The sequence below is a fragment of the Globicephala melas genome, chromosome 1, assembly GCF_963455315.2.
Source record: "Globicephala melas chromosome 1, mGloMel1.2, whole genome shotgun sequence".
Classification (NCBI taxonomy): domain Eukaryota; kingdom Metazoa; phylum Chordata; class Mammalia; order Artiodactyla; family Delphinidae; genus Globicephala; species Globicephala melas.
In genome coordinates, this window is record NC_083314.1 from 82,779,999 (window position 1) to 83,258,033 (window position 478,035).

General features: G+C 43.2%; 5 protein-coding genes across 13 annotated transcripts; 2 read left to right on the plus strand and 3 right to left on the minus strand.

The window, feature by feature from the left end:
- Positions 1-446: 446 nt before the first annotated feature.
- PHGDH (phosphoglycerate dehydrogenase) lies at positions 447-31,279 on the minus strand. The gene is made up of 12 exons (XM_030869220.2): positions 31,021-31,279; positions 24,693-24,844; positions 21,934-21,999; positions 19,073-19,127; positions 18,886-18,984; positions 9,907-10,039; positions 9,208-9,356; positions 7,489-7,641; positions 3,809-3,941; positions 2,440-2,570; positions 1,593-1,830; positions 447-752 (listed from the first exon to the last, which is right to left on the minus strand). The coding sequence occupies exons 1-12, from the start codon at positions 31,156-31,158 to the stop codon at positions 598-600; spliced, it is 1,602 nt and encodes a 533-aa protein (XP_030725080.1). The 5' UTR covers positions 31,159-31,279; the 3' UTR covers positions 447-597.
- A 45,895-nt stretch (positions 31,280-77,174) lies between these two features.
- ZNF697 (zinc finger protein 697) lies at positions 77,175-103,608 on the plus strand. Of its 4 annotated transcripts, XM_030869215.2 has the most exons (4): positions 77,583-77,662; positions 96,848-96,986; positions 100,505-100,785; positions 102,197-103,608. In XM_030869215.2, the coding sequence occupies exons 3-4, from the start codon at positions 100,542-100,544 to the stop codon at positions 103,573-103,575; spliced, it is 1,623 nt and encodes a 540-aa protein (XP_030725075.1). In that variant the 5' UTR covers positions 77,583-77,662; positions 96,848-96,986; positions 100,505-100,541; the 3' UTR covers positions 103,576-103,608. The 4 variants fall into 4 exon arrangements, with proteins under 4 accessions (XP_030725076.1, XP_060142973.1, XP_030725075.1 ...); XM_030869216.2 differs by lacking the exons at positions 77,583-77,662; positions 96,848-96,986 and adding an exon at positions 77,175-77,267; XM_060286990.1 differs by lacking the exon at positions 96,848-96,986 and having other exon boundaries at positions 77,562-77,662.
- A 15,430-nt stretch (positions 103,609-119,038) lies between these two features.
- LOC115859956 (3 beta-hydroxysteroid dehydrogenase/Delta 5-->4-isomerase) lies at positions 119,039-126,600 on the minus strand. Its single transcript, XM_030869357.2, has 4 exons — positions 126,439-126,600; positions 126,083-126,314; positions 122,199-122,363; positions 119,039-119,850 (listed from the first exon to the last, which is right to left on the minus strand). The coding sequence occupies exons 2-4, from the start codon at positions 126,225-126,227 to the stop codon at positions 119,039-119,041; spliced, it is 1,122 nt and encodes a 373-aa protein (XP_030725217.1). The 5' UTR covers positions 126,228-126,314; positions 126,439-126,600.
- A 10,138-nt stretch (positions 126,601-136,738) lies between these two features.
- On the minus strand, positions 136,739-351,399 carry HAO2 (hydroxyacid oxidase 2). 5 transcript variants are annotated; one of them, XM_060300687.1, is made up of 10 exons: positions 351,111-351,399; positions 350,530-350,593; positions 278,065-278,152; positions 151,957-152,095; positions 150,078-150,229; positions 148,086-148,369; positions 146,648-146,857; positions 142,257-142,415; positions 141,814-141,883; positions 136,739-137,911 (listed from the first exon to the last, which is right to left on the minus strand). In XM_060300687.1, exons 2-10 carry the CDS (start codon positions 350,563-350,565, stop codon positions 137,856-137,858), a joined length of 1,194 nt encoding a protein of 397 aa, XP_060156670.1. In that variant the 5' UTR covers positions 350,566-350,593; positions 351,111-351,399; the 3' UTR covers positions 136,739-137,855. The 5 variants fall into 5 exon arrangements, with proteins under 5 accessions (XP_060156670.1, XP_060156690.1, XP_060156681.1 ...); XM_060300707.1 differs by lacking the exon at positions 278,065-278,152 and adding an exon at positions 283,580-283,760; XM_060300698.1 differs by lacking the exon at positions 278,065-278,152 and adding an exon at positions 180,987-181,096 and having other exon boundaries at positions 351,111-351,398.
- WARS2 (tryptophanyl tRNA synthetase 2, mitochondrial) lies at positions 351,363-439,261 on the plus strand. Of its 2 annotated transcripts, XR_009564273.1 has the most exons (7): positions 351,363-351,493; positions 392,973-393,230; positions 417,855-417,935; positions 421,603-421,688; positions 435,436-435,554; positions 437,152-437,895; positions 438,326-439,261. XR_009564273.1 is itself a non-coding variant. In XM_030869214.2 (6 exons), the coding sequence occupies exons 1-6, from the start codon at positions 351,404-351,406 to the stop codon at positions 437,598-437,600; spliced, it is 1,083 nt and encodes a 360-aa protein (XP_030725074.1). In that variant the 5' UTR covers positions 351,363-351,403; the 3' UTR covers positions 437,601-439,261. The 2 variants fall into 2 exon arrangements, 1 of the variants encoding a protein (XP_030725074.1); XM_030869214.2 differs by having other exon boundaries at positions 437,152-439,261.
- The last annotated feature ends 38,774 nt before the right edge of the window (positions 439,262-478,035 follow it).

Genomic DNA, 478,035 nt, shown 5'->3' on the forward strand with positions numbered 1-478,035 from the left:
AAGGTGAAACCCTTAGGATGCAGGAGTACCATTCTGCCATGTTTTGTGAAAATCATCTTTAAAAAAAAAAAATCAAGTAATATACTGCCCAGCCCATACTGAGCTGGCTTTGGGAACTCATCAAACAACCTCAGGCCCTGTGCCTCTACTCACACTTTCGTCCCCTTATGAAATCTTTCCAACTATCTCCTGGGAACCACCATCCACAGCTCCAATGACTTCCTCCGCTGCTCTCAACAGAATTCATATGCACCTGTTGTGGCACTTTCCTCACTGCTTCCAGTGGCCTCTGTGCGCTCTGTCCCCCCAGCAGATGGAGACTTCTGTGGGAGCAGTCTGAGCTTTAATCCTACTCCTCCAAGGCAGAGCATCTAACCCCACGGCTGCCTGCGGATGCCCTCTGGTGGCTCTTCAGGGTAATGACAACACAAAGGTGCCCGGAAGAGTACGGGGTAGGCTCTTTATTGGGTGGTTATTGCTGTACGACAGGGGTCAGATGAGACACAAGCAGCGTCAGCCCCAGGAATGTGGCTCTCCTCTCCCAGTGGGTGTGTTTCTTCAGAAAATCCCACGAGGCTGGGACAAGTGAGCCCAAGGTTAGAAGTGGAACTGGAACGCCTCGGTCGCGTGCTGCTTCCAGGGCTCCAGGCTGGGCAGCAGGGAGGAGATGCCCATGACGTGCCAGGTCTCCCCATCCGACACCAATGAGGTCTGGTAGGACAGCAGCTGCACCTCCGACTCTGCCAGGAGGCCTGGAAGTAGAAGAAACCCCTGGTTGGCACAGGGCTGGGGGGAAGGAGAAGCAAGAGGCTGGGAGCAGGCTCACAAGACTTGAGTTCCCAAGATCAATGTTGCAACGGGGGTGATGGTCTCAGAATCAAAGCGCTGAGACAGGGAACAAAGGGCTCTGCCCAGGTCCCTCGCTATTCTGCAGGCTTTAGGAACACCCTGGCCATCAGGCAAGGCAGGGGAGGGAAGATCAACCACAAAGAGCCAGAGCTGGACTTGCCAGCTGCCAGTTTTACCCAGACCATCAGCAAAGGGGAAAAGCAGGGGAAAGTTCCCCTGGGCAGCTGGCAACGATAGTGAAATTAGGCCCTTGGAGGCCTGTGGACACAGTCTCTGCCATACTTGGAAGTGCTCCAGAACTCCCAGGAGCCCGAGCGCCAGGGGACAGGAGCAGATCCAAGATGCCCACGACATCTGGAGGGGATGCCCTGACATGGTTTGTTGGATCAGGCTGGCCACCACCGGGCCTGAGGTCAGAAGGAAACCTGCAACTTAATTCTGAGCTCCTGGGATACAGCTCTACAGGCAGTTCTCAACTGTGTCCTTGCTGTGGTGAGCACCTGCCTATCAATAGGGGCTCTGGGGCCCTACCCCTGACGACCTTAGATAAGGCACTGAACCTCAGAACTCCATACCGGCTCCCCAAATGTCCTGGAACCTGCTGCAGATCCAGTGATGCCGGCAGGCATGGAGAGGGGCTGAAGGAGGCAAAAGTCCACGGAGCCCAGTCCCAGGACAGAGTCCTCAACACACACCCACCGCTGCCTCAAGGGCACCGGCCGGCCCGACAGGTCCCTCCTCACCAATCATGGTCGGCAGCATCGCAGGGTTGGAGGGGTGAGTCCTGAACATGAGCAGCGGCAGGCCCCGGTGGAGAGGCACCTCTGGTCTGAAGACAGCTCCGTTGAGTGCCTGCAGCACTGGCGTGGTGCCCTGGACCCAGCCCACGGCCTGGTAGGGGGCACCTGCCAGGGCCACGGTCAGGAGGCATTTCCCGCAGCCCTGCTCCCCTGGTGCAGCAGGGCTGTGGGAAGTGGTTACCTGCAGAGAGAAGGCAAAAAGGCACCGTGACGCCCACCCCTCGCTAGGCCTAATCGCCAATTTATAGGGCTTCAGCCCTGCGGCCACGCCATGCTCAGCAATTCAGGGCGGGTGGCGGGGGGGAGAGGGCAGATGGGGAAGCCACAAGGGGCGGCAGAGGCTAAGAGGATGTGCGGCGAGCTCCCGGAGTCTGCAGACTAACCAGGAACCCGGGTGCCGTGGTAAAGGGGCACTGGTTGGAGAATCAGGGGCCGAGCACGCCGGGCTATCTCCCAGCTCCCAGCCGGGCTCCTCGATTTCCTCAGCTGTGAAGTGGGGCTACTGCTGTCCCTCCCACTCACAGAGCACTTATACACAAAGCACTTTCACGAGTATTAGTTCACTCGTAGCGATGCTCGGGGCCGGTGGTATCTGCACTCTGCAAGTGAAGAGATCACAGCTACTTCTCACAGGCAGACACTGTCACCTGCAGGACTGGCGCCCAGGGCTCCCGCTCGGGGAGCAGAGCTGCAAGGTGCTCTGAATGCAGGCGAGAAAAGCAGTGCTGACCCGGGATGGAGGGGATGGAGGGGAGGGGAGGGGAGGGGAGGGGAGGGGAGGGGTGCGCACATCGAGGCCGGACTCTTTCACCAGCAGCTTGGCATTCACCAGGTTCACCTCCACCTGACGGGAAGCATCCTTCAGGAGGCCAACGATGACGGCGGGGGTCAGGCAGTTCCCAGAGTTCTTCAGGGACAATCCTGGGGACCCAGAGAAGCCACCGTAAGGCCACTGTGTGTAGAACAACAAGGGGGTGGGCAGCACATCACTGGCCCCGAGCTCTGGGTCACGGCTCCTCACTGACCTGGGGGCCCAACTCCAGCCTGCCAGGCGGTTCTGCTTTCCTCTGCAGGCAGAGAGGTGGCCGGGGCGGGGGACACACGGGGGGGTCCAGGCCAGGACACCGGGGATGCTCTACACCAGTTTAAGAAGCTCTTCTCCAGAACCCGGCCTAACTCTGCTGCCCCGCACACCTGCCCCTGGCCTGTCCGCCCTGGCCTGCCTGTCCTTCCCCAAAGGGACACTTGAAGAATATCCTACCCTCATCCCTACCCGGCACTCAGGCCCTTGCCAGCCTCGGGAAATGGAAGCAGGAAGGGGCGACTAAAGCAGCTGGGCCCACTCCCCTGTCTTGTCTCCTTGAGGCCTCGGCACCCCGGCCAGCGAGGCCCCTGGCTCTGCCCCTGCCTGGTACCGGCAATGCTCAGGTTCTACCTGCCTCCGCTCCAGTCTCTCCCCAAGGGAGGGGATGCCCAATGGTCAACGGGGAGGACAAGCCCCTGCAGGGATCAGGGGACCGGGGCCCTCCCTGGTCTCTCAACCACGCCTGCACAGGGCTGGACCCACTGCACAGGCGGCCAGAGCCTGCAGAGGCGCAGACAGCGGGGACTGCTCCCGTCCCCACTCCCCGGGGGAGCAAATGCCCCTGCGGGCATCAGCCTGCCCGAGGGCCACCTGAGGATGTCAGAGCACAAAATGTCCTCGCTGCCTGCCTCGTCTGACACCCCCGCCCCGGCTTTCACTTCACAGGTGAAGAACTCACAGCTCAGAGAAGGAAAAGTCCCACAGCAGGTAAGCAACAGGGTCAAAACCAGAATAAAATGTTCTGTTGCTTCACCCGGACTCCCTCCACCAATCCTACTGCCTCGCACGTGAAATTCCAAATCTTACGGAGGTCCCTCTTGCACCCCAAACATGCATGTCTTAAAAAGACTGCATCAACGTGATTTACGAAAATTAAGTATATCTCCCAATAACTTTTTGTACTCATTCTCGTCAGTAGCAAGCAAGCCATACTCAGACCAAACATGAAGCGTGGAGTCACGAGAGCGGGGTCACCTCTGCGTCCCTCACTGGTCTGTGCCTGCAGCAGACACGCCCGGTGGGGTGCCGAGTCCACACCCCTCTTCCCTCTCCCTCTGCAGAGTTCCCGGCTTACCCTGTGTTACCACCTGAATGGTCCCTTTGGGGGACCCAGCCCAGGCTTGCATCAGTGCCCCAAGAGCTTCTGCCAGACCAATCCAAGGCTTGGTGTGTGGAGAGAAGGCACTGGTGAGGGCCTGGGCGTTTACCTGCAGAGAGAGGGGAGCAGGGCAGAGGTCAGGAAGGGATGGGACAGGGCACACCTGCCCAACTCGGCCCCCAAGCAAGGTCTTACTGCTGAGACTCAGCTCCACGTGGAGAGCAGGTGGCACGGGGCCACCCTTGCTTTGGGTGCCTGGGGGGTGATAACCTCCACTAGCCACCAACGAGGTGACAACAACGTGTTCCCACAGCTGAGGAGAGCTATAGAGCCAGAAGAGGGCACAGAAGGCTAAGACCACTTCCAACTGCCAGAAGGGAGTGGGAAGATGGGGAAAAGGACACCTCCCTCTTCTCTGAACATGTGCCAGCGCCCCCAACCCACTCCACCGGAGACTTGTTTCTCCTGTGCTGGGGAAGGAAGATGGGTCTTTGACATAAAACGTATGGGGAGGGCTTCCCTGGTGGCACAGTGGTGAAGGATCCACCTGCCAACGCAGTGGACACGGGTCCGTGCCCCGGTCCGGGAAGATCCCACATGCCGCGGAGCGGCTGGGCCCGTGAGCCATGGCCGCTGAGCCTGCGCGTCCGGAGCCTGTGCTCCGCAACGGGAGAGGCCACAACAGTGAGAGGCCCGCGTACCGCATTAAAAAAAAATCACAATTTGTAAGGCTGGATTTATATACTTTTTTTTTTTTTTTTTTGGTCATGCCGCGCAGCTTGTGGAATCTCAGTTCCCCAACCAGGGATTGAACCCAGGCCATGACAGTGAAAGCGCAGAATCCTAAACACTAGACCACCAGGGAACTCCCTGGATTCACACACTTCTGATGATCCTATCACTCTTTAAAAGTTGACTCCTGTGAAGTCCACCACAGGCCTGCTAGGCAGTTGAAGAAGGCAGAAGCCACATAATCTTCTGACGTTGTAAGTCTACGGTCTGGCTGGCTGGACCCCCAGCAGGGGCTTGATAACGAAAACCAGCTTGTTCTGTGTCAAAATGTCTATTCCATCTTGTGGCTCTGAGTTAAGTATCTGGCCACTTATGCTGAGGCAACTTGTAAAGAGAACCATCTAAGAAAGATTCAATTAGAAACCCGGGTTGGGGGCTTCCCTGGTGGCGCAGTGGTTGAGAGTCCACCTGCCGATACAGGGGACACGGGTTCGTGCCCCGGTCTGGGAGGATCCCGCGTGCCGCGGAGCAGCTGGGCCCGTGGGCCATGGCCGCTGAGCCTGCGCATCTGGAGCCTGTGCTCCGCAACGGGAGAGGCCACAGCAGTGAGAGGCCCACGTACTGCAAAAAAAAAAAAAAAAAGAAAAGAAAAAGAAACCCGGGTTGGATGCAAATCAGGCAGCTCTAAGATGTAATGAAAAGAAAACACGGACGCTTCTATTCCTGTTTTCATAAAGACACAACTGGCAGAGAATTAAAGAAGAGACTTGTGATGACAGAAACAACCAAGGAGGCGGGACCCCCAGCAGACCCTTCTGTGTAAGGGGCATCCTGGTGTGATCGCACCCTGCGGCCGGGTCCCCTTTGATCCTCTCCGAAGGGCACAGAAAGGGCAGTGAGTCCCAGAGCTGCAGGGGGAGAACTGAAGGGCCAGGCCACAGCTGGGGTGTGAAAGCCTGCAGCAGGCAGCAGGAAAGTGCTCATCTGAGAAGCCCCAAAGGCAGGCGTCACGCTTGGTCAGGTGCCTGCACAGGCCAGGCCGGTGCTTCCCCCAGGTCTGCTGAGTAAAAGGAGCGTCTGTCTTCTCTAGAAGATGAGTGGGAGCCTCCAGGAAGAGCCAATGCACTGGGGCACCAACCTGACCCTAATGCTAACCTGTGCCTCACGTCAGAGCAGAACTGGAGAGGACCCGGTAAAGAATGAGGGACAGAGGAGTTTCCCATGTAACAAATATGTCTTTCTTACAAATGCCTACTCTACCCCACCAGCCGTTGTGGCTGGAGAGTTCAATTTGCCTAAGTTTAACAATTTGACTAGGAGATGTGACCCCTTAAGTAAGAAGGGGACATTTTGTGGGCCCATTTGACGGAGCTGGTGTTGAGTCCCCGTCATGAAAAGGCCTGGAATGCCACCACTCCCTGAATAACTCATAAGGGCTGCACCGCTGAGGGCTGTACCCTGCCTTGTGAGTGGACAGAAAAAAGAAAAGCCCAGCCCAGACTGGGTGGCAATGGTCACGGTGGCCCAAACCTCGCCTGGGTCCCCACCAGCCTCACGGGGGAGGAATGAACTGCTCAGAAGCCCACGGCATGCAAAGGGAGTGAGAAAGCGTGCCCTGTCTTGAGAAGCCCACAGACACAGCGCAGAGAAAGGGTGCAGACGTGGATGTGGATGTGTCTTTGTTGACCACCGAGCTGTGGCCACTGCCAGGCTGTCCCAGCCTGCCCGTCGCACCTGCGAAGGCTGCCCCCGAGGAGCCCTCCTACGGGACAGCAGTAGGCGCCTTTACTTTCTCAGGGTGTAGAGGCCACAGTGGCCTGGGCTCTTAAACCAGGGCTGGCAGGGTTGAACAAAGCATCCTGTGTCTCTCCTGCCGCAGTTCTGTCCTCAGAAGCGAAAATGCCTGTGTTGAGGGTCAGCCAGGAGGGTCAGGGACTACCCCCCAGCCGCGCCCCAACTCTCATTCATTATTGGTTAAATGCTCCAGGCAGAGCCACATGAACTGCAAAGAAGCTTACATCGTTTTGCTTTTGGTGGGGTTTTCTTTTTTGTTGTTTGTCCTCTGAGAACTTAGAATTTAATTAAGAACTAAGATATAAACTCATGAAACGTCAGTAATAGGAGAGAATGTGGCTCACTGCAAAAGGGTTGGGATGGAGCTAGAAAGGCCAAGCAAGTCTTCGTGAAGGGGCAGGTGGCGCGCAAGCCCCTTGATGGACAGCTATGCCTTCCTTATTCACCTCCATATCCCCAAAGGGCTCTGACAGTATCTGGTACCCACTGGAGCTTAGGGACCATCTGAGTGACTGAGTGAATGAGACAGGACTTGAAGTATAAGTCAGGTTCAGGTTGGAAGAGGAACATGTACCAGGAAGGGCCCACTGTGAACACAGTCAAGAAACCATGATTTGGGGGAAAGAAAGGGGGCCAGCTGGCTTGGAGGGTTCCTATGGGGATGATGGGTGCAGGCTTCTGGGTAGGGCAACCCTGCTCAGGGTCCTAAGAGAGATGGGATGAAAGGCGAGCGCTCGGGGTCACGAGGTGAGAACGCCCTCTCAGGGCTTTCTCCACAGGCCGTCCCCCACCTGCCCCTACCTCGGGCATTCCGCCATCATGCCAGCCACACTCCTTCACTCCCAAGGCCTGTGGAGAACAAAGGAGCCTTTCTCCAGAGGCAGGGCACTGGGAAAAAACACAATCTCAGCAGTGAGCCTACAATATAAACAAGCTGAGCTGGCTCCTTGCTGCCGGGCCTCAGCTCTCAAGGCTAAGCAGGGGCAGCTCCTGCCACCCCACCCAGCACACTGGCTCAAGTACAGTCCCTTATCTTCGGCTCCCAGGGCTGAATCTGGTCCCAGCGACAACACGCCCTTCTGCAACTCCTCCCTCTGACCTCCGGGCCCAGCCCCACATGGCATACTTACTACTCCCGCTAGAGATTTCCCCTTCACCATGTCCACAAACTGGATGGCAATTTCCTCCCCGCAGCGGCTCTGGGCCTCCTTGGTACTGGCGCCCAGGTGGGGGCAGCTGATGACGTTCTCGTGGTCCACCAAGGCCCGGTCCCGGGGTGGCTCCTGCCCAGAAAGAGACACCTCTGGGTGGGTTGCTTCAGATGGCCCCAGGGAGTTGGAGGGGAAGAGGGCAGGGGTGATGCTGCCTCCTACTTCCGTTTTGTCTGGGTGGTCACTGGACCCAATAATAACCGTCTTCCTCATGAATGTTCCATCACAGCAGAGTAGACAGAGCTGTAGACCGGATTCCAATCTCAGCTCCACCACGTACTACCTATGTGCTTTTGGGCAAAATCTCCATCTCTCTGAGCCTCAGTTTCCCTATCTATAAAATGGGTTACTACTACCTACCTCCTAACACTATTATGGAGATTATACAGTAATAAAGGAGGTTCTCAACCAGTGGTAGCTGGTATAGCTGATATTGGTTTTTCCCCTCTAGCCCCTGCCCCGAGTCCAGTCCACCCCTCAGCACTTCCTGTCAGCTCTTAGCACAGAGGCAGGCTCTTTGAGGGCATTCCACACGGGTGTTGCATCCTGGCTCTCACCAGGACAGGCGGCCCACCTGGCCACCCCTACCCCACCCTCCAGTGCCCCTGCCACCCCTTCTGCTCACCGGGCACAATATAGGGGCCTTGGACCTGTTACTTAGGCCTCCTCTCTTCTGCATTCTCCCCAGGACTCTATCGGCTCCCACGGGATTTGGCCACATAGGTCTGTGAGTGCCGGCCGCAGAGTAGTAAGTGTCATGGGGAGGCCAAAGAGAGCGGGGGGAGGTGCTGTGTTAGGGAGACGGCGATATAAACAAGAGCCAGGCACACCCTTGCCTTCAAGGAGCTGACGATGTAGCTGAGAGAGATGGCCAGGACCACAAACCCAACGCATGCTGTGCCCTGGGCAGGGAACAGACACTGAGTGCTACGGGGGGTCAGAGGGCCAGGGTCTTGCCAAGGCCACAAAGCTGGTAACCAGCAAACCCCCGCTGCCTAATCCAAAGCCCGTGCTTTCTCCCCAATCTCTGACACTGAGGTGGGATTTTTAAGAGAGGTGGACAGGATTCGAGTGGAAATGCTATCGGGTGTGAGGGCAGGATGGGGGCAGTGGGTGAGCAGATGCTATATCTCTGCTCCTGCACAGAGACCTAGGGACAGCAGCCTCTGGGACCAGGGGAACACGTCTAACCAGTATTCTCGGCTTCCTTCCCTCTGCGGGAAGAGAGGAAGGGAAAGGAAAGCCAACATACACTGGGTGGAATGTCTTCTTGGCAGTGGGATTCATTTCACCAGAGATCTGTATCAATACCTTAAACCCCTCTCTGCCTGCCCGAAATCCTCCGCCTCAGAACTGATCTGCTGCTCTGTCTTCCTCTGAACTTATCAACAGGGTAGCCGTCCAGGAGCCCAAGCCCAGGAATGCATCCTATATAAACTCTGAGTTTTACAGAAGACAGCACGGCTGCCTCTGTACCAGGCTCTGCACTGGGCTCCTCAAACCACAGATGTGTTACTTTTGGCGACACAATTTCTCCCACTAGAGACAGGAAGCTCAAGGTCTTTGCACAGCTGGGCTTGCAGCCCAAGTCCCTCTGCTCTGGTCTCCCCTCTCCACCAGCACTGAGCAGGGACTCACCTCTGTGAAAACGTCCAGCGCGGCTCCAGCACACTGACCCGACTGCAGGGCCCGGAGCAGGGCGCCTTCGTCCACAATCCCTCCGCGAGCACAGTTCACCACACGTACCCCCTTCTTGCACTGGGCAAAGGTGCTGTCGTTCAGCAGGCCTGGAACGGAGGGAGGAGCTTTCCTGGGGCACTGGTGTGGGGATCCCCGTGCTCTCCCCACTGCACTGGCCACCGCACTGGCTCCATGGCCACCGCATCGGCTCCAAAGGCCCTCTCTCCCTCCCACCAGCTCTTCCCCACACACCTCCTTTCTGGGGGACCACGGTCTTTCTGGTCTCACTGCTCCCTTCTCAGATGCTCTGGGGCAGGAGATCTTGTCATGGATTTGGACCAGACTCAGTTTAGAAACATCCCAAATATCCCCGAGACATTAGTGCTGCCGGCAGTGGTCCCAGGAAGTACTCATGGGGTCGCTGGTCCTACATGTTGACCCAGCCCACCCAGACCCTGTGCATTTCTACCTAACTCACCCCTCCTCGGTCTGATGCAAGGCCATGTAACAAAACATCACCGTGCTCCATGCTCACAGGATCTGAATGGGCCACCGCCACAGCTGGTCCCCAGCATAGGCGGAAAGGCCAGACTGAGGGCCTACCCTTATCTGGTCTGTGGCTTCTGTGGCCAACCCACAAGGTAGGGGCACACCTACCTGTGGTGGAAGGCAGGAGAGGTGTGTGCACAGTGATAAAGTCACAGAGAGGCCAGATCTCCTCCAAGGGCACCTGCTGCACACCGAAGGAGGCCGAGACCTCTGGCGAAATGATGGGGTCATACCCTATGGTCTGGGGAAGTCAGAGAGGGAGAGTAAGTGTCACTGTTCATTATTAGCACTGGTATTATTAGTCACAGCAGCCATTTACGGAGCACTGACACTATGCCCCGCTCCACAGTTAAGCCTTCCCCAACACCTGTCTACCTCTCATGACAATACAACAGGGTTGGCACTATTCTTCCTTCATTAGAGCTGAAGGAAGTGGAGCTTACACACTGGAGGGGGCGGCGCCAGAGTTCAAAGGCAGGTTCGCCCACCTCCAAGCGCTGAACCACGAACGGGTGCGGGAACAACCGGTGCGCGGTTGGACCAGTGGAGCTCAGACGCCCTTGGAAAGTGGGGAGCCCACGTGAGGCGGGACAATCCTGCGGGAAGCGGTGACACGGTCGGAGGGCACGAGGGAAAGGGGGAGAAGCTGTCTGCAGCCGGAGGCCCCACAGGCCAGGAGACAGAGGCAGGTGCACCACCCACTTCAACAGAGCGAGGAAGAGATGAGGGAGGAGGACAGTGGTGGTGCTGAGTGGGTTACCAAGGAGACGGGACTCGCCACTGGGGAAGACGGTGAAACACCAGAGCTGACACCAGCGGGGAGAGTACGGTCCCCTCTCTTGAAGTTTCTTTTAACAAGACTTAAAGTGCGTCTCGTTTTGGAAGCCATAACTTGGTGACTAATCGCGCAGAGAGGTATAAATGACTAACGACAAATCCTTTCAACAAGGCAGGTTTGACTGGGATGGGGAAGGACATCAAGAGAGGGAAAGTGAGACATAAAGGCACCGTGGGTGGGGAGGACCCAGAAAGAAGCCTGGTCTGGGCTGGCTGGGGAGGGGGTGGGCCCCCAAAGCAGAGGGACCGCCCTGAGGCTGCGGAGAAGGAGGGAAGTTTGACGCCTGGGAGATGGGGACAGACAAGAAACTCAGGGGTGTAAACTTCATCAACCCTATGAAATCAGCTAAAGGTCATCACATATTGATGGGAAGAGGGAAAGGTGGAGAAGACAAAGCTCAGGAGAAGGAAGAAAGGACACAGACTCATAGCAGATAATGGCAAACATCTCTAGCATTCACTATGTGTCTCAAACCTCCTTAGGTACTATTATTTCCCTGTTTCGCATATGAGGAAACTAAGGTGGAGGTTAAATGATTTAGCCAAGGTCCTAAGAGTAGCAAGTGGTAGAGCTGGGACACAAGTGTTCTGACTCCAGGGCCTGCACTCCTAATGCCTACCCTGTAATCAGGGGTGGAGTGAGCAGCCCACAGCCCCACCTGAGAAAACAGGAGTAGAATGAGATGGAAACATCTCTCCCACATCAGAAAGAATCTTGGGTGTCAGCCACACCCCTCTCAGCAGGGACAATGCTTTAAAGGTTGCCAAGGCAGCACAAGCAGCAGGGATGCATATGCCACCAGGCGAGAAGCATCCACCTCTTGCAACAGCAAAGACCTACCCACTTTCTGCCTGGTCTGCCCAGGAAGGCTTCCCAGGGCTCTCTCCATGGGCTTGGTCCATGTCTCAAAGGCATGGATGTCCTCAAGAAGGCCGGACAGCCAACTGAGCTGGGCAGGCTGGCAGGACCCAGGATACGGCCTCTGAACCAGTGAACCAGGAGCCGGACCTGAGTCCTGCCTCAGTCACTGTCGACTGTGTGTCAAGGTGCAAGTCAGTGCCTCCAGACCTGGGTCCTCAACTCTACGTAAAGAAGCAGGTGGATGATTTCAAAGTCACCCCTGCTCTGACTTCCAACAATTCAACATTCCATGAAAAGAAAGCTCCCTTAGCCCTGAGAAAATGTTCAGAGTTGGCCCAGGATTAAACAAAAACAAACAGAAAGAACTTCAACAGTGGTCATCTCTAGGTGGTAGGGTTAATTTTTCTCTTTTATGCTTTCCTACGCTCGTTTAACTTTCCCCCACTGATCATGAATTTCTTTTGAAGTTAGGGAAATATACAAGTTATTTTAGAAAATAATGGCACAGAAGATCGCTATATCAAGTCAGCACTCCTAGAGAAGAAACTGAAAACGGTTATGAACAAGGTGTCACTTTGGGGTCACGTTTTTCATCATCAGCCTTGTGGGACAACAAACGCTGGGTGGGTCCCACTCCGACCTCCGGCAGAGGTTTAGGAGAAAGAGGTTGCCTCCCAGACGCCCTACGGGATCGTGAGCTCGGGACCGCCTGAGCCCCACGTGGCCATTCCCCCAGATGTAACCTCCTTGTTTCTCTTGGGGAGAATGAAACGCCCAGGGGAGGGGAGAGGATCCTGCCCTTGTCCTCACAAGTCTTCTTTGTCTGTGGGCTCTGAGACTGGTTGAAACAACGGCCCCGTTCATTTCTAAGCCAGATGTACTTTTCCTCATGTGGAGTGGGAAGAGGGTAGGGACACCAGCGGAGGTCACACAGCCAAGCCCGATGGAGGGGGTTCACACAACTCTATTGGCTCTGGGCTCCTAGGAGCCAAGAAGCAGCACAGGGCTGCCAGGAGGAAGGGTCTTGCAGGCCAAGCCTGGCCCAGTGTCCCCGCTGCAGCTGCCTGGGTCTAAAGGGAAGTGGACGGCGTGGGGTGGGGGCAAGAGGAGGGATAAGCGTCTGCCGCAGTGGTCAGCAGGCCCCGACTCAGCTTTCTTTCACAGAGAAACAGTACCTCGTTCATCTGCAGACAACCGCAGGGAAGAATTCTACCCTGTTCTCATTTTTCACTCAAAATACCCAGGGCGGACAGGAGCTGAGCTCAACTAAGGGCTGGGGTTCTTGTATCAGGGGACCACGTTGCCAGAGATAAAAAGGGTGATAGCAGGCCCGGGAGACCAATCCCGGGTCGGGTCCTAATGTATCCTGGCTAGGTCAGATGTCCTCACGTGCGGAAATCAGGACACTCGCGGTTACACACATCTATGATTCCTAGAGAGGAGGCTTGGGGAGCTGCGCAAAGGGATGCCCCACCTCACCCCGTCCCAGGACTCCTGGTGTTGGGGCGGCAGAGGAACCCTAGGTTTTCAAGCGGAGCTCCAGGGTGACGTCCTAGCTGCCGTCCTAGGAGGCAGCCTTGGGAGGCTGAGCACGCTGCTTCCGGTCCCCTGGCTGACCGTGGACGGAGGAGAGCAAGAAGGCCTGCAAGGTAAAGGGACTCCAACAGGGGAGCCTAACGGTCATGCCCCCTCTCTACCCCAGAGCCAATCTTCGGGCTTAGCGTTGGTGCTCTCCCCCAACACGATGAAACCTTACACAGAAACTCCGTATAAAACCAGAGCGATTCAAAGGGGCAGAGGTGAAGGCCCAGAGCCCCACCACCTGCTCTCTTTCTGGGCCCATACCCCAGGTCCTTATTCTATATCTGAAAATATTTGAACATCACTGCTCTAGGGCAGTAGGAATTCCAGGTACCAGACTGAGATGGCAGCCGCCTGTCCTGCGAATGGCTGAGCACAGGGACACGGGGCAGGGACTGATTAACGAGCAGGGGTCAGGAATAAAGACGGCGGTGGTGGAGTGGGGCAAAAATCACCAGGCTGGAACTCAGGAGGCCCAGAGTCTGAGCTGGACTCCACCCCTTACTCGTCCTATTATCTTGAGCGTATCACGTAAGCTCCCTGGGCCTCAGTTTCCTTATCTGTAAAACTGGGTTAATAATATTGACCCCAGAGGGTCATTGCAAGCACAGTATCTAACACAGCAGAGCTCAGTCAATATTAGCAGGACCTGAAAGAATCAGGGACAACTGGTGCCTCGGGTTCAACGTCCATCCCTCTGGGCTAACGTCAGACTCATCACAACCCTGGGCGCAAAGAAACTGTTAAGAGATGCTGGTCTGCTCCTCACAGAAAACCCTGAAAAGAAAGTGCAAGGCTCAGCCCCTGGTCGGCTGGGGCCTGTGGACCCACTCTAGGGGACAGGCCAGCTTGAATGCCTTGAGCCTCCAGAGTTATAACCTGTTATCCAGCAACACGATTGAGAAAAAGTTTCAAGCAGAAAGAACATCACAGAGTGTAAGACCCAAATGATTCAGAACACCAGCGGGCTGCAGGCTGCCAGAATTATCCTGAAACCCACATCTGCACCTGTGGCTCAAAGCAAGGACAGCAGCTGCTCTAAGGTGGAAACCGAGGCTCCTCCTAGGCCTGTGCTGGCATAAGTGGGCTCTTCGCCCACCGATCCCCACCTGGCTAAGCTCCCCCTTCCGTAAGTGACCAGACGGTCCCAAAGAAAGGAAGGGAAAGGGGTGGTCCACCCCCAGTATCTGAGCCCAAGAAGGTCTCTCCTTACAGCTCCTGTGATGTGAAGGGAACCCTTTTTTTTTTTTTTTAAACTATTTAATAGCTTTTATTCTGCACATTTATATAAGTAACAGTTTTACCAGGGAAATCGTTTTCACCCAACCACCATATATCTGAAAGCATTATGTTGAAGTATAAACTCAAAATGAGGCCAAGGAGGCTCAGTAATACTGGGGCTTATAACGTAGGAGCTGAGACTTCCCCCGTCTAGAGGAGTTCCATGACCCTAGAAGAGCAGGTACTGTTGTCACTTGGAGCAAGAATGGTAGACAGAGGTCCTGCAACAGTTACACTTTTCAGTATTGGTGAAAATGAAAACTGTCCACCTGTTTTGATGACTGTTCAGTCACACAAGAGAAAGCCATGACCGGTTCCCTGCTTTCACAGTCCGGTTTGCTTAGGGAGGACATTTTCCCCGGGCATGTTGGAAAAACGGGGGAAACCATGATTTCATCTGTTACACTTTTTTTTTTTTGCACACACGTTTCACCAAAACATTTTCCTTGTAACAAAATGAAACTATCCGAAGAGTCGTTTCGGATAGTTTAAATCCTGATACCTTAGAGAGGGTCAGATAATAGTTGTCCATTAGCAGCCTAATTAGTGATAAACAGCCTGGTGACAGATCAGGAACACGATGAGACCCCAGGTGCCAGGAGCGCAGAGGATGATAAAGATAAACTTTACAAGCTTTGCTGTTTCGCCCGAGCCAGCCCAGCTAGAACTACTCAGTGTCCCCTACGACTACTGGTCCACTCTATGTCTTTAATTAGGTTGTTCTCCCAAGTTACTGTAGCAAACCCAGTCCTTAATAATTGGACACCGTTGCCTAGGACCACACAGTAAACTCACTGCCAGGACCATTTCACAGTTTAAAGAAAGTGGTAGCCCATTGGGATGATGGATGTTCACAGACATCAGGGCTCACAGGGCGTCTGCGTCTATGTTCACACGCCCTCTTCACATGCTGGCCAAGTGGTTATCCGGTCTTGCAGGTATATCTGCAGAGATGCGGGACTCACTCTCTCCTGAGACCATTCATTCTACTGGGGACCAGCTCTGTAGCTCTGCCCCTCCAGCTTACACCTAGTGGTCCTCCCTGGATCTACTTCTTAGAGAGCATGACTCTTCTATAAGACTTCTGTTTAGCTATTTGAAAGCCTCCACTGTGACTCCCAAGTCTTGATGGGTTCAGTGACCCCAGTGCCTTCAGCCCTTTCTTAGGAAACACAGACATGAGCTCCCTCACCATCACCCTCTGTCTCCAAAGCTTTCACAGTCTCCCAGAACTTGGGGTCTTTGACTGCTCAAATACTCACACAGGAGCTGATCAGTACACAGCATGAAGAATGTCACCTCCCTTGCTCTGAATGTCATACTTCTTTTAATGCTGTCAGAAGTCACATAAACTTTTCTATCAATCATATCACTCACTGTTAACCACACTGCCCTGTTGTCAAACAAAGGCCTCCTCCCCTAGAAAAAGCCTTTTATACTCACCTCTACACCCAAGTCTAGTTGCTCTGGAGGCTCATATGAAGGGCACTGATGTATCCCAAACAAAGTTCCTATTAGAGTGCCCAACTATTCTAGACTTCGAATGTCTTTTAGGACCTGATTCTGCACTTTTAAGCATTAACTACTTTTCTCCTTGCTTCCTGTCATCCACAAATGACACATCATCCAGGCTGTTGATGAGAATGGTGGACAGGGCAGAGCCCTGCACCATCCTGTACAATCTCCCTACAGACTGAGTCGGATCCCTCTTTCAACCAGTTACTAAACCCTTAGCACCACACTCACGGTCTCCATTTCACCCCGAGGGTATCATGAAAGACCTCACCAACGCTTGCTAAAGTCCACATCTGCAAACAATCTAAATGTCCATCACTGAGGGAATAGCCAAACAAAATCAATTTATCCCTACAAAGGAATTCCATGCAACAGTTTTAAAATATGGTAAATCTATTTATTCCAAGCCATACGTTTTTATCTTAACGACATGCACAATAATCCATTCTCTCTAGAAATAGAATTCCTCTATAGGCATAGAACTGTATGCATTCCATATAAATGCATGGAAAAAAATCTGAGATGACACAGATCAAACTTACGTTACCTGTGAGGAAACTCTGACTGGTGTGGTCATTTAGGAGACCTCTATCTATATTTCAGTTTTTATGAGAATGCACTGACTTATTACATGAATACAATATAATTTTAAATAGTCAAGATATATGACATCTAGGGAGTCCCATGATATTACCAGTTTAATACTGATTTCCAAAGAGAGACCAAGACTAGTTTGAAACAACTTGTGTTTCGTAAACGCTAATCAGACAGCGTCCTGTTTGGATGCGAAGTCATCTCTTTTACAATTTGCTCAAGAATCTTCCTTCCTTGCCCTTTAGAAAATCTTGCTCTCCACAACTGCTTGAACATGAACCAAGGTTCAGATGATGCAGGTCAGTGATCTGCTGCCCTGAGACGAGATTAAGAATGTGTTGGGACCTGGAAACATGTTAAGGAGCTGGGTCAAAGTGAGCAGCTGAGCACGAAGAGACACCACTTGGGCCAGTGGGAAAGGACCAGAGCCAGGCTGCTCTTGAGGGGCTGGGGTTGGGGGGATATCCCAAGGTGTGTTCCGGGTTTTCAAAGAGCATGTCCCAGAAGCACGACGGTCTAGAGTAACCCTCCAGAGACATCTGGACAGAAGAAACCCCCCAACGAAGCAGCTACATGCTGCAACACACAAAAAAAGGCACCCACATCCTCAAAACCATGCTGGGAATAAAACGTGTGGGCATGTGGTGAGTGTTATGCCAGAGACACAGATCAACACTCAGAAGCAGGCTCTAGGCATCTCTGAGCTGGGCCCTGTCAGTCACTTCCGCTGTTGATGCTCAAGGTCCTACGTCCCTCTGTGCCTCTAGGAAGCAGCCCTGGCAGTGGTGAAGTAGCTGAGTGGTGCCAAAGGAACAGACAAGCTTATCTTATCCATCACTTCAATTATTCAAGACATGAGGCGGGACTTCTTGTCTGACTTAAGTCACTGCCAAAGTCTCAAGTCCTTGACAATGAGTGTTCCTGAGCTAGAAGAGCCTGGTGTGCTGTGGCACCGTGCGGAAGGAGAGTGCATGTGACAGAACGACTGCTGGGGCTGGCAACCATCCCAAAGTCACGGTGTCATCGATGAAACGCTCACCTGTTTGGTTACCTGTGCCCCGAGTTTTACTTCACCCTGACCCCTGCTTTTAGATGATCAGAATTTTTCATGAGCTGAACCTTTACCTTGATCCCTCACCAATGAGGAAAAAGGAGAAAGTGCTCCCTGTGGCTACGGCCCCTCACCACCCCTGCACAAAGGACGCGGCTTTGGTTTGTTTCCATGATCAATGGATCCACCTCTCACAGGGAGCCAGAAAAATGTCCCCGCCCTTCCCAGTGCGGAGGCTTAGAAACGATGTCTGGCTGACTTCAATTAATAGGGTGGGAAGTAGAGGCAGGGGAGAGAAGATGTGGATTGTGGTACAATGTGTTGCCCACCTGGTTCTTGTCCATCGTCCATGTACTGCGAGCCCTTAGCAAAAACTTACAAACTCCAAAGGTCGACATAAAATTAAGGGTTAATCTATAAAGTCTCTTCTAATGCAATGAAGGTGGGAGGGACATAGAGAAAGGAAAGAGCAAGGGAAAAAGGGACAATTCCATAGCAGCTCTATGTAAATTTTTCTAGAACTGAAATGATCTGATTTTCAAAACCATTTTCCTTAATGTTTAACTAAAGCTTTCCTGGCTGCAGTTTGAACCCACAATCCCTCCCTCAACAGTCACAGGAAACGTGGAGACGGCCACCAGCCGACCCAGCTGCTACACCTCTCTGGCCCACCTGGGCAGTCCCGTGGGCTTCCTCTCTTGGCCGAATGGCCTCCCGCCTCGGCAAGGTCTCCTGGATTGGCCCCGGAGGCTGGGGGTGGCACTGCTACTAATGACAACCCTCCGTCAACCAGAAGAACTACTGAGCTCCCAGCATAGGATAAGAGAGAGCCCTGGTGGGCGGCGGGGGTCAGGGATGATTTCTGAGAGATGTGTGAGGTCTCCTGGCCACCGTGGGCTCCACGATCATTTCACAGCGTATAAGCAAGCACCCTTCAATCTCTTCTGGACTATGGAGGGGGGCTAGAAGATGGATGGACAATTGCTCTGTTTTAATGTTATAAATTTGCTCCTGTTTTCTGAATTATCACAGAAGACAGAAGCAGCAAAACAGGGAGGCCCTCGCAGAAGGGGAGGAAAGGAAGGGCAGGATACAAGACCCCTCTCAGCTCCATGGGGACTCAAGGCAATTACTCACCCCAGAGCTGAAGGACCTCCACCAAGCATTCCCAGATGTTGAATTCAAGGGTCTAGATCAGCAGGCCAATGTTCCCTCCCTCCCTGGCTTTGCCACCCATTCACTCAGGAGCTCTAAAGTGGGGGTCAGGCCCTCCTAGGGCAAAGCCTTTAGCTTCTCTCAAGCAAACCTGCCTCCTCCAAAATTGCTATGGGAAGCCCCACATCAAAGTGGTCTGGTGACCTCTTACCTTCATCCCAAAGGATTGCATCCGGGTGGCCACCTCTCTCCCAATTCTGCCCAGGCCAAGAATTCCTAGGATCTTTCCATTCAGCTCTGTTCCCATGAACTGCAAACAGGTGAAGAAGTGGAAGTCAGCACCCAAAGTGGACCTCGGGCACCCAGCCAGGTGGGGTGAGGCAAAGCCGGCTGCTCACCTTCTTCCGTTCCCATTTGCCATCCTTCATGGAGGCCGTCGCCTGGGGAATCTGTCTGCAAGGACAGACAAAGTCAGCGGGCCCACCAGACCCTGCCAGCCCAGGAAGGAGGCGCAATGTGAGGGCTGCACAGCCACTATTTCTGCCGGGCACTCCCCCAGGGAACCAAGCTCAAGCTGGGTCTGGGGGGCTTAGGTTCAGAAACACCGAGGATGGTCAAGGGAGGGTAGCAGGGGGAAACCCTTGGCAAGACCTGACTTGGAGCCCTGGGATTTGTCTCCAGCTAGGTGTCTGGGAGGAGGTTCTGAGTCCATCTCAGTGGCTGGAGTATCAGCCTGAGTGACTCTGGGCATGTAAAAAGCAACAGCTAATCTTCCAGGGTTTGTAGGGATAATGAAATGGGGGTATTGGTGGATTTTGACAACACCAAATGTTCCAGAAATTCAAGAATTTCCATTTTCCTATTCCATCCAGAGACATAACCTACAACATCTTCCACTGTATCAAGGGACAGCTGAATACTTATTCTCCCTTGAGAGTTAGGCTAGACTGGGGTGGGCGGGTGGTGTAGTCCAGACACTTCCAACAACCACACAACCTCCTGTCCCACCACACACACACACACACACACACACACACGCACACACACACTCTCTCCACAGCTTATCTCCTATTGGTCAACATGGAGGTCTGAGTCTCTATGTGTTTTCTGGAGAGGACAAAGGAAGTTAGGGCAATGTGAGAGGTCAGAGGGCAAGATGTGTCATGTGGGACATGGCCCTCCAGGCTTCTCCAGAAGCTAGAAAGGAAGAGACAAGAAACAATGTTTAAACATCAGCTCATTTAATGCTCACAACTGCATGGGGGTGGAGTGTGGCCACTGGGGGTTAAATACCTTGCCCAGCATCACTCAACGAGAAGTAGCACAATCAATTCAAAGCCAAGGAAGACATCCCCACCAGTTAGCCTCCTAAGTATTTAAATGCAGGCGTTCCTGCCGGCCACAAAATTCAGAGGTGTGTGCATGTCTGCGTGTGTGAGAGAGAAGAGATTCCAAGATAACTCTTCCTGTATTTCCACTTCACTGACTTCTTATAAAAAGCATTCTTTCCTGTCTACATGTTACCAGGACACAGACTTCCATCTGAGGGTGAGGTTGATGGGAATCTGTTCTACGATCAGAGTCCCAGGAACTCATGGGTAAACTCAGCAAAGCTTACATAACAAGTTCATGGAAGAAGCTCCATCTCACTGCTCTGGCCCATGGGGCCTCATTTCAGGAATGTCATGTAGGACAATGACTTGCCTTGAGGAAGTGCTCCCCCTCAGCAAAGCCAGCCGGATGAGATGCCTCTGACCGAGTGAGACAGAGCCCCCGGCTCTGGCCTCCCGACCTCTGCCCACCTGACTGCAAGATGCCATCTCAGAGATGTGCGTGCAGCACCACGGAGCACAGGAAACCCTCACACCCTCCCTCTGGGCGCTCCACCCAGCTGGCCGTGGTGCCTCCCCAGGTTTCAACATTTTGGGATCCTCACCAGGCCAGTCTGGGGAGGACCATGACATGGGCAAGGGACCTCCCAAGAATTATACGGAGGCCGGCCCGACTTACAAGAGAAAATAAAGCAGGCACAACGGTGAAATCTACATTTGTTGTATTCTCCACTCTTTCTTTCCGTGCCCTTGTTCTTCTCCAGCACCTCAGGAACAGGCAAAATCTGTTCAAAGTCCCCCACCGTGAGGCCCATTCAGCCCTGCTCTCCACCCACATTGCCCAATGCTCTCAACTTTACCGTGCACACTTCCCACCCCCTCTACCGCTGCCCTGCCTGGAAAGTGGTCTGATTAAACCAGCACACAGGGGTTATGAGAGACTGGTGATTCCTTCTCACAGGGTGCTTCTTTCTTGGGTTTGATGATGAGTGAGGTCATGATGAGTGGCTGGCGACAGGGCGCTTCCCCTAAGTCATACCACTTTGCCTACTCCTTTAAGTAAAGCTGGTCTTGGAATAGGAAGATTATTCCTGACTCGCAAGGGAAACACCACCTCCAGAAAAAAAGTGAGAGAATTAGAAAGCTGCACTGGGATCGCTCCTTCACGCCCCCCCAAGAAACCAAAAAGAAACCACCACTGAATTTAATAGCACAAGTGACACCAGGGCATCAGGCCTCAACACTTCTGCAGATGTTCCAGGAGATCCAGACAGCCAGCTTAGGGACCCCTTCCGGGCTGGGTCCCTCCTGCTGTGCAATTCTCCCTGTTCTTCCCTTTCTCCAACCTCCTCTCCTCTTCACTGACAAGTGAATATCAGTGAATACCTAAGATCTCAGGTAGAAATCTTGGGGAAGAGTTAGAACAAAGGTGAACTCCCTCAGATCCCCTCCCAGCAGGGAGGAGAATAGGTCTTGAGAAGGGAAAGGAATCATTTCTCAGCCCCAGAAGGTTTCAGGCCTGAGTAGTGACGTGAGGGGTCCTGGCTGCCTGGGTTCCTTGGTTTAAGGATCCGCGGATCTGCAAAGGGACCCAGAGCATCTTCCCGCCCTCCCACTGGCTCCTTGCCCTTCCCACTGACCCACTGCCTTTTCAACAGCAGTGTTCATATAGTCATTTTACCACCCAGCACAGTAAGATTCATGCACATCCTGTGTGTTTGCAAACAACCTGAGAAGCCACCTGACCTTGGTGCGCCAGAACCAGTGTAACGAATGTTCAGTTGAGGACTGACGGCCTTGAAGGTTCTTAGCAGCCTGCATGTCACCAAGCTGAAGTGTTTCTAAGTTTCTCGGGGTCAGTTTGCTTAGGGAGTCATAATAATTGACAGACCACAGACAGTGACTCTGCTCAGAAGTCAGGGACTTACCTGGCCAGGCACATGATCATCCCACAGGTGAGCTCCGCAGCGCTGAGGCTGTTCCCACTGGGGGTGCTAAAGATGGAAGAAGATGGGGGACATCGGTCAGCCAGACCCAGGATTCCCACTCCTGTCCCAGTGGAAAGACTAGTGCACGCTGTGCTCTCTCTCCCGCTCCATAAGCTTTCCTCTTCTTTTTGTTTGTTTTGTTTAGTTTTATGGGTTTTTTTTTTTACTTTTTTAAAAATTGAAGTATAGTTGATGTATAATATTATATAAGTTACAGGTGTACAATATAGTGATTCACAATTTTTAAAGGTTACACTCCATTTATAGTTATCATAAAATATTGGCCATATTCCCTGCATTGTACAGTATATCCTTACAGCTTATTTTATACCTAATAGTTTGTACCTCTTAACCCCCTACCCCTACGTTGCCCCTCCCCCCTTCCCTCTCCCCGCTGGTAGCCACTAGATTGTTCTCTATATCTCTGAATCTGTTTCTTTTTTGTTATATTCACTAGTTTGATTTATTTTTTAGATTCCATATGTAAGTGATAACATACAGTATTTGTCTTTCTATGTCTGACTTATTTCACTTAGCATAATGCCTTCCAAAACCATCCAAATGGCAAAATTTCATTCTTTTCATGCCTGAGTAGTATTCTATTATATATATATAACATCTTCTTTACCCATTCATCTGTCAATGGATACTCAGGTTGCTTCCATATCTTGGCAATTGTACATAATGCTGCTATGAACGTGGGCGTGCACCTATCTTTTAGAATTAGCATTTTTGGTTTTTTTGGATATATACCCAGGAGTGAAATTGCTGGGTCATGTGGTAGTCCTTTCTTTAGTTTTTTGAGGAATCTCCAACTGTTCTCCACAGTGGCTGCACCAATTTACATTCCCACCAACAGTGTACGAGGGTTCCCTTTTCTCCACATTCTCGCCAACATCTTGAACTTACCTGTCCTTAGTGAAAACCCCTAACACCACGCCACTGCCCTGGGTTCTGTGATGTGCTCCTGCCCTAACCCCAGGTCTGGAAGAAAACCCCTTTGCCCTGGCTTTATGTTTTCCTGCGGAGGGACCTCCATTCGAGAAACACACTCATCTCTCTACCCAAACTCATTTCTCCCGGGGCAGAGAAGTATCTCAATAGATTGGGAGAGATACGTGTGGCTCAGCCCTTCTCTCTCTCCCCTTACTTTAGGATCTACCTGCCTACAGAAAGACAAATCCCTGCTGTTCCATGCCATCAATCTTGTTTTTAAAAATTTTTATTGGAGTATAGTTGATTTTACACTGTTGTGTTAGTTTCATGCCATCAGTCTTATTGAGGCTGTACCCGTGACAGATACAGAGGTCAGCCCCTTGCCCACAGACCTTTATCAATTTGCCCAACCTGTCTTTTTTTTAGTAACAAAGCTAATATTTTTATCTTGTCCTGTTTGACTTTTCCTCCTATTTCTCAACAAGTTTTGCACTGAGAAATCATCTTCACAAGTTAAATCATAGGGTAATGTTGACTCTACCCATCTTACAGAAAGGAAAATAGAGATAATACCCGTGAAACTATTTTTCTTTTCTCAAAGGCTTTTTCTTGTTGCTCTTGAAATAATTTATTAACACACGTGTTCACCCTCCTTTCCCTCTACTGGGTCTTTTCTTCTCTGGAAATGAAGGTTATAAGGTGAAAAAAGGTCAAGAGATCCTATTTTTAAAAAGTTAAAAATCAAGATAAAAGGATTCTCAGACATGTATACACTGATGTGTATAAAATTGATGACTAATAAGAACCTGCTATATAAAAAATAATAATAAAAAAATAAAGTAGACCAAGAAAACAGTTTCTTTCCCTTGAAAATCCAGAACTTTTCAAAAGGAAATAAATAAAAATTAAAAATAAAAAAAGGATTCTCAGAGTCTGTCTTTCCATAAGAACACCTGGCTTCCTGACTCGCCCAGCGAATGACCAGGTTACATGGGATACAGGAAAAGGTGCGGGGACCAGGGGGCTGCTGCCTCTGGGTCCCGCGCAAGATTGGAGGATGGGTTATTGGTTAACATTTCGTCTGTTGGATATTGACCTCAGGCAGACGATTGGGTTGGTTAACCCCTACCCTATGGAGGGAAGTGGAGGGAAGGGAGGGGAAAGTCTTGAGAACACTGAGGCTCCCGAGGGAAGAGGAAAGGCTCGAGGACAGAGAAGTGGAAGAGGTTAACCTTGCCACACCACTTACATGCCAGACCGGAGCCAGAAATGAGTGTTGCCTAGCGCTGGCATGCTGCCATGACCTTTGCCCTGGGTTTCTGCAAAAACAGCTCTAAAGGGGACCCCTTCCCTCTTGGCCCTGGAGTAAAGAGAAACTGGGTTCCCGGCGCCCGAAGGGTGCAGGGAAGTGAGGAAGAGAGAATGGGAGAGTCCGTCTGCTAGCAAAGGTTACGCAGCTGCACAAGGGAGACCATAGTCAAGCAGAGCCGACAGAACCTGGCTTCAGATGAAACAGCCGAGGGGGAAGGGCAGGGCTGAAGCAGGGACTGAGACAAATCCACCAGCATTCTTCTGATTCCCCAACCAGGCTGCAGGCGTGCGAGCATCTAGGGGGCAGGTCTGTGAAGCATTTTGAGATTACAAAGAGAGCCTCTGTGTCAAAAACCCGGGAACCGCTAAGCGGTGAGTGCTGCGCCCCTCTCTGGACTTGGCCTGGAGCGGGCGGCCTCCTGGACCACCACCCCACCACTTCCACGACTTACTTCATGACCAGGATGCCCTTCCTTGTTGCAGCCTCCAGATCCACATTGTCCACGCCCGTGCCGGCCCGGCCCACCACCTGCAGCTTCTTGGTCGCGTTGATGACATCAGAGGTCACCTTGGTGGCCGAGCGGACAATAAGGCCTTCGCAGTCCTGAGGCAGAAGAAGAAACACCTGGATCCACAGAGTTGGTCTCTGAGACCTCGTAAAGCCCTTCTGTCCAAAGTGGGAGTTCCTGCAGGCTGGCTGACTTTGGATACATTCAGGGAAAGGAAGGCACGTTTATGCACACACATCTGAAAGCCCCCGCGATCACTCATGCTTGGGTTCACATCCAAGCTCCAGTCCTGACAAGCTATGACTCTGAGCTTCGGCCTCCTTAAGTGTGTGAGGAAGAGATGAGACAGGAAGGTACAACGCCTGGCATGATATCTGGCCCCGCTCAATGGACATCACTTCCTCCACTGGACACGGAGCTACTGATGGGAAGAGGTGGGATTGGATTCTACTTTGTAAGCCCCTATGCCTGGTACACAGAAGGCACTCAATAGATGAATACATGAAGTGAATAAAAGACAAATTGTTAAAAGAAAAACATTTCCTAAAACAGAAACCAAAGTAAGGGGAAGGGCAGAAAATAATTAAACGTGTCCGTAGTTACTTGGAAAACCAGGCAATATAAGGCTAAGACTATACCTATGTGAAAAATCAGACTTTCTGGATTCATCACAGCCATTATACCTGGGCTAAGCCAGACCCCAGGACAATCTTCCTTAGGCTCACCCAGAATCCAGTGGTATCTTCTGCAGAATAAGGATACTGTTGCCAAACACCCGATGAGAATCCCCAGGAAATGGAGCAGGTGAGCAAATACACACTCTGTCCCAAGCTGGCTGTCCCAGGTTGGTGGGCAAGCAGCAAGGGTCACTGCACAAGCAGCAGGCTGGGAACCAGGAGGCTGGGGTTCTAGGCCTAGGGCTGGCAATGACAAGTTGGGTCACTGTACCAAGTCATGTCACCCCGTACCCTGGTCTCCTTCTGTAACATAAGAGCATTGGAACAGATGGCCCCTGGGGTCCCTCCCACATCTGATCTGACACCTGTAAGCCACGCTGCATTTCCCCAGTGGAGCACCCAGCTGGATCCCACGAGAACTTTCTCTCTTCCCCCCTCACCACACGGATTCTGGAGACAGAGAAAGGCCACGGGCATCTGGCTCCCAGGGTGAGGACCCACACTGTGTTTACTGTGTGCAAGCCCAGAGCCTTGGAACCAGTTTGGACAAGTTACATGCAGAGAGAGCACAGAGTTATTTGCTCTCCACGGATGGAAGAAGAGGAATGAAGCTTACGTCGCAGCCTATTTAGATCTGGAGGGCTTCTCAACACTGGGATGATTGTTCAAGAGAGGCTGCAGAATTACTTCTCTGGAGGCATGAATGCTTCATGCATCCCCACTGGCTGGGGGCTGTGCCAGACCGCAGACAGCTGGATGGAGGACCCTTCACGGGCACTCCAAGCCTGTGTGTCTGTGGTTCTGAATAGAATGCTCCTTGAATGCTCGCTCCAAAGCTGCCAGCCCTTCCGCAAACCTTGGGAATCTGCTTCCCACAGGACAGACCCGCTGTAGAAGAGGATGCAGACTCCCCAGGAGTCCACCCCGTTCCTGCAGACCCCGAGGACAAGCCCAGAGACAGCATGGCGTTTTTCTTTAACAAGCACGACCTCTCTCTGTGGATGGATCTCCCTTACAGAGATTTATCCTGCCGTCTCTCTCTACTTTTCCCTCAAGGGTGTGTCCCAGCTTTCTCTGAAGCCAAGAAGTCTGAAGAGCCTCCAGTCAGACCAGCACAGATGTACATGCAGAGCTCACCCATCCCAAGTGGGAATCTGCCTTTGCAGACTCCCATTCAGCAGACGCTGGTCCCACACGATCCGGGCATTCCTGTGGCCAGAGTTCACGGGCTTTCAAGACCCTTTACACCCTCAACTACCCCTGTTCCTGTTCATTCAAACACATCATCAATTCATTCATTCAAGGGAATTCCCTGGTGGTCCAGTGGTTGGGACACTGCACTTCCACTGCTGAGGGCGCGGGTTCAATCCCTGGTCAGGGAACTAAGATACCTTGAGCCACACGGTGTGACAAAAACAAAAAACAAACAAACAAAAAAAACCAGAATTCATTCAACCAGCATGCATTTACTGATAGCCTGTGTGCCAACCAACCTAGCTGCCGCTGATCCCTCAAAAGCCCTGCACTCCAGGCCCGGTCCCCTTCTCAGGCCCCACGTCATCCCTCGGAGACTAGGCTCCCTGCAGTCCACTCCTCTCCTCCTTTACTTATGCAAACCGCAGTCCTTTGCAAATCCACCCGCATCTTCCCTGCAGTTTGCAGTGATTATAACTTTCTTCTGCAGCACCCCAAGGTCCTCTCTGGCACTCCCGCAGTGGGAATCTCAACACTGCACCCACTCTGCTGTCTACTGTTGTCTGCTTTGTGCGTGCTCTATCTGTATAAGAATGCAGGCTGGGGGTTTCCCTGGTGGCGCAGTGGTTGAGAGTCCACCTGCCGATGCAGGGGACACGGGTTCGTGCCCCGGTCCGGGAGGATCCCACATGCCGCGGAGCGGCTGGGCCAGTGAGCCATGGCCGCTGAGCCTGCGCGTCCGGAGCCTGTGCTCCGCAATGGGAGAGGCCACAACAGTGAGAGGCCCGCGTACAGAAAAAAAAAAAAAAGAATGCAGGCTGGAACAGGCATTTGCTTACACTTGGGTCTCCTCCCCACTCCCAGTCCCACAGCTGCTTCAGAGCTGGAAAACAACAGGCCACTGTTCTGCTGGATTTATAGCTGTTCCGGACAAATTATGCAAACTCAGCAGTGGAAACCCATTCACGTTCCTCAAGTTCACACATGCTTCCTTTCCCAAGAACAGGCTTGGCCTTGGGGATGATTCTAGCAGTGCTCCTGCTTCTGACTTACATCATAGGAGAAGTCAGAGAACCTCTCCAGATCATGTTCCCCAGCTATAGAGAATGCAGGTGGGCGCGGTTTGGCACAATATGTGTGATCCTGATTAAGTAGATGGTTATTTAACTCTTGCAAACCAAATCCTAGTGTAAAGGCTAGAAATTTGCATTTTAAGAGAGCCTTTCAAAACATGGACTCTTGCATCGACCTTTATTCCCTTCTTATCCTTTCTTCAAATTCTGAAATAAAGATATAAAGGTGCTTCAGTAAATTAAATGCATTCCCAGCGTGCGTTTAGAGGATTCTGACCAGCATTGCTAGTTAATGAAACAGAAGAAAATATCAGAACGCAACACATCTAGTAAGGGTATTCTTTCCTGAAACTTTAGTGTATGTGTGTACACATATGTGTGTGTATAGTGAGTTATAATGTAAAATGAATTTCCTATTGTGGGCCATGGTCAAAGTTTAAAAGCCACTGATACATGCTAAGATTTAAATGTTCCTGCATATTAGGCTTATTTAAGATGTGACATCTGCTGATAGAAGAGGGGTACACAGTCTAAAAAGAGTTTAGTTGAGTTCCAAACAAGATGCTTTATTATTCCAAGCCAGTGTTTTCCAAACTTTTGACTAAGACCCACAGTAAGAAACACATGTTTAAGTTATGATTTTATACTCATATACCACACACACCACAAACACATAATAACTGAAACAAATTTCGTGACACAATACTTAGCCTTACTATCTGCATTGCTCTCTGATATTTCTTATTTTGTTTTTTTAAATGCTAATCATGACCCATTAAATGGACTTCATCACCCACTAATGAGCTGTGACTTGCTTCAAGTCTGAAAAGCATGGTTCTGGGGGATGATTGTACTTCCTGACCACAGACTGAGAGAGAATAAATTGTGCCTGCCCAGAATACCAAGGAGTGGGAACGGAGGCCAGGCCTGGTTCAGGCACTGGGCCCCAGTTTCTTTCAGTATGAAAAAGGTTTAAACAGGGGAGGGCAGGGGCCACTAACCCAGGCACCTCTCCATGCAGAATAACAAGAGGCAAGTGTGGATATGAGGACCCTCCAGTGGCCCAAGGAGACTAACCAGCAGTCTGAACCTAGTGCTTTTTACAAAGACAGACGTGAAGACTGGGCACTCCCAAACCGTCCAACAATGTAGCCAACAAACACCCCTCCTCTCCTGCCAGAAGTTTTCAGTGCCTTTAAAACGTCCTCCAAGTTCCAGCCCCAGATTCCCTGCACCCACCCGGCCAACTCTCAACACCATGGAAACCCTCCACTAGTGACCAGGGCCTCCCATTCTAGTCAATTCCACACTCACCACTCCCTCTCAACCCACCCTACCCCCGGGGTACAGAATTTTAATTTCCATAACAAAGCTGGGAAGCCCCAAGTCCAGGCCACTCTTCCCAACCCGGTGGTCTGGTGGAGGTGAGAATCTAGAGACCACTCCACTTCCTTCTGGCCACGGCCCAGAGCCAAGGCCATGATACCATCTGCACAAAAGAGGAGGTGACAAGTGTGAGGTGCCGTTTCCCCATCCAGTCCTAGGGTAGTCCAAGGATCACGTCCTGAGCCCTTGGCCCCCACCAAGTCCAGGCTGATCACCCACTTCTCTCCATTTGCAACGCCGTGGAGGAGGCAAAGGCTAGGCTGCCGGATGGTCTCATTTAGCACTCAAGTACTGTGTCATCTGGTCACTTGTCTCACCGTGTGTTGGCCAGGCTCCTAACTAGCTGACAAACTTCTTTAAGACAGGGACCAGGGACTTCCCTGGTGGCGCAGTGGTTAAGAATCCACCTGCCAATGCAGGGGACACGGGTTCGAGCCCTGGTCCAGGAAGATCCCACATGTCACGGACAACTAAACCCGTGCACCACAACTGCTGAGTCCGCGTGCCACAGCTACTGAAGTCCGTGATCCACAACAACAGAAGCCAAGCAGTAAGAAGCCGGAGCACCGCAACGAAGAGCAGCTCCCTCTGGCCGCAACTAGAGGAAGCCCACAAGGAGCAAGGAAGACCCAACGCAGCCAAAAAAATAAAAAAGACAGGGACCAGTCAGAAACTTCTCTGCGTACAAGCCAGGGGCAGAATACAGTACCACGGGATGGGAGAAGAGCGGCAGGGGTTCCATGGAGAAACACAGCAGGAGATACAATGGCAGTTATGAAGACCATGCGATTGCCTCACAGCTAAAGCAACAGTAGCCACCTCTGTGGTTTGGTTTAAGGGACTCTGGAGAGGATGGATCCGCGCTGAGACTGGTTGAAGTTGGTAGGAGGCTACACTGCGGGGTGTGGGAGTTTGGGGGCAGGGGAGAATACATCCGGACGGGTCGGGTAGAGACACCTGGGCGCTGGGCACAGTACAGAAGTAAGAAGTGCAGAAACTGGAGTGAAGAGTTCACGAAATAAATGTTATAAGGCAGGAAGAGGCCACCAAACCTCGCAGGATTTTTACAAGCAAGTTAGAGAAAGATCTAAAGTAAACTGCACAAACGGTGATAACGTTCCTGAGAAAGATCTGCTAGGAAATATACGTTTCCTGGGGGCTTTGGGATCGGAATCTCGTCCGATCAGGCCATTCCTGACCCCGCCGAGCCCACTGGCGGAGACTAAGCCTGGACAGCGGCGGTCGAGGCGACTGCCGCGTGGCCGGCGCGGAGATCTCGGGCGCCCCCCGCCCGTCCCTCTTTCCTCCGAGCGCTCCCAGGCGGCAGAGGGGCGGTGAAAACTCTCAGCAGTCTTGCATCAGATGAAAGGCGGGTATGGCGTTTGCCGCTCCAGCCGGGCCGCCTTCCCTGCAGCTTCTCCAGCAGCCACGGAACAGGCTGGGACTCCGCCGGGGCCCCCCAGGGAAAGCAGCACTTGGCTGGGCGAGCCAGGGCTTGGCTGGGGAAGGATCGCCGGTCCCTGAGCTCCAAGCAGGGAAGCCACTTTGGCGCCTCTCCCCCGGGGCCCCCGCTGGAGGTGGGGAGAGGCGGCGCCGGGCTGCCAGGGCCACTGAGCGCAACGGCCCTGGGAAGCCGCGCTGGCATCCCCCGGGCAGCCTGCAGGACCAGCTGAAGCAGCCAGCACTTTGCAATGCTGGCGGGAGGCATGCCAACGTGAAACACGCGGTTGCAAACGGAACGGAAAGTTTGCATCCTGCAGCTTGCCGCCCTTTGTTCCTCCCTCCTTCTTCTCCCTCCCCCCTTTCCAGCCCCCAATCTCGGGAGACCCCAAGACTGACACCAGCGATGGGGGTGAGGGTGGGGCACGCTGGGCCGGAATTGGTCAGCCAGTGTCCGCGGAGGATGCCTCGCAGCCCTAGTCTGTCTCCCGCTCGCCTAACCTGCAGCTCGGCTATCAGCTCCTCCTGGCTCAGGTTCTGCTTCTCCACCACCTGCAGCCCTCCATCTTGCAGGATCTTCCGGCAGCAAGGGTCCAGGCTATCACTGATAAGCACTTTCCGTAAATTTGCAAAGGCCATTGCTGGAGTCGGCCTCGGAATCGGCAGCTCTCCCTGGGCAGAAACACCTAAACGGAGAAGCTGCTGTTCCGGCTGGCTGGCTCGTGTAACTGGGCAGGATTCGCGATCTCCCGCTCCCCCTTATCTCCCACTCCTGCTCCTGCCGTCTCCTTTTGATTGGACAGAAACGCTCCAACTCTCTGTGACTCCGCCCCCTCCTCGCGGTTCGGAGCTTTCAGGTCCCCGCCCACCATATTATTCTCCGGAGATGAATTTCTCAATCTCAGCCGAAGCATGTATCTACACCTGGTGAGTATACAGAAGCACAATTGACGCTGAGTAGCTGATTCATATCTGAAATAAACTGAGAAATATTCATTCTCGTCGTGAGAGAAATGTTTCATCTTCATTCTTTCCTCCTACGGACCCATTCACTAATTCCTTAACAAGCATTGATTGAACGCACCTACTATGTGCAAGGCACGGTGCTGGATGCTGAGAGGCTCGAACGTCAAAAAGACATAGCCCCCTTCCTCTGGTGGCCTAACATCCGAGGGTACCAAAGACACAGACGCGGAAAGATAAATTTTAAAAAGCAGAGGGAAACCGTTTCTGAGACCTCACAGAGCAGTGATTACTTCCACATGAATGATGCAATGAGAATTATGAGGTTAAAAGAGAGCAAGGGCCTGGTGCCTTTGGACCAGCCAAAATGTTTGTTCAAGTTCAATATTCTCCTCTTCCTCTCTGATTATAAAAAAAAAAGAAGAAGAAGAAAAGGAAAATGAGATGTCAGTCTGGCCTAGTTTACATATTGACCAAGGAGGTACTTCCCAGCTCTTAACTCCTTTATGTTGAAACCCCACAGCAGACATGCTTTTCCATGCCCCACCTTGCCGAATACTGGAAAATTCCATTTTGGATTATTTAAGGCCACCTAGGATCAGGGATGCTCATAGATGGATTAGAATTCAGTGTTTTAGACATATCTGGCCCAGTTAAGCGCTGTGTTCTGCAGTCCTGCACCATTCACAAAACTCAAGTGCTAGACCCTTATCCTATAGAACTATGCAATGTCAATATTCTGACATAACGAAACTTTGGACAGATAATTCCTAGGCACAAATCAGAAGTTAGACCAAATGCTCCCAGTGGGAAAGGAGATAATTTGGCTATTCTGTTTACTGGTTTGGATGATTTCTTGGTTCTACATTCCAGCACTCGTGAGTATTCCATTTCTCTTCCTCTCAGGAGGTGCCCAGCAGCCCTGGGGGTCCTGGGAGCAGATGGTGGACCTGGCCCCAGAGGCTAACAAAGAGACTTGGGAAGCACCCATTTTGGTTACCACTTTCACTTACCCGCTTCCAGGACTCACCCTCTGCTTTCATTCAGTGTAGAATCTAAAGCCCGCTGTCTCTAAAGGGTAACCCGCTGTCTCTAAAGACACCCCTTTACCCCAAGTCAAACTTCTCAGGTGGTGTTGAACTCACAACCAGAGGCCCTTCACACCTGTCACCTGGGTATTATTTTCTTTCTTTATTATGTACGCCCCACCTACTTTCAAAATGACACACAAAAGATACTTCTAAGACCATTAAGAAAATAGTTAACAGATAAGAGTCCATTTCCAGGTAGAAGGGAGGGTGTGTAAAAAGTTCTACCCTAAGCAAGTCAGAAATATTCCTCTTAAATTTCTATAGCATTGTCCTCAAGTTATTTCACAGTGCCTTGTACAACATATATGTGAACATTTCCCCCCAGGATCAGAGATACAACTTTATATCCCTGTAATAGTGCCTCGCACAGCGCTTTCCATATTGGACATTCAGAAGACGTTTCATTCAAAATTAATTTATCGAGCACCTACTACGTGCCAGGTACTGTGGCTTAACACTCGGGGTGTGGTGAGGCACAAGTCACATCCCTTTCCCCAGAAAAACAACATTTAAAGTGTAGCATTTGAAGGATAAATACAGAGGAGCTAAAGTGCTTTGGGAGCAAGAAGGAGACCCCTCAGCACAAACTAGAGGCAGCAGGAAGGATTCTAGAAAGGTTGCCTTTGAGCTGACACTTCGGTGTTCATTGAGGGCAGCCACTCTGAGAGGCCCAGGGATACAGAGATGAGTACAACCTATTCCGCCTTCAAGCCGCTCACGGTCAGCCGCCTACTCTTGAAAGCATATAGGATGTACAGTATAAGAAACAGCCAGGTAGAGGAGAAATAACATTTACAAAAGCCTGGAGACGTGAAGAATTATGAGACGTTCGTAATGGCTTCTCCAGGGGCACTAGCAGTGGGAGGTGCCGGGGAACAGATGAGACTGCAGAGGGGCCAGGAGTGAAAGGCCTTGTCCTGAGAAGAGGTTTAAACTTGACTGGAAAGGTGGTACAGAGGTGCTGAGCCAATTTTTAGAAGCGATATGATTAAATGAGCTGTGGCTGAGCTGAGCCTCGATACTGTTAATGTAGACAATACCCCTCCCCATCCCACCCACCCCGACCCCTCACTCCATCTCCAACTTCAATTGGAAGTTGCAGGGTTTTCTTTTATAATGGTGGGCTGAGTGGGGCAAATGTTCTCTCTCTGTGTGTTATTGCCTCCATCCGTAAAACAGGAACTTTGGCCCTCTTGGAAGCATTAGGAAAAGAGTTCCGCCTTTCTCTCTAGACCCCTCACTTCCTCCCTTCCCCTGACCCCAGCCCCTTGGGAAGAGAGCCTGATCTGATTCTGAGTCTGGGGGAAAGGTTGAGTGTGAACCCAGGTCAGCCCTTTCTTGGCGCTCTCTCCTGGAGCTGGAAGCCCACAAAATAACGTGCACTCTCCTGCTTCCTTGTGTGTGTTGAATCCCCCAACGCAGGCCCCACTCCACGCACCTGAGGGTGCGGGAGCTCCAGCCGCTCAGCTGCTCTGCCTGTGGATGATAAGTTCCATGGGCGAGGGGCAGCCAGGAGTAGGAATCCCATTTTTCTACTTGGAGCCCAGCTGCGATCTCCAAACCCACCTTGGGAATAATAAAACAGATATTTTGAGAGGTAGACGATGAATTGTCATCTGTAGAATGTGCACATCTGGATTTGAATTCCAGCTTCTCAAATTACTGATTATGTGACTATGGGCAAATGACATTGCCTCTGTAAGACTTAGTTTTCTTCTCTGTACTATGAGACTAGCACTGGGCTAGTGCTTATTTCACAAGATTGTTGTGAGGATTAAATAAGGCAGAGCATGCAAATGACTGCTTGGCTTTCATTCATTCAGTCAGTCAATATGTATTTATTGGGAAACTGTAAGCCGGGCACTGCTGAAGGTGCTGGGAATGAAGCTTTGAATGAGACAAACACAACCTCTGCCCTCATGGAGCTTATGTTGAAGAGAGAAAATAAGTAAATAAATAGATGAAAATTTTTAAAAGATAATCTCAGGGTGTAAGTACAATGCAACTGAGTGACGTGATAGAGGATTGGGGTGAGGGGACATCTATTTTAGTCGTTATGATCAGGGACGATCTTTCCAAGAAGATGATATTTGGGTTGAGACTGATATAAGAAGTCAATTATCCAAAGAAAGAAGGAAAGAGAATTATAGACAGAGCGAAAAGCAGAACAAGTCAAGGAGCACTCGAGGGACGTGCCCACCAATATTTCGGTAGCTTTTACTGTGTGTCAGGCACAGTGCCAGGCTCTGGGATAACGACACTGGGCAAGTCACGCGAGGCCCCTGCCCTCAGGGAACTCGCAGTCCAGTGTGTGAGAGCGTGTGCTGCATGTTTGGTCTATAGTGGACAGCCAGGAAAGCCTCTGAGGAGGCAGCACTGAAGCTGAGATCTGAAAGTGGAGGAAGAGCCCTGGAGAACATCTGGAGGAAAGAGAACAGTAAGAACAAAGTCACTCAGGTGGGAAAGAGCATGGCTTTTTCTAGGAACTGACAGAAGGTCCGAACACCTGTCATGTAGGGAGAATAAGGGGGAACGGGGCCTGAGATGAGGTGGGGAGGTCGGCAGGGGGCCAGACCATTCAGGCCATGGGAATAGTCTGGACTTTTGTGGATGCAAAGAATACCTTTTTTTTTTTTTTTTTTTTTTGCGGTACGCGGGCCTCTCCCTGTTGTGGCCTCTCCCATTGCGGAGCACAGGCTCCGGACGCGCAGGCTCAGCGGCCATGGCTCACGGGCCCAGCCACTCCCCGGCATGTGGGATCCTCCCGGACCGAGGCACGAACCCGTGTCCCCTGCATCGGCAGGCGGATTCTCAACCACTGCGCCACCAGGGAAGCTCCAAAGAATACCATTTAAACTGGCCTGAGGGAAAAAAGGGATCACTCAGGTCTCTGAAAAGATCAAGTGCGGACAGAAATGAGTTCAAATGGTGTCACTGGTCATCTGTATCTCTCTCCTGTCTCTGTTTGCCTCTGGGTTTGCTTCATTTCCAGGAAGGCAAGATGTGGCATAAATGTCACCAGAGAGTGGAGAACAGAATATTCGGCTGTATATTCTAGCAGTTTAGCATCCTGGAAGACTGCACTAGTCTTCCGATGGTTGCTGCAACATGTCCAGACCTGATCCTCATTGGGCCAACTTGGAACATGTATCTGTCCCTGAACTATTCACTGTGGCCAGCGGAAGGGACTTGCTGACTGGCCAGTCTTAGAGAAAGCACCCACTTCAGAGCTAGGGAGAGGATTTGTTCCATCGGAAGTGTACACTAATAGTGTGAGAAAAGTGGGTCCCCCTAAAAAATTCAGGGTGCTGAACCAAAAGAAGGGGAGTGGGGACTGGAGGACAGGCTGGCAATACCAATCGCTGACCACGACACCATGGTAAGGAGTTTGGATTTTATTCCAGCTAGGATGGGAAACCATTGAAGGATTAGTTAATAAGAAGGGGCAAGTATTATCTAAGTTTTAAAACGATCACTCTATTTTAACACACAAAAAAGCCCCTTTTTACAGTGTTGTTTTGATGATGATGATGTGATAACAATAAATACAAGGATATAATGATTAGAAGAGAAGTGGGTCCCTTGTTTGGCATGTGAAGCCAATCAGTAAGGTACACGCAGGACTTGAAAAGGCAACTCTCTGTCAGTAAAACTAACATTAATCACTAATGGATGAATTTAATCACCTGAGAAAGTAAACCATCCCGAGAGAACGTAAATGCCTGAAATAGGAGTTTGGGGAACCACCAGATCAAATGAAGGCAAGAAGAATACTATTTCACCCAAATACAATGGAACGTTAAGGGGAAAAAAAACTCGTAATATAATCAATTGTATTAAAATTTTTCTGAAAGGAATATATTAATAGAAAGGCCGTTCTGCTTGTTCAAAAGGGTGATTCGAGGCAAGTCTTGGCTTTTACCCAGCACTGTTCCAGGAGAAAAAGAGGAAAACAGTGCATGTGACAGACAGGAGTGCCGAGGTCATTAGTAAGGTGTACTCTGATGTGGTACAGAGAGAATTCATCAGACAGTATCATCGTCTGTATAAAAATACCCCTGTTGACTATGCAACTCTTTTTCTTACCATTTTTCTGAGTAATTATTTTACTTTCCAGATACCCTGATGCTAGCAAGGGGCCACTGGGTGGATCTGTTTCTCAGCAGATCCCATCATCTTTGAGTCCTGTAGCAAAAAGAGAAACAGGCAGAAGCTAAAAGGCTGTTTTGTGAAGGGCGCCTGTCACCAGGGGAACGCTATGAGTGACAGGCGCAAGGGAACTGGTATGGCAGTCTAGTGGCAGGCAATCCCCTTTCACGAACACGGAAGCTTTCGGGTTTATACTCTGGTCTCTTGTGAGTTAGGCTAGCGAGAATCTCTGAAACTCTGATCAATACTAGGGGCTCTGATAAAATCAAATGTTTAAACTTATTGACCCAAGAATGAACCCTGAGCTACTACCTTGGGAGTCTAGTAGTCCGAGGGCTTCCTTCTGCTATCTCAAGCTCTCCCCTCTTTACCTTCAACCGCAATGTCTCGAAACCTCTTTAGGTCACTGAACTCTACAAGAATCTGATGAAAGCTACAAACCCTCTCACCTCCTAAATTGTGCAGACAGTTTTGGGGACTAATGAGCCTCCTGAAGCTCATTCATAAGGCTTACAGTATTCCATGAACCTCTTGCTAATGTTAAAAAAACAAAATTCAACCAAATAAACTTGAAGATCTAACTGCCTTTATTCAACGATGCACGAATGAGCAATATCCCATCTAACAACTAGAAGGGTTCTCCTGAGGGGTGCAAAATGGAAGCCTTTCATAGAAAAGAGAGTGGGACAAGGAAGTCATTAGCAGAAGAAATGAAAATTTTATTTGGGGCCAGGATATCTTCTTTTGGGGACCAGCAATAATCTTTATCACATACATTGCCTCTTCTTGGGGAAGGGAGAGGGAGATGGAGAGGGCCCACAGGACAGATTACCTCGTTGGTGCTGACCAGAACCTGGTCCCAGACTGGTTGGTTAAGATTACATTTCTAGGGAAGGTCGAAACTGTTATTAAGTCATATATTAAGTCTAGGTTTGGTATCATGGGCTTTAACACACTGATGCCATTTTGGGCCTGCGGTTTTCTCTTTAACATAAGAAACCCATAGTTTACATGAGCGAGACAGGGTAATAAAATGCAAAATAGCCACAGTAATAATACAAATATTTATGGATCACTTTTAAGTGCTAGATAAATATAATTCAGTAAATCCTCATAGCACCTCTATGAAGTAGGCACCTCTATTCTCATTTTATAAACGATAAATCTGAGACACATTGCTGCGTTTTCCCCAGCTTTACAATTTAGAGAAGTAAAAATGACTTAAAGTCACAGGCCAATAAATTGTAAAGTTGGGATTATAGCATTTCTTTAAATCTCTAGTTAAACTTCTAATTGTGCCGTCCTTAAATCTTTCAAAATGAAATGAAAGATCTTTCCACTTCTAGAATACCATATTCAATTTAGAAACAGCAGCACAAAAGCCTTGACTGTTATAACTATTGACTACAGGCAGAAATCAGGGATTCTGTGTCACCTGAGAAGTTGTCCAAGATACCGGTGTTTACCAAGAAATGAGAGTCATAGTGTGGTAGCAGAATAATGGTCCCCCAAGATGTCCACATCCTAAAGACCAGAACCCGTGAATGTTACCTCATATGGCAAAAGGGACTTTGCAGATGTAATTAGGTTAAGGAGTCTGAGGCAGGGAGATGATCCTGGGTTATCTGAGTGGATGGATCCCAAGGGTCCTCGTAAGAGGGACCCAGGAAGAGTCAGAGGGAGAGAGAAACCATGTGATGGTAGAAGCAGAGATTGGAGTGATGTGCTTTGAAAATGGAGGAAGAGACAAGCCGGGAATGTAACTGGCCTCTAGAAACTAGAAGAGGCAAGGAAACGGATTCTCCCTAGAGCCTCCAGAAGGAACCAGCCCTGCTGACACCTTGACTTTGGCCCAGTGAAACTGATTTCAGAATTCTGAACTCTAGAACCCTAGGAGAATCAATGTGTGTTGTTTCAAGCCAGCAAATGTGCGACAATTTGTTACAGCAACAATAGAAGTCTAATAGACTTGGAAACCATGCAAAATGAAAAGAACAAAATTTTCTAAAAGAAACAAAATGAAATTCTAAAAGATAAGAAAGGTAGATGGAACATTAATGGTCTCCCTGTCCCCTTGCCTCTAACTAACCAGGGAATTTACATAAAAACAAACAAACCTCCTAGGTAGTTCTAGTTAAGCCTAAAGTGAGACAGGATGGATAGGACCAGAGAACTCTTCTCACCTTTCCCTTCCCATTCCTTAATCATCTATTTCCTGGAGCGATTAGCTGATTAAGGGTACCTGAGGCCAGAGATGAAAGAGAAAAGAAATGAAGGGCCGATCATCCCCCAACCAGTTCAAAAAGCTGGCTTTTGAACCATTGGAACGTGGCACTGTAGGCAAGTCTGAAGGAGCTATTTAAAGGAGGTGATCCTGAGTCACAGGGGAATGGAGCTCCCGTGCACTCAGAGGTAGGAGAGGGGAGGGGTGCACTACCCCCACTCCTCATTCATTCTTTCCACACACACTGTATAACTGAGTAACTACAACATATCCGGCAGTTGTAGGGCCCTAGCTTTCATGGAATTTACTTCTAGTGGAAGTGACAAGCATTAATCAAATAATCACACAAATTTGTTGGGGACATAAATATTCAGTCCATAGCACTGTCCAAAACCTTAGCATTTCCCCCCCAAAACCTGGGCTCCAATGTCAGACTTCCTCAACATATACTTCAAGCCCAAGAGTCCATACTTCCACAGCTCAGTGCACAGCAGATTTCAGAATCAAATATACATGGATAAGATGAGTTAAAAATTCAAAGTCTCCCTTTATGCAGTTTACGTTGACTGTACTGCAAGGCATTAATCTTTCTTTTTTCCAGGCCCTTCTAATTTTATTTGATTTTATTATTCTTCCAGATCACATACTCCCCATTTCTTGCTTCAATAGTAGGGAAAAATTAGCCCTAGACTAAGCATTGTTTTGGTCTTGCCTAACAAAGATTAAAAGAAATATCTGAAAGGAGCAAACTGTTCCCAATTAACCACTTCCCAGAACAACTTGAGAATATATATAGAAACACAATAATAGTCAGCGTGCAAGATGGTGAAGTTTGCAATGTATAGAATTCAATTAAAATTACCAAGCAAAGAAACAGGAACATGTTACTCATAATGAGGAGAAAAATCAGTCAATGGCAACAACCCAGAACTTGACACAGATGATAGATTGAAAGGCAAGGACATGGGCTTCCCTGGTGGCGCAGTGGCTGAGAGTTCGCCTGCCCATGCAGGGGACATGGGTTCATGCCCCGGTCCGGGAAGATCCCACATACCACGGAATGGCTGGGCCCGTGAGCCATGGCCGCTGAGCCTGCGCGTCCGGAGCCTGTGCTCCGCAACGGGAGAGACCACAGCAGTGAGAGGCCTGCGTAACGCAAAAAAAAAAAAAAAAAAAAAAGGCAAGGACATAAAAACAAGTATGATAACTGTATACAATATATTCGAAAAACTAAAGGAAATATTGAACATGTGACGTATATACATGGATGATGTAAAAAGAGTCAAATCAAATTTCCAGAGATGGAAACTACAATGTTTGAGATGGAAAGTCTCAGGATGGAATTAACAGCAGACTAGACATTATAGAAGAAAAGACTGGTAAATTTGAAGACACATCAATATAAACTGCTCAAAATGAACTACTACACAGGATACTATGACTGGGAAAACATTAATAGTGAGTAGTTAGAAAACTTCAAGTGGTCTAATATAAATGTTACTGAAGTCCCCAAAGGGGAGGTGAGGGGTCAGGGGGAAGAAAAAACACTTGAAGTAACAATGGCCAAAAAATTTTCCAAGTTTGATTAAACTATAAATCAACACACTCAGAAGCTTACTGAACCCCAGGCACAAGATATATGAAGAAAATTACACCAACTCTCACACAATTAAGTTGAAAAAAAACTGACAAAGGAGACTTCCCTGGTGGTGCAGTGGTTAAGAATCCGCCTGCCAATGCAGGGGACACGGGTTCGAGCTCTGGTCCAGGAAGATCCCACATGCCGCGGAGCAACTAAGCCTGTGCACCACAACTACTGAACTTGTGCTCTAGAGGCTGTGAGCCACAACTACTGAAGCCCATGTCCCACAACTACTGAAGCCCGTGTGCCTAGAGCCCATGCTCCACAACAAGAGAAGCCAGCGAGATGAAAAGCCTGCCCACTGCAACAAAGAGTAGCCCCCGCTCGCCACAACTAAAGAAAGCCTACGTGAAGCAAAGAAGACTCAACACAGCCAAAAGTAAATAAACTTATATATTAAAAAAAAATGACAAAGGGAAAATCTTAATAGCAGGCAGAGGGGGAAAAAACACATGATGTTATATACAGAGGAACGAAGATAAGAATTATGGCAGACTTTTCATTAATGCAGGCCAGAAGAAAGTAAAACAACATCTTTAAAGTACTGAAAGGGAAAAAAAATCTATCTACCTAGAATTTTAAGGCCAGCAAAAGCATCTTTCAAAAATGAAGACAACATTTTCAGACATACAAAAGTTGAAAAATTAATCATCAGCAAACTTCCACTATAAGAAATATAAAAGGAAGTCCTTCAGGCAGAAGGAAAATGACACCATCTGGATCTACACAAAGGAAATGTTAATTATATGGGTATATAAAATGATGCTGCACAACTTGCCCAAAGTCAGGGAGTGGCAGACCAGGGACTTGAGTGTAGGTCTTTTGACATCAAGGTCAATCTATACCCACTACATCATGCTGCTGTGCATAATACTATGCCATTTATTTAATTAAAAAACACTGCTTACACACGTATTCTGTACAAAGTGCTATGCAAGTTTGGCAATATGGAAGACTCCAAGAATAAATAAAATACATGTATGGGACTTCCCTGGCTGTCCAGTGGTTAAGACTCCACACTCCCAATGCCGGGGTCACGGGTTCAATCTCTGGTTGGGGAATTAAGATCCCACATGCAGCACAGCATGGCAAAAAAAAAAAAAAGAAAAAAAAAAACAAACCCATGCTCTCCTCCCAAAGGACTTTACATTCTGTCTGGGGAATCAGATGTGGAAAGGAAGGGTCTAAGTTTAGGGAAAGGCATGGGAAGTTCTGAGAATAACCTGAGAATGGAGCTCCACCATCAAAATTGTAAATTAGAGTACTTGTATCATTGGTCCACTTTTAAGTAAGAGCAAGACCACTTCATCCTTTAGGCATTACAGGCTCATGGCTCAGGAACTGTGACGGTCCTAAAACAGTTCTTACTGACAGTTCAAACTGACTCTGACATTAGAAGATTTCTTTTCTTTAATATTTATTTATTTATTTTGGTTGCACTGGATCTTAGTTGTGGCATGCGGGATCTTCATTGCAGCATGCAGGATCTTTAGTTGTGGCATGCAGACTTTTTAGTTGTGGCATGCGGACTCTTAGTTGTGGCATGCGAACTCTCAGTGTGGCATGCATGTGGGATCTAGTTCCCTGACCAGGGGTTGAATCCAGGTCTCCTGCATTGGGAGCATGGAATCTTATCCACTGGACCACCAGGGAAGTCCCTGGCATTAGAAGATTTAAATGAAAGCATAACCCCTATTCTTTTATTTGACAAGCATTTATTAAGGGCTTTGTTATGAGCCATAGTAAATGTTGAGGATACAAAAATTGTATCATAAGGCACTATGATAGTATTATCTTCATCGTTTCATACCAGGAAAATGGAATGGATCATATGTTTAGTGGTTAGCTCAGAGGAGGACTACATCACCGGAGGCTAGCACTTCTGGAAGCCTTCATGGAATTGCTGGGCTGGGTCTTTAAGAAGGAATAGGATAGGATAGGACAGGCAGTGAAGAAGGGTGAGCCTTTCTAGAGGGTTCTAAGCACAAGTATGGAAGGAGCAATGTGCATAGGAAAGTGGTGGGGGGAGAAGGGGAAGGAACCTGGCCTGGCTGTAGTAGGCATTATTGTTGAAGAAGAAAAGAGATTAGTTTGGAAAAGTAGGTTATAAAAAAACTTTCTGTATCATGCGGAGGTTTTAAATTTAGAGACTGACACAGGACTCAGGCTGTTAATAGAGGGGGAAAATAAAGACAAGCTAACTGTAAATTCTAGTATCAAGCCCATGATTATATCTTCATTAGCAACTTGCTCAACCATCTGTATAACCAGTAATTAGGCAATGCATAAATGCAGATAAGCCATATGTTTCTGTGTTCCCCAGAAGGCAACCTCTTGGGAAATTAGATAGGCAGATAAAGTATAAATTGGCAATCTGATAATCAGAAGCTGTCCCAATGACCCCATATTGAGTTAAAGACCTGAGCTGATAGACATTCAGTTGGTCATATAGTGGCTATAGGATCTTTGACAGATGTAGCTTACTGTCCTCACGTGAAGAACAGAGTTGTTGTGAACATGTCCTGAAGAAAATGGTTGCATAAATGCTTTGAAAATACACATCCTAAACAACTGTTACTTGTTGTTACTGTTCAGTGATGAGAAATAAGAGGCACTATTGTTTTGGATATGTTTGACAAAAAAAGGCAAATGTGTTCAAAGATGACCATTATTTTCTGTTATTCTATAACCATTTCCTTCAACCTGTTTTTCTTGAAGCCATTTTATGTATTGATCTCTGTTTTACTCCAATATCTCTTCTTGCTTTGCCCATCTGTACAAGGTTATAAAAGGTACCTCAAATACAAGTCAAACAAACAAAAGAGTTGATGCATATGACGTGAGTATTGATTTATTCATTTATGTATTTGTTTATTTACCTTTATGGTTCAATTAAAATATGCCAGGAACTATGCAAATAAAAAAGATGCTACATCCTTAAGGAGCTCACAGTGTGTGGGCCACACAGTCAGGTAAATCAGCGACACTATTACCAAGCAATGTGGAAAGCACTGGTGAGGGTATTCTCATATGCTCTGAGAAATCAGATGGGTTGTCTGAGCTGTGGGGCTGGGCTGAGGAAGCTCCCAAAGCCAGGGACACTGAGCTGAATATTGAAAGATTACTGGAGCAATCTACCTAGTAAGTAAATCACACCTGGTGCAGAGGGAAACTGCAAGTAGAGCAGTTAATATCAGAGTGTAAGATGTGAGGGAGTAGTGATGAGCAATGACACAAGAGAATGGACATTGGCCAGGTCAGGAAGAGCCATGCAATCAAAGAGTGTGTATGTTATCGACAAAGAGATAGGGAAGCATTGAAGGGATAGAGAGTGTGTTCAGGTGGGGGGGTTTATCTGGAACATACATACATGCATGTATGTATGTATATACATGCATATATATATATATGTATATATATATGTATGTATGTATGACAGATTCTAGGTGTGGAGGTGTTGACAGCATTCAGTTATAAAATACCGTGGAGTCTTTGAACCTACTTGTATTGTCTGGTCTTTTTACTCTCTTCCTGGACCTCCTACTGAATGTCTTTGGACCTTTTCATTGCCTATAATCTTTGTAACATGAGAGTATGATGAAGAAAAAGATAAATGTGAACATTTTATGGTATTAAGCCTGTGAATGAGTGAAGTAGCTTTACCACTGACATCCAAATGACTTATGTGGTAGGGGTGGACCAAATAGGATAACGTATATAGAAGCAGTTTGTGAGCAACAGTGACCACCAAGTGATAGCTATTATTATTATAATATATATTTCGTGTCTAGATGCTTTGGTTAGAGAGATGATGATAACATAGGCAGCATTTCCAATCCACTTGGACAATCAAAGCACTATTTCAAGTAAATCTGGCAAAACCATGTAGCGAGGCAGGAAATTCACTGAAAGATCATAAACATAGTTCTGTGAACTTCTCTGGCATGAAATGCTGTGCATAGTGATAAGTTTGGTGCAGAAACATAGCAGAGAGCAAAGGGACAGCTTGTAAATTGGGATCTTACCCAAACCCTTAAGGGTCAACAGATGTCCACAAATAATTATCCAGAGAATGGAAAAACTGGCTTGTTGAAGTTTGGGGCTATTAATAATGCTCTGTTTCTCCAGTGATCCTTTCCCTCAGGGGAACTGGGAGTGGTTGGCATGCATCCGCATTACTCACAACTTTGTTCCTGCTGTGGCTGGCAAGATTGAGACGCATCATTAAACACACCATGGTTGGTACAGCAGTAGCAATGAAAGGTACGGGGAGTCTTCCTCAGGCCACCCCAGGAAGTTAGGTCCATTCAATAGTTAAGAAACATTTACAGAAGGTCTGTATTTTCATGGCACGTAGTAAGCGCTCAATAAACATTAGTCTCATATTGTAGCATACAGTAAGTGCTGCATAACTATTGTCGTGGAAGGGATCTAGAAACAGACTTACCATGCTCCTGGGCCAGAACTTCTGCTACCATGTGTGCCTTCTAAGTCCACCACAGCAGATACTGCTAGCTAACCATCAATTCTGTTCTTCTCTAGGGCACACTACCTTACGGACACACACATAGACCATATTTCCAGCCTTCTTAGAGTTAGCTGTTATTACATGATTGAATTCTAGCAACAGAATGTAAGCAAAATTGATGAAAACCAATTCCAGTCCTGGCCCTTAAAACCTCCTTCATAGTTTCTGCTTCCCATAATGAGTGAGCAGGATGCTACAGGACCAATTCCCCCACAGAAACAACTATCAGATCTGAAAATAATGCAAAAATCATCTGTCTCATGGTATTGGAAAGTACTAGATAATGAGTAGTATACTCTTTGCTTGTATCTAGAATATACAAAGAACTCTTACAACTCATAATAAGAAGACAACCTGATTTTTTTTTTTTTTTTTTTTTTTTTTTTTTTGGTGGTACGCGGCTTCTCACCGTTGTGGCCTCTCCCATTGCAGAGCATAGGCTCCGGACGCGCAGGCTCAGTGGCCATGGCTCACGGGCACAGCTGCTCCGCGGCATGTGGGATCTTCTCGGACCGGGGCACGAACCCATGTCCCCTGCATTGGCAGGTGGACTCAACCACTGCGCCACCAGGGAAGCCCCCAACCTGATTTTTTTAATACGCAAAAGATTTGAACAGATACTTCACAAAATAAAATATGCAAATAGCCAATAAGCACATGAAAATATGCTCAACATCACTAGTTGTTAGGACCATGCAAGTGAAAACCCAGATTCTATTACATACCCACTAGAATGGCTAAAGTTAAAAATACTGACAGTTCCAAGTATTGATGAGGACCTGGGTCAACTAGAACTCTCAGACATTACTGGTGAGAATGAAAGATGGTTACAGTCATTTTAGTAAACAGTATAAAATTGAGAATACACTTACCTTATGACCCAGTAATCAAACTCCTAGGTATTTACACAAGAGAAATGAACACACAAGACATACATCTGCACACCATAGCAGAACTATTCATAATAACTGAAACCTGGAACTCATCAAGATGTCCATCAACTGGTGAATGGATTAACAAATTGTGGTATATCCATGCAATGAAATACTCCTCAGCAATAGAAAGAAATGAACTACTAACACAATCATCAACATGAATTATACTGAGCAAAGGAAGCATGACACAGAAGAATACATACTGTATTTCATTTAGTATGTAGAATTCAAGAACAGGCAAAACTGATCTATATTGACAGAGAGTTGCCTGGGGCTAAGGGTTGGGAGAGGGGATCAGATGTAAAGAGGCATCAGGAACGTTTTAAGATATTGAAAATGTCTATATTGTGATTGTCACAGTGGATATACAACTGTACACAATTACCAAAAGTTCATCGAACTGTACCATTAAAATGGGTGAATTTTATTTTATGAAACCCTCACTTGAATTTCTCTCTCCTACTCATCTGCCCGCTAATGGTGGTACCCAGAGAGGTCTTGGAAGCCCTGTGTTGACAATGGTAGAGCCCCCATCATCCTGGCTCCCTAGAGAATGTATGGGACAGAACACTCACCAACATTGCTGAACAAGAACCTCACACTAGATGGTTTTGTGAGTGAGAAGTAAACGGTTAGTGTTAGGTCCCTGAAATTTGGGGAGTTACAGAAGCTACAATTTCTTTAAGTAATCTATCCCCGAAGTAAAACATACAGTCAAGACCACTTAAATTGTTCTCACTCAATTCATAGTATTTAAATTAGAGGAAAATTAATGATAACCTAAATGTCCAAAATAAGGGAACAATTAGATAATTGTGATATATTCATCCTATGTAACGTTTATTATATAACCACTTACATAATAATTATGAGAACTATGTAGTAACCTGGATACACACTCAAAGTGAGAAATGAAAAAGGCAAAACCCCAAATTGTGTCTATGCTATTTATTAGGAGGCCCAGACACCTTAACTTGTGTTGGCCCAAGTCTTTAAACATATTTAGGCCTCTCTGAAGAGACACACCTGGCATATGTTTGCTCGTTGGACTGAGGAACCTATTAAGTAAAATTCCATCATAAGGAGAAGGGAATCAAATCACGGAAGCTCAGCACAGGAACAGTCACCAAAAAAGAAAATGTGATGACAAGAAAACTGTCTGTCATCTAGTTTGCCCTCCTTCAAACTCCAGACTCACAGGTGCTCAAGGAAGAATGGACTGCAAGAAAAAACTGGTAAAAACCACAAGTGCGGTTTCACTAAAACCTCCACGTTTGTACTGCCTTCTAGCCTGTGTGCCTGATTCTATCACAGTGGGTTTGTTGACGGAGTAGGAGCCAGCTAACCAAGGAGCTGAACTGGCTGATGCAAGAGGGATGAAAGAGGGAGGAAGTGGGGCAGTTTCTGAGGTTTCAATGGCAGCATCAGCAACAGCAGACGTTTCTAAAGGGAGACGCTAAAAAGCAGGCGGAAATTGGATATGGCACACGATAGCTGGGAGGATTACCTCCCGAAGACTCAAGAGATAGTTAGGAGGGATTTGAGTACTGGAATTTCCGCAGAATGAATAGGGGTGGAACCAGAGGAATATTATCTGATTATCGTTAGCGCGACCTGCTGTTCACCCCCAGGCTGGTCTCAACTGTAGACACACGATTTCTCTGTGTGGGCTTATGTTTATGCATCTGTGTGTTTTTCATTATCTTTGTAAAAAGAATCGGCAAACATTTGAATAAAGTATGAAATGGAACATATAAATTAAAACATAGTAAAACAGTAGGTTTATACATACTTTTTACTTTTGTTTTGATTCTGTTCCTGCTATTATTATTTTAATAGAAACTGATAATTACATATGTACATATAATTATATGTATAAAATTATATTTGCATATATATATATATCAGGGTCTACATTCAATCCTGTTCCTTTTAAAGACCAACTAGCAAAGTCATTCACTAGCTTTAACACGTGGTGCTTGATGGGCATTAGTTTAATTAATTTGATAACATAATAGGCTTCTTAATAAATGAAAACAGAAAGTTTGAAAAAGGCCACACCCTGGGGAAAAGACAAGAATGCAGAGACTTAATTCAGTTCAGATCACAAGACACAGCAGGCTGCAGAGATGTGTAGCAGAGAGAAGCATGGGAGAAGAGAGCTGTATTTGGGTGGAGTGGAATGGGGGGCCGGGTGGGCGTGCAGACCGCTCTGGAAAATATTTTACCTAAAGAGAAGCACTTTGCTCTTTTCCCTAAAGAGAAGCTCACTGTCCTGAAACTTCAAAGAAAGAGCACCTGACCTTGTGGGCCATATTGAGCTAGGATTATCAATTGACCTCATTTCAAAACTAGCCATGTATAGATGTGGGCAGAGGTCAGAGCCGCAGTGGGTCAGAAGAGTGGAAAGAAGCCTAGAGATCCTCTAGTTCATGAGTCATTCACTGTTGGCCACAAACATACGTGGCTTTTGGCCCACTGAGTGTTTCCAAAGTAATTTGAGCCAATATTGGAAAATTAAGTGATTTCACATGCTAGTCAAGATTTCCATTTCTTTGGAAAAGTCTGAAAACATTGCAACACTGGTCTCAGGTACCCCCTGGGCCCACACATTAGCAGCTGTTCTCATTAGGAGGGAAGTGCTTGCCAGGTCCCCTGGGGCCCACACTGGAGGCCGGGAATTGTGTTATTGGGGAATTGACTGGGGCAGAGCTGAAATGGCAGGGACTAGTTAAATTACACCCCAGAGCACTTGTACACCTCATGGAGTCTCATCCCAGAGAGGGCCTGAGTCCACCACCGTCAAACATTGCCTAGGCTCTGGGGAATCATATTGGCTCCCTGTGTGTCCCCCGGGAGTCTGTTTGGGATTTCAGAGGCTCTTTGGCCTGGAGTTGGTTTTATTCCTTAGTTGCAGGCATTGCACTCACGCTTGGCAACCAGGACAACTTATTCCTGCCTCCTTCTCCCAACACCTGTTCAGGCTGGACGCCGATAGCCATCCCATTATAATGGATCAATATTTACTCTTTCAACAATTTCTGGCAGCTTATAATCTGTCAATTGTACAAGGTGCTGAGGCAGTGACATCAAGCCATAGTCCTGCCCAGAGAAGACCTTAAAATGTAGACAGTGATTTACTGTGACTAAAATGTTCTTGGAGAAGGCGAGGACATATCTGACTTAGTAATCGAAATCTTTCCACCAGATGGCGCTCAAGAGACTCCAGTTTAACAAAACGACGGGGCGGAAAATAAAAGCAAAATTTACCCCTTGGAAGACAAATAGCGCTACCCCTTCCGTTTCACATGTGCTTTCATGTTCTGTCACGCCTCTTACTGTTACTTGTTCCAACCCCCAGGACTGTGAGTGTGGCGTTTGGACAGAGAGGAACTCCAGCTCCCACAGCGCACCCCTGACCTGCCAACCTTAATCTCCTGAAGGCAGAGCATTTCCGAGTGAGACCGGGAAAGAACAGGCCATGCTTGAGGTGTGCTCTGGGGAGGAAATTCCTCGTCGGACGGAGGCCTGATTCTTACCTGACCTCATTACCCAGCTCTGTGGCGTCCTTTGCGAACAAGCCACACCTCTCCTCTCTGGTCTCGCCCTCTCCCTATCTGCTCATCCAGATTTGATTAGATATATTGATTTTTTTAAATGTGCCATCTCTTCCAACTATTGATAGCTTTTCGAAACCTTTTTATGGATTATAATAAACTTATCAAAAGAAATGCAAAGAGAAATTAATGACTTAGAAAGGGTGTAATTCCTCCATAAATCAACTCTTGGACATATCCACTGATAACAGGTTGGCATATATTCATCTGGAGCAGGGTTTTTTAACCTCGACACTGCTGGTAGTGGGGCCAGAAAATTCTTTGTTTGGAAAACTGCCCTGGGCAGAGTCGGGTGTTCAGCCTCAGTAGTAACCCCACTCCATCACCAATACCCAGCTGTGACAACCAAAAATGTACCCAGTGCCAAGCAGTTTCATACTATACATGCTTTCCTGCAACTTCCTTTTTTCTCTTTTTTAACTTACTAACCCATCTTGGCCATCTTTTCCATTTCAGAACATCTGGATTTATTACATTCTTTATTGTATCATGATTTATTTAACCTGGTGTCTTCTATTAATGATCATTTGGATCATCTTTAATTTTCTTACTATTACAAATGTAGCTGGGTGAAAAAAATATTATTTAAAACCAAAACTGTCTGTTGCCGCTTTTTTTTTTTTTTTTTTTCTCACTGCACAGCTTGTGGGATCTATCTTAGTTCCCCAACCAGGGATCAAACCCATGCCCCCTGCAGTGGAAGCACGTAGTCCTAACCAGTGGACCGCCAGGGAGTTCCCCACTTCTGCCTTTTATGGGAAGAGGAAAGTTATATTTCATATCAAAGGGAGAGCAAACATCTATACTGCCTCCCTTTTCCTTATAAGAAAGAGAGGAAGTCTGAAATATGAAAATCTCTACTCATTTTCCATGTTGCGAGAGCTTGAGGCCAAATTAATGGGGTTTTGAGTAGTCTGACCAATTATCTAAGCTTTAGATGGGCTGGGGACTGGGGAAGGTGTAGAAAGAAAAACTGCTCTGAATAACAGAGGGAGGCATTTCCCCTGTCCCAACAGAGCCTAAGGAGGCGGTAAGCCCTGGAAAGACAGCCTGATAAGATGTGAGCAAAGTCCAGAGGTGAAGGGAGGAGAGCAAGTGACCATCAGGACAGGAGTCCATGGGAAAATGCAGCCAGTGAGAAATTCCTCATGAGAGTGTCCAAAGAACTTTTATGTATGAGGATGTCTAACATTAATTTTTGAATGAGTCCATTTGTGTGGCTGTAAAAACCCCTTTTGTCATCTCAAACCTGTAAAAGTTGCTACACATCCAAATGCCTCGGGAGGCATTTTTGTTGTTTGGCTATGTTTTGTTTTGTTTTAAGAAGATGGAAAATCAGGGAAACGGGACTGAATGCCACGTGTAGGTTTGTTCAAATAAAAGAGACGAGACTAGCTGTGAGAGGTGAGACCCACGTGGGATTAAGGATTCAGACAGAGCCAGAACTCTGAGCAAGATAGAAGTAATGATGAGAAAATAAAACAGCCAAAACACAGAGATCACGTGGAGGGCAGTGAACGGCCGGCAGCGTTAGGGTCTCCTGTCAATTTCACTTAACTCTCAAGGCGTAGAGTGACTGCTGGCAGCTGACTCACACCACCAGGACTGCAGTGACATCCTTGTACATACAGCTTTATGTTCTTGTGCAACATTTTTTTGCTCATTCCACAAACATTTATTGAATTCCTACCATTCTCTGGAGGGAGCAATAAACAATAGTCAATGGTCTTAGATCCCTAAAGATTAAGTTTGCATTCTCTTAGGTAAATTGCTGGGTCAAAGGACATGACAATTTCAAAATTCTGAAAGATTTCAAAATGTTCTTTCCCACCCAGAAATGAGACTCTTCCAGGCTTTGTTTATATTTGCTAATGGTTTAATATGTTTCCTCATACTTAAACCTTATCTATCAAAAGTGTATACTAACGCATCATGTGAATCTCTAAATTGATTTTCTCCCCAAATGTCCAACTGGTTTTTTGGAGCCACAATTTATTCAGTAGTTCAACCGGCCACCATTGATTTGTGATGTTTCCCTCGTGGTATTTTAACTTCTGTGTGATAGAATCTGTTTCCATGCTATTCCTTCTGTTTCATTGATTTGCCTATCTTTTCTCATGCCAGAACTACAATCATTTTTTGCATTATTTTAGCTTTATGAATAATGTAATATCTGGGGAGGCAAGTACTCCCTCTTTACTCCCTTCTTTTGTTTTAAAAACTCTTAGTGATTCTTAGCAATTTATTCTTTCAGTTGAAGCTAAGAAGAATTTTATTAAATTCAAAAAACCCATAAGGATTACGCTAAAACTATCACCCAACTGAGGAAGTTGAAAATCTTTACAATAGTCAGTATTCCCATCCTGGTATGTCTCTCCAGATGCAGGAAGGGTCTGCAATGGTACCCTAATTGCAAACTAACAAGTTGACCTGCAACCATTTTATGGATGTTGGCAGAAGACAGGAGATACCCAGGTCAGAGACAAAGGACTTTATTTCTCACAGCATTAGCAGTCGTCAGAGTATCAACATGTGTTATCAGTTTCCTGAGCCCCAGTTCCCATTGGGCAATGTGAAGAAGGCCAGGTACCACCTGCATATGCAGAGTTGCATTACAGAAGAACTTTGAGCTTAGGGAAACCACATCTTTACAAAGGACCTTTTTCCTGAAGGAAGATATTATCTTTATTACACTGGACAGTAAACAAACCTGTCCTTTGCTCTGGATGGAGACTCTATCTCTAGCTTCCAAGGCTATTCACTATACAAACAGCCTGGAAAAGATAGGAACAAAAGCTGCCAGTTCTACAGCTCATAAGATGTGCAGAAATGGGTGAGACTATGAAAAGTTGTCTCCCAACACTTTCAGCCTATGATAATTCAATAGATAATGATAATAAGAATAACTGTAATATTGATAGTGAGAATAATGAAGAATGAGGCTTAGTTGATTCTAACTTTGCTTTATACTAGCTTTGTGACCTTGGGCAAGTTAATCTGCTTCCCTAAGCCCTAGTTCCCTCTTCTATAGAATGGAGATAATGATAGTACATATCTCATAAGTGTTGCTGTGAAGTTTCATTAATTAATGGCTAAAGGGTTTTTAAAAGATTAAATTACATTGTGAATGAAAAGCATTCACACGGCATCTGCCACATAACCTGTGCTCGTGTAATATGGGTATTATCGTTACTGTTATCAAAAGAAGATGCTGAAGTATGTTGACCTTGGGTTTGGCCATTGTATTTCCTGTTCTTACTTAATTTTAACTATTTTTTTTAGTTTATTTTTTTGAGTTTTCTAGTGGATATTATCATTTGTTAAACAGTAATTATTTGTGTTCTCCTTTCTAAAAGCCACTCTTTTTATTTTTGTGATCTATCTTGATGCATATTAACCAGGACCTTTCAAGTGATAACAATATTAGAGATAGTAGATATATGATGAGATGACTTTCAACGATTCACTATTAAATACTGTTTCTCTTGCTCTGAAGTATATATTCTTTAACATTTTTAAGGAAGCCTTCTTGTATGAGTGGGTTTTTTTTTAACAGACTTAATTTTTTCAGAGTAGTTTTAGATTCATAGCAGAATTGAGCAGAAAGTACAGAGTTACCATACGCCCCCTACACCCACCCATGTACAGCCTCCCCCCTGCCCCTGCCCTGTATCAACACAACACACCAGAGCGTTATGCTTGTTGATACAATGCACGGACCAACACTGATACATCATTATCACCCAGAGTCCATAGTTTACATTAGGTTCACTCTTTTATTTTTATTTTATTTTGGTAAAAGTCACATAATACAAAACATACTATTTTAACCATATTTAACTGTATAGTTCAGTGGCGCTAAGTACATTCGCGTTGCTATGCAACACTCACCGTCATCCATCTCCCAAATTTTTCACCTTCCTAAACTGAAACTCTGTCCCCTTTAAACACTAACTCCCCGTTCCCCCCACTCCCCCCACCCCTGGCCCCTGGCATCTACCAGCGTACTTTCTGACTCTATGAATTTGACTATTCTAGGTACCTCGTATAAGTGGAATCAAACACTATTTCTCCACACCCAAGAATATGAATAACTAGTTTTTTAAAGCCTTTATCAGGAATAGATATTTTATCAAATGCCATTTTAGCATCAACTGAATTGCTATGGTTTTCTTTTTTGACCTATCATTGATATTAATAGACTTTTTAATAATGCTTTTTCTTTGCATCCTTGATATAAAACTGCCCTTTCATCATGACTTTTTGATTAATGGTACTGTCACATTTGATTCATTGGTATTTTTGGTCAAGATTTTCATATGCATGTTCATAAATGAGTTCAACTGTAATTTTCTATTGTGATATGTCTTGTGAGACCATGCAAAGACCTTCCAAACACTCTGAGCCTTTCTCCCCTCAATTTAATCTTCTTTCTATTTAAGAAAATCTGTTTTTGACAATTAGTCTGCCCCTTTCAATTTGCAAAGAATATGCTCTCTCAGCTTTTCTCATGGTTCTAACAGATAACAGACATTTAAAAAAGAATACAAATTATTTGCCAATTCTTCCATAAAATAAAAGAGGAGGGAGTACTTTCCAATTCATTCTCTGAGGTTAGTATTACCCTGATCCTCAAAGCAAAGACATCATAAAAAAACTACAGACCAATATCCTTTATGAGTATAGACACAGAATTCTTCAACAAAATACTAGCAAGCAAAATCCAGCAACATGTAAAAAGAATCATACACCATGAGCAAGTGGCATTTATCCCTGGAATACACAATTGATTTAACATGTAAAAATTAATTAAAACAATACACTACATGAATAGACCAAAGTACAAAAACCATATGATCATTTTAATAGATGCAGAAAGAAGATTTCATAGAATCCAGTACCCTTTCATGATAGAAATACTCAACAAGTAGGAATAGTAGGGAACTTCCTCAACTTGATAAAGAGCATCTATGAAAGATTCACTAGTAGCATCATACTTAATGGTGAAGACTGAATGATCTCTCCCTAAGATCAGGAGTACTGCAGGTGCTAGCCAGGGAAATTTGGCAAAAAGTGAAATAAAATGCATCCATAATGAAAAGAAAGAAGTAAAGCTATTTCTATTTGAAGATGACATGATCTTGCGTAAAGGAAATACTAAGGACTTTACTAAAAAAAAAAAAAACTATTAGAGTTAATAAGCAAGTTGCAGGATTTAAGACTGACATTCAAATTATCTTTCAATACACTTTATGAAAGATCTGAAAAAAATAGGAAAACAGTTCTATTTACAACAGTAACAAAATGAATAAAATACGATTATAAAATAAGACCAGGAATTTAGCAAAAGAAGTGTAAATTTTGTTCTCTGAAAACTACAATATATTGTTGAAAGAACTTAAGACCTAATAAATGGAAAGATTTCCCATGTTCATGGATAAGAGGACTTGATCTTGTTAAGATGGCAATACTCCTTACATTGATATTCTGATTCAACTCAATACCTAAAAATTCCAGCTGGCTTTGAGCAGAGCTTGGCAAATGAATTCCAAAATTCATATGAAATGCAAGGCACCCAGAATAGCCCAAACAACCTTGAAAAAGAAGAAAAAAGTTAAAAGATTCATACTTCCTGATTTCTAAACTTCGGAAAAGACACAGTAATCAAGACAATTCAATGGGGGAAAGAATAGTCTTCTCAAGAAAATGATGCTGGGGCAACTGGATATCCACATGTAAAAGAATGATGTTGGACCCTTCCTCACATCATTCATAAAATTAACTAAAAAATGGGCCATGGATCTAAATTTAAGAGCAAAAAACTATAAAACTTTTAGGAAAAGAAACATCGGGATAACTTTTTGTGACCTTGGTTTAGGCAAGGTCTTCTTAAATACGGTACTCAAAGCACAAGCAACAACAACAACAAAAAATAGATAAATTATAGTTCTTCAAATTAAACACTTTTTTACTTTAAGAATGCCATGAAGAAAATGAAAAGACAGTTCACATAATGTAAGATAATATTTTCAATCATAAAGCTTATTAGAGATTGTATCCAGAATATATATATATATATATATATATATATATATAAAACTCTTAGAACTCAGCAATTAAAAACAACCCTTTTTTTTTTAAAGAGCAAAGGATTTTTTTTTTTTTTTTGCTGTACGCGGGCCTCTCACTGCTGTGGGCCCTCCCGTCGCGGAGCGCAGACTCAGCGGTCATCCCGGACCGAGGCACGAATCCGTGTCCCCTGCATCGGCAGGCGGACTCCCAACCACTGCGCCACCAGGGAAGCCCAAAGAGCAAAGGATTTGAACAGACATTCGTCCCAGGAAGATTATACCAATGGCCAATAAGTACATAAAAATATGCTCAACATCATTAATCATTAGGGAAATGCAAATCAAAACCACAAGAAGATACTACTTCACACCCACTAGAATGGGTAATAAAAGAGAGAGGTAATATCAAGTATTGGTCAAGATATGGAGAAATTGGAACTTTCATACATTGCTGATGGGAATGTAAAATGGTACAGCTGCTTTGCAAAAGAATTTGCCAGTTCCTCTAATAGTAAACAGAGTTAACATATGAGCCAGAAAATCCACTCCTAGGTAAATAGCTAAAAGAAATAAAAACATATGTCCACAACAAAAACTTGTACACACATGTTCATAGCACCATTATTCATAATAACCAACAAATGAAACAACCCAAATGCTCATCAACTGATCAACGGATAAATAGGGTATGGTATGGTCATACAATGGACTATAACTTGGACATAAGAAGGAATGAAATACAGATACATGCTACAATGTGGATGAACCTTGAAACACTACGTTAAGTGAAAGAAGTCAGTCACAAAATATCACATATTGTATGATTCCATTTATATGAAATGCCCAGAATAGGCAAATCTACAGAGATAAGAAGTAGATTGTTGGTGGCGTAGGACTGTGGGGAGGGGGTGGGAGGGGTAAATGGTAGAACGGAAAGTGACTGCTAATGGGTACGGGGTTTCTTTTTGAGGTGACGAAATGTTATAAAATTGATTGTGGTGATGGTTACACATCTTTGTGAATATACTAAAAAATCACCAAATTGCACACTTTAAATGGTGAATTTTATGATGTATGAATTATATCTCAATAAACCTCCTTAAAGAAAAGATTCCAACATTCATCTTTCTCTTTTGTCCTATTTTGGAATATAGATTTATAAAGTGACTCAACTATTTTAAGCTTGTTGCTATGAGCAATATATAGTCACAAGTATAATTCATATGATGTATGGTTACTGACGTGATATTAATCTGGATTATTTTTAGAATTCAGTCTCCAAGCTCAAAATTGTGCTGGGATCAATTTGTCATTGGTGGCATCCTCAAGATAGAATCTATATTCATCTCTATTATCTCAATACGTATCACAGTGCTAGACGTGCAGTAAGTGATCGATAATTATCTGTCAAATGGGCATTTAAGTAAATAAGGGGCTGACTTTACATTTATGGTCACTGTATGTGGGACTGAGGAAGAAGACAGGAGAGAAATAAGACACTGAAGTGGAAAGACAAAGAAAATTGTGAATTAAAAAAAACACACACACAGTGTGCCCCCCTTCTCCTACGCATACGTTCACGCTGAAGCAACTCACGCACAGATACAGATAATTCGCTTTGCTTTCAACTCTTTCTTTAATCTTCCCGTACTCTCCTGAAAAGAGACAACTGGTATCTCCTGCAAGATGCTAAACTCTAGGTTAGGCTGCTGTAAGACTCATCGCTAAAATCTGAGTATTTAAAGACAATACAGATTCATGTTTTGTGTATGCCACACGTCCATCAAAGGGCAGTAGGTGGCTCTACTCACATTGGACCCAGGTTGAGAGGGCAACCACTGCCTGAAAGGTTGTCAGTTGTCATGTTAGAGGAGAAAAGAAACCTTTGGAGTGTTTCAGGGTGGCAATTCAATGCACTGGCCACAAACTTGTATCTGCTTATAATTCCTTGTCCAGTACTAGCTACATGGCCTTAAAAGGGAGCCAGGAAACACAATTCTATCATGGGCCTGGAAGACACATAATTGGAAACATTTGGCCAACAGCATCAACGACGACCACACTGAGTAATTCCAGAATTCCTACAGAATTCCAGTATGCATACACCTGTGGGTAGCCTCTGTTTGCCCTCTCTCTGGCCCACTGCTGCCAGAGCTCTAACCAGCTATGCAGCATCAGTAGTAGGTGGCAATGTTGGGAACTGCCATAGGAACAGGTCTGGGTAAAAGCTAACTTACCTAACACTGACCCTTGTGAAGTCTCACCTGCCTACCCCCTAACCTCATGGAAGAATTGATCAGCTATTCCTTGGCACCCTCCTGTATGCCAGACACACATCGATCGATGCATTTGTAACATTTCCTTCTATGTATTTGTCCACATGCCTATGTTTTCCTTAGCAATCTAATGATTATAAACATGTTTGTACCTTTCATACTTGGCACAGCACCTGGAACGAAGTAGAAGCTCAATTAACATTTGTGAAATTAAAGCATTTATGAATGAAGAGACATAGTCCAGAAAGGTTATAGACCTTGAGGTGTGTATTTCCAGCAACAGAGTGGGGTGGTGAGAGCAAAGGTGATGGACCCGCTCCAGGTGCACAAAGAAAGGCCTGTGAGGGAGAATATGTATTCAGGCCAGTGCTAATCCAGATAAATGATTGGCATCATGAGGGGACAGCAAAAAGTCCAGGGTGTCTCCAGAGGAGGAGAAGAGAGTTCCCAGGAGCCTGAGATCAGGCAGTGGTCAGGGATTCATATAAGTGGCTGACACTAGCAAGGTGCATAACTTGACTTAGGAATGCACGTCCTGTTTCCAAGCACCTACCCTCACACCCTAGGTTAACTATAAAATTGTCCCAATGGCCCCTCAGCAGTAGGGAGGGCAGTTTCGATGCTTCCAGATTTTTCTGCCTGATCAAGATCCCACCCTGAGAGTAAGTTTCCCTATAATAAACTGACCCATAGATTACGTGGAGCTACGGCCTCGTTTTTCGGTCTCAAGATGCCTTCTCAGTTTGCTGGGCACTTTTGTTCCCTCCATCCTCCAGCAGAAGGTCTGAGAGCAGGAAGCATCCTCCTGCCACCCCCAGCACCAGGCAGGTGCTTAACAAAATTTTGAGAGAATAAACAGTCCTTGCCCTCCAGAGGCTTGCAATCTGGTTGGGGAACAAGGCTATTGTACATAATCTGTGAAATTAAGAGCTGTTAAGAGGCAGTCCTTCAGAGAACAACTGGGGAATGTGTTCCTTCCTTGCAGCTAAACCCAAAATTTCCTACAAGGCTTTACGATACCTAAGTGATTTGGAGGAAAATGCTAATAATATCGTTATTCTTAAGAGTTTTCGGGTAACCTCTTTCCTGTTTCATTTCATGTGTTTCCTCATTACCATGGTCATGTTTGGTTTCTTAACTGTGTTTGTTACCAGCACTGGAAGAATGAAGCCCATTTTGCACAAATGCATAAATCTGGTTTCAGTTTAAAAAAACAAAAACAAAAACATTATTTTTAGGCCCCATTCCATCTCAATCTTTTCAATGTTCTGATACACCGGCCCAAGTATGCTAATACTTTGGAGACAGCCAAGTCAATGACCAATCTAAAGGCAAAAATAGTTCTGCAGAGTTCAGACTCTCTAGGCCAAAGGTGATAACAGAGAAAACCAATCATGAACATTTTGTATATTGATCTCTAGAGTAGAAAGGCATGAGATCCTCATGCCATACCGGATTTGTTTCACTGTCTGCTATTTGGTCCTAACAGATTCTTTCCACTTAAATTAACACAGCTGCCCTTAGAAAAACGCTCTATGAGAAAACCCTTCCCTCTCAAGATCAATTATAAGAAAAGCCTTGCAGTTCCCCTACTAACACTGGCAGCAGGTCTCCGGCAATAATCTTCTTTGTTCTGGGATGTGTAGATTCAATGAAAGGTCCATATGTTATGGTATAGTAGCCAGACATTTGAAAAGGCAAGGTACACTCTAGTAAAAAGGGTATAACTTTGAGTCCTACTGTAGATGTCTTATAAAGAACCAGCTCAGGAGGGAAAGGAAAATTTCTTTTGTGGCCATCCTTACATCTGCTTTTTTAAACATTTTATTTTGTTTTATTTTAATTTTGTTTCTGCATTCAGAACGTAAAAGATCTTAAAGTCTCAAAAACAAAGAAATGCTTTTTCTATAAGCCAAATCTTTTACAAACATTCGATTTCCTCAGAAAGAGAAGATAAGTTGGATCTTTATACTGAAGATTTCATCTGGCCAAATTCAAGAAAAACTTTAAACTGGGAGACACGCTTCAGGGAACCTGCCAGATCTGAAAATAAAACTAAAAGTTTTATGTATTTATTGTACTTACCAGAATGGCCAAATTGAAAGAAAAGATGGTGTTGCAGCGGAAAAAAAGCAACTGGAACCCTCAAACATTGTTTGGAGAGTCTGAATAGCACGAACAATTGCCAGTATCTTCAAAAGCTGAGCAAACATATGCCATACGACCTAGCAAGCCACTCTTAGGCGTATACCCAGCAGAAACACATCGTATACTTACCAAAACACGTGTAGTAGAAAGTCCATGGCAGAGCTCTCCAGAAGATCCCCACACCAGAAAAAACACAAATGCCCAACAGAAGTAGAATGGATAAATAAATAGTGGTATATTCGTAATGGAATCCTATACAGCAAAGACAACACATAAACCACAACCTCACATAAGGACACGGATGAACCTCATAAACATAATGTTGAGTGAAAGAAGGCAAACAAAAGAGTTGTGTGTGTTTCCATTTATATAAAGTTCAAGGACAGGCAAAACTAATGTACAGTGTTACAAGTCAGGATAGAGGTTACCCTTGGGAGGGGGTGGTTACTAAGAGGGGGCGAGAGGTGGCCTTTGGGGTGGTAATAACCTTCTGTTTCTTAATCTGGATTTGGGGTACACAGGTGTGTTCTCTTTGGAAAAATTCATTGAGCTGTACATCTGTGACTAGTGTGTTTTTCTGTAAGTACTTGTACTTCAATGAAAAGTTTACTTTAAAAAGAAGTTTAATGATGAAAGAAACCTAAATGTCCATTGACAGAGGAGTGGATAAAGAAGATGTGATACATATATACAATGGAATATTATTCAGTCATGAAAAAGAACAAAATAATGTCATATGCAGCAACATGGATGGACCTAGAGATTGTCATACAGAGTGAAGTAAGTCAGACAGAGAAAGACAAATATCATATGATATCGCTTATATGTGGAATCTAAAAAAATAGTACAAATGAACTTATTTACAAAACAGAAATAGAGTCACAGATGTAGAAAACAAATTTACAGTTACCAGGGGGAGAAAGGGGAGGGAGGGATAAACTGAGAGGTCGGGATTGACATATATGCACTACAATATATAAAATAGATAACTAATAAGGACCTACTGAATAGCACAGGGAACTCTTCTCAATACTCTGTAATGACCTATGTGGGAAAAGAATCTGAAAAAAAAGTGGATACATGTATATGTATAACTGATTCACTTTGCTGTACAGCAGAAAGGAACACAACATTTTAAATCAACTATATTCTGATAAAAAATTTTTAAAAAAAAGTTTAATGTAATTATAGTCTGTATGTCCCGAGCTTTACTAGGCAGTTTGATATAATTATAGCCCAGAGTCATGTTTATAATAATCATCATCTAAATCTCGATCCTCCATGCCTACAACTGCTGACTAGCAGGAAGGCTTTTGTTTTTTCATTCTTCATTTCTCCAACTACTTCTAAGAATTCCCAGAAATGTGTAACTTTAGTGGAATCACCAGTTTTGGTGGTCTCTTCCTCTGAGATTTCCAGAAGGTAGACCACCACCTCACATGTAATCAGAGCCCCTGCTGACCCTCCCCTCTGTTGTCCACCGCCACTTGGATCATCTCTGAGACCTGGTCTTGCCACCATTGTCCTCCTCTGGACATCTGAGTCTCTCCCAGTCTCCTGTGCTCTCTTCTCTCTTGGCCAGTATATCCACGTGTCCTGTTCTTCTGGGAGGACTACTACAGCTGTGCTCTGTGAGCCCTTAGAAATACAATTCTAGCATTTCTACCACAGCCCTACCCTGAGTCTCCAGTTGTTTTCCCAGGTGGCTCCCCGAGGGCTCCAGGCTGGTCTTCAACAAACCTCACTCAGCAACTACAGAAGTGAATTATTGACGAAGGGGGAGGGGGATGGCCAGCCTGTTGCACATGAGTGTCCTGTGACTCCAAGTGGAGGCTTTGGAAAGAACCATTAGGTCTTCCCTGTTGGGTGGCTTGGCTTACCAGCTGGAAGACTGCTTTGCCTAGATGACGTCAGCTCAGTTAGAACCCTTTTGCAGTGGGAGAGGTTTCAGTGAGACGGGCTGATGGTTTCTTACTTTAGATCAGTTCGTTCCTGTGTTGGCAACAGGGAAAACTCAGAGGGCGAGCAGAGTCTCCCACTATTTGCCCTGGTTAAGCCTTAACCACTTTGTGCACACCCCAATATCCAGCCTGCTCTCTCTCTCTATTGGTTTACGTCAGGAAGGGTGACCTTGGCTAAGTCTTTAACCACTTCTTTTTCAACTTCCTTAGGAGAAAAATCATCCCACAATGCAGTTGTTGATCAAATGAGGTCTCATGAAGGGGACTTGTAAAAAGTAGACTGCTGGTGAGGTATATTCATCTTGGTTAATCCTTTTTGGAGAATGAAAAGGAGAATTCATCTGAATTCTCTAAGTGTCCATTAGGGGGTGCCCTTTCATTCCAAATTCCCCCAGCAGTTCTATTCTAAATTCAGCAGGCAGAATTCCACTGCTTTTTTCTTAGGCTTAAGTGGCAAGGAAAGGGAGGGTACTGCCTCATGCCCTCTCAGCCTAGAAATGGGACATGGTTCTCCTTTATTATTTTTTTTAAATTAATTTTTATTGGAGTATAGTTTCTTTACAATGTTGTGTTAGTTTCTACTGTGCAGCAAAATGAATCAGTTATACATATACATATATCCCCTCTTTTTTGGATTTCCTTCCCTTTAGGTCACCAGCACTTTACATTCTTTTTTTTTCTTTTCACACCTTTTTTTTTTTTGCACACACACACACACACACTGTATCCTTTATTATCATAACCAGGAAGACTCCGTTTTCTTTATGCCTTTAGTAAACCATAACCTAAGGAATCGATTGATTCTGAAGCCCATTTTTATGAGATAATATTATGGCCAGCCATAAGTATCAACTACATCAGGGTGTGGTAATGGGGTACAAGCCACTTTGCCGGGGGGAAGCAAAAGGAATTAGCAGAGGTGGGAATGGTTATTTAAAGCCTATTTTGTGCTAGGTGTTTTACAGATATAATTTCACTTAATCCTCGATTACAGGGGTTGGAAAACTATGACCCAGAGGTCATATTCGGCTGGATGGCTGTTTTGTAAGTAAAATGTGATTGGAACATGGCCACACTCATTTGTTTACAAGTTGTCTGTGTGCCTTCACTGTACGATAGCAGCAACGATATGGCCCAGCGGGTCTAAAATATTCACAATCTGGCTCATCACAGAAAAGGTTTGCTGACTCCTGCTTTATAACCAGGTGAGATGGGAATTACTGATGAATAAACAGCAACTCAGAAAAATTCAGTAACTAGCCAAATTCACACTGCTAGGAAATTACGGGGTTAGAGTTCGACTCAAAGCAGACCTTCTGTCCAAAGCCCTTGTTCTCCCTGCTGTTGCTGCACAGCAGCCTCCCCAGGTGATCCAGTGCCTCCACAGGACTGGAGTTTCACACCATGGATCTTATTTATTATCATGATTTCAAACCACTTTGCATAGTTTCCAAGGATCTGCACAATCTAATTTCAGCTTGCCTTTCCTGCTCCGTCTCCTCCTCCTTCCCCAGTGAGCCTAGCTCAAGTGACCTGGTGCCTTCGCTGTTTCCAAACGTGCCTTTCGCTTCCTTGCTCCATGTCTCCATTTCATGATTCTACTACCTCCAAATAAATACCCTCCCTCACTCTTCAGATCCTGCCTCGTCCTCCAGGAATCCCTCCTTGACCGTCTACTCGGAAGTGATCTGTCCCTCTTCCAACATGAAGAGCAGTTCTCCTTCCTGTTGATATAGCACTTATGGTATTGCTGCCTTGGATACCATTTGATAGGCCTATCTTATCTCCTGAGAGTGAGAACTGTGTGTACCCCAGCCCCTGGTAGACAGTATCATCCACATAGGGACCATGTAATGGCAGGTCCATTGATCCATGAACATTCTTCCGTAGAGATAAACTCTGTTCACCCTTCCACACAACTCGGCATGTAACTAAAAGCGCAATATTGGCATCTGGATATGAGGTGTAAATGTGATAAAACGAAGAAAACTAGAGACAGGAAATAAGCAACTTACCCTTATTTTTTAATCTAGGACTACAGGACTAGATGTCCCTTCAGGTGCCTTTCCTACAACAACACGAGGAGTAGCAGCACGAGATCTGAAGTCAGACCTGGGTTTGAAATCTGACTCTGTTACTCACTGGCTCTGTGACCTTGGGCAAATTACTGAGCCTCTCTGAACTTCGGTGTCCTCAGAGTTACCGCAGAAAAAGCAGTAATGCCTAACTGGTTTGTTGTGACGAGTAAATGAGGAGATACACTTAAAGCTCCTAGCCCAGTCTCTGCACATATGAAACTCTTAATAATGACCAGCCATTATTTTTCCAAAGCTCTGGCCCTAAATAGGCACCAGATCTCAGCATTTAGGACTGATTGGACCCTGTCCACCTTACTGCTATGCAGGAGCCATCTGTCCTGACCATGTGATCGAAAAACAGTACAAAGTGGCTCGCTGCAATTTGAGGGGTCACCAAGAAAGGAGATGATGAATACCCTGCCCACAGCAACTAAATTTTAATAGAGACATGGGAAGCAGAAAAACAGACATGGCATCTCCTCTCTTTCTCTCCAAACACCGTTTATAGCAGGTATGTGTTTCCAAAATGGAGCCAGAGTTAGGAAAGAGTCATATGTGCTAGTCTGCTGATGTAACGCCTCAGGGTCTCTTGGGTAGGGAACTCTCTTTGGTAACAATAGGTTCCTTCATCTGCCACCTCCAAGAGAATCCAGTTACTTATTTTTGCTCTGTTGTTACCTTGGGGCTGTGGCTTAGCCCCACCCACCTCTTCCTTTCTTCCCTACGCTCTCAGCTGTTTATCAGTTCCAGGATACACTTAAGTTTTCAGATTTAAAAATGGACTCAACTATAGGATGAGGAATTGGGTTGATGTAAACGGTGTACCGATAGAGAAGCTCCTGATATCAACCATGGGCACTGAGTCCAGTCTGAGTCACTGAAATCGGGCGTTACAGCTCCTGGCTCTTTCCCCTTCTCCTTGGTCAGCCAACTTTCAATATGGTCCTTGAAAACACCTGGGGTTTTCTGGTGACCCTGAGGTTTTATCTCTGCTTCTGGTTAAAACTGCATTCTTTGTAACCATCGGAACTCTTAGAATAGTTATTCCCCTGGATTCTGTGCCTTTAAAACACTTCACATAGTATTTATCTCTAGAGACCCTAGCCTGGGACAAACTCTTGTTCTCATTTTCACATGGAGTAAACCCAGATATCACAACAGATGTAGCTAAGGGCATAATCCCAATTAACCACCTGGCCTGCATTCCTCTCCCCCTCCAAAAAGCAGTCTTGACATGATATAATAATAACTCTCCATAACTCTTCCATTTATTTTTAATGAGGACACAGGTTGACTAGTTCCTTTTTCAGTTGACCTTTTGAAGCAGTTAAACTGGTTTCTTTATATCAACAGCTGAAGCAAATGACCATGAATAAAATCTCACGGGAAAAAAAATGTGCATTATTTTCTCTTCGAAGTTAAATCACTTTAATTCTGGACAGACCATGTTCTAGGCAGGAGAATATGCTGGGATGATCCAAGCACATAAGACACAACCATCCTGGGACACAATTTCCCTTTTCATGGGCCTGACTGGAGGTAAACATTTCATGGGCTGGCGTGGGTAATCTCTATAAATAGCTATCAGCGTTAATGATTAAAGCAACTATTACAGAGCCCGTTGGCAATGGATGAAGTGTTTCTGGAAGCAGCCAGAAGAAACAAGCTCATACAGTACAGGAGAGGGAAACAAAGTTAGCAAAAGAAGAGAATGTAGTTGAAGCTCTGGACCAGAAAGCTTTCTGGCTGAGAGTAGTGGGGAATTAAGCCAGGAACTCAGTGCAGCTGGAGTACTGACTATAGGACCAAAAAAAGTCGACTTTGGGGATCAGGGCCAGGAAGAGGCTTAGTGAGTTTGTGGAGGAGGACAGCCCTCAGGGCTCAGACACCCGGGGCCAGCCAACACTTAGCTCTACCCTGAGAAAACCTGAGCTCTGCATCTACTCTGGGGTGTTGCCCACATCTGGGAAGTTTCTGCTGCACTAGGGATGAGAGAATGCAGCTGCTGAGGAGTTCTCTTGATACTGACCAGGGTTCTTGGCCTTCCCCAATCAATAGAAATTGATTAGAGGCCAGACAAGGAATTCAGGCAAGGCTTTATTGGGGCCCCTGCTGCAGCAGCGGGGAGTGAAAACAAGGAACAGTTTCCCTTGCTTGGTCCTGAAGGGGGATAGGGGTACGTCCAGGGGTACAGCCAGTGGGGGGCTTAGGTGGTTTGCCCACCCCTTTGTGGTGTTGGGTGCAGGGGGCATGCTTAGTACCATGCTTTTGCTCCCAGTTCTTCAGAAGTGGTAGTTGGTTTTTTCTTGGTCTTTTTGTATCTTGTTGTCCATAATTTGCCCCAACGGCCAATGCACGTTTTTAGTTCCTTATTGTTTCTTTGTATTTTGTTTCTCAAGGAGATGTTTGTCCAGGTGCAAGCACTGCAGCAAAGGGTCCCAGGTCCCAGGTCCCAGCCTGTCTCATGCTGTTGTGGAGAAGAGAAAGAGGAGACTACACTCCCCCCGGGATTGTGAACCTACTCTGTGCACACTGCAGCAAGGGCACTCAGTGGGGGAGGCAGGGAGAGGATAAATATGAAGTGAGATTCCTCCGCCAAGAAGCTTTGAGTTTAGCTGGGGAGACAGACCAATGATTTGTACAAAACATCTCACGAACCAGTAATAGTAATAGAAAATAGTATAAAATAAAACACAAGTGTTTTGTGGCACAGTCTATCAGAACTCCAGGCATTCACGGGGTGGGAAATATGATAGTGGAAGGAGCAAAGAATTTAGAGTTAAAAAAGTATCTGCAGTATAAAAGAATGGAGCCTCAGCCAATGAGCAGAGGCCTCAAGGGGCAGATCCAGATTCTGGATAATGTGGTGTCCCTTTAAATTAATATTATTTAATAGAGAGGGGTGACAAAGATGATGACTATTTCCATTAATGAAAATCAAATCTCTCTTTATGCTCTAATAAGGGATTTGTTATTTGCACCAAGTATAGCAGAATATTTTACTTATTTTTCTTTTGTTTCACAGTTTTTCCAGCATTCATAACTGGAAAGCATTAGTCACTCACACTCACCATGAGCAAAGAGAACTTACTTGGATGTAGTTACACAGTCTCATTCAAGATATGGGTATGGTTCTAAAAAAAATATTTTTCTTAAGTCACTGGTAGAGTCTCAAGAACACTCATGGTATGTGAAGAATGACTTTTATTTTTAATCTAAATATTTAATTATTTAATTCCATAATAGCAAGAATGTATTCACGCCATCACTTGTATAACCTATAGTGTGAATATAGATATAGTTTCTTTTCCATTACTTATTTATTGGCTTCTTACCAATTAAACATTTACCAAATATCTACAGTTTTTTCTCCTCTCTTCACTTTTCCTTTCCAACCAGATGACTTCATGGGAGGTATATTAAAGGAATTTAAATGTATATTTTAAAAAAAAAAATCTCTGTTTCCCTGCACAATGTCACACACTGTTTGGTTTAGGAATTCAGCTGTCAGTTTCAGGTCCTCTTGGAATTGGGGCAGGACTCTGATTACACCAAGAAATATGCATGTGTAGATCACAGAAAATCTCAGCAAAGATAAATCTGCAGTCCTGGGAGTGTTTTTACATTTCTATCCAGGGAAACTTCCTTCTTCAGTGGGAATAGATCCAGTTTACATTTCATCACTTGTGTTGGGAGTGTTGGTAGAAACCTGAGTTAAATGGCACAGAATCTCGGGTTTATTCCCAGGATGTTTGAGTGCCTCTGTGGTTTGAGGCCTGGGGCAGCTGATCCTGCCCTTCTGGCTCTTACTTTGTAACCGTGCTCATGTCACTGGAACTCTAAAACTTATTTTCCTCATCTCCGTGGGGGTGTTAATGTCTATAGAATCTACTTCCTAGGGTCCCCTGAAGCTCAGCTGAGATAATAAATGTGAAAACATTTCTGTAAACTGGACAATGCTGGCCATAGGTAGGCTGTTACCTTGTGAGTGGGGGAGAAGGTTACATTGGTATAGAAGGGCTCCAATGGGAATCCTGACTTACAACACCCCTCAACTTGTTGGCAAACACTTCTCTTGAACGCATGGCTCAGAATATATAAGGGAGTGAGGTGTCACTGGAAAGAGTAATGGCTTAGAAGTATGACCCTAGGTCAAGTCACCAGCACCCCCCTACACTGAGGTATATGAATTTGGGTAAATCACTTAATCTTCCTTGTTTCTTTATCTGTGAACTTAGATGTTTGGACAAAAATCCTTACATGTTCTATAAGTACGAAAACCATGCTTTCAGACTTTCTAAGATACTTAGGATTTGTTGCAATATGCCCAGTGCAAGCTCAAGGACCTGTTATCTTCCCTTAAGTGTCCTCTGGTGTCATACACCAGGCCTGACATATAGTAGGTGCTCAACAAATAAACATTGAAGATAAGAATGACCGTTCAATCATAGTAAATCAGTAGTAACTGATTTGTGGGGTAATTTTATACCTAGTTTTAATGCAATTTTATTCCTTTCAACAAAGATGAATGTTTAAATACATACCTCCATGTAATTAATAAGGTAATTAGTAAGAAATACTTTTCTAAAACTTATTACCTACATGAAGCCATGAATCCAAAAAATGATTCTGATTTTGCTTTGATGAAAAAAGGTCATCATGTCTTAAAAGAGATATAATATTTAAGCTCAGGATTTTCTGGAACTTAGTTCCATTGCCTTGTCTATGAGATTTCTTCTAGCCCTAAAATTTGAAGTAACACCAACTTTACTTCTATTCTTCCCCAACCTCACGCCCACCCCCTCATCCTGGCCTCATTTTAATCTTCCAGGATGCTCTGCAGTAAATGCCAAGTCTTTTCTAGGCTCAGAATCTTTGCACATAAGATTCCTTTAACCCTCCCTTCCTCTGTCATCTAGCTAACTCCTACTCCTTCTTCCAGGCTCAGCTTGAAACTTTCCCAGAAAATATTTCCTGACCCCTAAGACTGGGTTAGTAGCACCTTGGATGCTACTCTGACGCAGCTTGTCTGCAGCATGTTATTTATCACATTAGATTGTCATCAGGCCATTAAGGTGAAAGGGATGAGAGCACAGACACTGGAGCTTTACTGCTGCAGTTCCGAGCCCACTAGCAGGGTGAATTGGGCAAGGGGGCCTCTTACAGCCTGCCTCATAGGGTTGTTGAGCGTATTAAATGATTGAAGGATTCGTATATGGAAACATATAGAACGAGGCTTGGTACACAGTATCATATAATGTTTGCTGATTCTGGTGTTAAATGTTACTATCTGTTGGTCAAATTGAGCCCACAAGTTCCCTGAGAGTAGGAAGCATGTTTTATTCACTGTTGTACCCTAGCACTGTAAATATTCTGTAAATATTTGTTGAATAAATGGATTTATCTTTTCTGCTTCACTGGAACCATACTGGGGGACTTTCTTACTTGATAAACCTAGTGATGAAGCCACAACGCTTCAAAGAAAAGAGATGACGAGTGGCTGGAGGGTACCAGTTGTCGAGTCTGCTCAATGCTAAAGCAATCTTATTCGGAATAGGATAAAGTTTTAGTAACACCATTTAAAAAGCTGTGACTAGTGGTAAATTACAGGAAAACTAGCATGCCAACGGAAGTGATAATTGATGCTGTTCAGTGTAGACACAGTAAAAGAAAACAAAGCAGTTTCACTCTACACCCTCCTTCAACCTATAAGGACTGAGCCATTTTCTTTTCAGTCTGTCTCAGTACCCCAGTGCTGCGTCCACAATCCACATTCCTTACTTAGCATGGCTCACAATGTCATTCAAGTCCTGGGCTCATGCCTAAAAATACGATAGCCTCAATCATTATCATTCTGCATGAGCATCCTGTCCCACTCCCTACTCTACAGCATCTCCCTCACCTGATGCCCAGCTCCTTGCTCAGAAAACCTACTTCTATTCTTTAAGACTCAGCTCTGGTGTCACCACTGGGAAAGCAACCTCTGATGATCCCAATTTCTCCTGTGCCTCGATTGCTTGCTATGTGAGCTTAGTCACAGAGTCATCTCCTCATGTGGTATTATTCTTCCACCAGATTGCGATCAGGACATGCAACTTTCATTTCAGCATCCCTGGCACCGAGCAGTGTGCATGGAAGGGAGCAGACATACATTAACACAATAAGCGTCCAACTACTGAATGAATGGTTGGATGGATGAAGGGATGGATGGATGGAACTTCACCCCTCTCTTCTTCACACTTTCACTGTGAATGTTCTTATTCTTTCTTCTTGCCTCATGAGGCCTTAAATTCAGCCTCTGAGGACTACTTCTTAACAACCTTGGGTAAATGTGGCCTCTCAGAACCTCATTTTCCTTATTTTTGAAACAGAGATGATTAGTGAATACTAAACAAATAGATGGTTCCTGGTTTATAATAAGTTCCATGTAGATAATATCATCTGCAAATGACAGTTATGTTTCTTCATTTTTAATGTTTATACCTTTGATTTTCTTCTCTTATTGGATTGGCATAGATTTCTAGTACCAAGTGGAAGAGTAGCAGGACGCTGGGCATCCTCATCTTGCTTCTAACCTTAGAGAGAGGGCATCTAAAATTTCTCCATTAAGTCAGATACAGACTTATTTTAAAAGATTAGTGAACCAAGTATCTTTCTAATCTTTGGAGTACAGAGGTGAGTGAAATCTATACCTTGACATGTATACCCATTTTTGCTATGGCTCACAATTTATTTTTCTTCTCTCCCCATCCTTCAGGGATAAAGAGTTCCAGGCTATATGTAGCTCAGAAAAACAAAACAAAACAAAACCAAAAAAAAAAAAAAACACAGTCTTTTGCTCATGTTCAGGGGAACATGTGTAGGAGGCTGACTATTTCAGAGCCAGCCCTCAGCCCAGGTAATCCTGGTGAAAATGTCCTCTTCCCTCCACTGCCTTTGATCAGATGGGAAATATTCTCACTTCCCCTCCCCCAAATTCTCCTCTAGGGAATAAGATATTCAATATCTGAACACATTCGATTTTAATGAAATATTCATTTTTACACATTATACTTTAATAGAAAATTTACTTTAAAAAAGTATATTCAATGGACTTGGAAGGCATTATGCTAAGTGAAATAAGTCAGAGAGAGAAAGACAAATGCTGTATGATATCACTTACATGTGGAATCCAAAAAACACAGCAAACTAGTGTATATAACAAAAAAGAAACAGACTCACAGATATAGAGAACAAACTAGTGGTTACCAGCGGGGAGAGGGAAAGGGGGAGGGGCAGGGAATTAAGAGGTACAAACTATTAGGTATAAAATAAGCTATAAGGATATATTATACAGAGGAGAATATAGCCAATATTTTACAATAACTATAAATAGAGTGTAACCTTTAAAAAATGCAAATCACTATATTGTACACCTGTAACTTATGTAATATTGAACAGAAACTATATTTCAATTTTAAAAAGTGTATCCAAGAGAGGTTGCCCACAAGTGAACCCTGATGCTCCTCTCAGCTGCTTAAAAAATATTTCTTTATTAAATGTACTCAACATATATCTTTTCTGCTATAAAAGCTGAGCACTGTGCTGGATTCTTTGGACAAAACTATGAATAAGACAGTCATAGAACTTACTCTCATGGAGCTTGCATGCTAATCACAGGAGAGAAATGAAGCAGGGAAAACAGAGAATAAAGTGTTTCAAATATGAAGAAAATGAAAGACACAGAGAAAAGGGGGAGACTATTTTAGAGAGAGTGGCCAGAGAAAGTCTGTATAAGGAAGTGACATTTAGGGTTAGGATGGGAAGGAGCTCCCCTCAGAAAATTGGGACTGGAGTTGGAGGGCTGACTCCAGGCAGAAAAGGAGAAAAGGCCCTGATGTGGGAATTCAAGTTTTGGGACTTAAGAGGAAGCAGCTACATGCCACTAGGAAACGAAACAAAACAAAACAAAAGACCAAAAAACTATATGTTACCTACTAACAAGCGAATCAGGCTAAACAATAACTGTAAGGGTTGAAAATCTTTTTTTTTAAGCAAAAGAGCCAGTACCAGGAGGAAAACACGGCTGAGCTCTCCAAACAGTCAGGCACTGACTGATGGATGCGTCCGTGTCATTTCAACCCTAGAAGGTGGTCAGTTCGCCACGCCAGCCTGGATGATGGGATTAGAAAGCTGGCGCTGGCTGGCAACAACAGGGGGTCTACTGAGAAGAACACTTCATTGAGAGCTGTGGTTCAGGTGAGTCTATCCCTGTCCTATTTTCTCCTCCCTCTTTCCTGAGAATTTTCACCATGAGAAACACCGAAAAACGTTCAGAATCTCCGAGTTTAGTCAGAATTATTTCTCTTGAAATAGGCAGAAATCCTATTCAATTAGATAAGTGAACAAATCACATTATGATGGCGGGATGGATGTAGTTGTTCATGTAACTGAAAAGAACAGGGATAGATTAGGAATGGTTGAACTGAAGACCTCAAATAAACTCTTTCTCTGTTTCTCCCTCTCTCTGCTCTTCTTTTCTGTTTTGCCTCGATGTTCAGGTTACGCCTTCCAGCATCTTCAGTTTGTGTTGTCTTTTCAATTAGCAATTCCAACAGAGAAAGCGGCTTCTTTAACCTTAGCTTCCGGGTCACATGCCCATGCCTGACCCCCCCCCCTCCCCGCACAACTACCTGCCCCATCACTGGTCTGTGGGACGTGGGAGGTGCTGACTGACAGGCCTGGGTTACAGACCTAGCCCTGGAAGTGGAGGATGAAGAGGTAGAGATCAATTTAACTATCTCCACTTTACTTCTCAAGAAAGATTCTTATTGGCTATTTTCCTATGTGACCACAACAGCGATGGGAATCCGGGAGAGTTCCCAATTTGGGGACTACACTGCTTTAGGCTTCCACTTGCTAGTGTAGTTCAGTGGTGTGGAGTCCTTCTGCACTCTAGACACTGGCCTGGGGGGGTTCTGTCTTCTAAGGAAAGACCTTAGGTCTGATTCACTTTCCAGTCTTCAGCTTAATGACTGCCACTCTGACCTCTGCCTAGGGGCAATCTGAAGCAATTTACTGGGGGTGAAGAAGACTGACAGATTATGGCCTCTAGATGCAGGGCTGTGTCCTAGCGGATGGCTCTTTTAATCAGGGTGACCTGCTCTTGAGTGTCACTCCAGTGTAATTATTAATAGCACCCCTACTCACACTCAAAATTGTCCCATTTTGGATGATAAATTATATGGTCACCGTACTTAAAATGGGATTAATTCTTCCCTTCCTCAGACAGGAATGGCACAGTAGGAGGAGTCCGATGTCGACCCTGGAAACAGTCTTTCCATTATCAGTTTTTTTTTACCTTCATGTCTTTGCTGTCACTCTGGAAGGAGCAGAGCATTTCATTTCTCCAACCTGGCATGGCTCAATATATCTGATTCTTGACCATTTGAGTTTGCCAGCTAGAGGCAGAAAGAGCATCTTTTAGCCAGGCTGTGATTTCTTCCTCACTGCTTCTACACAGGCCCAGTTTGAACATCGCCATGTCTCTTTCTTTAGAACATTTATAAAAACTACAAGTAGCCCAAACCTTCAAAAATCCTGACGTGTGTCAATCAAGACGTCTAAAACTGCAGCCTTGAAATGCTGGGGTCTGAGACCTTTCACTCCGTTTTTTTGGTTACCATATCACAAGTATTTCCAATTTTCTAGCCTGGTACAGAGGGACCCTTTCTACTCTCACCCTTCCTCAACTTAGCCAGTTACACATATAAGGATCTGTACTACTATACCCCATGACCAGCTGTATAGAACTCTCTTGGCTGCAAGAGATAGAACTTAACTCAAAGTAACTTAAGCCCGAAGAGAAGGTTTTGTCTCATGCAGCTAAAAAGTCTGGGGGTATCTTGGCTTCAGGCATGATCAACAATAGGGTAAGGATTTGCTTGTGATTATATTCTCTCCCTCTCTCTCTCTCTCTCTCTCTCTCTCTCTCTCTCTCTCACACACACACACACACACACACACACACACCCTCTTTTCTCAGCTCTGCTTCTTCTATTAGCTTATCCCTTGTACAGCAATGGAATAGATTAATTGGCACGTGTTGATCTTGTACCCATCATGATCTGCCACTCTGTAAACCACAAAGACTAAGGACTGGGAAGGGGGTTATTTTCCCAAAGCTGCTGTTATCAGAAAAGGGGGAGATGGATGCTCGTGAGGGTATGAAAAACAATAGATGTCCACCTTATACTTGAAAGCTTGAAAGGTGTAGGCGCAATTCCCCTTTTGAAAGGGGAGGCTGAGAACAGTTATGTAGCCTACCTCAAAGTAAAGATTTAAAAATAAAAGGCCAAGGTAAAATATTTGCTTACTTTAATAATAAAACCCAAACCCATAGTCTTAAAAGTTTAGACTTTTCTGAAGTTGCTGTGTGCTTTTGAACCTGTCATCAAATTGGAAAACTTGACATCCATCCTCCAACAGCTGGGGAGCCCTTCTTTCCCTCCTTTTGTCTGCTTGCCTGTTACCTTCCCCTGAGGACAAGGAGGTTGGGAGAGGGCCCAAGACGAGGGAGAAAGGAATGTCATTTCTGTCTGGTCTCCCACTCTGCATATCTTTACTGGGAATGTGCAGTTTATTAATTTCAACTTCAACATCTTCAGCAATGATCCGTAACAGGCATTAGTTAATTCAACAAGCATTTGTTGAATGCCTAATCCCTTATCCTTCCTCTCTTCTCTGTCTTCACCCTCTGCCTGTCTCCTAGACCTTTCCCATCAGCATTTAAACATCCACAAGGAGCTCTCATCTTAAAAACCAAATAAACCCCCCACAAACAGAAAATCCTCCTTAGACCCTCCTTCCTGCCCAGCTACCTCCACCTGCTTCCCAACCAAATTTCACACACTAAGTGTCCCTACATACGACCTGCATTTTTTCATCTCCTGTTCCCTCCTCTGGCCACTCCTGTCCTACTCCTGCTCTCACTGGAACAAAAGAGTTTATGGAAAGAGCACCACTTTCTGGGAACACAGACATCTTTGTTAAATACCATGTGGTAATTGTCTGTGTGATGTTAACTGGTGTATGAGCTTCTTGAGGGTAAGACGTAGCTTGTAGTTAAGTTATTGATGGTTATTCTGCAGATATCTTACTGTTAAATATTCTTTGTCTACTCCAGGCATAGTGAATAGTTAGTGTTAAATAAATTTGTTAAAGTAACGAATTAACTTAGGTTGGCAAAATAAAATGAGGGGCAGGTTTGGTATGCGATGGAGATAGTGAGGTTTTAGGTATCATAAGCTGAAATTAGAAATGTAGGAGAGTGTACCATATTAGAAGCAAGACAGAAAGTAGCTTCAACCAAGGCCTGGTAGACCGTGTTAGATGCTACAGGCAAGTGCATAATTTTTTTTTTTCAAGCTGAACACTAGAAAAGGTTGCTAGATTTGCCAAACCACCATTATCAATTATCCTTTTTTTTGGGGGGGGGGAGGCACGCTTTCACTGGAATGTTACCAGACTGCAAACCATTAAGGAGCAGTCATTTGTAGGGTCTGGAAAATTCAAGGAGTACAGCCCCATTCATTTAGGTGGATGGTCAACACAGTGACATGTGCAACAGGAATTTTGGGGAGGAAGGTGATCATGTTTGTGTGCTACTCATCAGTCCTACACCTTAAATTAATCCAGCCCATTCCATGCCTGTGGTTAAGGACCTCCAAAGAAAGAGAACTACAGCAGAAAAGCAAAGTGGATCCACTTTTCTTAAATGTAAACCTAAATCCCTCATCCAGAAGTTCCAATTCATGCGCCTTTGAAATGTGAGAGGCCAAGTGGATATGACGGGTAATTATGACCTACTACCTTGTGAGTTTTCAAACACATTTTAGAGGACCCTAGAAATCCTCCTTAGGTCCCATCTCCATTCACTACACTCTGATCGCTCTCCTTGGGAGCGAACACAGCTTTTAGTCATGTAGTCTCTAAGTGGCCCTTCCTTGATTTTCCCACGAGCGTCCTGGGAATTAGACAGGAATTTGTGGAGGATGTTACAGACCCTTGATAGTCTGGAAGCGGAGTTCCTCTCTGGTAGCCAAAGTCCTCCTTCCCTAACCCCCTCACCCCACGCGCTCGCTATATAGCGGCCACCACTTCTGTTTTGTAGGACCCAGGAAACTGAATCCTAAAGGTGAAAGGAAAAGATAAGCAGAAAGTCCAGCAAGTTCTTCATTCAGCAGCACACGGGTTTTTACGTGTCTTCTAGTTAATTCATGTAATTTGTTTTCTACCTCTTAATTACTTTTCTTGAAAAGATGCCTGGGACAAGGCCAACAACGGAGGAAGGAATGTCATCGGGTCAGGATCGGGGAACAATCAGCTCTTATGGTTTTAAGGATGAAGCGCCAAGGTCTTAAGGAACCTCAATTCCTGGTGAGCAGTCAAGTTCTTTAATCCGCCCCCAGCAGGATTCCGGTGGCTTAAAACAGAAAAGGAAAAAGAAAAAGAAAATCTATTTTAAAAATCCCAGATGACCTAAAGCGAACCCATCCCCACCTTCCTCATTTCTAAAGAAAAGGCCTCTCCCCCCGCAGTCCCCCCGCACACTGCGACAGCTCAGCGACAGGACCCCAGTTACGAACTCCCGCGCAGGGACCCGCGCCCTCCGGGGCCGCTGGCTCGGCGTGCGCCGCGGGGCGGGGCCCAGGGTCGGATCCACGCGCCGCCCCCTTCCCGGGAGCGCTTAGGGAAGGAGGCAGCGCCTCTGCTCCGGGCCCGGGGTCCTAGTCTGGCCGGAGCTGCCTCCCAGGCGCCCGCTGCTGTGGTGGCAGGAAGTCCCCGGGAACTACAAATTGGGGCATGCTGGGAACATTCCCCTGCTCCTCCCAGGAAATGTCCTTTGTCCAGCCCTACAGGAAGCCCCAGCGAGGAGCCACCCGGGCGACCAGCCAGTCCGCCAGCCAGCCCGCGGCCGCTGCAGCCGCCGCCGCCGCCGCAGCACAAGAGCAGACGCGCCGCGGCGCGGGGCTCGGGCCGGGGCGCGCGGTGCCCTCGCTCCTTGCCGCGCCCGCCGCCGCGCAGGTAGGAGCGTGGCTGCGGCTGGGCTCCCACGCCGCCAGAGGATGGGGCTGATCTGGACCCGACCCGACCGCTGCGGGGATGGGGTGTGCGCCCGAGAGCGGGTGGCGGAACGGCTGGGCGAACTTGTACCGCTGTCCGCGCCCTGGGGGCGCAGGGGCGCAGGGGCTCCGGGGCTCCGGGGCCCCGGGCGCAGGGTGGGTGTTCTTGGCGGCCCCCAAGCCCGGACAGAGCTCCCTTCGGGGTCTGTGGCGAGGGGCGGGGAGGAGGAGGCTGAGACGCGAGGGAGGAGGCAGCGCTTGGAGAGGTAGTCAGACCGTCCCGCCGACCACCGAAGGGGGCATCCGAGACCCTCGGAAAAACGAAGCCCAGGGAGGAGCTTGGGAGGCAAGGAGAAGGTGAAGGGCTTTGTGTGCAGCTGCGGACGGGGACCGATTGCGCTCCCCTCGCCTTGTCTCTCCGCGCCCCCAGCCCCACTCGGGGCTTTTGGGGGTGGGGGTGGGAGACTCCGAGGGGGGCCAGCGGGTCATCTTGGGTCCTTGTGAAGTGTGTTCTCCCTTTTTCTCTCCGCTCCATTCTATCCTGACTCAGAGCAGCGGCTTGGGCAGCCATCAGACTGGACAAATGGCACAATAAGGATGAGTGGGTAGATGGGCAGCAGCTCGTCGTCCTAGGGGTGGTCGCCGTTCAGCTCTGATAGGCTTCCCAACGCCAAATGTCCATGTCTGCCGGTGGAGCAAAGCCGATACCTTCACCCAGGGAGAACACCGAAGCTGAGGGCTGTGAGTGAAGGCACGGGGTGAAGTGCGCGTTGGGAGGAGAGGGCGAGTAAGAGGTTGAGGGCGGGAGCCAGCGGCAACAGGGGCGCGCTGTGTACCTTATGGCCACGCTTCGAGAATTGGATGACCACTTCCTCTGGGACTTTCCACGATTTTCCTTTTTCCTAACCGTCTCCACCCCCATCCCAAATAATGAATCACCCACCCATTGCTACGTGAGCATTAGACTGGATTCAATCTGGTGATGTTTTATCCTTGCTCTGATAGCTGGCCTATTTGTCTTTTACCTGTAAGGTGACATGAATACTCTGCGTCCCCTAGGGCGTTATCCTCCTCCCATGGGACTAAGGGTGTGGTAAAGGCAGTTGGAAATGGCTAGCAAGTTAATAGTCTTTGAGGAGCTGTGATGGGTGAATGGGCAACTTTGAACACAGTCCAAGTGTCCAAGTGTCACTCCTGTGTAACTGAACTCCCCCGCCTAAGAAGCCTCTGTTTCTCCTTTCTCCCCTCCCCTGTTTATTTTACTGCTCTACTCAAGTGTTTGCCTTCTTCTCTTAACAAGCCAACATAGGGATATTATTTAAAGTGGAATACACTTTAAGAGCCAAATGAACCTTGAAAAATGCCATTTGGGTGGTGAGGCAGGAGTACCCAAGGCTCATGGTAATCTGGTAGGCACAGAGCCCTGCATCCTATATAGGGGGATGCAGAACCTCTTCCACTGGCTTCTCTAGAAGAGATGAAGCATCTTGTGTGAGATAAGAACAGAGTGGGGAAAAACCCAGTTGTTGAGGTTGAGGGCATGAGAGTGGCGAAATGAAGAGAAAAGGCTCTGTGGATTCGGAAGATGGTTTCTAGTTGGAACATGTTGGCTGTGTGTGCGTGTGTGTGTGTGTGTGTGTGTTGGGGGTGGAGGTGGAGGTTGTCGTTGGGGGAACTTTGATGTTAGAAGTTTAACTGGGCCCCGAAGAGAATGTGGTGGCACTATAGTGAACAAAGGTCATAAATGGGAAGTCTGGCTACCGTTTACTTTATAGAAAGGAAAACATAGATGGTCTTCAAAAACGACTGGGCTTAAGCGAGTGAATGGAAAGAAATCAGACTGAGAAGAACTGGTGATGTAGCTGAATTGGCCTGGGAAGGGTGACCTCGGCTGAAGGTTGGACGATTAAGGCTGATGGGGTTGCATCGCATTTCCTCTCCCTCTCCCCCAAAGCCCTTTGGATTTCCTCAGAATCTACATATTTGCCCAATTTCTAATGTCTAGTAAAGGCAAGGAGAAAGGGTAAAAGCTGGTTAAAGGTGATAAATTAGGACGAGAAAGACCTTGCCTGCTCATGTAGAGTGAAAAAAAAAAAAAAGCTGCAATGTCATTAAGAGGTCTGGAGTGTGAACCTATGTTAATGCCATTTGGGCTTTTCCTTTGATCTAAGTTCCTACTTCTTTTTTCTTTTCCTTCATTTTTTTCCCCTCTCCTAACAGGTTTCTTAGTACATACTAAGTAGTGTTAATGTAATCAGAAAGGTAACTCCTAAGTTTAGCATTCAAAACCCTTAACAATTCAGTGTTTACTTAACCTCTATTCTCCGCTGGACCTGGGCCACCTCCTGTTACCTACCCATTCTTGCAGCAAATAGCTCCCCAGACATTCTTCCACCTGTGTGTCTCCATCAAGTTGAACTCCATGCCTGCACTGCCCTGATTATTTTCTCCAAATCCTAGCCTAGCTGGTGCACAAGTCTTGTAGAAGTCTTCCTAGACCTCCCAGTCAGGATTCATCTCATCTCCATGGTACTTTGCATCCTTTGGATGACACCCATCTCTGGTCTTCCTTGTGATAGTTAGATGATTTCTTTCTCCCCTTCAAAATGTAAATGCCTTGAAGGCAATGGCTCTCTCTACCCTGTCCTTTGTGCCTCTCTGTGCACAAAGGATGTTATTTGAAAAACATGAATAAATGAAGGAATGAGTAAAAGAATTAAAAGAATGCATATATCTTAATTGATGTCTTTCTTTTTCTGTAAAAAAGAGGATGGGGGCTTTCCTGGTGGCGCAGTGGTTGAGAGTCCGCCTGCCGATGCAGGGGATATGGGTTCGTGCCCCGGTCCGGGAAGATCCCACATGCCGCGGAGTGGCTGGGCCCGTGAGCCGTGGCTGCTGAGCCTGCACGTCCGGAGCCTGTGCTCCGCAACGGGAGAGGCCGCAACAGTGAGAGGCCCGCATACCGCAAAAAAAACCAAAACAAACCAAGATGAAGCCTTTCCCATAGACCTGTAAGAATTCATTGCAATTGTGGCTCTAAAGCCCCAATCTTAGAGTTTTTCCTTTTGCTCCTTCATTAGGAGACGCTAAATGGATCTATCACAGTGTCTAGTACAAAGACACTCATTAAAAATTTGTTGAAGAAGTTCTTTGCCAGCCTAAAATTTCAAGCTCTATAGGCAGGGTATGGAATGGATTCATCTCAAGGGGATAACCGATGACTTTTGTCATGTTCCTGGACTGAAGAAGCTAATGGTTTCTTCTCAGTTGTGAAGGTTCAATGCGCTTTCTAGAAAGTAGCACTACAAGGGTCATCTGCCACTTGCAACTAAGCCACTGACTCCCATTATGTCGATTTGACTTTATAGCCCAAGCAGTCTACTAGGATTAAACATGTGGCATATAGAAGTGCAAGACAGATCAGACTTTCATCAAACGTTCCTTAAAGACATTGCAGTTTTGTAGTTGCTCATTTATCTCTAACTGGAAAGTTTTTTATGCTTCTTTTTTACGTGATGACAAGAGTTACTATTATTGAACATCTATGTATCAACTGTTGAACTAGGGAATTTCTATGCCTTGCCTTAATCTGATGATTTACGTATTATTATCCCTATTCTAAAAGGGAGGAAACTGGGGCTCAGAGAGGAGTTAAGAATCTAGCTTGGAGTCCCAGATTCTGGAGATAGACTGGAATTTAGGTCTGTCAACTCTCGAGCCTGTCCAGAACCGTGTGTCTTTGTTCTCCCTGGCAGAAAACTGCTGGATCTATTCCTTCTTCCTCTGAAGTCCTTCACTTTCCAAATTTCCTTCCAGGAATATTGTTGGGTTTCTGAATGCATCCTAATGGATCTCATGTGAGAGGCCCTGTTTTTTCATAAATTCATTATTTTTGTGCCCTCATAATCCCATATGGGCATCATTTGGAAAGACCAGGTTTAGAATTCATAATAAAACCTTTGGGCACAGAAGTGTTTACCTGGAATTCTTTTCCCTTTTTTCCCAGCCTATCTGAATTCTTTCTGTTCTCCCCCCAGGCCAAGTCTCACCCCTTCCGTAGACACCACTCCAGGCCACATTTAGCCTTTCCTCTAACCTTTTGCATTGTCTGAAATACCTGAGGCTCAATGTCTTCTTGATGATTGTAAACTTGAATGAGCCTCCACCGTGTGCTGGAATATTTGCATATTCTCTACACATGGCATGGACTTTAGGTCCAGAACACAACCTGGCATATGGTGGGCTTTCAGGAACCGTGAGTTGATGATGAATTGGTAATGACTCAAAATGCAAAAATGTAGGCATGAAACATTGCTTGCGTGTTGCCAGTTTGTAGGAGAGGGATCAGAGGATCATTTTCTTAGTTAATTTTCATCCTTTTCGCATGACTGCCCAAAAATGTAAGCACCCTCTGGAAATACGTGAGAGCAGATCTGTGTATTGCTGAGTTGTAGGAACTTGATCAGTGCTAAATGATGATGGTGTTTTATTGATGTTGGGTAGCATGGGTGGGGCTGTTGCTTCAGTACCTTCGCCATTGCTGTCATGCACACCTTCTACCATATCTCCTAGGAAAGACCTCTTTGCTGCACATCAGAGAAAACTGGAGGGGTTTCCCTGCTTCTGCAGATATGGAAAAAAAGAAAAAAAAAAAGGCTGGGATGAGGAAGGAAGATAGTTCCTTCTGTTTTTACCTCTGAGAAGAGTAGCATGATTTGTATGGGGTATGGAATTGGGTTTTATTGCATCATGTATTAATGCGGGTGCTAAAAAGATCAGCCTCTCCCTTTTGGGTGAAGAGGCTTTTACTTGTCACAAGATTGAACCCATTTCCTGAGGCGAAGCCCTCTCTTTCCCTGACCTCAAGGCCCCACAGTGCTTTGGAAGCCTCGGTCTAAACATAGTGTGCAGGGGTTGTTATAAGCACATTAGTCATTTTCAATGATAGGACAGTTCTTGGGGGTCCCTGCACTTGTTCAGCAAGTCATGCATGGTGCCTCCAGAGGCCAGCAACAGTGTTGCAGCCAGTGTGAGGAGGGCCACCTGCAACTCTCTAGTTTCCCCTTCCTGCAGAGGGTCAAGTCTGGGTCATCTGCACACAGCTCTGCTTTGCTAAAATGTGTGTAGTTAAGGGGGAAAGGGCCTGCATTCATTCAGAGAGGCATTTTATATATATTTTCTTCTGAGAACTTTGTCAAGATCTTACCCAAACTTACAAAACAGGAACAATTCTTTCTGGGTTTTATTAACAAGAAACGTATCGCTTTGGTCTCAGTGTCCTGCATATTCAGGAGCTTAGCGCATCTTTGACGCTTGATCATGCTTAGATAGGGCACTCTGGGAAGAACACCTTTCCAGTTATTGACCTAGAAAGTCAACCGTTTTTCCCCACACCTGGGAACCTTGGTGAATTTCAACGGATCACTTTTTTAAAAAGTAATCCCTCTAGCAGGTATTGATAGTGATTTCTGGTAACAGTAGGTGGTTTATGAAAGCCATGGGTTTTAAAAATTATGTCATTAGAATGTAATCTCCACAAGGCAGAACTCAGCATAATGGGTAGCACATGGTAAGCGTTCGAAAAAATTTGTTGAATGAACGAATACGTTATATTTTAAAACATTTCACCTTGATTCTTTCCTAATATGATGGCGCTGCCAACTTTTTATAATGAGTTGTGACAAAGGGTGTATGCTTATATGTGATATAAGCTGGGGAAAGGATCTTTTATATGCACATATATAATTTTTTTTAAAATAGACTTTATGTTTCAGAGCAGTTTTAGGCTCCCAGCAGTATTGAGCAGAAAGTACAGAGAGTTCCCATATGCCCACAGCCCACCCCATGCATAGCCTCCCCACTTCAACATCCCACACCAGAGTGGTATGTTTGTTAAAATCGACAAACCTCTACTGACACATCATTGTTACCCCAAGTCCATAGTTTACTTTAGCATTTACTGTTGGTGTTGTACATTCTTTAATTTGGACAAATGGGGCTCCCCTGGTGGCGCAGTGGTTGAGAGTCCGCCTGCCGATGCAGGGGACACGGGTTCGTGCCCCGGTCCGGGAAGATCCCGCATGCCGCAGAGCGGCTGGGCCCATGAGCCATGGCCGCTGAGCCTGCGCGTCTGGAGCCTGTGCTCCGCAACGGGAGAGGCCACGACAGTGAGAGGCCCGCGTACTGCAAAAAAAAAAAAAAATGTGGACAAATGTATAATGACATGTGTCCACCACTGTAGCATCATACAGAATAGTTTCACTACCCTAAAAATCCTCTGTGCCCCACCTAGTCATCCATCCCTCCCTTCTAGCCCCTGGCAACCACTGGTCCTGTTTGTCTCCATAGTTTCACCTTTTTTTTGATGTCATATAGTTGGAATCATACAATATGTAGCCTTTTCAGATTGGCTTTCTTTGACTTAGTAATATGCATTCAAGGTTCCTCTGTGTCTTTGCATGACTTTTCAGCTCTGAATCATATTGTTTATATGTACCACCGTTTATCCACTTACCTATCGAAGGACATCTCGGTGTCTTCTCAGTTTTGGCAATTATGAATAAAGCTGCTGTAAACTTCCATGTGCACGTTTTTGTGTGGAGACCTAAGTGTTCAACTCATTTGCGTAAGTCGCCAGGCATAAAATTGCTGGACTTTGTGGCACGAGTATGCTTAGTTTTGTAAGAAACTACTAAACTGTCTTTCAGAGTGATTGTACCATTTTGCATTCCTATCAGCAGTGAACGAGAGTTCCTGTTCTTCTACATCCTCACCAGCATTTGGTGTTTTCAGTGTTTTGGATGTTTTGCTATCCTAATATGTGTGTAGTGGTATCTCATTGTTTTAATTGGCAGTTCCCTAACGACATGTGATGTCGAGCATCTTTTCATATTCTTATTTGTCATCTCTATATCTTTGGTGAGGTGCAGGTTTAGATCTTTTGCCCATTTTAAAATCAGGTTGTTCATTTTCTTGTTGTTGAGTTTTAAGGGTTCTTTGTATATTTTGGATAACGTTCCTTTATCAGATACCTATTTTAAAATATTTTCTCCCAGCCTGTGGCTTATCTTCTCATCCTCTTGATATATTTTTATATATATGAACTTGTCATATCTTTTTTTCTTTTTGGGAAATGTGAGTGTACCAGATCTATTTTAATATAAAACCAGTTTACCCCAGAAATGAGGAACCAAAGTGTGAAATAAACTTGAAGAAATGCTCCCCTACTTTTTAAAAACTAAGGTAAATGTCAGTTAAATTTAACCAGACTGTGGCCACAGCCTGAACTAGCTTGGGGGCAGTTACTATAGGAACTCTTTATTTCTGTTTCCCGGCTCCCTCATAGGTACTTGTGTTTGTTGATTGAATTAGTGGCTTGGTAAATAATTCTGGGCAGCTACTTCCTGTGTGGCAAGTACCCTTTTAAAAAACTTCTTTAAGAGCCTCCGTTTGTCTCATAGCTTAATTATGGACCCTTAGGAAAAGGGCTGACGATTATAAATGAGAAGAGAAATCAAGACATACATGCCCTTCCTGTCAGAGCAAGAAAACAAAACAGAACACAAAGCCCTTGAAAACTGCTAGAGAATAAACTTTGGTCTGAGCAGACACTGTAATGATAAACACAAATGTCTTCTGTATTCGATTGTGCTCCCTGCTGCCCTCTCCTCGCAAGCAACTTCTTATTTAGTCTCCTAACTGCTCTGTAAAGGTTGGATGTTGGTCTTTTTTCATCCACATTCGATTTCTGCTGGTCTAGTCCTGTCTTTCCTCCAGGGGTGGGAGAGAAGTGGTTGTCCTGTCCAACCAGGAGAGCCCAGGAACATTTCCCACCATGAATGCAAACATGGCTCTGGGCCACCTCTGTTCTTTGCTGAGTTGAGTGGTAAAGGCTTGGAGAGGAGGCAGGGCACACACAGGACTACTTGATGCCAGCAAGGGGTGCTGGCATTTGGCCGTGGGGCGCAGGATTCTTTTTCGAGAACGTTCTAACTGTTGAAGGTAATCACCACTTTCTCTCACATCTACCTATTTAGCAGGATAATTAGGCGTGCTTGGCTTCTGGTGCTGACAGGTTATTGGATCCAGTTAGGAGAGCTAGGTTGTTTCCAGGGCCCTGCCTTACCGGGTGTGATCTTAGCCAGATCACTAGATTGCCAGGTCTTGTTAGTTCTTCATTTTGAGGCTGAAGGAGAGAAATAATTATCCCTGACTTTATCCATTTAAAGGACTTTGACTATTAGTTTGGGATCAGCAGATATAAACTAGTATATATAAGAGGGATAAACAGCAAGGTCCTACTGTATAGCACAGGGGCTGTATTCAATATCTTGTAATAAACCATAATGGAAAAGACCATGAAAAAGAATGTATATATATGTATAACCGAGTCACTGTTCTGTACAGCAGAGACGAACACAACTATACATCAATAAAATAAATTTAAAAAAATAAAGTATTTGAGGGCTCATTTTCTGGGGAGTCATGAACGTGCATAAATCAGTATGTTCCCACCAGGACTTATAATTGGGAGGTGGTAGGGAGGGAGAGAGAGTAAACAATAAGGTACAAATTATTATAACTGTGATTATATTTTAAAAACTAACATTAGGCAGAATGAGATAAGGAAAAGTACCTTAAGGAGTCGTGCCAAGTGAAATAATAATAATGCTTTCTGAGCACTTAACACTAATCCAATAAGATACAGTTGTTTTCCCTGTTCTATAGATGAAAAAGCCCAGACTCAAAGAGGTTGAGTAACATACAGAGCTAGAGACTGGATTCACACGCGCGGTCCGGCTCCAGAATCTGAGCTTTTAACCACTACGAGTATCGCTTCACTCCAGGAAAGGAGAGACTGCATCAAACCGTTTTTTGAGAACGAACAGCATGGCAAGAGAAGAGAAGCACAGGGCGCCTTCTGGAAGGCTTACAGCATCCCTTTTTGTCTGAGGTTAGCTGGCAGAAGTCAGGGAGAGGTTAGAGAGCTTTGGGCTACACTGTTGAGGGCTTAGAGTGTGTGCTCCTGCGGACTCACTGGCAGAGTCAGAGGTTTCGGACACACTGGCAGAGTCAGTTAGAGGTTTCTGAGCAGGAGGGGAAATGGAATGGCAACTGTGTTTTCAGATGGATCCAGCAATGATATGTAGGTCCCTGTAACTGGTGAGAGTGTTTACTGCAGTGATGATGGGAAATAGAGGAGAGAAATAAAAGGAAGGACTTGGGGAGAGGGGAGCGGTCAGAGTTGACTCCAGGGTTTTCAACCTGATGATTAAGAACGGAGAGGCGTTAACAGAAATGGGCACCGTCAGGAGGAGTTGATTTGTAATGAAGATTTGGGAGGAAAACTAATGCTTTTCAATATGACTAGGGTCAGATGCTTTACAAATGGAAATTCGCTTAGTGTTTTCAACCACCTTTCAAGGTAACTTGTTTTTCCCATTGTATAGATGAGGGAACTAAGTCTCAAATTGGTGAATAACTGTACTAGGAGCATACAGTGTATCAGTGACAAACTTCTGTTCAAAACCGGGTCTGTTGATGCCTTACCATGTGCTTTCCCCCACTTTGGGCTGCCTCCTGTCCTGTGTCCCACGGGACATACAGGGCAGCACTTCAGGATAGAAGGGACATTAAAGCTCCTCAGTGGCGTTGCCTGGCGCATCGTTAGAGATGTGGACCTGGAGTACAGGTCAGGGGTTCGGTGGGGGGTGGGGAGTTTCACTTTCGTGGGGTCTGTAGACAGAGCAGGTATTTATTGAAAACTGGGGGAAGGGGCAAAACAATTAAGGGGAGAGGGAGAAGAAAATGTAAACAAAAAGCTGCAAGGTTGACCTGTTTTAGTAGATAAGAAGAGGGGCAGGGTGGCAAGGTAAGTAGAGAGGGTCTAGGACAGTGCAATATCTTGGATGCTAAGGAAGGAGAGAATTTCAAGGACAGCATCTGAACAGGATTTCTGTAGTCATTTGTCGAGTCTCGATTATATATGCCCAGCACTTTACAGTGTTGATGGTGAGATCAAAGAAGAGACCGACCACTGGACTGGAAGATGGAAAGTTATAGCTGATATTGATGTGAGCCAGACTAAACGTTAGCAATGACTATGATCTACTGAGATGTCTCACACCTGGGAAGCCCATGGTTCACCAGGAAACTGATGTCTGTGGTGATGAGGTTAGAATTTATCAGGGCTCATTGACACCAGCCCTCCTTTTCCCAATAGCCCGTAAGACGTGTTGCCCAAAAAATGGCACTGCAGAAGGAGATGTAATATTGCTTGATAATTGGCTTTAGGCATTTAAAAAGTCTCTGCAGAAGAATAAGTCTCTCCTTTCAATGAGAGAGTTTCATAGTTTGAATTTTTAAAAACATCTTTAAATATTCTTTTAAAAATGATAGTACTGGACTTCCCTGGTGGCGCAGTGGTTAGGAATCTGCCTGCCATTGCAGGGGACACAGGTTCGAGCCCTGGTCCGGGAAGATCCCACATACCGCGGAGCAACTAAGTCCATGCACCACAACGACTGAGCCTGCTCTCTAGAGCCCACGAGCCACAACTACTGAGCCCACATGCCACAACTACTGAAGCCCACGTGCCTAGAGCCCGTGCTCCGCAACAAGGGAAGCCACCGCAATGAGAAGCCCGTGCACCGCAACGAAGAGTAGCCCCTGCTCGCCACAACTAGAGAAAGCCCATGCACAACAACGAAGACCCCAGCGCAGCCAAAAATAAATAAATATTTAAAAAGAAAAATAACAGTCAGTACTAATTGTTCAGGTTGATATGCCATAGGCTTTCTTTTCTCGCCAACTGTCTCTTTTATGATGACTTCTTTTTCTCTTTTTATGATGACTTCTTTTTCAAATGCTGTACCAAGGATATGGAATTATTAAATGTTTACCATAACACTCCATTAAGTCAATGCTAATTCAAAATGACTGCTTTTTTCTGACCAATGAGATGTCTGTTTTGTCTAAGAAAGACGGTAGATAACTCAAAACCTGTTAATTCAGAGGTCATTTCTGAGGATCCCCTGAAGGTAAGTTTGAAGAATATCTTTTATGTTTTTCAGTGGAAAAATATTTAAAATCAAAATAGAGGGAAAAAGCAAGAGTCCAGAAGAGAACAGGAAAAATAGGAAGAAAGAAGTTAGCATCAATGAAATGCTATCAGCAAAGCCAGAGCACTAAACCCATGAATAGGACAGAGCTCGTTGGGAGAGTCTGGTGCAGGGGAGATTGTACTTAAAAGGAATCAGGTAACCTGAATGGTAGTCCCAATTCTGCCACCAATTCACTACCTTTGTGAGTTCAAACAAGGCACTTATCTTCTCTGGTCCTCATTTTCCTTATCTGTAAAATGAGGGCTCCTTTAAAGAAATTTTCAACAAAAAAATTGTGAGATTCTCCCATTATCTGTGGAGGGAATCTCTTCATTTAGCTTGTGGTTGGCTTGCTCCTGTCCCCTGGCCCACTTCTGCACCACCTCCCACACAGAGAATGCAAAGCTATTCAAACAAGCAAAAAGATATGATAGAAAAGAGGGTGAATCTGAGAAACTGTATTTGTAGTCATGGGCCATGTTGGGTGAGTATGGGTTGGGTGGTACCCTTCCTTAATCGTCCTTAAGTGTGACCCGGACTCCTTGTACTGGGGAGTTTGTTTTACTCCCAGAATCCCCTTCTTCATCTGGGTATTTCCATGTTATTCTGTATTTGCAGGCAGGATGACTTTGCTAACACTCTGAAGATTTGTTACGAATGAGTTGGTACCTTTTTAATTTTAAAAAGATTTTAATTCATTTTCTTTTCAGAAGAGAAGGATTAACAAAGTGTTTCGTGTCCTGGGTAGGTTATGGCTTGACTAATGTGCTTTGACTCATTGCCCAAGTAAGCAATGATGGGAACTATAAAACCGGGGTCAAACTTGTATAAATTAGCCATCTCCTAGAGAGGCAGCGTGTCAGAGGCTTGAAGAGCAATTTAACATCCTCTCAGTGCACCTGCCACATAACACAAGGAAGCGAAAAGCCGACAAACGACTGATGGCCGGGGGCCCACGTCTCCAGCCCGAATCTTTCGGCCAAGCCCCATAGACTATGTTGGGCTGTGCAGAAAGGGGACTGGAACAGAAATTGAGATGCCAGTGTCTCCTGTCTGTCCTCCACTGGTGCATTCACAGGTCATTCACTTAACCTCTCTGGGTCTCTGTTGCCTGACTCACCTGTAACAGGGCACTAGACTAAATCAGCAAACGGGATCAGGCAGGTTGCGTTTGCCAGGTGCCTCATTCTGCTCTGTACCCTTTGAAACTTACTGGTGTTTTTGTCTGTGCTACTGCCTGATTTGAGGTTTACTGTCACTATCTCCTCTTCACCGGCCCACCAAAAGATCTTGTGGTATACAGTGGTGAAATTGCTCTTATCCCCCTTCCCCAAAACTGCTCTGGATAATTTCGGAAATGATAGGAATGTATCATGAATCCTCTGTAGTACTGGTTTATAGCAGGGCTTTTGTTTTGTTTTTGTGCCATGAATCCTTTCAGAGTCCGGGGGAAAGCTGTGGGCCTTCTTATCAGAAGAGAGGTTCTGGGGACACATTCACATAAGTTATCGGAGAGTTCTTGGACTCTGAAGGCCCTCAGACAAAGAACCCAGGCCTAAGGAAAATACCATTTTTCTGTTTACACGCTTCTATAGGACTGCTGCTCTCTCCGGGAAATGCCGGGAACTAGAGGTAAAAGGATGTAAGGAACCCAAACAGTCTGGGCCTGACGACTGACTTAGGAACTATGGTGTTCAAGGTGTGAGTGGGTCCTGGCCACTCCAACCTCCTCCTTGAGACAGACGCCTCGCTGCCTGGATGAGAGCTGTGTCCTGTCACTGCTTCTGTGTGCCATAGACTTACCATGTCTCCTTGGCTAAAACGGAAACTATCTACAAGCTTTTGGTTTCCAATATAAAGTGGGAGCATGATATCTTCTAGCTGTTCTCTTTGTCATGTGCTATGAGTACATTTGGATAGCATCCTTAGTGTTTCACTGAGAAGGACACTAATTTAAAAGTTCTCAGTTTGGGCTCATAAAGTAATTCTGTTCCTGCCAGGCTTCATCTCATGGAGATCACTTTTTCATAAATCACCAGTGTATTAGCTTCCTTTTCATCTACACACACTTTTTTATCCCCTTAGAAGATCATCCTGGAGATGATGAATTATCAGTGTACTTAATCTGTTGGACCCTTGCATCATTTTGTCAGCTTGACTTTCCTGGGGATAAAGCATTCCGCTTGCAGAGATGTCATGACCAGTGCCCCCAGCCAGGTTTATTTCCTCTCCCTCTTTTTTTTTTTTTTGACTACGCCACATGACTTGTGGGATTTTAGTTCCCCAACCAGGAATCGAACCCAGGCCCTTGGCAGTGAGATCAGGGAGTCAGAAGCACTAGACTGCCAGGGAATTCCCTCCTCTCCCTGTTGCTGAACTAATGGTGGAAATAAACAAGCACTGGCTGTGGCAGCATCCTTCTTTGAGTTCTTGGGAAATATGCAAGTAGATGAAAGCGGAAACAGTTTTCTGATTCTATTTTGTATATTACAGCTGTTGCTCTATCTCATAAAAAGAAAAAAAGAGACTCAAAAGCATGAAACTTAAATTTCTTTCATCTCTTTTCCCCACTGCCTCTCCTCTCAATACCCGAGAGCTCTGTTCAATATTAGGCATCGTAATCACTCCTGACTTGGCATACTTTGTAAAAAGCAGATTAATCCTTTTGTGGAAGTCACTGACATTTTATTATGGTCTGCTCAGAATGTAAATGAATATAATCAACCTTAAATTTCAGAAAAAAAAAGATTTGTTATGTTTTCTATTTTTAAACTTTATTAGTAAGCTTCGTAGCAAATAGAAAAGTAAGATCACGTATACCACCACCCAGCTTCAACAGTGATCAATGTATGGCCATCTTGTTTCATCTGCATCCCTGCTACTCCCCTCTGTCCTGGAATTCCAGACATATCATTTCAAATGGAGCAAATTCCAGACATAGCATTTCACCTGTAAATATTTTCCTGTGTATTTCTTAAAAACACGAGAGTAATTCCTCAATATCAAATATCTAATCCTCATTCACAAGTCCACAATTGTCTTATAATTTGTTGTTGTAGTTTATTTCAATTGGGATTCAAATAAGGTCTATCGCTGAGGTTGGTTGATACATCTCAAGTGTTTTGATTTGTACGTTTCTCTCCTTTTGTTTCTTGCCATTTTTATCATTTAAAAATAATTAATTAATTAATTTTTGGCTGCATTGGATCTTCATTGCTGCACACGGACTTTCTCTAGTTGCAGTGAGCAGGGGCTACTCTTTGTTGCAGTGCGCGGGCTTCTCACTGTGGTGGCTTCTCTTGTTGTGGAGCACGGGCTCTAGGCATGGGGGCTTCAGTAGTTGTGGCACACGGGCTCAGTAGTTGTGGCTCACGGGCTCTAGAGCGCAGGCTCAGTAGTTGTGGCGCATGGGCTTAGTTGCTCCTTGGCATGTGGAATCTTCCCGGACCAGGGCTTGAACCCGTGTCCCCTGCATTGGCAGGCAGATTCTTAACCACAGTGCCACCACGGAAGTCCAATTTTTGTTATCATTTCTGAAGAAACTGGATTGTGTCACACATTTTCCTATGATCTTGGTTTTGCTGATACTGTTATTTTTAAGGAAATAAGAGTAACAAGTATATAATTTTAAAAAATGTGTACTTGAGTGTATGTAAATGTTTCACTTTACGCTGAAAAAAGTCTAGCTATGGAGTTTAAAATTTAATCAGGCAGGAACAATGAAGCATCAGGTGATGTCCCTCCATTTTTATTCTCTCTTTCTCTTTGTTGGAAGACACCTTGGAGGATTATATGCAGAGGTGTCACTTACCCACTGCTGAAATGAACTGGGCTGGAACATGCCAGCCATTCTTTATCAACGATGCCAAACAGTTATTTTAGGCAGAGAATTGGAAGAGCCGTTTTTCCTCTTGAATTTGCAGTGGGAAATTGGGGTGATTGAATGTATGCCTCAAACCCTTTGGTCCCAACATTCCTCTCTCTCTATTCACTGTGATGAACATTGTCTTGAGGGCTGTTCATTCCAGTGGAAATATGATCACAGAATAACCTGGGTTGGAAAAGACTTCCTGAGGTCACCTGACCCCATCTGGTAAACTTAACGAGGGATTCCAACATCAACTCTCCCAGAACAAAGCTGTTTGTTAACAACTCCCATATCCCCCATAGACCCCCTTTGCATTCTAAGTCTGTTTTCTCTTTTGTCCTTCAGTGAAATAGATTATTAAATTGCTCTTGCTGCTGTGGGGTGTGTATGCCTGTACACACACATGTCTGTAGATCTTTAATTAAGATTAATTTTGATTCTTCCCTGCTGTCTTTTACAACGCATACACCCAGAGACCCCATTCCATTCTCTGTATATAGTAATGTTTTTTATGAAAAATAAGATGTTTTCCTGAGTAAATTTCGACATAGGATGGGATTATTGCAGAATGTATTTTTTAGCTACGGTGATGGTTAATTTTATGCATCAACTTGGCTGGGACGGTAGGTACACAGATATTTGGTCAAACATTATTCTGGGTGTTTCTGTGACAGAGTGTTTGGATGCCATGAACATTTAAATTGGTAAACTTTGAGGAAAGCAGATTGACCTCCATAATGTGGGTGAGTCTCATCCAGTCAGGTGAAGCCCTGAATAGAACAAAAAGACTGATTCCCCTGAGCAAGGAGGAATTCTCCAGCAAAGAGCCTGCAGACTGGAACTGCAGCACCAGTTCTCCTGGGTCTCCAGTCTGCTGGCCCACCCTGTGGATTTTTGAGCTTGCCAGCCTCCATAAACACATGAGCCAATTCTTCATAATAATTCTCTTTCTGTATACACATCCTATTGGTTCTCTTTCTCCGGAGAACCCTGACAAATAGCGTGGGGAAAAAAAGACAAGTATGTGCCCCAATTTATTTGGCTGTCTGTTTTTGAAGTGATGTTTTATATTAAAGAGATGGAAAGATCACTGGAGAAGCCATCAGAAAACTGAGATTCTGGCCATAATTTTTCTAGCAAACTGCCTTTCAGTCTCTGATCTGGTCACTTTCCCTCTCTGAGCCTCAATTTCCTGTCTGTGGAAGGAGTTTCAGCGAACGGATTCCCAAGTATATGATTCCACGAAATACAGACATTGAACATTTGAGCCAACTACTGAGGAGTTATCTGAAGACAGTTTTTCTGAGGACTGCCCAGGTGCTAGATAAAAAACGACGCTGAGGGGCTTCCCTGGTGGCGCAGTGGTTGAGAGTCCGCCTGCCGATGCAGGGGACACGGGTTCGTGCCCCGGTTCGGGGAGATCCCACATGCCGCGGAGCGGCTGGGCCCGTGAGCCATGGCCGCTGAACCTGCGCGTCTGGAGCCTGTGCTCTGCAACGGGAGAGGCCACAACAGTGAGAGGCCTGCGTACCACTAAAAAAAAAAAAAAGCTGAGGCTTTACATAGGTAGCGCTGGTAGACGATGCCAAGCAGAGCAGAGAAAAAAATCTTGAACAGAAGTATTCCCTGTGCATCAGGTAGAATATTCTATTTTAGTTAAATGTAAAATCTGGGACGAGTAAATGCCTGCATGAAAGCCTTTAGCTTCTGTGCCTTCTCATCTGAGGGCAGATGGTCTAACTTTGAAGCAGCTTAGAATCTGTCTCTGCATTGCAATAATTCTTATTTTGTGCGGGAGTTGTTAGGTGGTGGCAGAGACTTGGCAGCTGAGGCCCTACAGCCAAACTGAGGGGTCCTGGCCCAACCATGAGACAGGAAATGCCTGACCCCAAGGACATATGTGCTATTCTTGACCATAAAGATTGGAAAGAATCTCAGACTAGCTCTGGCCAATGGGGCTGTAAATGGATTTCTCTGTTGCCTTGGTTTTGAGCCTGTCTCTTTTTTCCAATAGGGCTTCCCTCTCCAGGTAGAAAAGCAGTCACCACAAGGAGGAAACCATATTATTTTAGCTTCTCCTGTCTGGAGAGTGGTCAATACTTAGCTGCAGTCATCTTTTAGCTGTGTCTGAAATTACCGTGCACCTCATGCAGCAGTCTGCCACTTGGGAGGTTGGCATTTGGGGTTGGACAGTCTGGGTGTGTGACTGGGAAGTCAGCTGGCCCATGGGGTGCAGACACATTCACCCCGTTCACTGGAGGCATTCCCTCCCAGTATGGTGAGGTGGAGTTCTTTGCCCTTTTCATTCTTTCTGACCACAGGCTCACCCCATGAGGAGGCAGGACTTCGATGGCTGTATCCCCTGAGAGGCTGGTTGACTGTTTACCCAGTGGGTGCCTGAAGATTGACAAATGATGAACCCCCCGGAATCCCCGGTTAGACCCCAGTTATGGTCATGAGTTCAGCCTTTAGAGCCGCAGACTTAAATTGTTTTTCCAGCATTCTACGCAGCCGGGCGCCCCTGCCGGACTCTGCGATGGAAACCATCCCTGGGGAGAGAGTGGTGCGCAGGGGGCGTGGGAAGTGAAGGGAGGAAGCACTGAGGGCTTCGGGGGAGGCGGGATCTGAGCCGCGCCGAGGTAGGGAAGGGACCGCCAGAGCAGAGGGGACCGGAAAGGAGCTGCAGCCTGGAGGAGGCCGAGTGGGAGCCGCCCCTGGCCGGCCGCCTGGCCGCTTCCTTCCCCTGACATGACAGCCCAGCCGGCCTGGCTCCCGGCCACCTGGCAGTGGCTGTGGCACCTGACTGCCTGTCCCGCCTGGGAGGGGGCGGGGAGAGGTCTGCTCTCAGGCGGTGGCTCCCCCAGCCTGGCCATCCCGCCTGCCCAGGGGCCGCAGGTGGGCCCGCTCCTCTCCGGGGGATACGCCCTGGCCAGCTGTCCCCTTCCCGGGGAGTGGGAATGCCATGGCAAGGAGCCAAGAGACGCTGGGGAGAGACCTGACAGTACCTAGGAGCTGTGTCACCTGAAACTCAACTGGCTGAGCCTCAGTTCTCTTCACGTGGAAAACAGGGTGGATGACCCTCGGTGCTCACCCGACGGAATTACTGGAGTCAAATGAGAGGGATCCGCTCCAGTGCAGGGTCAGCTGCATTGGGCATCCCAACGGGAGACGACTGGCAGCAGGGGGCTGTGAGCGCCGCACTCCACCGCTCCCATTCCCGCCAGCAGGGGGCGTGACACGGGAGGTCCTGCGCACGATACCCCAGAGAAGGACGGCCAGTGGCTCATCTACCAGGAAGGTGGGGGAGAGGTGTGTGCTTGTGGGCATCAACGTCTTGGCAAGAAGCGACGTTGAATCCTTAAAGTGGTGGCGCTTTTGCTGTTGGAAAGGAATGGGTTTTGCGTTTCTATCGGTCCAGAGGGCGCTGTTGGGAGAAGGTGCCAAGAAGCTCAGGCACGTGAAGTTCTGATTCTGGCTCCGTGGCTGGCTCCACTTCCTCTTCCCCCACCTCATTCCCTCCCTCCCCGATCCTTCCTTCCAACATACGTTATCACATTTACTTCCACTGTGTAGCAATATCTTCAGACTGATCGGATTCGTCTTCTGCAGGGGGTTGAGCTTGTCTAGAAGGCGCTTGAGCCTAGTGACTTTATAGAGTTAGAAACATTACTCTTTTCTGAGTTGGGGGGGGTAGGGGGTAGGGGTAGGAACATGAAAATATTAAAGGTTCTGAAAACTAGAATTTGAGCAGTCTCGGCAAAGTTGGCTGATCCTACCCTGATGTGGTCTGCGCCCTAGAGAAGGGTTTGGTGGTGGCGGTCTTGGGTGTTTGGGAAGTTAACAGCTTGCTGTGGGAGTCTGCTAAACGAGCTGGAGTTGAACATGTCTAACGAAACTGACAGTGGTGCCTCCCTGGATTCATGCTCCTGCTTGTGGCATGACCAGGAGAAGAGGACTCGGGCACATTCACACCCAACCTCCTCATTGAACAGAAGCCCAGAGGGGCAAGTACTTACTGTAAGTCACACAGCACAGTGTCTTTGGTGGCCAAAACCAGGGCTCTCCTCATTACTGCTAGTTCAGTGATTAGAACCAGATGCAGAATGGATCTTATTTGCCTGACTACTCCCACTGTTACCTCTGTTTGGCTTTTCCCCCCTTTAAACTTGTACCCCTTCTTACTGGGGGGGAGAAGAGCTCCCTTATAGATGGTTTAAGTCAGGATTCGTTGCACCACGCATACTTCAGACGAACACTTCCTGTGTGCAGGATTGGTTATCAGCATCTCCAAACCAACATGGAACTGAACCTTTTTCCCTCTCCCCAGCTCACCTAAGCAGCCAGCCCCTCCCTGGTTCTTGTCTCCACGTGGTGGGCTCTTCATTAATAAGAGCCTTGAGTGGCCAAGTCAGAGGAAGTTTTCTGTTCGTACTTGCCAAACACCATTCTCGGTGAATATAGCTGTGAAAAGGTGACCCCCAATTTGAGAAGTGTGGGTGTGTGTGTGTGTTCTTTAATCAAGTCATTGCCATAAGTTTCATATTATAACTACCACTTATTGTGTCTCTACAGTGTGCCAGCTGCTTTTCCACTAACCTTAGATGGTAGGTGGCAGCATGCTTGTTTTTATGGATGCAGAATCTGAGGTTCAGCAAGGTTGAGTCACTTGCACAAGGTGAAGGAGCTGACAAAGAACAGGATTTGAACCCAGGTCAGTTTAGCCACAAAGCTGTCACGGTGTCCTGCCACCTCCTCATTAGCCAACCCTGGCCTTGCCTCAGAAAACATGTTGCTAGTTCTTATTCTGAGAATGGATGGAACAAAATGTGCCTAGATAGCTAGTGACTGACAGTTCGATTATACTGGTGTGGAGATAACATTTCTGAAAATTAAGTCTTCTAGATTGAGCGAAGCACAACTCCTGTCCTTGTCTTCCTTTTTGCTGCTTTTGAATAATTGTAGGTTTTCCTATAATGTATTTTATCACGTTGAAAACAAAGTTGGCATATTTTGCTGATAATAATACATCTTTATTGTAGAAAAGACTGATGTTCACAAAAAGGAAAAGTTATCCCAAACAACACACCAGCTTCTGGTTAAGAATGTGGGTACTGGAGCTGGACTGCAGGGGCTTTGTCCCTGCTGTGCCACTTACGATTTGTATGACCTTGAGCTAATCGCTTAACTTAAGTGCCTAGTTCCTCATCTCTGAAGTTGAAAATCATACCCTGCTTCATTGGGCTGTTGTTAAAATTAAATGATGCAAAGCCCCTAGAAGTGACCAAGAGATATTTCATATTTTGGTAAATCATCTTCTGGTTTTCCTCTCTGAACCTGTGTAGACATGTGTAACTATATGCTGGTGTGCATATACTAATAAATGAGATGATTTTTAAACCAGCTAGTTTTCGTCTAATAATATATTGTGACTACCTTTCTATACCTCTAAATAGCCTTCTCCGTTACGTGATAGCTGCGTAGAATCCTATGATGTGATTGTGTGAATGGAACTGAATCCATATTGTGGGGCATGCAGATTTCCAGTTTTGCACTAACATAATGCATTTTAAAACAGATTTGAGTAGATGTTGTACCATGAGTGTATCTCTCTAGGCAACAGGAGCTTCCTACTCTTTCCAGAACATACCTAATCCTCCCTCCCCTGGTGTGAATAAGGATCTGGACATGCTCCCTTTGGGAGCTCAGAGCCTCCTTAATCCTGAGTGGGGCAGCATTGTGAACTTCATAAGACAGCTCTAAATGGGGAACTTACTCAGATTCTGCCTCTCCCTGCTCTCCCCACTTAAATCTAAAAAAAAAGTTTATTTATTTAATATCTCTGGTATGAACTATCTCTTGGTTCCCAAGAAATCAGAAAGTCCGCTTGTTCCATTTTTGCTGTGTCTGAGGTGATCTCTCAGAAGGCGCTCTGTCCTTCTTAAAAGGGTTTGGGGTAAAACCTTAAGCTCTCCTGCTTCCCAGGGTAGACCGTTAAATCCTACCCTTTATGGTGGAGGGCTGCAGTTACTTCTGCACCATTCTGGGTACCATACCCTGCCATTTTAGTTTTACGAATTTCTGGTGACACACTTATTTGATTTCCCTTATTGATAAAACTCTTCTTGCTGGTCTCAGATTGGCAGAAACCATTGATTAGGTCCCCTTTAAGTCCCCCTCCCACCTCTCCACTGCTTTCAGCCACTAGCAAACCAACAGGTCACATGTTTGAAAACCTCCTACCGCCCATCTTCGGGGTGTGTTATATCTATGCAGACTCAAGGGCTGTACTTGTCTGTAGAGTCTGAGCTCCAGGAGGCAAGAGGGTGATGGGTCGAAGTGACTTGGGGTCAATAGTCCCTTGCGGGATAGACCTCTTAAAAGGTTTATGGCTTTAAAGGGATTTTCTCCTACAGCCTAATCCTGAGTGTTTGGGACCTGGCATTTTAAAGTTATACATTCTAAAGGGACCAGCTGTGTTCCTTTAGGACACTGCTGACTGCCCATCCTCAGTCCAGCCATTTTCCTGTGATGTTTAAGAGGCAGGCTTGATGTTTCCCTCTAATCTAGGGAGCATATCATCAGCTCTGAGAAAGGATATAATGTGCTATTTAGGGCCGTGAGTCTGCCAGAATTACGGAGGGGCTGGTGTGTCTTTGAGGTGTGCTGGAATGGCATCAGGACTTAGAAAGGGGAATACTGTGTGAATTCCACATTTGGACTACTCAGAGTATCGAGTCCCTGCCACAGTATTTTCCAAAGTGCTTTTGAATGTTTCCTTCTGACACCCTCCGTGTGTGAAAGGTTACGTAGCATTATCCTCCTTGCCCTGAGGAGGACACTGAAACGATGAGAGGTTAACTGACTTGCCCTGGGCTGCAGAGTAAGGCTGACTCCACTGGAAAGGCTGCTGCCCGTAACTCCTGCTTTCCACGCCGAAGCGTCACAGAGCCAGGGCTGCCTCTGGAAAGCCCTGTCAACAGAGGCAGGTAGGAAAAGCCGCATGGTCAGCCATATGCTTGCTAGTCCTTGCTAGTCCTGTTTGGGGACTGCCAAGGCAGAGAGAGAGCTGGACACTTCAGCGTCGGTCCAAGATCCTTGACCTGTAAAGTGTTTTGCTGCCTTGAGCTGAGCCGTAAGAGTGATAGACGGCAGACGTCAATTATTTTTGGCTCAGCTGCGCAGTCTTGGCAGGGCGCCCTATACTTTTGAAACGTAAACCTACAAAAGGGTTTAGGAATCTGATGTCATCGTCTCCCTACAACTCACACGTTGGCCTGTTCTGTAGAGGGGTGAACCAGTTGTGCCAGGGGACGTTCCTGTTAAGGGCTCTCTACAATTAAAGTATATAATAAGGCAAAATATTTCATCAGGCTATAGAGATGGCTTCTGATACAGAGGGTCCCTGCATCCCTTCCACCACCCCCTACAGACCTACTAAAGCTTGAACCACTTGGCTCACTGCTCACAGGAGAGCAGCAGATCCTCACTGGAGCCAGGATGCTGCTGCTGTTGGTGACACAGTCTTAGATAAGAAGTTAATATACCAATGCTTTTGTTAGTCTTGTGTCTCCAATGTACGTTTCCTCTGGTTCCTTGGAGGCCCCCTCATAATTAGCTAAAATCCTCACAAAATTGCTGTGGGTTTGAGGAGGGCAAGCTGCCCCTCCCCCCCCCCAGCTTTACTGAGGTATAATTGACCTCAGTAAATAAAATATCGTATACAAATAAAAATCGTATCTATGTAGGGGAGGGCAAGCGTTAACTAGAGTAAGGAACTCATGGAACTTTGAAGCAGCACAATTGGTTTAATTCCCACTTTACTGCTTACAAGTTAGCCTTAGGCTAGTGGGGTCTTCTTTTTGAGCTTTAAGTTTTCTCATCTGTAAAATGGGAATACCACTGTTACCCCGCTGTTAAAGCTATAGAGCCGTGTTAATAGAATAATCCACTTCATATATGGAAGCAGATGGAATTGTAGTCCAGTGAGAGTTGACATGTGGCCTCATGAGTTGCCACTGTTCCTCTGCTACCCAGCCAGACCAGCCTCCTTTTCGCTCAGTTCTATTTACCTTAAAGCGTGAGATGGAGCAGAGATCTGCCATCTGGGGCTTGGAACTCTGTACATTTTATTGGACTGTGCCATTGATTTTCATGGAAATCAAAGCCAGACCTGGTAGGGGGATGAGGCCAGACTCACGTGACTTGATCTGTGTGTTTTGTCTGGAGCAGGGATCCGTGGTCACCTCCCTTGTCCTGGTCTTCCTGGATGGAACGAGAAGATAAACGGGGCATGTGTGAAGCCCAGGACTCAGAAGACAAGGGGATGGACTCTGATTTTGAGAACTCTGAAGACAGGGAAGGGGACCCAGAAGACAGAGGAATGGGCTCTAACCCACATGATGCAGACAAGAGAGAATGCCACCTGGAGCAGGAGATGGGCTCCAACCCACAGGATGAAGCTCTAAGAGGGGACTCAGAGGAGAGGGAACTAGTGTCTAACATCTGCACAGGTGAGGAGAAAACGGCAGTTTCGGTGGAAGTTGCCGCATTCACATTTATTCTAGCTCCTCCAGAGTGATAACCAGGGGCAGCATTCTTAGGAGGCAGCTCTCTAGAGGACACCATTAAGCAGATTCTGTACCATCTTACGCCTGAGGAACGTCCTGTTCATCAATCTGGTCTGAGGTGGGCTGTACTGGTAAACATGGGTGAAGAGGGTAACTCACAGGCGTGCACTTTACAGCATACAAAATACTGCCATAAAGTAACACTTGTAACAGCACAAGAGGGAACACAGGTAGCATTGGGACCTACGTCCTGGCGTTGTTGGAGAGTTAGATGAGTTGCTTAGCACAGATCTAGACGTCTACAGTTACAGTCATCATCCCCGCTTGCAAATAAATAAACACAGTGGTAAGGGACCTGCCCAGGTTCATGTGGCTAATACCCAAAGTGCCCAAGGCCTCTCCTGAATCCCTTGCTATTTGTGATCTGGAAAGAGTAAACGCTGGGCCTCCATCCGCTTCCTTGGTTCCATCTTTGGGCTTTTGTTGCTTTATCCTGCTCTGTGCATGCCTTGGGGACAGAAATGAGCTGAAATACCTTATGATCAGGGCCGTGAGGTTACATTCCTTCCCCAGGACACCTCCCAGACCCCCGCTACTGCCCTCCCTTACAGTGCACAGAGCACGTGATCTTTCACATCCCAGTAACTTTCTTGGGTGTCCTCTGCTTGGGGATAAGCAGCCAGAGGCAGACAGATGTGTGTTCTGGATCAGCCTCTAAGTTGGACTCACCAGCTCTAGGCCCTGCACTCACCTCCCCTTTTTCCCAAACCCCCACCCTCCTTACCTAGTAAAGCCCTTAGGTTGGGGTGTGTTGGGTTTGTTGTTCCGCCTTAAGCAGTTGCAGACTGACCCATCATATTCAAAAACTCAGTTCGGAGCCTAGTTAGGCCGGGTGGTCTTTTCTTGTGGTTGGCTGGGGTGGCCTTGTCTTTTGAGGCTAGGGCCTTGAAAGGCATTGGTGGCTCTTGGAGTGGGCAGATGTCTTCCGAGATCCCAGAGAGTCCCACTTGGCCCAGACTTGACCTTCTCAAGCTGTCAGGCCTTCAGGTGGCCCTGGGGAACAGAGCCTCAGGTCCAGTGGGTGGGGCCTGGGCCCGGAGACAGCTGCCTGAAGAACTGGAAAGCCAAGGGGGCAGGTGAGCTCGCTCTCCTTTAGGCCTTCCCCAGGAGTCACCAGGTGGGAAGGAGGCTGGAAGTGGGGGTGGAGGAGACAGGGACCTTAGAGAGAGAGTTTGAGAGTCCCCGGGGGAGGGGATTACCCCGTGGCCCACCCTCTTATTGAGACGGGCTTCCTCTGGGTTTACCTGTTGAGCGCCCAGTATAGTCACCCCCACTGCCGCCTTTTCTGTTGCAGAGGGGCTGCTGAGCGAGGAAGAAGGGGTTGCTCTCCGTGAGGAAGACGATGACCAAGCTGGAGTAGCTGAGATGGCGATGTTCGCAGGGCTGTCTGAGTCCGTCGGCATTTCCCGGAGCCCCCAAGAAGAGGGGGAAGAGGAGCAGCCGCCTCCTGCCGTGCTTCCCTGGAGGCGGCACCTCTCCCTGGGGAGTCGACACCGGGGTGACAAGCCCGCCCACCGCCGATTCCGCCGGCTCCACCACCCCATGGCCATGGACCTCGGGGAGCTCGACAGCCTGATGGCCAGCATCATGGACGCGCCCACCATCTGCCCCGACTGCGGGGAGAGCTTCAGCCCGGGCGCCGCCTTCCTGCAGCACCAGCGCATTCACCGCCTGGCGGAGGCCGCCGCGGCCGCCAGCCTGGAGCCCTTCGGCTTCGCTGGCGAGTGCGGCGGGGTGGTGGGGATGATGGGCGTGGGCGTGGCGGGGGCCTTCGGGGCGGGGCCCGCGCTGGCCCGGCCCCCGCGCGAGAAGCCGTTCCGCTGCGGAGAGTGCGGCAAGGGCTTCAGCCGCAACACCTACCTGACCAACCACCTGCGGCTGCACACGGGCGAGCGTCCCAACCTGTGCGCCGACTGCGGCAAGAGCTTCAGCTGGCGCGCCGACCTGCTCAAGCACCGGCGCCTGCACACGGGCGAGAAGCCCTACCCGTGCCCCGAGTGCGGCGAGGCCTTCAGCCTCAGCTCGCACCTGCTGAGCCACCGGCGGGCGCACGCGGCGGCCAGCGGCGCGGGGCCGGCGGCGCTGCGGCCCTTCGCCTGCGGGGAGTGCGGCAAGGGCTTCGTGCGCCGTTCGCACCTGGCCAACCACCAGCGCATCCACACGGGCGAGAAGCCGCACGGCTGCGGCGAGTGCGGCAAGCGCTTCAGCTGGCGCTCGGACCTGGTGAAGCACCAGCGCGTGCATACGGGCGAGAAGCCCTACATGTGCTCCGAGTGCGGGGAAACCTTCAGCGTCAGCTCTCACCTCTTCACGCACAAGCGCACGCACTCGGGTGAGCGGCCGTATGTGTGTCGCGAATGCGGCAAGGGCTTCGGGCGCAACTCGCACCTGGTGAACCACCTGCGCGTGCACACGGGCGAGAAGCCCTTCCGTTGCGGCCAGTGCGAGAAGCGTTTCAGCGACTTCTCCACGCTCACGCAGCACCAGCGCACGCACACGGGCGAGAAGCCGTACACGTGCATCGAGTGCGGCAAGAGCTTCATCCAGAGCTCGCACCTGATCCGCCACCGCCGCATCCACACGGGCAACAAGCCGCACAAGTGCGCCGGCTGTGGCAAGGGCTTCCGCTACAAGACGCACCTCGCGCAGCACCAGAAGCTGCACCTGTGCTAGGGCTACGCCGACGGAGGCTGCGCACTGGGGGGCGGGGCGGGGGGCTAGATGTCCTGGGGACAGACCCTGTAGAAAGAAATGGGGAAGGGGGGAGGGACAATCGGAGAATGACTGGGGAGCCTTGAGGTGTTGGGGGTCCTGAAGGGGAGGGTTGAGTAAGACTTATTCCTTCGGGGGTGCTGTATTTTGCCTGCCTCCTCCCTAAGGAAGAAATGTTTGGGAGGTGTGCTTGAGCGTGGCGACGTCACCACATACACGCTGTGGAGGATGAAGAGCGTGGAGGAGCAGGCACTTTGAGGACCTTGAGGAAGGGGAGTTGGGGGTGGGGGAGGGTACAGGATGACAGGCAATAGAGTAGCTTGGGCAGTGATGGGCCGTGGGAAGCGGGGAGAGCTGGGAGAGCGTGTGGTTGGAGTGAGGGTTACGGGGTAAAGTGAAAGGCAGGTATGAGTAATTCTGTCCTGGTTTCAGCAGGTATTAAGCCACTGTTGGCCCTGTCCCCACACATCAGCTATAGTCCCGCGAAAAGTAGAGGAGCTTTGTCCGTCCTACGGGAGTGGATATTTGTGTCCTCTTCCCTTCCTTCCTCTGAGCCACAGCTAGCTGCTATTTTGAGGTGTCCAGGGGAAACTGGGCAGAAAAGCTACGCACCCTCGTCTCCAGGGTGGAATCTCTGAGGTTTAGAAATTCATTCACAGCTGGTTTTCAGATCTGGGAAATCGTGGTCCTGCTCCTGGTTCTTTGCTACTTCCTTTAAAATAGTCTAGCTTCATGCTGGGTCAAGGTAGTCCGTATGGATGACCAGACCCCTGCCCCCGGTGTCAGGTGTGTTCCAGGCCCAGTATTTCTTTCAGGTCTCATCTGTGATCTTTTTAAGTGCTGGGAAATGGAACAGTCGCAGCTATGTGTGACTTTTCCTTTCTCAGGTCAGCTTGATGCTTGTTTCAAGTGAAACTCAGGCCATCAACAGTTGCCCCAGCGACCTGCTACAAAAGTCAGTTTGCTCAGAGTTTTGCTGGCCTTATGTGAGAAACCCAGGAAAGCAAATGTTCCCATGTTGGGGCGCCAGGCTCCTACGTCTCATTTGCCTTCATTTTGTAGCTGTGTACCCCTCCCCCTCTGCAGTAATGGGGGAGATATTCGAACCCACACCCCCACCCATATTGATATGGGCTCTGGTCTGAGTAGAAATTTCTCTTTCCTGCACAGGGCGGCACAGTAGAAAGCTCAAGACTTTACACAAGGAGGGCACAAGCAGGGAGAGGGGTAAATGCAAATTTGCCACATAGCACAAGCAATGAATGTCTTCCGGTTGTTATATAAATGCCAAAATAGCACTTTTGTATTTCAAAAGTGCTTTTTAATGCTTGTTAGTTGTTTCACACTTCTTTGTGAGGTAGAACAGTATTATGACCCCTGTCTTAGGGAAGGCCTGGGGACAGGAGTGTGACAGGTAGTTCTGAAGAGAGGCTGATGACAGTGTGGATAGGTGTGGTCTGCCCTTTGGTGCTCTCCAGCTCAGCTGCTAGGAAGACTTACCTGTCGTGATTTCTATAATAAGGACACTGAAAATTCTTAACGCTTGATGGAACACGTAAGGCTAGTCTAGAAGGGCCAAAGATGTCCTTGTTGACAAAGCTGGTCTTTGTCATGTAATTAGAGTGTCCTAGATATGTTCCATTTCTAGTAGGGGCTATAGTTAGATGACTCTTGTATAGACTTCAGTTACCTATGCTGAAAAATCCCTCCCTTAGGTTAGCCTTTAGAAGGTAGAGTTGTGGAAAGCAGTTTTGTTTCCTTTATTAGCAGTTGTTAACCTATACTTTTCATGGAAGCATCTTCACAAACTGTTGGACACACTTGAAGGAAAAAAAAAAAAACCCACAAGATTGTTTTTACGGTTTTAGCAAGCTTTCTATGGACGCTGGTAATTTATACTTGATCAGTTGTATTCTAGCAAAGAACCTCTTTGGGGACTCTAGGAAAGCATGTTTTTGCCATCATAACACTTAAAAAAAAAAACCCCTGAGAATTCTGGGCTTGTATAATGCCTGTTGATCTTGCCCTCTTAATCAGTTTGTTGTTATTCACAAATGCAAATAGATTTTCAAACTATAGATAGTTTTGGAAGATACTAATTCCTTTTTATTTTAGTCAAAAGTAATCTGAGCAAAGCAAGCGTCCGTTATTTATTCTGACTCTTGTAGTCTGAATACCAAGTGTATGAGGCTCACATGAAAATAATATAGCCAATTTGTAGGTAATCGTATTACTTTGTGTTTTTTTATGCACATCTACCTCTTCCAGCTGTTTTAAGTTCTCTTGAGTCTGTGCCTATGAAATCTCATCCAACTTTTGATTATTCATGGGTTTATGATCCACATTCTGGGTCACTTGGTCTTTTGCTGACATTTTCGTACGATTGCACAGTCTCATCTGCATCTAGTGTGTTCCGTAGCAGCAACTTTCGAGCATGGGTTCAATGGGGAGAGGAGATTGAAGCTAATGTAAAATAATTTACCGGAGGTGGAATTCTTTGGATTTCACTGACCCACTCTGTTCTTTCTGTTACCATAGATAAGAAAGCCAGCCACTACTTCACTATCCCTTCTGTGACCACATCCCTGAGCAGAAGAAAACAGTCCAGGCACCAAACACCCCACTCTCATGGTGCAGCTAAAATGTGATTCCATTTTTCTTATAATTCTTCAAGGAACCTAGCTGCATTAAGTGAGGTTTAGTGCATTCAGGAGGTTGTTTCTTGTATCTAGTTTTAGAAAAATAGTATTTCTAAAGCAAACCCTGGTAACTGGTTCACCCTTGAAAATGTTACTCTGAAGATTCCTTCCACCAACTCATCAATGTTGGTGGAGGCAAATGTATCATTTATTTCCTGGGGAGTTTGGTCAAGTGCAGGCTGCCCTTTACTGAGAAGAAGCTAGAGCAGTTTTAAATAGGTTAAATGGCTTGATTAAATATTGAGCTCTGAGCTGGAAGGAGAAGACGAGAAGTTAACCCCTTGAGCCACGTGGCCTCTTCAAGATCCAGAGGCTGTACATATGTGAAAAAGTACAAATTAAGAACCTGTGTTTGTAGACAATCTGAACTGTGTTTCTGAAGTTTGTGCACATTCTCCTTCACTGTAATGTTATTTTACAGCTGTGTGTTAAAATGGTGAATAATTTAATGATCCTAAAAGTAACAGGTTTTGTGTGCGTGTGTGCTTGTGTATGTGAGAATTGCCTTATTTTCAGGTTTTATTTAATGATGGTTCCCTGGACAGCATTGTGGTGTTCAGCAACCAGTATGGAATATTTGTCATTAAATCCAGATCGGTCTTTTACCATGTCAGTCTCTCCTTTTTACTTGTCACCCATTAAATGTCACTCAATTCAATCTACGGAAGCTATGCTCTGGTAGAACAGGAGTGAGCAAACTACCAAATCCAGCCCGTCCCTCTGTATGGATAGAGTTCTGTTGGAATACAGTTCTACCCAGACAGCCTTCCTGACATAGTGTCCGCGGCTGCTTTTGCACTAAAATGGCAAGGCTGGGTAGTGGTGACAGAGGCTACGTGATCCACAATTCGAAGATATTTATGATCTGTATCTTTACAGAAGAAGTTTGCTGACTCCTGATTTAGAAGGTTCCAGCAGATCCTAGATCATCCTGGAACTGGCTGATGTCTAAATAGCCTGTGCATTGTAACCCATAATTCAGTGCAACACTTTTGCACTAATGTGGCTTTGGGATGTTGGGAATGTGTTAATGTTATACTGTTGTACCCATTTCCAAAGACCTGTCTTCATTCCTTGTAAGAAGCAATCTGTGGGGAATTTTGGCAGTAGGCAGGGGGAAGATAGTCACGGAGAAGGCAGGCAGCCTCAGGTCCCATCTCTGATCTATAAAACATGTATTCCTGAATCACATAACAAAGTATTTTCTCTCCCCCAGTTCTCGGAAATGCAGCTTAATGACTATAGATAATACTGAACGGAACTTATCAGCTAGACTGACCTTTTGCTCAAAATATTTTCTAGGGCTTCCCTGGTGGCGCAGTGGTTGAGAGTCTGCCTGCCGATGCAGGGGACACGGGTTCGTGCCCTGGTCTGGGAAGATCCCACATGCCGCGGAGCGGCTGGGCCCGTGAGCCATGGCTGCTGAGCCTGCGTGTCCGGAGCCTGTGCTCCACAACGGGAGAGGCCACAACAGTGAGAGGCCCACGTACCGCAAAAAAAAAAAAAAAAAAATTTCTAGCTAGTCTCTGCCCATGGAGACAATGAGACAGCAGTTTGTAAGGAAGTGGTTCACAAGAAACAAAAAAGAGGAAGCATGATAATAAAAACACCTTAATTTCTTTTAATGAGCACAGCTGCCTCCTTGAGTGAATGTCCACAGCCCTTTCCCTGCCTAGCAGGGCCAACGGATGCTGGGTTCTGGTCCTGGAAGAAGGCAGTCAGTTCTGTGACTGCAGCATTCCTCCCCGAGCCTGACTGTTCTGGCTCCTAGTCTAACTCCTAGTCTCTGGGAACCTACATTAAACCAAGCATTTGAAGTACTCATTCAGTGTCCTGTGGGGACACAGCAGTAAACCTGGCCTTTGGTGCTGCACGGTGAGGGGATGCTCAACCTCAACTTCCAATTAGAGCAGCCCCTGTCCACGTTGCAGATAGAGAAGGTGTATCTGGTCAACTTGGAATTCTCCAGGCTTGGTTAGTTTCAGACAGCGATTTTCTTAATTTAACATTAACTGCACAGTAGAATTACCTGGAGAGCTTTAAAAACAAACCCCCCCAACCCCACCCCAGAACACTGTTCAAGACATTGATTAATTGGTCTGGGGTGATATCCAAGTACCCGTGATTTTATAAAGTCTTCCCAGGTGATTTTAATGGGAATCTCAACCAGGGTTGAGAGGTCTGTAGGATGAATTAAGCACCTCCTTTCTTTCTTGGGGATTACGGTAGGTGAAACTCCTAAGCCGCAAATCCTTTTCTCTGCCTCTGTCAGAGGATATCTGTCAGATGCAAAGGGTATTGTCAGATGCAGCAGGCTCTGCTGCCTGTCTACCCTTGGTAGGCCTCCGTTTCACACAGGCCTTCCCCACATAGTTAAAGAGAATAAGTAAGGGCCAGGAAAAGTGTCTGTCTTTGCTGTTCATCAGATAATGCCCCAGGGGCATCGCAGGCTGCCACTGGCCCTTCTCTGTATTTGCCAACCACAGACTGCCTGCCTTCCTTTCTTTCTGACCTTCATTCCCTGTCTCGACTCACTTAACAAAGCAAAATTCCATTCATTTCTCTTTTTCTCAGCTGCGCTTGGCAGTCGAATTGTTTCCTAAATTTTGCTGCTGGAGGGAAAGGGGAGGAGGTCCCAGCTTGAACAGACTAGCGTCGTGCTCTTGTCTTTTCCAGCCAGAGCGAAGCAGTCCCTGCTGCATGCCCCCGTTTCAAGGTCACCTCTGCTAACCCAAAACACATTCCAATGGTTTTCAATTTCCAACTGCCCTGATGGGATCCAGGTCACACTGTTCACAGCCCTCTGCATCCATTTGTGATGAGGTGACCTACCTCGTCACAGCAGCCAGGATGCTCAGCTTTGGAAACCAAAGAGGTAGATGGCAAGGTGTTCCATGTACCAAGTTGTCCTGTGCTTAAGAAGGTTGAAAAAAGGTATCAGCGTGTGTGCAGTGCTCAAGCTGGCATTCTCACATATATATTTGGAGGGATTTCATCCTGAGTGAAAGGACTGAAAAGGTCCAGGCCCCAACAGTTGCTGGAGACTTAGGGATTCAATAGAAGAAATTCAGTGCAAACATTTATTCACAGAAGATACTCCTTTGGGATGCTTTTCCTGAGCTATGAGGGCTGGAGTAGTTCTGCAGAGATGTTCCCATAAGATCCGTACACACATTCCTGGTGTATGGGCGGTGGGTCTCCCTCGTGCCCCAAAGCTGTGGCGTATTAAGAGTGGAGACCCTGAGAAGTTCACTCCGTAGCGTGCTGAGTGCGCACGTGCCAGGTAGTGCTTGACGCTGGGGATACAGGTATGAGAGGGAGAAGCTTCCATGTTCTAATACTCTACAAGGGTGAAGGGAAGACTGATTTTGTCCCCTGCCTAACATCAAACCCAGTTTCTTTGTGGTGATAATTTTGCAAACTGTAAGTATAACTTTGGGCATTTGGCCTCTGGTTGGGTTGGGGAGGAGGAACTTCTTCATATCAAGACTTCAAATGTTATGCCTAGGCAAGATGGTACTCCCAGCAAAGGCTCAGGATGGAGTAGATTCTCTGCGGAGGGCTTGTGTGACTGTAAGTTGGGGACACCACTGCTGCAAATCAGGTAGTGTCCCCTTGATCTGTCTTTGAGGGTGGGGAAACAGCGCAGTGTGTGACCTTGGAGAGGCTAATGAAGGAAGGGGCTGCTAAGCGATCTGGCTACATGTTTCTTTTGTCAGGTCTGTCAGGAGGTGTCTGAAAAAGTAGGACTTTGATAGACAAGGACCACCTCAAGGCTTGGGCTGAGGTAGCTCTACTGCTCCCTGGGTCGACGCTAATGGACATAGTAGAGGTCATGGACCTCACCTCATGGCCACAAAGCCTCTGGGCTGAGGGAGCCACTGTCCAGCTTTGCTGCAGCCTGGGCTGGGCACTACAGGTGGACTTGATCTTGGCCTTGTCTGTCCAGTGGCAAGATGCCGGTGTGAGGTATGGAGAGAAGACCTTACAAAATAACACACATGAAGGTTCTTGGAAGGTTTAGGGGCTTGTATCATAGCTCCTGGGAGCCGAGAAGGAGGAGAGAGGCAGCTGCTTGCATGTCTGTGTTCTCTTGTATTTCCAGCTCCTGAGGCAGGGGGATGAGGGGATGGGAGGCCATGGCCGTCCCTTATCCAGGGACAGAGGGAGAAAGGAGGAACCAGTCCTGCTATCCCTTGGAGGGCGTGCGGTGCTGGGGAGAGGGCAAGGCATTCTGGTGTTCACTGGCTGCGGTCTGGAACAAGGCTTGGATTTTTCTGGGTCTCTGTTTCCCCTTCAGGAGACACTACCTCTATTGATTCTCCCTACTCTAGTGTCTCCTAATTATCCAAGAGCTTCACACCTGCTTGGGGCACATCCATAGCTCCATGTAAGAATGCCATGAGAACGCATCTAAATCAGCAGTAGGTTCTGCAGCTCAGCTCATGGGATGTCAGTGGAGGGTGGGACCTTGCTCAGCCCCCAGCCTTGGACCTCCGCATTTAGAAGGGTATTATGTCCCTTTACAGATGAGGTGCCAGGTGCCAAGAGAGCTGGGGAAGGGCTGGGAAGCCACGTTCTCAGCCTTGGCTTTGCACAAACAAACAAATACTCAAGGGGAGGACTGTGTTATGGTGAAGGTTAGCTGCAGAAGTACGGGGTACCGGGGGACACGCAGCCAACTTACAGCTGCCCAGTATCATTGCGATGAACCTTAGAAATGGGCCACAACCTTCATTTTGCAGGTAAGGAAACGGACCCAGGAAAGTAAAAGGATTTGCCTAACTTTCATGGCAAAATGGAAAGAGAACCCAGAGTTTTCACTCTTGTTTGTGGAAATGGTCTGCTTCTCAAATAAGAATCCTTTCTTCCCTTTGCCCTCCTCTTCCCCCTTCCTCAGGCCCCCCTCACCCGAGTACTTTTGTTCCTGTACCATGAAGCCCCTGCCTGTCTTTATTCACGCAGGACCCCCATTCCACAAGCTGAGGAGGGAGTGTCGGCGCTGTATGGGCACCATGGAAAGTTCAGGCAGCTGGTGTACTGGTTAAGCCTGCCCTCTGCCCTCTTTCCAAATGCTCTCTCTCATCCCCCACCCCACTGTTTTTCCTTAACAAACATGTTGGTAGGGCAGCCTCCTGGCTCTGTGCCCTCTCTACCACCAGGAGGCTGTGCTTCTCCCTACCCCCTGCTCAGCTCTGCGTTCCCAGGCCAAGCTCAGGGCAGCAAATATTAGGTCACCATTACAGGTGGGTATGCAGTCCAAGTTTGTCTTGCTTAGGGGACACTCATACTTGGACCACCTTCACTCCATTCCCTAAAATCCTGTTATTCTAGTCCGAGTCCCTTCCTTTAAGAACATCGTCTTCCTTCCTTCCTTCCTTCCTTCCTTCCTTCCTTCCTTCCTTCCTTCCTTCCTTCCTTCCTCCCTCCCTCCCATCCTTCCTTCCTTCCTTCCTTCTTTCCTTCCATCCTTCCTTCCTTCCTTCCTTCCTTCCATCCATCCTTCCTTCCTTCCATCCATCCTTCCTTCCTTCCTTCCATCCTTCCTTCCCTCCCTCCCTTCCTTCCATAACTATCGGCTGAGTGTTTGCTTGGGGCCAGGTGTGCACAGGTGTCAGTGCAGGGTCCCCGTGGTGCCCTCCCAGAGTCCACAGTCTAGGCGGGGAGACAAGTTAATAAGCAGCCATGCTGGACAGTGACGGGTGCCTATCGGAGGGTCACTCCCCCACTCCCCGGAAGGTGGGAGACTTCCTGCGGAGGTGCAGCCTGAAGCATGAAGAGCTGAGGAGGGAAGGCTGCCAGGGGACTGTGAATGTGCTGCAGGCAGGGGCGGCTCTGGTGGAATGCGGTCCAGCGACGGGTAGAGATGTGCTGGAAGCTGTAACGCAATCCCCCTGGGGTCAGCTGCAAACTCTGGAACAGTCACCAGTCTGTTCTAGAAACCTGAAGCTCCCCATACGCAGTCTTTCCATAAGAAACAGAAGAACATGTACCAGTGAAGTCAGCTCTTCTTCCAAAATAGGTGCTGGTGGCAGGGGTTGGCCACGAGGTGGGCTGCTGGCCCTCCTAGCATGGACCCTGGTCATTAAGGTAGGAAGAGCCTGTTCAGGGGCCAGGATCTAGGTTCCTCCTCCCACCAGCCAGAGTGTGAAGTCACCGGAGTAATTGTGAGCAGGGCAGCTTCACAGGCCTGGGGCCAGTGCAGTGAGCCGGGGCCCCGTGCTTGGCTTCATGCCCTTGGGGACAGAGTGGCCAATCCACTTTTTGTTGGTCCTCCCTTCCTCCACTCCACTCTGTCGTAATGAGCCCGTTTCATGCCTTGAAGCACTGAGTCCATTCCCTGCTCAAGACCCCTGGGATCTTGGGCCATGGCAAAGGAAAAGCACTCCCCACGAATTTCCCCCGGAGACGCTTGATGCGCTAAGAAGCACTTGCTTATAGCCAGAGGGATTGCGTTGTCCTCACCCTGAGTCACTTAAGGGAGTGGGAGATTTTCTTCTGAATTCAGTTTTTAAAAATAGGATTTCCTTATTTTTGTAGTATAAAAACTCTTTGGGCACGACATTGTTTTAGGTTGTGTATCTAATTTCCAGAAACTTGACATCTTAGCAGCTAGGTTTTGTCTTCATAAAAGCCTTTTCCCTCTCATTGTCTCTTTGCGCACACACTCATCACTCACTCACTCTTCATGTAGTGCAGATGAAGTCATCTTTCTAGCCCTAACCTCCAGGGTCATTGCTCCTCTTTTTCCTGATTCTCATAGTGAAGATCCAGCTTCTTCAGCTTCATCGATGCCTTGACATTATCTCTGAATTCTTTCTCGCTTTGTCATTCCTTCTGCCTCCCTGATTCCCTTCGTTCCCCATCTCAGCAATTCAGCTGTTTGTGCTTTGTCTGTCTGTCTATTCACCACCCCCATCCGTCTGTCCATCGTGTGACCCCTTTGTGTCAGGCACAGGACTAGGCACTGGGGACACATAGAGATGAAATGGTGAGTTCTTGCCCTCAAGGACATAACCGTGTAACCAGGGGGGCAGAATATATGCATAGCGATTAGATAGACACACGGTGCAGAGGTGAGAAAGTGGGGAGCTCTGGAGGATGAATAAGGAGTTGAGAAGGATGTGGTGGCAGGAGAGGTGGGCAATCTCGAAGCAGAAGGAACACCATGCATTGGCGCGGGAGCACGTAAGAGCGTGATATATGCCAGCAGTTCCCAGCATTATTGGCCTATTATTGGAGCCTAAAGTTGGAGAGTCTGGAAATAGGGCAGGGATTGGTGGGAATCTAGTCTGGTGAGGTAGGCAGGGGCTAGATCTTGGGAAGCTTTTATTTTGAAACTGAAGTATAGTTGATTTACAATGTTGTGTTAATCACTGCTGTACAGCAAAGTGATTCAGTTATACACAAACATATATATATGTATTACATTCATTTTTTAAATATTCTTTTCTGTTATGGTTTATGATGGGATATTGAATCTAGTTCTCTGTGCTATACAGTAGGACCTTGTTGTTTATCCCTTCTCTATATAAAAGCTTACATCTGCTAACCCCAGCTTCCCACTCCCTCCCTCCCTCTCTCCCTTCCCCCTTGGCAACAGCCAGTCTGTTGAGAAGCTTTACATGTTGTCCTAAGACACTCAGGGTTATCCTAAGTGTCCTGGGGCTCCACTGAATGGTTTTATGGAAGAGAGTGACATGGTCAGATTTTATGTTGGATGGACAACTCTGGCAACACTGCTGAGAATGAATTTCATGGGTGACCCTCTGAGGCAGGGAGGCAAGGCGAGAGGTGATGAGGACCTCAACCAGGCTGTGTTACCAGGGAAGGAGAGGACACATTCGGGAGGCGTTTTGGAGGTGAAATTGATAGGACTGGATGATAGAGAGAGTAGGGGAAGGACATCCAGGTTTCTGGCTTCAGAAGGTGGGTCCATGGGGTATGTGGAGTGCTGTGGTCACACTCAGGCATTGCCTGAAGTAGTGTCCATTCTGCCTCAGGCTGGCGTCAGCTGCCCCGTGTCCTCTTCGTTAACACTACATAAATCAAGCCTTTATTTCTTGCCTAGATCCTTGAGGAATCCTCTTAATCTCTTCCAATCCATCCTGCACATTGCTGCCAAAGTAACCTCCCAGGGACAGCCAAATGAGAATCTTCAATGGTTTCCCATTGCATAGTGAATAACCTCCAAGTTCTGTAGCCTGACTACCAATATTTGTCGCTGGGGGCAGGGGACACGGAGACATCCTCCTTATTCTTAAAGAGTCTAATTTTCCAGAGAAGGTGAGGCATGTTACATGTGACGTAGTTAAATGTCAAATGGTCTTTGGAAGGGGGAAGAAGGCAGAAGGCAGAGTGTCTCCCAGAGATGACCCAAGGTGACCCTGGTCTTTTCCCATCATGTTTTTCCAGGTGTATCTTCCATTCTCTCCTGCACCTGTGTTCCCTGGTCTGTCCATAGTGGTCTCATAGCTGCCTGGAATGACTCCCCTTTCCCACCTCTGTGTCTTTCCCGACTCCATCGCCTCTGCCTGGAATATATTTCCTCACATATCTGCCCATTGAAATCCTACCCATCTGTCAATACCCAGCCCCAGTGCAAGGGCTCTGTTGAGTCCCCTACCCAGATGGGACCCTCCAGAAGCACTTCACCTTTCTAAGCGCACTTGGTACATTTTACTGTGTACAGAACTTACCATGCCTTATATTTTATTGCTCCCACTAGACTGGGAACAGAGAAGGAAAACTGGAAGCCTTAGGTGTCAGTCCAGCCTGCAGATGTGTTTTGTTAGTTTGAACTCCTTTTTTTAAATCAAAATCAATGTCTTAAAAAAATTATAGCCTATACCAAATATACAGAAAAGTACAGACTATAATATCATGTGTACTTGGGACCTATCACCAAGAATGAACAGATTGCCTCAGATAACTTGCCACCCATTTTTTAAGAAGTAAACTATTACACATGCAATCTGAGTGCTAGCCCACACCATCCCATTCCTGGAGCTGGTTTTCACACTTTTTAGAATTTAGAATTAGTTGACAGTATTTAGAAATCAAAAATTTCACATAAAAATTAGGAAGCTTTGCTTTCCTCCAAGAGTCAGAAGATCTGGTAACTTGGGGTATATTCCCACATGAGTCAGCAGGGACTCTGCAGCTGCCATCTCCCTGACGCAAAGTATGTGCTCTCCAGCACACCACACTCCCCGCCACTCCCTAAAGCCTCTTAGCTTAGGCTGCCTCACTTATACATGGCGCCTGGCTCCTGCAGGCATGTGCGTTTGCCATCTTCATGTAAAATCTTTGAAGTCAAAAAGCTTTTTTATTACTGGAACTGAGCCACTAACTCGCTGGATGACCTTGAGCAGGTTATAGACCTCTCTGTGCCTCCATTCGCTCGTATGTCAGACTGGGCTAAGAAGCGTACCTACTTTTGAGTGTGGATTGAGCATTATTATATAAAGTATTTAGAGTAATACCTGGCTCATAATTCTGCTGCTAAAAGTCCACAGTCTTTTATCCAAAACCCTTGGGGCTAGATGTCTTTTGGAATTCAGATTTCTTTTGGATTTTAATAAGGTAATAAGTGTATATATCATATATTACAGTCCATCCCGGCAGGATCCAGGCTAGCACCTTGGAATTAAACACACTGAAATTTCTGCAGGAGAAAAAGCAAGAACACACGTGAAGTGTGATACAGACTTAAACTGCTTCATCCATTTTGGGGTGGGTCAGGCTGCCTAGAAGCATTCAGGTCCTCGGGGAGAAGGCAGGTCCCAATCCCAGAGCTCCCAGACTTTGTCTCTTTCTTGGATATTTGGGTTTTCTTATGAGAGGAGAAATCGTGAGGTTGGTTTTTGTCATTGGTCTCGATCTGTTTGTTAATAAAGTAACTGAGAATTTTGTAGCCGCCCCGGGGTTTCTACCACAGCTGGCTCTGTCTGGCCTTCCTCCCGCTGCTTCAGGCCCCCTGCAGCTTTTCTGCGGGTCCTTCCCCAGGCCAGCCACCCAGCTGCGAGCTCCACCTCGGCCCTCTGAGGCCTGCTTCCTCAAGTCGGTTGAAGTCTAAGCTAAGTCTGGCGGCCTCAGCTGCCTAATCTCCCCTGGGCAAACCCTTCTCACCTGGCAGGCCCGCCCCCTCTCTTCCCTCCTCTGTCCTCCCCTGTCCCGGCTTCACACTACTCCCCCCTCCCCCGGCCCCCCCCCCGCCCCCCCACTGCTCAGCCTCTTCCCTCTGCCTGGACCACCTCCTCTCCTACCCAAGGCCCACCGCGCCTCCAAGGCCGAGCTGAGGTCCCACCTGCTCCTTGAGGTTTTTCCCAGTAACTTCAGCTCAGCTCCTTTTTCCAGAGTCAGTATACACAGTCCTTAACCTGGTGGCTGAGCACTGACCTGCGCTTTCCTTCACTCATTCACCTGTACTCTCAGCAGTCACCCAGGTGTGTGTGGCGGGGGGGGTGGGGGGGGTGGGGGGGGGGTGGGGGTGGGGGGGGGGCGGGGGGGGCGGGGGCGGGTGCGGGGGCTTCCTTCTTCCCTCCGGGCCTCTGCTGTCTCCGTGCGGTGCTTCCCTGCATTGCACCTCGGGCCGCTGTGCACGAGCTCGGACCGCCCCGCGCGGTCCATCCTGAGCCCAGTGCCAGTAAGGATGGGGCTTCGGTGGCCAAAAGCTTCCCAGGTCTTTATGCTTATTCAGCTGAGACCAACAGCCGGCCAGATCCCCTCTCCTCTTTCTCCGCTCACATCAACCCCCGGTTGTCCTCTGGTGACAATGCCACTTCCCTTCCCTGGGAGAACAGCCCTGGCGGTATAGCTGTGGGATTTCCCTGGGCTAAAAAACGGACGGAGGGGACTTTGTCCCAGACTCCACCACCGTCCTTTCCTTCCTTCCCTGTCGGTATAAACATGCGGGTGTGCACACCTTACCGGGTTGGCAGATGCTGCCTTTCGTGTTTTGTGCGCTGGAGGAAGGCAGGAAAGGAGTGTTTCTTCTCTCACCTTGTCTCACCCACTGCGGCCACTCCACCCTGATCCCTGGGTGCCATATCCTCTGTCTCTTGGGGTTTTGAAGGTGATGGAAACCTGTTCGTTTGGGCCAGAGTGTTTTTCCCCTTTCTCCTTAAGACTGAATGCTTACACTAGCTCCTTTGTGGTAATCAAATTCAACCGAATTCATAATCCGTAAATTCCCTGGGTAAGAAAGAGGCCATCTGGGTGTTGGTCGTGACTCTTGTTGTGTCCATGGTTCATAAAGATAGGCAACACCCTGGTCTAGAAGGAGAGAGCTCCCCACTCCTGGCACTGAGCCCCACGCCACCCCCTCACCTGCTTCAGGTCACGTGGTCCTTGTTGGCCTGGCAGTGTTTCTTTTGACTGTTGGTCCTCCAGTCAGTTAACGAATGTGTCATCATTTAAGTCCCCAAACATGTCTCGATTGGCCTCCCTTTCTTAGGGGCATTGAGAAGGATGAGAAGGCCAGTGATTAGGGGAAGAGGGAGGGAGGAGAAAGAGGCTAAGAAGGTGAGGGAAGAGAGCATGCAGTATGAGGGAGAGTTTGCATCTGTCCCCTTGACTTTCCTAGGAAGCCATGGTGCGGCTTCATTGTGTGATTTGAAAGGTTGGAATATAGGCTTATGAGTTGCCAGAGTCACCAACACACATATATCCAAGTGTGTTCTAGGGACCTTCAAGGACACTGGCATTGGCAGTGGAGGCTGGCTGCACCTCTGCTTCTCCCTCTCCTCCCAGCTGACAAGGGTATGAAAACCTCCCAGATTCCCCCAAGGGGCTGTCCTTGGTCCTAGGGTGTCTCCTGCACAGGACCGGGCAAGAAGCAGGGGACCCAAGGGAGCTGGGCTCTCCCAAGGATCAGTACCCCATGTCCAGTGCTCTGCTGCACCCCCGACAAACCATCCACCACCCCGTCCCCGTTTTGCTATAAATTTTGAGCAGTTCAGGCTACACAATTCAGCGGACGGATAAGGGCTTTCAAGTCAGTCCATCTGGGTTAAACGTCCCGGTCTCATAGCAGTTAGTGTGACTGTGAACGAGTTTCCTTATTCATCAAAGGGAATAGTCATCCCTACCTCGTAGGTTTCTGGTGAGGGTTAAATAAGTGATATATGTCAGTCATCTAATACATGATGCCTGAAACGTAGTAAGTGCTTAGTCAATCCTAGGTTCCCCTTCCCGACACTTCTGCCCACCCCAGTCCCGAGCTACTTTTCTAAATAGGAGATGGTGATTGGGCGGGGTGGGGAATAAAAAGGGATGCAATCACGTAAACCACAACTTCCTCCAGATTAGTCATTAAAACGTTTATTACGTTCATTGAGCTGTGTGAAGGAATATGAACTTTTAAAAGAAAAGAAAGGCTTTTGCATTTAACAAAGGAAATGGAACTAACAGGCAAAACTCTAAGTTAAAAGAAGCCCGAATAGCTCAGAATCGGCAACTGAGACGGTGGCACAGCAGCTGCAGCAAATCACCTTGTCTGGCCGTCCCCTGGAGGGAGGGTAGGGCAGAAAGCTTCCCGTTGGGCCAGTGACAGGGAAAGGTTTCTGGTGGAGGGAGGAAGACAGTAACATGATCATCTTATAAAACGGAAGCAGGAGGACCCGGGCTTGTGTCTGTGTTGTTTGCCGTATGAAGCCGGAAGGGGAGAGCGTGACAGACATCTCCTAACTATACCCACATCCACATCGTTGTCACCCCCCAGATCAGTGAGTCTTTGTTTTCAGGGTCTCCTTGTGCTGCTTCACCAGGGAGCCGACCCACTCCTTGGTTTTCTGCTTGGCTTCCTCCCAGGTGAAGAGGGGCTCATACCCCAGCTCTCGCTGAGCTTTCTTATAGGAGAAGGTGAACACACTGTTTGACAGGGTTACCAGGTGGCAGTTGAAGGGGGGTCGATATTTGTAAATTGGACTGAGCAAGAAGCTCACTATCTCCAGCAGGAAGGCAAGCCAATACTTCAGAGAAACGGGGAGGCTCATCCCGGAATCCAGGCAGAGGCCCCATTCTTTGCCCAAAGTGTAATTGAGGTCGTCATAGCTTTGGTGAGGTGTGCCGTCTGAGATGTAGTAGAACTGTCCTTGGATGCTTGGGGCCTTCTGGGGGTCCCGCAGGGCCCTCGAGGCCAGAATGTGGGCCCAGGCCACGTTGCCAACATAGACTGGGTTGACTCTGGAGAACTTGCAGTGATGGGACAGGATTCCATTGTTCTTCAGGGCACTGTCCACGTGGGCCAAAAGTAATGGGCTCCCCTCCCCATAGATGTACATGGGCCTTAAGGCACAAGTGTACAAGGTGCCGCCGTTTTTAAGAGCCCACCCATTAGCTCCCAGCACAGCCTTCTCGGCAAGCTTTTTGCTGTATGGGTATGGAGAGGACCATGCCGTTTCAAGATGCTCTTCTTCGTGGCCGTCCTGGATGATCTCCCTGTAGGAGTTGGGCCCAGCCACCTCTATGGTGCTGGTATGGATGAAGACGGGCACACTGGCCTGGACACAGGTCTCCAACAGGAGCTGGGTACCTGCCCACGGGGAGCACACCGTCAGTGTCGGGAAAATAGTCCAGAGCCAGCCGTGCCATGGACCGTGTCTGCCCCTAGCCCTCAGGGAGGGGGCTATTGCACATGAGGAGTGCATTCCTGTGTGTCTCTGGCTGAGATCAGCTTATGCCAAAGCCACAGGACGAAAGCAGAAATGCAAAGAGGCCAAGATTCGGAATCTGGAGATCCAGCATTTCTAGGCTTTTGGATTTCATGGACCAGGGTACGTACTTCTAATTTCAGAAAAGGACAACGAGTTGCCGCTTTATATTTCGCGGAGTAAAGAGATTTTAAAATGATCATTTATCATCTCTACCACCTCATTAAAGATAGGCTATTTTAACTTAAAAAATTAGGAGGTCATACTCTTAGAATAAGGACAGCTCTGGTTCTTAGGCAAAAGAGGACAGCTGAAGGATTCACATCACACACACACACACACACACACACACACACACAGAGTTGTATATAGGTAATATACACTCTTAAGTACACATTGAATTGTTCGTATTTTTCTCCTTTTTTTTTTTTGAAGACCAGTAAAAACTTGTCACAAGGACTTTTTTTTGAGTCACTGAGCAAATGATTGGTGGGCTCTGGGGAGAAGCTGGAGATCCAGACTCTGTTTCTGATTGTGTGTTTCCTACAAAGGCCACCGCTAATTGTGGCTGTGGCTTGTTTCAACAGGTATGAAAAGTCGGGGTGGCAAAGCTTCCTTTTGCTTAGCTTTCTGGAGCTAGCACTGGCCTTGTGTGTCGAGCCGGAGGACGAAGCAGAAAGGAGTGCACCCTCTGCTGGTAATATCTATCATGGGAGGATCTTGCAGAATCCCTTTATCTGGGTAGAATTTTAGCTCATGGAGGTCACCCAGAGCGCCTTCCTTACAAGAAGGAAGCAATCTCCTGGGCAAAGCATCATTTTTGGGTGGTATTTTAAAAAATCCTTTTTAAGGTCTTTGTGCAATTTGCTTTTCAGGAGAGACAGCCTCCTTTTTAAAAAATTAAATCTAGAAGCAGAGAAAATTCGGAGCTAATTTACCTGCAGAGGGAGAAATGGCCATGATTGTGAAGTATTTTCTAAACCTGTCAGTGATGCTAGTTTTAGTCAATGGAGGCCTCTAACACTTCTCAGGGATTTCAAATCCCCTGTTGTTGGGAGCCGTGGAGAGTAGAAATTATGAGAGGGGGGCCGAAAACTCAAGACTGGTTAATCTTAGCACCCTCCTGGCAATATAGGGGTGACCGGGGGTGTGGCTAAGTTGAAACTAGAAATGGTCTTTTTTGAAACAGTGCAATTTTAGGCTGGAGATGCAAAAGCAATGAGTTGCTTTAGAAAAGGAGTCTCTGAGTAAACTAACTCTGGCGGGCAGGGCGTGGAAGGCAGATGTTCTGGGGTGCTGTGGTCCTAGAGAGATTGGCCTCCAGGGGTCAGAGGGAGGATACTACACAGCAAGCTAATAAGGGATTTAAGCTAATCCCTTGAGTGACTGTGTCTAGATTTAAAGTAAACTGGAAAGCCACAGTTCAGAGAGGGCCACCAAGCCCTTATGGGATGAGGATCTAAAGAGGGTGTACTTTGGGCACCTGGCTAGGAGCTACTCTTCAATAATAGATCTGGTAGTGAGCTGAAGAGATGGTATTATGGATAATGGGAAATTATTCTTATTAAGAAAATATTACAGGAAGACAAGTGCTGGCTAATTCTGTACTGCCAGACCACTGTGAACCAGCTTTGCCAGTTCTCTCATGGGGAATCCTTCTGGGGGTGGCATTCTCTTTACCCTTATTATCCTTCCTTTGCAGGAAGTCCTGCCCGAAGGAAACCAGCCCAGAGTTGTGGCCCGTCACTCCTAACTGACTTGGGGGTACCTCATACCACAGAGCTCTTAGTTCTTGGCTGTATGGTGACCCTCAACTTAGAGCCACACAGAAAAGCTAGCATGATGACCAAGGAAGAATTTGTAAGGTCTGGGTCCAGCCCAGTGGAGACAGGAGGTGGTTGGATAGCAACAGTTTGAGGTTGGAGCTGAGTCAACACTTGATTGGACCAGCAGAAGGGTTTTCGTGGCCTTTGGACTCACACAGGCGTGGGTTTAAATTCTAGCCCTTTCACTCCTCCCCAGAGGGCCTTGGACAAGTCCCTTAGCCTGTCTCAGCCCTAGTTTCCTCATCAGAAATACGGAGGATGATGGCCTTGAGTCTCTGTTGGTGGTGATGAGGAAAAATACTTGGTGCCCACCCAGCAGGTGTCTACCAGCCTCCTCTTCACTTATCCCACCTTCTGACCCTCGCTTGCCCACTTCCCTTCAGCTCCTCCCCAGGATCCTGTACCTCTCACATTGACATTCATGATGGTCTCTCGCTGAACGGCGTTCATGACGTCGATGACAGAGGCGGTGTGGATGACCACCGAGGCACCCTGGCAGGCTTCCTTCAGGCACTGCTCATCCAGGATGTCTCCTTCCAGCAAGGTCAGCCTGATCTTGCTCTGGAGCTCTGTGTGAACAGGAGTCAGGTCACTGGAAGGCTTTCTGGATCTGGAAGATTCCTGGTAACCCAGGTCTTTAAGGACAGGTAGATTGGGGGGAATGAGGAGTGGGGAGGGGTGAACATCCCATGGAAGGACCAATTAAACAAGGCCACAGAAATCAGAATGTGTAGCATTTCTTGGGAAAGAGCAAACATCTCTTTCCGTCCCATCTCATTCTAAAAAAGAGAGTTTGAGCAGTGAGGGGTCAAGAGTGCCTGGAACACAAAATTGTTAAAGAGACTCATGGGGAGTTTATAAAATTCATTAAGGAGAGAATTTGCATTTAATTCGGTAGGGAATGGGGAATCCAGTATAGGTTTGGAATTAAAGGAGAAATGTAAACAGTTGTGCTGTAAGAAGCGAACCCTGGCTGCAGTATTATAACGTGGATCAGTCTAGTGGATATAAGAGAAAGCAAGGTGATTGAGGGATTAATTACACCGTCTGAACCACAGTTCACATGGGGAAGACTGGAACCGGGGATCCAGGAGTGGGAGACGAGAAGGGGAGAGGTACAAAAGGTTCAACTTTCAGACCTTACCTTGCCAGGTCCTGGTTCTTACTGGTGATGGGCTGGGAGGAAGAGTCAAAGGCAGCCTGAGTTTTTCCCACTTGAGTGATCAGAAGGATAGTGGCGCTTATTAACAGGAATTTAGGGTGGGCCCGAAGGATGGATTTAACTGAAAGAGCTCTTATTAGATATCATCAAAAGCATATATCAATGCTGAAAATGAGCCAGCCACCGAGGGACTAACATTCCGGCCATCTAGCCAAGGGTTGCAGAGACAACATCAGGGTCTCTGGCTCCTCTGAAGCCCGCGGGAAGTGGAGCTACTGTGCACTACTGGTAACATCATCACCTCAGATGAGCCCACGACATAAACGCCACGCTACATACAGTTTGGATAAATACCCCGCACTTATTTTGTGCTTTTTATTTTGCACACGACCTTCAGCTTTCTGATTTCCTTTCACAGCTGTCTCATGAGATAGAGATTCTGATTTCCACTTTACAGGCGAGGAAACCGAGGCTCAGAGAGGGTGTGGTAACATCCAAGTCACACTTCTAATGAAGACTCTAGCCTGCCCCCCGCCCCGCCTCCCGCCCCCCCCCCCCACCCCGCCCAGGCTTCAAGCCTTGCTTGCAGGACGTCAATTTAAATGAAATTGGCAATGGACGGCAGAGAACAGTGAGAGAGAAATTCAGAGTGAAAAATTCAGGGCTGCAGAATTTCCTCCTTGGGTTACAACTTGGAAGAACCTTAAGCCTGCTCTCCTTAAGCCTCTGCAAAATTAGCTCCGCCCCAATGCTTCCACTCCAAAAAGGCCACGAAGTGAGAGAAAGGCAGAGGAATTAGCCGCAGAGTGGAATTTTCTGATTGTGTCCCCACGTCTGCCCTGCCCCTCCCTTACTCTGCCTCTCTTTCAAGGCTAACTTCAGCAGACCGGCTCAAAGGAATTGCTATGCCCTGAAGCCCAAGGCCAAGGGAAGAAAGACCTCTTACCCATTAGTATGCAGGGCCGCAGAGAGAACAGCAGAGGGCGCTGTGTATGCCTCGGCGGTGGAGCCCTAGCTTCCTCCTCCAAGGCTCTGTGGGACTTGGCCAGTGTTTTGCATAGACTGAATATGCAGTTGCTTACGTGGTGTGAACTGGATTGGAGGGAGGCCCAGAGAGAAGCTACTAGACAAACTAGTGATTAAGAGTACAGACGCTGCAGCCAGACCGCCTGGGTTCAAATCCAGCTTTGCCATTTTCCAGGTGGGGGACCTTGAACAAGTTAATTAACCTCTGCAACGTCTGCATATTTGTGTCCCCTCAAATCCATTTGTTGAAATCCTAATGCCAATGTGATGGTGTTAGGAGTTGGGGGGATCTCTGGGTGGTGATTAGGTCATGAGGGTAGAGCCCTCACGAATGGGATTAGTGTTCTTATAGAAGAGACCCCAGAGACATCCCTCGCCCCTTCCACCATGTGAGAAGGTGTAGGCTATGAACCCTGGAAGAGAGCTCTCACCAGGACTTGACCCTGCCTTGATTTTGGACTTCCAGACTCCAGAACTGTGAGCAGTACATTTCTGATTATTAGCTACCCAGCCTGTGGTATTTTGTTGCAGCAGCCTGAATGGACTGGATTCTTCTGTGCTTGTATTCTCATCTTTAAAGAAAGGAGGACACTGTTACCCATCCCAGAGGATTGCGATGAGGAACAGATGCGTTGACACACGTGAAACACTTAGCGCAGTGCCTGGCACAGAAAGAACACCGTGAGCGGTCTCTGTTATTATCCTGACAGAGGCCCCTGCCCCACCCATGACAGCGCATGACGTATTCACACTGGGGAGATGTTCCTCTTAGGTTGAGCATCGCCCTCTCTGGGCATAAGTTGTCAGACTGCCAATGTTGCTGAGATGTAGGGATTACAAACGGTTGATGTTGATCAGTTGTGAATTTAAAAAAAAAATCAGAGATGCTGTTGAAGCAGAGGATAGAGGAAATAGGATGTTTGCAGAGGTCAGGGGAGAGGAAAGGAGAACAGAGCGATGGGCAGGGTCCAGGAGAGCGGGCTGGGGAGGGGGGGGGCTTTGTGTGGGGAGAGGGGTCCTCTGGGCAGCCAGGGCCTGCATGTAGACGGCCAGTCCACTGGGGCTGGGGAGGAGGACAGCGAATTGGTTTGGGGGCGCATAAGGGGGAAATGGCAGAAACTGAAGATTCACTTTGCCAAGAGTCAGCCCTAGGGCCGTGTGATTGGAGTTCTAGTCTAAGCTCTGCTACCCATTAATCCGGGTAGCAAGTCACTTTACCTTTGTGGACCTCAATTTCCTCATTGTCCGGAAGGGTGTTACCCCTCTCCTACCTTCCTTACAGGGTTATTTTGAGGATCTGGGGGGCAAAACAGGTTGGAAAATACACTATACATCAAGCTTTTGCATTGGCACCATGGGCAGCAATCTGGAAAGAGAGACGTGAGGTACTACAGCAGATTCTGCAGTCACTTCCTTGTGGTGATGAGAAGAGAGGCGAATGATAAAAAGAGATGTATGGGGAATCCACGCGAGGTGTGTCTGCACTCATGCTGCCTCTTGTTAGGTTTCTGGCTCCCTTGCTGCAAGCCTGTGCACCTTCTGCACTCCCCTCTCTCCTGCTCCGTCTCTAATTCTCTCTTTCTCTCTCTCTCTCTCTCACACACACACACACACTCACACACACTCGCTTCACCTTCTCTTCCTTCTATTTCACCTTCACTGGAGATGCTCAGTGAAGCCACAGAAAGACCAGAGCAATCAAGAGGGGCGGGGACCCGCTGGTGGGGTCTCCAGGTTAATGGCACTAGCTCGCCCTTTGCAGATGGTACATAGCAAGTGACAAGTCAAAAATCATCAGAACATTGAAGACTTGTTGACAAGGGAGAAAACTGAAACATGACTTTCTGGATGAGAAGAACAGAGGCTGAAGTGGCTGGTCTACAGCCACCCTCTCTAATCCTGGGTCAGGACCAGAATCATCTCCTGACACCATCTGTGATTACACTGTGGTATTACTCCATCTGTAATCTCCTTTCTGATAACATGGGATTAGCCTTGATTTGACTACAACTTTCCTTAAATTGCTAGACAAGAACCCCCTCCCCACACCTATGCAGGGTTTAAAATGCAGCTACACACCCACGACTCAAGTTCACTTACTAGAAAATTCCTCCCGAACTTCTGGTCTGAAGACTTTGTCCAGCACCCGGATCTCCTGCAGCTCCTTCTCCTCTACCAACAAATGGACGATCCTCTGACCCAGAAACCCTCCTCCACCTGTCACAAGGCAGCTCCACCCTGCCATGGCCAAACCTGGGCACCGAGAAACACTTGCCAGGAACCAGAAAACCCTGGGGAGCAGTTTGGATGAGAGGTTGACACAGGAGAGAGCCTAAAAGAAATGTCAAGTGATTACATGCTCATAAAAACCCACTGTGTTCCTTCTACTCCAGTTTTGCAAAAATCCCATGCACCCCCTCCCAGGAGTAGCTGAAAGAAAATGAAAAAGCTCTAACCTGTTAGATTGTTGCAAGCCAGATGAGAGAGCGGGGTTCTGGTCTCCTTATCTCCCAAAGACAGGACTGGAGGGAGCTTTATGTGCTGTTGCCTCTGACTCAGCCCACTTCACCTTGAACTCTTACTCCATACTCATTGCTCACCCCTGGTCACTTCATCAAAAAGTGGTGAGCTTTTAACTTGTATCTCTCATTCCTCCAAAGCACAAGAAGAGAAAGCAAGCTTCAAGGCCACAGTGTGATAAAGATTCTTGGTTCTGCCCTCAACAGGACTCGTGGAGGTCAGTGTCCACTGTCTGGGATCCACAGTCTGTAAACTTAAACTAGACCGGGAGAAATCTCCCAGCACAGTGTGAATTGCTGCCTTGTGCAGTAAATACATCTGGGCGGGGCGGGGCGGGGCGGGGCGGTGGAGGGTGCCTTCACTACGGAAGGCAATTTTCTTTCCCACCCAATATATCTGGAGCCTCAATTTCGACTTCCCCCTGGAGAGCTCTGGGTTTCTGGAGGAAGAGCACCATTGAAGGGAAGCTATCTGGTGATAACCACCTAGTTCTAAGATCTGTACAACGAGAGTAGGTGTATGGCTGTTAGCTTAACTAACACCATCTTTGTCCCTTACAGTTTTTCCTGTCCTTTGACTGACCCTACTCAGAACTGTGCAGTGAATTACTTCTCTGTTGTCAAGGGCTTTGTAATAGATATTAATAGATTTTGTTTAATAACTATTAGAGCCAGGTGGCCTCTATGCTCTGTTAGTCCCCAAACAATGATGAAAACCTTTGCTGACGTATTCTCGGTGCCCATGAGACTAGTCACCCCTTCATAAATATTAATGTAGGAATGCGCGTCCTGCTTCCAAGCGCTGACCCTCATGCCCTAGGTTAGTTATAAAGTTGTCCTGATAGCCCTCGGCAGTGCTGAGGGCAGCTGTGAATGCCTCTGGGTCATTGTTTACCAAACCCTCCTCTGTAAGTTACAATCTAATAAACTGATCCGTTGATTACGTGGAGCTGCCTGCCTCACTTTTCCTTCTCAAGATGTCTTCTCAGTTGGATGGGCACTTTTTCTTCCCTCTGTCCTCCAACAGTAGAGATCTGTAGCTGTGGGCCACCGTAGCTTTTATTATGAATGTTTGCACTCACCCCAGATTTTGGCTGCAAAACCACCCTCAGTAGATTCTTGAACTGAAGATGCCCGTATGCTTCGGAAGCCTGTGCCCAGAGATGCCCAAATACCACTGCCATAAGCTTTGCAAGATACTGTCAAAAAATTGAGGTGTAATTTACGTGTGTTAAAATATCGAGATCTTAAGTGTTAGTTCAATGAACCGTTACAATTATGTACACTGATGTAATAAACCACCCAAAACAAAATATACAACATTTTCTTCCCTGCAGAAAACTCTTTCCTACCCCTTTCCAGCCAATTCCCATCCTTCCAGTCTACCCCAGAAACAACGACACTCTGATATTTAGTGGATAGATACTCTCCTAAGTTTTCTTCTAAATTTATGGTTCTGGGTATATATTTAAATATAGAATCCATTTAAAATTAACTTTTGTACACTGAATACAGAAAAATTCACTATTGTGTTCCTTTACTGTCTATCCATTTGCTTTCACCAGTTTTTTTTTTGGTTTTAATTATTTGCTTGTTTATATTTACTCTGGGTTTAATTTGCACTTCTTTTTCAAGTTTCTTATGGTCAAAGATTGGATACTTGATTTCTTCTTTTTGACAGTGTGCATTTGCATTTAGAGCTGCAAATTTCCCTCTAAGCATTGTGTTAGCTGCATCCAACAGTTTTGATGTATTAGAATTTTGTCATCATTCAGGTAAAAATATTTTTCTAACTTACCTGTGATTTCTTCTTTGATGTGTGAGTTACTCAGAGCATGTTGTTTAATTTCTAAAATTGGGGATTTCTTAGGTATCTTGTTGTTATCAATTTCTAATATAATACTATTGTGGCCAGAGCATATACTCTGTTTGACTTTGATTTTTAGATATTTATTGAAACTTGTTTCGTGGTCCGGCAAAAATGGTCTATCTTGGTGAAATGCCGCATGCTCTTGAAAAGAATTTTTCACGTTTCCATCAGTTGTCGGGAGTAATGCTTTACAAAGGGTGGGTTTGACCCCCTACTCCAGGTCTCTCCCTCTCCCCATGTTATAGACATTCTCCTCTTCCCACTAGGGACCTGACTCCCAATGCCTCAAACACACTTGCTTAGGAAAGGTTGACCCTAGTCACTGAGTTATAGCATCTTGTTCCCTGAAGCTGTCAGCACTAACTAAAGGCCCTTGTCTTGCTGAGACCCGTAGAGCCTATCTGAGGCCACTAAAGTGCATCATACGGCTTTGCCTGCTCTAGCAGTGCTGTAAGTGAACAATATACATCCCCTGTCCTCTTGGAGGCTGGCGTTTGTATTCATTCCCCCAGGTGCTGGGAATGCTGGAGGCTGGTAGATTTCAGCTAGTATCTCTCTGGGAATTGCCTTCAGCCAAAGAGCCAACAGAACAAGAGTTCAGCATCTCTGAGTGGAACCAATAAACTCTACAGACAGTGAGAAATAAAATAAAGGGGAAGGCAGATGGGGACCACAACATCACCTTTCTTTTATTTCCAAACATCTTCACTGAGATATAATTTACATGCCATAAAATTAACTTGTTTTAAGTATACAATTCAACTATTTTAAGTAAAATTATGGACTTGTATAACCATGACCATTGTCCTGTTTTGGAACAGTTCTATCTCCCCCAAAAGATCTCTTGTGCCCATTACAGCCACTCCTCATTCCCACTCCCCAGCTCTGGGCAACTTTTATTTATTTTTTATTTATTTTTATTTTTTATTTTTTTTGCGGTACGCGGGCCTCTCACTGTGTGGCCTCTCCCGTTGCGGAGCACAGGCTCCAGACGCGCAGGCTCAGTGGCCATGGCTCACGGGCCTAGCCGCTCTGTGGCATGTGGGATCTTCCCGGACCGGAGCAAGAACCCGCGTCCCTTGCATCGGCAGGCGGACTCTCAACCACTGTGCCACCAGGGAAGCCCTCCAGCTTTATTTTGATTTCCATTTGCATGGAATATCTTTTTCCATCCCCTCACTTTCAGTCTGTATGTGTCCCTAGGTCTGAAGTGAGTCTCTTGTAGACAGCGATATGCATCTTGTTTTTGTATCCATTCAGCCAGTCTATGTCTTTTTGTTGGAGCATTTAATCCTTCTACATTTAAGGTAATTATTGATATGTGTGTTCCTATTACCATTTTCTTAATTGTTATGGGTTTGTTTTTGTAGGTCCTTTTCTTCTCTTGTGTTTCACACTTAGAGAAGTTCCTTTAGCATTTGTTGTAGAGCTGGTTTGGTGGTGCTGAATTCTCTTAGCTTTTGCTTGTCTGTAAAGCTTTTGATTTCTTCATTGAATCTGAATGAGATCCTTGCTGGGTAGAGTAATCTTGGTTGTAGTTTCTTCCCTTTCATCGTGCCACTCCCTTCTGGCTTATAGAGTTTCTGCTGAGAAATCAGCTGTTAACCTCATGGGAGTTCTCTTGTATGTTATTTGTCCTTTTGCCCTTATTGCTTTCAATAATTTTTCTTTGTCTTTAATTTTTGTCAATTTGATTACTATGTGTCTCAGCGTGTTTCTCCTTGGGTTTATCCTGCCTTGGACTCTCCGTGCTTCCTGGACTTGGGTGGCTATTTCCTTTCCCATGTTAGGGAACTTTTCGACTATTATCTCTTCAAATATTTTCTCAGGTCCTCTCTCTCTCTCTCTCTCCTCCTTCTGGGACCCCTATAATGCGAATGTTGTTGTGTATAATGTTGTCCCAGAGGTCTCTTAGGCTGTCTTCATTTCTTTTCATTCTTTTTTCTTTATTCTTTTTTCTTTATTTTCTTTCTTTCTTTATTCATTATTTTTTCTTTATTATTTTCATTCTTTTTTCTTTATTTTCTTTATTCTTTATCCATGACAGTGAATCCCACCATTCTGTCTTCCAGGTCACTTATCTGTTCTTCTGTCTCAATTATTCTGCTATTGATTCCTTCTAGTGTATTTTTCATTTCAGTTATTGTATTGTTCATCTCTGTTTGTTTGTTCTTTAATTCTTCTAGGTGTTTGTGCTTTAATTCTTCTAGGTCTTTGTTAAACATTTCTTGCATCTTCTCAATCTTTACCTCCATTCTTTTTCCGAGGTCCTGGATCATCTTCACTAACATACTGAATTCTTTTTCTGGAAGGTTGCCTATCTCCACTTTATTTAGTTGTTTTTCTGGGGTTTTATCTTGTTCCTTCATGTGGTACAAAGTCCTCTGCCTTTTCATTTTGTCTCTCTTTCTGTGAATGTCTCTCTCCTTTCTTAGGATGTCAATTATCCTTCTTTTTTAAGTGGTTGCCCTAGAGTTTGCAATATACATTTACAATGAATCCAGGTTCACTTTCAAATAACACTATACCACTTCACGGGTAGTGTGAGTATCTTATAATAACAAAATATTCCTAGTTCCTCCCTCCTGTCTCTTTTATCATTGTTGTCATTCATTTCACTTATACATAGGCATATACATAAATATATACATATATAATTGTTACTTTATTATTTTGAACAGGTTCTTATCTGTTAGATCAACTGAGAATAAGAAAAATAAAAGATTTTAACTTCACATATTCCTTCTCTAATGCTCTTTCTTTGTGTAGATCTAAGCTTCTGACCTATACAATTTTCTCTTTCTCTGAGGAGCTTTTTTCAACATTTCTTGCAGCGTAGCGTTACTGGTAACAAATGCTCTCAATTTTTGTTTGTCTAAGAAAGTCTTTATTTCTCTTCAGTTTAAAAAGGCAATTTCACAGAATACAGAATTCTATGTTGGTGTTCTTTTTTTCTCTCAACACCTTGAATATTTCACTCCACTCTCTTCTTGCTTACGTGGTTTCTGAGAAGGATGTAATTCTTATCTTTGCTCCTCTATACGTAGTGTGCTTTTTTTCTCTCTGGCTTCGGTCAAGACTTTTTTTTTAATCTTTGATTTTCTGTAATTTGAAGATAATATGCCTGCTTGGTGTTCTCTGACCTTCCTGGAACTGAGGTTTGGTGTCTGACATTAATTTGGGGGAAATCCTTCTTCATTATTGCTTCAAATATTTCTTCTCTTCCTTTCTCTCTTCCTTCTCTCTCTCATATTCGCATTACTCATATAATACACCTTTTATAGTTGTACCACAATTCAGGGATATTCTGTCCTGGGTTTTTTTCCAGTATTTTTTCTCTTTGCTTTTTAGTTTTGGAAGTTACTATTGACATATCTTCAAACTCAGAGATTCTCTCCTCAGCCATGTCCACTCTGCTAAAGAGCCCATTAAAGGCATTCTTTATTTCCGTTACAGTGTTTTTGATCTCCAGCATTTCTTTTTGATTCCTTCTTAGAATTTCCATCTCTCTGTTTACATAACCCATCTGCTTTTGCATGTCTACTTGGCGCATTCGATCGTTTAGTGTATGAATCAGAGCTGTTTTAGATTCCTGGCTTGATAAATCCAACATTCCTGCCATATCTGAGTCTGGTTCTGAGGCTTGTTCTGTCTTTTCAAACTGTATTTTTTTGCCTTGTAATTTTTTGTTTAAAGCCAGACACGATGTACTGGGTTAGAAGAACTCTGGTCCATAGGCCTGTAGTGATGTGGTGGAAGGGTGTGTGTTGGGGAAGTGTTCTACAGTCCTATGATTAGTCTTGGTCTTTTGGTGAGCCTGTGCCCCTGGACTGTGAACTTTACTTCTCAATCCCCCCTTCCCCGCTAAAGTGGGACAGGATTGCTAGAGGGGGCAGGAGTTGGGTATTTCCGGTCTCCCAAGTTGGTTGGGCTCTGATAAAACCCTAGTAGGTGAGGGTCTGGTAAAGTGGTTTCTTTTGAGGGAAGGCCTTGTTAAGAACAGCATGCACTGGCATATATCAACATGGTTATTTTCCCTCTCCCCCTGCTAGAAGCTCTAGGGATTTTTTTCTCTGGTATTCACTGTGAGAACCTAGTAGAGTTCCTGTAAGTAAAACAAAAGTATTGGGTGGGGGGGGTCCTCCTCTGACTGGGTGCCCCCAGAGTTTTTTAACTCTCAGACGTGTCCACACCTAGCCTCCAGCAATTCATCAGTTACAGTTCAGGTTTTCTGATGCCAGGGCTGGTTTTCACTGAGGCTTCTGCTCATAGATTTCTGCTCAGATAAATTGTGATTCTCTGTACCTGCCAGTCTCTCCAGTTTGGGGGGGTGGTGGTGGTGGTGGTGTGCCCTGTGACCTCACTTTTCTGAAGGATCTAGAGAAGTTGCTGATTTTTCAGTTTGTTCAACTTTTTATTTGTTGTTGGAATGGACCGGCAACTTCCAAGATCCTTACCTCCTGGATTGGGAAACAGAAGTCCCCCATATTGTTTAATTTTCATGATGAGAATCCAAGGAGGTTGGTATTATTATTTAGTACAGGAAACAAAAGATGTTTTGAGTCTTGCCAAACATCTTGAGGACAGTGGAGTCAGAATCTGAATCAACACAACCTGACCCTGGGGTGACTCCAAAGCCAATCCTCTTTATCAGAAAACAATGCTTATCTTTTAGATACCCAGTGTTCTGTTCAATTGTTGAAACTTTCCAATGGGGAAGATTTCTCTGCCTTCTTTATCCATGCATTCTAATGGAGGACATTTTTAGGGGCTGAGAAGTCTCTTCTGAGGTTTCATATGTATCTCTTCATGTGACTGTGGACATTCCGCTGTCCACACTTCTGATGCAATGAGAACAGCCTTTGGCACTATCTTTATAACATCCCTGCTCATCTCCCTTGGGATCCTGGATCTTAGATCTCGCCCTCTGAGTTCAGAAGGAAAAGGCAACTTAAAAAATGACACAAATGTGTCTAGGACCAAAAAAAGAGTACAGTTATCACCCAGGTAGATGTATACAGGGAGAACTTACACTAGATTCTCTTGTAAAGTAAGCTAACTCCATTATCTACATCCCCAATTGCCTTCTTGCCATATGCTATTGTGATTTGTTTCTCTTACCCCAAACCGGTCTGGAATGACTCAGTCAGGCTGCCACCTGCTGATTTCAGGGCTGAAGAGACTTCCTGGCCATCATGCCTGCTTAGAAGTCCCTATAATAAGTACAGTTATTACAGAGAAACTTGGGGAATTTTACTGCATGTTCATCAGCCAGCAAGATAGTCTGAGCATGCAAAAAAAAATCTGATTTATGAGATGGTGGTGGGGTGGTTAGGAGAGTGGATGTTATCTTACCAACGATTCCTCTGGTTTCAAACCTTATTTTCAAGGCTGCTTATTTATTCTTTTGCACCACAAAAGACAATGAGGTTCTGAGATATTCTTATCTGATCTCTGACGTAAGAGAATAACGAGACCAAAGTCATGGACTTAACACAAATTGGAAGAGCCTTCAACAAGTGGTATCTGAGGCATAGTTCTGTGATCTAGAAGTGGAATTCCAGAGAGTGAATTTCTAGGAAGTTCACCAAGCCCCAGTGGATGTGATGCTGAGTCCCAGCTGGCGACAGGGGTATGAGGGCTGAGGAACAGGGAAGAGAAGAGCAAAGTCTATCTAGGTGCCGTCCCATGCTACAAGAGGTGGCTGGGTTGTCCAGTTCTCTCAGGAGTCTGCCCGAAGCCTGCCCACTGTCAGAGTCCATGTTCCTGGAGACCCCTGGGTAAGAGAATATTTCTCAGACTTTAATTTCTTCAGTTGGTTGAGCTCTTTAGTACTTTATTGAGAAAGCCTACATCTATCTAGTAAAACTACCCAATGTGACTGAAATAAAGATGTCTCCTTTCTCATTTATTGGTCAAGGACTGGTATAGTCTAATTTGTTTCCAGAGTTCCTGAATCTCTTGTCTCTTTTCACTACCTCTCCCGGAGGTCAGTACACTACACAGAATAGACCTTATTTAACAGGATGCTGTGGCATCCTAGGTCACAAAGACAAATATTTTAGGTTTTCATTTGTTTTTCTGTTCTCTCATGTCTCTGGCATTGGCTCTGTGAACTAACGTTAGTTTCCCAAGATCCCTTGCAGTGGTGCATGAGTCAGGCTGTACCAGGACCACCCCCGCCCCATAACCCTTTTTGATCCTGTGAAGCTGCCATCTTTTCCAAGGCACATTGTTGCTACTCCAGTCAGTGTGTTGAGGGCCTTCTTCACACCCCTGCTCACTTAGGCCTCCTGTCCCACAGTGCAACTGTGACTGCTGTGTCAGCCAGGCAGTTGCCCTTAGACAGGGCACCTCCTTAGCCTGTCCCTAAGTTTTAGCATAAGCACCCCATCCTTGCTGCCAAATTAAGACCACTTCTTGGCCTCAAAATGACCATCAGCCCAACAATGCAGGAGCCAATTTTAACTTTTAACTGAATAAAAGGTTAGGATCTAACACAAGGGTCATGGTCAATTATCTTTTTCCTTTTATCCACCCATTAACAATGACATCTAACTTAGTCTCCCAGGCCTCTTTTCAAAGACCACAATCCTATCAACAGTCTACTACTCTTTAAGCGTTCTAACTACACTAGCTTCACTTTCCTTCTTTTATCTGGTTCATCTGTTCTGCCCTGTCTCATAGATAGGGAATATGATTTTTGTTGGGGAATATTTTATATGGATAGCTCTTCTGTCCAGAGTGCAAATTTCCATAGTTATCTCATAGAGATATAGAGGATATAGATAGATATAGAGGATGTAAAAAAATATAGCTATTTAAGTCACTACTGATCTTCCCTTTAAAGATCATTTACTTAGAGAAGAATCAAAGGAGTTGATTATTTGGAAGTCTGGGTGTTCACTTCCCCTGTATTCTGGGTTCTGAATACACCCCAGTATAGGCAAACAGGACTGTCTAATACCACCATAGTTTATTTTCTCTTTATAAATATGTAGGTGGCACATAGTCCATTCATTTGGGTTAGGCAGATGGCTATAGCATTAAATGTTATGACCAGAGAGGCTGCTGCAGGACGGTGTTCTCTTTCTGTGTTTCCCATGCTATCTAATGTTCTCTTGACCTTGGTTATGTGGGATAAGCTGGGCAAAAGTGGAACTGTACTATGGCGTGAGTTCACGCAGCAAAGTGTCGACCCAGGAATGATAGGAGACTTTTCATGTCTTTTGGCTTAGGTAGTGACAAGTTCAGCTTGGTTCTGTCATAACTCACTGTTTTCCCTCTGGGACTTCTATACTTCTCCATATGTGGCAGTGCAGTTTGATCCAGCTTTGTCTTTTTGGATTAATTCATTTAACAAATATTTACTGAAAGCCTTCCACGGTGTTGGGCATGGTTCCATGTGCTGGGAATGAAGAGGTGACCACAACTGATAAATGCGGCTGTGCAGCTGAAGATTAGCAATAAACAAACAAAGGATAAGTTAACTGCCGATTGTAGTAAGTGCTGGGAGGGGAAAAAAAAACAAGGTAATGCGATGAGTAAAGTAGAGCCTATTCTAGATAGGACAGTCAGGGAACTCTCACTTGATTGGGGCAGTGGCTTTTAAACTGAGATCTAAGTTTCTAGAAAGAGCCAATCATGGAAAGAGATTGGGGAAGGACATTTTATGTAGAGGGGATAGTAAAGGTGACAGTCTAGAGGCAAAAAAGAGTTTGGCTTGTTTAAGGAATAGAAAGGAGGCATTATGGCTGGGTCATAGTGAATGAAGGGGAGAGTGATAAAGGATTTGCAAGAACATGATCCTACAGTGCCCCGAAGAGCTGACGATCAGTGTAGAACTGACACTGAGTGGAATGGGAAGCCGCAGAAAGGCCTTAAACAGGTGAGGTATAGGATTTGCTTGTACTTAATAAATCTATCAGATTGTTGTATAGAGAACAGAATGTAACAAGGAGTGAGAGAACAGGGGGAAACCAGTTATGAAGTTATTTATTTAGGGCACTGGAAATTGATCCTTAACTTTCTTGTTGACTTCAAGCGTCAGATCTTATCCAGCTGGATGCCCCTGCTCTAGAAGTCTATTTTTGCTGACTACTAGTCTGGGGAATTTTTACTCTGGTAGGGCATCTATTCATTTTTCCATCTCTCCTTTCACCCACGTATCTTCAGTCCATCCACCCATCCATCCATCCATCCATCCATTCATCTATCCGTTCATCCATCTGTCCATCCCACAAACGTTTATTGAGATGCTGCTATATGCCACGCCCGGTACCAAGTATATAGTTTCTTGCTCAGAGCCATGTACAGTCTATTAGTGGTGAGAGACAAATAAATAAACATAACACATTATAATAAGGATTGTAATCGTATAATGTGCAAAACACAATAGGAAACACTTAACAAGTAGCCAGGTAAGAATAGGTGACGTTTGAACAAGGTCTTGAAAGATGAATAGGAATTTGCCAAATAATAATAATAAAAGCTACTATTTTTTTTAAAGGAACATTTATTTATTTATTGGCTGTGATGGGTCTTCGTTGCTTCACGCAGCCTTTCTCTAATTGCAGCGAGCGGGGGCTACTCTTCATTGCCATGCACAGGCTTCTTATTGTGGTGGCTTCCCTTGCTGTGGAGCATGGGCTCTAGGCTTCCGGGCTTCAGTAGTTGTGGCACGCGGGCTCAGTAGTTGTGGCACGCGGGCTCAGTAGTTGTGGCTCGCGGGCTCTAGAGAGCAGGCTCAGTAGTTGTGGCACACGGGCTTAGTTGCTCTGCAGCATGTGGGATCTTTCAGGATCAGGGATCGAACCTGTGTCCCCTGCGTTGGCAGGTGGATTCTTAACCACTGTGCCACCAGGGAAGTCCCAAAGCTGCTATTTCTTAAACACACTAGAACTCTGAACTTTACATACATTATCTCAATCTTTCTCCCGTCCTAGCGAGCTAGGTAGTATAATCCCCATTTTATAGACAAGGACATGGAAGAACAGAGAGATCAAAAAACTTTCCCAAGTCACAGTCCTGTCAATCCTATGTCTGTATGACTCCAAAGCCTATGCTTTTAACTATATTATTTCCCTATTATCTACAGATAGGAGTATAATTTTTGTTGGGGAATATTTTATATGTATAGCTCTTCTGTCTAGAGTGCAGATTTACATAGCTGTTTCATAGAAACGTAGTATATTCAAAAATTTTAATCCACTAGCTACTTCAGTCATTATTGATCTGCCCTTTTAAGATGTCTTCTTTCAGAGGAGGATTTTAGGCAAGAGAACAGCATATACAAGGCAGTGAGGCAAAGAAGAGCATCGGCACATTTGAGGAATATGAGGGATTTGGGGTGGAGTGGTTGAGGGTGCAGGGGATGAGCCTGTGGACAGGATGGGACCGAGGCAGGATGGCATCACACACCCTAGTAAGATTTTGTCTTCTTCCTGTGGGCGAACTCAGCAGTCAGTCCCTTCACTCTCTTTCTCTACATCCTGGAGAACTGGATCAGGTCCCGACTGATCTCAGCAACCGACCGGCAGCCTAAAAGAACAATGTAGTTAAAAAGCTCATTTCTCTAAAACCCCAGTCACCTACCCCACTGTGGGGAAGAGATGGTCTAGTGGGAACAAGCTTGACTTGACCCTTGTGCTCACCCTGATTAAATGTTATGTATACAGAACGAATCATCAAATTCTGATTGCACTGGGAATTATTTCGTGAGCCTGTGCCTGTGTCTTCTTTTAAAACAGCCATGTCAAAACGGCATGGTAAAAATGTAAAAACCACATTTCGGCCTTTTGAAAAATCACTTTGTGTGCAGTGGATACACTTGACCTTTATCTCCGTCGTGATAAGGCTTCAGGACACAGGAAGTATCTGTCAGGCAGGCATATGACTCAGGGAACGCAGACAAGATAGGGCGAGTGTTTCATACAACTGCCTTCTAAGAAAAAGTTTTGTAAAACGCAACACCCCGTCTTTGGTGGAGGAGCGTCATTAAAATGCAAAACTGGGACTATCGCTGAGATGAGACACAGGGACTGGAGACAGTGACTCCAGACAAATGTCAAGAGAGAAGGGAGAAAGTGAGAACACGAGCTGGAGAACTGTAGGCGCAGAAGACAGTGAGAAATCACTGGTGATAAGAGGATGTATAATGTTTCCCTTGAAGTTCTTTCCCCATCTGTGGTGTATGCACCGTCACCTCCCAAAACCTAACTAGCAAATTGTATTACTCACAAAAGTATAACTAATGAGAGGGTCTTTCCCAAAAATGGAAGCGGAGGAAATGGTTGAGCTTCACGCCCACGTGGATTATAAGGGACAGAAACGGCAGGTGTGGAATGCATAAATAACCCGTAAAATGAATTAAGTCAGCAGAAGCAGGAATTCAGAGCCAGAGGTGCTCTCATCAGAACTGACAATGAGTTTGAGAGCTCGTTTCCACAGGGCAGACAGAATAGTGCAGCTTCAGAGCAGGCAGACCTCCTCAAGGAGCACAGAGATGCCAAAATATAATCTCTGCTTGTATATTGTAGTAGAAATAAATATTTAAGTTATGGAAAAATGTCTCAGTAGTTGCATCAAAGTGTTGTGATTCCATTTTGAGATGTGAAGTATCTGTTCACATTTAAGCCCTGGTGATATCTGTGTACTTGTTATACTTATCAGTATAAACTCATCAGAATGGGTCAGGGTCCCACAAGGTACCAGGGACATTGCCTTACTCTTGGTAGAGGTTCAGTAAAAGTTTAAGAGTGAATGCATAATTACAATGTATTCCTGCTTTTTCATTACTGTAAACTATGTGGATATTCACATGAAAAAGCTTTGGCTAAATTAAAGCAAAGTGGTTAATTCCCAGCAAGAAATCTGAAGAAGATTCATATACTCTTCTGATTTAGCCCCCTCGCCTTACGAGGGATGAGAGCTGGGTAAGGTGCGTGCAGGCTTGTGCTGATAATGATTTATATGTGCACATTTCACAGTTTTACCCTTTCTATAAATATAATTTCAGCAATTGGTCTCACAGTTAGAAAAACGTTAATTTTAAACTTCTTTTGCTTTCAACCGTAGTGCAAATAGTGTTCTCCTCCCAGGTCTGTGATGTCTCAGGGTTATAAGGGGAAAAAAGCACACATTTCTAGGGGAATTAGGGAGGAGAAGTCATATGGACTGATCACCTCCTGGGTGCCAGGTTTGTGTCAAGGCGTCTGAGATGCAGTGTGCAGGGAAAAGCTAAGGGGTGACAGAATCTCTGGGGTTTCACATTATGATTTCTCACTTTAGTGAGTTCCACCAAAAACACAGCGCCCCCTTCAGCTGAGACCCCCTCTCCCCGGGGACTAGACTGTGGGGCGTCTTTCCTGGGGGAGCGACACACACAGAGGATGCCGAGGGATGGCCGTCAGCCTAGGTTTTCTATTCTTCCTCTTCCTCCCCGAACCCTCCTCTCCACCCCACATTTGGTTGTTGATTCGTAATTTTTCTATACATTTAAAACAATACATTCTCACTGTAGAACCATTAGAAGGAAAGAAATATAAAAAGTCAGGCATAAAAGTGTTCATAATCCTGTTTTTGCTTTCTTTTTTTCCTGCCCCCTTTAAAAAAGGGTGCTCTCCATACTCTATTTCAGAAAAAGATTTTCCAGCCACCACTTCCACCCCCAATGGTTGTTAAGTATAAACTTTTGGTGGAATAAAAAAGCTTTGTTATTGTGAATTCCCCCAACAGGCTTCTGTTAAAGAAGTTCAGATATCATTTCACAAGGACAGGAGAAAATATTGGGGGGAGCAGGAGAAGTCACCTCAATCTCCTGGAATCTGCAGAAACCATAGGTCTTCCCATCCCTCTCCCCACAAACCCCCCCACCCCCGAGGGGCAAAACACACCAATACGATATTTGTTCACACTTGTGTTCTCCCCTCCCTCATGGGAGCGACTTGGGTCATTTATTGCCTTATCTTCATAGGCTTTGGCCCAGAATGGACAGTCCCGGTCCTTGACGCCGTAATCCAGGTCCCTTTTTTTCTTTTAAACGGCTAAGTGGAAAGGGGCTGCTGCTGGCATTAATGCCGATCTAAGTTTTCTAGCTTGTACTACTCAAGCCCAAAAGGGTGAGTCTGCAGCCCCAGTGGACACTATGCAACTTGGACGCTGAGTACAAGATACTTGTCTAAATATCAGATCAAAACCAGACTTGAAAAGACCTGGACGTCTTGCCTTGTGCCTAGCACATGTCAGATGCTCAGTCACATCATCTACAGAAATAAGTTCACGGCGTGGAAGCAGTCTTGACTCCACTTCAGAGCTCTTGATTCATTATTTCCTTACTTCTGGAGGAGGTTTCTGTTATTACCATATTTTAGAATTGAGGCGTGGGTGGAGGTCTTATTGGGGTTCATCTTGTCTGTCTCTCACATCGCAATTGATTACCATCTATAGCAGACAGTCAAAGACAGAGCTATTGGCCACTGGCATTTGGGCAGGACAATTCTTTTCTGTGAGACAGCTCCAAGCATTTTAGGATAGTTAGCATTTCCGGTCCTTGAGCACTAAATACCTCCAGTACCCACCCTGCCTCATTGTGCCGATGAGAAAAAAATCAACTGACCCCCCGAACAAAACGCCCCTGAAGAGAGAAGTTACCATCATTAGTTGAGAGCCACTATTTTACTCTCTGGGATTCCAGGCTTTGCTAAACACGTATGTTATTTTGTTTTGTTTTGTTTTGTTTTTGCGGTACGCGGGCCTCTCACTGTTGTGGCCTCTCCCGTTGCGGAGCATAGGCTCCGGACGCGCAGGCTCAGCGGCCATGGCTCACGGGCCCAGCCGCTCCGCGGCACGTGGGATCCTCCCGGACCGGGGCACGAACCCGCGTCCCCTGCATCGGCAGGCGGACTCCCAACCACTGCGCCACCAGGGAAGCCCAGCACGTATGTTTTTATGAGCACTGCTTTACAGTCATCTCATTTTTGACTGAAATAGCCTGGCTGTAACTTCGAGACGTTCATGCTTGTCTTGCTGTCTGTGGTTACGCAGGATGATGCGTCTCTTTCTCCCCGTTCTGTCCTCCTGTTTGTTTCTATCTCCCCAGCTCCTCCATGCTTCCCCTATGACATAATTTCTCTACTCTTCACAGTCCATGAATATTACTTAAAAGATGACACACAGAACCACATCTGACAAGCCCGATAGGATCTGAGCAGGCCAGAGTAAAACGGGACCCTCTTTCCCCAAATCTGAAATTGCATTTGCTTTTGTAGTAGATGTATCACATTTTGAGCTCGTGCTTAATCTTTGTCTGGCCCATTTCCTCCCTGTTCTTTCCTTTGGGCAGCCACTGGGTCTGGGAAAGGCGAGCTAGAAGGGCCACTGCTCCCGTTCTTTAGACGGCCTGTTTTCAGTTCTGAATCAGGAAAAGAATTGTAAAAACTTACCTGTCAGGGTCATGGAAGTGTGGAATTCGTTTTTTAAAATGTTCAAAACTTCCTCAACACCATGTTCACCCTGCTCCCAAGACAGAGAGAGAGAGAGAGAGAAAAGGAGAGACAAAAAGAGGCATGAAGGAACATTCTGACCGTGTGCTGAGTATAAATTCTAGGTGAGCTCAGAGCTGTGCTGGGGAGGATGGGGCTACCTGTGAAATTAGAACTATGTTGGGAATAATGGAAAGCAAAGAGGAAAATGTAGGGTGACAGCTCTTGAAAGTGGGCAACCTGCTGCCGAGGAAGCATGGTGGAGCTGGAGAGGGGTCACCGTCCTTCAGGATCTGTGGCACCTTCCAACAAACGGCCAAGCTTGGGGGTTAAACCACAGAAATGCGTGGAAACGAATGAGAAGCGTGGTACCTTCCGGCTGGTTTTCCCTTTGCCACTCTCACCTTGTAGGCAAGACCCCATAGGATGGGTCTCCCCAGAAAAACGCATTTAGCCCCGAGGGCCAGAGCCTTCAGCACATCATTGCCGGTTCGGATGCCACCGTCCAGGTACACTTCAATTTTCCCTTTCACAGAAGCCACCACTTCTGTCAAGGCATCGATCTGAAAAGGACAGACAAGTGTGGGTCGAGGGATTTCCCTTTTGACTCTCAGGGTGTCAGGGGACAGCAGTGCCCCCTCAGCATGGGCTGGCACCAGGAGGTCCAAGCGGGGGCGATGCCTAACTGTTCCTCCCCTTCCGTGCTTGAGGCTGCAGGTGCCTATCAAAGCAGTGCAGCCACATTCCCAAGGTCCAGGGACTTTCTGCAGGCTCCCCGTTCTGCCATTTTCTGCTCTGACAGAGATGGAGCAGAAACCTTTTTGTTCCTCTTCACATCCCCTAGGGGACATTTTCCATTTGTGGTGTTCACTTTAATGCTCTTCTTTTTAAAGAACATTTTGACTTTTGATTTTCTTCCACTTTTTCTGTGTCTAAGGTGGCACAGCTAGAAATGCTTTCCATTGCTAAGGCCCTAAGTCTTTTTGGCAAAACAAGTGTGATCGGCCATGACCCTAGCGTCTGGACCACAGCCTGTTCAGTGTAACTGCGCTGTACATCATTCCTAATACACCACTTTTGAGCAACTTGTTCCTGACTCCTTTGGGGGTTATCTGAGACATGGGATAGGTATGCAGCAGCAACATTGTAAAACTAGGGTTGAAGACTTCAAAAGACAAAATAGAAACAGCTGATCACTCTGGCCTGGTTGCTCCGCTGGACCTTTTCTCTCACCTTGTCTCTTTCATTCCAGGATCTTTGGTCAACAGGCCTTGTGCACCTAAGGTGCCCCAGACCAAGCTGTGTTCCTCCAAGTCTATAAGGAAGAGTGACTGCAGAGTCTAGGAGGAGGGTCCTGGAGGAAAAGGTTCTGGAACTGCCGCGGGGGCTCCTGTTCTGTGCCTCACTGAGGAATGACCAGAGAGGAGAAGTAGAAACTGGGCCCCTAAGAGGACTTGTGCTGCCGAAGGCGTCAATTGGAATTCTACCTGAACAAGATCCTTCGCTGAGACTGAGCAGAGTATGAAATCAGGGAGGAAAGAACTTTGTACTTTAATTTACAAGTGGAGGAGAATTGAATACGTCGTGACTTACATGTAAAGACTGGAGGGAATTCACATCCAAATAAGGGGTATTTTTACAGTCCCACCATGGTATTATTTGGAATATTTCTACAAAGCTATTTCTACAAATATTGCGAGAAATGAATAAATATACTTGTGCAAGGACTCTTCTAGTGAGCCATAGTGCACAACGGAGCTGACAGTAATGTGAGAAACAGAATAGGGAGTGAATTTCAGCCTAGGGTTCAGCGTGGTTTGACAGTTAATTTTTGATAATCCACAACAGGGCATTCATTAGAGCCTTCTGGCGATAAAAGCTGGCTGATCCTTTTCCCTGGTCCCAGGAGGACGTACAGGGGTGTTAGATATGGAATCTTATAGAGACGGAACTTCGCTCAGAGAGTCACATCCCTCACAAGGAGGGGGCTGGGTTGAGAAGACTGAGGAAATTAACCCCAGCACAAAATTTAAGGGGTGCCAAAAATATAAATAATATTTGAAGACAACATTTTAAAAAATCAAAGGGCAAACTTTGACCTGTACGCTGGGGGCTTGTTTTGATAAATAAAGTTTTATTGGAACCAGGGCCAGGATGACAGTGAGATGAGTGAGGCAGTGTTATGCAAGTGCAGGGACAGATCCTGTCTTTATTAAAAATGTTGATATTTTGTTCACCACGGATTTTTTTGCATTAAATTTCATTTTTTCAAACAGTGTATGAAACTATTATATACCTTACTCAGTTTTTCTGGCACCTTCTAAAATTTTGAGCCAAGGGTGGGTTTCCCACTAGCCTCACGCTAATCTTGGTGCTGTCCCTGGATGACCTTGGGTTTGGTTGTTAGGTCAAGTGGCTTGGGAGAACAACATGTTGATCAACGTGATGGGGCAGGAGAAATTCTTCTTGTTCTGGCGCCTGCCTTTGCCAACACTCATTCTCTATTGAGGAAGTGCAGTGGGAAAATTAGTCGGCCACTTTTTCCCACTCCTTACTCAGTCCTCCCCAAGGGGGCAAGACTAGCTAAACTGATTAGTGAGGGAAAGCCGATTGTATTATATTTTATTAGCATTTTCTCAAAAGTCAATACTCTACCCTGTTTGCTGCTAGTTGGTGAGGGCCTCTTTGCTTTCTCCTCCTATTGTCAGCACAGTTGGGACAGCTCAGGACCTGCTAAGCTCTTTTGCATCCTCTATTCTGTCAGTTACGAGGTGTGTGAGAGATAGCTTTGTGGGCATCCTTGCAGGAGTTGGGTGAGAGAGCTCAGCGTGTGTTCTGAAGACCTGTGTTCTTCTAAGGTCTTAGGTCAAGAGTTGGGATGGGAAGTAGGAGGCCTGACCGTTCCTTGCAGTTCAGCTCTTACGGAGAGTCATAGTCAAGTGTGCCCCTTGCTCTCCATCATTCCATGCCTGTTTGCTATCAGGTAGAGCCTGGTGGAAAGGAGGAGGCCAGTGATTGGCACTTGAAACCCCTAAGCTTCACAAGCCTTGAAATGTACAAACTGGCTGATGTAGCTTTTCTATTTCCTGGAATTCTTTTTAAAGAAGTAATTGAGAATGTGCTAAAGATTTAAGGATGGTCACTGATGTATTGTTTAAAATAGTGAATGCTTGGAAGCAATCCAGATGTTCAACAATAGGAAGCTGGTCATATAAGTTGTCTATTCATACTACACACCATTAAAAACAAGAAAGCATATCTACTGAAATAAAATGAGCTCGATATATTAATACATGGAAAGAAGAAAATTACATAATATCATGTATAGTTTTCAAACCTAAAATGTTATGGCCACATTAAGTTGATTACCAAACTATTGTCAGTGTGATAGTGCTTTTTTTTTTTTTTTGCGGTACGCAGGTCTCTCACTGTTGTGGCCTGTCCCATTGCGGAGCACAGGCTCCGGACGCACAAGCTCAGCGGCCATGGCTCACGGGCCCAGCCGCTCCATGGCATGTGGGATCTTCCCGGACCAGGGCACGAACCCGTGTCCCCTGCATCGGCAGGCGGACTCTCAATCACTGCGCCACCAGGGAAGCCCTGATAGTGCTTTTTATCTTATTCTTTTTGCTTATGTATATTTTATAGTTTACTTGTGGTGAACATGTCTTACCTATATAATAAAAAGGCCAAAAAAGACTTTAGAGGAAAAAAAACCACTTCCCTTTCTCAAAATGAGTCACGTGGCAATAGAAGAATCTCTTGAAAAATATAAGCTATAAATCGCTGTGAAAATAAATTAACAGTTGGACTTCCCTGGTGGCACAGTGGTTAAGAATCCGCCTGCCCATGCAAGGAACACAGGTTCAATCCCTGGTCCGGGAAGATCCTACATGCTGAGAAGCAACTAAGCCTGTGTGCCACAACTACTGAGCCTGTGCTCTATAGCCTGCAAGCCACGACTACTGAGCCTGCGTGCCTAGTGCCTGTGCTCCGCAACAAGAGAAGTCACAGCAGTGAGAAGCCCGTGCACCACAATGAAGAGTAGCCCCCCTTGCTACAACTAGAGAAAGCCTGCGTGCAGCAACAAAGACCCAAAACAGCCAAAAAAAAAAAAAAAAAGAATTAAAAAAATTTTTTTAAATAATTTTTTAAAAAAGAAAATAAATTAACAATTAACTCCCTTAAAAAGTTCTTTCCCTTCCTCCCTCCTTTTTTTTTTCTTTCCCCCAACTCCATCTATAAGGGACAAATTCATAAGTTAGGGGAAAAATTAGACTGTCCCAGATTTTTAGCAAAGGATTCATAGGGCATTTTTAAGTTTCACTGTGAAAGACAGTTATTTACTAGCTTCAGTTAGGCACTGTTTCTTCCTGAGATGTGTCATATGAGAAAAGATGAGGTTCCAATCCATGCAGACAGGCAAGCTTCCAGCTGAATGCTTCTTCCAGAAGGCAGGAGACCTCCATGCCTTGGGAACAACTCTTCTATCAGATTTCACCTTAAACACTTACTGTGTGAATTCAGACAAGTTACTTAACATCTCTAAACTCTAGTATCCTCATCTGTAAAATACGGATACTAATGCCCATCTCGCAGGACTGTTTTGAGATTTAGAGATGACATACGTCGAGTTTGTAAAAAGTCCTTAACAATTCGCAGGTAGATATGAACACAGGTGGTTAGGGAGAGGGGAATGTGCACCAAATTGCACAGAGTACCTTGCTGTGGACACACATACACACACACAACAGAGCACTCACAAACACACCCAGGCTGAAGTCATCCTACTTACAGAAGCAGGAACCTCATCAAGCTGCCTCCCACCATGGTTGGAAACAATGATGCCATGGACATTGTGCTTCACAGCTAACTCCGCATCCTCTTTTGTCAAGATCCCCTTAAGGATGATGGGCAATCGAGTCATGCTCTGAAACCAGGAGAGATCATCCCAGCAGATGGATGAGTCAATGGGGGACATCTGGAGATAAGGCATTAAACTTCCCTGTGGGGGAATAAAAGAGAACTTCAGTCCTGAACTCCTTCAAGACTCCCATCCCAAAGATGGGACACATTTGGAGAGCCACCAAAACCTTGAAAAGAGGGCCCACAAAACCCAACACTACTTCTAGCTCCTTTTCCTAACAAAATTTGTGTAAAAGACTTTTACTTCCATTGCTTATTCATTAACCATTACTTGTGTCCCTGCTCAATAATTATGCCAAGATCTGGGCACATAAAGACAAACAAGACACAGTCCTTACTTAAAAAAAAAAAAAAAAACAAACCTCAGAGTTTAGTAAGTGAGATAGATAAGCAAAAACATTTATAGGCCATTGTGATGTGTTATGATTGAGATATGCACAGGGTAACAAGAACTAAGCAATACTTCAATAACCTTAAGTCAGATATTATCCAATATTTATCTTGGCTCACCACGTGAGTCAAATATCTATAGATCCCAATGTGTCCCTGGAATCTAAGATTCCAGAAAACCTCAAGGCCAATTTGTGGTTAATGAGTAGGACTGTTGAGTCACTTGGCTGGGTATCAGAGCTGCCCGTTGGCTGAAAAGGCTGATATCACTACCTCTAATGTAGCCAAGGGATTCCAACTTTACCACGGCTTTCTCTCTCTGGGGAACTCCATCCCATCGGACTACAGTATTTTAATGGGAGAAGTGCCCTTTGTAGTCACCTTGTCTAAACAAGTGTGTAGCACTCTGGTGCCCTGTGGATGAGTTCTAGGTGTGCAGAGATATTTCCTCCCCAGTTTTCAAGGGAGGAGGGTGGGGCTTGGGCTGACTACACACCATGGGCCGTTCACCTTGGGTATGAGCATCCTCTTCAGATAGTCAATTTATCTAAGTATGCCATCCAGACTGAGCATTTTCTAAATGTGGCATAAAGTAGAAAATGTTGGAAGAACTTTTTAGTTTGCTCTCCTATTTCATGAAAAAATCCTCTCCCTAGCTCTCCTATTTCCCAGAACCCAGCCCTTCCCAGAACATTTCTGGGCTGCCAGGGATGGGAAAGAACATTTTGTCTTATATTCTGCTTGTCTGGAAGTTCCGGGCAGCAGGAACCACATCTGCTTCTTGAACTGCTGCATCCCTAGTGCCTGGCACAGAACAGGTACCCAATGACTTCTTGAGGAAAGAAAGAAAATAGGAAAGAGGGATGGAAATCTACCTCCTGTAACGCCTGCCCGCTTGGCTCTGGTATCTTTCCTACCTTCTCAGGTGATCCGAGATCTTTTAGCAGTAAGTTCTTCATCAAGTCCACTTGGTTTGTAATGTTGTGTCGTCTGTTGCCAATTTTGGGTACATCCACAGTGATTACCAGAGCTTTGAAACCCAGGGATTCTACCTTTTGGATCAGCTGTTTGTTTAGCTGCCTGTTTGGGTGCACATACAGTTGGAACCATCGCAGGCCCCCGGGGGCAGTGGCAACAATGTCTTCAAGGCTACAGCTGGCATACGTGCTGGTGATGTAACAGATACCGGCTGCTTGCGCAGCTGCAAAGCAAAGGACACAACTCAGGTTGGAGGGCAGAGGCATTCTGAACTGGGGTGAGATGCCCTAGGAGTCTGTGTTTCCTCTGGCCAGCTTGCCCTGTGAGTGAAGATAAAGCTTGACTTCATTCTGCTTCCCTGTCAGGCAGGCAGGCATTGCACGTGTTTGATCAGATTGTCTGGGTCCTCCTCTGTATAACCTGTCTTACAAACTCTGTGTTGCGTATTAAAATATTTCAGGCTAGAGATGACCTTGAGTTCCCAGAACGATTTGAAGATATTGCGGCTTTCAGATAGGAAATGGGCTTCTTGTGAACTCATCAATGAAGCAGAAGGGAATTAAAGAAGGCAAAGGATGAGAAAACGTAATTCCAATGGAGAGGGATTGCAGCAGAAAAAAACATGCTATCTGGAGTTAGAAGAACGCGAGTTCTACCACTTCTTAGCTGTGTGGCCTTGAGTCTCATTTTCTTTATCTGTAAAAGGGCGGGGTGGGGGGATAATAATACCTCTCTTATAGGGTTGTTGCAAGATTAAATAAGATACTAGCTATGGAAGCATTTTTTAAAATTATGAAGTGAGGTACTATACAAATACTAGGGATAATGGGGATGATGACGACGGTGACAATGATGTGCTGATCGCATCTTTCTCATTTCCCACTTTAATCATTTTCAGGGGATTCCCCAACAGGTTAATGTCACTACCACCCTACAACCCATGGGCAGAGAATTTGACCAATCACAATGAATATTTTCAATTCCTAATGTCAACAGGAGGTACCCCATTCTCCTGCTCCACCCCCAAAACAACACAGCATACTCAACCATGAAGGTTTTGTAAAGCAGTCATATTCATACAGGGTATTCATATTTCAACTTAGCCAAATTTGGTTCCTAACCTGATGGATGTCACTTTCAGCTCTAGAATCCATGGATTCATTGCTTCCTATATCACAGAGTCAAAGGAAAAGACCCCAGGGAAGCCGTGGGCAACTTGAGCAAAAACAGATTTGGCTTCGGGTGAAGATTACAAATGAGGCACAGGAATATTTTTACCCCCTGCCCTTCCGTTCTCCTCTCCTCTCCTCTCCTTCTCTTCTCTTCTTATTTTTTAGTGGTGGCAGATGAGGGAAGAGAACTCAGGGGTACTAGGAAGGAAACAAAACCCAGTGAAAAACTTTTTGTCAAATAAGATGATCAAGTCAACGAAGGAGAAGGGAAATGGAACATTTGGACAAGAGCACCTGCCAGGGCCTTGTGTTAGGGCTTAACGTCATGACTTTCTCCTCATCCTAAATTCAGAGGCACACCGTTCAGTCCCAGCCCTGGCCCATGAGGGTTCAAAGAGAGCCCTACCCTTGGGGCCACACTGAGCAGCCCTTTCCCCCCAGATGCTGTGTCAGAGGGGCCAGTCAGTGTCCCTCTTCCTTGGGATGGCTTGGTGGGATTTTCACCTCCTATTCACCTGTAGCTCCCTCCCACCCTCACCATTCTTTATAATGGAAAATTGGTATTTCTCAATCTTAGGTGAAACGTTATGCAAATGTAGCTTTAAGCATTCCTTTTCCTACCCTTAATTCCAACCAGATTGCTGTCCCTAAGCCCCTTCTCTAGAGAAATTCTGCAGCTGTTTGCCCCTGCTCTGAAGGACACCTCTGCACACTTTAAGGCCCTTGGGAAGGGAGCCTCAAGGTGGGCTGGGTTCACACCTCTGGCTGTGCTCATTTCTCCATCAGGCCAGGCAAGGCAGTGGAAACCCGTGGGTGCGATGCAAATGGGGGTGCTGATCTCCTCCCCTTGGATTGTGGTCCGCGTGTCCACCTTTGACACATCTTTCAGGTACCGGGGACGGAGGCGGATTCTGTGCTGGACAACAAAGAGATTTTCTATCGGTGGGATGACTCACCAGCACGGAGGTGCTGCTTAGCGCTGGGACCTCCAGATTCCTGACACAGATCTAGACCACACTGGGTCCCGAGAAACCACTGGTGGAGTCAGTTGGCTGGTAGCTGATTAGGCAGCATAGACAAGCTAGAGGCTCTGCTCCTCCGGAAGCCTCTCCCAACCCCCTATTCCACATTAACCCCGCCTTCTCTGAACTCCCGATACACGTATGGTCCACGCTGTTCCCTGCCTTTTTCCATCAGAGGACTGTGTCTTGGAGCTGTGCCTCCCTGACCAGACTGTCGGCACTTGGATGCTTTGATTGATCCATCTTAACAAGGACTAGAAAGGGAAGGAATAAGCAGGACGGAGTTCCAGTCTCTTCCCTCTTAGGTTGGAAACAAATCTCTATAAAGCAAGAAAAGGTCATTGAAAGAGAACAAATCCCAGAGAATGACCACGACTTTTTTTTTTTTTTTTTTTTTGCTAGAGGCTAATTCATTTGAAGATTTGACTTAAACACTACTTTAGAAGGTAGGGAAATTAACAAATAATAATGATATGAAACGAACTTTTAAGTCGAACAGATACTTAGCTTCAGGGTCCAAAAGTGCTTATTTTCCACAACATATTATTATTACTATACGTAAACTGAGGAAGATTTTTCTGGAAATGCTGATTGTGAAAATTTGGGTAGGAGCCTCAGTTACTTCATCTGTGAAATGGGAATAATAATCCAACTTTCCTAATAGTCTTGTGAAGACACAATGAGATAAAGCAATTGAAGTGCCTAGTATAGTGTTAAACAAGTATGAAAATACAGATAGTGTTCACCATGCATCCCATTTTCCAGTTTTCTCCTGATCTCTGTTATCACAGAGGTCAGCAAACATTCTCTGTAAAGGGCCAGATGGTAAATGTTTTAAGCTTTGTGCCATGCAGTCTTTGTCACAATTACTCAGCTCCGCTGTCGTAATGCCAAAGCAGCCAGGGACAATATGTAGATGACTGAGCATGGCTGTGCTCTAAAATAACTTACTTGTGGACACTGAAATTCTGATTTCATATAATTCGACATATTGCAATTCTTCTTCTTTTGATTTTTTTCAAGCAGTTAAAAATTTTAAAAAAAGCCCATCCTTAGTTTGTGCACCATCCAAAAACAGGCAATGGGCCCAACCTGGCCTGTGGGCTGCTCTTTACTGACCCCTGCTCTACCCGCTGCTGTGCCGCCCAACTCTTCTCCCTTGAATCAATCTTCTTTCATCCCCAAGACTCCTTAGGTCTCCATATTTCCTCCAGCCTTGAGCCCTCTCTCCTGTTCTGCCTCCAAGTCGGAAGTTCAGGAGCTCAGGAGACTTAGGTTTACCCAGCCAGCTTCTCCTCCCTGCCCAGGGGGCTGGAGACCTTGGGACTCTCGTCCTATCTTGTCCGGGGCAAAGTCGCCGTGATCAGCACGCAGGCAACTCACTTATGGTAGTTCTGCAGAGGCACTGAGACAGATTGTCTCTCCATCCATGCTCTCCCCAGTCACCTGTCTCCCGCCAAGAAAATCCCCCCAAATCCCAAACAACAACAGAAACCCATTATTATGTCTTGAGGACTCTATCTTCTTTGGAGGCAGAAACCAGGACTGCTACCTTCCAAAGAGCTCTCAACCAGTACACCTTAGCTTAGCAATAGAAAGGATACAGAAGACCAGACTTTTTAAATGCTGCGATGTTGTCATCCCGCGTGAGGCACTCATCAGCTCCTCCTTCAATAAAGTCCCAAGTTGACTTAGACAGCTGCTCCCGTGCATGGGCCTCAAAGTCTCTCAAACACACCAAGGGCATTTCTGGACCTTTAAAGGAAAAGCCAAAACGGACCAAACAAAACCCAATAAGAATACTTCCGATATAGAGGAGAGGGTGGTGGCAGGGTGGACTACAGCATGAAGCTGTTTGGATTCAACCTGAACCCCCTGTAACCTTTATCTCAAAGGAGGTGCTGCCAAAGATGCTGATTCCAAGCCCCAAAGCAGGTAGTCCTGCTGCACCCCTCCACTGTCCCAAGCCCCTCTCCCAATCCTGGTTATTGGGTTCTAAATATCCCTCAGGTCTGTCCCTTCATCTCTAGGCCCACCACCTCAGATCTAGGTGAGGCCCCACCACCTCGTATAAGATTATTACAAAAATTTCTCATCTTTGTCTCTTAGCCTTCAGATTCGCTCTCCATCTTGTTTCCCTCCAGCTGCCCGGGATCTTTCTAAAAATGCAAGTCTGATCATGGCTCATGTCTTTCAAGTGCCCATGGCATGGCATTCACAGCCTTCCAGGACCTGGTTTCTGCTCACCATCTTCATTTCTTTGTGGATTTTCTTTGTCTTTTGGGTCACGATGAGCATTTCCTGAGCATACTGGAGATTTATTTCATATTTTTGTGCTCTTTTGGAAGGATATCCATCAGGGTGAGAAAACTGGGTCTGAACAGATACGAATGCCTGGAAGTTCTCAGGAATCTCCGGATGTGTGAATACGGGGCTGTAGCTGCGTATCAGGGATGAGGCTGACGTTTGCGACTCCCTGGTTGGGTCATTCAACATGGCTAATTTTGAGACCAAGAAAACAACCTATGCTCCCTCCATTCATTGCCATCCCAGTCTGAATCCCGTAAACCTGGAGCTTCTGCTACCACCGCCCCTGAAAGAGGGAAGAGGGCAGTGTCGTGGGGTACATCCTTCCAGTAGGGGCAAGGGCAGAGGGAACACAGTAGCTACAGAGATGCTGAAGGCACTGGTAACAGTCAGTCTCAGCTTGTAGAGCTTCTGTGTAAGAGGATTCCTCTAGGAAGGGTGAGGAAATCGGTAGTTCACAGTGCTGCGTGTCTTCCCAGCAGTTGGCAATGGGGTAAGAATTAGCCAAAGGCTCTGAGTAGAAACTGAGTGATTTCCAGGTTATTGTCTGAGGAATAGGGATAAGCCCCAGGGACTAGACGAGGGCTTCCAACACGAATGGGGCAGCTCCTCTAATGAACAAGGGGGCCAAGGAGGCCAGATGAAATGTGGGGTGCTGGGAATCCTGGTAGGGGTATGGCTGTGTCAGAATCTAGTTAAGTCATACAGGAAAGTAGTCCCAGACACCCACCTAAAGGGCTAAGCAGAAAGAAGTTATATGACAGACGAGAAACAGCCCCCGGGATGAGCCATGGATTCTGAGAGGAGGCCGGGAGGCGGACTTTGGAGCACAGCCACAGAGCTTTTTATAGCAGCACACCTTGTCCGTGGGTGGGCAGGGAGCAGTTGAGGTGCTGAGTTGAGTTTGACAAAATACAGCAACAATGTCTAACTTATCTCATTCCTATCTGACCCTTCAAAGGCTCAGTAACTTTAATCGAACAAATTAATCATTGTAATTATCCAACTGTATTGCAATCAGTTATTGAAACCACTGTGTGCATAAAAGAGTTAATCTAGCAGGCCTGAGAATGCTAGTCTTCAAAAGGCCTGCATACAAGGTTGGCCCTTGGCCGGAGTCTGGGACCTTGGATTTCAGGAGGGTTCCCACCATCTTCTGATAAGAATGTCTCTCTGTGTCCAAACTATTTGTACAAACAATGTGCTCTATGCTGAACGTCTGCTTTCCCTCCGAGAGTCTAGAATTTTGGTATGGGTTAGGCAGAGCATGTCCATATGACCAACCCCCAGCAAAAAACCTTGGGCACCCAGGCTCTGAAACGAGCTTCCCTGGTAGACACGATTTCACACGTGTTGTCACAACTCATTGCTGGAGGCATTAAGTGCATCCTGTGTAGTTCTACTGGGAGAGGACTCTTGGGAGCTTATACTTGGTTTCCTCTAGATTTTGCCCCATGAGCATTTTCCCATTGCTGATTTTGCTTTGCATTCTTTCACTGTAATAACTCATAGCCTCAACTATCTGCTGTGTCCTGTAGGTCTTCCTCGTGAATCCCTGAACCTGAGACCCTCCCCGCCCCAGCACACCTTGGATCTTCAGGCAGTAGGACAGTGTGTGACACTGAGTTGCTGTTCATAAATATTCATTACTTGAATTTAACATTCCCTTGTGTGTCATCCCTCTGCCTTGTGCGATGAGAATACTCCATCAAGTTTCAACTCCCGATGTCTCAACAAATCCCTATATCCTAAACATCACACACTCACAGAAATGTTCTGCAGATTTCTAGCATAAAAACTCAACAATGGGGGCTTCCCTGGTGGCGCAGTGGTTGAGAGTCCACCTGCCGATGCAGGGGACACGGGTTCGTGCCCCGGTCTGGGAAGATCCCACATGCCGCGGAGCGGCTGGGCCTGTGAGCCATGGCCGCTGAGGCTGCGCGTCCGGAGCCTGTGCTCCGCAACGGAAGAGGCCACAACAGTGAGAGGCCTGGGTATCGCAAAGAAAAAAAAAAAAGAAAAAACAAATACCCCCACAAAACTCAACAATGTTTATTCTAATCCAAGGGAAATGATACAGCTTCACTCAGAATTACTTGCCTGGAATAGTGTGAATTATATCATCTGAAAGCTGCTTGGAAATAAATAAATAACCCAGCACATTTATATATATACCAAACACAGTTTTATCAATTTCTATCTACTATTTCCTCTTCCACCTACTATTTCCTTTTCGATTCCCTGTGAAGTAGACACAGAAGGTATTAGACTTTCCATTTTGCATTTGAAGAGAATGGGGCCTAGGAAGCAAGATAACTTGTGAAAGATCAGGCAGTAAATTATTACAGAGGAAGGTTCAGAATCATATCTTCTGGTAACTTCTAAAGGTAAACATTCTCCATTTTCAATTTCATGGTGCAGACCAAAGTAGTTGGTTCACCTAAATTACTTGTTATATTGAACTTAAAAGAATTTTGTAGGGACTTCCCCGGTGGTCCAGTGGTTAGGACTCCATGCTTTCAATGCAGAGGCCGTGGGTTCAATCCCTGGTCAGGTAACTAAGATCCCACATGTCACGTGGTGAGGCCAAAAAAAAAAAAAAAGTTAGCATTAAAAAGAAAAAGGGGATTTCCCTGGTGGTCCAGTGATCAGGACTCCACCCTTTCACTTCAAGGGGCACGGGTTTGATCCCTGGTCGGGGAACTAAGACCCCACATGTGGCGTGGCCAAAGCGCAAAAAAAAAAAAGAATTTTGTAGGGTGAAAATACAATTATGTCGCATTTTTCCTTTTCATAAAGAAAAATGCAACATCATTGTTGCATGAATATTTGTATTAATATCTATTAATATTTCATAGCATATTTAAAGCCTAGTAGAGTCCTGAGCCCATTATTTTTACTAGCAGTCCAATACAAGGCTTATAACTGAAGGGAAGGACAACTGTGTGGTTCAAAGTTTTTCCTATTTGGGAGTGAAACTAAGCACTATATGTTTTTATGTATTTCAGTTTGATCCATACAGGCTTTAAAGCCACCAGAAATTAAAGGGAGGGTGCACGTTGTCTAACGCGTGTTTTTTGTATTCCCATTTTATTTGATCTCCATTCCAGTATTTTTTCTTCTTTTATCTTCTACTCCAACTGGGAGAGAGGAAGAGAAAGGGGAGAAAAGGATGAAAATCTCTTGCTCACTGACCAGGAACTTAGCTCACTTAATCTGTTTAGCCTTTTTGTCTAGGGTAAAAAATGATGAGGTGCAACCTGTATACCAGTGATAAGGAAGCTAAAATCTAAGAGCAAGGGCACTCAGTGGTACCTGTGGCTAACGATCTGAAGTTCAAATTGTTTTCCTGGAGTGAGGGAAGGGGGAGGGACACAGACGGGCGCTGGCTGGAACTTCAAGGCAGATTTTGCTTTCTTCAGTATTACTGTTTGATCAAACGCGGTTCGTCTAGATAACAACCTGTCTTCCTTTGAAGTTTCATGTGGCGCATATGATTCATGTCGATGTCACTTTAGGAACACTTCCGCTTGTATAAAAAACACCTAGGCATTCTGTAAGAAATCTCAGGGGGGACATCATGGGGCAGGGCACTGAGATTCAAGGGGGAATCTCAGGGGCAGGTGGTTGGTCTAATTTAGGACCCTTTGGCCTGGTCCCCTGGGAACTTATGTCAAGTTTCCCAATGGAGCAGTAGAGATAATGCCAAGGCTACACTTTGGGGGCCTTGTTTGAGAGATTACCCTGTTCAAGGTTGTCTGAAAGTGCTTTAATCTCTTTGTGGGTGACAGTCTCAAGGAGAGAGGCTGCAAAGCCTGGAGCCATCGCCATAGCAACGGTGGCATTGGCCCAGGAGAAGCTACTGCAGGAGGAGGCCCTGGTAGTGGAAGGCGTGGGGGAAGGGCAAGGAGGGGGCCTGGGGCTACTGGAGCCACAGGCAGTGCTGGGACCAGGAAGACAGGAATCTACAACACCCGTGACTGAGGCAGATGAGCCCCCAGGGAGTCCCCGAGCAAGGTCAAGGTAAAGGGCTTGGATTCCCAGAAACATCAGGTCAGATATCAGAGTAAAGATGAGACCGGAATGTCCCTAACACTGGAGTGCTCTGAGGAACCAAGGGTGACATTTGTATAGGAATGAGGGGCTGGAGGGCCCAGTGGGTCTGACAGGAATGAGGGGATGGAGGGCCCAGTGTCGGTCTGACAGGCGCGAGTAGTCAAATGCCGCAAGCACGGACCCAGGGTCCTATCAGCCCAGGATCAGTTCTGGCCTTTTCCCTGAGCCCTCCCACACTGAACTGAGGACTCGGGGCCCCTTCCAGGACATGATGGCCACGTTTTCAATTTATTCTGTTTTGTGAACTAATAATCTGTCCTCTCCAGCCACTGCCTCACCACCCACTCTCATTAGCCCGTTTTCCTTCCCAGGCATTAAAACTCCCCTGGTGACCTGTAGGCATGTTCTACTATAAAGAGTAGTACATGTGGGTTCTTCAGAACCAATTCTGCAGTAGCTATGGGGAATGTCTTTGTTTTACTCTAGTTTTTAAACTCCTTAAATGTGAGGGGGGCACATTTATATTAATGTTCCTTCTGGAGCTGTCGTGACCTAAGTAGGTCATTCGTGACCCACTGTGCCACCTCCACAAGCCGTGATGACTGCCAATCCTGCCTGGCGAGGATGAGAAGACAGAACGGTTGTGCTTGATGGAGCTGAGAGCGACTTTAGAGCGATGGATAGACGTGCACAAGTTTACACCGAAGCGGAATTTAAAAACGAACCCGGGTTTCCTGTCTCCACGTTCAGTGTCTTTCTGACATAGTATGTGACTCTCAGAATTTCTCTGACTAGCCTGGCAAAATAACCTGGAATTGGATTCTCCTTATCTGGGAATTAGCTTCTCAGCATAGACCTAAGGTTTCTAGAGACTTATCTACACTGAATTTCATCACTCTAACGCCTCCTCTATTCTTTCTGACCCTGCTTGGTTAGCCAATATCGGCGAAAAGGGCTGAAGCTGGAGGAACAGAATAAGCTCTTGCTTGTGTAGTCAGTGGACCAGTGCTTGTGAGGGTCTGAGAGGCAGCCTGCTTCAGGGGAGGTTACTGACACTTAGCTCTATGAGCAGAGGCAAGTGACCTCCTCTCTCAGGACCTCAGCTCCTCACTGGAAAAACTAAAAGTTTTATATATTTTGGAATAATCTCTACCAGATTTTTTTTTTTTTTTTGCAGTACGCGGGCCTCTCACTGTCGTGGCCTCTCCCGTTGCGGAGCCCAGGCTCCAGACACGCAGGCCCAGCGGCCATGGCTCACGGTCCCAGCCGCTCTGCGGCATGTGGGATCTTCCCGGACCGGGACACGAACACACGTCCCCTGCATCGGCAGGCGGACTCCCAACCACTGTGCCACCAGGGAAGCCCCTCTACCAGATTTGAAGCTACCAGAAATGAAAGGTTGGGCTGTTGTCCATCAGGCCCTCATATTCTGTGTTTCCCCTGCCCATATAAACGCAAAGACCTCTCTTTAGACGGATCACGTTAGCATTCTCGTTCAGCACTTTGTGGCGATATAAAGTACAGAACAGGGAACTAGCCCATCGTTTGGGCTGGTTCCTAACACCAAATAGCTGGGAGCTCACAGCCTTTCTTCTTTCACCGACCTCGAGGCTCCCTTTTTAACCAGCTGTTCTGGCCCTGTGACGCCACCTGATGGCTTCAGCGGAGCTTCTCTGCCTGTCAGGGCGCCATTCCCCTTTTGGAGGAGGGTTCTCACCCAACCTGGGTTCCCTGCTGGCCGAGCAGGTAATCCCTCATCCTACATATGTATGCCTCTTCCTCTTTCGCTGATTTCTCCAAACTACTGGTTGATTTTTTCAGGAAATCTTTCTCACCCTTCTTCCCTTTCCCTAGTCTCTCCTGTCTCCTTCCCTTTTCCATCTGCAAACCCAAAATAACCCCCTCGCGCGTGGATGAGATTAGTGCTGTAGAGGCCCTTGGATTAAGAACAAAAAAGTAAACAAGTTTTGAAGTCACATTAGATTTGGGTAAAGAACCTCCAAAGCCTTTGAAAATATCCTCAGAGGCACCTTGAGATTCCATTTACTTCCATTGCCACTGAACTCTTTCTTCCTCTAATTAAGCCTCTCTTCCTCATCATCAGCGTTTATGAACGCAAAAGAAACTATTTATTACACAATTTTCTTAGTTTTCAGTTTTAGCCTAAGACTAACAATACATGACTGTACACTCATTTTCATTGCAAATATGCCAACTTTCTGCTACTTGGCAAATCAAGCAGGTATTTTCAGTCACCTAGGACTCCAACCACTATTTTATCAGCCTTCTTTCTATGGGAAAATATGGGCTGAGTTCCAAACAAATGGCTTCCAAGGTTTGGAGTTTGGGAGTTTGGGAGCACAGCTGCATTGTGAATGGCGTGCTTTCCGTGGGGTGTTGGCGATCGTTTAGGGCAAACTGGGAGACACTGACCCAAGGGCTCATAGGGTGTTTGGAAAGATTGGGAATTTTCTTCTTCCACTGAGCAGTGGAATAATTTGATTACACAAAGACCCTTGGAGACAGCATGATGGCTCCTAAATAATAATAATAATGACAATAAAATTGCCACCATTTATGGAGTGCTTCACGATGCGTCATGCACTGTGTAAATTGTTTCATGTGCATTCATGTGTAATCCCCAAACACAAATATTATTATCCCCATTTCAGATGAAAAACCTGACGTTCAGAGAGATTAAAATACTTTGCCCAACATCACACATCTAGTCAGACATGCTGACTACCAAAGCTTGTCTCTTAAGCATCATGAAAAGAAGCAAATATATGTAGCCAAGTGTGGTTTGCAGGGTGAGAGCGGGCATTGAAAATGCCCTGGGCAGATGCAACTTCGCTTCCTTCCCTTGACAAAATCATAACTTGATCAGAAAGTAAGAAAACTTCGTCATTTAGCTGGTCATAAAAAATACCCTGGCAAGTTTAAATGAATCTTAATGGTCTCCAAAGCATTCTTCCATATTTTATTCCATTTGATGCTTATAATAACCCAGTGAGATAAAGGGCGATCACAGAGTAGAGGTACAAGAGTCCCATTTGATAGATGAAAAAATTAAAACTCAGAGAGTTCAAGTGAATTATCTCTAGTCACATGATGAGACTGGCAGGGCCTGACCGGGAATCCCTCTGACTTGCTCTAGATATTTTTTACTTGGCCAGTACGGGTTGTTAGTGATTTCGCTAGGATACATTCAGGTCTCTGTTCTGTGGGGTCAGAAGAGCTGCATAAAGTGAGCTTGGTCAGTTCCCACAAAATCTAGGCCACTGGGAAAGGTGTCCTGTGTGGAGATCATTGCCCTGCATCTTCATTTGCTCAGAAAGGGCAGAGTGTCAGAAACTACACAAAGGGTCAGGACAAGCTCTGAACTCTACTCTTTGCACTTCTGACTTGAGGTCTCATAGGCATAGCTATGTGTAGGAGTGGCAGCCATCGGGAGGCAGCAGGAGAGGGATGAGAAGGCAGAGCAGTGGGGATGGACCACACCAGGTCGGAGATGGAGCAGACGTCTCTCTGCCTTCCTCTAGCATCTCTCACCACGGTGTCTATCCAGATTGCATTTCTGAAGGCCACTGCGTTCAGCTGCTAACGTTACTCCATGAAACATTAGTAGCTGAGGTAGTCCATTCAGTCAGGATGACAGAGTCTCATAAGCTTTGTAACTTGGCAAACATGGGCTCAAACTCAGCTCTGCTACTTGCTCACCATGAACAAGCTCTTTGTGGAAGAAGACAGTTAATGCCTATCCCATAGGGCCTTCATGAGCACTAAACACTATAACCCGTGTAACGTTTCTAGAGCAGTGCCTTATATAGACTAGACCATCCATAAATGGTAGAACCGTTTGCATTATTTCTCTTGTTGATGGCATTCTCCTGGGAGGCTCTGGAGGTTGACAGTGGCTTCCAGATTTGAGTAATTCCGTGATGGCATCATTTAAACCCTGCATTGGATTTATCCATTAGTTCATCTCACAAGGCTTATTGAGTACATGCTCTCAGGCAGGAAGGCAGAGGCAGCCACTGCTCAGCACGTGCTCCCTGACGTTTCCTGGTTGCTTACAGGTAGGCAGGGTTTATATGACTAGTTCTGGTCAATGGGCTATGTGTGGAAGTGACATGTGTTCATTCCGGGTCAAGAATTTAAGTGCTGATATGTGACCCTCTATCTTTCTTTTCTTCTGTTACAACATTCCGGAGGCCATACCCACCAGAGGCATAGCTGTAGGATAAAGACAGCCTGGATCCCTCAATCACCACTTGGAAGGGAGCAGGCTTGGAGATCAGCTGACTTTGCGTGAGCAACAAATAAATATTTGCCTGTTAAACCACTAAGAATTCAGAGTTTATTCTCTACTACAGCATAGCCAAGCCTAACCTCACTAATATATCTAGGCATCACGCGAAACACTAGACATTTTAAAAAACTTAGATGATATCAACATCTGCTTTCAAGAAGCTTACAGTCGAAGGAGAAGACAGATTTCAGTAGCTGATTCTCTGTGAGTTGATATGATATAGAGTATAACAGAATTCCTTTTCTAGGGAGAGTTACCCAGGAATTTGGGAATATTCCCATTGTTTCTCAAAGGGTATCCCATAAATGATGTTCCACTCCATCTATTCTAGACAAACTCCAATTCCCATCTATCTATAAAATTAGAATACGGCTGTCTATCTCACAGAGATCTTGTGAGAATCAAAGGATCTTGTAAAATGCAGAATAGCCTAATGATTAAGAGTAAATACTTTGGGAGTTTTGTTTCCTGTTATTAGGTAGAAAATCACAAAAAGCAATTTCTCCCTTGATCCTGTTTCCAGACTCTCTATTACAATCCATTGATCTGTCTGTCTTTCTTTCTACCAATACCACCCTGTCTTGATCACTGTTTGGGGAAAGTTCTTCCCAGGTTGATCTATAGATTCAACTTGACTCAATCACAGTCTCGGGAGGCTCTACATTGGAGGGAATTGGTACCTCGTTCCAAGCAAGCTTATTCCCCAGAGAAACTACACCAGCCCGATTGTTTGAGAAACATTAACTTCTTTGCCTTTTAGAAACAGTCCCAGTGTCACTGTTTTCCTCTGCCCTTGGCCAGGAAGCAGTGATCAAGTTACAAAGCATATCTCGAGGGCAGGAACTGTGCCTTTTAGATTTTCCAGAACTTTTGCAAGTGGACATCTTTCGAGCTATTTTCCTTCCTGAGGACACCAATAAATACTCCTCCAGGTGGTTCTGAGACTTAACTTCTCTAGACATAGCCTTTTCTAGCTGTAGTGTCTTTGAAGCAAAGCCTCCCTTTACCAGGTCCCTCAGTGTCCTACTACCTGCCTCCACGTTACCCTTTTCTGCCACGACTCTCCCTTACAGGCTCACAGCGAGCACCTCCGATGCCTCCCGAAATCTCTGGCCTTTCTTCTCGCCCCACCTGCCAGCTCATCTCCCTCCCCAGTTCCAAGCACACAGAAGACATGCAGCAACACACCTGGTATTAGCCTCTTCCAGTACTTGGGGAAAGCTGTGTCCAGGGGCCGCCACGCCACTCCTGGCTCACGGCTGGCTGTGGCGGGAATAGCAGTTCCCGACCCACAGCCCCCTGAGGACAGAGAAGTTTCAAGGCTACAAGTTAATCTTTAATGGGAACAACATCACTGGCTTGGAAGCCAGTGAGCAAGTGGGCCAGAGCAAGGTTAACCATGAAACGAACTTGGCGAGCTTTGCCAAGTTACCTCACATTTAAGGGACGTTCATTGCCAAATTCAACCTCAAAATAAAAGACTCGTTTTTTTTCTCCCAAACCATATATTTTCCCAATTCTTCCAAGATGGTTAGAGGAAGGGAGTGGGTGATTTCAGGTGGAGAATTACGAAAGCCCCGTGTTGTAAAGGAAAGGCTTGTCTGGGGAGGTGGTGAGGGGATGGGTGAAGAGCGGTCACAGCCTGGGAGCCGGGAGCAAGGAGCAGTGGGGACCCAGCCAGGATGGACTGAGGGCCGCGCTGTGTGGAGCCCTCCAGGCCTGACCAGAGAGGAATATGAGAGGCAGGGAGAACCACTAATATTTTTGAGTGGAAAAATGACTCAGTAATCAGGCAGAAGCCAACACAAGAGTACATGTGAAAAAAAAGAATTCCCTAAGGGCGGTCCTGTGGGGTTCGCTAAAGGTCACTAATTAATGTCCAATTCGTCTGGGTCCTTCCCTCTGTGCTTCTGTGCCAGCCTTGCCACGTCCTCATACTGCAATAACAAACGGCTATTAAGTGCTGACAATAGGCCTGACACGTTGCATGCATTATTTCACTTGATCTTCACAGCAACCATATGGGTAGATACTATTTTCCCCATTTTTCAGAAGAGAAAATGAAAATTAAGTTGCCCAAGATTTCATCAGTAATGAGCAGAGTTGGGTTTTTTTCGTCACTGGTATGGCAACTTGCCCTTTCATTGGCTTAGTGTCCTGAGGTGCCCAAGGAGGAAAGGAACACAAGACTTTATCCAGAGCCCAGCTCCCTCTGTGAGCACATCTAACATACTCCACGAGAGCAAGCTGACCTTACTTTTTTTTTTTTTTTTTTTTTTGCGGTACGCGGGCCTCTCACTGTTGTGGCCTCTCCCGTTGCGGAGCACAGCCTCTGGACGCGCAGGCTCAGCGGCCGTGGCTCACGGGCCCAGCCGCTCCGCGGCATGTGGGATCTTCCCGGACCAGGGCACGAACCCGCGTCCCCTGCATCGGCAGGCGGACTCTCAACCACTGCGCCACCAGGGAAGCCCTGACCTTACTTTTTAAAGGAGCTACGGCTCAGCAACGCCCAGCCCACGGGACGCGTACTGCCTTTTCAACCCATTAGCTTTCCACTGGTCCTCAGTGAAGACAAGCATAGACAGAACCCTCCCTCCTCCACTGTGAAAGCCCAGACTATTGAGCTCAATTCAACTCTTGAGCGTGGCTATTGGTTTTTCTCTTGGTATAGACAAATAATTGCTCACTAGCGTGTCCCAGCACCTGAAATGATTGCTAGAGGATGGCTTTCAAAGTACAAGTTCACATCAACAAAGCCGGGCTTGGATCACCCTCCAAGGACTTTGCCCCACAGGGAACTTCTTTCAGGACCTCAGGAGGAAGAAACCTGTAATTATTTACATGAAAGAAGATGGGAGGAGCACTTTTTGGAATGTCATCTCACAGGCTTTCCTGAGTTAGGAGTAATCTCCGGGCGCACAGAGTTGGGATTTGAATCTATCTTGTAGCCACCATTCAGTGGCATGTGAAAACTCTAGGCTATTTCAAGGATCACGGCAGTGGGATTTGACCGTCTTTTAGAATCTGTAGTTGGAGTGAAAAATAACTTTTCCTGGTGATTTGTCATACCTTCCCTGCTCAAGGCTCATTCTGCGTTTTCTTGGAGGGTAATTGCTACCTGTCGTCTTACCACTAGATGGCAGTATTACCCCAGAAATGCCTTGCAAAGTGGCCAGACGCTGGGATCTGGAAATTCCTTTTCCACAGTGGTTTTCAGGCCCACACAATCAGCCTCCAGGCCATGCCCACAGTCAGCTTTCACATCACCTGGCCTTCTCACTGTCCTCTGATCCAGACTTTCCATTGCCATTTTCCAATCCCGGACAGCGTCCCTTCCTTCCAGGAGACATTACAGTGTTACGGGCAGGAACGCAGACGCTGGAGCTTCGCGCCTGAGCGCCAGCCTGCAGCCGCTTACTAACATCCACAAGTTACTTAATTTCTCCGTGCCTCAGTTTCCTCACAACATCCCCTACACTTTAATGAGAAGTAAATGAGTTAATATTTATAAGGTTCTGGTAGTAGGTAGAACAGTGGAGGTTCTCCTATAGCTCTCATAGCTAGATTCATACTTTGAATCAAGTTCAAACTAGGTTCTCAAGTTTGAATCTAATATGAAGTCCTGGGGAATTTTTGAGCTAAGCTAAGGAACTCACTGGGCTAAGGAACATTTTCTCTTCTTTAATGTCAGCCTTCACTGCTGTAGCCTAAGTGAGTTAATCCCCACGGGGGCACAGAGGAGCACAAGCAGAGCTATTTGAGGTGCTTTTGTAACATCCCTCGAATTCCAGAGAATGTGTTCATGACGGGCCCAACCTCGGATCTGACACTGGGTTCGACAGGGCAGTGCCAGTGGGTTTGGAGCACATTTCAAGATGAAGTTGTAAAGAGATGTTGGGGGGGTTTTTTGTTTTGTTTTGTTTTAGGTGGCCACAGGGTACCTATTGAACAATATGCCTGCTTAACTGGGATGAAGAGCAATGACGGGTCATTCAGGAGCAGTCATGGCCCAGTTTCTTAGAGAGCAAACGTAGTTCGGCGAGCAGAAAGGCATCCCCCGCAATTCATCATGATGGGAGGCATCCAGGCCCTCCTGGTCCCTGCTGAGCCATTCAGCCATCTGTCATGCTTGAGCTGATTCCAGAAGTCGGACAAACCTGGGACTTTGAGGTCTGGGCTCAAGCCCACCAGGGTGCCTGACCCTTTGGAGCTGCAGTCAGGTTAATATTAACCTTGAATTGTTGATGCCTGAAGCCAACCAGTCGTGGGCGACGCTAAGGCAAACTGAGGGGCAGTTTGCATCCTTCTGCAGCGTCGGAGCCTCTTATAGGCTATGAGCCCAGCGGTGTGGCTGCCCCCCTCGGTGGGAGCCCTTGTGCCGTGAGTCACAGGGAGGGACGGGGACAAGACCCGAAGAAGGGCTTGCTGGAGAGTGTGGTTATAGGCCAATGACTTTTGTCGTGGGGCTGTATTGTTTGTCCTTGTTTTATAGGGTCTGAAGTAAGAAGGAAAATTCTCTCTCCCGCTGCTGAGTTTGCTACATAGATCAGATCTGATTGGAAGCAGATGGAGCTTCTGGGTATGGAGGTGAGCTAGGTAGCAAGAGCTGGGATTATGAACCTTACCAAGATCATGGAGAAAGTCGGGCACTGGGTACAGACAAGAGTTCAGGATCCCAGAATCTGCTGGGTGTCTGGGGTCACCGGCATGGCTGTCCACATGGGAGATGATGTGGGATCCAGCAGCCCATTGATATGAGAGCCACTGGCATCTTGGGGACAATTTGTATTCTTCAGAAGGTTTATGTGGATCCAGGATCAAACATAGCTTATATATGAGTTAGGTGACAAGGGAGGGACGGTTGGCACAGGAGAGAAATCAGTAATGTCCTCCCTAAAGACACCTCATTCATGACATGGCTTTGCTCAGACACCAGGGTGCGTTACAGTTGCCCTGTGATAAGGTGTGTAAAGGGCCTCTCACTGTGCTCAGTAGCAGTAAGTGCTCAATAAATGGTAGTCAGTATTATCCTCAACAATAGACAATAACATTTAGAGGATATTTACTATATGCCAAACAGTGTTCTAAGGGCTTTGCATATATTAACTCATGAGGTAGGGATCATCTTTATTCCCGTTTTACAGATAAGGAAACTGAGGCACACAGAGGAAAAGCAACTTGTCCAAGATCACACAGATGGCCACCAGCAGAGCCAGGATTCAAAGGCAGGCAATCTGGCCCCAGAGTCTACACTGTTAACTATTATACTATTAATTCATACTTCAGAGAGCAGCTTATAGGAGACCAGAGGAGGAAGAGATTGGGGTGACCAAGGAAGTGGGGGACCTGAATATACAGCTGTTTCAGCTGGCCTTTCAGCATAAATTCAACTCTATTTTCTGCCCTCAAACCCAGTCCTTGGGTCTGAAATTCAGCCCACAGGTCCTGCTCCTACATGGACGGGGGTAGGGTATTCAGCTGAGGCCCCAGACTTGCTGAACCCAGAGCCAGTGGGCCAGCTAATGAGGGACTCCTAGGGAGTGTCTGTGCCTTCCCAGCTCACTGGCTGACCTTTGCCCCTGCTTGCACCAAAACACGATGTTTTCATGCCTCTGCCTGTACTTGCTGTTCCTTCCTCCTGGAATAATCTTATCGCTCCTGACTTGTCCTTATGATTCAGTTGCTGTGTCTTCCCAACCCTGAAGCCTCCCCCAGTGCTGTCAGGCAGAGCCGGCAGTGAGTGTGTGTGTGTGTGAGAAACACGTCCCACTGTATTCCTGTTGGTCCATTATGGTGGTGGCTTTTGCAGGACTTTCAGTTCCTTGAGGCCAGGAACCGTGTTGTAGCCACTCTTGAACCCCACTGCCCAGCAGAGCCTGGCGCCCAGTAGGCACATGACTAGTATTTGTTGTAGAATTAGAGAACAGATATTGATATTAAAACCTGCAATCGCAGACGGAGAAGCAGGTATAGAATGCAGTCAGCATCATCCCTTCCCATCTCTACCCAGTGTCTCCCTCCTCTCTCCTTTCCATCATCTGTCTTACCGGAAGAGCACGGCCAATTTAATGCAAAGGTCAGGACAACTTTGGTTCCTGGACTGTTGACTGACGTTCACATTTCTGAAGCTGCAATGACCTCAGTAGATCTAGGGCCAAACTCCACGTGAACACCCTGGGTTATGTTGGGACAACCGGCTTCACAAGGTGGTAGCTTTATTTGGTCCTAAGATTCTGATCAGCCCTCCAGCCCCTTGCCCACAGACAGTACCGCTAACTCCCGTTAGAGCCCAACGTTTTGGTTGCCGAATGAGATGCACCAGGTCCAAATGGACTAACTAGCCTGCTATGTCACTATGGGTAAGAGGAGTCCCTAGAGCCTCTGAAAGAAGCAGCCTGAATCTGCCCTTCTCCTTCCCCCTTCGTACACTGAATTTGTAGGTTCTCCTTCCCTGAAAGTCTTCAGCAGGTGCTCAGGACTCATTCCTTGAACAAGGCATATTCAGGACAGGCATATTTAGGTTCCATGAATGGGCTGCCTGGTTGTTCTTATATTTTGCTGAGAGGTGGCAGCAATCACTTGCTGTGCTTCAAAAATATCTGATCTTTGAATGGATAAAGACGATGTGGTACATATATACAATGGAATACGACTCAGCCATAAAAAAGAATGAAATAATGCTATTTGCAGCAACATGGATGGACCTTGAGATTATCATACTAAGTGAAGTAAGCCAGACAAATATCATGATATCCCTTATATGTAAAGCCAAAAAAAATGATACAAATGAACTTATTTACAAAACAGAAAGAGACTCACAGACACAGAAAACAAACTTATGGTTATCAAAGGGGAAAGTCGGGGGAGGGATAAATTAGGAGTTTGGGATTAATATATACACACTACTACGTATAAAGTAGATAACCAACAAGGACCTACTGTATAGCACTATACTTAATATTTTGTAATAACTTATCAGGGAAAAGAATCTGAAAAAGAATATATACGTGTGTGTGTGTGTGTGTGTGTGTGTGTGTGTGCATATATAACTGAATCACTTTGTTGCACACCTGAAACCAACACAACATTATAAATTAACTCTACTCCAGTAAAAAAAATCAGACCCACAAGCTGCTGAACCTACTTCCTAGAACCATGGGTTGACTATCACTTTAACCACGAGACTACAGCTGACCCCATTGTCCCAGCCCCCCCCCCAATTATTTCTATTAAGGATTGACTGTATGATTCTTGATGATTTAAGACCTAAGGCATAAAAAAAAAGAAGTGGAAGAGAAGGCAGGAGTGGAAACAGAACACAGTTATGGTCTCCCAGTAGCTGAAACAATCTTAGGTTTCATTTTTTAAAAAATAAGAATATAGTTTACACACAATAAAACAAACTCGTTTTAAGTGTACAGTGTGATGGGTTTTGACACAACTGGTGTAACCCCTGCCAGTGTCAAGATATTGAACATTTTCATCACCACAGAAAACGTCCTTGTTTCTTTCCAGTCAATGCCCTCTCACCCACAGCAGAGATCACTGCTCTTATTTCTATCACTGTAGCTTAGTTTTGCCTGTTCTAGAACTTTAAATTATTGGAATCAATTAAAGATTGTTTATGGATGGATAGCTTCTTTTACTCCACAAAGTGCTGTTGAGATACATTTATGTTGTTGCTTGTAATGAGTAGCTTATTCTTTTTTTTACTGCCAAGCATTGTTCTTTTGTATTAATATAATACAAATTTGCTTATCCATTCACCTGTTGGTGGGCATTCGAGCTGCTCCCAGTTTGGGGATTATTATGAATAGAATTGCTGAGAATGTTCTTTTACAATCCTTTTTGTGAACATGTTTTCATTTCTCTTGGAAAGATGCCCAGGAGTAAAACTGCTGAATAACAGAGTGGGTGCATTTTTAACTTTGTAAGAAAAAGTTCTCCAGAGGGGTCATGCCCTTTCACACTCCCACCGCCAGATATGAGAGTTTTGGTTACCACCTAGTCTTCATTCTATTAGCTTGTAGTCACTACTCAGAGAAACAGGTCAAAGAACCATAACACTGGTTCTTACAAACAGATTTCAGAGAGTGTTCTGTTCCCAAGAACTTGAATACCCTCGATAAGAAAAAGGTCTTCCACTCATTGGGACCTTAGACCCAGCATGCAAACTTAGGAAGGATGCTCAAGGAGCAGTGAAAGGGGAAGGTAATAGAGCTCAGCCCACCATGCAGGATCAACCCAGCAATCAATCTGATGACAGATGTTCAAGCCAGATCACCCTCATCTCCAAGAGTGATCTTTGTAACAAGTTACTCTCCCATCCCTGCGTAATCAGAGAATTTATTTGTAATCTGTTAGCTAATTGTTCCCATACTGAGCACAGATCTTAACTAAATGCCAAAGTGACGTTTAAATTTCTGGTCTCCATTATGAAACAGCTGATAAATTACCATGCTTATATCCTGCCAGTAGAGTTTAATTTGATTTGCTTAAGATTGCAACTGATTTCTAAGATCCCTAAACAAGATATGAAGTAAATATCCCAAGATACGATGTAAAAGCTATAGGAGATATGGATTTGCAGCAAGGACAGGGGCATTGCACTCCAGATGCAGAGTATTTAGCAAGTCACATCACTTCTGTTGGCTTCAGTTCCCTCAAAAGCAAAGTGGAAACAATTCCTATTTCTACCCACCTACCTGGTAGGTGTGGGTTTGAGATTCAAATGAGATACAGCTGCATCCCTGTAAAGTGAGTTTGATCAATCAATTCCTTACAGAGTTGTTATAAGAATTAGGTCATGTACATAAAGCACCTATGGGTAATGAGAGCCCCAGTATTAAGCAGACTACTTGTTTGAGTTGTCCATCAACCAGATGGTAGTTTTCTCAATCAAATGGCAGAGTTACTCATTTGCCAATCAACCTTTGTTGAACTAGGCACCACGTCCTGCTGATAAAGCTCACACAGTGACAGCAACAGTACCTGGGCTGTGATTTGTAACCCAGTTTCAGCTGTTTCCCTTTTTGTTTATTCTTCATTGACCCAAATGTAAAACACATCTTTTCTCTTTCATTAAGGTCATTTCCTCTTATCTTGTATCATATACAAATAATCAGGGTGGTCTGTTATTACTTATCTGAATAAAAGGGTTTATTCTAGTCTCTACCTGTACTTTTACATTTCTGCACTACTTGTATAGAGTGGCTTCTGATAGTTTTACTTTTCTTAAATTCACACAATCATTTTGTGTAAGTGCAAACATGTGACCCAATTACCTGTTCTACTTTGTTCCTGTGCGAATATCTACATATTGAAACACATTTAAAAAATCACTGTTTTAAATAGAGATCAATGGAACAGGAAAGAAAGCCCAGAGATAAACCCATGCACATATGGTCACCTTATCTTTGATAAAGGAGGCAAGAATATACAATGGAGAAAAGACAGCCTCTTCAATAAGTGGTGCTGGGAAAACTGGACAGCTACATGTAAAAGTATGAAATGAGGGCTTCCCTGGTGGCGCAGTGGTTGAGAGTCTGCCTGCCGATGAGGGGGACAGGGGTTCGTGCCCCGGTCTGGGAAGATCCCACATGCCGCGGAGAGGCTAGGCCCGTGAGCCACGGCCGCTGAGCCTGCGCATCCGGAGCCTGTGCTCCGCAATGGGAGAGGCCACAACAGTGAGAGGCCCGCGTACTAAAAAAAAAAAAAAAAGCCAAAAAGGATTGAAATGAGAACACTCCCTAACACCATACACAAAAATAAACTCAAAATGGATTAAAGACCTAAATGTAAGGCCAGATACTATCAAACTCTTAGAGGAAAACGTAGGCAGAACACTCTATGACATAAATCACAGCAAGATCCTTTTTGACCCACCTCCTAGAGAAATGGAAATAAAGACAAAAATAAACAAATGGGACCTGATGAAATTTAAAAACTTTTGCACAGCAAAGGAAACCATAAACAAAACGAAAAGACAACCCTCAGAATGGGAGAAAATATTTGCAAATGAAGCAACTGACAAAGGATTAATCTCCAAAATTTACAAGCAGCTCATGCAACTCAATATCAAAAAAACAAACAACCCAATCCAAAAATGGGCAGAAGACCTAAATAGACATTTCTCCAAAGAAGACATACAGATGGCCAACAAACACATGAAAGAATGCTCAATATCACTAATCACTAGAGAAATGCAAATCAAAACTACAATGAGGTATCACCTCACACCGGTCAGAATGCCCATCATCAAAAAGTCTACAAACAGTAAATGCTGGAGAGGGTGTGGAGAAAAGGGAACACTTGCACTGTTGGTGGGAATGTAAATTGATAGAGCCACTATGGAGACAGTATGGAGGTTCCTTAAAAAACTACAAATAGAACTACTATATGACCCAACAATCCCACTATTGGGCATATACCCTGAGAAAACCATAATTCAAAAGACACATGTATGACAGTGTTCAACTGCAGCACTATTTACAATAGCCAGGTCATGGAAGCAACCTAAGTGCCCATCGACAGATGAATGGATAAAGATGTGGCACATATATACAATGGAATATTACTCAGCCATAAAAAGAAACGAAATTGAGCTATTTGTAGTGATGTGGATGGACCTAGAGTCTGTCATACAGAGTGAAGTAAGTCAGAAAGAGAAAAACAAATACAGTATGCTAACACATATATGGAATCTAAAAAAAAAAAAGGTTCTGAAGAACCTAGGGGCAGGACAGGAATAAAGACACAGACATAGAGAATGACTTGAGGACATGGGGAGGGGGAAGGGTAAGCTGGGACAAAGTGAAAGAGTGGCATTGACATATATACACTACCAAATGTAAAATAGATAGCTAGTGGGAAGCAGCCGCATAGCACAGGGAGATCAGCTCGGTGCTTTGTGACCACCTAGAGGGGTGGGATAGGGAGGGTGGGAGGGAGACGCAAGAGGGAGGAGATATGGGGATATATGTATACATATAGCTGATTCACTTTGTTATACAGCAGAAACTAGCACACCATTGTAAAGCAATTATACTCCAATAAAGATGTTAAAAAATAATAATAAAATAATTAATTAAAAAAATCAATGGAGAAAAAAATAAAAAGTAAACAATCACCGTTTTCACCTTTATATTACAGTTAGGACATTATATTGATTCTCATAATAATGTGCATAACTGACTTTCTTGTCAATGAATTTAAGTTTAGAGTAGTAAAGGGGGCAAAAACTAACGTAATACAAAGAGGGCGTTGGGTCTGGCGGTGCTGAGAACCTATGTTGTGGGTGAATTGGAGCGTCATCTTTTCATTCCCATGGCTTCTCTTTTTGCAGGCACCACTCTCGTTAGAGATGCAAACCCTGCAGTACAGAGTGGGGTCTGCTTGGGACCCTCCCTCTGTCGGTGAGACCCATACAGTATTTGTATGCCAGCCACTGTCCTGTCTTTCCACTAGATGCCAGCAGTGTCCCAGGAGACTGGCTGTCTGTGCTGTGCCTCATTGGGAGTTTACAAAACAGCACAAGCAAAGTGGCTCCAAGTGCACTGCAGCCCTCCTGGAGTCGGAGGGCTGCTGAGGGCATCTTGATCACTTGGTTCCCTACCTGCTCTGACTTCAGAACAACAACAGGTCAAGCGTAGGCACACAACGACGTACCAGGTGAGATCCAGAGCGTAACCACGGATGAGATCCCAGCTCCTGTGCTAAGGGCCTCTCTGACCCACCCACTCACCCACCCACCCACAGAGTACATCTGCTGGAGACTGACCGTAAATATTGACCTTTCATTAAACATGTCATCACTGCCATTCACTTAGTCTCAAGAGCACCAGCACAGAAGCCAGGGGGGCTGGAGCTCAAGATGGGAAAGAGCGAACCTGTGATTTTCCAACCCCTGGAAACCAGTGCTCTGCACTCTGCCCTGAGAGCCCAGGATAAGGCTCTGTCTGTGCTGAGAACTATCTTGGTCTTGGGTTTTGCTGAACAGACTTGAAAACAAATGAGCACTCTCTCGAAGGAAAACTATGTCTCCTCTGAATTCGCAAGGATCTGATGATAACATGTAGAGACACAGAAAGACACTGGCAAGTGATATAGGGGAGCGCCGCCCTGTGGCGCTTTAGTGATGTTCCTACAGAATACAGTAGCCACCAGTCACATGCGGCTACTGAGCAACTGAAATGTGCGATTAGGAAGTGAATTTTAAGTCTTACCTGATATTAATTAGTTAACATTTAAATTTAAATAGACATATAGGACTAGTGGCTACTGTACTGAACCGGTAGATAGAGAATACGAGACAAAGGCATTAATCAAAGGCCTCCGGAGTGTCAAGCCCTGCACTAGATGTGTTTATGTGTATGATACATAGATAACTCACACAGATGCGTAATACAGGTGTGATTACATGTAATTTAAATATATGTAAATGAGTAACAATCTCAGAGAGGTAGTTGAGGTTGGACGTGGAACTAGAGGCTGTTGTTTTTGGGAAAGGATGAGTGGACAAAGGGGAGAACTTGCCATAAGAGAATAAGATGAGCCAACTGATTGGGGCCAGAGGTTTTCTAAGCCAAAGACATGAAAAGGAGTCGCTTTCCACCAAGACGAAGAAGTCAAGGTGTAAGTGCCGAAGTAGTAATGAAAGGAGGGTGACCAAGGAAAGACTATGGAGGTTATCAAGGCCCTTTCTCTCCATCAGGAAGGGGAGGGGCAAGCACCCTGCAAAAGACCTGGTGGTGGTCAGTCCAGGAAAGGAAGAGGAACTTCTTCAGCCTGGTGGGAGGCGGGTGCGGTGCGAGTGGCTAGGAGCCAGGATCGCTGGCACAGACACCCGTGGAAGCTGCAGCATGAAGCTGTCCACTCCTCTGGCCCATGAGCGAGGAGAAAGCCATGCAGCTTGGAAGCCGGTGAGCAAGCTGACACCTGGATAGCGAGAGGAATTTTCAAAGACCATTGGAATCTGCTGGTTTAATACTTTTCCCATGCAATTTCCTTTTAATTTTTACTTACTTAAATAATTTTTATTAAGAGGGTAAGCAAGGCATTTGGGTCGCACCTCTTCCAAATTGTATCTAAGGTGCTCTGGGAGAGAATCCTTCAGTGTGGTCAGAGGAGGACAGCTCATTCAAATGTCACATGCATTGTGTTACTTGATCTCCAGATCAACATTTTGTGGTCTTCCTATCCCCTTAAATCTCCCTGCTTCCCCTCAGCCTAACCATCCTGTCACCACCAGACATGGACTATGTATCTAGGAATATACATTCCCTCTTCCTCTCCAGGGAAGCCCCTTCAGGCCTAAGGAGGAAGCATTTCATTGTCAGACTAGCTGCCTGGGACGGTGACAGTGATGGGCTGTTCCTGGTTTCATCATGGTGAGCCTGGACACACCTGAAGATTTGGCTTCAATCTGATTGGTTGAGGTTTGTACCTTAATGGTTATGAAAGATTTTGAGTATCATCTCTGGTGACCACCATGTTGATAGCACATCCTCTTTTAAAGAGATAATCCCTGTTGTTGGTAAACGGATACTGTTTGCAGAAGCTTCCTACACTCTGCTCCCTTCTGACTGTGAGTGCCTTAGGGCAAACCCCATGTCTATATTTTTCACTGTTGCATCTCTAGTGACTGGCCCAGTGTCAGACACCCAGAGGTCTAGTGGTTAAAAGTGAACTACGGCAGGTATAAAAAGAAACGAAATTGAGCTATTTGTGATGAGGTGGATGGACCTAGAGTCTGTCCTACAGAGTGAAGTAAGTCAGAAAGAGAAAGACAAATACCGTATGCTAACACATATATATGGAATTTAAGAAAAAAAAATGTCATGAAGAACCTAGGGGTAAGACAGGAATAAAGACACAGACCTACTAGAGAATGGACTTGAGGATATGGGGAGGGGGAAGGGTAAGCTGTGACAAAGTGAGAGAGAGGCATGGACATATATACACTACCAAACGTAAAATAGATAGCTAGTGGGAAGCAGCTGCATAGCACAGGGAGATCAGCTCGGTGCTCTGCAACCACCTAGAGGGATGGGATAGGGAGGGTGGGAAGGAGGAAGACGCAAGAGGGAGGAGATATGGGAACATATGTATATGTATAACTGATTCACTTTGTTATACAGCAGAAACTAACACACCATTGTAAATCAATTATACTCCAATAAAGATGTTAAAAAAAAAAGCGAACTAGGACAGGTCTGGATACAAAGCCCACTAGATATGTGACATTGGTGAGTCCTTCCACCTCTCTGAGGTGTCTATCAACTGGGGAAAATGACAACAACCATCTATCTCATCAGGATGCTGGGGGAAGGCATGTCAAGTGATTTGAAAAGAGTGTGACACAGAGTGAGCACTCAGTAAGTGTTAACTATCACTGCTGAATGCATGAATGAGAGAATGAGTGAATGCATGAATGAGTGAATGCATGAATGAGAGAATGAGTGAATGCATGAATGAGTGAATGAGTGAATGAGTGAATGAGAGCTGATTTGATCCTCACCACTATCCTGCCAGGTCAGCATGATTTATTTTTATTATTTTTTTAAATTATTTTTTTTTTTTGGCTGTGCTGCACAGCACGGGGGATCCCAGTTCCCCAACCAGGGATTGAACCTGTGCCCCCTGCAGTGAAAGTGCACAGTCTCAACTGCTGGACCACCAGGGAATTCCCCAGGTCGGCATTATTATATGCAGATAACCCATGCGTCACTTGAGCCTCCATGCCCTTTGGAGATTTAAGTAAACTGTGACTTATACCTCAATTCCAGAACTGAGTAAGCTTGATCTCTCCATAGAATTTCCTTGCTTCTTGTCCTTATATTCTTACTGTTTTCTTTTCCTGACCCTCTTGATTCCCCTCCAAGAACCCCATATCAGATCCATATTTCCATAAGAAATCCAACCATACTTAGCCTTTTCAGAAGTGGGTCATTTTACTGAAATTTTACATCAAGTCAATAGCACCCACTCACCTCCCCTGCCTGCCCCCCAAGTGTCCACCACATTCCCTGGACTTTTTGGACTCCAACACTTTTTCCACTTGACCCTCCTCCTAACACCACAACCCTGGAAAGTGCCATCCAGTTCCCGCTCTCTGGCTGCATCATTTCTCACGGGGAGAGGTCTTGCTGGGACAGTCTGCTACTCCTCAGCCTTTCTCTCCCTCTGTCTTAGCTTCCACCCAGAATTCTGGTGAAAAATGTCCTCAGTCTCAAGTCCATCTTGTTTTGAGAAAAAGATTTCTAGCTTGTTTCAGATCACGTAAACAAATCCCCTTGTGCAGAGCTTAGTGAGAAGACAGTATCTGGTTTTTTTGTTTTGTTTTGTTTTAAATTTTTATTGGAGTAGAGTTGATTTACAATGTTGTGTTAGTTTCTGCTGTACGGCAAAGTGAATCAGTTTTACATATACATATATCCACTCTTTATTAGATTCTTCTCTCATATAGATCGCTACAGAGTGTTGAGTAGAGCTCCCTGTGCTATACAGTAGGTCCTTATTAGTTATTTACTTTATATATAGTGGTGTGTATGTGTCAATCCCAACCTCCCAGTTTATACCCCCCGCCTCCGCTTTCCCCCCTGGCAATCGTAAGTTTGTTTTCTACATCTGTGACTCTATTTCTGTTTTGTAAATAAGTTCATTTGTACCATTTTTTAAGATTCCACATATAAGTGATATCATGTGATATTTGTCTTTCTCTGACAGCATCTGTTTACGTGCGGCATCCAGGTTGTCAACTCACTCCTCAAGAGGTTGCTGACATGGAGAGGGTCCCTTTCACTGCCGGCTGAGACCCTAGTTCCCCACACTGGCTTCATCCAATCCCAGTCAGGCAGCAGTCCTGGGAGAATCCTGGATGGTCAGGGAACTGATCAAACATGGTGGCATGGAGGGTGAAAGGTGACCTGGATGATGGGCAGAATTCTCAGCTACATCTGCTGCTGCTCTTCCTATATCCCAACGGGGAACCCAATTAGGTGGTGGTAGGGGGATATCCCTAAAAGTCTCTGTATTTTGTAGAGAAGAGAAATGGTACACTTTCAAGCTTTTTTGCTCTAGGGTCGGATAGCTCCTCACTCTGGCTTCTCTATTTTCCATCTGTAACTTCAGGAGGGCTCATGGATAACGTCAGTCACAAGAAGCCCATCTTACTGCAACTAAAACAATGGGTAGGCATTTCCATCTCAGAGTTTTGAGCAATTGTTTGTTTTTCTGGAATCTACCCACCTCTACCGGGGCCTGCTAGGTACTGAGGCTGGGCAGCAGGTGGTCCTACCTGAGTGGTCCCATGCAACCTGTGGGTCCTCCTGACCACAGATGGGCAAACTGGATAGGACCCAGGTCAGATAGGCTTTGATGGAGAGGGAAGAAAACATGTAGGAAGGCCCACCAGAACCACCAGAACTCCAGTCTCTGCAGGCTGAGCCCCGCATGCAACTGGCCCTCCAGCCTGCACTGGCTTCTCTTGTCTCCACACAGCCGATGGGCCTTGTTCCTATACCGACAACTTCTCCTTTCTCCCAGTCTCTGGGGAAGACTGAACCACTTCCGGAAGCTCATGTCCCACCAGACCTTGCTCCAGGAGGCCCAATTTTCCAAGGTGGCCTCTTGAACCATGTCATGTGGCTTACTCTTTGAGCTTATTTATGAAAATCCTTTCTTCTTTCTAGTATTGCTTATGCTCTGCATTTTCTCCTTTTCTGAAGGTGGGTCTGGTTGAGGAGCCTTCTCTCACTCTTTGTCCCAGAAAGTCACGGCCCAGCTAGTGGGGAGGTGGAGGAGAGCTTCCCCTACCATCACTCCCAGCTTGGCTGACTTGCGGATGCACTCTCTGTTATCAGTACAGATCAGTTCATTTCCCAGGTCTCTTGAGATCACAACCCTAACTTGAGTCTCCCCCTCCTCTGCCATTGGACATACTTCAGTAGAAACATCTGAAAAGGACTGGCCCAGGAGAAAGGGGCTCACCTGGCCTGCTTTGCTCCTAAGTCTTAGGCCAGAAGCACGAACAAGACTTTGGTGCTCACACATGTTCTACCTCACCAGGAAACTTCACAGAGATGTGCGGCCCAAAGCCTCAGATCATAACAAAGTACTTTTTCAGCTGAGGCTCTGTCCCTAAATATCCCTTAGAGACTTGGACCTTGTGGGAAGGTTACAGTCATAATCTGCAGCCAACAGAATTCTCCCTCTGCTACTCACTAGCCATGGAACCCATGGCAAGTTACCCAACTTCTCTGAGCCTTGATTGCTTTATCTGTAAAAGGAGAATTATAGTTTGTATTTCAGAAGGACTCTTATGAGGATTAAATAGGACAATGTGTGTGGATAACCTAATACAGCACCCGCTATGTAGTAGGTCTTCTGCATTGGCTTCCTGTTTGTCTCTCGTTAGACATCACACTGCATTGTGGGCAGCAGGGCAATGCCTCATGCTCCCAGCTTCTCCTACATGTTCTCTTCCCTCCCTCGTCAAAGCCTATCTGACCTGGGACCTATCCCCTCACAGCTCTGTTCCCAGAACTGATGAAATAATTCAAGCTAGGGTGAGATGAAATTCAATGGACATCACTTTCCTGTATTATTTTATCAGACACTGTAGGCTGCACACACCAAATTCATCTTCCCACCGCCCCCACCCCCAACTTCTTTCTTGCTAATAGAGCCCTGATTTTTTTCAGGTGTCTGCGCTCTTTCACGTAGCAGTGTGTCCAGATCCCATGCCCAGCTCAAGGGTAAAAGCTGATTAGTCTACTCAGAGGAATTCCATTCTCTAAGCCAGTGCTTAGTTTGGAGGTGGACATATAATCCTGTTCCAGTCAATGAGTGTGAGGTGATGTTTGCTGGGGGAGCTTTTTTTTTTTTTTTTTTTTTTGCTGTACGCGGGCCTCTCACTGTTGTGGCCTCTCCCATTGCGGAGCACAGGCTCCGGACGCGCAGGCTCAGCGGTCATGGCTCACGGGCCCAGCCGCTCCGCGGCACGTGGGATCTTCCCGGACCGGGGCACGAACCCGTGTCCCCTGCATCGGCAGGCGGACTCTCAACCACTGCGCCACCAGGGAAGCCGGAGCTTTTTTTTTTACAATTTTATTTATTTTTGAATTTTATTTTATTTTATTTTTTTATACAGCAGGTTCTTATTAATCTATTTTATATACATCAGTGTATACATGTCAATCCCAGTCTCCCAATTCACCCCACCAGCACCACCCCACCCCCTGCCACTTTCCCCCCTTGGTGTCCATACATTTGTTCTCTCCATCTGTGTCTCTATTTCTGCCCTGCAAACAGGTTCATCTGTACCACTTTTTTAGATTCCACATATATGCATTAATATACGGTATTTGTTTTTCTCTTTCTGACTTACTTCACTCTGTATGACAGTCCCTAGGTCCATCCACGTCTCTACAAATGACCCAATTTCGTTCCTTCTTATGGCTGCGTAATATTCCATTGTATATATGTAGCACATTGTTTTATCCATTCGTCTGTCAACGGGCATTTAGGTTGCTTCCATGACCTGGCTATTGTAAATAGTGCTGCAATGAACCTCTCTGTGCTTCCGTTTCCTCTTCTGTGTGAGGGCTTTAATGATAGCAGTTACTTTAAAGAGCTAGAAGGATCCAATAAATGAAAAAATGTGTGTACAAGATTATAAGGGTGCCTGGCTCTGAGTTGGAGTGCAATCAACGTTAGCCACTGTTGTTCTAGGAAACTGCAAACCTACTGGACTGGAGGGAGGCGATTATTCTGTAGCATCAAAATGATCAGGAAATTGAGAACTTAACCTTTCAAACACTGAAAGCCTTCTTTATGTTCAAGGATTTCTTTTCAAAAGAGATGTCTATAATCATTGTCTCTACTTTTCCTTCTTTTCCAATCAGGCTCTCGTTTCTCCTCCTGCAGTTCAAATCCAAGGTTGAATTCTCAGGTCTCCTCTTGAGCTGTCAGCGGCCTTGAGGTAGGAGGTCACTAATTTCTTTAAACTCCTTCTTCCTTCTTCCTTTAGAACATAATTCACTCACAGGTTTCCTCTTACCTCTCTGGCTACTCTTTCTCAGTCCCCTTGGCTGGTCTGTCCTCATTTTCCTGATGTTTCCATGTTGGAGCATCCCAGGAATCAACCCCGCAAATTTCTTCATCCCAGAGATGGAAATTCCATGTTTCCAGTTTCTCAGGCCACTTTCATCAGGGCTATTCCAACAATCAGTCCAAACAAGAGGAACTGACCACTGACCCATGCCCACACGTCCTCTGGATGCATGGGGCCTTTTTGTGGCTGTTCACTCTGCCTGGGCTTCATCGGGCTGCAGTGCTAGAGAAGTGGGTAGCACTTGTGATGGCGTGTGAAGAAAGAGGCAACTAAACCAAGGACAGTGAGAAACACCACAAGGAGGCATGTTTAATCTCCCCTCCGCTTCCTCCTTTTCTACGTCTTTTTCTGTTCCGTATCCATCCTTTTCTGTCCTGTGGATGGACTCCTTACATACGTGCTGTGAGTTCATCTCTGAATCCCTACAACACTCACACCACTGCCTTGAGCAGAACGGTATCTGCTGAATAAATAGATGGAGATTTTTCTTCAAGGATCCTTTCTTACCTAAGGCATCCAGCCCGAAAGTTTTATTTTGGTGGAAACGACAAAAGGGGCTTGGGTGAAATGACTAAACCACATCAGTCTTCTTTCAAGAAGGCATAAATGTGAAGAGGAAAAGAGATTTGAGAAGGCAGACATATGGCTTCTCTTCCTGACTCTAATCTGGTTCCACATTCTGGAAAATAACCCCAAAGTTCCCTGCCTTTATTTTTGTTTATCATGAAGAATGAAACTGAGTTTAAGTGGGTCAGGACCTCACATACCAAGTAAACAGGGAATCGGAATTAGAATGCTTGGTATTTGGGCAGGGAGACGGGGGAGGGGGGGTGTAGAGTGAGAGATCTAATGCTTACCTTTTTTTCTTTTTAATTATGAATATCACAAAGTCAGATAAAAACCCTTGCTTCTGTCCTCTTCCCAATGAAGATTTATGAGATTATCCTAGTGGTTGCTTGCTGGAGCTCTGCAGAGAGAAATATTAGTTTTATAAACAGATACGATGCCCACAATTCCATATGAAAATGAATTTAAGGACCAACCGGGACAGGCCCCAAAGCTGCACAGAGCCTGATGAGTGAACAGAACCACATAATAAGGTTCTCCAGAGAGTGGGGCAAAAGGAACCGATTGTCTTCCTAAAATATACCAGCAAGAATGCAAGCCTTAATTAACAAAGCCCAAGGTTGATTTTTCTTGCTGCCTTTTTCTCCAAGAGACAAATAATAAGAAATGAATGAGGTTGAAAGCAAATGAGAACCATATTTGGAAAGCAAAGCATAGTCTAACTTTTGGCTGCGCTGGTTGCAAAGACCTAAAGTTCTTTAATCATCTCAGTGGAGATGTAGCCAAAAAATGCAATTTGACACACACACATACACACACACACATATGTCCACACCATGCCCTCCTCCTTTTTCACCGTAGATGAATCAAGATGGTGGAGACAGGACATGATGAGAACCATTCCTGCTCTCCACCTACTTTATAAAAGGCTTTGGCAATCGGTAATCTTTGCTGCCATGGTCTGGGGAATCCATCTATCAATTCTTATTCTTTAAATGTTCATTGTGCACCATGCGTTGGCTGCAAGGAGCAAACAAGCAGCTGGAACAGGTAATGTACTGTGAATATGCCAAAGATGGCAAACTATTTAAGATCCAGATTCTTCTAACATGATTCTTCTAGAAGAAGATGAACCAGTTTGGCCTAAAAGAACATTACTACAATCGAAGGTGGGGACAGAATGGGAGGGGAAATGACAACTTTATGAGAAAATAGTCTCTTATTAGCTAACAAACTGAGGAAACACAGAGGGTTTTCCTTGTGTCTGGGTTAGCCAGTCCACCTTCACACAGATGCAGAACTCGTGGTTGAATATAGTGGTGTGATTTCGAGATGGTTCAGTACACAGTCCATTTCACTTCACCTCACAGTACCTCAGAGTCTGCTTTAAGGCTTGAAAAATTACTCTCATCTTTGTTAACACAGAGACAGAAGACATACCTATCTGGCTTTCTGGAAGTGGTCTAAATGAGATATGGGCTTTTCTAATGAAGCCTTAGGTAAATATTAAATAAATCTGGCATATTGTAGGACCATTTTTACCCAACTCATGATGTTTCTGTTTGTTAAAGGGAGCTCATTTAGTGTAACTTTTGGCCCCGTCCTCTCAATTACTCATATTTCCCCAGGGGAGGATGGAGTATCTTAACTGACTGAAACATCTGGGCGTGCTCAGCTCAGCTCCACCCTTCTTCCTCTCAGGAGTGAGTGGCTCACATAGAGGAAGGAATCTCTTCCAATCTTCTAGGGGAGGGATCTTTTTCCTCACTGGGGTACAGGGTTGGCAGGTCTACCTGGCTAACAGGGAGCCACATCCTCCACCCTGGCCTCTATTAGAAATGAAGGATATTTTTGTCTCCATTGGCCAGGCTTTCATTTTATTTGTCAATTTGTACAGAACATGGGCAGGAAAGAGGGGTGTTATATATTGGGCTCCCTCAGACACCCCAACATATTTTAAATATAAAAAGATCTGAATGGAGAACTTAAAAATGTTAGTTCTGATCCTGGCTTTGTCTTTCCTCAGGTGTTTAAAATTAGGAAGAAAAATAACTTCCTTATACTTCAGTTTTCTTGAATGTCAAACTAGTCCATAAAATCATTACCTTATAATTATATGTGTAATAGGATGTCACCCCAAGACTTATGTCTATATAACACAGTGTACTGTTAGAGACTTTTTTTTCAGCCGGAGAAGATTTCAGGGCTCTGTAAAGGCACCTCCTGAGGAATCTCTGTTAGTTACATAAGAGTTTGCTGATCAGGTTATAATTTTCCAGAGAAGGATATAATTGGACCTCCTGGCTTTTCAGCCTCATAAGACTGCCCATCTCCTTGAGAAGGGGAACTCTGGCAAGGGGTTATGAATTATTTGCAAAAGGATCCCCAGGGCCTTCTGGGAAAACATGGCCTGAGATCTCAACCTTGTGTCCCAAGAATCAAAGTTATGGTGATCCACTGGAGGTGGATCAGGCTAATCCTAACCTAGGCCAGGGATAGGGAAGATCCATGAAGTCCCTGAAAATGAGATTATCTTGAGGAAAGCGGGAATTGAAGTTGATGGCCTGAGCTCAACACAGAGCTGATGGTCCATGGGTCAGCTAACAACAACCACACTAATGCTGCGTAACAAACAACCACACACATGAGTGGCAAAACCAATAAGCACTATTTAGGTCAGGAGTCTGCTAGTCGACTACGGGTTAGTGATCTCTGCTGGGCTCAGCTGCATGGCTGTGCTGATCTCCAACAGGCTTGTTCAAGTATATATGGGTCTGTTGGAGCTCAGCTATTCTAGTCTGGCCTTGGCTGAGGTAGCCCAACTCAGTCCACAAGTGAAAATGCATGAGGCTTCTTAAGGCCTCGTCTTAGAATTGACACACTGAGATTTCCCTGGTGGTCCAGTGGTCAAGACTCTGCCCTCCCAATGCAGGGGGCCTGGGTTTGATCCCTGGTCAGGGAACTAGATGCCGCATGCCTCAACTAAGAGTTCGCATGCTGCAACGAAGATCCTGCACGTGGCAACTAAGACCTGGCACAGCCTAAACAAACAAATAAACAAGTAAATAAATAAATATTAACAAAAAAGAATTGACACACTGTCACCTCCTCCTTTTTCTGTCAGTCACGGCAAGTCACATGGACAAATCCAAATTTAAGAAGGAGGGAAATATACTCTGCCCCTTTAGTGGGGCAATGACAAAGACATATGGCAAAGGATCCGGATGTAGGGAGGGGTGAAGAATTGAGACCAACGATGTGATCTGTCAGAGTGGGGTAGGAGTGCGTTTAGGCATAGTTTCATGCTGGGAGCTCCTCCAGACACAAGCACTTAGCCACCAATGTTTGCGCCCTGGAGGTTAGTGGCTGAGCTGGGAAATGTGAGCTCAAAAGAGTTGTGATGGGCTTCCCTGGTGGCACAGTGGTTGAGAGTCCGCCTGCCGATGCAGGGGACACAGGTTCGTGCCCCGGTCCGGGAAGACCCCACATGCCACGGAGTGGCTGGGCTCCTGAGCCATGGCCGCTGAGCCTGCACGTCCAGAGCCTGTGCTCCGCAACGGGAGAGGCCAACAACAGTGAGAGGCCTGCGTACCACAAAAAAAAAAAAAACCCCAAAAAACAAAACAACAACAACAAAAAAGAGTTGTGATCTTTGCATGGAGGACTATAGTGACCTAGGCAAGGGCATCACAACAACAGAAGTCAAGAGTAGCCGTCAAGTCGTGAAGGACCAACAGTGATTGAGGGGGATGCTCAGTTCTTTCTCTAGAAGATAATCATAAACCTTCTTACAGCCACATAACCTCCTGGAACTCATGGACAACCTGAGGGTGTAGGCAAGATGCTGGGGAGAGGATTAAAAAAATGAAATTCTGGACCCCCCAATAATACAACTTGCATGAGCTACTGGAAACTTAATAGAGATATAGCCATAAATGTACCCTGAATTGATGACACAAATAATTTCATGTACAAATGAAAACCACTCACACATGGATTTCTCTCTCTGCCACTCTCCTCTTCTTCCCTTCATTTTCCTTTTTATTTTCTTCTTAATTTTCCAAAGTTTATAGTTACAGATACTGAGGAAAGGGAAATCATGATTCCTATTTGGAAAATGGTCAGTGGTGTGGATCAGAGGAATTACAAGTATCATTCTTTTTCTTCTCTTTCTAAAATCTGTTTTGGAATAATCCTTTCACCCCCACTTCCAACAGTTAGGTGTGTGATGAAAATCTAACCTACAAGGCTTCATTCAACCAGGGCAATGATTTCATGTTTCCCGTCTCTTGTTCAGATGAAGTATCCTTTCTTCCTACAAGGCCATAAACAATCTGACAGGAGACCCTGGTGCTGGCTGGCTATGTGTTTGGAAAAGAGCAGAGATTTGAGAGCAGAGGATACTCTTCTGCCTGCGCTGCCCCCCCCCCCGCTTCCCCTAGTACATGGGGTCTTCCAGTACATACCTCTCCCATGTCACCACATTGTCCAAAGTCTGGAGTCACAAAGGTTAATGAGCAAACATTTTTAATGAACAAAGAAAGAATTACAGATCTTGTTTGCTGACCAGGGCACAAGGCCATCTCAGCCTACACTGCCTGCTCATCTCTATTAAAGGAAAGGACAGCTCTGCTGCCCAGCTGAAGACTGGTTCTCAGGGGTCAGTGCTTTATTGACACTCGTAAAGAAGAGATGGAAAAGGAATTCAATGGTTTGTGAACATCAATGTGCTTTCATACAGGGAGGATACGAAGACTGGGATAAGGTATTGTAGAAAAAATATTTGCTTTACATGGACATAGAGAACAGACTTGTGATTGCCAAGGGGGAAGGGGTTGGGGAGAGGAATGGAGTGGGAGGTTGGGGTCAGCAGATGTAAGCTATCATATATAGAATGGATACACAACAAGGTCCTATTGTATAACACAGGGAATTAATAGCCTATGATAAACCATAATGGAAAAAAATATAAAAAAAGAATGTATGTATGTATAACTGAATCACTTTGATATATAGCAGAAATTAACACAACATTGTAAATCAACTATACTTCAATAAACAATCATTAACAAACATTAACTTTAGTTTTGTTGTTTTAATTGTATTTATTATTACATAGGTAACAATATCGTTACATGGTTTAAAATTCAAAGGTACAAATGTTAGCCTTGATAAATTCTTCCCTCTAATCCCAAGAATGTATGTTTTAAAGTCATATAAATACAGATACAAATCCTGGCTTTACTGATGATTAGTAGGGTGAACAGGGTAGGGAACTTAATCTCTCTGGCCTTATGTAGTGGGAATAGAAACACATACATCATAGAGTTGTTATGATCAAATGAGATGACATGAATAAAGTACTTGGCATGATGTTGACACTGGATAACCATAAACAATAGCTAATGTAACAACTATTCACTTCACAAAACACAGACTCGGGTGGGCAAAAAAAAAGGACTTTTATTTTTCCTATTTCTAGGCTTACTTTCTATCTTGAGTCCTCAATCAAACTGTTACAGAAATGTTAGTGTAATTATTTTTGTGTAAAACCAGTTAAATTCAGTGATTTCCAAGCCATCCTGCGTTACAACTGAGTCACAGGTGAGATTTCCTTCTCCCTCTTTCACCTTCTCCCTGCTTGGTCTTTGTGCCAGTAGGGAGAGGGCTACCCAACCACTGCGTGGCTGCTGTCATACTTGCCAACATGGTGTTGAGGGCTGGGGAGGGGTGGAGTCTGGGCACCTACTTCTCAGCCTTGATTTGCCTTGGTGCTCTGATGGCTGGCTGCTTCAGATGGACCCTGTCCTGTAACCATCCAAGATACACTCGCACACATCAATCGTCCTCTGAGATGCAACTGCACCCTCCCAGAACTTCACAGCAGTCCTGTTCATGGGTTGCATGCTCCTGATGTGGCGTTCCCTTGTGCTGGTCCCAAGGACCCATGGGCTTCCTCTCTCCCAGATATCTTTTGTATCTCCCTCAGGAGCCTTGGGTATTTTCAGATGGTCATCCACAGCCCTTCAGGGATACAGAAAACTCAGAGTAGCCTCTCACTCCATTATGTTATGCCACCATTTCTACCTCACTGTTGATACTTAACAATGGGTCATGCTTGCAGTCTCTCTCTGGACTTCATGCAGGTTGTAAGACATAGGTCCTCTCCATTCTCAGACCCCCAGTAGAGAGCATGCTGTCCAGTAATCCTGGTGAGGAGGAGTTTTTTTTTTTGTTCTAACAAGGCATCTGTGGGTTAAGGAGAAGAGAATTGGCCTTGACACGAGATGACCTGGGTGAAGTCCGGACACTGCCTCTTCATTGCCTGGTCACTGAATCCCTTTGAGTCAGGGCTTTTTCATTTCAAATTAGGAACAAGGCTCATAAAAATACCTTTCTCTTAAGTTTGCTACAAAAATTGTCAGGTAATGTTTCTGAAAGTGGTTTAGTATCTGTAAAGTTGACTAAAATCTCAACTATAGTTTTCCCCAATCGTCCACCCAACTAAACTACCTTACTGTTGAAGGTCATGCAAATAAAATGGGAGGAGAAAAGTTACCAGACATTCTGATAAGATTACTCAAGCAATTATAGATGTTGAAACAAAAGCTGATCATGAAGCCAACATAAACAGGTAATTTACAAGGAGAAGAGTCTGTGAACTTCTGGTGTTTAAAGCTAAATTAAATAGGATTTCAATAATAATAGCAATCCCTTAAAGAAACTTAGAGACACTTAGCTGTGATCTGATATTTGACAAAATAATTTTATATACCTGCTACGGACTTAACTGCATCCTCCTGAAATTCGTGTGTTGAAGTCCTAAGCCCCATGTGATGATCTTTGGAGATGGGGCCTTTGGGAGATAATTAGGTTTAGATGAGGTCATGAGGGTGGGAATTAGTGCCCTTATAAGAAGAGACATTAGAGGGCCAATACGGTTATTTCTAGAAAGAATGTAGGTAAGCTTCTGCCAGTTTTCAAATATGCATATGGTAAAGAGGTGACTTTCTTCGATCTTTCTGAGAAACTCAACCAGTTCTTTTCTCATCCTCTCTAGTAAGTCATCCATTTTTTGAAAACAGCAACAATATCATCCTTCTTTTTGAACGATATGCAGACCCTAGATGAGACCTATCTAGGTTTCCATTGTTGTCTTTCAGCTATTGTTCTGTCACTCCGTATCTGCGTGACTTGGGTTTTTACCTAACTCCCCTGAGCCACCCAGTTTTCTCATCCATAAAGTAGGGAATGTGCCTGCAGGGTTGCTGTGAGTATTAAAGAGAATGTGGGAACATCTTTACCACATTGCTTGATTCTTAGTACATGCAGAAGGTATTGTTAATTTACGCAAAAGAAAATGGAGCCTCAAAGAAGTTAATCATCTGTGGCTGGTGAGAGGGAGCTGGGTTCTCCCAGGGTCTGGGAGGATCTGAACCTGTGCAGACACAGACCTGAGACTTCCAGGAACACAGCCACTTCCAGGGAAGCTCAGGGCAGTTCAGAGACGCTCAAGGACTAGCGGGACCTTGAGTCAGGGAGATAAGCAGGAAGTTGCCCTGAAGCTGTGAGCCAGTTCTCTTCTAAGACCTCTCGAGTAAAAAGGAAGGCGGTCTCATATCAGGACTCTGACTCCAGAGCCTAGGGGTCCCTCTCCTGTCCCGTACATGCCCTGGTTTTGCGCACCCAGACAAGAGGCTCAGTGCTGGGACATGGCCACAAAGGAGGAAAATGAAGGCACAGATTCCTAGGAGTGTGTATGTGTGTGTTAGAGGGTGATTTCAAACCTAAGACCTTGAGAACAAAAAGAGGAGGAGGGAAACCCCAGCACAAACACCAATACCAAGGCCAAGGGCAGGAGAAGCAGTCTGAAACGAGGAGCAGTTTGCAACTGGAGGGGAGTAGGAACAGCTCTAGAATGAGGATGGGAAGGTCCCTGGCAGCTGCTGAAGGTACCACTATAGCCTTCAGGTTCCTGAGAGGTCAGCTGGAGCACAGGACACGCATATGCAGGGCTGGTTCATGCACAGGCTGAAGCCAAAATTTCATCTCTTTAGCTATCCTCATGCTGTTCCTTCTCATCTTGGCTCCTCTGTAAAACATCCAGCAGAGCAGTGCCCTGCACTTCGAAGGGATTAAGCCTTTGCTGACATGAATTGAAAGTCGTTGTTCATGGGGCTGGGGTGGGGAGGGGGGCTGGGCTTCACCTGGAGCCTCCATGGAAGGTCTGCTTTACCTTAAATTATATTCAGAACAGTAAATAATTCTTAGAATGTGTTTCACAGGAGCAGGACACTCATTTTAGTGTCCTGGACATGGTCCAAGGGATTGTAGTCCAAATCTCCACTTCATGTGTTCATGTTTCTAACATTGCTCGGAAAGGTCATTCCCGGGTTGCAATGGATTGTGAGGTAGGAAATAAGAACTCATTCTCAGCTCCACCACTGACTCCTCCTGTGGTTCTTGGTCTCTGAGCAAGTGATCTCCTGACGCTGCTCTCAGTCACTCCATCTGGGAAATGGGAAAAATAAACTCCCTCTTGAAAACATGAAGATGGATTAGAGATAATATTTTCAAAGTGATTTCCCAGATAGGAAAAAGAATGCTGCATATTTCATAGATGCTCCCAGGGACAAAAACACACACATGTAAAAGCCATCTTCTTTCCTCTGGAACTGAGAAGAATCATAGAACTTGAACTAGGCAATTTATTTCTAATGTTTGAGAGGGTGTGGCTGAGTAATCTAAACAGTTGGTCATTCCCAGTTACTATCCATAGGGGGTAAATACTAGTGGAATCAGCTGGCTTTAGAAGGAGGCAGTAAATCCCCCGATGAAATAGTTCACTCACCCCTAGTCTTGACTCTGGCTCAAGTCCCTCCGCTAGGGCTTTAAAGTCTGATGGGAAGCTTTTGGCGTTATACCTCGCACCAACACCACCTTGGGGTCCAACAGACCTTATAAAACTCTCTCACCTATGCACAAGCCTGCTTCTGCTCACCATGCAGGGAAAGCACCCACTGTGTGCTCTTCTGGTGAGCCCAGGGCTCAGTCGAGCTGGAGGTTCCATGTAACATGGTCTCCCCAAAGCCTAGCTCGAGGCTTGGTACATTGTGAGTACCCAGTGGTAACTGTTAAATGAATGAATGAATGTGCCCGCTTTGGGTAGCTGAAGGTTGGGTGAGCTCCACTTACCCTCCCCTGAGCAAAGAGACGACTGAGGACATACTAAAGAGACACTGGGTGGGTACCCAAGGCTGAGGAGTGGCCCTTGATAATAATGCTAACACATGTTTAGCACTTGCCGAATGTGCCATTTTTTATGTTTTAGCTCCCTTAATATTCACAACAATCCTAAGAGGTATGTACTATGAGTATGATTCCCACTTTACAGATGAGGTCAATGAGGCCCAAAGGAGGCTTGTAACTTGCCTAATGGTTCAGATAGTGGGAGAGTTTATCTGAATGTAGACATTCTCACTCCAGACCCCACCCCCTTAACCACTCAGTTCCGGTGAACATGGACCCACAGCTCTTACTGGGGAGCAGACTCCTGGAGATGACATGGTCCTGCACCGTGTCACTGTCCTCTGCGACCAGCTAGCACAAGAACAGAACTGAGCGTCAGCACTCAGCTTTACGACACCCCAGGGTAAGTTGGACCTGGTGTTTCTGTTTTCAAATGGGGACCTGAGGCTGCAGAGCAATCAGATGTCTCATTCAGAGTCACCGGGTTTGGTGCGGCAGAGCCGCGATCAGAAAACAAATCTTCTGGCCTCTGACATGCAGCTCCGATCTCTGCAGTCAACCACTGGCACCAGAGATGCCCACCTGGGGCACCTCTCAGCCCCACCATCAGCAGGCCGCTCGGCCCAAAGGTGACAACCGCTGCCACACTTGGTAATCAATCGATAAACACCTGCTATGAGGGAAGGACCTCAGGCACCAGAATAAAAAGTCAGACGTGGAAGAGACTTAAGCAACGTTTAATCCAACCCTCCATTTTACCAAAAACTGCAGCAATGGAGGCCGCTTGCTCAAAGTCCCAAACTACTCGGTAGTGTGGAGAGTGGAGCCCAGGTCTCCTGACGAGATGCCTCACGTGCCTTTGCTACTCTGCCGTGCTGTGCCGGGCAGTAGCAACGGACTCTGCCAAGGGCCTCTCCTTACTGCCTGGGGAGCCGCTCTGGTCTGGGAGCAACTCCTCACCACACCCTGTGGCTGTCAGCGCACAGATCGTAAGCCCTGCCTTGTGGAGTAAGGCAACCAGCCTTAGAGAGTCTCCCCAGGCCTGTGTATAAAAATGATCCTCGGGCTTCCCTGGTGGCGCAGTGATTGAGAGTCCGCCTGCCGATGCAGGGGACACGGGTTCGTGCCCCGGTCCGGGAAGATCCCACATGCCGCGGAGCGGCTGGGCCCGTGAGCCATGGCCGCTGAGCCTGCGCGTCCGGAGCCTGTGCTCCGCAACGGGAGAGGCCACAACAGTGAGAGGCCCGCGTACCGCAAAAAAAAAAAAAAAAAAAATCCTCAGCAAGCCATCCGTCCAGACCATCCCCCTCCCACTCCTCACATGAAACTTAATTAATCATGTTTGCATCTGGATCCAGACAAGACAATAGCAGGGATGTGTTTTTGGTTAGGAACTGAAGCTGCATTCACAAAGGAATGTTGATTAGTTAGTGGTCGGTATCATTTTTCATGCCTTTTTAACTTACAGAAAATTTTAATATCAAAGCATTTCTCCCTGCACCGCACATATCTATTTCTCATAAGTGCATTCTGCTGGCATAATTTTCTTTTTCTTCCTGCGGGCTCTGTTTATGAGATGATCCATCAGGTTGTCTCAGAGTCTCCATCCAGCCCTTCATCAACGGGAGGCGTGCCAGGTGAGCCGTGAGCTACAGCCCACAGCCTTCCCCCATGTGGAAGGGGGAGGAGAAAGCCGGGCTTAGGCCAGGGTTGCTCAGGGAGATGACCGCCATCCACGGCAGGGACAGCAAGCTCTCCTTCTGGCCTGTCTCGGGCCAGACTGAGGCCTTATTATAAATGCTGCTGCTCTTTAGAACAGGGATGGACCCCTAAAGGGAAGAAGATGTTCCAGACTTACTCTAGACCCCCAGACGTTGAGATCAATCTGAATACCTCAATCCAGTCTTCACTGCAGCAGGAAAATATCCTCAATCCGGGAGAATCTCCTAATGCAGGAAGCGTGTCTTAGTGTGTACAACATGCCCACACGTGTGGGGCATGTCAAGTCGCAGATGATAAGTCATGGCAGCAAGTAATGTTGGAACTATGTGGCAGAGTGGGAAATCTGTCTGTCCCAGCAGCCCTCAAGCTAGATGTGCCTTTCAGGCAAAGGTGATGGAGGAGTCATGGGAGATGTGAGGCACCTCTTCCTTTTGTTAAGTGGCCTTTTCTGCTCAGTTCCAAACCTGGCTCAGACACCAAGAGTACAGTTGTGACAGGACTGACCAGTGGGGGCAAAAAGAATAAGATGTTCTAAGATGCTCAGATGCAGACAGACCCTCCATCTGTTTTAGAAACCATCAGCGTCATATGGTCACTGATTCCCCAAATGCCATTGGCCCCAGGGGATGGGAGAGGGCTTGTCCCAGGGAAGGTTCATGGCAAGAAGATCAGGAAACTCAGTATGTGTCTGGAGCACATTGGTCCCCGAAGCAGCTGGGTTTGCTATTTGAATTGATCAGATAATAGCCCCCAGTAGTAATTGCTCTTACTACTGACTTTGGCAAAGAAGGTTGATCGTGAGGTCGGACATTGAAGCTGGTGACTGACCTGGAGACTGAGGGTACTCTTGGATAAACAAACGGCAAACTCACATTCCCAGAAATCAACCAATTAATTAAATTACTGTTTATTCAGAAAATAAATCAAGTGCCAATTGTGTGCCAGGCATCGTGCTAGAGGTGGACCACACTGGTCCCATCTACCCCAAGGCATCTTCCTAAGGCATAACCCTGGGGTTGGACAGGGACAAGGGTGGGTGTGGAGTTGGAGCCAGCCTCAGCCATAGGAAATATTTCAGTACGTCTGTTTTTATACTAAGAGGCGCAGATGGTATGAAGCAGAGGTCTGCAAACTATAGCCCTTGAGCCAAATCTGGCCTGCTGCCTATTTTGGTAACTCGTTTTATTGGAACAAGGCCACATCCATTTGCTGTAATATCGTCGGGGCTGCTTTCACGCTACCCCAACTGAGTTGAGTAGTTGAGACAGAGACTGTGTGGCCTACGAGCCCTAAAATATTTATGATCTGGCCCTTTACAGAAAAAGATCTGCTGTTTCCATGCAGAGAATCAGTGGTTCAAGAGGAAGTATGCTCGGCTTTCCTGAGCTCCAGATCCAAACCACAGACTGGCCTCCTCATTAGAAAGTCCTTTCGTCTTTGATATTTTAAATCTCCGTGATTCCAGCCCCCTGGTGGAAAATGCCTAAAATATCAAGTGGCTGTGATAGGAAGCAAAGAAGGATAAATGTCTTAAAACTTCTGACCCCACAATATAGTTTAGAAGCCAGGGGAAGAGGGCAGGCTCTCAAACTGCATGGGGCCTGATCCGAATTCAGAACTGTGACCCTCCTCGGTTACTGACTTAAAGACAAAGGGTAGACACTGGGGGAGGTTTGCATGGAGTCTAGACTGCATCTGTGGAACACACCAACATCAGGTAACCTACACTCATTTATTTTAGAATTTGTAAGTATTTATGTATTTGTTGATTGATTTTGACCACAGATAGAGGTAAAGCCTGCAAAAACAAAACACACATTTGGGGTATTGTGAAAATCTAAAAATGTCCTTGTGGGAAAATTAAGCATTATGTGAATACTCACTTTTATTAGCATCTGGGTAAAAAAGTAAATATTTTTTTGTGGTACTTTTGGGCCCCTGGGGCAGGTGAATAGATGAAGAATGAAGGTCAGAGGTGTTAATTTTCTTGCACAGGGTCACACCACCGTGAGTCTGGTTACCCCAAGTAAGCCTCACTTAAAAGGCCACGTCTCAAATGTTCTACTCTCAGCTTTTCTTTTCAGGAGGAAGTTTGGTGTGCTGGAAGCTTGGGTTCAGAAGGTGGCCCCAGGACGTTGCTTAGAGCTGGGCTCATGAAGACTCTCCCAGGCCACCCTCCCAGATGCCTGTGTCCTCAAATCACACATGAGGCCATTCCTGGGACTCTTCTCTGGCCCCCAGATCTTTTTCCATTCTTGCTGGGATGCTAAGTCAGAGTTTCAGAGTATCCAAGAACTTGCCAATACTGAGTGTGCCGCGGCACCTTCTCTTGGATCTCTGCCTTCTTGGACTGTACATGCCATGGTCCAGGAGGGATGGGCTGGACAAAGATGAGGAAGGTTGTGGTGTTCACACAACTCATGAAAGTCAAAGAAGAGGCAGCATCTAAATTTTCTGGGAAGATTTCCAAGCTGCCAGTGGGGTCTGCAGTAGAGTGGAGGACCGTGAGGGAACACTGACATCCCCCAAGGCTACAGTGCCACTCAGCCCAGCCCAGCACAGGTTACTGAGGGCCTGCTTGGTGACAAGCCCATGTGAGTGCTGACTGATGGGGAATTTGGGAGGAACAAGACCCCGCCTTGCCTTAGAGGCTCTCAGTGGGGACCGCTGGCCTGGCCAGCGGAGGGGCGGATGTTGCAGTGAAGCCTGTAGTAGGGGGATTTGAGGCGACACCGGAGCTCCAGTGGGCACCCACGGAGAAGTCCTGCCATTGGCAAGGCCTGACCACCTGGTATCCAATCACCCCTTCCTCACTCTTAAAGCCCCTTCCGACTCAAAGTCTTGGAATTATCTCCTAATCCTCAATCTTATAAAATGGGATTATCAATAGAAACATGAGGGGGTGGGCCTAGAATACCCAGATTATCCCTCAGAGTTATCTCTCAGAGTCAGAGTTCCCTCACAAAAGCCTTGGGAGAGAGGCAACCCTATGCCCATTTTACAAAAGGGGAAAGGAACTCAGGAAGGTGAACTGATGGGCCCCAAATCACACAGATTAGAAATGGTGGAGCTGGGAATCCCCTGGCTCTGGACCCTAGGTGTCCACAAGGAGCCCCAGGGAGGCCTGGAAGGGGAAGGCTGATCACAGAAGAGCAGCTTGGGGGCTGGGTCTCCCTCACAGTTGACCAGGATGACCCCTGTAGACAGGATCCCTCCAGCAGAGGGAACCGGTAGGGGCTGAAATTCAGACTGTGTTCTAATCCCTAAACCATGGGTCCCAGCATCCCAGGCCCTCTGGGGAAGGGCCTCTTCTCTAACATGCACAAGAGGGACACCGGGGGCTGGTGCCCGTCCCTGCTTGTGGGTGGACACATAGTGAGGTCAGGTGTGGGGAGGGATAGCAGATCCACCCCAGTGTGTAATGCAGGGAGGGCTGTGGACCAATCTCGTGCAAACCTATTTCATTTTAGAGCTTTTCTTGTTGTGGCTTTACCTGCTTCAGTCACTTCCTCTCTTCATCACACGCCTAGATGAAGTCATCCAGCGGAACATTTACCCATAAACTATTTTTTCCAAGACCAAGGCAGGAGATGAAAAAGAGGGAAGATGAGTGACAAGAATAAAGCAGGTTGTCAATTTAGACATGTAAAAAGATTGTCGCCAACACAATTTAGAATTATCCCCTTTCTACAGTTGAGGGCAGGATGAAGTTCTAGGGAAGAAGCACCCACAAGCATTTCTTGAGCCTTGCGGGCTGAGCATTCATTAAGCCTGTACTCTTAAGTGACGACAGAACAATTAGTGATGAAACCACTGGAATTCATCAAAATCATACATTTGTTTTCACCGACCTGAGGTCCCAATGAAGTTTAATATCGTTTCTTTTTCAAGCCCCTCCCACCTACTCTGTGAACAGTGAAATCCAATGTCCTCTTCTTTGCCCCCATCCTCACCCTCAATTGTCTGGGAATGCTGAGGACTCACAGTTTAAAGACAGAAGACCTGATCACTTGACTACTGCTGTTTATCTTGTTGCTTTTGACGATTCTCCAAGCTTAGAAGCTAACTTGGGTTAGGCGGGCGGTGTTCCCCCACGTGCCTGTCCTGATTATAGAGATTTTAGGTTCACATTCTCGTGTTCAGCCATCTTTCCCTTAAACGCGGCTGCTGTGTCAAGAAGTTGATTCTGGAGAAGCTTCTAGCATCAATCACACCATGCCATGTCAACACCAGACCTCTGCTGTAATTCTTTTGGCTCTTATATTGAGCAGGCTTCCCTTTTTCTTAAGTTAATTTTATTTCTGGGGCCCAAGTGTGTCTCTCTGTCCCTGGACCTTAGTTGGGGGCACCCCAGTCCCCCTCTCAGGTCTTCCTGTTTTCAAATCTTGGGAAGCAGGAGTTGGCAGCCTTAGCATCTTCTCTCCCAGAAGGTTCTTGAGCTCCTTTTACAAATGGATACAGCTCCCCTTCAGGGTTGGATTTGCATGCCAGAGGGTGAAGGGACTTGCAACCTTGCCCTAGTAACAGAAAGTTCTCTTATCTCCCAAGGTCAGAACATGGTAGGCCTCCAGGTTTACATAACTGAGGAAGACCTTCGAATTCCTTTTTTTCCCAGAAAAACGAAATCCCCTAGATGACCCGGAGTCTCTACTCCTAGAAATGAGAAAGTCAATCTTACCTCTGTTTTCAGAGAAGCCCTGCTATGTATACTAATAGAATACTGTGGCAAATTGGGGGACAGGACAATTGGGTGACAGTAAAATCCATACCCTGGGCTCCCAGCCTCAACTTCGCTTCCTAGCCACACCCACACTGTTCTTCTTGCCCCTTTTCCTGGCCTCTTCCTAGTAACATCATCCTTCAGAGCGGGGTTGGAACTTTACCTCCTAAATAAATCATTGCCCCACCACGTTCAGTGTGTGTTATCATCATTCCCATTTTACAGATGAGGGCGCAGATCCAGGGCAATTAAGTCACTTGCTTAGCATGCCTCCGTCTAACGTGTACTAGGTCCAGGACTCCCACGCAGCTCTGAGCTCTTAAGTCCCCAGCGCCAGATGTGATTGTGAGAGACTTCAGACTGGTGTAAGGACCAGAGCGCCCAGTGGCCGCCACCAGCCCCCATCCCGGCGTCGCGCTGGGGGAGGCGGGGGTGCGGGGGTGTTGCAGAGGGACCGCCGGGTCCTCAGAATCTCAGGGCACTCGGCGAAATAAAGCCCGGGCTAAGACGGCTGGGGACACCCTCGCCCGGCTCGGGCTGCCAGCCACGGGAGAGAAGGCGCTGGCAATGGCCCAGAGAGGATCCCCCGCAAGAAATATATCGCGTGCTGACATTTTTATGACCTGGGCCCGCTTACAAAACACAGCCCGGTGCACAGCTCCGCTTTCCCTGCCCAGCTTGAGATCACATGCTCGGCCCGCGGCTGCCACTTGGAGTCAGGAAAGCCCATATATTTCCCTCCTCAGATAGGCCTAGTGGTTCTCGTCAGGTGCAGAAAGCCAATAAATCACCGGCGAGGTCTCCGTGTATCTATCAGTCAGGAGGCTTGTCATCTTCCCGACCTTGATCCACAGGAAAGCCGCCAGCAGGCGGGGCGGGGCCGGGGTGCAGTGGGGGCGGAGCGAGCAGGGCCGCGGATACCTGGTGGGAGCGGGCGGGGCCCCGCGAATGTTCTCAGCTCCCAGGGGGGGCGGAGATTTACACCTCCTCCCCCTCCGCACGCGCTTCCTTTGGCTTTGAAGTTCCACGGCTCCGTGTGGCGGGTAGGGAGGCCAGTCCCCCAGGCGGGGGCTTTAATATTCCCATCACGTCCTCAGTGCAGCTCCTTTGGGAGGAATGGAAGCTGTAAGGGAAGTTCTGGGCGACCTCCCCTCAAGGCTGGGGGCGTCTCACACCCACTGCCCTGTCCTGACATCCCTGCCGGACCCAGTGCGGACTGGCCAAAAACACAATGAAACAGGAGCAAAGGGCTGGAGTGCCAGGACCTCTAGCAGAGGGCCCCCTTGGGGAAGTCCCTTTCCTGTGTTCAGGTTCTTCCAGAAAGCTGTAGAGTGGATGTGGAATCTGAGGGACCTTGATTCAGATCCCACCTCTGCCACTTCCCTCTTTGGGACTTTAGCAAATGTACTTACGTGCTGTACTTTCACTTTCCTCGGTGTGTGAGTGGGAATACAAACACCTACCTCACACGGTTGCCGGCAGTTAAATGGGGCAATACATGCAAATTGCTTAGTCTGTGACCACACGTCGTAGAGCCACAAAAAGATGAGAGTTGCCTTTTTATTATTTTCTTTGCCTATAAGATGTTGATTTTGGACTACATGCACTCTAAGACCGCTTCTAGCTGTAAGTTGCACACCTGGTACTGCTCAAGCAAAGGGGGTGTTGGGCAGGGCTGCTGACCAATCCCACCCAGCCAGGAGCCGGCTCAGGCCCCCGGGATCCCCAGTTCCCACGCTGACATTTACCGTGAGGATCCCAGAGCCATAGGTCTGGGAAGTCTGACTACGTTTGATGAAGGCCTTACTTGGGAGGCATTTGGAAGGCTCCTTGTACGTCCTCATCACCTCTGGGTGAGGGGCACCACCCGGTGCTGGATGGGAGACCCTGAGTTTTGGAGGTGAACAGGGAACTGCTCTTGGCCATGTGGTCAGCTGGGCATCACAGACTGGAACCCAGTGGTGTTTTTCCTCCCAAGGCCAAACCAACATGTTCAGGGACCACATTCACCAGGTAGAGGAGTAAAAGCAGTTTTTGATCATCTCCCATGTGAAAGCCATGGAGAACCAGTCATTTAACCATTCTAGGTCTCAGTTTTTTCAACTGCAAATTGAAGAGGTAGGAATATCAGTATTTTTCAACAGGAAACTGTTGGCATCTGGGGCCAGGACTGTCCTGCACTTAGAGAATGTTTAGTACCCCAGGCTGGCCATTAGATGCCAGCAGAACCTCCAGGCACCCAGGGACAATCAAAATGCCCTCATGTTTCCAGATGCCCTGCATTGAGAACCACTGGGTGATCCCATTTCCCCTCTAGTCCTAATATTGTATCAGTTTAGGAGTTCTGCTTCAGGTACTAACCAGTTACGCCACTGTGACTTTGGCCAAACTAGTCAATTTTTTATGAAATCAGTATTATAGGAACAATCAAACTTGTCCTGTACTGTCTATGTCACAGAGCTATGGTGAGGATATGATTTAAAAAAAAAAGGGGGTGTGAAAACACTGAAGTGGTCTCTGAAGGTAAGGAACTATTATTATTATGAGAAAATAATGATAATAGTACCTTATCAATAGGTTCTAGACACTGCATGTGTATCTATTTAATTCTAAAAGGAGTCTCTGAGGTAGGTTTTAGTATTTTCATTTTACATATGAAGAAAACAGATTAAAAGGGTAAGTGATTTGCCCAAGGCCATGCAGCTAGAATTTGAAGCCAGACTGTCTGAACACAAAACTCGTGCACTAAATAATGTCCTCTACCTCCTGTTCAGGTGGGTCAGAAAGAGCTTGTCCCAAGATCAGCAACGTTCTCTGTCCATGAGCAGTTACATAGGAGCTAGGTTGTTAGATTGTTGCTTCCAGGGATGGAATGAGAACAAGGGGAGCCAGTGATCTTAAGAAGGTCTCTCTTATAAGTCACCCTGCCCTCCTGCCTCCCTTTAGTGTGACCCTCCATTTTTTGTCTTTTGTGCCCTCCTTGCCTCCTCTGTGAGAATGAAGCTTCCTTAAAGTCACTTTAATCTTTTGTATAGCCCATCACTTCCCCACAGCTCTGTTCCTGCTGTCTACTGTACACACACACACACACACACACACACACACACACACCCCACAACTAGGGTTGCTAGATTTGCCAAAGAAAAATATAGGATGCCCAGTTAAATCTGCATTTCATATAGACAGTGATTTTTAAAAAATGTGTCCCAAATATTGCACAGGTCATACTTATACTAAAATATTATTCATTGTTTATAGGAAATTCAAACTGAATTTGGTGTCCTCAATTTGTCTGACAACTCTAACCAAAATCCATCATATTCCAATGCTCCCCAGCCTTCAAGTCTGTCAGCACAGAGAGCCAGAGAGGAACAGGACTCTGCACAAGACAGGCAGAGAGACCCCAGAACACAGAAGTCTGTGTCCTAAGGGCCTTCTTGGTCTAGCTAAAAACAGAGAAATCACGAAAGTTGATCTCAGGTGGCCTCGGCCTGCAGCAGCTTGAAGCAGGATTTCGGTTCCCAGCCAGAGGCTGAGGTTGTGTCGTGGCAGTGACAGCACTGAATCCTAGCCACTAGATCACCAGGGACCCTTCGGCTTTGCAGAAAAGAATTCCCACAAAGACGGAGAATAGTGAAACAAGTAAAGTGTTTATTAGGAGGAAAAAGAGTACAGTACATGTGGATAGACACATGGGTGGTCTTAGATAGACAGTTGCACCCTTGTGGTAGTTTGAATCACGTTTATGGGGCATTTCTTCCAGGTTTCCTTTGACCAATCACCTTGCTTTGCCTGGTTCTGAGTCCGTATTTAGTATATCTCAGGGTCCTCCCCTGTGTGCGTGCTCATCTCTTAGCCAAGATGGATTCTAGCAAAGAGGCCTATGGGTAGTTGACATCATTTACTATGAGGTGGCACCCCTCCCTTCTTGACCTCCAGGGGCCTTTTCTGCACACGTGTAGTCGGGGAAGTCTCCTTGATTTCGAGAATGAGGAATATGTGGTCCTTTATCTCTTATCTGGTCAGGGCCCAGCCTCCTCCATCATCCTGCTTTTATGGAATTTCTGCTATTATGGAATTTCTGTCCACAGGGGAGAAACTGTTCAGCCTGGGGCCCATATATCTCCTGCCTCAGAATCAGCTGTTAGACACTTGTCTTGAGTCTCAAGTCAGCACCCTCTGGAGAGTCATGCTGGACGCCGTCCTCTCTGGCCACCTGATATCCACTCATTTCCCTCCCCAGTCCGTCCTTTTCACGTTCTCTCAGGTACCCTCACTTGCCTCCATCTCCAACTTTGATCCATTTTCTCAACAATTTGCGTCTGAAGGACTGCAACAACCTCCTACCTGGGCTTTCCGTTTCCATTCTTGATTTTGACTGTCCATCCTCCACACTGATACCAGAGTGAAACTGCTTTCTTTTGAAATGAATGTCTCCTCTGATGAGCATAGTAATCCATGTTCATTGCAGAAATATTAGAAAATTCCCACAGGAATAAAGGAAAAAATTCTAATCTTCCCTGGTTATTCTTCCACTCAAAATTTGTGCCAGGTTCTCATTTTCTACGCCATATGATCCGAACTCCCATATTGAGTAATCAAGTAAGACCCTTGTGATTTAGCGTCACCTGCTTCTCCTGATTCTGCCTGACACAGTCTAGCTCATACCCCAAACTCCAGCCATACAACAGCCTTCCAGTCCCCTACACAGTGACCCATGCTCTTTGTCTAGGCCTTTGCAAAATCTTTTAATTCTCCTTCCTGTAAGTGGCTTCTTCTGCTATGAACTAGCGAACTCCTATTTGTACTTCAGAACCCAGCTCCAATGTTACTTCTTGGAGCTTCGCCTCCCAAGGCAGACCTAGAAATAATCTCCTTAGTGCTCCCATAGTCATCTATGCTTTCACAGTACTTGTCAACACCTTTCTTATGGGTTTTTTTAAAAATGGTATGTTGAAATTATTTCTTTACACATATGTCATCCCATCTAAACTGTGAGGTTCTTAAGAGTAGAGACTGGACTTACCTGGTGGCGCAGTGGTTAAGAATCTGCCTGCCAGTGCAGGGACACGGGTTCCATCCCTGGTCAGGGAAGATCCCACATGCCATGGAGCAACTAAGCCCGCGTGCCACAACTACTAAGATGGTGCTCTAGAGCCCATGAGCCACAACTACTGAGCCTGCATGCCACAACTACTGAAGCCCTTGCGCCTAGAGCCTGTGCTCGGCAACAAGAGGAGCCACCGCAATGAGAAGCCCGCACACTGCAATGAAGAGTAGCCCCCGCTCGCCGCCACTAGAGAGAGCCCACGTGCAGCAACAAAGACCCAACGCAGCCAAAAATAAACAAATGAATAAATTAATTAAAAAAAAAAAAGAAAGAGTAGAGACCTTGTATCTCTGAAGCCTAGTAAAATGCCTGACCCAATTAGGAGCTCAATAAAATGCTTGTTAATCATTAAATTACTTAATTAGTGGTGCCCTTTCCTTTCTCACATCCTTCACGCATTCCACCAATGGCCTCATACAAATTGTTCTACCAATTAAATAGCTGATTTAAATGCTGTTGTTGCTTAACTCTTGCCAATCCAAATACAGTATAAACATTTGTAATTTTCCACAGTGGCTATTTCAGGGCTAGGCATAAATATTTGCTGAATGACTGAATAAGCTTCCCACAGACCTAGTAGGGGATGCAGCTCACAATAAATGGTAAAACATCCTGGTTAGGGATTCAGGGGTCTGGATTCCAGTCTCTGCTTTTCCAAGCTGTGTGAGTTACCATGGCTCACTGGGTCTTAGTGTCCTTGCCTATAAAATGTGGAGGTGGGTCCAGGGGTTCTCCTGGTCTTTTACATCTTTAAAGGGCAGTGAACTTATAAATAATCTTACCAGCTGGGACTGAACATGTTAGTGATGATGGCTAACATTCATTAACTAAGGGCTGTAAATGAATGCTTTCATTTGATCCCCCCAAAACCCTACTGGTTGACCACTATTATTAGCCCTGTTTTACAGGTGATACAATTAAAGCACATAGAATTTAAATACCTCTCAAGATTAATCAGTTAGTGATACAGCTGAGTATGAACTCAGTAAATCTGATGCCAGTCCTGGCTTCTTGAACAGATCTCAAAAGTCCCCGACATTCCCCAAGTCTCTAAACTCATTAACACAAAAGCATAAGTTGGGCTTCCCTGGTGGCGCAGGGGTTGAGAGTCCGCCTGCCGATGCAGGGGACACGGGTTCGCGCCCCAGTCCAGGAAGATCCCACATGCCGCGGAGCGGCTGGGCCCGTGAGCCACTACCGCTGAGCCTGCACGTCCGGAGTCTGTGCTCAGCAACGGGAGAGGCCACAGCAGTGAGAGGCCCGCGTGCCTCAAAAAAAAAAAAAAAAAAGCATAAGTTGCCAGCCTCCACAGCTCTGTATTAGGCATGTAGGGTGTCTAAGCCCCATACTGCTGCTAGCAGGTTTCAGAGGTTACATGAGCATGACAGAGTGGGAGGAGCTTGGACCAGGAACTACAAAACCTGAAAGTGAGCCCCAGGTCTGTGTCGGGCCAGCTGTGGGAAGCTGGGGCCCCAAACTCAGTGAGTCTCAGTATTCTCCTCTCTAAAATGGTAACAATCCTAATCATGTCTGTACCTCCCACCCCACAGCACTGTTCTGAGGATCAAAAGAACAAGAGTACGTGAGAGTGCTTTGTAAATTGCAAAGTGCCACACAAACAGGAGTTATTATTATTTCCAGCTGGGGTTGTCTGGGACTACTTCAATAAGGGCATTATAAATGATTGATAAGACCTTATGTGGTGTTTGTGCTTTAAGAGAGAACAAGTCTGAAGTCAAATGACTGAAACTCTGGTATGGAATGTTGGTTGCAGCATCTAGACAGCGGGATTTGGGCAAGTGAATAGGGGGTTTGGGCCCAAATCCAAAAGACCAGTCGGCTTAACTTGGATTCCAAGGTTAGGAATTGCTATTAAATGTTGATTACTATTTATTCATTGAACAGGTCAAAGAAAGTAATAATACTAGCAAATATTTATTTGAATGCTTACCTTGTATCAGGCATTATTGTAAATATTTTATATCTCTATATATTTAATTCTTAATCCAGTGAGATAAATATCTCTATGGGGAATATGACTATCCCATTTTTCCATATGAGAAAAATAAGGCTCAGAGAAGTTATGAAGCTTTTCTAGGGTCACACAGCTAATAAGTGGTGGAACTTGGATTTGAACCCAGGCTTTCTGACCCCTAAGCCAGAAGGAACAAGGAAGGGATGGAAAGAGGGAAGGAAAAAGGAAAGGAAAGAAGGAAGAAAGGAAGGATGGAAAGAAGGAAGTCTATATACTGAGTACTCCTCGGGTGTATTTTTCTGAGACCCTACTAGACAGAGATCTAGAACCCAGTAATGTCCAAATGAAACATGTCCTGACGGAGTCAAAGAAAGATCTTTGGGCCTACCCTTGCCATAAGGTAGAGCGTGTTCATCTTCACATCTATGGACTGCAATGCAACCACTACCACCGTGATGAAAATACAAACTGAGCGCTGTGGAAACGCGGGGGCGGGGGCAGGCAAGGGTTGGGGACTTGGCAGAGGTGATGTCTGGGTGAGTCTTCGAGAATTCATAGGATCCAGCCAGGCAGAGCTGGGGGAGGAGGTGGGAGACCACATAACGTGGGGGGCGCTACAAGTAATCCAGTAGTATTACATGGAAAAGACAGTGGGGGAGAGGCAAGGTATGAGGCTAAAAGTGCAAGTGAGATCCAGGTCATGTGTGCCAGGAAGACTCCCTGACAAGTCAAGAAGCTTGTGCTCCATCCTGTAAATGACAGAGAGCCATAAATGTCTTAAGCAGAGTTAGGTTTTTAATTTTGATATTCACTCTGCCTAGAGTAGGGAGGCTGGATATGATGGGTAGAGGGCAGGGCAGGAGATAGCAAGAGCGTTCAAGATTCGATTCCACTACTCCAGAAAAGAGATTATGAGCTCTATAACTAGGGAAGTCACAATACAGCTGACGAAGGGACTTCCCTGGTGGTCCAGTGGGTAAGACTCCATGCTCCCAATGCAGAGGGCTTGGGTTCGATCCCTGGCTGGGGAACTAGATCCCACATGCATGCCTCAACTAAGAGTTCACATGCCACAACTAAGAAGTCCACATGCTGCAACTAAGACCTGGCACAGCCAAAATCAATCAATAAATTATAAAATAAATATTTAAATAAATAGAGCTGATGAAGAGACTGAAGAGATATTTAGGAGGTAATTTTAGACGCATTTAGTGATTGGACTGGAGTGGCTGGTGCTGGAAATGTCTCGGTTGATACCTGTGTTTCTTGATTCAATGACTGGAGAAACCATGGCACTGCCAGCAGGGGTTTGGAGTGCTGGAAGAGGGGCAATTCAGAGAAGTGGATTTGTCCAGTAGCAGACTGGAAGGAATAAACGTGAAACAGTGGGAAGCAGTCTGGGCTAGAGAGATTCATTTGATTCGTTAAAAAATTATTTATTAACTACAGTGTGTCAACTAGGTGTTAGACTTGGAAGTCAGGCTAGAACAGGTTATGTCGCAGTGACAAATAATCCCACATCTCCGTGGCTTAAGAAAAAAAACAAAAGTTTATTTCTCAGTCATACTACATGTCAAACGTGTTGTTCAGGGGCTGTGTTCTACATCCTCACCCAGGGACCCAAGCTGACAAAGCTGTAGCATCTTGTAACGTCAGCTTCTAGAACACGAGTCCTCCTCAGTCACCTTGGCAAGAGAAGAGAGAGACTAAAGAATCCCACATGGCCTTCTACCCCCTGAGCTGGAAGCGACATACATCACATCTGCTCACATATCACTGCCAGAGATGGTGTCACGGCCCCACCTAAATGCAGGGGCTGGGAAGTGTAAAGGAACAAATATTATTTGTGGTGAGCATGACTGTCTCTGCCACGACAGTGAGAGGCCCGCGTACCGTAAAAAAAAAAAGATACGAGCTAGGAGCCGATAGCCTCACTCAAACCAAAGGTCTGCAAGGAGGTCCAGGGTGACACATGTGCAGAGCAGCAGTGGGATAAAGACTGACGCTTCCTCTACATTTGGCGATCAAGAGGGGTCTGGAGAACATTTCAATAGACATGTTTCTGTGGAGTGAATATTTAACCAGATTATTGTTGTAGAAAACATGGCGACTCTAGAACTATGTGGGAAAGGGCTGTGTTCCCATAGCCCCTAGATGTATTCTAAAAGTAATGGTGGCAACTCAGGGAGTCCATCTGTATCTTGCAATATTATTTAACATGCTTGATAAATTTTTAATTGATGACTACCTAACTGGCTAAGATAAGACCTGTAAAAGTACAAGCCATGATCACTGAAACGGCCCTCAAGCTTTGTAAACTGTCAAACGAAAAGATATGTTTACCTATTATTCATTAATATCCTTGTGGAGTAGCAATATCAGCACTTGAGAAGTTTATCCAAAGTACAGTTATTGCTAACTAATAATCCCTTGGATCTAATTGGGAGCTCACATTTGTGGTTTCTTATTGTCCCAGGAGAAGAGGGTCTCATTACTTCCTTTCCTCTTAAGAAAACTGACCTAAGGAATAAATGACTAGTCCATGATTTTTTGTTGTTGTTGTACGCGGGCCTCTCACTGCTGTGGCCTCTCCCGTTGTGGAGCACAGGCTCCGGACGGGCAGGCTCAGTGGCCATGGCTCACGGGCCCAGCCGCTCCGCGGCATGTGGCATCTTCCCGGACCGGGGCACGAACCCGTGTCCTCTGCATCGGCAGGCGGACTCTCAACTACTGTGCCACCAGGGAAGCCCCATGATATTTTGACCATACAGCTGTTGTGAACTTCTGGGAAAGAGGAGCATTGAAGGGACATTTGTTGAGTACCTGTTACATGCCAGGGAATTCCCATACATAATTTCCCTCAATCTTCACAACCACTCAGGAAAAGAGATCTCTTTTATCCTTATTTTATATAAGTGGCAAAATTGAATAGAAGGCCCCAGTTTGCAGACTCCAGGGGCTCTGCCCCATTTGCTATCAGCTGAGTGGAGCCTGAAAGTGGGCCCCCATTTCTATTTCTCGCAGGATTTCTCAGTTCCCATCAGTCCAAAGCCAAGAGGAGGCAGATGAAAGGCATCCCGGACCTGTGGACAGCTGCTATGCCTTCCGAGGGATGGACTTCCAGCTTCTAGCCACATGCACGAAAGGGGCTGTTTCCATCTGCCCACCTATCAGGCTTCCCCTTTGTTGGGCTTCTTTCCTCCTTCCTTGGAGTTTCTTCAATAAAACATTTCACTCCCTTGAAAAGTATCTCTCCTGGGCTTCCCTGGTGGCACAGTGGTTGAGAGTCCGCCTGCCGATTCAGGGGACACGGGTTCGTGCCCTGGTCCAGGAAGATCCCACATGCCACGGAGCGGCTGGGCCCGTGAGCCATGGCCGCTGGGCCTGCGCGTCCGGAGCCTGTGCTCCGCAACAGGAGAGGCCACAACAGAGAGGGGCCCGCGTACCGAAAAAAAAAGAAAAGAAAAGAAAAAAAGAAAAGTATCTCTCCTGTGTGGCATGAGGAGGGCCCAGTATGGTTCCATTTAGCTCACCGGGGATGAGGAGGCATCCTCCCTTCACATAACTCTCACAGCAAGTGGTATCTGTTTCCTCTACCTCAAAACTATGGAAAAAAAAAAAAAAAACAAGTTCTGGTTAACCTACTCTTCCAACCCACAGATCTCTTGAGTCCCACCCCCACAGTCTCTGCATCACCCTGGATCCTTAGACTCCTGACTCCCAGAAAGGCTGAAGGGAGGGACCGAGTGTGGAGCCACCTTCTGGCCATGCATTAAATCGCACGTTTCTTAGTAGATGCTTCAGGGAGGCAAGAGGCTCTGGCCTTTCTCTCCAGCGGGCTGCTGTCACCTCCCCACAAATACTCCTGGAAGAAGCAGAATCAACTCTGCCCAAGAACCTCTGGGGTGAACGGACACATCAGTAAATCCACACGTGGGGAGGGACAGATCAAACTTTCCAAACTGTACAGAAGTTTGGCTTTTGTCAGGCTCCCCTTTCAGCACCTTCCCTTCCCCATCCAGTGCCCAAGGCTGGATCCTCTCCCTGTGCCTGTTTTAGTCTTTCTTCTTTAAACTCCACCAAAGGACTGACCAGAGTCATCTGGGAGGCTTGAGAAAGCACAGATTGTTGGGGCCCATGCCCAGAGTCTCTGATTTGCATTTCACTGAGAATTTACATCTTACTGAATTTCCATTGGTTCTTAACACCGGTTGCAAATTTGAATCACTGTTTAAAACTATATATATATATATATATATATATATATATATATATATGGCGTATATCTGTGTGTTAGGGGGGATTTCGCAGACCAATTAACACCCCCGCCCAAACCCAGGGCAATTCTAAAATGCAGTCAGGCTGAGAACCTCTGTAAATTCACACCAGATCTTCAACTCCCAGGGGTTTTTCATCCTGAATAAAGAGATTTAAGAAAATTTTCATCATAAACCAGCTAGACCATAAGAAATACATCTCTAAAGTTAAAATTTCAGGTACTTGTGCAGATTGGGGGAAAGGGTGGAAATTTATCAAAAGAAGTCAACCTCCCTGGTATCCCTCATATTACATTGCCTGCTTAAGCTACCAGAATAATGGAGTGGTAACCAGCATGCAACTCTGAAGACAGGTTCCAGCTCCAATCCTTCACTCACTATGTGACCTGGGCCAGCTATTTAACTTCTCTACACCTCAGTTTTCACATCTGTGAAATGGAGACAATAAGCACACTATTATATAAGGTTGTTACGAGGAATAAATGAAACAATTCAGGCTCTCACACATAATTAGAATTTCATCAAAGACAACTACTATATTACAATTACTATTGTTATCACTATTGTTCTTTTTATAACTCTTTGGAGCAGCCATGCAAGAGCTAGTAGATTCTTATCCTGACTCCAAGCCTGAGGACCCTGCTCTGTGAGTTGTAAGATGTGTGGATTTGGTGCCTGAGAACCTTTCCACTTCCAATTTCAACTCCATAACTTGTTACTGGTCTGTGATCCAACCCAACTACCATCCTTGTCAGAATGTCCACCATAATCCTTAAACGCTACCTGTCCAGACCTAACACATGACCTTGTTCCCTCACCTGCCCTCACATCCTGTGGGACCTCTCTCTAGGAATGGTACCTCCATCTACCACCTACTCAACTGCCCAAGCTAAAAACCTGGGAGTCATTTTAGGCTCCTCCCTCTTGTTCACTGCCCACCACCCACTACCAAAGCACCAACTAACCAAACAAACAATTACTTACCAGGTCCTGCCAGTTCTTCTCATTCTTAAACCAATCTTTTGTGCATGTCCTCTGCTGCTGCCCCTGTTCAGGCTCTCACACCTGGACTATTCTAACAGTCCCTTACTGGTCTCTATCACTAATTCTTAGTTCTCCTATCTCATGTACCATGTTACCACTAGGGAAAAGCAAATATAATCATGCTATGCCCCTGCTCAAAACTCTCCAGTGGTTTTCTATCATCCATCAGGTTGAACTGGGCTTTCAACACAGACATCTACAGGCAACACAAACTCAGGGTATGGACCATTGGTAAAACAATATACACTCAGCTGTTTGCACTGTGACCTGCCTAGGTATGTGGCTTTTCAAACCTCTGTGCAAACCAAACAAAACATCTCTTAGCTGCGAAGCCCTCAGGCCACCAGTCTGAACCACTCCTGGTCTATCATACAAATTCTAATTTCTTTGGTATGTCCTGCAAGGCCTTTCCTGGTGTGGGTCTTGTTACCTTTCTAGCCTTGTCCCAACTTCTCTCTCCTTGCACCTTATGCATGTGTAATCCTGAATTACTAGTAGTTCCCTGAATAGGTCATGTGCTCTTGCACCTCATGTTTTTGCTCATACTGTGCCTTCTAATAGAATTCCCTTCTTCTTGGTATCCTGGGCAAATCTAGTTTATATAAGATAGTTCAGTTCAAAGGTTAGCTATGCATGGTTCCCCAGGCTAACTTAGTCCTCCCTCTCCTACTCCTATCTGCTAATCTGACAATGACCACATGCATTGAAATTACTTATTTCATTTCATATTGATTCCCTCCACTAGTCTCATAAACACCTTAAAGCCAGGGGCTGTCTTTTAATTTAAGTATCCCCAGCTCTCAGTATGGTGCTTGGCATAGAGTCTAGTGAGTACACAAATGGAGGAATGGCATCAGCTAACATTTCAAGTGCTTCCTGAATTCCAGGTACTGACCTAAGCATCTTACATACATTATTTTATAATCCCTGTATTGAGTATACCTAAACGGAGAGAAAAGAGGCAGGTCTAGGATGGGTTTATCTGTGTAATGTACACATGGGCTGTTCCTAAGAGCTTCATGCTCAGATGAAAGTGATTAAAAATGTCTGCAAGGGCAATGTTTGAGCATTTGGGATGCTCCAGAGTGATATATGATTACCCTCTCCTACTATATTGAAATTATTAATTTTATTCCCTATAAGGGAGTAAAGTCCATGAGGGCAAGTACTGCAGTTTCTGTCTCAAAATTCTCAGCACCTCATATCATACCTGGACACAGTGGGGCCTGTGTAAATGTTAGATAAATGAATGAATGGAAGTTCTGGTAGATCTCTTACTACATGTGTTCGGGAAGCTCTGAAATCCTGGATACAGGACTCTGGCAGGCTCAGTGTTTTCTCTGACTTTTCCCTTCAGAAATGTGCTGGGTACCTTGGGTATGTATATAGGTTATGTATTATTGATCATAAATAAATGCTGAATCTGAGAAAAAGGGAAAAAGAGAAAGATGGGCTAGAGAAAATGATATTAAATATGGCAAAGAAAGTAATAAATAGAAGAATAAGGAAATTAGAAAGCAATTGCAAACATGATTTGAAGATCAATCTTCACATTTCACTTGCCACACCAAAAAATATTCCTGCAATTAAGCTACATGGCCACGAGATGTCAGTAAAGTAATAACGTGTCTCATCAAGATTTACCAATCTCTGGAATTCCAGACTACAACATTAGGCTCAACCTCCTACAGAGGTTTATAATTACAAAGTTCCTTTGTTATAGTGATGGGGAAAAAAGTTTATTAAAACAGGTAACATTAAGTAAACAAAGTAAGAATCAAACATATTATACTTTTCAAGGAAAATATAAAAGTACACAAATTCTACAAATATCTAAATGTATTTCTTGATTATGGTATAATAGCTAAAATTCCTAGCTCGAACTTCAACTGTTGTAGTCCTTTTAGCAATTTCTGTCTAAGATTAAATAGAGATATTAAAGTTGGTTCACTCACCTATTCAAACTATTATCAATTCCTTCCTTCCCACTTGTCATCCTGGCCCCCTTACCCCCAACCTCCATCCTACCCCTCACTATACACACACAGCTGCATGACACTCAGAGTTTGCTGTAGAACCTTCTGTGTAGAACATAATAAATTAATGCTTACTTCCATAGCTAATTCTCTTGCAATTCCCTGAGTGAATCTCTTTTAAGTATGTCTAACTTACATCTTCTTCACATGAGGAAAATAAGATAATCCAGGTAAAGTGTTACAATTTCATTCCCCAACTGTCTGATCAATCATATTAGGCTCCCTCTCTGTCCTCCCCCAACCCCATTATGTTTTATCAACATCTTCATGCTTTAATTTTTTGGAAGCTATACAGTGCTGAATTTTACTCATCAGCCCTAGTTCAAGGTTTGGCTTTAGTAATCCCCTTGCAGCTGACAGTGAGGTAGTGGCCGAGCTTTGACCTCTGAGCCAGACAGAACTGAATTTACATCTTAGTTCCATCGCTTCTTTCTGCCTTTGTGAAAGGTAAGTGTATCCTTCAGAATAGGAAAGGTTATGTTGCATAACAAGCAGCTCTAAAATTTCAGTGGCTTGAAACAAAAGGGTATTTCTCACTCACACTGCATGTCCAGATCAGGTTGGCAGAAAACCTCTGCTCATTCTAGGCACTCAGGGACCCAGGTTTTTGCAGCCTCCTTCCTCTACATGGCATAAGATGTCTCAAGTTATCCACAGTCATCTCAGTTGGCAAGGAGCTGAGTCAGAGGGTTTTGTATTGTCATCTAAATACTCTGGCTCACGGTTGTTCTGGACACAATTCATTGGTCAGGGCTTATCATATGGCCATGTCTAGCTTCGAGGGTGTGAGGAAGTACAATGTTCTATGTCTCCAAAGGAAAGGTGAGCTGAGTATTGGCCAGCAGTAGAAATACCTGCTAGCGTCTGGCTTCACTCTCCAAAATTAGTGCTGCCTTCTTAATATGGCAGAACATACTCATCCCCTCCCCAAGGAGACAGCTGAAATATCCCAGGTCAGGTATTAAATTCAAAGTCTAGGATCTCTGAATGAAGCATAGAAGTCCCTTCCTCATGGTATCTTACATTTTAATTTTTATGTCAGGTCTGGATGTGGCATCTTTTTATCTCAAGAGGTATGAACTAAAAATCCAAGTGATCTGTCCCCACTCCTCAATTCATAGTGATAGACTAGGGGCGTGGTAACCTCAATAAACACCTCATTCAGAAAAAAAAGAAGAATGGAGACACACAGCAAATACTGGCCTGCAAAAATTCTGAACCCTACTGGGTTAACCTTTTGAGGCTCCCTGCTTGGAGTGGAAATGTACTTTGATTAATCTTTGATTCATCAGGTTGAAAGAGCTCCCCCATCCATTTTTCTCTATCCCTTCTGTATCCACCCTATGGGATGTTCTTCTTGTTCTTTTATCCCTCTGACTACATCTAAAATAGGCATTAGGGAATATGATTTCTTAGGGAACTGAGAATTTATCCCAGTCTACTTCCTGCCCTAGATGACTAGAAGCCCAGGTCTTAACAGTCACCATCTTTTTAGTCAAAGCCCATGATTCCTTGATGTATAACTCTCAAAACCTCACTGGCCTGAAACTCCCCATTTATTGGATTTCAGTTAGCTTTATGTGCTGCTAACCACACCCTCAGTCCTTTCTGAAAGATGGCTTCCATATTTGCTCTTTCTTTTCTTTCTAACTCCCATGTCTATCTCTAGACTTAAGTGTCACATCTTTATTTTTTATTTACTGGGTACCCCACCCTTCACTGAATATTTAAGACACTCTACTCCATTCAGAGGTTTTAACAACTGTGTATCATGACCATACCTTCTATTTGATCCTTCCCATAAGGCTGAATTTTAATTAGCCTTTGTTGATCACAGACTTTCTTATCCTTATCTTTTATGGTTAAGAATTGAGAAGCAGTTGATTTTGCAACCCTTCTAGTCCCTGAAGTTTTAAGTTTTCTCTAGCACCTTGCTACATATTGCCAACTAAAACCAGCACACACTACAATATTCTGTTTTCCAACCTCTCCTCATGGATCTGAAATTAATTAGGTGCATGATATGCCTCCAAAATGACTGAAGGTGACAGTTTTATCAAATGCTTTCCCATTAAATAACATGGATTGTCAACTTCCCAGCCTCCAACATCAGTTTTCTTACCACCTACCACCTGGTCTATAAATTAGCCAATGCCACACATTTTGGGGGTCGCATTGGAGGGTTTTTTTTATTGTTGTTTTTACAATATCACCTTTCTTCCAGCTCTAACATCTATATCAGTCATAATAGTCTAGGCTATGCTTTGGTAAACAACAACCCTAGAATTTTAGTGGTTTGAAACAACAAGGTTGTGGTTACTCATATACGTTCAATGCAGATTGGCAGGGAAGCTCTGCTCATTGTAATCCCATAGAAAACCAGCTGATGGAGGCTCTGCCACCACTCCCGAAACATGGGAGGCCCTTACCCTGGGTCATAAATGCTCCAACCTAGAAGTAACTCACATGACTCCCCCCTGCAACTCAATGGACAGAAGTAGGCACGTAACCAAACTACACTCAAAGGGTCATATCCTTAATCCATTCAGTGGTTTTTGCTTTTTACTTTCTTACCATATACACAAAGCAGGGCACTGGTGACAGTGTCTGCCGTACTACATGGCTCCTCTATGCACTTCAGTTTATTCATTTATGAAAAAAGCAAGGTGATATCGCATTTGTGTTTTGGAGAGGTTCCTGCTGACTTTAGTAAGGGGAAGGGATTGGGTGTGGAATGGGGAGTGGAGCACAGGATGGAAGTAAGGAGGCCAGCTAGCTAGGAAGCTGCTGTGGTAGTCCAGACGAGAGAGGATAATACACATGAATCAATGGATTTGAAGATTATGAAGATCAGTCAAGATCGACAGCGACTAGAATAGGATAAGCTCCAACTCATAAAACAATTCCAACTGCAGGTCAACAGAAGAAGCTTATATTTTTCAGCAATGGTAAGGATATCATACTCTGAATGACACCCAGGCTAAAACTGAACCACCAACCCAGAAAAAAGCAGCTTGACACACTCTAACACCAAAGAGTGAATATTTCAGAATGTGGAGAACAGCTAAAATTTTTTGTCAACTGCTCCCATTTAGTCTTGCTCATTGGGTTCTCGTTTAAACCATAGTTTGTAACCTCAGACTCCAAACCTTGCAGCTAGCTACTCATGGCTGTAATTTTTACCCTAAATTTACAGGAACAGATGCTGGATATATTTTTCTATCTCTCTATCCTTACACTGTGCTTCTTTCATTTTCCCCTCAAGGTCTCCTTTTGGGATTAATGAAAACTCTGTGTGCTGGGAAAGGAGGCCCTTTCCATTTTCTTACCCAAATTCCTCCCCTGTCAAGTTCTCTAGTTTCCTGTGAAAGAGTTATTGCCACAGAATCTTCAGATTTCATTATTAGGTTTGGTTTTGGTTAATGTCTGTTAATGGTCTTGAGAGAGGTGATAACTGCATATTAATGAGATTCACAAAGGAGCCAAATTGAAAGCTGTTGCAAACTCCAGTGGTGACAGCAATAAACTGGAGAGAACTGACAACCAGGGACAACAAAATGTGGTGAAACACACATTGTGGTACAGATACTTCAGGGGAAAGAAGTGGGAGTTCAGACATTTTTTTTTTTTTTCTTTAAAGGAAAGAAGCAATGTAGAAAGCAGCAGTCAATAGAAGGTCTTAAGGATGAAATGAAAAAAACAAATGCCAAAGTTGCAAAAACTTGTCACTGAGAGGGGAAGTTGAGAAGGTTGTGGTAATTCCACTGATATCCATCTCTGTCCTCCACCTTACACTTCTCCCCCATCAATGATGGTCACATGACCCAGGTCTAGCAAGTCAGTGTATCCTAGAACACAGTTTCTGGTTCTGGTGTAGATATGTAACTTCACTTAGTCTAACGAGACTCACTTCTGGGATAGTTTTTGTTTAACTGTAAGTTATACAGGTAATATAAACCTGTAGCTGTCAGGGTACACCTAATGGAGAAGCCCTGGCTGTGACTGAAACCACAAAGAAAAAAAGCAGGGATGACAGTGGGTGTGGTGTGGGGGGAAGAAAGTGAATGAGCTTTCTGGAACCAGTCATGCCTGAAGCTGTAAACCTTGTTCAGTTATTTGTATTAACAAAGTCCTTTCTATACGGAAGCCAGAAGCCAGTTTCAATTCGTTTCTTCATCTGCAAATGAAAGGGTACTAACCCAAGATATGTTTTCAAACATATTGCCTTTCTTCCTTTATATCATTTACTCTCTAGCCATACTGGATAACTCCAATTTCCAGAGTATTTTGGAGAAGTTATTCTTTTGAGGGCTTGCTTCAAGCAGTTTCCTTCTCTTGAAATGGAATAACACCCATCTTACTAGGTTTATTTGTAGAAAACCTCCCAACTTTATGATCCAAGTAAGACCATTTCTTTTTGGACATCCCTCCTGAACACTCAGCAGAATGTCACCTTTTCTTTCTTTGCTTTACTATATGAACAGACTAAGAGACTTTGAAAAAGAAGAACAAAGTTGGAGAATTAAAATTATTTGATTGAAAGATTTACTATAAAGCTACAGTAATCGTGTCGGTCAGGGTTCTCTAGGGAAACAAAACCAATAGGGGGACATACCTATAGATAGATAGACAGATAGATATATACAGGAGAGAACCCTGACTGATACATATATTTTAAGGAATTAGCTCACATGATTGTGGGGACTGCAAGTATGAAATTTAAAGGGCAGGCTGGCAATTCGGGCAGGAGTTAATATTAAGTCTTGAGGCAGAATTTCCTATCCAGGAAACCTCAGTTTTTGCTCTTCAGGCCTTTCAAATGATTGGATGAGATCCACCCACATTACTGAGGGTAGTCTCCTTTACTTAAAGTCAACTGATTGTAGATGTTAACCACATCTACAAAATACCTTCACAAAAAAAAATCTAAAAAAAAACCCAAGAAAACAAAAAACCTTCACAGCGACATCTAGATTAGGGTTTGTTTATATAACTGAGTACTATAGTCTAGCCAAACTGGCATGTAAAAGTAACCATCACAGTAATCAAGACAATGTGGTATTGACATGAAAACAAACAAATGGATTAATGGAATAGAACAGAGAGTCTGGAAATTGAAGTATACACATATGGATAACTGATTTTGATAGAGTTCAAGGGCAAACACAGTAGACCAATACACAAAAAATGAACCTCTCACCACATAAAAATTTAACTCAAAATGGATCATGGACCTAAATGTAAATCCTAAAACTATAAAATCATAGGAGAAATCCTTTCTTACCTTGGGTTAGGTAAATATTTCTCAGATATAATACCAAAAGAACAACTCATAAAAGGATAAGTTGATAAATTAGAGTTAATATAAAAATTTTAGACCCTATTAAGAGAATGAAAAGCTAAGTCACAGACTGCAACTGTCCGCAAAGCACAAATCTGAAAATGACTTGTGTCTAGTATTTAGAGAGAACTCTCAAAATTTAACAGTAAGAAAACAACCAACACAATTAAAAAATGGGCAAAAGGTGTTAATAGATACTTTGCCAAAGAAGATATTTAGATGGCAAATAAGCACATGAAAAGATGTTCAACGTTGTTAGTCCTTAAGGAAATACAAATTAAACCCCAAACGAGATATTACCACATACCTATCAGATTGAGGAAATAAAAAGACTGATCCTACCAGTGCTGGAAAGGATGGGGAGGAACTTGAACTCTCCTACACTGCTGGTGGGATGTAATATGGCCCATCCTCTTTGGAAACAAATTTGGGAGTTTCACAGATGGTTAAACATACACCTAGCCTATAATGTAAACATTCTACTCTTACATACTGGCCCAGGAGAAATGAAGTCATTTGTCTAGATGAAGAGTTGTACATGAATGTTCATAGGAGCTTTATTTGTAGTAGCCCAACACTGCTGCAAACAACCCGAATATTTATCAGCAGGTGAATGGATAAACAAACTGTGGTGTAACCATAGAACAGAATCCTTTGCAGGAAAAAAAAAAAAAAAAGAAAAAAATATACTACAACATGAATGAATCTTATGCCAAATAAAAGAAGCCAAATTTTTAAAAAAAGTGCATTCTGTATGATCCTATTTATATAAAATTTCTAACAAATGCAAACTAATGGATTGTGACAGAAAAGCAGATCAGTGGTAGCCTGGGAGTGGTAGGGAGGAACGAAAAGGAACGGTTACAATGAAGCCCAAGGAAACTTTTGGGGGCGATGAATAAGCTCATTATCTCAATTATAGCGCTGATTTCATGGGTATACACACATGTCAAAACGTATCAAGTTGTACACTTTAAATATGTGCAGTTTATTGTGTGTCAATTATACCTCAATAAAGATGTTAAATAGAAAGTCAATGCAGGCTAATGACAGAGAATTTCAAACAAAGTAACTAAAGAACTCTTGGAGCTGAAGCCACATATTTTTCAGCCTGCAAATTCTTTAGTGGAATCTGCAATCTCAGGTTCTGACTGTGCCACTTTTAACTCTTCTGAGTCCCATATCTATCATTTGTAAACTGGGAGTAATAATGCTTTTTACTCCGCTGCCTACCTCAAGGGGGTCATCGTGAGGGCCAAAAGCGATAACGCACGTGAAAGTGCTTTGCAAACGACAGCACACTACACAAGTGTTAGCTATTCATTTAGTTCTTATGTAGCATCTGCATGCTATTCTTGCCCAATATATACGCTTCATGCCAACTCAAGTCCTAATTGCCCGTATATAAAGTGTAATTAATTGTACAAGTTACTCCAATAGCACTGAAACCCAGTATTCAGGGCATGACACACCCTAAATACATAACAGATTTTGGAAAAATTCAGTTTCAGCCTAAACTAGGATGAAGGAAACAGACAGATGCCTTCACATGTATGCCAATCAAGGGAGGCCCACCCAAACAGGATGGAGTCCAGGGCGAGGGAACACAGCCAGTATACAAGCGTTTTTTGTTTCCTGCCAGAGGCTGTTACAGGGAGCAGTGACCCCATAACACAGATGGCCCTGATGTGCTGAGAGGCTCTCTTGTATTTAGAGCCAAGCTGACAGGGAGATTAACTGCTTTATCCTTGGCTCCTCACAGTAACCAGCCAGGATAATGGGGCCACAAATCACAGTCATTTAGCTAAAGTTAAAGGATGACCATAGAAATAGGTAAATAGGACTTCCCTGGTGGCGCAGTGGTTAAGAATCCGCCTGCCAATGCAGGGGACACGGGTTTGAGCCCTGGTCCAGGAAGATCGCATATGCTGAGGAGCAACTAAGCCCGTGCGTCACAACTACTGAGCCTGCGCTCTAGAGCCCGTGAGCCACAACTACTGAGCCCGTGTGCCGCAACTACTGAAGACCCAGCGCCTAGAGCCCGTGCTCCACAACAAGAGAAGTCACCGCAATGAGAAGCCCACATGCATCGCAAAGAAGAGTAGCCCCCGCTCGCCGCAACTAGAGGAAGCCCGCGTGCAGCCACGAAGACCCAATGCAGCCAAAATAAATAAATAAATAAAATTTAAAAATAAAAATAAATAGGTAAATATTCTCAGTGTCACCCTCTTATTCTCCCCCTTGGCATTGTTATTTATCTGATCTGAAATCACAGCTGGTGCTTTCCTCATAATTTGAATTAATTTGCAATTATTGAAATTTTCTCCCTAATCCTCTGCAGGGACCTTGAACATGCTGGACCCACTATTTGAGCCCAGCTTTCCACTGCCGACCAAGGGAGGGGGAAACGCTGTGGGGCTGGACTACTTGTGGGCAGGGCTGCGTAGGATCCCGCACAAAAGCAGGGTGAGCATTTCCCAAGTGAGCTAGGCCTGAAAGGAGCACCTGGGAAATAAAGCAGGAAGTTTGAGACATGACTAGATGGGAGGAAGGACGGTATGGTGGAGGTATTGTGTGTATAGAGGGGACGAGAACAGAATTAGAGAAAAAAGTGGGAAGAAATCAGAGAATTAAGTGGCCTCGAAAGCTGGGTGGCCAGTAATAAGTCAAGGAATAGACGGATGAGAAATCTTACCAACAAGTGTCTCAGACTGGCACGGCCTTTTGTTTTTTGGGGGGACTCCATGCAGCTCACTGGCTGGGGCTGGTTTACTAGGAGATCAAGGGCATCCATCACCAAGGACCCCAGAGGTCCTTCAGCAGAGGTTTCTCTGGCTGGGGATTTCCTCATCCAGCCCTGAGGCTAGGAGGTTTGGGCAGGCAGTGTGTGGAAATTCATGGGTATCTTTACAAGCTCTAGTCATTGCAGCAATGACTGCATCTTGAAAGAGTAGAACTTGGCCCAAGGGATCCCTTCTGGGATTTGGAAATACATTTCTCCATCTCCTGAAATATGAATCCTGATTCAACTGAGCAATGCTGGGAGCTTGGAATGCCCGAGCAGATTTTGCTGTCAGGAAGTCCTAAAGCCCACTGAAGGGGTTCCTGGTAGGACTTGCCTTTTCCATGGGGAGAATGATGAGTTGAGGGGTGCTGGGAAGGCCCACTGTAAAACAAAACAAAACAAACTCCTCTGTAGGTGCTTCAGAGTTTATCATTAAAGATTTATTTATTAGTGTTAAGTCTTCCATCTTTCTGTAATCTTCTTCTGGCAAATTTCTAAGAGGACGAAGCCACCAAGTCTGAGACCCTCAGTGTACATTCACTGTTGTTGGAGGGGTGACTGTAGGTCTGAATCACCAAAGCCCTGTGTCCAGGGAACTCCTGTGGGGGACAAAGACGTAGCTAGTGGAGGGGACAGGGAAGTAGTCAAAGACCAAGCCCACTTAGGGTAACTTTTTGCTCAGTGTCAGGAGTCCATTGCCTGCCTTCATTAACTGGAAGTTGTAATTGTTTAGTAAATGTGATATCATTAAGCTTCAGACAAAGGAGCACAGAGAATAAGGATACTCATAACCAGATGGGAGGCTCTTTCTGTGATGACTGGTAAAGGCATGGATTCCAGGCTTTGGCAATGAGGAGCGCTTTCCTGGCTAAGGCAGCCCCTACAGGGCCCCAAAAGGGTGAGCTCAGCTCAGCCAAGCCAGGCGCACCTCCACTGGCAACAAACACCCTTTCTCGTGTTTCTCCAGTGCCTCTCACAAAGCCAGCCTGGGGATGCTGGCCCTGCCAGATGTCAGTGCACTGTTCGGGGACTGGCTAAGAAGCCCAGCCTTGAAGGAATGCAATTGGAGACATAAAATGCATGAAACCCTTCCAGATACTGGAGATTCCTTTTTGTCCCATGCCGTGAGGAGGCCTTCCTTTGAGCCAAAGCCGCTCCCGCGAGCTCCACGATAAATGAGTGAAAGTGGGCTTCTCCAGCTGCGGTATGTGTACCGTGGGTCCATGTGACAGCTGGCTAAGTGGTATGGGGACCTCAGGATAATCATCTGCATCCTCCTATGGGGACACTTTTACTCCATAGGAAATAGTTGAAAACATTCTTCTGTGTGCAATATAATCAAAACTGTATATGAGATCTCAAAAAAGTAATTTCAAGCTTTCTTCCTGCTGCTCCAAGCCTCTCAGACTCCCAGGAGTCAACCCTCACAGAGTGACAGCCTAACCCTCAAGTCCACCACGGTTTAAAGGGGCTTCTCAGAGATCCTCTGGGTCCCTACTAGCCATTTCTGAAATGAATTCTACTGATAGAATATAATTCTTTAACTTTAAGGATTTGAATCCCAGTAACAGGAAGACAGTGACCTCCATCCCCAAATACCTTGGGTCAATAATCAGCCACGTCTACTTCAGCGTGAACATAATCCACCAGGCTCTAAAACCAAAGGCAAGACTTGGTGAAGGGGAGGGAGAGGAAGACTGCATGAGAAGCTCACCGTCAGAAAGGCTGGTGGTATCAGAATGTATTTCCTTAATTTCATGACTTTGCTGAAGACCCATCTTAGAGTCACATGATGCACTAGCTCTGCCTGCACAGCCCAACCCAGTATTTGCCCACAGCCTTGCCCAGAGAGGTGGCCTGAAAGGGTTTGAGCCTAACTTCATTATATACAGCTTGAAGGGATTATTCCAACAGTTACAAGAGCTAGGAAGAGAGGTTCTTATTTAGCAGAACGACCACCAATATTGTCACGGATTTGCCATCGGACATTTCAGCCTGCCCAAGGGAAGACGTGGGTTTTGTGCAGCATGAAGCTCGTACAGTTGGGGGGACGGCGTCCTACTTAAGAAAAAGGATGCAAGAGTAGCTTACCTTTGCAAATTTACAAAAACATATGAAGAACACATTGTTAGGCTCTCCCAAGGCCTTGGAAGGGTTCTGCACAATTGAGGGACTGAAGTTTGAGCCTTGCTTGTTTGACAATAATCTACCCCTGCTCCTAGGCTTGCATATATTTATGTATTTGCTGGGGTTGGGTGGGGTGGTGGTGGTGCAGGGATCGCTGGTGATATATTATTCTCTCTCCCAGATGTAACAATCTGTATTTTTCCAAGCTGCATCTCATTTTATAGCTTCCTGCCCAAATTTTCCAGTCTCTTTGGATCTGTATCTATTTCTCCTTCTGGCCAGGCTTGAGAGCAGCTCCTCGGGAGATGTTCAGGGGCATTCAAACAATGCGCTTGGCCCAGAAGCATGGAATTTCCTGAAAGACAGCAGGCGTCTCTGGTGGGTTGTTGGGACAGACTGATCAACAATGTTTAATGCTGGAGATGGAGTTGTACCAGTCCATGCCAAGAGGCTTTCAGCTCATATGGAAACCATCAGTTCTAGTCCCACCCATTAGCTAACTTGAAGGCAGCCAAGCCTGGGGACCAGAGCTGCCATGGCCAAGAACAAAAGTACCACATGCCCTAAACCAGCCAAGAGTGCTGATGGGAGTTTCACACTCCCAAAGACTCTCCATTCTCCCATCCAGTTACCAAAAAAATGGGTATAATAAAAGTGGCTGGATTGGTTAGTACTCACACACATTACACTGCAGTCATGATGGAACTTCTCACAAATTAGTTTTTGTTGCTTCAGGTTTACAATCCTTCAAAGGCCTTCCTTCTGATAATTTCCAAATTCTAAATACTACTGTCTTCCTCTCATCTTAGTCCTTCTCCAAGATCAGATTGCATGAAAATTATGTTGGTTTCTTAGACGTGCCCTGCACTCTTTCTTTCTCACCTTCACACATACCTTTGCCGCTCTCTGGAATACTCAAATCTCCTTTTCAGTTAGTTAACTCTTACTCTTCCTAAGCTCTCAACTTGGGGATATACTCTGTACTCCCATAGTACCCTGCGTACTCATCACTTTTGACTATCATCTCCTATTTAATGCTTACCTTCTCCACTCAACTAGAAGCTTTATGTTCCAGCTTCCTACTCCGGCATAACAAACCACCCAAACCTCAGTGGCTGAAAACAGCAGTGATTTTATTAACTCTTACGATGCTGCAGGATGGCTGGCCTCAGCTGGATGATGCTTCTGCTCTAAATGGTGTCAACGGGAGTTTCAGTCACCTGGGGCCTGGACCAGGTGGACATATCTAAGGGAGCTTATCCACACAGCTATAGTTGGTGCAGGATGTCAGCTAGACTCTCAACTGGAGCTGTTGATGGGAGTGCCTACGTGTGGCCTCTCTATGGGACTTGGACTTCTCACAGCACAGTTGCTAGATTCTACGAGGAAGAAAGTAGAAATGGCAAGCCTTCTCAAAGCCTGAGCTCAAAAGCTCCAGGACATTGCTTCTTCTGCATTCTATTGGTCTATGCAGACATAAATTCAAGGGGAGGAAAAATAAACACTCATCAATAAAGGAGTGGTATGTACATATAGAAAGTGGGAAAAATTGGTGGTAGCCATCTTTGGAAATTCTCTAGCACACTCTGAGAGCAGTGACTAGGTCTGTCTTGGTGTCCAGCATTTAGCCCAGAGCTTAACCACTAAGAGTCGGCACCTCGTCCATTTGGTCAAAGCCTCTCTTCTTTGCTAATGCTTACATTTAGTCTCTGTGTTTGATGTATGCCTTACTCTCCAGACCATGTGGGTTGACTTTCCCTCTTGATGGTTTGTCAAAAGTCAAAGTAACAACCTCAGTGATCTATTACTTAAATAAGAGATTTATTACTCATAACCGAAAGGGTACCTGATGCAAAAGGAACACATATGCATTAACTCAAAGTAAGGTTCTGATTGCTGTTCAGCAGATTATTACAGCCTCCAGGAACAAATCCTCTTCCACCATCATCCCCATTTGTCTTGCTATTACCTCTGACCACCAGAGTATAGCCAAGAATGAGGAACCAGAAATTGAGGTTCTGCACCCAGATGACATACACCTAGAACCTGGCCACTACAGGTTTCCTTGGGCCAACTTCATGGTTTCTACAGAACTTGGTGAGTGTGATTAGAAATGTGTCCTGGCCTCTCTCTCATTGGTTACAAGGACATGAGATGCCTTTCATCACTAGGAAGGAAGAGGAAGTGGTGAAGTCAGTTATTGGTGGAACTACAGGCAGCAGATTAAGTATGGGGTTGGCTGCCACCATAACAAACCTAGCTGGTCTCACAGCTGGTACAGGGGTAACAAGGAATTGAGACCACATATATCATCCTAGGAACAGAGTGTTTGGGGGAGCAAAGACTTTGCTTTTCCTCATACCTTCTGCTGCAATACCGACTCAGGCTTAAACTTTTCATGCTTCCTCTCAGCCAACTCAAGATACACAAATGAGGTGAACATACTCCTCAGTTCAGGACACCCTCTTCAGGTCATCACAGACCATAAAATTTTGGGTTTAAAGTTCTCTCCCTTCCATGTTTTAAAGATGTTAATTACCCCTTTGGCTTCTTATTTTCAGTGTTGAGAAGTCTGATGTCAAGTAGGTACTAATTCTTTCATTGACAATCTTCCTTTCTCCCTAGAAGCTGAGTTTGGTATTGTTAATTTGCATTATACTGTGTTTTAGAGACAGTTTTCTTTTTCCTTATCAATCCTGTTCAGAGTTCAAGCCTGAGGATCAAGGCATTTACCAATACATGAAGTTCCACTAACTGGTACAGAGGGCAGATGGACAAGAACATCCTGTGTATTCAAAATTGCAAATGCTAAACTTTTTGGAATGTATGGATACATACATATGGTAAGCATTTTAAAACAGGCTTTACAGACTACTATAGGTACTCAGTAAACACTGGTGAGTGAGCAAATGATTGAATGAATGAGGAGCACACCGCCTAGCATGCAGTAAATTCAACGTAGCTAATTACTATTAACAGAAGTGCCGTATAAGGAAAGCAAGACACAAAAGACTTGATCCCTGCCTTGAGGAGTGCTTAGTCTAGTTGAAACAGGTAGATAAATGTGCAGTACTTATCACGTCATAATATATATTTGAAATTCTGGAGCATCACAGAAGAGGGAGCTACTAACTCTCAGAGAAGCCCTCCAACCGAAAATAGAGCTGAGTTTTGAGGATAGGATAGGATAGGATTGGATAGGAAGGAAGTCCGGTAAGTGCATTCCAGCTAAAGAGAAAAGCTTAATCCAAGGCCCAAATGGGTATGTCATCTTTAGTTTGTTGTGAGTAGAGAGAAAATGAGAGAGAGAGAGAGAGGAAAAAGTGGAAGAGGAGTGAGAGGTTATCTTCAGTAGGGAAGTGAAGGCTACCTTGGTTGCCCCAATCCCCAAACAGTGCTCTGAGTAGGTTTTATAGGTGAGGAGTCTGGGCTGAGATTGGTTAAGAGAGACACCAAGGTCACCTGGATGTGAGAGACAGAGACAGAGTATAAGCCTGACACCCACCGAATGGTGTTAAGGACCAGTCTCCCATTTTGCAGAGGATGAGTTTAGTCATGAGGCGAGACGAATCCAGGGATTTGCCCAAGTCCTCAATCTGGCCTGGGAAGTGAGCAGATCTAACTCGTGAGAGTCTTGGTTTTTCCATTAAAAGGGTTTCCCATAGCAAATTCTGAATGCAGTCTGAAATCAAGCAGTGCTAAGAAACATGCTCCTTTGGGGCATAAGTGCAGCTTGTGCAGTTTAAACCATTTGTCTTATGAACAGGAGAAAACTTATGGTTAAATATTTTCTCTGGAGAGAAGCTAATTGGAGTTTGTACTCTGGTTCTTCCAATAGCACTAGCAAATCTAGGGCCATTAGCCAGAGCTCACCTAACTTGGCCCAAGGAAAATCCAGGGCTTGCCATCAGCTGAGGTTGCAAAAGCTGTTTTAGAGAGAGGGCTCTCTCATCTGAAAACGATGTGTTTCAAACCCAAACTTGCCCCTTTTCATACCTGCTTGAAGCTCCAAAATTTGACATTAGGAAGGCATATGAAGTCACAAGGCAGAATCAGGCCTGTTTTGACAGAAAAGTGATCTTCAAGAGAAGCCTCAAAACGCAAAGCAGTTTAGGGCAAGAAAAAATATTTACACTCCAATTTCTTTATCTGTATAATTTTCTAATGGGTCTTAAGGGAGCTGAGGATCACTGCAATTTCCAGCCGAACGAAGCTGGTTTTAGCCAGGTTAAAACGGCTTGGTCGCCCTGACCTCTAGGAAGCTTAATATCAGGTCTAATGAAATGCAACACGCCTCTGACATCAGAGCCTGTCTGACCACACATCAAAGGGGAGGAAGTAACTGCTTTGATCCTCTCAGTCACTGCTCTCTACAGAATGTTCTAACAAAAGGAGGAGGGGGCTGCGGGTGGGTGTTGGGCTCGGGGATTTTGTTTTTAATTTCTGCTGTTAAAGTTCTTCCTGTTATGGAGAACTGGGCAGACAGGGCGTAGGGAATGTGGAAATCAAGCTTTGAGGGATTCTCCGAGTGTGATTTCTACGGACCGAGGTCTCAATCTATCTTCTCCAAATGCCTCTCCTTCCAGTACTATGACTCCTGAAGTCTAATATTAATGAGTTTCATTTATGTAGCTTGAGTCCTAACTTTCATTAGAATATAAACCTCTCCTGGGAAAGGCAATAATGTAAGCCATATTATCCTACTAAAAAGTGTCATTTTTACAAGCCATTTCAGATCTTGTCACTGTACTAGTTACAACTGTTTTGGCTCCTGGTGACCACAGGGTGAAGACTGAATGCCTTATAGTGGGATACACGTTCCCTCCATGACCTGGCCCTGGTCCAGCCCCTGGTCTGTGTGTCTGCCTCTCCTTGCCTGACACATTAATCTCCAGCAGTCCCAAACTGCCTTGTGGCATTTCACTCACATCTGTACGATTGCTGGCCCCTGCCTTAGGACAGGCTGTTCCGCATCCCTGTGGATTCAAGCAACCAGGGATGGGGTACAGTTGACCCTTGAACAACACGGGTTTGAACGGCGGGGATGGGGGTCGGTGGGGGGCTGTGGAGGGAGACCTTCTGCAGTTCAAACCCGTGTTGTTCAAGCTTCAACTGTATAAATGAATGAATTTTTAAAAGTCTCATCATTGTGTATCTGCTTTCTTTCTGTTCTGCAGGTTTTTAGGGAAGGGGGAATGTGAAGAAAAGAGAAGAGAGGGGCTAGGGCCTCTCCACCGGGGAGGGCAGCTGGAAGAGGCAAGTCGTGATATTTTCCGGCACGCTGGCTGGAGTTTGGCTACATTGGGATGATTCCGATTCTGAGGTAGCAGGGATATGACTCAGGGCTGATGTTCTAATGTTCTGAGGGACAGGCCTGGCACTTTACTGGGGTGAAGAGGAGAGAAAGAGGAGGCAGGAGCCACAAGAGGGTGTTAGAGCTGAGGAGGGAGAATACAGCTTAGGAAACCCAGCCTAGGGGTGGGGGAGAAGGGGCTGGAAGGGTGCTGCCCACCTGCAGTAGTATCAAAGGCAGACAGCAGTTGCCTGTGAACTTTTTAGAATCCAAGATGCTGAGTATGTTTCTCCTCAGTAACTAAAGAGTCCACATAAAATGGGAGGAAGTAATCTGCTAAAAACTTGAAACATGAGGAGGTGGAAGGTTAAATTCTGGTTGAAGGTGTGTGTGCTGGGGAATGAGGCTAGTTACAGGGTGGGGAGAGGATAACTAGTGTTGAACAGGTAGCACTCCCCTTCTCTCCCCTGAGCTTTCCAGGATCCATTAAGGGAAGGAAATGCTCCCCAGGTGCCCCTCCTTCCCACCGGTTTCTGAGGGAGGATGTGTTAGTGGCCAAGGTTTCTCCAGGACCTAGACTTTGAGCATCTGCCACAGAGGGATATAAGTATGGTAGCTGGATGGATAGGAGTGGAAAACTGAGACAAGGGACCTGAGGGCAGGGTGGGGTTTCCTCTGCTTCTTCTGTTCCTGTAGCATGGGCTGTTTTCACCACTCACCCTGGGAGCACCTATGTCCCTCATCCACAGACTGAGAATGGCATCTATCCAGCACCCTGAATGAAACATCTCGATGGGGAGGCGTTCTGTGCAGTGGGCAGAGAGCAAGCACTTTGTGATCAGGCAAACGTGGCTTTGCTTCTTCCACAGGCCTTGTGACTGTGGATGTACCTAAGCAATCTGAACTTGGATTCCCACCCGGAAAGTGGGAGTAGCAATAATATCTATGTCTTGGATCACTGTAAGAAGTAATTAAATGAAGGCATATAAAGCACACAGAACAGTGCCTGGCACAAGTCTGTGTATAACATGTTGTACAGGAGGGAGCTGGACCTCCTTCCAAGGCTCTGAGAGGCTTTGCGTGGACACCTTGGATTTTGGCTTCTCTGTATTGCCCATAGTAATGAAGACCGAATGCATGTTTTCACCATAAAAAAAGTGCAGAGAAATATTTCAAATGTACCAAAAGCCTATTTCCGAAAAAATAAAGCATCCCATATATCTGTCTTTCTCTGTGCTTTTCTTAGTTCAGCATTGCAGCAGCCATCAAAAAGGGATCAGAACCTTGATTTTATTCTATTGAAGACCTAATCATGCTCATTGAAGTCTATACAGATAAGAATTCCTCAGAGGTAATATTCTCCCTTCTCAGACTGGGATGCATTAGTACCATTTAAAATGCATATGTGTTTACCCTTTAAAGTGAACTCTCTAGGAAGGGGAATAGTTCACCGTCAGAAAGAAGTGGTGGGGGGTAGGGGGAGAGAGAGGAGAGAGAGAGAGAGAAAGAGAGATACTGATTTTTAGAAAATAGGGCTCAAGGCAAGCTTTGAGTACTAACACTTTATTGGATGGTGTAATCCCAGATCCCAGAGCAATAAGAGCGAGGGAAAAAGGGAAGTGAGGATGGAAAAGTTGGCAGTTGGAACTCTGGCATTAAAATCATCAGTTTCTTTTTAAACTTTAAGGTTTCAAGCATTATCTTAGGTATTTTTAGCTTCATATTTGTTGTTGCTGTACTTCTAACCGGGAGAGCCTCTGTGTGGTTGGTTTTAGCAGTAGAAGCTTTAATAGAGAACTGGGTCCTGATCCTGTTTGGGTCAAGATGTCACCTTGCCTTTCTCTTGGACTAGAAGAGTGGTTCTTAATTTGGAGGGGATTTTAGGTAAACTAGGAGTTCTGACAGCACACCTGAAGGAATGAAAAGCCTCCAAATCCCACTAATGACACCATAATCATATCACTACAACAACGTCTCAAAATGCCTATAATGCTGTCCTATGGGGGCTCTAAGCACACAGTCTCCCTTTAGTTCTGGGTGGCTGTTAATAGAAGCAATTACTGCCCTGGTTTTGACTTCTCCTACCTACCCCCAACACTCTGTGTGTTCTGGTAAAGGTCACAGGCTTAGCTCTTGCTCTCAGTGATCAGTTCTTACAAGATCACATGCCCTGTTCAGTTCAGTATTCTGTTGATAGCATTGCCATAAAACCCACTCACATATAGCAGAAATAGAATTCACATCTTAGTGAACACTGGCAGCTCATCTCTGAAGGGTGTGCATAACCCTGTTGAGTTGTGACACACGGTTGAAAAATACCAGACTAAACGGTAGACCAACTCCCTTCTAGACCTAACATCTATTTTTATAATTGCAATAGCAGAGAGTATGACAAAGCAAGTTCATGAAGAACAACCCTAAAATCCAGAAGTCTCCTAGTCAAGGTTTAATCTGGTGGAAACCCTGTCTCCTATTTAAGGAGCACATGTTTCAATGAACAGTTGGGTTTCAATTCCTACATATCCTTGTCTGAGAACCACATCCTTCAACATTAACCATTCTTTTTTTTTTTTTTTTTTTTTGCAGTATGCGGGCCTCTCACTGTTGTGGCCTCTCCCGTGTGGAGCACAGGCTCCGGACACGCAGGCTCAGCGTCCATGTCTCACGGGCCCAGCCGCTCAGCGGCATGTGGGATCTTCCCGGACCGGGGCACGAACCCACGTCCCCTGCATCGGCAGGCGGACTCTCAACCACTGCACCACCAGGGAAGCCCGACATTAACCATTCTTGACATGCCCAAGTTATCTTTTTCAGGGAAAAAAAAAGTGGGATAATTAGTAGACTATTATTTAGTTTGGATCCTGTTTCCCATAATCTCTCTGCTACCAACTAGCCACGTGATTTTGAGCAAGTCATTCAAATTCCTTCCCCTTCAAGCCTTCAATCACACAATGTGACAGTTATGGTAGCTGCTCTAGCTTCCTTTCTGGTCCATTCTGAAGCTATGATTCATCACTGTCATAGTCTTGGACTTGGCCCTCATCATCTCACACTTAATTAATCCTACTCTCCCAACCACAGGCTCCCCCTGTGCCAAGTGTGTCCCTGGTCCAGCCTCCCCCACCTGCTGCCAAGGTCTCTTTCTAACCATAGATCTAAGCATGCCTTTTACTGCAAAAACTTTATGATAATACCCCTTCAATAGCTTCCAGTTGATCATGGGGTAAAGATTAAACTGCTAGTTTGGCCTTCCAGGACCCCTAATCTTGCCCCTCCCCAGCTTCATTTCTCATCACTCTTACCCTCACCCCTGTCCTCCAGGCACCTCAGCATTCTTTCAGTTTCTCTACCTCAGGACCTCTGTACATGCTTTTCCCTCCATCTATAAAGCTCTCCTCCACTCAACCCCACCCAATTCCTCTTTACCTGGTCTTTAACTTCTTTTCCTTTAGATATCATTTGAAATGGTCCTTTCTCCAATGAAGGCTTCTCTGACCATCCTTCCTGAGACTTGATCAGACCTCTTGTTATGCTACTTACATTCCTGTATAGGTGCCTACACTTATTTCCTATAACTCACTGCCACTTGTCTTTATATGATTTTATTGATTAATGCCTAGAATGCATGTTGCTTAAGGGCAAGGACTACGTCTGTTTTGCTCACTATATTCTTCCCAGGGCTTAGTACAGTGCCAATTGCTCAGGAGATATTTGTTGGTTGAATAAGGCAAAGATGGATGGGTGACAGACAGATGATGACCTTTCCCAACCTGGCCTGGTCCACCTTTCCCAGCTCTATTTCCCATACTCTCTGCCTGTACTTTTCTTGGTGTCGCCATGTCTTTTGCATTCCAGTCACTTCAAACTACTCATATTATTATAAGACGATGCTGTGTTAATGACCTCTACAGCTGTTTATCTAAGATCAAAATCCCTTTCTATGTTACATCAATCAGTTGCTAGAAAGATGATTCTAGTGTTACAATGAAAAGATTACAGTCTGTTTCAGGGAATGAGCAATAAGGAAGAGATTTTGGTTTGGAAAACTGAAGACACTTAAGAAGCATGTTAGCTCTTTACAAATACTTGAAGGACTCTCATGATGATTAGGCTCATTGCCCACAACTTTAGAGAACAGAATCAGAAATAAAAGGTGGAATCTACAGGGGAACAAATTTTGGCTCAATATAAAGGAAGAATTTTATGATAAATATATGTGGCAGAAAGGAAATGGGCTACCTCAAGTGTTCATGAGCTCTTTATCACTAGAAGGGTATAAACCAAAGTTAGAAGACCACTTTGAGATGGCTGGATTTAATGACCTCCAAGGCTGCCCACCCTTGGTTCACACATTCTTCCTGTGGAGTAATGTTCCTGTTAAACCAGCATCTGAATGGGACCTCCAGGAACTCTATGGGTGTAATGGAGACCAATCAGTGACTTAAATGCATAAGCCTTTTATTTTAAATTTTGACAAAGGGCTTAGGTGGAATGGAGAAATGATCTCTCAATTCAATTCAAGTGATCTCTCTGCAGGCAGAGACCAATATAGACAATGTTATCTCCCACAATGCCACTCCATCCTTTTTTTTCCTTTTTAATCTCCCAGGGAACCCAGTTCTCATACAAGGTGTACACAGGCTTCTGGAGCCCTCGACACTCTTCCTTCTGCTAAAATCTTGGCTGCACCTAGTGGTAAGGCTTGATGTTTTGTACACAATGGGTGCGGGGTTGGGGTTGGAATGAGTGACTGATGGGGATGTTCTTGTCGCTTGAATGGCTTTCCTTGCTCTTTGACTTGATGTCGCTCCCCAGTCTTGCTCTGTTGACTAGGAGCTATTGGCTTGAGTTGGTGATGGCATCATTCCACTTTGCACCTTTAAGAGGTCTGCCTATACCAACCCACATGGTATTAGCAAGGAAGGGATTTATTGCTTCTCAAACTGTGCATCATGGAGGCCAAGGGCTTCCAAAGAGGTGTTCTGGGAGTCGCTACAGGCAGCGAAGTAAGACAGGCTGAGTTGTCAAGGATCCGACTCCCTCTGCCCACTCACTTATCCCCATTTTCCTATAAACTCTTCAACACTGTATCTACACTTTTTCTTTCTTATAGATTTTGTGTAAAGTTTACAAAAGAAAAATTTATGTTACTAAAAATAATAGGAAATCTCTTCTACTTCCCCTCATTTTACAGCAAATCAAGACTGGATAGTGCAAGTTGCCCCCAAGTTTACAGAGCCGGCTCTGTTAGAACCATAACCCACACCTCCTGATGGTCACACTGGGGCTCTGTCATCCCAAAGGAGTGTAGTCTTCACCCATGGGTACCTTAGTGGTCAGGCCAGAGTTTCCTGCCCCATTCCCTCTTTACTTATGGAGAAATAGGATTGCAGTGATTCCAGAAATCATATTGTGTATTGTTGCCTCATTCTTGTAAAAGAGTTAGTTTTATAAACAGGACAACTGAATCCTGGAGAAAGCACGTAATTTATTAAAAGTACATGAATTGTCCAGTGATGACAAAAAGAAACACCAGTCACTCTCTTCCCTCTTTTCCCATGCTAAATTTAGTGTTCTGTGCTTAAGACATTAATGTTACAGGAATACGTGATGAGTGAACACTTGAAGAGAAGTAAACATTTGACCATCGTCTGAGTGATGTCTGCAGTGTAATGCTCAAAGATGACAATCTTGGAATTCTGATTCAAGTGAAATGAAAGCACAGACACCTATTACCCTAATTGTATTAATTAAATAATTATGTTATTTATTTGGTTGCTTAACTTTTCACTAAAATGTAAGTGCCTTGAAGGCAGTGACTATGTCTGTTTTGTTTATTACTGTATTCCAACATCCAGCTCACTGATGGCACAAAGCACACACTCAATAAATAATTGCTATATGAATAAAAATATATTTCTCTACCAGCAGCCTTGAATCTTAAAAGTGCCTAATTATATCAGTTAATTATATCAGTTAATAATATCCCATATGCTGTGCGAGGTTTTGCTTCTCAACAACAGTGTTATTATTATTATTAGTGCATAACCATATAAGCTATAAATAGACAACAGAAAAAAAGAAGTAGTTGTTCTAGGCCCGTATTCACTCTACAGTTGCTTTATTGGTGATTGCTAACTTCAGTAATGAAATGTTTTTTCTATTTAATAATAAACTGTTAACAATTCTCTGAGTTTCTGTCCTGCTACCCAGGAGACTCCTAGTCTAAGTATATTTAGTCAAATGTAACCCAGATTTCCTGAACTAGTGTCCAAATCTGCAGCTCAACCTGTCATTTATCACAGAAAAACAAGTCTACAGAAGGTGATAACAGTTACTGAAATGAATAGTGTAGTGGAAATGTGTACTCCAGTTACTCATTTATTGAATGTTAATAGTGAACTAGTAACTGCAAGAAGGTATGGAACACAAAGTTCTGCCTAGTGTGTGATAATTCTCTGATGACATAAGAAATAAGCAGATTTCATGGTTCTCTGGGGAGACTGGGAGAACATAGTTTAAGGAGACCACACAGAAACATCGTCCAGTCATCAACATAGCTCCTCAGAAGGAGATGATATTATTCCCACACTATGACCATATGAGGTTAGGAATTAGAAAGCCATTCCTAGGATTTGCAGGAGGATTTCAGAGAAGTAGATCCTCAAGTCCAATTTCCACCATTACTGGATAAATGCAGCCCCCAAGTTATCCACAAAAAATTGAGAACCCTAATTATATAGGTTACATACAGGTCAAATACCATTGGGTTGTGGCTCAGCTTGATCTATGTAGAGCTAGCCTACTTCAAAACTTAAGCTCCTGATGAAAAAGTCCAGTTATGTACTTTCAGTGTGTATTTTTTTAAGGATTATGATGTCTTGACAACTGTATTTGCCTGGAGTGTTATTTGGTCTGGTGGTGGAAAACCACTGAAACCTCAGGAAACCTGTACTGATAGGGTGTGGAGGTACCCCATCTCAAATGCCTGAGCAAAAAATGGATGGTCTCTTTAAGGGTTGGTGCCTTTTCAAAATTAGTTATACTGAAGAGACAGAGACGGGGAGAGATGCAGGGAGAGATAGAGAGAGATATCCTCTAATGCTCATGTCAGTTCTTAGAGTGATGTGTTTCAACGTAACATGTGTGCCAATTTTGTGCCCTTCACAGCCACTTCTCTTAGGCACTCTGGGTGGGTACTCTGGAGTCGGGAGCCCCTTAAATTCTATCTTATTCTGTAGTACACATAGAGGCAGGGTCAAGTGTGGCTGCGAAATATCTACCTGCCAAGTTGCTCCTACAATTGGAGATGAGTCTTCTGGCTAGTTTCAAGCTGATCATTCTACCTGATTCTTCTTTGGAAACCAGAAGACAAATCTGCCCAGTTGCTCACATTGTATGTGGATCCTTCTGACTAAAAGTTCCAAAGGCACAGACCTCTTTGGATATGGACTATTGGCTTGGACAGCTTTAACCAGGGTGAGGGCTGAACTGTCCTCCCCAGAGAGTGCTGAATGCTGGTGGTTTGGGCTGGGTAAGGGCTCTTCTTCTACACTGGTGTTGGAAATTCTTGTCCTGTCCTGTAATCTGTAGAGATATAGAGCTTTATGGAAAGAAGAGAAATTTGAAAAGAGGCATAATGGTTAAGTGGAAAGACAAAAAGAAAGAGAGAGAGAGAGTTTCCAAAAATCAGAGAGATTGGGAAGAGAGAATAAAGGGTTAGTTTGATCAAGGAAATTCTGCCGTGTAAATCTTAGTATAGCCTAGCAATTTAGAGTTCTCACAATATGATTGGCTCTAAGACCAGAGAACTTACTAGCAGGAAAATATCGATCTTTCTTTAATATCATCATTCATAGGAGCCAAATCTAAGTATCCTTATCCTAAAATAAGAATTATAATATCTTCCTTGCAGGGATGTTAGGTGAATTAAGCTGTATAATGCATGTGAATTGTGAAATAATCTATAGGTACTATGCGAGTATTATACAATCTAAAACGTCATCAAAAATATTGTTTTTGGGCTTCCCTGGTGGCGCAGTGGTTGAGAGTCTGCCTGCCGGTGCAGGGGACACGGGTTCATGCCCCGGTCCGGGAAGATCCCACATGCTGCGGAGCAGCTGAGCCTGTGAGACATGGCCGCTGAGCCTGCGCGTCCGGAGCCTGTGCTCCGCAACGGGAGAGGCCACAACAGTGAGAGGCCCCAAAAAATTGTTTTTGTTGAGATCTAGATTATGATGTAATGGTCATGGTAGGGGTGAGTGACAACATGTGTATTTCCTATAGATGACAAAATGTCTAACATGAAAATTCAAATGCCTCTGGAATTAAAATTTTCAATTTATAGCGAACATATCATATATATATGAATTATATAATTTAATTATAATATAATATTTATTTGTATTATATATCATAAAATATTTAAGTTAATATAATTATATACATATATAACTTCAATTATTTCCAACAGGTCCCAGATCTTAAAGATCATGACTATTGAAGATATCTTTCTATCAGGCTCCTGAAATAAGTATTTCTATATGAACTGTATACCATAAGTTGCTAATCTGTTCCTTTCAGTGTTTTTTTTCTGATGATACCTACCATGATTTGATCATAGTTCAAGCTTATCTTTGATGAGTCTATCTCAGTGTTAACATAATTCAAGTACTAGCCAATGTTCATGAAAGAAAACTTGTTAGGCATAGATTTACTTTCTTTTAGCCATGTTTTAATCCTATGAAATAATTCTGGTCAACTACCTTCTCCTCCCTGCAACCCTCATAATCACATTCCTCTGCCTCTCTGGAGCAATGTCCTATGAGCAAAGGTTCCCGATATTATTCCCATCGGAATGACAAACGGTGGTTACATCAAAAAGGCTTTTTGGAAAGGGAATTCCAAGCACTGAACATAGACCACACACAAGAGGAATTTCCTTGATTCACAAGGACTGGGTGGGCTATGCTACCCAACACATATTCCACTATCTGCGGCAATAGGTCCAGGGAAGCATTCTACTGTGAGATGACATTGTACAACTTTTTCATTGCAGCTCATGAAGACAAGATCATTTTTCTGCTTTGCATTTCACATTGTATACATTTAATGTTTTAGCCTTCTGCCCATGCTATCTCATTACCATCATTATCAAAACTTGTGATAATTCTACCCATTGTCATCGTATCTATGATGCATCTATTTTTATTCTGCTAGGCTTCCCACAGAGTGGGCTGGAGCTCATGGCTTTCCACACTATCAGGCCTCCCACCCACAGCAATGAAGACATTATCTTAGAAATTAATATGGTTCACTCACTGGCAGATTTGGAGAGATAAAAATGGGAGTCCAGAGGATGAGTCCTCTAATGCAAAGGTGAGACAAAGGGTGTGGTTAAAAACAAATAAGTGAGTATTGTGTCCCAATCCTACCCAACTTATAAAGCCCTGTGCCAGTGTGTTCTCCTCTGAGAAGCTCACCTTAGAATTTGCTCCATGAAAATCACATTTCTTTTAACCTCCTGAGATCTCTACCTTTCATGCATACCTTATTTTCTATTTCCATATTTCCTACTCTCTGAGCTCATCAAGTTCATTAAGGGACATGGTAAATCATCATCTGCCAGGAAAAATGTGTTGAGCATCTAGGCGCTGTGCGAAGCACTGGGAGTATAACAGTGAACAAGGCAGCTGAGATCCCTGCCCTCAGGGAGCTCACAGTCTAATGGGGAAGGAAACCCAACAACTCGACAGGCAACTGCTGTAACATGGTGTACTCTTTGATGTGATGAAATGACTGTAGAACAGAAGAAAATCATGCACAAAGCCCCGACAAGTCTCTTGGGATTCAAGATTAAATTTCCCTCCCTTCATTTAAAGCAAGAATGGCAAACCCAAATGTCTGCAGGAGCCAGGTAGATAACATTAATAAGACAGGAGAGGGGAGTGGACTATACAGACCTGGAGAGTCCACACTCCATCTCCAGGGCTTGGGAGCTACTCAGCTCCAGCCAATTGTCATGCAGGCCTGGATACTGGCCCAGCGTTGCCATATCTAATTTTTTTCCTAGGAAGCAAGCAATTTGGACTTTTTATGTGAAATCTCCTAATTTTTAAATGTTGACAACTAATTTTCTGTTTTGTAGGCTCAGATCTGGCCTGGGATCTACCAGTTTGCACCTCTGATTCAGGGCTTCCATTGAAGCCGTGCCTCTCAGGAGGACCCTGTGTGCCATGCCTCCTGTGCTTGAATCCCAGAGCCCAGGCTACCATCTCTCCCTCTCTCAGCCCCCTCTCCTCTCTCCATCTCCCTTTCACACCGTATTCCAGTAAGTGCCAAAGGCTCTCAATCAAAACTATTTGGGGCAGAGTTGACACCTACAGCTCATGGGAAAATGGGTTAACCTTTGAGAAAAGTCAGAGATACAGGGTCCCTGGGAGGTGAGGATGTAAGTGGAGTGGAAGAGACCGGTAGGGAAGTCTCTTGAGTTTTGCATCATGGGCAATGCTTTCCTTTAAAAAGCATTAACCAAGGTCAGATTAACAAGTCAACACTGAAACTGTAGCCAAACAAGTCTCCCTAATTGTGGGGAGAAAGCAGAGAAGGGGCCAGAGGAAAGAGACCAGCGGACGAGACTGACTCCAAAGCCTTCCCTTCTCCGTCCCCTGGCAGGCTTGGGGCATATTTGATAAGGTGAAGGGAAATTGCAAAATTAGAACTGGCAACTTATACAGAGAGGCCCAGTGCAAGGCCGTGGGCCTCAGGCGGGCTGAGAAAGTTGAGGAATTGGGGGGGAAAGAGGATTTGGCAGCCTGACTTCCTGTGGCTATATCCAAGGCTAATTAGTTTGCAGTGTTCTGTGTGTGCCTGAATGGAAATGATCCCAGTACTGAGAGGCACGGGGGTGAGGAAATCAAAACCACATGCACCAAGAAAGAAAGGGGAAGGGATTGGTGGGAGAGGAAGGCAAAGGGGGAAAACCTGTCCTTTCGGCTACATTTTCTTTTTTTCAGGAGAGGGCTCTCATCATTCTGTTTCATGATCAGTAAATCAACACCATAGCCCTGTCTATCACATCGCCCATCTGCTGCAGAACTCATTAAACATCAAAAGATGGCCTATCATTTCTGCTTAGTTAGAAGTCTGACTTACTAGAGGTCTAACCAGGTAGGGGTTTGCATGTTTTTAATAATAGCTTAAGGAACTTCTTAACACCCCATAAATTACTTAATGCAACAAACTCTTCCTGTAGTCCAGCCGGCATTTGAAAGTTGCTGAACCAACCCAGACCAACCCCATGGCAATGGCTTTTTGGCAGACACATTCCAGGAGACAGCAGAGTTAATGCTTTAATTTACAATTCTGAGCCCGTTATTAAAGACGAGTTACCTTGCTGTGTATGTCCTCCCCGGAAAGTGCAACTCAGAATTCCATTGTCTTTGTATTTCTGACTCACCGTCTAAAACGATACCTTGGCTGGGCTCCTACATGTATGTGCTGTGGAGTCACATTGCCAGGCACCTCACAGCAACAGGAAATGGTCGAGTTGAGAGATGGATTCAGAACTAGGGGCAATAAAAGCAGAACCCTACCCCGACTTTCAGGGTACAGGCTCGGCAGATACTTAAATCAATAAATGTTTATTGAGTGCCTACACTGGGTTAGATCTGAGACATACAAAAAATGAATTTGGACATTTTGACTTCCCTTAAAGAGTCCACAGCATTACAGAGAGGCATAAACATTTTGAGGTTTAAAAAAAAAATGGGAGGATGACATTTCCTCCACCAGCACCCTTTAGAAGTTCCTTGGGCACTGGGCGCATCTTGCTGTCACTGCTTGAGGCCACCTAGCCTCCTATGTGCTCAGCCCTGTGAGGAACACAGCCTGAGTAATACAACAGCATCTGCACAAGAGAAACTTCAAAGAGGTGGAACTCTGGGAATCATGTCTTCTCTAAGAAAATACAGGGTCAGGAACTCAGCCCATACCTTCTGACTCCATTTTATTTCCTACCCACTGGACGAGGACACAGAAGAAATTTCAACACAGGTCTAAGCATTATTCCCTCTACAGAGCAGTCTGTCTGGCATGAGGCTAATATTGAAACAAGTATCAATAGGGATGGATACCATGCTATTATTCTACTGTTTATGGCATGCCTGCATTGTGCCAAGAACTGAGCCATGCTGGCAAAGATTATTAGGACACAATCCCTCACCTCAGAGAACTCCCCTGCCTGTGGTGAGACAAATCCCACCCCGGTAAGAGAAATGACCAAAGTATTAAGAGGATTCTACGGTAACAGGAGAAGGTGCTCAACTCAGACACGTGTGTGAGCAGAAAAGGCCTTCTTAGCAAAGATGACGCATCAGCTGCGTCCTAAGGAACCAGCTTGCCTGAGGTAGGGAAATGGACCACTGTAGCACCAATGGTGTGGCTGTTTGCAATCATCTGTCTCCCAACGCCTCAGATGACTTCAGTATCATTGTCTTTACCAGACAATTAATGAACAATTACTGTGTGCAGAAAACTGTGCTAGGTACCCTAGATTCTAAGATGACCTCTATTCCTAAGTGACACACAATTTAGGAGGGATTAATGGATAAATAGATAGGTAGATAGATAGATAGAGATTATAGATAGATAGATGATAGATAATGGATATATAGATGACAAAGACAGAGACATGACGGTGATACCTAGCCTGCACTTTACTTTCATGTGGCAGTACCAGTTTCAAGGGGCTTTAAACAGTGCCTAATTTTACCCTCACTTTCTCGAAAGGGAGCTAGGAAAGACATTACTTTATCCACTTAGAAAATGGAGAGACTCGTGGTAATGCATACTTCAGGTGACGAGTGCACAGGACTCATTGCTTGAAGGAAGAAGGAAAGGGAGGATACATGTGGATAAAGTGATGGAGAAACAGGCCAGGATAGTGATGTTTCCAGGGGAAGCAGATGAACTGGTCAAGCTGAGGTGGGGAGAGAAAGCCATCGTTCTGAGCACCTGGACCAAGCGCAGCTGTCAGTCTTGGAGCACACTCTCACGTCTGGCGGAGGCAGTCCCTCTTGTGAAGGCTTGGAGGTCTGGGTAAGGGGCCAGGGACACACCATTAACAGTTACGTTGAGAGACACAGAGGTGGAAACACTGTAAGTAGAAATGGTCTGTGAGAGGCTGCCCTGGGCTGGCCCCTTACACTGCGACTGACAAGGTCAGAAGCTGCTCCGGGTGAGGTCAGCATGGGCCAGGGGCCAGGACATCACTGCAATGACTTTCCTGCCATCTCTCCTCTTCACCCTTACATGCCAAGTCCCACAAGGTTTAACTCTAGACCCTGCTTCATGCTCCTCCTCCAGCAAGCTTTCCTTGACTTCAACAGCTGGGTCAGAGGCCCATCTGACAGTCACCACAGGGTCCTGAAGCTCTCGGTGTCTCTGTCTCTCCCTCTAGACTGTGGGCCTCCTGAGGGCAAGGATTATGTTCTTATAGTCCCAGTACTTTCTACAGTGACTGGCAAAGGGTAAGTACTCAAAGTCTGTTGAATGACTAAATGAATGAATGAGTTTGTGTACCTAAGAAGAATATCACCAGATCTTCCAGACAATGACATCTGTGCCTTCTACATAAATCGTCTAGTTCCTGGAGTCTACGGGATACCTTTTTTTTTTTTTTTTTTTGAATCTAAAAGCTCTTCTCTTTAGAAATAGGCTAGGTTCCAAAACACGATTTGTGATGGTCTTTTTGATATGTCAGCTTAGCTAGACTCTGGTACTTAGTGATTTAATGAAACACTAATCTAGGTGTTGCTGTGAAGGTGTTTTGTAAATGGAATTGAAGTTCATAATGGGTAGATTTTTAAATAAGGGAGATTCTTTCAGATACTCTCAGTGGGCCTGATTTATTCAGTTAAAAGTCCTTAAAAGCAGAGCTGAGGCTTCTCTGAAGAAGAAATTCCACCTGTGGACAGCAGCTTCAGCCTGGCAGCTGCCCTCCTGACAGCCTGCCCTATGGACTTGGGACTTGCCTAGCGTACCCCCCCAATCACGTAAGCTAATTCCTTACAGTAAATCTCTTAATATTTATGTCCTACTTGTTCTGCTTCTCTGATTGAATCCTGACTGATACACTATAAATTCAAAAGGTCTGAAAGGGTTTGAGCTTGCATTTCCCCAACGTGTTTTCAGTAAATAAGAAGATGTCAGGCTTTCACAGCTTTAAATCATTCTTGCTGATACAAGAATGTATCAGCACTCTCCTTTTCCTTCTTGCTGATACATTCTATCATGTATCTTTGCCTAACAGGGACCTGTTTGATCTATGGTAAATCCATTGATCTAACCCATCCTCTCAATCATTTCTGCAGGTGTGGTGAGAAACAGATCTCCTTAGCATCAGACCGGGCTGCTTTGCCACCTTGAAGTAGTACAGATTTGAACTGGTTTTAAGGCTACAGAACTGTCCATGACTCTTGAGTTTTCAGACCCAATTCCAATGTGTGTATGTGGAGGGTTCCCCGTACAAACAAGCAAGTCTGGGACACCAGCAGGGTGTCCAAGAATTCATCTCAATCCTGACAACTATCTACCCGGAGATAGAATCAGATTCCACAGGTGAGAGCTCAATCCCACAAGACGGCCCTCCATTTCAGATGCCAGCCACAAGCCCAGGTTTTTACCTGTACTTTGGACCAAGTAACTATAAATCAGAAGTTCTCACAACCTCCTCCCCAGCTTCGGTTACTGTGCTAGAGTGGCTCACAGAACTCAGGGAAACAGTTTATTTACTGGATTACTTGTTTATTATAAAAGGATATGATAATGGATACTGATAAACATTGGAAGATATGCATACGGCAAGGCATGGGGAAAGTGCGTGGAGCTTCCATGCCCTAGCTGAGTGCCACTCTCCCCAAATCTCCACATGTTCACTAACCTGGAAGCTCCCTGAACCCTGTCCTTTTCGATTTTTATGAAGGTTTCATTACATAGGCATGATTGATCAAATCATTGGCCACTGACAGTTGATTCGATCTCCAGACCCTCTCCCCTCCGCGGAGATCAGGGGTGTGGGGCTGAAAGTTCTAACCCTCTAATGACATGGCTGGTTCTCCTGACAACCTGCCCCTACCCTTGGGTGGGATCCCCAAATCCCCTTCCCTGAGGCATTTTCAGAAACTGAGGACCAGAGACCAAATATTATGCCATTGTTCTTATCACTCGGGAAATTCCAAGGGTTTGGGGAGCTGTGAGCCAGGAACATCTGAATGACCAAATATATATTTTTCCTATAAATCACAATATCGCAATGATCTACTCCAGGAGTTTAAGTAGCAGAACTTTTACCATGCTTAGTTCCAAGTTCTGGAAAAACACGCCCAGACTTCCCCAGAATTAAAAACAACCTAATTGACACTGTTTGGTTTGGGCCAGCTGAATGATACTGGAAGGAAAGAAAGAGCTTGGATGGCTGGTGGCAGATAAAGCACCACGTTCTGTAATTCTCTAGCTGCACACTGTAAGTTTTCCATTTCATCCGTCTCTGCATCTCTTGCTTATTATTGTCAATTGCGTAGGCACAGCCCCTTTCTCAAGCTTCATGATTCACTCTGCCCTTTGGGATTGTTTCTACTATCTAAAAAACTAATTCCATAGGCATGTATAACCTTCTATTTATTTTCTTACCACCTTCTACTTTTTAAAATTATCTCTACTTGCATTTTGTCGTATTTGTACTCCTCTTCTCAGTAGACATTTTAATAGTCTCATCGCTTTCGCACTTCTGAGTTATATGGAGTCAAAAATGTTTATAAAACATCTCCAAATCATGCACAAATGCAGCAACTCTACTAAATATTAAAGAATGAATGGTTGGCAGAGACCTAAATGGCAGGGCATTGGCCAATAGCGCCATCTGTTGGTCCTGGGTAGAGTTGGCGTCTATTCAGCTTTGTTCTTATTTATAAAGCATTACAGTTGACCCTTGAACAATGCGGGGGGTTAGGGGTGCTAATTGCCCCCCTTGCTGTCAAGAATCCACGTAGAACTTCACAGTGGGCCCTCCATACCCTTGGCTCTGCATCCATGGGTCCAGCTAACCATGGGTTGTATAGTACTGGGGTATATATTTATTGAACAATCTGGACTCTCGCAGTTCAAACCGGTGTTGTTCACGGGTCAACTGTATTCCTGTGACAGCTCATAGGAGGGGGAACTTCTGTCCTGATTTCACAAACCCTAGAAATACCTGCTTCCTGTGAATGTTCAAGTTCTTATGGTAAGCTCCACAATGGTCACCAAGCGATGAGAGCTGGGCCTTTTCGGAGGCCAGGGGAGCTACACAAGGCAGAGCTGCATGAGCTACTCACTGCCCCCCAATGCTGCGGCTCTTTTCAAGTGACCTCATGGTGACCGGGATGAGGGCCACCACCCAGACCGGAGGTTCTCTACTCTGGCTGCACATCAGAACTTCTGGGGTGAGGCACAGACTTTGGTATTGTCTCTAAGCTCCTGCAGTTGATGTTGGTGCATAGTTGGGACTGAAAACCACTTACCTAAAGGCTTAAGAGAAAGACATGGAAGAGTTGATGTTCCACACATTTGTCCACATTCCTCACCCCAGAGTCCAATCTTTTTAGCCACACTGCCATTTCCCAAATCCACTCCCAGGAGATATTAGAGACCAAAATTGTAAACATATTATAAATTTAGCTATGTAAAACAAAATTTATATATAAATATATAAAAAAGACAAGAAAGTTCACCAAAGGATTTAGTTAGATACGAATAATTGTGTTTTGTATTTGTCCGTATTACTTATTTACTAAAAGGATCATTATTACCTTTATTATCAGAAAAAATATATGTAAGTTCAAAAAAGTATAAACCAATCATTCTGTTACTAAAATATAGGCAAATTAAAGAAAAAGAGATAGAATAGCTCAGGGAGAAAGGGGTGAATGAAGCAGACTGTCTCTACTGAATATACTCACTTCTACTTTCCATTCTTTGCTTTATCTCTGCACCACGCATGACTGTTTTCTTTTAGTTATTGATTACTTATCATGCTGAAAGAATGCTGTATACTCAGACCAGGCCTCTCCATGACTGCACCTGGGATGAAAGCTATTCCCTAGAGTAACAAATTGGAGCTAAAATTTGGTGAGTAGACCTCTTAGAACACATTGGTCCGCGCATGGAAAGGGGCAGTGGAATAGGCACATTGTTTGATGTTAAGATGGTCACTTATTTGCTGCACCTTTTATGTCTAAAAATTAGACCTAAAGAGTAGTGTTGCTTTAGACCTGCATTTTCTCTGCCTCAAAAAAATAAGTACACCACAGGTGAACTTCATATCCCTTTTAGAGAAAGGAGAAACCAGGGATGGCTTTTGCACCCTGGCATGACAAGGTAGCTTTCCACAATCTCAGGAAGGACCATGGGTCTTGGCCACAGCAGCATGCCAGCTCAAGGTCGAGACAGGAAGCTGAATGCAAGTTGTCCAGTTCTTAGAAACTTCCTGAGAATTTCATTAAGGGCTTTTTTCATGAGATGTTCAAGCTTAACGTTTAGCAATGTTTTAGTATGTATAAACACAAAGCTTCACTCAATGGAAGAAAATATTGCATTGACAAATCTATCTACCAAACATTTCTGTGCCCATAGATTGCACCCTACGTTGATTGATATGCCATCTCCTGACACATTCCTCCAGACTTCTGTGACCATTAGAATCTTGAGTTGAATGGACCTAGGATTGGATCCAGCTCAGCAGTTCCTTAAACCAGGAAAATAACCTCAGATGTTAAATGGCTCTGAGCAAGTGCCTTAATCTTCCTGAAACTGGGTCTTTCTGCAAGAAATGGAGTTGCTGTGATCATCAAATAAGATAGAGTATGAGAAAGAGCTTTGTAAACTATAATGTGCTTTGTAAACTATAAGGTGAGGCGATATTATGAGAACTGTTCCTCACTCTCCAAAAAGAAAGTGTTCCCCCAAGCAAGATCCTTCTTTTTCAACACAGCATGCTCATGCCCACCCTTACTCAGACTGCCCCTCTGCCTTGCCCTCTCTTCCTGTCCAAATTCTACCATTATTCAACACCCAAATAAATTTCTACCTAGTCCAAGAAAACACCTTCTGACCAGTCTAGTTGTCAGTGATTTCTCTCTTTTCTAAATTTCCCTAGCACTTGCCACTGATGCCAAAGAATGTATCAATTCAGATAATTTGTCTTGCCTCCTGTTCTTTCATGTCTTTCCATCCTGTCTTTTAACCCGATTTTTTTTAAAAGGTGTTTTATAGATATAAAACATACATACAGAAAAGTGCCCATGTAGCACAAAGTAATCCATGTAAACACCACCCAAATCACTCATGGGACCATCACAAAGATTCATAAACAGAACCTTACCAGACACGGCCCCTACTCTTCTCTCCTGACTTCTAGTGCCAGAGATTAATTTCACCTATTTTTGAATTTTCTATGATGTATGTATTCTTTGATGTCCGGCTTCTTTTGCTCAACATTGTGTTTTGATAATTATCCATGCTGTTGTATGTGGCAGTAGTTTCTCCATTTTCATGGCTGTATATTTCTCATTGCAATGGATATACCACGATTTACTTCTCCATTCTACTGTTTGAAGACATTTGAGTTGTTTCCTAATTTGGCTATTTGAAAAAACACTGCTATGGACTTTCTAAGATTTGGTTTTTTGTAAACACTTGCATGAATTTGCTTGGAGTGTATGTATATAGGAATGGGATGACTAGGTCATAGGATATGTGTATGTTCAAGGTTAGTATATATGAACAGTTTCTCAATGTGGTTGCACCAATTTATACTCTCAGTAGCAACAACATGTGTCCAATTACTCTACAGTCTCACCAGCTGGTATTATCTATCATTCTTTTAAATGGTAGACAACCTGTTGGTATATCATATATTTCATTGTCATTTCGATTTGCATTAGCCTGATAACTAATGAGGCTGAGTAATTTTTCATGTGTTTATTTGCCATATGGACATTCTCTTTTGTGAAAAAAATAATGTCCAGTTTTTACTAGGTTTTCTGACTTTTTCTCATTAAACTGTAGGGAATTTTTATGATATATATATAATACAAGTATGTCCCCCCATTCCATGGCTTTCCTTTTCATTCTCATAAAGGTGTCTTTTGATAACAGAAGTTACCAATATTTCAGTATTTTCCTTTATGGATAGTGCTTTTTGTGTCTTGTTTAAAAAAATCCTTGCCTATTCTAGGATCATGAAAATATTCTTCTATGTTATTTTTTAGAAGCGTTACTGCTTTATATTTCACATCTAGATTTAAAATCACCTGGAATTGATTTTTAATAATGTGTGAGGTAGGGGTCAAGACAGTTTTTTCTCATATGAATTATCTAATTGTGCATCATTGATTAAAAGGAGCACAGTTTCCCACTGCTTTGCCAGTGATGCCCATGTATGTGTGTGTCTGATTCCAGACTCCCTGTTCTGTTCCATTAGTCCACTTGTCTATCCATGTGCCACCATTCACATTAAACTAATTATTATAGCTTTATAATAATTCTTACATGTGGTAGAATAAGTGTTCCAACCCTAATCTTAAAGATTTTCTTAGCTATTCCTGTCCCTCCACATTTCCATATAAAATTCCCTATAAATTTTGTCTACTCCTAAAAAGAAAATCTGTTGGAATTTCAGTTGAGATTGCATTGAATCTATAGATGAATTTTGGGGGAGAACTGGTATCTTTACAATATTAAGTCTTCCAATGCTCGAGTCCGTTTTAGCTCTTCTTTAATTTCTTTCAATATTGCTTTATAGTTTTCTGTGTAAGGTAATATACATGTTTCACTATATTTATTCCAAGGTAGTTGATGTTCTTCTCTTCTAAGAATTTTGTTTAAATTTCATTTTCTATTTGTTTGTTGCTACCATACATACACTTACTTTTTGTTTACTGTCCTTGAATCTAGTAAGTTTGCTAAATTAACTTATTAACTCTAAAAGTTTGTCTATAGATTCCTTTGGGATTTTCTAGGTACACAATTATGTTATCTGCAAATAATAAATTTTACTTCTTTCTTCCCTGTGCTTATATGTTTTCCTTTTCTCATTGCACAGTTGCATCATTGGACTTGTAGTACCATGATAATTAGGAGTGATTGAGAGCAGGGTTCCTTGTCTCATTCTAGGCTTGAGGAAATCCACAATATTTCACCATTTGGTATGATATTCGTTGTAGATTTCTGATAGATGCCCTTTATCAGGTTAAGGACAGTCCCGTTCATTTCTATTCCTAGTTTTCAAGGAGGTATGTTTGTTTTCTTTTTGCTTTTTTTCATGTATTTTTAATCATGAATGGGTTTCAATTTTACCACATAATTTGTGTCTACTGAATACATAGGAAATTATCTCTATCCTGTATTATGTTAACAGAGTAAATTCAAGTTTTATTCATATTTTGTTGTTAGCAATATGGACTGGAAGGGATGGAATACCTTTGTCAGGTTTTAGTATATACATGGGTTATACTGTTCTCATAAAAATGAGTTGGGAATTGATTCCACCAACTCTATTGGTATAATTTCTTCCTTAAATATTTGATATAATTCACTAGTGAAACCATGTGGGTCTGGAGTTTACTTTGTGAGAAGATTTTTTTAACTAACAAATTCAATTTATTTAAAAGATAGAGGGCTATTTGGATTTTTAAATTTTATTTAGTGCTCAGATTGGTTAATTGTGCTTTTCAAGGAATTTGTCCATTTCATTTAAGTTGTCAAATTTATTTACATAAAGTTGTTCATAATATTCCCTTATTATATTTGAATGACTGTAGGATTTGTAGTGACATCTTCTCTTTTATTCCTGATATTAATTTGTGTGTATTTTTTTCTACCAGTGGTGTCAGGGGTTTATAAATTTTGTGATTCTTTTCAAAGAAGCAAATTTGATCTTTGTTAAGTTTCTCTATTATCTGTTTTGTATTTTATGGTTTTACCTCTTTTTTTTTTTCTTATGTCTACTTACTTTGGGTTTAACTTATGTTTTTCTAGCTTCTTAGGGTAGAAATATAGATCATTGAATTTAATCTTTTCTTCTTTTCTCACATAAGCATTTAATGCTCTAGATTTCCTTCTACATTCTGCTAAGTTCAGTTACATCTCTCCAATTTTGATATGTTGTATTTTTATTATCATTCAAATAAAAATAAATTTAGTTCCTCTTTGAGTACTTCTTTAATTTTGGGCTATTTAGAAATATGTTTTTAAATTTCAGAATATTTGGACTTTTTTAGAAATTTTATTGTTGATTTCTAATTTAATATTCTTTTACTAGGTAATATATTCTGTAAAATTTCAGTTTTTAAAAAATTTGCTGAGCTTGTTTAATGGTCTATTTTGTGTGTGTGTGTGAACATTCCATTTATACTTGCATATGTATTGTGTAGTTGAATATAGTGTTTTATAAATATCAATTATGTCAAGATGGTTGATAATGGTTTTCAAATCTCTATTACTACGAATCTTTTTGTCTAGTTGTTCTATCAATTACTGAGAGAGGAGTATTAAAATCTTGAATTATGATTGTGGGCTTCTCTATTTCTTTCTTTTGTTCTGTCCATTTTTGCTTCATGAATTGCAGAGCTCCCTGGTTAGGTGCATACACATGTATGATTGAATGTTTTCCTCAACATGACACTTTTTATCAGATTGATAAGATGCTCTTTTTTATCTCTGGTAACACTCCTGGTCTTGAGGTATATTTTATTTGATATTAATATAGCCAATTCAGCTTTATTAGGCTTAATGTCTGAATAAACATCATTTTCCTTCTACTTTGAACCTATCTGTGTTTTTATGTTTAAAGTGCATTTCTTGTAGACAGCATATAGTCCGGTCTTACCTTTTTACAGAGTCTGACAATCTATGTTTTTAAATGGAGTGCTTAGCTCACTAATATTTAGTGTAATTAGTGATAGGGTAGGATTTAGGTCTATCTTTTTTTGTCCTGTCTTTGTTTCTTTTTTCTCCTTTTTTTTCAGGAGTAGGGGTTAATTCAATATTTTTAGCACTTCTTTATAATCTCTTTGTTGGCTTTTTAGCTGCATCTTCTCTGAATTGCTTTTATTTATTTATTTTTATTGAACTATAGTTGAACTATAGCTGATTTACAATATTGTGTTACTTTCTGGTGTACCACAAAGTGATATATGTGTATGTGTGTGTATATATATATATTTTTCAGATTCTTTTCCATTACAGGTTATTACAAGATATTGAATATAGTTCCCTGTGCTATACAGTAAATCCTCATTGCTTATCTATTTTATATATAGTAGTGTTTATTTGTTAATTCTATACTCCTAATTTATCCCTCCCCCCACCCCTTTCCCCTTTGGTTAAGTTTGTTTTCTATGTCTGTGGGTCTGTTTCTGTCTTGTAAATAAGTTCATTTGTATTATACTTTAGATTCCACATATAAGTGAAATCATATAATATTTGTCTTTCTCTAACTTACTTCACTTGGTATGATATATATATATATATATATATATATATATATATCTCACATCTTCTTTATCCATTCATCTATTGATGGACACTTAGGTTGCTTCCATGTCTTGGCTGTTGGAAATAGTGCTGCTATGAACATCGGGGTGCATGTATCCTTTTGAATTAGGATTCTTGTCTTTTCCAGATATATGCCCAGGACTGAGATTGCTGGATCATATGGCAACTCTATTTTTAGTTTTTAAAGGAACCTCCATACTTTTTTCCATAGTGGCTGCACCAATTTACATTCCCACCAACAGTGTAGGAGGGTTCCCTTTTCTCCACACCCTCTCCAGCATTTACTGTTTGTAGACATTTTGATGATGGCTCTTCTGGCCAGTGTGAGGTGATACCTCATTGTAGTTCTGATTAGCATTTCTCTAATAATTAGCAATGTTGAGCATCTTTTCATGTGTCTATTGGCCACCTGTATGTCTTCTTTGGAGAAATGTCTATTTAGGTCTTCTGACCATATTTTGATTGGGTTGTTTGTTTTTTTGATAATGAGTTGTGTGAGCTGTTTATATATTTAGGAAAGTAAGCCTTTGTCATTTGCACAGTTTGCAAATATTTTCTCCCAGTTTGCAGATATTTTCTTTTCGTTTTGTTTATGGTTGCCTTCGGTGTCTACATTGTTTTTATTGATTGCTTTAGGAATTACTATATTCCTCTATAACTTAGAGAGGTTTTTTTAAATTTAATTTTATTTATTTTTTTATACAGCAGGTTCTTATTAGTTATCCATTTTATACATATTAGTGTATATGTGTCAATCCCAATCTCCCAATTCATCCCACCATCACCACCACCCCCACCCCTGCCACTTGCCCCGCTTGGTGTCCATACATTTGTTCTCTACATCTGTGTCTCTATTTCTGCCTTGCAAACCAGTTCATCTGGACCATTTCTCTAGATTCCACATATATGCATTAATATACGATATTTGTTTTCCTCCTTCTGACTTACTTCACTCTGTATGACAGTCTCTAGGTCCACCCACGTCTCTACAAATGACCCAATGTTGTTCCTTTTTATGGCTGAGTAATATTCCGTTGTATATATGTACCACATCTTCTTTAACCATTTGTCTGTTGATGGGCATTTAGGTTGCTTCCATGACCTGGCTATTGTAAATAGTGCTGCAGTGAACATTGGGGTGCATGTGTCTTTTTGAATTATGGTTTTCTCTGGGTATATGCCCAGTAGTGGGATTGCTGGGTCATATGGTAGTTCTATGTTTAGTTTTTTAAGGAACCTCCATACTGTTCTTGATAGTGGCTGTATCAATTTATATTCCCACCAATAGTGCAAGAGGGTTCCCTTTTCTCCACACCCTCTCCAGCGTTTGTTGTTTGTGGATTTTCTGCATATTCATTTCTGATGTTTTTCTTTTCAGGTCTAGAATTTCCATTTAGCACTTTTTAAATAGTTACCATCTCTCTGCTGAGATTCCACATTTCTTCATTAATTATACTCATGCTTTAAGTCTTTGGAAATATTTATAGAGCTACTTTAAAGTCTTTGTTAATGGCAATATCTGGATCATGTTAGTGTAAGTTTCTATTGATTACTATTTCTCTTAATCACATTTTCCTGTGTGTCTAACAGTCTTTCATCACACTGTAGAGAATGGATATTGTTATCTTCCTCTGAAGAGTTTTTATTGTTGTTTGGTTTTGGTTTTTTCCTATCAAGGAATTAACTTGGCTGGACTCAAACTCCAAACTCTCTCCCTTATGATGTGTAGTAGCTAAAGTCTCTGCTAAATTCTTTCAGACTTCCATTGTTGCTTTTCACTGGGCTCCTTGGAGTCTGCCCCACACATGGAAAATTCAGGGGTCATCCAGGGATTTGAGCAGAGTTTAAATGCACATTTTGGGGCTCCTCTCTTTGCTATCACTTTTTTGAGATGTCCTTTCTCTCTAGCTGCTCTAGTAGTCCCAAACTCCATTTAATGACTCTTCAGACTAGTAAGACTGATGTTCCCTTATTGGATTCTTGTTGCCCTATACTGGATGGACTGAAGAGTACCCTCAGGCAAAAAGCATATAAAGGCAAATCTCCTCCAGAAAAAAATGCTATCTGGAAAGGACTGTTTCCATTCCAGTTTTTGTCTGCTTTTGGTCACTATCCAGTGCCTTCAAGTAGGGTTTTTTTTCCTCCATAATTTATCATTGTTTTCTACAGAAAGATTTATTTAATATAAGTTACTCCAAAATTATTGGAGTAGAACTAAGGGAAAGGTTTCAGATTATGGACTATATTTCTTTTTTGGGTACAGGACTATCTAGATTTCTTATTTTTTCTTATCTCACATTTGATAAATCATGTTACTCAAAGAATTTAAATTGAAAATTTCAAATTTATTGGCATAAAGTTGTTTGTAATATCTCTTATTACAAATAAGAGATAAAATAGATTTTATCTATTAGATTAAATATTTTGAATTAGATTAAATATTAGATTAAATAATAAATATTTTGAATTTGTATGTAACTGAGATTAAATATTAAATATTTAGATTAAAATTAGATTAAATATTTTGAATTTATATGTAACTGAGTAGGAAACTAGAGAAAATTGCATAATACTGCCCAAATCTAAATCTAAAAGCTCTTTTAAAAATAGTGTCTGTGACGTTTATTTAGATTTTTTTTATCCATTTCACTTCAACTTGATAAAATTTAAATGACAAAGAATGTTAATTATATATTTTTCAAATTGTAAAAGTTTTGGCTGTTTAAAATTTCTAATATTTAAAAATATTATTATCTATAAGTCAAAATATGGTTGGATTGCCCTCTTCATAAATTATATATCCTTAAAATTACCTAAGCCTTGTACTTTTCTCTTTAGTAATAAAGAAAGTCCTTTGAAAATGGTACTATAGTTCAATTATAAATGAACTAGAGTATATTACCTAAAAAGTAGTTTTCTTGTAAAATCTAGATTCCAGTTTTTCTAGCCAAAAGGAAAAATAGCAAAAAGATGTTGATTTAAAATCAAATAAAAGTTTAAAAGGCTAGTTCTGTGAATTTTAATTCTCAAGTTACAATCCATGGTAACCTCATCTGGGAGGTAAACTTTACTTGATACTCAATAAGAGAAAGTTTTCATACACTTCTCAAGTATCTTTTGTTCATTCCCTTGTCATTACCCATAATTCAGTTATCACAATGAATCCTTAATTCATTATTTGAAACTTATACTTAGTTTTCTACACTTAAAATAACTTCATGTTTTCTTTTCCATTCAGCAAATATCAATTTCACCATTCCTGTTTTCTATCAAGGGGTGAGGTCAAATAGGAAGAATGAGGTTAGGTCTGTGTCTTCTTCAGTGTAATGAAAAAATTGCTTTACTTTATCACAAAGGACATTACTCTATTTTCTTTTTTTGTAAGTCAGGTTTATTGAAGAGTAATTTGCATTACTCTTCAATAAAGGTAGTAAAATCCACCTTTTTTAGGTACAATAAATTTTAACAAACTCAGACAGTCCAGTAGCCACACTACAATCAAGATACAGAACATTTGTCTCAACCTAAAAGTTCCCTTATGCTCCTTTGTTGTCAAATCCCTCCCTACATTTCCAGTCCACAAATAACCACTAATCTGGTTTTTATCCCTATAATAGTTTGCCTCTTCCAGAATGTCATGAAAATGCAATCATGTAATTTGTAGCATTCTGAGCCTAGCTTCTTTCACTTATAATGCATTTGAGATTGATTCATGTTGTTGCATATATCAGTAGTTCATTCTATGTTACTGTTGAGTAATATTCCACTGTATGGATGTACCACATTTTGTTTATTCATTCACTAGTTAATGGACATTTGAATAATTTCCAGTTTTGGGCAATGATGGATAAAGCCCCTATAAACACCTATGCATATGTTTGTGTATGGACATACAGTTTCATTTCTCTTAGGTAAATACCTAGGATTGGGATTGCTGAGTCATATGGTAATTGCATATTTTGTTTTATGAAAACTGCTAGCCTGTCTGCCAAAGTAGCTGTACAATTTGCAGCAATGTATGAGAGTTCCATTGTTATGCATTCTTGCCAGCCCCTTTTCTAATAGGTGCTTATCTGATTGTTGTTCAAGTTTGCATTTCCCTTATTACTAATGTTGTTGAGTACATTTTTCTGTGCTTTTTTTGCCATTCTTATATTGTCTTTATTGAAATGTTTGTTCAAATGTTCTGCTCAGTTTTGTGTTGTTTGTTTTCTTATTACTGAGTTGTAAGGGTCCTTCATATATTTTAAATATGTGTTTTGAAAGTATTTTCTCCTAGTCTATATTTTATATTTAAAATTTTTAAAAGTATTCAAATATGATACATTTTTAATTTTGATAAAGTCCATTTTATCAGTTTTTTCATTTATGGGTTGTGCTTTTTGTATCCTAACTAATAAATATTATCTGACCCAAGGTCATAGAGATTTTCTCCTATGTTTTCTTCTGGAATTTTTCAACTTTTAGGTTTTACATTTCAGTCTGTGATCCATTTTCCAGTTAAGTTTTGTATATAGTTTAATGTATGGGTCAACATACATTTTATTTCATAGGGGTGTCCAACTGTTCCAGCATCCTTTGCTGAAAAGACAATTCTTTCACCACTGAATTGCCTTGGCCTACTTCTGAATTCTTCACTGATTTTTATGTATTTCATTTCACTAATACCCCACTGTCTTGATTAATGTAGTTTCCTAGTAAGTCTTGAAAACGTGTAATGTGAGTCCTCTAACTTTTTCTTTTTCAAAATTGCTTTGACGATTTTAGTTCCTTTGATTTTTCTCATAAATTTCAGAGTCAGCTTATGGAGTTCTACAAAAGACCTGCTGGAATTTTGACTAGAATTGCATTGACTCTGTAGATCAATTTGGAGAAAATCTGACATCTTAACAATATTGAGTCTTCCAATCAATGAACACAATATATCTTTCCATTAAAAAAATTTTTTTAACATCTTTATTGGAGTATAATTGCTTTACAATGTTGTGTTCGTTTCTGCTATTTAACAAAGTGAATCAGCTATATGTATATATTCCCATATCCCCTCCCTCTTGCATCTCCCTCCCACCCTCCCTATCCCACCCCTCTACGTGGTCGCAAAGCACAGAGCTGATCTCCCTGTGCTATGCAGCTGCTTCCCACTACCTATTTTACATTTGGTAGTGTATATATGTCAATGCTACTCTCTCACTTCGTCCCAGCTTACCCTTCCATTTATTTTAAGTATTTTGTTTCTCTCATAATACTTTTAGGCTTTCAGCATACAAATCCTGCACATATTTTGTTAGATTTTTCCCTAAGTATTTCAAGTTTCTATGCAGGCTCTGCATAAGCAATCATGTTATCTGTGATTAGAGATAGTTTTTTTTTTCTTATTTGTATGCCTTTTATTTCATTTTCTTGCCTTATTGCACTGATAAGGACTTTCAGTATGATGTTGCATCAAAGTGATGAGAGTGGGCATATTTACCTTGTTCCTGATATTAGTATCGGCATTCAGTCTTTCACCATTAAGTATGATTTTAGCTGTAGGTTTTCCATAGATGCCCTTTATCAACTTGAGGAAATTACCTGTAATTCCTGGTTTACGTAGAGTTTTCATCATGAATGGTTGCTAAATTTTGTCAAATGATCTTTGCATCTAGTGAATGATCATATGGTTTTTTCCCTTTAATCTGCTGATATGGTAAATTATATTTGCGTGACTTTCAAATATTGAACAATTTTGCATTCCAATGACAAACCCCACTTGGTCATGGTGTATTATCATTTTAATATATTGCTGGATTTGATTTGCTAATATTTTGTAGAAGTTTCTTACATGTGTATTCATGAGGAATATTAGTTTGTAGTTTTATTTTCTTATAATGTCTTTGTCTGATTTTGATATCAGGGTAATGCTGGCCTCATAAAATGAGTTGGGAAGTTTTTCTTCCCACTATGTTTATTTTTCTTTTTAGAACTTATATGACATCTTGCTTAAACACAGAATTCACCAGTGAGGTATCTGGGCCAGGAGTTGTCTTTTGGGAAGGTTTTTAACTATGAATTCAAAATTTTTAAGTAAGTATAGGACTGTACAGTTTATCTTGAGTAAGTTTTGCTGATTTGCATCTTTCAAGGAATTAGTTCATTTATCTAATTTGTCAAATTTATTGGTGTAAAAGTGTGCATCATATTTCCTTACTATCCTTTTAATGTTTCCCACGTTGAGGGTAACCGCTCAAATCTCAGTTCAGCTCTTCTAGCTTTGCTAGGTGGCCTGGTGTCTGCCCTATGTAAGTGTGGTTCAAAGTTCAGTCAGAGTTGTAGGCAGTTGGGGTTCCCCCTCTTGGTCTCTGCCCTTTTGGGGATTCCCCTTAACTTTTTACTGCTGTGCTTGCCCCATATTCTGGTTCTTCTCCAGTAAGACTGTGGGTTTCATAATGGAGTTTTAGCCACTCTGCCTGGTGCAGACTAAAGTCTGAAAACTATAAAATCTGGAAACTCTTCTTCCATGTATTAACTCTCTCCAGTAGCTTCTTGCTTATAATAGCTCTCCAGTGCCTTTAGATAGCATTTTTTAAAACACATTTTGACATGTTGTGTGTGTGTGCGTGCATGTGCATGAGTGTGTGTGTATGTATGCGTGTGCACATAGGTTGGTCTGTTAATAAATACTCAGATATTACTGGAGGTGGAGCCTGTACTCTTTTTTTTAAAATCACTGGTACTATAACCCCAATTATTAAGTCTGTTCCATATGAAGTATAATCCTTTTCTAAAGGATCAAGACGGTGAGAGAAGTCTTCCCTAGATTCTATAAATCAAAGATAAATCATCCCAATAATTTCAGATTCTGCAGCATTTTCTTGAGTCATTAAAAAACTGTGGGCCTCAAGTAATGATCCAGGAACCTCTCTTTCTAGCTTTAAAGGGAATAAAGTTTGAGTTCTCACTTTATTGCTCTTTGCATCATGCTTTCATAGGAAACAGTACAAGAAATACTCCAGTCACATGGAAACTTATTCCAGAGAGAGGCTTTTACCCTGAATCCTGCCTCCTTTCCTGTCCTTCCCTGCTGGGCTAAGCTGGGAAACCTAAAAGGATATTTGAAGATCCCTTTGTTCACTTTTCCTTAAGCCCAGAAGGAATTCTACACAATCAGAGACTTGTTTCTTTACTCCAGGTCCATCTGGTTTGCTCTACCTTCCCGGCCACCAAAAGGTCCCAGAACGTTTACATTTCTAAATATCTCCAAATAAGATAAGGAGGAAAATGGTAAATTGATTAACAGTGGGGCTTCACTCTACATCTGTAATACCCATCTATTCTTCCTTCCTTCATCAATAAACAAAATGCTTATTCATGCACCAGACATCTTGATAGGCAAAGAAGGGTCAATGATAGCTAAGACATAGTCCTTGCCCCCAGGTGCCTTTTGTTTAGCTATGTAAACAAAAAGTACAGCAACATGTTACAAGCTTTGTGCTGGAGGGGTGGACAGTATTGGGAGTCACAAAGGAAAGAGTGGACAATTCCATTTGGGGGGTTCGGGTGAGACTCTGAGTACGCATTGGCAAGGGGAACAGAGATGAGGATGGGAAAACTAGCCATTTAGGTATAGAGATCACATGCCTGAACCCATCTGGTGTTTTCAGAAAAACTGCAGAGATGTTGGTGCCATTGCAGCATGAGTGAGAGGTGTGGCAGGGGAGGAGGCTGGGGAGGTAGGAAAGAGTCCCAACAAGGAGGGCTTTGTTGCATGATTAAAGAGTTTGGACTTCATCTTGCAGAGTGTACTAAGCCATTAAAGTGTCTTAATCAGGAGGATAGCAGGACCATATATGTGTTCTAGGAAAATCCGATGTTCATTCCTGTATGGTCTTGATGTCTGTCAGGGTCCCTCCCTGAGGAGGTGGTCTGATGGGGATAAGAAGCAGGGTCAACAGAGAAGAAACATGGTCTTGAGAACCATCTGGTCTAAAATTAGACTACAGTCATCTATTGTGCACTGCACTGAACCTCTTTTCATGCCAGATACGGTCTGGGGACCAGACCTGTTTGGACATGGCTTGGGTGAGAAACCGGTTGTCTTTTCCAAAGACAATTTGGATTTCAGGAGGAAAATCACAGCATCAGAGTTCCAAGCAAAGGGGCATTACAGGCCAGTCAGATTGCACAAAAATTACTGCTGCGAAATAACCATAATTAAGTCTTTCTGCCAGCATAACTGGGAAGGGAGTTGAGGCCATAGGTTGCTGGGAGTAAAATTTGGAAGTGTTATCAAATACTATTACTGTTTGGAAATTAGAAAGAAAAGAATGAAAATAGAATTCATTTTTCTTTTGGGAAGCAGGACTAAGAGGTTCAGGCAAGTTCTCTGGAGCTCTGAAATGAACCAAAAAAAAAGGAAAATACGGAGCTGCATGTAATGGCACAGGAAAAGTGTCTCTCCACAAGCTTTGCTTTTCTTCCCAGAATCAGAAGGTGCCCAGTGAGAGTTGGCGCAGCTGACATGACATTTATAATGTGGCAGTGTCTGCCTAAACCATTTGACCTACATTAATTGTAACATGATAGTGAAGTAAAACTAAGAGGTACCTCCCTGGAGTCTTCAGAAGCAACCCCACCTGTTCCACATTGTGCTGAGGTTCCCTGCAGGAATGGCAGTACCTGGTGCATTGGGAAACAGGAGACTTAAACAACACCTGGTTTCAAGTCCTAGCTCGACTACTTACTAGCTTGAAATTAAGCCTGCTTCTTCAACTATAAATTGGAAATAATGGCACTTATCAACATGCTCATTACTAATTAGTTAATAAAAGTAAGGATTCTTTGTTAAGCGTTGCTCAGATGTTAATTAATAATAATATTGACTAGATATTGATAGTATCTCGAGCTAAACTGTTGAACACAGTAGCCACAAACCATATGTAGCTATGTGAAATGTGGTGAGTCTGAATTGAGATATGTTGCTAGAGTTGGCACCAAAAAAAAAAAAACTCAATGATTTTTACATAACTTATATGTAAAATCATAATATTTTAGATATATAGTTACATGAAATATAATTAAAATTAATCTCTTCTGTCTCTTTTTACTTATTTTAATGTAGCTACTAGAAAATTTAAAAGTATGACTGTGGCTTGCATTGGGGATTTGTGTTACATTTCCAATAGGCAGTATTGAACTAGGGTGTTTCCTGTCCATGAAACAAGTGATATGGAATGTGAGGATTCTGAGAACCATCTTTCAAAGTCAAGTCAGGATATATACGACACATTTATCCATCTCACGAATTCATCCACTTTTAAAATTCATTTCACTTACACACTTTGAGCATCTACCTTATGCCAAGGACTGGATACAGCCTAGTTGTGCCCTTTGGGAGCTCACACTGTGACTATGAATGAGGTTGGGGAATTCCTATGCAGCCTACAGCATTCCACAGTCATCAGTTTGTTTTGTTCTCCTCCTACACTGTTGGTGGGAATGTAAGTTGGTGCAGCCACTGTGGAAAACAGTATGAAGGTTCCTCAAAAAACTAAAGATAGAATTACTATCCAACCCAGCAATTCCGCTCCTGGGTATATATACCAAAAAAACCCCAGAAATACTAAGTTGAAAAGATATATGCACCCCAATGTTCATAGCAGCACTATTTACAATTGCCAAGACATGGAAACAACCTAAGTGTCTATCAACAGATGAATGGATAAAGAAAATATGGTATATATATATATATAATGGAATACTACTCAGCCATAAAAAAGAACGAAATTTTGCCATTTGCAGCAACATGGATGGACTTGGAGGGCATTATGTTTAGTGAAATATGTCAGATAGAGACAAATACTGTATGGTGTCACTTATATGTGGAATCTAAAAAATACAACAAACTAGTGAATAAAACAAAAATAAGCAGACTCACAGATATAGAGAACTAGTTGTTACCAGTGGGGAGAGGGAATGGGGGAGGGGTGACATAGGAGTAGGGGAGTAAGAGGTACAAACTATTGGGTGTAAGACAGGCTCAAGGATGTACTGTACAACATGGGGATTATAGACAATATTTTGTAATAACTGTAAATGTAAAGTAACCTTTAAAAATTGTATAAAAATTAAAAATTAAAAAAAAAGAATGTGTTTGGTTCTGACAGGGTAGCACCCCAATATATCCTCAAGGTAAGAGGACACAATGTGATGCTAGGAAATCTATCTTGGTCTGAATGTTCTCCTTCTTGCTGCAGCCAGCGGCCTCTGAGTGTTTCAACGTTGCATATGGACCTGAGTGAAGGGTGGGCTTTCAGGAGGCACTGTTAGCTGAGTCTGTAAGGATACTGTGCTTGAGAGGCCAAGGTCATAGGTTTGTTCCCTATACGGGTCACTTCACTTTGCTCTGATCCATGCCTCAGACTTGCCCCTGCAAACCCCATCCAGCTGCCTTGTAAATATCTTTGAATCACTTGGGGGACAGGATGAGAGCACGTAAAGGGAGCAGGGCAAATCTCTCACCATGGCTGGAGCAACAGCTGAAAACATTCTTGACCAACAGTGAGGACTCTTGGGAGGAGGGCCCATGTAACTTAGTGTATCACTGCACAGTGGACCCAATTTAAACCATTTTTCCCCTTCACATCTCTACGTGAAATCATTGACCAGGGTGGAGCTAGTAGGACAAGGCTCCTGGAGATCACAGCTCCTGGACAGAGCAGAACACATGCAGCATTCACTGGGAATTCAGATTTTTTCCTAAAGATGATATTGCCAACAAGCACATGGGGTCTTCGTGTCTGACTGACAGAGATCGTTTAGACTTGGAAATATGGACACCTATCTCTTGAGTGACCTGCTGGTAATATTTACATCCACATTCACACAGAAAGGTGGTGTGTTTTAATTCCAGGCTAAGGTTCAGCCCCATACACCTCACTGAAGCATCGCTGACAGAAAGGCTGGTCTGGGAACTCCAGCTACACAAATAAATACTGGAGCAGGGCCTAACAGGAAGACCCTCACTACCCAATTTTTTCCAGATGGCAGTGATGGATGGCTGTATGTTTATGTTTCCTTGGTTTCCCAGGTGACTGGTGTCCTGGTTTCTACTGGTCACTGCTTGATGAGCTTTTCTTCGAAGATGTGAGCCACCTACCCCAACAGCCCAGCTCTTGGCCTGCAGGTCTACACCGCACTCAACATCATCAAGAGGTCATTGTGTTTCTTGGATGGCTAGTTAACTCTTTTCTCACCACTGCTTCCCTGAGCCTCTCCTTGTAAATTTTCAGAACTAGTACAGCAAGATTCAAATCTAAAATCATGTAAAGAAACTTGCGGTAGGCAGAATAATGGTCCTTCAAAGATGTCTACATCCTAATCCTCAGAAGCTGTGAATGTGTTCTGTTTCATGGCCAAGGGGAATTAAGGTGGCAGATTAAATTAAGGTTGCTAATCACTTGACCTTAAAATGGGGAGACTAGCCTGGATTAACCAGGTGGGTTCAGTGTAACCAGAAGGCTTCTTAAAAGTGGAACAGAGAGGCAGGAGGAAAGATCAGAACCATGTGATATGAAGACTGGACTTGTCACTGCTGGAGGAGGGGGGCCACGAACAAAGTGGTGGCTTCTAAGAAACTGGAAAAAGCAAGGAAAGAATTAATCCCTAAAGGCTCCAGAAAAAAACTCAGCCCTGCTGACACCTTGATCTTAGCCCAGTGAGACCCTTGTTGAACTTCTAACCTACAGAACTGTAAGATGAAAAGGTCATACCGTTTTAAGCCACTACATTTATGACAATTTGTTACAGCAGCAATAATAGAAAACTAATACAGACCTAGACAGGGTGAACACTGGCTGGGCCTCCAAATTCCACTTGATCTAAGAAGTCCTCCCTCCTTCAGCATGATGTAATCTAACAGAATACATTCTTCCCTGGGCATGCTGGAGGCTGGTGCACACACACTGCTTCCCACAAAGTTTTGGAAAGTGAGGGATGATGGAACCCTAATCACCAAGTCCTTTTGATTCCTTGTGAGTAGGGAGAATGAGCATGGACTATGGGATCCAGCAGACCTTGGTTCAGGTCCTGGCTCTGCTATTTCATGCCTCTGTGACCTTGAGTGAGACAGCCTCTCTGTTGTTCAGTTTCTTGAGGGGGACGTTACACCCTCACAGGGTTGCTGTAAAGAGTAAATGAAATAGTGTGTAAAGTATCTCAGGGCATAGGGGGAAGGTAGAAATACAATAAATCGTTTCCTCTTCTATCCTCTTTGTAATTCTTTCTCAGATCTCTCCTGTCCTCTCTAATCCTGTGGCCCTGGACTGCATTTACTTTCTTAATATCTCTTACTAGGACTGTTTTGACAGCTCCCAAAGGGCTAATGGCAGACTTCACTCCTTCTCGACAGCCCTCTAGAATTTTTTTTCTAGAACACAGATTTTGTAGAACACGACACCTCTCCTGCTGCCAATCTGTAGCTCCCTGTTGCCTATGGATTGAAAACTTTGAAGTCGTTTGAATGGCTTGTGTGCATCCTTCACAATTTCATCTCTGCTCCCTTCTGCATGACAGCCCTCTAGCCTAGCTTCTCTCCTTGTCATGCTTTTACTTACTTCTGTCCCTGTGTGGCTTAGTTGTTGTTTTCTATCTCTGGAATGCCAGCCTCCTCTCCTTCACCTAGAGAGCTTTTATCTTTTGAGGTCTGGTTCAAATGTCCCACTGTTGCAGAGACTTTTCTGATTCCTCTAAGAATTTAGCATGGCCTCCACTGTTTCCATCATACTATGTACATTATGGAACTTATCAGAACACATTTTGATTAGTTAATGCACCTGCCTTTCCCTCTATCTTTGATGACAGAGACAGTGCATTTAGCACCTTTGTTCTCAGAACTTTGCATATAACATATATTCAATAAAATATATACTCTGTTTTTATGGGTATGGACGAATTAGTGAATGAAAAAATATGTGAACAGCCCACATCTTTAAAGCCGTTGCCATAGAATTCAATGTTACCTTTCACATCCCAGGTTAGGTGGCCCCAGGATGGCCTTTCTGTGATGTTACACACACAGTGAGTCGTCTAAAACAATAAGATTATTGAACAACTTTGCATTTGTTCCTTTTGCTTTGGCTCCCCAAAGGATGTTACTCTTAAATTCATAGGAAATATGTTTTTGAGTGTCAATGAAACAGTAAGCCAGTAATTCCAATATAATGGTTGTGGAAAGATATGAAATGTTTTTGTCTACCTGGTCAACTAACTCCCTCTTTTCTGGGAAAGTACCTTCTTTCTCTTAGGAATTGCTTCCCCCGCCCCCCACACCAACTATCACCATGGAACTCGAGTGAGGACTGCCTGTCACACTGGAGAGGTAGGGACAGAACTCAAAGCTATCCAATCAGAACCTTCTCTGCAATTTTAAAAAATTGAAGCTGGAAGGCCTCTTTTCCCCTTCCAAAATGCACTTTAATACAATAAGAATATCATATTATATATTGTTCATTATCTGATTCCCCTGCCATAAGGCAGAGTTTCTGTGTTTGTACAGAAGGTCTTGACGAATATTTGTTAAATGAATAAATAAATGCTGGGAATGTATGAGCTAAGGACTTCCAGGAGCCGTGAAACCTGCCATCTCAAAGAAACTGGTAGAGAACACGCAGAAGGAAGCAAAGAAGTAAGACAGGGTCCCAGTAGGTTCAAGTGTCCTAGTTCTGCTCCTTGAGGTTCTTGGAGCTTCTGTGGCTCATACCTTCCATTTATCCCTTTCTTTTGGCTTATGTTCGTTTAACTTGGGGTCCTGTCACTTGCAACTAAGAGAGTCCCGACTGATCTAAAAGTTTTATTGTAATAAACTGAACTGGGACAGCCCAGGAAAGTGACCTGTGGAGCTGACTTGGGGTAGGATATGAATGCATAGCAGTCAAACTCCTGGGTGTCTGAATAAAGGGACATTTGAGGAAGATTCATGCTGCCCAGGAAGAGAGAAAAAAACTACAGTCAATGAAGATTTACTGGGTGAGATCACATACGTGTTTCCCTTTCCCTGTTAATTCTATTTACCCCATCCTCTGACACCCTATCAGGGTCCCACCAGAGAAACAGAACCAGCAGGAGATACATATTAAGAGACTTATTGCAAGGAATTGGCTTCTGCAATTGTGGGACCTGGCTAGGCAAGTCCGAAATCCATGGTGCAGGTCATCAGCAATTTCAACTGATTGAATCAGGCCCACCCAGATTATCTAGGGTGATAGCCCTTACTTAAAGTCGGCTGACTGTAGACTTAAATTACATTTACAAACTATATTCACAGCAATATATATATATATACTATATTCAAAAAGATAATATATATTATCTTTTTCTGAGAACTCCCTGTTTATACATACACACACGCACACTCACACACACACACACATTTATTTATTTATGTTTATCTTTTTCTGAGAACTCCGTTTATAACTTAATTAATTAACTGTCTCTTTGAAGTAAGAAAATTAACAATTCATCTGTCATGTTTGTTTTGAATATTTTTACCAATGTATTATTTGTCCTTGGACTTTGGCTATGAATTATATATAAATGTTTTGAAGTTCTCAAGTGTAATATACTAGTTTCCTTTACGGCTTCTGGGTACACTGTGTGCTGCATGTCTATTTTCTTGGCAGGACAAGCAGACCTGGGATTCAAAAGGTAAAATCAGGGGCTTCCCTGGTGGCACAGCGGTTGAGAATCTGCCTGCTAATGCAGGGGACACGGGTTCGAGCCCTGGTCTGGAAGGATCCCACATGCCGTGGAGCAACTAGGCCCGTGAGCCACAACTACTGAGCCTGCGCGTCTGGAGCCTGTGCTCCGCAACAAGAGAGGCCGTGATAGTGAGAGGCCAGCGCACCGCGATGAAGAGTGGCCCCCGCTTGCCACAACTAGAGAAAGCCCTCGCACAGAAACGAAGACCCAACACAGCAAAAATTCATTAATTAATTAATAAACTCCTACCCCTAACATTAAAAAAAAAAGAAGGTAAAATCACCCTTCATGCTAAAGGATTATTTTAAGAACCATGGAAAAATGAAAATGTATAAGGAATTTTATTACAAAATGCTTCTGTTCTGGGTCCTAAGGAGATCCTGTCTCAGCTCCTAAAAGCTGGCAGGGTGAAGGGGGCCAGGCAGTCTTAACTGAGGATTTCTTAACTTAATTGAGGTTGGGTTTCAATTCCAGCCTTGGGAGAAGCTGTATCTCTCTAACCATCTCCCTTGTCAATGCACGGATCTCACCCAGCCTGCTTGCTGAGAAGTCTGAGAAGAGGAAAGGTCCCTAGCTATGTGCAGCCACAATTCTGACTCACACTGGATGCTTCAAAAGAAAGTTAAGTTCACTCCTGGAATCTTCCCACATGTTCTGTGTCATGAAATGAAAAATAAATAAGGATCATCATTTGGAGAAGACAGTGTCCAGGCAAGTTAAAAGGGATAGACTGGCTCAAGCTGCTGGCCTTCCATCTCCCTCTATACAGTCATAACTTACAAAACACACACCACCTTAGGCACATTGCTCCCAAAGTGTTGGGGGCTGTTAGAAACAACAGCACTGACTCCAGCATGATCATTGCCACTGATTTCCTATCATCTCATTAAGAACCACATGTGAAGTGAAGGCCAGCTTCTTCCCAGACAGCAAGTGTCCCAAGTGCCCCATATGTACGGTTATCGTGAGTTATCATGTCTTGTAGTTATCATGTCTGTAGTTCTGTTTGGGCCCATGCTGGCCTCTTTGCTGGTGACATCAGTGTTGAGACAGGATGACAGAGTTAAAAGTAGGGTTAGAAGAGGATTAGGTGCTGGAAGCAAGCGTGAAGAAATTGCCCAAATCCAGCCCCTGAAGAAAACCCGAGTCATGGAATGGGCCAGAATTGGACAGTAGGTTACCATAAGAGAAGACACAAGATTGGAGCAGAGGCAGAATCAGCATCTGTGGTCAAATCCAAGGTCAAAGCCACAAGGAGTTAATACAAAAACAAAGTGCAGAAGTCAAGGAGCAGGGATAGTCCAGTTAAATTCTCAGGAACAGAACAGTCTCTCTTAGAAGCCCCAGTGCTTTGCCCCATGGGCACGACTCTTAATTTCGAAGGCATTTGCTGCAACCTTCAATTTCAGAAATAGGAAAACTGCTGGCAGCACTGCAGTAGGAGCGGCAACTATGCAGACACAGACCGACTCTGCCAGCAGAGCACCACAAGTCCAGGAGGGCAGGCGTGGTCCTGAAACATCAGTGGTCAGGTGTGTGTGGGAACAGCTACTGGGGAGACCCCAGGCATGTGGTTCTCTGGGCTCTGTGCCCCTGCTTCTGTTCCTTGGCCTTACTCCTACCGTTGGCTAGAGCTCTTTAATTATATTTTATTCTATTTTCCCTAGCTGAAATATTGGTTTAACTTTTCTTTTTTGATTTCTAGTTGTGTTTTTAAAATTACAAAAGTAATGCCTGGTCATTATAAAATATTCAAGTAACATAACAGTATGTAAAGCAAAAAGTGAAGTCTCTTCCTTACATTCTACTCTCTCCAGTGGAAATCAATGTTAAAAGTTAGATTTGTATATGTTTAGACTCTTTCTAGGTACATATATATACCTAGGTTATTTTAAAAACATAGGGTCACACTGTTTATACTGTACTGCAGCTTGCGTTTTGTAACTCAATCATACCTTACAGACAGCCATTCCATTTCAGTATATATATATATATATATATATATATATATATACACACACACATATATATGTATATACACACATCTACTTCATTTTTGTTAATGCTGCATAGCCGTCATAACAAGAATATGCGCTAATTTTATATTGTATTTTATAGTATAAGTAATGTTGCCTTGAACATTCTTTTAGTTTTTATTTTTTTAGGCCACACCAAGTGGCATGTGGGATCTTAGTTTCCCGACCAGGGATTGAACTTGTGCCCCCTGCAGTGGAAGCGCAGAGTCTTAACCACTGGACCACCAGGGAAGTCCGCCTTGAACATTCTTGTACAGGTATTCTTGCTCACTATAGAGTGTTTCCATCGGATAAATTCCTAGAAGGGAATTGCTGAGTGCATATTTAAAACTTTGATAGGTACTGCTGACGTGACTTCTTTGTTCCAATTTATATTTTCACCAACAACGTGTGTGAGACCCTTTCCCCCCACCCTAATTATCACTGGATATTATTATTTTATTTCCCAAACCAGAGTCTAATTTGATGTGCACTCCAGGCTTCGATGTACACTCCAGGTTATGGGTGTTCTGAACCTGGCACTGATCTTTAGGTTGTGAATGCTGCTTTGGCAGGCTAGAAACTCCAGGTTTGGGCCTCTTGGGTTCTTCTACTACTACTTCTACTCTTTTTTTTTTTTTTTGCAGTACGCAGGCCTCTCACTGTTGTGGCCTCTCCCGTTGCGGAGCACAGGCTCTGGACACGCAGGCTCAGCAGCCATGGCTCACGGGCCCAGCCGCTCCGCGGCATGTGGGATCTTCCCGGACTGGGGCACGAACCCGTGTCCCCTGCATCGGCAGACGGACTCTCAACCACTGCGCCACCAGGGAAGCCCCTACTTCTACTCTTATGTTCACTGGGGTGTATAAAAATTTGATATTAACAATTCCATACATTTTACAGTTTACCTAGTATCTTCCCCACCTTATTTTATTTAATCCGCACAAAGTTTCAATGGGGTATGTAGGGAGAGAATTTTTATTTTGGGGACTCAGAGCTGTTAATGACTTTTTTAAGTTCACACAGTTAATAAAGGAAAGAACTAGGACTTGAATACAAGTCTCTTAAGTTCAAAATCCATGTTCTGGCCACCATTTCCCCTTCCGGCTCTCTAGGACAGACAGCCATCAGAGTTTGTGTTTCCGATCAGTAGCTTTCTATCCTTTTGTTATGTGTACTATCTCTAGAGAAGCTTAAGTTTGTTTGTTGGTTGGTTAGATGTGGGGTTGCTGTCATTTGTGACTTAGGGGTATCAATTTTGCTCATAAAATGTTTTTTCAATTTGAATATTCTGGTATGTGGCCCAAGGTGACCCAGGGTGACATCTCCAGGAGAAGATAACTGGCGGGGTGCCAAGAGGCCTCGTGGTGACCTTACCTAGCAAGTGTCAGTGCCAGAATTGGAAGCAGGCCTGTCTGACTCCAAAGCCGAAACCTTTTAAAATTTACTCTAGCTACTACCTCATATAGAGCAAGATGCTCAGGGCAGAAGATCAATGCATTCTTTCTTTATAGGCAAATTACATGGGAAGCCAGATTCTCACAAGGTTGCATGCTGAGCATGGAATCAGAACAAGGAGGGTTCAGGGTCTTAAGAAGCTAATTTCAGCTCAAGTAGCTGAAGGCCAACTTACCCACTAGGCGGGTCACACACTCAAAACCCAAGAGGCTCAAAAGACTGAAACATAGATGAATCGAGCAGGTCAGGGAGCAGGTATGATAGGGAATAGTGGAGACTGTGGCAATCTGGAGAGTGAACGCTCTTCTAAAGGGAGCAGCTGCTGCTTTATAGCTCCAGCCCATTGTGGACAGTTTAGCTAAGCCAGGTCTTCCCAATTTTTCAATAAAAGCTACAATCCTATATTTTCCTATGTGAAATTAATTGACAACTTTTAAAAATACTGTAACTCAACACAGTGTAGACAAAGCAAAATTTGTATGTGGGCCAGACTTGGCCTATCAGGTGCCAGTCTGCGAGCTTTCACTATAGGAAAATGAAAGATTTTCTTTTACCAAGAAAATCATAAAGCTCAGAGCCATTTAGAAAGGCTTCTTTGCCTCTAAAAGATTAAGATCGGCACTCTTTAGATTTTCCTTTTATCCTCTGGGATCAATCTCTGTTTATAGTCGATCCCCAGATAGGATAGAGTATATTCCATTCCCTTTCCTCTTACTAAATTACACCTACATTTCAGCCATGTCTCCTTGGGAGGATTCTTGGCTCAACTTTTGGTTGGATTGACACGTATATAGTCAGTCCCTTGCATTCTTATTACTGCCATTATTTTTTTGGGAGTTGTCATTATTCTTATATGACACAGCTAATCACTGCGACTGAGTATGAATTTTACTAATTCAACTCTCAGAGGACAACCCAATTTTCAAATTCTTAAAGGGTCCTTTACTGCTGCCAAATTATAGGGACAAAAAAGCTGTTTTCACCTTTTTCAGACATTAAAAAATGTTTTTAAGTATATAAATATAACTTCATTGGCTTACAGACATTTTTTAGTGAGTGATTTATTCTTCTAAGAAGATTTGGGGGAGTTGCAGCTTATAGGAGATGGAGGAAGAAATAGAGACACTCTTCTAGATACCAAAAAAAGCAAGAGGAATTGATTGGATTTTAATTCAAAATGAAGACTGAAGTTTGCTTCTAGATCTCAGTGATGTTAGCATTGACCCTCCTTCCCTTCAGTTGAAGAGACAACTACTCCTGCCTCATGACACACAGCAGCTTCAAGACCAGTTAAACTATCACTGGAAAGCGGAGGAGGAGAAAAACCTCCCAGAAATGGAAGGCAGCTCCGCCCTTTAGGCATAGCATGCCAATCAGAAAGACACTGTAATGCATCTAGCACATTTCCGGCAGAAAAGAACATGTGAATTTAATGGCATTCGGGTACAGGGGATTCTATCAGCATCTTTCCTTCATAACAGAACTATTAACAAGACACTAATTCAAGATTTACTAATCAGACTTCCCCGCTATACATTATGTTGCCTTTCGTGTTGAGACACGACATGTGGTGACACATTACAAAATAAATGACATTTAGCCAGAACCTAAATAGCTAGGAATCTAAAATAACCAGATCTCATCTCCCACCCCATAGTCTTGTAAAATGATAATGATGCCAACCCAAAAAAGCCTGACATTTTGAAAGTTTCTAAAGTTTCTCCAAATCATCATAAACATTTATTTCTTCTCTTGTGAAATGTGTGTTCATTGTTTTTATGGGAAGCTGATTCTTCGAAAATTAATAACCTGAAATATGAGACTTCCAAGGCAGCTTTAGCAAGAAAATTTCCCATATTTGCTTCTTGACTATCCCACCAGATTACCAAAGGATTTTGTGGGTTTCCACTTCTTAAACTTGGGTGGTGAAGAGCACAGTTAAACAGACATGGGCTTGAATCCTGTGCACTTAACCCTAGGATCTTGGGCAAGTTCATTAACACTCTGAGCTCAGTTTCCTCAAGAATAACAATACTTACATCACGAGGGTATTTGTGTGGGGACTGAATGAAATAACGTATGATGATAACATACCATAGAGTAATTCTTTAATAAATGGGACTGCTAATGTCTTCAACTCAACCACCTGTTTAGAGGGCAATCCATGGCAATGAGGCATAGAAAAATGCATACTGCTCTGAAGGAACCCTCTCTGCTGGAGACAAACTGCAACCACCCAGGAAACCCTGAGAGATCAGTCTAAGACCATTTATAGAAAAGGGCTAAGTGACCACCATACGCCATCAGTTTGGAAATTGAGAGACATTGTAAACGCAAGAGGGAGGAGATATGGGGATGTATGTACATGTATAGCTGATTAACTTTGTTATACAGCAGAAACTGACACACCATTGTAAAGCAATTATACTCCAATAAAGATGTTAAAACAAAGAAACAAACAAAGAAGCACACAAATGGCAGGGCATTCTTACTTCCCCATTCTCACCTGGTCCCAATACTGAGGAGCAGAGCTGGGCAGAGGGAAACCAAGACCAAGCTCCCCACCTTCCTGCCCAATGCGCTTTACAACCTGCGAGCTGCAGGCTGAGGCATCACAGCCAGGCTGAGGATGGTGGATGCAATTATCTCCCAGCCCTCTGAAGCTTCAGCCAGGAATATTTGTTGTCACTATCACATGTGATTATGACAGCAACGTCCTCCTGCAGAAGACAGAACTCTTTGTCCACCACCCGCCCTCTGTCACTGCCAGAGAGCAGGAAGTGGGGAGAGGGGCTGGCGCCCCTCTCCTCTTGGTCCAATTTCACACATTGGTTTTTCGGCATTAATAAATTGGTTACATTTGCCCCACATTTGGCAGGCGAGGTTTCTAATAACACTCTGATCCCTTCAGAGAACATGAATCACTGGCATGCGGGGGGCTCTGGTTACCTTCCCCCACTCTCTGCTGCTAAAGGTCCCACACATTAGCAGGGGTCAGGCGCTCGCCTGGGCCGGGGCAGAGTCTAGGACAAGGGCCATGGCTTCGAGGCACTGTCACGGAGCTCAAAGATTTTCCCTCAGAGGGAGAACAGATAACTTTGAGCCCAGGCAATGTGCAGCTTTCTTCAGCTGTCAATCCTACCTGGTTTGCATATAGATTGAGAAAACGTGTGAGATTTTACCACAAGAATCAGTCCAGAGAATTCGAGGCGGGGAGTGGGGGGTGGGTAGTGGGTGGAGAGGGGATGGGAGAGAAAAAAATGTGGGATGCAGATGTCTGAGAGTTATGTGCTGCCCCAGCACCACTTCCTTTGTGAAGCCGGGAATCTTGAGGGATGGATAGCCTTGAAAGAGGACAGTGTACGTTTCTCAGAGGCAGCTTTTCTTCTTGAAGAGCAAGTAGGTGTGCAAAAGTTCCATGACCAAGGGGAAGTCGTGAGAAGAGGTCCAGAATTAGGAGGCAGCCACAACTGCAGCCTTGGCAGGACAAACAAAGGGATAAAAGAAGGGGAAAGAAAGAAACTAAACAGAGCATGGGCAGGCCTGGGACAAACACAGGGAACAAACTAGGGGGAACCGAAGGAGAGAACAATGGAAAAAGAGAAAAAGAGAATCGAGAAGAGATGGAGAGGAAAGCAACTCTATTGAATCTGATAGATATTTTACGCTAACCTCCAGCTGGGGGAAAGAAGTGTCTTTACATAACAAGTATACATCAAATCCAGTTCCTGCCCCCCAAAGAGCTTACAGATCAGTTAAAAATATCGGCCACAAAACTCATCCTGGAACAGAATATGTCAGGATGTAAAACAGACATCAGTGCCATGAGAAAGAAGGGCAGAGGTTATCGTGGGGACGCTTAGTAGACGAGGTGGGTCTTGAGAGTCTTCTAGAAGGCAGGTGAGTTAGGCACAGGTGTGGGGTGGGGATTCCTGGTAGTACAGAGAGAGGAGAGGATGAGAGGGAGGAGGGGAACCGCGGGTAATGAAAAGACAAATAGAAAGGAAAGGAACATGAAGTCTGCCACCCACAGCTGCCTTAGTTACCACACAAGTCACAACTACCTTAACACTTTTATTCAAAGGAATTCGAATTAGAAACTTCCTATGGGATCCAGTAAACTCACCCCCAGCAGCTCAGCTCCAGGCCTGGAGGGAAGGAAGGGAAGCAGCTCAGTGCACCCTGAGCAAAAACAGGCAACTATTCTCTCCTGAAGGCACCAGGCTGGCCTCAGACAGAGGTTCCCAGTCAACCCACCTAAGGTCACGGACACATCCGAGTCTCACCTGGTAGATTCCCAAGCGCCCTCTCTCTGTGCCATATCCTTCACTCTGTGATTTTCACATTCCCAGGAAGGAAGATCTTTTCCTTTTCTGTTTTTCCCAACTTTTTATTTTGAAAATTTTAAAATCTTCACGAAGGTTGAAAGAATACCATACTGAACACAAGGGACACTTGAATTGTTTCACCAGTTATTAAAATTTGATTCCATATTCAGTGGTGTGCTGATAAACCTGGTCTCTGGGGGCAGGGGAGGAAGCCCTAGTTGTAGCATGTGCCAGTTTCTGTGGTGTAAAAAACTCTCACCATGACTGATTTCAAGCTAATTTTAAACCATTAGTTTAGCAAATGGCTTGCAAAACTCCTGAATATTTATCTGCTCTCAGGAGCTGGTAAGAGCCGGTTCCAGTATACCATATTTTTCCTGAACTATTTTAAATAACTTGCAGATATCATGGCACTGAACCAAATAATTTCAGCATGTGTCTCCTAAGAATAAGGACATTCTCAAACATAATCACAACATCATTATCACACTTAAGGGAAAAATTAGCAACATATTTCATAGTATTATCTAATATGCATTTCCTACTAAAATTTTCCAAATTGTTTCCCAAATGTCTTTCATAGCATTTTTAAAAAAATCAAGAATCCAATGAAGCCTCCATATTGCGTATGGTGTTTGTTTGTTTATTTTAATCTAATCCGACTGCTTTTTCAGCTACAGTTTTTTTATGACCTTGACTTTTTTGAAGAGTCCAAACCAACGGCCTATAGAATGTGCCACAGTCTGGGTTTATAAGGTTGTTTCTTATGGTTAGATTTAAGTTAAATATTTTTTAGTAAAAATAATCCAAAGGTGGGCTTCATATCAAAAGGCTCGAATAACGTCAGATTGTTCCACTATTGGCGATGCTCAGTTTGATCACTTAAAGTAATAACCACCAAATCTCTCCAAACCAAACCTTCTCCCCTTTGTAATTAATAATCTGTGAGGAAATATACTGATTCTGTGTGAACATCTTGTTACTCAAGAACTTTTTACTCAGTGGTTAGCATCTGCTGATGATACTTGCCTGAACCTATTATCACAGTAGGGGTTGAAATATAATGATTCTCTAATTCTATCACTCTTTCTGCATTTATTAGGTAGAGTCCTTTTTTTTTTTTTTAAGTTCTTTGTTTTTCAGTATGACTGTGGACCCATGGGCTTTTTTTCAAAAAAATTCAATGGATTTTAATCCATTACTGTCATTTTCTTTTTGATGTTCAAATTATTCCAAAGTTGGCCAGTGGGAACCACTTCAAGCAAGATCCTGTGTCCTTTTGACATGACCTCATTAATCTTTAAGTATTTCCTTTCTTCCTGGCACACCAAGATTCCCCAGGCTCACTTGTGTTTGCCCTGCACCAGAATCAGAAGCAGTTAGTTCTTCAAAGAGCCCTGATTTCTTTAGTGGGAAATGATATTTAGAAATCAAGATCTGGGTGCAAGGTGTGCTCACTGCTGCAGTGGTGTTACTGGTTTTAGATCCTTTTGGTTGACATGGTCAGGGGGAAATACATACAGATATATATATATATATATGTATCAGTGTGTGTGTAATTTATAAACAGAATATAATTTGTATATACATAATTTACAAATATATATATATATATATACACACACATACATATATACATATACACACATATTGAGTTCCCTAACCCCCAGTATCTCAGAATGTGATCTTATTTGGATAGGGTCTTTACAGAGGTAAGGAAGCTAAAATGAAGTCATTAAGGTGGGCTCTAATGCACTATGACTGGTGCCCTTATGAAAAGGTGAAACTTGGGTACAAAGGCACATACAGAGGGAACATGATGTGAACACATAGGGAGAAGACGGTCATCTACAGGCCCAGGAGAGAGACCTGGAACAGTTCCTTCTCTCATAGCCCCCAGAAGGCACCAAGCCTGCGACACCTTGATTTTGGACACGGCTGCCAGATTTTCTGTTGTTCAAGTCACCCAGTTTGTGGTACACTGTGATGGCAGCCCAAGCAAACCAATACACTACCATAAAAGCTACCACAAATTTAGCAGCTTAAAACAACACATATTTGTTCTCTCACACTTCTGTCAAAGGCTGGTTATGAATCTCACCAGCGTAAAATCAAGGTATCAGCAGGGCTTTCTGGAATCTCTATGAAAGAATCTGTTTTCTTGCTCATTCAGGTTGTGAGCAGTATTCAGTTCCTTGTGGCTGGAGCATTAAGGTCCCTATTTCCTTACTGACTGTCAACTGAGGGCTGTTCCCAGCTTCTGGAGGCCGACTGCATGCCTTTGCCCATGACCCCTTTTCTCTAACTTCAAGACCAGCAGTGGCAGGTTGAGTCCTTCTCATAACTTGACTCTCTCCTGCCTCTCCCCCCCTTACCTGCTCTTCTGCCTTTCTCTTTTACGTTTGAGGGCCCATGCAATTTCACTGAGCCCACTCAAGATAATCTGGAAAAATCTCCCTAAATTAAGAATTAATCTTAATTCTATCTGCAAAGTTTCTTTTACCATGCAAACACAGGTTCCAGATGTGGACAACTTGGGAAGGGGGGCGTTATTTTGCCTACTACATGACGACATCAATACATTTAGTTATTTGCTTTGTCCAACAATATGCATAGAATAGTTTTAGGATTCCAATAGCACTATAATTATTAACAAATAAGCAACTAAGTAAAATTAAAATTTCTTTGAAGTCCTTTTTATCCCTACACTGAGAAACTTCACATAGAGCATCATGTTCAGAATTTTACTTGAATCCTTTTGTCTGTGTGGTTAGATTGTCAATTTTTTTTTTTTTTTGCGGTACGTGGGCCTCTCACTGTTGTGGCCTCTCCCGTTGCGGAGCACAGGCTCCAGATGTGCAGGCTCAGCGGCCATGGCTCACGGGCCCAGCCGCTCTGCGGCATGTGGGATCCTCCCAGACCGGGGCACGAACCCGCGTCCCCTGCATCGGCAGGCGGACTCTCAACCACTGCGCCACCAGGGAAGCCCTAGATTGTCAATTTGATAAACAATTTGATGCATTTGTTTCTGTTTGTATTAAAATGTAAAGTTTGTTTTATTTTTTATCTTTTCACACAATTTTATTTTGTGAATAAGTAAAACATTTATACCACTTGGAAGCCAAAACTATTCGGAAAGATGTACCTAGAGAAGGCTCATTTGCATCCCTAATCCAACTCCTAAATTCCAAGGACTGGTGTGCTGGGAGCCGGCTTCTCTGATTGCTGTCACTGATGCTATGTAAGTCAAATCTTTGACATATTGATAGCAAATATCCAAGTACAAATCCATCATCATTTTCATCAATTACAACCACTTATTGCAGATCAATTACTGAGAACAAAAAAGAACAGAGCAGTCCCTGTCCCAAGGTATGAGAGTCTCCTTGAATAAACCTGGAATGCTGCAGAACAGGTGAGGGAGGCTCAGTACCTGACGAAAGGTTTAACTACATGGGGGTTAGGGCCTCAGGATGATCCCCCATTGATTAGGGTCCTGGAGAAAGGCTTCAGGGAGGACGTAAGACTTGATTCAGAGCACTTTAAGAAAGGAAAATGGCATGAGCAAAGGCAAAGAGGTATGTTCCAGACTGGGGAACAATTAGCCAACCAGCTTGGAGGAGTGGAACAAACACTTGAGCTGGAACTTGGTAAAAGGCATCCAGGTTCAAATGCTGCCATGTGACCATAGGCAAGTCATCACTCAACCTTTACATTTCTCAGTTTCCTCAACTAAAAATGGAAATAAGGCTAAGTAGAAGCCATTCTCAGAATAATTTGATAGTAACAGAGTTTCTTTATGGATATACTGGGGGTGGGGAGCATGGAGCTGGAGAATCAGGTCTGAAGCAGATAACGAAGGACCTTCATTACCAGGCTAAGAAGTTTTAATTCTATATTATAGGAGCCAGTGGGAGGATTTTCTTTTCATAAGTAATAAATAAATTTATTGTTTTTAAACAATATAAACTGTGGTTAATAATATGATATTTATTTCTGCAAATTATTGGGTTGGCTAAAAAATTCATTCAGGTTTTTCTGTAAGATCTTATGGAAAAACCTGAATGAGCTTTTTGTCCAACCCAATACTTTTTTAAAAAATTAAGCCATATGTACTAATGATCTTTCCATGCTAATACATTTTCTCCTTAACCAATGCATAAGTATTTCACAGGATAAATTAATAAAACCTATTTAGCAATTTCCCTACTGAATACATAGGGGGTTTTTTGTTTGCTTTTTAAAGACTTTTTTGATGTGGACCATTTTTAAAGCCTTTATTGAATTTGTTACAATATTGTTTCTGTTCTATGTTTTGGTTTTTTGGCTGCGAGGCATATGGGATCTTAGCTCCCTGACCAGAGATCAAACCTGCACCCCCTGCATTTGAAGGTGAAGTCTTAACCACTGGACCACCAGGGAAGTCCCCATAGGTTGTTTTTAATTTTACAACATTACAAATAAGGTAGTAATGTATATCATTGTACAGTAACCCTTGTGCCTTTGTTCACACAAAGGTACCTCCTTAGGAAGGGTATTTCTTGTAGTGGCTCTAAAGTCTCAACATGCATCAGAATCATCTCTCCAGGTGATTTGTTGAACCACAGATCCTGGATGCCACTCCCATAGTTTCTGATTTAGTAGCTTAGGGGCTGCACCTGAAAATTGCTCAGGTGATGCTACTATTGTTGGCCTAGCTTAAACTTTGAGAACTGTCTTTCTATACGATTGATTCCTAAAATTAGAGCTGTTGGGTAAAAGCATATGCAAATTTTTCACTTTAATGAATCCTGCACATTATCTTCCACAAAAATTGTATCAGTTTACTTCCCCACCTACAGTGCATGAGCATGCCCTTTCTCACACCCCTGGAAACACAGGCTATTGTAACTCTTTTACTTTTTTTGCTAATTGAATGGTAAAAAAAATGGAATCTTGGGAGATAAGATTGATGTTGTTTAAGGGTACAAACTTACAATGAGTAGCAAATAAGCCATAGTGATCAAATGCAAGTATAATGAATATAGACAACAATATTGTACTATAATTATGTAATGATAAATATAGCTACAAAGGCAATCATACTGCAATATATAAATGTATCAAAGGAACATGTTTTAAATTTACACAATGTTATGTCAAATATATTCAATTTAAAAAAATGGAATAGAATCTCATTATTGTTCTCTTTTACAGTATCCTGAATACCTTTTCATTATTTTTTACTGTAACTTCTAGTTTTTTATCTTATAAGCATAATGTTTATTGCCAAAAATTTAAAAGCTCTGAATAAGCAAAAAGAAAATAAAGTCATCCATGATTCCACCACACATAGATCACCCATAGTAACACTGGGTGTATGTTGTAACTTTTTTTTTCATTTAATAACATACCGTGATCATTTTTTCCATATCATGTCATTAACTGTTCTTCTCCAACGTCAGCCTAAATGGATGCATCATACCAATGGAATGTTTCTGAATGGGAACTGACACTTACAAAATGACTCTGGGAAGACTGATCTAGGAGCAAGATTTAGAATGGGAAAAGCCTGGAGGCAAGGAGAAGTTAGGAAATTATTGAAATAATACAGGAGAGTGGTGACAGTGCAAGTAGACGACAAGGAATGAATACAGGAAACATTAGGAAGAAAGAGTCAACAATCTTGTGAGCATCCGCGGTGGAGTGTGAGGAACAATTCAAAGCTAAGCCCAGCGGGCGTACCCTGGTTTCAGAATCATAAACTTGAGAGATGCCTTGAAAGGGACAGAGATCATCTTTCCTATCTTTGATCCATTAATTTATCTCAGTGTAAAGGTTTAGGGGATGGAAGTTAACTTTATAGAGGACGAAATTCATTTAGGAGTGCAGCAGTCTTGAAATCCCAGAGCCCAGTCTTCACGTCTCATTTCAATGTAGAGAATAATTATTTGAGAGACTATGGTGAGGTGGAAAGACCACATTCTTGAGTATTAAAAAGAGGGCATAGTGCTTCCCTGGTGGCGCAGTGGTTGAGAGTCCGCCTGCCGATGCAGGGGACACGGGTTCGTGCCCCGGTCCGGGAAGATCCCACATGCCGCAGAGCGGCTGGGCCCGTGAGCCATGGCCGCTGAGCCTGCGTGTCCGGAGCCTGTGCTCCGCAACGGGAGAGGCCACAACAGTGAGAGGCCCGCGTACCGCAAAAAAAAAAAAGAGGGCATTGTGCAGCCTCTTAACCTCCTTGAATTTTTTTGTCTATAAAATGAGAATGATAATATTTACTTCATTGAGTTGTTGTCAGAATTAAAAGAGAGGATATATGTGAAATGCCGGTCCACAGCCAGCAAATGTTTAAGAAGTGGTGGTTTCTTTCATCACTGTAAGAATAGCAATAATGTTAAGTAACAACATCCCTATAAATCACCCCACAACTTGGCTCCTAAATGAAGGAGTGTTCGTGGACAACCTAGGCAAGTCTGTTTGACAATGAAATGAAACTCATCAATGAAATGAAGTTAACTCTGAAACAGTCCCTTTTGTAAGTAGCCCTCTGCAGTGGCATGCAGAGTGGGCTGCGGCTTACCTCTTGAGCTGAAGCTCTGGGGATGTGCTGTGGGGTGGCTGGAGATATTCCATGTGTGCTGGATTCCTCCAGAGGTTGCCTGAGAACACTGCAGAGATGTGCACAACAGAAGCAATGAGGAGTTTAAATCAGTACTGACAGACTTGGTCCTTTTTCTTCTCTCCTTCCCCTTCTATCAGCTCACAAGGAACTCAGGCTCAATATTTAGCTCTAGCCTCCGGGTACGGGTGCCGATTGTAATAAGTCTGCAGGCAAATCAACCTCTCTCAGCTGTGATCTCCCTTCCTTAAAGTGGGGATGTTACTTCCTAGAGTAAGTCTGAGAAGCAAATGGGGTATTGCATTTGAAAGTGCTTAGCAGGGTATCTAAGAGGAGTGGACACTTACTGTTGAGTTTCTTCTGGGAACCTCTCTAAGGCTACCTCTCTTTAGGCCAGCAGTAAGTAAACCATCCCATAAAATGTAGCTGTTTCAGCTGCTTGGCAACCACTTAGTTGTATGATTAACAGAGGCACCAGAAAAGCCATCACCCTCCCCGCTCCCCAACCGCCCCCCCCCCAGCAAACTCTCTGACATAGCAAGAAACACGAAATATCTACCCTCCTAACTTAACTCTTGTCCCTCGAGGTTGAGGAAAAGAAAACTTAAGCTCAATCACCAACACCCCATTTGCCTTAGGTGACATGAAACGCATGTCTGCACGGCAGTCAACAAATGTTTCACCAGAGAACGTGGTGGTCTGCCAGAGAAAGTGAACCAACATTGATGCATCCACTATCTACTCCCATAGGTCAAGCCCTCTCATATGAGCTGTATAATCTTATTTACACAAGCCCACGGGCATTATTATCCTAATTTATCAGATGAGGAAACAAAGACTCAGAAAGATTGAGATGCACAGCATTATAGGTGGTAGCTACCTCCCCCTTTTCCATATTTCTTTTAATTTAGTTTCCCAACATATGTTCCTATCATCTTGGTTACTTTACAGACCAACAGTCTTCCAGCCCACGTGAAAGAAGAAGCAATAAAGACCATATTTCCATCTTTGGATCTGTCCAGTTTCATCCAATCCTAAACTAGTCACAAGTTAAATTCAACACATGCAGTGTTAAACTCTACTATCCACTATAGTATTAAACTCTGTAGCTTTACTATGTACTATCAAGCCTACATTGATGAGACAGTGAACAGGAGAGAATTATATTTTTTAAGTTAAAACCTGACTTGTTTACTCACTTGCTAAAGACAAATTTTCATACAGGATGAACCAGTTCCTGAATTTTTTTTTTTAAAAGACCATTATGTTTTTAAGATGAAATGAATGGAAATGTGCTGTTTCCTGCTGCCCTGTCTCCCTGCTCCTTTTCTCTTTCTCACGGTGTGTGCGTCTGTCACGGGTTTCTTCTGTCCAGAGATGCTCACAGCTGTTTCCCTTCCTCTCTCTTAAGCTCTCTAGGGCAGCTTTCATTCTTCTACCTCAGCACGCCTGGGGCCACGTGGAAACTCCCCCACGGTATGATTGCTTCCACACTTTTCTAGGCTTTAAAGAGTATCAGCTGAGAACAGCTTATTGATCCCAAGTGGGGAATCCTCCCTGGCAGAGCAATTTGCAGTTGATGAAGGAATGTTGAGGCAGCCTTCTCTTCTTCTGGCCCCCACCTCCACACCCCACCTGCAGGCTGACACCCTCCAGCCCAGAGCTCATCCTAGCTAGTGCCTCCTTTTCTAAGTATTTCTGTGGAATCTGACTTTTCTTTCTCAAACACTGATCAATTTTTTTCTTATTGAAGTATAGTTGATTTAAAAGATTGTTAATTTTAGACATACAGCAAAGTGACTCATTTATTTTTTTCATATTATATTCCATTATAGGTTATTACAAGATATTGAATATAATTCCGTGTGCTATATATAGTAAATCCTTGTTGCTTATCTATTTTATGTATAGTAGTTTGTATCTATTAATCCCATACTTCCAATTTGTCCCTCCCTCTCTCCCTCCCTCCCTCTCCCCTTTAGTAACCATAAGTTTATTTTCTATGTCTGTGAGTCTGCTTCTGTCTTGTATAGAAATTCATTTGTACTATTTTTAGATTCTACATATAAGTGATATCATATAGTATTGCAATATTTATCTTTCTCTCTGACACTTCACTAAGTATAATATTCTCTAGGTCCATCCATGTTGCTGCAAATGGCAATATTTCATTCTTTTTTACAAATGAGTAATATTCCATACACACACACACACACACACACACACACACACATCTTCTTAAGCCAATTGTCTGTCGATGGGTATTTAGGTTGTTTCCATGTCTTGGCTATGGTAAATAGCAGACACTGATCATTTGAACCACTTGATCATTCCAGTTTTAAATTAGACCTCTATCTAGTTTAGAAGTTTTATTTTGAAACCCAAATATGGAGAAGAATCAGTTGCTTCCCAAGTGCTTAAGTCCCAGGAGACATGGATTATACATGCTCAGGTAACATCATACCTTCTGCTACCCACCAACAGAAAAGCGGTGGCGGGGCTAAGGCAGAGCAGCAGATGCTGTTGAACACGTTATTCTCGGTTAACAGGGACCTGCTGTGGTCTTAGTGCTCAGCACCGAGTGAAGGAATGAGGAAGGTAGCAAGCAGTGTTGGAGTGCTCACTTTGCTCCAGGCACTCTGCTAGTCATGGTCAAACATGGGGATTTATTAATACTGTCCATAACCTCTCTAGAAGATTCAGCCTCACGCTCCTAGAAAATGAAGACTTTCCAAGGACCTTTCTCCTATCATCGCTATTTTATCAATGAAAAAACTGAGCTCAGAGAAGTTAAATGGTTTGCACAAGCCCACGCAGCAAACAAGTGGCAGCAACACAGGCAACCCAGTCCTCTGCCTCCAGGTTCAAGGCTCTTTCCGTTTCTCCACCACTGGCAAGGGTTCCATTGACTCAAAATTCACACTGGAAATAAAGTCAGTGTGTTGGATTTTCCATTTTGGTACTGCGATGTCTGCCATTATTTTATTTGGTCAACATTCCAAAGGTGACGCTCCTTTTCAGCCCAGGTACTGACTATGAATGCAGCTGCCTGGTTTGCAGCCTCAATATTCAAACTCTCTGGATCCCCTTAGCCCACTTTCATAATGACAGGCTTTCCCTTCACAAAATAGAACTTTCATTAAGCAGCAAAACTACAGATTTACTTATATTAGCATAAGTTCACATTTTAAAAGGCTAATAAAATTTGGAGCAACATTTTAAAAAAATGAGTTAAAAACAAAGATGAGTTAACCTCAAACTTAAGCCTTTCCCTCTTTCCATACTCCGCTTCAAAAAGGAATGGTTAACTGTTCTTTTCAGCTACGGTATTAAGGTCATAAATTATTCTTCTTCCTGACACTCAAAGTCTGCTGCAGGATTTTTCCTCTAAGGAAATATGTCACTGCTAGTCAACAAGAAAGACTGTTCTTTGCTTTTCAGTGTGTGCCCTTTCTACTTTATATAAAAGGCTTTTTGTTATTATTAAAAGTGGAACCCAAAATCCTAACCTATAACAGAATTAAATTTTACAATACATTGAAATAAATCATCATACAGATTTTAGAGACATTATATAATTCATTCACAAGTATACAGACCATCTAAAATAGCCTCCCTCCCATGAATGTTTTATCAATACCTCTGTTCCAGTATCTTTTCATCTCTTTGGTGAGTAATTTCTAAAGCATTGTTTATTTACTCTTCCAGAACAATGGCCCCAGAACCAAATGGCAGACCAAAGAATACAGTGAAATCAATAAAGTGTAGTAGGTGGTGCTCAGGGTGAAAACATCTAGAGAAGTGATAAAAGATACACCAACTGGCCAGTCATCCTGCAAGAATTTACTGTGTGCTTGTTTGATCTAGGCTATTTGATTGCAGGACCAGCTAGTTTAAATAAAGAAGGAGACAGTTGTAAGGATATCAAGATCTCAGGTGAATTGGAGCTGGAAATTGGAAGGCCACTGGGGGCTAAGACAGCCCTTCGCCCACCTTGCTCTCTGTGGGACAGCACAGTGAGGCGCAACAAGCATGACAGCATAGATAAGACTTTCAAGTCCACGGTCTGCCACTTCCTAATTCATCTGGACAAGCTAACTCTCAATGTTGATTTCCTAATCTGTAGAATGGGGATAATAACTACCTCAAAGGGTGACAGTGAAGATTAAACGAGACGATGTTTGCCAAGTGTTTGGCACAGGACCGTACTCAGAAAATGCTAGTTTCCTATTGCCCTCGTTTGTGCGAGGCTGTATACCAAGTTTAGAAGCATCACATCTAAAAACAGTTTTCATGGCACGTGGAAAGCAAACCATTAGCGTTTACACTGCTGAAAATCCAAGAATTCTCTACAACACAGAGAGAAGATATTAAACAAACAGACACTTTCCCAGCATCTCCCTTTTTCTGGCACCAAATAACAATATCATTAATTAACATTTACACAATGCTTAACAGTATAGAAACCATTTTTATCTAATGTCTCCTTCTGTTCTCATAATGACCTTGTAAGGCTGATATACTTATTAGCCTCCGATTACAGCTGAGGTTAAATAAGCTGGTCAAGGCCACATGGCTTATAATCAACACATTGGGATTCAAGCCTGGCCCTTCAACTCTAAAATCTGTTATGCTTTTCAGTGCAGTCACCAGAATCTAATTAAGTTCAGTATTGACTATTTCAGGAACTGATCGCCCAATTTATTACCTGATTCCCCACCCCCTTCCCACCACTGCACAAGGTAAAGTCCAAACAATGTACTATGGCTATTAAAAGTCCTTCACAGCTTGGTTCCAGCTTCTCTTTCCAGCCTGGTAGAGCGTATTAACCAAGCACACTGTACTCTTCTGTGCCTCTGCGGGTTTGCTCACCTTTTCCTGTCCTAAAAGTGTCCCTTCTAGTCCAGTGATGTCCCACAAAACTTTCAAGGTCCAGTTCAACTGCTGCTCCCTCTAGAAAGCCTTCCTCTTAGCCCCACACCAGGCAGAATTATTCCTTCCCTCCTCTGGCTTCCCTAGAATGTGTTCACACAGCTTCAAACTAGAGTAACTATAGATGGTGACAGGAACAAAAGTTTTTTCACCTTTGCATCCTCAGAATCTATCACAGCACCTGGCACATAGTAGATATTCAATAACTGTTTATTGAATTGAATTTGTTGAACGTTCCAAAAATTGTGTAACCACAACAGAATTGGTCCTGGAAGAACGTATTTTGGTCATGACGATTATTTGCATATACTCTGCCTACCTCAGAGCACTGTAAATGAGGTCAGAGTCCTTTTCTTACTCATCACTGTACCCCTGACAGCACTCACCATGCTTTGTTCTTAATAAACACACAATAACGTTCAAGAAATGGGAATTCTTTAATATAATATAAAGATATGCAATAATTACATGAAGAGAATTGTGAAGTATAATAATTAAATTTCATGTCTTCTGGTCAAAGGGCATATGTACTTTGAAGGCTTACCTTGTAGAGTGTGCCCAGGTAAGAAACACCTGGGCACACAATCCCAATTGTGGAATGCAAAGCGCAGGGAGCTTGGTAGCTCTGCAGCTCACCATCCCAAATCCCCCACTATGCCAGGAAAGAAGCAATGCTCTGATCAGGCACTAGTTTCAAATAATTTCTCCAAGATGGCGCAAGGTACCTAAGAACAAGTGGTAACAATAATTAAAAGCAAAACCAAACAAAGTACGTGTGAGCTGGGCCCTGCTATTATATTACACAGTGATCATCCTACTGCTAATTTATAAGAGGCAGGGAAAGCAGTGGTTAAAGCAGGAACTGCCTCTGCTCCAGTTTCCTCACCTAGAAAAGGAGAATAATGCTTGTAACTACGTCATCAGGTTGACGTGAAAATTAAATGAGTTAATATACTGAAAGAGCTTAAAACAGTGTCTGCCACATAGAGTAAGAGTTTGCTTTTCATTATTATTGTTGTTGCTGCTGCTGCTGTTATTAATGACAGAACAACAGGGCAATTTCAGGGGGAAGATGCAAAATGTTCGCCAACCTCAACCAAATTCTAGGCCAAAGTCACTTTGTTTTACTGACCTAGATTTCATTACCAGACCTGGATACTAAAGGAAATCATTAGGTATCGTTGACTTTGCCCTTGAGTGGATCTGAAGCCTCAGAAGTAGTTGGAGATCTTTCCACATCTCCAATGGGCTTTCTGGATTGGATAAAGTGAAAGATTAAAAATTGAGCCCTCCCCCTTTCTTTCCCATCCATCTCCACTCTACCCTCCCTCTGCTGCAGAAAGATTAAAAATTGAGCCCTCCCCCTTTCTTTCCCATCCATCTCCACTCTACCTCACCAGTGCCTGAGAGCACTCTGTGCCTCTCTGACCATTGTCACCCTCATTCTTCCCCTGCCAATTGTATCCCACTTGTCCTTGGGTCCTTTAGCCCTTTCCCTGTGACCATGAACCTCATTTATCACTCATGTGTCTGCGTCCGTATGGCACTCATCATCTGGCTTATACAGGTCCCTGTACTTTCCTGTGTGTTAATCTTATTTCTCAGAGAGCAATGAACTCTGCAAAGGCAGGCCAAGCGCCTGCCTGGTGCACCAGGTTAATCTGCGCTCTGAATTCCTGCTGCCTGTCTGTAAGGAGGTGCATGATTTTACTCTGATATTTCGCTCTCTTTAGAAAAAAATTTTAGTGCCTGTGATGGGTTGAGAGAATCTAGTCATGTTTTACAAAAGACCTTAAAAGAAAATGTAGAGTAACACGCACCAGGTATTGTCCAGGTGTTTATTTTAAATAACTTTTTCCTAGGTGTTAATTTTAAACCCTCTTCTGTTTTCACAGAGGGTACTGCTCCTTTGACATATGTCTTAGAAAGGAAGAGTTCTTCCTTCCCAGGTAGCTGCACGGCCCAGTCCTACCCAGTTTTGAAACCAGTCTGACAAAGACCAATGTTTTCCCAGGGGCTCAGACCCTTACCTGGTAGGTCTGGAACCTGTCTTGTCGCTACCCATCTGCACCATATCTGGTGTACTTGATGCTGAGCCTGACAGGCCATAGCTATCCCTTTCTCCCATCAGAAGGCCCAATTTGTGTGACGGGGCTTCTCCCTCTGTTTCCTACAAAATACTTCCCTTGTGCGCTGGCATGTTTCCTGGTGCCCCAGCTCACTTAGTTAGCCAGCCTGACTCTGTTCATTCCCCCTCCATGGCAGGGGAGCAAGGCACTGCCAGACAAAAGGCTTCAACTTTCAGTGCTCTTATGGGACAAGTTAAGATTATCGAACATTAAGGCCAAGATCAAGGTTAATCCACTGCAGGGAAATGCTTATGATGGAATAGTAACCCAGAACCAGGAACTCAGAACCAAGCTTAACTATATGTTACTATGCTATACTGACTGCTGCCAGATTGATTCATTACACTGGACCTTCTCAGAAAGCAATGGCTTGAGTCAAGTATGAATTCACTGACCCCTGCAGTGGGCAGCTGGGCATCCTTCTGAGGAGCTCCTGAGCCAGAGCTGATTCTAGCTTCTCAACTTTCACCTCCAGCCCCTACCACAGAATCCTGCACAGCTTAATGCCAATCCCTCTGAGACAAGATTTTCTAAGGTTTTCCTTCACGGGAACTAGAGCTCAAAAATAAATCTAGGGGTAGGAGGATACACCAGTCCTCGCGTGCTACCTGGAGGCTCCCGCCTTAGCACCGCACCAAGTTAAGAGTCCTTTAACGGAGTTCCAGGAGCTGCCACCGGCTCATCAAAACAGGGTGCCCTGGTATGGTTCTCCAGCCCTCGTCCCCCTAATGCTGTCATTTCCAACTAAGAAAGTTTTTATTCGCTGGGCCTGTTTGCCAAAACTCATATAAATCAGAGTGCACCACTTTGCAAGACTTAGATTTGATTAATCTTAAAAAATTTAGAAGCTGCATGAGTGGGGTTTGAGATTAAGTGTGCAAAGATGTCTAGGAGCAGCCTCCCCACAGCCTTCGGATTGAGATGGATGAGGCACAATACTGGGTTTGAGTTGCCCATAATTGGAAAAGCGTGTGCCCAAAATATCACATTTATCCTCCCTTTCTCCAAGAGCCATAACTCTAAGGCCTTCCGTTAGAACCTCAATAAAGTGAATGTCTTCAACTTTAAGGGTCCCAGATACTCTCGGCGTTTATGATACTTACAGAACAGGGTTAGGAATGCTGCAGATAAAAGGTACTGTGCAGGGAGAGGGGGGTCAGTTTCCTAAAGGGATCTGGCCGCTAGGCTTCCCTGAGAAAGCAGCACAAAACTGTCGATGAGCAGCATTTGTGAGTGAGTGAACAATAGGAGGGAGTGTGAACACACAAATCCAATTTGGTAACTCCGGGAGGGAGGCTGTGCCCATAGCGGTCACGGCATCCTCCCAGAAGGCACCCAGGGCACAGTGAGAGTTGCTAGGGGCCAAATTCTAGGGCCTCCATTCACACTCTGTTCTACATAAGTGGACGTGGTTCCTGAAGCTTTGCCAACCTGGTGGCTTGTGAGCAGCAGAAGCCAAAGGAGAGACCAAAATGTGAGCCCCAGGGGCAGGTTCATACGTCTGCCCTCTCGAAGCCCTGAAATTGTGCCAGTGGCATCCGCATAAGAAGCTGAGGGATGACATTCATATAAGCATTCAGCAAATGCCAAGCACCTGCTCTGTGGCAAGTCTTGGGCACGGTGTTGTGAGGAATGCAAATATGTACAAGAAACATTCACCTATCTGAAGAAGCATGCGGGGTCTCTTACCTGGCCACGACTCCGCTGCCTGACTACGACTTCAGTGTGCCAACACCTAATCTGCTATTTGCTCCCTGACCACCTGTCCCCATCCTTTTCCATTTCACCCACCCCTGCTTCCTTAACTCTTCTTATTTTAAATGACATAATGCAGACCCCAAAACAGAAACAACTGTAGATTAGACCTTGGACTTCAAATCTCTCCAGAAAATTAACTTTGTTCTTTGCTCCCTTTGGAATACTTAAATGTTGACATTTAAAAGTTCTACTGGGGCTTCCCTGGTGGCGCAGTGGTTGAGAGTCCACCTGCCGATGCAGGGGACACGGGTTCGTGCCCCGGTCCGGGAAGATCCCACATGCCGCGGAGCGGCTGGGCCCGTGAGCCATGGCCGCTGAGCCTGCATGTCCGGAGCCTGTGCTCCGCAACGGGAGAGGCCACAACAGTGAGAGGCCCACGTACCAAAAAAAAAATAGTAATAAATAAATAAATAAAAGTTCTACTAGTGTTTTGTGTGAGTGTGTCTGTATTCACACCCATCACCCATACACAAATAATTCATAGGGGATGTTTCTAGTTAAGCACAGGCCCAGTGCTATAAAACCAACTTTCAATGTGAATCATAAATTAAACTTAAGTATTAAAAAGTTGGCAAGAACCTTAACACGAGATTTTATTTTCATTACAAGTCTGTTGAGTTTGAATAAGGGTCATGCGTAGTAGCTAAGCGGAAGAGTGCCATGTCAGAAAAGGAAAAGGGGCTGATTCCTCTTGTTTATATTTTCGAAGGTATAATGCAGGGTCTAAAGAGATGGTATCAATTAGTACAATATTCTGACCACTCATTGGAGCTGGTGGAGTTGGTAACACAAAGAATGAAGGGGCAGGGACTTCCCTGGTGGCGCAGTGGTTAAGAATCCGCCTGCCAATGGAGGGGACACGGGTTCGAGCCCTGGTCTGGGAAGATCCCACATGCCGTGGAGCAACTAAGCCCGTGCGCCACAACTACTGAGCCTGAGCTCTAGAGCCCACGAGTCACAAATACTGAGCCCAAACGCCACAGCTTTTGAAGCCCGCGCGCCTAGAGCCTGTGCTCCACAACAAGAGAAGCCAAGCAATGAGAAGCCCGTGAACCGCAACGAAGAGTAGCCCCCGCTTGCTGCAACTAGAGAAAGCCCACGTGCGGCAACAAAGACCCAACGTAGACAAAAAAGAAAAAAGAATGAAGGGGCAAGTTAACAGACACCTGAGGATCACAACAGGGCAGTTCACAGGTACCAGCCTATCAACACTCCCTGGGGAACTGCGCAGAGTGCAGCATCCCAGGCTGCCCTGAGGTCCTGAGTGAAGAGGTCTGGTGGTGATTCTGATGTAGGTGGTCAGGGGGCCATAATGAGAAACTCACATGCTTAGTGAAAACCTGCTCACCAATCCTCCGTCTATATGAAGGGCACACAGGGGTTCATGTGATTATTCCTTCAATTTATTCTTAGGTTTAAATTTTTGTAAAATAAAAAGTAAAACAAAAAACCCATCCTCTCACTATGTGCCTAATTCTCCAAACACCTCTACATCTCAGAAACATAAGCAAATAAGACAAAGGGGAGCTGGAATTTACCTCCAGCCCCTAGTTCTTGGCTCAGTCCAGATCTATGTGTGCCTTGAAATTCCTCTACACTTGTTGAAAAGCCACATAGGGGATGCTTAGTCAGAAGCCTGGCCACTTTAGATCAGACCAGATGACAGACTGACAGCGTATACTAAGGGGTACTTTTGTGCCGGACCCTCCAGAGGACAGAAGAGGGGCCCTGCCAGATCCACAGGTGTAGATGCCTTTTCCCCACTGGGTGAGGAGCCGCAGTCAGAAATTCTTTTCCTAGGGGCTAAGAACCCAACATATGTGACTGATTAGAGCTAATATCTCATTTCTAATTCCATTGATTCCTTGAAAAGAGCATGTCTCAAAGACCATGGCTATTCTTAGCAATTTCAACTCCTCCCCCACGGTGCTCACTGCCTCCGAGACAGGGAGAAGGTGGCCAGCAGGGACTCTTTTTTTTTTTTTTCTTTTTTTTGCGGTACGCGAGCCTCTCACTGCTGTGGCCTCTCCCGTTGCGGAGCACAGGCTCCGGACGCGCAGGCTCTGCGGCCATGGCTCACGGGCCTAGCCGCTCCCGCAGCATGTGGGATCTTCCCGGACCGGGGCACGAACCCGTGTCCCCTGCATCGGCAGGCGGACTCTCAACCACTGCGCCACCAGGGAAGCCCAAGGACTCTTGTCAGACGTGGGCAGCGAGGATTCCTGCCCCTTTCCAAGCGCCGGTGGGACACGATGTCCAAAGCACATGACTGCAGTCAGAGACACAGACCCATACGGGGGTCTCTTCCGCCTCCTGTCTTTCCCGTTTCCAAGCCACAGCTGTGGTAGAGCCACCATTAATAACGAGAAGGCTCCTTTCTGGGCTCAAGAACTCTCCGACTTCCTCATCCAAAATGCATTCCTTCTCCCTGGCCCTTTAATCTTCCTGTGGTTTGGTAGGAAATCCTCCCCATGGCCTTCCTTTTTGTTACCGCAGGGAATAAAGGAAAAGCTTGGGTCCCATCCATCTGAACAAAAGATTTTAGTCTTCAGAGTGAATTTCTCAATGTAGACATAGCATTTCAGGAGGCCTGACCCTTGTACCCCTCGGACAGAACTGAGGAACAAATAGAGTTGGACTTGCCCAGTCAGCCCTTTCGAGCTGTGTGGGGTTCCACACAACACCTCGCTGGTTTTCCCTGTGGTGGCCTCAGTGAGTGTTTATTGAGCTGAGTTAATCACATGGAATCCCCCTCAGCATTCTTCATAGCCAGCCCTTGTTTTTGAGAGGTCCTGTGGTTTCACAGACAACACCTCAGACCCAGAACAAATGACCTGATACCTAGTTCCAGCACTGCCACCAAGCAGCTGTGTGATCTCAGGCAAGTCTCCTGACTTCTCTGAGTCTCACTTTCTGCATCAGTGAGAACAAGAGCCTTGAATCAGAGCTACTCAATGTTTTCTATGACCTCTTCAAGGTCTAAAGAGGGACAAATAAAGATCTGAGTCAATGCCGTAAGTAGACATTTCCACCAAGTTGCCAAAGGCCACCATATATTTCTATGTTCTGGTCTCTATTCTTCTGGCTTTGAAATAGACCAAGTTGAACGTAACCTCATGGTTCACATTTGTACGGCAAAAATCAGAGCCCCCAAAGCCAGCACTGGGGATAAAATGATGATAAATGGAAACTAACTCTATCATCCAAAAGTACCCCCTCAAACTCTGAAGAAATATTGATAATAACTCTCCATCTGCTGAATAAATCAGAACAAGACTGGAGATCCTACCCGACATTGTTTGAGCATGGAGGACAGCCAGTAAAGTACTAGGGTTTCATGAAAACTGATCTCAGGAGGACTGACATAAATAAAACATGTCAAAGTTTTAAAGAGGAAAATGAAAATAAAAGGGATAGCAGAAGTGTTTTCTGTTTATTATTATCCTCATTGTAAAGAACTTTTGTAGAAACAGCACAGGTCTAGGAATCAAGACGCTTGCCTTCCAATATAGTCTGTACCACTGTTTCCCACCTAAACTTTAAGATCATTTCACCTCTACCCAGGCTACTTCGCCTGGTGATGGTGAGGCGCGAATAAAAAATTAAATAAAACATACAAAAGTTCTTTGAGAAAAAAAGTGCCTAAAACCTAAGATACTATGTGAATAAACTGCATGGTTAATTACAAATAACAGTAGTGGAATAACTCCTCCAAGTACTAGAGTGAAAGAGCTGTGGAAGGCAGAGCCTGTAGGGCGCCCCCTGCAGGTTGTCCCAGATGCTGGCACCAGGCTACAGCCCAAGATTTCCAGCCCTACGGGACCCTCAGGGGATCTGAGCTCAGCTTGTGCTAAGCAGCGAGACCTGTGGTGAGGATGAGTGGGGGGGAGCTGAGTGAGAAAGCTCAGCTTAGTCTTTACTGCCAAGATTCCTACAATGCTATTAAGGCCCACCGGGGTCCCCTCCCCACCAAGTCCCAGATCTGTTGGAAAGGGCCCAGATTTTTAAAAGTGAGGCTGTTAGTTATCCTGGCCTCTTGCTCTCTTTGATCTAAATACTCTGGGGGAGAGCCCAGGTTCTCCCAAAGTCCTCTCAAAGCGCCAGGTAGCCCTGGGTGACGGATGGTCAGTTACTACTTGGAGTGTGAGAGGGGTTAGGGAACCTCTACCAGTCTGCAGACCTGTTGGCTTATATAGAGATTTTTGGTGCCTCCAGTGAATATCTGTTATGTTCCCCACCCCCAAACAATGTAAATGTAGTCTACAGTCTAAATGACTAATCAGCCATATAATGGACCAAAATATCTTCTTAGGCTAAAGTAAGAACAGCTGTAATGATTGTAGTACATAGCTGGAAACTCAAACTGGGATAAGGCCAATAATTTATAGTTATCTCTGCATGTTTACATAAATGTGGTCAAATGCCAGGATTGCTAGCATGTACCATATGGAAAATAAACTCATTCTTTTGGGGGACGAGAGGGGTGCTCTCTTAGATATTCTATCTGAGAAAGAGCTTGAAAATACATGGCATAGAAAGTAGAGTGTGCAATCTGAGATACAGACGATAAACTTCGGGAGTTCAACACCACAAAAAAATTTCTCCTTTTTAAAAGTTGTGTTTTCCAAATTTCTCCCTTTCTTTATCCTTCTTTCCCAGATCCTGAGCTTCTGATGCTGATAAAATGTCTGAAGCTGCTGCCTCAGGGGCACACACTATTCTTCTCAGGCTTCTTGGTTCGTGGGTGGGGTCACAGGAGTGTCAGAGATTGTGTTTGACTTTCTAATATTGACGCAGGGTAAAGTGATTCCCCAAAGAGAAAGAAAAGGGGATTGAATTATCACGTGCCTTGTCAGCCATGATATGGTCCATTTCCACAGCTTTTAGGGCAAGAAAGTTGTGTTACTTGAACAAAATAGGTATTCCAAAGAATCACAGAAGTTTAGCATTTGAGGGAAATTTAAGAATCGTTACATTTTACTGACAAAAACTGTTCCCCAAAGAGGTACAGTGGCTTATTTGAAATGTATTAGTATCAGAGCCATGACTTCCACTTGAAAATACGTATAAAGAGGAAAAATAAGTGAAAGAGGAAGAGGCAAAGGAAGGAAGTTGTTGGTTTTGCAGAGAGAGAGAGTCAGAGACAGAAAGAGACAGAGACAGAGACAGAGAGAGAGAGAGAGAGAGGGAGAATAAAGAAAAAACTAAGAGACTTGAGAGAAAGAAGAGGCAGTCTTGTAAGAGGGCAGAGGCAGAGCAGTTGTTGCACAAATAGGAGGAAAAGGCCATGGTGTATATTTAACAATATCCCACGCTTCCCCTCTTTGACTTCCTTTGTGTGTTAACCAACCCTCCAACTTGCCAGATGGCATATCTCAGAAGAATCCAGATTTCTGGGCAATCCCAAGCATTGGAAAGCCTGCCACCAGCTTTAACAAATAGATCTTAACAAATAGTCTAATTTGGACCATCTTTTCATTTTTTGATTTTTGTGGGTTTTTTTCCCCCAGCCACACCTAAACCATTCCAGAGAGATGAAACTCTCTAGTGATTCTATTCCCAGAAGGAAACGGACTGTCTTAAAGCATCTGGCCTGGTGCCCTCATGTTGTCACAGTTCATAGCTCATCTTTCTCTGTGCCCTGGGCAGATGATCTGAATATAGAGTTTACGTGAACTTCAAAGAAAGCTGGCAGGATGGAGTTGGGGCCTCACTGCTTTAATCAAGATGGATTCAAAACCTTTCCTTATCAAGTAGAAAACTAAAACCAGCAACGGAGAATTAATTGACACTGACTAGAAAGGAAATGGCAATTGAAAAGGTGCAGGAAGCTCAATTATATTTAAAGTGATAATACCCTCCTAGCAGTTGATGACGGATCAAGTTTACTTCTTGCCTCCATAAATAACATTAGCACATGGAATTAGATAGCCTCCTATAAGGCACGAGGAGTGTGGGAAAATGTGCAAAAGCTCAAAAACCTTGTTTCCGCCTGCATGTCAGGATAATGATAGTCCTCCCTCCTTGACTTGAGTCTCCCTGTTCAAGCTTCTTTGGTTTATAGCGGGAGCTGCACCAACTGGCCACTCCCCCGTGACTCTGCATCTCAGTGGGACATCACTCAACCCTCCACCTGCTTCTTCTCTTCTCAGGTTCTTCTTCACATGGGGACCATCCACATGGGACGCATCAAAGGTTGACTTGGGTTCTAAGTTGTTTTTCCCCAAGTTGGTCTCCTTTGGGAAAGCACCAAGTCGGGCACATAGTAGGCGCTCAAAGATGCTTCTTGAGTAAACGAGGGAAAAAGAAACTATCACTCCTGTAACCTCACCCCAGCGCCCGCACCATGTTAAGCACACAGAGAATATCTGAGCCTTGTTCACAACATGGGGACAAGATGGAGCCCCTACCACTCTAGACTAAGCAGCTTACCGAGTCCCTGGCTGAGAAGACACTGAAAGCCACCTGGAAGTCTTTCAGTGCCAGAGCAGGAAGAAGAGTTGGGGAAGAAAGAAGGCAGACAGGGGAAGAGGTGCCTGGAGCCAGTCCTGGCCACGAATGTCTCACCAACTTCTTCACGGACTATTTTTTGTTGTTGTTGTTCTCTCCTTCTTCTAAAACAAAGAAACGATTTCTAAGACCTCTACTTCCCTCAGCATCTTACAGACATCAAAGGGGGACTTTGTTCAAAAATAGGACCCAAAAAGAAAGATAAGCACTAACATATTGAATGTTTTTCACTCTCCCTTAGGGAGTTTTTTCAAATGACACAAAGAACATCACCCCCTTTCCCCAACCTACTCCCACTCCGAGTCTGCTGCTGCTTTTGCTGTTCAGTCCTCTCCAAGTAAAGATGCGATCAAGGGGAAGATATGCACAATATGCTAGGACTTTCCTCTCATGTTCTAAGGGGCAGCGGAGAGGCAAAAGAAGAAACTAGACAGAGCTAGTAAAGGCAAATCCCTCTAGGAACATGTACAGTATTTTAAAAAATATTTTTCAAAGAAGATAAGCGGTCAGTAAGCACATGAAGAGATGTTCAGCATCGTTAGTCATTAGAGAAATGCAAATCACAACCACAATGAGATATCACTTCCCACTCACCAGGATAGCTAAAGTAAAAATGACAGAAAATAACAAGTGTTGATGAGGATCCAGGGACACCGGAACCCTTCTACATGGCTAGTTGGAATATAAAATCGTGCAGCTTCTTTGGAAAACAGTTTCGCAGTTTCTTAAAAAATTAAACACAGACTTATATGACCCAACAATTCCATTAAGTTTATACCCAAGAGAACTGAAAACATATGTGCACACAGAAATTTGTATACAAATGTTCACAGAAGCCCTATTCATAATAACCAAAAGATGGAAACAACCAAAAGATGGACCAAACGTCCATCATCTGATGAATAGATAAGATGTTCTATATTCATACAATGAAATATCATTTAGCCATAAAAGGAATGAAGTACTAATATATGCTACAACATGGATGAACCTGAACAGATGATAAGTGAAAGAAGCCAGATACAGAAGTCCACATACTCTATGATCCATTTATATGAAATATCCAGATAGGAAAACACAGGGACAGAAAGTAAATTAGTGATTGCCAGGGGTTGGGGAGAGGTGATAATGCAGAATGACTGCTAAGGGGTCAGGGTTTCTTTCAGGAGTAATGAAAATTTCCTAGAATTAGATAGTAGCAATAGTTGCACAACCTTTTGAATATATTTAAAAAAAAACATTGAATTGTACACTTTAAAAGGGTAAATTGTATGGTATGTGAATTATATATCAATAAAAAAGATATTTTAAAAGATCCTGGTATTTCTTTTTTTTTTTGGCGGTACATGGGCCTCTCACTGCTGTGGCCTCTCCCGTTGTGGAGCACAGGCTCCGGACGCTCAACCATGGCTCACGGGCCCCAGCCGCTCTGCGGCATGTGGGATCTTCCTGGACTGGGGCACGAACCCGTGTCCCCTGCATCGGCAGGCGGACTCTCAACCACTGTGCCACCAGGGAAGCCCGATTCTGGTATTTCTTAAAGGACATTAAGGACTCTGCTGGGAACTCTAATATCAACTTGAAAAGTCTTTCTAGTTCCAGTGAGCACCAGCCTCCTCACCCCTCATCTCCCAACTCCAATCCCAATGCAGCCCAGATCCATAATCCCTAGCTATCTACCCCTAAAGGAAAAAAACAGGAGGACAGATAGCAATCAGCAATTGGAGGTGAATTCAGACTCATCTGACTTTTGCAGACATTCCCTGTGCGGAGGTGGGGAGGAGGCTGGACAGAGGAAGAGGAATAATGGAAGGTGAACTGCCATATCCCTAGAAGTGGCCACACAATGAGTGTGAAAGGAAGGCAGTGTCTCCAGAGAGGCCTCTCTTGAATCCCTCTCCGAGTGTTGACTCTACATTAGTGCGGCCAGCATAATCCGCTTTAGACACAAAAGTAGTTGACGGAAGATGGGAGGTCAGCTCTGAGCAAATGTGAGGCTTGTCTGCCTGCTGGGCTCCTGCCTGGGTTCCCACTTTGCTGGCCTAACTTCTCCCTTTCTCTCTCCTAGGATGTGTGACATCCTCTGAAGGGATGCCAGTGTATCGCATGATTAGTTGCTTATTTAACTGTTTTTAAAGTTCAACTCTAAAAAACCAAAATGATATCTTTAGAAGAGGCTAGGGGACAAAGTGAGAGAGTGACATGGACATATATTCACTACCAAACGTAAGGTAGATAGCTAGTGGGAAGCAGACGCATAGCACAGGGAGATCAGCTCGGTGCTTTGTGACCACCTAGAGGGTTGGGATAGCGAGGGTGGGAAGGAGGGAGACGCAAGAGGGAGGAGATATGGGGATATATGTATATGTATATCTGATTCACTTTGTTATAAAGCAGAAACTAACACACTGTTGTAAAGCAATTATACGCCAATAAAGATGTTAAAAAAAAAAAAGAAGAGGCTAGGGAACATTTTTACTTTTTTTTTTTTTTTTAAATAGCTTTTATCTTGCTTTTCCTATGCAAATCATACCACTAAAGAAAACAAAACTATCTGGGTACTTAATTAGAATATTTTAACAAATTCACAAAGAAAGAATAATAGAATTGGAAAGTCAGTGTAATCTTAATGAACTAACAAATAGAGTGTTGGACATCAATGACTACTAATACCACAAGGATAGACATTGAGATGTATATGCCTCCTGATGAAGAACATATCACCCACGAGGTTGTCATGACCAAAAGGTTAGAAGAAAAGAAGAGAGAACCTGGATTGGATAAGTGGAAACATAGAAGAGGAACAGACTAAGCTTTGCTCTGGGGAAGCAATCAGTAAAATTCAGACTGTAGGAAACTGCAGAAAAGTGATCCAATTTCTTCATTAAGTGAATTGTAAGGAAAAATAAGGTCATGGTGGGGAAAACCTATGCATTAAAAGATGTTTAAAAGATAATTTAGGGGAATTCCCTGGTGATCCAGTGGTTAAGACTTTGCCTTCCAATTCAGGGGTGTGCGGGTTCGACCCCTGGTCAGGGAGCTAAGATCTCACATGCCTCGCGGCCAAAAAACCAAAACATATAACAGAAGCAATATTGTACCAAATTCAATGAAGACTTTAAAAATGGTCCACATTAAAAAAAAAATCTTAAAAAAAAGATAATTTAAAAAACAGGTAAAATGAAACTAGTGTTTAGGAACATACACTTAGGTGATAAGACTAAAGAAAAGTGGTAAGTGGTTGCAGTGAAAGTTAGGTGGGCTGGTGGTTACTCTAGCAGGGAGAGAGGCCATGGTTGAGGGGGAGCATTTAGGGGGCTTCTGGGGTGACTGGAAAAATTCTCTTATCATGGGTAGTGTTTATAAGAGTCCCAGCCTTAAAGCAGTGATTTTAACCTGCACGTTTGCTTTTTATGGTTTTCTGATACTTATTATAACAGGAACAAAGAGTTTTAAATAAAATTTAAATGAATTAAAGTCAGCTATGATGGGAGAGATGGGAAAGAAAACCCAGAAAATAGAAAGAATGATACTAAGAGTCACATTTCTGTGACACCATTACTTTTTATGGCAAAAGCGAGAACTCATTTCTTTACTACAAAGGGGACTGTTGGTGGGGGCTTCCCTCTTTGAAATGCACACTTATTTAGCCACCTAGAATTCTTGCAATGGAGTTAAGGTGGAGATGGAAGGGTTAGTAGGGAAGAGACTGAAACAGAGACTGGCTAGGTGATCGTTTGTGTGGGCTGGGGGAACGGGAAACATCTTGAGACCACCATTTGGTAGAGGCCTGGGCAGCAGCATGGAAGGCATATGGCATAGTATCTGCAGTGACCCCCACCAGTGAGACACCAGCTTCCCCAGGAGCAGCTGGGGAAGTCAGGACCCGTGCGGGGAAATGTCAGCCATGTCACAACCTTGGCAGCACAGAAGCGAGGCCTCTGTGTCTGCCTGTCCGCATGTCTGTCAGCATGATATTTTGGGTCAATAAATATTCACTAGGATGCACCATTTCAGCTGACCTATGCTACCCCCTCTGCTGCAGGAGAAAATAAACAGGGCTGGTAGGTGCAGAGGACTCCTGCCCCCTTCAGAGCTGCCATTGTGCTCTGTGTGTGAGCCAAGAGCTCAGGCAAATGTTTGCCTCCTTGAGTCCGTTGGGACTTGTGCATCTAATATCTGGCAAGAACCCAACTCCTTCCCTGTGTGTTAAATGGTAACATAGTGCCATCGACATGTCAACTCTGAGAGAATAACATTCAAGGGGAGGTTAGTTCATCAGTGAGCAACTCTCTGTAACGTGCCAGTGGGAGGATTACCCTGGCATAGTTTCTTTTTTCCTCCTCTGTGCCCTCAACATCTATGTCCATATATCTGTTTGCATTTTTCCTTTCATTGCTATTGTCTAGGTATCTGTGTTCACAGCCAGACTGGGAGCCATTCAGTAAACAATAAATGTTCAATAAACATTTACTGAGCATTCTTATGTGCAAAGCATGATGCTAGATAAAGTGGCAAACAAAAGAGTACCTCACAGACCTAAGAGATATTAAACAAATATACAAATAAATGCATCATTACACATGTTGCGAATGCTGAGAAGGAAGAAAAAAAAGGTAAGATGAATGATTACATAAGGAGATCCGTTTGATATTGCCACATCAGGGAAAACTTCAGTGAGAAAGAATAAGTAGGGATTGGTCAGCCTAGGGATGCAGACTGTGCTGCTGGGCAGGGAGTGTGTCCAGAGCATGAGGGTGAGAGGGACAATGGTGCAAGCCAGGGATGGAGAGGGATGGTGCAGGGTCATGATATGAAGAGCCTGGTAGACCTCGATAAGGTCTTAGATTGTTTACCTAAGGTCAAGGGGAAGGAGCACACGTTTAGAACTGGAGGACTTGTTAGGTAACTAGCACAGTGGACAAAAAGAGTGATGATGGAGGTATGGACCACAGTGGAGTGATGGAGAAAAGTCAGCCTCTCACTGTTGTGGCCTCGTTGCCTCGTTGCCTAGGACAGTCAGCAGATCTGAGACGTATCTGGGAGGCAGATTTGTTAGGAATCTTTGGTGGATGTGAGTGGTAAGGGTTCATTTCACAACTTTGGGAAAAAGCACCCAGGTAGGTGAAGGTAGCATTTACTAGCAAAACACAATATCCAAACAATACAAGACTAGCACATAAACGCACAAATGCTAAAGCATGACTAAACGCATTTCTGAATATCAATACAAACGCTCCAAATAAAAAATTAGCAAATTGAATCCTAGTGTAATACTAGTAGCTAACATGTATTAAGCATATAAATTTACAATGGGCCAAACACTGTTTTAGCTATATTAACACATTTATCTCCACAACCACAACATAAGTACTATTATTGTCCTCATTTTACTGACGGGTAAATTGTGGTTCAGAATAATGAGCTACTTTACCTGTATCAACATGGATGACTCTCCCAGACATAATGGTAAGTAGAAGAAGCCAGAGACTTCTTTCTGTGTACTTGTTTTTACATATGATTCCATTTAGTATATGAAGTTCAAAAATAGGCAATACTTGAACGGGCAATCCTATGGTGTCAGGATAGGGGTTACTCTGTAGGGAAGTACTGACCGGAAAGGAACATGAGGGAGCCTTCCTGGGAGCTGGAAATGTTATTTTTCTACATCTAGGTGATTGTTGTGTGATATACACAAACCAGTCTGTAAACTTAAGATCTGTGCACTTTACTATATATGTTTTACCACGATTTTAATAAAAGGCAATGACAACCTTGGAAAAGATATTTGGAGGACATGTAGAAGATAAAAATAATAATATCTTTATACAGAGCCCTAAAAATTAATAAAGTTAAAAAAATCAATCTATTTGTAGACAAAGGACATAAACACACAGTTTAAAAATAAAGAACTATAAGTGAAAATAAATATATATAAAATATGTTTAAGTAGTAAAGTAAAAAATACAAGGTAAACATTGAGATATTTTTCTCCTAACAAATGACTAAAATAAAAACGGTTGATAGTATCAAGTATTGTGACAATGTGAGGAAATTCATACTCAATGCTGCACATGGAAGTACAAATTATTACTAATTTTTTGAAGCCAATTTCACTGCATGTATCAAAATTCTTTCCACTAAATATACTTGAAACAGAAAATTTCCCTAAATTAGGTAGTTAGTGAAAAAATAGATAATTTGTGAATAGGTGATTAGTGAAAAAATTGCGTATTTATATAACGGTATGCAGCCTTTATTGTTTTTGTTTTTGATTTTTTGCGGTACGTGGGTCTCTCACTGTTGTGGCCTCTCCCGTTGCGGAGCACAGGCTCCGCACGCGCAGACCCAGCGGCCATGGCTCACGGGCCCAGCCGCTCCGCGGCATATGGGATCTTCCCGGACCAGGGCACAAACCCGTGTCCGCTGCATCGGCAGGCGGACTCTCAACCACTGCGCCACCAGGGAAGCCCGGTATGCAGCCTTTAAAAATAATAATGATCAGCATTTATTAGCATGAAAAGATACCCAAAACATATTGTTTAAAATTTTTAAATTGGGTACAAAATCATATATAATTATTATGTGTATCTACATACAAATTTGTGTGTATATATATCTATATATGATAATACATATACATGAATAATGTACATATTATATAATTATAACTCTATTAGATGAATGGATGAGTATGAACCAAAATGGTAAGAGTAGTTATCTGCTGGTAGAATTATTGGATGATTCTTATTTCTTCCCTAGATTTTGTCTGTATTTCATGAACTTTTTATAATGAGAATATATTTCACAATCATATTTATGTGAATACATATATATATTCACAATAAAAAAGAAAGCACATCTGGCTAGATTTCCTTGCAATTTTCATTTCCAAGCTCCATCTGCCTTATTTTTCTTTCTATTCAGTAGGTAACAATTCATACAGTGCAGGGGTTCTTACCTGGGGCACTGATTTTTCTCCTAGGTAGTAGTTGGAGGCTTCCCAATATCTTCTGAACATAATTTCTGAGCTCTGGAGAGTTTCCCACATTGTAACCACCAAGACACAGCCAGAAGTCACTGTCCTAGGCTCCCTCGTTGCTGACACCAGACATGTGATAGGTGTTGCCAACCAGATGCACCCACGTGAGTCCTCAGCTTGGAAGCTAATGCTACAAGGAGGCTGACATGAATGTCATCTATCCCAGGTGAACAGGACCACAGGGGCTCAATGGTTGAGTTCCTGGCATTATCAATGCAAACGGAAATGTCTCTCTGAGAAGCAGAGTTGTTGCCAAGTGTTGGCAGCAATGGTGTTTTCACTGGAGCAAATTCTACAGCGTAATTTGGTGTGGTTTCTGGCCTCACTATTTCTAAGTCTGGCTCTCTTGGCCTCCAGAGGATTCTGTGAGTTGCTTAATATTTTGAACAAATTCTTTTTCTGCCTAAACTAGCAGAGTGGATTCTATTATTTGCAACAAAGAACTGTGTCTAACAGTATTACCTTCACCTCATTTTACAGATGAAGAAATTGAGTCTTTAAAAATGGAGAAAATTTCCCAAGATTACACAGCTAGTAAATAATGAGACAAGACAGAAGTCCAAGACTTTTGAGTCAACTTCTAGGCTCTTTAGGATTCTAAAATTAAGATATTCCAACATTCACCATGAAGGAAGCTCATCAATAAAAATAAATTTTACCATTTAATGAATGATTTCTATGCCAAAATTGCAAATCAGCTGTGAGAGGGATCCTAAAGATCATCTAACCACCCCAATTTACAGATGAGGAGACCAGGGCTCAAAATATGATGGAATTTGCCCAGTGGCACTCAGGGAGGTAATGGCAGAGCAAGGAGAGACAACCAGGTTTGTTGATTCCCATTGCCCTTATATCAGTGAAGGGTGAAGCCATTTATTAACCTACAGAGAAATGCTTATATCACGTAAGTCCAATGCTTAAATGAAAATCTTGTTTAAAGAAGATTAAATATGTAAAAGGAAGTAATTATTAAATTTATGATGAATAACCACATTGAAAATATTGCCAACCCGTTACATGGATACCCTGGACTATACCACCATCACCCCCTTTGGGGTGTGTAACTTAGAACCCTGAAGTAGCTTTTGAGAGAAACCTTATGAAACTGGGAAACTGAGATCCCATTTCCACTTGGTTATGAAATGAGAATTTAATCAATCAGGTTTGATGTAAGAAAATTGTCCTTCGTGAAGAAATTGGGAAAGCTGTTAGATCCCTTGTTGATTCAATATAAAATTGTAAGATTGAGTGTCTAAATATTTTAAAATAAAAATATTTGGGGACAGATATTACTATCTGCACATGCATAAATAATATTTTTTGTTTCAATAAAATCTAAGATTTTACCCTATGGGCTATTTCTATTGCCTCTGGGGGTGGGGGGAAGTCTTGCTGCATACAAGGAAAACTGAAACTTTAAACTTGTGATTCATTTCCCTTTAAATCATCCAAATATTACTTTTTATGGGCTATGTAATAGCGAAACAGTCTCTAAGGGGTATTAAAGTATTTCAAGCCTTGCTTCCCTTTAAATAAAACAATAAAATAAATGTTAAAATGGAGGAGGTAGGCTCCAAATGATTCTACTTTGTCTACAAAAATTCTCATCAGTCCAAGATCTAAAATGTCTAAGTGGTTCTGAATTTTCTAAATTCTCCTTTTCTTGTTAAGAATTGACCCTTGTTGTGGAGACTGCCTTGAGTGCTTAAAATCTCTTATCAGAAGAATAAACTTTGTCCCTGAAAACAGAACACCCTGTTTTTTCTCCATCAGAAATTACCTTGAGGTGTTTTAAGGTGAAAAGTATTATACCAATCTAAACCATATGCTTGTTTACATCCAATCTAAGAGATTGGATATAAACAATCCAAGAGACAATTATTAAAAAATTGTACCTAAGAGAGTCTACTTTTACAAAGCCATCAACTGGTTCAAATAGTGAAGTGTGCAGTTTATTAAAGGCCAAATTAAGTTAAATCACACGTTAATACAATGTGGACTCCTTCCCTTCTTTATCACTATTTTTGAGATGAACACCTCTGAATGGTTGAAAGAAATCAGGTCACTTTTGCCTTAAACCCTCCTTTATCTTAGCTCTCCCATAACTTGGGTAATTCGGAAAGAAGTTTAAGAAGTCTAAGATTGAAGAAGCCTTTTTTCAAACAACAGTTTAAGACATTGTGCCAGTTTCTATAGCAGAAGAAATCACCATAGGGACGTCCCTGGTGGTGCAGTGGTTAAGAATCCGCCTGTCAATGTAGGGGACACTGGTTCGATCCTTGGTCCGGGAAGATCCCACATGCCGTGGAACAACTAAGCCCATGCACCACAACTACTGAGCCTGCGCACTACAGCCCACAAGCCACAACTACTGAATCCATGCACCACAACTACTGAAGTCTGCGCACCTAGAGCCTGTGCACCGCAACAAGAGAAGCCACTGCAATGAGAAGCCCGCGCACCGTGACAAAGAGTAGCCCCCGCTTGCCACAACTAGAGAAAGCCCATGCACAGCAAGGAAGACCCAACGCAGCCAAAAAATAAATTAAAAAAAAATTACAAAGACAATAACATTTACTTGTATATATATAAAAAAAGAAATCACCGTAAGTTCTCCATTTCTAGGCTATTGGAGAACTGATCATTAGAATTTTAGGCTGGATTTTGAAACTGAAGACAGACTGGCAGAGGTAACAACACAGCATCTTAAGCAGAAGTCAGAGGAAACCACTCAGAAATTAACTAGTTCATTCCATTAATATTTATTCAGTGCCAAATATGGACAGGCAATATATTTGGCACTGATGATACAACAGCAAACCAGAGAAACGTGTTTTCAAAGAAATTGGATGACTAGAGATTTGTTCGATTTGGTAGTAACAAACACTGATTCTGGGACCTTTTAGTGGCATGTTTTATATTTTCAGAGAAAGGAAACATGGAAGTACAAATAGCCATTGATGAATCTTCACTCTTAGTCCTGAGATATTCAGTCAATGTTTTATATACCCATAGTGCTTTCCTTATCTGGGATCCAATAACCTCATTTATAGTAAATATGATTCACTCAAATTTCCACTGCCCTACTCACTCCCAACTTGTCTTTGCCTCGTGCTTCACCATGAAAATTAAAGTCATTGAACTTGTACTCTCCTGACTCTTCACTTTGCTGCCTTCGAATTTGTCTAGATCATACATTTTTAATGCAATCCCAATAAATAACATATATAATATATCAGAAGAAACTTGAAAATGATATTAAAGTTCAAGTATAAAAATAACATGTGTGGATACTCAAGGAAATCTTGAAAATAAAAAGAAATAAATAATTAGCTCTACTAGATAATGCAATATATTTTGAAACTTCAACAAGTAAAAAGGTTTGCTATTCAATAAAATGGAAAATCAAAGGGACAGAATAAAGAGTTCAGAAACGGACTCAAGTGTCTATGAAAGTTTGGCTTATGATAAAGGTGACATTTCCAACTGGGTAAGGAGGGAAGGGAAGAATTCAAAAAATGATTTTGGGCAACTGGCTAACCATTGGAAAAAATATTAAAACTATATTTCTCTCAATAAAAAAATAAATTCCAGATGGATTAAAGATATAAATGCATAAAACAAAAGATTTGGAAGAAAGCATGAGGAATAACAGAGACTTTACCTTATCTCCTGAAACACTGAAAAAAAAAAAGACAAATATAGGAAACAATGATTTTAAAACACTGGCTATCAGGCAACAAAAGACAGCAGTCTCTGAGATGGAAACAAATGAGTCCCAAGATTGCCCCAGTTCACTGCATTAAGAGAGTTTCAAGGCTGCAGAATAAGGAAGGGGAAGCCAGTTATAGTCCAGTGATCTCTCTGAATTGAAAAGATGCAGCTGGGAGTCCAGGGAGGCCAAGGTAGTTAGAGTTTAAGGGTGGAGTACTACAGAGAAAAGAGCTACACAGCGAGAGCTCTGGAGATCTTCAGAGGGTCCCCTTGCAGGTAGAGACCTAGTAAAAAGACACAAATCAAATTTCCAGGGGTGAAAACTACTACACACATCACATCTTCTTTATCCATTCATCTGTTGAAGGACACTCAGCTTGCTTCCATTACCTTGGCTATTGTAAATAATGCTGCTATGAACATTGGGATGTATATATCTTTTCTAATCAGTGTTTTCACTTTCTTTGGCTATATACCCAGGAGTGTAATTGCTGGATCATGTGGTAGTTCTATACTTAATTTATTGAGAAACCTCCATACTGTTTTCCATAATAGCTGCACCAGTTTACATTCCCACCAACAGTGTTCTAGGGTTCCCTTGTCATGTGCCAGTTGGCCATCTGTATGTCTTCTTTGGAAACATGTCTATTCAGGAATATTGTAAATCAAGTATACTTCAATCCAAAAAAAAAAAAAAAGTAAGAAAACCCCAAAGAACAAAACAAAAATGTCTATTCAGGCCTTTTGCCCATTTTTAATCAGGTTATTTGTTTTTTTATGTTAAGTTATATGAGCTGTTTATATATTTGGGATATTAACCCCTTATCAGACATATCATTTGCAAATATTTTCTCTCATTTAGTAGGTTGTCATTTTGTTTTGTCAATGTTTTTCTCCTTTGCTGTGCAAAGGTTTTTAAGTTTAATTAGGTCCCATTTGTTTATTTTTGCTTTTTTTCCCTTTGCCTAAGGAGACAGATCCAAAAAAAAAAAACCCACTATGACTTATGTCAGAATGTTTTGCTTATGTTTTATTCTAGGAGTTTTATCACGTCTGGTCTAACATTTAGGTCTTTAGTCCATTTTGAGTTATTTTTGTATTTAGGGTGGGAAATGTTCTAATTTCATTCTTTTACAGAGAGCTGTTCAGTTTTCCAAGCACCACTTATTGAAAAGACTATCTTTCCCCCATTGTATATTTTTGTCTCCTTTGTCCTAGATTAATCGATCATATGTGTGTGGGTTTATGTCTGGGCTCTCTACCCTGTTCCATTGATCTATGGGTTAGTTTCTGTAACAGTACCATGCTGTTTTGACTGCTGTAGGTTTGTAGTATAGTCTGAAGTGAGGCAAGGTGATACCTCCAGCTTTGTTCTTTTTTATCAAGATTGCTATGGCTACTCGGGGTCTTCTGTGGTTCCATATAAATTTTAGGATTGTTTGTTCTAGTGAAAAGTGTCATGGGTATTTTGATAGGGATTGCATTAAATCTGTTGATTTCTTTGGGTAGTATGGATATTTTAACAATATTAATTCTTCCAATCCATGAACATGGGATATCTTTCCATTTATTTGTATCACCTTCAACTGCCTTCTAGTTTTCATAGTATAGGTCTTTCACCTCCTTGGTTAAGTTTATTACTAGGTATTTTATTCTTTTTGATACAATTTTAAACAGGATTATTTTCTTGCCTTCTCCTTCTGAGAGTTCATTATTGGTGTACAGAAAAGCAACAGATATCTGTTTCCCCCTTTCTCTTCTGTGTCCCCTGCTAGGGGTGCAATCCCAACCTGACTGCTCTCCTCTTTTCCCACTCGACTCCATGTGAATCTTTCTTTACAGCCTTGGTTACAGAAGAGCCTTTCTGCCAGTCTTCAGTTTGTTTTCAGCAAGTGTTGCTCCACATGTAGATGTATTTTTGATGTGTTTGTGGGGGGAGGTGAGTTCAGCATCCTCCTACTGCATCATCTTGATTTCTCCTCTGAAGAAAAAATTTTAAAAACACATAACAAAATGTGTTGAAAATACACACAATGTATTTAAGAATTAAAGGGTTAGCCTAAAATGATAAAGTTTCTTAATATGAGAAAGGAAAAAAAAATGAGCAATTTATGGAAAAATTGGGGGAAAATGTTATATTAGTTATACATTGCTGTACTATGGATTACCCCAAAATTTAGCAGCTTAAAACAACCTACAAACATCTACTATCTCACAACTTCTCTGGGTTGAGGACCTGGAGTGCCTTATCTGGGAGGTTCCAGCTCTGTGTTTCTTGTGAAGTTGCAGTCAGGCTGTCAGCAGGACCATAGTCTCTGTAGGCCTGACTGGGGGAGGATCTGCTTCAAGCTCACTCATAGCATTGTTGTCAGGCCTTAGTTCCTTGGTGGCTGCTGGCCAGAAACTTCTTCCCATATGGGCCTCTCTCTAAGCTGCCTGGGTGTCCTCATGACATGGAAGCTTCTCCCAACGTGAGTGATGAGGGAGAGACAGACAGACAGAGAAAGAGAGAGAGAGATCTCAAGACAAAAGCCACAATGTGTTTTTTAACCTAATCTTGGAAGTGACACACCATTACTTCCACCATATTCTTTCTTTTAGTCACACAGACCTATTCTGGTACATTGTGGGAAGTACTATACAAGGGTCTGAATACTAGGAGTTGAGGATCTTAAGGCCATTTTAGAAGCTGCATAGCACAAATATGAACACATAGTTCATAGATCAAGACATACAACCAGCCAATAAACATATTAAAAGCTGCCTAGGGGGCTTCCCTGGTGGCGCAGTGGTTGAGAGTCCGCCTGCCGATGCGGGGGACGTGGGTTCGTGCCCCGGTCCGGGAGGATCCCACATGCCGCGGAGCGGCTGGGCCCGTGAGCCATGGCCGCTGAACCTGCGCGTACGGAGCCTGTGCTCTGCAACGGGAGAGGCCACAACAGTGAGAGGCCCGTGTACCGCAAAAAAAAAAAAAAAAAAAAAAGTGACGGCAGAGATTAAATGAGAGTGCAATGTAAAAAAAAAAAAAAAAAAAGCTGCCTAATCTCACACATCATTAAAGAAGTATGAATTAAAACAACAATAAAGATATTTTTCATATATTAGACTGACAAGGATTAAAAAGTCTGGTTTTAACAGTGTTCAAAGGATTTGAAGAAATAGGCATATAGATACACTCACTCTAAGATAGGAGTATAAACTTTGGAGGGGTAATTACTGATAGCTTTCACCTAGATATTCAACCTCTAAAATTTTATCCTATGCATATATTTGTACAAGTACACATACACACAGTAATGTTCATTACAGTATTATTTGTAAAAGCAAATAACTGGACACAGCTTCAATGCCTCTTCCTTGAGTACTAGACTCAAATGAATTATGATAACCCATTCATTGACACATTAGCCAGCTATTAAAAGAGAATTCTAAGATATATTATTAGGTTAGAAAAACAAGGTATAAATTGTAAGAATGGCATGCTGCCATATATACTATATATGCACACACACATACATATATATACACATTCAGCTCTGCTTTCTTCTGTCTTTACAGGGTCAACTTCTCCACCTTTTCTCCTCATTCCACAAACTCACTCCCCCTTTGGACTCTAATCCCTAATTACCCACTCTATTGTGTCATTTCTTTTTCTCTTCTGGCCATTTTCATCTACCTACAAATGTGCTCATCCAAAAGTACTGCCCTCCTTTCTGTCCCCACCCTGTCATCCCAAGCTGTTGACTTACTGCTTTCTTTTTCACCACTTCACTTCTTGATGGAATGATAATAGCTGCAGCCAATTGAACACCCACTGTGTGCCAGGCAGTAAATTCTTAATGTATAAGTCACTTAACCCTCAAAACAACTCGATGAGATAGGTACTATATTTTATAGATATGGAGACTGAGGAAAAGGGAGGTTAAGTCCCTTTTAACTCTAAGATCACAGAGTTAGTAAACAATGGAGCTGGGATGCTAATGCTAGCAGTCTTATTCTAGGGTCTGTGCTTTTAACTACTGCTTCCCCTAAATAGGTTTTTATTTGTCCCCCACTTCTTCCCATTAATTTCTCAGACCTTGCAATCTGGCTTCTACTCTCTAGCTCAATCAATGAAATAGTACAAAAGTTTGTTTTCAAACTTTAGCCTACTAAATCTCTTTGTGGCATTAATTCTGATAACTCCCTCCCTCTTAAAGTGCTTTCATTTATTTTTATAAGACACTCTTCTGTTTCTCTTCCCACTTCGTTTACTAGCCTTTTATCATTTCCTTTGCAGATTCTTCTTTCTTCAGTCACCCTTTCCAAAGGGCTGTTCCTGAAGATTCCATCAGTGATCCTCTTCTCCATCTCCATGCCCCTCCTGAAGTGAGGTCCCATTCCATGCCACTCATCTCTAACCCTGCTTATTCTGTGAACTCTAGGTTTATACTCTCTTCAGTGGATATCTACAAAGGGGTGTTTCCTGGTCACCAAACCAGTAACTCCAAAAATCTCAAACCATATCCATCTTCCAGCTCCTGTTTTTGTCTTCCTTATACTTGTATTTTTATCAATTAGGTCGCTCAAATAGAAACTGCAGAGTCATCTTTTAATATCATTCTCCTCCTTCTTATCCGCTTGCTTTAGTTCAGGTTGTCTGACTATACAACTATACTATGACAGTACCTTCATGATTATCTTCCAGTCTGTCTCACTTCCAAGATATACTTCACACTGGTGCTAGAATATTCTAAAAAAAAATCTGTTCCCTCTACTTCCATATTTAAAGTCCCTTGATGTCTATTCATAGTTAACAATGACAATAAAAACCCAACCTCCCTAGCTTATCATTCAAAGAATTAAATTATCTGCTTCTACATACCTTTCCAGCCTCATCTCCCATCAGTCCCTCTCACCTGCCCTAAGCTGCAGGTTCCTAGAACTACTTCCTTGTCGCCAAGCACATGTCCCCATGTTTTCACACCACTAGGCTCTTGCACTTGTTATTCCCTCTGCCATGAGTTGCTTCCATTCTTTTCATGGTTGGAAAATTCCTGATAATATTTTAAGACTGGGTCAAATGGTGCTTCCCTCATGAAGACTTCTTTAGATTTATTCGTCATTTTATTCTTTCATGTCGACCTGACATTATATACATTTATCTATTATAACATTTGTTATAGTTTACTTAAATTACCTGTTTACATGTCCATCTCCCCACTAAACTCTGGACCCATTGTTGCTAGGCCCATATCTTATTTAGTTTTATATTCTCAGAACCAGGCACACAAACTTCTTTCTGTGATTTTGCAGAAATGGTAAATATCTTTAGAAAATATTCTAATTGCATCTCAGGTATGTTTGCTAAAATATGGGCTCAAGTCATACTCTATCCAATTTGTAAAAACACACAGCCAAAACCTATTCATCCCCTAGAAGTGAGAGATCCATAAGTTCATTGGATTTTGAGTGAGATTTTTCCTCAGTTCCTATTTTATCTGGATCATTTTACTCAATAACCCACACTAACAAGCAAGTAATAAGCAATAAACTTGGCTTTGTCTATCAACAGGTTATTTTAGGTAGTCTTTGCAGGGAGGTAAAACTGGCAAAGGTTTAACGATAGATTAAACACAGCTGAAGAGAGTATTACAATGAAATAGAATCAGGGTCAGCAAATCTTTTTAATAAAAGGCCAGATAGTAAATATTTTAGGTTATGCAGGTTCAGGCTTCTTCATAAGTAGTATTCAACTCTGCTGATGTAGCACAAAAAGAGCCATGGACAATACAAACACAAGTGAGTGTGGCTAGGTACTAATAAAATCTTTATTTATAGGTGCTAAAATTTGAATTCTATGTATTTTTCATGCATCACAAAACATTATCTTCTTAAAAGTTTTTTCAACCATTTAAAAATATAAAAGTCAGTCTTCATTCATGGGCTGTAAAGAGGCAGTGATTCAGGTTTGGCCATTGGGCCATAGTTCACTGACTCCTGAACTAGAAAAAAAAAATGGTTCTGTGCACAATTATCTAGAAATACAAATGGAGAGACAAAATGAAAAAATACACAAGAGATGGTAAGATACATAGAGAATATAGTGAGAAGGTCCAAAAGACGTTAATTGTGAGGCCCATAAGGAAAGGAACGAGATGACTAAGATTTTTCTAGAACTGATAAAAACACCATCCACAGGTTCAAAATGTCCAACGCTTCCTTAATGAAATAAGTTTTAAGTTTATATATAATGTTGATATATCATACTGGAACTCCAGACCATCAAAAAATAATGAAAGAAATCATTAAAGCACCAGAGAAAGACTTAGACTTACAGCTGATATTTCAACAGCAATAACAGAAATCAGAAACCAGTGAAATGATAACTTTAATAGGAGAAAACCAAATAACTGCCCACCTAAAATTATTTAGCCCCCAAATCCATCCTTTGAGAATGAAAAATAAATGAATTTTTAGACAAAACCAGAGTCTATCACAAGTTTTATATTTATATAAAACTATAAAGAAAAACAAGGAGGGGGAGGATTGTGATGAGAAAGGTATACACTCTTCTGCGGGCTGGTAATGTGCTATTTCTTAATCTGAGCAGAGGTTACCCATTATGTGCTTATTTTTATACAATACATTTAAGTTTTGTACATGGTTCTATATGTGTGTGGCATCCCAAAACTTGAAAAGGACTTTAACAAAAAATAAGCCAGTCCAGCTAAATAACACTATCACTGAATTCTGCTTCACTTCATAAAAACATGATTCAGAACAAATTTTGCCCCTTTGCATCATATATTATTCTATAGTCAACACTGAATTCCATACACAGGAATCACCCACAAAGCTAACTGATAAGGCCCAGACTATTTAGATTCTCAAAGAGTCTACATCCAATACATAAGAAATGATAGGAACGGATGTTTCCTACAAAAATATCTGACTTTCAATAGTATCAAGCCAGTCTTTTCAACCTGTTTTCCAGTATTTCAATCAATACTTTAAATTTTGTAATAGATGATTTAGATTAATTTTAGTCTTAATTTTTCAGATAAAGAACTTGTATTCACATAATAATAATGAAGATAATAGCTATCACATACTGAGTGCCTGAGTTTTTAATGAGAGTTTAAAATGCATTGTGTTCTTGCTATGTTCTCGTTGCATCGTATATATGATCTCATCTAATCACCACTGCAACCCTACAATGTAATATTCGTAACTGTTTTGCGAATGACATTTACAGAGATTAGGTAACTTGTGTATATATAGCTAATAATCTAATGACTATTAACTAGGATTTGAATACAGATCTTTTATATTTCAAACACTCTGTCACGAACCCAGCACAATGGTACATATGGTAGAAAATGTAAAAATGGCACAACACAGTTGAGAGTGTTAAGAGGGTTACAGACATGATGCCATGCCTTGAGGAACATGTCGATATCCCTTCAAGCCTGAGATGCTATTACTCAAGCCAGTGGAGAAGATGGTGATCACACCACTGAACAGCTAGAGAACATGCCAGACACCATACAATGAAAATCGAAGGTGTGTGATACAGAAGCAATAGATTCCGCCTCCTTCTCTTTATTACTTTTTTTTTTTTTTTCTGGCTGCACCACGCAGCTAGTGGAATTTTAGTTCCTCGACCAGGGATTGAACCCGGGCCCTCGGCAGTGAGAGCACAGAGTCCTAACCACAGGACTGCAAGGAATTCCCTACTTTTAACTTTTAAATTCATGAGATTTCTATCTGTGACTGACTTCCACGTGTAGCTTGGCCATGAACTATGAATAATCATCACTTCCATGGCTACCTCTAGGCATTGTTTGTTCCTGTAACAGAACATTGGGCTTTAGCTATTTCCATTGTTGTGATTAGACCCAATAGTGTCTAACAGAGCAGTGGGTTGGGAGCAGGTGGAAATAATGAAGACCTTCCTTGGATTATGGACTAAAACAATGCTTCTTAATCAGAGGCAACCAGTAGAGGTAAAGAATGCTGCTAAACATCCTACAACGCACATGACAAGACCTCCATCCCCACCTCCCCACCTCCCCACCACCCCAGCAATGAGAATTATCGGGCTCAAAATGCCAATAATGCAGAGTGGAGAAACCCTGGCCAAGAAGAACCTCTGAGAGAAACTTAGAAGAGAATTTGGGAATGTACCTAGTGATTACAAAATTAATCAGGAGAAAGCAAAAGCACACACACAATTGGTTAGAAGAGATGATAAAAGATCTCAATTTATAGTGGCAACCAGAAAGATAAAAAATTACCAAGAAATGGGCACATTTTTGTTTTTTGGTTTTTTTTTTTGCGGTACGCAGGCCTCTCACTGTTGTGGCCTCTCCCGTTGCGGAGCACAGGCTCCGGACGCGCAGGCTCAGCGGCCAGGGCTCACGGGCCTAGCGCTCCGCGGCATGTGGGATCCTCCCGGACCGGGGCACAAACCCGCATCCCCCGCATCGGCAGGTGGACTCTCAACCACTGCGCCACCAGGGAAGCCCAAAATGGGCACAATTTATAAAAATAAAACTTTAAAGTCCTACTGAGAGACACACACACAATGAAAAAGTATATCATGTTCTTGGAAAGTAGCAAGCAATATCGTAAACACGCCTACTTTACCTAAATTAATCTATAAATTTAACATGCCCCTGATTTTTTAAATGCCAAAATGATTTGTTTTAACAACTCTATTGGAGTATAATTGCTTTACAATGGTGTGCTAGTTTCTGCTTTATAACAAAGTCAATCAGCTATACATATACATATATCCCCATATCTCCTCCCTCTTGCGTCTCCCTCCCACCCTCCCTATCTCACCCCTCTAGGTGGTCACAAAGCAACAAGCTGATTTCCCTATGCTATGCGGCTGCTTCCCACTAGCTATCTATTTTACATTTGGTAGCATATATAACTCCATGCCACTCTCTCACTTCGTCTCGGCTTACCCTTCCCCCTCCCCTGTCCTCAAGTCCATTCTCTACGTCTGCGTCTTTATTGCTGGCCTGCCCCTAGGTTCTTCACAACCATTTTTTTTTTCAGATTCCATATACGTGTGTTAGCATACGGTATTTATTTTTCTCTTTCTGACTTACTTCACACTGTATGACAGTCTCTAGGTCCATCCACCTCACTACAAATAACTCAATTTCGTTTCTTTTTATGGCTGAGTAATATGCCATTGTATATATGTGCCACATTTTCTTTATCCATTCATCTGTCGATGGACACTTAAGTTGCTTCCCTGTCATGGCTATTGTAAATAGAGCTGCAATGAACATTGTGGTACATGACTCTTTTTGAATTATGGACTTCTCAGGGTGTATGCCCAGTAGTGGGATTGCTGGGTCGTATGGTAGTTCTATTTTTAGTTTTTTAAGGAACCTCCTGTTCTCCATAGTGGCTCTATCAATTTACATTCTCACCAACAGTGCAAGAGGGTTCCCTTTTCTTCACACCCTCTCCAGCATTTATTGTTCATAGATTTTTTGATGGCCATTCTGACTGGTGTGAGGTGATACCTCATTGTAGTTTTGATTTGCATTTCTCTAATGATTAGTGATGTTGAGCATCCTTTCATTTGTTTGTTGGCAATCTGTATATCTTCTCTGCAGAAATGTCTATTTAGGTCTTCTGCCATTTTTGCATTGGGTTGTTTGCTTTTTAATATTGAGCTGCATGAGCTGCTTATAAGCTGCATGAGGTGCTTGTAAATTTTGGAAATTAATCCTTTGTCAGTTGCTTCATTTGCAAATATTTTCTCCCATTCTGAGGATTTTCTTTTTGTCTTCTTTATGGTTTCCTTTGATGTGCAAAAGCTTTTAAGTTTCATTAGGTCCCATTTGTTTATTTTTGTTTTTATTTTCTTTTCTCTAGGAGGTGGGTCAAAAAGGATCTTGCTGTGATATATGTCATAGTGTTCTGCCTATGTTTTCCACTAAGAATTTGAGAGGGTCTGGCCTTAAATTTAGGTCTTTAATCCATTTTTAGTTTATTTTTGTGTATGGTGTTAGGGAGTGTTCTAACTTCAATCTTTTACATGTAGCTGTCCAGTTTTCCCAGCACCACTTATTGAAGAGGCTGTCCTTTCTCCATTGTATATTCTTGCCTCCTTTATCAAAAGTAAGGTGACCATATGTGTGTGGGTATATCCCTGGGCTTTCTATCCTGTTCTATTCATCTATATTTCTGTTTTGGGGCCAGTACCATACTGTCTTGATTACTGTAGCTTTGTAGTATAGTCAGATGTCCAGGAGCCCAATTCCTCCAGCTCCGTTTTTCTTTCTCAAGACTGCTTTGGCTATTCGGGGTCTTTTGTGTTTCCATACAAATTGTGAAATTTTTTGTTCTAGTTCTGTGAAAAATGCCATTGGTAGTTTGACAGGGATTGAATTGAATCTGTAGATTGCTTTGGGTAGTAGAGTCATTTTCACAATGTTGATTCTTCCAATCCAAGAATATGGTATATCCCTCCATCTGTTGGCATCATCTTTAATTTCTTTCATCAGTGTCTTATAATTTTCTCCATACAGGTCTTTTGTCTCCTTAGGTAGGTTTATTCCTAGGTATTTTATTCTTTTTGTTGCAGTGGTAAATGGGAGTGTTTCCTTAATTTCTCTTTCAGATTTTTCATCATTAGTGTATGGGAATGCAAGAGATTTCCGTGCATTAATTTTGTATCCGGCTACTTAACCAAATTCATTGATTAGCTCTAATAGCTTTCTGGTGGCATCTTAGGATTCTCTATGTATACTATCATGTCATCTGCAAACAATGACAGCTTTACTTCTTCTTTTTCGATTTGGATTCATTTTATTTCTTTTTCTTCTCTGATTGCTGGGGCTAAAACTTCCAAAACTATGTTGAATAATAGTGGTGAGAGTGGACAACCTTGTATTGTTCCTGATCTTAAAGGAAATGGTTTCAGTTCTTCACCATTGAGAACGATGTTGGCTGTGGGTTTGTCATATGTGGCCTTTATTATGTTGAGGTAAGTTCCTCTATGCCTACTTTCTGGAGGGTTTTTGTCATAAATGGGTGTTGAATTTCGTTGAAAGCTTTTTCTGCAACTATTGAGATGATCATATGGTTTTTCTCCTTCAATTTGTTAATACAGTTTATCACATTGATTGATTTGTGTATATTGAAGAATCCTTGCATTCCTGGGATAAACTCCAATTGATCATGGTGTATGACCCTTCTAATGTGCTGTTGGATTCTGTTTGCTAGTATTTTGTTGAGGGTTTTTGCATCTATGTTCATCAGTGATATTGGCCTGTAGTTCTCTTTCTTTGTGACATCTTTGTCTGGTTTTGGTATCAGGGTGATGGTGGTCTTGTAGAATGAGTTTGGGAGTGTTCCTCCCTGTGCTATATTTTGGAAGAGTTTGAGAAGGATAGGTGTTAGCTCTTCTCTAAATGTTTGATAGAATTCTCCTGTGAAGCCATCTGGTCCTGGGCTTTTGTTTGTTGGAAGATTTTTAAGCACAGTCTCAATTTCAGTGCTTGTGATTGGCTTGTTTATATTTTCTATTGGCTTCTATTTTTATTTCTTCTTCTACTTGTATTTTCTTTCTCTTGGTTTATATTTTCTATTGGCAGGTTGTGCATTTCTAAGAATTTGTCCATTTCTTCCAGGTTTTCCATTTTATTGGCATATAGTTGCTTGTAGTAATCTCTCATGATCCTTTGTCCTTCTGCAGAGTCAGTTGTTACTTCCCCTTTTTCATTTCTAATTCTGTTGATTTGAGTCTTCTCCCTTTTTTTCATGATGAATCTGGCTAATGGTTTATCAATTTTGTTTATCTTCTCAAAGAACCAGCTTTTAGTTTTATTGATCTTTGCTATTGTTTCCTTCACTTTTTCATTTATTTCTGATCTGATCTTTATGATTTCTTTCCTTCTGCTAACTTTGTGGGTTTTTTTGTTCCTCTTTCTCTAATTGCTTTAGGTGTAAGGTTAGGTTGTTTATTTGAGATGTTTTTTGTTTCTTGAGGCAGGACTGTATTGCTATAAACTTCCCTCTTAGAACTGCTTGTGCTGCATCCCATAGGTTTTGGGTCATCATGTTTTGTCATTTGTTTCTAGGTATTTTTTAACTTCCTCTTTGATTTCTTCAGTGATCTCTTGATCTCTTAAGTAGTATATTGTTTAGCCTCCATGTGTTTCTATTTTTTACAGATTTTTTCCTGTAATTGATATGTAGTCTCATAGCATTGTGGTCGGAAAAGATACTTGATATGATTTCAATTTTCTTAAATCTACCAAGGCTTGATTTGTGACCCAAGATATGATCTATTCTGGAGAATGTTCCATGAGCACTTGAGAAGAATGTGTATTCTGTTGTTTTTGGATGCAGTGTCCTATAAATATCAATTAAGTCCATCTTGTTTAATGTATCTTTTAAAGCTTGTGTTTCCTTATTTATTTTCATTTTGGATGATCTGTCTACTGGTGAAAGTGGGGTGTTAAAGTCCCCTACTATGATTGTGTTACTGTCGATATCCCCGTTTATGGCTGTTAGCATTTGCCTTATGTACTGACGTGCTCCTATGTTCGGTGCATAAATATTTACAATTGTTATATCTTCTTCTTGGATTGATCCCTTGATCATTATGTAGTGTCCTTCTTTGTCTCTTGTAATAGTCTTTATTTTAAAGTCTATTTTGTTTGATATGAGAATTGCTACTCCAGCTTTCTTTTGATTTCCATTTGCATGGAATATCTTTTTCCATCTCCTCCCTTTCAGTCTGTATGTGTCCCTAGGTCTGAAGTGGGTCTCTTTTAGACAGCATATATATGGGTCTTGTTTTTGTATCCATTCAGCCAGTCTATGTCTTTTGGTGGGAGCATTTAATCCATTTACATTTAAGGTAATTATCAATATGTATGTTCCTATTACCATTTTATTAATTGTTTTGGGTTTGTTATTGTAGGTCTTTTCCTTCTCTTGTTGTCTCCTGCCTAGAGAAGTTCCTTTAGCATTTGTTGTAAAGCTGGTTTGGTGGTGCTGAATTCTCTTAGCTTTTGCTTATCTTTAAAGGTTTTAATTTCTCCATCAAATCTGAGTGAGATCCTTGCTGGGTGGAGTAATATTTGTTTTAGATTTTTCCCTTTCATCATTTTAGTTTTATTTTTTTTTTAATATAAATTTATTTATTTATTTTTAACATCTTTATTGGAGTATAATTGCTTTACAATGGTGTGTTAGTTTCTGTTTTACAACAAAATGCCTTTCATCATTTTAAATATGTCTTACCACTCCCTTCTGGCTTACAGAGTTTCTGCTGAAAGATCAGCTGTTAACCTTATGCAGATTTCCTTGTATGTTATTTGTTGTTTTTCCCTTGATGCTTTTAATATTTTCTCTTTGTATTTAATTTTTCATAGTTTGATTAATATGTCTTGGCATGTTTCTCCTTGGATTTATCCTGTATGGGAATCTCTGAGCTTCCTGGACTTGATTATTTCCATTCCCATATTAAGGAAGTTTTTAACTATAATCTCTTCAAATATTTTCTCAGTTCCTTTCTTTTTCTCTTCTTCTTCTGGGACCCCTATAATTTGAATGTTGCTGCATTTAAAGTTGTCCCAGAGGTCTCTAAAACTGTCCTCTGTTCTTTGCATTCTGCTGTCTTTATTCTGCTCTGCTGTAGTTATTTCCACTATTTTATTTTCCAGGTCACTTATCTGTTATTCTGCCTCAGTTATTCTGCTATTGATTCCTTCTAGTGAATTTTTAATTTCATTTATTGTGTTGTTCATCATTGTTTGTTTGCTCTTTAGTTTTTCTAGGTCCTTGTTAAACGTTTCTTGTATTATCTCCCTTCTATTGCCAAGATTTTGGATCATTTTTAGTATCATAACTCTGAATTCTTTTTCAGGTAGACTGCCTATTTCCTCTTCATTTGTTTGGTCTGGTGGGTTTTTACCTTGCGCCTTCATCTGCTGTGTGTTTCTCTGTCTTCTCATTTTGCTTAACTTACTGTGTTTGGGGTCTCCTTTTCAAAGTCTGCAGGTTTGTAGTTCCCGTTGTTTTTGGTGTCTGCCCCCAGTGGCTAAGGTTGGTTCAGTGCTGTGTGTAGGCTTCCTGGTGCAGGGGACTAGTGCCAGTGTTCTGGTGGATGAGGCTGGATTTTGTCTTTCTCATGGGCAGGACCGTGTCCGGTGGTGTGTTTTGGGGTGTCTGTGACCTTATTATGATTTTAGGCAGCCTCTCTGTTAATGGGTGGGGTTGTGTTCCTGTCTTCCTAGTTGTTTGGCATAGGGTGTCCAGCACTGTAGCTTGCTGGTTGTTGAGTGGAGGTGGGTCTTAGCATTGAGATGGAGATCTCTGGGAGAGCTTTCGCTGTTTGATAATACGTGGAGCTGGGAGGTCTCGGGTGGACCAATGTCCTGAACTCAGTTCTCCCACCTCAGAGGGACAGGCTTGACACCCGCCCAGAGCACCAAGACCCTGTCAGCCACACAGCTTTTGGGAAGTCTGAGGTCTTCTGCCAGCATTCAGTATGTGTTCCATGGGAGTTGCTCCACATGCAGATGTATTTCTGATGTATTTGTGGGGAGAAAGGTGATCTGCACGTCTTACTCCTCTGCCATCTTGAAGGTTTCCTCCAGACTTTTTTTTGAAATAGACAACCTGATTCTAAAATTCATTTTAAAAACCAACAAGGAAAACAGGAAAATTCTGAAAGAGAAGACTAATGAAGAAGAACTATTTCTATTAGATAATAAAACAATTTTTAAAAGCTACGGACAATTAAAATAATGTGATACTGGCATGACATAAATGGTACGGACTAGGAATATCAAAAAGGACACAAATGTCATGGAGATTTTATATAATGTAAAAGTAACATTCAAATCTGTGAATAAAAGATATCTATTAGGGCTTCCCTGGTGGTGCAGTGGTTGAGAGTCCGCCTGTCGATGCAGGGGACACAGGTTCGTGCCCCGGTCCGGAAAGATCCCACATGCCATGGAGCGGCTAGGCCCATGAGCCATGGCCACTAAGCCTGCACGTCCGGAGCCTGTGCTCCGCAACGGGAGAGACCACAACAGTGAGAGGCCCGCATAACACACACACACACACACACACACAAAAAGGTATCTATTCGTATTGGTAAATTTTCTATGTGCCCTTGAAAATAATGGTATATGTAGTTTGGAATACAGTGTTTTATATATGTCAGTTAGCTAAAGTGTGCTACATAAGTTTAAATACTCTCTTTTTCTGGATTTTTTCTACTTACTCTTTCAGTTATAAGGAGATGTATATTAAAATTTTTCACACTAAAAAAAAAAAAGATATGCATTCAATAAACAACATTGGGACAACTGGGTAGCCATCTGGAAAAACAGAGTTTGATTTACTTGTCATTTATATGAGTACCAGAAGAAACCATGGAATTTCTTAAAAACAATATCAAAGTGGGAAAAACTTATGTAAGTATGTCACAAAACCAAAACCCAGAAATCATGAAATAAAAGGTGAACATATTAATATATGTAAATAGAAAAGAATGACAAATAGGAAAATATATTTGCAAATTATGTCACATGGATCTAATCTCCCTAATTTATAAAGGAAATTCAAATGGCTCTTAAATTTGTGAAAAGAAACCAACCTCACTTGCAATAAGGGAAATATACAAAAATGATTTACCTTTCCCGCCATCAGATTGTCAAAATTCTAAAATTTCTGTATTTATGTGGGTATGGAAAAACAGGATTCATGTGGGTACGGAAAAACACCCATTTATAATGATGGGTGTATAAACCAACAAATCGGCCAGCTTTGAGCTAGATAGCCTGATGCACGTACCTTTTAACCAGGGAAGTTCACTCTACGTATCTACTCCCACATGTGTAAAACGTTTTAAGTTATTCAGTGAGTCACTGTTGGCAATTTAAAAGAATGGTAAGATCTCTAAATGTTCATTGATAGTAACCATAAAAAATCAGAGAGAATATAAATGTTCATTAATTGTGGTCTACAAAATTAGAGCACATTAGAGTAAAGATACTTTGTAGCCATAAAAAGTACTTAAGGAGCTATTTATGTGTGAATATGGACCAATCTCCAAATCTCCAACATATACTGTTAAGAAAACGCACAGAGGAGAGCAATGTGTGTAGTATATCACCATTTGTCTAAAAATGGAGGTGGAGAGATACATGGACACACAGATATATATTTGATCGCGTGCATACAATATCTCTGGAATTATACGTATAGAAACAAATAACTTTGGTTGTTTCTTCAGGGTTGGTGACTAGGTAACAGGAATAGGAGCAATACTTTCCGTTCATTTTATATACTTTTATACCTTCTAGATTCTGAACCAAATGTGACTATCACCTATAAACAATCAACCAACTAATCAGTCAGTCAATAAGAAAATTTAAAAACAAATCCAGCACAATCAGCATGGTCTTCCACTGTGGCCAGCAAAGTTTCTTGCCCCTTTTTCCTACCTCCCCTGGCCTTTTCCAGGCTATCACTGCTGAGGAAAACTGGGAATAGAGAGTTTAAAACATGGGCTTATCTTTCCTCTGTACGTACCAAACCCAGGCTAGAACTCTGCATGGGTTTGCAACAGCCTGCTTTTAAATCCACAGGGGTGGAGAATTTAGCTTATTTTTAAATTGGGTGGAATTCAGAAAAGAACTGCCAAAATGATTAAATAGACTGGAGAGACTGGTTCATAAAGAAAGATGAAAAGACCTAAATGTGTGTAATTTGGCTAAAGGACAGCAGGGCCAGGCCGTGGTTAGAGCATACAAGTATCCAAAGCGTTCAATCACCAGGAAACGAGAGGAATAGTTGAGGATGTTAATAGGAGAAGGACGAAAATATGAAAAGAAAAACAAAGTGTCTCCGTCTTTCTGTCTATCTCCAGAGCAGCCTCTCCAGGAAAGCCATGGATGTTCCTTGGATAACATCCTAGGAAAGCTTTTCCTTTGCAGAGTTACAGGCCCACACCAGCTCCCAGACCAGAGGTTGAGATGTCACCGCAGAAGCGTTTTATCTCTACCTAAGCTCCCCTTCCCCACTACCCATCTCCTTGAACCGCTGCTGTCCTGGATCCAAGTGGGCACTTTGCTTGCTTTTACTCTCTTCCCCATGCATACTCAATGAGGGTCAGTCTTTGGGGTGGGGTGGGGGGTCTGTGCAAAGTATATTAATCATTCATTCATATTTCAAAATCTTGCTGGGTGCCTATAATTAGGCTGGAGAGCAAGATTGCCATTCGTTGCTACTCTCAGGGAGTTCACGACAGCTTATGAGAATTCTGCCAAGAACTGACCAGTGAGATAACCAGGTTGACACAGACCAACTTAGCAACAGCACTGGGCTGTGCATTAAGCCCATCTCCTTAATCAGCCTCTTACTAAGCCTATCGCTGAAGTATATACAAAATTTACTTTACTGCAATGCCATTAAAAATAAGTACCATGGGGGTTGCTTTGCTCTTTTGTCACCTCCCTGCCTAGCCTTTTTAGCTGCTATATCTACTCCATTCCTTACTTTTCCTATTAACTAAACTTCAATCCATATTCCTTTGAGCTTGTGTATCAATGTGTCAGGTGTATGTTTAAGGGTGTATATATTGATGAGGGAGTATATACAAGCATCTATGTGTGCATGTATACTCATGCACCAGTCTGTGTGTGCATTTCTGGGCTCATATCCATGTATGGCTGTGTATCTAAGAAAATGCACGTATGGGTAGGAAGAGCCAAAAATAAGATGAGTCAAAAATAAAATTTAAGAAGCACTCTGGTAGGGATCCCGAAACTAATACTTAAGAGGATATTTTAAAACCACTTGTGGTTTATATTTATTTTAAATGTTCCCCATTTATCAGATGAAGGAATTGAGCTGTGGCTGAAATGTGAGCCCGATGTGCTTATTACTGGCAGAAGCAGGCGAGGCCACACCCCTGTGGGCAGAAAGTAGGGTCTGGGGGAATAATCATTATAACTCAATTATCCTAGGAAAGAGGCAGCTTCTGCATCAGGAGATGAAAAATTGGCAGTTGGGCCCTTCACTGTGGGTAAGGAGCTCTCTCTGGGCTCTGGTTCTCTTGGGAAGAGGCTCTGAAAAGTCTAGAAGTGCTGAAGCGTGTTCCTAAACAATGGAGAGAAACTGGACTCTGCCACATGCAACCAAGTCAGCAGCTAAGCAGCTTCGTAGCAAAGGAGGAAGCAGGCTCATCACTGCTGTGCCATGATTAGGGTTGCCTGTAGATTACAGAAAACCCACACACACACGAAGAAGTACAGAACTAATTATTCCGAGGATTCTGTGGTGACTTCACCAAGTAACTGGTGACTCCACCTCCTTCTCTCTGCTCTACCATCCTCAGCATTTGCTTCCAGCCTCAAGACCACCTCATGTTCCAAAATGACTGCTATCAATTCTGTCCTCACATACTCAATTTCAGGTATTAGGAAAGGCAAAAAGGAAGCATCTCCTAGTTGTATCAGCTCCAGCAGGAAGCCTTTCCAGAATTCCACCTCTGTTACATTAGCTAGAACTTAGTCTTGTGACCATACCTAGCTGCAAGAGAGGCTGAGAAAGGTATCCTTTTAGTCTGGTTCATCATCATCTCAAATGAAATTGCTTTTCTACAGTAAAAGAAGAGGAGAGAATGGATATTGGATGGAGTTTTTCTGCAGTAGCTGGGCAGAAATGTGGCCTATAGCAAACTGCATGAGGATGTATAGTTGCCAGCTAAAGGACGCTTTTGGTGTATGCTTCCTTTTGGTTATACCTGAGCCTGTACCAAAAAAAGTAATATTAAGTTCTGTTCTTGGCTGCTCTGTGGGGTGTTAAAGAGAGTTTCTGTGTCCACTCTTGGGCAGAGGGGAGAGCAGCACTCAGATGCTTTGGTGGTGGCTGCAGTGGCCACAGAGAGCTTTCTGGAGCAGCAGAGCCACTTCACACTCAGAGACAATGTGTCTACGCTGTTACTACTGATGGCAGTGGGGGGGCGGGGACACAAGCTAGACATCTCCTGGAGACTCCCTGAGACATACCAGAGGGTATACCACCTCAGAAGTCAGCTGGGGTCCTACTGTCCCACAGGTGAGGGTTACCTGGTCAATGAACTTTGTGCTGAACCACATATGTGACCTCATTTATAACCATGAGCAGGTGAGACCTGGAGGATATTTGAGTGACTTGAAGTAAAAGACATACTCCAAAATCATGTTTTGTAAAGAAGGAATTGGTTAACAAAATGTGGAGGCATGCATTTTAGACTAAGTTCTGCCTTTTTTAAGTGAGTGCTAGTTGGTGCTCACTTTGGTGATTGGTAAACTTGGTGATTTTCAAAGCACATTTCATGGAACCCTTGTTTCATGGAATACCTCAGAGGCCTGAGTGAGGCCAAATGAGCTAGGTATTGGTCCCCAGCTCCTACTGCTTACATGATATTCATGTTTTTGCATTCCACATAACTTTGTATTTGAAAAACAATTTCCACTGCTCAAAAAATTAGAAACTACTGGCTTAAGTATTAAACTTATTAATAGTGATCATCAGTAAAGCTGGTCTAATGATATTAAACGCCGCAGTATTGCAAAAAAACTGAATAAAAGGACATAAGTATACCTACTCTTCTAAGAAAAAAAAACCCAGCCTATAGCAACATTAACTGAGATAAGCTATACCAGTCACCATGATTTAAGTACTAAAATAGGTTCTGAACATCATGAACTAAACTATTTAGAAGGAGAGAAAGGGATTCTCCATGAATTCAAGTTTTGAAAATTCCTGTTTATCCATCTGAGAAGATGAAAGTGGTGGTGGGGGGAATGGACAAATGAGTGGAATATATAATAAAAATCTGATTAAAATTTTCCAAGTCATGAAGGATACAGAAATGGGGAACCATAGATTCTTTAACCAAATCCTGGAATATGAGAAGCTGATGAAACTCCTTGAGTTTGAAAGAAGCAGATACACCACAAAGAAGAAGAAGTACTACCCTATGAAGCAGGTGGCGAATTTGTGAATCCTATTATTTCAAGTGAGCATACAAGGTGAAAGTAGAAATTGGATACAGAAAAGATTTAGATACACGATGGGCCACATCAGTTCTTCAGGTCCTGACTTCAGTGAATTGCTCTTGGAAACCTGAAATAGGAATTTGAGATAAGCTAGAAATGTCTTGAAGTCTATTTTAATCTTTTGGGGCCAGTATTTTGTAGGGTAATCATTACTTTCCACACACAATCCCATAATTCTACTTTCAGACTCAGATACTGGTCGGGGTGGACCACAGACTGACATGGATTCTTATGAGTGTTTATATAATGGGAAGTACTGGCATTTCCTCCACAGCCAGGTTTTGCTAAAGCAGTGGGGTATAACATCAACCAAAAACACAATTTATAATATACTGCTGTTACTCTCAGTGTAAGAATATATGCCTGATTTGTCTGATTGGCTTTGTGCTTTGTTTATCATAACATGGATGATAATTACGACAAGCAAGTGTTTATGTCACACTATGTTAATAAGAGCGCTTTTAGTAATCACCATAGGCAGGTCATTCCTCCTGATTAAAAGTGAAATGTCACTGAATGCTGGCTTTGTACAATGAATTAAAATATTATAGCTATATACATATAGTTTTTATTAAAACTACTTTTGTTACTGAAATTCCAGCAGGAAAAAGATTAATTTTGTTACTGCAAATCCAAGCCTCTATCTTCTAGCACTGCATTTCCTTCTGAAACAATGGTATCTGGGACACACGAGGTTACTTAAGAATATAATTATTGCATGACAACAGAGCTGCCTGCAGTTGGGACTTCGAGTAGGTAGCATATCATAATCAGCAGCAAGAGATAATGATTCATGAAAGAGAAGAGCAGGCTGTGATTCAGGATCCTCTGGAGAGACATGAGTAAATCCCCTTAAGACGGACTTTGCTCCAACACTGGGAGAAGTGTGGCCCTTCACAGAAAAGAAGGGGATGGCTGCTGAATTTAAAAGCTGCAAGTGACCTTCCAAGGTCATCTAGTTCATCCCCTTCAGGCAGAAACCCTTAGATGCCATAGTAATTCGAGGATAAGGCAGCCTGAGAGAGAGAGGGCGCCTGCATTCCAGAATCACTCCAACATTAAGAACTTCACTGCCAAAAAATTCTTCTTGGATTTAAACATAATTCTTCATTTCTATGGCTAATTTGCTTTTGTTTTCTCTTTTCTCCTGAGAGACAAATAAGCTGGTCAAGTAAGAGTAAAGAACCAAAGAAGGACAACCTGCCTAGAGATGGTGAATTCAAAACTAGAGAACTCGTTATGTATCCATTCTTTCCCTCAGGTCTGAAGAACAGCAGATGCTTTTCTTGGCAGGCAGAGGGCACTGGCAGGGGGCAGCTGGTCTACCTGTTTCTAGATAACTAAAATTCTTTAAGGCTCAGGGTACAACACACCAGGAAATCATTTGCTAGTGCCTACCAAAAAGAAAAAGAAAGAAAAGTAGACAGAAGGGGAAGGAGAGCAGCAATGTAAAAGTCTATAAAAATACTGAGCTCCATGGGTCTGAGCCTGGTGCTCGAGCATGGGGGTGAGCAGGAGGTCTCTTTTTCACCCAGGTAATGACTGTATAGGCCCCATAAGGAGATGGTTAAATCAAACACTGAGATGACTGCTCTTAAGAGGGGAAAAATATGTCAATCACACTTTGCCTTTGACACAAGGAAATTCCTTGAAACTGAGAATGGAGAGTGGAAGGGAGGGAGAATGTCTCCTGATGTGGGTGGCCAGGAAACCAGGGGCCAGGAAAGCATGAGAGGAGAGAGGGAGAGAGAGAGACAGAGAGGGGAAAAAAACACAAGATTGAATTCTAATCAAAATGCTATGAGGCGTTCACACCAGGCCTTGAGAGAATATTAACAAGGTTACCCGAGGGGGGGCCTTTAGCCCCGGGAATTATTAGTGAATATGGAATTATATTTGCACAAACATTACCAGATGCAAGGAGCTAAATGTCCTGCAGATGTGGAAGGAGCCAGCGTATGTTCCAAACAGGCAGCAACTTTATTTGCTTTACCCTTCTTATGAGAGCCTGGGCAGCACATTTCTGAGGGGTTACATTTCTGGAATGACCACCATGCCACTAGGCCCTGTTTTCGAATGGCTGCTTGCACCAGCCTTGAAAATACCTCTGCCCGGGACCACGTGGAGTGGCCCTGAGGTACAGCATGCCTCCACCACCTCCACGTATCACAGGGCTCCAAGGGGGTCATGGGGCTCTAAGAACGGATTTTCTGAAAGAGGGCAGAGTTCAGAGTCAGGTAAATCACAGCAATTTCAAAGAGGAGCTTTGAAATCAAATGTAACCAGCTGACATTGGGGTGAAAAAACAGCAAAATTCAAGAGCAACAAAGAGCTCCTTCTGAGGTGCTGCCATCAGATCCTCAGGACTCTATTTGATTTCGATTCCCCACTGCTGAAGGGGACACATCCCACATCTGTGGGTGGACAAGCTGCTGCCTTCAGGGAGTCTCCTGAATTTGTTACCCCGAATCCCCACCACCATCTTGCTCACTTCGAGGAAGACTTGCCAGTAGGGGGGACAGAATTGTTCTGCACGTTGCTATCACAGGTAGGGGCAGTTGACCACGAAGCTAATGGCACGAGACCCTTCCAAGGCCCTGCTAGGGGCTCTATCAGTGTGTGGGCATGGTTATATGTTTTTATAAAGTTTACAAAATTAAGGTATTTAACGCCAACGAGTTAATACTGCTCTGACGTCCCCTCTGTCACACTTGCTTTTGTGTAAGTTGGCTTCAGAGTTGAGTTGAAGATACATTCAGCTTGAGTAGAGTGGGATGTATTATGTGTGATACACACTGCTTCTGTGTATAATGGACCCTAGCCACCCAGTTATAGGAGTGGAGTCCAGAAACACTCCTACCATTGTCTGTTCACTCAAGGAGCTGAGACCGAGGTATGTCATGCTGAGGTGTGAATGCATCCCATAATGACCAGCCTCCAAATTAGGAGGATAATGGAGGAGAAACAAGATTTGACATGTATAGTCAGAAGCTAGTCCGGGAAGACTAAATCTTACAACACTTTCATGAAAAACCTTTGTAGAAGTTTTCCCAAATTTGACAACAACCGTAAAATTTTGCAGGACAGTAGAAGCAACAAGTTGTGCTGAAAAAACTTTTCCTAAACTATCGGTAGTTAAAAACAAATTTTGATGAATCATAATAGAGGTAAGTTGAAATGTTTCCATTCTCTCTATACAACGTATTACAAAATTTTGGTCATATGAAGAGGCCATCAAAATATATACACAGACATACACACACACACACACATAGCAAATAGAGATATTTGAGGTAGTTAATAAGTTAAAACATCATGATGTAATGTTTGTGGATTCTGTGATATTTGTGGTATTTATTGGTTTGCTGGGGTTTTTAAAAGTGTGATTTCTTTTCTCATTCTAAATAAATATTTGCTTTAATTTGATAACCAGAATTGTGTATTCTTTTTCTTAAAGAAGGCCTCCAGTATTGTAAAAGCTTCAGACTCAGTATAACCCAGATTTGCCTCTGGTGCCATGTACCATGTAAACATACTTTCTTTTATTTCACTCATCAACTTATAAGGTAGTCCTTGTTTGTACCATTTTAAAAAGGAGGAACCGGAGACTTTTAGTCATGCAGCTTCTAAATAGATTTGAATCCAAGGTCTGTCTTATGCCAAAGGAAGTAATGAATGCTAGTCCTAACCATATTCCCCACCCGGGGGCACACTGCTTCCTGAAGTCACCATTCTGGGCTTTATCTAGTCTGGTTTAAATGGGCTCTACTGACGCCTCCCCTGCCACCCTAACCATCTGCCCCTGAACTACCTCATTGTTAATAGATCTGAAAGATCTCACTGTCAGAAAACGTTTCTTCATTTCCTTTCCATTACTCTGAAACGTGCCCTTGTGGACCCCTCAGTCGATTCCTCCTTCTTGTGATATTTGACAATTTTTTGGTAGTGTTTATGCTCCTTGGAAAGAGACAAGAAAGATATTTCAAAGCTTCTGGTCTGAAGGGCATATTGTCTTTGAAATCTTTTTTTTTAATTGAAATTCAAAACACCGCCCCCCCTCCAGGAAGCCCACCAGATTAATTCCAGGCAGCAAAATTCCCCTGCTAACCTCTCACAGTCCCTTTATAACTTGCTATTGGCTAAACGCAACCACACTGGACGTGTTTGCTTATATTTTTTCTTATTAGAAAACTCAAGATTAGCAATGCCTTACAATCTTTACAACTTAAACGTAAATGTATATTTGGTTTCCAAATTTTTTGTAGGAACTCAGTAAAATGTTTACACTATATTAGGTAAGGAAGTAAAGCCTGTTTTTTTCTTCAGCACACCTCAGTATCCATCATGTTGCTTTCAAAATGAAAACTATGCAAATTCGTTTTGTGTAAAAACAGAAAACCTCACTTCTATGGTGGAACAAAAGTTCATCAAACTCCCCGTCTGGTTTTCCCAAATTCTAATGTATGGCTTTAGCTCTTTCAGTGTGCACTAGTGCTTCAGTATCTCTCTCTGCAAAATAAGAATTGTGTTATTCCTTTCCCATTTACTTCACAAAAGTCTCATGGGGAACAAGAGTTAAATGATTAATGACCGAAAGCTCTTGGACAAACACAAAATGCTTAATAAAAATAATCCCTCATTGCCACAGTGATAGGCACCCATGACCTGATGCTAAGCCTTGACCGAGATTGAAGGCAATTCAGATAAACTGTGGGCCCTGTCCATGAATCCAGGTTCCTTTTCCCCTTGTGAGGACACTCTGGGGTCATGTTCTTTGATCTCCTCCACGAACAGGCCCCTGTTCATGACCCTCCCAAGCTCAAACCCAACCCCCAAGTAACATGAAATCTGGCTTCCTGGTCGTGGAGAAGTAACATGTGGGGAACTGTAAAATGCACCATTGTGAGGGCAATATAATTTTATCCTCCCTTTCTCGGGGAACGCGCCTGCTCAGCCCACACCACAATATTATTAGGAAAACGATTTGAGATCAGAACTCAATTTTTTGTCTAGTTTAGGCCCTTCCTGAGAGAAGCCTTTGCGTAGCTACGGAGTCTCTAGGTGAAACAATGTTCCCTGTCGTGACTGAAAGAACTGGGGTGTGCTTGAAGAGTAAATACATCTCTATGGGTAGAAACTGCAAAGGTTATTTTACAAGGGAACAAGGGATTCTGGCATATTCCTAGTTTATTGTCTTGAATGAACGTAATCTATTCCTGGTCTGCAGGTGTAATACAGCCATGTGAAATCGCCCTGGACTCAAATCTGATCCCTGAGAAATTCAGAAAACTCAAGATGCATACTTACTCAACTGCCTTGTCCTAAAACAACTTTCTTTTTATTCCCTTCCGTAAGAGAATGAAAGAAAAATAAGAGAGTTCCTGTTAGAGAAATGAACCACTAAGCTTCGTTATGCGTTATGAAACAGCATAAGTAATATGAAGTAATACAAGGAGCTTTGGCTTTGGAATCAGATAGAACTGAGTTTGGAATCTCAATAGTGTCAGTTACTAGCCGTGGGATCCTGAACAAGTTATTTACACTCCCCTGAATCCATTTCCTTGTCTATAAAGAGAGACTAAAAATCTCTCTATCACAGAGCAATAGTGAAGACTGGATTAGATATTATATAAAGTGCCTGGCAGAGAGCCTAACGTAGAGTAGACAGTTAATACACAATAGCTAGTCATAATCGTAACAGTGAAAATAATACTATATTCCTGTACTACCAACAAATCTATTATAAAATTCAACAAATGATTTGGAAGATCTATGTGCCGGGCACTACAGGGGAGGAAATAAAATGACTCACACAAAATGAAACCTACCCTCAAAGATCTGACCAGTTAGTTTCAGTTTTGAAAATGTTAGTAAAAACATATCTTTTTGTATTTTCTGCTTTTGCTTAAGGTATATGCCAACCATAGCATATGTCCTTAAATTGTATAGGTTATAACTGTTATACTACAATACACTCATTCCTCAGAAACACTGTATACCATAAAATTGCAGGTTAAAATAGAAGGGAGATAGAGAAATAACATATTCAACTTTGTAACTAAAAACAGTAACAGTCATGTGGGAGATAACTTGAACAGCTCAGGAAAAGCCAATCAGCTGGAGGTTGCCTCAGGGGAAATTTTAAAATGCATACAATGCATACAAATTTCTCCTGCTTCTGCCAAGATGGAGTGTCAGGGACTAGGTTTGCTCTGCTGTGTAAAAAACAGCAACAACAATAACAACAAAAGGCTTGGACAAATATACGAATCAAACAATAGCTCTCAAGATACTGGAAATAAGCAATGAAGGTCAGTGATCTCTGAGAAAGCCCTATGATTGCCTAGTTTACTGTCTGAACAGAGTTTCCAGTCTGCGATGCAGAGAGAAGAGTTGAGGAGATAGAGCTGGGAGTTCAGGTAAGCCAATGTGGCTAGAATTCTCAGAGCAGAGAACTGGAGAGGAGAGAACTGCACAAAGAACTGAGAACTACAGTGCCCCTTTCGAGGTTTCAGTAGGTAACTGATTAAACATGTCAGTGAGTAAACTACCTGAGACTAGGAAATGAACCGCCTTATGAAATAAGAGCAAACTATTCAGGGGTTCATACAGGGTCAGGAGAGTGGCCATTCCCATCATCCAGAGTAGAAAATGTCATAATTCGTGAAGCTGAGGTTAGTAATAAGATTCTTGACTCAGGAATGGGCAAGAATTAAATATTGTTCTGGTCCCACCAAACAAAGCCTAGAAGCAAGACCCAAAAGTATCAACTGTTTCCAAATAACTTAACCATATCCCAGAACAAAGAAGGACAAATACCGTACGCTAACACATATATATGGAATCTAAGAAAAACAAACAAAAAAATGTCATGAAGAACCTAGGGGTAAGATGGGAATAAAGACACAGACCTACTAGAGAATGGACTTGAGGATATGGGGAGGGGGAAGGGTAAGCTGTGACAAAGTGAGAGAGTGGCATGGACATATATACACTACCAAATGTAAAATAGACAGCTCGTGGGAAACAGCCGCATAGCACAGGGAGATCATCTCGGTGCTTTGTGACCACCTAGAGGGGTGGGATAGGGAGGGTGCGAGGGAGGGAGATGCAAGAGGGAAGAGATATGGGAACATATGTATACGTATAACTGATTCACTTTGTTATAAAGCAGAAACTAACACACCATTGTAAAGCAATTATACTCCAATAAAGATGTAAAAAAAAAAAAAAGAATATAAAAATATCCGACATCACGCAAGATAAAATTCATAATGTTCATTATCTAATCAAAAATGTCCGGACATGCAAAAAATCAGAAAAATAAAATCCATAATTAAGAGGAAAAACCAATTAATAAAAATATACTACAAAATGACATAGATGATAGCACTAAATAAATAAGGACAGTAAAACAGTTATAACTGTATTCCATATGTTCAAAAAATCTAAAAGAAAGATTGAACATATTAAAGACGTGGAAGTTTTTTTTTAATTGAATTTCTACAGATAAAAACTAAAATGTCTAAAATGAAAAATACCCTGGATGGGATTAACAGCAGATTAGACTTCATGGAAGGAAAGTAAGTGGACTTGGAAACAGCAATAGAGACTATCTAAAATGAAGCATAGAACTTTTTTTTTTTTAAAGAAGAAAAAAATAAACCATGGGACAACTTCAAAATGCCAACTATGTGTGAAATTGGAGTTATTAAAGGAAAGAAGGCAAGGAGGAAATACAAAATATCTGAAAAAGTAATGTCTCACGTATTTTTAACTTTGATGAAAAATATAAACCCATAGTTCCAGGAAACTTAATGGACTTCAAACACAAGAAACATGAAGAAAACTACACCAAGGCACATAATCAAATTGTTAAAACTAGTGATAAAGGGAAAATGTTAAAAAAGTCCTGAGAAAAATGATTCTTTACATTCAGAGAAACAGCAATAAGGATGACATAGATTTTTAGATAATGTAGAGCATCTTTAAAGTATTCAAAGGAAAAAAAAACCTGTTAAATTAGAATTCTGTAGTCCATAAAAATTCCTTTAAAAATTAAAGTAAAATACTTTTTCAGACATATAGAGGCAAAAAAAAAAAAAAAAAAAGACTAAAAAATGATCTATCGGCGCTTCCCTGGTGGCGCAGTTGTTGAGAATCCGCCTGCCAATGCAGGGGATACGGGTTCGAGCCCTGGTCTGGGAAGATCCCACATGCCGCGGAGCAACTAGGCCCGTGAGCCACAACTGCTGAGCCTGCGCGTCTGGAGCCTGTGCTCCTCAACAAGAGAGGCCGTGATAGTGAGAGGCCTGCGCACCGCCATGAAGAGTGGTCCCTACTCGCCACAACTAGAGAAAGCCCACGCACAGAAACGAAGACCCAACACAGCCAAAAATAAATAAATAAATAAATTTATTTTTTAAAAAAAATTAGGAATCTGAGCTAATGTTTTAAAAAAAATGATCTATCTATGATTACCTCAAAAGATAGAAGGAAAAAACATTTCACAAAATCCAATGTCCATCACTGATCAAAAAAAAAAAGTTTCAGCAAACTAGAAGAAAAGAAAACTTTCTCAACTTGATAAATAGCATCCACAAAAACCTACAGCTAATATCATACTTAATGGAGAAAGACTAAATACTGCTCCTCTAAAATCAGTAAAAAAGTCAAAGATGTCTGGGCCATCACTTCTGTTCAGCATCATACTGGAGGTTCTAACTAGTACCATAGGGAGGGAGGGAGGAAGGGAAGGAGGGAGGGAGGGAGGAAGGAAGGAAGGAAGGAGGAAGGGAGGGGCGCTCCCTTGGGAAGAAGTAAAACTGCCTTTATTCACAGATGACATGATCATCTATGTAGAAAATCCTAGGGAAGCTACAAGAAAGCTACTAGAACAAATGAGTTTAGTAAACTTGCAAGATACAAGATCAATACACAAAAATCAATTGTACTTCTATGTACTAGCAACAATTAGAAATTTTAAAATACCATTTAATATAAATACAAAATAGTAATAAACCTGACAAACGATGTTTAATATTTATATACTGCAAACTACAAAATATTGCTGAGAGAAGTTTTTAAAGACCTAAATAAATGGAGCAATACACAGAATTCACGGTCACAAGATTCAATATTGTCAACATGTCAAACAACAAGGTCCTACTATATAACACAGAGAACTATACTTGATATCCTGTGATAAACCATAATGGAAAATAATATTTTTTAAAAAAAGAATGTATAACTGAATCACTGTGCTGCACAGCAGTAATTAACACAACACTGTAAATTAACTATACTTCAATTTTAAAAATGTAGGAAAAAATGTCATTTCTCTGCAAATTGATCTATAGATTCATTGCTCTCCCAATCAAAATACCCACAAGCTTTTTTGTAGAAATTGATAAGCTGATTACAAAATTTATGTGAAGTTGTACACCTGGAACTAACATAATATTGTAAGTCAACTATACTTAAATAAAAAATATAATAAAAGTTAGGTGAAATGACAAGGCCCTAGAATACTTAAAACACTTGGTAAGGCAGAACAAAGTTGGAGAACTTATGCTACCTGACTTTAAGACATCTTGCAAAGCTGTAGTAATCAAGACAGCGTGGTACTGGTGTCAAGGAAGATAGATAGGTCTATGCAACAAAATAGAAAGGCCAGAAATAGACCTACACGCATGTGGTCCACTGATTTTTAAAGGTACAAAGGCAATTAAGCATAGAAAGACAGTCTTTCCATAAAAGCTGCTGAAACACTTTTATAGTCACATGCAAAAAAGTGAACCTCAATCCATAACTCACACCATATACTAAAAAATAACTCAGTATGGATTATACATCTAAATGTAAAACATAAAATTATAAAACTGCAAGAGGTTATTTATTCGCTGAACCATTTAAGTTACAGACACAAATCATGACAATCCAACCCTAAGTACTTCAGCAGGTATCAGAGAAATTAGGTGATTATTCTATGGGTTGGCCAAAAGTTCGTGCGGGTTTTCTATGTTAAAGAAAAACCCGAACGACCTTTTTGGCCAACCCAATATCCTTCCATGTTGTTATCACACCAATAAAATTAACCCTGACACAATAATATTATCTAATATACATCCCATATTGAAATTTCCTTAATTGACCTAATAATGTCTTTATCTTGCTATTTTTTTTTAATCTAGGAAATCTAGGGTTTCAAATCAAGTCTTATGCACTGCATTTAGTTTTCATTTAGTTTTCATCTCCTATGATCTGAAAGAGTCCCCCTCCCCCAAGTCTTTAACAATTTTTATGGCATTGACCTTTTTCAACAATCCATGCCAGTATCTTGAAGGATATTCAACAATCTGGATTTGTCTGACTGGTTCCTCAAGTTTGTATACAGGTTGGATATTTTTGGCATGTATCCTACATAGGTGATATACACTTCCCACTAGAGCATGGTAGATATACCTAATGTCATTTGTCCCATTGGGCATGGTAAGTTTAATCATTTGGTTAAGAGGAATTTGCTGAATTTCTTCATTGTAAAGATATCTTTTTCCCTTTGTAATTAATAAGCAATCTGTGATGTAATATTTTGAGTTGTATGGATACTCTGCTCTCCAATAACAGTTTACCATTGGTGATCTCTTTTTGCCTATTTTTAAAATTGAGATATAACTGACATACAACATCATATTAGTTTCTGAGGTACAAAACAATGATTTGATGTATGTATATATACCGAAATGATCTTCACAATAAGTCTAGTTAACATCCACCATTGATGAGCTTCACCTGATTCAATTATTGCACTGATGGTTGCAAAATGATAAATTTGTACTCTTATCATCCCTTCTGTATAACTTTCCTCCCACCTCCTGCCTTGCTTTTTTGTAGTATCACTATGGACATAAGGATTTTAAAAAATTCAATGTGTTACATTATTATATTAATGCGTTGTCTGTTATTCTTTGGGATGCTCAAATTGTCTCAACTGTGGCCATTAGCAGTCCCTTCAAGACCTCGTCTGTGTCCTTCAGACATGTAATTTTTAGTCTTTGAGCACTCCCTTGATTTCTGGTACTATATATTCTGGGGTTATCTTATGCTTTCCCTGCTCCAAACCTAGACCTGACCATCTGCCCAAGAAGCCTTGTTGTTTTTTGACAAATGGTATTTAGAAACTAAGACCTAATTTCTAGGTGTGCTAGACACAGAGTTCATAACGGTGTCCTCCAATTTCAGGGCTCTTTCTTATCTTTCTTCACTGCATATTTCGAGTTCCCAAGTATCTCTACACTTTTTTCTTGCTCTGTCCTACAATGCAAATAAAATTATTTCAGTACTCCAATACCAATGCTAACAACAAACCTACTAAGTTCCAGATTTTGTTAAAGATCTTTAGACTGCATCCCATTCAGGTTACTGTGTTCAAAAGTTACCTTAATTCTTTTTAGCTGCATGGTTATGTTTATCAACTTGATAAACAGGTTTATTTTTTTCTGATGGTATTCAATTTTAGGGTTAACTTCTTTCAGGCTTTTCTTTTTTTATTAATTTTTATTGGAGTACAGTTGTTTTACAATCTTGTGTTAGCCTCCACTGCACAACAAGATGAATCAGCCATACACATACAGCTCTCCCCTCCATTTTGGACTTCCCTCCCACTTAGGTTAGTACAGTGCATTAGGTAGAGTTCCCTGTGCTACACAGTATGTTCCCATCAGTTGTCTATTTTATACATAGTATCAATAGTGGATAGGTGTCAATCCCAGTCTCCCAATTCTTCCCACCCCTCCCCCTTTCCCCCCTGGTATCCATACATCTATTCTCTACATTTGTGTCTCTATTTCTGCCTTGCAAATAAGACTTTCAATCTTTTCAAATTAATTTATTTTTGAATTTGTAAAACACCTATGTAATTTGAAAATTCAAACTACATGAAATATATACTCAGGGATATCACACTCCCCATCCCTATCTTATTGGGCTCATTACCTACCCCTTACCCTATATCAAGTACCACTGCCATTTTTTAAAATCTTTCCTCCGTGTCTGTTTTGTGCAAAAATAAGCAAATACACATATTTTTATTTCTCCTTTCTTCTAACACAAAACGTAATATACTACATATACTCAGATACACCTTGATTTTTTTTGTTCGTTTCACTTAAGAGTATATCCTGGAAATCACTTCATACCAGTTCACAGAGGTCTTCCTCACTGTCCTTTATGGCTGCATCATACTCCATTGTATGGATATACCATAGCTTACCAGTCTCTTGTGGAAGGAAATTATGACGTTTCCATTTTTTTTTGCTATCATAAATATTATCACAATGAATAATTTTAATTATATATAGTTTCTTTTTTTGTGGCAGTATATCTCCAGAGTATACATCCAAGAGTGTATTAGTTTGCTAGGGCTGCCATAAAAAAATACTACAGACTAGGTAGCTTAAACAACAGAAATTAATTTTTTCACAGTTCTGGAGGCTAGAAATCCAACATCAAGGTTTCCATAAGTTTGGTTTCTTCTGAGGCCTCTCTCCTTGGCTTGCAGATAGCCACTTTCTTGCTGTGTGCTCACATGGTCTTTCCTCTTTCCGTTTGTTGTCTGTGTCCTAATCTCCTCTTCTTACAAAGATACCAGTTGTATCGGATTGGGGTGCACCTATAGAACCTCATTTTGCCTTAATTACCTCTTTAAAGGTCCTTTCTGCAAATACAGTCACATTCTGAAGTACTGGGGGTAAGAAGGTTAATATATGAATTTGGGAGGGGACACTATTTGGCCTAAAATCAAGACTAAATGCTAGGTGCTGTTAAATTGCACTTCATTGGTTTATACAATTTTGTACTACAATCAAGCACTTATTTTTAAATTTCTTAAAATACAGCTGAAAGAACTACTGCTTAGCAGTAGCCACACTAAAATTTTTTTCTTTCATACCGAAGGTTATAATTTTATTCCAGCTATTCTAGCTCTCCTTCCCTAGGAAAATCAAGTTTGAGTTCTACAAATTCCACGTTATTTTCTTATTTATCAATTGCATATGAGATACTTGATGTTGTAGAAACATCTTTGGTAGCAGACCAGATTGGGCTTTAAATTGTTATGACTCAGATATTTTACCCTGAATCCGGATACTGTTTTACAAAGAATTCTTGCCCTGAAAAAAAAAAAAAAACTCTTCTACTACAGTAATGATTCTGAGAGTGGGACATGTGGATTTTCTAAACTAAAGAAAATTTGTAAAGCTGGGGATAGAGCCAAGTTTTCCAGTCTATGTGAGAAAAAGAGGAACTGAGCAGACTCTATTCCCAAAAAACTTAAAATGAGAAGCATAGATTGTATTGTCCTTAGACTTGTCCTTTGCATTATAGGTGTAGCTTGTAAAAATAAGCCCTCATTCCAGGGATTATGACCTCATGGGAAAGATAGTAACATTGCAAGAGATTTACAGCTATCTCTGGGCTCCTACATCTTGATACCACAGAGTTACGTCCTCTAGTTCTCACAGGTGAGTAGCCTATAAGGTGTATTCCCTTCCCCTCCATCAGTCTGCTCGTATCAAACAGAACTCTGCCTCTGACTGCTCCCTCCCATGGTCTTCTTTTGAGAATGGTCTCATATTCTGGGCTTTACTTTACAAGTGAAATTTTATCGCCAAACAGTTACAACCAAGTGTTCTGAATCTTTAATCTTTTTTAATTACAAAAGAAAACATCATCACTGTATCAAATTTACATAGTTCAGATGTCTATGAAAGCAAAAAGTAAAAGTCCTTTCTTGAACCCCAGATGTAACCTATGATAGTGTTTATATAGTTATTTCTAAAAACAAATTTCTAGTGATGAGAGCAGGTGGGAAACGCACTCTCATGCACTGTTGCTGTGTGTACATATAGGTTAACATCTTTGGAGATAAATGAGGAGATAGTTCTCAAGATGCAAATACACATAACCTCAGAATTCACTTTTGGAAATTAACCCTGTAGATATTAGATTTATTTTGTCACGTGTACAAATACTTACTTACAAAAGTGTTCACTGAAGTGATGTTTGAAATAGTAACGATCTAAAAGCAATCCAAAATGTCTACCAAAAAGAGATCGTATAAACAAATAACGATACTCTCATTTAATGGAATACTATGAAGCATATCATTTTCTTTAAAACTGAGTTATACACGTTTGCTGATACGTTAAGATGCTCATGACACAATAAGGGAAAAAATGAAGTTGTAGAGTTTGTAGGGAAGAAAAGCATGCGGGTTTTGTGACATCTTTGTCATATGCACAGAATACTTCCGGAAGGATGCATAACAAATGACTAACAGTTCTTCTTTGGGCAGCAGGATTCAGGATCTGGGATAGGATATTGGAGAAGAGAATTTTTACTTCTTGTTTTGTATTTTCCTTACAATTTGAATTATTTTTGTTTACCATGTGCATGCATTCCTTTTAAAATTGAAAAAAAAAGATATTTTCAAGAAGCCATTTCCATGTTCTTGTGCATGACTCTTACCCACAGTTCTCTGTTAAGTAGATCATGATGCATTTGTTTCTCACTGTTTCCTGAAAGTTTTCTTTTTTCTACATCTTTCCTTTTCAGTAGCCATTCTACATAATGGAAGAAAATGGCTGAGTTTTGTCTAAATTATAGTAGGACTGGAAGGGAAAAGAAAAGCAAGTTGGGTTTTGTCTCATGTAATTTTTTTGTGTTATAATAAAACATCTAAACTCTCAGGCAACACACCAAGATAAGCTTAAGCAAAAAGTAAAAAAGAGCAAGAAATCTGAGGTGGAGAGCTTGGGATGGAGATGCACAGAATGTCTGCCTCCCCGACCATGATTCTAACATTCCTAATTGTTTGTTATATGTTTACTTTCTATACCCTGGAGACCAGGAAATAGTTTTCTCATACCAAAAATTACATTACAATTGTAAAATGTGCTTAGTTATTTTGTTATTGGAGAAGAGTTGACGATTATTTGAGAAAGATTAAGAATTACTAGAACTCACTAGAACAAGGCTTTATGAAATAATATCTGACCATCTTGGACCTATAAAATTTTTTACAGCCACACGGAAAGATAAATATTGGTTAACCCACACACTAGCCAAGGTGAAAATCGGACAGCACTGGACACAGGGCCATCAGCATCTTATTCCGAGAACTCACAGCTGTGTTTCAGAGCTGAAACATATGACGGTTGGCCATGTCATTCCACAGTACTGACATCTTCTAAAAGTACTGGATGGCATATGTAAATTAAAATAAAATGAATATTTAATTTCATTTTTAGAATATTTAAAAGTATTTTGCAATTCCCCTGGAGAAACTGCAGGCTCTCTGGACTGTTGCAAAGCCAGGGCTAGCGATCCCTGCCAGGGAAGACGACTGACGCCAGCTGCTTCTGAGAAGTCAGGGATGGTATGAAATGGCACCAAGACGCGTCACTGTCACTTGTTTGATTGGAAAAAAACGAATCAAGCAGTTGACTTCTCCAAGTAGGTACCCGAGCAGTGTTATTGTTCAAAGATTTCTTGAAGGCCTGCATTGCCAATTCAGTGAAAGCCATGCCTAAGCGCTTCCCCCACCATCCCTGACCAATTCCAGCAATGGAAAACCATCTGCATCCTGGCTAAGCCCAGAACAATTGAATTCTCTGTGCAAAAAGTAACCATTCCTCCCACCATTCCTGTGTCCCATCCAAACACTGATGTCTGCTTCAGTCTGCAAGGGACTGAGGGCATAGGCGGTTTCTGCTTTAGTTGTGTGAAAACATAAACTAACATCTGCAACTCACTTTAGAGTTTTCAAAGCATTTTTCCCTCATATATCCTATGTTTCTTCTTTATACACAGCCAAAAGTTAGAGGGCAATTAAAATATAATTTTTATATGTACGCAACCTACATTCCCTCCTCAGCCTCTCAAATCAAGTTGAAAATGTCACTGGTGAATATGAATTTGAGAATTGTGGGAACATTTTTGTTTTCTTAGAAATAATAAATTAAAATTGAAAATGATTTTTCAGCCTTCCAAAATGACAGCTTGACTTCAGATGTTTCAAAATTTGCCCAAACTAGTACCTACACTGTTTTATAGTATTCAGTGCAATTAAGCAAGTATTTATTGAGCACCCCCTGTGTGCAGGGCATGTGCCATACAACCTCAGGCAAGGCTGGTGGATGCTCTAGAAGGATCTTAGGAGTCCTTAGGAGAACACAGACAGTCTTGCGACTGGGGTAGGGTATGAGAGACTCTATAAAATATGGGCGCACATGGCGCTGAAGGAAGCACCAGGAGGGGTGCTAACCCCATCTTGGGAGAAAAACATGTCTCATGTGGCTTTACAATAGATAGCCACCACATCTTCACAGTACGTTAAGGAGAAACATACTGTTTGAATTATGGAAAGTGGTGTGAAAGCATCTTGTTTGGGGAAAGCAAATGAAAACATGCATATTTCCCCCTTGGCTTTGTCCACGTTCATCATGTTTTCTTCCAAGTCCCTCCCTTATCTCACCATGAGCTGTGACTCCTCTTGAGCTGTACAGGGTGCTGGCTCTAAACAGATTCATGGGAAAGGGCCTGAAAATGCCTGTGTCATGCCAGGGCATGGGAGGCAGTGAGTGAAGGGACCAGGCAGGGACAGCAGGACAGTGGGGAGAAGGCATCCACAAAACAGCTGGCTCTGGTTAGCAAAACACCCGATGCCAGGGATAGGCAAACCTTGATAAGGATCAGACTACTCAACTGAGATATTACTTTTGGGATTCTCTACTCACCACCCCTCCACTGCAACGCTGTCCTCCAGGCAGGGTTAGATTCCCCTCTCTGGGCCTCCACCGAAACCCTGCTTCCCTCCCTGGTGACATTTGCTTGAGGTGGGGCAATCTGATTCTCTGTTCACTTGTCACCCCTATAAAACTTTAAGTGTGTGTAGTTCAAGACTTTTCTTTCTTTCTTTCTTTTTTTCGGTACGTGGGTCTCTCACTGCTGTGGCCTCTCCCGTTGCGGAGCACAGGCTCCGGACGCGCAGGCTCAGCGGCCATGGCTCATGGGCCCAGCCGCTCCGCGACATGTGGGATCTTCCCGGACCGGGGCACGAACCCGTGTCCCCTGCATCGGCAGGCGGACTCCCAACCACTGCGCCACCAGGGAAGCCCCGCAAGACTTTTCTTTTATCTCCAGTATCTACCACAGTGTGTGGCTCAGAGTATCTCGCAGAAAATATCTTTTTTCTATCTTTTAAATTAAAAAACACTAGAAATCCCCAAAGTAAAATTCCATGGCTTAAAAAACACTACATAGAGATGTAAAAGTTACCCTTTCATATTCTCATTTTTCTTCTGCTAAAACAGATCTATCAATATATATAGTAAATATTGGTTGAGTGAATAAATGAGTCAATAAATAAATCTAAGAGTTGAAGAGGCTGAGGGAAGGAATGTCAGAAGTTAAGCCAACAATCCGAAGGATCTCCCCATCTCAAGATCCTTAACTTCATCACATCTGCGAAGTCCCTTTTGCCATATGTTTCTGGGCTTTAGGATGTAGACATCTCTGGAGTCCATTATTCTGTCTACCATAGAGTCTGTGGAACAGAGAGACAGAAGATCTAAGTCTTACTAAGTCCAGACTCTCCTTCTAAGGAGCACTTTGACCTCATTCACTTTCTTTCTTTGGATCTTAGTTTCCTAAGCCACAAACTGGAGAAATTCATTTAGCAAGTATGTTATTAGTCATGCACTTTCTAAGTTTTAGATACAGGATAAAACAGACAAAAGTCCCTGTTTTTATGATGCTTACATTCTAGAGAATGAGAAAGTAAATTAAGTAAAATATGTTAGATGGTGATAAGCATTGAGGGCTGGTGAGGAGACCAGAGTGTCCAGAGCAGAGCAAGGTAAAAGGAAGGCAATAGGCAAAGGAGTCAGAAAGGGAGGCTGGGATGGAGAATACAGATCATCTGGGCCTTATAGGTCTTGGGAAGGACTTGGGAAGCCACTGGAGGGTTTGAGCAGAGGAGTGACCATGATTTACAATAACACACTTTTTTTTTTTTTTTTTTGTGGTACACGGGCCTCTCACTGTTGTGGCCTCTCCCATTGCAGAGCACAGGCTCTGGACGCACAGGCTCAGTGGGCCCAGCCGCTCCGCGGCATGTGGGATCCTCCCAGACCGGGGCACGAACCTGTGTCCCCTGCATCGGCAGGCGGACTCTCAACCACTGCACCACCAGGGAAGCCCAATAACACACATTTTAATGGGTTGCTCTGGCTGCTGGTTGAGAATAAACTGAAGGGGACAAGAACAGATGCAGGGAGACGTGTTAATACCTTATTCCCCTATCTTCACTCCTCTGTACGCCTTTCTATTTGCATATCCATGCTTCCTTCACGCGTGTAGTTATCCCTCTTAAGAGCATCCTGCTCCTCTTTCCAATTTGAAATTCCATTCACCAGTCAGCTCAGTGCTCCTCTCAGAGCTGTCGGGGCACTTGGGGAACTTGGCATCTTTGGGTGAGGAAAGTGGGGCAAATACCCTTCGGAAGCCTGTCCAAGGTCATCCAAATAGTAAATAGTGGACCCAGGGCTGTCCCTAACGTGTGATTTGAAGGAAATTAAAAGATCTTCTTGCTATAAAGACACTTTCCCTGGAATAGTTTGTGTTTGCAGTTTCCCTCATTAAATTGTGATCTGGAAGAGCACAGATAGTATCTTATTCGGCTTTGTGTACTTAGTGCTTAGCGTGGTGGCTGGCACGGGATAGACACCCAGTAAGTTTCTGCCAGATGAGTAAATAACAGAATGTCAGGCCCTGAAGAGTGTGTGTTATTAGCATCATGTTGTCAAACTTCACCCCACCGCCTCCTGGTGTTGAGTGTCAGACAAACGGAAATGTCTAAGAATCTATGAGACCTAGGCTGAGTGTTCTAGGAAGAGAGACTTATTAACAAACGGAGCCACAGCAGGATTGGAGAGGGATCCTCCTAACCCAGTACAGATCAGAGCCAGAGGCCCCCTTCTTTACCTTCCCTCCTTGATTCCCTAGTGGTTCTAAGACAAGAGGGATAAAATAAGTTCTAAAGGGGTGTTATTCTCTGAGGAGGAACCACAGTCCTATTTTGTGTGACCTGTGCCCTAGGCATGTGGATTTTGTTTTTATTTAGGTGACTACAGTGACAATAGAATTGACAGGTGTAGCCGGGGCTGGTGTGGGAGCTGTGCATGTCGACCAGAAGGGATGTCCCAAGAAGTGCATCCTTCTTCTGTCAGGGGCTTTGTGGACTCATATTGAGTGATCTGGTTGCCACTTTTTAGAAATTGGGGGACCTGAGTTTACACTACCATGTCCATGCTCTAGAATGGCACCTATACTATTGTATTTTAGCAAGTTTATAAGAAATCTTCCCTGCAATACTCAAGCTTCTCCATGGTGGAATCCATGTCTTTATCCTCCATGGTTCCCCAGTAACTTAGACAGTCTCAGGTTAACAGTTGGTGGTCAATAAGTGTGGGAAGAAGGTAGGAAGGAAGGGTGGGAGAGAGGCAGGGAAAAATGCTGGCTTTCCAAGTCCTCTGTCTCTGAGGTTTCGGAGTGGGAACTAAGAAACTACAGACAAGAAAAGAAGGCGGTACATGTGATAACATAGAAGAAGCATTGCATGGTACCTGTAGTGACACAAAGATTACACTTTTAGTCCTTCAGTTTCATGGGCATGCAGTAAGCATACGTTAAATGATTTTTGAATGAGTGAACAGTATGAATCAATAAAAGTAACAGCACATTTGCTCGACAACCTTTACAGTTAAATGATCTCCCATCTCCTCCAGTTCTTACTCTGCCTCTAGGTTCTCTCCCTGGCACCAAATTCCAAACGCCATCTCCCCCTACTCCAATGCATGTGATAATATCAGACGACTCGTTTTTCCACCTTTGTTTTGGATTTATCATCTAATGATTTTCTCACTAACAACACCCTTCAAGTTAGTCAGTTTGGTTCGATTCCTCCAACACGCTACTCAAGACACAGTTTCTGGATCTTTCACAGATTTAGAATGAAATGATTAAATAGTCACCGAGGTCCCAGTGGGACCATCTGTCAAAACGTGAAGATAGTTCAGCCTATCAGCCTATAGATGTATTTCCAAAGCACTGGGAGATCTTTGGGTTAAACATGTAACACCTGCTTGAGTGTAAGCTTATATAGTTAAGGGCAGGAAGAAACCTTGAACATCATCTGCTTCAACCACTCCCATTTTTTCAGATAAAAAGCAAGCTGAGAGGTTAAGGACTTTTCAGTGTCACTTTACAAGTTATGGCAGAGCTGGGACTGGGAATAAAGTTCAGTACACCCATTGCCTCTTGGGACACAATCTCTTCTCACATAATCTTTCCTCTCTTGCTTCCGGTTGCTTCAACCCTCCTGACGGAAGTTTATCCTCTGAGATGCAAAACTGATATCGACAAATCCTTAAAATGCCAGCAAACAGAGAACTTGATGATAAATAGGGAGATGACGCAAGCACAAGGACTGAATCCAGAAATAAATCATATCTTCACATAGTGTTTACTGAAGTTGCATTTTGAATAATTTCCATAGAAATTATTTTACCCACCACAGGAATGTTACTCCCTCCCACAGGGATTTGACCAGACAGAAAGAGAAGCAGAAGGGAAGAAGAGCGGTAATTTAGATTTATATATAAAACATTAGCTGGAACCTAAGTAATAAGCCTCAACTAATCAGAATATTTTATGCATTCTGCCTGTTAGTGGAAAAAGCAAACCACAAGAAAGCAAGCATATATCAGAGATTTAAAAAATGCTTCTAGGGCTTATTTTAGGCTTTACATTTTTTTCCTAATTCCCTGCACTATCTTTAAAATATCCCACTGCACACCTCCCTCCTTCTCCTCACGTGTTCATTTGTTCATTTAATCAATCTGTCAATATTTATTGAGCCCTTTTCTGATGTCCCAAGTACTCTGCTAAGTTAGAGATGAAAACATGGTTTTCCATCAAGTTTAATGCCTGCTTAAAAGTTATCCTAAAAAAAAAAAAAAGTTATCCTAAGAAGACTGGGAGTTTTTTCACTTTTTTTTTTTGTTTTACAGTTATATTTCTAGTTCTATAAATTCATAGTTCTGTACTGAATATTTCCATTTGGCCGTCCAGGTGCACTGTGTACCATTTTGCAACCTGTCGTGTACTTCTTCGGGAGTAGGGGTAAGGACTGACCCTTATGGAGCAGATAAATCATGTTCCTTTGCCCTGGAGTTCAGCAAATGAGAGGAACCGACAGGTCAGAAGATCAGAGTGTGGGAGGAGAGACAGGCAGGGCTATTCCCATTCCCCATACCTGCCAAGCTGTGGATGGACAGTGGCTACATTCCTCTCCTAAAGATCACAGCATCTGTTAGGGAACCCTTCCTAAAACACTTGGATTAGCAACTGTCCTATAAATCATTGTGATTGACAATTACAAAATAATGAGTATATTTCTGAGAAACAACAAAAAGCAGTGTAGTTGGGAGGTAAGCAAACTGCTACCTAAAGTAGCTACAGAGGATGAAAACAGGTCAAGATACTCTTCCCACCTACCCTTTGAAAAGTGATCTTCGAAAAGCCACTTCATGTTCACAGTTGGGTGAGAAAAGGTTCATATTCTCTGTTTTTCGTAAACATAACCCTGCCGTGCCAGGATGACAAGTAGGCCCAATTTTATTCGGTTGAGAGTAGCTGCCTGGGGCACAGTCTTGAAAAACTTGTGAGGCCTGTTCTCAATATCTGTATGTCAGTATCTGCCAGGGACACGGGTCAGGGCATATGCTTGAAATATGGATCCTGACTCTAATACCCATCTCTACACTTCTAAATGAGTCTGATTTGGGACAGTTAGATTCTGGGACAAAAACTAGTTTCTAGAATCACAAGAGTTACAATTTATGTCATTTAGCCCTCCTACTTTTTACTCATTTTACACAAGGAAAAGAGGCATATGAAGATGAAACGGTTCACTGAGATCAGGAATGGAACCACCATACAAATTTTCTCCAAATTCATGCTCGTTTCTACTTATTAAGGACAAAAAGTGAAAAAAAAAATCACTGATTGCAACTGTCAGTTGAGTTTTGGAAAGTCCAAGAGAATCTAACTGGTTAGAGATGGGATTTGACAGAGACAGTGAGGGTAACACCCTCCCTGTTTTTAGAGAGATTAAGCTACCTTTTGGTGTTGTTTTTAGAAAGATCAAGACCTAAGGATTATGTCTGACTTTCAGTGGTCACAGCTAGGATCCTAGAATCACACCAGACAGGTACAGAGTGGGCAGGAATCTGATGTAGTTTGATTACATAGACAAAATAGAAAACAGCTTATCTAAAGACACTCCAGGAAGCTTTTTGGAGACCTTGCTATAGTTCTTTTTGTAAAACATAAATCCAGAAGAGGGAAGCCTACTCACCCTAGTTTTGAAGTAGCTGAGAGCAAAGGGTGGTAATTTAAAAATAGCATGAGTGTGCAGATAACATATGGATCTTGTCTTTAGGGCCATACCACCTGGAAAAGATATGGCATGCAAAGAGAGATAACAAAGTAAGATGTTCCTTCAAAACTTTAATTTGCTCATTGCTAAGCTCCATTTCCTCCATGGAACATATGTCCTAAGACTGTGGGTGGACAGTGGGGATGGGGACATTGAAAAAAACCTCTTCCATTCCTCCAAAATTATGCTCTCCATTCTAGATCCATACTTAAATAAGGCAGCAATTCTCTGTCTTCTTTTAAGATCTGTATTCTAATGTTGAAAAGCAGTTTGAAAAAGAGTATGGAGAGAAAACATGAAAAATGAACAGGAATCCCAGGGCCTGCAACACCCCCATATAATCAGTCTTCTTCCTGGTACTGCACACGAAGGATTCTACAAGTAATGGAGTCAGTTGTCTGAAGATCAGCAACTGTAAATTATTCACTTATGTCTGCTCTGGCTCTCCCCATCCTCACCACCTTCTCCCAACCCTGATCAAAATGTCTTCATTGTTGTGGAGTAGGAAAGAGTCCTTAAGGTAAGAAGGCGAATCTAGAAAAGACTATGGCATTGGCCCTTAATTTTAAGAAAAAGGTACTCCGAGAAAAATTCTACTTTGCTATCCACATCACCCAGCCTCTCCCTTGATTTTATTTTTTTACCTTCCAGGAAAAAAGTGATAGTAATGCCACCCTTCAAGCACCAAAGCAGCCTTCCCAAAGACCAGATAAGCCTCCTGATTACTACCCTCATACAAAGAAGATGCTACAATTTGCGCTTCCCCAAAAATTACTAGGGAAAAACAGCATCTTTTAATGTCAGGGGTGGAGAGATGAGAGCATCAACCCTTTAAAACTCAGCCATTTAGTTGCTCTGACTTTGAAGCATGACAAGGATGTGCCCTTAGGTCAAACTGTTCCTTGCTTGGACCAGCCCCAGCCTTAGCTCCTTCAGCTTTACCGTGGTGTCACTTAAAGGAGAGCACTCATCTGGAGATCAAAGTCCTTCCTATTCCTGCTCTTATCTGTTGTGTGATTTTTCATTAAGGTACTTAATATCTCTGGACCAGTTTCATCAAATATAAAATGAGGGGTAGAACTAGAATTAAGCCAAAGGTGTAAAAGAACAATCTCCAAATCATTATTTTTGTTTCCCATGTATTTTAGTGACTCTTGGAAACTATCTCACTCTAAGGGAGACTCTGCCTCAGTGTGATTTAGGTCACAATGAGTCCAGCATAAGACAGTATGGCCAGAGAACTGTGGCTGTACTCCAGATTATGAAGCAAAAGGTTTGCCTTCATTGTGGAATCTCTCCCTCTGTATTTGAAAAACATATTCAATATAAATGAAAGGTCAGAGGTGAATGGATTGTGCTTCAAGTAAGTTTTGAACATAGATGCCATCTAGTCTTTGCATTCTGCAAAATTCTTCTTTAAGTGAATAAATGTGTAGGGTAACTCTCCATTACCTTGATCAGCATCTAATACCAACCTGACACTTAGAATTAAATTAGAGAAACAAAATTGGATACTTTGAGACTGGAGGGCTGATTATACTACCAGAGCTAAGAGTGGATTTAAACTCTTTCCTTATCCCATTTAAATCTAACTAGATATAAACTCTCCATTACTGAGGAACAGAGGTGTGTCTGCAGAGGTGGAGGTTCCCCTTGATGTTCTTGGTCAAGGAAACCTAATCCTTTCTTCTGACACACATGGTTGCAATAGAAAGCGTTCCCCAACTGCCAGTCTGGTTTTAATCTATTGTTTCAAGTAAGATGGGATTTTCAGGGAATGTTAAGGAAAGAGCAAAATTACTAGAACTTACTATAAAATAAAACTGTTGATGAGAAATCAAATTTTAAACAAGTGTTCAAAATTCTAAGCATGAACATATGCAGACATACAGTGCATGCTACAAATATACGAAAATAAAAGGTTTTAATTTTAAGTATATCTAAAGTCTGCTTTCAATACAACATTTACATCTCATTTACTAAAGCTCTTTGGCTTACCAAATGAGAGCCATGGTAAAATATTGCCAATTAATACAGTGGTGCTTCATTTAAACAACAATGTTGGACAATGAAATATTCCATAAATGAATTTCCCATGTAATCAAACTAACCCTGCATTATACAAACCTTTAAAATGTTAACCATTTTATATGGAAACTTCTCAAAAGTTACAAATTTTTTCTTTAAAAGGTACACTGAAGAACATCTTTTCCTGAAGATTCAGGGTTAACATTTACAATACTCATTAAAATATGCTGAATATACTGCACTTCTTAGAAGAGCAGAAGATGTGAGCTTAGATGATGGTGAGCTTTTTCGTGATACTTTTGCCAACACCAAAAGGTTCCAGACCGCCATTGTAAAAAAGTGCAAAAGCAGACAAAACTAGCTTGCTTTTAATAGGTCTAGTGTCTTTTCTGCTGTCAGCTGTCCCTTCTGGCTAAAAGCATACCAACCTGTCAATTAATTGCTTACTTTGTCAAAATAAAATTTAGATTTAAAAGATGTGCCTACTTTGTGCAAGGTACTATACTAGGTGCTAGGGAAATGTAAGAAACGCAAAAGAAATCATCATGCTGGCTGAGTGACAAGAGTCACCAGGTCACCACTGTGGTGGGAAACACAATTTATTCTAAGTTTGAAAATAACTTTTTTTTTTGAAGTACAGTTGATTTACAATGTTGTGTTAGTTCCAGGTGTGCAGCAAAGTGATTCAGTGTTATACATATATATACACACTTTTTCAGATTTTTCCCTTATAGGTTATTTAAAAATATTGAGTATAGTTCCCTGTGCTATACAGTAGTTCCCTGTGAAAATAACTTACTTTAAAAAATATAGATATTGAAGTGATTACACACAGCTGTCCTGATATACATTCTTCAATGGGAGTGTCTTGGAAATATCTCCCATGAAAATATTATCAGTCATGTATGTGAGTCTTCGGAGATAAAAGACTAAACTTACTGCTTGAGTAAATAAAGTGCACAGGCCTTGTGACAGCTTTCTGTCAAAACCCTCATATCATTGCTAGGCTTTATCTTATAATCCAGGTGGCTGAGGATGTCAGAAGTCTAATCTTGCTAATTCCTAGGGTCATCAAATCTAATTAATATATCTGTAAAAAACTGTATTTTAATGCTTTGCTGTATATATGAGTGCAAAACATTTAGGCATTTATAAAACTGCATGTTTACAAGAGATACCTTGTATCTTTATAAAGATCAATCATCACTTCCACTGGCAGGGTCTCTTTCCTGGATTTCAGTAATACCTCATTTTGGGGGCTTTTAAACATTATTTGGCTACTCCTTTCAATTTCCATCATCCGACTACTTTTATTCCACAAACTGTACCTTGTAGTCTCAAAAGATTTCCTTGGATTCAGTTACCATCTGTTTTGTAGCTCAGACCTCTCTCCTGAGGTCCAGACTTATCTAATTAGTGTCATATTTGGAAGTACTACAAGCACCTCAAATTTAAAAGAGACAAAACCAAACTGATTAGTTTTGTTGAAGAATGGCATTTGATTTCCTTCGTTTTATCCTTAGTTTTGTCCTCATTCCTACAATTCCTTCCCTGCTTATTTCTGTATTACATCACTTATGCTTGAACTTCACCAGTACTATGTGCCACTCTTAAGAGATTTTTACTGTATGTTTTTAATTGATAAATTGATAAGTTTTGTCTTACCTTGTTAGATTTCAGTTCCATTAAGAGTAACAGCATCCTTACTGCATTTATCTCCTACCTCTTCCTAATGAATAAATACAACAAAACACATAAAGGAATTCTGACGAATCTCTCCCAATTATATTTTTACTGATAGATTTTTGGGTGCACTAACAGAAGTAGGAGTACCATGTTAACTCTTCTCATAATTTAAGGCAAAACTCTTAACAGTTTCTTCTATCAAGTGTCATCTTCTTTCTGAAGCCTTCCTTGGACCAGGCTGAAGCACCACAGTCACAACCACCCCACCTCCCCAGTCTCGGCATTTGCTTCTTTTAACATCTCAAACAGTGCATCATTTATTTATCTGCTATCCCATTAGCCCGTGCACAACTTGAAGGCAAGATATACCTTTCTTTGCACCTTCAGTACCTAGCAGATGGCAGGGTTCAACAAACGTTTGCAGATAGAATGCATTAAAGAGGCCACATAGGTCTCAAAAGACCACTTACTGCCCTCTAACAGGATTGGGGAGGTCCCACTCCTAGAGAAACTTCTTAAAAGCTTGCCTCAGGACGGCCAGGATACGAAAGGCAACTCACTTGACTTTCTTCCAGTTTAAAAGACACTGCTACTAATATCCTCGTAGGAGACTGTCCCTTCACGAAACCTGCGCAAATATTAGGTCTCCAGGGCAAATACTAAAGCCAAGCCCCACCCAGTTCCTGACCCCGCGACCCGCGCGGCGAAGACCGGACGCCCCCAGGCACTGGCACAAAGGCCCGCCCCCCCCCGAGGGCAAGTGCGCATGCGCAACAAGCAAAACCGCTGCGAATCTGGGACGTCCTCTCTGAGCAGATGTCACTCAAGACTAGACGGCTCCGCCCTTCTCAAGATGGCGCTGCACTCAATGCGGAAGGCGCGTGAGTGCTGGAACTTCATCCGGGCACTTCATCAAGGACCCGAAGCTGCTCCCGCTCCCCAGGTAACCGAAGCTGGCCCTTCTTCCACTAGTTTCCCATCCCGCTAGGTCCTTCTCATCCCTCTTTCCTCCCTCCGTTTGCTTCTCCCTTCCCGTTTCGTCTGGAGACTACCAAACCCTTCGGCTCCTAAGGTCGATTTGCCTAAGACTGCCTTCCTACTCGGAGCGTGGCGACGTTGGAAGGATTCGCGGTGACGTAACGCGCCCCTGGTGGGAGGAACGCGCCGCCGCTTACCCACTTAGTCTCAGCCCCTCCCCCTCTGAGCACCCTGAGAGCGCCGCACCTCCGCTCTTGCCCGGCAACGCGGGGAGCCCAGCAGTGTGTGAAGTTATACGATACCAGAGGTTCGGTCCCTCCGGCACTGCACACCTTGTCTTGATCCCGTTGCTGCTTTTACTCTCCTTTCCCTAATAGCAAGCCAAGGGTCCAGCGGAGAAATTAGAGAAGATGTCTCGTTAGGAATCGACCCGTTTAAGTAGGTGCACCCTCTTGACGTCCTCCCTCAGGCAGTGCGGTACTTGAGCAAGTGTCAGTGCATCTTCCACTCTGATTTCTCCTCATTACCGCGAAGTAGACCTGTATCTAGGAGGTTCTATGAAAGAATTTCAGCAAGCTGCCAAAGGCGTCGTCCTGTCCTGGCAGCACTCCTGTTACCATTACTCTGTAGTGTTGAGAGCATGGACACGGCCTTTAACCCGTCCCGTCAGTATTTAGAATTTTACCCTCATAGCAAAAGGGAAAAACAAACAAAACAAATATATATATGTTTATATATATAATATATATAATATTATATAATGTATATTATATATAATATATATATGTATATATATATACACTCTTTCACTTATTCAGATTTTTACTTCACCCAGACATTTACTAAACGTCTTGCAAGTGCAATCTCAGTGGTAGGCACTTTGCCATACATCTCTTGGGAGATAGCTCTTGGGAACTAGGGAGATCTTAGGGATTCTGTGACTATTAGGTGATTTCCTGGATTTTGTATGGTAACTGGTGTATTAGAGCACTAGACTGAAAGTTAGGAAACTAAAAGTCCAGGGATTTGTCTGCCACTTGCTAGCTGTGTGGCATGACAAGTCATTTAATCTCGCTGGACTTATTTTCTTTAGCAAAATGGGTTGGACTGATTGACAGTGTTCCTTCAAGCTTTGGAAAATCTATGGCTTCATGATTGTGAAGCCAAAGTAAAGCAGTGAGATTAATTATGAAAAACAAGATTTAAGTTCAACTTGTTATTTTAATCATCCCATAAATTACTTAACTTTATGTACCTAAGTGTCCTTCACTGATATGGGCCTCACAAGATTCTTGTAAGGATAGAAGATATTACGCTGGAAAGTTATTTGTCAAAACAACTATTTAAATGTTGTTTGAAATTTCAGGCAGCATTGTTAGGTAAAAATTGATTCAAAATTAGATAAATACATCAAATACTCCTCTCTTTGAAGTTTGAGGTTGGATTCTACAGAACCAGAATTGGTTATTATATTTATGGCTAATAGTAGCATATTAGAACCTGTGGATTCAGAGTAACTAAGTCTTATTTTTTTTTTTTTTTTTTTTTTGCGGTACGCGGGCCTCTCACTGCTGTGGCCTCTCCCGTTGTGGAGCACAGGCTCCGGACACGCAGGCCCAGCAGCCATGGTTCACAGGCCTAGCCGCTCCGCGGCATGTGGGATCCTCCCGGACCGGGGCACGAACCCATGTCCCCTGCATCAGCAGGTGGACTCTCAACCACTGCGACACCAGGGAAGCCTTATTTTTTTTTAATTGGAGTATAATTGCTTTACAATGTTGTGTTAGTTTCTGCTGTAGAACAAAGTGAATCAACTCTATGTGTGTGTGTGTATATATATATATATATATATATATATATCCCCTCTGTCTTGAGTCCCCCCCACACACAAAGTAACTAAGTCTTAGACCCAAACTTCCTCTTGTAACAAACTCAAGAGTTGAGGATGTCATAAGAAGTAGAGAATCAAAAAGAAAAGAAAAACAAACTACAGCCCACTAATGCTTGTCCTAGGAAGTTTAGGGCATTAAATCATTATAAATGCTAAAGAATAGAATTCTTAAATCTCTACTGTTGTTTCAGTGGCATTTATGAATACAGTTATCTTAATCAACTGTTAATCTAGATGGTATCAAGTTGTAGAATTTCCAGAACAGATTAGTGTTTCAAAACCTTTAATTTAGCTTTGAGTAGAATATGAATTAAATGTAAGCAAGAGCACTTCTTAAAGCATAGTTCTACATATAAATTAAATTTTTTTTTTATTGAAGTATAGTTGATTTACAATGTTGTGTTAGTTTCTGGTGTACAGCAAAGTGATTCAGTTATATATGTATATATATTATTTTCATGTTCTTTTCCCTTATAGATTATTGCAAAATATTGAGTATAGTGCCGTGTGTTACACAATAGGACCCTGTTGTTTATCTATTTTATATATAGTAGTTCGTATCTGCAATCCCAAACTCCTAATTTATCCCTCCCCCACCCCCTATAATTTTCAGTCATTAAAAATGATGGTTTGAAAGACTAGTGCAGTCTTTTGAAAGACCAATTGAGAAAAGATATAAAATTGCATTCATAGTGTAACTATAATATTATATTTGCAAATAAATATTTATATAACTATATGTACAAGAGAAAAAAAGACTGGAAGGAAACAACTATTCTTAACATTTTTTGTTTCTCTTTGGTTTTCCTAAATAGTGGATTAAAAGTGATTTAAGTTTTCTTCTTTAAGCTTGCTGTATTTTTCACATGTTCTAAGTTGAAGATATATCACTTTCAGACCCAGAATAAAGTTCTAAAACATAAATCTTCAGATAAATGTATAGTCATTATATCATCTGTGATATTGTAGCTCTCTGAGAGAGATATTTACTTTCCCACAGTGCTATTATTAAAATGGCCTTAGAAAAGTTATTAAAATGGCTTTGGAAAACTAAAAATTTATGGCCATTTTTCCTGTATGTATCTTCTTTTTCTCTTGAAAAGCTTCCTTTGAAGTCAAAGAGATTTTGTGAACAGATGCAGAAATATGTGAAGGAAGAATTGGATCCTTAAACCAGATGCATTAGACATTTTTATGATATCTCATAACCTTTGTAGAAAACAAAAATTATTTTGCAGGGGTGGAAAGAAATGTATATTTATCACATGAGTGATTCTATCAAAAACTAACAAATAGCAATTTGCTTGTTATTAGTTTTGGCTGCACCAGTTACTCCCTGAGGTGAAAAGCAAAAGCGTATGAGCCACAGCAGTACTTTGCTAGAGTAATGCAATTCCTAGGTTGTTTTCATGTTTCCTTAAAAAAGCAAAATCTTGGGTAATAAGCTTGGCATTGGGGACCTTTAGTTATCTCAAGAGCAGGCTTTTGCCCCTCAAGGCTAAATGTAGAATCAAGTTTAAAATAAAAACTAGAGAGAAAACAGAAATAAAAGTGTATCAAGGCATACTCATTATGAGATGTCTACAATTTATATGAAAGTGATTTATTTTGCCAGGTGTTACCTCACAGAAAACCGCTGAGGTCTGACAAGACGAGAGTAGTCACAGAGTCAGAGGAATGAAGATCTGACATGTTATGTTTAAACGATAATGGCGTTAGGTAAATTTAAGCCTGTCATCATTGACCAAACACAGAATCCAGACTTCCTTAAGCACTAACTCATGATTGTATTGTTCAAAGAGTGAAATATTGATGATTAGAAGACTTTTGCAAGAATATTTGTAATCATTCAGGTGCAGTGTAAAGTGTCCACATTTTTGTCACAGTTGGACAACACACTTCATTATTAGCTGCCCCAACCTGGGTTTGGCCAGTATTAACATACTGTTTCTACTGTTTATGGCTGCTAAATGTAGCCATTCAATGAAGGAATTGTGCCTGCAAAAAAATAGGCAATGTATTAAATTTTTTATCTTGTATTTAGTTCTCACAACAAGGCTTTTTAAAAAATTGCTCTCTTTTTTTTAGCATTTTTTTAATTTTAAAATAATTTGAGATACACAAAATTGCAAAATTAGTACAGAGTATTCCTGTATACCCTTCACCAAGCAGCTTTTTCTTGCACAATATAATACAATTATCAAAGCCAAGAAATTAACTTGGGACAATTTCAAATTTCACCAGTTTTTCCACTAGTCTCCTCCTGGTTTATGATGAAATCTGGGATCCCATATTGCATTTAGTTGTCACGTCTCCTCCAATCTATGGCAATTCCTCAGTCTTTCATGACCTTGGCCTTTTTGAAGAGAATTGGTCAATTATTTTATAGAATGTCTCTCAATTTGGGTTTGTCTGATGTTTTCTCATGATTAGACTGAGGTTATGGATTTTGGCAAGAATACTCCAGCAGAGATACTGTTCACAACAAGGCTTTAAGGCAGGTATTAAGGCCTATTTTAAACATACGGAAAAAAAGTAAAAGACCTTATTTTAAACATATGGAAAAAAAGTAAAAACATATTTTACCTTTTAGTTAAGTGAAAGCTAATTAATTATGGAATTAGGATGGGATAATTTACTGTTGGCATTTCACTCCATATTTTGCAATTATAATGTGTTATTATAGGTTTCTGTGATCTTACTGCATTAAACTGGGGTAATGTTCCCAGTGACTTTTCCCTTAGCTTTTCTCTGCCTTGTATTGTTCATCCAACGTGCAACATGAGCTACTCAGCCTGGAAGGCTATCAGGAGCTGCTATGGCCATCTGGGAATTTTACTAGTTGCTAACTGTGCCAGTTTGATCAGGCTACCTCATCTCTCTGTGCTTTTCTTAAATAAGGTTGTTGCGTGGATCCACTCTAAAGCTCCTTTTAAGCTTAGTCTATGAGTCCATTTGTTTAAAATGCTTTTTAGGTTGATCTTTCCTTGTGAACTGACTTAGCTCATTCAAAACAATAATTATTTCAATTTGGAAATCTCTTTGCATAGCTGATGGAAACTACTGATGGTAACTGCTGAAAATATAGAGGAGGAACAGTCGATAAATGCTGAGCATTTATGCTAGCAAGTCTTATGGCAGCCACAGCCAGGAAATTATGAAGAGGGTGAGGCTGCTGACCCCCAGATCCTTTCTCAGTATATCTGTTGCATGGCTGCAGGTTACAGAACAGTCCGCGGAGGCTTACGCATATATATAGAACATATATATTTGTATATTTAAGCCTGTATGCATGCATATCCCTGAGTCTTTCAGAGAAGGAGCTAACATTTAGCTAAGGCTTGTTATGTGCTAAGGCTTCTTGCTATGTACTATACACACTTTATCTTATTTACTTCTCACAAAAATCCTGTGAATATTATTCTATCCATTGTATAAAACAGGAAACAAAGGCTCTGAGAAATTATTTAGTAATTATAAATTATTCTGGTAATTTTCCCAAGTCAGAGAGCTAGCAAATGGCAGTGCCAGGATTCACACTCAGCCTTGCCTGTGCTTTTCCCACTCGACCAGTAGTAGTCTCTTATCAAATAAAATCTTATGTGAATCCCTCTTAGATAAAACAGATAAAAGTAGAGCTTTTCTGATTTAAGGAATAGAAAAGTAGCTACAGCCCTGCTTGCTTGGCCCCTCCCAGCCCCGCCTACCACCTTCCCTCCACATACAACCAGGGACCACCGAGATGGTGCCACACAGTGTTGGACTTCTTAAGATGAAGTTTGAAAAATACTTCAGCTTCCTTAACATCCTACTGAGTTTGTTGGCTTAGGACCACGTATGATGGATGGATTATTTTTAAGGAGCTACTCTGTAAATGAGTAGTTTGGGAGTAATTACTTTGGTATGTATGTATTTTATCAATAAAATGCAACCTTTCTTCGTTTATCTTAAGCTATGAGAGAACTTGAGATAATAGCAATCAGTTTTCTTTCCTTCCTTCCTTCCTTTCTAACTTCTTTCTTTCATTCCAAACACAGCTTACTTCTGCAACATACGCTGATGTTTGTGCACAAAGATGATGCTATGGACCACTCCGTCACTATTGTGACGAACCCGGCCTCAAGTCTCCTCCCAGAGAGCACTTACTCCAGTTCTGCTCTTGACTCTGTTTTACCACCACCAATCAGGGGTTCAGGAATTTCTCTTCTAGAGACTGCAGCATGAGGCCTAAGCCTTCTTCCTGAATTTCCACAGGAGAAATGTACTCGCTTAGGATAGAAGCTGCTCTGGCCACGTGAGACACTAGAGGCAGAGAGTTAATTTATAGGCACAGAGATGATACACCGACTCCAGCTTGACTGAATTTAACTCTGCTCAGCCATTTACAGTTTTCTCTATATATCATTTCTTAGCAGTACCTTATCTTTTATTCCCAGTCAAAGGCTTAACACTTTTTCTTAACTTCCCTGCTTACTGAACAAAGCAAGGTCATACCTAGGTTCGTACCACCCCATCACCTGACTTCTAATGGTCCTGTAATCATTTATCAAAATTCGTCTACAACTCTCTTTTTTCTTGGCACTCAGCCTTCCTTGCGTTGAACCTACTTCTGGTTGGCTAAGAACTGCCTTTTTTGTTTGTTTTATTTTGTTTTTGTTTTATTGGAGTATAGTTGCTTTATAATGCTGTGTTAGTTTCTGCTGTATAGCAAAGTGAATCAGCTATACATATACATATATCCCCTCTTTTTTGGATTTCCTTCTCATTTAGGTCACCAAAGAGCACTGAGTAGCGTTCCCTGTGCTATACAGTAGGTTCTCATCAGTTATCTGTTTTATACATAGTGGTGTATATATGTCAATCCCAATCTCCCAATTCATCCCACCCCCTTCCCCCCATGGTATACATACGTTTGTTCTCTACATCTGTGTCTCTATTTCTGCTTTGCAAATAAGTTCATCTGTACCATTTTTTCTAGATTCCACATATATATGTTAATATATGACATTTGTTTTTCTTTTTCTGACTTACTTCACTCTGCATAACAGTCTCTGCATCCATCCATGTCTCTGCAAATGGCACAGTTTCGTTCCGTTTTATGTCTGAGTAATATTCCATTGTATGTATGTACCATATCTTCTTTATCTGTTCCTCTGCTGATGGGCATTTAGGAGAATTGCCTTTTTGATTGCCCTTTTGTCTCTTCAAAAGCACAGTCGAGCTACCCTGATTTCTAACCAACAGAGGTTCTCACAACTTCCACTTTTACATTCCCTGCCCTCTAGGCTGGGACACCAACCTGGGGACAGACAGAGATGTCAGTTTCTCCACCACATTCCTGTCCTGGTGTTCTGGCTGTGACTCTATAGTGCCAGGCAACTCCATCATGGATGGAGCCCTAAATGACCTTGTTTAAGGTTCTTGGGATAATAGTTGTAGATTTTTCATCAAGGCATTCAAAAACATAAAATAAAATAACAAATCTCACCTTGTAAAACATTTTCAAGTGGAATCTATTATTTCCATTAATAATAATATTCTGTTCTAATACAACACTTTGTAGTTTTCAGAATGCTTCACATATTCTCATTTAATCCCGAGGACACAGTGTTTCACTGTTTAGCCATCTAAAATTTTTACTCATTGATTAAGTTTTCATTATATCTTCCCATTTTTTTTTACCAGTTTTATAGTGATGATGAATCTAAATAAGTAAATATCACTATTCTTTAAAGTTTTAGTTCAGTGGGTATTATTTTCTTATTTGTACTAAAATTGAATTAATGTTTAATTCATTTTTGGGCCCTGATCTGATAGGACTGTGATAATTTCAGTGATTACTAAATACGATGATGACAGGGGGAGATGGTACCAGCACATATTTGTAGGATGCTTACCATGTACCAAGCACGGTTTGAAGCACTTGACATGCATTAGCTTATTTAATCCTAACAGCCCAATGAGGTGAGTGTTAATATTAGCCCCATTTTGGGCTTCCCTGGTGGCGCAGGGGTTGAGAGTCCGCCTGCCGATGCAGGGGACACGGGCTCGTGCCCTTGTCCGGGAAGATCCCACATGCCGCGGAGCGGCTGGGCCCGTGAGCCATGGCCGCTGAGCCTGCGCGTCCGGAGCCTGTGCTCCGCAACGGGAGAGGCCACAACAGTGAGAGGCCCGCATACTGCCAAAAAAACAAACAAACAAATATTAGCCCCATTTTATAGATGAGGATACTGAGAGGTTAAATAACTCACCCAAGGTCACATAGCAAGTATTAGAGCCGAGATGTAACCCCAGGTAGTCTGATTCCAAACTCTGTGTATTAAGTGTAATAAAATACGTTAAATTCCGAAACAAATTACCCATGTTAATATGCTGATAACTGCCATGCAAACTTTCAAATCTGTTCCATGAAAGCCATTTATATATCTTGCCATGGTGACATGCAGAGTAGAAATTAGAAATCATCCTTTGTTGTTGCTGTTCCTACAGTCTTGTTTGGCTCAATGAATTATGAGAAAGGAGCAAAGCTGCCTTGTAAATTTATCTCCGTGTCTTTATTTGGCTACTGCCACTAGGATTACCCTGTGCAAAATAAGGGCTTTTAACACATAAGTCCCAAGGTGCGTGCAGGAAGTTGTATTTATACACAGTCTATAGCTAAAAGGTCAACCTGTGCACCGCTTTGCAGGCAGAGGGAAGATGGTGAGTGCTGAAGCTTACGGATGGCCAGGGGACCACTATCTAGGGTCTAGTTGGGATTTATAGCTAGAGTACTTTCTTCAAAAGTAACAGAGGTGCAAAGTGAGAAGATGGGAAAGATTAAATTAATTAGTGTTGTGGGCCATTTCAACAAGGGATAAGTAAGAATTTTATTCTAAAAGATTCTCATTCCAAAAGGTCTTAGACGAGTCTGTAATTAATTGAGTTAAAGTGAATTATTACCAATTACTACATTAATTGGGATGCTGTTGAGCCTTTACAATTAGCAACAATGAACACTGAGTTTATTTTATACTCCAGACAAAGGGCTTCTCATGAACATTTCCTATACTCCCATGAACATTTCCTATACTCCCATGAACTTTGCATAGACCATGCTATTTTATATTCATTCAGCCTCACTCTTACTATATTACTTTGGGCCCCTTTTGGGAAAATAGGAGAATGTAATTGTGAAGGGAAATGGAGCTGTTTACTTAAATCCCTGATTTGAATTCCTGTCCTCCCATGGGGAGAATGTTCTGAGCAGCCAGTTAATAAATTTGCTGGAAGAGAGAAGAGCCTCTTGGGCTGGGGGTAAGTGTGTAGCATGAAAGTGGAGTCCCGAGGGAGATGTTAAGGACCAGACTACGTGGAGCCCTTGCCAAATCCGGGGAGAGAGCCAGGTTGGCCCTCTGTGGTTACTGGGTACCTGGCCATCTTTGTTGTGAAGGGAAGTCCTTCTGTGCAGGCAACGTTGGCTTCTCCCATGGCTGGCATGTTTCCAGACACCCTCATGCCACCAAGCTGTGAAACTCAGTAAACCAGAGAAGCAAGTGTCTAGAGGATCAACAGTCACATCAACATCATACTTGTCTTTTTATTTATTTATTTATTTATTTTGGCTATGTTGGGTCTTCGTTGCTGCGCGCGGGCTTTTGCTAGTTGCGGTGAGCGGGGGCTACTGTTCGTTGCGGTGCGCGGGCTTCTCATTGCGGTGGCTTCACTTGTTGTGGAGCATGAGCTCTAGGCACGCGGGCTTCAGTAGTTGTGGCATGCGGGCTCAGTAGTTGTGGCGCGTGGGCTAAATTGCTCTGCGACATGTGGGATCTTCCCAGACCAGGGCTTGAACCCATGTCCCCTGCGTTGGCAGGTGGATTCTTAACCACTGTGCCACCCGGGAAGCCCTGTACTTGTCATCTTAAAGTTGACTGACTTCTTACTGAGAGAAAGTATGGTAGAGCAGATGGGGCATGGCTTTTGGGATCAGTCAGGCCTGGCTCCACTACATGCTTTCTTGTCTGTACAGTATTAATAGTAATACTCACATGGTAAGAACTTAATGTGGATTCGAGATTCTGCCATATGTGTAAAGGCCCTTGGCCAGTGCACAGCACCTAGTGAGTCCTCTGTGCTTGATGACGATTATTTCTTCAATAACATATAATTCTCCTCAGCAGCCTTTCTCTCCTCTACCCTTATCAATCTTAATAACTTTTGATTCCTTCCCATGCCCACACTATCCTCCCCCCAACCTGCAAAATAAAATCAGTCTGACCAGATGAACCTCCCAAAAGCAGTGTGCTAATTATGTTGTTCCCTTGCTCAGAACCTTTGGGGGCTTCTCATAAAGCTTAGACTCCTTATGCCCCCACCTTCAAGACCTTCCACAGCCCAGATCCAAAATACCTCTCTAGGCCATTGCTGTCCTACATGGATCCTATGCCCTGGAGTTAAGAGAATTTCCAAGTTTGCTCAGAGCTGTTTCCTTTTGCTTCTTTGTTAACGTCACTGTCTCTTCTTGGAAAGACCTTTCTTCCCATTCTAATTGGTCTGTATGCCACCATTCTTTAAAATAAAAAACAAGCAAACAACAAAAACAAAACTCATAGGTTCCAGAAAACTTTGTTCTTAAGCTGGAAATGATTGCTCCCATTTTGAAATTTTACAGGGCTTTGTACCTTTCTTATAGAAATTAACAAATCCTGCCTTATATTCTCTCTGTTTATAGACATTTGCTTTAGCACAGATGGAGAGCCTGGGTTTTTTTTGTTTTGTTTTGTTTTTTTGTTTTTTATTTAGACCTTTTGTGAACACTGCAGCAGGAAATAGTTTATGATACACGTTGTTCCACAGGTGCAGCCTCAGGCTGCCACTCAGCAGGCCGACCTTACCAGGGGAATGTTCCTGGAGGCCACCCCCAGTTGTGAAAGACGGAACAGGAAGAATTCTTCCTGTTGAGCCCCGGCTATGATAACGAAATGTGAGAGAAAATGAGTTATCACTTAAACCTTTGGCATAATAATTCCTGTAACAGAAAGAGGTCAATAAGTATCTATTGAGTGAATGAATTCAGTGAAAAATAAATCTAATAAGGCATGAGAAAGTTCATACCATTGGCATTTAGCCTATTGTTAATTTAAACCACACACTTTTGTGTATTTTTATGTATTCAAATACAGAAGATTTTCAATGTTCGCTGCAGTTAGTAAGTGATCTTCTTATTGCCTAAAGTATCCAGATGTTTATAAGTGACTGGGAGATAATACTGGTTTCATTTCAATAATTTTCCAAGTAGGCTGTGAATTTCCAACTTGTTGCTATAACTGACTTTTACAGTCACTCTGGCCCTAATTGTATTTTTCATAGGTGTATCTAACTATACTGGGGTTTGCTACCTCTATATATTATACTAAAGTTTGTAGACTGAGGATTAAGATGAGAAGTTTTTAGTTTGACCTTAGTTTTGCCTCAAGAGGCTGTCGTGCATATTATCTATACAACAACCGACATCGTGCTTTATCCAGAGTGTGCTTTCAACGCATGAAGGAAGTAAAAGGCTCATTTATTGTGGCAACATTGCCTTTTTTCTTAGTTGTTCATTTTAAGTCCCTTTAAATCAACCTGTGAAGGCATGCCTAGGACCTTTGCTCTATAGATTTTGGTATGCTCTGCAGAGATACAGAAAACAGCCCTAAGTCTCACTGCACTGTTCTACTGTGTAGACAGGCCATTTGTAAGCTTCCCATCTAGTGCTATTTCATTTTTCTTTGCACCATGATAAGAGAAGAGTAGTATGATTGAAGAATTTATGTCTACAGTACAAAGAACTTACATTTTCTTCTTTTAAAGTGGCCTAGTGGCATTTTAGTAGTTAAGGAAAGTTTATTGTCATGCTTGCTTACCAATTTATCATTTACATGTTTAATAAAACCCGAAATCAACCTAGCCTAATCATAGAACGATTATAGAATGTCATGTCTGTTAGACGGGGTTTGATTGCAGCATCTTCCTGATAAGTCCGTGACTATAGTGGCCAAACATCTTGTTAAACCCAGAACCAGTTGTACCCATCAATCTTTAAAATGTCTTGGAAATTCCAATGTTTCAGCATCCACATGACATCTCCCACATTGTTTTTCACATTCTAAAATGGAACAGAAATTCTTTAGCAGACCATGTGTCCTTAATTTTGATTGAGAATATATTAACATATCTATGACTCAAAATAGAGACACAGCTTATCCCTTCATCTTATTTTTCTGTCTAAATAGCAGACTTTTGGTCAGTCTTCCATGACTCCTGTCTTCCTGAGAGTCAGATGCCTGCCTTTACACGGACTGTGGAGGTAGGGTCATCCAGCTTCCATGTGGACCACATGTTAGAAGGTATGGGGAGAGAGAGGAGTGGCTCTTCCAAAAAAAGTAACAAAGCCAAGACCACTGAGGGGATTACTGTCAGCTGAGTAGCACTTAAATTTATGTCTTTAGAGAGATCATCAAGAAAAGCCTGTAAAGTGGGAACATTTTTTAAAAATCAGGGAGTTTTAACCCTTTGTAGTCTCAAATTGAGAGAGAGACCAGAGTTGAAAAATCCAACAAAGAGAGAGACGAGAGAAGAATCATTAGAGTGTGGATCTAAGGATCAAAGGGCTAGAGAATTTCAAAGAGAAAATGAAGAGCAAGATAGTGCTATGGCGGGCGGCGGGGGAGGGGTGATGAATTGGGAGATTGGGATTGACATATATACACTAATATGTATAAAATGGATAACTAATAACCTGCTGTATAAAAAATAAAATAAAATTCAAAAATTCAAAAAAAAGATAGTGCTATAGTATGATAAAGACTAAAAATTATCCCTTAGAGTTTATAATTGGTGTATCACTAATGACATTAGCAACAACAACAGCTTTAGAAGAGTTATTGGTGCAGATTAATGATGGTGAGATGAGAGGTGAGGAAGTTTGAGGAGCCTGAATGAGAAGGAAGTGCCCAGAGAGGGAGAAGGGAGCTTTAAAGAATGGCCTGACCAAGAGAAGTTTTTGGAGGTAGGGTCTTTTAGGATGGATCAACTTGAGCATGACTATAGGAGCCAGTGAAGATGGAGAGACTGAAGATACAGGAAGAGATGGAAAGAAATACAATCCAGAGCAAACACTAGGCGAGACAGATCAACTCTGAGACTAGGAGAAATGGCTGTGGGTCTAGATGAGTTTGCTGGGAATGGGAGGGGAAGTTCAGGAACTCTAAAACCTGATGGATATAATTCTCTCAGGAGGCTTCAGTCCTGAGATGATGGAATAAGTTAGTGCTTTAGTAGATGGGTACTAAAGTCAGACTGCCTGGGTTCAAAGTCAGGTTCTTCTACTTGGTTACTGGAAGTCGTTGGGCAAGTTACTGAACATCTCTACCTCATTTTCTTCATCTGTAAGATGACTTAAAAGCTTGACCTCTGTAGGCAGACTGCCAGATTTGGAGCTAGTAAGCTCCCCCACTAGCTAGCAACATGGCCTTGGCAAGTCACGTAACCTTTCTGTGCCTTAATGTCTTCATCTGTAAAACGGAGACAATAATAGTGTCTACCTCACAGAATTACTGTGAGCATTAAATGAGTTAATATTTATAAGTGTCTAGAACAGTACCAGGCACATTGTGAGTACTATAAGTTTTTAAAAATTGTTCAATAAGCAGTGTTGAGAGTTGAGGGCCTAAGGAACTATAACTTAAATTTATAGGTAGATTCTGCATTGTTTTAAGATTTTTCACCTAAAGTGCTCAGCTACCAAAGTATATAAGTGAAGAATGAGCTTTCTAGCCTTGATCCAGGACTGGAGTTTTTTCATGGCTGTCAGGACATTATTTATGACAAGGGGAGTTGAGGTTGCTAATGAGAGCATAGTCCATGTGATTGACCTTGGGGCCAGGCTGGGTAGGGAAGAAGAGAGATCAGATGGGGACTGCTGCACCAGGAGAGAATGGAAAAATCAAAGGCTCTGATTTCTAAGTGAGCTTGGAGAGCAAGTATAGTGGGAATAAAAGCATGAAAGAGTTGAACGGCGGAAGGTCGTAGACTGAGTAGAATATTGACATTTATGATTTCAAAAACAGAGGCATTCTGGGTGATGACAAGGTCCAGGGTGTGACCATGGGACCAGGTAGTTGAGGTTGAAGAGTTCAAACAAATGTTTTGAATGCTAGAATATTGGATGGGTAATCTCCCTGATAATTGAACTCTTTCAGATGATGGAAGTTAGGGTAGAAAGAGAGCCAGCTTGCTAAGCCTTTAATCAATTTAGGAGGTGGGGAGAATACAACAAAGTGCTGAGTAAGTGTAAACATCTATTCTTCTCCCATTTATATAGTCATGTCAGACATTTTGGACCATTTGTACCAATGTTTCCTGAACTATTAAAAGATTCTGTTCAGTATATTATTTGGATATGTCACCTGGTGAAGTATGTCCTCATTTCTAATTCATGGAAGTAATAAGGTCATGAATATTGTACATATATTGATATCTTAACAAATATTGAGCACTTACTATGTGCTAAGTGTTGGAGATAGACCAATGAAGAACACAGACAAAATCTTACATTCTGGAGAGAGAGACAAGTAATTAAAATATATAGTATGTTAGATGATAGTAGCCGATATGGAGAAAACTAAAGCAGGGGCAGGAGATGGTAACTGCCACAGGGTATTACAGTTTTAAATTGGGAAGTCAGCAAAGGTTTCTAAGAAGGTGAGATCTGAGAAAAGACCTGAAGGTGGTGAGAACATATACAAGGTAGATATCTGTGGGAAGATGGTGCCAGGCAGAGGAAACAAAAATGGAAAGGCCATGAGGTGGGAGACTTACCTGGCATGTTTGAAGACCAGCAAGGAGACCAGTGTGGCTTAAGAAAAATGAGCATTTTCTTTATTTTATGAATACTATATAGTACTTACTATGTTGGACACTTTTCTGATTACTTTGTACATATTAACTCATATAATGCTCAGAACAACCTTATAAAGCAGCGCTATTATTGGCCCCATTTTACAGATGACGATCTGTAAAACAGATGTTAAGTAACTTGTCACACTGACAACAAAATGCAGATAGTTAAAAAGGGAAAGGAGCCAGGGTCCTAACTTCAGGTTGGTTTTGCATTATGCTGTCCATTATAGTAGTAGGACATGGAGTCACATGGCTAATAGGAAGGTGGAAGTAGAGAAGTCAACTGTATAGAATCTTAGAAGCAACTGGAAAGACTTTGTCTTCTACTAGTATTGAGTTGCAAAGCCATTGGAAGGCTTTGTTTGGAGAAAGAACGTGGGCTGACACAAGTTTTTAAACTTCACCCTGGCTGTTATGTTAAAAATAGAAGCACACAATAGAAGCAACGTCTTGTAATTAGACGTTAGCACAAGATCCGAGAAAGGGATGATGGTGGCTTGGACAAGGATGAGTAGTAAAGATGGTTTCATCAAAGATGAGAAGTGGTCACATTCTTGATATTTATTTTAAAGAATATAGAGCCAATGAGATTTTTTTTTTGTTACTGATTAGATGTAGGATGGGAGGAAAGAGTCAGGATTGGTTCCAAGGTTTTTGGCTAGAGCAACTGGAAGAATGAATTTGCCACTTACAAAGATGGTAAAGACAGCAAGAGGAGTAAGACTTTGGGGGTGGGAGGGAAGAGCAGGAGTTGAGTTTTAGACGTGTGGAGTTTAGATGCCTAGTGAGCATTTAAGTGGAGAAGTCAGGTAGGCAGTTGGATGTATGAGACCAAACCTCAAGAGATGTCTAGATAGAGTTATAAATTTGTAAGTCTTCAGACTGCTTAAAGCTATGAGATTGGGTGTGATCATTTAGGCAGTGTTTTTGGAAAGAGAAAGGATGTCCAAGTACTGAGCCTTGAGCATTTCAACATTAAGAGATTGGGATGATGAGAATAACCAGCCAAGATAGTAGTAGCCAGGTAGGTAGGAGTCCAATTCACATGCGTCTGTGCATATGTGCACATGTGCACACACACGTGCTTGCAGATGCATACATGCACACCATGTATCATATATGAAGATAGAATGATCAGGAGTACCAGCTACTTTTCTTCACTGATTACTTGCAGGAAAATTTAATTTCTCTACGTGCAGGAAAATTTAATTGGGAAGCCACATTATTAAATAAGGTAGCTTGATGGGTGTGGAATCAGAACAAGGTGTGGGAGGGTGTTCATTGGATCACCTCATTGGCTAGTGTAAGTAAGCTATGATAACCCAAAGCTCCATCCCCATTTTGGAACATACATGCTCCTTGGGCAATATATTCCTGGCTGTTGTCATAGCACCATTTCCCTTGGACATCGCTTTAAAACACATGGCCAAAGTTTTCCCAAAAGAACTGCTTTTTCTAAGCTTCCACCCCTCCAGGAGGCATATTCTTTCTTTAGATATGTTAATGTACCTCATCTTGTTTCCATTAAGTCTTGTCCTCAGAGTTCTTCTGCTTTTGGGGGAGCGTCACTATTTCCTTTCATTAAAATATGGACCTTCTGGGCTTCCCTGGTGGCGAAGTGGTTGAGAATGCGCCTGCCGATGCAGGGGACACGGATTTGTGCCCCGGTCCGGGAAGATCCCACATGCCGCGGAGCGGCAGGGCCCGTGAGCCATGGCCGCTGGGCCTGCGCATCCGGAGCCTGTGCTCCGTAACGGGAGAGGCCACAACAGTGAGAGGCCCGCGTACAGCAAAAAAATATATATATATGGACCTTCTACCTAGCAAAATATGTACATAAATTCTCAAAACTTTGTGTACAGTTTTACAAGGCCATGAACCCAGGTTAAGAACTCCTACTTTAAGTTGACCTATCTGTTTTGTTGACTCATGGAAGGTAAACTTATTCTCTTCTTTCATAGCCTGCTTCCAAATTGTCTCCTCTACCACTTACTAATTACAAAGCTGGTCTTATGATCTACACCATAGGACTTTTGTGTGAAATTGTTTCATAATGAAGTATTTCTGGTACTTCAGCAAGTGAAATCTCTTGTCTCTTCTTGTCTGAAGAGGGAGGTAGACTGTCATACCATATGCCTACGTGTTTAAATGGCTTCATAGTGAGGTTCTAGTGTATGCTTATACAATAACACAAATGTGTAAGGCTCACGATAGCCAATTCTGAAATTCAGCCTTTAGTGGAGGGTGTGTGAATCTTACTATAAAATGCTGCTGCTTAAACATTTAAGTGTATATATATATATATATATATATATATATATATATATATATATAATTAAAGTTTGAAGGAAATAGAGGAAGATTGAAAATATTTGCTTGAAAGGTAAAAAAAAAAACAAAAAACAACTGTCTAGAATATTAAGAGCAACACCCATCTGAACTTCACAGAAAGTGTCATGAGAGTGCCAGTGATTAGAACTGATCAGATATTTGGCTGTCCTTTTCAACCAGAAGATGGATTTAAACCAGATTACCACATCCACGGTTTAGTTTTGAAGAGAGGAAAAAAAAAAAAAAGCCAATTATTTGTCTCTTTTTTCAAAGGCCTTTTTTGTATTGTAGATCCCTGAAAAGCTGGTAGAGAAGCCAGCCTTTCACATCCATTAAGGTTAGCTCTGAAACTGTTGAATTTGATCTCTTCCATTTGCCATCTGGATACAGTAGAGAAAAAGCTGTTCTGCACTGGGTTGCTGGACACCATCCAGAAAATAATATGTCAGGGGCATCAAAGGCTTGAGGCACTTGGTCCAGTCTGTCTAATGATCACAGGCAGGATCTGCTCTCCAGTTTTGTAGTATGTTTTATTTTTGCAGTGACAATATATATCCCAGTAAGATAGATCACAAGGATTACTGCCAACTTGTCAAAGCCACGATTCTTCCATCAGACACTTCAAAAAAAGGGCCAGTTTTAACTGGGCAAAGCTTGATTCCCAAAACTGAGGAAGCACCATCTCATCACAACCTATACCCTTTCTTATGGAGAGCACTTAATGCAAGGAGGATTTTAATTCCTAGATTGTTTCATCTCACACCCAAATGCCAAATTTAAAGTCTCCTTAAAATTGACCTCATTTAAAGTTGTATTCCTTACCCTTTTTATATGTGGGCCCAGTATCTGGCCAGCTAATGACCATGCTGGCAGCTTTCCAGGATTCTGACAACCACATCTCATTATTCACACCAACTGGAGCCAATTGTGGCTGGATTTTTTTTTTTCTTTTTATTCTGTTATTTAAAAATGTGGATAGGAAGCAACAGCAAGCAATGGCATGTCGTTTGGTCTCCTCTGGGATTGGGGAGGAGCCTTGCATAATAGAACCTGTAATATCAGGGAGCATATGGCTGTGTTTTAAGGTAGCTGCAGGCCATCTAACTCTAAGCTCTGATACAGCAAGCTTAGTTTGGGTCTTTGCAGGATGTACTTAGGGATGAATTTATAGCTTCTACAGTAGGTAAAATCGTAGAGCAATTGCCGTTTTGCCTCTTACGCCAGGAAGGGGTGGCAGGAGGAGTTTCAGAGCCCTAACCATGGACATTACTTTTCTTTGTGGACAGGAATGGTCGACAAGCTGACCCTAAATACTAGGGCCACTCCCAAGTCTCCCACGCTGACCTAGGAAGCTGGAGAATCCCTGTCTGGGTTCTGGCCAGCTACTGAAGGGGGTGTCGTGGACAGCAACACTCTGGTTGTGTGCCTTGTGCCAAAGTTATTATTTATTCTGCTCCAAACTAGTACTGTCCGCACGCTCATCTCATCATCCAGGGGCTTTACTCTCAGAATCTTCCTGTTCTTCTTTGCTCTCTTCAGATATGGTATTGAGAACAACAAATAGTTCTCCTACGCTAAGAACCACAGACGCAATCTCCAAACCATACATCAAGCAAAGCAATGTTGATGACTCTTAGCAGCATTATCCCTGCTAAGCTCTGTGCACATGCTCACAACTTCTCGGCTTCCATGTGGTCACTCCCAGGCTGGACTGTCCCTTTCTGCAGTTGGCGAGTTGTTTTTCCTATACTTTTTGCCTGCTCTCAGATCCCCTTCCTGGCTTAAAAACAAAATAAGGGAAAGCCAGACTTCTGGCTCTAATAATGACTTGACATCACAGTTATTTACCCGCTCTGTGCCTTAGTCACCTTACCTGTAAAATGGGACTAGTCATAGCACCTACTATTTTGTTGTTATAGGTTTGTTGTGACAGTTAAGCAAGGAATGTGAAGAAAAGAGCCTGGCACAGCAGAGTGCTCAATATACATTACTACTGTCGTTGTTATTGTTATTATTATTTGATGTACTTTAGTATGAATGGATTTCATCATGTTTACCTCAACCAAGTATTTAGCATTTTGAGCCCTTTGTTATTTATTGAACATGAAAAGATTTTTGAGTTCTGCCAAAAGAATTTCAGGGATTTGCAAGCAGGACAGATTGGAGCAAGGGAGGTCCTTCAGGTCACATTTATTGCCCTGGTGGCTTTAAAGCTGCAGCAGAGTATAGTGTGTTGGAGGAGCTGAGTGGCCCCATTCCCTGCTGGAAGGTAAGCTCCAGGGTGCAGGGATTACATCTTTTCCTTCACCGTTGTCTTACCAGCATCTAGAATAGTGCCTGATCTCAGCTCAGGCCCTCACAGACTCCGGTGATTTTTTTTTTAAAGGTATTTATTTATGTTTGTCCTTAAAAAAATTTTTTTTACTACCATTATCTGTCTGGACCCCTTCTTAGTTTTAAAGAATCCCCTCTGAGTGAGCTTTGGTGGATATGATGGCCTATGAGAATTAAAATACTGTTTTATTATCAACTTAGCATGAGCCTGATACCCCAGTGTGTAGCTCTGGTAAACTTGATTAGGCCCGAGACTCTTTACCTAAATCCAAACCCAAAAGTTGGGATGTGAGTTACCAGCTGCCCGTGATAGAGGGTGCAAGAGATCAACTTGATCTACCGAATGAGGGAAGAGAGAGTCTGGGGAGCCAGACCTGGCCCCCAGGCAGGCTTATAGGGATGACAGAAAGGGCAGGATTCATCTGGTAACAAACATGACCCAGGCACAGTCCTTGAAGCTGATCAATTCAATGAGCCGTTCTTTGACCCAAGTAGGGAACAAGAACAGGGGAAGAAGGGAGGCTCTCCTTTCAGTGAGCATTGCCTGTCATAGCAGAAATAAGTTGAAACCCGCTGCTATGTGGTAGGACCCCATTCAGCAGGTAAGAATAGAAAATCAGGAACCAACAGAGACAAAATTGGAGATACCAGATAGGCTAAAATATAAGCAACACTGTAGTTTTGTGGAAATCAAGGAGTGTTTTTAACATATGATAATAAAGAGCGTCAGTTGGTAGATTCAGAGAGATCATTGAAGAACAAGATGGAAGGGGCTGTTGGAGTGAAAGATTAAGGGACCATTACTGGTTTTAGAAAAGCTTTAGTAACTTGGTGGGTGAGAAACCAGATTATGGGGAGTTAAAGTGGTGGTGGCAACAGGGTTCTCATGGCAATATTGGGGAAGAGTAGGGAAGGGAGAAATAACTCCAGATAGGGCTAGACCTCTTTTTATATTTCTACACGATAGGAAAGAATGTGTAAAGAGATAAAGATTTAAGATGGAAGAAAGCAAAAGAAAACTGGATGGAGAAATAGTCTTAAGAACACAAGAAGGGATAAAATCAGCACAGTGGGAGAAGGTTAATCTTAGAGGGATTTTCCTCTCTAAAACAAAAGAGGAGAGAAGATGGTTATCTACATGGAACTATTTGGCAGTACAGCGTAGAGAAGATGATGCCACATATTGAACTCAGTAAAGAACAGGAGTCATCTGATAAAAGGAAGGAAGCTCCTGGGGCTTAAGTAGACTAGAGGTTTAAAATCAGCTCTAAATAAAATGGACCAGTGAATTGCGAGGCGTGGGATGACAGTCATTGTACTGCAGAATTCTCAAGGGCAGGGACTGTATTTTATTGCTCTTGTATCCCCACCGCATAGCACAATGTTTGGTGCGTGGTTAGTGCTCAGTAACTGTTTGAATGGATGGGTGCAAGGATGGATGGGTGGATGGTTGGCAGGAAGGAAGGAAGGAGAGATGGTTTGTTATCTAGATGTGCTTATTGAAAGTTTATTTTAATTGAATTTAAACTACTCTTGACCCCTAATGAGGGCCTAGATGAAATTAAGTATAATCATTAGACTAAGCCCATAACAGTTTGCAGTTTGGAAACAGGACTGAATAGACGGAACCTTTTCCCTAAGCCCCCAGTTTTTTGTGTTGGTTTTCCTTAGGATGAGGGATGGCAGTGGTATTTTGTTTTGGCAATGCTGGCTGATAGAGTGAGTTGCTAGATGTAGCACACATTATTCTGCTGCTTGTAGCTTCTGGCCCAAGTTCAGAAATGTCATATTTGGGCCCATATTTGCAGTTTCAATGGCCCCCAAGGAACCTGCACCTTCCTGCTTTTGCCTCCTCATCCAAGTTACTAAATTCTGGTAACTTAGATAGTTCAGATGTCCTTACTTAAAACTGAATGACTAGCATGTGTGTTAGGGAGGCTTGGAACCCATGTTAGGAATCCTGTATCAGATGTAATAAGGGAAGATCCAGATTTCACATTTAATGGCTTGTGCCTTTACTTCAGTAGAAGACTGAAGGGAAAGGAAGACAGGGACAGACAGCACTTGAAAAAGAAAAGAAAAAAGACTTTCAGTCTTTTATTTTTCTAAGAGAATAAGAAAGAAACTGGTGATGACATTCTCATGTAGTCAGAAATTATATATGGAGCACCTGTGGTATGCAGAGGCCGTCTCCTTCAGATGAGGCTAGTAAAAGGTAACTTGTTCACTGGGAAAATTGTTTTATTATCCTTTATAAAAAGTAGCATGGGCTTGTTTTGATTTTAAATCAGTGAACTAATATTCCAAATTGATTATTTCCTAATAAAGGGAGGTTGAAATGATTCTGAAACATAACATTTCTCCTCCACTTGCCAGTTAACATTAGGAGTTTGCTATTTCATTACTACCAGGGACACTAGTAGGACCAAAGCATTTTTCTCCACGTTGCTTTTGGTTGTTCGGAAGTGTCGCAGTGGAAGCCCTGGCCCCTTGAACCATAGCAGCAGCAGGTCAGCAAAGGAGGAACTAGGTTTCAAAATATTTTGTTTTAAGAGGTTATTTGTCGTGTTGAAGTCATCATACAACATCTGATGTTGATTTTGAGATTGTTAATTTATCCTTTTTAAGGATTCAGATTAAAAAACATAGCCACATTTCCCCTCAGTTTTCCCATAAACCCCATCCCCTAATTCAACTCAAAACATCCTGATCCTGCAGCGTTCTGCTGTGTTTGTGCCCCTGCTGGATTAGGTGTGCTCCTGGGTGCCTGGTGGGGTGCACACAGTGCTTGTCTTCCAGAAAAAGGAAATAGTGCTGTATTATAGGTTAGACACACTCTACCTAAGGGCAGAACTAGTCAAAAATCAAATTGAATTTACACTATGAGCTCCCTGTATACTTGTGAATGCCTTCTAACTGCACCTTGTTAAAATAAAATGTCAGGAAATTATCACATAAAATCTACTCTCAACCTTAAGGTAAGATTGCTCGCATTCTGAGGAGAGTTGAACAACTTTATAAGAGGTTCATAAAAATAGTTTTATCAGCACATTTTATTCTAATAGTATTTTATTATAGATTCAATTAAAATTACAATACGTTAAGAATTTGGAGAGGTGTTCTGATGGTTGTAGGTATTGTTGACTAAAAGATGCCTGGCATTTACCTAGGTAACCTGGGAGGGGATAATTTGAAAATGCCCTGCTAGTCTTGTAAACATCCCTTCCTCATCCTCTTCTTCCCTGGGGCTACTGAGTGCCAGGGAAGGTGAGACCAGACTTCCAGCTCCTGCATTCTATAAGTGGCATATAGTTAGTATTCATTTCTACCTCATTTATATACATGTATAAAACCTCCACCCTGTTGATGTTAAGAATGTTAGGAAACATGGATCTTGCCCTTGAGGATCTCACTGACTGGTGAGGGTAGTAGACTTGCAGGAAAAGTAAATTACAGTACAACCACATGCTGTAATAGAGGGAGAACAAAGCATTGTAGGCACTTATAGGAACAAGTAACTCAACTTACCGTGGGAAGATGGAGAAGACTTCATAAATGTGGTGACATCTGAACTGGGTCTTAAAAGATAAATTGAAATTTGGCAGGTGGAGAAAGGCACACCAGGCAGAGAAGAGTGAATGGGCAAAGGGTTAGAGGTTAGAAAGAATATGGCTTCTTTAGGTAACTAAAAGGAGTATACAATTCATGGAGTAGAGCGGTGGAAGAAAAAGGCTGAAAAAGTACACTTGGGTCTTATTAACTCAGCAGAGCTGGTGGGATAGGGACCAGCAAAAAAGGCAAAATTGCTCGAAACATGAGAGAACTTGCAAAATACTTTGTTATGTAAATCATCTGATAGGTCATTGGGCTATTTTTTCTGCAACAATACTTTATTTTTTTTTTTTTTGCGGTACGTGGGCCTCTCACTGTTGTGGCCTCTCCCTTTGCTCAGCACAGGCTCCGGACGCGCAGGCTCAGCGGCCATGGCTCACGGGCCCAGACGCTCCGCGGCATGTGGGATCCTCCCGGACTGGGGCAGGAACCCATGTCCCCTGCATCGGCAGGCAGACTCTCAACCACTGTGCCACCAGGGAAGCCCCCCAACAGTACTTTAAAAAAAAGAAAAATTGTTGGACTTCCCTGGCCGCACAGTGGTTAAGAATGTGCCTGCCAATGTAGGGGACACAGGTTCGAGCCCTGGGCCAGGAAGATCCCACATGCCACAGAGCAACTAAGTCTGTGCGCCACGACTGCTGAGCCTGCATTCTAGAGCCTGCGAGCCACAACTACTGAGCCCATGTGCCACAACTACTGAGGCCCGTGCACCTGGAGCCCGTGCTCCGCAACAAGAGAGGCCACCGCAATGAGAAGCCCGTGCACCTCAAGGAGGAGTAGTCCCTGCTGTCCGCAACTAGAGAAAGCCCACACGCAACAATGAAGACCCATTGCAGCCCAAAATAAATAAATTAATAAATTTATATTAAAAAAATTGTCATCAAGATGGAAAATAAAAAAAGAAAATCATATATATATATATATATGTAATACTTTAGTATAACTCAACTGATGACATTTCAATAGCATCATTTTTACCCAGTTGGAGTTCTGCCTGTCTACACAAAACAGCTCCGTTTCACTTGGTACATAGATTTCTTGCTCTTCTTCATTATTTGATGGTTAAGACACAAGCATTTGCAATTACTTTCTCAGTAACTATGATTATTTAATAGTAATATCAAAAAATAAGTCAGTGTTATTTTTCACAAAAATGTACAAGAGTTGAGGCAAGCAATAATGTCACTTGTGGTAGCAAGTATTTTATCATTAATCATTATTCAATATATAGTAATTTGTCATCTAAGTAGTTGAAAAAGAGTGTACTACTTTCAAGATGTACTTTCAAGCCATATGATTGAAATTATTGAAGGTAAGAGCAGTACTCTGTTATTTACACTAATTATCTTACCTACTAATATTTAGTCATAAAGGAGAATTATGTACAACATAAAAAATTTCCAGTTGGAGAGGAAAAAGGAGTCTCAAAAATGCAGAGGTAAAGTGCATTTAAAATCATTACAGTTTGAATGTAAGTGCTGATTTTGTGGTGAAGTTGTTGAAAATTTTTCATTTTTGATCAAGGCATATTTATCAAAATAGAATATACCCATATAAAGAGATAAAATATATAAAAATAAAATCAGACTTGAAAGTTTATTGGAAAACAGTGTTTACTGTAAAAGGGACGTGATAAATAGTCATTGGTAGATAAAGGCAGGTTTTTGGAATTGGAAATCGAACTAAAATATAAAAGAGAATAATTATTTTGGTTTATATATTCACAACTTGATCAACACAAAAAAGCACAAATTCCAAATGAAGCAATTGGAATTAGAGAAATGAAACAGTGATGCGGCTTTACCTTATAAATGAGATAACTGTTTCTTCAGCTTATTCAACAATAAATGATGAGACAATTTAAAGCAGAATCAAAAACTGTCATCAATTTGTATAAACAAATCAGAAAAAGCAAGGCTCCCTTAAATAAAGAAATATTCTTGAATTTTGTTATGCACAATGGGAAAACTGACTAAGGAATGTAGAATTATTTTGTACATGTATACACACACACACAGTGAGTGCAAATCAGAACTATGATGTTTCCATTAAACATGAATAGAAAATCGAATGTGGGGTGGTGAAGTTTTAGAGGAAGAGCTAAGTACTCGACTGTGCAAAATTCTAAGATTTATTAACAAGTGTGAGGAATTGGAAACTCTGAAATGACCCCCATACTGACACTTCTTTGACAACAATCTCTGCATCTACATAAGTTACCAGTTTTTTCAGAACTTATATAAAAGGCCCAAAGATGTGACAAGCAGAAAACTGTGTGGCATGTCAAAAATACGTTGGACTGTTTGTTCTCTGACATTGTGGGCTATCATCTATAACTTCTAGAGATCTTTCAAATATAAAGAGGGATGGTGATTTAATGATCAGCTGACACTTGTTTCCCAATGTGAATTTTTCCCATTTTTTCCCCAAGCTTATTTCATACAAAGCATTATAAGAATTCTTTCTAGGGAATTCCCTGGCAGTCCAGTGGTTCGGACTCCGCGCTTTCACTGCCAAGGGCCTGGGTTCAATCCCTGGTCGGGGAACTGAGATCCCACAAGCCGTGTGGCACAGCCTGCCCCCCCCAAAAAAAATTATTTCTAAAGAGCTTCAAAGAAAAATTATAGACACGTTTTCTTGGTTTTTAAAATAAATAGTTCACTGTTTATTATCTAAGAAAATCTATATCTCAAAACCATTTGGACTGGGGTAATTATGCCAAAAAATAATCTCTTAAGGTTTCAAAGAAAAAAAAGTCCTTTCAGAGGAGAACAACAATAGATCACGGCAGTTCAAATAGTGTGTATCATACTACTTCATCAGAAAAATGGTGCACAATCAATATTTTTTTGACCAAAGGAAATGGTATTTGCTGAGTGTAAATTTACATTTTTTTTGAGTGATTACAGCACAGGGAAAATTTCAGAGGTACTTTTTAAATGGAAGGAATAAATGGAGCAAAGCTAACTATGTACAGTAATTTTATGGAATCAGTGCAAATATGATCCTAGAATTTTGTTTCTCCCAGAACAAAGTAACAGCATCTCATTTAGGATTACATCCCTGTAGTTGATCTTAGCTGTTTGTTTATTTGATGTGCTCTACCCAATAATGCTTCCTGCACCTCAGCACACTACCTATGTATTATATGTGAGGTTGTGGTTTGGCCAGTCATCATAGCCAATGCAGAATGCTCATGTTCTACTCTGCCTTGCCCCAGCATGGGCTTGTGCCGCTCTGGAGAAGATGCTCAGTAACCTGGCAAGTTACAGATTCTGAAAGACTCACCGTATCAGTTTACCACATTAGCCAAGTGTATTCTCTAAGGCTGCCATAACTAAGTACCACAAACCAGATGGCTTAAAACAACAGAAATTTATTCTCTCACATTTGTGGTGGCTAGGAGTCTGAAATCAAGGTGTCAGCAAGTCCATGCTCTTCTGCAGGGGCTCTAAGGAAGAATCCTTCCTGGATTCTTCCTGGACTCCTTCCAAACATTGGCATTCCTTGACTCGTAGCTACGTCACTCCAATCTCTGCTTCCTTCGGCATGACCTTTTTTCCCTCTATGTCTCTATTGTGTCTTCTCCTCTCCTTATAAAGACACTAGTCATTGGATTTAGGGCCCACTCTGATCGAGTATGACCTCATCTTAACTGATTACATCTGCAAAGACCCCATTTCCAAGTAAGGTCGCATTCTGAGGTTCTAGATAGACATGAATTTGGGGGGCACATATTCAAGCCGCTATACCCAGCAATGGAAATGCTGTAAATTTAATCTGACCTAGAATAATATCAGTTGATATATAAATATTTTTTTACATTTTGGGTTTTAAATTATAGATCCTAAAGATAACTCTTGTGGTTTTAGTTGAATATGATATTGGCTCTAATGCTAGGATGATGAATGAAAAATAGCATGTTATAAAATATTAAACATAAGGGGCAGTGGTTGGGAGTCTGCCTGCCGATGCAGGGGACACGGGTTCGTGCCCCGGCCCGGGAAGATCCCACATGCCGCGGAGCGGCTGGGCCCGTGAGCCATTTCCGCTGAGCCTGCGCATCCGGAGCCTGTGCTCCGCAACGGGAGAGGCCACAACAGTGAGAGGCCCGCGTACCAAAAAAAAAAAAAAGATCGTTCAGGTAGTGGTATGGAGGATATAGAAGCTACTGATACAGCACAGGTGAGGTGATTGGGGATTAGACTATGTTGATAGAGAGGGAGAAGTGAAATTTTGTTGGATAACATCCCTGAAGATTTAGCAATTGATTAATGTTAATAATAATAGCTAATTTTTTCCAGCTTAAGATATAATTGACATTTTGTACATTTAAAGTGAACAACCTAATGGTTTGTTACATGTGTGTATTGTGAAGTGGTTACCTCAATGAAGTTAGTTAACACACCCACCACCCCGTATAATTATATATATATATATATTTGTATATATGTGTGTGTGTATATATACATGGTGAGCACATTTAAGATCAATCTTAGCTAATATTTATTGAGCACTTTCTATGTGCCAGGCACTACTCTAAGCACTTTTTATGTACTAATATACAGTAAGTCCCCTACATAGGAACGGATCCCGTTCTGAGAGCGTGCTAAGTCCAATTTGTTTTTAAGTCCAACAAAGTTAGCCTAGGTACCCAACTAACACAATCAGCTATGTAGTACTGTACTGTAGTAGGTTTATAATACTTTTCACACAAATAATACATAAAAGACAGACACACAAAATAAAGAAAACATTTTAAATCTTACAGTACAATACCTTGAAAAGTACAGTAGTACCAGCTCTATCACAGCTGCTTCTACGCTTGCTTCCAGACATCCTGGGCTTGAAATAAAGATACTGTACAGTACTGTAATCTATACAGTACTGTACAGTAAAGTACACAAAAGCACAACCACTTGTAGAGGATGCACGCACGTGACTACTCCAGACACACAAACTAACTTACGTGATTGGACACGCAAACGCATGTTCACATCTTTGAAAGTTCATGACTTGAAGGTTCGTATGTAGGGGACTTACTGTATTTCATTCTTATAATAATCCTATGAAATAGTACTATTAAAATGTTGATTTCAGATGAAGAAACTGAAGCACAAATACTTGCCAAAGATCACATATCTAGTGATTGAAGGAGGCAGGATTTTAACTCACAGAATCTGGTGAGGGTAAGGAAAGAATCTGGGGTGACTCCTACAGTTGGGAGACTGAGTGGATGGTTCTCTCATTAGCCAGGATTGAAAATACAGACCAGCTGGTTTGTGGGGAGCAGACTGGAAGGTTATGAGTCAATAGATTTGGTTTTGGATATAGTATTAAGTTTGAAGAGCTGCTGGTGGGAAATCCAAATGGATGTGCCTTGTAAGTAGTTAATAATAAGTACTAGAAATAATATTTAGTGTTAAAATTTATCTTTTCTCAAAAAGAAAATACTGTGTTTTAATGTATACATTGTGCAGCTGCGGTAAAACATGAAAAATTGGTGATACGATCTCCGAGCTCTAAAAAACTAAATGAGTGCTTTTATCCAGGTGAAAAATCTTTTTGGGTGTATTCTCATGTCCTTTTTACACTGTTAGGTAAGTAAGTAGCTATTTTACCTGGAATTTTATGGCATTTTTCAGCCAAGCAGAAAGAGGAGAGGAATTCATTTGTTATGATTTGTACCCACCGATCACAAGTGAATTTACTTCATTACAAACTCCCCTTACCCTCTCACCCTTTGCTCCACACATTCCACCAAATACACCCCTGCCTGCTCTAACCACGGGATATTCCAGTTCAAACCCAGCAGTTTATGGGAACTGCTTTTGTTGAAATCATTAAAGAAAGAAAGGCCTGTGAGTTCTCCTTCCGAAGCACTGCCTGTTTTCTGTGTCATTTCAGTCTCATTAATCAGCGTTGCAGCAAGGTAGACATTGTGCTGTGTATTTTACTGTCCCCAGCACAGCAGCTCCTGCGTCTCTGCCCCCAGGCCGACGCATTGGGGAAAAAGAGAGAGGGAAACCATCAATCTTCCCAGTTGCACATGTCAGCAGTGATTCTTTCCGCCTTCCTGTTGGCTGTCTCTCTCACCACCTGTGTTTAGAATTAGCACTGAAGCTGCTGCCCAGATGAATACGAACCACTGTCCCTGTCACCTGCCCTGTACGGGCTACCACTTCTAAATGAAAATAAGAAGTACACAGGGCAATTATCTTTACTGTGAATGGTGCAAGAGAAAGAATCACATATCTCCTTAGAAGTTCATTATAACATAAAATTAAAGCAGATTTGAGGTCGTACATTCTAGGAGGTAGCATCATTTATTAGATCAGAGGGGTAAAAGCAAATAATTTCTTGAGTGCCTTGCTGTATTCTCATAGTCTCCCTCTGAAGTATCTACAGAGAGTCTGGCCTCGAGGGGAGGCTGCATGCTGGCTCCAGGCATCCACTCTGTCCTGCAGTGGATCCCTTGCCTTCACTCACCCACACCAGCTCTCTGGACCAAATGAAGTATATACAGCTGAATTTGATCTATTTATGTTCAAGTCCTGACCCCACTATTTATTAGCCATGCACTACTCACTGAACCCCTCAGTTTCAGCTGAGTGCCTCAGTTTCCTCATCTATAAAGTGCCTCAGTTTCCTCATCTATAAAGCAGAGTTGATAATACTACCTACCTTATAAGGCTTTTTGTGAGGATTAAATGAGATAATGCATTCATAGCTCTTGCTAGAGTACTTTGTACATAGTAAGCACTCAATAAATATTAGCCATTACTATTGTTAACCTCATTGTTCAAATAATAAAACTGAGGTTCAGAGAGATTAAATAATTTGTGGAAGGTGCTAGGAGATGTAGAAGGAATTTGAACCTAGCACTGTCTGATCCGCAAAACGGATGTCTTTTCTATTACACTATATTGTTTCCGTTCTAGTTCCATCTTACAAATAACTTCATGTGTGAGCTTAATAAATCACTTCACTTTTTCATGTCTTTATTTCCCATTATGTAAAATGAAAATGATAATAACTGGCTGACATTCCTGCTGGTATGAAACTCTTGTAATTATATGTCAATTAATTATCATCAAGTCATATGCAGTAAAACTAGGCATATTTTTTAAGTTTGGCTGCAAAAAATGTTCATGCCCTTAAAAAAAGTTAAATAGTACAAAAGTGTCGAAAAGGTAGTCATTGTGTATTCCCAATCCTTGGGGTAAGTTAAATGTGTATTCTTCTTCCTTGTCAGCAGTCATCTGTTTAACCAATGTTTATATAGAACCACTGTGGGCTAAGCATTGTTCTCAGGCCATGAGGAGGGTGCTATTATTATACCCATTTTACAGACAAGGAGGTTCTGTGACTTGCACAAGGAAACACAGCTAGTATGTGCAGAGCTGGTATTGGACTTGGTGCTCTGACTCCAGAGTTGGGACTCTTCACCTCCACTCTGCTCTCACTACTTACAGTCTTCTTATCTGCTGCATGGTATTCCATCATATAAAAAAGAAAATTACTATTTATTTTATATGTTCCCTACTAATGGACATTTAGTTGCTTGTAGTTCTTTTGTTATTAAAGAGTCATATGGGGAATGCCAGGTGTCCTTACATTCTAGTATGATTATTTCTGTAGGACAGATTTCTGTATGTTGGATGGTTGGGTCACAATATTTAAGCACTTAAAATTTTGACCACCATAAATGATCAGATAATTTATGGAGAACATGCTAGGCACTAAGCACTTTACACGAATAAACTCATCACAATACCCCCCCATCTACCCTGTGAGATTGGTATATTATTATCCCCATTTTGTAGATGCTCAAGAACATATAAGTAATAGAGCCAGGACTTCAGCCCAGGCAACCTGGTGCTAAATCCTGCTGCTTAACCATGGTAAATAACCAGACAAGTTATCACAGTCATATTTTACTGCTTGACTTTGTCATTTTTCTAACTTATTCTAAAGTTGACTTAACAATATGAGCTGACAGGAGGGTCTGAACAGAAGCAAATGCTTCAGTTGAAACAACCCTGGGGGTTGTATCAGTCTACAGGTTGGATGATGAGAAAGAGAGCCATGGGTCACTGGAAAATGAGACTTCTTTCTCCTAGTAGTGGTCAGGATAGTCGTCAAGATTTTTTTGGTGAAATATCTTTATGCCTGGAAAATAACTTTAGAATCTTTTTCTCTGATTTTAGTATTAGTACCTTGTAAGAAATTCACACTGTCTCTCAAAGGTTCAGAACACTTGAGAAGTCATGGAGTTATTTCATTTGCTGGGTATAAAAATTTCTGGCAGGGCTTCCCTGGTGGCGCAGTGGTTGAGAGTCTGCCTGCCGATGCAGGGGACACGGGTTCGTGCCCCGGTCCGGGAAGATCCCACATACCGCGGAGTGGCTGGGCCCGTGAGCCATGGCCGCTGGGCCTGCGCGTCCGGAGCCTGTGCTCCGCAACGGGAGAGGCCGCAACAGTGAGAGGCCCGTGTACTGCAAAAAAAAAAAAATTTCTGGCATCTTGGCTTTGCTTAGCCAAGGCCACCAGTTGTTAGTCCAGGTTTTCCTCAACCAGCTGAGCTGACCATGAGACCTGCCTACAGCTGCTTGAGTGTTGGATTCAGACTCTCTGTAGGGATTGGAGGGAGTTAGAGAGTTTGCCACACAGGGAGATGGGTAGAAAAGAGCATCCTATGCAGAGAGAATTTTGTATTTTATCCATGACAATTCTGATGTCAAAACCTTCTTAGTGGGATCATTTTCTTAGTGCTGTCTGGGCTACCCGTGCTTCTTAAATCCCTGAGCCATAAGGATTTATGGAGCTGGGCATTGTTAAGTCAATTTACCTAACGGTGGAAGACGGTGTGCTTACTTGTTGCAGGTGTCTTTTCTCACCAATGTAGACACACTAGCCACATCTTCATAAGCTGTTGACCATAATAATCTGCTGACCTTCATGTGATACTAGAACTGCCTGAAGTCAAAGGGGCCTCTGACCATGCATTAATACATAAATGCTCAGGGATTCTGTTACCTTGAAATGTAAATTATAAGCAAGTGAACTTTTCAAATTTTTACACTCTATTTGTGTGTGTGTGTGTGTGTGTGTTCCCATGTTTCCAGTCAGATTGGCAGTTTTGGAGAATAATTATGTAGTAGTTGGCTTGGAACAGTGGTTTTTCAATCCTGGACACAGAAAAAATCCCGATGCTCACGCCAAATCCCAAACTGATTAAATCAGAATTTCTGAGGATGGGACCCAGGCATCGTTATTTTTTTAAAGCTCCCAGGTGATCGCTGTACAGATAAGATTGAGAACTGGTGGCTTAGAAGGTATCTTCTCTTTTTTATTCATAGTGTTTTCATCTGTACCTCATTTTATATAGTTGAAGTGAACTTTAAGACTAGATATTGGTGTCCCAAAGCCCGTCTCAAACTGGAGCAGGCATCAGAACCCCGTGGAAGGCTTGTCAAAGGACAGATTGCAAAACTCTTGTCATTTCTTTTCCTGGGATAAGTCCACCCATAGAATTTCTGAGTCAGTAGGTCTGGGTCGGGGCCCAGGAATCTGCATTCCTAACAAGCTCCTTGTTTGGCTGATGTTGCAGGTACGGAGACACGCTGTAGGAACCCCTGCTCCAATGCCTTCCTTCCACCTTCCTTCTGCGCCTTTGTTGCCAACAATGGCGGCTGGGGCAGCCGCCTCCAGGACAGTCCATATACACACAATTCGGTGTTAGGAGTGCTAATCATGCTGAAGGACGTGCCCACACGTTGCCCCACCTCCAGATTATCATACATCTAATTTTAAAAGTCTGTATGCAAATACAAGCTGCTCTTCCTACCAGATTGCTCCCCTTAAGCACTTATTGCTTTAAAATCAGAGCCACCACAGGGTAGGTAATTCTCTAGTATCCCAAAATAGAACTTGGATTTCACTTTCCCACAGAAACAATTTTATGAATGGTGTTTAGGTGCAGCTGAAATGGTGCTGTTAAAACCATTCTTCAGAAATACTGTGGGTTCAATGAGGCTTCCACGGGCGGCCTTCCAGGACCGTAACTGCCATTTAAAGAATTGAGTGTCTGAGTTTCAGAAAACCAATTTTCAAACAAGCTCTCAGAACATAACTTGTTTAGGAACTGCCTATAACTGGAACATCTGGTTCATTTTGTGTATAGTTATTTCGCCCTTTACATGGAGCCAAAGTGGGGAGTAGGAGTGGGAGATTTGTCATTTATTCCACTAACATTTATTAGATCCTCACAATGTACCTGACACTGCTATATACTGGGGATATAAAGATGAAAAAGGCAGCCCCAGCCCTAGAGAGCTCATATTCTAGGTGGGAAAATATTTCCTAAGAAAATAAGAAAATATTTACCAAGTTACCCGTGTGATATGTGCAATAATGAAGAACCGATGAAAGAGGGATCTGTTCTGCTTGGAGAGAGAGACTGACTCAGTGTGTGTGTGTGTGTGTGTGTGTGTGTGTGTGTGTGTTTGGTAGGGAGAAGGTATGTTTAAGAGGTTTAGAATCAAGGAGAGATTGTTAGGCCTTGAAGACCACGGGGAGTTCTCCAGGCAGAGAAGGGGGCGAAGGACATCCAGGATGAGGGAACAGTCTGAGTGCAGAGGGGAATGAGCGATACAAGAATGGCAAGTAACTAGGTCAGCTTCTCGTGGAGGATGATGGAGGACAGCTGGGAAGGGGATTAACTGCCACATAAACTTTGAACCCTAACCCAGAGGAAGAAATGAGAAGACTTAATGCATAGAGCTAAGTCTGTGCGTGCGGTATGTGCATTGTTGTCCCAGACTTTTCTTTTGAGAACTTTCTTCTGTATATTTCCCACTACCCTGAGGAAGAACATTTTTTTTTTCAACAAACTATTAATATTTTTTAAATGTCCTGAATCAAGTTGTTTTCAAACCTGTGCTCCAGGAAGCCCCTCAGAGGCTGGCAGGGGTGAGGGCGGACAAGCCCGCAGGGGGCTGCCTACTGGGGCTCCCTCACTGACTCCTGTTATCCATACACCAAGCATTTCTTTGGGCTCGTCTACATATTAGACATGTCTGGTAAGAATATTACATTTGAAAATGGGCATGTAACTAAAAAAGAGACATCTTAAAACCACACGTTTAGTAACAGTCTGAGGACTTAGGTGTGGAGAGCCAGATCTCTCAGCGGCTGTAAAAGGAGGAATGTTCTCAGACAGTCAGCTGAAGACGGGACCACCAGACAGGCATGGATCTGTGACCAAAGATAATGGGTAGGATATACCTTTATTTGGCCACAAAAGGCAATGATAAAATCATATCTTTCCAGCATGATCTCTCTAACACTTTGAGATCAATGTTCATATTTTCTTATGAGGAAAAACTAGTATTTTTATAAGCATTTCAGATCATTCTTTATACTTTAAAAATGTTAGCACTTCTTGATCTCTTGCCTGTATTTACTGTTCCATCCAATATAAAAATAAATTATGTAGTGGTGGTTAAGATGTTTATGTCAAGAATTTGACCCTGGATGGTTTGGTTTAGGAAGCAGTATTGTCATTAGAAATTAAAAGTGTTTCTCACTACATATCATATTATAATTATTTATGTTGTGTTTAGATAATATATTAATCTAGTTTTAGTCACTTTTCCAATAAAAACTAAAAGGACTTGCCAGTTTATTCTGTACCTACATATAAGCTTTGCATTTAAACATAACTTAGCTGCCCTGAGGTGACAATGCAGTCTTTCCTAGGAGGCAAAGTCCCCAGATTTTGTATTTCATCATCTCTGTGTGATGGGGAGACATTCACTGAGGTGCTATTTGACAAGTAAGAAAGAAAACCGGAAAAAAAGGCCTGAAGAAAATAAGCCCACAGAGATGCTGAGGTACAAAAGAAATAGCTGCAGAAGAAAAGAACGTGATGAATATGCAAAAGCGTCATGTGGTCTGGTGAGCAGAGCTCTGGAGGTCTGGATTCTGGCCCCAGGTGTGCCACCAGCTGTGTGCCTGGGCCTTTCAGGAAACGACTCTGTGGCACACCTTCCCTTTCTGAGAGCGTGTGTGTGGAGGGGAGGTGCGGGCGGGAGTGAGGATACTTAAAGGCCAGACCAACCATGAGGTCAAGAAGTTCTAAACTGGATGCAGCCCTGTGCACAGGAAAGGGACAGAGCTCGGTGTCCAGGGCTGAGAGCTGGGTTCCAAATCTAACCACCTGCCTGTGATCTTGTGAGGGTTACTTAACCTTGCAGTGTCCTTCCCTGGAAAGTAAGGCCAGTAATTCCTACCTCCTTCACATCCGATGAGGTCCATGCAAGTGCCAGGGAATGTTTCTGATAGCTAAAGTTCAGCACAAGAATGAAAATCCATCTGCAAAAGCATTCTACTGCATGATAGAAGGACAGCTCAGTGCACCGAGGGAAAATAGATGCACAGCTCTTAAAATCTGGAAGCGGCTTAAATAAGTCTGTAAAAAACATTTTTAAAAAACCAAGTTTATTCCTTTCAAATTATTTCACTGACCTAATAATACGTTGCTAAGTACTTCTCATCTATGCTTTTATGGAACTCACGGTCTAGTAGATTAGTCACTCCTTTCTCCTTTTTTCTTTTTAAAAATAATTTTTTCCTGCAGTTTTAATTGTTGGCCGACATATTGCTTCTTGTTTGAGGGTGACATAAGACCTGCTTTCTCTTACATTGAATTAATATTTACTATGTTGATTCCTAGGTCTGAGCATCTGGTTTCATTTCTAAGCAGAAATGAACCCAGTTGTTTTTTTTTTTCTTGGTGCTGAGTCAGCTTTTTCTCTCCAGACCCAGAGCCCTCTGTACTTTCTGGAAGAAAGATCTGACTGTAGCAGAACAATGCTGAGCTGTGGCCAAAGAAAGCTTCAGAGAAGCACCTGGATCCTCCCAGCCAGGACCGAAGTGCTAATTTTCTATGCCGGGTCTCCTATGTTTCAGCTCTTATATCACTAACTGGTGGTATAGACATTTTCAAGAAAGTGTTGAAGACAGATGCGAGGGGCCTAGGATTGAAACAGTAGGGTGACATACATGATAGAATTGAGAAGCACCAACAGAGAGCTTCTTAAGCTGTATTTTTTATTTAGAAGAATAAATAGACTTACAAAAAGAAATTTTCAACCAAATTAGTTGTTAATGTTGTTGATTCCTTTTTTATCGCAATCCATGATAACATGCCTTTCATGGAACCAATTAGACATAGTGCTTGCTCAGCCAAGTTTTTGGTCTGCCGTCGAGTATAGTTAAAACAGGTGTGATGAGTGCACAATTGATGCTACAGCTGGACACAAGCAGGACTTTGTAATAAGAATCTTGAAATCTTTAGTTGAAGTCTTTGGTTCCCACCACCATACCAAAGTTGAAAGTGTTTCAAAGCTAGTAGGCAGCCTTCTTTTGATGTATTTTATTCACTTGGGATTAAAATCAGAAGCTCTCTTTAGTTAATCACAAAAAATATCTTTTGCCATGATTAGCAGCTTGGGAGTTTTTAATTGCTTTTGGGTGCAATAATTGAAATTATGATAATTATGAACTTGGGATATGCTCAGTACCTTATGACAGGAGTGCTTTTAGCTACATCTGTCAGATTGATAAGTTCTCTCTTTGATACAAACTCCCACCCTGTCTTCTGGAATATATCAAATCCCAGGGCTGAAGCTGCCCATTGGTAATGCTGATTCTGTTACAAATTGAGCCAATGCATGTATTGATTGGAAGTGGCGTTTGCTAAGGAAATACACCTGAAATAAAAATGAAGACCTATTTTGTAAAATGCGCCTTTTTTTATTCTCTGTGCATTGCGATGGGATTCAAGGTTGATGCTCTAGACTTCCCCATGAGCGAATGCCTGTGGGCTAGTCTTGAAGCTGTTTTCTTTGTGGTTTGCCTCCTGTCCACTGGGAAGCCCATGCTCCTTTCATTTTCATTCTTTTCCAACTCTAGTGCTTTTGAACACAGAACCCCCATCCTCCCACCACCCAAACTCCACATTCCAGCCCCATGATTTCATGGTACCAGGCATATCTCCCCTGCCATGCTGTCAGGCTGCCTGCTGACTCTTGCAGGGGGAACAGACGGGAACATAAACTCACCGCAGAAGTGCAAGACACTCTCTGTATATTTTTAAGACCAGGAATCCAGTTCTCATTTAGATCCTGTATTTTTTTAATAGCTCCTTGAAAATTGAACAAAACATTTCTTGTTGCTCTTACTTCTTGATAACATCATTCCCTCTGCCTGGATATATAGAATCACAGAAACTAGAGAACGAAAAAGATGTATTAGATCATGTCTAGTTCATTCCCACCGGTCACAATTCTTTTTTCTCATAGTCTGTCCTCTAGTGCTTTTCTCTTCTAGTTTTCCCAAGAATTAGTTTCTCCATTTCTCTCAGGGAATAATTCCTTAGTTTGAACATGGACGAATTTGTGTGGAAATATTCGTATTTTTTTCTCAGCTTGATATTATTGGCCCTTATAATCCTTTATATGACCATAAACAGTCCCCTTTCATCCTAGGTCAAGCATTTCTGGACGGCATTTTTTTTCCTCTTCATTTATTAAGTTCAGAGCTTGTTTTTCTGCTTTGCTTTCTCTCTTCATCAATCAGTCCCAAAAGCCCATTAATCATTTTTTACCTCACTGAAAGCTCCTTTGCTTATTCCCATTTCAGGGACCCAGGGCTGGTTAAGGGCCTAAGGTACTGAAGGAAGCCTCACTGATATGTACTTATTCTATGCTAACGCTTCTCTCTCCCTTTCTTTCTCTTTCTCTCTCTCTCTCTCCCTCCCTCAGCCTCAGTTCTCAGCTACAAACTATTTTTAAAGTAATGTCTCTAAATTATGATTTGGGGAGTTAGTCATTTGACAGCCTCATATGTGTGTATGTACATGTGTATGATTTTAAGTGGTAATATTATATTCTCAGTTACTTAAAAGGTATTTTTCATATTCTCAGAGCCACAAACCTCTTAGGTCTCCTGAGTGCTTATATCAAGTACAATTCTAGATCATGGAACTATGATGTAGCATTCTATTTTAGGGCTGTTATCTCAGAAATAGAGAGGAAAATAAGCAGATATAGGAAAACAGACTGTAGGATTTGAAATTCTTGGGAAAAGGGAAGGGCAAAATATAAGTAGTCTTGGCACTCACACATCTAAAGTAGATTAGCTCTTAGGAGCTAATATTAGATATAAAGATAAAGACTTTTTTAAATGTTACATTCTTTTTTTAAAAAAAATTCAACTTTATTGATGTATAATCGACACATAAATTGTAAGATATTTAAAGTGTACATATACCATGGTGATTTGATATACATTGTGAAAAGATCCCCCCCACCTAGTTAATTATTAACACAACCAACACCTCACATATTTGTCTTTGTGTGTGTGAGAGAGCATTTGAGTTCTACTCTCTTAGCAAATTTCAATTATACAATGCAATGTTATCCTGTAGTCATCGTGTTTTACATTAGATCCTCATAAACTATATGGTTTTCTAGATGAGAGGACCCAGTATTATAAAGATGTTGGTTCTCCCCAAAGCAATCTATGGACTTAATGTAATCCCAATCAAAAACCCCAACAGGTTGCTTTTTTTTTTTCTCTTGGAACTTGGCAAGATGACTGTAAAATGTATTGAGAAGTATAAAGGACCAAGGGTGGGTTAGATACTCTTGAAGAAGAAGAAGAAGAAGAAGGTAGAAAGACTTGCTCCACCAGGTCCCAAGACTTATTAAAAAGGCAGCTGCGGTACTGGTGCAGACATAGACAAATAGACCATGGACCAATGAGACAGAATAGAAAGACCAGATACAGACTCAGACATATAGAGATAATTGGTTTATGCTGAAGTGGCATTCCAGAGAGCAGTGGGGAAAGGATCTTTTCAATAAATGGCGATGGAAAAATTAGGTATCCATATAGGGGGAAAAAAAGGAGAGAAAATAAAGTAGATGTCTACCTCACACCATATGCAAAAAACTCCAAATGGATACAGACTTAAATGTGAAAGATAAAACTTTAAAGCATGCACATACATATGCTTTATATATGTATGTATGTATATACACACACGTATCTTCATGAACTCAGGATATTAAAAGATTTCTTCTATGACATAAAAATCTGGTCAAAAATTATATATTTGAAGAACATCTCTTCATCAAAAGGTAACCTAAAGGCAAATAGCCACATAATGAGAGAATACATTGGCCACACATGTAACTGACAAAATATTAGGATCCAGAATATACAAAAATTCTTAAATCATTGGAAAGATAATCCAAGCTGAGAAAACTAGGCAAAATAACTTGAATAGTCTCTCCACAGAAGAGGAAATAAAAATACCAAAAGCCATGAGTTCTCAACTTCTCTAATAAATAATCAGAGAAATGCAGTTAAACCATAATGAGATTCTACCCTATATCATCAGTTAGCTAAAAATAGAACTACTGGCAAAGTGTTGGTGAGGATGTGGAACAATAGGAATTGGTGGTAGAAACTGCAAATTGTTACGTACTGATACTTAGGAATAGTTTAGCACACTGTAGTACAATTGAAGGTACATATGCATACCTTATGATCCAGCAATTCAACTCCTAGCTACGTACACTGGAGAGACTTGGCACTTAATACACAAATATATGTGTAGAGAATATTCTTTTTTTTCCCCCATAACTTTTTTTTTGCAACAGAAACGTTGCAAAATAATGCAGTGAATGTAATGAAGTCTTAATAGATGGTGTTTAAGCAAAACATGGTAGCTAGTGGAAGGAGCATACATGAGCTTTGAAGTCAGTAATACCTGACTTGAAATTTCAGTTCCACCTATTAGTTGTGTGGCCAAAGGCAATCTATTAATATTTGTGAGCCTCAGTTTTCTTATCTGTAAATTAGAGGTAATCATATGCCTACCATATTATATATTATAAGGAATAAATACATTAATGCATTAAAGCACTGAGCATAAATGCCTGAAACATAGTAGTTGTCCAGTAAATTATGGTTGTTATTAGTAATTTTTTATTATTGTTAAAAATGATAATGATGTATTTTATCATTTATCTGTATTAAAGACAGAAAATATTTTTTAAAAATTTGTTGCACTGGGCTTCCCTGGTGGCGCAGTGGTTGAGAGTCCGCCTGCCGATGCAGGGGACGCGGGTTCATGCCCCGGTCTGGGAGGATCCCACATGCCGCGGAGAGGCTGGGCCCGTGAGCCATGGCCGCTGAGCCTGCCCGTCTGGAGCCTGTGCTCCGCAAGGGGAGAGGCCCCAACAGTGAGAGGCCCGCGTACCACAAAAAAAAAAAAAAAAAAAAAAAAAATTTGTTGTGCTCAAAAGCTTACAAATACAGAGGCACATTTTTTTCTTCTCATTTTCTATTATAACTTCAATAATAGACAGTATAGACCAATGGGATAGCATGTCCATGTCAAAAATGATTTTATAATTTAAAAAATTATGCAGAATTAAAAACTTCGTTTGAAGAAATAAAAAACCAACTATGATTTTATCAAAAGTAAATGGATACTGAAGCGTGAAAAAGTTAAATAACTTTATCAAGAAGCAATATCAGAAATAGAGTATAGGTTTCCTAATTTTTAGCCCAGATCCTGCACATTAAATTATAATATCAGCAATTATTTTTATTTTTTTATTTTATATTGGAGTACAGTTGATTAACAATGTTGTGTTAGTTTCAGGTGTACAGCGTAGTGATTCAGTTATACATATACATGTATCTATTCTTTTTCAAATTCTTTTATTTTTAAAGAAAACTGAATTAAGTAAGAGTAGCCTTTAGCCCTAATGCTAAGGCCTTCATTGCCTTAACTGCAAAATGAATGAAGTCATGTGAAAAACCCCTGGAGCCCCTTTAATCTCCAGTGAAATTTGATTCTATGTCTGAAGTCTGTGCAACTGACCACCAGAACCACAGTCATCTTTTCCTCTTGGGAACTCTTTTCTGTACCCCACTATTTACCTTTCCAAACCAGTCACAATTGTGTTGTAATACTGTACGGTTACTTTTATTTTCATAAGCATATCCTCTATCTCCAGTTAGATTGGAGATACAGACCTTTTCTTACGTGCCTTTGTGTTTATAAGCTTTTGAGTGCAAAAAAAGATTTTTTTAATATAATTTCTGTCTCCTAATAGCACCTAACATAGTGCTTTACAAAATAAATGCATTTAAGGATGATGACTGTCAGATTGCAGTTAAAAAAAATTGCGTAGCCATCAAACATGGGCATAGGATTCATGGATTCTGCTTCAAAAGCAATGTTGTTTGTTTTCCTTTGTTCCAGAAAGATTCCGTGAAGCGCATATTTTCTGGCATTCAGCCTACAGGAATCCCCCACCTTGGCAATTACCTGGGAGCCATTGAGAGCTGGGTGAGATTACAGGACGAGCATGACTCCGTGCTGTACAGCATTGTTGACCTACATTCCATCACTGTCCCCCAAGACCCAGCCGTCCTCCGGCAGAGCATCTTGGACATGACGGCTGCTCTTCTCGCCTGTGGCGTAAACCCAGAGAAGAGCATCCTTTTCCAGCAATCTCAGGTCAGCTTCTCAGATTAGAACCGAGAAAACATTTATTTTCAGATTGAGGAAAAAATCGAATGGTTTATATAACTCCTGTTTTTGATTTTTTTTTTTGACCCTTCAAGTGTGACTTCATCAAATGCGACTGTTTCATTTTCATGTTTTCCCTATATTCATATCATTGAGTATTATTATAATGCAATAGTATTTTCAACTTTCCCTCCACTGTACTAGGTAAGTTTATAATGCTTCATAAACCAAAAAGTTGTATCCCATTAGTACTTCTAACCCTGGAATTGTTTTTCTGTACTGGGTTGCATTCAAACAGATGAATTCATGCTGTTGACTAGTCTCCTGGTGATGAGGGATAGAATTTAGCGACTGATGGTTTTACGTAACTCCGATGTTGCTTTATTGGGTATTGCATTTGGAAGGTCTATTGGATAATTCCCATTGTTCATTCTTCGTATAATAACTTTTGAGAAGATTTGAGAGAACTAGCTGGGAAATTGGAAGACAATGTCCAGTGTCTTGAGTCCAAGCCAAGAAAGGCTTTAGAACAAAGCCAAAATATTTGACTCATATCTTTACTATGGATGAATCAGTTTACTCTTGGACAGGCAGATAACCTGGACTAGAGACAAGGCGCTTAAGAGACTCCCTAGCAAAGAAGGTGAAAATTTTAACTGGATCATGCCCTTATCACATGTCTGCTTTAACCTGGTGACAGAGCCCCAGCCAAGGAATGGTATGTTATACATGTTTTGGCACATGTTAACATGTATGCACGTATGGAACGTGTTATACATGTGATCCTTTCTTGATCATAAACTTCTGACAATCATTATTTTTGTATATATTTAATCACCCACAGAACTTAATGTAATGATTCACACAGAGCAACCATTTAAAAATATGTAATCAATGAAAAGAGTATCTTCAAAAAATAAATGCAGTTATCAACTTAAACTTGTTACCAGCTTAGAGATAATGTGATAGAATAATAGATTCTAATCATTAAAATGACCATAAAGGCAATTTACCTCAATTTCCTTTTTTACAGTTGGTCAGGAAGCATTTCCTTACGTATGGCTTTTCAGATTCAATCCTGGACAGATGTAATTGTTATCAAGTACTTGCTTATATTGAGCAAACACCCACCTCCCTGTAACTTCTAGCCACTCATTTAACTCCTCGCTAAAAATACATATAAATCAACTCTGTCTTCCACATGACTGCTCTTCCAAACTTGGAGACATTAATTGTGCACCATCCTTACCCTCCAGGTCCTTGTTCCAATAGGCCTTAGCTTCTTCAAATTAGCTTACCCTAGATCTCTCACCCTCTTGGTTGTCCTACCTCAGAAGCACTCCTACCTTCTCTCTGAAAGGAAGATGCCTCTCATATTTCATGAAGCAATGTTTATCTAAACTCTTCACATCCATCTCTGAAATTATAATGCTGGTCATCTTTAGAGCCAGTTTTGGAATCACCTAATGCATTTTCCAAAGCATACCATCTTCACTCCATCTTAGCTGTTTTTGATACAAGCTCTCTTTTGATCCTTATGTGATATTCTTTTTAAAAATTGTATTCTCAGTACTTATTTCCATACTTCTTGTAGGTGAAAATGTCTAATCTCCACAAAGTAACCACTTGTCAGTTGCTTTTTAAAGTGACCTTTAAAATTAAAGGCTTATTTACAGTCACATCCAGTACTTGCACTTTGAGCTCATAGCCCCAGAAATGATTACCATATTCTAAAAATGTTCTCCTTTGTAAAGGATTTTTGGCAGTGACCTCCATAAATGTGTAAAATTTGCAGTAATTGAGGTATCTTCTTCCACATGGTACATTGTTGTTCAAAATAGCAATTGAAAGAGTAACCCACAATATGGGAGACTTTGTAAGAACGTTCTCATAAGTGAGGGATAAAAAAATTCACCTTCCCTTTGGTTTTTTTATGTTACAAAATGAGCTCACTGGTTCCCAAACTAGTGAGCTCATTATGTGGGTCTAGGTCAGAGAGTGGAGGCAACTGGTGTTGCCTGTTTCCTCAGTGGCCTCTAAATTGGCTCCCAGTTCCCCCTCCTACCATCCCTGACTTCAGCTCCCTTGGGGCAATTTCGATAGTTTGCCAGTAGAATTTGAAGGAAGTACTCATCAGCCCACATTCCACAATTTGTCCCACAAAGACAGTATTAAAAACTTCCTCAGGTGTCTTTCTGTCCTCAAGACATGCTTGGTCTGGGCCATTTCCTTCTTTAACTCGGGCAACCAACCTTATTACAACTCAGTGGATGGACTGGATATTTTATCAGATTTTCTTTCCTTTTTAAAATATTTAATAAAGAAAACTTTAAATATATGCAGAAGAGTAGAGAGAAGAGTATACTCTACCCCCATCATTTACTCACATTTTGTGATTTGTCTCGCCAATGTTGTTTTCTTTGTTGAAGTATTTTATAGCAGATACCACACATCATGACATTTCATGCCCTAAATATTTCAGCATGCCTCTCTATAAACTAAGGAAATTTTCTTACATAACCACAATACTGTCATCACACCTAACAAGTTAATGATAATTCCATATTATCTTCTAATACCCAGTCCATGTTCAAATTATGCTGATTCTTCCAAAATGTCTTCCAAAATGTTGTCTTGTTGGAATGATGATCCAACCAAGGTCTATGCATCACATTTGATTATGGATCTTAAAGTCTCTTTTTATTTCATGCCTTTTGATTTGTTGATCAAGTTTTATTTCCTGGGAAGTTAATCCTTCTGCACTTAAAAAAAAATTTTAAACTTTGGTTTTTATGCTCCCACTTTTTTCTTTTTTTTTTTTCCTGATGTGGTATGTATTTTTTTAATTGAAGTATAGTTGATTTACAGTGTTGTGTTAATATCTGCTGTACAGCAAAGTGATTCAGTTATACATATATATACATTCTTTTTTATATTCTTTTCCATTATGGTTTATTACATAAATATTGAATATAGTTCCCTGTGCTGTACCATAGCACCTTGTTGTTTATGCATTCTATATATACTAGTTTGCATCTGCTAACCCCAAACTCTCACTCCATCCCTCCCCCACTCCCCTTCCCCATTGGCAACCACAAGTTTGTTCTCTGTGTCTGTGAGTCTGTCTCTGTTTTGTAGATAAGTTCATTTGTACGCTTCCACTTTTTTCATGCCTTTGATATGTTAATCAGGCTTTCATTTATTTGCTATAAAATTAGCTCTTTTGGACATAAAAATAAACCTTAATTTTTTGTTCTTCCTCTTTTCACTAATCTGTGTTAGCTGATGTTTAATGGCTATAAACTGCCATCCTACATAGTTGCTTGTCACCATTTATAATAGTTTGACTAGAAACGATGCTTACTTAGTGCCTACGGAGTGCCTAGAAAGGAGTGCCTAGATATCAGTTCCTCTAGAATGCTGTAAAGCTTCAAGCGGTTCATGGAGGATGATGGGAAGTTCTTCCTGATGCTTTATCTTGAAACTGTGAAGGCATGTATTGGCTTTTGCTTCTTAGGACCATTCTCAAGTAGAAGTATATTAACTAAGCTAGTCGCCTTGAAACAATGATTATTTTAAAGACCTGACCCCATATTTACCTTGTTCTAGTAGGTGAAAGAATCATCATGGTGTTTGTATTTTATGTCTTGCTATCCAAAAGCCAATTAATTAACAACTGTCTTTATCAACCTGTGGAGTTTTCAGTAGAGGGGGATTGAGAAGAAAATAGAGCATCTTTAAACGTGGAAGATTTACCAGCCGTTTCATGTATATGACCTCTCTTTTAATCTTCAAAGCAGTGCATGAGTTAGGCATTACTGTTTTTTCACAGATGAATAAATTAAGGTATAAAGAGATTAAGTAATCAGAAAATCTCTGAGGGTGCCTGGTACTTGGTAAATGCTTAATAATATCTTCTTAATTAGCTACCTGAGGTCATAACAGCTTGTAGGTGGCAAATCCAGGACTCTTTTTTCTTCCTAAGGCACTACTTTTAGAAGCTATATAGACAGTTTCTGACTTACAGTGGTTCAACTTATGATGGTTTGAAAGCAATATGCATTCAGTAGAAGCTGTACTTTGAATTTTGGATGTTGATCTTTTTCCAGGCTGGCAATATGTAGTACGATATTCTCTTGTGGTACTGGGCAGCAGCAGGGAGCTGCAGCTCCAGGTCAGCCGCGAGATCACCAAGGTAAACAACCGAGACACTCACAACCGTTCTGTTTTTCACTTTCAGTACAGTATTCAATAAATTACATGAGATATTCAACACTTTATTATAATATAGGCTTTGTGCTGGATGATTTTGCCCAACTATAGGGCTATTGTAAGTGTTCTGAGCACGGTGAAGCTATGATGTTCGGTAGGTTAGGTGTATTATATGCATTTTCAACTTAGAATATTTTCAGCTTAACCATGTGTTTATCAAGACGTAACCCCATTGTAAGTTGAGGAAGATCTGTACTCATGGGGAGAGAATATTTTTCGGCCTCCCACCATGCCTTTGCCTCAGGAGCTGATGGCAGAGGGGCAGTGCAGAGCCAGAGCTGACCTGAAGACCCTGGACTACTAAATTACCCTCTCACTCCTGCTTCTGTCTCACAAATCGATGGTCCATTCCCCACATTGTAGCCACGGTCATCTTTCTACTTAAAATACATCAGCACCTCTCTCCTACCCTCAAGGTAAAAATTTAAACTCAGTTTCTAGAAAGCCCTTCAAGCATGAGGCCGCTGAGAACATCAGGTCAGTGTTTCTTCCACTCCATCACTTTTTATCACAGGTTATTTTGTGTTCAAATGATCTGATTAACTTTTACCAATAATTCTTTAAAGCAGAAGTTAGAGTATTTTCTTCTGGTTTTTTTGTTTGTTTGTTTGTTTTTATATATTTATTTTATTTATTTATTTTTGGCTGCGTTGGGTCTTCGTTGCTGCGCGTGGGCTTTCTCTAGTTGCGGCGAGCAGGGGCTACTCTTTGTTGTGGTGCGCGGACTTCTCATTGCAGTGGCTTCTCTTGTTGCGGAGCACAGGCTCTAGGTGCATGGGCTTAGTTGCTCCGTGGCATGTGGGATCTTCCCGGACCAGGGCTCAAACCTGTGTCCCCTGCATTGGCAGGCAGATTCCTAACCACTGTGCCACCAGGGAAGCCCCTCTTCTGGTTTTATTTTGAGAAAATTTGATAAATCAATTCTTAACTTATAAAACATAAATTAGAGGTTATTTGTGTAATTTTAACAAGGTTTTTTTTGTTAATTTCTTTATATTGGGAATTTTGCAGTACATTTATGCATTTAGTTGATCACTGAATATGATAGGAATTTAGAAAATAATTAGAATTAAAGTGTTGGGAGCCAATACCAGTTAAAATTAGTTATAACTACATCTCCTCACAGACAATTGTTTCCAAGTAAAATGAAGAATTTTTGAAATTGTGAGTTAGAGAAAAATACTTTTTATATTATGTAAGGGCTCTTTTCATGTATATCCATTGTGTTAAGCAAAGTACTTACAGATAAATATAAAGACTAGTTCCCCAGGTGCCATTGTTGGACACCAGAGTAAGTTCTAGTAATTATTTGAAATAGGGAAAGAGTTTAGCTATGTTATAATGCTGATTTTACCAATAATTTTTATCTCCAGTCCTTTGCATTCTTTCTCAGCGGTCTGACTGGAACGATTTAGACTTACTGAAGATTTTTCTCATTATTTTCTTTTTCTTTCTTTCCCACCAGCCTCTAGTCATGGTGCTTCCCCTACAATATGTTTGCCATATGTGGGGAATTTTACAGAGCCTCTCCTCTGAAAGGTGTGTGTGTGCACGTGCGCATGTGTGTGTGTGTGTGAGTGAGAGAGAGAGAGTGGGAGGGAGAGGGAGAGGGATCGCCTGCTTATGTGTGTGCTTGGCAGAGGTTTCCATGCCAATGCCAAAGTCAGTGGTCTCTTATTTCTAGCAGGCCCGAGTGCAGATCCAGTCTGATTCCCACAGCTGCCTCTGAGGTGCACGTTTCCACATCTTTAGTTGTTACTTTGCTTGGGATTGAATCACCCTGCAGATGGAAGATAAAAGCTGGAGTTCATAGCTTTAGGCACTGGCTTTCTGCCAAGGCTGGGAGAAAAGGACAGTTTTCGACCATCAGACATCATGTTACAGAGGGTCCAAAACAGTCCAGGGAAGAGTCGAGGGAGAAGAATGGAATCTGCAGCTTTGGAATGTGGCCTCATTCTCTAATTAGAGGTAGGTTTTGTTTCCCAGGAAACTAAAATCAATAATAACAATAAAGGAAAGGGGGCTATGGAGGAACCAATTTCCGAATAAGGGCCAAAGGAACTGACTACATGAATCTTGGCTCACTGAATACAAACAAAAGTGGTACCTGACCCATTCGTTGTCCCTTATCTTAGAGGTAAAAAGCCAAAGCCTAAACTAGGACAGAGAATCTTTTGTGTTTTCACTTATCCTAGTAATTTTGGAAGCATATTTGAGTACATATTTGTATTTGTTAAACTCTCAAGTTGTTAGGCTACCAACAACAGGTGTACATTCAACTCGTAATAGGAAGGAAGCAAACAGACCTCTATATAGGTTAATGGTCTTGAGGAATCTATTTGTAAAATTGGTGTCACCTCCAAAGTTTCCAGGGAGAGACAAAAGTTCTAAATGGCCCATGGCATAAATAATAAAGAGAAGTTAGGAGAATTATTATATAACTCAAACTCCTCATGTTATATTTCCTTCTCTAAAAAGTTTCCACTAGTACCACTTCCTTGCCTAGATCTATACTCATGTGTGACTTGATGAGAAGCTGTAGTATTTGTGCTGCTTGCATCCTGGACTACAGGGTTAGGTCATATCTTAATGACACCTCCAAGAAGAGTTATTTTTTACTATCAGGGCAGTAGTGGAAAGAGTATGAGCTTTGAAGCCAGATACAGTTTGAATCTCACTGTGATCTCTTCTTGTAGTGACACACTGGGCAAGTTACTGAAGCTCTCTGAACCCCCTTTTTAATGTCTATAATAGGGATATTTAAATAATATGATGTATAATTCCTGGCAGATGTTAACTTTCTCTCTCACCCTACATCACCAGACACATATTGTCCCCACCCTAGGCTCCTTGATTTGTTTAAGGGTAGAGCGGATTTGGAAGGTGGGGATCAAATTAATGACAGTGCCTGTCTTTATACTCAATAACAAACTATTTTCACAGGCGTTTGTTGTCAAAGGTCTTTCAGGACTTTTTAAGAAATATTTCAGACATTCAGAAAAATATGAAGGCGAATGGCTGCTTTTTGAAATGCTAACCTTTTGGCATAGTTGCTGCATGTAGTTTCTGGGGTTTTTTAAAATTAATTTTTATTGGAGTACAGTTGCTTTACAATGTTGTGTTAGTTTCTACTGTATAGCAAAGTGAATCAGCTATACGTATACATATATCCCCTCTTTTTTGGATTTCCTTCCCATTTAGGTCACCACAGAGCACTGAGTAGAGTTCCCTGTGCTATACAGTAGGTTCTCATTAGTTGTCTGTTTTATGCATAGTGTCAATAGTGTATATGTGTCTATCAAACGTTACAAGTACAGTCGAAACTTTCTGTTTAGCTCTCTCTAACCCCATTATGTTTCCTGCCTCCCCAGAGGTAACCACTATACTGAATTTAATACTCATCATTCCCATGTACGTGTTTCTATTTGTATTGCATATAATTTGGCCATAACAATCCATATCATTTATTTTGTATGTTTTAAAACTTTATGTAAATAGCATCATGCTGCACAAATCTTCCTGCATCTATATTTTTGTGTGCAACATTAGTTATGTGTTCGAGATTTATTCGTTTTGACTGCTCTACAATATTCCATTGTCTGGCTCTATCACAATTTATTTATCTATTTTCCTGACAAAGCGTATTTAGATTTTTTCCAACTTTTTTGTTACTGCAAATAATACTACAGTGGGCATACTTCTATATGCTTTTTGTGTACATCTGAAAGGCTTTTCTAGGTGTACATACATAAGAGTGGAATCATGAGGATATATGACATGTATATATATCATAAGTGTTAGTGGCTATTGCTAGATTGCTCTCCAAATTGGTATTCCAATTTACATTCCCAACAAGTGAAGAGTTTCTTTTGGTCTATGGCAATATTTGGTATAATTAGACATTTTACTTTTGCCATTATAAAGGATAGAATATGCTATCTTATTTTAATTTGCATTTTTGGTTTTGTGAGCCTCTCTATCATACCTTTCTTTTCTATTTCATTAGTTTCATTGTTTCCTCTCTTGCTTCTGTTTTCTTTGAAATTACTTTGTTGTTATTTTTCTAACTTCTTAAGTGGACCTCATTAATTTTTAGCCATTCTTCTTTTCTAATATAATTATAAATACTCATTTCCTTCTAAGTACTGTTTTATCAGCATCTACAAAGCTGTGATACGTAGTATTTTCACTATAACTCATTTGTAAATGATTTCTAATTTCTATTATTTCTTGTTTGATCTGTGATTTATTTAGAAATATGTGTTTTAATTTCCAAATACATGACTCTTTTTCTAAAACCCATTTTACCCACTTGAATGACTAAAATTAAAAATACTGATAGTGCTAAGTTTTGGTAAGGATGTGGAACAACGTGAACTCATACATTGCTGTTAAGAGTATAAAATGACAATTTCTTATAAAATTAAAACATATACTTACCAAGTGACACAGCAGTTTCACTCCTAGGTATTTACCAAAGAGAAATGCAAACATTGCCTGCAAAATGACTTATACGTAAGTGTTCATAGTGTTTTTGCTCACAATAGTTCCAAACTAAAAACAACCCAAACGTCCATCAATGAATAAATAAATAATGGTAGAATATTCAATCAATGGAATATTATTAAACAGTGAAAAGGAGTCTGTAACAACATGAAGGAATAGCAGAAACATTATGCTGAAAGAAGCCAAGAACAGAAGAATTCATATTATATACTAACATTTATATGATATTCTAGAACAGGCAGAACTAATCCATAATAACAAAAAACAGATCAGTGGTTCCCAGGAGCAGGGATGAGGGAAGGGTGAGGAATAAACTGCAAAACTGTGTGAGGGAACTTTTGGGGGACATTGAACTGTTCTATATCTTGACTGGTGTGATGGTTACACGTGTATAGATTTGTCAGAACTCTGTGGACTGAGCAGCTAAAGTGGGTCCATCTTATTGTTTGTGCTTTATGCCTCACTAAAGTTGACTTAGTATTAAAAAAATTTTTTTAATGAGTAGGCACTTAGGATATATAAGTCAAAAGAAAAGAAGAACCCACAGAACTGTGTGAGAACACTACAGGTTTTTCAATATAGTTGTCATTCAAGCATTTAAAATAACAAAGGCAAAATAAATATGGCATAAAAATTTCATCTGAGCTTTGAGTCACCCATTCACAATGAAACCAAGAAACAACCTGCTCACAAGTTTAGTCAGTAATTATTTTGTTTGCTGTTGTAACATGTTCCCTAAACTTCTTGTAAAACCAGCAAAAAGCCCCATGAAACCAAGTGTTGCAGCTGTTGACCCCACTACAAGGAAAGTATAAAAAGAGAGTGGCTCTGGGACTTCCCTGGTGGCACAGTGGTTAAGAATCTGCCTGCCAATGCAGGGGACATGGGTTTGAGCCCGGGTCCGGGAAGATCCCACATACCACGGAGCAACTAAGCCCGTGTGCCACAACTACTGAGCCCGTGTGCCACAACTACTGAAGCCCACGCGCCTAGACCCCATGCTCCACAACAAGAGAAGCCACCGCAATGAGAAGCCCGCGCACCACAATGAAGAGTAGCCCCCACTTGCCGCAACTAGAGAAAGCCCGTGCACAGCAACGAAGACACAACGCAGCCAAAAATAAAAATAAATTAATTTTTTAAATAAAGAGAGCAGCTTTGCCGAGGACAGTGCTTTGAATTAGACTGAAGGGATCTTTACTGCCAAGAATTTTAGGGAATTTTAGTCAAGAGTTGAAAAGAGTTTAAAATAAGAATATGAAAATCATCTTATGATTTAAGACTTTCATCATTTTTGTTTGTTTTTAGATGATTTTTTAATTCATGTTTTTCCTTGTTTAAACATTATTTATCCAAATCAAAACAATAACAAATATATGTAGGGAGAGACATCATTTACAAACATATTTTGTACTTATTTGTTATATACTACAGGATAAAGAACACAACCCAGGGTTGTGTTGTTTTTTTTTTTTTTTAATGAAGCACAATGTGACCTCTAATTTACCTGTGCTTAGTCTTTTCTTCTTATACTTCTTTACTATTCTGATTCATTGATATATTAACTGCTCATTCCTTTTAATCTCCAGAATTCTGTCCTGAGCTAGGTAGGTAGGTAGGTAGGTAGGTAGGTAGATAGGTAGATAGACAGATACCTAGACAGATACATAGATAGATCTATTCCATATTTTTTATTTTTTCTGCCCTCTTGAAGTCTCATCTACTTCTATAACTTTCAGCCATTTTCTCTCAAATCTTGTCTCTTTCCCTGACCTTTCTTCCTAGTTTTTTGTGTTTCTAGCAGTCTTCTAGACTTCTCTCTCTGGATATCTTTCCAAAATCTCAATTTCAACATATCTGAAACCAGATCTTTCCTTTTCACCTCTAACCAGCCCCTCCACTTGAATTTTTAAAATAATTTGGGATGAAATTCACATAACATAACATTAACTACTTTTTCCCAACCTTAGATATATGTTTATATTTTTTCTTTACACAGACTTTTTTTTAAAACTGAGGTAAAATACATGAATATAAAATGTACCATCTTAACCATTTTTTAAGTGTACAATTCAGTAGTGTTAAATATATTCATGTTACTGTGCAACCAATCTCCAGAACTGTTTCATCTTGCAAAACTGAAATTCTGTACCCATTAAACAGCTATTTCCTCCCCTCCCCGCAACCTCCAGACCCTGGCAACCACCATTCTGCTTTCTGTCTCTATGAGTCTGACTGTTCTAGATAATTCATATGAGTAAAATCATACAGTATTTGTCTTTTTGTGACTGGGCTCATTTCACCTAACATACTGTCCTCCAGGTTCATCTATGCTATAGCATGTGTCTTAATTGCCTTCCTTTTTAAAGCTGAATAATATTCCATTGTGTGTATATATCACATTTTGTTTATCCATTCATTCATCTGTCAATGGCTATTCGGGTTGCTTCCCCTTTTTGGCTATGTTTAATAATGCTGTTGTGAACATGAGTATACAAATAGCTCTTTAAGATCCTGCTTTGTATTCTTTTTTTTTTTTTAATCAAAGTATAGTTGATTTACACTATTGTGTTAGTTTCAGGTGTACAGCAAAGTGATTCAGTTATATTAATTCTTTTCCATTATAGTTTATTACAAGATATTGAATATAGTTCCCTGTGCTATACAGTGAATTCTTGTTGTTTCTTTTGTGTATAAACCCAGAAGTGATATTGCTGGATCACATGGTAATTCTATTTTTAATTTTTTTAGGAATCACCATACTGTTTTCCGTAGCAGTTGGACCATTTTACTTTCTGACCAACAGTGCACAAGGGTTCCAATTTCTCCATCCTCATCAACAGTTGTTATTTTCTTTTTTGTATGTGTGGGTTTTCTTGGGGTTTGTGGGGTTTTTGTAATAGTAGCCTTCCTGATGGATATGAGGCAATATCTCATTTTATAGTTTTAATTTGCATTTCCCTAATCACTAGTGATGTTGAGCATCTTTTCATATGCTTGTTGGCCATTTGTATAACTTCCTTAGAGAAACGACTCTTCAAGTCCTTTGCCCATTTTTTAATCAGGTTGTTTTTGTTGTTGTTGTTGTTGAGTTGTGGTAGTTAGTCTTTATTTTCTCCCACTTCACAGGTTGCCTTTTCACTTTGTTATGCCCTTTGATGAACAAAAGTATTTAATTTAATGTAGTCCCCAAAATCTTCATTATTTTTTAGGACCTAAGTTTTGGGGTCTATCATATATACACACATGAAAATTTAACATAAAATTTACTCAAGAAATAAATTTTATAAAAACAACAATAAACTGTCTGCCGTCTTGTCCTCTACAGGATAGCTCTCTTATTCTTCCTCAAGGTAGGAATTGCTGGTGGGGGGGGAGGGGCATGTTTATGGTAGATTGTTATCATTCCTAATTATTCATGTTCATTTCCTGTCAGGACTATGATCAGAAGACTTTTTCTGCAAGAGCATAGATAGTAAATAGTTTAGGCTTTGCAGGCCACATGTGCTGTCATCACCCTCTTCACCACCACCTCTCCTCCTCCTCCTATTCTTTTTCCTTCTCCTTCTTCTCTTTTTTTATATTTGACTACCCTTTAAAAATATAAAAACCATCCTTAACCCATGGGCTGAATAAAAACAATCCACAGGTCAGATTTGGCCTGTGAGCAGCAGTTTGCTAACCCATGTGTATGAGGATTATATGTCCTCATCCATTGCCGCATGACTGACAGTGCCTTCGATAGGAGAAGCATCTGTTCCTACTCCACTCGTGTTGGGCTTGTCCACATGACTTGCTTTAGCCAATGGAAAGTGAGTGAGCATGTGATACACCATGCCCAAGCAGGATCTTTGCAAGCCATTCCATGTTTGTTCTCTCTTGCTCTTCCTTCCTTCTAACTCCTTCAGTTTGGGTCCTGGAATGAGAAGGTACGTAAAGCAGAGGAAAAGCCAGCCTACAGCTACTAATATGTGATGTGAATGAGAAAGAAACCATTGCTGTGGGCCGCTTATTTAGGGTTGTTACCCAGCCTAGCCTAGAAAAAGCTGACTAATATACTGCTCTAGGTAAAGAGGTACATATGTGTACACATACACACACATATACACACTAAGCAATAGGACTTAGACGGAGGTGACTTTTAAGTCTGGAGCAGGCTTATAGAAGCTACTTATTTAGCTTTGTAAATATTGAACTAAGAAAAAAGCATAGAAGAATCCAAACGTGTACAGATAGATATTCATTGGCAAACATAAATACTGACAGGAGGCAGACCAGTTGAAGAGAGTGAGTGAGAGTTTATCATTGATAACAGAGTTCTTTTAATTTAAATTGATCCCCAAACAAGGTTCCTGTTAAGGGGATTTGTGATGAGGATGATAAGAGTCTAATAAAAATAACTCAGCATGAAATTGCTAGTTTCCAAGAGGAAATGATCAATGGGAATTTGTGAGTCTGAATAGTCTTCCAGGTGTCCTAACCAAAACTTATAGTACCTGATTCCTGGGAAGATAACATTTATATAGGAAGTAGTAAAATCCTAAGGGACACTTAGACATTTGATCTGAGATTTACTGAATCAGCTAATTGCTTGAATGGCTTTGATTGATACCTAAGGGACACTTAGACACTTAGACATTTGATCTAAGATTTACTGAATCAGCTAATTGCTTGAATGGCTTTCATTGATACCTAGCAGCTGTATTTTTTTGGAATCATGCTATCCTGTACTCTCCTTGCTAATTAAATGTTTCTGAAAAAAGTTTAAATTCAGCAAAACACAGGGGCTACTATAACAGACATTCATGTTCCCAACACCAAGGATGAATATTGTTGACATTTTGTCATATTTGCTTGACTTCCTATATTAAACAAAGTTGAAGGACCCTTTAATTCTTTCCTTGCCCACTCCTTTCACCCCTCCTCCCTACATCCCTTTTCTCTATCCCCAGGCAACCAAATCTTGGACTTGGCCTATATCAATCCAGCCAATTTTTCACACTTGTTTTCATGTGTAATCCCATGAATAAATATAATATTTTTAATTGTGTGGTTTAAAAACAAAATGATACAAGTGGTGCCGTATTGTAGAACTTTTCTGCAATTTTCTTTTTTCACACAGCGGTATGTTTTTGTGATCTCATGTTCATACATCTAACTCTAGTTCATTTCTTCTATTTGTTGTATAGTGTGCCATTATATAAATAGGCCACACTTTATTTAGACATCACCCTATTAATAAACCTTTAATTTCATTCATGCATTCATTTAATAAATATTTATTGAGCGCTTACCATGTCCTAGGTCCTGTGTTATGTACTCATGTTACATCAGTGAAGAAAACAGACAAAAATCTTTGCCACCATAGTACTTACATTCTGTTGGGATAACACAACATAAATAATAACTATAATGAATAAGCCAAACATAAAGTATATTAGAAGGTGATAGGTTATATAGAAAAAGATGAAGGGGAATTGGGAGTGGCACTGAGGGAAACATGTTGCTATTGTAAACAGCGTGGCTTGGTGAACCCCCTTGATAAGATAATATTAAAGCAAAGACTTAATGTGAGGGAGTTAGTGACGTGAATATCTGGGGGAAGAGAATTCCTATCAGAGAAAAGAGTCAGTGCAAAGCCCCTAAGGTGGGAGTATGCCTGGTGTATTCAGGGAACACAAGGAAGTCAGCATGTCTGGAGAAGGGGGAACAAAGCGGGTGAGGAGGAGGGTTGGAATCCAGACGTCACAGGGTTGAAAGGGAGGAGATGATCATGATAGGCCATTGTAAGGACTTCGGCTTCTACTCTGAGGAAATGGGAAGTGCAGGATTTGGAACAGAGAAGTGACACAGTCTATGTTTGTCTTTGTTTTTTTTGTGGTACGCGGGCCTCTCACTGTTGTGGCCTCTCCCGTTGCGGAGCACAGGCTCCGGACGCGCAGGCTCAGCGGCCATGGCTCACGGACCCAGCCGCTCCGCGGCATGTGGGATCTTCCCAGACCGGGGCATGAACCTGCGTCCCCTGCATCGGCAGGCGGACTCTCAACCACTGCACCACCAGGGAAGCCCACAGTCAATGTTTTAAAAGGGTCACTTTGGCTATTGTTAAGAATAGACCGCATTGTAGCTAGGTTGGAAGCAGGGAGACCAGTTAGCAATCCAGGTGAGAGTTGATCGTGCCTCAGACCAGAGTGGTAACAGCAGAAGAGGTGAAAGTGCTAAGAGATTCTGAATATATTTTGAAGGTAGAAGCAACAAGATTTGCAGATGGATTAGGCATAGAGTATGAGAGAAATAGAGGAGTGAAGAATGACTCCAAGGTTTTCACCTAAGTAACTGCAAGGGTAGAGTTGCCACCAACAGAAAGGACAGCTGTGGTAGAGCAGGTTTGGGAAGGAAGGGTCAGGAGCTCAGTTCTGGGTAGACTGAATTTGAGATGTCCATTGGATATCCACACGAATATGCTGAATGGAGAGTTGGATATATGAATCTGGAGTTCAGCAAAGAGGTCTGGCTAGAGTTATACATTTAGAAGTCATCAGTTACACAAATCGTAGTTAAAGCCATGAGATGAGATGAAATCGCAAAGAGAGTGAGTGTAAAAAAGAATGTAAATAAAGAAACAAGGACTAAAACCTGGGTGTCTGCAATATTAAGGTCAGGGAGAAGAGAAGGAACCACACAAAGAGACTGAGAAGAAAAAGTATTGAAACTGGGAGAAAAACTACAATAATGCAGTGTCTGGGGAGCCAAGTGAAGAAAGTGAATCAAGGTGGAAGAAGTAACTAGTTGTGTCAAATGCTGTTTACTATGTCAGTAAGATAACAACTTTATCTTAACCATTAGCATTGCTGACTGGTGAGCGGTTGTAGTGGAGCAGTGGAGGTGAAACCTGATTGGAGTGGGCTTAAGTGAGAAGGGGAGGCTCGTCAAACACAGCAGCAGCTCTGGCATCTTTTTCTTCATTGATGAGAACCCATTCTCCCCACTCACGTTTTGAAAGGATCTGGAGTTGGCTTTGATTTGAGGGCCATCTATTCCTGTGGGGAGAAAAATTCCTGTCTGGAGGAAAGTGGAAATCATGCCAAAGATCAGAAAATCAGGACTACTCAAACTACATTATCTTTATTGCCACGGAATAAGTAATGGATGATGCATCAGAGAACAGTTGTGATGAATTCCACCTGCATAGTTTTTTAAATAGCCTTATTGAGATAAAATTCATACACCATACAATTCACTCATTTAAAGTGTACAATTTAATGACTTTTGGTATATTCACAGAGTTGTGTATCCATCGCCATAATCAAGTTTAGAGCATTTTCATCACTCTGTGATGAAACCCAGTACCCATTGCCCCTCTCCCCTCTCCATGGCAACCTCCGATGCACTTTGTCTCCTATGGGTTTGCCTTTTCTGAACATTTCATACAAGTGGATTTTGTGATTGGCTTCTTTCACTTAACATAACGTTTTCAAGGTTTGTCTATGCTGTAATATTTATCAGTACTTCATTTGTTTTTATTGTGGAGTAGTATTCCATTGTATGGCTATACCACATTTTGTTCATTCATTCAGGATGAGTCAGTGAACATTTGGGTTGTTTCCACTTTTCCAGATGTTTTCCACATGAAAATGCTACTCTGAACTTGTGTATAAAGTTTTTGTATAGTTACATGTTTTTGGTTATCTTGGTATACATTTAGGAATGGGATTGCTGGGTTATATGGTGACTCTATATTTAACATTTTGAAGGACTGTTAAAGGGTTTTGAAAGTGGCTGCACTACTTTGTATGAGAGTTCTACCACCAATGTACAGAGGGTCCCTGACTTAGGATGGTTCAAACATACGATTTTTCGACTTTACAATGGTGCAAGAGCCATAAACATTCAGCAGAAACGGTAGCTCGAACTTTGAATTTTCCTTTTTATTTTCCTGGGCTAGCAATACACAGTTTGATACTCTCTAATGATGCTGGGCATCAGCGGCGAGCCACAGCTCCCAGTCAGCCACAAGATTACGAGGGCAGACAACTGACAGACACACTTATGACAGTTGTGTACCCATACAACCAGTCTGCTTTTCGCTTTTAGTACAGTATTCAATAAATTACATGAGATGTTCAACACTTTATTATAAAACAGACTCTGTGCTAATTTTGCCCAACTGTAGCTGATGTAAGTGTTTTGAGCATGTTTAAGGTAGGCTAGGCTAAGCTATGATGTTGTGTATGTTAGATGTATTAAATGCATTTTCAACTTAGGATATTTTCAACTCAATGATGGGTTTATCAGGAAGTAACCCCATTGTAAGTTGAGAAAGATCTGTATAAAGGTTCCAAGTTTTTCATTTCTTTCCCCAAATTTTTTTGTTGTCAGTCTTTTTTTAAGTATCCTAATGAGTATAAAGTGGTATCTCAATGTGTTGTTTTCTCAATGTGGTTTTGATTTGCAATTTCCTAATGACTAGTGATGTTGAGCATTTTTTCATGTGCTTATTAGTTATTTGTATATCTTCTCTGAAGAAGTGTCTTTTCAAATCCTTTGCCCATTTTAAATTGGTTTATCTGTCTTTTCATTGTTGAATTATGAGTTTTTTACGTAGTCTGGATACAGCTACCTTATCAGACATGATTTGCAAGTAACTTCTCCTACTTTGTGAACAGTCTTTCACTTTCTTGATGGTGTCCTTTGAAACACAACATTTAAAAAAAAATTTTTTTAACATCTTTATTGGAGTATAATTGCTTTACAATGGTGTGTTAGTTTCTGCATTATAACATAGTGAATCAGTTATACATATACATATGTTCCCATATCTCTTCCCTCTTGCATCTCCCTCCCTCCCACCCTCCCTATCCCACCCCTCTAGGTGGTCACAAAGCACCGAGCTGATCTCCCTGTGCTATGCGGCTGCTTCCCACTAGCTATCTATTTTATGTTTGGTAGTGTATATATGTCCATGCCACTCTCTCACTTTGTCACAGCTCACCCTTCCCCCTCCCCATATCCTCAAGTCCATTCTCTAGTAGGTCTGTTTCTTTATTGCCATCTTACCCCTACGTACTTCATGACCTTTTTTTTTTTTCTTAGATTCCATATATATGTGTTAGCATACGGTATTTGTTTTTCTCTTTCTGACGTGCTTCACTCTGTATGACAGACTCTAGGTCCATTCACATCACTACAAATAACTCAATTTCGTTTCTTTTTATGGCTGAGTAATAGTCCATTGTATATATGTGCCACATCTTCTTTATCCATTCATCTGATGATGGACACTTAGGTTGTTTCCATCTCCGGGCTATTGTAAATAGAGCTGCAATGAACATTTTGGTACATGACTCTCTTTGAATTATGGTTTTCTCAGGGTATATGCCCAGTAGTGGGATTGCTGGGTCATATGGTAGTTCTATTTGTAGTTTTTAAGGAACCTCCATACTGTTCTCCATAGTGGCTGTATCAATTTACATTCCCACCAACAGTGCAAGAGTGTTCCCTTTTCTCCATACCCTCCCCAGCATTTATTGTGAAACACAACATTTTAAAATTTTGATGAAGACCAGTTTATCTGTTTTTTCCTTTTGTTGCTTGTGCTATTGGTGTCATATGGACTAACAAATCACTGCTTAACCAAGGTCGTGAATACCTACTCCTATTTTTTTTCTAAGCAGTTTATAGTTTTGGCTGTTATACTGAGGTCTGTGATCCATCTTGAGTTAAGTTTTATGTATAGTGAGAGGTAGGGCTACAACATCATGCTTTTGCTTGTAGATATGTGCCTGTAGATGTTCAGTTGCCCTAGCATTATTTGTTGAAGAGACTATTCTTTCCCCCAATGAATTGTCTTGGCATCTTTGTTGAAAACCAATTGACCATAAAGGTAAGAATGTAATTCTGAACTCTCACTTCTTTTCCATTGATCTATATGTTCTATCCTTATACCATACATTTTCTAAATTACTGTAGTACTGGATATTAAACCAAGCTTGCATTTCTGGAATAAATCCCACTTGATTATGTTGTGTAATACTTTATATATGTTGCTGGATTTAATTTGCTAGTATTTTGTTAAGGGTCTTTGCATCTATATTCATGTCATTGGCCTATAGTTATTTTCGTTGTGATGTCTTTGCCTGGTTTTGGTTTCAGTATAATACACGCCTCCTAGAATGAGTAAGAAAGTGTGCCCTCATCTTTTATTTTTCCGGAAGAGATTGTGAAGAATCCGTGTTAATTTTTTCAATGTTTATGGGAATTCACTAGTGAAATCTGCCCTCCACCCACCACCTAGGGTTCATTTTTGTTGTTGCTATGTTTACTTAGTGACTTTTCTGCCACAATTCTGTAAAGTCTGTCTTCATAGTCATGTGTGGCCACTGCAGTCTCTGCTGGGTTAGCTTAGTACTCAGATAATGATTGAGCAGAAATGTCTAAATGCTTTGGTCCTATATTTTCAACCCTTTGCTGAGGGGCTTACACAGGGCCTCAAGGTGAGCTAGAGGTAAGAGATTAGGGTCTTCTTAGATCTTTCCTGGACGTGTGCACAGCCCTGAACATACTTGTGGCCTGCTGGAGGCCCAGGAATGTGTCAGGTCTTTTAAAAGTACTCTATACGCATATCATTTCCCAGCTTTTCTCCTTAAGTTTTCTAGACAGCCTCTTGTTTTCTCCTACTGGTATCAGCACCTCAGGCAGCTGTAATATTAAATCATTGCTGATGATTATATTTGAAAAGCGTCTTAGGGCTGGGGCTTTTCCCACTGAGTGAGCGCTAATCAGGTCAAATAATAGCCAGCCCTGCAAATGGGGCTTTTCCCCATTTTCCAAATGGAGAGCTGTCAGACAGGTCGAGTAGTGATGATTCTCTGGGGCTGAACCTTTATGAGGAGCTCCAAACCCTCACATTCCCTTCCAGTGGCTGCTCTGCTGCTGTTTTCATGGCTACCACAGATATGGGGAGAGGCTAATGGGAATCGGGCAAGTTAAAATGCCACAAAGCTCTCTGTTTTTACTGGGATTTGGATGTTTTTCTTAAATAAATACTCTTCAGATTATTGCAAGCCTTTGGCTAATTTTCCAGAGTTTTGTAAAAGTTGACTTTGACAGTTTTTGCTTGTGTTCTCATTGCTTTTATGGAAGAACAGATTTTCAGAGGTTGTCGCTCTGCTATTCCAGAAGTGCCTCCACCTCATTTTAAACACCAGAAATGTTTTAACTTTTATTCAAGGCCAAGTATAGTTAGATTTACAAGCCTTTTACCTATTTTCACAAACTGAACACACCCATGTACAAGTTACATGGGTAACTTGCATTGCTCTTTATGCCCCTTTCCAATCACTAAACATCCCTTCCCTAAGATAACCTGGTTTTAAACTTAATATAATTTGAACCATTTAGTATACACTCTTTTATGTCTGTCTTCTTTCATTCAACATTAAGTTTGTGAGATTCTCTCCTGTTAAATGTAATTCAGTCTTCCTCATTGCCGTAGTATTCCGTTGAGTGAATATACCACAATTTATACATTCTCTGTAGGTGGACATTCGGATTACTTACAATATGGTGCTGTTACAGCATACTCTTGCACAGGTATTTTTGTGAACGTATGTAAACATTTCTGTTAGGTATATACCTAGAAATGGAATACCTGGGTCATATGTTACATGAATGCTGAGCATTAGTGGATACAGTCCGTTTTCAAAGTTGGTGGACCAATTTACATTCCCACAGCACTGTATAAGAGTTCTGTTTACTCAATATCCTTGCCATACTTGGTAGTATTTTGGGTTTTTCATTTTAATCATTCTGGTGAGAGTGTAGTGGTATCACAGTATGACTTTAATTTGCATTTAATGCACTTGGCCAATTTGTATAAGGTTATCTGCTTTTTTCTTATTAATTTGTAGGTATTCTTTTTTTTTTTTTTTTTTTTAACGGTACGCGGGCCTCTCACAGTTGTGGCCTCTCCCGTTGTGGAGCACAGGCTCCGGACGCACAGGCTCAGCGGCCATGACTCACGGGCCCAGCCACTCCGCAGCATGTGGGATCTTCCCGGACCCGGGCACGAACCCGTGTCCCCTGCATCGGTAGGCGGACTCTCAACCACTGCGCCACCAGGGAAGCCCTGTAGGTAATTCTTTACATAGTCTGTGTACCAGTATAATCTGTATAGGTTTGCAGATAGCTCCTCCCACTCTGACTTGCCTTTTTTCCCTCTTTTAATGGTGGTGTTTGATAAAGAGACATCATTAATTTTAATGTAGTTTCATTTATCAAGATTTTTGCTTTATGTTTAGTACTTTTTAGATCGTATTAAAAATCCTTACTGACCAAAGGAAAGATGCAATCAACTGATTTAATTTTTTCTGCAAATTTTTAAAAATTTTAAAATATTTAGGCAGAACATTTTAGTCTACCCTGAAGAATACCAGTGTTTCCCCATGAGTGTATTTTACAGATGATTGTCCTCTTTCATTCACAAAATCACCAGCAAAGCATCAAGTCTTAGACAGCTCTATTCCAAAATATCTTTTATTCCTTCCTTTCAAACCCAGCAATTCCACTGAGTATATTTCTTACCCCATTTATTTCTAATCACCCTGTCTTCTGTTTTCAGAGATAACAGAACTCATTAGAGTTGAAGTTCTCTCACTTTCTGCTCTCCACTCCTATCCCACAAGATAGATCCTCATCTATATTTATTTCTCCTCCTCCTATTTCAGTGGAAGATGTAGGTCTCTCCCACCTTAAAAAACAAAACAAGGGCTTCCCTGGTGGCGCAGTGGTTGAGAGTCCGCCTGCCGATGCAGGGGACACGGGTTCATGCCCCGGTCCGGGAGGATCCCACCTGCCGCGGAGCGGCTGGGCCCGTGAGCCATGGCCGCTGGGCCTGCGCGTCCGGAACCTGTGCTCCGCAACGGGAGAGGCCACAACAGTGAGAGGCCCGCGTACCGCAAAACAAAACAAAACAAAACAAAATTTTTATTCTTAATCCCTACTAGTTACCTTTATTTCTATACTCCTTAAAAAAGAAATGTCTTACACATGTGATAAAATTGCATTGAACTAAATACACCCACACAATGAGTACATGTAAAACTGATGAAATCTAAATAGGGTGGATGGATTGTATCAAATTCAGTTTCCTGGTTGTGATATTGCACTATATTTATGCAAGGTGCTGCCACTGGGGGAACCTGGGTGAAGGGTGTACTGGATCTCTCAGTATTATTTCTTACAACTGTATGCAAATCTATAATTATCTCAGAATAAAAAGTTAAAAGAGTCTTTCTAAAAGTTATCTATAGTCATAATAACTACCATTTATTGAGTGCTTACTGTGTGCTAGGTACTGTACTAAGCACTGTCAGGTGGATACTGTTGTTAATCTCATTTTATAAATGATGAAACTGAGGCACAGAGAGGTTAAGTCATTTACACAGGGTTACCCAGCTACTGAGTGGCAGAACTAGCATTCAGATCTGGTAGCCTACGCTCAGAGAGAGAGTTCTTATCCACTCTGCTATACTTCTTGTACATCTGCCTTCATATTCTGCCTCCTAGTCACGCTTCAACCCACCCCTCTATAATAGATTTAGCATTCATCCCAATCACTCCCCTGAACCTGCTTTTGCCTGGATCACCAACAAGTCCATTGCTAAATCTAATGGATTCTTTTTGGTCCTAACCATTCTTTCTGCAGCCTTTGTTATTGTTCATACATTCAACAGATATTTATTGAGCACCTACAGTGTGCCAGATTCTTGTTTTACAACAGTGAACAAGATGAGCAAAACTGCTGTTAACTGAAGAATACATGTCTTTACTTGTTATAATTAGGAGGTCAGAAACCTTTAATCACTGCTGACTTATTTGTGGACGGTCAACAGACCACCTTATTGTTCCATGCTTTTGTTTCTCTGTGGCTAAACCAGATTATATTGTTATTTTGTTTGTGATTTCACAACATAAGGCAGAATGTACTATATTTACTTTTCTCCAGATAGAAATCTGACCTTTTCCAAGCAGTTGCCATGAATATGAATAAATTAAGAGAGCTAAATCCTAAAGTATACTACCTTCTAGTGTGATTATTAATGATATATTAATTTATGTTATAAATTATAATATTATAGATAAATTGTGAAAATTAATTGCCTTTGACCTTTTACTTAACTTTTTCCAAATAGGGATAATTGAATTAATTAATGCCACATTATTTGGAAACACCAGGAAGATCTCTGCAGAATATTCAATAAGTTTCATTCCATATAGCCAAATAAAAAGCTACTGGAAAATACTTGACTTCATGGAGACATCATGGTAGCTGTTTGCATATCACCAAAGCTGAGCTCTTGAGCCCTAGTTGAAGGAAAGGAATCATCTTGTCTCTTTCCACATATCCATGGTTATATTCTGTGTTTTTATTCCTTTCCCCAATTCAGTAAAGAAGCAAAAAAAAAAATCTCTCCTACTTCTTCATGTCAAAAAACAGCTCTTGTTTTATTAGTTCTAATGGGAATGTGTTTTGCTTGGTGATTGGAAGCAACTATAATCCTCTTGCTTCCATCCAGGGTTACTGTTTCTGTCTGATAGCTGTTTGTTTACAGCAGCAGTTAGCAATTTGCATGGACAGTGCTGTCAAAGTCACTGCCCTCAATGAATCCCAAATGCCTCTTGGAAGAAAGATGACAGATTCAACCCAGCGACTTGCAAAACTTTAAAAGCGATTCCTTGTCAAACATGTGAAAAACAGCTCTTCCCTCTCCATGACTTGAGGAAAAAAAACGAGAAATTATCTTATGCCAGATGGCGATTCCTTGCAAGTAAAATAGGCCTGGGCTGATTCAGCTTCATTCCTTTATGTTCCATTTGCAAAACCCACAAAGAACACATTTGGGGCCACTTTTCAGAGCTGGCAACAGCCTCTGCTTTTTAAGGAAATCAGATGGGCACACACACAAAAAGCCACAATGGATGAAGGGCTCGGAATCCCCAGGGTCCAGAAACAGGATGCATAGGCCTTAAATTCTAGGTCACCAATTAGAACCTGGCCTGGACCCAAGAATCATCCCAATTGTTGCCAGATTTGGTGACTTGATTGAATTTGGTTAAAACAAAAACAAATTGGGAAAAGGTTATATTTTCTTGTTGACTAAACCTCTTCTTAAAAGAAAAAAAAAAAAGGAAGAAATAGAAACTATCTAAAAACATGCTTTCAGATGATAAGTGATTCCTAAATTTCAAATTTCTGTGGGTCTAAAGGACTCAGTCTTTAAGTCCAGTACCTTTCTTTGCCATTTACATGTAAGATATTACGACTGCTTTCATATATTTAGAATTCGTTTAGAGAGGATTTGACCAGTGTGCATGCGTGCATGTGTGTGTGTGTGCATGTGTGTGTGTCTTCTTAATTACATTGGCTTGTTAAATTGACATATAGTTGACTTATTATATTAGTTTCAGGTGTACAACATAGTGATTCAACATTTTTATAGATTACACATCATACAAAGTTATTATAAAATATTGACTAGATGCCCTGTGCTGAAATAGATGCCTCAGGACATAATGAAACCCTCTCACTGTCAGCTGCTAGCTAGGGATGTTGTGAAGAGAATTTAAACACTAGAATAGTAATGGTATTGGGTAGTTTTGAAGATGTCTTCTTCATCTAAAATTCTATGCATTATGAATTAGCCCCCTTAATTTTTTTAATTACCCTGATTTGCGGTATTTTTAGCCAAGGTAATACCTGTTGTCTGTTTGGTTTTGCCTTATATGCAAGAAGATATTGACCACCTTTGTTAATGTTCTGTTTTATTTCTTCAGGTGTCTGAACACACACAATTAAGTTGGATCCTTACCTGCATGGTCAAACTACCCCGATTACAGCATTTACACCAGTGGAAGGTAAATGCCAGTGATCTGATTAATAAACAGAAAGAAGTTCAGTTCCCAGTGCAGCTATTCTTCCTCTTTCTGTTTATTTTTGTGTTAGGCTCTGGGAATCCTGAGTTTGCTGGCCTCCCTGGTCTGTTACTCTAGCAGCTAGCTAGACCAGCATCTTTAACCTCACCGCCTCAGGGTATGAAACAGATAGTAAGAGGGTTCTCTAAGATTCTTTCCAACTGAAAAACTGGATGAAAATATCCAGCTTATTAATTATTTGATTTTATCTGTGCATGGTCGGTCCTGAGTGACCTTTACATAGACTTGGTAATGACTTTGAACATGCCACATTCTAATTAACAAACAATCACCATTTCTGGATTACTGGACTCTGAAGTTGCCTCCACCGGAATTAACTGGCATTAAGGCCAGAACGTTTTCATTGTGGGGAGAAGAGACAGCATATTTTATTTAATATTTAAACAAGTTGAGTCCAAGCAACAGTTCAAACCCACAGAAAAATTAAGCCTGTTCTTTTTCTAAGAAGTTCAGCAGAGAAATATAAATTGGGTAATTCAAAGTACTTTACTCCCATGTATTTTTGCAATTGGATAACCTGAGGGTAGGTGGCCCACCACTATGTCAACACTGATATCAGTATCAAGCATCTTTCCAGCATATTTTCAGGGCCATTAATTTCCTCAAAAGGCTTCGATTTCCTATTTAGAAGGCTTCACATATGCTGCAGAGAGAAACAGACAGAGCTTTAACATGGCAGTGTCTAAATAGGAGGTACTGGTGATGCTGCAGAATCGTTACCTGCCAGGAGTTAAAAACAAAATTTTGTAATGTTCTCTACCGTATTTTGGTTTGGGGCAAGACTTTCCCATTTTATCGTAATATGGTAATGCTAAGCTGAACACTGAACGCTGAAATCCTTTTATAAGAACTGATTTAATGGGAAATGCTCCCACTTTTTTTTTTTTTTTTAATTGGCTGCATTAGGTCTTCGTAGCTGCGCACAGGCTTTCTCTAGTTGGGGCAAGCAGGGGCTACTCCTTGTGGTGGTGTGCAGGCTTCTCATTGCGGTGGCTTCTCTTGTGGAGCATGGGCTGTAGGCACCTAGGCTCAGTAATTGTGGCTCGCGGGCTCAGTAGTTGTGGCGCACGGGCTTAGCTGCTCCGCGGCATGTGGGATCTTCCTGGACCAGGGATCGAACCTGGATTCCCTGCATTGGCAGGTGGATTCCTAACCACTGCACCACCAGAGAAGTCCCTCCCACTTTAAAATAGTGTCTAAGGACCTCCTGGTAACACGTTACTAGTGAATGATTCTGAAGAAGGCTTCTACTAGTCCATGATTTCTTATCTTTGGGGAAAACATGGCTTTCAAAGCCAGTCTTAACTGTAGAGCATGGTATACTGCCTTCTATGGTCATTCCTTCATTAACAAATACTGGTGATGCCTTCTGCTAGTCTCATATCACACTAAGGCCTGGAGGTATTACAGTTACCAAGATGGATGGATACAGCCCCTTTCATGAGGCTTATAGTTTATTTGGGAACAGACAGGTAAACAAACAATCAAAGTGTAAAAAGTTTTAGGAGGGAAAGGTTCCAGTTCTATGGGAAGAGCTAAGAACCCCTAGGTTGGTTTTGATTGGGGCAGTGAGGGACAAAACAGGGGGGAGGAAGGGTAGGGTCAGGGCTGGAGAGGTCAGGGTTATTTGGAGGATTGATGAGATAGCACAGATGTGAGGCCTCTGGGGCCCATAATAGGCATCCAATAAGTAATAGAGCTCTCCACACCTCCCCACTTCCTTTGTAGTTTCAAGGTCCAGTATTCTAATATAAAAAGACTATAAATCTAATACAGTAGCAATTTTTTTAATTTTTTTTGAGGTACGCGGGCCTCTCACTGTTGTGGCCTCTCCCGTTGCGGAGCACAGGCTCCGGACACGCAGGTTCAGCGGCCATGGCTCATGGGCCTAGCCGCTCCACGGCATGTGGGATCTTCCCGGACCGGGACACAAACCCGTGTCCCCTGCATTGGCAGGCGGACTCTCAACCACTGCACCACCAGGGAAGCCCGACAGTAGCAATTTTTAAAGACTGGGTTCTTTTCCCATTTGCTCATTTCCAAATTAAATTTTTTTAAGGGAATTCCTTTACTTTTATTTATTTATTTTTGGCTGTGTTGTGTCTTCGTTTCTGTGCAAGGGCTTTCTCTAGCTGCGGCAAGCGGTGGCCACTCTTCATCTCAGGCCTCTCACTATCGCGACCTCTCTTGTTGCGCAGCACAGGCTCCAGATGCGCAGGCTCAGTAGTTGTGGCTCATGGGCCTAGTTGCTCCGCAGCATGTGGGATCTTCCAAGACCAGGGCTCAAACCCGTGTCCTCTGCATTGGCAGGCAGACTCTCAACCACTGTGCCACCAGGGAAGCCCCCCAAATTAAATTTTTATTATAATTACCCTATGATCATTGCAAACTGGCCTTTATCATGAACGTAGTAATAAGGTGTACTGAAGGAATTGTATGATCAAACTTTCAAATTTCCTATGAATGGCCTATAGCATTAGTAGTGCTGTAAGCCGGAAACTACTTGAAGTAACTAGAAAAATTTGTAACTAAATTATGGAACATTAAGATGATTAAAGAGAGAAGCTGTTGTTTTCAGACCCAGTCTCAAAGGGTGTGTCTGCATTTTGGTTGGGGAACCCCGAGTTGTGAGCACGTGAGTTTGGTCCTCAGAATCATGCAGATTTATAAATTGAGTTGTTCATTTCATTCAGGAATCTTTGGATTTCAGGGAAGTGATTCATATTAACTCAACAAATAAAACTTACCTACACACCAAAATATACCAAAATATCCATTTATCATTTTACAAGATATGATATACCTAGGCCTTAGAAGCAATTACCAGTGAACTGCACACAATAGTCCCTGCTAATAAGTAGCTCTGCTCAGAAAGCCAGATTCCCTGCAGCAAGGGAGTTAGTATCACTAGGGCTCACATTCAGCACCCAGTGCTCGCCAGTTGTTAAATATTTCTAGTATCACCTCCAGTGTTTCCATCAGCTTCCCTGTTAAGGAAATATTTTGATTTATACCACCTGTACTGTTTATTGGATCACTTTACTCTCAGGACAGATAATTAGGATTGGTTAGATGAAATTTTCTCTTAGTTTCATTGTTTTTAATGCCATGATTTTCTGGTTTTTTGTTTTGTTTTAATGTGATTTTAAGGGAACATTACAGTTTTGTCAATAGCAGAGTGTGAGACTTTCTGGGAAGTTTCCACAAACAATTTGATGTTAACTAATGTTGATTTATAAAAATTTAATTTCATGGTTTTTTCTGACCTTCCCTGTGAAATCTAGAATTTATCTGATTTGGAACCTAGAAAATCTTATGTCCTTACTTTAATAAAATGAAAAAGATATAGTGGCAGTGCAGGATCGTTTCAAGGGGCAGTGGGGAAGCAGATTCACCTTATTCCTGCCCAAGGCTGGAGCATGGAGACAAGCCAGCCAGAAGATGGCCAGAGTTACTAACAGGAACTGAGATAGAATGTTGTTACAGGTGGCTTCAAATCACCCCTTGCTTGCTTTAAAGATTTCCTAATTTAGCATTATAATTAGGTTCATGTCGGATTTGTTTCCCTCCTCTCTTTCCACCCCCGCAGGCAAAGACTGCCAAGGAGAAGCAGAATGGAACCATGGGCCTGCTCACCTACCCAGTACTCCAGGCAGCTGACGTTCTGCTGTACAAGTAAGGAGCAGAGTTCACCCCTCGTCCTAGATGTAGTCATGCTGACAAGAGAATGTCTCACCTATCTCAAAAAGATTCGGTTCACGGGGAAAGATGGGTACAGAAAGGATCAGACACATGAATCTATTTGTGTCTATTCCCTGGTAATAATACTAAATTATAGAAGTATGTTTTAATGTGAAACTAATAATATTAAGAAGTAGCCCTTAGGGCTTCCCTGGTGGCGCAGTGGTTGAGAGTCCACCTGCCGCTGCAGGGGACACGGGTTCGTGCCCCGGTCCGGGAAGATCCCACATGCCACGGAGCGGCTGGGCCCGTGAGCCATGGCCGCTGAGCCTGCGCATCCGGAGCCTGTGCTCCGCAACGGGAGAGGCCACAACAGTGAGAGGCCCGCGTACCGCAAAAAAAAAAAGAGAAGTAGCCCTTAAATAGCACTTGCCATGTGTTGGAAACAATTATAAGTGCTTTACATACATTAACCCATTTAATCCTCACAACAACCTTGTAAAACTATACCATCATCATCCTTAGTTTACAGATATGCAAACTTAGGCTCAGAGTGGTTAGTAACTTGCTCGAGGTCATGTGCTAGCGAGGCTTGGACCCAGGATTTGAGTCTAGAAAGTTTGGGTACAAAATCTGTGCTCTTAACCACTATAGAATATATCCTTCCCTAGTAATAATTACACTTCAAGAGTTTTAAATGTTGATTTCTTGTATAATCTAGACTCTCAAGCAATGCTGTCCCATAGAACTTGCTGCAGTTATGGAAATGTTCTCTACCTGCGTGAAGACCATAGCCGGTAGTCACATGTGGCTATTGAGCGCTTGAAATGTTGACAGAGGAACTGAATTTTAACTTGTATTTAACTTTCATTAATTTCAATTTAAATAGCTGCCTGTTGTAGTGGCTACTATATTGGACCTGCAGGTTGAGATCAAGTTTTTCAACATGGTATAGGGTGCCCTCACTTTTCTTGGACCCATAATCTATAAGTCAGCTACTGCTGCTACTTACAGGTCTCAAAACTATACAACTAGAGGATACATGCGCTCTCTGGAGGGCTGGCCAGGGCTTCTGACCCCATTCCTCTCCCGATTCTTCCCTCCGATCCCCACATCACCTCCCTCGGCCCCCATTTGGCCTTCTAGAGATAAAGCCTCCCAGTCAGCATACAGTCATGGCCAAACCTTGCTACTGTGAAAGCTTCTGAGGAAAAAGAGAAACTATATGGGTCTTTTTTACCCCTTTCCCCTAAAACCTTGACCCCATAAAAGTGATTCTTCTGGGCTTTCCTGGTGACGCAGTGGTTAAGAATCCGCCTGCCAATGCAAGGGACATGGGTTCGAGCCCTGGTCCGGGAAGATCCCACATGCCGCGAAGCAACTAAGCCCGTATGCCACAACTACTGAGCCTGTGCTCTAGAGCCCGTGAGTCACAACTACTGAAGCCCACGTGCCTAGAGCCTGTGCTCTGCAACAAGAGAAGCCACCACAATGAGAAGCCCATGCACTACAACGAAGAGTAGACCCCGCTCACCGCAGCTAGAGAAGGCCCGCGCGCAGCAATGAAGACCCAACACAGCCAAAAATAAATAAAAATAAAATAAATTTATAAAAACAAAATAGTGATTCTTCTGTGGTAAAACTAGAATTCTTTGCATGTAAATGTGATAATAGCATGGAGATGACAGTATATGTACCTTGTGACATGACCTCAGAGCCCTCGTGCAATTATGATGGAAACAGCTAGAAGAATAGCTGCTTAACTTTACATATAAGGAATGTCCATTAGTACATGCAATCTATCTTTAATTCTGATTCAAACTTATGTGTTAGGATTATGTGTCTGTTTGATATATTAACTTGAATGCTGGACCCCTGATAGCATTTATTATTTATAATAAGTAACTTTTGACTTATCCTGGGAAATCTAGAACACTTTTCTCCAGGAGCAGCAAATGAAAGTCTAATGAGGGTCTAATAACATATTTCCCAGTGAAGTAGCATATTTACTTAGAAAGGTTCTGTAAAGAACTTTGATTTTGTCACCTGTAAAGATGAGAAAAATCATTATTAAAGGATTAAAATGAAATCTGTCACTTGGCTATGATTGATGATGATGTCTTTGACTATTACAAGCTTATGTCTAGTTTCGTTTTCAAGGGCTACTTCTCCATAGAACCAAAGGCTGATTTTTCAGCACCAGGATTTGGAAGCACACAGAACAACAGATTTCTTCAACAGTTCAAGAGCTATAATGGGGGAGTCCTGTGAGTTCAGGGCTGTGAAAAAGAGTAAACTTGAACAAGAATGACTGCCCTCTGTGATACCATGGAGCACAGAGTGGGAAGGAACTTTAAAGGGCCTCTTCTTCGACTCCCTTGCTTTACAAATGCGGCCCAGGCAGGTTAAGCAATCTGCCCAAGCCATGCAGCCAGACAGTGGACAGAGGAGCCTCAGAGCGTGACTATGGTCTCCCGAGGCCAGTGCTCACCTTCCTTAAGGAGCCAGTCGTTGTGTTAGGAAACAAGGTCATCACATGAACAACCAGAGCAATATAGATAACATATAACAAAGTGATGATGAATTTATTTTTATCAGGAGCCCGAAAATACAATTGTCAGAATGATAAAAATCCCGCAGTTTCTTTCATTCATAAAGTGCATTAATGGGACATAGCTCAGGGGGTTATTAAACAGATTATGTATGAATTGATATCACCTAGTATATACTCAATACAAACATTTTAAGAGTGCAAGCAACATTTTAAAAGGCTGATATTGGCAGAAATATCTCCTTAACATCCCCAAATCGGTCATATCATCTACCTTTCTTTCAACCCAAGCCTGAAGTTGAGAATGTCCTCTTTTCTTACACAAAACAATAATTATTTCAGAGGGGGCAGGTAAACACCAAGAGCTTTCCGATAGCTTCCTGTCTGTCTTACTCTGCCCAACATCAGCAGGTTCTCACAGCCGGTTAAGGATTCCAAGGATAAGTACTTCTCCAGCCTCAGTAACCCCAGCCTACTCCCAGTAGCAAAAAAATTCCCATACTATAAATATTCCTTCTTTAACGCTTATTGATCTATTTGGTGGTTAGAATATGTACTAAGAATGCCATAAGATGCCTTTCTTTTTCCTATTTTCTGAAAAGAAAATTTTCATGGCATATGTTTTTCTATCCCCATCAGGCTTCTGATATTTTATATATAACTTGTTAAACAGACAAAAGTATTTTTCTACAAAACTAGGTAATTATCAGTATTCAAGATGATTGTCTCCTACCTTAGCCTAGAAACTATCTCCCTGTAATGTCACGATTAGATCAAAGATGTGGAGCTGGTACCTGCATGCTCCTTTTCTAAAGGGAGATAGCCCTACGTTTCTTTCCTGTCTGGTCTTAGGCTGGACATACTGCTAGCAGCCACCATGCTCCCATAGACTCTGTTCCTCTGAGCTTTTTCCTCCTGCCATCTTCCTTCAGACTATTCCCCAGGGCGCCACTGCCACACCAGGGCATATGTGTCATTTGGACCACTGCAAAGTGTGCAGACAAGTACAATAAAATCAGCTCTGTCTACTACAACATTTATCTGCTAACATACAGTTCTCATCTGTATCACTGTGCTTCCTTCCAAGTTTAGAAATTTCCTAATTGCTTGATAATAAGTAGCAGAGGCAGGACTCAAACCCAGGTCTGATTTTTAGCCTGTACCATTGTTTTGCCTATAACAGAGCTCAAGCACTTGGGGTTACTTTTTGTTTGGTTTTGCTTCAGATATTTCTGGATTTTGAAAAATATCATAACTAGAATGTCTATGAATATATACATTATAAACATAGATAAATACAAAAAATAAAAATAGATACAAAAAACATTCATATTTTCTCTCACCAGAAAATGTGTATGTGGCCTCTTCATAAAATGTTGATGTGCAGGGCAGTTATAGATTTCATGTTTGCTTTTGTCAAAATCAGCATGAGAATTGAGTGGTACATGGTGGGGTGGAGAACAAACAAGAGGGAAGGGAATGGAAGAGGAGCCTTCCAGATAAGTGTTTGAGAGATTAATGTAATTGTTTTGGCAGAACTTCGTAAGGAACCCAGGAATGGAGACCTGAGACCATCTTAAGCTTGAGAGCATAGTAAAATAGCAGGTATCTGAAGAGAGACAAATACTCAAAAAAAATGTTTATAATTTTTTATTTTATATCTACATTATTATTCTGAATATCTAAGTTCCAATAGCTAGATATATATATTAAGTAAATATTTCTCTCTCTCTCTCTCTCTCTCTCTTTCTCTCTCTCTCTCTCTATATATATATACACACACACACACAGATATATATACACACATACATAGTTTTTATTAACATACAGCAAATACTTGTTAAGTAACTGTAAGGCCACTAATCTAGAAAAATGCACTGTGCATGGACTTGAGGGAAAGGGAAGAAGGAATTCACATGTGAGCATTATTTGCTAGGTGCCATACTGGGGGCTACACATACGTTATCTATTCAGATTCTCACAACAGCTCTGTGAGACAGTTAAGTGGTGTTATTCCCATTTTACAGATAAAAAAATGGAGTTTGGGCTTCCCTGGTGGCGCAGTGGTTGAGAGTCCGCCTGCCGATGCAGGGGACACAGGTTCGTGCCCCGGTCCGGGAGGATCCCACGTGCCGCGGAGCGGCTGGGCCCGTGAGCCATGGCCACTGAGCCTGCACGTCCGGAGCCTGTGCTCCGCAACGGGAGAGACCACAACAGTGAGAGGCCCGCGTACCGCAAAAAAAAAAAAAAAAGAAGAAGTTTTAGAGAGGTACCACTAAGTCTGCTCAACTAGAGATGAGCGTGATTACCTGGGCTACTCAGTTTCTCTTTCTCAAGAACTAGAACAGAGAAATACAGGAAGAGGATAAGAAGATAATGAAAGCAAAAGCTGAAATGACAAAGGAAAATGTGGAAACAGAGGCCTCAAGGAACTATGAGTAAGCAGAACCAAAACCAACCCCAAGCCAAGAGTACAGAGAGTAAGATGATTGGTCGGAAACGTCAGACTTGGTAATTCCGGAGAGAAGCTGAGTTGCTGTAATGTCTGAGGATCAGACCACTGCCATTGAGAACAGTTGAGATAATTCATTCCTAAAACTGCTTTGGAGACATCTAGTTTTTGCATTACATTCTTTCTTTGTGAAGTCAGTGTGTCCTGAATGTTTATGAGATTCTGAAAGCTGCTGGCCAAATGTCATTTCAGTACTCTGCTGAGGTTCACATACTTACCCACAACAGCCAAAGCAATCATTTCTTCTCTTTCTCTTTCACTTTTGAGCTATCAGACAAGCGCCTACAGTAAACCAGAACCCTACTGGAAAGCAGTCTGAGAAATGTAGCTTACAGGCTGCTAGCCCCTGAAAATCAAGAAATAACGTAGAAGGAAACAATGATGCTGAGAGGTCAAGAGACAATCCAGTACACTCTCCTAAAAGCAGGGGGAAGCTATTTGTGCGCTTTTAAGGACAGAGTGAAATGATTTGATTTGTACTTTTAAAAGAACTAATTAAAATACACAGAATGAGTTATAGGGGCACAAGAGCAGCCAGGGTAGTCTATTAAGAGGCTCTTTCGTTAGCCTATTTAGACCATGATGGTGACAGTGAAGATGAAGAGAAGAGACAAATTTAAGAGATTTTAGGATGTAAAGTGGATAAGATTTCGTAATGGATTGGATGTGTATGAGAAAGAGCTATCAGGGATGTCCCCAGGTTCCTGACTTATGCAGCTAGATTGATGGTGTTGCCATTCATTGAGATAGGGAATACTGTAAGAGGACTAGCCAGAAGAATTTATAGCTGCAGTTAGTGTTCTCTCTCCTCTTGGAAGGTAACTCCCTAGAAGTTAAAACCTTCTTTATATCTCTCATAGTACTGGCACCAGGCCTTGCATAGCATAGGTCTTCAATAAATAATTGCTAAATTAAAGAGTCATTACAATATAGCCAACAAGCAACCAGTGGTGGTGAATTCATCCTTTACAAAAGGAAAAACGGCACCAAACTCCTATCGCAGCCAGGCTGGTTAAAGGCAGTAACGCCGAAAATGCATAAACACAGCCAAAGAAGTAGGAAAAAAAATAAGAGAACAAATCTCTGTGAGCAGATATTTGTAGGCAATGATTATTCATCTGGACACTAATTCTGCCAGAGGGGTGGGGTGGATCCCAAGTAAACGTAGATGCCACAAGGAACTAAGCAAAAGAAAAATGGCTTAGTCACCAAGGAAGATGATCAGACGCATTATTGTGTGACAGAAGTTGTAACAATCAAAATTATGAAAGACTTTTGTTTTATGTTGTGTCTAAGAAAGTACAGTCAGGGTAAGTAAAAAAAAAAAGAAAATGGGGAAAAAGAGAAGACATATTAATATGGAGATCATTATGTAGGGTATAAATTTTAAAAGAACAGCACTAAATTATTTGAAGTGAGAGGAAGAGTGTGAGTAGAGAGGTTGAAATGTGAAGAGAATCAGCCCCATAAGTGAGCAGAATCAAAGACAGACTGAATTAATGTAGAGTGTAAACTCAATGGATGAGAAGTAAGGGCCAAGATAAATTACAGGAGGTGAAAGGACCAGCTGGAGCAGAGGGAGGAAAGACTAGAAACAAACAAACTAAAATCAGATGAAAAAGCCAAGTGGAGCAATAGGTCCAGGTGAAAAAAATTAAAATTTTTTTAATCCTTTTTTGAAAAAGAAAAACCTCACAGAATTGTAAGAAAAGAGGCTAGGATCCGACATAAGGCAAAGACACATGCAGAGTCATTATGAAAACTAAATGTGTTTTCTGTTTAGTTTGGTTGCTTGGTGAATCTGGAACCATTTTGACATGTGGAAATATTCATTTTGATGTGCTTAAAGTGTATTGATTATGGTAATTGTTTTTTCTGTGTTAGTTGCAGTCCATTGTGATTTCCTATGGGCTACTGTAATTGCTTTTTAACCTGCCCTGTTGGCTAATTTGGTTTGGGGGAGTCAAGGTAACCTCTGCGTGTCAGCCTCACTATAATTACAAGACAGGAGTGCAAAGTCCAGTCAAAGGACAGGAATTTAGGAAGGTGGGCGTGTGCACGTACATCTCAGAGAGGAGCACGTACAGGGTTGTGGACAGGAGGGAAACATAAAAAGGAACATTTTTGTTTTCGCCACTTGTCAAGCCAGTGACTTTCTTCTCCAGGCTGTGTGGAAGAGAGCACTGGACATGGCCTAACAATCATTTTGTAGAATTTCCTAAATTTATTTACTGACCTTAGAAGAAGAGAAACTACTTTCTGATCCTTTGTCATGGTCCCTGGATTTTCCCTTTGCCTTCATTATCCTGTCTCTGTTTTCCTTAAATTAAAAGACTCCTTAGAATTCCTATAACATACCATTTATATTTGGGTATAACCTAATCAGATATATAAACTATCAGTTTGAAATATTTCTTCTTCCCAAATCAGGATTGCTGCCCAGGTCTGTGACTGTCTCTGGGATTTTATGTTGATATTTATGTTCGTGGTATGAGTCAGCTATCAAAAAGGAAAATGGTCCTGGTTTGAAAAAGGCCACAAGGTACCTCACATCAAGGTCCCTAATATACCTTTCTTGTATCATTTTGTCCTTCATGGTATCAGATATTAATGACTATATGTTATAGCCAGTGTTGATTGAGCTCTTACTATCAAGTATTGTGCTATGCTTGGTTAGCTCATCTAATCTTTGAAACAACAGTAAGAGGCACACACCATTCTGATCCTCATTTTGTAGAGGAAATGGAGGCTTAGGAACAGTAAGACACTTGGCTATGGTAACTCGCTAGTAGCTGTTGGAGCTATGATTTAGATTCAGTCTGATCATAAGCTGATTTTATTATAATTTTTCTCTTGGTATATAACTATATACATTATACTTACTTCCTCTTAAGATCATTCATTTATTGAAGAAATATTTGTTGAGTTTCTCCTACCTACCAGGCAAATCTAGTAGGCGTTGGAAATAGATTGAAAAGCAAGACAAGTTCTCAAAAAGCTTATTTGATAGCAGGAGAGAAAATAACATACAATTAAATAAACAAACAAATGAAGTAAAATAATTAGACTAGGGTTAATACTATAAAGAAAATAAATAAGATACTGTGAAAAAGAATAAGAGGGGGAAGCCAACTGTGGAGGTGGTAGTTAGGGATGTCTTCTCCAAAGAGGTGATATTTAAGCTTAGACCTGAAATCAAGGCAACAATAGGCAGGATTTAAGGGAGGAACATTCTGGTAGGATAGAAGAGCAATATGTTCAATAGATCCAGCTCCCTGCCTTAAACACTTGAATTGTAAACTTTCCAGGATACACCATTTTGTTTTCTGTCTTCTGTAGACCTATAGGGTCTAGTAGTAGGAGAGTCAATGGTCTCTCACAGGTTCATTTCAATGTTCTACTATAATTTAAGCATTCTCTATTCAACAGGAAAAAATTAAAAATCACTGCTACTATTTCTGTTCTTTTTAACATATTGGTGCATTTCCTCCAAACCAGTTTTTGAAGTTAACATTCCTTGTTTGCACACTGTCTACCAGGCACCAAACTGTGAGCTTTGCATGCATTATTTTACTCACTCATCAAGCAACCCCATGAGTAGGAACTTATTATTAGTCAGCTTTAAAAATGAAACAGGTTTAGGTTGAATACCTCTCCCAGGAACACGCAACTGGTGAGTGGCAGAGCAGGAATCTGACCCCAGAACTGCCTGACAGCAGAGCGCCCCCTCTAACCGCTATGGCCTCTCCTTTATCTGAATGTACATTATATGTATTTTCCAAAAAGCTTGCATCCTGGGTTTTTGTTTATTTTTTTTGGCTTATATTTTCCCACATCATTAAATGTTTTCTGTTTTTATTGATTTTAATGTCTTCTTTGTTTTCTGCCTTTTGCTATATAGATTGTGGGTTTTTTGCTTTTATGTATTCCAATGGTTTGGAAGGTGTGCTTTCTGTTTTTAATTCTAGCAGTGACCATCTTTAAACAAAGACCACCCAAATGAGAAAACAGCCTTTCAGAACTTGTCACAGCAAGAGACTCAGCCACCATCACTTGTGTTCCGCAGGCAAGCAGGGGAGTACAGAGGCCTTATAGGAAAGAAAGTCTTCAGGGATGCTCTGTTTAGAGGTTGTTGCCACGGGGAAGCTGGAGGCTGACTAACTAGAAACGAGGCATCTTATGTGATTGGTTTGGGAAGCATATTTGACTTTCTCTGGTTGGTCCTGAGTTGGACAAAGCTAGGACAAAGAACTGGGACGTTGGCTGTCATTGACCAAGTCTTGACCATGCTGGGCCCATTGCTGCAGAGACTGTGGCTTGGCCTCCTGAGCTAGTTGCTCCAGAGGTTTTGGGTCAGTTTTTTTGGCCATATAATGTCTGGCCATTGTCCATTTCTATGCCAGTTTCTCTCTTTTCAAATATGTGTTTTTGAATCTTTTGCTAATCATTCCAAATAAAAATGTTATCATGATATCATGTGGTAAGATGGGTTATTAATCACACTTGTAGATCCTCAGTCAATACTCACACTTCGTTTTGATTTTGTAAACTAACCTGAGATTTTCAATAGATTGTTGTTATTTAAATGGCTTGATTGTAGACTACATCATTTTCTATTTCAAATTGTAACCAAAATTTAGACTTTATGTTTTTTAGTCTTTACAGCCAGTCCTTATACCTTGGCATCTCCATTTCTGAGTTCTTTAGTCTGTAGATTTGCTTCAAATTTTTTTCCAGTCCTTTACATGCCTGAGAATTTCTTTCTGTTCAGCTTGCCTCATCAGTAAAATGGGATTAAGTACAATAACAATACATTAAAAGTGCTTAACAAAGTGTACAGCATATAGGAAGTGTTCAGTAGCTATTAGCTACTTTATTATCATCATCATCATTATTATTATAGTTCACATATAAAACACAGCTTGGCTAGGTTTTTAATACTTTTTTCTCACAACCCTATAAACATTGTTCCATTGTATTATCAACCTGATTTCTCTTATTTTTGTCTTTATTTTCTGACTGTGGCCTATAGGATTTTTTTCTTTACCTTGTCATTTAAAATTTCTTCTGGTTGTGTTTTGGTGTGATTCTCCAGTGTTTTTTTCCTGAAACTTGTTGAGTTCCTTCGATACTCAGTTTTGTTTGCTTACTTGTTTATTCTTAGTTCAGTAAATCCTCCTTCTGTTTGAGGTTATTGCTTCGTTCATGATCTTGATGTCTTCCTGAGGAGGACCATAATCCTACATCAGAGGATGGTCCTCCAACCTGTCATTTGCTCATCACACTTCTTTTTTTCCTCTTGCTCTGAGTTCCTGAAGAACCTCAAGTTTCTTATCTATGTCACTGATATGACCTGTCCTTAGGATTCTGCTCCTACTTCTCCCATTTCTTCTATTATGTGTTTGGTTTTATTTCATCATTTCACTTTCCCTTCATTTTATTGTTTTCTGTCACCACCTATGTTTTTCTCCTTTTGTGATTTCTTGTTCATGTCTCATAACAGCCATGCATTTTTTAATCCTATTGAGGTTACCCAGCAATTTTCTTTAAAAAACAAGACAGAACTAGGGGCTTCCCTGGTGGCGCAGTGGTTGAGAGTCCGCCTGCCGATGCAGGGGACACGGGTTCGTGCCCCGGTCCGGGAGGATCCCACCTGCCGCGGAGTGGCTGGGCCCGTGAGTCATGGCCGCTGGACCTGCGCATCCAGAGCCTGTGCTCCGCAACGGGAGAGGCCACAGCACTGAGAGGCCTCTGTACCGCAAAAAACAAAAAATAAAAATAAAAAAAAAACAAGACAGAACTGTTTCTTGTACAAGTGCTTTTCAAATGTTTGACCTTCCTCAGGGTCTGAAGGGTAAAGTTCCCCTTCCTTTGTTCCACGATATTTTTCATAGGCCCTGTTATTGGGGCCTTTTACTTGTCTGTTTGATCAATTGATTTTTATGTGTTGGGTTTTTAAAATCCATATTGGAACAAGAAAACTATATTCAAATAGCGTCTGCCCATAGACAAAATCTATGAAAGGCCCTTGTGTCCACCTTCTGTCTACCTGGACGCTAGTTGAATTCCCTGCTCAGAATTCAACAGGAGAGCAGAATAGTGCACTGTGCACCTAGCGCAATTGTTTGTGTTGCTCAACTAAGCAACACAACAATACTAGCAACAATACTATCTAAGGTTAGTATTTCTGCCTTAGATTTTCTCCTACTCCTGTCTGCCTGGCTCTTTCATTCTCTGAGCAGATGTATCACATGAAAAAGAATAGTCACCAGGATACACTGCTACCAGGTCTCATCCTGCTTCATTCTCTCACCTTCAGCACTTTACTTTTTAATTCTTTCACAAAGAAGCCTTTTAGGGGGCTTCCCTCGTGGCGCAGTGGTTGAGAGTCCGCCTGCCGATGCAGGGAACACAGGTTCGTGCCCCGGTCCGGGAAGATCCCACATGCCGCGGAGCGGCTGGGCCCGTGAGCCATGGCCGCTGAGCCTGCGCATCCGGAGATTGTGCTCCGCAGGGGAGAGGCCACAACAGTGAAAGGCCCGCGTACCGCAAAAAAACAAACAAAAAAAAGAAAGTCAATGAAAAAGAAGCCTTTTAGTTTGATGCAGTCCCATTTGTTTATTTTTGCTTTTGTTGTCCTTGCCTGTGGAATCAGATCCAAAATAAATATCCCTAAGACGAATGTAAAGAAGATCACCACCTATGTTTTCTTCTAGGAATTTTATGGTTTCAAGTCATACATTCAAGTCTTTAATCCCATTTTGAGTTAATTTTTGTATATGGTGTAAGTTACTGGTCCAGTTTCATTCTTTTTCATGTAGCCTTCCATTTTTCCCAACACCATTTATTGAGGAGAGTTTTTTTTCTCAGTTGTATATTCTTGCCTCCTTTGTCATAGATTAATTAACTGTACATGCATGTGTTTATTTCTGGGCTCTCTATTCTGTTCCATTGATCTGTGTGTCTGTTTTTCTGCCAGTATAATCTGCTTTGATGGTTGTAGCTTTGTAGTATAGCTTTAAATCAGGGATAAAGTAGCTAGTCTTTATGATAGTCAAAACTATCTTCACTTCCTCGTGCTCTACACAACTATTTTCAATAAACCAGTAGCCTGTGGACAGTAATTCACAAGGAAAATAATATCTCTTCCAGCTTTTCAAGGACCACTAATTAACCACGAGGCTAGGAGGTTCTCTCTATAACAAAGTACCATAGTTTTCTAGCAGTTTTTCTTTTCTGTGGTTGTTTTGAAAAGTTGCTATTCTACTCATATGTACAATTGTCATTTAAATATTCAAGTTTACTTTAAGGCTGCTGCTTTCACAGGCAGAATATTAAACTTCCTTGATCAAGATACTACAGCACTTTATTAACTATACTATCAAATGTCAACTCCCAGCCAAACATTAAATACTTAAAGTCACCTGCCTCCTTCCCCACTAATATTTCAGTATAACAGTTTCCCCATCAAGACTTCTCTATAATGGTTAATTCTTCCCTTGTTTGATGTACCTCGTCATGATCCAACACTGCAATCTTTATATATGGGACTAAAATAATTATAAATAAAGTCCTTATATGTTGATAATTTTCATTTTACATCTTCATTTTTTTCTTCTTTTTTTTTTGCGGTACGCGGGCCTCTCACCGTTGGGGCCTCTCCCCTGCGGAGCACAATCTCCGGATGCGCAGGCTCAGCGGCCGTGGCTCACGGGCCCAGCTGCTCCGCGGCATGTGGGATCTTCCCGGACCGGGGCACAAACCTGCGTCCCCTGCATCGGCAGGCAGACTCCCAACCACTGTGCCACCAGGGAAGCCCCATCTTCATTTTTTAATAAAATAAAATATTGCAGCTAAAATCAAGGTCTCCTTTGTTCCTTTCCCCAGACCCATTCTCTTTCCTTCTTTAGAGGCAGCTATGATCATGAATTTGTAGAGGAGCTTCCAGTATGTTTTTATACTTATGTATGTATCTATAAACAATATATAATATTGTCATATGTACTTTTAAGATAAATGTTCATGTACCCTACACGTCTTCTGCGACTTGCTTTTTTTCATTCAACATTGTTTTGGAGATCCATCAACATTGTACTAATAGATATTGTTCATTTAAGTTCCCCGCAGTATATTAATTGTTCTGTGATTACAATTTACTTGAAAACGAAAGGGCATATTCCAAAAAGATCTTGAGTTACTCGCTGTGTGACAGGGAAGGAAAACTCTTGCCCCAAGAGCTTTCTGCCATCTTTGATGTGAAGAGTGGGCTGGAGTGTCTTTCAAGTGTGAGTGCAAGCTCTGAAGTAAAAAGCATCTGGTCAAAGCTAGGATAATATGTGCTAACTGGGTGAGGGAAAGAGGAGTGGTTTAAAATACACTTATGCTTGGAACATATGCTATATAAGATACCATTCGTCCCTCCCAGCAAGATCCTGTCACCCTGCTGTTGAAGGCTGTATTCTTCGGCTGTGGAAGAAACAGAACTAGAGTAGACAAATGTCTCCTTGCCATTTGTCTGATACACAGATAAAGACTTGGGTCTCAACACTCCCTCCGTAGCTGGTGAACATTTGTTGAACATGAGCAGTGAAATAGGCATGGGAAATGCAGCTGCTTGCAATATCATTTTAGTATAAGCAGGAGCCTTGCTGAGTTTCTCTGTCTGTCTTTTATTAAAGGTCCACACACGTTCCTGTTGGGGAGGATCAAGTCCAGCACATGGAGCTAGTTCAGGATCTAGCACAGGGGTTTAACAAGAAGTACGGGGAGTTCTTCCCAGTACCCAGGTCCATTCTGAGTAAGTAACAAACATACGATTTTTCAATCAGGATGCATTTTGAAGAGAGGACGGGATAACGGACTGAGAAGCTTGGAACTTTCTTGGGACTAAACTTGGCTTCGTCGTGCACAGATTTCAGGATTTATAATGAGAATCCCATCTTTTTCTGTAATGTAGGACTAGTAGACCTCATTGGATTATTGACTAAAATAACCAAAAGTTTGAAAAGTATGGGAGAGACTAGAAACTACAAATAATCATTTTCATTATAGAGTATCATATATATATATATATATATATATATATATATATATATATATGTATATATATAAACATATCTCATTTGGTAGAGCAGGTATCTTTCCCTATTTCATAGATGAGTAAACTAAGGATTGGCAAGCCTGACTTTGTATCCAAGTCGCGTATCTAGCTGGTGGCAAAGCTGGGCCCTACATTGAGCTCTTCTGGTTCCAAAGCCAGCTGACCTTGCCTTCTCTATTCACAGTAGAACAAAAGTCATAAGAGTGAGAACTGCTGGATCATAATCTAGATAAAACAAGAGGGCATTGATCATCCTCGCACTTTGCCTTCTTAAATACACAACTGAGATAGAATGTACAATCTACCTACTGAATCCAAAACCTCATCTGCTTGCAAGGCTATGCTAGTCTGGAATCTTCTCAAGAGAAAAAGCTGTAAATCTCTATCAACATTTTGGTAGCAGTGTAAACTTGTGGCAGGGGCGGAGATCACTGAACCTAAGCTCTGCCCATCTTTATTAAGGTGGCTGCATTTTAAAGAATATAACATGTGCCTAGTGTCAATTTAGAAGCATAAGGTGGATATAAATTACTAAGTTATTCCAACAGTTCACACAAATAAATTCAGGGCACCCCATGCATTGAAATCAACCTTCTTTTAGCAACGAGGACTATTCTAATGCTTTGGCTAATTGTTATTTTACCTATTTCAACTTTATATGTTTCTGTAATAGCCATAAATTAGGCAATTATTAATAACACAGGTTTTATGAAGCACAGCTTAACATCTTGATTCTATCAGAGCAACAAACAAGTCACTTCTGTCACTCTTGCGTGTGTGTGTGTGTGTGTGTGTGTGTGTGTGTGTTGGTAATTACTTATATAATCATGGGTAAAGAAATGGAAGGATGCCGCAGGTTGTGAAAACTGGCATGGGGGTAGGAAGGGCAGTGGTTGTGGGCAGGGGGTGATTAGCCAATAAGGAAGAGCAGAGAAGAAGGAAATAGACAATACTTTTTTTAATAGGTATGCACAGCAAAAACAGTATGATTGATACAATTTCATTTGTGTAAGATTATATGTTTTGATGTTTATATATGCATTAACAGATGCATGAAAATATGATCAAAATATTAACATTTTATTACACATTTCAGACACCTTTACTTTCATGCTTATAGAAATTGCTAATTTATTATAATGAGTATAATCAGATAAAAATAATAAAGCTATTTGGTGTTCTTGGCACTTTTTAAGATCTAGACACTGACATTCCTATTGGTGTTTTACTGTTTTGTTTTGTTTTTTTGTTTGATTTTTGTTTCTGATACGTGTGTGTTGGTGTTTTTACCTAGCATCAATGAAGAAGGTAAAATCCCTGCGTGATCCGTCTGCCAAGATGTCAAAATCAGACCCTGATAAACTGGCCACTGTCAGAATAACAGACAGCCCGGAGGAGATAGTGCAGAAGTTCCGCAAGGCTGTGACGGACTTCACCTCGGAGGTCACCTATGAGCCAGCCAGCCGAGGGGGCGTGTCCAACCTGGTGGCCATCCATGCAGCAGTGACAGGGCTCCCTGTGGAGGAGGTGGTCTGCCGCAGCGCTGGCATCGACACCGCTCGCTACAAGCTGGTGGTGGCAGATGCTGTGATTGAGAAATTTGCTCCAATTAAGAGGGAAATTGAAAAACTGAAGACGAACAAGGACCACTTAGAGAAGGTTTTACAAGCTGGGTCAGCAAAAGCCAAAGAATTAGCATATCCCGTGTGCCAGGAGGTGAAGAAATTGGTGGGGTTTCTATAGGAAGTTTCAACGAGTCACAAAAAGTCTTTTCTATCTTGTGGTCCACGCACTCCTATTAAGGCAGCTTTCCTCACAAGGGAACGATTATAGTTTGGGGACACACAATTTGGTATACCTGATCATTGGCTTCATCTGATGAATAATGATTTGTAGCCTTCAAATAGAGCAATGTTCTAAATCCCATCAGCGAAATTCTGTGGGAAAAAAAAAGAGCAAACAAAGAAGGCATAGCTATCTGAATCCTCAATTATGTGAGGCACACTCGGCCTCATTTATTCACACAAATGTGATTGAGGTAAGTAGCAATTTGGCAAGTGGGTGTTTCATTTGTGTCTCTCTCTGAAGTCCTTAATGTCACAGGTGCTCACTTCATCTATCCCACCCCTTTTAAAAAGTAATATGTAGACGTTTTAGGCTTATAATCCTTGGGATGCCATTTGAACCAATTTGTGTTCAGATCTCCTAAAAATAGGTTGATGATTATCATTCATTTGTCACTGAGATGGTACCTGCTTTATTGTGTTTAATCTATTTATTTCCCAAGAGACCACACTGACTATTCTAGCAAGTGTTATTTGGGTTTTTTGCTTGTTTTTTAAATTCAGAGATACATCGTATGACCTTCTGAGAAGGTTGCATTATTTCAGCTTGATTTATTTATTGTACAAAAGCCCGAGTCCATACATTATGTTCTTAATAAGTACTTCCTTGCATTTGTCTCTCAGTGTAATATCACCAACCCACTGTGAAATCTAGAGGAGAGGAATTGCCGTTTTACACCTGAGGAGCATGAAGCTTAGAGAGTACAATTAGCTTGTACAGTATCTCTCCGTGAGTAAGAAGCAAATCCAGGATCAAAACCATTACTCCTTATTCCTAAGAATAGTGCTTTTTTCATCAGTACAGAAGTCAGAAGTCACAGAAGCCAGCATGTTCTTGTTTTGAAAGTGGGTACTGGAAATATAAGACCTGAACTACTGACACTGTTTATATCAGCAAGTCAACCACTAGCTGCCAGCTTTAAACCTGGATTCAGCCAACCTTGGTCACATTTGTTACTCAGAATCCCCAAGGCCGGTCCCAAGTCCTGTCTCCTATGCTTGTTTCAGAGACACTTCAAAGTATATTCTGCCCGACTGCAAGAGTAGTTGGCCTGACAAGTCAGATTTTCCCAGTGAGCGGGAGCTTCTCGTCTTACCTTTACCTCAGCCTAAGTAGTAGCAAGTCACTCTAAAAACTACCTTCTCCGCACATCCCTTTCCCACACCTGAAAGCGGAAATGATCATTGTGACTCAGCACACCACGGCCTGATTGATTTTGTAACAGAAATTACTTGTAAGTTTTTTGCCAATTGTCACCATTTATATATGAGTGACGAGCATGTTGGGCAAAGAATTTTTACTCGTTTCCTAAGAGAAGAAAGCAGAGTGGTCCTTTTATCAGAACAGATGTAAATACACCTAACACTGCATCCCAGAATCCAAATTAAAAGACCCTTTTTGGATCTCTTCTTGGAATGGGTTGTCTAGAGTGGGCTCTGAGGAGCCTCTTTGGCATTATTTTCTGCAAGCCTCTTTTTTTGTTGTTGTTTGGTTGGTTTTTTCCTTTCAAAGAAACCCTAGTATGAATACTGGAAAATGACTAAATTAAAGGTGGATCTATCAAACTGTCCGTGTGTTTTCTTTACCCCCTTGCCACACCTTTCATCCAAAGAACTAAAGGCACCATGGAAAGAATCTCAGAGGAGGAAAACTAGATGACTTGTGGTAACTTCTAAGGAGCAAATCCCTGTACAGAAGAGGTTGGGCTTGTGAGAATCCTGTTGTTGTATGAAAGTGACCTGAGGACTCATCAAGTCTAATATCCAAGTCCATAATGATGGAGAGAGGTGTCCCTTGATCTCAGGAAGCTGATAAAAGAGCCAAGGCTAGAACCTAGATTTGTTTTTTCACCCTTCCACTTGCCATTTACAGGACTCAGCACAATCTTCTTATCGAGATGAAAAACTGGAGAGAAATCCAACTTGTGACTTACCCTCTAGGTGATTTTAATTGTTTTTTTCTGTATGTTTTGTGGAGAGTTGAAATGAAAAACACCTAGTTGGTGGTAATAATGCTCAGGTAACTTGGTGCTCTGTAGCTCCACCTACTGACAAACCATACTTCAAACCCGCCTTGACAGACTGTCACTCAAAATACAATGGAGGTATCTTGCCGGTTGTAGGTGCCTCACAAACATCTATCAAAATAATGTCAGAACATGGGCTAGAGAGTCCTAATGAAGTATGGATTTTTTTTGTAAGAAACCTTCTTGATGCAGACCATAAAAATGCTCATCATAAAACAATAACTAACACCTGAGTCCTCACTAGGTCTCAGGCACCATTACTCAATAGCTTATAACAGTGTTTTTCAAAGTGTGGTCTCCAGACCAGCAACATGAGCATCACCTGGGAACTCATTAAGGCTGCAGATTCTCTGGCTCTACCCCAGACCTACTGAAGCAAAACTTTGCAGATGAACCCAGCAATCCATTTTAACAGCCGTCCAGGTAATTCTAATGCATGCTAAATTTGAAGAACCACTGCTTTTATATATATTCTCTCATTTAGTCCTCATAACACAATAAAGTGAAACTATTATCAATCTCATGTTATTAAGGATGAAACCAAAGCTGCGGGGGTGGTGAGTAATTTGCCTAAGATAGTTCAGCTTCCAAGAGCTAGTCAGGTCGTCTGATCCAGAGTCCCACTAGACCACAGTGGCTCCTGCACAATGTCTCCTGCTGTATGTGGGATAATATGCTCTGAAGCTGCACCGTCCAATATGGTATATGCCCATTTAAATTTGAATTAATTCAAACTAAATTAAAAACTCATTTCCTCAGCAGCACTTTCAAGTGCCCAGTGGCCTCAATAGCTATTGACTAGCGTATTGGACAGTACAGATGAGAGTATTTCAATCATCACAAATGTCTCTTGGACACTGCTGCTTTAAGGCATTCAGCTTATTGATTTTGCTTATAATAGGTCAAGCACATAGAGTTGAGGAATCTCCCTGGAGAATTCTTTTTTTTTTTTTTTGCGGTACGCGGGCCTCTCACTGTTGTGACCTCTCCCATTGCGGAGCACAGGCTCCGGTCGCGCAGGCTCAGCGGCCACGGCTCACGGGCCCAGCCGCTCCGCGGCTTGCGGGATCTTCCCGGACCGGGGCACGAACCCGTGTCCCCTGCATCGGCAGGCGGACTCTCAACCACTGCGCCACCAGGGAAGCCCTCCCTGGAGAATTCTTCAACTGGAGAATTTATGAAGGTAGTAAAAGGATTAGTTGAGAATGACAGACCTTATGGTTTCCCAAATTTAGTATCTATAGTTTCTTAGATAATAAGAGCACATATTACATACTTGCTATATGCCAGGTACTTTGTGTGTTTATATGTGATATCTCATTTACTATTTATATCATAAGATAGAAACTATTAGTGCTATTTCTTCAAAAAAGTAAAGAAAGACTCAGTAACTTGCCTGAAGACACACGTTATTATTAGTCTGTAGTTTCTCCTAGTTAGGAACCCAGTGGTATCTTAACTATAAGTGTGCCCAAGGAAATGGTGTGCCCCTTCTTGACTAGTCTAGATTCTGTTCCTCTCCGTCATGTCCCATTGTCTTAGCCCTCACATCTCCCTCCCTGCCTTCTGTCTTCCTTCAATGCTCTTATAATTATTCCCCCAAAGGTCTTGTTTCGTGCACACAGCACAGTCTTTAGGCTGCTTTCTCCCAGGCTTTGTTTCCTGCGGTTCACTCTGTCCAGCACTGTGTGCCTGTGTTACTAGGTAATGGGACTGTGCCATGGGATAGCGCTTGGTCTCCTCTTTAACATGATGACTGTGTCTGTTCTCATCGACTCTGTGTTTTCCCTGTGTGACCAACATTCTCTTTTCACTCTGTCAGCTGGAGGGGACTTTTGAAATATTTTTGGCTGGGAAGAGTCAATTCCTCTCTAAAATTGAGCTGAAAACAGATTGCCTATTGCTAGCACGTAACATTTTCAAACACCCCCCCTAGACAGACAAGCTAGAGGCTTCACCGTTAATCATTTAAGCCCTCATATGTTAACTTTCAACAGTTCTGTTATATTGGCTAGGCTGGGATTATCTTATTTCTCTAGGAAGGAAACTGGGGCTCAGAGCATTAGTGACTTATCCTCAGATATGTAATTCAGCATTATGACAAAAGTTTATGTAGGGCCTGCTTTGTGAAAAGCACAGGGGAAATGCAATATGCCTATAACTTAGAGGAGAACACACAAGAGATACTAGCTAGCACATGTTGGTTGAGCACAGGAATGAGCACTTAACCAAGATGTTTAGGGAAGGAATAAGACAGATATAGGATAGGAGAAAGGGCTTTCTCCTATCCTAGGACACAGAAACATGAAATTTGCATTTAGGGCGAAGCAAATCCATACAGTATGTGAACAAATTGAGAATGGAAATATTAGATTGAACCATATGAAATTGTCAGTATTTGATTAGTACCTTTTTACCAACAAAGCTGGTCGTTCCATGTGGATCCACCCGATGTATCCAATGGACAAGCATTTTGTGGAGTGCCTGTTTTGCAGGCACCATCTAAACACCAAGAATTAGAAATGAGACACAGTCCCCAGCCTCAGAATCCTCCCTGCCTGTGTGGAGATGAACATGGAAAGCCAGTGAGAGGTAGAGTAGCAACTAGAACCAAAGTCTTCTGAGTCTTGTACCTCCCCGGAATACATCAACTCAGGCATTCACTCTTAATTATTTGAAATACAGCTTCTAAATGTTGCACTCAGTGGCTCTCGAATAGAATCCTTAGTATTGGGTATAACCATGTTGGCTCTGTGGAATGAACTCGTTTCTTTTAAACGTTCCTTCCCCACCCCTACCCACGTACACACGGTAAAACAGGATGACAGTCATCATTTTCTAGAAGTGTTTCTGAAAAGCAGATGATGACGTGACTTTATGTGACTCTATAATAAAGTAATCTACTTTTACCTAGTCACTGTCTTACTCATCATATCCACCTTAATCCCTTTTTCAGTTAAGGTGTTCAGATACAGAGTCTTCCTGGGAAGAAAGCCACATCCCATGTCCTATCTGTGAGTGCAGGACGAAGAAACACGTGTGCCTGGCATTGACCACCACATCTCCCTGCACTTGCCTGGCCCACGGGGAAGCTCACTGACAGCAATGGTTAGTTCAAACACATAGTTTGAGGATCAGTAGGAACAAGGGTGAAATCTTTCCTTGAGTGCTTGATCTGAGAAGAAGCCAGGCCTGTTCAAGGACCAGAGGGAGGAAGGCCCTCATTTCTCCACTCTACCCCCACCTTCTGAGTTAGACCCTACTGTTGGAATGCTTTCTGTTTGTTTATTCCTGTGGCTATCAGAATGACCTTGTCGTTTTTGTGCATGGCTATTTGTCTATCTAGTACATTGGCAACAAATAAATGCTCAATAAATAGTTGAATGATTAAAAAAACCAGCAACATAGTTTGTCCAGAGAGTTGCTTGAGTTTTCAGCAGCCTCCACCACTAAAAGGAGCTCCTGTGATAATTTTTTTTTTAAAAAAACTGTGTGGCTTGTCCAGATATGACCATGGGAGCCAGATCTGGGGAGAGAAGTGTTCCCACCGTGAACCAGCCAGCCAGTGAGCAAGAAAGGCGTTATTCCTACATTAGAAGGGGAGGTGAGTACTCATGGGAATTCAAGGCCAGAAATTGCTTTCTGATGGATTCCTCTCCTGAGATTAACAAATAGTGGAATTTCTGAGCTTGGTGTCTCCTCAATGATTATTATATTACATTGTTTTCATGCTTGCCTTTTCTACTCACTGTTTTCTAGTCATCTTTAAAACCCCTGCAAGCTCAGTACGAAGACAAAGGATGCCCTGGTGATTCGTGTGCACATCATGCAGAATGGGCATGTGCTTTTGCTCTGGGGTGTCTCTTCCCCACTCCCCATATCTAAATGGACGCCCAACCTAGCTACTGCTGCTGCTTCTCTTACCTATTGTTTCTACTTATTTTCTAGAGAAACAAATAAACAAGACACCTTTCAACTTTGGCATTCTTCTAGCTCAGTGCTTCACAACTCCCACCCTGCTGTTTCAAGATCTTCCCTGATGCCTGTGTAGGTTTCATTTCTCTTCAAGTCTCCATGTCTCACACCACGACAGCCAACATAAGCTACCTCCGCCGGTTCATATTGTGTCTGGGCATCTGTGTATTCCTTCTTATTTCCTTCCCACCGTTCTGCAATAACTACCACTGTGTTATCACTCCTACCCACTCTCAGCCCCACTCTCCTTTCGGCACCAGCCACTATCATGACTTCAGTGCCGTTCTCACACCTTCCAGAATTTCATATTCATCAAACCACCTGTTCCTCCATAGTCCTCCTTTGAGGAAAGAACATTCTGGTGTCCCTTTGATGTACTGGCATATTGACATGTCAAGGTAAATGGAAGAGTTGTTGCCTTTTGATTCATCTTAATTTCGAAGTAACAACCTCTGTATTAAGCATAAATGCTTCTCCACCTCACCCCGTCCCACCACCCCTCCCAGAAAACAATATGTGCAGATACACAAAGAACTCTTATTGTATTTGTGGTTCAGATTTTTGTCACTTTATATGTGGGTTTGCCATAAAGTTGTGGCAGAGACTGCTAACTATGCCCCAGTATCCAACCTCTGCTTCTTCCCTTTTGGAATGGAACTCTCACCCTTAATTTTAGTAGAGCACATAGTCTCAAATGTAGAAACTACATTTCCCAGCCCACCCTGCAGCAAGGTATAAATTTGTTCTAGCCAGTGGTACGTGGGCAAAAGTGATATGTGCAATTTCCAAGTCACATCTTTTTTAAAGGAAATTTCTTCCCCCTCCCACTTCCTGGAACGGCCCATTGATGAAAGCCACAAGACAAACATGGGGAGGGTCAAACCCCAGCTGGGGTCCCTGAACTTGGCAAGCAGCACTGCCTTTCTGTCCTGGATTGCCCACCTACCTCAGGACTGTTATGTGAGAAATAAACTTTTATCACATTTAAGCCACTGTAACTTGAGATCTCTTTGTAATAGTGCCTTAGCTATTATCCCAACTAATACACTAATTCTTACTGGCCTTTTTGTCTAATGTCTTCCTCTGACTGGATTACTTCAGTTCAACCAGCATTTTGTGTGAGCCTTCTTTGTGGTGAGGCGGTGGTTTCCAAAGTATGGCTCCTAGACCAGCAGGGTCATCCTCGCCTGGGAACTTGTTGAATATGTGGACTTGTTAGATAGTCCACAGACTCCATTCCAGGTTTGCTGAATGAGAAACTCTGGGGGTGAGACTCAGCAATCGGTTATAACAAGCCCTCCAGGTGACCTGGATGCACACTAATGTTTGAGAACCACTGTACTGGGGGGATAAAAAAGGAGTAAAACCCGGCCTCAGTCAAGGAGTTTACATTGGAGTGAAAGGGGCGCAAGTAGACAGTCAGCCATAAAAACATAATTATTGTCTTGACTTTCTGCTGTTTCCTGTCTGCTCACCTTTTTCATCAGATTAACTCAAGATAATTTAACTCAGATGATTTTTTTATATATGTGATTATTTATAGACAGCCTAAACATTTAGGTCATTTGGGTCTATGCAAATCCTAAAAGGGAAAATAACTGAAGTTACACTTGTAGATAAGTGTAGATAAGTTACTCTGTAGAGTAAACAGAGAATTGGTCATCAATATTAGAAGCAATGAGAATCTCCTGAAGGCAAGAGAGACATAAGAAAAGGGAGTTATTTTACACCGTGGGTAGTAAAATCATACTACTTATTACCCTATAGAGGGTTATATGGCCTAGAAATAAAAACAGTTGAGTGTGGATTAAATTTATGAGTGAGAAAGTCATAAAATTACATGAAGCACAGGTTAGGAACGTTTAAATTGTTTCTGAAAGTCTCAGACGTCAGTGTCATAAAAGAAAACTACCGTGTTTGCTGTCACCACTCTTATCATCCTGTCATCCATGTCCAGAACTCTAGACTAGACCAGACGAGGCCATTGTGGTATCGGTGGTGGGCTGGAAAGGCGAGCGCCTGAGAGTAAGGAATCCTGTACTTAGCGCGTTTTGTATAAAACCCGTACACACTTCAGATCTGATGGGTGATAAAGGTGGAAGAGATAAGGGAGACAATTGATGTAGTTCATAAAAGAATTTGTTATGATTTCAGATGAAAGCCAGTTTGACATTATTCTTATTAATGAGGGACAATCCGTGGGAATTCCCTGGCAGGCCAGTGGTTAGGACTCAGCGCTCTCACTGCCGAGGGCCTGGGTTCTATCTCTGGTCGGGGGCCTAAGATCCCACAAGACCAAGCCACGCAGCCAAAAACAAAAAGGGAGGGGGACAATCCAGATAAATCTGTAGATAATCCAAAAGCTAAATAAAGTATTATTACCACCATACACAGCAAACTGATCTTAGGTTTTTGGTGCAGGAGCTAAACACTCGGGATAATGCACTGATATTGAAGAAGTGTGAGCACGTCCCCACACTAGCCAGTCTTGAGACTCAGGAACTCTAGACTCTGTGATAATGAAGAGGTGGCAGTTAGCGTTGCCCAGCTTCCCCAAAGTTATTTGAGTCTTTAGAAGAAAGGGTTTAATCTCCCCACCCACTATTAGGAACACAACATCCTTTGCTGCTAGAATTTATGTTAGCCCTGACTGATACGTTTTCAAAATCTTGCAGTGTCTTTCAACGACCATCCAGTTTGGTAAAATACAGCCATTTTATTTCCTTCATTTCCTCCTTTTTCCCTTTAAGGATATTTCATGCATCTTCTTCCCCTAAATACTGTCAGTCAGGATTTCTATTTCAAATAATTTGGAGTCAAAAGCATTCAGCAGTGTGAAGGCAAGTGAGCTTTTTACTGCATTTTTATAGAGAGTGTATTGAACTGCATGGGGCAGGCTAGAGAGGGGCTCCTCTGTGAGGCTCCAGCATGCCCCACCGGTGCACCCCAGCAAGGACTCATGTTACAAGAATTACGTCACAGTAATCTGCTTATATTGGCTGACCAGACCCACCAGACCCCTGTAACCCACCAGACCAGGCAGGTTAACTCCTTCTTCATCCAGAAGAGAGAGTTTATGTGACTCTAGAAGTCTCTTTTTTCTTGTGAGTTTTCAGTCTTTTCCAAATTTACCATATGAAGAAGTGTTTGATAAACTATAACCATATTTCATCTTCACAAACCTGTATCAAGCATAAGAACTGTTATCCCCATTTTACAAATAAGTTTTCCCTGTGTACTTTGACACCCCCTAGTCTATTTACTGCACTTGAAGTTTGTGCCATAAATTACTATTATTTTTATCTTATATGTACTTGTTTGTAAGTGCCTTTCAGTGCATACCATTGCAAAAATATTTGGTTTATCTTTTATTATTGTTTTTGTCTTGTAAACTACTCATAGTTTGGAGCACAGTACTGGGCATAGAGTAGTTGCTAAATAAATGCTTATTGATTGAAAACAACCCTGGGAAGAGAGAGAGAGTTTAGGGGCTGCCAAGTTCAATGGCTCCACGAGACAGATAGCTAAGTAAATTCATTAACTAATTTAACAAATATTTTTTCCTTACTTGCTATGTCCCACGCACTGCCCTAGACACTGAGGATACAGTGGTGAATAAAATTGACAAAAATCCCTACCCTCTCTGAATTAACATTGTAGCAGAGAGAGACAGACAATGAACCAACAAGGAAAGTAAATGGTAGGTCATAAGGTGATGAGTGCTATGTAGAAATATAAAGAAAGTGGGGGTGGAGTGTGTTATGGATTGAATTGTGTCTTTTCCCCCACCCCCTGAAATTCATAGGTTGAAGCCCTAGCCCCCAGCACCTAAGAATGTGATTTTATTGGGAGATAGGGCCTTTAAAGAGGTAATTAAGTTAAAATGAGGCTGTTAGAATGAGTCCTAATCCAATCTGACTGATGTCTTTATAGGAAGAAGAGATTAGGACATGTAAAAAAAAAAAAATCAGGGATGCTCACACACAGAGAAAAGACCATGTGAGGACTGTGCAGGGGGAAGGTGTCCATCTGCAGGCCAAGGAGAGAGGCCTCAGAAGAAACCAAACCCACCAACACCTTGATCTTGGACTTCCAGCCTCCACACTATGAGAAAATTCATTTTTGTTGTTTAACAGTCTGTGGTATCTTGTTATGACAGCCCTAGGAAACTAATATGGAACACTTCTTTTAAATAGGGTTATAAAGGATGGTTGTGCTGGACTTAAATTTAGGCGGAAAACTGAATGAGGTGAGGAAGACAGCCATGTAACATCTGGGGAAAATCAGTGCAGACAGAGGGAACATCAAACCCAAAAGCCTTGATTCAGGAGCCTGCTTGACGTGTTAAAGGATAGTAAGGAGACCTGTGTGGCTCCTTGATAGGGGATAGGGGTAGATGAGGTCCGGAACTGTAGCATGGTCAAGGCCTCACAGGCCATTGTAAGGATCTTGGCTTTTACTTTAGGGCAATGGAATTGGGAAGCCATTGCAGGTTTAAGTTCTAAAAGTTTCATGTTGGCTACTATGTTAGGAAACAGACTATAGGGGTCAGAGATGGAAGTGGGGAGACCAGTTGGGAAGGTATTTGAATCATCCCTATAAGAGGGAAGGCTTAGAGTAGGGTAATAGTGATCGAAGTTGTAAGACATGGTCAAATTTGCGATATTTGTGAAAGTATAGCTAACAGGAGTTGCTGATAGATTGGTTGTGATATTTGAGAGAGAGAAAAAAGTCAAGGGTAACTTCAAGATTTTCGATCTAAGAAGTTAGAAGGATGGAGTCCCTGGTTACTGAGATGGGACAGACTGCAGGAGGAGCAAATTTGGAAGGTTCAGGAATTTTGTTTCAGACACGTGGAGATGTTTAGTGGGCAGTTAGATATTTAAAACTAGAGGTCAGGGAGAGGTCCAGGCAAGAGATATTAATTTGGGAGTCTTCAATATACAGGTAGCATTTAAAGCCAAGAGTGTTGATGAAATCTCTAAACAAGTAAGTGTGGACAGAGAAAAGGGGAGGTCAAAGGACTGACCCCGTTTCAAGGTAGAAGGAAATGAGAAAATAAGCAGCCATGGGACCGAGAAAGACCAATATGATAGAAGGAAAACTAGGAGAGAGTGTTGCCTTGGAAGACAAGTGAAAGAGATGTTTTCTGGAAAGGGACTAATCTGTGTCAAGTAAGGTAAGGACTGAAAAAACACCATTGGATTTAACAATTTGGGGGTCATTGGTGACCTTGATCAAAGCAGTTTGTGTGGATGGTGAGGTCAAAGTTGAATAGGTTTAAGAGGAAATGGCAAAAGAGAAATGAGAGATGGTGATCTTGACAGCCCTTGCAAGCAGTGATGCTGTAACAGGAAAAGGGAAATGGAACAGTATGATATTGATACGGACTCAGGAGAGCATTTTGTTACTTTTTAATTGTGGGGGGCAATAATTTCATGAGTGTATGTTGTTGAGAATGGTCCAGTGAAGAACAAAATTTGATGATACAGGAGTGAGTGAGAACAATTACTGAAGTCCTTGAGTGAGAAGGGATGGGATCCAGAGCACATGAGACCAGGTTGGAATTAGATGGGAGAACAGAGAAGAGAAGGAAGAATATCTGGATGCACATGAAGGTGGATTTTACATGTGGTAGAAAAGCAAGTAGAAAGTCTCTTCATTGCTTCAATTTTCTTAGTGTAAAAGGAATCAAGGTCTGCAACAGAAAATTAGGATGAAGAAGGACGTCTTGGAGGTTTGAGGAGAGAGAAGGGGGAGGTGTAAAATAGTCACATAGACAAAAGGAAAGGGAATGGACCAGAGAAACGTAATAGAATTGCCAGGCCATATGTAAGGGCTCTCTTGAGACTAGGGAACATGAATTCATGAGAGCAGCCAACATAGTTGATTGTTTTGCTCCAGCCTCATTCCACTGTGTGGGTATAGGTGGGGTGTAGGAAAACTTGGAATTAACCTAGAACTGGGCTTTGCTAGGTAATTGCAAAAATAGGGCAAAGTGGCAAAGGACCTAAGTATATATAACAATTAGCCATGGCACCCAAATTAGGCAAAGGTGAAAGTGAGAGCGTGAGGGATATGGAGACGGTGAAAAGAGGGCAAGATCAATTGATTGAAGGTCCCGGTGATGTCAAAGAATTGAGGGAGTGAACTGGAAAGACAGGAGATGTTGGTCTGAACTTGAATTCAAGATTATGGGCAAGCAATTCTTGATACTGACAAAGTTTGAGGTATGGCCTGAGGAATGATTGTTGATATAGGGAGGAAAATATTATCTCTGCATAAGAGAAGGTCAAAACTGCAATATTGCAAAGATCATTTACTTCACTGTGCAACCACAAAGACTATGCCCAGAGTAGCATGGAAACAGTGAGTGTAAGCCAGGAATTAAATCTTTAAGAAATGAAGGAGAGTGGTCTTAGGAGGCTATAAGCTAATGACATGAGTTCCAAAACCAGGGGGTTGGGGAAGACAGAGAGATAATGATCTTGAAGTATCTATGAGAAGCAAAGGGGATACTTATTCCACCTCCAGCTGCCAATATTGCATATAGGCTGTATCACAAGATTTCCTGTAACTCCAGCACCTCCTAGGTAAGAGGCCTGGGCTGGATAGTGAGCATGAAGTTTTTCCTCAGTCTACGCTTTGGAAGATTATACTGGGCACATTCAGAAACATGTGGTTGGCCACTGGACAGTTATTTCTTAACCTGTAGATGATCCATTATCATTTAAGCCATCAGCAAACTTCTGTAATTCTGCTGTTTGGCCCTACTAGTCTGATTCCTAGTCTAAATGCTGTGGTTTTGTTGTTTTGTTTTGCTTGTTTTTGTTTAGAGGGGTTGGTAAGGTGAAGGGCCTGACAGTCAATTAGTCCAATTCCTCTGAGACCATCTTAGTCCAATTCCTCTGAGACCATTCAAAATAGGGATGGTGTCCTGGAACAAGCTCTCTCTCAAATAAAGAGACCCTTGAAATATCTGGAATATCCAGGCACCCCTGTAGGAATCTGCTAATTTCCTGCAGCTGCTTTGTTCTGGAGGTCTAGAGTCACTGGATGTAGTTGGGACCGGCCCACAGTTGCTTTATGCCACCACTTTGCTTGCTGTGTATGTCACAAGGACACCATCGAAGTGACACACTCTCTCTAGGCAAAGATGCTGCTTTGCACTTGACGCTCCTAGCTTTTGTACTCATCTTAGCCAGCAAGGAGGAAAATAGTATTGGAGTAAGTGATGATGCCATCTTTCATGTGGCTGGTAAGCTATCCCTAAAGACATTTCCAAGAGAGGCATTCCAAAAATGTTTTGAACAATCATTTGAATACAGGGTAGAATCCCAGGGTACTTCTTTGAAGGACAACTCCAATTTGAATAAATAAATTCTGGTACTTAAAAGAATATATCAGTCTCATTGCTTTCTAGTCAGCTTTCAATCCTTTAGAAAAATTTTAACTGATCCAAGGAAAGAGCCCTGCCTAGTGACAGTTGCTATTCACCATTATAAGATAACAGGCAGGACCTGTGGCTGAGACAGAAAATACTTCTGACTTGGTAGATTTAGGATCGAACTCAACACTGTTTGGCCTCCAATCTAGCCAACATTCAATTCAAATATTTGAGAATTTTGAACATGCTAAAGCAGAAACACAGTGAGGAATCAAAGGATGAACTATTCATGGTTAGGAAGGCCAGCATTTTAAATGCTTGTGTACTGTGCTTTATGTCTAAGTGCAGGGTGATAATGAGATGGCTCCTCAAGAAAGCAGAAGGTCTTTCTATTTGGAAAGCCACAAAGAATGATGGACAACTTGACCTTGAGTGCCTATGCTTGCCATGGAGAAATTTTAAATGAAAAACATAAAAAGAAGTGAAAAACAGAAAGCTCCTTGAAAGTATGTTTTATATCTTTTTTTTTTTTTTTTACATAGTGTTACACATGCAGATAAACCTGTGTGATACCTTGGCTCCTATGGGAAAATCCAGTTGATTGGCATACCTTTTCCAAACACAAAACCTCCTGTAAGAATATATTAAGAATATATTAAGGGTGGCACTTTCCTTTGGCCAAATAGCATGAATTTATAGGAAATGGTATCATGGATGTGCTTGGAATAGGCCAAACTAACTAGGGCCCAAGTGGATGGAAACTTTGTGATGGTTTCATTAGTACTCACACAAACCTACTGAGCTTACAACAGAGAAACTAAAATAGCTATGGGTGGTGGGGGTGAGGTAGGAGGTAAAACGGAAGAGTCATTCTCAGGTCAACACATCCGCTTCTCTGTGCTTTCATAGCCTAATGTGGGAAGGTACCAGAGGAGAGGATATTGGTTCTCGAGAGGATCTGGGCAAGATAATATATGGCCCGATGGAAGAAGCAGTCTCAACCGAAATTTCCCTACCCCTGAACCACTATTGTCCCTCTACCTGGCACTGCCCAAAGGGATGCCTGCACATTAAATTTCTCTTAACATTTTTCATCATGAGTCTTCCCCCTCGCCATACTTTAAGATGATTCATAATGTGCCCAGAAATATGAAAGACATTGTATATAAGGAAAGTGTTAGCACTGAGTTTCTGATCTTGTACGTTACAGTTTAGTCAGTGAGATAAAACTTAAATCCATTAAACATGGTCAGTCCCTCACAATCCAACAAAAATAGTTTTGCTTTATATGACACATTCACTCAAAAAATGTGTCGTAGGGCTTCCCTGGTGGCGCAGTGGTTAGGAATCCGCCTGCCAATGCAGGGGACATGGGTTCGAAACCTGCTCCGGGAAGATCCCACATGCCACGGAGCAACTAAGCCTGTGCACCACAACTACTGAGCCCACGTGCCACAACTACTGAAGCCTGCATGGCTAGAGCCTGTGCTCTGCAACAAGAGACGCCACCTCAATGAGAAGCCCGCACACCACAACGAAGAGTAGACGCCATTCGCCTCAACTAGAGAAAGCCCACGTGCAGCAATGAAGACCCAACACAGCCAAAAACAAACAAAAATAAATAAATAAACTTATTAAAACAAACAAAAGAAATGTGTCATAGAGGGGTTTTTAACTGAATGAAGTTAAATATCCAATCCCTTTTGTGCTCCTTTGCTTTATACTTCTTCATTTGTCCATTCATTCAACAAATATTCATTGACACTTGTTATGAGAAAGGCACTATGCTGGGCACAAGGAAAACCTTGGTAGACATAACATATTACGGATTTAATACCTATCAATAACACCCCTGAGAAAACATGATTCATTGTGATGCATTCTAAACAAATGATTTTTTTAACTTGGTTATTATCTTCACTTTCCCTTCCTGAGGTAACTTTTCTTTCTTTCTTTGTTTTTTTTTTTAACATCTATATTGGAGTATAATTGCTTTACAATGGTGTGTTAGTTTCTGCTTTATAACAAAGTGAATCAGCTATACATATACATATATCCCCATATCTCCTCACTCTTGCGTCTCCCTCACACCCTCCCTATCCCACCCCTCTAGGTGGTCACAAAGCACAGAGCTGATCTCCCTGTCCTATGTGGCTGCTTCCCACTAGCTATCTATTTTACATTTGGTAGTGTATATATGTCCATGCCACTCTCTCACTTCATCCCAGCTTCCCCTCCCCCCACCCTGACCCATGTCCTCAAGTCCATTCTCTATGTCTGCGTCTTTATTCCTGTCCTGCCCCTAGTTTCTTCAGAACCTTTTTTTTTTTTTAGCTTCCATATATATGTGTTAGCATACGGTATTTGTTTTTCTCTTTCTGACTTCACTCTGTATGACAAACTCTAGGTCCATCCACCTCACTACAAATAACTCAATTTCATTTTTTATGGCTGAGTAATATTCCATTGTATATCTGTGCTACATCTTCTTTATCCATTCATCTGTTGATGGACACTTAGGTTGCTTGCATGTCCTGGCTATTGTAAATAGAGCTGCAATGAACATTGTGGTACATGACTCTTCTTGAATTATGGTTTCCTCAGGGTATATGCCCAGTAGTGGGATTACTGGGTTGTATGGTAGTTCTATTTTTAGTTTTTTAAGGAACCTCCATACTGTTCTCCATAGTGGCTGTATCCATTTACATTCCCACCAACAGTGCAAGAGGGTTCCCTTTTCTCCACACCCTCTCCAGCATTTATTGTTTATAGATTTTTTGATGATGGCCATTCTGACTGGTGTGAGGTGATACCTCATTGTAGTTTTGATTTGCATTTTCTAATGATTAGTGATGTTGAGCATCCTTTCATGTGTTTGTTGGCAATCTGTATATCTTCCTTGAAGAAATGTCTGTTTAGGTCTTCTGCCCATTTTTGGATTGGGTTGTTTGTTTTTTTGTTATTGAGTTGCTTGTAAATTTTGGAGATTAATCCTTTGTCAATTGCTTCATTTTCAAATATTTTCTCCCATTCTGAGGGTTGTCTTTTCATCTTGTTTATGTTTTCCTTTGCTGTGCAAAAGCTTTGAAGTTTGATTAGGTCCCATTTGTTTATATTTGTTTTTATTCCATTTCTCTAGGAGGTGGGTCAAAAAGGATCTTGCTGTGATTTATGTCAGAGTGTTCTGCCTATGTTTTCCTCTAAGAGTTTTATAGTGCCTGGCCTTACATTTAGGCCTTTAATCCATTTTGAGTTTATTTTTGTGTGTGGTGTTAGGGAGTGTTCTAATTTCATTACTTTACAGGTAGCTGTCCAGTTTTCCCAGCACCACTTATTGAAGAGGCTGTCTTTTCTCCATTGTATATTCTTTTTTTTTTTTTTTGCAGTACGCGGGCCTCTCACTGTTGTGGCCTCTCCCACTGAGGAGCACAGGCTCCGGACGTGCAGGCTCAGCGGCCATGGCTCACGGGCCTAGCCGCTCCAGGGCATGTGGGATCTTCCCAGACTGGGGCACGAACCCATGTCCCCTGCATCGGAAGGCGGACTCTGAACCACTGCGCCACCAGGGAAGCCCCTCTCCATTGTATATTCTTGCCTCCTTTATCAAAAATAAGGTGACCGTATGTGTGTGGGTTTATCTCTGGGCTTTCTATCCTGTTCCATTGAGCTATATTTCTGGTTTTGTGCCACTACCATACTGTCTTGATTACTGTAGCTTTGTAGTATAGTTTGAAGTCCAGGAGCCCAATTCCTCCAGCTCTGTTTTTCTTTCTCAAGATTGCTTTGGCTATTCGGGGTCTTTTGGCTTTCCATACAAATTGTGAAATTTTTTGTTCTAGTTCTGTGAAAAATGCCAGTGGTAGTTTGATAGGGATTGCATTGGATCTGTAGGTTGCTTTGGGTAGTATAGTCATTTTCACAACATTAATTCTTCCAATCCAAAAACATGGTATGTCTCTCCATCTGTTTGTATCATCTTTAATTTCTTTCATTAGTGTATTACAGTTTTCTGCATACAGTCTTTTGTCTCCTTAGGTAGGTTTATTCCTAGATATTTTATTTTTTGTTGTTGCAATGGTAAATAGGAGTGTTTTCTTAACTTCTCTTTCAGATTTTTCATCATTAGTGTATAGGAATGCAAGAGATTTCTGTGCATTAATATTATATCCTGCTACTTTACCAAATTCATTGATTAGCTCTAGTAGTTTTCTGGTAGCATCTTTAGGATTCTCTATGTATAGTATCATGTCATCTGCAGTGACAGCTTTACTTCTTCTTTTCTGATTTGGATTACTTTTATTTCTTTTCTTCTCTGATTGCTGTGGCTAAAACTTCCAAAACTATGTTGAATAGTAGTGGTGAGAGTGGGCAACCCTGTTTTGTTCCTGATCTTAGAGGAAGTGGTTTCAGTTTTTCACCATTGAGAACGATGTTGGCTGTGGGTTTGTCATATATGGCCTTTATTATGTTGAGGTAAGTTCCCCCTATGCCTACTTTCTAGAGGGTTTTTATCATAAATGGGTGTTGAATTTTGTTGAAAGCTTTTTCTGCATCTATTGAGACAATCATATGGTTTTTCTCCTTCAGTTTCTTAATATGGTTTATCACATTGATTGATTTGCATATTTTTTTTAACATCTTTATTGGGGTATAATTGCTTTACAATGGTGTGTTAGTTTCTGCTTTATAACAAAGTGAATGAGTTATACATATACATATGTTCCCATATCTCTTCCCTCTTGCATCTCCCTCCCTCGCACCCTCCCTATCCCACCACCCCTCCAGGTGGTCACAAAGCACCGAGCTGATATCCCTGTGCTATGCGGCTGCTTCCCACTAGCTATCTACCTTACGTTTGGTAGTGTATATATGTCCATGCCTCTCTCTCGCTTTGTCACAGCTCACCCTTCCCCCTCCCATATCCTCAAGTCCGTTCTCCAGTAGGTCTGTGTCTTTATTCCTGTCTTACCCCTAAGTTCTTCATGACATTTTTTTCCTTAAATTCCATATATATGTGTTAGCATACGGTATTTGTCTTTCTCTTTCTGACTTACTTCACTCTGTATGACAGACTCTAGGTCTATCCACCTCATTACAAATAGCTCAATTTTGTTTCTTTTTATGGCTGAGTAATATTCCATTGTATATATGTGCCACATCTTCTTTATCCATTCATCCGATGATGGGCACTTAGGTTGTTTCCATCTCTGGGCTATTGTAAATAGAGCTGCAATGAACATTTTGGTATATGACTCTTTTTGAATTATGGTTTTCTAAGGGTATATGCCCAGTAGTGGGATTGCTGGGTCATATGGTAGTTCTATTTGTAGTTTTTTAAGGAACCTCCATACTGTTCTCCACAGTGGCTGTATCCATTTACATTCCCACCAACAGTGCAAGAGGGTTCCTTTTTCTCCACACCCTCTCCAGCATTTATTGTTTCTAGATTTTTTGATGATGCCCATTCTGACTGGTGTGAGATGATATCTCACTGTAGTTTTGATTTGCATTTCCCTAATGATTAGTGATGTTGAGCATTCTTTCATGTGTTTGTTGGCAGTCTGTATATCTTCTTTGGAGAAATGTCTATTTAGGTCTTCTGCCCATTTTTGGATTGGGTTGTTTGCTTTTTGTTATTAAGCTGCGTGAGCTTCTTATAAATTTTGGAGATTAATCCTTTGTCGGTTGCTTCATTTGCAAATATTTTCTCCCATTCTGAGGGTTGTCTTTTGATCTTGTTTATGGTTTCCTTTGCTGTGCAAAAGCTTTGAAGTTTCATTAGGTCCTATTTGTTTATTTTTATTTCCATTTCTCTAGGAGGTGGATCAAAAAGGATCTTGCTGTGATTTAGGTCATAGAGTGTTCTGCCTATGTTTTCCCCTAAGAGTTTGATAGTTTCTGGCCTTACATTTAGGTCTTTAATCCATTTTGAGCTTATTTTTGTGTATGGTGTTAGGGAGTGATCTAATCTCATACTTTTACATGTACCTGTCCAGTTTTCCCAGCACCACTTATTGAAGAGGCTGTCCTTTCTCCACTGTACATTCCTGCCTCCTTTATCAAAGATAAGGTGACCATATGTGCGTGGGTTTATCTCTGGGATTTCTATCCTGTTCCATTGATCTATCTTTCTGTTTTTGTGCCAGTACCATACTTCCTTGATTACTGTAGCTTTGTAGTATAGTCTGAAGTCAGGGAGCCTGATACCTCCAGCTCCATTTTTCATTCTCAAGATTGCTTTGGCTATTTGGGGTCTTTTGTGTTTCCATACAAATTGTGAAATTTTTTGTTCTAGTTCTGTGAAAAATGCCAGTGGTAGTTTGACAGGGATTGCATTGAATCTGTAGGTTGCTTTGGGTAGTATAGTCATTTTCACAACATTAATTCTTCCAATCCAAAAACATGGTATGTCTCTCCATCTGTTTGTATCATCTTTAATTTCTTTCATTAGTGTATTACAGTTTTCTGCATACAGTCTTTTGTCTCCTTAGGTAGGTTTATTCCTAGATATTTTATTTTTTGTTGTTGTAATGGTAAATAGGAGTGTTTTCTTAACTTCTCTTTCAGATTTTTCATCATTAGTGTATAGGAATGCAAGAGATTTCTGTGCATTAATATTATATCCTGCTACTTTACCAAATTCATTGATTAGCTCTAGTAGTTTTCTGGTAGCATCTTTAGGATTCTCTATGTATAGTATCATGTCATCTGCAAACAGTGACAGCTTTACTTCTTCTTTTCTGATTTGGATTACTTTTATTTCTTTTCTTCTCTGATTGCTGTGGCTAAAACTTCCAAAACTATGTTGAGTAGTAGTGGTGAGAGTGGGCAACCCTGTTTTGTTCCTGATCTTAGAGGAAATGGTTTCAGTTTTTCACCATTGAGAACGATGTTGGCTGTGGGTTTGTCATATATGGCCTTTATTATGTTGAGGTAAGTTCCCCCTATGCCTACCTTCTGGAGGGTTTTTATCATAAATGGGTGTTGAATTTTGTTGAAAGCTTTTTTCTGCCTCTATTGAGACGATCATATGGTTTTTTCTCCTTCAGTTTCTTAATTTGGTTTATCACGTTGATTGATTTGCATATATTGAGGAATCCTTGCATTCCTGGGATAAACCCCACTTGATCATGGTGTATGATCCTTTTAATGCGCTGTTGGATTCTGTTTGCTAGTATTCTGTTGAGGATTTTCACATCTATGTTCATCAGTGATATTGGCCTGTAGTTCTCTTTCTTTGTGACATCTTTGTCTGGTTTTGGTTTCAGGGTGATGGTGGCCTTGTAGAATGAGTTTGGGAGTGTTCCTCCCTCTGCTATATTTTGGAAGAGTTTGAGAAGTATAGATGTTAGCTCTTCTCTACACGTTTGTTAGAATTCTCCTGTGAAGCCATCTGGTCCTGGGCTTTTGTTTTTTGGAAGATTTTTAATCACAGTCTCAATTTCAGTGTTTGTGATTGGTCTGTTTATATTTTCTACTTCTTCCTGGTTCAGTCTTGGAAGGTTGTGCTTTTCTAAGAATTTGTCCATTTCTTCCAGGGTGTCCATTTTTTGGCATATAGTTGCTTGTAGTACTATGTCATGATCCTTTGTATTTCTGCCATGTCAGTTGTTACTGCTCCTTTTTCATTTCTAATTCTATTGATTTGAGTCTTCTCCCTGTATTTCTTGATCAGTCTGGCTGATGGTTTATCAATTTTGTTTATCTTCTCAAAGAACCAGCTTTTGGTTGTATTGATCTTTGCTATTGTTTCCTTAATTTCTTTTTCACTTATTTCTGATCTGATCTTTATGATTTCTTTCCTTTTGCTAATTTTGGGGGGTTTTGTTCTTCTTTCTCTAATTGCTTTAGGTATAAGGTTAGGTTTATTTGAGATGTTTCTTGTTTATTGTGGTAGGATTGTATTGCTATAAACTTCCCTTTTAGAACTGCTTTTGCTGCATCCCATAGGTTTTGGGTCATTGTGTTTTCATTGTTATTTGTTTCTAGGTATTTTTAAATTTCCTCTTTGATTTCTTCAGTGATCTCTTGGTTATTTGGTAGTGTATTGTTTAGCCTCCACGTGTTTGTATTTTTTACAAATTTTTTTCCTGTAATTGATATCCAGTCTCATAGCATTGTGGTCAGAAAAGATACTTGATATTATTTCGATTTTCTTAAATTTACCAAGGCTTGATTTGTGACCCAAGATGTGATCTATCCTGGAGAATGTTCCATGTGCACTTGAGAAGAATGTTAAATCTGCTGTTTTTGCATGGAATGTCCTATAAATATCAATTAAGTCCATCTTGTTTAATGTGTCATTTAAAGCTTGTGTTTCCTTATTTATTTTCAGTTTGGATGATCTGTTCATTGGTGAAAGTGGGGTGTTAAAGTCCCTACTATGATTCTGTTACTGTCGATTTCCCCTTTTATGGCTGTTATCATGTGTCTTATGTACTGAGGTGCTCCTATGTTGGGTTCATAAATATTTACAATTGTTATATCTTCTTGGATTGATCCCTTGATCATTATGTAGTGTCCTCTGTCTCTTGTAATAGTCTTTATTTTAAAGTCTATTTTGTCTGATATGAGAATTGCTACTCCAGCTTTCTTTTGATTTCCATTTCCACCCCCTCACTTTCAGGCTGTATGTGTCCCTAGGTCTGAAATGGGTCTCTTGTAGACAGCATATATATGGGTCTTGTTTTTGTATCCATTCAGTCAGTCTATGTCTTTTCTTAATTGTTTTCTTAATTGTTTTGGGTTTGTTATTGTAGGTCTTTTCCTTCTCCTGTGTTTCCTGCCTAGAGAAGTTCCTTTAGCATTTGTTGTAAAGCTGGTTTGGTGGTGCTGAATTCTCTTAGCTTTTGCTTCTCTGTAAAGGTTTAGATTTCTCTGTCGAATCTGAATGAGATCCTTGCTCAGCAGAGTAACCTTGGTTGTAGGTCTTTCCCTCTCATCACTTTAAATATGTCCTGCCGCTCCCTTCTGGCTTGCAGAGTTTCCACTGAAAGATCCCCTTTTAACCTTATGGGGATTCCCTTGTATGGTATTTGTTGTTTTTCCCTTGCTGCTTTTAATATTTTTTCTTTGTATTTAATTTTTGATAGTTTGATTAATATGTGTCTTGGCATGTTTCTCCTTGGATTTATCCTGTATGGGACTCTCTGAGCTTCCTGGACTTGACTGACTATTTCCTTTCCCATATGAGGGAAGTTTTCAACTATAATCTCTTCAAATATTTTCTCAGTCCCTTTCTTTTTCTCTTTCTTCTGGGACCCCTATAATTTGAATATTGGTGCATTTAATATTGTCCCAGAGGTCTCTTAGACTGTCCTCAATTCTTTTTATTCTTTTTTCTTTATCCTGCTCTGTGGTAGTTATTTCCACTCTTTTATCTTCCAGGTCACTTATTCGTTCTTCTTCTGCCTCAGTTATTCTGCTATTGATTCCTTCTAGAGAATTTTTTATTTCATTTATTGTGCTGTTCATCATTGTATGTGTGCTCTTTAGTTCTTCTAGGTTCTTGTTAAATGTTTCTTGTATTTTCTCTGTTCTATTTCCAAGATTTTGGATCATCTTTACTATCATTACTCTGAACTCTTTTTCAGGTAAGACTGCCTATTTCCTCTTCATTTGTTTGGTCTGGTGGGTTTTTACCTTGTGCCTTCATCTGCTGTGTGTTTCTCTGTCTTCTCATTTTGCTTAACTTACTGTGTTTGGGGTCTCCTTTTCACAGACTGCAAGTTCGTAGTTCCCGTTGTTTTTGGTGTCTGCCCCCAGTGGGTGAGGTTGGTTCAGTGGGTTGTGTAGGCTTCCTGGTGAAGGGGACTGGTGCCTGTGTTCTGGTGGATGAGGCTGGATTTTGTCTTTCTGGTGGGCAGGACCATGTCCGGTGGTGTGTCTGTGACCTTATTATGATTTTAGGCAGCCTCTCTGCTAATGGGTGGTGTTGTGTTCCTGTCTTGCTAGTTGTTTGGCATGGGGTGTCCAGCACTGTAGCTTGCTGCTGCTTGAGTGGAGCTGGGTCTTAGCGTTGAGATGGAGATCTCTGGGAGAGCTTTCACCATTTGATATTACGTGGAGCTGGGAGGTCTCTGGTGGACCAAGTCCTGAACTTGGCTCTCCCACTGAGGTGACTTTTCAATCCTACTATAAAAGTACTGAAATTATTTTGGTTGGGTGAAGTACAAAAATAAACCAAGTTTGTGATGTAAAGGAATAAATGAAATCGGCATTTTCTTCTGCTCCTAGAAACATGAGGACTCTCCGCCTGCTCTGGGGGTTCCTGTTCTTTTGGAAGCCCTCAGCTGGCCTTTAGCAGCAATGATGACATAAAGGAAAATTACATTCTGATGCAGAATTCAGCCCCTTCATCTTTCCCCTGTCTCTACAGCATGAAGCTAGGGGCCCATAGAGGATCTAATATCAAAAGGAAGAGGGTAATACCACTACATGGAGAAAAAAAATAATTACCAAATTTCCTGAATAGTACACAGCTTTTAAAAAAAGAAGAAGCTGAGCCCTTTGATAGCTTGGCCCTTGGTCTGCCCGTGAATGCCTTAAGGATTATATCATCAGACTGACTCCAGCAGCCCGTGCTATTGTTTCAGAAGGAGGAAACAGCGAGGAAGGGGTGGGGGGAAGAATAAGGGGATGGCTGGGAGCAGGGCTGCACCTTGGGGAGGGGAGAGTTCGATTTTGAAAGTGCAGTTATCAGATGTTAATGGTAGTGAGGCTAGAAAGACAAATTGAACAATTTCTCAGCGTCTGTGGGAAAGAGGTTTCTCGGGGCCATTTCTCCTTTTCTTGGGGGATTAACGTAAACGTTTGGATTCAATAACTTTTCTACCACAAATGACATCAGCTCAGCAGAGAGATAAAGCGACCTAAAGTCGCCCAGAAATGCTGTTGCTGAAAACCATCACCTGGTGGCAGTCTTGTGACTTAAATTTCCTCTGTTTCACTCCAGTATGGATTTTACTAATTTTTCCCCTCGACGTGCTCAGATTCTTTATCCGAGGTTGAGGAGTGAGAAAAAAGGGCAATGGGGGAGACAGCTTAGGAACTGAGCATTCCACCCTCCTCAGACAGGAGATGATTCCACGAGAATGTGCAGAAGAGTCACAACAGTTTTCCTTTGGTTCCTTGAAATGGAAAGGCCTCAGAAGCTGAGGACGCGGCGGGGCGGGGGCGCAGACAGCGGGTCCTGGGATGCTAACGACCTCAGCGCGGACGGCGAGGGCGAAAGGCCCGATTCGGGGCGTTTCCCGAGACCCCCCGACCCCGGAGCCCGCACCTGCGCCCCCGCCCCTCCTCGCCGGGCTAGCCCCTCAGGTTCCGAGACCCCCGGCTCCAGCCCACAACTGCGCGGGGACTTGTTAGCAAAGGGAGGAGCGGGGCGCGGACCCTGCGAGGTGCTCGCGGACTCCAACCGTGGAAACACCGGCTCCGGCCCCCAGGCCTGCCCTGAAGTTGAGCTGCAGCCACATAAGTCGGAAGTTCTGGTTCACAAGCGAGTGCGTTCCTCGGTTCGCTCCGGGGGCGTTTCTCGGCCCGAACCTGGCCATCCGCAGCCGGCCCCCGGGACGCAGAGCCGGCCCAGGTCGCCCGCCTCCCGCCAGCACCAGGCCGGGGGCTGCGGGCGGCGGGGCGAGATCCAGGCTCACCAGCCGCAACCTTCGCAGTAGGGGCACAAGACTGTCTGCAACCTTCGTGCTGTGCGCAACGCAAGGGGGTTAATGTCTTAGCATCAAGAGCCCCTAAGACCTTCCTGCGCCAGAGGGTAAAGTCCGTGAAAGGGAAGCGGAGCCACGGGCCAGCGCCTGGGCCTGGGGGGCTTGGCTCTCTGTGCAGCGTCTGGGGCGGCCCGAGAACCGGCTGAGCATGAGCGCAGTCGGCCGTGGGGGCCGCGAGAGTGTGAAATACAAGCCCAGAGCACCGAGCCCGAAACAAAGCCAGACTCCCGCTCCACAAAACCGCGGCGGGGATTCGGGGTTTATGAGCGAGGACTTCCTCGAGGCTTTACCTCCTTCCCCCGCGGGCCCACCGTGCAGAAGAAGGGGTCACGTTTCCTGAGGGACAAAATGTCAGGCCGGGAACTCGGAGCAAATGGGCGTCGCGAGCGCTGGGGCCTCGGCTTTCACCGCGAGCCCGCTCCGAGGCCTTCTCCGGCCCAGGCCCCATGCCGGGCCTCGCGGCGCCAACTGACCGGTCGGGGCCTCCCCGCCGGCTCCACGGAATTCACCGCGTGGGCCCATTTCTCCGGAAGTTGTGCCCCGCGGGGCAGACCCTTGTTGGGAAAGAGGGAGAGGCAGTCTCTTTTCAAAATCGGGGTGGGGGGGTGGGGGCGGTGTGTGAAAGCTCCAAACGGCATTTTTTTTTTCCTTCTGAAGACGGAGAAGAGGGCAGTGCCGGGTTGAGGTAGATTAGGAGCTGCAGCCCTCCCCATCTCTAGCTCCTAGAAATAAGGCGGGGGTGCCTTTTTGCCCCCTCGCGGACTGCCGTACACGCCCTCGTTGCCCGCTCGCTTGGGGGCGGGGGGGAGGGGATCGGTGGGCGGCGAGGCTGGGTGGGGGGCGCTAGGAAACCTCCCGAGGGGTCACAGGGCGCCAGGGCGCCCGGATCCAAGTTCCTCGAGGTCCCTACGCGTGTGAAACCCGGTGTAGCGTCCGGTACAAGTAGCCCGCGGGACCGACAGGCTCAGTGGATTGCAGAGCAGGCTTCCTAGAGGGTCCTGGCCGCTCCCCCCTCCCCTTTTTTCTTTTTGTTTCCCCCCCACCCCCCAGCCACACCCGAGCTCCGCGCTGCGGCTTCCCTCCTGGAACAAAGGCAGGCGCAGCAGCCTGGCCTGCGTCTGAATATCGCAGATACGCCGGAGTCGAAGAAGCCTGCACTCGCCCCCGCGACGGGGAGAAAGCGCAGAGCCGCTAAGGGCACCGCCCGCTTCCTGCGCCGAGCGGCCGGGGCTGGACTCTTCCCGCCTGGCTCCGGCGCCGGTGGAAGTCCGGGCCCGCAGGCAGCCTCGCTGCCTCTCCCAAGCGGCCCGCACCACTGCCCCTGAACCCGGGCCGCGGGGGGGGGGGGGGGGGGGAGCTCGTGGCCAGGACTTCTTCTGGGTGGTAGCCTCCCGGCTCGGTCATTTGGAGATCCGACGTCGCAGGGGTGTGCGCGTGTCTCACCTGTACAGGTGCAGTGGAAGTGATTGTGCGCGTTTAATTCCGAGTCTGCATTTCCAAAATCTAGATGGCAAAGTAAGAGCGATGTTCAGAAAAGGAAAAGCCGTTTATTTCACTTGTTTAGGGTGAAAGTGAAAATGTTTTCAGCTTGATGGGGCTGGATGTTTTTCTCCGTTGTCTACTTCACTAGACACAGCTAAGGCGAATGGACATTTAGGGAGGTCGTGTGCAGTTTACACTGTCCTCTGAATCCGTAAAAGGAAAAGCTCGGTTCGCAGGACCCTCACCTCCCTACCTTCGCGTTGGGGGAATTGTACCCGCCTCGGCCGTTGGTGCGGCGTGTGCTTGAACGCAGCAGGATCTGGACGAGTTCCCGTGGCGGCGTATGGTTCCCACCCCGCCTTTGACCCCAGTCCCTCCAGCAGCATTATTTTCTACTGCGGCTTGTGGCCAGATTTTCTATTTTGGGGTCATCTTACCTTCCTCTCCACCCCTTTGTCACACTCTTCCCCAGCTGGACCCCCACCCCCCAAAAAAGGCATTTGGAGACAGAATCTGTACCCTGGTATCTCTCCGCTTGGCTTGGATCATAGAATTCAAAGTCACAGCCTGGAATATGCTTGTACAAGCAGAAACCTGCGCCAAGGCTGCTAAGCCTCATTCACCAGCTCCGTTAGATATCAGAGGGTCTGAGCATTGATACCAAGGAGTGTAGATCTGATTTTCACCGACTATGCCATGAAGTCACGAGCCACTGGCCCATTTATTGCTGCCCTTTCAGGATAGTGTTTGCTGGGCTGGTCACGCACCGATAAAGCAGATAAGGTGATAAGAATTTATGGAAAAGATGGTTAAAAAGCTAAGTGATATTTTGAACCTACTTGTAGAGTTTCTGAATTTGGGAAGCAGGGAAACTGAAGGCACTCTTCTCCCATTTTGCTTTTTTTGTAGGTATGATTATACGCTGTGTAAAGGAACTTGTATAGTAATGTGTGTATTTGTGTATACATGTGTTTGGGTGTGTGAGCGTGCTATTGAAGTGTGCACCTGTGGAAATTACCCTAAATCAGTCTCTCCTTTTCAATGGCATATGCATCGAAAAGAATTTCTTTGGTTGCAGGGTTTGTGATTCCCAAGCCCCTTAGACCGCTCCTCGCTCGCTCCTAGAAGGAGAACAGGCTTTAGGAATGGAAAGCATTATTTAAAAGGTGTTTAGCGTACTCTGCTTCTCAGCATTTCCCCCCAAGGTAGTAGGACTGGAAGTTGGAGCTCCCCCGCTTCCACAACTGCACAGGAGGAAAAGTGTGAACTCCGAGGGCGCCAGCAGACTGGTTACCACCTCTGGCATTGACCCAAAGTGTGTGTGTCCTGAAGTCTGAGCCCCATCACTCTGATTGTTGAGCTGAAACCTTCCATGAAGCCAGCTCAGAGTTTGCTGGATGAATTTGTACTCAGACACACACTCATTTTTACAAAGGAGAGCATAGTAAAATGCCCTGCACACTGTAGACATTCAATGATGTTTTTGCTGAGTGAATGAATGAACTCGTGACTAATTATTATTTTCAAGTTAAGGTTTGTTTTTTTTTAAACTAAATGAGCTTGTATATGTGTATGTAATACATATGTGACAAAGAATTGTGTCACATATCCCAGGATGTAGGATAAAGTTTTTTGGTATCTGCCTCTTTTCCCGTCCAGTTCTCCTGAGCAGTCCCCTTCCCCGTGTCCCTGCCTGAGGCGCAGGTCTCTGCAACCAGTTGGTAAACTTATCCGACCCCCACCAAAGCCTGTCAGTCAACCAGTAAAAGCAAATGCATTACTTTGGTCACATCCTTACTTCCCTTACAGGTCACACTCATGTTTCTATAAAGGTTCTTTGACTGATTTCACCCCGCACACACCCACATTCCTTTATACCCTCTCTAGGTGGTATACTGCTTGGGTTTCACAGGCCTGCAGACAGACCGGTCGTCCCTGTTAACCCACCCAGGCTCAGTCAGCATTTTCACAGACTGGCTGAAGTTCTCAGGAAAGCTTGGGGTCTTCATTTGGGAGAGGATTGTCAGTTCCAGGAAGGGTAGAAGAAAGCCACTGTTCCCAATCTGGCTGAGGCTAGTCTAATGTTCTGGGTTTGTTTTACAAAAACATGTATTTAATCACCATGGTGTGTGACTTCAGATATTACAAACCTGGTACCTCGGAGAAGAGAGTCCAGTGGGTCACACTCTTGCCCTGTGGCAGCCTGCTACCACCTAGAGGGTGCGGATACCCTCTTCTTCCCACTGCCCCCAGACCCTTTCAGAGGGATAGCAGACTGGAAGGAGCGGCCAACCCGTGCCCTAGTCACCACGGGGGAGGCAAGGAGCTAATTTCTGACCCCTCTGAACAGAAATAGTCTGCCCCAGCCTGAAAGGCCCAGGAAAACAAGAACAGAGACTCTTCCCATTCCCTTTCCCCTTCCTCATCTCCCACCTCTCTCCTCACACGGCCCCTAGCATTGGGGAGTCCAGGAGGTCCTTGAAGGGAGCTGTCTCTAAAGGCTCTGCCCCCAGGGCAGCTGCCTGCTTCTTCAGGAAGGAGTGGGGGACAGGGGTAGGAAAGGAGTATTTTTAAAGCTTCTCTAAAGCCAAACTGCCAGAGAAACTGTGGCAGCTCTTTGGGACAACCTGGTATGTTTCAGACCCACTCCCAGCCCCTCAGGAGCGACAGTATCCCTTCTTTAAATGAGATGACAGCAATCTGGACTCGGAGTGGAGGAAGAGGGGGCGCTATAGAAGTGGAGGGGAGTCTAACTTGTTTCTATCCTGAATGTCAGACTGAGGTTGCATCTGGAGCAGCTCTGTGGTGAGTAGGTTCCGGAAACAGCCCTGACCTAGAGCACAGTTCTCCCAGTGAGGCCTTGGATATGGGGCAGGACACTGGTGATCTCCCCTTTGCTCACGTGTCTGCCCCACCCACATCAGAGACTAAGGCCCAAGGGGAGTTTGCTCTTTGCTGGCACTTTACAGTTTATAAAGAATGAGAGTGGTGACAACCCAAAGGCTAGTCAGGGACCTCCGCAGCCTGCTGCCTGCCACCTTCTTGAAGTTCTCCAGGGGCTGCTTTCTGAACCGCTTTTAAAAATCGAAACCAAACCCCAACTCAACAGTGTTGAATCAGCTGCTCACTCTACCTGACCTGCCCCCATGTGATCTACAGCCGTGATCGCTAACGGTCACCTAGGGACAAATTAAGGAATTGAAAATGCTGAGCTTGAGAAGCCAAATTCCTTACACTATCTGGGGTCGTTAATCACCCAGCAGAAACCAGCCCGGCAAGCAGGAAAAGTAGCTAGAGGGACAGAAAGAAAGTGTGGGTCTGTGCGCTGGTGTTCAGCGGGCTCAGGCGGCGGGATTCAAACGTAGACGTGCACGCGTGTCGGATGTACTGGGAATGGGCGCCACAGCTGACGCGTCTCGGGGAAACCGTAACGCTCTTTTAGCTGCCCCAATCATCCTAATTTTACAAATGGGAAATGTGGACTTGGTAATCTAGAGACTTGTGCAAGATTAGCTCACGGCTCATCGGCCCAATGAGCCAGGTCTGCGCCCGCACGCGGCTGTTTCCTGAGAGAAGGCTGACGATGTTTTCCCCGGTGTGGTGAGAAGAATCGAAGATTTGCGTTCGGAGAGTCCCTCTTAGGAATCCACCTCCAAAGGTGGGGTGGGGTTAAGGGTAGTGCACTGCGGGAAGGCGTGTGCCAGGAAAAGTGGGACTAGAGATTTGAAGAGATAGGAAAGCATGTGTTCTGAAGGTGGAGAGTGAAACTTCTCTGCAGGAAAGGAAGGGGAAGCTTCACCACCCGCCACCCTCCGGGGTGGGAGTGATTACAAATTCAATATCTGGAAAGCCTGGCGCTCGAAATCGGCTATTGGGCACCGTGTCTTGCAAGCAACAAGTGCCCTGGCTCTCCCAGAAGCCTGTCGCCGCCTGACTCTGGCCCCTTGCCCACCCGGAGCCCAGGAGGCCAGGCCTGGATGCCCCGAACTCCCCGGGCCTCGACGCCAGGTGTTCAGCTCCCCGACTGCAGCGTGGGGAAGCACTGAGGTGCTGCGGGCTTCCCTCCTCGCGGGGCCCGAGGTGGTGGAGGGCTTGTGTCACACAGCCCAGCAGGCAGGCTCCGGGCGCTGGGCTCCTCCAGGGCCAGCCCAGGCCCGCTCCCCTCCTTAACCTCTCAGTTATCCACTCTCCTGAGTGGCCCCACAATTATAGGGACAATGTGTTTAGTAAAGCTCTTTAGACAGTGGAAAGTTCCGAGGTTTCCTGGGCGTTGTGTTCCGGAGGCGGGGCCGGGACCAGCTGACGGCGGTTTCCCCAGCCCTGTCCCCCCCCCTTCTCTGCCCCCCTTAGCCACGGGGCAGCAGAAAGAGGCGGCCAGCCTACTCCTGCCCTTCGGCCGGACGAGCCACGGCTGCCGCGCCGCCACCTCTGCACCTGCCTGGCTGAGGTGAGATGCCCGGCGCGAGGTCAGGGTGGTGCGCACAAGCCCGCGCAGAGCTGCTCAAGCCGCTGGGGCGATGACCTCGAGTGACGGGCGGGAGAAGGGAGTGCGAGGCGGGTGGAATCACCCCCAAGGGAGCGGGAAGAACAAGAATTTTTATGTGACCTGGTAACGGGTCCTAACTTTGCCACTCAGGAGCCTAGAAAAAGTCAACGAAGTTTTAGGGACCTTGGTTTTCTCAGAGAGAAATGAGAATAACACTGTGTTGCCCACCCACCCGGGGGGAATGACAGTTCTCTTTTCTGAGATGCGGTCCCTCGGGCGACTGGGGAGACACGGAACCCAGAGCTGGAGAGAGCAGGCGCGCTCTCGACTGTTTTAACCCTTCCTGCCGTGGCACGAAAATCTGAAATTTGAAACATCAGAAATGGCCGTGCAGGAACAATTGAAGTCAAGTGCAATCGAGGTGATATTGCACTCTTGGTCTTTCCAGCAAAGGAAAGACTTTGGCGGTTTGGGAGAAGCCGAGTCTTCCGGCCTGCCCCCAGGGCCCGCCCCAAAGGGCGCAGGGAGCCCACTGGGTACGTGGTTGTGCCCCTACGCTTCTTGCTTGGGAACTAGGTCCCGCAGACGCGCGAGAAAAAAACCCTCTGCCGCTTGGCTGCACAATAACCGTGCAGCAAAAGCTGAGAGACGGTCTGCCCCTCCCCGAGACTCAGCCCAACCTGGATTCAGCTTCTTCGGCCGCCCAAACTCCCAAGCCCCGAGAACCCGCGGTGCACCCCGCGCGCCTTGCGGCGCGGGCACCCGGGCCACACTTCCGAGCTGCCCGCGAAGCGGGCGCCAGCCCCACGCTTCGCTTAAGGAAAGCGCTTGAGGGCCCGAGGGAGCTCCAGTCGAATCTACCAGGCCTGCGTAGTCTCTCAGGTGGCCTGTCACAAAGAAACAAATCCACAGTCAAGATCCTCGCTCCTCTCTGCCCGGAGAGCCTGGGATTGACCCGGGTACCCCGAATAATCCGAATCCTATCCTGGTTCACTCCAGTCCTTCCGGCAGAGCAGAAGCGACCTGCAGCCGGAGCGCAGAGGAGGCTGACGAGGAGCCTCCGGTAGCTACCTGGGGAGGGACAAGGCGATTTGGTGGTGTCTCCGCGGTTTACTCGGATATTTGATGACCCGACGCCCTGTCGGTGATTAGCTACCCTCGCCCTCCCGCTCATCACACCCCCACGTGCTGTTCGGAGTCAGTGTCTTGGCAGGAGCCTCAGGGCTCTGATTCTAGCGCGGGTGTGGAGCTGGTCAAGGAGAGGTTTCTCCAAGCGCCCAGGACCAGCTTACCCGATACCCCGCTGGGCACCCCTCAAGTTGAAGGGGCAGAGAATCTCAAGTACACTGGTCGAAATTCGCTGTTGAGAACACTTTGAAGTTGGGTATCTGTGACTGCGCCACTCTCCCTCCCACAGCTCCCCGCTCGGCCAGATGCACCAGAAAGCGGTGCTTTGATCTTGCAAAGCAGCAATTTATATTTCTTTATTTTTTTTCCTGTAAAAAGATGATTGGACCCGGGAGAAAATAATGTAATTCCGCGGGCGCAGGGCTGAGGAGAGTCTTTCTGGGCCGGGCCAGGGCTGGGCCCGAGGCGCCAGGCACACATCTGTTCGCTCGGCTTTGCAGCGCATTCCTCTCCGCCAGAGTTTCTTCTTCCCCTCCTCGGCGGACCGGTCCCTGTGACTCACCCCAGGCAGGCAGCTGGGCTTTATTTGTCTTCGACCTAGAGAAGCTGAGAGAGAAGCTGCGAGTGTGTGTGTGGGGGGGGGGGAGGGCGGGGCGGGGCGGGGAGGTGCTGTCGGAAAAGCTAACACGGAGGGTCCACTTAGGTGACTTGAATTGGGAGGGAGGGAAGGAGGAGCTCAGAGGAAAAAGTACCTCCTGCCTTCCAGGGGAGAACTCGGTGCCCGCTGCCCTCCACCCTCTTCCCTGCCAGGAAAGGAGGGAGTGGGGGCAGCTGCAGACTCAGTGGGTGGAGGGCCAATACCAATCCGTTCCCATAGGTCTTTCCCACCGTGGGGATTTACTGAAATAAAACAACGCAACCTTTCCCGGCATTTTGCCTAATAACTTCAAACTGGATTAAGATTCGGGAGAATATTCAACTACTGAAAGCGCCAATCAAACGCCGCGGCGGGCTTCCCACCGAGTCCCCCCATCCTCACACGCATCTGGAGAGCCCTCCCTCCTCTGACTGGGCAGACCTGGCCAAATTCCCAAAGCTCTAGTGTCTGCTTGGGGTCTCTGATTGCATGCGGTCTTCAGCCCTGTCTCCCCATCACTGCGCTCTCTGTACTCTACCTGAAATCTCTTCTCTTCCCTCTCTCTTGTCCCAGGAGACTCTCCATCCGGTACTTGAGGAAGAGGGCTGTGTGTGTGTTTTGGTGTGTGTGTGGGGGGTCACCCTGCCCTTCAATCTGCAAGCTGGTCCTGCTAGGCCACCAGGTTCTCTGCAGGAGTCTGGTTTAAGAACCCTTACCTGAGGGCTTCAAAACCTAGGCCATCAGGGCTCTGCAGTGCACGGTGTGCTTGCTGGAAAGACTGATTTTCCAGGCCCCTTCCCTAATGCTCTGCCCTGACTCACCCCAAATCCTACCTTGTGAAGATGGGTCAGGGTGCAGGACCCTGATTTTATGGCCAGACCACTATTGGGGCTAGGTTTTCAGAAGCTGAAGCAGTCCTAGCCTCTTTCTTCCCACTTTTTCTTTCCCCTTTTCTTTCCTTTCGTTATTTTCCCTTTCCTTTCTCTTTTTCTTCTTTAAGTTTTATCTTTTCCTTCTATCCTTCCTTTCCCTCTCATGTTTCTCTGGCTTTTACTTTATCCAGCCTCTCTGTCTTAAAATCCCCAGTCCATGTTTTTCAGGCTCTAAGGAGGCCAATGGCCAGCCTGCCCACCCGGACTGTTACACCCAGATAGAGCCTTCAGGGGGGTGGAGTGAGAAACTGGGAGCACGACAGAAGCCAACCGTCTGGAGGACTCAGGAGAGGGGCCTGCCGGGTCCTCCTTGTACACACCTTTCCTCTCACTTGTTTGACCAGCACTCCCACTCACCCACCTTTCTCCCCACAGTCTTCCCCACAAGATACATGGGAGATCAGCTTCCAGTTATCATGTAATAGTTCAGGGAAAATAGATGGAAAGACGGCTAGGAGTTTTCCCAGGCAGGTAGGAGAGTGGCCAGGCCAGCTTGTTGGGTGGAAAAATGCTTCTGTGGCATCGAGGGAAACTCCCTGGTGGGTGGGACATGGGTAAAGATTACTGGTGAGGGCAGGAGGGAGGTTAAAGAACAGGGAGAGCTCAAGCCTTGCGTTGTACGCACACCAAGGAAACCGGCACAGCGCTCCATTGCCTGCACAGGAGTTTTAAAGCAGTGTTTGCTCAGAGCAAGTTCGCCAGCGAGACTGGATTTGCCATCAGGGGGAGAGAAAAAAAATAGCCTAAGAAGAGAGGCCGCCAACATTCCACCGAGAAATTGAAATCGGGAAAAGGGGAGAAGGAGGAGGGAAGGTCTTCTTGCGTTTCACCCACTTCCCTCTCTCTGGGTCCCGCAGGAAATGGCTGGCTGGGCCTTCCTAGGGACTGTCTTCCCCTGCAGCTCCCTTAGCACCTGCAGCCCCAGTTCCCCAGGCCAGCCTTATGCTGGGAGTGGGAGGGAGGACCTAGGCCTGCAGCCTGGACGAGGGGAGGTGGCTGAAGCCACAGGCGCTGAAAAATATGACCCAACTCAGTTTGAGCCGCCTGGGAGCTCAAAGGTCACAAGGGACTTCCGGGGCACCACTTCTGATGTGAGGACTCTGATGGGGAGTTGGTGTCTCCTGCCCAGCACAGGTGGCCCTCCTTGGGCACCGAAGACCTCTGCTGTACTCCCCTCTCCCGCCAAATTAAGCCAAAAGCTTTCTCTCCCAAACTGAGGTTTTTCTTGGGAACTCCGGAGTTGTGGCCCCAAGAGCCTAGGAGTTTTCCCTCTCTAGCCCCGCTTCCCTGACAAATCTGATTTCTGAGTCCTCAGTTATTCTGAGGAATAAATGACTGATACCACTCAGTGCTCAAGCCACAGGACCTGTTCCTTACCTGCATTTCATCTGGATCTGAGCCTTAGAAATAACGACTACCATATACGGAGGACCTCGATCCCCTCGGAGTTGAGCCCTGTGGATGTGTGTATGGCAGACGGCAGGACGGAGGGAAATTCAGTTTGGAGACATTTGACAGGCCACCGTGGGGAGCAGGATTTCTCTAGTGACCATGGAGTCCTGGAGATGGTTTCCACACTGGATTAACACACCCTGTGCTCAAGAAGCTCCCAGTCTGAGGGCAGAGCCCGTCTGCATGGCACTGGCTACCGTCCACGATGGATGGCGTGGACCAGGTTCCACTGGAGAAAGACAGACGCTTGGAACTGAGTTGGGGGCTCCAAGGTTGCCTCCTAATCGCTCAGTTACCAGCCCAGAAGTGGGTGGAGGATCGGCAGTCTAGAGACTACTCGGGCGGGCGGGCAGGCGGGCGGGAGGAGTGGGGCAGCGCATGCAGGAAGCCATTAAGGAGTAGGTGGTTGGGGACTTGAACCAAAAATGGGTTGGAGCCAGGGAAACCAACACTTTAGTAAAGCAGCCCAGACTGATTTGGGAGGCGCCGGGAGAGCTGGCCCAGGGCTGGCAAGCCTGCCCCGGCAAAGGCCGGCTGAGGCTGGTACCGTGGAGCCACCGGAGCCTAACCTGACCTTAGTTGACTGAGCCCTGCTGGGGGTGACAGCTTTCCAGTTCTGCTCAGCACAAGGGGCCCTCCTGCCCTTTTATCTGCTTGCTGGAAAGGATGCTGTTCTCTAGCCAGGAAAGCCTCCTAATTGTATTTTAAATGAGAGTATATACTTTTTTTTTGACTAGTAGAAGACAATTCCATCAAAGTCCCTTTCTTGAACCCACCCCCACCTCCGAGTCGCAGGAAGAGGGAACCTAGGTGCACAAGGTGTATTTATGTGTGTTTGCACCTAGAAAGGCTTGGGGGTATAGAGATTAAGAATTCTAGCTCTAGAGTTAGATTACCTGCACTAAAAGCTGTGAAACCCCTGCCAAGTTATATAACCCCTCCATACCTCAGTTTTCTGATCTGTAAAATGGGACTGATAACACTATTCTTGGTTCATAGAGCTTGAAATGGGTAGAATGAGTTAGTGCATGTAAAACACTTAGCACAGGGCCTGGCACAGAGTGAAAGGGTCAATAAATATTAGCTCTTCATCAGCGGTGCAGACCAGAAAGAGAGGAGGTACAGAATGAGACATGGTGGCAAGAGAGGAAGGCTGCAGCACCTCTCATTTTTTCTCTCTGTTTTTCCTGAGAGCAGGGGTCTATGGATGGTATTGCCTTCTGCTGTTTTATTGAGCTGGGCCAAAAGTTCTCTTTTCCAGTGAAGGCAGCCAAGGAGAGCAGTACTGGGAGCAGGTGTCAGTGGTGCAGTTCCAGCCCACCCTGGTGCCTCTGGCCTTTGCCCCTTAAAAACCTCAAACCTCCTGCGCCCCTGGTGCTGCAGACACCATTGAGAATTAGGAGAATGTGGATTCATGGGTTGTTCTGTCCTGAGAATGCTTTCATTTACCTGAATTTGTTGACTGTCCTGTGAGGTCCTTGGAAGGCATGTGAGGTTAAGTGAATATTTTTCCTAAGTAGGGATAGACAACTTTCCTCACCCCTGGCTCTCTGGAGTAGGCGGCTGTGGGCCAGAAAGCAATGCCTCCTGCAGTTGTTTGAATGCAGCCAGCAGTGGGACTGCCCCCGTCCCCCCACCTCTTCCCCAGCGGCAGGCCCTGGAACTCTGGCCACGTCTGGCTCTCTACAGACACCCAACGTGTGTCTTTGTTCCAAAAGACCTTTTGAGTTATTTTAAAAAGCACATAGTTTGTTTAGTTATAAAACAATATACACAATTGGTTTTATAATATATGTATATATTATATGGTTTTATATTATATGGTGTATTATATATAATATGATGCATATAATATATACCCTATGTATAATATGGCATATACTATATGCATATCAAATGGGTTTTTTAAATATATAAAAAACAATTTTGAAGGCTCATTTGTCCAAACAATAGGGTTTTCCTCATTGGTAATCTCCGTACCCACTTTGGGGTCACCAGGGACTCAATGCATATAACCTAGGAGTTCCAGATTCTCTTCTAGTGGTTTGGTTTTGTCCAAGAAGGGTCAGTGAGGTGGCCTATGACTTATGGACCAAAACTAAGGAAAAGCCTCTCATGATCTAGCTAATGCCTTTCCCCAGCTCCTCCTCCTGCACTCTGAGGACAGAGGCAAGCACCCCTCTGGCCACCCCAGCTACCCCGACCTCCATACACCTGAGAATCTAATTCCCCAGCCCCTCCTTGTAGCTTCGCAGTCAGATCACTGTTTTCCACTCTTCCTTGTATGATGGACAATTCGTTCTCCCCTTGTGGAGAGGGAGAAATTGATCTGTAAGGAGGCCGAAAAATCTACTTTTCCTCCTTTATGGGTAATGGCTCAGGGTCCCGCAGCCGGCTCACATAGCTCTATCGAGGACGTTTTGCTCCTGGGTGGCCGATTTTTATTAGTAAAACGTGAAATCCAAACAATTCTGGCAAAAAAGCCATCCCATCAAGCCCCTAATGCCTCAGATCGTTTGCTTTTAGCTGCTGGTCCTCATGGGCGGCCCCATTTCAGTGTTCCAGGCGCCCCTCTCCCCTGCCTCGCTATTGACAACCTCAGCTCCCCCACCCCACCCCACCCAGGAATCCCAGGGAACCTCTCTAGATTCCAGGGTCCCTGCCGGCAGTGATAGACTGTCGGGCCTGGCACTTCTCGCCTCGTCGCCCCCACAAGCTTTAGCTCATCCTTCCTCTCAGTGGAAAGACCAAAGAGAACTCTTAACCTTGCTTAGCCAAGCACCAGCAAACTCAGCAGGAAGGGGGAGATGCAGTCACAGTCAGGGGGCAGACCTGGGAGTCGGCAGGTCGGAAAGAACCCTGAAAAATGCTCTGCCTAGGAAGCGTCTGGCTCCCCGGGTTTGGGGAGGCTGGCTGGAGGCCGGCTGGCTGAAAGGTGTAAGGGAACGCGCACAATTAAAACCAAACGAGACTAAACCCTATTGCTGCTTGGTCCCACTGCTTCTTGCTGCCGTCTCTCAGTCCCTGCTGGGGCTCCTGGGCTTTGGAGAGTGCCCTGGTCTCACCCAGGCGTTCCGTGGCTCTCTCAGGGGTTGACACTGGGTACTCCTCATTTTTCCAACTTCTTTCCTTGCCTGAGAGACCTTGACCACGAAGGTATCTCTGGGCAGATGTAAAAGAGGGGGTCGGGGAACAGCCACCTGAATTAAACTTCAGGAGGCAAGGGAGAGCCCCGGGGAGCTGTGGAGTGGGGAACTGCTGTGGAAAGAACTGCCCAAGGGCCAAAGGCTTGTAGATTTTTGCAGCCTTTGGGGTCAGTTGAGTGTGTGGGTAAGATGTTTCCCCGTTTGCCTGTGTGTGACCTGCGTACCCAAGCACGTGTTGTTCCTACATGCATGTTTGATCCTAGAAAGGCATGTGGCTACACACGTGTAGCTGTACACTGTGTGTACGGGCATGTGTGTGCTGCCAGACAGCTGTAACCACGGCTTTGTGTTGTCACGCAACGTAATGCACGAACCTTGTATTTACTAGATTCCTATAAAAGTATGAAGCAGTTACTGATGTGCCCGCGTTTATTTCGGGGTGCAAGAAATTTCGCTGGCGGCCTCAAAATCCTCTTTGGTTTGGGTTACCTAGGGTGGCCAAACAACCCTGAGCTCCTGAGGGTGCGGAACGCTACCTTCCAGGCCAAACCAAGCAAGGCGAAGGATAGAGGCTGGAGGGCCTTCCAGGAAGCCCCCTTCCCTGGAGCCCCAGGCCCGCCTTCAGTAGGGCCTCGGTACAGAGGCTGGCTCCTCCCTCGCGCTCAGGGGGCTCAGCGCAGGCTCGGGGTTTCGCTTCTTGCGAAGTCTGTCAGGGCCGAAGCCGGCGCTCGGCGCGGCGGGCGCACACCGAAGGCCGAGGGCCGGCTGCAGCTCGCACGGGACGCCCTGGGGACAGAGGAGCCCGGCCTGGGGGAACACGATTTCCTCGCCTCCTGGGCGCGGCTGCTCGGCCCCGCCGCACAAGGACCCCTTTGTGGAGGGGCCCGGCTCCGGCGCGTACCGAAGGCGGCGAACAATAGCGCAATGTTGCCGCCCGCCGGGCCAGGCTCTCCCGGCTACACCACGGCCGCCGAAGGCGAGGAAACCGGGTGGCGCTTTTTTATAGTCGCCAATATAAAATTGGGGTTTTCTCCCTTTACGCTCACCCCCTACCTCAAGTCCGATATAAAGCAGATAAATTTATGAAGGGCGAGCTAAGAGAATAATTACAGGGTAAAGGCCGTTAAATTTTATTTCCAGTCCCAAAGGCAAAACCTGCGATTTTATTGCAAACATCTGGAAGGACCGAGAGGTGGGCACGCTGCTGGTTGAAAATAAAAACAAAAGATTTTATTTCGCGCAAACAAAAACACATCATTAAAGACCCTTTCGCCCCCACGGACTTTTGTTTTTTTAAAAGTGAGAGGGGTTGGTTGAGTAGTCAAAGACGCGCGACGGACCCACAGCTCCCGGCAACTTGGACGCAGCCGAAAGACTGGAGATGCGGCCCACAGGAGTGAGCCCGCGCTGGTTCGCGGGACCGGCACCGGGCAGGCCTTTCCAGTAACCAATTCCCAGCCTACGCTCACACGAGGGCTCCAGGCCAGTTGTGCCACCCCATAGCTGGGCGCCAATTTAGGAAAAGAAGTGAAAAGTGGGTCCATTGGCCTCACGTTCCCGGAAGATTCTATCACAGCAATAACAAAACCTCAGGTCTGTCCAGTCTCCCACCGATTATCTTGCCTGCTTTGCTTAGCTGTAAAGTATTTAGGACCCCTTCACTCTGCGGACAGGGAAACTGAGGCTCGGGGCCATTCATCGATTTGCCTAAGCTCCCATAGTTTAGAGCTGAATGGGACCTGGTCGCTAGGCTCCACCTGCCTTGGAGTCCTGATAATTTCCTCGCACCCCACCGCCGCCTTATAATGTGTCAAACCCGCTTGAGAGGCCGAATTCATTGTAATTTTCCCACCTCTATAGGGTGTCCTCCTAGGCATGTAAGGGCAGCCTAACATGTCCTGCTGGCCACCTGTTTTTGGTTTTGTTATTTTTGCGGTACGCGGGCCTCTCACTGCTGTGGCC

What these genes read in the sequence shown, in the direction of transcription:
- HAO2 (XM_060300687.1), bottom strand. Translation starts at nt 350,565, where the DNA reads ATGCTGTTACTCTTAATGGAACTGAAATCTAACAAG. An exon ending in TTGATGAGGTTCCTGCTTCT is followed by an intron (nt 142,416 to 146,647) that starts GTAAGTAGGATG and finishes TGTCCTTTTCAG; the next exon opens with ATCGATGCCTTGACAGAAGT. An exon ending in TATGGGGTCTTGCCTACAAG is followed by an intron (nt 141,884 to 142,256) that starts GTGAGAGTGGCA and finishes TCTTGGGAGCAG; the next exon opens with GGTGAACATGGTGTTGAGGA.
- LOC115859956 (XM_030869357.2), bottom strand. Translation starts at nt 126,227, where the DNA reads ATGGCAGGGTGGAGCTGCCTTGTGACAGGTGGAGGAGGGTTTCTGGGT. An exon ending in AGTTCGGGAGGAATTTTCTA is followed by an intron (nt 122,364 to 126,082) that starts GTAAGTGAACTT and finishes CTGTTCACACAG; the next exon opens with AGCTCCAGAGCAAGATCAGG. An exon ending in CATGAATGTCAATGTGAGAG is followed by an intron (nt 119,851 to 122,198) that starts GTACAGGATCCT and finishes CCCCGTGGGCAG; the next exon opens with GTACCCAGCTCCTGTTGGAG.
- WARS2 (XM_030869214.2), top strand. Translation starts at nt 351,404, where the DNA reads ATGGCGCTGCACTCAATGCGGAAGGCGCGTGAGTGCTGGAACTTCATC. An exon ending in AAGCTGCTCCCGCTCCCCAG is followed by an intron (nt 351,494 to 392,972) that starts GTAACCGAAGCT and finishes CCTTTGTTCCAG; the next exon opens with AAAGATTCCGTGAAGCGCAT. An exon ending in AGTACCCAGGTCCATTCTGA is followed by an intron (nt 435,555 to 437,151) that starts GTAAGTAACAAA and finishes GTTTTTACCTAG; the next exon opens with CATCAATGAAGAAGGTAAAA.
- PHGDH (XM_030869220.2), bottom strand. Translation starts at nt 31,158, where the DNA reads ATGGCCTTTGCAAATTTACGGAAAGTGCTTATCAGTGATAGCCTGGAC. An exon ending in AGCTGATAGCCGAGCTGCAG is followed by an intron (nt 24,845 to 31,020) that starts GTTAGGCGAGCG and finishes CTTCTGCCTCAG; the next exon opens with GACTGCGAAGGCCTTATTGT. An exon ending in AAGGGCATCCTGGTCATGAA is followed by an intron (nt 22,000 to 24,692) that starts GTAAGTCGTGGA and finishes TTCCATCTTTAG; the next exon opens with CACCCCCAGTGGGAACAGCC.
- ZNF697 (XM_030869216.2), top strand. Translation starts at nt 100,542, where the DNA reads ATGGAACGAGAAGATAAACGGGGCATGTGTGAAGCCCAGGACTCAGAA. An exon ending in AGTGTCTAACATCTGCACAG is followed by an intron (nt 100,786 to 102,196) that starts GTGAGGAGAAAA and finishes TTTCTGTTGCAG; the next exon opens with AGGGGCTGCTGAGCGAGGAA.